Source organism: Rhinopithecus roxellana, chromosome 19 (genome assembly GCF_007565055.1).
Source record: "Rhinopithecus roxellana isolate Shanxi Qingling chromosome 19, ASM756505v1, whole genome shotgun sequence".
Lineage (NCBI taxonomy): Eukaryota > Metazoa > Chordata > Mammalia > Primates > Cercopithecidae > Rhinopithecus > Rhinopithecus roxellana.
In genome coordinates this window covers 47,805,448-48,382,163 of record NC_044567.1, presented here as the reverse complement: position 1 = coordinate 48,382,163, position 576,716 = coordinate 47,805,448, and the positions used below count along the sequence as shown (strand labels likewise).

The window sequence follows — 576,716 nt, the reverse complement described above, 5'->3', positions numbered from 1 at the left end:
CATGCCACTGCACTCCAGCCTGCGTGACAGAGTGAGACTCTGTCTCAAATAAATTAATGTTAATTTCCTTTACTAAAAGGGAAATCTCTATTTTAGACAGCTTAGTGAACTGATAGAAGTAGGCGGTAAAGAGCTTTTCCTGCAATGGCTGATTCTCAATTTCTTTTTGCTCAAAGTAATATACCAAAGTGGCATATTTTGGGGTGACATGCTCTGAACCCCATGGGGGGCAGATAATAAACAATAAACCTAATAAAGTAAATTATACAACAAGGTAGAAAGTGGCAAAAAATATTGAGGAAAAAAAGTGGAGCAGGGTAGGGAGGAAGAGGGCTGCTGGAGAAGAGTGGGGAGGAGTGGGAAGGTCAGCAAGATACTATATTTTTAGCCAAGGGTGAGCTGAAACCCACACACAGAAGGCACTACAGCTGCTGGATACATTGTCTGGTGTTTAGTACAACATGGCCAGTTTTTCTTCAGTTGCTGCAATGGATCATGGTTTCTTTGGTTAAGCTCTGGTGGAAGTGTTTGGCTTGCACTGAGGCCACACTGTGTGAAATATGATTTTTTTTTTCTGAGATGGAGTTTCTCTTTTGTTGCCCAGGCTAGAGTGCAATGGCATGATCTTGGCTCACTGCAAACTCTGCCTCTGGGGTTCAAGTGATTCTCCTGTCTCAGCCTCCCAAGTAGCTAGGATTACAGGTGCATGCCACCACACCCTGCTAATTTTTGTATTTTTAGTAGAGACAGAGTTTTGCCAAGACCAGCTCAGTCGTGGAGGCCCTAACCCAGTGGCACTAGAGGAATTAAAGACACATACACAAAAATATAGGGTGTGGAGTGGGAAATCAGAGGTCTTGCAGCCTTCAGAGCTAGGAGCCCTGAACAGTGATTTACCCACATATTTATTGACAGCAAGACAGTGATAAACATTGTTTCTATAGATTATAGATTAACTAAAAGTATTCCTTACGGGAAACAAAGGGATGGGCTCTCTGGCTAGTTATCTGCAGCAGGAACCTGTCCTTAAGGCACAGATTGCTCATGCTGTTGTTTGTGGCTTAGGAACACCTTTAAGTGGTTTCCTGCCCTGGGTGGGCCAGGTGTTCCTTGCCCTCATTCCAGTAAACCCACAACCTTCAGCATGGGCATCATGGCCATCATGAACATGTCACAGTGCTGCAGAGATTTTGTTTATGGCTGGTTTTGGGGCCAGTTTATGGCCAGATTTGGGGGCCTATCCCCAACATGTCCTCCTTTTTTGTTTTGCAAAGTGATAAAAGCAAAAGCAACTTTGTCACGGTGAGCTACTTCTTGCAGGAATTGGGATCTGCATCTGCAGAACACACAAAGACAAACAACACAGATTAAAAGCACAATCATCATTGAAATCACAGAGTCTCCAAGTGTCTTGATCAATTTTAATGGGTTAATAGCTGCTAATCTCTCTGCAGCTCCTTCATGCACTCCAGTTCCTGGCATTAAGGTCAAGTGTGCCTGGGATGCTTTAAATATTTGTTCTTTTAATTTTGCAGCATCCAAATACAAGTTTGCAGAGTGTCCTTCTAGATGCTTTTTTATTCTTTCCCAAATTTTGATCTTATTTAAGAGTCATTAATAGTTTCCACAAATCCTTATATTTAGCTCCTATAGCAGGCCATATCATTTGAGGTTGAGATGCCACTATATGGCCATGTTTCCAGATAATAGGAACTCTTGCTGTATTTCTTACTATTTCTACCATGTGACCATTTTGTTTAGACCAACTGAACATAGTGTGGCCGTGGCACACAGACTGAGAGGTGCAATTCAAGCTAAACATTCTCTTAGGGGACCAATCAATAAAGATTCTATAGGAATCATTGTGCAACACCTCTGCCTGTTCTCCAATGCAATCTTCCCAAACAAGTACGTTCATTATTTCTGGCCAGGTCCAATTCTGTTCACAAATAGGTTTTTGAGGGCAGTATGCCTCAATTATAGGAGCAGATTTATTATGGTAAATACTGAGATCAGAAAACATGTGTAACTCTGTCATAGAGTGATTACATCCAGGCATTATTGCCAGCCAAGATTGATAAATATGCCCAATAAGTATGATTGTTCTCTGTGTCAGCCCTTGTTGAAGGAATACTCATGGAAATGGTGATCACCACTATCACAGCTATCATTAAAATTACTTATTGTTACTGGTTGTCCTGCTTTCCTCAGGTTTTCTTCTGCCATCTGTGACAGCTTCTTGATCTGTCCCCAGGTAGGTGGCTGTGTTCAACAGGTGTTGCTCGTGACAGTTGGGGTCCTCCTCAGCATCAGTCTCGATATGACTGCAACCAGGGGATCCTCAGGTTCCTCCTGGAATCTCTTCCTCAGCATTTGGCTCATGATAAGGTTTCAGGTTTCTTGACGGTATTCAAATTGGCTATTGATTCAAGCATAACCTCTACCCCAAGTTATTATTTTACCTATTTCCCAACTTTTTGTTATTGGATCTCTCCACCAAACAAGACGTTCTGCTTCTGTCTTTGCAGTTGGTTTCTGTAGATGCTGTTCAACTGCTGATAGCATCTGACTCTTAGGCAGGCTCAAAAAATTTGAAGTCAATAACACTAGATTCAATTGTAGATGGGGTGTCCCATAATCCCTGTTTCCCCCTTTTCGCTTTTGCAACTGCTGTTTCAGAGAGATATTAATTCTTTCTACAATGGCTTGTCCTTAAGAATTATATGGGATGCCAGTAATGTGTTTAATATTCCATATAGACTGTAATCCCATCACTTTGGGAGGCCGAGACGGGTGGATCACGAGGTCAGGAGATTGAGACCATCCTGGCTAACCCAGTGAAACCCTGTCTCTACTAAAAAAAATACAAAAAAATCTAGCCAGGCGAGGTGGGGGGCGCCTGTAGTCCCAGCTACTTGGGAGGCTGAGGCAGGAGAATGGCTTAAACCCAGAAGGCGGAGCTTGCAGTGAGCTGAGATCCGGCCACTGCACTCCAGCCTGGGCAACAGAGTGAAACTCCGTCTCAAAAAAAAAAAAAAAAAAAAAAAAAAAAAAAAAAAAATTCCATATAGAGAAAAATGTAGCTAGAGCTTGGCAAGTATAACCTGGGGCGTTATCTGTTTTAATAGAAGCTGGAATGCCCATTACCAGAAAACACTGCAAAACATGATGTTTAACACAGGCAGAAGACTCTCCTGATTGGCATGTAGCCCAGACAAAGTGAGAAAAGGTGTCCACACATACACATACATAAGTTAGTCTCTCAAATGAGGGAACATGTGTGACATCCATTTGCCAAAGAGAATTAGGTTCCAATCCTCGAGGATTAACTTCTCCTGTAAGAGATCAGGAATGCACCATTTGGTAAGTTGGACATCACTGGATAATAGCTTTAGCTTCTTTCCAGGTATTGTTGTATCTGCGTTTGAGACCAGAGGCATTAACATGGGTTAAATTGTAAAAGTGTCTATCATTACATATTGCAGTAACAACTAGGTGATCAGTCGTTTGATTCCCTGCAGTTAAAGGTCCTGGAAGAGGTATGTAAGCCCTAATGTGAGTGGTGTAAAACAGGTGCATTCTACTCCTAACTACTGCTTGCAATTGGGTAAATAAAGTCATCAGTTGTTCATCTGTATGAAATTGTAACTGAGCATTTTCAATTAATTGTGTGGAATGAACCACATATGAAGAATCAGAAATCACACTAATAGATATACCAAAAGCAGTCAATACCTCAATTACAGCTACAAGCTTCACTTTTTGAACTGACGTATAGGGAGTCTGGAAAACTTTACCTTTTGACCCAGAATAAGAAGCTTTACTATTACTAGACCCATATTTAAAAACATTCTCAGCACCTTCAATTAGTTTAAATTTAGTTATTTTAGGGAGACTCCTATTAGTTAATTTCAAAAACTGAAATACTTTTGTTTTAGGAAAATGATTATCGAGAATACCTACAAAGTCAGGTAAATGGGTTTGCCAAGTAAGAGTATTTATAAAAGCTTGCTGTATTTGTGCCTTCATGAGAGAGACAATAATTTTTCCAGGATCATATCCATGTAATTTAACAATCCGAGTTCTCCCATTTCCTATCATAGCAGCAGTTTCATCCAAATAGGGAGCCAAAGTCTGTGAATTAGGATATGGAAGAAAAAGCCACTCTACAAGACTTGCTCTTGAACAGTAACACTAGCAGGTGAATGCTGAGTTGAAAAAATTAGCAAATCTAGAGTCTTCTCTGGATCTATTCTATTTATTCGAGCTTATAGACTTGCTTTTTGATTAGCTGCAGCTCTGCCTCAGCTTCTTTTGTTAATTGATGAGGGCTAATGAGACTAAGATCTCCACTAAGGATAGAAAATAGATTATTCATGGCATAGGTAGGAATTCCTAGAGCAGGTTGTGTCCAATTAATGTCCCCTAGTGATTTTTGAAAGTCATTTAATGTTTTCAATTGATCCCTACATGTGGTTACTTTCTATGGCACAATGGTAGTGTCATTTACTAAGGTCCCCAAGTAGGAGTAAGGAGTATTAGTCTGAATTTTTTCAAGAGATATAATTAAACCAGTGTGAGAAATCAAATTTTGCAAGTGATCATAACATTGGAGTAATATTTCTCGAGTGGGGGCAACACAAAATATATCGTCCATAAAATGAATAATATAACACTGTGAAAATTTTTTACAAGTAGGTTCAATTGCTTGCCCTACATAAGTCTGGCAAATTGTTGGACTGTTTAACATGCCTTGTGGCAACATTTTCTAGCGAAAATGCTTAGCAGGCTGCAGGTTGTTTACTGCAGGAATTGTAAATGCAAACCATTCACAGTCTTGCTCAGCTAAGGGGATAGTAAAGAAACAGTCTTTTAAATCTATGACTATTAAAGGCCAACTTTTTGGAATCATAGCAGGAGAAGGCAATCCTGGCTGTAATGTCCCCATAGGTTGTATAACTGAATTAATGGCTCTAAGATCTGTCAAGATTCTCCATTTACCTGATTTTTCTTAATTACAAAAACTGGAGAATTTCAAGGGGAAAATGTTGCAGCTCTGTGTCTTTTTTCTAATTGTTCAGCAATGAAGTCCTCTAAAGCCTTCAGTTTCTCTTTACTCAGTGGCTATTGCTCTATCCAAATTGGCTTGTCTGTTAACCATTTTAAAGGTATAGGTTCCGGAGGCTTCACAATGGCCGCCATCAAAAATGATATCCTAAACCTTGGTGGGAACTTTGTCTTTCCACTTGAAGTGGTTCCTTCAAACCTTGCAAATTTTTTCCTAGTCCCAATACCAGGGACATACCCCATTTCATGCATTATATGTTGACTTTGAGGGCTATATAATTGCTCTGGAATTAGAACTTGTGCTCCCCATTGTTGGGGATTTATGGGGAAATCTCTTCCCCATAAATTTTTAGGTACAGAAGTTGTAATTGGTTGAATAGTCCCAGGTTGTCCATCGGGCCCTTCACAATGCAAAATATAACTACTTTGATGTACTTCAGGGACTTTATCAACTCCAACTATGTTAAATTGCGTGGGTTGAATTGGCCACGTGGACAGGCCAGTGCCATAGAAAAATGATTGAAATGTCCGTGCCTGTATCTACCAAACCTTTAAATTTCTTTCCCTAAATAGTTATTTCACAAGTAGGATGTTTATCAGTAATTTGATTCACCCAATAAGCTGCTTTGCCTTGTTTATTTGTGCTTCAAATCCTCCTGTTAGTTTAATTTCACTTTTCTCCATTTCCACATATGGCACAATCAGGAGTTATGCTATACGCTCTCCTGGCTCTGCTTTCCAGGAACAGAAGTAGATATAACAATTTGAATTTCCTCATGGTAATCTGAATCAATGACTCCTGTGTGTACTTGCACTCCTTTTAAATATAAACTAGGCCTGCCTAGAAGTAATCCTATCGTTCCTACTGGCAACATCTGACTGGAGACAGCAAACTTCTTTAACAGTCCCATTACAAAAGGAGAACCTGGTCCATATTGATTAATAGCTTGTTTAAATTCTTTGAGTAATTTAAAAGGAAAAGGCCCAAATATAGCTATAATATTTCCCTGTTGATCTGGGGGGTGTATTTTAACTGGGAATTGCCAAGTTTCTAAATCACCCTCTCTTCTGGCTTGCTGGATTCCTGCCTGAATACAACTGAGAGTGGTCGCCCGAGGCACTGCTCGAACAATCACTGGGGCAACTACTTTTCACCCAGTGTCCTCCAGAAAAGAAAGATCTGGAGGGTCAGGCCACTCTTTTACTTCAAAGTAATGAGGGGGTGCAGAAGCGTAGGGACAAAACTCTCCCTCCTTTGCCACTTTAGCTTTAGCTGGCCAACAAATCTGCTCTGTTACTTCATTATACTCTCCTTCCTCCTCATCATAAGTGTAAAAAGGTTCCAAGGTGGAATGAACCAGAGCCTACACTTGTCCCATTGTTACCCTGATGCTTCTGAGCTCCCCTTCTTACTCACCATGGGGATTGCTTAAGAGTACTCAGGTGTCCTCCAGCTTAGTTCCATGTTCTCCAACGTAGCTCCAGCGACCCTTTGACCTGGGTTTGAGCCTCATGTATGGGCACCACTTGCTAAGACCAGCTCGGTTGTGGAGACCTAACCCAGTGGCGCTAGAGGAATTAAAGACACACACACAGAAATATAGGGAGTGAAGTGGAAAATCAGGGGTCTCACAGCCTTCAGAGCTTAGAGCCCCAAACAGAGATTTACTCACATATTTATTGACAGCAAGCCAGTGATAAACATTGTTTCTATAGATTATAGATTAACTAAAAGTATTCCTTATGGGAAACAAAGGGATGGGCCGAAACAAAGAGATGGGCTCTCTGGCTAGTTATCTGCAGCAGAAACATGTCCTTAAGGCACAGATCACTCATGCTATTGTTTGTGGCTTAGGAATGCCTTTAAGTGGTTTCCTGCCCTGGGTGGGCCAGGTATTCCTCACCCTCACTCTGGTAAACCCACAACCTTCAGCATGGGCATCATGGCCATCATGAACATGTCACAGTGCTGCAGAGATTTTGTTTATGGCTGGTTTTGGGGCCAGTTTATGGCCAGATTTGGGGGCCTATCCCCAACAGAGTTTCCTAATATTGGTCAGGCTAGTCTTGAATGCCTGACCTCAGGTGATCTGCCCACTTTGGCCTCCTAAAGTGCTGGGATAAAATGTGTGAGCCACTGCGCCTGGCTGTGATCTGTGTTTTAATGTTAGAATCACACTCAGCTCAACAAGATTCTAACTCCATGACACTCACTCAGGGTGTGAGAGCCACTGAGGAGACACAGTTGTTCCCAATTCCCCATCCCACACTCTCAATAGTTCACTGAGTGGAAGAGCAATCAAAAAGCCTTACACAACTTAAAATTGTTTCTGTGGCCATATGTGTATCTATATCTTCTTGCAGACCTCAATTCATATTTCACATTTAACTCCTTAATCGCTGAGGGATTCATTTTGGAATAAGATATTGTGGTGAAGTTCTAACTTTACTTTTTTCCCCAAAGTGTTCACAAAATGGAATCATTCTTTTTTTCCTCTTAATCTGGAGCATCACTTTATTGTGTTCTGAATTGGACATTTAAGGGCACACCACTAAACACCTGCTTTGAAAGTTGACACTAATTCCTTAATTATTCCTCTTTGCAGGTGTTCTGACTCCCTTGACCTCACATGATTTTACTATTAACCGGTCACACTTTTCCATTTGCCTCTAAAGATACCCTGTGTCATGTGCATCTGTGTGAAGAGAGTCCACCAACCAGGCTTTGTGTGAGCAACAAGGTTGTTTATTTCACCTGGGTGCAGGCGGGCTGAGTCTGAAAAAGGAGTCTGCAAAGGGTGGTGGGATTATCATTAGTTCTTATAGGTTTGGGATAGGCATACAAAGGACATTCTCAAGGGCGGGGAGAACACTACAAAGTACCTTCTTAAGGGCAGGGTAGAATATTACAAAATACCTTCTTAAGGGCGGGGAGGGGGAGAATATTACAAAGTACATTCTTAAGGGCGGGGAAGAATATATCATATCAGTTAGGGTGGAGCAGGAACAAATCGCAGTGGTGGAATGTCATCAGTTACGGCTATTTTCACTTATTTTGTGGATCTTCAGTTGCTTCAGGCCATCTGGATGTATATGTGCAGGTCACAGGGGATATGATGGCTTAGCTTGGGCTCAGAGGCCTGACATTCCTGTCTTCTTATATTAATAAGAAAAACAAAACAAAATGATGAAGTGTTGGAGCAGTGAAAATTTTTGGCAGTGGTATGGAGAGATAATGGGCAATATTTCTCAGGGCTGCTTCAAGCGGGATTAGAGGTGGTATGGGAACCTAGAGTGGGAGAGATTAAACTGAAGAAAGATTTTGGGGTAAGGGGTGATATTGTGGGATTGTTAGAAGGAGCATTTGTCACATAGAATGATTGGTGATGGCCTGGATGCAGTTTTGTATGAATTGAGAAATGAAACGGAAGATACAAGGTCTGAATAAGAGAAGGAGAAAACATGTATTAAATGACTAAGAATTGGCAGGACCCAGGACATCCAATTAGAGAGTGCCCAAGGAGGTTCAGCATAATTATTAGCTTGGTTGGTGAGTTTTTGGGCTCTATCCTTGAGGTTTTTTATGCCATCATATACCAGGCCAGATTGATTTAGGTAAAAACAACACTCTTCATTTAAAAATATACAGAGTCCTCCTTTTTCAGCAGTGAGTAAATCGAGGCCTTGGCGATTTTGGAGGAAAGAGAAATGCAAAGCCAGCAATTGTTTGTTAAAGAAGGATTAGAAACAGCTAGGAGAGAGTGAGTGAGATTGATAATGTGGTGGAGATAGCTGGGGAGAGGTAGAGGGTGGCATAACAACGGGAACAAGAATAAGAGTGAGTATAAAAGTAAAGAATAGGACTTCATCAGGGTGAAAGTATTGGAGTGTGTCCTGTCAGCAAAGATCATCTATCCACTCCAAGAGGGAGTTGAGAGTGGCGGATTGGGGATAGATTTTCATGATGGACAGGAAGTCAGAGGTTTTAAGAGGCGGGCTAATGGCTTGTAACTTACATGGAAGAGGTTATGAAATGACGACAGAATAGAATGGGCCTGTGAGGCTGGAAGGAGGTATTTTTTTTTTTTTTTTTTTTTTTTGGTCTAAGAACCATCTGCCTTGAGTGGAGAGGGATTGATAGGTGGAAACTTCAGTAGGACAGTAAATAGGAGTGACCAATGAGAAGGAGAAAAACTGGCCATGAGGGACAGAAGTTGGAATGCTAGCTGCTTCTTTAGCTATCTTATCAGCATAAGCGTTGCCCTGAGCAATGGGATCTGATGCCTTTTGATGGCCCTTGCAGTGAATGACTCCAGCATCCTTTGGAAGTAAAGCAGCTTTATGAAGAGTTTTTATTCAGGAGGCATTAATGATGGAGGACTCTTGTGTAGTGAGGAAATTTCTTTCTGCCCATATAACAGCATGGTGGTGCAGGATATGGAAGGCATACTTAGAGTCAGTATAAATATTGACAGGTAGTCCCTTTGCAAGAGTGAGGGCCTGAGTTAAGGCAAGGAGCTCGGCTTGCTGAGAGGTAGTGGAGCGGGGCAGAGCAGTAGCCTCAAGGATAGATGTAGAACATACTACTAAAGCATAGCCTGCCTTTGCTGGTGAATGGTGATTAGGCCTGGCGGAACTGCCATCAGTAAACCAAGTATGATCAGGGTAAGGAACAGGAAAGAAGGAAATATGAGGAAATGGAGTGAATGTCAGGTGGATCAGAGAGATACAGTCATGGCGGTTAGGTGTGGTATCAGGAATAATGTGGGGGCCAGCCTAAAACAGTAAGGTCAAGCTGTTTGGACAGAAAGGCTACAGGGCACAGTCCTGGTTCTTGTTTAAGAATTCTGACCACACAGCCCTGCACTTCAGCTGTGTGTAATGAAAAAAGGTTGGGATGAGTTCGGGAGAGCTAGTGTGGGAGCAGCTTTTAGGGTTTTTTTTAAGGAATGGAAAGGGGAGTAGGGAAAAGATTTAGGATTTATGGGGCAGCTAGGTTTTGTGTGTGTGTGTGAGTTTATATAATGGTTTAGTAGGGATGGTAAAACTGTATCCAAAGGCAGAAGTACCTAACCATGCCTAGGAAGGAAAGGAGTTGTTGCTTTGTAGAAGGGATTAGGGTTTGGGAGATTAACCAGACACAATCAGCAGGGAACGCATGTGTGTTTTCATGAAGAATTATGCTGAGATAAGTAACAGATGAGGAAGAAATTTGGGCTTGACTGAAGTAATGGGGGCTGCCCATGAAGCCTTGCAGCAGTACAGACTAGGTAATTTGCTGAGCCTGATGGGTGTCAGGGTCAGTCCAAGTGAAAGCGAAGAGAAGCTGGGATGAAGGGTGCAAAGAAATAGTAAAGAAAGTATGTTTGAGATCCAGAACAGAAGAATGGGTTGTGGAGAGAGGTATTGAGGATAGGAGAGGATATGGGTTTGGCACCACGGGGTGGATAGGCAAGACAATTTGGTTGATAAGGCACAGATCCTGAATTAACTTGTAAGACTTGTCTGGTTTTTGGACAGGTAAAATGGGGAATTGTAAGGAGAGTTTATAGGCTTTAAAAGGCCATGCTATAACAGGTGGGTGATAATGGACTTTAATCCTTTTAAAGCATGGTGGAGTAAGGGTGATTAGGTTTTAATGGGATGCTAAGGGGTGCATGATTGGTCGCCAAGGAGGGAGTAGAGGTGTCCTATACTTGTGGATTAAGGTGGGGAGATACAAGGGAAGGATGTGAAGGAGGCTTTGAACTGAGGAAAACGGTAGCAATGAGGTGCGACTGTAGCCTAGGAATAGTCAGGGAAGCAGATAATTTAGTTAAAATGTCTCGACCTAATAAGGGAGCTGGGCAGGTGGGGATAACTAAAAAGGAGTGCATAAAAGAATGTTGTCCAAGTTGGCATCAGAGTTGGGGAATTTTAAGAGGTTTAAAAGTCTGGTCTTCAATACCCACAACAGTTACGGAGGCAAGGAAAACATGCCCTTGAAAATAAGGTAGTGTGGAGTGGGTAGCCTCTGTATTGATTAAGAAGGGGAAGGATTTACCCTCCACTGTAAGAGTTACCCAAAGCATCTGTGATGGTCCTGTAGGCTTCCAAGGCTATCAGGCAGTGTCGGTCTTCAGCTGCTAAGCCGAGAATATCTGAGAAGGAGTCAGTCAGACAGCCTTGGGCCAGAGTTCCAAGGGCTCTGAGAGTGACTGCCAGGTGAGTTGGACAGTCCGATTTCCAGTGGGGTCCCGCACAGATGGGACACGGCTTAGGAGGAATCCCAGGCTGCAGGCATTCCTTGGCCCAGTGGCCAGATTTCTGGCACTTAAAGCAAGTTCATGGGGGAGGAGGTCCTGAAGGAACACCTGGCCACAGTGGCTTAGGCCTGTTGAAGTTCTTGTGTGTTGGAGATGTGGCTGGGGTTTCTCTCACAGTGGAGGCAAGTTAATTGCAACTCAGAAATACGTCGCTACTTGGCTGCCTCTACTCTATTATTGTATACCTTGAAGGTGAGGTTAATGAAGTCCTGTTGTGGGGTTTGAGGGCTAGAATCTAGTTTCTGGAGCTTTTTCTAATGTTGGGAGTGGGCTGGGTAGTGAAATGCATATTGAGAATAAGACAGCCTTCTGGCCCCTATGGGTCTAGGGTGGTAAAGAGTCTAAGGGTTGTTGCCAAATGGGCCATGGACTGGGCTGGGTTTTTACATTTGATGAAAAAGAGCCTAAATGCTAACTGATTTATTTGGGAGAGGTCACTAAAGAAAAAGGAGCGTTAACCTTGACTATGCCTTCAGCTTCAGCCACCTCCTAAGAAGAAACTGTTGGGCAGTGGGGCTAGTCGTGGATCGAAACTGTAAACCAGACCGGGTGTGAGGAGGGGAGGTAATAGAAGGGTTACAGGGTAGGGGAGCAGAGGCTGAAGAAGAATTGGAACCTGGCTTGGCCTGGCGAGGAGCAGCCTGGGGAGGAGGGGAGAGATCAGATGGGTCTGTAGAAAAGGAAGACTCACAGGACTCAGAGCTTGGGATGGAGACTGAAGGAACAGACAGAAGAGAAAGAAGAAAGATTTGGGACAAGTCTCATTGGGAGCAGAGATTAGGAAGGAACTGATGTGTAAAAGAATGCCTGGACGTCAGCCACCTCAGACCATTTGCCCATTTTATGACAAAATTATCTAGATCTTGTAGGATGGAGAAATTGAAAGTGCCGTTTTCTGGCTATTTGGAATCATTGTCGAGTTTGTATTGGGGTCAAGTGGTATTGCAGAAGAAAATAAGGCATTTAGGTTTTAGGTCAGGTGTGAGTTGAAGAGGTTTTAAGTTCTTGAGAACACAGGCTAAGGGAGAAGAAGGGGGAATGGAGGGCGGAAGTTTGCCCATAGTGAAGGAGGTAAGTTTAAAGAGAAAGGTAGAGACACGGAGAAGGTGGTGGGTGGGCAGCCCTGAGCTGCAATGTGGGTGAGCAGCCAAAGCAGGTGTCCCCACAATTGACTTGCCACCAAGGGAATGTGAGTTAATCACCAAGGCAGGTGTCCCCGTGGTGATCAGACACCAAAGAAATGTGGGTGAATAATCAGGCAGGCATCCCCGCAGTGATTAAGCACCAAGGGAAGACTGTCTTCCCCAGTCTGTGAATGGCGCTGGAGTTTTGGGTCCACAGATAAAATGTGTCTCCTTCGTCTCTACTAGAGAGGAAAAAGAACAGGAATTGGAAGGACAGGGAGATTGAAGGGTAGCGACACAGGGAGATTGAAGGTAGCAAGAGAGACTGGAGAAGAGAGTGAAAAGACCACTTACCCGATTTGAAATTGGTGAGATATTCCTTGGGCTGGTTGGTCCCAGGACCCGAGGTCATAGGTGAATATCCTCATGAAGTGAGGGTGAGGAGAGGGGACTGGTCTCCCAAAGGAGTCCTTTTGTCCTGGGTCTTTGGCACCAAATGTCATGTGTGTCCGTGTGAAGAGAGTTCACCAAACAGGCTTTGTGTGAACAACAAGACTGTTTATTTCACCTGGGTGCAGGTGGGCTGAGTCCGAAAAAGGAGTCAGCAAAGCAAATGGTGGAATTATCATTAGTTCTTATAGGTTTGGGATAGGCGTACAAAGTACATTCTCAAGGGCAGGGAGAATATTACAAAGTACATTCTTAAGGGTGGGGGAGAATATATCGTGTCAGTTAGGGTGGGGCAGGAACAAATCGCAGTGGTGGAATGTCATCAGTTAAGGCTATTTTCACTTATTTTGTGGATCTTCAGTTACTTCAGGCCATCTGGATGTATACGTGCAGGTCACAGGGGACATGATGGCTTAGCTTGGGATCAGAGGCCTGACACCCTGAGTGACTTGGCAAATTCTTTGCTGAAATTCAGAGGCAGTGATATGTTAAATTAAACTAAATTTAGCCTGAGGATGTCTCTGTACCTTGAGCCCATAATGAACTGCAACCTAACAGTATGTAAACAAACTGAAAGCCTAACTTATGAGCAAATATTTTGTGTAACGATTTTCAGAGTCTCAGCCAATCACAGCAGCCAAGCTTCAGCCAATCTCAGGATGCCACCAGATCGAACCACGTTCAAACAAGGCCAACCTAGAGCTGTAACCAGTCAAGCTGTTTCTGTATCTCACTTCCATTTTCTGTGCATAAATGCTCCCTGACCACATTGTGGAGTGGAGTTCACTGAACCCCTTCTGGTTCTGAAGACTGCCCCATTCACAAACCATTCTTTGCTCCATTAAACGCTGTTAAAATTAATTCATCTAAAGTTTTTCTTGGCTGGGTGCAGTGGCTCACACCTGTAATCCAGTACTTTGGGAGGCCGAGGCTGGTGAATCACTTGAGGTCAGGAGTTTGAGACCAGTCTGGCCAAGATGATGAAACCCTGCCTCTACTAAAAGTACAAAAATTAGCCAGGCATGCATGCCTGTAGTTTCAGCTACTCGGGAGGCTGAGGCAGGAGAATCGCTTGAATCTGGGAGGTGGAGATTGCAGTGAGTTGAGATCCTGCCTCTGCACTCCAGCCTGGGCAACAGAATGAGACTCCATCTCAAAAAAATATATACATAAGTAAAATAAAGTTTTATTTTAACAGGTATAATAATAAATATTTTGAGATGGAGTCTCACTCTGTCACCCAGGCTGGAGTTCTGTGATGCAATCTCGGCTCTCTGCAACCTCTGTCCCTGCCCCACACCCCGAGTTCAAGTGATTCTCCAGCCTTAGCCTCCCGAGTAGCTGGGACTACAGGCATGTGCCATTACACTCGGCTGGTTTTTTTTTGTATTCTTAGTAGAGACAGGGTTTCACCATGTTGGCCAGGCTGGTCTCGAACTCCTAACCTCAAGTGATCTGCCCACCTCAGCCTCCCAAAGTGCTGGGATTACAGGCGTGAGCCACTGTGCCTGGCTTTTTATGGTGTTTTTGAGGTATAGAGGTTGCCAAAGGCTATACTAAGTAAAAACAGGTACACATCATTTCAGAGCCTTAAATCCACGAGGGCCGGGAAAGAGGAGGATGAGAAGTGAGGATAAGCAGAGGCACTGGGGATGAGGAAGGACAGGCATGGAGAATGGGGGCAGTGAGGAAATACTGCCCTCGCTCTTTGTCTAGAGCCATGGGCTAGTCTAGTTCATGCCTCTGACTTGCTCCTACTCCTGAGATGCCAATCGGGTGCTGAAATGCTGCCAGCATTCTTCTTGCCCAAAGCCTGCTTGAGTAAGCTTGCACTGCCACCCAAGATGCTGGCAGACTAGGTCTGTGGGGGTGATTAGTTCTGGTCACCACCCATTCCTGGTTCCTCATGCTCCCCAAGCATTTGCTCACTATTATTGAAGTTAAGCTTGGCCATGAGACTTGCTTTGTTACTCCCAGGTGACGTTTTCTGAGCCAACCTGTGGCTCACCATACTCTCTTTCCTTCTGCCAGAGGGACCAGCCATGCTCCAGGTGAGGACTGTTTCCTCAGCCTAGGTTCCAGAACGAGGAAGATGTGAGCAGAGCCTCCAGCTGCTGTGCAGTGGGCGGACAGCAGGAGTGAGAAATGAGCACTGTTGCTTGAAGCCACTGCAATTTGGAGTTATATTGTTATTGCAGCATTACTTATCCTATCCTCACTGATCCTGTGGCTTCCCAGTCAAAATTTAGGACCCCAAATTAGGGTAACTTCCCATTTGCAATATCTCCCCACTCTTCTAGAAAATTACTGAACCATACCAAATGTATAAAAATCCCACGTGCCAGGCATGGTGGGCTGCACCTGTAATCCCAGCTACTTGGGAGGCTGAGGTGGGAGGATTGCTTGAGCTTGGGAGGTTGAGACTGTAGTGGACAATGATCGTGTCACTGCACTCCAGCCTGGATGACAGAGATCTTATCTCTAAATTAAAAAAAAAAAAAAAAATCCCCACATGCACTCCTACATAAACTACATCCAACATGTTCAATCCTCTGATGTTGCAAATGGATGAAATGAGCCAGTTTGGTGAGACCTGTTCTTGCTGATTCACTGGAGGCTCCGGGTGAGTGCCCCTTTTTTTTAGAACTGTCCACAATCTGTACCTTGCTTTGGATTTTTGCCAGGGACGTACACAGTTTTTGGATTTTTGCCAGGGACGTACATTGACTGGGTCCTCCCTTGTGTAGCTGTGATTATATTGACTTGTCTTCTGGTCTCTGGTTTCAGAGTTGTCTGATTTCTTCACAGTGTTAACTATTATGTGATCACAATTGCAAATTTTGACAGTTTCTTTATACACCTCAGGCTTTAATTTCACCTTTGTGATGTCTGTTTTCTCTTTTACCATTTGAAAATTATTCTCCTTGATGAAGATGGAAGCCAAATAAAAGCTGAGTGGTCCTGATTTCTCCTCATTATCTGTTTATGTTATATCAAAATCCCCAAGCCTTGGACTGTCCTTGACTTTTTCTTTTTCCTTTCTGTGAACAGACCTTAAAAATCCCTTTGTGGGCTGGGGATGGCGGCTCATGCCTGTAATCCCAGAACTTTGGGAGGCCAAGGTGGGCAGATCACCTGCGGTTAGGAGTTCAATACCAGTCTGGTCAACATGGTGAAACACTGTTTCTACTAAAAATACAAAAATTAGCTGGGTGTGGTGGCACACACCTGTAGTCCCAGCTACTTGGGAGGCTGAGGCAGGGAAATCACTTGAACCTGGGAGGCACAGGTTCCAGTGAGCTGAGATCACACCACTGCACTCCAGCCTGTGCAATAGAGTGAGACTCCATCTTAAAAAAAAATATAAAATAAAAATAAAAATCCCTTTGTGTTTTCTTTAGTGTATTTCACAGGCCTCAGCTTATTCTGGATTAATTTATCTTTTCTAACACTATTTGTTACTCAATATTCATCCAGACATTACCTTATTTGAGAAAATGCTAAAATGACAACAGATATCCAAGTTAAAAATGCTCATAATTATATAACCTAATCAAACCAAAGATTTTTGTCCATGATTTTCATTCTTGTCTTTATTATTAAATATTGGCAACAATATTATCTATAGCAAACATTAAACATATTTTAAAGATAACATAGTTTTGTAAAGTGAAAAAACCAAAAACCTACATTTTAATTGATGATCATAAAGCAAACACAAGTGTACCACCACCCCCCAACCCACCGACCCAGAGAGATCAAGGAAAGAAATAGATCACTTCTAGCACCCCAGAAGCCTCCCTCATATTGCCTCCCAATCTCTACCTGTCCCTCCCCATGTAAGTAACCACAATCTCAATGTTAATCTCTTCCTGGCTTTCTTTTATGACTTTATCCACTAAGCATGGGCCCCTGAACTCTAGTTTAGTTCTGCCTGGTTTTGAACCTCATATAAATGGAATTATACATAATTCCTTTTGTGCCGGCTTATTTTGTTCCACATTACATTTGTGAGATTCATCCGTGGTTCTGTATGAGGCTATATAGCTGATTCATTGTCTAAACATACCACAGTGTATTCATTCCATTTCTGATGACCATCTGAGTTGTTTTTGGCTTTTGGCTGAATAAATGGTGCTGCTGTGGACAATATGTATTTCTTGGTGTTCATGTGCATGCATTTCTATTGGGTATATGCCTAGGGATGAACTTGGGTCAGAGGCTATGTGGATGTTCTGCCTTAGTAATGTCTGTTTTCCAGGCTGGGCACAGTGGCTCACACCTGTAATCCCGGCACTTTGGGAGGCTGAGGTGATTGGATTACTTGAGGTTAGGAGTTCGGGACCAACCTGGCCAATATGGTGAAACCCCAGCGATACTAAAAATACAAAAATTAGCTGGGCATGGCGGCGAGCACATGTGATCCCAGCTACTTGGGAGGCTAAGGCAAGGGAATTGCTTGAACCCAGGAAGTGGAGGTTGCAGTGAGATTGCACCACTGCACTCCAGCCTGGGCAACAGAGTGAGACTATCTCCGCCCAAAATAAATAAATAAATCGATAATGTCAGTTTTCCAGAGTGGTAGTATTTGCACCCCCATCAGCAGTCATGATGGGAAGATGAACATGGTTCTATACTCTTGCTAATATTTGTTATTGTCAGTTTCATTTTACTCATTCTGGTGGATATAGAATAGTATCACATTGTGTTTTATTTTGTATCTTTCTTATTAATAATCATGTTGAGCATCTGTTCATTTGTTTATTGTCCATTTAAATATCTCTTTTGTAAAGTTCTTTTTCAAATCCCTTGCTTAATTTTCTTTTTGGTTGTTTGCCTTTTTCTTATAAATGTGAAAGAATTTTTAAAATATATTATGAATGTGACCCTTTTATGGTTACAAATATCTTCTCTCGACTGTGGCTTGTCCTTTCATTCTATTAATATCTTTTAATAATCAGAAGTTCTTAATTTTAATGTTATCAGATTTAGCAATCATTTTATTTATGACTGGTATCTCCTTTGACCTAATTCAAAAAGTGTTTCCCCCGGCCGGGCGCGGTGGCTCAAGCCTGTAATCCCAGCACTTTGGGAGGCCGAGACGGGCGGATCACGAGGTCAGGAGATCGAGACCATCCTGGCTAACATGGTGAAACCCCGTCTCTACTAAAAATACAAAAAACTAGCCGGGCGACCTGGCGGGCGCCTGTAGTCCCAGCTACTCGGGAGGCTGAGGCAGGAGAATGGCGTGAACCCGGGAGGCGGAGCTTGCAGTGAGCTGAGATCCGGCCACTGCACTCCAGCCTGGGCGACAGAGCGAGACTCCGTCTCAAAAAAAAAAAAAAAAAAAAAAGTGTTTCCCTCTATGAGGTGTTGAAGAACTTTACCTCTGTTATCTCAAAATGTTATTTCCATCTCGCCTTGCTTTCCTCCCTTCCTCCCTCTTTCCTTCCTTCCTTTCTGTTCTTTATTTCATTTTTCACATTTATCTCACGTTTTTCCCTTCACATAAATGGAAGTGTATAGTACATATTCTTTCTTTGAAAGAATGTATAATTATATTTCCAACATCATTTATTCGAAAAACTGCCATTTCCCTACATTGCTCTGCAATGCTACCTTTGTTGTAAAACACACACACACACACACACACACACACACACACACACACACGTCTGAGTTTGTTTCTAAGCTTTCCTAACTTATTCCATTGATTAATTTGTCTGTCTTTACACCACATTGTATTACATGCTTTAGCTTTATAATAATTCCTGGTGTTTTATAGAAAAAGTTCTCCCATCTTTTTCTCCTCATTTAGGAATGATGTGGCTATTCTTGGTACTTTGTATTTTCAGATGCATTTTTGAATCAGCTTGTCAAGCGCAACAAAAAAGTTAGGATTTTGATTAAGATTACATTGAATCTATAGAATAATTTGAGTACAATAGACATTTTTACAATGTTAAGTCTTCCAATCCATGAACATGGTATACTCCTCCATTGGATAGTCTTTCTTGTTTTTCATACTCTTTGGAGATTTACTTTGTAACATATTTCATTAACTTTATTCTTAGGTGTTTTATATTTTTATGCTGTTGCATATGGCATCTATTTTATTTCATGCCTTTTCCTGAAATACAGAAATGGAATTAATGTGTATTGAGCTTGTCTCTAATACCTTACTAAACTTATTAATTCTTAAAACTGGACTGGGTGCAGAGACTCACACCTATAATCCCAGCACTTTGGGAAACCAAGGCGAGTGGACCACCTGAGGTCAGGAGCTTGAGACCAGCCTGGCCAACATGAGGAAACCATGTCTCTACTAAAAATACAAAATTAGTTGGGCCTGGTGGCACATACCTGTAATCCCAGCTACTTGGGAGGTTGAGACAGGAGAATTGCTTGAACACAGGAGGCAGAGGCTGCAGTGAGCCAAGACTGTGCCACTGCACTCCAGCCTGGACAACAAGAATGAAACTCCATCTCAAAAAAAAAAAAAACTTATCTTGCTTCTCTTTATGGATTTTACTGTGTTGACTTTTCTATACATATTATATGTAAATAATGACAGTTTTATTTCTTTGTTTCCAATAATTTCTTGTCTTACTGCACTAGGTTAAAACAATGTTAAATAAAATTGGTGATAACAAACATCCTTATTTTGTTCCTCATCTCAAAGGGAAATTTTTCAACATTTTACCATTACATATCAAAATTACTATAGGTTTTATTAAGATGCCCTTCTCAAGTTAAGGAAGTTCTTTTCCATTCCTGGTTTGCTAAGAGTCATGAATGATGCTGGGTAGAGTAGTTCACATCTGGCCCTTTGGGAGGCCAAGGCAGGAGAATTGCTTGAGGGCAGGAGTTTGAGACCAGCTTGGGGAAGATAGTGAGAACTTGTCTCTCCAAAAAACAAAAAAGACTCATGAATGAATGTTAAATGTTATCAAAACTCTTTTCCCTCTAGGTAATGAGATAATAATATGGTTTGTATCCTTTATGCTGTTGATGTGATAAATTATAGATTAATTTTCAGACGTTAAACCAACTTTGCATTCCTAGAAGAAATCCAACTTGATCATTCATAAATAGGCTTGGAAATATTTTGTTTAGAATAGGCCAGGCGCAGTGGCTCAAGCCTGTAATCCCAGTACTTTGGGAGGCCGAGACGGGCAGATCACGAGGTCAGGAGATTGAGACCATCCTGGCTAACATGGTGAAACCCCGTCTCTACTAAAAAAATACAAAAAACTAGCCGGGTGAGGTGGCGGGCACCTATAGTCCCAGCTACTCAGGAGGCTGAGGCAGGAGAATGGTGTAAACCCAGGAGGCGGAACTTGCAGTGAGCTGAGATCCAGCCACTGCACTCCAGCCTGGGAGACAGAGCGAGACTCCATCTCAGAAAAAAAAAAAAAAAAAAAAATATATATATATATATATATATACACACATATATATATATATATGTATATATATGTATATACACACCCACACATAGATATATAGTTTAGAATTTTTACACCTATATTCATGAATGGGCTTGACCTATAATTTTCCTTTCTCCAAATGTTCTGGCTAGATTTTGTTGTAAAACTCTTGCTGGCTTCACAAAGTAAGTTGGGAAATAATATCTCTAATTTTATTCTCTGGAAGAATTTTCAAGATTGACATTGTTCTTTCTTAGGTGTTTGGCAGAATTTGCTAGTAAAGCTGTCTAGGCCTGCAGTTTTCTTTGTCAGTTGACTTTAAATTATGCATTACATGTGTTTTATAGTTATATGACTATTCAGGTATTCTATTTCTTCTTATGTCACTTTTACTACCTTGCATTTTCCAGGGAATTTGTACATTGAATTTAATTTGTTTGTTTGTTTTGAGACAGAGTTTTGCTCTTGTTACCCAGGTTGGAGTGCAATGATGCCATCTCGGCTCACCACAACATCCATGGCTGGCTGCAACATCCATCTCCTGGGTTCAAGTGAGTCTCCTACCTCAGCCTCCCAAGTAGCTGAGATTACAGGTGTGCACCACCACACTCTGCTAATTTTGTATTTTTAGCACAGGTGGGGTTTCTCCATGTTGGTCAGGCTGGTCTCGAACTCCCGACCTCAGGTGATCTGCCCATGTTGGCCTCCCAAAGTGCTGGGATTACAGGCATAACCCACTGTGCTCAGACCATTGCATTTAATCTTTCAGGTTTACCGGTATAAAGTTGTTCACAATCTTTTTTCTTACCTTTTTAATATCTGTGAAATCTATGGTGAGATTCCCATTTTCATTGCTGCCATTCATTATTTATGCCTTTTCTGTATCTCTCTCATCTCTTTCTTATCAATCTTACTTGGGGTTTATCAGTGCCTTCCATTCTTTTTTTCCTTTTCTTTTCTTTTTTTGTTTGAGACAGGGTCTTATTCTGTTGCCCAGGCTAGAGTGTAGTGGCATGATCATGGCTCACTGCAGCCTCAACTTCCTGGGCTCAAGTGATCCTCCTGCCTCAGCCTCCTAAGTAGATGGGACTACAAGCACTCACCACCATGCCCAGCGAATTATTGACTTTTTTGTAGAGATGTGGGTCTCACTAAGTTGCCCAGGCTGGTCTCAAAGTGTTGTTATTACAGGAAATGAGTCATCATCCTGGCCTCATTCTTTCAAAGAGATAATCATTTAGCTTATTGATACTCTAATATATGTTTGTTTTCTAAATTTCATTTAATTTCTGCTTTTTATTATTTTCTTCTTTCTACTTTCTTTGAGTTTAATTTGTTGTTATGTTGTTGATGTCTTGAGGTGAATACTTAACAGTTTGGTTTTTCAGTCTTTTTTCTTTTCTAATACGGATGGCTCCTGACTTACAATGGGTTCACTTACGATTTTTCAACTTTACAATGGTGAAAAGCAATATGCATTCAGTAGAAACTGTACTTCAGATTTTGAATTTGGTCTTTCCCAGGCTGGAAATATGCCTACAATACTCTTGTGAGGATGGGCAGTGGCAGTAAACTGCAGTTTCCAGTCAGCCACATAATCCTGAGGGTAAACACGGGTTACTCTACATTGTGCTGTGTTGCCAGATGATTTTGCCCAACTGTAGGCTAATGTAAGTGTTCTGAACACGCATAAAATAGACTAGGCTAAACTATGATGTTCAGTAGTTTAGGTGCATTAAATGTATTTTTGACTTACAATATTTTCAACTTATGATGGGTGTATCAGGATGTAACCTTATAGTAAGTCCAAGAGCATTTGTATATGCATTTAAAGTTATAAATTTCTAAGGCTGGGCATTGTGGCTCACACCTGTAATCCCTGCATTTTGGGAGGCCGAGGTGGGTGGATCACTTGAGCTCAAGAGTTTGAGACCAGCCCGACCAATATGGTGAAACCCTGTCTCTACCAAAAATACAAAAAAATTAGCTGGGTGTTGTGGCATGTGCCTGTAGTCCTAGCAACTCATGAGGTTGAGATGGGATAATGGCTTGAACCCAGAAGGCAGAGGTAGCAGTAAGCCAAGATTGCGCCACTGCACTCCAGACTGGGTGACAGAGTGGGACTCTGTCTCAAAAACAAATAAATAAATAAAAATAAAGTTATAAATTTCCTTTTAAGCTTGTCTTTGCATCCCACAACTTTTGATATGCAGTATTTTTGTATTATCCAGTTCAAAATAGTTTCTAATTCCTATTGTGATTTTTAAAAATTTATTTTCTTTTTCTTTTTCTAACAAAGTCTCAATATTTATAATTAACTTATCAATTCAGTGGAAATTAAATAAAAATACAAACAATATATTTTTAACCAGACAAGTTGATTCTGAAAGCTCATACAGAAAAATAGACATGCCAAGGACAGCCAGGAAAACTGCGAAAAAGGAAAACAATGAGAGAGTAATATTCTTACTGGCTATTTTAATATAATCCAAAGCCTTAATAATTAAAACAATATGGTACTGGCATATGAACAGATAGACAAACTTAGAGAACAAATCAGGAAGTCCAAAAGCAGAAATTAATTCATAGGATAATTTAGTACAGTTTATAAGTATTGCAAATCGAGGGGGTGGGTGGAAAGACAGACTTTGCAGTAAATAGTATTTGGAAAATGAATAGCCATCTGGAAAAAAATAAGTTGGGTATTAACTTGTGCTATTTCCATTCCCTTCTGTCCAGCTTCATGGTAACCTTGGGAACTAACAGGCTATAATCATGGTGAAAGTCAGCAGCCTTCCAACTACTGAAGGGGTTAGAACAGGGAATGGCACTCTTTCAAAGCACCATTCCCAGAAAATTGTCCTATTTGAATTGTCTGTCAGTGCCCTGGAAAACCCCTCTTGCAAGGCTATCTTTATTTGACCTGATGTAGAACTTGCTCAGTACGAAAAGCTTTTTTCCTGAGGGCATTTGTCAAAAATAATCAGTAGCTATTGTTTATTATTATTATTATTTTGAGACAGAGTCTCACTCTGTCACCCAGGCTGGAGTGCAGTGGCGCCATCTTGGCTCACTGCAACCTCTGGCTCCTACGTTCAAGCGATTCTCCTGCCTCAGCCTCTCGAGTAGCTGGGATTACAGGTGTGCACCAGCATGCCTGGCTAATTTTTTTGTGTTTTTTTTAGTGAAGATGGGGGTTTCACCATGTTGGTAAGGCTGGTCTCAAACTCCTGACCTCAGGTGGTCCACCTGCCTCGGCCTCCCAAAGTGCTGGGATTACAGGCGTGAGCCACTGCACCCGACCCAGTAGTTACTATTTAGTATCACAGGACAAACAACAAAGTAACCAAAAAACTTACAAGGAAAAATTGAGGAAAGAGGTATCCTCAAGGGGCTAGGAAAAGCTCGATAGATTCCTGGGACTCTAAAAGGTCATACATGTGCCCAGGACTGTGTGCATGCCCAGGGCTATGCACATGCTCAAGGAAGACCTGAGAAGGCCCTGAGCCCTTACCTCTGGCTGGCCTTGAAACTGTGCAAGCAGAAAGTAAAGATTAAGGTAGGATTCTAAACTGGCTGAGCACTGAAGCATGCCCCAAACTCACACAGAGTCCTTGGCAAAGATTGGGAGACTTTCTGGTTCCAGGCATTTAATAAAATATCTGTCCAGTCATTAGCTTACCAGTAAGTTAACTGATCAGAAAGTTCAGTGGCCACACATGAGAAAGAATACAGGCAGACTTTATAGAATTAGGTCAAGAAATTCATTAAACGAATAGTGATAATAACAAACCCTGGAAAGCCGAATCTGATTGCCAGGGTTGCCACATTACATTATATAAAATGTCCATTTTCAACAAAAATCATGAGACATGCAAAGAAATAAGAAAGCATGGCTTATACACATGAGAGAAGTCATTAATGGAAACTTTCCCTGAGGAGGCCCGCATATTGCATTTACTAGATAAAACTTTAAATCAGCTATTTTATTATATTTTATTATTTTCTGAGACAGGGTCTTGCTTTGTTGCCCAGGCTGGAGTGCAATGGTGCGATCACACCTCCTGGCAGCCTCAACCTCCTGGGCTCAAGTGATCTTCCCACCTCAGCCTCCTGAGCAGTTGGGACTACAGATGTGCACCACCATGCCTGGCTAATTGTTGTATTTTTTTTTTTTTTGTAGAGACAGGGTCCCATTATGTTGCCCAGGCTGGTCTTAAATTCCTGGGCTCAGGCGAGCCACCCACCTTGACCTCTCAAAGTGCTGGGATTACAGGTGTAAGCCACCATGACTGGCCTAAATTAGCTATTTTAAATATGCTCAAGAACTAAAGGAAACTACACCTAAAGAACTAAAGGAATGTATGATAACAAAGGATTTTAATAAAGAAACAAATTATACATTAAAAATAACTAAATGCTGGAGTTGAAAATTACAACTGAAACGAAAAATTTACTAAGAGGAGTTTAACAGCAGATTTGAGGAGGCAGAAGAAAACATTGGTGAACTTTAAAGATATATCAATTGAGGTTATCCAGTCTGAGGAACAGAAAGAAAAAATATTCCTAGCCAATGCACACTCAGTTTTTCCAATTAATTTCAATTTTTTGGCTGGGTGCAGTGACTCAAGCCTATAATCCCAGCACTTTGGAAGGCGGGGATGGGTGGATCACATGAGGCCAGGAAATCACCACCAGCTTGGCCAACATGGCGAAACCCCGTCTCCGCTAAAAATACAAAAATAAGCCAGGTGTGGTGGTGCATACCTGTAATTTCAGCTGCTCAGCAGGCTGAGACACAAGAATTGCTTGAACCCAGGAAGTGGAGGTTGCAATGAGTGGAGATCATGCCACTGCACTCCAGCCTGGGTGACAGAGCGAGACCCTGTCTCCAAAAAAAAAAATGAATAGAGCTTCAAGGTCCCATGGGAGTTTCAGATAAAGAGGATAGAAGAGAAAGAATTTTGAAGAAAGAATGGATAAAAACTTCCTAAATTTGATGAAAAACATTAATCTGCACTTCCAAGAAACTCAATAAACTACAAATAGGATTAAGTAAAAAAGATATACTTGAAGACACATCATAACTAAACTGTTGAAAAACAAAGACAAAGAGAGGATCTTCAAAGCAGCAAGAGACAAATGACTCATTACATACAAGGGATCCTGAATAAAATTGACAACTATTTCTCATCAGAAACCATGGAGGACAGAAGGCAGTGGGATGACATATTCAAAATGCTGAAATTTAAAAAACAACTGAGAATTTTTATATCCACTAAAACTATCCTTCAAAAATGAAGCAGAAATGAAAACATTCCTTGGTAAATAAAAACTGAGATTTCATCACTAGCAGACCTTCCCTACAGGAAATAAAGGGACTCCTTCAGGCTAAAACGAAAGGACAGAGTGTTAAGTCAAATCAACATAAAGCAATAAAGAACACTCCTAAAGGTAACCACATAGGTAAATAGAAAAGACGGTGTAATTTTTTTTGTTTCAAACTTATTTTTGTCCTGATTTCAAAGACAGCATAAAACAATAACTAAAAATTGGTGTTGATGGGCATACAGTATAAAAAGATGTAATTTTTTTTTGGCCGGGCGCGGTGGCTCAAGCCTGTAATCCCAGCACTTTGGGAGGCCGAGACGGGTGGACCACGAGGTCAGGAGATCGAGACCATCCTGGCTAACACGGTGAAACCCCGTCTCTACTAAAGAATACAAAAAACTAGCCGGGCGAGGTGGCGGGCGCCTGTAGTCCCAGCTACTCCGGAGGCTGAGGCAGGAGAATGGCGTAAACCCGGGAGGCGGAGCTTGCAGTGAGCTGAGATCCGGTCACTGCACTCCAGCCTGGGCGACAGAGCGAGACTCCGTCTCAAAAAAAAAAAAAAAAAAAAAAAGATGTAATTTTTAATACAAAAAGTAAAAACCTTTCATGCAGATTTTTAAAAGTCTAAATTTTTGCACAAGAAGGGAGAGGAAATGGGAATATACAGGGGCAAAGCTTTCATTGTAATCCCCAGGGCAACCACTAAGAAAATAATTTTTCAAAAAATAGTCAAAGAAGTGACAAGGGAATTAAAATGGTACACTGTAAAATATTTATTTAAGGCCGGATGCAATGACTTACACCTGTAATCCGAGCACTTTGGGAGGCCGAGGTGGGTGGATCACGAGGTCAGGAGATCTAGATCATCCTGGCCAACATGGTGAAACTCCATCTCTACTAAAAATGTAAAAGTTAGCTGGGCATGGTGGCACGTGCCTGCAGTCCCAACTACTTGGGAGGCTGAGGCAAGAGAATTATTTGAACCTGGGAGGCGGAGGTTGAAGTGAGTCGAGATCACACCACTGCACTTTAGCCTGGCGACAGAGCAAGTCTCCGTCTCAAAAAAAAAAAAAAATTTATTTTACACAAAAGGCGATAATAAAGGAATGGATAGATAAAGGCTTTCGGGGATAGATATCCCATTCTCCATGATGTGATTGCTGCACACTGCAAGCCTGTATCAAAACATCTCATTTACCCCATAAATATATACACCTACTATGTACCTACAAAAATTAAAAATAAATTAATTAAAGACATAAGACATATAGAAAACAAATAGCAAAATGGTAGATGTAGATCCTACCTTATCAGTAATTACATTAAATATAAATGCACAAAACACTTCAATCAAAAAGTAGAGATTGGCAGAATTATATAACTATATGCTGTTTACAAGAAATACATCTATTATTCAAAGACACAAAAAGGTTTAAAGCAAAAGGATGAAAAAAGTAAAAGGGCAACAAACAGTTGAAAAAATCCAGAAAGGCTATACTAATACCAGACAAAACAGACTTTATGACAAAAATTTGTTTGATACAAAGGATATTTTAAATAATTTTAAAAAGGGTCAATCCATTAAGAAAATATTGGCCGGGCGCGGTGGCTCACGCCTGTAATCCCAGCACTTTGGGAGGCCGAGACAGGCGGATCACGAGGTCAAGAGATCCAGACCATCCCGGCTAACACAGTGAAACCCCGTCTCTACTAAAAATATAAAAAAATTAGCCAGATGTGGTGGCAGGCACCTGTAGTCCCAGCTACTCGGGAGGCTGAGGCAGGAGGATGGTGTGTACCCAGGAGGTGGAGCTTGCAGGTGAGCGGAGATCAAGCCACTGCACTCCAGCCTGGGCGACAGAGCGAGACTCCGTCTCAAAAAAAAAAAAAAAAAATTACAATTATAAACATATTTGCACCTAACAATTGAGCTCCAAAATACTAAAGCAAAAACTGGTAGCATTTGAAGAGAAAAATAGACAATTCAACAATAATAGTTGGAGACTTCAATTACTCACTGTAAACAATAGGTAGAACAATTAGATCTTAAACTAGAAGATCAACAAAGAAATGGACTTGAACAACACTAAAACCAATTCTATCTAACAGATATCTATAAAACACTCCACCAAATAACAACAGAATACACATTCTTCTCAAGTACACATGGAACATTCTCCAAGATAGACCATATGTTGTGCCATAATGCAAGTTTTAATACATTTAAAAGTACTGAAATTATACAAAGTATTTTCTTCAACTGCAATAGAATGAAATTCGAGATCAATGATAGAAGAAAATTGGCGAAACTCACAAATACATAGAAATGAACACAGTCCTAAATAATTAATGGGTCAAAGATGAATTCACAAGTGAAATTAGAAAATATTTTGAGATGAATGAAAATAAAAACACAACATACTGAAGTTTATGAAATGCAGTGAAAGCAGTTGCTAGAGGGAAATTTATAGCTGTAGATGGCCTATGTTTAAGAGAGGAAAGATCTCAAATCAAAATGTTACAAATATTTTATTTGTTAGCTAAAAAATATACACAAATACAACATAAAGTTCCAAAGGTAAAAAGACTATTTATGATACACAGGTTGCCCTCCCATCCCTGCTTTCCAGTACATGGTTCCCCTTACCAGAGATGTCTGATCACTGTTGCCAATTTTTCGGATATGCTTTCAGAGATAGCATGTATATACAAACATGGCATGTGGAATATGCATTGTGTATTTTATTAGATATTGTCAGATCACCCTCTAAAAAGGCTGTAGCAATTAACATTCCCCACCAGCAATGTTGAGTGCCTAATTTTCCTCATCCTTACCAAGACTGAAGTTTATCATTTGGGGTTCTTGTTTGTTTGTTTGTTTGTTTTACCAATCTGATTTTATTTCTTTGTTCCTTTCATTTTCATTTCCTGACTCCAAGAGAGCTTGAACATCATTTTTATTGGTCATTTAGAGCTCCTCTTCCAAGAGTTGCCTATTTGCATCCATTTATTCTATCAGAATATTTGTCTTTTTCTTTTCTTTTTCTTTTTTTTTCTTTTTTGAGACGGAGTCTCTCTCTGTCGCCCAGGCCAGAGTGCAGTTGCGCGATCTTAGCTTACTGCAACCTCTGCCTCCTGGGTTCAAGCAATTCTTCTGCCTCAGTCTCCCAAGTAGCTGGGACTAGAGGCACACGCCGCCACGCCCGGCTAATTTTTGTATTTTTTTTTTTTTTTTTTTTTTTTTTGTAGAGACGGTGTTTCACCATATTGGCCAGGTTGGTCTCGAACTCCTGACCTCATGATCCGCCCACCTCAGCCTCCCAAAGTGCTGGGATTACAGGCGTGAGCCACTGTGCCCAGCCTGTCTTTTTCATATGAATTTTTGGAGTGCTTGAAATGTTATAGATTTAATACTTTACCCATCATATGTATTGAAAGTAGTTTTCCCAAGTGCTATCATTGACTTTGTTTGTGATGTTTTTGAACAAAGTTTATTTTTGCATAGTCAAATATAATCTTTTTCTTTACAACATTCAGATTTCTTATCTTGCTAAAGTTACACAAAATATTTAAATTTGCTGCTAAATTTTAAAATAATATTGTTTACATTTGCATTTTAATCTGACTGGAATTTAATTTTTCCAAGTATAGTAGGGGGTTCTTTTTGCAGTTTTTCCAGATGAGTAACAAATTATGCCAGCACCATTTATTAACTAAACAATCTTTTCCCCACCAAATTGAAATATCACCTTTGACATACTTTAAATTCTCATATATTTGGTTTTATTTCTAGACTGTTCTCTTCCATTTACCTGTAGGTCTATCCCTATACCAAATTGTTTTGATTACAGTAGGTTTTTTTTTTTAAGATAGGGTCTCACTCTGTCACCCAGGCTGGAGTGAAGCGACGCGATCTTGGATCACTGCAGCCTCTGCCTTCTGAGCTCAAGTGATTCTCCTGCCTCAGCCTCCTGAGTAGCTGGGACTGTAGGCACGCGCCCCAGGCACAGTTAATTTTTTTGTATTTTTAGTAGTGACGGGGCGTCACTGTGTTGACCAGGCTGGTCTCGAACTCCTGGCCTCCAGTGATCCACCCACCTCAGGATCCCAAAGTGCTGGGATTACAGGTGTGAGCCACCATGCCCAGCTTAATTACAGTAGTTTTTAACATATAGTAAGACAAGTCTCCTTTTACTACTCTTCATCTTCATAATTTGGTTGGTTATTCTGGAACATTTATTCTTTATATTTACTTTAAAATCACTTACTCCTTCCCTCTTCAAAAGACTATTGAAGAGATCACTAAAATTGCATTAAATTTATAAATTAATTTGGAAGAATTGATGGTTTTATGCTATCAGGCCTTCCATTACATTTTTACTTGTTTAGAATTGACTTTGGTAGCTGTGTCATTAACATAAAAAAATACATAATAGACTAAAAAGGCCAGGCGCGGTGGCTTATGCCTGTAATCCCAGCACTTTGGGAGGCCAAGGCAGGTGGATCACCTGAGGTCAGGAGTTCGAGAGCAGCCTGACCAACATGGAGAAACCCCATCTCTACTAGAAATACAAAATTAGCCAGGCGTGGTGGTGCATGCCTGTAATCCCAGCTATTTGGCAGGCTGGGGCAAGAGAATCTCTTGAACCCGGGAAGCAGAGGTTGTGGTGAGCCAAGACTGCACTACTGTACTCCAGCATGGGCGACAAGAGAGAAACTCTGTCTCAAAAAAAAAAAAAAAAAAAAAAAAGACTAAAAAATTCTAGCATATTAAACCAAGCTTATCAATGAGAACACTCATATTCTATAAGTCCTTGCTCATATTTTAACTACTTGTCAAATTCTTAAAGGGATATTTAAAATGTTTCCACCATACATACATTTTTATTAAATTCTCTTAGTATTATCAGGAGTATTTGCCTTAAATATTATATTTACCTGCTATATTGTTTGGTTCATAAGGCTTTATGTTTACTATCTCTTCTTTATAAAGAATATTATCTTATCATTATGTAATGTTCCTCTTTGACTAATTGAATGTCTTTGATCCTAAATTTCATTTTATCTGATACTAACATCACCACTACTTTATTTTTCTTCCATCCCTTTATTTTCCACACTTTTTGCTGTTTAACTGTGAGTATATGCTTGTACATATATTTTGTTTTATGAATTTACTTTGACAGTCTTTTCTCTTGGTATTATAACTGATATTCTCGATTTTATTCCTACCAATTTTATTTTGTGCTTTTTCTCTATTAGACTTTTTATTATTTGCTTTCCCTTCTTTTTCCTTTTTCTCCTTTTTTTGTTAGTTGAACAAGTGGCTTCTATTGAACTAATGGAAGAATTAGACAAGAAAATTAACTGAAAAGGGAAAAAAAAACTCTTGAGGAGATACAGTTAGAGCATTTAAAAAGTTTCTGGGAGTAAAAGAAACTGTACAAATTTAAATATTCAAAATACATTGACTACTGAAAGGTGGTTTGGTTATGTGGAAAATTGAATTAGTGGTTTGGAAGATGAAGGAGCCAGAACAGCTCACAACACAAGAGAAAAATATAAAGACCCACAATATCCCGTAATTCTTTCCTGCATACCACTTAGAAATATACCTTTCCTCCTGACTTTTGTCTGTATCCTTAAAATATCTGAATTCATTGGAAAGGTTCCAAGATGGTCACACCGTGTTGCCTTTGCCTCTGGGAATATCTGTGTTCCATGTGAAGGCTATTTCACACATTCCTCCACACCTTTTGTTATCCTTCCTGAAGTTAGGGCAAGGGTGCACTTCCTAGTCTCCACTGTAGTAATAAATTTTGATACCTTGGACTTCAAAAGTTGGGAAGAGAAGAGAGGGCAATTATAACTGTTGCCCCAAAGAAGACTACAGGAAGGGATAAATCACGGATATAAGACCTAGTGGGTGAGCCTGATTTCACCTGATTTCATACTGCCTTCTTGGAAGCCATTATATGTTCTCAAATCAAGTGTTCCTTTTGAGACATAGTCAAGTGTAAAGGAAAGAGCATTAGAGTTGAAATCAACCCAACCAGGGTTTTTTTTTTTTTTTTTTTTTTTTTTGAGACAGAGTTTTGCTCTTGTTGCCCAGGCTGGAGTGCAGTGGTGCAGTCTCTGCTCACTGCAACCTCCGCCTGCCAGGCTCAAGCGATTCTCCTTCCTCAGCCTCCCAAGTAACTGGGATTACAGGCGCCCGCCACCACTCCCGGTTAATTTTTGTATTTTTAGTGGAGACAGGGTTTCACCATGTTGGTCAGGCTGGTCTCGAACTCCTGACCTCAGGTGATCTGCCTGCCTTGGCCTCCCGAAGTGCTAGGATTACAGGCATGAACCACCATACTAGGTAGGCCCCAACCAGTATTCTAACTCTGCCTCCTACTAGTCTGTAAAACCTCAGGGAAGCCACTTTGCTTCTTTGTGCCTTGGTTTTGTTGACTGTTAGGATGGATCATATTATTATTTCTAAATATTCCCTGTCCTTCCCCTTGAGGGGATTCTATATCCCCACCCCATTGCCATTAAGGTTTGGCCACATGACTTGCTTTGGTCAACACGATGTGAGCAGAGTCAACACGTTTCATTCTGGGCAGAAGCTCTTAAGAGTCAGCACAGGTCACAATAACCAGCTGATTTTCCTTTGGCCAGAACAGTATTCAATGTAGTCTGGGGCCCTGCAGAGGCACACCTGAGCTGATGCTGGGGAGTGAAGACTTATCAATTAGGATAGATTAAACTGTTTGGGGTTTTTTAATCATAAAATAACAATTGCTTAAATAGACAGAAGTTAATTTCTCTCATACTATCTTTTATTTTTATTTATTTTCTTGAGGCAGAGTCTCACTCTGTCACCTAAGCTGAAGTGGAGTGGCTTGATCTCAGCTCACTGCAGCCTCCGACTGCTGGGTTCAAGCAATTCTTCTGCCTCAGCCTCCAAGTAGTTGGGATTACAGGCGTGCGCCACTATACCCTGCTAATTTTTGTATTTTTAATAGACACGGGGTATCGCCATGTTGGCCAGGCTGGTCTTGAATACTTGACCGCAAATGATCCACCTGCCTCAGCCTCCCAAAGTGCTGAGATTACAGGCACAAGCCACCATGCCCGACCACACTATCACATCTTTTATGAGGTTCAGAAGTAGGTGGCCTGAGCCTGGTGTGGTGTGGTAATGCCACAGAATTATCAGGGATTCAGGCTTCCCCCAGCTCTCTGCTCTGTCACTTCTAGGATGTGACTCTTGTCCTCAGGGTCCAAAATGGCTACTAGAGTTCCAGCCATTGCATCCACATTCCAGGCAGCGGGATGTGGTAGGGGAAGAGAAGGAAATCCTCTCTTCCTTTTACAGAGACTTACTAGAAGTCACATATAACAGCAGGGCGGGGAGGAAGGAGGGTGAGGAGGGGAGGGAGGTGGTAGGAGAAAGGAGAGGAGAAGGAGGAGGGAGGGAGGAGAAGGAAAATAATGAAAACCACTGGGCCAAAACAAGTGTCCCCTTGCTCATAGAATAAGTGGACAGCAACCATTTAGAACTGCCTGTGTGCCTCCAACTCCTTTGTGAGCCTGGGGCTGGAGCTAAGGAAGAGGCAGGGCCCAGACTCTTGGCTTCTGTCTCCTTGAGAACATATTGTAAAAGAAGGACTTGAGGTCAAGCTGGAGGTTGCTCACCTGTGAGGTGAACCCACAGGTTTTGAGCCAGGAAGGAAAGGCCAGGGTAAGACTTGGAAGATAAATGGTGGGATTGTGTGTTAGGGTGAGCAAAGCTGCGGAACAAATAGATGTCATTCAGTCATAGAAACAAGAAACAAGAAAAGGCTTGCTGTTTCTCACAGAAAAGTCCACAGTAAGGCTTTAGGTTAGTGGTAGCTCTGCTCCATGCCATTTGGTCCACTGGCCAGTGTAAAGAAAGGAAAATCAGGCCGGGCGCGGTGGCTCAAGCCTGTAATCCCAGCACTTTAGGAGGCCGAGACGGGCGGATCAAGAGGTCAGCAGATCGAGACCATCCTGCTAACATGGTGAAACCCCGTCTCTACTAAAAAATACAAAAAACTAGCCGGGCGAGGTGGCGGGCGCCTGTAGTCCCAACTACTCGGGAGGCTGAGACAGGACAATGGCCTAAACCCGGGAGGCGGAGCTTGCAGTGAGCTGAGATCGGGCCACTGCACTCTAGCCTGGGCGACAGAGCGAGACTCCGTCTCAAAAAAAAAAAAAAAAAAAAAAGAAAGGAAAATCATTTAAAAATAAAAAGTTGCATTATGAAAGATTCCAAATACTTACAAAAACAGAGGGAATGGTATTATGAACCACTTTCAGAGAAATCTAGACTCTATCTTTGCCCTTCCACCTCATTCTCTACCTCCCCTTCCTTATAGGTAACCAGTTAAAAATATCCTCTCGATTAAAAAGTTCTGTGGGGTGTGTGTGTGTGTGTGTGTGTGTGTGTGTGTGTGTGTTCCCTCCCTCCTTTCTTGCATAAATGGCTATATACTAAACATATTTTCTCCATCTTTCTTTTTTCATGTAACACCATATCCTGGCAATCACCCCAAAGCAACACATAGAAATAATCCTTGTTCCTTTTAGCAGCTGCATAGTACTCCTTTATTTAGATGGCTCATAGCTCATTCAGCCAGCCCGATTGATGGATATTTGGGGTGTTTCCAGCCTTTCTTTTTCTTTCTTCCTTTCTTTCTTTCTTTCTTTCTTTCTTTCTTTCTTTTTTTCTTTTTTCTTCTTTCTTTTTCTTTTTCTTTCTTTTCTTCTCTTCTCTTCTCTTCCTTCTTTCTTCTTTTCTTCTTTCTTTTTTTTTTTTTCTTTCTCTTTCTTTCTATCTTTCCTTCTTTCTTTCTTCTTTCTCTTTCTTCCTTTTCTTTTTCTTCCTTCTCTTTCTTTTCTTTCTCTCTCTCTCTCTTTCTTCTTTTTTTTGACAGTGTCTTACTCTCCTGCCCAGGCTGGAGTGCAGTGGCGTGATCTCAGCTCACTGCAACCCCTGCCTCCCAGGTTCAAGCGATTCTCCTGCCTCAGCCTCCCTAGTAGCTGGGATTACAGGTGCCCACCACCGCACCTAGCTAATTTTTGTATTTTTGTTAGAGAAGGGGTTTCACCATGTTGGCCAGGCTGGTCTTGAACTCCCAACCTCAGGTGATCTGGCCGCCTCAGCCTCCCAAAGTACTGGGATTATAGGCTTTAGCCACTGCGCCCAGCCCAGCCTTTTTCTAATACAGATCATGCTGTATCAAATAGGCTGTGTATATATGTTTTGTATTTCTGCCATTGTGGCTTTGGGATAGATTTTTAGAGGGTAGGATTGTCAGAGGCATTTGAACCAGAGTAACTCCATCGTGAATAGGGGCTACGTAAAATAAGGCTAAGATCTGCTGGGCTGCATTCCTAGTAAGTTAAGGCATTCTTAATCATAGAATGAGATAGGAGGTCGGCACAAGATACAGGTCATAAATACCTTGCTAATAAGACAGGCTCTAGTAAAGAAACCGGCCAAAACCCAACAAAACCAAGATGGTGACAAGAGTGATCTTAGGTCATCCTTACTGCTGCACTCACACCAGTGCCATGACAATTTACAAATGCCATGGCAATAACAGGAAGTTACCGTATATGGTCTAAAAAGGGGAGGCATGGATAATCCACCTCTTGTTTAGCATGTCATCAAGAAATAACCATAAAAATGGGCAACCAGCAGCCCTCGGGACTGCTCTGTCTATGGAATAGCCATTCTTTTATTCCTTCCTAATAAACTTGCTTTCACTTTACTTTGTGGAATTGCCCTGAATTCTTTCTTATGTGAGATCCAAGACCACTCTCTTGGAGTCTGGATCAGGATCCCTTTCTGGTAACAGGAAAGCTGGTCAAAGTGCAATTGCATATGTCATTTTACTAGAAATGACCACATTCTCCTCAATAGGAGTTATACCATTTGCCTTCCCCCATTGGGATATGAGTGTACTTGAAGCAGCCGTGACTCTCCCAATTTTATGTTTTACGGATGGAGGAACAGAAGTACAAGGGCATTAAATGCATTGCCCAGGTCATAGAGTTAGTGAGAGGCAGAGCTGACACTTGGACCCAGCCAAGAAATGAATGCCTCCTTCGTAGATAACAAGAAGACTCACAGCAGTGGCCTGGCAGGACCTCACTATCTGCCCTTTGGGGAGAGGAGTTAGGCAGGCTTGACTTCTCCATAATCAGCATCCTGGCCCCCTGGGACTGCCTCGTCTCCAGGAATTATTTTCCAGTTCAGCAAAAGCTCTGTGTTTCCCACCTTCGGGTCTGCCCCTCAGGGACCTCTCAGGGTGGGGTGCCATCCCCCAGGTCATCCCATCCCTGTGTTGGAAGCAGCCCTTCCTCCCTGTCCCTTGTGAGCCATCACTGAGCAGCCAGCAGATGGGAGCTGATGCTCCTTTCTCCCCTAATTAGAGCATCTATTTTCATGCTAAAATGTGATCCATGCATGAAAAGGAGGGACAAATGTGCTTGGCTATCAACTGCCTCTCTGGAGACAGTCATTTGAGGGAGCACTTAACATTTTTAGTTTTATAAAATGACTCAGCGTCCCTCAATATGCTTTGAGAGAGAGCAGCTTATCACCACCAAGGAGAGGGCAGAAAGGAGGGGCAGAAAGCCAGCCCCTACTTCACAGTTTTTATACTGCATAACCTTCACACAACCCTATGATGTGGCTACTGTGACCTCCTTTGAATAGGAGAAGGAACTGAGGCTCAGAGAGGTTCAGCAAGTTGCCAAAACTCCCCCACAAGCAAATGGCAGAGGCTGTTCAAATCTAGCTTGTCTGGCACAAAGACCTAAGGTTTTTCCAGTGCATTCACTTCCTCTTCACTAGAAGAGACCCAGACTCCACATAGGAAAACTTCCAGGATGGCTGTGTCCAGGGATCCCAGCGCCCATTCTTTGGAAAACTTTCAGTAACCTTCCTCCTGGTCCACTCACATGCAGGTCCGTCCACACTCTCCCTAGGCGACAGCGTCTAACCCATGGCTAGTATCAGTTGGGTTATGTGTGTGTGTGTATGTGTGTGTGTGTACGAGATTTCAACCCAACCTAGTTTAGACATTTGAGTGAATTTTGCATCTCACCAAACTCTGAGGCAGGGTGGGCTTCGGTGACTCAATGTCAGGACTTTTACCATTCTTTTTCCATATTCCTCAGCTCTTTTACTTAATCAATTTTACTGTAATCCTGGCCATGCTCGTGGTTGCAAGATAGCTGTGAACAGCTTCTAGGGCTATGTGATTCTTCATGTTCAGGGAGAGAGAGGCCTCTTCCAAAGTGCTCTTGAGAGAACCAGAAAGCCCTCACACTCATCTTCTGTAGTTGTATTGCTCCAAATAGGGTCAAGTGCCCACTCCAGATCCACTTACAAGGCCAGAAGATGGCCTTGAGTTCTATCTTCCACCCCTAGTGCAAGGGTGGTATTATTTCCCTCCAGGCATATGGGAGATATGGACACAGGAACTTATATTAGGGTAGTTATCATGAAAAGGGGTATAGATATTGGGCAAGAAACTCCATGTCTACCACAGCTCCCAAATCCAAACCTCCAACCCAGTCTCTGAGTTCCAAACTACTAAATTGAATTGCCTATTCAATATCTCCTCATGAATATCTTACATGCACCTCAAGGCAACATAGCCAAAATAGATCGCTTGAGTCACTTCTCCACTCATCTGTCGTGTTCCTCCTTCAGTCTTCCCTTCTCAGGAAATGGCATCAACCATTCACCCAGTTGCTTAAGCCAAAAGTTCCACCATCTCACACCATTCTCTTCATACACTGAGCTCCAGCTGTCAGAGGTGTTCGCACCATAGCGACTCCATCTTGAATAGGGTCTGCGTAAAATAAGGCTAAAACTTATTGGGGTGCATTCCCAAGAGGTTAGGTGTTCTTAGTCACAGGATGAGAGAGGAAGTTGGCACAAGATACAAGTCACAAAGATCCTGCTGATAAAACAGGATGAAGCTGGCCAAAACCCACCAAAACCAAGATGTCATGAAAGTGCCCTCTGGTCATCCTCATGGCTCATTATATGCTAATTATAATGCATTAGCATGCCAAATGACACTCCCACCAGCGCCATGACAGTTTACAAATGTCATGGCAATGTCAGGAAGTTACCCTATATGGTCTATGAGGGGAGGAACCCTCAGTTCTGGGAATCGCCCAACCCTTTCTCAGAAAACTCAACCAGTAACCTACCTCTTGTTTAACATATAATCCAGAAATAACAGACCGGGCCTGGTGGCTCACGCCTGTAATCCCAGCACTTTGGGAGACCGAGGTGGGCAGATCACCTGAGGTCAGGAGTTTGAGACCAGCCTGGCCAACATGGTGAAAGCCTGTCTCTACAAAAAATACAAAGATTAGCCGGGCGTGGTGGTGCATGCCTGTAATCCCAGGGGCTAGGGAGGCTAAGGCAGGAGAATCCCTTGAACCCAGGAGGTGGAGGTTGCAGTGAGCTGAGATTGTGACATTGCACTCCAGCCTGGGCAACAAGAGTGAAACTCCATCTAAAAAAAAAAAGACAAACAACAACAAAAAACTATTAGTATACTCAGTTTAGCAACCCACGCTACTGCTCTGCTTATGGAGTTGCCATTCTTTTGTTTCTCTACTTCTGTAATAAACTTGCTTTCACTCTATTCTGTGGACTTGCCCCGAATTCTTTCTTGCCCGAGGTCCAAGAACCCTCTCTTGGGTTACTTTCTAGTAACACAGCCACACTGGCATTCTTCTGGTACCAAGCACTGTTCCCACCACAGGGCCTTTGCACTTGCAGTTCCCTCTGTCTGATATGCTCTATCCTTAGAACTTCACTTGGAAAGACCCTTCTGGTTATTTAGGCTTTTACTCCAATATCACCTTTCCTGGGCACCCCATCCAAACTAGGGTCCCAGCCTATCTCCTACCTGTTACTGTGCATCACTCTGTTTCAGTTTCTTAAAACTTATCTCTATGTCAAATGATCTTGCCAATTCACTGTTTGCTTATTATCTTTCCCCTGTTTAGAATGAAAGATCCATGCCAGCAAAGACCTTGTCTGTCTTTGAGTCTAGTTCTGTTACCCAGGCTGGAGTGCAATGTCACTGCAACCTCCACCTCCTGGGTTCAAGTGATTCTCCTGCCTCAGCCTCTTTCGTAGCTGGGATTACAGGTGCCTGCCGCCACACCCAGCTAATGTTTGTATTTTTAGTAGAGACAGGATTTCACTGTGTTGGCCAGGCTGGTCTTGAACTCCTGACCTCAAGTGTTCCACCCACCTTGGCCTCCCAAAGTGCTGGGATAACAAGCGTGAGCCACTGTACCCAGCTGTCTGTCCTGTTCACTCTGTGTCCAGTGGATCTCTGCAAAGACCACAGTTGTCACCTGGCATTGTGAAACATAGCAGCCCTGACTATCTTCCAGCACCTAGGTAGGCCAGGTACATGCAAAATGCTCAATAAATGGATACATGGATGGACATATGGGTGAATGAGTAGTGGGGTGGGTGGGTGGATGGGTTGGTGGGTGGATGGATGAATGGGTGGATGGATAGATGGATGGATGGATGGCATCCTTAAGTATAATCCTGCCTGAGAGTAGAAAGATTCTATGGGCTGTAGGCTGGTTGGGGCCGAGATATACGCTGGAAGTAGAACTCCATCTTCCCTCTGTCATTTCCCTCCTCAGGTTGAAGAAAAGTTCTAGCTTTGAAATCGCTAATATTTTTAACTATTCATTCTTGTAATCCCATGTGATTACCCATCCAATGATGCATTCTTTTTTTTTTGAGACAGAGTCTCACTCACTTTGTTGCCCAGGCCAGACTACAGTGGCAGGATCTCGGCTCACTGCAACCTCCACTCCCTGCTGAGTTCAAGCAATTCTCTTGCCTCAGCCTGCCAAGAAACTGGGATTACAGGTGCATGCCACCACGCCTGGCTGACTTTTTTTCTCCTTGTATTTTGAGTGGAAACAGGGTTTCACCATGTTGGCCAGGCTGGTCTCAAACTCCTGACCTCAAGTGATACATCCGCTTCAGCCTCCCAAATTGCTGGGATTACAGGTGTGAGCCACTGTGCTCGGCCTCCAGTGGTGCATTCTGACCTCCACACCTCATCACACCCTGGCCCAGACAAGCCACTTGCTAGTCATGACCCTGCCTTAAAAAGTGTTGAAGAAGTAGCATCCAAGAACTAAAATAATAACATTATTATAATAGCCAACATCTGTGCAACACCTCAAAGGTTGCAAGGTGTTATTTGCATAGATTATCTCAACTATGCATCATAATGAACCTGGTGCTATGTTCATTATTATTATGTCACAGAGGCTTAAATGGGCCCTTACAGATGACCTAGTCCAGGGATACTTGGCTCTTGCATGTTAACGTATGAGCCAACACCTCTCCTGTGCACCCATGGCAGACATCATTAATCCATCAAGGCACTCTCCTGTTTAGCCCAGTCCCAGCTTCAGAGCTCTTCTCAGTATTGTGACCCAGACAGCAGCTACCCATCAACCAGACTGCCACACAGGACAGAAAGCATTTTCCCACTGGGCTGGTCCATGTCCTTCATTTTATGTATGTGGAAACTGGGGCCTGGAGATGCTACCCAGTGAATTAGTGACAAAGCCAGGGCTTTCTCTTTCAGAACCCTGGACCCTTGGTCCATGTCAGAGGTCTTTCAACTCACCCCTGAATGTGGTTTGAGATGACTGGGATTCTAACATCTAACTGGACATCGGAGCTTTTAAAGTTCCCTGGGAGACCCTAATGTGCAAACATGGTCGAAAACTACTGAGGCTTTCTCCCTCTATTAACAACGGTGACCACATTCTCCTGATGTTAAGAATCATCCAGGGCCACTCATTAAATACAATATACATTTGTAAATGTATAGACCTGAATGTAAGGTACATTTGTAAATGTGCAGACCTCTCCCCTGAGAAATCTGAGTCAGGTCTAGACTGGAGCCCACGAAGCTGCAATGTCATAAACATCCCAGGTGATTCTGATCGTCAGGGAAGTTGGGCAATACAGGCCCAGCTGGGAACTCCGAACAGGCCCAGCTGGGACTCTCTGCAAAACTCAAGAATAAGGGCAATCAGCTACTACTGAGTACTGGAAGGCAAGGATGATCTGGGCTTTATCTTTTTAAATAGCTGCAAAGACTCGTGTTCATTTACCAAGCAGTTGTCTTTTCTTTTCTCAGTCTAGATTATTACATAATCCATCTTGAGAATTTATAAGAATAATATTGCCCTCGTGCCTGGCTTATGTAGAAAAAGGGACAGCAAGGAGACAGATAAAGTGGAGCAGAGAGAGAAGGATGAAATGAAAATTATTTGTCTATTTTAGACAAGCAATTTTCTCTAATGTTCTGTTCTCTTGTTTGGTTGTTCTAGCGAGAGCTCAAGGACCTTTTAAGGTGGAACGAATCTAGGGGTTGTTCTTTGGGGAGGCAGTTAGCTTTGGGTACCTGGAAATATGGGTAGGAAAAGCTGGGAACAGAGCCCAGGAGGAACCAAGTGTCCAATGACAACACCAGGGCCCAGAGACCCCACTGCACACCCCAGCTGGCCCTGGGAGAGGACAGAGATAAAATTCGGAGATTTCACCATGTCAGACACGGAGCTGGGTTCTTTTCGCCTGCATGAAAATACTGCAAAGTACTCATAATATCTCCATTTTACAGATGAGAAAACTGAGGCTCAGAGAAATTATACTATCTTTGGCTTCATCTAGGGACTGCTCACTCTAGAAGGAAAAAAAACCCAATTTAATCCAAAACTCTCAAAACTACCAAGAAGAGCCAGGTGCACAGGAACACTGGGATGAGAATATGCTCGGCATTTTAAAAATGGAAACTAGAGTCATTTTTGTCATGCATGCATATTAATGGACAGAAGCCACCCAGAGAATTGTAAATAGCAGAGTCACCACTGAAATTTATTTGTCCTTGAGTTAATGCTAAAGTAGGTGACAAATCCAAAGCATGAAAGAAATGGGTCTGGATTTAAGAGGGGGCCAGGAATATGCACCAAAAGCCTTAAAAATGTGCACAACCTCTGGCCAAGCAATTTCACCTCTAGGAATTTCTCCTCCCAAAATAGCTGGGTAAGTGGGCAAAGAAGCCTTTACAAGGCAACATTGTTTATGGTTTTGAAAAACTGGAAACAACATAGTGGTCCAACAATTGACTTAATAAAATATAGCATATTCATACCCGCAAATACCACAAAACCACGAAAAATGATGTTAGGTCTGCTGACACAGAAAGCAGTTCATCACACATTTGCTGTGTGCGAAAACCTGCGTTGGAGAAGTATGCGTGATATGATCATGGCTGTGTTAAAAACAAATAAACAATATTCCAGTAGTGATCAATTATCAGATATCAGATTATTAGAAATAGATCAGATATATAGCAAGACTTCAACAGTGGCTTGGCAGATTGTTATTTCTATATAGATATAGGTAGGATGAGAGATCACTTCTGTTTGTTGCTTTTTTTTTTTTTTCCTTCAGGGAACATGTGTCACTTGCGTAATTAAATAAAAGCTTAAAAAGTCTTTCAAAGGAAAATGTTCCCAAGATCCTGCAAAACTGTTGTCAGTGGTTTCTCCAGAAAGAAACTGATGAACTGGGCCACACGAAGGGGGCTTGCTTATGCCACTGGTGAAGGGGAGGCGCAGGACAAACAAACCTGGAGGATGAGAAGGGGCTGGGGACATCAATAGCAGGGGTCCAGGCCAGAAAATGATCAGGGAGGCATGGGGCTCATATGCAACCATTACCCACCTCCCTCCCACAGCCAGGTTACAAGCCACATGGGCATGGTTGGTCCTGCCCTGGACGCTGGTCCCTGGCCGGCTCATGGCAGGTGGAGTTCAGCACCTTCCACACCCCATCCCTAGCATGCACAGTAAGTCCTCAGTTAACCTCCTCAATAGGTTCTTGGAAACTGTGACTTTGAGCACAATGATGTATAATGAAATCAATTATTAAGGAAACAACATGGGATGAAACGACATTATTGAGAACCTGCCGTATGTCATTCTGCTTAAAGTTGCGGTTTCCAAGAGCCCATCGAGAGTACGTTAAATGATGACTTTCTGTATGTGGATCTATGGGGACTGAGAGGCCTCTCGGTAAGAAATCGGAAACCTTGAACCACATCCACAGCTGGGGACATTCCTACTGAGAATGGCCACCTTGGAGAGGGTGGGGTGGGTGGAGAACGGGGGTTCCTGGGAAGAAGTGACGAGGCAAGGAACATTCAGCATACGGAGCCCCCCCTCAGAAACTAGCCTGGGTGCTGTTGGTGAGGGTGGTCCTGTTGTCTGTAGTTGCTGTTCTTTCACGCAGAGAACAAAATCCTAAATCATGGGGCTGCTGGCTCTAGCCTGGCAGTGGGTCTGCGTTCAGGGGACAGTGTGTGTTTGTGTGTGTGTGTGTCTGTGTGTGTGCAAGCGTGTGTGTGTGGGCGCATATGCACTCGCATGTATGTGTAACACTCAGGACCCAGAAAAAGGCCAAGCTACTGCTACCACTGTCCCTTAAAGATTGCAAATGCTGGCCAGGTGTGGTGACTTATGCCTATAATCCCAGCACTTTGGGAGGCCGAGGCGGGTGGATCACGAGGTCAAGAGATCGAGACCATCCTGGCCAACATGGTGAAACTCCGTCTATATTTAAAAAAAAAAAAAAAAAATTAGCTGGGTGTGGTGGCATGTGCCTGTAGTCTCAGCTACTCGGGAGGCTGAGGCAGGAGAACTGCTTGAACCTGGGAGGTGGAGGTTTCACTGAGCCGAGATTGTGCCACTGCACTCCAGCCTGTGTGACAGAGTGAGAATATGTCTCGAAAAGAAAAAAAAGGCCGGGCGCAGTGGCTCACACCTGTAATCCCAGCACTTTGGGAGGCTGAGGCGGGGGGATCACCTGAGGTCAGGAGTTCTAGACCAGCCTAGGCAACATGGTGAAACCTTGTCTCTAATAAAAACACAAAAATTAGCCGGGCATGGTGGTGTGTGCCTGTAGTCCCAGCTACTGGGGAGGCTGAGGCAGGAGAATACCTTGAACCCAGGAGGTGAATGTTGCAGTGAGCCGAGATCACGCCACTGCACTCCAACCTGGGTGACAGAGGGAGACTCTGTCTCAAAAAACAAAAAAAATTGCAAACGCTTGTTGCTAGGGTGATCAGGCAGCGACCCACAGACTTTGGTGGCCCTTGCAGAAGCCCATGTGGAAAGTGAGGCCAACAGAGGTAGCTGTGTCTCAGGGTCACAAAGGCAACAGCAGCAACCCAGCAGAAGGGGCAGAGGAGGCCAGGCAGGGGACCTGAGATGAGCAGGAGCGGTGTCTGTCCTACCCTTGAGCCAGCCACTTTCTTTTCTTGAGCCATCCAGTGTCCAATTGCTGCTGTCACAAACAACCGTAAACTTCATAACTTAATACAACACACATTTACTCTCTTGTGGTTCCGGAGAAGAAGTCCTCACGCCAAGGTGCTGGCAGTGCTGTGTTCCTTGTGGACACTCTAGGGGAGAATCTGTTTCCTTGCCTTTCCCAGCTTCTAGAAGCCACCTGCCGCCTTGGCTCCTGGCCCTTTCCTTGCATCTTGCTGACCCTTGCCTTCTCTCCCTCTGCTTCTGCCACCACGTCACTGCCTCTGACCCTGACCCTCCTGCCTCCCTTTTATAAAGGCCCTGGGAGCAGAAGTAGGGGCCTAGGATGAGCAGGCTTTGGTCATTAATATTAACTGGTCATTCAAACTCACAGATTAGTGAAGCTTAAGAATGCTTAGGGTTTGATACCAATGGGGAAACCGAGGCCCAAGGGGAGTTAGGGATCTGTCCAAGGCTGCAGGGCTAGTTTTCCAGCTTTCCTCTGTGCTGCCTGTCTGTTAAACTCAACTGACGTTGAGGAATATTGTTGTCTGTGGTTGCTATTCTTTAAGGCAGAGAACAAAATCCACCAGATTATTTTTCAGGGTTTGCTTTGCAAGTAAAGGCCCCAGAGTCCCCGAGTGTCATTAATGCAGGAACTTTCTGTGCCTCTGGGCTCTTTGAAAGGTTCTTGCCTTGCTGGGCCCTCCATCCGGGGAACATGGAGGACTGGGGTGGGGGAAGGGAGGGTGGACTGGGGTCAGAGGCACCCAGTGCTGCCATATAGAGCAGTGTCAAACAATCGGTCCTCTGAGGCTGCTGGTCACCCTTTGACTTTTTTTTTTTTTTTTTTTTTTTTTTTTTTTTTTTTGAGATGGAGTCTCATTCTGTTGCTCAGGCTGGAGTGCAGCAGTGTGATCTCAATACACTGCAACCTCGCCTCCCAGGCTTAAGAGATCTTCCCGCCTCAGCCTCCCAAGTAGCTGGGATTACAAGCGTGTGCCACCACACCCGCCTAGCAATTTTAATATTTTCAGTAGAGATGGGATTTCACCATGTTGGCCAGGCTGGTCTTGAACTCTTGACCTCAAGTGATTCACCCACCTTGGTCTCCCAAAGTGCTTGGATTACAGGTGTGAGCCACCACGCTCCACCACCCTTCAGCTATTTCCACAGGAAGGAATGTCATCCTCTGGCCTTGACTGGGGGTGGGTTCTGGGGCTGAAAGGAAAGTACTTGGAACCCACCCACTAAGAAAAAATTTCTCACAAGATCATTGACGTTTTGCAGAACCCACATGTGTGCATGTTTGGGTGGTGAGTGGAAGTGGGGAGGGGACTAAATGCTTAAATTTGTTTTTCTTTCTAAAGCCAGCCAATTTCTCGCCAACATCAGAACACCTGGGTTTTAGTCCTGGCCTGGTTCTCCCCCAGTATGACTCTGGGGCTTGTGATTCCTCTGGGCCTCAGTTTACCCATCTGTAGAATCAAATGGCAAAATGGGTCGGGTGTGGTGGCTCACACCTGTAACCCCAGCACTTTGGGAGGCCAAGGCAGGTGGATCACCTGAGGATAGGACTTCGAGACCAGCCAGGCCAACATGGTGAAACTCCACCTCTAAAATACAAAATACCCTGACTGAAAATACAAAAATTAGCTGGGTGTGGTGGTGTACGTTTGTAATCTCAGGTACTCGAGAGGCTGAGGCAGGAGAATCACCTGAACCTGGAGGCAGAGGTTGCAGTGAGCTGAGATTGCGACACTGCACTCCACCCTGGGTGACAGAGTGACACTGTCTCAGAAAAAGAAAGAAGGAAAGAAAGAAAAAAAAGAGTGGATAACCTCCGAGGTGCCCTCCAGGATTCCAGGACTCGGCCAGCTCATGCTTGGGTGCTTACCACAACCTCCCTACTGGGCTCCCACTGCCCTCCTGTGGTCCTGGGGTCTCAAACCCACCTGCTCACTAGAACCAAATCCCCCTGACCACATGTGGGCTTTGCTCTCCGTCATGCTCCAACAATGCCCAGTCTGGCGCCTGGCCCTCAGCAGGCCCAGTCCCATGAACTGCTAGGAGATGACTCAAAGCCTCCCAGAAGGAAGAGGTCAGCGAGTCCCCAGCACAGGGACCGGGCAAGGGTTCTCTGTGCACAGGAGGGAAGTCCCTCCGTCTGGCTCCGTTCTGCAGGAGAACTGCAGAATCCCAGGAAACCAGTTGTTAAGGAGCCAGCAATGGCCACTAAGTCAGATAATGAGTACTTGGGTTTTTCCAGCCCTGTTTACCTTGTGTTAAGTACACAAAAATGATGTCATGTGTGGCACAGCTGACGGGGTCTCTCTAGGCCTGGACTCTGGCCTCATCAGGGGCTCTCCCTCACCTCACGCCGGTCACCCCAATCCTCACTAGTATGGGTGGGCCTTGGGGAGGGGGCATCAAGGCCACATCAGAGTTCTCAGTTCTCTCCCAGTCTCCCATTTACTCCACTGCCCACGCCTCCCCAAGTTCAGCCGCTGTCATCTCTCAGCAGGAAGACTGCCCGGCCTCAGCCAGCCCTCCTGCTGCCACCCTATCTCCTCCACCTTTACCCCAGCCTGCAAAGCAGCACCCTGCCTGATACCCTTGACTGACTCTAATTTTGTGCTCAGAAGAAAGCTTGGCCTGCCCTGAGGCCCTCGAGATCTGCCCACCATCTCCTGCCTTGGAATACTTCCCCCCACACCCTGCAACTCCACGCTTTAACCCCTCCACCCGCCGGAGTTCCTTGCACGTTCTCGAAGCTTTACCTCCCCTCCCCAAGATCTTCATCCCTTGGGACCCCTTTTCCGCTCACACTGACTCTACTCCTACGCTTCCTCCCTTCCTCAAGGGAGCCAACCCCTCCCCTGGTTCCCTCCTGTGCACCCTCAGGGGGTCCTGCCCACAGGAGGAAAGCCACTGACCTGTAGAGACTGTCAGACCTGCAAACTTGCAGGACTCAGGAAGGGCTCTGAGGTTTGCTAATTACCTTAGGAAGAGATGTGGTGGGGTTGGAAGGAAGGGTGAGAACTTTGGTTGAGGAGGTAGGGAAGGCTTCCTGGAGGAGGAGGTGAAGGGGATGAGCCAAGGACTACAGGAGAGGCCAGAAGGGGCCCTCTGGAGCGCCAGGCAGTGAGACCCCATCTCATATCAACCCCAATTGCCTCCCCCACCCCCTTCTTCCCTCCCATTCCACCTGGCTTTGGAACAATGGCCTGAGCCTTTCAGTAAAGGCTTACCTGGTGCTCCCAGCTTCCTCAGGGTCAGTGAGGATGGGCGAACAGGGCCAGGCGGGACGGGAGGAGTAACCTGCCCCTTGGTAGCAGCACACATGGTGGACCAGTGGGCAGTCACAGCAGCCCTGGAGAGTGGGCAGATCTGGGCCACAGGAGGGAACGCAGGGCTGGGGAGGCTGCCCTGTGGACTGCAAAGGAAGGCATGAGGGTTTCTCCCCTATCTCCTGATGCAGAAGAGGGCAGATCTGCAATATCCACTATGGCCCCAGACTGGTCCCCTCTGGCCCCAGTGGACTCAGTTAGAAAGGCCTCCTGTTCAGGAAATTGGTTCCCACCTGACATGAGGACTGAAGGCCTGGGGTTCCCCGTCGGGCAGCCTCTCAGGAAGAAGTGTCCTCCTGCCTCGTCTTCATTCTTTGATACCTGCCCCTTTGTGCAGACCCAACGCAGCAGAGCACCCAGCAGGGCTGCTGCCTGCAAGAGGCCAAGTCTGAGGACGGGGAGCCTCTGCGGGCCCACAGGGTAGGTAGTCTACTGGGCACTTGCTTGGTGCTGAGCTCCATCCAAGCTGGGGTCTAGGGTCACAGGAGGAGCAAGACTGCCTTCCTGACCTCCAGGGACACCTCGTCCAGGGCAGGAGACAAACACAAGAATCTTTCACGCCTCATGCACACTCAACTGAGGACAGGTCAACCATGTGGATGGGTACTCCGACAGAGATGGCATCAGATTCACAATGACCAAAGCCACCTCAGTTCCCTCACACCCCTCTGTGATGGGAAGGTAGCTGACATTTTACAACACTTATGTAGAGAGGGCACATTTGCGCACACACCCAAAGCCAGGCAAGTGCCTTCACCACTCTCGACCTCAGCTTTGACTTCTGCTAAATGGGCTTATGTTGTAAAGCTGTTGTGAGACTGGATGCGGGAATGGACGTGACAGGGCTCACCTCTCGGTTGGATAGTATCCAGTGTTAGCTTCCTAAGCACAAGCAGCTACACTCTGACAGATAAAGTAAGTTGGGACCCCAATACAGGAAGACGGGGGTGAGTTGTCTGGGGCCAAACTTCAGGAAGCCAGGCTCTGGGCACTGCCTTTACCTTACCTCTTCCCCCTGCAGGGTCAGGGAGGTCCCCATCCTGCCCTCACCTTACCTCTTCCCCCTTCAGGGTCAGGGAGGCCCCCATCCTGCCCTCAATTCTAGGCTCTTGACAGACGAAGCCACCCCATGTCCACCACCCTATTGCTCAGTCGATGGGTCATGAAGCCACATGAGCTCATTGTCCCGGCCTGTCCCAGCCTTGACCATTCTGCAGTGGAAGAGCTGGTCCTAACCTGGAAATCCCCCCCGGCAGGCAGCGGGGGCAGCGCAATGTCTCCCTCATCCTAGCTCCTGACTCGCTGGCAGCGGCAACCACTTCCTCTGGCCAGGCTGGGCCAGCAGTTGCGCTGCCTATAAATAGAAGAGTGAGATTCCTCGTGGCCCAGTGAATGGCACTGACATCCTGCCTCCGTTGACTGAGCCCTGAGTCACAGGCCCCTGCCGGAGGCCCTGCTGCTCCAGGCAGACCAGGCCTGCACCACTGACAAGGCCTGGGAGGAAGCATTAGGGCAGTCGAGAGTCCCTGGGGAGGCTGACTGAGGCTTAAAGAAATGCGGTTGGCATTTCCTCCCGGCAAGGCTGCCCAGGGGCCCCGCACTCGGGCTGGCTGGTGAAGGAGTGTGCTGGAGGGCTGCGTGTGTGCAGGCACGGTGTCAAGGTGGCCAGCCCCAGGAAACATAGCAGCCCCTACACTCCCTTCCAAGAGTGCAATGGAAGGGGGTTGTTTCCCAAGAGCCTCATCTGTGCTCATGGCACCCTCATTCTGCCTTTGTTCATTTAAAAGCCAAAACCAAACCCACAGAGAGATAGGCACACCCACAGGAGCTCAGAAAATCAGTGGGAAGGCTGGAAAAACAGGCCTGGGCAAGGGCAGGAACCGAGACAGCCCCTGAGGACCAAACAGCAGGAAGGGCAAGCGCATAGATCGGGGTTGGGGAGCAGGAATGCGTGGCAGGAGGCAGCTGGGAGACTCTGACTGTCCTTGTCCTTCTGCCCATGAATTGGAGGGGTGGACAATCTTACTGGCTAGGTGGGTCGCATGTCCACCCTATGGCAGGGCAGAGGGAGCCTGGTAGACTCTGTCCAGCAGAGAAGAGGCAATTCCTCCCCAAAAGAAACTAAAGGCCTGTGAGGAAGGGGAGTTGGGTGGTCCAGGCTCAGCAGATGCCCACCATCCATGCTCTGCTCTGAGGGCCATCAGACACCCACCTATCCAGCAGACTCTCCCCACCGGCCCTCATTATTCCCCACTCCCGCCCTAGCTGCCTCGCACTCTAGCTTTTGGGATAAGTTTTGTTTTGTTTTCTTGTTTGTTTCTTTCTCCTCCACTGGATCCACTGGATTCCACACTCCATGAAGACGAGGACCAGGTCAGGGTGTGTTCACCTTTTGCTGTGCAACTGCCACGTATTCAATGAATGAATGAGCAGCCTGCATGCGTGGGGCACACACACTCATAAGCACACTCCTTACACGACTCACACATACTCCATAGACACACTCTCCCCCTCCCCATGGAGTTCCCATCTAGTTAAGAAGTGTGCACAGTGGCTCATGCCTACAATCCCAGCACTTTGGGAGGCTGAGGCAGATGGATTGCTTGAACCCAGAGGTTTGAGACCAACTAGGACAACATAGTGAGACTCCATCTCTACAAAAAATACAAAAAATTAGCTGCACGCGGTGGTGTGTGCCTGTGGTCCCAGCTACATGGGAGGGTCACTTGAACCTGGAAGGCTGAGGCTGTAGCAAGCTATGATTTCGCCACTGCACTCCAGCAGCCCAGGCAACAGAGGGAAACCCTGTCTCAAAAAAAAAAAAAAAAAAAGAAAGAAAGAAAGAAAGAAAAGTAAAAAAGAAAAAAAAAAAAATGAGCAGCCCACTCTCTCTGTCACCTTAAATCTCTCCCCAAATCCCAGCTGTCCAATTGCGTTCTCTGCAGTCCTGAGCCATGAGGAGTGAGACATTCTCCTGATTCACACCCAGGCGTTGGTGATTTCTCAGTCCAGAGGGACTGGGGTGGAAAAACCTGCTCTTGCTCAGGAGGAGGGGAAGTTTGTTTCTGCTCCATTTTGAAAGTCTCGCTGGGCCAGACACGGTGGCTCATGCCTGTAATCCCAGCACTTTGGGCGGCTGAGGTGGGTGGATCACCTAAGATCAGGAGTTCAAGACCATCCTGGCCAACACGGTGAAACCCTGTCTCTACTACAAATACAAAAATTAGCAGGGTGTGGTGGCACGCACCTGTAATCCCAGCTACTTGGGAGGATGAGGCAGGAGAATCGTTTGAACCCGGGAGGCAGAGGTTGCAGTGAGCTGAGATCATGTCACTGCACTCTAGCCTAAGTGACAGAGCAAGACTCCATCTCAAAAACAAACAAAACAAAAACAAGAAACAAAACAAACAACAAAAAGCCTTGCTGGTTCCCTGTTATCTACAAGTTGAAGGCCCACCTCCACGGCATGGCTTCTCAGCCCAGGCCAAACCTCAGAGCCACAGGGAATTTATGCACTTCTCCAAACACCCCATGTTCTTTCCCATCTCCATGCCCGCATGCAAGCTGATCCTTCCACCCAGAATGTGTTTCGCTCCCCTTCCCCGGTCCCCATCCCTTGCTCACCTTGCAAACTCCTAGTTATACTTCAAACCCATCCAGATTTCAGCCCCTTGCCAGACTATGAGCAACAGTAATGGTTTCTACTCCTCCCTTACCCAATTTGTCCTAAATGCTCAAGCAGCACAGATATACAGAACTGTGGGCTTGGCAAGGCCCTTAAAGACCCATAGTGGTCTGCAAGCCCAGGGCGGCTGGAAATGTGTAGGGTATTTTTTGGTTGCCACAGTGACAGGGACTGCTGCTGGCATTTAATGAACTGGGGACCAGAAATGCTCACTAGGAAGAACTGTCCCTCCCAAAGGGTCAACAGCACCTCACTGAGAAATACTGAGTTGCCTCCTGTTGAATGGGGAACCCATGACCAGGGAGGGAAGACGTCTTGCCAAGGTCACACAGCACCAAGGTGGCTGGTACTCACTCCCTTCGTGGAGCACTCCTGGGTGGTGGCCCTGACACTGGCCCTCTGACCCTCCAGGTCCTTAGATCCTGGCCTGGCACTGGCCATGCTACCAGCACCAAGGATGTCATGACAGATGTGTCTGGGAATACCCCCACAGCTCTCACCAGCTGCCACATCTTCCCCACCCGTGCTGGAGTCCAGATGGCCTGGCATAGGCAAGGATGTGCCCGGAATGTGGAGCCAGTCTGCCCGGGGAGGGGAGAGCCTGGCTTGTGGCTCACACACACTCACCAGAGTGAGGGCCAGAGTTCTACAATTACAGCGTCTGGCTCCATGAGCTTATCCAAACACAAAGATCTTAGCCTAGGCGCTAGTGGGCACAACACTCCAGGGCCCAGCCTGGCCAAGGCAGGTGGGGAGAGAGAGGCGAGGTCTGGTGTGCCCAAAGTCATGCCCTCACCCCTGCTCCGAGACGGCATGGCTAGCCGTCTGCAGAACTCCCACCCTCAGGCCCTTAAAATGGGCTAGAAACTGAAAATTATACACACACACACACACACACACAAGAGACAATGGTGTAACAACCCCTGTTACCCCCACCACTCGGCTGTGACAATCATCAACCTATGACCCATCCTACCTCATCCAGACCTACCCACCTTCCCATCCACATCCCTCCTCGCTGTGTGTTTATGTGTGTGTTTTGAGATAAAGTCTCACTCTGTCGCTCAGGCTAGAGTGCAGTGGCGTAACCTCAGCTCACTGCAACCTCTGCTTCCTGGGTTCAAGCAATTCTCTGCCTCACACTCCTGAGTAGCTGGGACTACAGGCACCCACCACTACACACCCAGCTAATTTTTGGATATTTAGTAGAGATGGGGTTTTCCCGTTGGCCAGGCTGGTCTCAAACTCCTGACCTCAAGTGATCCACCCACTTCGGCTTCCCAAAGTGCTGGGATTCCAGGTGTGAACCGCTGTATTCGGCCAATTTTGAAGCAAATCTCAGGCATGACATCATTTCATCCATAAATATTTCAGTGTGTATCGCCAAAAGAATTCTTCCTTCCAAAAAACAAAGCGCCATAATCACAACAAAAAAATTAATAATAGTTGCTATTATTATCAAAGAGCAAGTCAATGTTCCAATTTGTAATTGCCACACATTGCTTTTTGAGTTTGTTTAGATTTTGATCCAAATGAGGTCTACACATTGCAGTTGGTCAGTATATCTTCTGAGTCTTTTTGGGTCTAGAGGTTTTGTTTTGTTTTGTTTTTGAGACAGAGTTTTGCTCTTGTTGCCCAGGCTGGAGTGCAATGGTACGATCTTGGCTCACTGCAACCTCTGTCTTCCAGGTTCAAGCAATTCTCCTGCCTCAGTCTCCCGAGTAGCTGAGATTACAGGCACCCACCACCACAGCCAGATAATTTTTGTATTTTTAGTAGAGACAGGGTTTCACCATATTGGCCAGGTTGGTCTCGAACTCCTGACCTCAGGTGATCCACCCACCTTGGCCTCTCAAAATGCTGGGAGTACAGGCGTGAGCCACTGCACCCGGCAACATTTTTTGTTTTGTTTTTGCTTGCAGTTTATTTACTGGAGGAAACGAGTTGTTTGTCTTATGGTATTTTCCTCCATCTGGGTTTTGCGGATTGCTCCCTTGTGGTGTAGTTCAACATGTTCCTCTATCCCCTGTTTTTCCTAAAAGTTGGTAGTTGGAAGTACAGACTTGATCAGATTCTATATATATATATACGCGAGACTATGTCCTTAGATGGTATCGAATTCTTCTATTAGGAGGCACATAATGTCCAATTATTTGTTCCTAATGTTAGCAGCCATTGAAGCTTTAAGCAATTAATTCATTAAGGACTTCAGAATGATATTATATTTCAATAATTCAGCATTTATTAGCTGGAATCCATCTATAAAAGAGACTTCTTCTCCTCTATGATTTGGTTACATAGTGATTCTGTTTGAAAGGGACTTCTGTAGTTGATCAGCTCTCTCAAAGGACTGCTAGGGTAAGTGGGCCAGAGAGGGCAAGCCTGTCACTAAAGGACACACAGCAAATTGGGAGCAGGGCTAGAACTCAAACCCCGGTCTGCTGCTTCATGCGCAGCACTGATCTGGAGGCTGTGTAGTGGAGCAGGAATCAGAGGCCTGGACTTGAATCTAGGACCTGCCATTTATAACCAGTGGGCTTTGGGCAAATCTTTCTGCCCCGATGTTTCTCTGTAAATGTAGGGATAATCCCATCTAATTGACACAGCCCCAGGTTCACCAAGGTTAGTTTCCTCTTTGCAAGAGGAACTTGGAGAAGCCCAGTCTGACCTCCCAATATGAGGTTCATTCACCAAGTCAACCTTCAGGTTCACAGCCTCTCCCTTTTACTTTCTATGGCTGCTTCCGGACCCGCCTAAGGGCCCCCACAAGAGAATAGCCCATGGCCAAGGAGAGAGACTATTTCTCAGAAAGCACAGGCCCTTCCCAGCAAAATGGTGAACTCAGAACCAGCTACATATTTTATGGGCCTTCTATTCAAAATTATTAAGAATTTCAAGGTGGTGAAAGCATAAACAAAGCACAAAACCCTTTTACTGGAGGGCTCTGTTGTGACTGCATGAGTGGCAGGCCCACGGAGGTGGCCTGGGGTGAGCTCCATCCCAGATTGCGTTTGAAGGCATGTGGACCATTCAATTCAACAAAACTTGAGTAAGTCAGGACACATTGGCCATAACCAACACAAATGCAAATCAAACTAGCTTTGGCTAAAAGAGAGTTTACAGTAAACAGCGTTTCTTAATCATAGTCCTGTAAATGTTGTTTCTTGGGAATCTTCTGAGTCAACCTGTTGACAAAGCTATAAACATTTATTGTGGAAGGCTGGGCGCGGTGGTTCATCCCTGTAATCCCAGTGCTTTGGAAGGTTGAGGCAAGAGGATAGCTTGCATAGTAAAACCCCAGTCTCTACAGAAAATTAAAAAACTAGCAGGCGTGGTGGTGAACACCTGTAGTCTCAGTTACTAGGGGAGCTAAGGTGGGAGGACTGCTTGAGCCTGAGAGGTCAAGGCTGCAGTGAGCTATGATTGCATCACTGCACTCCAGCCTGGGAGACAGAGCAAGACCCTGTCTCAAAAAGAAATAGTAAATACAATAATAATAAATAAAATAACCAGGCCTGGTGCAGTGGCTCACACCTGTAATCCCAGCACTTTGGGAGGACGATGTGGGTGGATCACTTGAGCCCAGGAGTTTGAGATCAGCTTGGGCGACATAGGGAGACCCAATCTCTACAAAAAATACAAAAATCAGCCACACATGGTGGTGCATGACTGTAGTCTCAGCTACTCGGGAGGCTGAGATGAGAGGATTGCTAGAGCCCAGAAGACTTGCAGTGAGCCAAAATAGTCCCACTGCACTCAAGCCTAGGTGACAGAGCAAGACCCTGTATCAATCAATCAATCAATCAATAAAACATTGTGAAGAAGACAATGTGAATGTCAATAACATGAACAATGTAAAAATTATAGCTGATGGCTGGGCGTGGTAGCTCACGCCTATAATCCCAGCACGTTGGGAGGCCCAGGCGGGGGCAGATCACGAGGTCAGGAGATGGACACCATCCTGGCTAACAGTGAAACACCGTCTCTACTAAAAATACAAAAACAAAATCAGCCAGCTGTGGTGGCGGGCGCCTGTAGTCCCAGCTACTTGGGAGGCTAAGGCAGGGGAACGGCGTGAACCTGGGAGGTGGAAGTTGCAGTGAGCCGAGATCACACCACTGCACTCCAAGCCTGGGTGACAGAGCAAGACTCCGTCTCAAAAAACAAAAACAAAACAAACAAACAAAAATTATAGCTGGCAAAGATAGGATGTGAATAAGCAGAGAAAATGGTAAGGGCATCCATATTTTTTCTTATTCTAAAAAGGTTGGGGAACACAAAAAATACTGCCTAAAGTTGAACAAAAGAAATAGACTTTTTTTTTTTTTTTTGACAGAGTCTCACTCTGTCACCCAGGCTTGAGTGAAGTGGCACCATCTTGGCTCACTGAAAGCTCTGCCTCCCAGGTTCAAGCAATTCTCCTGCCTCAGCCTCCTGAATAGATGGGACTACAAGTGCACACCACCACACCCGGCTAATTTTTGTATTTTTTAGTAGAGATGGGACTTCGCTATGTTGGCCAGGCTGGTCTTGAACTCCTGACCTCAAGTGATCCACCTGACTCGGCCTCCCAAAGTGCTGGAATTACAGGCGTGAGCCACTGCACCCAGCCAGAAATAAACTATTAGATACAGGTCATCAGTAGATGACCTACATGTACTATACATTTCAAAGTTGAGGGGGTTAGGAATGTCAATAAACTAAATCCTCATGTACCTTACAGAAAAGTTAATGGCTATTGGTCTAAAGTTATAAATCAAGAAATAGGTGTGTAAGCATATTATCTAGTAACCGGGGTAACTACAGAAAAAAATACAAAAGGAAATGTGTGAAATAGCTTGTGTCTGGAGTACAGCTGGGTAAAGAGGGGAGAATAGGGCAGGAGGCTGGGATTTTCCTTACAAGCTCTTTTGTGCTACAGGGGCAGCATCCCAAATCCATGAATCCGAAATCCAAAAGGCTCCAAAACCTGAAACATCTTGAGCGCCAACATGATGCTCAAAGGAAATACTCACTGGAGTATTTTAAACTTTTGGATTCTGGGTTTGTGATGTTCAATCAGTAAGTATAATACAAATATTCCAAATTTTTTTTTTTTTAAATCTAGTATCTGAAACATTTCTACTCCCACACATTTTGGGTAAGAGATATTCAACCTGTATTTGATTTGTTACTATGCTCCTGTATATTTTGATAATAATAAGGTAAAAAAGGGATGGAGCTTATTGCCTCCTATAAGCCAGACACAGAAAGTCAGAGGGGCTAATCATCTCAGCTGACTACTTCAGGGCCTCATTCTCTCAGGCTCCACCATACAGCCACTGGTAGCTCTGGAATCAGATTTTAAATTTTTTTTTTTTTTTTTTTTTTTGAGATGGAGTTTTGTTCTTGTCACCCAGGCTGGAGTGCAGTGGCACAATCTCAGCTCACTGCAACCTCCGCCTCCTGGGTTCAAGCAATTCTCTTGCCTCAGCCTCCTGAGTAGCTGGAATTACAGGGCCCGCCACCACGACTGGCTAATTTTTGTATTTTTAGTGGTGACAGGGTTTCACCATGTTGGCCAGGCTGGTCTCGAACTCTTGACCTCAGGTGATCTACCTCGGCCTCCCAAAGTACTGGAATAACAGGCATGAGCAACCATGCCTGACTGGAGTCAGATTCTTAACAGCTCATGATCCAAGGGGAAAATTCCAAATATTCCAGAAAAGACTCTGATTGGATCTCATGCCCAGCCCCTGAACCAAACCTGGGCATGATTGGCTCACCAAGACCATGTGACCACTGGGTTACCAGGGCGGCTACAATGCTCCAGGACCAGATAGAGTGATAGGCGAGCAGTTCTCTGAGGAAAGGGGGTGCTACTATTGGAAGAAAGGGAGAACAGACACTGGGGACAAAACCAACAGAAGCTCATGACACTGGGACTCTACCATGGGCCTGTCCCTGGTACAAGGTACAAGTGTGACAGCTGTGGAGATGACTGCAACCGGGAGCTCTTATAGGGAGTTGGGATGGGAGATGTAGACAAGGACACGAGTCACTGTTATCCAAGGGCGAATGTGGAAAGAGCCATAACATCCACAGGAGGTTCCATGAGAACTAATGGACAATGAGCCACTGCCCACTGGGGAACTGATGTCTTATGAATTCCAAGGATCAGAGGGTCCCTGTTACAGCACAATGATGGGTTCAGATTCCATGTCTGCTCAGGGAAATTACTTCACTTCTCTGAGCCTGTTTCTCCATCAGTAGGATGCAACAGTGATTCCAAGTCGGCAGTTGTTACAGATTGGCTTGGGAAGCTGAGAGCTTGGCACGAGGTGGACTTCTACCTCTTGGGGTCCCAGGGCCACCCATCCACATTGCCAGCTTTTTCTTCAACACTAGCTAAGGTGCATTAATTTCAATTTAGCTTATGGCCAAAATGTCCTCCTTAGAGTTGTTTCACTGTATAGTCTGTAGGATACTAGAAAATTATCCAAATGCCTAAATAACCTAATTGCACCAAAATGGTCAGTGTAATCCCCATTAGAACAGGTGTTCCCTGAAAGCAGGCAAAATAGTATTCATGTTTGCATCTTTCTCTAGTACTTAACAAAATGGACACTCATTCATAAAGATTTTTTTAAAATCAAATATATGAATAAAGGGCTGAATGAGGGCCTAGAAAGGATACTTTCTAGGAAAATTGTGAAACTGTAAAAACAAGAGATCAGTTTGCCAAGAGAGACTCCTGGCAGCCCCTCCTCCTGGCTTCGGAGGTCAGCTAAGGATAAGCGGAGAGCAAGTGTGTACCCCGGCATGGGGACTGGGAGGCACGGCACATTGGACCAGACAATGGACAATGGGCCCACTGCATTTGTTCATTCAACAGATGTTTACCAATCACCTGCCATCTGCCAGGCACCTGGGATACATCAGCAGCAAAGAGAAAAAAACTCACCCTCTGGGACATGATATCCTGGGCATGATGTGTGAAGAGCCGGGGTGGCCCCTGAAGGAACCTGGCCTATTCATCCCCATGGTTGCATCTTCCCGCCGATGTGTTTCTAATATTAGTTGCAATAACCGCAGCGATCACTCATAGGGAACCTACTGTATTAGTCGGGACCATTTCGGTTTTAAGTCACAGAAACAACTTAAACTGACTTAAGCAAATAAAAAGGAAAATGTTGATATCTTAATTCCTAAAAGTACCAGAGATGAACTAGCTTCTGGCCTGGCTGGATCCAGGAGCTACAAAGACACATCAGGACTCTGCGTCCTATGCTGGCCCTTGGCTCCACTTCCTTCTGACTTCATTCTACTGACTTCATTCTCAAACAGCGGAATAGTAAAAACGGCCTCTGGCAGCTGCAAGCTAATGATCTCAGCAAAGAGCAAGTACCTCTTTCCTGATTGTTCCGGCAAACCTTTGGGGGCACTGTTACAGTGACTGGCCAGACTTAAGTCCCAGGCCCAGGCCTGAGCCAATTCTTGGAGTCAGAGCAGGGGATGTGGTGATTGAACTTGGATCTGGTGGCAGGCCTGGGAATGGGGTGGAGAAGACAGCACCATTTTTACTCAGTAGGGACTGAGACTGGGCCCCAAAATTAGGGCTTATTGGAAGATGTGATGAGGCACAGGCAGCCCCAACAATGCCCGCTACACTCGTGCACCAGGTACAAACTAAGTTAAGCCCTGCAGTGGTCCTATGCAGTGAGAACATTCTTAATCCTATTTTTCGGACTGGGAGACCCGCTCAGGGAGGCAGAGTACCTTGCCAGCATCTCATACCTCAGTGGAGGATCAGGGAGTATGGATTCTTTTGTACTAGGCAGAGAGGTTAGTGGGGAGGCCATAGCCTCTGAAATACAGCAGAAGATCAGAGAGAATTTGATTAAATGTAGTAAATGGAGGGGAAGAGAGCAAGGGGAATAATCTCTGATGAATTTGGCACCATCCTGGCCCCCATCAACTCTCCCATCCCCATAGTAATGACACATAAATCACAGATAAACCTGGTGTAGTGGCTCATGCCTGTAATCCCAGCACTTTGGGAGGCCAAGGCAGGAGGTTCACTTGAGCCCAGAGGTGTAGACCACCCTGGGCAACACAGAGAGACTTGGTCTATATTGTTATTTTTTCAAATAATAATAAGGCCAGGCATGGTGGCTCATGCCTGTAATCCCAGCACTTTGGGAGGCTGAGGCGGGCAGATCACTTGAGGTCAGGAGTTCAAGACCAGGCTGGCCAAAATGGGGAAATCCCGTCTCTACTAAAAATACAAAATTAGCCAGATGTGGTGGTGCTGCCTATAATCCCAGCTTCTTGGGAGACCGAGTCAGGAGAATCGCTTGAACTCGGGAGGTGGAGGTTGCAGTGAGCCGAGATGGCGCCACTGCCCTCCAGCCTGGACAACACAGCAAGACTCTATCTCAAAACAATAATGATAATAAAATTAAAATAAAATATGAATATATCACAGTTACTCATGTATTCACATTCCCACACATCTACCCTCTGGTTCAATGTTTGCTAAGTAGAGTAGGGCAGATCCTGGAGTCAGGCTGCTTGAGTTCACTAGGAAACAGCTTTGGGCAAGGGATTAATTGCTGATGCTTTAATTTGGAGGTTGTACCCCCATGCACCAGGAGTGAGGAAACAGAGGAGTGAAGTAGGAAATTGATGGGAAGCAGGGCAAGATGATGGATAACCACACTGCTGCCACTTCACAGCAAGCAAACCCTGGCTCCAAGAAGGGAGAGAGAAAGAAGGAATTTATCCTCCAATTTCCTATTGCTCAAAGGTCATCCCATAGAACTCCCTGACCCCCACCCCACTTCTGGGTTGCATTGTTGCATTCTCCAGCCCCTTTAGCAGCCATGTGGGAGCCAGGTCCCATGCCCTCCTGGCATATGGTTTCAGAGGAGTCAGGCTGGAAAAGCAGCTGGTCAGTTTTAGCTGTGGAAGTAACTGCGGGGACCCCATAGAGTCCTTCAGCCCCAGCTGTGGCCAAGGCCCAGCAAGCAGCCAACAGTCTGGTGGGCGGGGGAGCCGCGAGGATCTGATGAGACAAGCAAGATGCATGTGACACACCCACATTCCAGCCGGGCCTTAACTTCTCCAAGTCCCCGTTTCCTTGCTGAAGCACCTGCGAAATGGGCAGCTGGACTAAACTGGGGTTGCCAACCTGACATCCTCCAGACCTCTGGGAGGAGTCCATGATCTGTTGGTGACAAGCTCATCATCATCATCATCCTCTTTGCCTATGGCTGGAATGATTTCAACTCCGGGTCCTGCCTCAGGCTTGTGCAGTGATGGAGCAGTCAGCTGAGACAGTGAGTTGTACATATGCCTTGAAGAATACATTTGAGGAAGTGGATTCTGTCTTCCTGTATGGGGTTTAATAGATATTATCTTTCAAGCCCTGGAATCCACAGGGGGAAAATAACATTGGTCTAGACAGGTGAAAGGTGAGAATTATGGCACATGATCATTGGTGCATGGTAGGCACCTACCTCTCAGGGTCCCCGGGCCACCCACCCACATTTCCAGCTTTTTCTTCAACACTAGATAAGGTGCATTAATTTCAACTCAGCTTAAGGCCAAAGGTTTCAGGGGAAAAAATCCCAATATTCCAGGGAAGGACTCTGATTGGATCTCATGTCCAGTACCTGAACCAATCCAGGGCATGATTGGCTCGCCAAGGTCATGTGACCACTGGGTTACCAGGAAGGCTAAAATGCTCCACGACCAGATAGGGCCATAGGGGAGCAGTTTTCCAAGGAAAGGGAGTGTTACTATTAGAAGAAAGGGAGACGCTGGGATTTACTATTAGAAGAAAGACGCTGGGAGACACCTTGGCAGTCCCTCCCAGCAATGACGTTCTTGGACACCAGGATTCCATGAGCTCCTTCCAAGTAGTCCCAAGCTCCATTTATCAAGGGACACCCAAATACCCAAAAGGAGAAAGGTGCCATTCTTCCAGCTACCCCACTGGCCCAGCTGTGTTCCCCTGCGCCAGCCCTAGGTTCATCAGCCATATGACCTTGGACAGGTCATTCTACCTCTCTGAACCTGTTTCCTCAACAGTAAAATGAGGCTGATGTCTAGATATAAAAATTGAAACATACGCCCATACAAAGAATGAAAGAAACATACGTGAATGTTCAAAACAGCCTTACTCATAATAGACAATATCTGGAAACAGCTCAACTATCTGTCATCTGATAAATGGTTAAACAAACCATGACACATCCATACAATAGAATAATAGAATGCCTTCCAGCAATGAAAAGGAACGAACTACTGAGATGCATGCAACATGTGGATGGGCCTCAAAAACATGCTGAGTAAAAGAAACCAGACACAAAAGAGTACACGCTGTGTGATGCTCTCTTTACATGAAATTCTAGTGAAGGCAAAATGAATCTGCAAAACAAAGGCAGATCAAGGTTGTCTGGGTCAAAGGGATTGGTCATAAAGGCGATGAAGAAACTTTTAGGGGCAAATAAGAAATGTTGCACATCGTGATTGTGGCAGTAGTTACAAGGGTACACGCATCTGACACAACTTATGAATTATACACTTACTGGGTGGGTTTTGTTACATGTAAAGTATATCTCAATAAAGTTTATTTTTAAAAATATAGGACCAAAGAAAAACACTGCCTTTATTAAGACCCTTTCTGTGACGGAAACCCAACTCAGGCTGGTTTTAGAAAAAAGAGGCTAGGCGCACTGACTCGCACCTGTAATCCCAGTGCTTTGGGAGGCTTAGGTGGGAGGATCACTTCACTTGAGGCCAGGAGTTTGAGACCAGCCTGAGCTACACAGCAAGATCCCATTGCTAGAAAAAAAATTTAATTAGCTGCGTGTGGTGGCATGTGCCTGTGGTCCCAGCTACTCAGGAGGCTGAGACAGGAGGATTGCTTGAGCCCAGGAGTTTGAGGTTGCAGTGAGCTATGATTGCACCACCACACTCCAGCCTGAATGACAGAGCAAGATGCTGTCTCAAAGCAAAGAAAGACAAGAAAAGAAAAGAAGAAAGAAAGAAAAGTATTGGCTCACAAAATCAGATTAGTCCAGGCTGCAGTTGGTTTCAGGCATGTCTGGATACATACTCTCCATCTCTTTGGTTTTTTTGTTTGTTTGTTTTGAGACAGAGTCTCGCTCTGTCGGCCAGGCTGGAGTGCAGTGGCATGATCTCGGCTCATTGCAAGCTCTGCCTCCCGGGTTCACGCCATTCTCCTGCCTTAGCCTACCTAGTAGCTGGGATTACAGGCTCCCGCCGCCATGCCTGGCTAACTGTTTTGTATTTTTAGTACAGATGGGGTTTCACCAAGTTAGCCAGGATGGTCTCGATCTCCTGACCTTGTGATCCACCCACCTTGGCCGCCCAAAGTTCTGGGATTACAAGTCACCACGCCTGGCCTCATCTCTTCATTTTCCTTCCTCTTTGTTGGCTTTGTCAAGTTGAGGACAGGACGGCCACCAGCAGTTCCCAGCCTACATCCTATCAACACAGCAACTCCCTCAGAAACAGAATGTCTCTTTCCCCATAATTGCTGCAGATGTCCCATGGCAGAGTCTCAGGACTTGGCCTCCAGGCCTAGATCACATGCCTGTGTCTAAAGCCAGGGTTTGGGGTTGGCCACACCAGAACCCCAGAGATATAGGGTAGGGGAGAGGTGATCTCATGAACGTATTATCAGAAAAAAGAGGTATTAAAAGAGGTATTATCAGAAGGGAGCATGGAAAGCCAACAGATGGCCACCTCACACCCAGGGAGTAGTGTCAGCACACACCCCTACCTCCAGACAGTTCCACATTGGCCAGGCTATCAGGGACAGACCTCAAACCCACACGGGCCCAAGGCTGCTTTTCCGTGACATCACAAACTTTGCCTGTTAGATACAAGAATCAAAACAGAAAGCAAGCACTAATTGCTTCCCCACCAGTCGAGCCAAACGGAAAGCCCTTCCTGCCTGTGCTGGGCCGTCCGCACCCCAAGGAAGCTGGCAGGGGAGTTAGCAGTTCCGCACCAGCCACTCTGGCCCAGGTCCAGTGGGAATGCCTTGGAGCTGGACTTAGAGGACAAACCCCCCAGAGGGGAAGATACCTCTGTGGGCCTGGACCTCAGCGATCTAGACCTGATGGGAATCCACAGCAAAGAAGTAAAGACTTCAGCTTTCCAGTTCAGAGCCACTGTCCCAACACTGACTGTCAGGAAAGGTTGTCCTTGCAGGGTCAAGGAGGGAAGGCACCATTCTCCGGCTGTGACCCAGACTTCACTTCGTGAGCCACGTGGTGCAAGCACCATTCACTGGGCATCTTCCCCACGCCAGGCACTGCTGAGTTCTCTGCTGAAGTGTACTCCTGGCTGGGAAGGGAAAGGCAGCCACAATTTCTTGTATCTATTCGGAAGAAGCCCAGAAAGTACACACATTCCTACAGGGAACTATGGCGCCCATCAAACAAATGAGGCAACAGGCTCAGCAGGGAGCTTTACCCCAGGTTCTCAGCTCAGTGACCGCCTTGATCAGACTCCCAGGCAAAGGCTTGTCCCAGATCAACTCCAGGAGGTCAAAGCGCTTGTCTCAGCCTTGTCTAGCGGCTAGGCTGCTGACGGAGCTGAGGGTACTTCTGATCCAGGAAGCCAAGGCAGCTTAGGGCTATCGCCCAACCCAGCTCCCCAGGGAATCTGGGCAAGAAAAGCCTGAGCTGATGATGCCCACTGCATCTCCCACTAAGGCGTTGGCTGAATCTGCCTGTACAGCCATGCTGCTTTCTGGGAAGCAGGTTTAATGGACATCACTGCCAAGAGTGTACACTCCACTGCAAAGCGCTCGGTGGGGGGACGGTGAGAGCCAGACTGAGGAGGGAGAGGGCCGATGCCAAGCAAGGAAGGAGCAGCCGAGTACACGGGGCCCTCCTTCCAAAGGAAGCCCGAGGGCTGGCCCAGAGCTACTGGACTCCGCGAAAGTGGTGTTCTCAGCTCCCAGATTCTATCTCTACCCTCCACGAGTGAGGCAGGCTGGCCCTCTGGCTCTGCAGACCTGCCAGGGAACAGCTGACTGCTTCCTGGAGCCGACAATGCACCCATCGTTAACTCCCTGCGCTGGCTGCCTGCCCAGCCGACCCATAGGCCAGGCCTCTGGAGCTGAGCTTGGCAGGAAGGAGAGAGGGGCAGGGACAGTCTGCTAGAGACCTGGGCACCCCCAGTAGAGCTCTGTCCCTGAGGACTCAGACAAGCAAGCCCCATGCAGGGCTGTGCTCCTTCCTAGACACCTTGTCCAGGCAAGGAGAGCTGGGTGACATGGGCCAAGCCTCTTGAGTGTTCTGAGCCTATTCCTCATCTGTAAAATGGGGCCAAATCCCACTCTGCCGACAGCTGGGATTGGTGCAAACAGGGCAGGCTGGGGGCAGCTGTGGGTCCAGGCTGACTGGCAGGGGACACAGAGCATCGGGAAACTAGCGGACGATGACTTACCCTGCTGGGGCAGCCCCTACCCACGCCTCAGCATACTGTCATGTCCAAATGTCCAATTATTATTAAGCATAAGAATATGCTTCTTATTATCTATATGCTCATCATGAATACTAATGACTAGTACTACTGAAACAGCACTAATCTGGAGGGTCAGAAGCTGTGGATTTTACATCTCATCTCTGCCATATTCTGTGTTCTCAGATAAGTCCTCCGATCCCCTTAGCCTCAGTTTTCTGCTTGCAAAATGAGGATCAAAAGATGATTGAGCAGCAGAGACAATAATGGAAATGAAAGTTGGCCAACTGCAAATGGTCCCGTCCCTCGATCAGGCTCTGAAGGCAAAGCTGGAGAAAACGTCTTCCATCTCTAGCTTGTGGGCATTTAGCCCAACAGTTCTCCTCTGATTGCTTAAGAGACTCACCTGAGGAACATAAGAAAAAATAAATAAATAACTGGTCAGGTGTGGTGGCTCATGCCTATAATCCCAGCATTTTGGGAAGCCTGAGCCCAGGACTTCAAGACCAGCCTGGGCAACATAGTGAGATCTCGTCTCTACAAAAAATAATATTTTAATGGCCAGGTGCCGGGCGCGGTGGCTCATGCCTGTAATCCCAGCACTTTGGGAGGCTGAGACGGCCAGATCACTTGAGGCCAGGAGTTTGACCAGCCTGGCCAACATGGTGAAACTCTATCTCTACTAAAAATACAAAAGTTAGCTGTGCGAGGTGGTGGGCACCTGTAATCCAGCTACTCGGGAGGCTGAGACACGGGAATCGCTTGAACCCAGGAAGCAGAGGTTGCCATGAGCCGAGATCGCACCACTGCACTCCCGCCTGTGCCACCGAGCAAGACTCTGTCTCAAAAACAAAAACAGAAAACACCAGCCAGGCACAGTGGCACACACCACACGCTACTTAGGAGGCTGTGGGAGAATCACCTGCACCACGGAGATTGAGGCTGCAGTGCACCACACTCCAACCTGGGAGACAAGAGAGAGACCCTGTGTTAAAAAAACAAACAAATAAAAAACAACAACAAACAAAAACAAAGATACCAGTCCTTGGGCCCTTTCATTCCCCAGCAATTCAGATCCAGTGGGTCCTGCATGGGGCCAGGCACTGGCACGTTTTTAATGCTCCCAAGTGATTCTCCTGTGCAGCCTGGTAAAGAAGCAATGCAGCCACCCACTTAGAAATCAGACGGGATAAAGCCCTCTTGTCCGGCTTCCTCACTGACAATTTCATCAATCCTGGTTTAGAGAGACCTGGTGCTGCTCAAACACCCTCTAGCAAGATCACTAAGCTTCCCGGCCAAAGGCCAGCAGCAGCCCACAGCAGCCCACAGCATATCCTGCTTGGTAAAAAGAAAAGAAAGGCTTTCTGGCCCGAGGGCACAGGGCCATTGCTCAAATGAGTTATGAGCCTGATCCTTTTAAAAGTCCCAATCCTGCTAACTGGGTGGGGAAGTATAGGCATGAGTAAAAAAGGACTGGAAGGATAGATTTCATTAGCAGACATTATCTCTAGGTATGGGCATTTATAAGCCCTTTCCATCCCTTCTCTCTTTTTTTTGTTTTGTTGTGTTTTTTGGAGGGAGGGTCTGGCTCTGTCGCCAAGGCTGGAGTGCCTGGAGCAATTTCGGCCCACTGCAACCTCCACCTCGCAGGCTCAAACAGCCTTCTGAGAAGCCGGGACTACAGGCGTGCACCACCACGCCCGGCTAATTTTTGTGTTTTTTGTAGCGACAGGGTTTTCGCCATGTTGCCCAGGCTGGTCTCAACCTCCTGAACTCAAGTGATGTGCCCACCTAGGCCTCCCAGTGTGCTGGGATTATAGGTGTGAGCCACCAAGCCTGGCCCCTTTGTATTTTTCAAATGCCCTATAGTAGAAGGCAATTCTTTTATAATTGTGAAAAAACAGTAATCAGTTTTATATTTGACATATTTCCTGCTTTAAAAAGTTGATGTAGACCAGGCGCAGTGGCTCATGCCTGTAGTCCCAGCACTTTGGGAGGCCGAGGGGAGCGGATCATGAGGTCAGGAGATTGAGACCATCCTGGCTAATACGGTGAGACCCTGTCTCTACTAAAAATACAAAAAATTAGCTGGGCATGGTGGCAGGTGCCAGGAGCTACTCAGGAGGCTGAGGCAGGGGAATCACTTGAACCTGGGAGGTGGAGGTTGCAGTGAGCTGAGATCGTGCCACTGTGCCACTGTATTCCAGCCTGGGTGATAGAGTGAGACTCCATCTGAAAAAAAAAAAAAAAAAAAAAAAAAAAAGTTGATGTATTATCTTTTGCAAATGTTTTGTGGTAAAGAATGAAGAACTGGCCAGGCGCAATGGCTCACACCTCTAATCCCAACACTTTGGGAGGCTAAGGCAGGAGGATTGCTTGGCCCCGGGAGTTTGAGACCAGCCTGGGCAATGTGGCAAAATCCTGTCCTTACAATAAATGCAAAAACTAGCCAGGCATGGTGGTGTGCGCCTGTAGTCCCAGCTGCTTGGGAGGCTGAGGTGGGAGGATTGCTTGAGCCCAGGAGGTAGAGGTTGCAGTGGGCCTGGTTCAGGCCACTGCACTCCAGCCTGGGTGACAGAGTAAGATTCTGTGTCAAGAAAAAAAAACAGAATGAGGAACACATGCAAGAACAAGGAGGTTCAGGGGAATGAAGGGCAGGAGAAAGGGTCCCCATGGGAGGGGATGGTTGAGGGTAGCAAATGGCAGGGAAGCTGATCAGGGATGAAGAAACCTTTGCAACACCCCTGTCCACTGGAGATTGTGAGAATAGCATTTCATGGAAGCCACACCCATCCCTTACCAAGAAAGGATAAATGCCATCATGTTTAAACTTTACCTTGGAGCTGTCCTTGCCCTGGGCAGAAAAAAAGCAAGGTTCCTGAGCAAACTCAGCCCCTTCAAAACTGTCTCTGGGAGAGCTCATATGGAGGTACAGTCACAGTAGCACCGGCCAGTGCCCACTGGAGCCAGGGCTGGGCTGCAAGGAAGATCGTGGCAGTTGGAGTTTTGCAAATGCTGAGCACACGGGGTCATCTCCTCCAGTGATGAGAGCTTTTGAGCGGCACCTAGGGACCCTGGAAATACCTCAAGGGAAAATTTCCCCTGCTGACCCATGAAGGCAGTAAGACATAGAGTGGACCCTCTGGGGCATGCAGAGTCCTGCTTGTCACTTTGTCCATCTCCCCACCTGTCCTTCACTTCAAGCCACCAGCCCAGCCTCCACTGAAGAGCAGGATTCTGTTGCTTCGGGTTTAGTGACATTCTCGTGGATTGACATTGTTGCGGAAGGCAGGCATAACACAAATTGATTTGTTTAACAAAGTATTTCTGGCTAGGCGCGGTGGCTCACGCCTGTAATCCCAGCATTTTGGGAGGCTGAGGCGGGTGGATCACCTGAGGTCAGGAGTTTGAGACCAGCCTGGCCAACATGGTGAAACCTCATCTCTACTAAAAATACAAAAATTAGCTGGGCATGGTGGTGGGTGCCTGTAATCCCAGCTACTTGAGAGGTTGAGGTGGGAGGATCCCTTGAGTCCTGGAGGTCAAGGCTATAGTGAGCTGTGACGAAGCTACCGCACCCCAGGCTGAGTGAAAGAGTAAGACTCTGTCTCAAAAAAGTAAAAAATAAAAAAAATAGGTCTCAGAAAAATTCGGATTCAGCCGAGCGCAGTGGCTCACACCTGTAATCCCAGCACTTTGGGAGGCCGAGGCAGGTGGATCATGAGGTTAGGTGTTCGAGACCAGCCCGGCCAACATAGTGAAACCCCGTCTCTACTAAAAATACAAAAAATTAGCCAGGTATAGTGGCAGACACCTATAATCCCAGCCACTTAGGAGGCTGAGGCAGGAGAATCACTTGAACCTGGGATGTGGAGGTTGCAGTGAGCTGAGATTGTGCCACTGAATTCCAGTCCAGGGGACAGTGTGAGACTCCGTCTCAAAAAATAGTAACAATAATAAAAGTGAAAAAATAAAAAGGTATTTCTGCTTCTCGACAATCCCCCAGGATCTCCAAAAGCCTTGGCTGGTCAAAATAGAGTCATATGTCACTTAACAACGGGGATCCGTCCTGAGAAAGGCATTGTTACGTGATTTTGTTATTGTGCCAACCTCACAGAGTGTACTTACATAAACCTAGATGGTGTATAGCCTGCTGCACACCTAGGCTAGATGGGGTAGCCCATTGCTCCCAGGCTACACACCTGTACAGCACGTTCCTGTCCTGCATGCTATAGACAATTAGAACACAATGGCAAGTGTCTGTGTATCTAAACATAGAAAAGGTACAGTAAAAACACAGTGTTATGATCTTATGAGACCGCCGTCCTACATGCAGTCCCTCGTTGACCAAAACATTGTTAGGCAGTGCATGACTGCATCTGCGGGGTGGGACTGGATAGGGTTGGGGCAGGGAGACCTGCTGAGAATGGAGGAGATCCATGAAGTGAAGTAAGGATGGAGAACTTTCAGTCAAGGAAAAGCAAGCTCCAGGGTCACAGCAGAGGGGGGAATGACCCTCAACCCACTGCAGTTCTATTTTCAAAATGGCTAGTTCACTGGGCCTTAGACAGTGGACTCTGAGCTTTTATTTTATTTTATTTTATTTTATTATTTTATTTTATTTTATTTATTTTATTTTTTGAGACAAGGTCTCACTGTGTCGCCCAGGCTGGAGTGCAGTGGTACGATCTTGGCTCACTGCAACCTGCACCTCCTGGGCTCAAGCAATTCTCGTGCCTCAGCCTCCCGAGTAGCTGGGATTACAGGCACACACCACCACACCCGGCTAACTTTTGTATTTTTAGTAGAGATGGGATTTTGCCATGTTGGCTAGGCTGCCTTCTATTTTAAAATACTATGCAAGTTCCTGCCCAGATAGATGCCTCCTCCACTCCTGCCTCAACTTCTCAGGAAAGGTTGGGGGGCATCTTGTCCAGCCCAACACTGTTGCCTCTAACATCACTGACCCGGAAGATGACCTTCCTTAGGCACTGCACGTGCAGCTAGGCTCTTCCAGGCCTTCACTGCACACAAACCAGGGAGCTCCTGCACCCTCCTGGGCTCTGATCTGCACAGGAATATCTTGATGTCCAGCCCTCCCGACCCTCAGCCACTCCAATCCTCCACCAGAAGAGAAGATGCTAAAAATGCACGCAAACAAAATTGCTTTAATAATCGGCAAGTCCCCATTCACTCTTAGTTTGGAGGTACATTCCAGTCTGACCCCAGGAAGTCCCAGTCCTCCCAGAAGGGCCAGGTGGGTAAGGGGCAGGTTGCTGGCCGCTGCCCGATGCACACTGCAAGAACAATAAGGATTTTTAGGGGCATTATGACTGAGTCAGAAAACACAGCTGCCCCTGAAAGTCCCTCATTTTTCTTGCTGTCCTTGAACACTCTCCAAGTGAGGAAGCAGTCGTCTGCCACGCCCAGGTGAGCTGAGGTGAAGCTGGTGTCCCCTCACCCGACACTGACCCCCCTCCACACAGCCCATGGGAAGGCTGCAGGGTCTCCAGAGAGGCACAATTCTCTCCAGTGCTGGGCCCAGCTGTGGCCAGCCTCGCTGCCATCCCAAGGCACGCCCAGGAATGACCTGTGTTCCACCCAAAGCCAACTCAGAACCCAGCGCCTTCTGCCTGCAGGGAACTGCAGACCAGCATCCTGGTGGAATCCCAATGTGAACGGCAGCCCCCAAAACTCAGGAATGTGGCAAGAACTATAGCCTGTAGCCCCTGTGTTCACAGGAGAGGCGTGGACCATCTCAGAGAGACAGTGATGGTCTCAGGCCTGGTGTGACACATGAACACAAGACAGCCAGCCTCCAACCTTCTTGGAACCAAGGCCTCTGCTGAGGCCAGGCCTGATTCAGGCAAAGAGAAGAAAACACCAGGAAGTACCCAGAAGAGCAATCCAGGCCTGAAAACCTGGGAGAAGAGCTGCCCCGAATCCCTCCAGCCTGTCTTAAAGAACAGCACACAGACATGAGATTCCGACAGGAATGGGCACGGGAACTCCGGTTTCGATTCTCTCTAGCAGTCGTGGCCTTGGTTACCCTGTCTGTAAAATGGGCCTGGAAGGAGCTAAGCTCCCACCACCCTCTCTCCCGTTTCAAAGGGAAAGCCAAAGAGGAAATGAGACTTTCAGCTCTGTCACAGAAAGCAAAGGGGCTGGAAGAGGCTGCAACCTGTGAGTAACAGCGCGCCCTGGGGTGCCGCTGAACATGTCTCAGGCCAGCCCGCCAATTCTCGGCCATATCCCACCCCACCCTTAGCAAAAGAGCTTCACATTGGCCTGAGTGGGAAGGCAGGTCCTCCCAATACTCTTCTATGAAAACGGCCTACAATGGGCAACAAAGACAAGTGTGAAGACCTCTGGAATGTCCTAGGTGGTTTTGGGGTTCAAATCAACAAGCTCACAGGCTCTGCTGGGAAGCACAGGCTGGAAGAAACCAAGGTTGAGTGAAGGAGATGGTGAGAAAGTGGCCAAAAAGAAAGGAAGAGACTGCTGGCCAATTTGTTTTTTGTATGGGATGATAAAAAAAAGAGCTTCCAGAATCAGAGACTTGTAGAAGATTCTCCTTAATGAGACAATCCCTTCTGCGCCGAGGCCCAGGTGAGCCTCCAGGGCAGTAGAGGGTCAACCCCAGCATCAGGGCCCAGACCAGGAAGGCCCCTAGGGAATGAGGTCCTGCACGTGCCTCCCACCTGTGGAATGTCACCCAGCAACAGGAAACGTGTCTCCTGAGACCAGGCCACTTTGCGCAAGGCCCCAGCACAGCTGGAATCTGTCCAGCCTGGCACTGCACCGGCTCTTTGGGGGTCTGACCATTGGTCCCACTGTCCATGCAGGAAACCTGGCCTCTCAGAACACAGGCTGCCCCCACTGTGGTGAAAACACATCCCCACAAAAGACAGCCAGCCTGCCCTGGCACCACTACCCGCTAACTTGCCGTATGACCTGACCCTGTGTACACTACTTGGCTTCCCAGCCTCAGCTCTCCTATCTGTAAATAGGAATAATAAGCCCCACTTGGAAGGGCTTGAAACGTAAGGATTGAAAGAAAGCAAAGTGTGTAGCAGGCTCCTAACAAAAGTGGATCCCCTCAGATCCCAAGGGCAGGGGCTGGGCTAGAGGGAATTCTTGCCCTCTGGGAAGGGGGCTGGGTCAGGGCGTCAGCCTGTGCTTTGCTGCACCCTGGGCACTGACATTGCACCTTCTCCCCCACACTCCATGCTCCTTCCAGTTCAGACTGTGAGGAAGCGTGCCTGCTATCCCGACTGCCAGCTCCAGCCTCAGCCCTCTGGAACTGCCATTCTGGCACCTGTCACCCACCCGGAGCTTTCTGTCCTAACCAAGATCACAGACATATTCTCCACCAACAAAAGCAGAACCGAAGCAGTCCCCCCACACTAGGCTCTACATTATCTGAACCACTGAACAACACACCTGCATCACCGTGCTGAACTGCTCCCGCTGCCTGGCACACCTTACCTCATGTGGTGCCGTGCAATAAGCAGACCAAGATCTAGCTCACCACTCACTAGCCTTGGGCCAGCAACTTAACCCCGAGTGCTTTGGTCTGCTCCTGTGTGAGTCTGGGGTTACTACCTATTTCACAGGGTTGTCTGGAGGACTGAATGGGTTCATTCATGGAAAAGGCTTAGAACTGTGCCTGGCACAAAGCGTTCAATCAAGATTAACTATTATTACCATTCCTGCTTTATTCTTCAAGACTCAGCTCACCTCTTCTGGGTGACCTTCCTTGACCCCAGTCTCTTCCTGGGTTATAGCCCCTTCCTTCTCCCCATTCCACCATCCCAAAGCTCATCACACTGTGCTTTACCTATTGGTCCACCCCACCAGAGCTGCAATCCGGGGACCACCTGCCTCACAGTCACACACACTTATTAACAATGCTGATTGCACCCCCCTCCCCAGGTCTACCAAGGGGCCCTGGAATCTGCATTGTTAATAGGCTCCTGCTGTGATTCTCCCAAGTTTGAACCACTGCTCTGGCACCTGTCATCTACCTGAGCTTTGTGCCTTAACCCAGATCACACCCATATTCTCCACCAACAAAGCAAAATCCAAGTCCCCACATCCAATGCTACAGGCAGTGCTTGGCCCAGAAACAAAAGAGCTTGGTCCAAAAACAAGGAGGCAGAGTCAGGAGAGCTGCCCCTGACAGTGGCTGGAGGATCTCCTCACACTGTGCTGGGTATGTGATGGTGACCCATCTGGACTTGGCTATGACAGCAGAGCTAACCTATCACCAAACACACCAGCCACCCAGTCCAGTTCCATGCGCCTTCCCTGAGTGCTCACTCCGCGTGGGCCTGCACTGGGCACACGCTGATGACTGAGGTGCATCATGTGCCAAGTGGCGATAAGGTCAGGTCAGGGTGATGTCCCATCAAGACCAAAGGGATGAAGTCATGACCTAGCTTTTGCATTTTGTAACTGTGGTTGGTGCAGACCCACCATCCTTTATTTAAAATTCTCAACTCAAACAAAACTCCAGATACTGAAAGTTGTTTTTGTCACTGAGTGGGAAAATCTGACCCAAACTGACTTGAGACTGTCAGAGTCTGTATTTATCCTGGGGAGTGTGGGTATTCATACTCACCCGAGTGAGTGCCCCTTCCTCTGCGGGCTGATGGACCACCAGGGCTTACCAGGGAGCTGCAGAGTGAGGAGGCTCCACTCTGAACAGAGTCCCTAAAGTACCAGCAACCCACAAAACCACGAGAGAAGAAAAAGAAAGGGCAACTAAATATCAGCCCTTGTTTGGAATTGGCTTTAGAGAAAAAAAAAAAAAGCATCCACCAGCCCCATCCTAGCTAGGAAAGAAGGTGACCAGGCAGAGGGCAAAAGTCCCAAAATGTCTTGGGAGAGAAACCGCCTACAGAGAGAAGGTGCTGGGCACATACAGGAACCCGCTGTCTCTCTGGGATGCTGGAGCCTGCTGCCAGGGCTGGCTGAGAGGATCTGGCCCTGCAGCCTGGAAAGGCCAGGCCTTCTTTGAGTTGGGGGGGCCAAACATCCTTGGTGGAGCTTGGGGGCGCTTGGAGGTTGGGGAGGACAGGGGCGATTCCAGTACACAGACTAGAGGAGTGGGCTCTGAGGGTCCCGCCCTCCTTCTGTCTACTCCAGCCAGTCTTCCCCAGGCCAGCCCACTACAGAGGTGGGAGTCAGAGGGCTCGGCTGGATTTAAACTTCTGATGCAGTGAGAAGCCGTCCTGGCCTCGCAGGCTGGCCCCGCCCTTGCTGGACATTCCGGGGCTGGGATGAACAAGCCAGGAGACCTGAAACTCATCCATCAGAGCCGCTGGGTTTACGATAATCAACCTCTCTCTGCCAGAAATTCTTTTGCTAAGAACACATCGGCTCTGAAACACTCATTCTCAGCCCCTCACTCCCCATACACCTCACAAACCCACCTGGGACTGGGCTACCCCAGCAGCACCCCTGCCTGGCCCCAGGCAGCCAGCCAACATGTCTTGGGGCTTGGCTCTGACCCCAAAATCCATCAGTGGGTGGAGGCCTGAGTGAGTAGCCCTCAGCAAGGCTGGACCTGGGCCCAACTGCAGTTGTCCACACAAAAACACACTCCCGCCACCGAGGCCAGGCCAATGAGGGCAGCGCCTGCTTTCCATCTATGTTTCCAGACCATCTGGAGGAGCCAAGCAGGGGTGGGTACTGACATTGGAGCCACAACTTTTATCTCTTTAAGGCAACTCCACTTGGCAGGGGGTGGGGAACAAGACAAGCAGACCAGGCAGGCAGACAGCAGGGCTAAGTCTGCAGAAGAAAACAGTATGTTTAAGGATGCATTTATCATTTTGACACAGCGTCAGCCAACTCCGGTCAAAGGGCCATCCTAGCCCACCACCTGTTTTCATAAAGTTTTGTTCTTTGGGTTTTTTTTTTGTGCGGGGGCGGGGGGGGGATGGAGTCTCACTCTGTCACCCAGGCTAGAGTGCGGTGGCACAATCTCAGCTCACTGCAACCTCCACGTCCCGGGTTCAAGCGATTCTCCTGCCTCAGCCTCCCGAATAGCTGAGATTACAGGCACCTGCTATCATGCCCAGCTGATTTTCGTGTTTTTAATAAAGACGGGGTTTCACCATGTTGGCCAGGCTGGTCTCGAACTCCTGACCTTCAGTGATCCGCCCATCTTGGCCTCCCAAAGTGCTGGAATTACAGGTGTGAGCCACTGCACCCAGCCCTCATAAAGTTTTATTAGAACATCGATGTACTCATTCATTGACGTATTCACAACGACAGGAGAGCAGAATCTGCTTCTGAACAATCTTTGCTTGGCACCTGGTGAGGAAAGGCCTCTGAGGGTCATGGGGACAGCCAAGTCACCTGCCCTGGTGGAGGTGCAGCTGTTTGGGCATCGCACACACTGGTCAGCTGGACTCTCATTCTGACTTCAGGACTCCTCCTGCAGCTGAAGCAGAAATGGGCCCTGGCAGAGCGGGGACTCTGAGCACATAGCTGCCATGGTCTTAAGTAGATGCTACTCCAGGGCAGAGTCTCTTACTCCAAACCTTCAGGCCATATGTGTTCCGGAACTTTTCAGGTTTTAGAAAGGGAATGTGGTGCCTATGCCACATATTATGTAACACCCCAGCAGGGCAGCACCCATAATCAAACATTAATATCTCTGCAGGAAAACCCATGAATATTTACAATCCCCAGGATAAATATGGACTCCAATAGTCTCAAGTCAGTTTGGGTCAGGTCTTCCCTCTCAATTAGTGACAAAAACAACTTTCAGTATCCAGAGTTTTCTTGCATATCCAGAATTTTGGACAAAGGATGGTGGGCCTGCATCACCTACAGTTACAAAACGCAAACGCTGGGTCCTGACTTCATCCCCTTGGTCTTGACGGGACAGCCCTCCAAACCCCCTGACAGATGGTCTTCGTTGCCACCTGGCACATGGAAGCACATACAAGGCTCACAGTAAATATGTTCTGAATTAATTCAGATCACCAGATTTTTTTTTTCTGCCAAAGAACAGCTACTAATATGAATGATGAAAATGTCGAAAAAATAGTATTTAATGCCAACCCCTGTCTGCCTGCTTCATTACCAGGAACAAAGAAAAGCCAATATAAATGAATAATTCTTCCAACTCCATTTACTCAGAACAAGGAAAAGAAACTATTTTCTGGTCACTGTTGCTGCCTCATGGGCAGGCACATTAGGTTTTTGGGGGAGCAGGTGAGTGGGTGGAGTCGAAACTTTAAAAACCCATTATTTTTCTCCCCTGTGTACTTCCTTAGAGCCTCCCTGTGGCCAAAGTTCCATTTGGAAATCTAAACTAATTTATCTCATCACGAATTCCTAACAGCTAATTAGAAAAATGTACTAATTGGATAATCTGTTTTCAGATGTTCTAATTATACTCCTTTGGTGGGGGGAAGCAATATATACATATACATAACTTAATAGCACTTCTTCCAAAAAGTGTAAAGTATCCAGAAGAAACAGCACTTCTTCCAAAATGTGTAAACGACCTTCCGAAAAGCCTAAAGTAGGCCATGCATGGTGGCTCACACCTGTAATCCTGGCACTTGGGGAGGCTGACGTGGAAGGACTACTTAAGCCCAGGAGTTCGAGACCAGCCTGGGCAACATAGTGAGACCTCCCCCCCCATCTCTACATTTTTTTAAAAAGCCTACAGTATGAAGATCAAAAAGAGTCACCTTAAAATAGTAGTGATACTGCAAAAGTATTTTAATACACATTATCTACAAACAGATAAACCATGTCCTACAAAATACATAGTTTTTCTACATTAGAGGATATCTGAAAATATATTTTGGTGATAACTCCCACCAGATGTTTGGGAAGTAAATGGATTTTCCCCCTTTTTAATGCAACACAATTTTAGCATTCTGAAATGTCATACCCTCTATTTCTTAATCAAGTAACTCTTACAAATGACTACCAGAAATTTCCTCATTGCCAGAGATTTCTAAACCCCAAATTGGGAAAGAGGTTCTTGATTCCATTGGCGATTTAGACCTCTCCTGGGCACGGGGCAGATTTCTGGGATGGATCTGACTCCATGATTGGGAAATGCTTTTGGCCTGCCTGACAACATGGTCTTGGGGTAAGAAGGCAAGAGGGTGGCTGTTGGGAGGGGCTGTGCCTTGACAGCGACCTGGACTGGGCATCCCTCTCATGCCTCGAAGAACTGTCTGGTCAACGTCCTGGGCCCGGCACACCTTCCCAATGAGCTGAAAGCTGCCCACAAGCTCCAGGGCTATATGTAGTCAGGGCTGACTGTCCCTCGCAGGGAGGTGATAAGGACGAGGCCGAGAACTGCCACCTGCAAACACCAGCGTCTGCAGCCCTGCCACCCCGGTGGAGATCCCAGTAGACTGACCACAACTCCTTGTGTAGAGGACGCAAGCATCCTCTGGGGGCATTTTCTCTGGCCCTTCGCTGGACACGTGCTACCCATCTGACAAATATCAACCATGCTGGGCACGTGTGGCCTGGGCCGACACAGGACTGCAGAGGGCACCAGGGGCTGCCGCTGCCACTGGCCAGTCAAGTCACTTTCACTTTTTGTTTTTTTTTCCCCTGGGTCACTTCTCACTCTGAAGGGAGAAAATGTTCTTTAAATGACAAGACAGAAAATCTTTAGAAGTGTTCCTTTTCATTTTCTTTTTTTCTGAGGACACTGTTTTTATCTGAAGACTGGATAACAGGCTTTACTCCATGGGGCTGAGAACATGATATCCCAAAGCCTGGCACTTTGGTAAACTGAGCACTTTGAACTAAAGGAGAAAGCAAGTTCTCTCTGACTTTCTTCCACGCTTCTGTCTCTTGCCCCTCTTTCTCCCCAGCAGCCAGGCACAGAAACCAGAATTCCTCTTCCCCAAGGTGGGTCATAGGAAGTAGAACTCCTCTCCCCCAAAGCAAGACATAATATCTAGAAAGGTCACTCTCTCCCTTCACAACCCTCATCCCAAAGGGGTCCTGCCCCATACACCCCCATACACCCCAAAATGCTGCACTGCACAGTGAGGCCAAAAAGCATCTGAATAGACAGGCCTTGCTGGGTGGCCCCCTCTGTCTATTACATTAGGTCACACCCTTTCTGTCCAATCACATTCCTAGATGGCTGTCCATTCTTCCTCCAATCTAAGCATAAAAATAGTTTTCCCTGGGTCTCTGCGTCTTATTTCTGAAGGCTCCCATGTCGTGTAAAACACTGATTAAATAAATTTGTCAAACTTCTCCCCTGTTAACCTGTCTTTGTTACAGAAGTGTCAGCTGTGACCCTTACAGGGAGGAGAGGGATTGCACCTTTCTGCCCCTACAACCCCAGCTACACGACTTCAGTCCCCTGGGCTGCTTAGCTCTAATATGATTACACATCTAAATGCAATACATGGAGCAAAGTGGTATTATTTTTCTGGGAAAAACCAACATCATAAAAGGGTCTTTATTGAATCAAAGGGCTCATGAACTGTTCTCTTGCCTAATTATGGCTCCCAAGTGAACAAGGCTGGGTTTCCAGGCAGGAGTCGGCACAATTCTCCGGCCCAAAGACCAATGGGCTATTTGTCACAACTTGTCTAATTACAACGAAATCTGCCCCAAGGACGAAAGGGAGAATGCCAAGATAGGGTGGCAGCAGCCCCTCCCCCTCCGGCTCTGGAAGCAGGGAGCTGGTCCTCAGGCCTCTCTCTATCCCCACTCCTTACATTCAAAGTCAGGATCCTAGACCCTGCCCCTTCCTGCGGTCAAAGTTTAAGTGGTCTTCCAGCATCCCAGTACTGCCCCCTGTAATCTCATCTCTATAGAGAAGGCCCATTGTCGAAATGGGATATTTTGGCAGATGTTTGAACATTCAGAGATTTGGCCAAGGTTAGCGTGCACCCAGACCTGAGCAAAGACAAACACTTGCCATCACCAGACACAGGAGGAGAGAGGGTGTGTGCCTCGGGCCAGAGGGTTCACCCTCCACACCAACCAGACCAACCAGCTGGAGCAAGTGGTCTAGGTGACTTTTCCCAGATATACAGTGGTCTGGCCAGGCAAGTTGAAGACTAACATTTTACCTGTACTTAAGTATCTGTTTAATCGCCCTCGAAGTTCCAAAAGCAAAGACACTTTTCAAGAGAGACAGGGTCTGACTCTATTGCCCAGGCTGGAGTGCAGTGACCCAGTCAATCACAGCTCACTGTAACCTTGAACTCCTGGGCTCAAGCGATCCTCCCACCTCAGCCTCCTGAGTAGCTGGGACTACACGCCCACACCTCCATGCCTGACTAATTTTTCCTCTTACTTTTTCAGAGGCAGGGTCTTACTATGTTGCCCAGGCTGGAGTGCAGTGGTGTGACCATAGCTCACTGCAGCTTCAAACTCCTGGCTCAAGCAATCCTGTCTTGCCCGTCTCCAGAGTAGCTGAAACTACAGGTGTAAGCCACCACACCCAGCTAATTTATGTTTTATTTTTGTAGAGATGAGATTTTGTTATCTTGGCCAGGCTGGTCTGAACTCCTGGCCTCAACCAATCCTCCCATTTAAGCCTCCTAATGTGTTGGGATTATAGTCGTGAGCCACTGAGCCCAGCCTTTCTCTTTTGTAAGATATGGCCCCCTCCCCACCCTTCCCATGTTCTTAAGCCCACAAAAGCAAGTTTGACAAGAAGGAACTCAGCACAAGCTCACCCTGACTCTCCCACTAACCTCTCCTCTCAGATAGGCTTAAGTGGTAGTCACATGAACCCAACCCCTGGAAAAGGCTGTGACTCTTGGCCCCCCACCTCCACCCCACGCCCCTCCCAAGCGGTAGGCATGTCTCACTGAAGAGGCAGGACCCACACAACTCACCCCCACACCCCAACAGCAAGGATTTGCTCTTCTTCCACTGTCTCCTCCCCAGATACCAAGCCAGCAAGCAGGCACACCAGCCTCAGGTAGTCCTTCTTTGACCTCATTGTTCCATGGGCCCTGGGATGAACATTGTCACCCGGGAAGAACTACCATGTACCACCCCCGACCATGCGCCTGGTGTTTCACACAGACATTCTTGTTCAGTCCTTATAATGCTCTGAGAAGAAGGTACATATTATCACAGACAGGGAAACTGAGTCTTGGGAAGACGTCCCTGGCCCGACCCAGCTAGTCTACAGGAGAGCCAGGTTTCTGATGCCAAAGCCCACACCCTTTCCCTGTCTTAAGCAGAGAAGCATTTTCTGTTTTCAACCAGCCTGCTGGAAAGCCAGGTGCTACCAGCTAGTAAGCAGCAATGCAATCTAATTCTTTTCAGGGGGGTGGGAGACATGGGGGAAAAAGGGGGTTTGTTTTACAATGGACAAGGAGGGAAAAGAGAGTTATTTCTTAAATGTTTGCCTGGGAGACCAGAATTTAAGCCTCAGTCACCAAGAAGGAAAACCCAGTGTTTTCACTTGAACCCCACATCCCCCAGGGCAGAAATCCAGTGAGAGGAAGCGAGTTTCATGAGAATGAACCACAAAGTCTTCACAGGCCGATCCAAATTTCCCAGCTGCAATCTCCGAATCCCTCACCCAGCCCTCCCACCCTCCAAACCACAGCCCCAGGCTCCACCCCGTGCCCTCCTCGGCTCCTCCTCCTCAGGATCTTAGAAGAATGCCAAGGGGGGTCTGGTGTATTCAGTCCAGTCACCCACTTGACAGAGAAGGGGGCTCTCAGGCTGCAGTGACAAGCTCAGAGGAAAATCAGGCGGCGGGGCTTTCCACATGGCACCTCCCTGCTCAGTTCTCCTGGGCAGCAAATGCAAGGAATCTGGCTATGAGGTGATTTCAAAATTCCTCAGACCGTGCCAAAGGGAGGAGGGAGGAAGCACCCACAGTGGGTAAGATGTCACCTGCTCTGGGTCCTGTAAGCCCTGCCCCCTGCCCAGAGCCGGTGAGGCCTGCTGAAGGCTCTTGAGCATTGAAAAGATTATGGTCTATCCCTACCTCCAGTCCCAAATTCTAAAGAAAAACACCACTGAGCCATGAAAAAGTCTAAATCCCAAGAAATTCTGATTCCCCCCCCCCCCCCACAATGATTACTCGGCAGCATTTTTTGGAATATCAAATTCTTTTCTCGTCCCCCTCACCCCCCTTCCATTTTGTCCCCTGCTTGACTGGTCCTACTAGAGGATGTTTAGCTTGCCCATGGCATGAGTGAGGGAGCAAGCCTTGAGCAGCTGTGGCAATTCAAATGTCTTCCCTGGGACCTTTTCTGAAACATGCTCAGTGTCAGGACCGGACGAGTCTTTGGGCCTTTAGGAGTGATGCACTGCTGAGCAGATGTGCAAGGCAGCCACATCTGCTACCCAGGGTTTCTTTAAGGACTCGGTGCCAGCGAATCCAGGCCCAGCCACCTCCTGTTCTACAGCCCCAGCTTGCCAGCTTCCAACCTGGGAGGCTGTACCCGGAAGGCCGGGGGCCCTGCTCCTGTGGTACCGAGGCAAGCTGGGAGATTCTGGGAGGGTCTCTTCCCCTCTGAGTCGCGACTCCAACCATACAATGAGGACTTATAATACCATTAATCTGCTCTCAGAGCTGGGGCAAAAATCAGAGCAGGCGGCGAGGGACTGTGCCCATCTTACTAACGGACACCCCAGCATCTGCCTGGCCCAGTCCCTAGCACATAGTTGTCAGACCACAGAAACTGAGAAGACTGAGACTCAGATAGGAGATGGGAATCCCAGACAGTATCCCCATCTCGTGATTACAATGCTCCTATTCCCAGTGGATTAAGTAACTTGCCCGAGGCCCCATGCTCCCAAGCGATGCAGTTAGTCCTTGAACCTACCAGACCCACAAGCCCGAGTCTCAATCACTCTGCACCAGTTTCAACCAACATGTATATACATACAGATTCAAAATAAGAGAGCCGGGTTGTATGAAAAGAGAGAAGGTTAGCACTCCCCTTGACAAGGATGGAAGAGGCCCTTGGGCCTGACAACACACATACAGTTAAGGCACTGCCACCTACATCATGGCATCTAAACATCTTTTTTTTTTTAACTTAAAATAATAATTTAAGACAGGGTGTGGTATTTCACGTCTGTAATCACAGTACTTTGGGAGGTCAAGGTGAGGGGATCACTTGAGGCCAAGAGTTCAAGACCAGCCTGGCAACATGGTAAAACCCCGTCTCTACTAAAAATGCAAAAAATTAGCAGGGCATGGTGGTGCATGCCTGTAATCCCACTGAGGCAGGAGAATCACTTGAACCCAGGAGGCAGAGATTTCAGTGAGCAGAGACCATACCACTGCACTCCACCTGGATAACAGACTGAGAATCTGTCTCAAAAAAAAAGAAAAGAAAGAAAAAGAAAAGAAAAGGAAAGAAAGGAAAAGAAAAGAAAAGAAAAAAAAGAAAAGAAAAGAAAAGAAAAATAAACAGGCCGAGCGTGGTGGCTCACACCTATAACCCCAGCACTTTGGGAGGCTGAGGCGGGCAGATCATTTGAGTTCAGGAGTTCGAGACCAGCCTGGCCAACATGGCGAAACTCCATCTCTACTAAAAATACAAATATTAGCCGGGTGTGGTGGCGGGTGCCTGTAATCACAGCTAATCGGGAGGCTGAGGCAGGAGAATTGCTTGAACCTGGGAGGCGGAGACTGCAGTGAGCTGAGATTATGTCACTGCACTCCAACCTGGGCAATAGAGTAAGACTACGTCGAGAAAAAGGACGGACGGAAGGAAGGAAGGAAGGAAGGGAGGGAGGGAGGGAAGGAGAAAAAGAAAGAAAATAATAATTTGAAAAATTTTATTTAAAAAAAAGAGCCAGGGGACGAAGACTACCAGTCGGAGATCTACTAGTTTGTGCCAGACACCCTGACATACATCTTTCGTAAGCTTCGCCACACACTTACTGGGTAGGTATCATAACCCTCATCTCACAAGGAAAGAAACTGGGGCACAGAGAAGTCACTGGGCCAAAGCCATATAGCTGGTGAGCCGCAGTTGGAACCCAAATACATCTGGACGCAAAGTGTGCCTCCATGGCCTTCAGACTGGTCTGCTTCGAGAACAAAACCCTTCACGGAAACCAAAATGATCCCTTGCTTCTGAGACAACTCTCTTTCAGGGACTTGTCACAGATTAGGAGCGCTGTTCTTTTGTGTAAAAAGAACTGAGACTGGCCAAATATTTACCAGCCCGCGCAGAGGGCTGTAGACTGGCCCAGCAGCAGAATTAACTCCTCCTGCAGTATCAAGGGCCAAGCTGTTGCTAGACAAAGTGGAGGAGAGAATCCTCACCATTCAGACAGCTCAGCTTTGGGCAAAGAGGGACCAAAGGAAACCCAGGGAAGCAGCCAGGGGCTCGGCAGGGATGGCCACCAACAAAACCCTGGAGGGATTTCTTCTAAGGTTCAGAATTTCCAGAGTTGCTAGGAGTGCAGATGAGAGGACTGGCTTCTCCCAATACCTCCTTTGTCATTCCAATCCTGCTGGACAAAAACTGATCTTTAATCTTTCATAGGTTGGGATTTTTCTTTTTCTTTAAAAAAAAAAAAAAAAAAGCTAACAAGGCAAGGTTAACTATTCACCAGGCTGCAATTTACCTAAGAGTTGAGGGAATGCAAGTTTCTTCCCAGTAGGCAGGACCAGGAATCCAGCTGGATTTTTAGGAGTCTCCCATCGGTCTCCCTGGGGGTCTAGCTAAAACCCTCCCTATCCTACCAGCTTTCTACCTTGCATTTAGCTGCTTCCTGACGAAGGCTCCAGGGTAAATCAGTCTATGTTCCAGCTACTTCCCCTTGAAACCCTGAGGTACCCATCTTTGAAGGATAGACTGGGAATGGGGATAGGAGCCAGGAAGGAGGACTCTGCTCCAGGAAACTATGAATTCGAGAGAGCAAAATCAAAAAGCTCTCCACTACAACACAATTCCTCAATACAACGGCCTACACGGAAGCATAAATCAGTTGCAGGAGGCCAGGCTAGCCCAGCCCACTGCATAGCTGATTCAATCACATTTTGCAAAGGAAAAAAACCCAAGAAGGAAAAACCTAATCACTCACTTCCCCCAAAGAAACGAAGCACCAAGTCATTTCCTAAAAATCTCTAAAGCCCTGGCCAGACCCAGAAAGAATGGGGCACAGCCTGAGGGAAACTGCCAGGGGTGCCACAGTGCTTCTGAGGTCTCATTACCAGCCCTGAGAGTCCACCTTCTCCAGCCTGTCCCCTCCAGGGTGGGTGCAGGGCAGCCAGCCTGGCCTGCTTTTCGGCATCTCATTGCTCCAGCCCACTTCTGGGATGTTTTATGACCACGCAATATTCTGGAGATTTCCACTTCATTTACTTTTAGACACTGATCCCCAGGGCTGGGAGAGGCATTGGTTCAAAGGGAGAACTTTGTTTTCCCAAGCTGATTCAGCGCTCCAAAGAGCATTTTTCTTAATTAGGGGCGAGGTCTCCAGTTGAAGCTCCCACCAGTTCCGGCTCCCGGGTTTACGCCATTCTCCTGCCTCAGCCTCCGAGTAGCTGGGACTACAGGCGCCCGCCACCTCGTCCGGCTAGTTTTTTGTATTTTTTAGTAGAGACGGGGTTTCACCATGTTAGCCAGGATGGTCTCGATCTCCTGACTTCGTGATCCGCCCGTCTCGGCCTCCCAAAGTGCTGGGATTACAGGCTTGAGCCACCGCGCCCGGCCTCTCTCACAATTCTGACATCTGCACCTTCTACTGGCTAAGCCTCCAGGACAAAGCTAACATGGACAAAAGTCAGGCCAACTGCAGGACTGGGTATGTCCCTTCGTGGGCTCCCAGGCCCAAACCTGCCTCCGTGACCCCAAAGCACACCTGACTGCCCACCACACACCTGGTTCCCGTGTTGGCTCCCACGTGCCCCCAAAACAGGGACAGCAGCATGGGCAGGACGCCTGCAAAGGACTACTCTACACGTGGCCTGCAGAGGCAGGGAGCCTGTGGGAAAATGCCTCTTGGAAAGGTTTTTGCACGACCTGGCAAGGGGTGGGCCAACCTGGCCGTGACGGTTCCTCCCTCTCACCCTCCCTCCTCCCAGCTCCTAAAAACCTCTCCTGTTTTCCAAAGCCCAGTAAGACAGGGACCAGACGTTCCCTATTTTGTCAACCAGTTCTTCACACAGTTCAAGTCACCTCACTGCATGTCCCCAAATGTTTTTCCACGGCCCCCACGGCCAAGAGCCAAAAAACACAACACAAACAAAAGTACAAATAACCAAAGTTCCAACACCAGGCAAACCCGAGGTTTCAGGGGTTGGTGGGTTTTTTCTTTTCCGGGAGTAGAAGCAAACGCACTACTATAGACTTCCTATAGATAAGAGACTTTAAGGGAGACTTTAAGGAATTCCAGCATAAAACTTTAAGAGGACTGGCGTGGGTCCACATTATGTTGCATCTGTCAGAGAACAAAAAACTGGCCATTGGTAACACATCCACAAAAATCCATCTTTAAAGAAATGGTGTTTGGGAGAGGGACAGGGGCTTCCAGCACCACCGGGCCAAACCTCGGCTTCCCACCTCCCCACGGGCAATTCTGGAAGTCAGGCCCGGTTCTCCCCACCCCCAAGCTCAAGGTTGCCGCCCTGGAAAGCGCAACAGGGCAGGCCTCGGTAAGTGGCAGGGCTTGGCCCATGGGTAAGCTGGGTCCCGTCTGTCCACTCAACCCAGGTCGCCGGGGCAGGGCCCACGTCTGCCCAGAGGGTACGGACCCGCAAGCAGTGACCGACTCACACTTCCGAGAGCGTAGCTATTTCTCCAGCGAAGTGCGGGGATTTCCCGAATCCCCGCACGCAGCCGGTGTCGAGCGCACCTCGCCACTCCTTCTCCAGCGTGGACCTGAGAGGCAGCCCGGCCGGAGCGCAGGCGAGCCCGGGAGGAAGCTGGCCTGGGGCGAGGACCGTGGAGAAGACGCTGGTCCCGGGGGCCGAGGACTGGGACTTTGTAGGCCAGTTGATCCGACACCCTCATCTCGCCCGCAAAGACCCAGCCCTCAGCTCCCATCCGTCTCGGAGTTCGGGGTGCAGCGCGTCCCCGACGGGCTTCCCGGGGCTGGGTCCGGCCGCCGGCTCTGTGCACCGCGCGCCGCTCAGCCGAAGCTCTGGGTGTCCCTCAGGCGGCATCCCCCGGGAAAGTCCACCGCCCCGTCCGACCTCGGGTCGCGGGCTCCAAACCCAGCTTGGCGCGCTCGGCGGCCTCCGGGCCTCCCCCGGGCCGCCTCGGTGCAGGCCGAGGGACAGCGCTGGGGGAGGGGGAGGTGCGGGGACCAAAGCCTCCCCACCACAACCCCATTCCCGAGTGGGGCGCAAGAGTTACGCGCCGAGAAACTTCGCCACGCTCCCACGCCGCGCCCGCAAGGCCCAGCTCCGCTCCGCCTCGGTTACCTAGGCTCAGCTCGGCGGGCGAGGGGCGAGGGGCGCGGGGCGGGGGCCGGTGCCAACCTCTCGCCGCAGGCCGCGCCCTCCCGCACGGCCGAGCCCTCGCCGCCGCCTGGACACTGGGGCCGTAGCCGCCAGCCGGGGCCCGCGCCCCGACGTTCCGAGAGCCCTTCGCGCTCCTGGCCGGGGGCCGTGGCCTCGCTCGACCTGCCCAGGACCTGGGGGCCGCCGCTGCCCCCTCCGCTGGGAGAGCGAGCCAGGCGAAGCCGGGAGAGGAGCGGGATGACGAGACCCCTCGAAAGTTGGGGGGGGTCCGCTTGCTCGCCGCGGCCCGACCTGGCTCCACGTGCTGGTGACACATCAGGAAGGCTGCGCGCCCCGCGGCTCCCGGCGAGCGGACGCGGCCAGCGCCCGCCCGCACCGCCTCCCGGAGCCGAGCGGACGGCGCCCCGCCCCGGCCCGCCCTCCGCCCGCCCCTAGGCGGCACCGCCCCCGGCCGCGACGCCCGCTCCAGCCTGCGGCACTGGCGGAGAGAGACCCTGACGGCGGTGGGGGGCGGCCCGGGCTTCCAGGTCCCGGGTGGCCCGCCCTGCCCCGGGGATGGGGTCCCGACGCCGGCGGCCCGACTCGACAGTCTCGAGTGCCTTCCTCCCAGTCACGCAGTCCTTCCCGCCTCCGAGCCCAGTAATTTTCCCTTTTCCTCCTTTGACCCGTCCGAGCAGCTGCCAGCGCTTCCTCCCGCCGAGACCGGCGCGGAGAGCCCCCTGCCGGCCGCTCCACTCCTGGGCCGCGCCCCGCGCCCGGTGGAGCGCGCCTGCCGCCGGCCTCAACTTCCCCATCTGGAACCTGGAGCCCCCGGGCACTTCTGGCAGGGCTTATGGTGGCAAAGATTATATATTAAAGCGCCAAACATAGTACCCGGCAGCATGCTTTGTTGAGATGTTAAAATTTCGTGCTTTCAAGTCCCAGTTCCAGCGGCCTGCAGACAACCTCTCTTCCTGGCTGTGCTGTTTGAAAAGCTGAGTTCCCTTAGGGGGACTGTGGAAAAGGAGTGGGACAGAAAAGCTTCGAGGCTGAGGGAGAGCTGTCGCAAGATTAGCGAGGGGTGGGAGTTCAGTGGAATCCCCTTGGTGGAGACCTGCTGCCCCACTCTCTCTCCGGAGACGCCAGGATGTGGGAGAGTAACTGCGTGTCTCCTCTGGGACCTGGACCAGGCCTCTACCAAGATCCCCAGCCTCAAGATGGCCAGGATTCCAGGGACCGTGAGTGATGGGGGAGCCCAAATAACCACTGAGGTTGAGTTTCCCAACCTCTTCAGGTCGAGATTTGGAACCATTTAAAGAAAATAACGTGACATATCTGTATCCCGACATAGATATTAGCTATGTACCTGCCTTCTCTTTCCTGGCCTCACCAACCCTGCCTTCAAACCTCACTGTGAGACTGGGCACGGCGGCGCACACCTGTAATCCCAGCACTTTAGGAGGCAAGGCAGGAGGATTGCTCGAGCCCAGGAGTCTGAGACCAGCCTGGGAACATAGTGAGACTCTGTCTCTACACAAAGTTAAAAAAAAAAAAAAAAAAAGTAGCTGGGCGTGGTGGCACACACCTGAGGTGGGAAGATCACTGAAGCCCAGGAGTTCGAGTCTACAGTGAGTTATGATAGCACCACTGCACTCCAGCCTGCATGACAGAGCGAGACCCTGTCTCTAAACCTCACTTTGGTAAGGGTTGAGGGGTATATCTGCTCCCCCTGTCCCCACATCGGGATCCCTGGGTGGGACATGTCCAGAAGCTGGTGCTCCCGGGAGTGCGCAGTGGGGGAGGGATGGCGGCGGAGCGCCAGCAGAGACACCCGGTGCTGGGGCCTGGAGAGCGCTGGCCCCAGGCCTCTGTAATCGCCATTTTGTGGGAGCGCGGGATTAGAAGGGAAGAAAGAAGATGCCCTGACATTGCTGGAGATGCAGCCAGTGCTGGGGGGGGTCTGGAGTTAGTGCTCTGCTTTCTCTTCCCCTTTTATTGCTCGCTCCAAATCTGACAAACCCTTAGGATCTCTAAGACTCAGGAGCCGGGAGGAGCCGGTGTCCTGGGGGGATGAAAGGGCAGGGTTGTAATGGGTTTACCCCGGTGCTGATCCCAGAGAAGCTCGAAGAAGATTAAGATTTGCTCCCTGGGCCTGAAATCTCCCTGCTACCCCCTGACCACATCAAAGGACACGGCCATGGGGGGTGCCTAATCCCATCAATGGAATCAAAGCTGGACAAGAAAGGAAATTCTTCCATCTTGGGGCAGCAGCAGGACGCAGCTCGCTACAGAAAGGCAGATACCAGGGCCTGGCCTTTTCCACTGGCGGGAACATCCCAAGGAAGATCCAGTCCACAGGCAGATAGGGCCTGCTCTTTTCTTCTTGAGGTGGCCACTGTGGGAAGGTCAACCACAAGAACTTGGGACACCCAGCAGCAGGACTGGGCCTGCCTCCGGGGGCAGAGAAGGACCCCGGGGGCAGAGGACAGGGGGCTCACCCAACATTCCAACGTCACACAGCTTTTCTGGCTCCCAGCTTGACTTCTGGAAAGGGCTTTTGCATGTGACACTCCTTGCGTCAGCGTTTCCCAAAAGGTGGTGCTCATATGAGAGATGGTTTTAGATGGGAAAAAATGTAATATGTAGTATTAAATGTAAATTTTCTGAATATTGCTATTACAATGAGGCTAAAATGGTTAAAGTGAGCCAACTCAAAGACAATAATTTAGTAAATAATGTTATAGGTAGTATTCTGATATGGCAGCAATAGTGGCAGTGCTATGCAAATTACTAAAGTTAGAAAAATAGACCGGGCGCAATGGCTCAAGCTTGTAAGCCACAAGCACTTTGGGAGGCCGAGACAGGCAGATTGCTTGAGCTCCAGAGTTGAAGACCAGTCTAGGCAACCTGACGAAACTCTGTCTCTAAAAAAAAAAAAAAAAAAAAAAAAAAAACAGAAAAATTAGCTAAGGGTGGTGCCATGCACCTGTAGTCTCAGCTTCTTGGGAGGCTGAGGTGGGAGGATCGCTTGATCTCAGGAGGTTGAGGCTACAGTGAGCTGTGATCATGCCACTGCACCCTAGCTTCAGCAACAGAGTGAGACCCCATCTCAAAAAAAAAAGAAAAGGAAAAGAAAAGAAACACACTCCTTTCAATCATCTTTAGAGAAATGTTGCCTTAGAACTAGCTTTCAAACTCAGTCATGCCCATGATAGGAAATATCTGTGTGTGTGTGTATGTATATATGTGTATGTATCTAGGTACATATGTAAAACAAATGTTTTATGAAACAATTCTTATACACTCAAATATATATTCTGCGTTACCATTTCATTTTTAAAATGCTGTTTACAACCTGTTAAATTGATTTCACTTAACAGGGTTACCTCCTGCTATTTCAGAACTACTGCCTTCAAGAACATATATCATGATGATGGTATTAACATCTCTCAGTTATTTTTATTCATTCATTTATTTGAGACAGTCTCACTGTGTTGCCCAGACTGGAGTGCAGTGGCGCAATCTCGGCTCACTGTAACCTCTGCCTCCCAGTTTCAAGCAATTCTCCTGCCTCAGGCTCCCTAGTAGCTGGGATTACAGGCACCCACCACCATGCCCGGCTAATTTTTGTATTTTTGGTAGATATAGGGTTTCACCATGTTAGTGAAACCTGACCTCAGGTGATCCGCCCGCCTTGGTCTCCCTAAGTGCTGGGATTACAGGTGTGAGCCACTGCACCCAGCCCAGAAAGAGATCTGAGAGAAGACATAGGCATCCTGGGACCAGAGGGAGAAAGGGGCTGGTGATAACCTGAAGTACTTTGTAGATGACTATGGAATTTGTGAGGTTGATTTTCTCAGCATATTCTGCTTAGATGGCAATGCACCTGGGTTTTGTTTCTCTCGGCTCAAATGGTCTGGACCAAGGGAGAGCCCCAGAACCCAGGGGAAAGGCAAACAGGAAGGGAAATCTTTACTGCAGAAAAACCACTCTGGCATTACCAGGCTTGTCACTGCTTATGGCCTGTTTCCATTCCTCACCTTCTCTGCAACCTTCAAAGAGTTATTTCCTGCCTCTGAAGTTCAGTTTCCTCGTCGACAAAATTGGGACGTGATTTTTTTTTTTTTTTTTTTTTTTTTTTTTTTTTTTTTTTTTTTTTTTTTTTTCAGAGACGGAGTCTCGCTCTGCCGCCCAGGCTGGAGTGCAGTGGCCGGATCTCAGCTCACTGCAAGCTCCGCCTCCTGGGTTTACGCCATTCTCCTGCCTCAGCCTCCCGAGTAGCTGGGACTACAGGCGCCCGCCACGTCGCCCGGCTAGTTTTTTGTATTTTTTAGTAGAGACGGGGTTTCACCGTGTTAGCCAGGATGGTCTCGATCTCCTGACCTTGTGATCCGCCCGTCTCGGCCTCCCAAAGTGCTGGGATTACAGGCTTGAGCCACCGCGCCCGGCCGGGACGTGATTTTTATCTCTGTGATTTCTCCCAGCTTGATTGTTCCATTACTGGAGGAAGAGAAGTTGAGTTTTCTTTTTCTGACCTTCATTCATTCAGCCAACAAATGAAGAGCCTCTTTATCTACCAAGGGAAGGGAAGATAGGAGGCTTGCCCTCAAGCAGCAGCAGAGGGGTAAATTCCCCAGAAAGGAATCCATTCTTTCCAGGTGTTGTCATATTTCAGCAATGCCATGGCTGTGCTTTCAGCTGAATTCAGTTTTCCTGGATGATGGGGTCTGGGGAGGAGGCAGGTGATCTAAGGCTCCTGGGAAGTGAGGTCACACAATGATCCCTACTGGCCCCAGGTCCCAGCCCTCTTACTCAGGGTTCTCTGAAATGCTTTCAGTAGCCAAAGCACACGTCTGGAAAATATTAGAGCCCTTGATCCAGAAGTTAAGTCTTTGGCCTATGAGCTTTATCTTTGCCCTCACCTTCTGTGACTGAACTGATTCTTGTCTTTAAGTTCCCACTGTGTGTGTGATGGCCACTGTGCCATGTCACCCCTTCAAGAAAGGATTTGTCCCAGCTGCTTGGAGTGCTATCAACAGACTGCCTTCTGCCATCAGAGCCGCCTAGTCTAAGGTTTCTGGACAGCCCACATCCAGTGAGTGGTGGGGGAAGGGGGCTCTCCCTCATTTCACACCTGCTTCCCACCTTTCCCCAGGTGGAATAAGCATTCTGCACATTAAACTCTGTCTAGGGGTCTGCCTTCTGGGGAATCCAACCTTTAACAGTGTATATCTCTGTCCCTCTCTTGCTCCTAAAACCTTAATATTGTAATCAAGTATAATGATTTTGGTCATCATCTGCTGTTCCTATTGATCAGGTATGAGTGTTTGACAAGTGAGGTGCCAGTTTGGCCTACAGGCTGGCAAAGAGATAGACCATCTCCTGGGTGCATGTCAAGTTAATAATGAAGATGACTTTTCCAAGAAGATTTGAGCTCGTGCATTTGAGCATAATCTCTATGATAAAGGCAGAGCTTTCTGGGTGACCCAGAACAAATCACTTTCCTTCTTTTTGCCTGTTTCTGCAGTGTGAAATGAGAGGGTTGGCTGGTTTCATTCCTATCAGTGTATGATTCCAAATTGGTAACTTCTGTCCCCAAGTATGGGGTTAGACCCTTAGGGTTTGCTAATAAAACCATCTACAGGGAGTGAGAATTTGTTTCTTAATTCAAAAATCAATTTTACCTGCAGGTTAGAGGGGCCACAGGGGAAAGAAAAGAACCCCTGCTGAGATGCAACCTAGATCATGATATTTGAGTGTCAAAGATGACTGAATGAGGGCAGAGATACCCAAGAGCTGGTTGTGCTCTGTTGAGTTCCTATTCATCCTACAGAGCCCAGACACAATGTCACCTCCTCAGGGAAGTCTTCCCTAGCCCTTCAGGCCGGGACCTTCCTTGTGCCAGGGCTCTGTCTCTGTTCCAGCTGCTGGAAACACAGACATGAGTGAGACACCATGCAAGTCCTAAGGGGCTTCCCAGTGTGGTGCCAGACACACAGAGGGGTCCCAGACAAGAAAATGAGTGACTCCTTACCTGGGGGAATCAGAGCCTTCTCATAATACCACAGTCTTGCCACAGGCATCCAACCTGACTCCGATCCAGCATCTGCCTCTAGCTGCCAATTTGCAGAAAGTACTGAGAACTGAGGAGCTTACTGGGTTGCACCAAGAGTTTGCAGTAAGCAAAATCTAGACTGTGGGAAACCCTCCAGGTCCAGTGGCCCAGGATCCTCAACAGACACACTGCAAGGAAATAAAAGGGAAGGAAGGATACCGCCTGGTTGAAAAAAAGCTTCTATCCATTTTTTTAAATGAGCAGTTAAACTATGGCATATAAAGATGCTGCAATGCTCAATTAGGTGATAAACTAAAATGCAAGGAAGTGATTAGAGGGTTAAGGATACTTACGGCCCTGGGGGCGGAGGGGTTGTCATGATTGGGAAGGGCACATAAAAAGGGTTTCTGGGATATCTGGCAAAATTATCTGACTTGGATGGTGTTCCCCTTATAATTCATTAAGGCATTCACTTGATTTGTGTGGTTTTCAAATTTGTGTTGTATTGTATAGTAAAAGATTTAAAAACATATTTCTTGGGCCAGGCGCAGTGGCTCACGCCTATAATCCCGGCACTTTGGGAGGCCGAGATGGGCAGATCACGAGGTCAGGAGTTCGAAACCAGCCTGGCCAACATGGTGAAACCCCATCTCTACTAAACATACAAAAATTAGCCAGGCGTGGTGGCACATGCCTATAATCAATCCCAGCTACTCAGGAGGCTGAGGCAGAAGAATTGCTTGAACCTGGGAGGCAGAGGTTGCAGTGAGCCAAGATCACGCCACTGCACTCCAGCCTGGGTGACAAGAGTGAAACTCCATCTCAAAACAAAACAAAACAAAACACAAAAAAAGCATATTTCTCCAGGCTGGTAATGAGCTAAAACTCATAGAATGAGGCATAATATATAGAATTGCCAAATTCTGGTCTATGTTTTTAAAAATATCCTGGAGGTTTTAGCTGCCCACAAATGACTATGTCTGCCTGTGTGGCTCTCAAAATGCAGTACCAGAGGCCCTGTGTTTTGCCCTGGACACTAAGGAGGAGCAAAAGGGAGGACTCTACCAGGGGTAACCAGCATGGGCGGAGCCTTTGCAGCTCCAGCGCTTCCCATCAGGGAGGACTGCTTATAACTCTCTGGATGGAGGAGCCCTGGTCACATAGATCTCATCGGGAGGTCGCAATGGTCAAGCCCCATTGCAGAAGGGGCTACTATGATGGGTGGGGTGGCCTGTGATCCCCTTGCTTCCGCAAAGTCCAGGCTCTGAGGTAGAAACCTAAAATTTCAGGACACGAGGCATTTAGGACATAGCTCTTTCAACTGTAGAATTTACAACTAAGGAAGCTGAAGTCTAGAGAGTATCAGCGATGTAATGGAGGTCATGCAGTAAACTCAACATATGTGTCCATTTCTGCCCCTGCCTTCACTTCTGTCCTCATTCTTTAAGCCAATGACCTACCCCTGGCTCCATGGGGGTGCATGTATATAACTGCTGGCCTTCAAGATAATTACAAGATTTCTATTCCCCAAGCTCACCCTGGTGCTTGTATCTGACTTGTCTTCACTTCAGTTCCTCTCACCAACCTTGACCTGGATTCCATACTTGACCCCTGCCTCTGGTCCTTCACCTTTGGAAGCCCATGTTTCCCCAGTATCTTTACACTGACCTCTTCTGTACCTTGTACATTTTTTTCTTTTTTGTTTTTTTTGAGACAGTTTCTCATTGTCTCTCAGGCTGGAGTGCAGTTGCACCATCTCAGCTTACTGCAAGCTTGACCCTCCATGCTCAAGCGATTCTCCCACCTCAGCCTCCTGAGCAGCTGCGACTACAGGCATGTACCACCATGCCCAGCTAAATTTTTTGTATTTTAAATAGAGACAGGGTTTCGCCATGTTGGCCAGGCTGGTCTCAAACTCCTGACCTCAAGTGATCCATCCGCCTTGGCCTCCCAAAGTGCTGGGGATTACAGGCGTGAGCCACCGCACCCAGCCCCTTGCACTTCTCTTATATTGACTTTGGCTTGGCTCATCCCCCTGCCCTCCGCTGGGGTGGAATTCTCTGCTGCAGCTCCTTCAGATAACCCAATGTTCAGTCCTGAAGCTCCTTCTCATCAGGAATTTGAAGGGACAGGATTCAAGGCAATATCCAGTAGAGCAGGACTTTCCACCTTGCTATTCCTATCCCTGAATATCTGGACTCTGTCTAAGCTAAGGCGCTTGTCAGGAAAGGCCTCAACTTGTATTTAATAACACTTTCATGATGACACTGACACCCTAGCTCGGCATTACCTTCAAAAGTCAAGAGTGTCTCTTCCATTTATTGGGATCTTAGAGAAAGGTCAATATTTCTCTGCTGCCTGGGCTCTATACCTTCTCTTCTGATAACCTGAGACTCTGCTGACATTCAGTCCACCTAAAGCTCCTCATGGTCATCTGTGTAACAGGCCTCAGGGAAAGTAATGTGGTTTTTGAGGGCTACATTAACAGATGTATGGGGTATAGAGTGAAGGACGTAAAGTTTCATTCATAAGACTCTATCTGTAGTAGTATGTTTGGTACCGAGTGTTACAACTGAAGAGGAGGACAGACAGAGGAGTGTATCAAAAAGAAGGTCCAGGAATGGGAGGAGGTGCTCAATGTCATGTTATTAATATGTTAAATCGGACTGTTTATCCTAGAGATGATGTGGGGAGTGCCATAACTGGTTGGGGGCAGATTCAAAGGGTCAGTTCACCAGGAATGGGAGAGAAGCGCCCACCAGTTGAGCAATATGATTTGCTTTGTAGACAGGAAGGCAGGCAGTGCGCATGGCCTGCATAACTCACCTTCCAAGGAACAATCCAGAAACGACTGTTCCGGAAACTCAAGCACCCTCTCTGAAAAGTTGCCCCGCCATAACACACGCAAATCGGGCGTGACCCGAGTCCCCGCAGGCCACCTGGACCTCAGTGTCCCCATCAGCGAATCAGTGAAGACGACTCCGGCTCTGAGGAATGCGGCTGGCGGAAAGGAGTGGCGGGGACCGGTGGCGAGGCGAGTTGCGGCGTGGCGGGGTTCGAGCTCATCTGTAAGGTGGACCCTGGAGTCTCCAGGCCCAGGTGCACAGGCCCCGGTCGACTGCGGAGCCCCGGGGCAGGAGAGGAACAGGAGGGCGCCTGAACAGAATCCGAAAATGGAAAAAATGCCACGTAGAAGGGACGGCGTAAGTGGAGAAAACTGACTTCCCACAGCCAAACCCCAACCTCGGGTTTCAGGCACGGACGGGGTTCGAACCCGCGATCTTCGGTTTACGAGACCGACGCCTTACCACTTGGCCACCGCGCCTGACAGCCCAGGAAGCGGTGGAAGCTCTCAGTGGAGGGGAGGTGGTACCGGCTGGGAGCGGCGGCCTCGGCCCCGCCCCCGGCCCCGCCCCGCCCCGCCCCGCCCCCGCAAGCCCGAGCGGACTCTGCGAGCACAGCTCCCGCGCAGTCAGTACCAAGTTGCGCGCCCTCCGCCTGCCGGATCCGAACCGGCGTCTTGAGAGAGCCCGGCCCTCCTCCTTCCTCTCTCGCCCGGCGCCCGCCGTGAGCGCCGCCCCGAGGCCCAGCCCGCGTCTAGAGCAGGCGGCGGCCAGGCGGTGGGGTCGAAAGCCACGGCACAGAGCCGTGCCTGAGTAGGAGAGAAGCCTTGGTGGAGGCGGAAGCGGAAGCGGAGACGGCGGCCGCGGAGCGGGCCGGGCCGGGCAGTGTGTGACCCTGGCCGGGTCATTTCTGTCGTACCGGACAGGGTCCGTGGGCGGCCGGGGCCGGGTCGGTGGGGACCAGGGCCCAAGAAGAAGGGCGGCGCGGCCGGGGGCGGGGACTGGGACGAGGCCAGCGCTCCGAGGAAGACGCGGGGAACCCGGGGCATGGGATCAGGCTTGGGGCGCCGGGAGGTGACCTTCCTTCGCTGGCCCTGCACGAAGCACGACCTTCCCCGGGTTCAAGTCGTTCCCCTTGCAGCCCCTGGCAAGATGGACTCTGAGCATCTGTGTAGCCTGGATGACCTTGCCCCGGAGGAGCCGAGGTGGGCACGCCAGGAGAGGCCCCCAGGGATGTCATGGCGACCCGATTCGTGGAATCATACAGTCTCTCCTACCGCGGCACAATTCACGATGAAAAGGAACCATTCGTATTCAAAGGACTGATTGTCAGCATAGGCAGAGCCCAGAAACACACGTGAAAATTTACTGGAAAAGCAGGGAGCCTGGGACTGGGGATGGGGGACAAAGGGGACTTTAATTGGCATTGTTTTGTTTCTGTTCTATGGAAGAGGCAGAGGTGAGGGACTGGGAACATGAGTGCCTATTAGGATGCTGTATACTTTTTTGGTAAACCTTTTATTTTCTTTAAATTAAATAAAGGGGGGAATTAGGTCCCCCCTGTTCTTGTTTGGCCTGTGACTACAGCATCTGTTCCAGGAGAGAGGCGAGTGTGCATGGGTGGGGGAAGAGAAGCCCTTCTCCCAGGCAGGGCTCATGCTCACTGGGGACAGCCACCCTGCCACTACCACTGCCAAATTAAGCCTTATTTGTGTGTAGAATTTTTTGTTTTTGTTTTTGTTGAGATAGAGTCTCGCTCTGCCCAGGCTGGAGTGCAAATGCAATGGCACAATCTCGGCTCCCTCCAACCTCCGCCTCCCAGGTACAAGCAATTTGCCTGCCTCAGCTTCCCAGGTAGCTGGGATTACAGGCGCCTGCCACCGCTCCCGGCTTTTTTTTTTTTTTTTTTTTTTTTTTTTGTATTTTTAGTAGAGATGGGGTTTCATCATGTTGGCCAGGCTGATCTCAAACTCCTTACCTCAGGTGATCCACCTGCCTCAGCCTCCCAAAGTGCTGGGATTACAGGCGTGAGCCACCGTGTCTGGCCTCCTCTTTAGGCTTTTAAAAACTCTCTGGACTCAGTGGGGCGCGGTGGCTCATGCCTGTAATTCCAGCACTTTGGTAGGCCAAAGCGGGCGGATCTCTGGACCCATCAACTAATGATGCTGGAAAAACTGGATATCCACATGCACAAGAATGAAGTTGGACCGTAACCTAGCACCATATACAAAAATTACCTCAAAATGGATTCAGGACATAAGCATAAGACCTGTAACTATAAAAATCCTGAAAGAAAACGGGGAACGGCCTGCAACATTAGATGCGGCAATTTTTTGGGGGGTATTACAGCAAAAGCAAGAATAGACATATGGGACTACATCAGACTTTATAAAAACCGCACAGCAAAGGAAACAACAGAATGAAAGGCAACCTGTGGATGGGAGAAAATATTGCAAATCAGATATCTAATAAGGGATCACTATCCAAATTAAAATTTAGACTCCTACCACTCAACAACAACAAACAACTCAAAAATGGGCAAAAGACTAGGTATGGTTGCTCATGCCTATAATACCAGGCTTCTCTTGGGAGGCCAAGGTGGGAGGATCACTTGAGGCTGGTAGTTAGAAATTAGCCTAGGCAATATAGTGAGACCTCATCTCTACAAAAAATAAAACAAGACAGGCATGATAGCACCTATAGTCCTAGCTACTTGGTAGGCTAAGGCAGGAGGATCACTTGAGTTCAGGAGTTCAAGGTTGCAGTGAGCTATGATTGTGCTACTGTACCCTAGCCTGGCCAACACAGCACAAGAAAAAATAAAGTGGATCTTTTCATCAGTTATAACAAGTGCACAACTTGTTCAGGGGAAGCCCTGCAGTTGGGAAGGCAGAGAGTATGTGGGCCCTCTCTGTACTTTGTGCTCAGTTTTGCTGTGAATCTAAAATTGCTCTGAAAAGTTAAGTCTGTAAAAAGGAAGAAATGAATTACTGAGTCATGAAAAAACACAGAAGAACCTTCAATGTATATTACTAAGTGAAAATGCATGTTACTGCTATGGTTTGAATGTGTCCCCTAAAGTTCACGTGTTAGAAACTTGATCCCCAATGTGGTGGTCTTGGAGATGGCACCTAGTGGGAAGTGTTTGGGTCATGGGGCCACCACCCTCATAAATGTGTTAGTGCCATTCCCGAAGGAGTGGGTTCGTTATGGAGCAAGTAGTTTTCTTATAAAAGAAGTTTGCCTTCCCACCCTCTCTTTGCCCTGCTTCCGTGGGTTGATGAAGCAAGGAGGTCTTCACCAGATACCAGCTCCTCCGTCTTGGGCTTCCCAGCCTCCAGTGCCATGAGCCAATAAATTTCTGTGCGTTATAAATTACCTAGTCTTCGGTATTCTGTCTTAGCAACACAAAACAGACTGAGACAAGCTAAACTGAAAAGGCTATATACTATATGACATTCTAAAAAAGGCATTTAAAAAAAACTATGGAGACATGTTAAAAAACAATGGAGACAGTAAAAATATCAATGGTTGCCAGGGGTTGAGGGGTGGGAAGGATGAGTAGATAGGGCACAGAGGGTTTTTAGGGCAGCAAAACTATTCTGCATGATATAAGGGTGGATATGTGTCATTATATATTTGTCAAAACCCATAGAGGGGTTCTGGGCTGGGAAAAATAAAAAAAAATCCCATAGAGCGTTCAACACCAAGAGTGAACCCTAGTGTAAACTGTAGTTTGGGTGATGATGTGTCAATGCAGGGTCATCAGTTGTAACAGATGTACCATTTTAGTGGAAGATGTTGATGGCAGGGGAGACTAGGGAGATATGGGGGCCATAGATATATGGGGAACTCTCTGCTTTCTGCTTAGTTTTGCTGTGAACCTAAAACTGTTCTTTAAAAGTCTGTTTTACAAGGCTGGGTGCAGTGGCTCACGCCTGTAATTGTAGCACTTTGGGAGGCCAAGGCGGGTGGATCGCCCAAGTTCAGGAGTTCGAGACCAGCCTAGGCAACACGATGAAACCCCATCTCTACTGAAATACAAAAAATTAGCTGGGTGTGGCAGCATGCACCTGTAATCCCAGCTACTTGGGAGGCTGAGACAGAAGAATTGCTTGAACCCGGGAGGCAGAGGTTGCAGTGAGCCAAGATCACGCCATTACACTCCAGCCTGGACAACAGAGAGAGACTCCATCTGAAAATAAAAAAGTATATTTTACAAAAATGGCGCTGGTCTCAGTGACTGACACCTGTAAGGTCAGGAGTTCGAGACCAGCCTGGCCAACAGCCTGGCCAACATGATGAAACCCTGTCTCTACTAAAACTACAAAAATTAGCCAGGTGTGGTGGCATGCACCTGTAGTCCCAGCTACTTGGGAGACTGAGGCAGGAGAATTGCTTCAACCCAGGAGGCGGAGGTTGCAATGAGCCGAGACTGTGCCACCACACTCTAGCCTGGGCAACAAAGCAAGACTCCATTTCCAAAAAAAAAAAACAAGAAAAATAATTATTGAATTATTTCCTGTCTGACCTGTTGCTATGAATCGTTATCAACCCTGGGCCACACTGTAATTGCCCTTTGGTGGGGTCACTGTGGGTTCACCCAGGTCCACTTCTCAGCTGGGTAGGCCTAGGAGCTGGTTCTGAAACACAGAGCTCCAAGTGGGCAGGAATCAAGCCCTTACTCACCTTCATACAGCGTAGTCATAAGAGCACCTAGTTATTTATTCTTTCAGCAAATCATGGAACATCTACTGTATGCCAAATACTGTTCTCAATGCTAGGGCTATAGCAGTGAACTAAGCAGCACAGATCTCCGCCCTTATGGAGCTTCCATTCTTTTTTTTTTTTTTTGAGACGGAGTCTCGCTCTGTCACCCAGGCTGGAGTGCAGTGGCCGGATCTCAGCTCACTGCAAGCTCCACCTCCCGGGTTTACGCCATTCTCCTGCCTCAGCCTCCTGAGTAGCTGGGACTACAGGCGCCCGCCACCCTCGCCCGGCTAGTTTTTTGTATTTTTTAGTAGAGACGGGGTTTCACTGTGTTAGCCAGGATTGGTCTCAATCTCCTGACCTTGTGATCCACCCGTCTCGGCCTCCCAAAGTGCTAGGATTACAGGCTTGAGCCACCGCGCCCGGCCGGAGCTTCCATTCTTAAATAAGCAAAACATACAGTCTATCGGTTGGTAAGAAGTACTAGTGAGAAAAATACAGGGAAGGAGGCTAGGAAGTTCTTCGTGGGGTGGGGTGGGGGTTGCAGCTTTTTTTTTTTTTTGAAACGGAGTCTCGCTCTGTTGCCAGGCTGGAGTTTAGTGCCACGATCTCGATTCACTACAACCTCCACCTCCCTGGTTCAAGTGATTCTCTTGCCTCAGCCTCATGAGTAGTGTAGCTGGGATTACAGGCACGCACCACCACGCCCGGCTAATTTTTTAAATTTTTTTTTAGTAGAGACAGGGTTTCACCATGTTGGCCAGGTGGTCTCGATCTCTTGACCTCATGATCTGCCCACCTCGGCCTCCCAAAGTGCTAGGATTACAGGCGTGAGCCACCATGCCCGGCTGGGTTGCAGTTTTAAATAGGTGGTTGCTTGGTGCTGTGGCTCACGCCTGTAATCCCAGCACTTTGGGAGGCTGAGGCAGGTGGATCACCTGAGGTCAGGGGTTCAAGACCAGCCTGGCAAACATGGTGAAACCCCGTCTCTACTAAAAATACAAAAAATTAGCTGGCATGGTTGTGGGTGCCTGTAATTCCAGCTACTCTGGAGGCTGAGGCAGGAGAATTGTGTGAACCTGGGAGGGGAAGGTTGCAGTGAGCTGAGGTCGCTCCATTGCACTGCAGTCTGGGCAACGAGTCAGACTCCATCTCATAAATAAGTGGGATAGCTTAAATGCAGTCACAAATTCTTTGCAGCTTTTCCCACCTAGAGGTGGAGTCTCTTTCCCCACTTTTTGGTACAGGCTGGCCATGGGGCTTGCTTTGACTAAAAGAATGTGGCAAAAGTGAAGTTATGTAAGTTCTGAAGCTTAAGGCCCCTAGAGAGGCTGCCTCTGCCTCCACTGTCTTAGGAAATTGCCCTGAGAATGCTGTGGAAGAAAGACAGTCTAGCTACCGAAGGCTGAGAGGCCCCGAGGGTCATTCCAGCCAACAGCCAGCACCATCTGCCAGACATGTCAAGTGGCCATCTGCGACCTTCCAGCTCAGCTGACCCCTCAGCTGGAGGCAGCTGCAAGAATGAACCCAGGCGCAACCAGCAGAGGAACTGCCAGTCTGCCACGGAATCAGGAAGGTAATAAACCTTTGTATGCCTTAGGATTTGAGGGTGGTTTGTTACATAGAAGCAATAGTTCATTGATACAGGAGGCCATATACAGCTTACACACCTTTCCATTCTAGGTTTGTGGGCTAATGGTTATTTGCATGGAGTAGGCAAAACTTAGTGATACAGGGTAACTTTGTCAGGGGCCATGTACAGTGTCCCTTCAGCCTCCATTTAGTCTGTTTCCTCATCTACAAAATGGGAGAGTTACCCATTAGTTACATCCCTGCGTTAATTATAAATTGAGCAAGGTTCATTATCCACCGCTAAAGTGAACAGCGGAATGAAATGCCAGCTTGATCCTTCTGCCTTTGGTACAGTAAACACTTTTCCCTTTGATCAAGTTTCACAGCCACCACAAAAGCTCTAAATTAAGGTGCCATTAATAGGAGGGGAAAGTCAATGCAACTTGAGACTTTTTGGAGAGTATGTGGCCACTTACTCATTTATTTCTTATTTATTTTTTGAGACAGAGTCTCGCTCTGTCTCCAGGCTGGAGTGCAGTGGCACGATCTCGGCTCACTGCAACCTCTGCCTCCCAGGTTTAAGCGATTCTCCTGCCTCAGACTCCCAAATAGCTGAGACTACAGGTGCCCACCACCATACCCAGCTAATTTTTGTATTTTTAGTAGAGATGGAGTTTCACCATGTTGTCCAGGCTAGTCTCAATCTCCTGACCTCAGGTGATCTGCCCGCCTCAGCCTCCCAAAATACTGGGATTACAGGCATGAGCCACTGCACCTAGCTTTATTCATTTATTTCGAGAAAGGGTCTGGCTCTGTTGACCAGGCTGGATTCCTTCTGGGATGGGGGATCTTCTGAGACAAAGTCTGGTGGAGAAGAAACTAGAGGCCCTGGTGTTTCAGGTACCTACTGCTATGTCTAATCAACTACCCCAACATTTAGATCTTAAAATAACAAGTTTACTGTTTTCCATGGCTCTGTGGGTTGACTAGGCAGTTCTGCTTCATCTGGTGGTGGCTGGAGATTTGGGATGGCCTCACTGTCCTGCTGGCCCTGGCTGGGGCCTCAGTTCTCCATGTGGCTGTTTGAGATCCCTCACAGCTGGGTTTTCCAAGAAGGTGCATTTTAAGAGGAAGGACACAGAAGCTTCTGATCCTCTTAAGGTTGGAGCTCAGAAGTCCCAGAATGGGCTGGGCGCGGTGGCTCTCACCTGCAATCCCAGCAGTTTGGGAGGCCGAGGCGGGTGGATCACCTGAGGTCAGGAGTTCTAGACTAGACTGGCCAACATGGAGAAACCCTGTGTCTACTAAAAACACAAAAAATTAGCTGGGCATGGTGGTGGGTGCCTGTAATCCCAGGTACTCAAGAGGCTGAGGCAGGAGAATTGCCTGAACCCCAGAGGCAGAGGCTGCATTAAGCCGAGATCATGCCATTGCACTCCAGCCTGGGCAAGAACAGTGAAACTTCATCTAAAAAAAAAGTCCCAGAATGTCACTTCTGCCTCAAGTGATGCATTTTTGCATCTAGTGATCAAAGCAGTCAGAGTTAGCCCAGATTCAAAGAGGTGAAGAATAAACTTCACCTCTCAGTGGAAGAGTGGCCTGCACCCAGGGAGGGAATAAATCCATGGTACCTATCTTTGGAGGCTGTATCACACTTGTCATTCACTGGCTCTGTGACTCTGAGCGTAGACACAAACTGGACTCAGTCCTGGGGCTGGATTCACTCTTTACAAAGATGTAAAGAGACACAAAGTGGGTCTCCTTTGTCTCCGCCCCACCTCAAAAAATGGCCTCATCTTGAGGGCTCACTAGTGGGAGCGTTTGGACCAGGTATTCTCCCACGTTTCTTCCAGCCCTGATGGCCTTCAGAGCCCACACTCATAGCCTCCCAACTGCAGAACCAAGGTCTGAGGGTCTGACCCAGACTCTGCAGGAGTTTGGCAAAGTCCATGTTTTGGTCAGGGGCTGCCTGCTGACCTGGGTAAGCTGGGAAAGTCAACCCTGAAACCATAGCCAAGTGGTGGCAGAGCTGGAAAAGGTATTTCTCCCCGGAGGGGCCAGTTGGGCTAGAAAGCAAGGGCCGAGAGTCCACAAGCTCCCGTGGGCTTGGTGCTGTCGAGCAGGCTGTAGGAAGTAGGCTCATGTTTCAGCTCCTCTGCACCCTCAGTTTAGGCCTTTCAGAAACTCTAGCTCCTTTTTAAACCCAAAGGCCACACCAATATGGAGCCCAAGACAAAGCCCGAAATCAAAGTCAGAGCTTGGGGTTTGAAGTGAGAGCCAGACCTGAACCAGAGGTGGCAGGAGAGTGAGGGGAACTTCCTGCAGCCGCAATCCCAGCCACCTCGTTAGTTCCAGGGAAGTCTGGCTTCAAGCCAGCTCCAGATGTCCTGGGCCCTAGAGCCCCCAACTGCTCCCAGTGGACTTGGTGCGGGGTTGACCCCCTCAGCCCACTTTAAGGCACAGTCCAGCCAGCCAGGCTGAGCCACAGTGGAGCTGCCACCCTTCCTGGTCCTCTCTTCAGCCCTACATAGCTGTGAGCAGGACTGCAGGCCCCACCTCCTGGCTCTGCTCCAGTCGTGCTCATGTCACAACCCCTTGTTGCTGGAGAAGGGATCCAGGCTCCAGGGCTCAGCATGTGTCCTGCCTGTTCTCTCTGCCTTCCCAGCCTGCAGTGACCCTGCCCCATCTGAGCTTGAATCCCAGGTGAATCCCTGGGCTGCCTGGGCTTGAATCCCAGGTGACATGTGGCCAATGAGATCACCTGTTGTGGCTGTTTCTTCATCTGAAATACTACCCACCTCATAGGGAGTTGTGAGGGTCAGATAACTCAGGACATGCAAAGCACTTGGAACACTGTCTGGTCTAGCGTAAGCCCTAAACAAGGGCAAGCAATCATTATTAACCACCTCATTGATGCCTCTTGTGGGCCAAGCACTGGATAAGGCTCAGGGATTTGGGAGGGGAGGGTGGTAGAAGGAGGAATGAGGCCAAATCCGCTTCCCCAGGGCTCGAAAGAGTGGACAACCAGCTGGACTAACCAAAAAAGAGGACCCGGTCCCATCCTCTCAGAGCACCCCGGCTGCTGACCTGATGGGTCTCTGGATCCAGTGGTTGGTGGTGCTGTCACCTGCTGCTCCCAAGGGCCCTGGGCCTAAAGCCTGGTTCTAAGAATGAGGGGCTTTCCACCCTGGGGAGTAGTTTGATCATTTCCTGGGGAAATGGCTTGGCTGACGTAGACCCTCCCAGCAAGGCTGTGAGAACCCCGACTCCCTCGCCCAAGCAACCACCCTACCACCCTAACCCCAGTGTGACTGTATTTGGAGATGAGGCTTTTGAGGAGGTAAATAAGGTTAAATGAGGTCATATGGGTCAAGCCCTAATCCAACAGGTCTAGTGTCCTTCTAAGACAACAGAGACAGCCGAGAAAGAGCTCTTTGCATACAGAGACAAGGCCATGTGAGCACACAGCGAGAAGGCGGCTGTCTGCAGGCCAAGGAGAGAGGCCTCACCAGAACCCAGCCCTACTGGCACCTCGAGATTGGACTTCCAGCCCCCAGAACTGTGAGAAAATAAGTGTCTGTGTAAGCCTCCCAGCCTGTTGTGTTCTGTCAAGTCAGTCCCAGCTAAGACATACCGCAGTCCAGGCCGCCCTCACCTCTCACCACTCAAATCTGAAACTGACCTGACCAGGCCACCCCCAGCTTAAAATGCTTTGGCATAGTCCCCACAGTGCCACTCACCATTGAGCTAGCTGGTTCGTAGTTCCTCCCCACGGCAAGTCCTCTGCACCTGCTGTTTCTGCTCCTGCTTCCGCCCTGCCCTCCCATCTCGTTTACCTGGCCAGTCTCTCCTCCTCCAAGTCTCAGTTGAAGCCTCCTCATGTGAGTCTAAGTGCCCTTTTTATACCCCATGATTCTCACCATTGGCTACACCTTGGAATCACCTGGGAGCTTTAAAAAACATCCCAGTGTCCAAGCCCCACTCCCCACCAATGGAATCAGAATTGCTGGGGTGGGGTGGTTTTAAGAACCTCTCTTGTACATTCTAGAGGCTCCCTGTGCCATGAGCCCAGCACCTCCCCTGCACCCGGCATCTGTTAGGTGCTGGTGAAGCATCTGCTTAGTGAGTGAATGCGATAGATCCACCCTTGGCCCCCTAGACTCTATACCACCTGGCTAGGCTGCAGCCCTCCACAATTCCCCTCTCTGTCCACCTCCCAGTCATAGTACCCTGAAAGGGTGGTGCTTTTTCCAAATCTCCTCCCCATGGCAGTTCCCTTAGATCCTACAGTCCTTTGGAGCTCTGCTGAAAGGTCCCTTCCTTGGGAGAAGCCATACCTGATGCCTGAGTGGGCTCAATCCACTTGCCCCCAGCTCCCGAAGCCCCCCATATCTTCCTCTTGGTAGTGCTCATCACTCTGGAAATCAACTATATCTCTCCCCTCCCCCAGGAGCGTGGGGACTTCACAGGGCAGAGGCCTTGCCTGTACGAATTCCCAGTGCCTGGCACACACAGTGGTGCTTGGTAGATGATGCTGGTGGGTTGAGTGATTTCTGTGCTCAGATATTTTCCACCCATTCATCTGCTTTAGCCTGGGCCCAGCAGATGACCCTAAAGGGCCCTCTAATTGATTGAGGGCCTGGTAAGTCGATGGAATCCAGTGATGAAACACCTTTAGTAGGTACTGTGGCCTCAAAGGGGCACAGGGATGACATCATTTTTTAATAGGACTATAAGGCAATGTTCTCCAAAATGGGTGAAGGGAACACACCTGTGCAGAGAGTACAGCCTGTACATACAGCAGTGCTCGCTCCCACCTCTCTCCAGGATGGTAAACTGAGGCAATTCCAAAGACCTCCTTCAATAGGTGTTATGAGTTGAATTGTGTCCCCCCAAAAGATATGTTGAAGTCCTAAGCCCCGATACCTATGCAAGCTCATTTTGGAAACAGGGTCTTTGCAATGTAAAGACCCTATTTGTAATCAAGTAAAGATGAAGCTCATTGGATTACTTATCTGAAACTCAAGTTTTACTACGCATCCTGTATTCTTACTCGCCAAATCTGGCAGCCCCAGTTGGGAAGGAAAGAAGGAATATGAGGAGGAAGGAGGGAACTGGCCAGGCGCGGTGGCTCACGCCCGTCATCCCAGCACCTTGGAAGGCCGAGGCGGGCAGATCACTGGAGCTCAAAAGTTCGAGACCAGCCTGGCCAACATGTTCTCTACTAAAAATACAAAAAATAGCCAGGCGTGGTGTTGCGTGCCTGTAATCCCAGCTACTTATGAGGCTGAGACAGGAGAATTGCTTGAACCCAGGAGGCGGAGATTGCAGTGAGCCGAGATTGTGCAACTGCACTCCAGCCTGGGCAACAGAGCAAGACTCCATCTTAAAAAAACAAAACAAAACGGCCGGGCGTGGTGGCTCAAGCCTGTAATCCCAGCACTTTGGGAGGCCGAGGCGGGAGGATCACAAGGTCAGGAGATCGAGACCATCCTGGCTAACACGGTGAAACCCCGTCTCTACTAAAAAAATACAAAAAACTAGCCGGGCGAGGTGGCGGGCGCCTGTAGTCCCAGCTACTCGGGAGGCTGAGGCAGGAGAATGGCATGAACCCGGGAGGCGGAGCTTGCAGTGAGCTGAGATCTGGCCAGTGCACTCCAGCTTGGGTGACAGAGAGAGACTCCGTCTCAAAAAAAAACAGGGAGGAGGCAATAAAGATCCAGGATGACACAGCACTCCCAGGATTTGGGGGTGACGTCTCCTGAGCCAGGAGGCTGTGTAAGTCCAGTGAGTGGGGAGCTGTCTGCCCTCCCTAGAGGACTCATGGCACCAGGGCCTGCACTGGGAGGTGGAGGGCCTGGGCCACCTGTGAAGCCACTTTCATGCCTGGAATCCCATAATAGAGGAAGGGGCAGAGGGCAGAAATCCAGGGGTCTGGGTGACTAAACTGGGGACCACCTTGGTACTTGATGGTGTGGCAGAGACCAGCACTGGCAGGTCTGAAGCCAGTCCTGAGTGGAGGCATTGGGCAGTCACCCTGGGGAGCCACAGTGGCAGACATGGAGGAAGCATGGCACTGGGACCCCACTGAACCCCTAGGAAGACCTCAGTGGGAAAGAACATGGCCAGAGGACAAAGTTTCCAAACATCATAGCCCTGTGGCTGGAATGGTGGTGTTACAGAGGCTTCTGGGATCCACGTCTTCTCCCCTAGGGACTGGAGAGTGACACTGCCCCCACTCCACGCTGCCCCTGGGGACAGCACCAGCCACCCTGGGAACCACAAACTTGGTGAGGGGTAGGGGATTGCTCTTTTTAAGGGAGACTGTCCGTCCCTGTGAGCCCTGGAACTAGGCCTCTTCTGCCCACCCTCCTGCAACCAAAGAAACTCGGTTCAGTCAGGCGAGAAGAGCAAACTGTTTATTTACACCTTGGTCTGTACAGTACAGCTCCCTGGGAGGAGCCTGCCACCAACAGCCTGTTCCTTTTGAGGCAGAAGCAGGTTGGAGGCATAGAGCTCGGACCCTGGACAGCCTCAGGGCGTCACCCCCACTATCCCCTCCCTGGGGCCCACAGGGCAGGTCCCACCCCAGCCCTAAAACTAAGCCTGTTTCCAGACAGAGCCTCCTGGGGCAAAAAACTCAAGTTGAATCCCAGAGTCAGAAGCCATCGAACAAACCTTTGGGCATGAGGCCACGTGTGTAGTTCATTCCACATATGCCTCAGAAGACCCAGCCAAGAAAGTGGGAGGAGATGGAAGGGGGCCCACAGCTATGAGTGAGTCCTCGGCAATGCACCGTCCACTCTGTGACATCAGTCGGTATTTAATGGCACTCTGGTCTGAGCACCTCAGCAGACAAGGAAGGGCTGGGCAGGTATTCACAGCAGGCAAGGGCAGCAGCTAACGCCTCTTCCTTCGGCCCGAGTGGGGCCCGCAGCTGTTCTAGACACAGATGTGGTGGCCTCAAGGCAGGCCTGGAACCACGGACAGGTCTTCCTCTGGGGGCAGAGATGGTACACGGAGTGGCTGCAGTCCCATGACATCTCCGCTGGGGCCAGTCAGTGCCCCAGGTTAAAGAGTAATGCTCTGCCAGACATCGCTAACAATGCAGGAAAAGCTCTGTGGGAGAAGCTGCTTTACACAAAGTTGCCCTTTTCTGGAATGCAAGGCTCCTAAACTAGCTGCAGGCTGGAGAAGGGACTAAGTGGGTCCTAGCCCCCCATGTTTAAGACAATAATGAAAGCTTCTGTACAAAGTTACCAAGTCTACAGGCTGAGTGAGCCAAGGATAAGTGGGGCCTGATCCCTGTGGATGAATGTGCCCGGGAGAGTTGGCCTCACCTGGGGGAGGCACATGGAAAAAGTACACATTTACAAGGCTCGGGAAATGTCAGGGAGACGAGACTATGTAAAAAAGGAGGCAGTGGGTAATGTGGAAAATCCTGTACAGTGGCGATGGGGAAGAAAAGGCACAAGGACAAAGACCGCAAACCATGCAGATGAAAACAGCCTGTGCAGCACAGCAAAGCGGATGGGCCCCAGCAGGAGGCAGGGTTACCCTGGGGACAACAGCACTTGGATCCTGCAGGAGACATGGCCTGGATGCCATCCCCAGCTGGTGGCTCCGGGGCAGACATCTCTACCTTACAGGTGGGGAGAGGAGCAACCTACGAGGTCAGGGCAGGAAGGCCATATGGGAAACCTTGCCTGCTGAGCATGGTGGCATTATACTTCCCCAGGGTCTATACTTTTAGAAACAAATCTTTCTAGAAAGCAGCCTATTTTCTCTGGTGGGCAGCAGAGAATATGGCAGAAGGGCCTCGGAGTTGTCCTGCCATGCAGGTAGGGCAGGCTCCTGGTTCCAGCCTCTCCTGCTTCCTGCTGGCTGCTCCATCCATGTGTGCACTCAGAGCAGGAAGTGAGGACCTGGCAGGTGCCTAGGATCAGCGCTCAAAGTCATCCATTGAAGGAACGGCCCTTCTAACTTGAGGTCCCTTGGCGCAGCAGGCCTCAGTCTTACCAGCCAGCAGCGTCACCCTAGAGGGGATTCCCTGGGTCCCAACGGGAGGGCCAGAGTCTGGGAGAAAGGACTGTGGAGGATACCAGCACTGAGTCCTAGGTGGCCCCTTTCCTCAATCTAGAATCCACAATAGCCCCTGAAAAAGAGTCACTGTGGATCTGCCGGGCAACCAAAGTCATTTTCTTGGCATGGTGACCACGCAAAGCTTTCCTGGTACGATCACATCTAAAGTTAGTGTTTGTTTTTTGAAAAAATAAAGACAAGAGTTTCACCATGTTGCCCAGGCTGGTCTGGAACTCCTGAGCTCAGGCAATCCACTCGCCTTGGCCTCCCAAAGTGCTGGGATTACAGGTGTGAGCCACCGTGCCTGGCCTAGAGTTCGTTTTTAAGTTTAAATTTGCTAAGGCAGTAAACCCACCACACACACAGGACATAGAAAGAGGGCTTCACTTCTCCCAGTTTCACCTGGCCCTGCTGGCCCCTGGAGGCTTCTGCTGGCTAAGTCCCTCACTGGAACCAAGAACTCGCACTTGCATCCCCCACCCCCACTCCCCTCAACACCAGCACCAGCGGACTAGCACCTGGAGTGTCCAGTGTGTGAGTGGGATGCTGGTTTGGCTAACAGGGAAAGAGCTGGAACTCCCTTATCAACCCAGTCAGGAAACAGACCAGAGGCAAAACCCACAAAGAAATTATCTCCTCCTGCTCAGCTATGCAAATAGGTGGCAGCTGTTTCTGAGGCTGCTTTCAGGGGGACAGCCTCACCTGTCAGTTCCCTGCCGACTCTGTTCTACCTGCTCTTTGCAATGAGCCTGTAGCCAGTATATCCCAACACATGCCACCCACTGACTCCAGGGGCACCAGGCCGAGGTCCTGCCCGCCCACTCTGGTCTGCTAACCTCCAGGTTGGTGAGAACAGTTGGATCCACCAGCTCCTGAAGGCATCTGGTCTCCCATCCTGCAGGCCAGGACCATTCAACAACATAACAGGAAAGGGTACCCTCCCAGCAAGAGTGCTCGCTGTCATTCAGCCATGGGCTTGACAAGCCCAATAGCCACTTTGACCAGTTTCCTCTACCTCTGGCCAATGACCTTCCAGGACAGGGGAGTCTCAACCTCGGGCTGCATATCATCACCTGGGGAGGTCTTTGCACATCTGGATGCCTGGACCACACCCCCACCAATTCAATCCGAACCTCTGGTGGTTCAGCCCAGACAGCAGAAGCTTACAAATCTCCCAAGGTAATTCCAATGCACAGCCAAAGCTAAGCCCACTGTTCCAGGCCCTCGTGCAGCTTCCTGAGCTTTGTGTTCTTTTATTTTTAACTTTTGGTAGAGACAAGGTATCACTGTGTTGCCCAGGCTGGTTTAGGACTCCTGAGCTCAAGCGATCCGCCTGCCACTGCCTCCCAAGTGCTAGGATTACAGGCGTGAGCCACCGTGCCTGGTCTGTTCATGTTTTAAATAGGTCAGAAATAAAGTCACGAAAAGGAATTTCTCTGTGACAGTTCACAAAGAAATCTACCAGTTTAAAATAAAATGACCTAGGATTAACTCTGGCCAATTCAAAGTTAAAAGAAAAAACATTTTTACTAGAACTTTCTTAAAGCCTCTCACCGCACAGGGACTTGCTGAACCAGGAGGCACTTCATTTTCTAGTAGATAATGTATACAAAGCTCACTCCTGGTTCAGTTCATTTTGCCTGACTTCCACCTGACCACCAGGGCAGCTCAGGGCCATGTAAAGTCTGAGTCTACTACAGAAACCCTCGCCCCACCCAAAAAACACCTCTAGATTTCAGATAAGTTACTGCTAATCCCTACTCGGTAGGGTTGCCAGGTTTAGCAAAAACAATAAAAACAAACAAACAAACAAAAAACCCAAGTAGGACATGCAATTAAATTGGAATTACCTGAGCAGCTCTTTACAAAATTCCATGCCTGGGTCACACCCACAACAATTAAACTGGAATGTCTAAGGACTCAGTCTCATCATCAGAATTTTTCAAATCTCCGCATTTCAAATATGTCCTGGCTAGGCATGGTGGCTCGTGCCTGTAATCCCAGTGCTTTGGGAGGCTGAGGCGGGAGGGTCACTTGAGGCCAGCAGCTCGAGTGAGGCAACACAGTGAGACCCTGTCTCTACAAAAAATAAGAAAAATTAGCTGGGTGTGGTGGTGCATGCCTGTAGTCCCAGCTACTGAGGCAGTTAAGGCAGGAGGATCACTTGAGCCTGGGAGTTCAAGGTTATGGTGAGCTATGACCATACCACTACACTCCAGCCTGGGCAACAGAGCAAGATTCTATCTCTAAAAATAACATCTGTCCCAAGTACAGATGTTCATTCTAAAATTATTTGTCTATCTGAAGTACAGATGTTCATTCTAAAATTATTTGTCTATCTGAAGTACAGATGTTCATTCTAAAATTATTTGTCTGTCTGAAGTACAGATGTTCATTCTAAAATTATTTGTCTATCTGAAGTACAGATGTTCATTCTAAAATTATTTGTCTATCTGAAATTCAAACTTAACTAGGCATCCTGTCTACTACCTTGCAGCCCCACTACTGAGGTGTAAAGGCAGAAACAAAGATCAAGCTCCATCCCTACCACCAAGGGCTCTGGGACCTGCCAGGGGCTGTGGAGCTGGGACCCTTGGGGCATCTGCCCCCTCAAGCTAGCTTTTGAGCCCAGAAGAATATTTTTACAAACATATGCGATCTTTAAAAGCCAAGCAGGTAGGCCAGGTTTTACAAGAAATGTATTCTGGCTGAAGAAAGTAAGGTTGGACTTGAGGTGTGTGTGAGCTGGAATTCAGCCCCCCATTTAAAAGCCAGCCCTGTTCCAGAGGCCCCTCTGGCACTGCACCAGGTCCCGGGGGCCTTTTGGACTCCAGCCGCCTCCTGGAGCCTGTTCCCACGGCGCCCCCTAGAGGGAGGAGCCTGAAGCACACCCCAGGCTGCCAGCTGCTTCCTTCCACCCGCCTTTCCCATGGCAGATTCCTTCCCACGTTGTGACTCAGGCTGTGGAACCCATGCCTCTGCAGCCTTCTCTGAAATTCCAGTGCAGCCAAAGAGTAGATAACATTTTACATATAAAATACTCAACCCTGGGGCAAGGCCCCCACGCACCAGTACTCCTTCGACCTAACACCCAGGCCAAAGCTATGTCAGGATCTGTCTTGTTCCTTTCAGCCATGGCCATTGCTTCCTATTGGCAAATTCTCAAGAGACCCTCTCCTCATGCCTTCTTCCACTGCCTCTTTGCAGACTCTTGGGGGAGCCCAAGGAGACCCGCGTCCTAAGGGGCTGAGAAACTCCAGAAGACCGACTGCCTAGCCTAGTCTTCCCGGTGTGGGTGGCTCCAAAGTCTTGGATCAGACCAATGCAACCCCATTATTTGCAGCATGAAACTAATCCCCAACATAGGATTCAAATGAAGCCACGAGATCCAACAAATGCAAAGGCTGATTGGAATGGAACTGAAGGTTGGTCCTGGCCACAGCCCTGTCTTTGTCATGAAGGGGTCACACCCAAGTCCCCAGATCCCCTCTCCTCACTGTCAGTGCCCTCTCTTTCTGCGTCTCCCCCTCCACTGTCCTTCCCAACATGCCCAAACCTTCCTTCTCATACTATAAGATGTGCTGAAGAAAACAAGAAACTGCAGGGGGGAAAATAAGACCACACACGTTTATATATATTTGGATTAAGAAAATGAATCACAAGCCATATAAAATTGAGATAAATTGGAAAACTCTAAGGTAAGTACCATGTCTATTCCCAGCTGCCTAGAACAAAAGATCCATTAAAAATCCATGGCGTGAATTTCCACCATGGATCGGAAGGATGGAAGACTAAGGTTTTCCTGCAACTTTCCCAACCACCTCCCACCAGTGCAGCAAGTGCTCCCATGACTGAGAACCAAATACACGTGTGTTTCTAAACGCTGGAATGAAGCAGTCTTGCTGCCACATGAGTGGAGCCCGGAGCTCAGATTCTGAAATCCAAACCCAGGCCTGCCATCACCAGGCTGCGTGGAGAATGAAGACAGGAAGCCAGGCAGATGGTCTCTCCATGCATCCATCTTAACATGCAGCCATGGGAAGGAAACTGGGATGGGAGTTGTGTTCCTCCCCAAAACTCATTTCTTTGGTTGCTTGATGTCAACTCCTGCCTTAGACATCCCATCCCAAACTCTCTTTCTCCTTCGTTTTTATCCCTTCATGTTACACCCAGTGAATGCTGCTTCATTGTCTTAAAACCAAAACAGAAACGGGGAGGTAGGTAGCACGGATGGGGAGTGTTTGAACTCTACAGGATGAGGGTGCTCTGCACTAGCTCCTCTGAAACCTGAGTCCTCTGTTCACTCTGCACACACATCACAGAGGGCTGCCGGCCGGCGGCCAAGGCGTTTGGTGAGGGCCCCATCTCGTGGACCCTCCAGATGCCCCTTCATCCTCTCTGAGCTTGAACACCGGGGCTTGAAGGGTGGCCAAAGAGCTGGCGAGGACACAAATATGGGGCATTCGAATTCCTAGGAAAGATCACAATTTTGCTCCCACACCCAGGGGACTAGGAGTGGGGTGAAAGAGCCCATCGTACTAGAGCGAATGTGGATCCTTATCCCCAGAGGTAGAATCATTTTACCCAGTACCAGAAACACGAGCTTCCAGTTCTTGTTTTTACAGTAACTCCTGATAGCAGACCTTGCCCCCTCCCACTTCCAGTACCCTCCGCCCCTTGCAAAGGGGCCACAAAGTGCATGCACGGCTAACCGTGTGGATGCTGCCCACAGCCACGGCCACTCACCCCTCGCTCGTGTGCACAGCCTCCCCACATACATACACAGGTACACGTAACGCATGGTGGCCAGAGAGACATTTACAGTGTGAGTGTGAGGCCCGGCTTAGGCCTGCATCCTTGGGCAGGGCCTGCCCCTTGGTTCTAGGGTCCTAAGGCTGCTCCGCAGCCAGCCCCGTGCCTTAGCGTTTTATCTCGAGGATGGAGGGGTTGTGGTCCAGGATGGCGAGGATAATCTTGTCCATGTACTGCCTCAGCCGGAAGTTGATCTCCTCCTGCTCCTTGAGGGCTTCCATTAGCTGAAGGAAATGGGAAAGATAGGTCAGTGGCTGGGCCTGGGATGGGGTGCAGGCAGAGTCCAGATTCCCAGGCTTGTCGCAGGCCAGTGCCTGACGACAGAGGGCATCAGGAGACCCTGGGCAAGGCGGGCCCCAGGACAGCCGCAGCATTTGGATGCCAGGACGAGTGTCGAAGTGGCTCAGCTCCTAGTATTACCTATGCAGGTGCCCAGGCCCCACCCCCAGAGATTCCAATGTGATCAGTTTGTAGAGTGGGCCCAGGTATGGGTAATCTTTCATAAAAGTAGAGAACACTGGCCAAAGTCATTTAAAATCAAGACTGACAAAGTCCCAGGGCCCCTAAGACTCCAAAGGGGAGCTGTCTCCTGCCTGGAACACCTCTCCCCACCCCCAGCCCCACACTGCTCTCCTCCAGGACAGTGTTCTTTCGGACATTGCTGACATGCTGCCTCTGCCCTGGGGCTGGGGCCCAGCTCACCTGGGAGCTCCTTGAGGACAGAGGTCAGTTCATCGCCCCATGTCCCAGGCAGAGGGTAAGGCTCAGTGACAGAGTGTCTAACAATTCCTGTTCAAATGCAGCCAGGGCATTCTGGAGGCCCGGCCTTTCATAAGCATACTCTGGTGTGGCAGGAAGGGTAGGCTTTGGCTCTGGAGACAGCTGGATCCCTCTCCCTCCCTAGCTGGGTGGTCCTGGGTTCCACCTTCCCAGCTTGGAATGTGGAGCTGTTCCTAAAGCCTCAGAGTCATCAGGAGGTTAAGTGAAAACACATCACAGAAGAAGCAGGTGCTGGAGAAATGCTAATGTCCTCTCCCTCTGGGTTGGGAAGAGTGGGAGTGATAGCCTAACCCAGAGTCACGGCTTGATCCACTCAGCTGGCTATGTTGGCACTTTTCTGGCAGACCTAAGACTCACACGGCACTCGGAACCAAACCTGCACTCCTTCCAGCACAGGCAGAACTCAGAGCCGACTTGACCTCTCCAGCAGCCCCCTCCCCTGCTCACGGCTTTGCCCTCTGTCATGTGGGGTGTTGTAGATGGGACTCCCTGCCAAACCCTGGCCTGGTTTTCTCACGCTGGGCAGGTGGGGGCTGGGAGAAGGAATTACAGAGGAGCGGCCAGGCCCCAAAGCAAGAGCCAGTGATGTGGTTACCTCATCACGCGAGGCAGTGTCTATCTCCGCAGCCAGAGACTGGGCTTTAGTCTGGGCGGCAAAGAGGTTTTTTGCTTCGTAGAGGCTGAGGCTCAAGATCTGCCCATTCAAGTCATCGTTCTGATCCCGCAGCTTATAATTCTCCTACAGAGAGAAGGACGAAGGCGACGTCAACCCCAAGAGGCATCCACAGCCCACTGGAACCCACTTCTCCACATCCACCTGTCCCCGCCCATCGCCAGTGCCATTCCCACAGGTATGCATCACGGCCAGTTCAAGGGGCCATAGATGTTGCAGCCTTTGCCAGGTGCTGGGGGGTAAGAGGGCTGGGTCCTGGTCCAGGGGCCCGGCGTCCTGGGAGTGCACAGGGTTTGTGGAGGAGTTATAGCCCTGCTCAGAGCAGCCAAGGCTCCTGGCCACCCCTTCCTCCCTGGGCCCTGCGTAGGGACACCACCCACCCAGCAGCCCGGCCTCCAACACTGGCCCTTGCCGAAGGAAGTGATGCTCTGGGCTCTCTGGGGAGGCCGGCCATCTCATTTCCTTGGCTCCCCGGCAGCCATGCTCTGAATCCTGCTTGGCTGGAGTTGTCCCAGGCAGACCCACCCAGATCCCATCACCACTCTCACGTGCCAGCTTTTGCCTAAAGAGCCCTAATGCTCACACCTGGGACCCTGGGTGCCCCACCCCTAGACTAGGAGAAGGGCTGGGGTTTTAGGACTTCTGTGAGAGCACAGCCATCAGCCCCTTTGTCCCCAGTGGAACAAACTCAGAAGGATAATTTATGCTGCAGGCTCTTCCACCTGCAGGGTCAGGCAGAGCTGACACTTCAACCAGCACCACCTGGCCACTGCCTCCTCCTGATCCACTCCCCCACCCAACGGTCTTTAGCTAAGGCAGCACTCCTTGAAATGCAATCTTCTGGCTAGGCACAGTGGCTCATTCCTGTAATCCCAACACTTTCAGAGGCTAAGGGTGGGAGGATCCCTTGAGCCCAGGAGTTCAAGCCTGGGCAATATAGGGAGACCCCATCTCTACAAATTACATAAATAAATAAATTAGCCAGGTGTGGTAGCGCTCTCCTGTAGTCCTAACTGCTCGAGAGGCTGAGGCAGGAGAACTGCTTGAGCCCAGGAATTTGAGGCCGCAGTGAGCTGTGATCACACTACTGCCCTCCAGCCTGGGCAACATAGTGAGACCCTGCCTCAAAAAACAAAAACAACACTGGCTGGGCATGGTGGTGGGTGCCTGTAGTCCTAGCTACGTGGGAGACTGAGGCAGGAAGATCACCTGAGCCCAGGAATTCAAGGCTGCAGTGAGCGATGACTGTGCCAAAGCACTCCAGCCTGGGTATCAGAGCAAGACGACACTGTCTCTTTAAAAAAAAAAAAAAAAAAAAAGGAACCTTAGCCTCAGGGTCTACTTCTGGGAGAATCCAATGCCAGCGGGCACTATACTGCAGCTGGGTATAGTCTCATCCTCCACCCTGAGCACCAAGGCAAACAGCAGTGTCTATTTCTTTATATGGATATAAGGGGGAGATCTGCGGATCGATTTTCCTGACTGTGAAATGGGACAGCCAGCCCTGACAAACAGGTTGCTGAGAAGCAGACAGGCAGTGCCGCTACAGCTCTGGGCTCCCCTGTCACAGATCCTGCATAGGAAACCCAGGCGGTGGACCCAGCCACCCCGCCCCACTGGACACAGAGACTGCTAGAACCACCTGCTTGAGCCGCTTGACCTCGTGCTCGAGCTCCACCTCGCGGGCCCTGGCATTGAACTCGCCTAGGCCAGAGGAGGCACTGCGGCCCCTTCCTGGCCGCTCGCAGTCCAGCTTGTACATCTGCAGGTGCTCCAGCTCCTTCCGCAAGTCCTCGATGAGCTGCAAGGGAGAGAGGCAGGTTGGCAGGAGCAGGGACGCTGGAAGGAGCCCTGGTGCCTGCTGGCCTGGGACCCACCTCCTGCGTCGCCTCCCGCTCCTTCTGGAACTCGAGGCGGTTCTGCCGTAGCTTGTCCATCATGCGCTTGTACAGGTCCATCTCATCTTTGAGTCGCAGGCTGGTGTCCTCCAGACGGTCGGACATGCGCTGCCGCTCCTGGAGCAGGGAAACCCGGTCAGGGAAGGAGAGTTTCCAGAGAGGGGCTCACTATGTCCAGGGGTATCCCTGGGGTCTGGTCAGACATCTTCACGAGGCAGATGCACAGTGAAACCAGCTCCCTCAGACGCAGCCCTGAGTCTTGGCTTACAGAAACGGCCAGAGCCCCGATGATTCTAGAAACACAACTAAAAACCTCAGCCCTCTGAAGTCCTTCAACAATACTAGATGCAACCTGAATTGAAGGTATTAGCCCAAATAGAAGCTAACCTCTTTCTAAAACTGTAATTCTTCTCCATTGTATAAAGTAATAAATACATTCGCTGTGGAAAACTTGGAAAATCAGAAATACAGAAACACAAGTTGTTATTCACTTTTTTTTGCATTTCTTAGGGGGTAGGGCATTTGTTTAGAAGTTCAGAAGCAATAAACTAAAGGCCCCCGATGGCCAGCCCTGCCCCTCTGGGAGTTTGGCCCCAAGCCTGGATCTGCTACTCACCTCGTCCAGTTTCTCTGTTTGAGACTTGAGCCGAGTCACTGTTGTTCTAAGCTCTGTATTTTCTTCCTCCAACTGCTGCACCCTGGCGAAAGGAGAAAGACAAATCTCAGAAACCTGGAATGGAGACTATCTGATAAGGGCCTGCCAGTCTGCAGTGATTCTCTGCTTCCTCCAAGAGGGAAGATACCAGAAACCAACTGAGAGAAAGAATATGATTATTATGTCAAAGACAATTTAGCCGTGAGCTTCCTATCAGCCAAAGCAAAATAGTAAGGATACTAAATTATTATCCTTCTTATTTTCCTTTTTTTTTTTTTTTTTTTTTTTTTTTGAGACAGAGTCCTGCTGTGTCGCCCAGGCTGGAGTGAGGTGGCACAATCTCAGCTCACAGCAACCTCTGCCTTCCTGGCTCAAGCGATTCTCGTGCCTCAGCCTCCTGAACAGCTGGGATTACAAGCGTGCACCACCATGCCTAGCTAAATTTTTGTATTTTTAGTAGAGATGGGTTTTGCCATGTTGGCCAGGCTGGTCTCAAACTCCTGGCCTCACGTGATCTGCCCACCTTGGCCTCCCAAAGTGTTGGGATTACAAGAGTGAGCCACCACACGTGGCCTTTATTTTTCCAATAAGTGGAAACATTCATTAGAGAGTTGGAACGCAGATTCTGTTTGTATGCATCCTTTAGATCCTCAGACAACATGGGGATGTTTTTCTGCTCGATGGAGAAACAGTCCTCTTGTGGCTTCTGCGACTGGGCCCTCCTGTTAGACTCTGTAACTGGAAGGCAGTGATCACACTGGCTTTTCATTCCCCACCAACAGCATCTCATCCAGGGCTCTTCTCTGAGCGCTCACTGCACCTGCCTCTGATGACCACAGGTATGGGCTCTGACAGTAATAATCCTCTGTGTCAGCATTCACACAGGAATTCCACAAGAAGACAGAACCTGGGTGTTCAGGTCGGTTTTTTGTTTGTTTGTTTTGAGATGGAGTCTCAGTGGTGTGATCTCAGCTCACGGCAACCTCTGCCTCCCAGGTTCAAGCGATCCTCCTGCCTCAGCCTCCTGAGCGGCTGGGACTATAGGCACGCACCACCATGCCTGGCTAATTTTTGTATTTTTAGTAGAGACAGGGTTTCACCATGTTGGCCAGGATGGTCTCGATCTCCTGACCTCATGATCCACCTGCCTCGGCCTCCCAAAGTGTTGGGATTACAGGCGTGAGCCACTGTGCCCAGTCTCAGGTCGCTTTTAAATGGTCCGAGAACAGGTGCAGGTGAGTTGGGCTGTCGGTGGCACCAGAACCGAGCAGGGTCACTTCTGGCACCGATTCCTGCAGACCATCTTGTTCTGAACCTACCACCTTCCCATCACATCCTCTTTCCTGGAAGGATGGCTTCTGGGCCTCCACTGCCCTCTGGGCCTCCAGAGAGGAATTCAGCCCCACCACCCACAAGTGGCCCTGAGCTGGTGGAAGTGGTAGGGAACCAAGCATATGGCAGGACTCTGGGAACACCACTCGGATATTTTACATGAATGGCACCCCTGGAGCTGTGCGAGGGGCACATGTTAGGAGATAGTTCCCAAGAGCTGGCTTTCTGTGCTTTGTCCTGTGGCTCAGGTTCACACTGTCTTTTACCACCTCCCGTGTCCTAGCCACCTCTCTTGGGCCAGCTGCCAGAGGCGGGCTGAGCGAGAGCAGTCACCCTTAACCAGGCACCAGCCTCCAGAAACAGATGCAAAACAGCAGCTTCTAGAACAGAGTCAAAATGTAAAATGAACCCCTGGTGGGTAACTTAGCAAAGCAGGTCTCAGATACCAGGGAGTTGGGAAGTCTCCTCACCAAACTGCACAGGGGCAGGGACACAGGGGCAGGGAGGTACCTGCCTGAGAGCCCAACTCCCAGTCATTTGCTCAGCAGCCCACCAGCCACCACGTGGGGCTCGGCAACTCTGGGAAGCCTCAGCATGGAGACTGGGGCTTCAGGGGGTCTGAGGAGTGCTCGGGCAGTTGTCCTCTCTGTCAGAAGCCCAGGCGACCTCCTCGGCCTCGGACAAGGGCTGCAAAGGGGCTTCATCACAGAGGCATCATCATAGCCCTCACCTATGGGAAGGGTCTGGACTTACATCAGCTCACCCACCCACACAGCCGCTCTGTGGGGCAGGTGACCCAATACGTCCAAGGCCATGGAGCTAACGGGAGACAAACCCAGATCCCTGGCCCCGGGCTGCTCCTCGTCCTGCCTGCCTCACGTTCCAATGGTGAAGCCACAGGTACACGCAAGGAACAGGAGCTGGGTTTTCCATTTACCTTGCCCCTGGGGCTCTGGCTCAGTCCCCCACGGGTCAGGGGAGAACCTGACAGCAGGGGGCGCTCTAGGCCTGGACATGAGACCCAGCCCAGGCCCTTTTCTCATTGACAGACATATGTGTAGTTCGCATTACCAAATGTGTGCCACGCTCCTGGGAACATTCTTTAGCGAACTTTCTGAAGAACATATGCCTCTGTGTTTCTCGTGGTATGAAAGTGGAACTGTTACTACTGGGAAGGTTCAAGAAGCTGCCCCTCAGCCTCAGCTTCCCATCTATAAAATGGGGATAGCGCCTATCCCTCAGGGCTGCCCCAGGGCAGGGGATCCCTCTGAGGGAGGGGGCTCGGTGGAGGGGCCCACCTGGCATTGAGCAGCTCCACCTCAGTAGCCTTCTCCCTCTCCAGCTTGCTGTAGGCCTCGCGGTGGCGCCGTGCCTCCTCCTCCAGCGCCTGCTCGGCTGTGGTCTCCTGATCCTTCACCATCTCCTCCAGCTCATGCACCCTGAGGACAGCGCAAGGGGCAAGCTCTTGGGGACTGCACTATTTCACCCCAACCCTGGCTGTGGCATGGGGGGCCCTGGGCCCTAAGACCCTGAGTCACTGGCATGCCCACCGAGGGCGTGTGGGTCAGTAGCTTTCAGAGAGATGAACAGGGACACCACATATTTAGAGGGGGTGCCGGTCACACATGCCATGAAGGAGCAGGCCTGGCAGTCAGAAGGTGGGGCACTCAGGGCAGCACAGGGAGGGACCGCCCCCACCAGTCCCTGCAGCCACACCTGGCTGGAAGCACTCAGGCCTCCCTTCTTCTTTTTGTACTAATCCGTCCCGGCCACCCCTCTGATTAATAATTCAGCTTATTGGGCATCTTGACTCCCAAAATAGGCACATCCTGGCCAGTGGCCTGAAGTCTGCCCCAGACCTGGGACAGGGCCAGGGGCACGTAGACGTGAGCACCCCAGTGACAGCCTGGTTGGTATTTTGGTCTGGGGTACGTCTCACTGGCAACAGCCCCTCCACCAGGCTGACCTTCTGGGGTGTACAGAAGGGCCCAAGATGGGCCCTGTGACAAGTTAGAGGACCGGACCCCTGGCCAGGGTATGTCCCCCAAGGGTCATGCCATCGGTGAGGACAACTAAACCCTGCATCCACCACTGCAGACAGCATCAGGAATGGCAGGCAGGGAACCTCCAGAAGCAGCAGTGCTGGACCCTTCCCACCGCCCAGCTCACACTGGCCTGTCCCCTGCAGAGCTTGTCCCTAGGAAGGGACATCAGGCTCCTGTCACTGTATGAGAGACAGTGGATCCCCACTCCCATCTTGGACCAGCCCTGTGGCTGCAGACCTCAGGGGTGGAATCCATCTGGTCTAGAGCCAAGGTCGAGCTCCAACCTGTCTCCCTGTCCCTAAGGTCCTGTCCTGGGCACCACATGTGGGCAGGGCCATGTGACAAGAGGCTGATGCGTCACAGACCCTCAGAGCTGCAAAGGCATGAGGCTGCCTCCTCCCGGAGGTCTCAGCAAGGACCCCCCCTTTGTTCCCCAGAGTCACAGCCAAGCCCCCAGTGCCCTGCCTGCCTGACCTGTGCACCAGCTGCGTGTTCTCTTGCTTCAGCTTGCTCTTCAGGTCCCCATTGGTCAGGCTGTCATTCTCCAGCTCTGTCACCTTCTTTTCCAGGAAGCTTACCTGCAGCAGGGGGCAGGGGTTGGGTGGAGAAGACCCCTGAGGCCACAGAACCGAGAACTTTGACGCCGTGAGGTTCGTGAGCAGGACCTCCAAACCACCGTGTATCCGAGAACAGTCATGTGTGGGGTGGGGGGCGGGGAACACACCAGGGCCACCTATCCCCAATTCCTGGGCAGGCACAGGGTCTCCCAAGTCCCCAGACAGTAGCCCGAGCACACCCCACCTCCCCTGGGAGCAGGCATGCATTCAGTCCCTTCTCCAGCCACCCGGGGCCCACCTTCTCTGTGATGTCATTGTCACAGGAGTCAATGCTGTCCCGGAACAGGTCTTCGGTGCTGCCGTTGCTGCTGCTAAAGTTGCTGCTGTGCATGAGCTGCCTGCAGGGGTGGGGAGAGGGCGTCTGGCTGCAGGGCCTTCCAGAGACAGGGGCCTACTCAGGCTACTGGCTAGGGGAGCATCCAGTACCCCGGGGGATCTGCCCCTTTAAGGAGGCCGCCCTCACTCAGCCTGAGAGGGAGAGTGTTGCCAAACCCAGCAGATCATCCAGCCCAGAGGATAGCAAATGGGCTGTACAGACCCCCAGGGTTCCCTGGCAGACACAAAGAGGCACAGCTTCTCCTGCGGCCTCGGAGCCCTCTTCATGCCAGCAGGCTGACCTGCAGCTACCCAGTGACGTGAGCTGGCACGAGAGCACCCTCCTCTTCCAGTGGGGAAGCCCCCGAGGAGGTAGCCCAGCTCCATGGCCCTGGCAGAGGGTCTGGGCCTCCTGAGGCTTGAGCCTCTCCACCAAGCTGGCTCCTGCTACATCTCTGGGAACTCTGGGGGATGGCAAAGGCAGAGAATTCACCAGGCCTTGCAGAGCAGTGAGCTAGGGTGGGACTGGGCCTGGTGAGCTAACCCATGCCTGAGGCAAAATCCAGCTGCCACCCCCAGTGACATCCCCTTCCAGCTCCCTGACAGGCAGCAGCCAGGGTCTCTGCCAAGAGGCCAATCCACCTAGCTCCTGGGCCCTTGCTGCCAGCTCCCAAAGCCCTGAGTGTGGACCTGGGGCCACACTGAGCTGCTGCAGGACTTAATCAGAGCAAAGTGACCGGCCCTGATGGCACACACTCATGTCTAGAGCCCCGCCTGCAGAAAACCCGGGGTCTCTTTATTGAGTGTGGCTGCCAGCTCCAAGAGGGGGGAAGGGCACTGAGCGCTGTGGGGTGCTCTGTCTCTCTCAGGGCATCCCTGGCGTGCCTGCCTGAAGTCAAGGCGACCTAGGATTTGAAGAAGGGACAAGGGGTGGGGAGAGGGCAGGGAGGAGCTGGCCTCCGTTTTTCAGAAGTGGACGCTGCCCCGGCTGCACTGCCCTGGGATGGCCTCATTCCCCTCTGCTCTCTCAGCCACATGAGGGCACCAGCTGAGTCTGGGCTGCTGGCAGGGAGCCCCGGCCAGTGGGCAGCATGGGGACAGCACTCAATTTGCCCTCCCCTGAGGTAGGCCTTACCGTCCAAAGGCTGTACTGGAGATCTTTCGGTTGGGGCTAGAGAGAGAGAGGAAACAGTCATTGAACAGAGTAAGGGCTTTCGTCCACTCCTTTACTCTGTCCCAACTGTAAGACACAAAAGTGCAGGACAAGGCCCCACTCAAAGGAATTCACTAGTCAGCTTGGTCCTGAGAAGAAACAGCCTGATTTCCTGTGGCAGAAGCAGCCCCTGGATCAACCCTCTGAGAACTCTCACCTGCCCAGACAGCAGGGGTCACCATGCCTGTAGCTTCTCCCTCCAGGCCCTGCTCTGGCCCCCTGGCCTCCCACTCCCGGGCTGGGCCCGGGCCTCACCTGTTGGCCTTCAGGTTTTTCAGTCGGGCTTCCAAGTCATTGAGCAGGTTGATTTTCTTGCAGCATTGAGAGCAGTAAACATCCAGCAATTCGCTGTTGTACACGTGCCGCATTTTCCTAGGCGTCTGCCCCGCACTGGTTCACAAGGGAAAGGAATCACCACCTTAATTGCTGTCCAGTCTGGCGCCCTATGCCACCCTGCTGAGCTGACTTTACTTGAGTCCCCAATACCTTTGAACCTTGTTGGGGGGAGGGACAGGGAGTGGAAGTATAGCAACAGACCATGCCTTCTCCAACACGCTCAAAGAGAAGCCAGTGATGCATACCCATTTAACAGCTAAGGCAAACTGCGAGCTCATTTCAGAGAAAGTGGTGACTCAGGTGGGTGAGAAGGGATCACAGAGGGTCACTTGGAAGGACCCTTCAACACTGAGGCTCTAGGACACAAGATGACACAGAGCCCCATGGCCCCCAGTGTGCAGCCTCCTAGGTCAGTTAATTCAGGAGGAACTTCTGACCCCTAGTCAGGGTGCAAAGGTAGCAACCCTAAGCCCCAGGAGCAGAACTCATGCAGCTTAGGACAAAGGAAAGGGGGCCAGCTCAGGACTCGACCCCCACCCCGACCCCCTAGGATGTGCTCAGATTGGTTCTGCAACTTTTTTTTTTTTTTTGAGACGGAGTCTCGCTCTGTCGCCCAGGCTGGAGTGCAGTGGTCGGATCTCAGCTCACTGCAGGCTCTGCCTCCCGGGTTTATGCCATTCTCCTGCCTCAGCCTCCTGAGTAGCTGGGACTACAGGCACCCGCCACCTCGCCTGGCTAGGTTTTTGTACTTTTTAGTAGAGACGGGGTTTCACCGTATTAGCCAGGATGGTCTCGATCTCCTGACCTCATGATCCGCCCGTCTCGGCCTCCCAAAGTGCTGGGATTACAGGCTTGAGCCACCGCGCCCGGCCTGGTTCTGCAACTTTTGACCCCAAATGACATCCCCGACCAAGGGGCCACCTGGAAGACACTGAAGACCCCAGGTCCGAGTAGACGTTGGTCCTGGTCTCATCATCGGGGCAAGGGCTGCTGGGGGCGCAGTCCACGTCGTCACCCTCCCCGTAGTCTTCAAACTGCTCCTCATTGCTGATAAGTGAGGTGGTGGAGTGTGTAGAAAGGTCTGAGGTCGTCATGGATGGAGTGTGGACCAGGGACCTGAGGATCCGAAAGCACCCAAGTCAGAGGAGGACTCATGGGTCCCCAGCCACAGCCTGCGGTAGGGAAACCGAGTAGGCATTTCCCTTTAATTGGCACTACCAATTAAATTTTTTTTTTTTTTTTAAGAGATGGAGTCTCACTCTGTCACCCAAGCTGGAGTGCAGTGGGGCGATCTCGACTCACTGCAAGCTCCGCCTCCCGGGTTCATGCCATTCTCCTGCCTCAGCCTCCTGAGTAGCTGGGACTACAGGCACCTGCCACGACGCCCGGCTAATTTTTTGTATTTTTAGTAGAGACGGGTTTCACCGTGTTAGCCAGGATGGTCTCGATCTCCTGACCTCGTGATCCACCTGCCTTGGCCTCCCAAGTGCTGGGATTACAGGCGTGAGCCACCGTAATCCCAGCCTACCGATTAAGTTTGTACTTCTTGACCTGGTAAGTACATTTCAGGGACCCTATCTAAAGGGAAACATCTCACCACAGAAACCATCTCTGCAGTTCAAACCAGTTCTACCCATGTTACCCCAGAGGAGCAAAACACTGCTTTACAACCTAACTGTCTAGTTACAGCTAGATCAAATTATAATTATTAAATTATAATGAGAGTAAATTATTAAATTGCAGAATATCAAACAGTTGTTGAAAGGTTAAAACACTTGGAGTAGTGGCCAGGCGCGGTGGCTCATGCCTGTAATCCCAGAACTTTGGGAGGCCGAAGCGGGTGGATCACAAGGTCAGGAGATCAAGACCATCCTGGCTAACATGGTGAAACCCCATCTCTACTAAAAATACAAAAAATTAGCCGGGTGTGGTGGCGGGCGCCTGTAGTCGCAGCTACTCAGGAGGTTGAGGCAGGAGAATGGCGTGAACCCGGGAGGCGGAGCTTGCAGTGAGCCGAGATCGCACCACTGCACTCCAGCCTGGGCGACAGAGCGAGACTTCATCTCAAAAAAAAAAAAAAAAAAAAAAAAAAATTCAGTTCAGAGTAGCTGCTCTCCCTATGTAGCAGCTATTCTTTTATTCCTTCATTTCCTTAATAAACTTGCTTTCACTTTATGGAGAAAAAAAAAAAAAAAAAAACCCAAACATTGAGAGTAATATAGAAAATGAATATAATGGATCTAAAATTTTAGATACTGTAAGACTGAGTATGGCCGTCCCTTGGTATCCAAAAGAGATTTGTTCCAGGACCCCCTGTGGACACCAAAATCTGAGGATGCTCAAGTCCCAGATATGAAATGGCACAGTATTCACATACAACCTATGCATATACTCCTGTATACTCGAAATCATCTCTAGATTACTTATAATACCTAATGCAATGTAAACGCTATGGAAATAGTTGTTATACTGTGTTGTTTTTTTATAAGTTTGTCTTTTTTCTTTTTTTTTTGGAGACAGAGTCTCGCTTTGTCGCCTGGCTGGAGTGCAGTGGTGCAACCTCCGCCTTCCAGGTTCTAGTCAATCACCTGCCTCAGCCTCCTCAGTAGCTGGGAGTAGCCTCCTCCTGCCACCACACACAGCTCATTTTGTATTTTTAGTAGAGATGGGGTTTCTGTCATGTTGGCCAGGCTGGTCTCAAATTCCTGGCCTCTGGTGATCTGCCCGCCTCAGCCTCCCAAAGTGCTGGGATTACAAGGCTGCTCCCAGAAAGCAGCACGGCCCCTCTCTCCATCCACAGCCCCAAAGGACCCCACCAAGAACATGAGGACTCTGAGAACCACTTGAGTTTGAGAAATCCTGCATTGAGATGTACTAGGTTGAACCTCATGAAATTACCTTTTTTTTTTTTTTTGAAGATGGAAATGATTAAAAGTTGTCAATTTCATGTGGTTCAACCAACATGGGAACCCCTCTCTTCCCTCTCCAAGTCCCTGCAGCAGCCGTAACCATCACCTTCTGGTAAGGGGTTGCCACTTGCAATCCCCTCGGCTTCCTCAGGCACAATGGTGGCAGCTTCCCACCACCCCACAGCACTGTATCCCTCAAGAGACTTGGTGAGGGCTGGGATGGAAGGGACTCCTTCCTGCCAAAACCAAAGTTAAAGATGAAACTGCTTCACTGGGAAGTCACTTAAGTCTTAATGTTGTTTTTAAATAACATTTCTGATTATGGGAATACATGCTCAATACAGAAAATATAGCAGAATAGATAGGAGGTAATTAAAATGATCAATTGGCCGGGCGTGGTGGCTCGTGCCTGTAATCCCAGCACTTTGGGAGGCTGAGGCAGGTGGATCACAAGGTCAGGAGATCGAGACCATCCTGGCCAACATGGTGAAACCCCATCTCTACTAAAAATACGAAAAATTAGCCAGGCATGGTGGTGGGTGCCTGTAGTCCCAGCTACTGGGGAGGCTGAGGCAGGATAATCGCTTGAACCTGGGAGGCAGAGCGTGCAGTGAGCTGAGATCATACCACTGCACTCCAGCCTGGGTGACAGAGTAAGAGTCTGTTTCAAAAAAAAAAAAAAAATTCATCCCACCATACATAAATAACTGCTTAATTTTCCAGATTAATTTTTTCTAGGCATTTCCTAACACATATGTCTATGTTTTGTTTTTTTGTTTTTTTTTAAGAGATGGGGTCTTGCTAAGTTGCCCAGGCTGGAGTGCAGTGACTACTCACTGGTGTGATCCCACTACTGATCAGCACTCAAGTTTTGACCTGCTCTATTTCTGACCTGGGCCAGTTCATCCCTCCTTAGGCAACCTGGTGGTGCCCCACTCCCGGGAGGTCACCATACTGATGCTGAACTTAGTGCAGACATCCGATCAGGATAGTGCACTAGAGCCCAGAACTCCTGGGCTTCAGCAATCCTCCTCCCTTAGCCTCCCAAATATCTGGGACTACAGGCACATGCCACTTGCCTGGCATATGTTTGTGTTTTTAACAAAGCTGATCTCATGGACATCTTTGTAACCTGCTTTTTTGTTGTTTTTGTTTTTGAGACAGGGTCTTGCTCTGTTGCCAGGCTGGAGTGCAGTGATGTGATCATAGCTCACTGTAACCTTAAACTCCTGGGCTCAAGTGATCCTCCTGCCTCAGTCTCCCAAAGTCCTGGGGTGATAGGTGTGAGCCACCATGCCTGGCCACAACCTTTTTTAAAACTAATTGAGATCATATATCTCATATCATCAACAGTCATTTAAAACTTGACTTTGTCTGCAGGACTAGCATTGAAAATAAAGTAAAATTAAATTTAAAAACTTGACTTTGCACGGCTGCCTAAAATTCCAAAACTATCCCTTCCTGTTAAGCATTTAGTATGTTTAGAATCTTTTGCTATTCAGCTAATGCCTCTGATACACATTTCGAGCATGTTTCACATTTACTTCCTGGAGACACTTTCCAAGAACCACATTTCTGGGCTGAGAGGGCAAATACTGAGTTTCAGGTTGGTTTTAACTCACTTGTCCTCTGGCAGAAACAGGCCCCCGAGTCCCCCGTCCTTCTCAGCAGGACTCCCGACAGACCCCTCCAGGCTCTGAGGGCTCTCCATGGGACTGTCCGTGTCCAACTCCTGGGGGCCCTCAGGTGGCGCCAGCGTCATAGCCTCCTCTTCGTCCTCAGGAAAAAAACCAGGCTCCCTGGGGATGAGCTCGCCATCAGCAAAGGTGGGGCCTGTGACTTCGCTGCCCTGGGAAAGAAAGAACGTGGACAAGGTAAGTGAGGCCAGCTTCCCAGGGCTCAGTGTTCCACTCAGACCGCAAGGGCATCAGCCAGGCCAAAACAGCAGGGATTGGGTGCACGAGGCCCAGACCCCGAGACCCTAAGTGTGGGAACACCTGGCAGGTGATTAGTCCCAGGGACCTCTCATACTGGCTGACTCATGAGCATCTAAGTGAGGAGCTGGAACTCCCAGGAACAGCCATCCATGAAGAATGGCCACAGTCAGGCCAGCCACTTCATTCAGGGCACCCTGGTTGGCACATCAGAGCCCCCACTGAGGCAGGGAACATAAGGCTGATTCATGCTGACTTCCTAGAGCTAAATCAAAAGAAAAACCTCAGTTTTCTGCTCCCAAGTAGCTACTCCCTTTGCATCCCCGCCCCTCCTACCCACTGCGCCCTCACTCCCCCAGCCCCCAACCTTTATCTGCCTGGCAGATGAAAAACTGAGAGTATCTCTGATTGGTCCCCTCCTGCAACCAATCAGGCTGGTCACAGGCTAAGTTTTCATTTGCATAGGAGTATAACTTTGTAACTTCACTTTAGTCTCTGGTTGGTTGCTTTCTGATTCCTTTCTGCAACCAATCAGATGTTTACATAAGGTGTAACTTTGTAACTTCACTTCTTCGCTTTGGCCTCTGGTCCCCTCCTGCAACCAATCAAACTGTGGGCCACTACTTCATTTACATAGGGTGTACACCAAGTAACCAATGGGAAACCTCTAGATGGTATTTAAACTCCAGAAAATTCTGCAACCAGGCTCTTGATCCCCTATGCTTGGGCCTGCTCCCACCCTGTGGAGTGTACTTTTTTTTTCAATAAATCTGTAGACCGGGTGCAGTGGCTCACCCCTGTAATCACAGCACTTTGGGAGACCGAGGCAGGTGGATCACGAGTCAGGAGATCGAGACCATTCTGGCTAACATGGTGAAACCCCGTCTCTACTAAAAATACAAAAAATTAGCCGGGCATGGTGGCAGGCGCCTGTAGTCCCAGCTACTCGGGAGGCTGAGGCAGGAGAATGGCGTGAACCCGGGAAGCGGAGCTTGCAGTGAGCTGAGATGGCGCCAGTGCACTCCAGTCTGGGTGACAGAGCGAGACTCCGTCTCAAAAAATAAAATAAATGCCTGTTTTTGATGCTTCATTCTTTCCTTTTTTTTTTGTGCATTTTGTCCAATTTTTTGTTCCAGACACCAAGAACCTTCCACTGGTACCACCACCACAAAAGTCTCTGCCAGAGGAAGTCAAATGGCTTCGAAAAGGCTTCTTGGTGCCCCATGTAAGGGTACAGTCACACTGAATAGCTTTTAGGATCAACAACTCTGATCTAGTACACTTTGCTACAACGTGGTACAGTGAACGCTGCACAACTTGGGATCCACCCTCCATGACTCTGGGCACGTCATGGAATGTCTCTGAACCTCACTTGTCTCTGTAAATCAGGAATGGTGATGGAATCTTACAGGATCACTGTGTTGATTAAATGAGGTATTTCACGTTAGCATCTAACACACAGTAGGACCTCAATGAATAAACCCCGGCCAGAAGATATGATGCCCAGCCCAGGAGGCAACTGCCTGTCTGCGCCCTGCCACAGCCTTGCTGGGAGCAAGAACGCCAGGCCTCACTCCTGAGCACTGCTTGTGCTGGGTCTGCGGCCCAGCACAATGACAATGTGTGGTAAAGACATGCTGGCACCTTTTGCGTAACTTGTCAGATAGAAGAGCTTTGGCCTGGTTCAGAGCTGACCCTAGACTGAGGGGCAGCTCTCTGTAAACCATTTACTGGGGCCACTTCACCTCTGAGGAGGGAGGTACTTCTCAGGTGGCACTGCTTCTACCTGACCCACTGGAGAGGTCAGCCTGTTCCCAAGGTTCTTTGGCATGCTCCTCAGCCAGGGCTGGCAGGGCACGCTATTAAAGGACCTGCAGTCCCGAGACTACAGAAGGGCAACAGAAACAGGCTGGGAAAAGCCTCCTGGAGTCTCAGACAGGAACAGGTTCAGGGACAGCTGAAGAAGCTGCTCAGCGACAGGCCTGGATGTGCCTGCCCAGACATGTGCAGCTGTCTGTTGCCACCAGTGAGCTGGCAGCCCTCCTGGGGGTCCATCCCCACCAGGAGACCCCTGGGCTAAAAATAGATGGCAATATTATAATGAGCCTGGTTCCTGCCTGTGCTGTGATTGGCTGAGCACCAGATGGACCAATAACATGAGCACCGGCGAGCCGGGCGTGCCAACAGCGGAGACTGTGGAGACAGGTTGTGTAATGAGAATCCTCCCAGGGTTCCAGGGCCCTTTCCACCCACATACTAATCTTGTCACATGGCTCCCAACCTATCAGATCTTGTGCCCTAAGTAAGTTCTTTATCTCCAAGCCTGAAGCTGCATCCCAGTGGAAACAAAAGGAAACCAGCATCACTAAGCAGCCATCAGGCTCCAGAGATTGAGCTGGGCATTCACATACTATCCAACCTGTGCTTCGTGACAGCTCTTCAGAGCAGTGATCGTTATCCCCATTTTACTGATGGGGAAACAGAGGCTCAAAGAGTAGCATGTCAGAAGTCCTCCAGCCAGAGGGCAGGGCAGGGCCAGGCCCACTCCCCCGTCCCACCCCTGCTGCCTGCCTTTGCATCCACACACTTGATTCCATTTATCCTTGATGCCTCCCACACTTTGTGGATTTTCAAACCTCATGGTGACAACAAGGAGAGCACATTTTATAGGGACATGTGACTATGAATCCTTAGCACACCCCCTAATGTAGCAACTTCCACTTAACACCCTCACAGGACACTGCAGGTTAGTGCAGGGACACCTAAGAGAAACAAGGCAGAAGGGAGACTGGAAGAGAACTGGGGCTCTCAGAGGACCATGCGCCTGGTCTGTTCTTTCACCTGGCCGTGAAGAACTGCAAACTTTTCACCTTCCCAGCCACATGAGTAGGGAGAGTTCCCCCTTGCTGGGAATGCCCGCCCTGTGGCTCACACATGAGCTCAGCAGCTTGGCAATGGCGTTTCTTCTGGTCTTCACCCCAGCCCAATGAGCTGAGCCTCTTTTCCCCTTTCTACACAGCCGGGTTGGGACAGGGATACCACTCTGTGTCCCCAACGCCCACCTTCCCCCTATAGCCACGTCCTAGGGAGGCTGTGGCCCGCTGGCTCCCAGAGGCAGGCAGAGGGCCCGGCGCAGATCGGCGTCCATGCTCCTCAGGTGTCCAACGTGGCCTCTGGCCAACTTGGGTTTAGCTCACTGACATGATGACACAGAGGCCAAGTGTGTGCCAGGCACTGCCCCACTAACACCTGGCTCACGGCATGCAGGTGGAACCGCCAGGCCCTCTCACCCAATGTCCACAGTAGCGTCCTGATACTCCCAGCAGCTGGCCCAAGCCCCTGACCAGGTGGACAGAGCACCCTCAAATGGCTTGGCTCAGGCACAGGTGGGGCAGAAGCAGGGGCATCAGGGTCCTACCCTCTAAAGAAGACTACCACCTCGTTAGGCAGGCTTTCAGCCTTGGACTAAGTGGAGTCCACATCTGCCCAGCCCTTCAGCAAGCTCCTCGCCTGTCTCACATACCCCATCCCTCACAACGGCCCCGTGCGAGCTGCCTGGGGTGGACAGGGCAAAGATTTGGGATTCATCGGCTCCGTCTGACACCTGAGGAAGATGAGGCTCAGAGTGGGAGGGCGGCTGCCCTGGAACCTCTCAGTTCACAGAGGGCCTGCGGGGACCTGACACCCGGCTCTGACACGCCAAGCCCTCACCCACCTGGCCACACACGCGCACACACTCTCAATCTCTCTCCAGCTTTCTCTCTTAAAAATGGCTGCTCCCAACATTAATACCTTTTCATTCAACCCACAGCTGTTTGTCCAAGGCAATCGGAAATTTTAATTATTACTTTAAACCATTTCTAGTAGTTTGCCCGCTAAATTCAAATATTACAAAGACAGCTTACTGCACGCCTTGGTTAGCCCAGGACAGTACTAGTTTGTGCCCATCCCAAGACCCCCTTGGTTTGGTATTTGCCATGGTCACCCTTGCTCCTCCCCGAGGGCTGAAGTCCCCAGCCCCAGTTCTTGTTTCCCCAGCCCTCTGGGGAAGGGTCTGGTGGAAGCTCCCGCTCCTTCTCCCGCCTGGAGGGGAGATGCTGGAAGGTGCCAGAACGCAGCCTCTTCTCTCCTCCTTAAGCCACCATTCAAGTTCTCCGAGGGAGAACTCGGAGTCAAGCATATTAGAACTCTTCTTGGACAATTTCCCTTTTGTATGTTTTTTAGATAAAATTGCAGAGGAAAAGGAAGAACTTGGCCATAATAAAAACATTGCCCTCATAAGGTTTCCAGGTGGCCTGGGGTCACACGCTTCCGGAGGCAGTGGGTTCCTCTCCAGCCAGGCTGCCTGCAGGTCAGGATCATGCGGAGCCCCCTGTTGAATATACTTCCAAGTAGACTAGGGCCCATGGGAGAGGAACCATCACCCCATCTCACTGCGCTGTGCTTGTCAGGGTGTCCAGAGAGCCGCCCGCTCACCCCGGCTGCACGGTCTGCATCCTCACCATAGTAGCGCCCACTGAAGGCTGGCTCTGCAGGGCTGACGGGAGCAGCAGGGCAGGGACAGGGCCTCCCTAGTGCTCATGTTTCTAGGTGGCCGGAGTCAGCAAGTCAGATCTGTGCCCAGGACAGCTTCCAAGACTGCCTCTCAGAGCCCCCGTTTCCTGCCATTCCCCCATGCTGTGTGAAAAAGGTGTCCACATATGGCCATCCAGTCACAACCCAGGGACCCTAGCACTGGTGACACGTCCAGGCCTGGAGCTTGGCCTAGTGTTCCCAGGGTTTGCACGGAAAGGCTGTGTCTACTCTTTTGGGGACCTGTGGGGAAGGGACAGTGCGCTGTCCTCAGGAGGCAGCACTGGGCATCGTCTGTGGCACAGTCTGACTTGCCAGGGCTCCGTCCCTCAGGACCCAGAGCCAGCCCTGAGCTCATAGCTCCCTGTCCCCTGGGGCACAGGACCGGCCACCATAGGCCACAGGCTTGGCTGGTACCTGGCCACACCACCCCAGGCTTTCTTCCACCTGCCAGGGGGCCCCGGGGTGAAGGGAGACAGCGAACTCAATGTGTTCCTCCACAAGCCCCAGGAGGTCCCTGGGGGTGGGCCTGGGTGAGGGCTCAGCTCTGGGGCCAAGGAGTCTGGGTTTCGGGCCCTGCTGGCCCAGCCACTTACAAGCCATGTGACCTTGGACAAGTGACCACCTTTGTGAACGCCTGGCTCCTCACCTACAGAATGGGGCCAGTCACCTCCACCTCAGTGGCAGCTCTAGGGGGCCATGCGTGACAATTTACACTGGAGAGTCGGCCACGGTGGGAGCCTTAAATTCTGACCTGGCCTAATGAGCCTTAAATTCTGCCTGACCTGACAGGCAACAGAGGCTGAGCCTACAGCCACGGGTCCCTGGCTGGTCAGCCAGCAATGTCCTGGACAGATGAGCAGCCAGGAGGGATGCCATTCTCCTCAGAGAAGCCAAGCCGGGGAACTACCTGAGGCCAGGGCATTTCGGAGAGAGCTGGGGAACAGGATCCAGCCAGCCACTCTGGCAGGCAGATCTGCATCCCCTGCACCCCTATCTCGCTGTCCTGCTGTCCCACCCTGTCCCCAGCAGGGAGTGGGAACCTGGAGGCACACAGCCTGCCATGGGGCCCTCTCCAGTCTTGAGAGCCGCGTTCGCCCGCCAGCAGGCCCCAAGTCACCCCCTTCCTTTGTAGGAAGTTGGCAAGGGCTGAATTCAGGGTGGCTGAAATGGCCAAGTATCAATACACGTGGGGGACGTCCCAGCCTCAGAGTGGTCAACAACGCCACACTGTCCACACTCTCGGAGCGGATGCAGCATCTGGTCTTCTCCCTCCCCACCTCCCCCATGGGGAGCTGCCTCACAGGCACACACACCAGCACTCTGCGTTTCCCTGAGCTGACACACAGACGACATGGACCCTGAGTGACCTCATGTCCACCTTCCCTGTGAGAGAGAGGACCCTAAGTGGGCAGCTATGGGGATTTCCACGTCTGGACCCCAGTGGCTAGCACTGTAGGGAGCACATGGCAGATGGTTAACGTGTGCTGGTTGAACCACACTGTACTGCAGTATGATGAGCCGGGAATAGCCCAGCCACAAGACCCTGAGACCTGGATGTCGACTCTGGTGTGATTACCGCCTGGCTGTGTGATGCTGGATCAGATGTTTAATTTCTGGGCCTCATCTAAACACAGAGAGGGAACCACCTGTCTGGCAGGGCTGCCACAGGGAACTAGGACGATGCCTTGTGTCATGAGGGTGCGGAACACACGGCAAAAGGAAGCGCGGGGCGGCGTTAAGGACAAGCTCTGGAGTAGACGGCCAGACCCGAGCCCTGCTCCACCATTCACCATTCATGAGCTCTGCAGCTTTAGGGTTACTGAACCGCTCAGTGCCTTAGTTTCCCCATCTATAAAATGGAGTTAACTGTGATTAGGAGTAAATGAGCTGCTACATCCTAAGCACTTTATGGTCTCAGCACACATAGAAAGCGCTCAAAACAAACAAACAACAACAACAAACCCTTTGGAGTGCAGTGGCGCAATCACAGCTCACTGCAGCTTCAAACCCCCAGGACTCAAGTGATCCTCCCAGCTCAGCCTCCCAAGCAGCTAGGACTACAGGTCCACACCACCACACCCCAAAACTGAACTACTATTGTCGTCATTGTGTTTAGGGAAAACAATCTGGGGTGCCTCCTGGCTCCCATCCAGCCCCTGGGACCCTGTCCCTCTACCCACTGTGGCTCACTGGGCTGCAGCTCGGTTGGGTTTTTTTGGCTCCAGGAAGCCAGACCTGCAGGTTCCAGAGCCTGCCCTCCAAACATCAGTGCCTCTTTCTCCCCGCCAGGGCCCTCTCCTGCCTACTCTCATGGAAGGTCGTCCTGCACACGACTTACACCCTTTAATAAGCATTAAGATGAGACGCTGCCTGGGGAAGGGAGTCCAAGCAGCTCTGAGGTTCCAGCTCATCCACCCCCAGCCCTGGCAACGGCCTCACTCCCCAGGCACTAACTCAGAGCCAAAGAACAGCTCTGTGGGGACGAGGCAGGGTAAAAATAGCTTGGGCGGGCACATGCCCACTTCCCTTGCAGCAAGGCACTGGCAGGCACACGTGCTGCGCTGCCGCTGGGAAGGTGTGCATGTGTGCGGTGGGGGTGGAAACATACGCTAAGCCTAGTGTAGGGGAGCCCAGTGGCTGCCCGGGCTAGGCCTGTGAAGAATCTCTCACCCCACGCCTGGCCAACCAACAGCCCCGGAATGAGATGGGCTGCATCAAGGGCTCACGGGGTCCTCCCCATGGGCAGCAGGAAATTCAGCTTATTGAGCTAACTCACAGGTGCCAATGCCCCCAGGTCCACAGGGAAGGGATATGATTGCCGGGGCTGGGGTCTTCTACACTCCACTGTGACTTGGCTGCTCTCATCATGAAAAGGTGGTGCCGCAGAGGTTGGTGCGCAATCTTGGCTGTAACTGACTCCTGCTGCAGCTGCCAACCCTGGCTCTGGGTCAGGCCTTGCTCTGCAGATGCAAGGCTGGGTACTTATCAGTTGCTGATAAGAGGTTTTGGTTCAACAGAGAGTTGCCCAGGCACCAGCCAAGGCAAGGGTGGGATAAAGGGGGTTCAAGCATCCACCCAGAGGCAGTGCCTCGGCCTTGCCTTCTGAACAACAAGCAACCTCAGCTCAGACACAAGGCCTCGGCTCACCCCGACAGAGCCAGGGGTAAGCATGGGAGCACCAGGTCACCAGGTCACGAGCATTATCCCACACCTCAGCCAGCCCCGGGGACTGACCGCATACTGTGAGATCAAAGCTCTGCAGCCCAGAGCTTCCTGCTCTGATCAGGAAGAAAAGCTGCGCTGCCACGTTCCATCCCCAGAGTGGCTCAGAGGCCCTGGGGTGTCAGGAAGGGACCCAGTGCCCCATTCCTCCAGCTAAACTCCCTCCCAGGGGATGGCAGCTAAGGCAGGGCAGCTTCCAGGCTCTCTCCTCCCAGCCAGGGGTCCCAGGATCCACCTCCTGAAACTCACCCCAGAAAGGGTGTGGCCAGGAGCTCAAGACCACCTCTCAGCAGGGCCCACTGCTCCCACCCTGGAGCTTCTAGGAGTGAATCTTGTGTAGACACCCGGCTGCTGGTCTCCACTTCCATCCTAAGGTGGGCCTGCAGGTCCCAGGAGCAGGAGCAACCGGGACAACTGGGGTTCCCCAGGTGCTCATTCATCTCAGAAGCAAGCAGGTTTTGATTCTTGCATCACCCCCAGAGGGAGGTAATAAATCACCCTATTTTACAGATGGAGAGACTGAGGCTCTCAGGCAGATTTGATTCAGTCCTGGATCTGGCACTCATTGGCTGTGGAACTCAGGCTGGTGCTGAACAGAAGAGAAAGCGAAAGCCATGCCTGTGTTTCTCCAGAACTCTCATGACATTTACATGAAGCAAAGGCGGTCACTCGACAAGTTCTGCTGCTGCACAAACATCACCAAGGAAGGGCTGCTGAAGCCCACACTGCCTTGCTTTCAGTGTTTTCATCACAACTCTTGAGCTGTCTCTCTCTCCGATCTCACACCCTCACCCCAACACACACACTGCTGCTAAGGCAGCATCATAGGAGCCCACAGAGAGGAAGCGGGGTGTGTGCCGAGGTTCCCAGGAAGACTCAGAAATGAGAGATGTCAGATAGCCTCCCAGGAGCTCAACTAAAACAGAGATGCACACATTTCCTGAAGCTGAGCAGACGGACTGAAGTACTAAGGGATCTAAAGACAGAGCCTGTCCTCACGGAGGGGCTAAGCGGGTGGTCTTCTGGGAAGCACCAAGAGGGAGGGTCTGAGGCCCACCCGGGCCGCGTCCACCCACGCACTGGCCAGAGGTGTTGGGTCTGGCTGGTCAGCACATCCAGCCTGCCCTGAAGGCTGTGCGGCCTGCCTCAACATTCCACACCTGTCCAGCCCTTGGCCCTTGTGTCCAAGTTCACGCAGCACCCACTTCCAGGAGCCTGCTGACAGAGAGAGAAGGGCTGCCCAAGCTCAGGGGAGTGTATTTCTCACCACAAAGGGATCCACTGGCTCTGCACGTCCACCTAGGGACAATCGGTGAGCATGAGTGGACTCAAATTGTGGGGTGTGGGAAAAGCCAGTAAGATCTGGTTTTCGAGCCCATTAGGATGCAGACCAGACCCTGGACCGTGGTGTGATCCCACTGGAAACATCTGAACAGCTGGGTCATCCACTGTGCGGGACGCTCTCACTCCTCTCCACTTCCGTTCCAATAACAAGTGAGCATGTCAACGGTTGGCAGTTAAAACCGGACCGGGCACAGTGGCTCACACCTGTAATCCTAGAACTTTGGGAGGCTGGCTGATCACTTGAGCCCAGGAGTTTGAAACCAGCATAGGAAACATGGCAAAACCCTGTCTCTACAAAAAATACAGAAAGTTAGCCAGGTGTGGTGGCACATGCCTGTTGTCCCAACTACTCGAGAGGCTGCGGATAGACAATCACCTGAGCCCAGGAAGTCAAGGCTGTGATGGTGCCACTGCACTCCAGCCTGGGCAAATGGGAGCGAGACCCTGTCTAAAAATAAATTAACTAAAATAAAATAAAACAAAACATATTACTAAAAATCTAAGCCAGGCACTGCGTGGCTGTAACCTCAACTACTTGGGAGGCTGAGGCAGGAGGACTGCTTGAACCTAGGAGTTCAAGGCCTACCTGGGCAACATGGCAAGACCCCCACATCTTAAAAAAAAAAAAAAAATCTAATAGACGAGAGAAACAAAGGAATAAAAAAATGCTTGAATCACCCAAAAGGACAGAAGACTGATAGTCAGAATACATAAGGAACTCCAACAACTCAATAGCAAAAAAAAAAAATTCAATTTAAAAATAGGCAAAAGATCTGAACAGGTGTTTCTCCAAAGGCAACACACAGATGGCCAACAGGTATATGAACAAATGTTCAACATCACAAATCATCAGGGAAACACAAATCAAAACCACAGTGAGATACCACATCACCCTAGTAAGAATGGCTATCATCAAAAAGACAGAAAATAACAAATGCTGGCAAGGATGTGGAGAAAAGGGAACTCTCATACATTGTTAATGGGACTGTAATTTTATTTATATATATATATTTTTAGATGGAGTCTCACCCTGTCGCCCAGGCTGGAGTGCAATGGCACGATCTTGGCTCACTGCAACCTCCACCTCCCGGAATCAAATGATTCTCCTGCCTCAGCTTCCTGAGTAGCTGGGATTACAGGCACATGCCACCACACCCAGCTAATTTTTTGTATCTTTAGTAGACACAGGGTTTCATCATATTGGCCAGACTGGTCTCAAACTCCTGACCTCATGATCTGCCCACCTTAGCCTCCCACAGTGCTGGGATTATAGCTGTGTGCCACCATGCCTGGCTGGGACTGTAATTATTAATAGAACAATCATTATGGACAATGGTATAGAGGTTCCTCAAAGAATTTAAACTACCATATGATCCAACAATTCCTCTACTAGTTATACACACAAAAGAAAAGAAATTAGTATGTCGAAGAGAGATCTGCATTCCCACATTTATTGCAGCACAATTCACAACAGCCAAAATATGGAGTCAACTAAGTATCCATCAACAGATGAATGCATTTTTAAAATGGGGTGTATATATACACAATGGAATACTATTCAGCCATAAAAAAGAATAAAAATCCTGTCATTTGTGACATGGATGAACCTAGAGAACATTGTGTTAAGTGAAAGAAGCCAAGCAGAAAAGGACAAACAGCATGATGTCACTCCTATGCAGAATCTAAAGAAGTTACCCATTGAAGCCGAAAGTAGAATGGTGGTTACCAGAGGCTGGAGAGGGTAGGAGAAGGAAGGATGGGGAAAGGTTGGTCAACAGGCACGAAGCTATAGTCAGATGGGAGGACTAAGTCCTGGTGTTCTATTGTACAGTAGGATTACTACAGTTAACAATAACGTGTATTTAAAAACAGCAAGAAGATAGCATTTTGAATGTTCTCACCACAAAGAAATGACAAGTGTTTGAAGTGGTGGTTATGCTAACGACCCTGATTTGATCATTCTACAATACATATGTGTGTCAAAACATCATACTGTACTCTCTAAGTATGTACAATTGTGTGTCAATTAAAAACTTAAAGATTAGGTGAGATAAAAACTCTACCACATCAGTAATACTTTAAAGAAAACAGAGTAAACAATCCTATTAAAAGATCAATATTGTCAGAGTAAATTAAAAACAACTACGTGCCACTTACAAGAAACACAATTGAAATTTAATAAGATGGAACACTTTTATATCTATGCATCTAACAGTTTCAAAACATAAAGCAAAACTTGCAGGTGGCCAGGAGCTCCAGGCCAGCCTGGGAAACATAATGAGACTCCATCTCTACCAAAAAAAAAGTTAAAAAAAAAAAAAAAGCCAGGTGGTACATGCCCGTAATCCCAGCTACTTGGGAGGCTGAGGCCAAAGGATTGTTCGAGGCTGGCCGGGCGCGGTGGCTCAAGCCTGTAATCCCAGCACTTTGGGAGGCCGAGACGGGTGGATCACGAGGTCAGGAGATTGAGATCATCCTGGCTAACATGGTGAGACCCCGTCTCTACTAAAAAATACAAAAAAAAAATCTAGCCGAGCGAGGTGGCGAGCGCCTGTAGTCCCAGCTACTCGGGAGTCTGAGGCAGGAGAATGGCGTAAACCCGGGAGGCGGAGCTTGCAGTGAGCTGAGATCCGGCCACTGCACTCCAGCCTGGGTGACAGAGCGAGACTTCGTCTCAAAAAATAAAAAAATAAATAAATAAATAAACAAAGGATTGCTCGAGGCCACGAGTTCGAGGATGCAGTGAGCTATGACTGCACCTGGGTGACATGGCTCAAGATTCTGTCTTTAATAATAATAATAATTGTTCTATTTATTATTTATAAATAATTATTATAATTATATTTATATATTAATAATTATAAATATTAATAATTATTATAATAAAATATAATAATAATTATTATTATTGATGGAATAAGCAAACAAGATAATTAGAGAAGATACAGAAGACCGGAACAACACAAACTTGAGACTGATACAGACAGAACACTACACTCAACAACTGCAGAATAAAACCAGTAGATTAAAGGCTAATGAGAAACTAGATACTTGCACAATACCAAGGAATCACCCTACGGATTGCTGCAACACACCAAAGCACCTCGCATACCTCTACCAGGGAGAACACAGGCTATTGTCCCTTTAATGCAGAGATCAAATGTGATGCCTAAGAGGTATGCAGCATCACCTACAATGTGGGCTTAACGAAGCATTTAACTCAATTCGAATCAAGCCTTAGGATCTAACTTCTACCAAATGGAAAAACGGGATAGAAGAAGTTACACATCACCACAGGGAAGATGCATTTATTTTTTATTTTTTATTTTTATTTTTTTTAATTTTTTTTTTTTTTTTTGAGAAGGAGTCTCGCTCTGTCACCCGGGCTGGAGTGCAGTGGCTGGATCTCGGCTCACTGCAAGCTCCGCCTCCCGGGTTTACGCCATTCTCCTGCCTCAGCCTCCCTAGTAGCTGGGACTACAGGCGCCCGCCACCTCGCCCGGCTAGCTTTTTGTATTTTTTAGTAGAGACGGGGTTTCACCGTGTTAGCCAGGATGGTCTCGATCTCCTGACCTCGTGATCCGCCCGTCTCGGCCTCCCAAAGTGCTGGGATTACAGGTGAAGATGCATTTCTAAAGGTTGAGACAGGTTGGAAGAAAAGGCATTTCTAACAAGTTCTCGGGTGATGCGGATGCCGCTCGTCCCGGGACCACACTTTGCGAACCACTGTTCTAGATTAACTGAGAGACATAGAAACCAAATATCATCCTTGATTAGATCCCAGATCAAACAAACAAACCACCACCCAGCTGTAAAAGACCTTTTGAGGATAAATAAGGAAGACAGAATCTGGAGTAGATATTGGGTGATGCCAGGGTACTAGCTTAATTTTATCAGGTGTGTTAATGGCATATCGTTGTGAAGGAAAATGTCCTTAGTTTCGATAATATTTAGTTTAATTTCTTTTCAAATAGCTCATTTGAAAAGAAACTTGGTTCATTTGAAAATTACAGGCTGGCCGGGCGCGGTGGCTCAAGCCTGTAATCCCAGCACTTTGGGAGGCCGAGGCGGGTGGATCACGAGGTCAGGAGATCGAGACCCTCCTGGCTAACACGGTGAAACCCCGTCTCTACTAAAAATACAAAAAACTAGCCGGGCGAGGTGGCGGGCGCCTGTAGTCCCAGCTACTCGGAGGCTGAGGCGGGAGAATGGCGGGAACCCGGGAGGCGAAGCTTGCAGTGAGCCGAGATCAAGCCACTGCACTCCAGCCTGGGCGACAGAGCGAGACTCCTCCTCAAAAAAAAAAAAAAAAAAAAAAAAAGAAAATTACAGGCCAGGCGCAGTGGCTCACGCCTGTAATCCCAGCACTTTGGGAGGCCAAGGCGAGCGGATCATGAGGTCAGGAGTTCAAGACCATCCTGGCCAATATGGTGAAACCCTGTCTCTACTAAAAATACAAAAAAATTAGCTGGGCGTGGTGGCAGACGCCTGTAATCCCAGCACTTTGGGAGGCCGAGGCGGGCGGATCATGAGGTTAGGAGTTTGAGATCATCCTGGCTAACACAGTGAAACCCCATCTCTATTAAAAACACAAAAAAATTAGCCGGTCGTGGTGGCGGGCTCCTGTAGTCCCAGTTACTTGGGAGGCTGAGGCAGGGGAATGGTGTGAACCAATGAGGTGGAGCTTGCAGTGAGCTGGGGTCGCATCACTGCACTCCAGCCTGGGTGACAGAGAGAGAAAACGTCTCAAAAAAAAAAGAAGTAAACATTGTATGGAAACATGAAAAAATAGCCTGCCCAAAATTTGCTGCTGAACTAGTTAAGGAAAGTGTTACTGCCTGTCTTTTGGATAAAAGTTATTTTAACTAGGATGGGATGATACCTCATTATAGTTTTTATTTGCATTTCTGCGATGATCAATGATGTTGAGCACCTTTCATATGCCTGTTTGCCATTTATATAAATTACATATAATAGAAATGTCTATTCAGATCTTTTGCCGATTTTTTGATCGGTTTATTCGCTTTTTCCTGACAGGTGCGGCTCTACTTAAAAGGATATGAAGAAGTGAAGTCATCCTGAAAGAATACTATCCTAGAGGGTACAGTCCACAGAAACTGGAGCCCGATGGACCAACATGAGCTTCGAGGATGAAATGAGAACAGAATGATGAGCAGTCTTGGTTTCGAATGATCAGATCAAGAGGCAATGGATGGCTGAGGTCATAAGAATGGTCCGGCCTCTAAACGACCATTCACAGTCATAACAGTCCTAGAAATGTTTCCAAATAGAGCAGGTGGTCAAGAGCCATCCCCAGGGGGTCCCTCACCCACGGGCCTTTGCCTGAAAGCAGAACTGCCTCCCCTCTACTCTGCCAGGCTTTGCCTACCCTCCTCTTCCTCTTCCCCCTTCCCTTGAAGGAAGTTCCCAAGACCCTTTTCTGTTATGGGCTGAATCCTCTTCCCTCTAAAATTCATATATTGAAGTCCTAATCCCTAGTACTTCAGAATGTGACTGTATCTGTAGATAGAGTCTTTATAGAGGTAATTCAGGCCAGGTGTGGTGGCTCACACCTATAATCCCAGCACTTTGGGAGGTTGAGGTGGGTGGATCACTTGAGGTCAGGAGTTTGAGAGTAGCCTGGTCAACATGTTGAAATCCTGTCTCTACTAAAAAGACAAAAATTAGCCAGGCATGGTGGCACATGCCTATAGTCCCAGCTACTCGGGAAGCTGAGGCAGGAGAATCACTTGAACCTGGGAGGTAGAGGTTGCAGTGAGCCAAGATAGTGCCACTGCACTCCAGCCTGGGCAACAGAGCAAGACTCTGTCTCAAAACAAACAACCAGAAAATAATAATAATAATAATAATAATAAAGAGGTAATTCAGTTAAAATGAAGTCCTAATGGGTTGGTCCTAATGGGTTGACCCTAACGCAACGTGACTGGTGTCCTTACAAGAGGAGATTAGGACACACACAAAGGAAAGACCACGTGAAGACACAGGGAGAAGATGGCTGTCTGCAAGCCAAGGAGAGAGGCCTCAGAAGAAACCAACCCTGCTGGCACCCTGATGTTAGACTTCAGCCTCTAGAATTGTGATAAAACATACTTTGGTTGTTTAAGCTGCGCAGTCTGTGGTCCTTCACTATGACAGCCGTAGCAGACCAACACACCAATATACCAATATCCCTTCTCTGCCCCTAGGAAGCCTATGTGGAAACCCCTACTCAAGCTCAGTCTGGATTTTTTGCCTACCTTGTCACCCTGATGACAAAAACAAATTTTTTCAAGGTTAATTCAATTAAACCTTCATTTTTTAATTTTTTGAGATAGAGTCTTGCTCTGTCACCCAGGCTGGAGTGCAGTGGCACAATCTCAGCTCACTACAATCTCCATCTCCTGGGTTCAAGCAATTCTCCTGCCTAAAGCCTCCCGAGTAGCTGGGATTACAGGCGCCCGCCACCACGCCTGGCTAATTTTTGTATTTTTAGTAGAGATGGGGTTTCACCATATTGGCCAGGTTGGTCTTGAACTCCTGACCTCAAGTGATCCACCTGCCTCAGCCTCCTAAAGTGCTGGGATTACAGGTGTGAGCCACTGTGCCCAGCCAATTCAACCTTTAAAGAGAACTACAGATGGTCCTCAACTTACAATGGTTTGACTTACAATTTTTTTTTTTTTTTTTTTTTTTTGAGACAAGGTCTCACTCTGTCAACCAGGCCGGAATGCAATGCCTCCCAAATAGCTGGGATTACAGGTGCCCACCACCACACCTGGCTAATTTTTGTATTTTCAGTACAGATGGGGTTTCGCCATGTTGTCCAGGCTAGTCTCAAACTCTTGGCCTCAAGTGATCCATCCACCTTGGCCTCCCAATGTGCTGGGATCACAGGCCACCATGAGCCACTGTGCCAGGGCTGACTTTGATTTTTCAACTGTATGATGGTGCAAAGTGATCCACAGTCAGCAGAAGTCATACTTTAAGTACCCATAAGAGCATTGTTTTTCACTTTCAGCATAGTACTTAATAAATTACATGGGACATAAAACACTTTATTGTAAAACAGGCTCTGTGTTAGATGATTTTGCCCAACTGTAGGCTAAAGTAAGTGTTCTGGGCACATTTAAGGTAGCCTAGGCTAAGTTATGGTTTTTGGTAGGTGAGATGTATTAAATGCACTTTTTTAAACTTATGACACTTCCAATATACGATGGGTTTATCGTGACGTAACCCCATCAAGAAGCATCTGTAACTGGATTTCTAGAACCTACTCAAGAGACTCAGGGATTTATTTTTGGTCTGTCCTAAAAAAAAAGGGGGGGGTTGTATTCTCTTATTCTCTTTCACAATTAGTTTGAAATACAGCTGCTTCTTAAGAGATGATATTTTGTTGAAACCAAAGCTTGGTGAATCTATGATTATCAGGATGGCATTCTATAAACAACTATTTATGTGCCAATCTAAGTAAGTTATTTCCATTTTCTTTTTCTTTTCTTTTCTTTTTTTTTTTTTTTTGAGATGGAGTCTCACTCTGTCGCCAGGCTGGAGTGCAATGGCACGATCTCAGCTCACTGCAACCTCCGCCTCCTGGGTTCAAGTGATTCTCCTGCCTCAGCCTCCTGAGTAGCTGGGACTACAGGTGCACACCATCACATCCAGCTAATTTTTGTATTTTTAGTAGAGATGCGGTTTCACCATGTTAGCCAGGATGGTCTCGATCTCCTCACCTTGTGATCCTCCTGCCTCGGCCTCCCAAAGTGCTGGGATTACAGGCATGAGCCACCGTGCCTGGCCAGGTCCATTTTCTTGTGTGTTCTCTCAGTAGTATAAGTATTGTATTTTAATTTTAGAGAAGCATATGCACAGTTCAGAGACGTTAGAATTGCAATTTCTGTTTGCCCAAAACTGTATTTAGTATAGTTATAAGACAAATGTAAAAGGTGTTTTACCTACACAGCAACTGGTTTACAAGAGAAGAAATCAGCAGTTAGCCCTGGAGTCACAGGCCCTCGCACAAGGAGCCTTTTGCCCTGGGTCAGGCTGCCTCTGTGACCTGCAGTGCTCAGTAACTGAACACGATATTACCAGTTTCTCCGTGCCAGACAGTATTTCTGGCTACTTGACATCTGGAGCATTTTCCTCTCTCTGTTGTGGTCAGTGTGGGAAGGAGGACTGCTACTGCCCCCGGGACACGTGGGCATCCTGCTCAGAGGGATGCCAGCTGGCCTGTGACATGGCCCAAACCTGGGCCCCACCCCCACCACTCCACAGCAGTCTAGAGCTGGTTTGTAACCAAGGTGCAGCTGAATTTAGCTCGGTGAATCATCTCCAAGGAAAACCCACAGAGAACGTGAACTCACCTTTTAACCAAGTCCTTGATGGGGTATGATTGTCCCAACAAAGCCCTGGGTCCCAGATCTGAGTGCCCCGGTAAGTCCATTTCCTAAACAAAAGATGTCTGAAGAGGCTATCTAGCCTACCCTCTGCCCTGCAAACAGAGCCAACAGCCTTGATTTTCAAATGAGAATGTGGACTTCAGAGGCAAACTGTTGGGTATTATGAAAACAGAACTTAAATTGCTTCCACATCTGGAAAACAAACCCAGCAGCCAGCCCCAAGAATTCCAGGCGTGCCAGCTCAAAGAGAAGCTGTAGGTCAGGGGAGGTATTTCCTGTTAGCTTTCAGTCTCCCATTACCTACCTGAAGCCACAAAGATCTCCTGTCTATAAACAGCTGGTAAAGTCACAGCTCAGAGAAAGAGAACAAAGGTGATATACTAGGGCATCTACCACGTGGCCAGTCTGCTCTGTGCTTTACAGAGACAGTAAACTCCTTGCAAGTAATTATCATTTTCCTCCTTATAGATGGGGAAACGTGGCCGGGCACGGTGGCTCACGCCTGTAATCCCATCACTTTGGGAAGCCGAGGCGGGCGGATCACGCAGTCAGGAGATCGAGACCATCCCGGCCAACATGGTGAAACCCCATCTCTACTAAAAAATACAAAAATTAGCTGGACACGGTGGCATGTGCCTATAATCCCAGCTACTCGGGAGGCTGAGGCAGGGGAATCGCTTGAATCAGGGAGTAGGAGGTTGCAGTGAGCTGAGATTGTGCCACTGTACTCCAGCCTGGTGACTCCATCTAAAAGAGACTCCATCTAAAAAACAAGAAAAAGAAAAAGAAAAAGAAAGGTGGGGAAATGGTGTCCAGAGAGTCTCATCCACTCTCCCCTGAAGTACCCTGCAGTTTTTCTCTTTACTCCCCTTTGGAGTCACACAAAAAGTTGGGGCCTTGCAAACCCAAATCAGGAGTTCCCTAATTTCAGTCGTCCCATCTAAATTCTCAGAAAAGATTTTCCAGATGCCTTCTGGAAGCTCCAGTTCCCATGCAGCCACTGCGCCTCCGGTTCCCCTGAGGAAAGTATGGACCAGAGGTCCCAGCAACGCAAGTGTCAAAGCGAAGTAAAGGGCTCTCCTGGTTCTTGGAATGGGCAGTTATGTTTTGCTACAAATTATAGTTTTTCAAGATGTGGCTGTTTGAAGAGAGGGCTTAATTACTCACACAGCCAAGAATCTGTGGGGCTTGTTTTGGGGGCTCCATACTTGACCATTATGATAAGAGGAGTGATGATAAAAAACACTTCACTCAAAGTGAAGGTTTGGGAGGGAAAGGAGTGGCTCAGGCCAGCTCTTTCCCCTCATAGAGTCCACTAGGTAGGTCAGGCTCCATTTTCAGGGGAGTGCCCTCCGAAGAGGCGACATGGAACTTTCTAGAGAGAGGCCACTATCCAACTCAAGGAGAGTACACCTGGATGGAGCCGATTCACGGTCCAAAGTCAGGGTGGGTTCCCACCCAACTCCTCCTCTGCCACAGAACCCTCAGGCCTTGGACAGCCAGCAGGGTGCTGATGTTTACCCACAGCTAATGGCCAAGGCTCCATGTGACCCGCCCTTCTGGAGTGGGCAGGTCAGGGTCAGCAGGGTGACTCTCCTCCTCCCAACCCTGCAGGGCCTCCTGCCAGATCCCTTGGGTTTTATAACCCTCTCCTCCTCTCTGCCCCATCTTCTGGTACCTCCCATCAGCACAGAGCCCCCATGGTCTTCCCAGAAAGCTCAGTTCAGGTGTCCCTCTTTGTCCTGTGGCCTTTGCTAGACCCAGCTACCCAAGTTTTGTGTTCCAGAAGCTGCTGTCTTGCATGGGGGATTGGGGTGTGTCACTCAAGCATAGCTGGCCAGAGCTCAGCTTAGGGCCTCTGGCCAGGGCAGGCTTTCCTGCAGTGGGGACAGGTGAGAGGGCATTAGGTCTGGGGCTCACGGGGTAGAGACCCTCCCACCCAGGGAGTCCACAGGAAACCCCCTCTAAGAGCTTATGGGCTCCCCACTGCCCACAGAACCAGGCCCAGCTCCTGAGAGCAGCTCGCAAAGCCCCTTCCAGCAGGTCTCAGCCTCAGGACATGCTCTGTCTCTCCCCTTCCCTAGTACCCCAGGCTTCTGGGCACCTTTACCCACCTCCATGCCTCAGCACATGCTGCTTTTTATGCACGTGGGGCATAAGCACCACCTCATCAAAGAGGTGGTGCTTTGAATCTCTGACACTGCATGCAAAATTGAGGTCGGGCTACTGGCTTTCATTGGAATCTCAAGAGGGAGAGGGGCAGAGAGAAGATCTCTGAGGAAAACAAGGTTTAAAACCATCACCTGCTCTTAAAGCCTCCCTCCAGCCAGCAGTTCATGCTCGGCCCCTGCTTGGGGGCCACTGTCACCTAGACATCCCCATGTGGCTATCTCCCAGTGCCTCCCCAACTCAGCCCCGACTTCCACGAGTAGCCCACACCTAACCCTCTGCACTGCTCCAGTCAGACCCTGTGCAGCCTTGTCACCTGCACCCCTGCAGGTGTGAACTGGGTGCCCACCCCACCACTCTTCCTCCTCTCTCTCCATCCTGCCCCACCCCACTGCGGCCCAGCCATCCTGAAGGATGGGGGCCCTGACACATCCTGCTCACACAGGCCCCTGTGCCTCTGCCACTGCCCCCTGCCCAGAACGCCTCCGTCTGTCTCAGGAGCAGTGCCATTGGCTGGCACTCCCCGAGACCCTTAAGACCTAAAGAAGCACAAAATAGTTTTCTCTTTTTTTTTTTTTGAGACGGAGTATTGCTCTGTCACCCAGGCTGGAGCGCAGTGACACGATCTTGGTTCACTGCAGCCTCCGCCTTCCGGGTTCCAGCGATTCTCCTGCCTCAGCCTCCCAGGCAGCTGGGATTACAGGCATCTGCCACCACGCAGGGCTGATTTTTGTATTTTCAGTAGAGATGGGGTTTCACCATGTTGGTCAGGCTGGTCTCGAACTCTTGACCTCAGGTGATCTGCCCTGCGTTGGCCTTCCAAAGTGCCAGGATTACAGGCATGAACCATGGTGCTTGGCCAAAAAGGGGTCTTAAACATTTGCGAACAAGGAAAGCATGCATCTGCGAAGCACCTATCATGTGCCAGGTATTTCTGTGCATCAGCCACTGTTTAGATGAGAATACACAGGTTCAAGGAGGTTAAGTAATTCGTGAAAGGTCGCAGGGCTGTGATTTGAACCAGGTCTGATTTTAACGCAGCAAGGAGGGTACAGAGAATATCAAATGCTCTCAGTGATGCGACATCCAGCACCCCATGGACAACGCCGTGCACTGGAGTGGACTCAGGCTGACCCTGCAGCCATGGGAACAGCAGTTAGCAACGCTGATGGTACCAGAACTTGGACTTGAGCTGAAGCTTGCAGGGACCACGGCACACTGGGTTTCTGAGGTCTGTGCCATCCAGGCCATCGGGCAGAGCCCTCCTCCCCTTTCCCACCACAGGCAGCTTCAAAGAGGCTACATGTGGGAAGACTTTACAGAAAGGGAGAGGAGAGATTTGAAAGAAAATTGCTAAAAGGAAACACATGTGAAAATGAAAACTCAGGCAAAGTGGGAGAAGGACGAGGGAAGAAGAAAGAGTGATGTCCAAGGACTATAAACTGAGTCAAGAACACCAGTTTCCCTCTGCTCCCTTGGGAAGGCCAGTGACCCACTCCCTGCCCTCATTTTCCCTCTGAACCCAGATGGAATGGGGCAGACTTTAGATGATGCCCATTAAGAGAAACAGGGAAAGTTGCCTTGCACACAACCATGACAACTGTGGAGCCACGATTCATATGTGGTGAGGCTCAGAGAGGTCGCTCTACTTTGCCAAGGCCACACAGCTGGCGAGCCATAAAGCTGGAATCTAAGCCCAATCCAAGCTTGTCCCCTTGAATCGCATCAGCGTCCCCTCATATAATCTGTCACCACTACAAGGTGCCATCTGCTTCCCTGAAGGAACTGGACAAATTATGTAAGTTCCCCAGAGGTTACCTAGTTTGTTTCATTAAATCTGAGACACCTCTGAATTTACAATGCACCGTTATTTCAACTATGCCGAGAAAAAGGCGCTGTCAAATTATAATAATCCGCAAATGTGCGACACATTCCAATTTAAGATGTTAAATGGAAAAAAAAGGAAAGGAAAAAAAGAATGTGCCTTAGAATCCCAGAAAATACCATGGGAGTGTGAGTGGGGAACAGGGATTCAGTCACAGTTCTGCAGACTGTGTGTGCAGTGAAGTGCAGTCAACAACTCCACACAAGCACATGAGCACACACCTGCTGCTGTAAAATCCTTCTTTGCTAACAACTGATGAAATCGTGCAGATAATCATACAAAAATGTGTTGGCCAGACCTGCCTTGTCAACAAGAACTCTCATTTCACCAGGAGGCCATCAATTCAAGGTTGCCTAACATTAGTCAGACGGGTCAGGCACGGTGGCTCACGCCTGTAATTCCAGCACTTTGGGAGGCCAAGGCGGGCGGATCACGAGGTCAGGAGATCGAAAGCATCCTCGCCAACATGGATTGCTTGCACCTAGAAGTTCGAGACCGGCGTGGGCAACATAGTGAGACCTCATCTCCACCAAATGAATAAATAAATAGCAAGGAGTGGTGATGAACCCAGCTACTCAGGCAGCTGAGGTGGGAGGATCACTTGAGCCCAGGAGGTTGAGGCTACAGTGAGCCAAGATTGTACCACTGCACTCAAGGTGGGCAGAAATGCGAAACTGTCTCAAAAAAAAAAAAAAAAAAAAAAAATCAGTCAGGCGGAGGCTGTCCTGCCCACCCAATCAGCCAGGCTAGGCCAGGCCAGCCAACTTCGCCTGAGTGGAGCTACAGACCTCTGGGCAGCCAAGCTGGATGAGCAGGCAGGTTTGCTCCTTGGTTAACTACTAAGGGCAGTCACCCAGTGTGGCCGGGCGGTGGCACAGCCTGCACCTTTTTGTCTGATCTTTCTCCAAATCTCCTGGGGCATGTGGCCAGCCAGGGCCTCAGCATTTTAATAAGGCAGATGCTGCAGGCTGGCAATGGCAGACAGGCAGCACTGCTCCAAGCCAGCTTTCCCAGCTAGGCACAGGTGGATGGACAGGCAGGCCCTGGCTGGAGGCGAAGGGTAGGTGGGCCGAGGTATGGATGGCCATTCTCCCCCTGGCAGGCCAGCCACAGCCTGGCAGCCTGAGCAGCTTCTGGAAGGACAGGTGAGGTACAGCCTCCCTCACTGAACCTGGGAAGAAGGCTGTCACCTCGGAAGCTGCTTGGCATCTCATTCACAGATTGCCACGCAGATACTAGTCGCTTCACCCCAGACCCAGAATCTGCATCTGCAGAGCCCAAGCAGGTTTGTTAAAAACACAGAAGCTGGCCGGGTACAGTGGCTCATGCCTGTAATCCCTAGCACTTTGGGGAGCCAAGGTGGGAGGATTACCTGAGGGTAGGAATTCGAGATCAGCCTAGGTTACTAGGTAACATAGTAACACCGCATTTCTACTTTTTTAAAAAAAAATTAAAATTAAAATGGAAAAAAAAAGATTTAAAAACCCACAGAAGCTGAGGAAGTCGAGTTTTGCTTCTCTTGCAAAGGCTCTTGAGTAATGGAGTTTTTCCCCTGCCACCTTCCTGTTTGGGCCATGACGCTCCCCGGCAAGACATTCTGTTAGATGTGAAGGTTATCAGTCATAACAATCAAACCAGCTGCAGCCTGCAGGAATTAAGAATAACAGCTCCCCCCAAAGCACAGTTTTAAGTGCTTTTCATACATTTACATATTTGAGCCTTACCACAAACCCTGTGAGGGTGGTACCACCCTCATCCTCATTTTACAGGTGGGGAAGCTGAGGCACAGAGAAGTTAAATAACTTGTCTAATAGACGATTCCACAAATAGCAAGGGGCAGAGCCAGGATTTGAACCCAGAGACAGCCTGACTCTGAAGGCATTTTGGTACCAAACTGGTCTGCCTCTCTAACCATCTAACCGTCCATGAGTGCCAACTAAGTAAGGGCCAAAACCTAGACTGGGCATTTTAAATCACCATGGCTCATTTTATTTTCACCACCACCCTGCGAGGCAGGTGCTATTATCAACCCCGTTCTACAGCTTGGGCACCCCAACCCTCAGCCACCCCATAGCGGGGGGGGGTGGATGAACAGGATGCCCCATCTGAATGCTGCCTGACACACAAACACGCACGTGTGTGCACACACGCATATATGATCTGGGGCCCTAAACTGGACAGACTAAACCCAAAGCTGCTGCCCAAATGTGGGAGTGACTCCCTGGGGTTCTTAGGACCCCAAAGAACCATGCTGCTGCCTGCCCACAGGCAGAGGGAGTGAAGAGGGAGGCCAGGGAAAGTGAAACCAGAAGGGTGAGGTCGCTTGTCCGAAGTTCCACAACTAGTGAGCAACAGAGCCAGAATCTAGACCCAGAAGTTTTCTGGCACCCATTTTTTCACCTTAAGGAAACAGGTATTGGGTGACAGAGCGTGGGATGAAGGTGCCTGTGTCTTAGGTAGGCATTTCTACCAGGAAAACCTGGGAGCAGGGGGCAAGGACTTGCTACTATTCTCGCTCCTATTCTAGGAGAGAGACTTGAGTCTGGTGCAGAGGGCAGACACCCCTCAGCTCCCTTACCCCAAGTTCACTAGAGCAGCAGCGGCTATTTGAAATGTGGGTTCCCTTTTCATGGTATCAGGCTTACAGAGCACAGAGGAAGGTGGGGGTGACCGCGGATGACTAAAGAGAGAGAGCCCGCCCACTCTCCCACACTCCAGTTCTGTTTAGACCCTCCTCTTTCTGGTCCCTCAAAAGAGAAAGGCTCCCATGAGCAGAGCCACGGATATTAATAACTTCTACAGAGCTTTGTTTTCATCTGAATTAATGTTTACATTGTTGGGAAAGAACCCACTTGTCTGGGAAGATGAAGCAGGTTAAATCAATTAAAAATGTGACCAACAGTTGGAAAACTTCCCGTTTCTTAAGGGAAGTCAAGAAGTGGGTTTGGAAATGCTGGCATGACTAGCAACGGCCTGCCAGGCGGATCTGGGCTGGAGGTCACCCAGACCCCACAGCTCTGGGCCACAACAGCCACCCCTCTGACTTTCATACAACCTTTGGAGGCTGCACGTCTTTCTGGTTGCCTGTGTCCTCCTCCCCGTCTCATCTCCTTTCCAGGTCACGGGAAAAAGTGAAGAAGCAACCACCCAGGCTGTCTGGGTGCTCAAGAGGGTTCTGAGAATCTCAGCTCTTGGTCATCAATGCTCTTGAGGGGGGCTCAGCTTCTGAAGCACCAAGACACTCGGGACCCCTCTGAGCAAGGCCAGCTGGGCGTCCCCAGCATCCACTCAGCCTTGAATGGGGTCCACAGAAACTGGCCAATGACAAATTCCATTCACTTACCAGTATTATGATGAGGCCGCAAACACTTGGGGAAGGACTGCCATGTGTAGTCAGACACTCGGCATGAGAAAATGAGAAAATCGCTCCAAATGAAACCAGATAAGGGTGCTGTCCAGGCTTTTGGGGGCACCTTCTCTGCAGCCTGCCACCCAGTGTGGGCTCCAGACCATGCTGCTTGGAACCATGGTCAGGCCCAAAGCTGCAAATGCTCCCAGGAGAACATGTGCTAGCCAGGAGAGGTAGCCAAGACACCCTGCTGAAGCCCCACCCACCAAAAACTCAGAGGGTACCCCAACCCTCAGCCACTCCATAGCAGGGGGGTGAACAGGATGCCCCATGTGAATGCTACGTGACATGCAAACACACACGTGTGTGCACACACGCATATATGATCTGGGACCCTAAACTGGACAGATTAAACCCAAAGTTGCTGCTCAAAGGTGGGAGTGACTCCCTGGGGTCCTTAGGACCTCACAGAACCGTGCTGCTGCCTGCCCACAGGCAGAAGGAGTGAAGACGGAGGCCAGGGAGCTCTTGAGGATCAGAAAAGAGATGAGGAGACAGCCTGGGTGGCACGGGCCAGAGTGTGGAAAACACGGGCAGGCTGCTGGCTGCTTTATGGGCCTTGAGAGGAGGACCTGTCCCTACCCGATAGGAGCTGACCCGTGGGAACAGCAGGCAAGCGCAGGCAGCTGTCGGAGACATGGCTGTATGCACATCGCCAGTGTGCCCTTTGCTGGTTTGATTCATGTGGTGGCAACAGCATAGTCTGGCAGGAAGTGTTTCCAAGCTCAATGGACAGGCTCATCTGACCCGACTCAAGCTGAGGCAGGGGAGTCCGTGGCAGCAGTGGCCACAGACGCCTGTCCTCCAGAAATGCCTCAAAGCCCAAATCCCCTTGACGCGGAGGTTCTGAGGAGGGCAGAGCAATGGAAGGCAGCTCGTGCCTGTGGATTTCTAGTCTCACTTGTACTGTCAGTCCCCTCTTCTCCTCCTCCTGGGATTCTGGGTTGTCACAGCATTGGGTGGTCCCCCATCTCTCTGAGCTTGTCCCCTGTCCCCCCAGCCCTGGCTTGCTCTCCAATCACATCCCGTGTTGTAGTTCTGTGGACACAGCATGCCAGCCACGGTCCCACCTCAGGGCCCTTGCAGTTCCTCTTTTCTCTGCCTGTACCTCTTTTGTTGGGATGTCACCTTCTCAGTGAGAACCTCCCCATCTGACTCTGCAACCCAGCACTCCCTCCCCTTCCCTGCTCTCCCTCCTGCCAACTCCCATGCTCCGTGTTTTACTGGTCTGCCTGCCTCACTACCATCCTGCGAGTTCCTTGAAGGCAGGGGTTCTCATCTGTTTTGTTCACTGCTGTATCTCCAGTGCCCAGCACAGAATCTGTAGACAACCAAGTATCTGGTGAATGAATTCAGTACCACTTGCCATGTACTGGGCAACATGCTAGGGGCTGAGCAAACAGAGATGGGGAAGCCTCCGGGTCCTGAAACGCCTCCTCATGAGGGAGACTGTGGTACCATTCAGGGGCAAAGATCATACAACGTCCAGTAAGGCACCAGGTGGGCCTGCCAAATCAGCATGCCTGTTTTCTGGTGCCTAACTGGTATAGACGGGACCACCCAATAATCCAGCCATGAGACCTAAGGCAAAGTAACTGGGCATTGATTTTCGAGGCCAGTGTTTGATGCCGTAAGTGCCCAGTTCCTGAGTCAAGAGCCAGCAGAGCTGACCCAGAGGAAAACAGAGTCCAGCCCCAGGGGTTCTGTATGCCTGGCAAGGCCAGGGCACTGTGTCCCACTGCTAACACCAGGCAGATAAAGATGCTTTGGCTGGGCATGGTGGCTCATGCCTGTAGTCCCAGCACTTTGGGAGGCTGAGGCAGGCATATCCCTTGAGCCCAGGAGTTTAAGACCAGCCTGGACAACATGGCAAAATCCCATCTCTGCAAAAACAAAAATTAGCCAGATGCAGGGTGGCACACATCTGTAGTTCCAGCTGAGACTGAGGTGAGAAGATCGCTTGTACCTGGGAGGGTGGGAGGCTGCAGTGAGCCCTGATCACACCACTTCACTCCAGCCTGGGCCGTAAAGCAAGACCCTGTCTCAATTTAAAAGAAAAAAAAAAGCTTCCTTTTCAAACACAGTGAGCCCTGTGCCAGGAGACAGCATGCCCTTTCCCATTCAGATACACCTGCCTTCTGGGAACTGCTCACCCGCTATTTCATTGGGAGCCTCTCCTGCCCCCTTCACCCCCTCCTTACCCATACCTAAAACATATAAAGTGAAATTGCGAAGGCCCCTCAGAACAGAATCGGTTGTGGAAAATCTCAGCATAACAGGCTGCCCAGAGCGGGGACTGCCAGACACCTGAGGGTGCGGATGAAAGAGGAAGTTATGAGGGCCCCAGGTGAACCGCCAAAGAGAAAACCTTGGGTCTGAAGCAGCCTGCCTACCAGGAGAGGAAGTGGCGAGGGAAGGCTCCAGCATGCTTTAGGAGGGGCACAGATGGTGGGGAGGGAGAGTGGGGGCCAGTGGACTGTCTCAAGCGGCAGCCTGCAGTCTTCCGAGTGCAAACTGCCCCTGGAACCCCAAAGGAGGTGGCTTGGAACCCAACGGGCCCTCTAATTTCTTCTGCTTTTCCTCCCTCACTTGGCTAAAAGTCCCTCCCAAGGGCAGGCTCCAGGCAGTCTCTCCTACAGACCTCCCTTAGGGCAAAGGTCATGCCTTCCAGCAGGCTTACCTGGCCTGGCTAGTTCTGTCCCTCCCCTCGGGCCCAGTCTTATCTCTTCTACTGGCCTTAGTCATTTACTCCACCCCCTTCACCTAAGTCCAGGCCCCCCCCTCAAATTCCGAAGCTGTTCACTACCCATTTGCCCAAGCGGTGCTGCCTCCTACAGTGAAAAACCCAAGCGGCTTCCCCCGCCCCGGCAGGCCACACTCTCCCCTGTGAAGTCACAGGGACCTCAAAGACAACTGCAGGCAATTTGCAGTCAACTTAGAAGAGCGGGGCTGGCCCAGAGCAGACCCAGTATTCAGACTCCCTGAGCTTGCAAACACCTTGAGGGCAGGGAAATGTCTCGCATGTAATGTTCCCTGGGCACATAATCAACAGTCCCCGAAAGCCAGAAAGCAGGGTAAGGTTTGGGCCAGTGCTAGGGTGCCAGCACCTGGGGGAGACCCCAGTCAAAGGCAGCGCGACTCAGGCACCCCACCAAGGCAGGCTAGTTGGTGGGAGGAGGATATGGGAGGGGGAGTGTGAGAGCTCCTATTGCAGAGGTCTACTGGCACACAATTAGTACTGCCTCCGACCCCTTTGGTCTCCTTTTTCCCATCTCAGCAACCACTGTAACAACCTTTCAGCTGGGGCAGGACCTGGGGATGTTCCAAGGAATGTGCCTGCCCCATTGCTTTTCAGCGTCCCAGGAGCCCAAGCCACTGCCACCTGCCGCCTGCTCTGGGAGGGCAGGACAGAGGTTTGGTGGATCACCAGGAACCAGCCCAGCGTGCTGCCACTTCAAGACTTGATGGAGGCTAAGTGCAGAGACAGGACCCAGACCTCTCACATTGCTTTGAGAAGGAAGGTATAAATCAGTCAGTCAAGGAAAACTGGCATGGCCCTCGGGGGAGTGAGGTGTCACTTCCAGTCCTCCGTGGGAGAGCAGGGTGAGGGGAAAGGGAAAGAGGAGGCACTGGAGTTAGCACGGGCGAGGAATGGGGTCCGGGGCTGTGTCGGAACCTGGTTCCCCACAGCACAGACACGCTCTCCAGAGACTGCGCCGCCAGGACCTCGGAGACACTTGTCGCCGGCACAGAAAAGCGGCTGTGCCAACAGCTCCCATCACAGGGGCAGACCGGCCGCCTCAAGGGCCACAACACACCTCCCGCCACGGCAGCTTCTCGGCTAGGGAGAGGCAAGGCCTTGTCCCCCACCACGACCTGGGCTGGCCCCGAGGACTCCCCCACTCCACCCGCCGAGAGGGACGGGGGAAGCCAGAAAACAGGCTGTGTGCATGCCGCCAAGAGCTACAGAAAAACTTCGCGGCGCTCAGCCCCCTCGGGGACCCGGCCAAGGGTACGGCGCTGGGGACCACGCCGGTCCCGCAAGGGCAGGCGGGCAGGCGCGCTGCGGGCCGAGGTGGGGCGCGCGGTCGGGTTCCCACCGAGGCGCCCCAGAAAACAAGCCCCCTTCCCAGCCCACCAGAAGCACTTCCTGAAACTGCGCTGGGGAAGGAGCCGCCACCCGCGCACCTGGCAGCGGCTTCTACCCGCGGCCGAGCGAGACGGCTCAGGTAACCCGACCTCCCAGGCCAAGTCCGCACTCCGCCAACTTCCCGGAGCCCGGAACCCGGGGCCGCGGGCCGGACCGAGCCAGGTGCGCGCCGCCAGAGCCCCGCGAGCGCCAGCCCCGGAGCCGCCGCTTACCTGGCTCCCGAGAGCCGGCGGAGTGCGCATCCGCGGGCCGGTCCCCGGCAGAGGCGCCTAAGCCAGCAGGCGCGGGTCGGCGGCGCGCGGGGACGCGGCGGGCAGCCCCGAAGCGCAGGAACAATTCCCGCCGCGCCGCCGCCGCTCGCACTCCTGGGCACCAGTGGAAGGCGCGGCCCCGCCCCCGCCCGCGCCTGTTGCCGGGAGACCCGCGTGGGCCCGAAGGGCTCTTTGTATCAAAGCTGCGGTGACATCACGAGGCGCCCGGGCCCTGGAACTCAAGGGCGGGGCCTCGCGCCGGGGCGGGGCGGGGGCGGAGGACGGGGACGGAGCCCGGGAACCCGAGCCGCGGGGCGGGGCCCAGGTAACCCCGCCCCCAAAGGTAGGGGCAGGTGGCTCCGGGGGACCGACCAATGGCCGCGCGGCCGGCCCCGCCTCCGTAGGTGCAGCTAGCCTAGGCCTGCCTGGCTCCGTGCGGCCCGGGCCAGGACTCCAGGAGGCGGCGTTTGAGCTCGCGCCACTACCAGGTAGGCGCTGTAGTCTTCTGCCCGTTCCGCGCCACCCTCACGGTTTGTTGTCACCGCACTGCGAGATTCCAGCCGGCGCTCACCGGCTCACACGGCGCACGCCACCCCACACGGCCCGCCGCCTTCTCCACGCCCTAATGAGTCCGGGGGCGCCTAGACTGACTTTCATCCTGAGTCCTACCCACAACTTTCCCAGCCTTTTCATGTGAAGTCGGAACCATCCCCATAACCAGCCCAGGAACATAAAGAACCAAGCGGCAACTAAAGAAACAAAAAAAAAAAAAAAAAAAAAAAGAGAGAGGACGCTTCCTGTTGAATGCTAGTAAATATTATTTATGTTAAACATGTGCCCTCAGGCTGGGCACAGTGGCTCGGACAAAGTGGCCGAGGCGGAGGATCTTTGGGGCCAGGAGTTTGAGACCAACCTGGGCAACATAGCGACACCTCGTCTCTACAAAAAATTAAATGTTTAAAAATGTACTCGCCATCCCCCCATCACTCTTAACCATTCCCTAGATTTTAAAAAGGCAAAATGAGATGAATGTAAAGTGGCAAATATTGCAAATGTGGTTGCCCTTCGACCTGCTGTTGAACTATATAACTTGAGTGAGGGGAGAGACTTATCTTCCTGTCTAGCTCAAAGCCACCCTTGCCTTCCCTGAGTCTTCACTGGCCAACAAAGTGGCACTGGCACTTTGGCACGGGCAAGATCAGTAGGGCATCTGGGTGCTTTGGTCCTGCACCACCCTAGACACCCACCCACACATGCACCCACCCACACACACATGCTCACACACAGCAGCTTTACCCACTTCTCTGCCTCTTTGCTGTCAAATTCCTTCTCCTCAGTCTCTCCTGCCGGTAAATTATCAGCGGCCCCTATGTTTACCAGGGCTTGTCTCTGAGGCAAAGCAGCCCCTACGGCTCCCAGAACTGCTGGGGACTTTCCAAATGGGACAGCATTAAATAGAGGAGGGCCTCCTGGCCAGAGCCACCTGAGAGAGGAGCTAGAGCTGTGGCCCCAAGGTAGAAACTCCACTGCCCAGCCCTCTCCTCGCAAGGTCTGCCTTGCTGTTCAGAGATCTATGTGCAGAGGCCAGTCTGTTTCTCTTGTTTGTGTCTGCTCCCACAGTCTCTAACACATAGGAGCAATGTGGTGTATCATAAAGAACACACATGTTAGTTGGATGTGGTGACGCATACCTGTAATCCCAGTGCCTTCGGGAGGCCAAAGCAGGAGGGTTACTTGAGGCTAGGTATTTGAGGCCAGTTTGGACAACATAGCAAGACCCCATCCCTACCAAAAAAATTAGAAATAAAAACATTAGCCAGATATGGTGGCACGTGCGTATAGTCCCAGCTACTGGAGAGCCTGAGAAGGGAGGATCACTTGAGCCCAGGAGTTTCAGTCTGCAGTGAGCCATGATGGCACCACTGCACTCCAGCCTGGTTGACAGCAAGACCCTGTCGCTATTTGTTTATTTATTTATTTTGAGATTTATATTTCATTCTGTTGCCCAGGCTGGAGTGTAGTGGCGCAATCTCGGCTCACTGCAACCTCCGCCTCCCAGGTTCAAGCGATTCTTCTGCCTCAGCCTCCCAAGTAGCTGAGACTACAGGTGCGTGCCACCACGCCCAGCTAATTTTTGTATTTTTAGCAGAGACGGGGTTTCACCATATTGGCCAGGCTAGTCTCGAACTCCTGACCTCGTGATCTGCCCGCCTCAGCCTCCCAAAGTGCTGGAGTTACAGGCGTGAGCCACTGTGCCTGGCTGACCCTGTCTCTATTTAAAATAAATAAATAAAAGTACTTATGTGGTGTATCATGCCACTGGCTTTGAAGTCAAACAGACTTGGGTTTGAATTGAGTCTTATTTCCCAGATGTCCTGGGACAAGTTCTGTTACTTCTCTAAGACTCAATGTCTTTTCATCTGTAAAATGGGAATGGTACCTCACGGGATGTTGTACACCCTAGCACAGTGGGTACACTTAATTTTAGGCACTCCTCAAAGGTGTGGTACGTGATTGAGCCCATGCACCCTGGCCCACTCTATCTGCCTTCCCAGCTCCACCCTGAGACCTTAACTCAGCAGCCTTCCATAAGGTTTTAGGATGTGGCTGAGTCCAGGGGCTCTATCTTGGTTTCCCTTCTTCCCTTCCAAGTCCAATGTTGCCCCTAAGGATAATTGGGCTCCAGAAAGCAGGTCACATGACAGGATCGTCCAGAACCAAGAAAGAAAAGCAGAAACCAAGGGTGATCATCCCTTCTCTGGTCCTGGCTGTCTCCCAGCAAAGGTCAATGGAGAAAGTCAGGCCTGTCAAGCCCCCTCCACGTCCTCACCACGGGCAGCCTGAGTGACATTCTCAAGAGCTCTGTGGAATGGGTTGTGTCAGTAGGTCTCTCTTTATTTTTCTCAAAGGTAGTGGAGTGGGGAATGTCTCCAGGTACTTGTCCTTAAAAGCAGAGTGACAGAGGAAGGCCACAGATGCATTGAACACTCCTGGGTTCGAAGCCTGCCCGGTTCCACTTACCAAGGGAAGTCAATGTTTTGGAGCCTTAGTCTCCACTTCTAGAAAATGGAAATAAGACTCTTCCTCTTGCAATTGTGAAGTTTCAATGAAATGATGAAGTGTCTAGTGCAATGCCTGAGATGCTGCAGGTGCTCAATAAATGGTAGCTCCTAGTCACTACCAGCAGCACGAGTGAGCTGCAGTCTGATGCACTGGTTCTGTGCATGTGTGCTGGGGCCGAGGGCGGTATCTTGGCTTTACCACCTTGTTGCTAAATGACCGTAGGCAAGTTTAAGTCCCAGTGTTTCAATTGCCTCATCTTTAAATTGGAGATAATAATAGTATGTGTTTTAGAACTATTGTGAGGATCAAAATAATCAGGGCCAGTAAAATACATAGAACAGAGCCTGGCACAGAGCAAGTAGCCAATAAACAGTAGCTATTACTCATGATCATTATGGCAAGAGGCTGAGGGGAACAGAGGTGAGGATTAGAGGCAGCCCGAGGGAAAATTTAGGACCCTGACTTTTGAGGAAGGGCTCACATGTTCCAGCAGGGTTCAGAGAAGCAGTGATAGTCCAGTGGGGGGTGAGGTGGGGATGGTGACTGTATCTGATGGGTGGGATTAGACACGGGATGAATATGGGATCTGAGGGCTCTAATACAGGCTAGGACTCTGTCCTTGGTTCAAACAGGGGCTAAGAGTGAGTTAATAGGAAGTATAATCCTGCCTTCTGAGCACAGCACCACCTGTGAGGATGTGGGGAAGGAAGGCCTTGAGTTAGGTACCCTGGTCTCTTAGCATTGCTGTGAGGTTCCTTTTTTTTTTTTTTCTTTAGAGACAGGGTTAGGCCGGGCGCGGTGACTCACACCTGTAATCCCAGCACTTTGGGAGGCTGAGGCAGGTAGATCACCTGAGGTCAAGAATTCGAGACCAGCCTGGCCAACATGGCAAAACCCTGTCTCTACAAAAAAATACAAAAATTAGCCAGGTGTAGTGACGAGCACTTGTAATCCCAGATACTCTGGAGGCTGAGGCAGGAGAATCACTTGAACCCGGGAGGTAGAGGCTTCAGTGAATCAAGATTGTGCCACTGCACTCCAACCTGAGTGACAGAGGGAGACTGTCTAAAATAAATAAATAAATAAATAAATAAATAAATAAAAAGGACCTTGCTCTGTTGCCTAGGCTGAAGTGCAGTGGCGCAATCATAGCTCACTGCAGCCTCAAACTCCTAGGCTCAAGCAATCCCCCCACCTCAGCTTCCCAAAATGCTGGGATTACAGGCATGAGCCATCATGCCTGGCCTAAGTCTATTTTCTTTCTGCTGCCACCATGCAGGAGTTAGCTCAACATTAGATGGTGTAAAGAAGCAACATTCTGCACATGTTTGGGGCCATGTGGAACGACTGGCTAAATATATATATGGTTTCATGATCATTATTTTGAGAAAAGAACCCTTCTGAACATTACCTAATGTTAACATTAGCCAAGCAACTGATGCCAACCAATATTAGCCAAGTGAACAAACAACAGCTGATATAAATAGTATTGGAGCTAAAACAAAAAGTCTGGCAAGTTGTTCTCAAACTGAGTTCCTTGGAACCCTCAGGGTTCTGTGGAGACTTCGCAAAAGGGAAGGTATACTTCAGGGGGACCACAAAAATAGCTCCACTTCTGTCTGCTGTACATGTTGTCTTCTGCATGAGACTTCATGTGAATAAAGGGTTCTATGGCTTTAAAAATGTTTAAAATCACTCGTATAGTATAACCATTTCCAAGACAGGGGAATGAGCCCCAGAGGTGGGAAATGGCATCTCCCCTCACAAGTAGCACAGGCAGTTAGTGGTGGAGCCAGGGGTAGAACCAGGTCTCATGACTCTCAGTCTAGTGCTCTCCAAGGTGGACACCAGTCATTAATCAGGACTGTGAGCATCAGTCAAACCCGGTCCATCTTAGCAGGGCTTGATTCTGTCAACACACACACACACACAGGACATTCTTTTTTTTTTTTTTTTTTTGCGGCTCAGTCTCACTCTGTCGCCTGGGCTGGAGTACAGTGGCGCGATCTTGGCTCACTGCAACCTCCGCCTCCCGGGTTCAAGCGATTCTCCTGCCTCAGCCTCCTGAGTAGCTGGGACTGCAGGCGTATGACACCACGCCTGGCTAATTTCTGTATTTTTAGTAGAGACGGGGTGTCACCATGTTGGTCAGGATGGCCTTGAACTCCTGACCTTGTGATCCGCCTGCCTCGGCCTCCCAAAGTGCTGGGATTACAGGTGTGAGCCACCACCCCCCGCTAGAGGACATTATTTCTGCCCAGCTGGGGCTCTGTGTGGAAAAGCCCCCTGGCAGCTGGCTAGGACTTTACCACAAGCACTCATCCTCTCTCACCTCTCTCTCAGAGGTCCTTTGACTCCACACTCAGGAAGTTCAGCTACAACTCTTAAATCTCAGCTTTCATCCCAGGTGATAAATTCAGTATTTGACGACTTAAGCAGTGGCTTAGGGAAGGGACTACCAAGTAAGTAGGCAGGACTCGGAGACTGCAGAGGCCTCTTGACCCGTTCCCAATTTTTTTTTTTTTTTTGAGACAGAGTCTCCCTCTGTCGCCCAGGCTTGAGTGCAGTGATGCGATCTTGGCTCACTGCAACCTCTGTCTCCTGGGTTCGGGTGATTCTTGTGTCTCAGCCTCCTGAACAGCTGGGATTACAGGCATACGCCACCACACTTAGCTAATTTTTGGTATTTTTAGTAGAGATGGGGTTTTGCTATGTTGGCCAGGCTAGTCTCAAACTGGCCTCAAGTGATCTGCCCGCTTCAGCCTCCCAAAGTGCTAGAATTACAGGCGTGAGCCACCACACCTGGCCCCCAATTTTTTATTTAGACAAAAAATGGGGGTGACTCCTGGATCCCAGAGCCCTCTGTCTCCAGTGGGGATGTGTCTAGGGGTCTGCACTAAGCTGGCATCTTCTCTGACCACTCCTTCCTCTGCCTCTTCCAACCCAGTGAAGATGCAGGAGGCCTAGGTTCTGGGCTCTCCCTAACTTTTTGGGCCTCAGACTCCTCCCCTGGAAAAGCTCTTGGCTGGACAGCATCTTTAGGTCTCTTGCAATTCTGCAACTCTGTGCCAGCCCAGGAGAGGATCTTGGACTGTGGAAACAAGGCGTTTCCCTTGGCAAACACCCCGGTGTTGGTGACTGTCCATTGGCTGGGATGATTTCACCACTCTGCCCCTGGGGCTGGGTTCTCTCATAACAACTGGCTGGATGCTGTGCAGACGGAGTAGGACCTGGACTTATTGACTCTGGAGCCCAGGTTGAGTCTTCAGAAGCTCCAAGCTCTATTTTTGTCAACATGCGCATGTATAAACAATGGGTTTTCTTACTCATTCAAGCCCAAAGAAAGGGGGAAAATGGTGAGAAAACCAGTGTTTCCTCCCTAACAAACATCCCCTCTGACTCATTCAGTCATCCAAGAAGAGGAGGTGGCAGGGGAGGAGGAAGTCCAGCAAGGTCTTCTTTTGACTTGAATTGGGTGAGGGCAAGGAGAAAAACTTCCTTTTCCTCTACTCTTGGTAATATCAGGTAACTGCAAACCCAGACAGCGAAAACAACTCTTCTCTCCCCATACACCTCACCGCCCCCACCTCCTCCCAGACTTGGGCAGCACAGAGGTCCCACCCAGGGTACCACTGCCCATGTCTCTGATTGGCCATTAACTCAGCTGGAAGCTTTGTAGGAGTGGACTGCCCTTTTATAGGAGTAGACAACCCTTTAAAGCAGTGGTTCCTAAACTGCACTGCACATCAGGATCACCTGAAGAACTTAAAAAACGATTGGAATCACTTGAACCTAAAAAAATGTTAGTAACAGGCCAGGCGCGGTGGCTCACGCCTGTAATCCCAGCACTTTGGGAGGCCAAGGCGGCGGATCATGAGGTCAGGAGATCAAGACCAGCCTGGCTAACACAGTGAAACCCCGTCTCCACTAAAAATACAAAAAAATTAGCCGGGCATGGTGGCGAGCACCTGTAGTCCCAGCTACTCGGGAGGCTGAGGCAGGAAAATGGCATGAACCCAGGAGGCGGAGCTTGCGGTGAGCTGAGATCACGCCACTGCACTCCAGCCTGGGTGACAGAGCGAGACTCCGTCTCAAAAAAAAAAAAAGTCAATAACATACCCCATGGCAACCTAATCCGAATGTCACGGTGGAAGCCAGGTGTTGGCAGTTTTTAGAGATCCCAGTGATTCTGATGCAGCGGTTTGGGAACTGCTTTGCTAAACACTTGCCGACAACAGTGGGTGCTGACGTGATCACAGGTGAAGGGATCATTTGTTCTTTCAATCCTTCATTCATTCTTTCAATCCTTCATTCATTCTTTCATTCATTCAAGAACAGTTAGTGCCAGGCTCTGTTCTAGGTGTTGTAGACACAGCCTTGATCAGTACCAAGTCTTGATTGATTCTCGTGGAGCTGACATTTTAGTGGAGAAGTCGGATGATGAAACAATAAATTAATGAGTGACATGTATAATATGTGCTCTAAAGAAAAACAAAGCAGGGTACGGGCACACAGAGACCCTGGAGGCAGGGGGACTGTTTCCTTTTTTTTTTTTTTTTTTTGAGACAGAGTCTGGCTCTGTCGCCAGGCTGGAGTGCAGTGGCGTGATCTCAGCTCACTGCAACCTCTGCCTCTTGTGTTCAAGCAATTCTCGTGCCTCAACCTCCGGAGTAGCCGGGATCACAGGCATGTGCCACCACACTCAGCTAATTTCTTTATTTTTAGTAGAGACAAAGTTTCACCATGTTGGCCAGGGTTGTCTCAATCTCCTGACCTAAAGCAATCCGCTCACTTAGGCCTCCCAAAGTGCTGGGATTACAGGCATGAGCCACCGCACCCGGCCAGGGGGACTATTTTCACTGTGGATTTAGGCACCAATTTTTGCTTCAGGAAAGGGTGGCTGTGCACTTGCCTGCTACTCCAGACTTTATTCTTTACCCACTCTCTGGCCAAAACAGCCTTTCTTGACCATGCTCAACATCCTACCCGCTGCCTCCCTGCATGCCTCTTTCTCATAAGCTCCTTCTTCAGGGCCGAGGCCTGGCATCCTGGCACACAATGTTCTCGCTCATCCTCCTCCCCAGCTATCAGGAGTAACATCTGACAGGAGCCTGCACAAGGCAGTAATCTGTCCAGGATCATTATGTGCAGCCGCCGAGGGCTTGTTGGATGAGAGGCTGTGTGGAGCAGTGGAGAAACAGTGGAACTCAGGGCCGGAAGACCTGGATTTGAGGCCTGGATCTGCCACACATTGGCTAAAGGCAAGTAACTTCACCAAGCCTCAGTTTCCTCCTCAGTCAAATGGAGACAGTACAACCCACTTTGTAAGACTGGGAGGTGCGTTAGAAGAGAAAAAGTCAAAGACTTTCGCCAAGTGTTTTGCAAATATGAGGACTTTAAAACAATTATCTAGGCCTACATAAACATGAAATCATAGTGCATTAAAGCTGGAAGGGATCCCATTTCACAAATGAGAAACTGAGGCCTAGAGAGAAGAAATGACTTACCTATAGTCACAAAGCTTGCTAATGGCAGACGGACCCACACCAATCCTAGAAAAGGAAGGTGGTTGGGAGTAGAGTAGGTATGCTGTTTTTAGTACCAAACTTTTGGCCTCCTCTGTCCACTAGGCAAACTCCTATTCATCCTTCAAAACTCCACCCAGGTATGATTTCCCAGGTGATGCCTTCCCTGTCTTCTCCAGTGATAATAAATTATTCCTTGACTTCATGATCTCTATGCCTCAATCACAAGCTCCGTTACTATGAGGAACACACTGAATTGTCAGGATTGGCCTCCTGTCAGGTCCCCTACCATTCTGCAATTCCTGAGGACAGGGTCCATGCCTCTGGTGTCTTTGGACTTAAGCTCCTAACATGTCTGGCACAAAGTAGTCACCTGGGGAATGGTTAGGGCCCTGAATGGGACTGAGAATCCCTCACCCTCAGACAATGGAAAGCTGAGGACTTGATTTGTGAATTAGCAGAAGCCTTTTCTGAAGTTCCTGAGATGGGCATTTGAAAGGAGAGAGACCTTTCTCAAGATCAAGCTGCCTGCTTCCCAGACACATCAGATCTCAACTCTGAAGAAACAACTCCTCTACCTAACAGGAACCTTGGACAGGGGCCCCGAAACCAAGGAGAGAACATTTCCCTGCAGCCTATTATTAATAATAGCTATGAACTATGTGCCAGTCACTTCATTTCTTATTTTAATCCAACAATCTTGTAGAGTAGATGTTACCGCACTCATGATACAGATAAGGAAACTGAGGCTCAAGAGGATTAAGTGGTGGCAGAGCCAAGATTTGTACCCAGATCTGGCCCATGTTCAGGACTCCCTTCTGCCTCTCTCGCTGCATCATTGGCTTACTTACAGCAACTAGAATTGCCTGGGAAGCAACAGAAACTAATAAGGATGATTGAAGACCATGAGCAATAAAAGGCCTCAAGTTCCTCTTCATCATCCTTGGGTTGCAGGTGTCCACTGTCCAGCTCAGCAGTGTCTCAATCAGTTGCAGCCCACATCAGGTGTCTATGATTCTCCCACATGCACCTCTGTGGTCCTACCTGCTGGCTTAGAGCCGAGGAGTGGCCACTGCCTGGTGTTGACTTGGCTGCTGACTCCTGCCCCAGTTCTAAGCCCAGGGAGACACATCCTGCCATTTCCCTGGCTGCCACCAGATAAGCTAAGCAGGATGAGGCCAGGGCTCCAGGGATAGAGGGAAGGAAGAAGTATTTGTTGTTTTCAAAGATGTGTTTTGTGGAAACCCCATCCCACTGTGATAGCAAGCAGGTGATCTGTGGTCAAATCACTCCCTCTTGGAGATGTCACAGGCACCTCTGCAGGAGAGAAGCCTCCCTAGCTTTTAACCCCAGGCTTCCTTAAGGCAATTGGGCTTGGACAGGACCCTTCTTATCTAACAACACAAGGGATCAGCATTCTGAGAAGAGCACACTTGGGAAAACAATGTACCAGGCTCCCAACACACACACAAGGCAGATGTTATGTTCATCTTAAAGGTATTAACAGCTGGCCAGGTGCGGTGGCTCAAGCCTGTAATCCCAGCACTTTGGGAGGCCAAGGCGGGTGGATCTTTGAGGTCAAGAGTTCAAGACCAGCCTGGCCAACATGGTGAAACCCCGTCTCTACTAAAGATACAAAAATTAGCTGGGCATGGTGGTGGTCGCCTGTAATCCCAGTTACTCAGGAGGCTGAGGCAGGAGAATCACTTGAACCCGGGAGGTGGAGGTTGCAGTGAGCTGAGATCTAGCCACTGCACTCCAGTTTGGGTGACAGAGTGAGACTCCTTCTCAAAAAAAAAAAAAAAAAAAGTATTAACAGCAAATGGTCACATAGCACTTAATATACACAAGCTCCGTTCTAGTGCTTCACGTGATACGAGCTCATTTAATCCTCCCGACAACCCTACGAGTTGGTATTATCCCCATTCTACAGATGGGGAAACTGAGGCTCAGAAAGGTTACTCAAGGATATACAGCTAGTAAGTTGAGAGCCAGGAGTCAAACCCAGGCAGCCTGGCTCCAGAGACTGTGCACCTAGCCATTATCCTATGTAAAAAAGAGAAGCTCAGGTTTGTATAATAAAATAACTTCCCCGAAGTAACCATCATAGAACTAAGACCATCCATTCATTCACCCCGTCATTCTTTTACTCAAACAAGAATCACTGAGCAGGAACCGCAGGCCAGGCCTAGTGCTGGCCACCCAGAGATCAAGGAAGAACAAGGTACAGCCTTGCTGTGGACCTGCTGGCCGCCTGTCCAGGCACCTCTGACACCCATGCTGCTTTTCTCCCCACAGCTTGTCTGGGGACCTGGGGCTCTGCTGTCAGCTTCGCGCCCTCCCAGCCATGGCTTCTAATTTATATCTGATGAGTCAAGGAGGGTGGGCAGCAGGCACCCAGCTTCTCCCCAAGCCCAGGCTCCTTCCTCAGCCCCACAGGGGAGCACTGAGCCCCCACCAGGTAAGTGCCCCCTCCTCACAGTCATGTGGGTGCTCCCTGCCTCCCTGAGGAACACTCCAGGTGGCAGCCATTAGTCTCAGATTTAGCCGCCTCCTGAGAGAAGAAGAATAGGCCAGGATGACAGTGGACGATGACAACTCTGAGTCTGTTCTGGGGTTGGAAGGACACACACTGAAAGGCTTGTAACTCAACTCTGAAAGCAAACAGAGTCTCCCATAATTGTCTCCTAAATTATCTCAGTGATGCTGGGATGAAGAAGTGTCCCAAACCACAACAAGCAAGCCACCCCACAAAAGACAGAAGAAGGGCTGTGGGCTCTGCCCTGTGGAGAAGGCGGTGGGGCTGAGAAGAGGGTGGCTCCCTGGGGCCTGCCCAGGTTTATCCCTGAATAAACAGGAGGCCGCAGCAGACCGGATGGGCTGGTGTCGGGAGACTGGCTGGCCTCCGTGCTCAGTCACAGATGCCTCCTTTGTGCCTCCCCTGCCAGGGCTGGGCAGGGCAAAGGAAAACCAAAGACACAGAGCCACTGTTCCACCCGCTTAGGGGAAAACCATAGCCTGGCAACAGCTCTGTGGCTGCAGCCCAGGCGGGCTGAGGGAGCGTCTGTGTTCAGGTAGAAACTGGAGAGGCCAGCGCAGTGGGGAGACCGGCTGCTCAAGGGGTGTCCTAAAAAAGAAACCTTTCTTCCAAGCCAGGTCCCCTGCGGTCCCCACTGGATCACAAGGCCACATTCATGGGGCGAAGCCCCGTAGTGCCCTGCCAGCCCAGGTTTCAGCCGCAGCTCTGCTACTACTACCTGTAGCTTGTCTAGTCTCTTAGCCTTGGTTTCTTATGTGACCAACAGGGTTGATAGTACACACGAGGCCGGGCACGGTGGCTCACACCTGTAATCCCAGCACTTTGGGTGCCCGAGGTGGGTGGATCCCTTGAGGTTAGGAGTTCGAGACCAGCCTGGTCAACATGGTGAAATCTCTCTACTAAAAATACAAAAATTAGCCAGGCGTGATGGTGTGCGCCTGTAATCTCAGCTACTTGGGAGGCTGAGGCAGGAGAATCGCTTGAACCCAGGAGGCAGACGTTGCAGTGAGCCAATATTGTACCACTGCACTCTAGCCTGGGCGACAGAGGAGGACTCCGTATCAAAAAAAAAAGTACAGTCGATTGTCATTATTTGCAGTAGTTATGCTCTATGAAGTCACTACGAACACAGAATCGTGAATACTGAAACATTGCCCCTAGGGGAAATACTGGTTGAATTCCTGTGAGCCTCTGATCACAACATTTTCATCAATCAACACATAACCTTGTTTTAAGCATGTCTCTGTTTAAAGACACTGTATTTAATACATATTGCTGATTCATTAACATTCAACTCACTGTAGCTCATGCCTGGGCAAAGCTTATCTAACACCCAGTCGTTATTTTCTCCACAAGGCACATCCCAGCCTTCTTGCATTTAAGAACACTAGACAGCCTTTGGGGGCCATTTCAAATAGCAAAATCGCCAATAAAAAACACAAAAATGCAGGAAATGCGGCACTAACTAGACCGTGAAGAGGACACTTGTTTACAGTACGACAGCTGAGACAAGACGGCCGCTTGTCGCCTTGTTTGACCTCAGCTGGGAACATGCCACGTTGGGAGACTCACATCTTCACCACCCTGAGAATGTTTGCAAATGATCACAAAGGCTCTGCGAGTGTTGATTTTGGTGTTACACATGAGTTTCAGCAAGCAGGCAAATTTGCAAATACAGAATGTGCAACTAATAAGGACCAACTGTATCTGTGTCACAGGGGTTTTGAGGGATGGCTTATTAAATGACAGAATGCATGACGAATGCTTAGCATAGCAACAGCTCAGATCTTTTTACTGTAACTAGTATTACTCGCTGAACCTACCACGTCTTGACAGCTTAGAATGTCTTTGTGCTTTTTCCAGCGAATGAAGCCCAGAGTTAGGTTTGAAGCACACCAGTGCCCTTTACAGCCGGGAGACTTGCAGGTTAAGCTGACTCTTTCTTCTTGTCTACTCATCTCCAGCACTGCTTCCCATCACTCACTCACAGCCAGTGACCGTGCCTAATGACCTCCTCACCAGGTCTACGCTCCAACCTGCACAGGTGCCTCTACTCTGCCTTCTTGCTGATACAAAGCATTATTCACAGATGGACCCTTCCATGTGCGCCCTGGACCCCATCCGCTCCAAGGTTTTGCTCCTGCCACTCCCCTTCTAAATCATCCATTTCTCCTTCTCTACGAGTTCCTCTCCTCGCCAGATTATGCCCCTGGCTTTAAAAGTTCCTCCGAGGCCGGGCGCGGTGGCTCACGCCTGTAATCCCAGCACTTTGGGAGGCCGAGACGGGTGGATCACGAGGTCAGGAGCTCGAGACCATCCTGGTCTACACGGTGAAACCCCGTCTCTACTAAAAAAATACAAAAAACTAGCCGGGCGAGACGGCGGGCGCCTGTAGTCCCAGCTACTCGGGAGGCTGAGGCAGGAGAATGGCATAAACCCGGGAGGTGGAGCTTGCAGTGAGCCGAGATCGCGCCACTGCACTCCAGCCTGGGCGACAGAGCGAGACTCCGTCTCCAAAAAAAAAAAAAAAAAAAAAAAGTTCCTCCGAGTTCCTCCCTGAACACTACAGCGGTTGAAATGAACTAACTAGAGTGTCATGGGTCCTCATCTTACCCGAACAATCCTCATAGCACCTGGCGAGGTAAATCTCTCCTTTTCTTTTTGAGACGGAGTTTCGCTCTGTCATGCCCAGGCTGGAGTGCAGTGGCGCGATCTCGGCTCACTGCAACCTCCACCTCCTGGGTTCAAGCTATTCTTCTGCCTTAGCCTCCCAGGTAGATGGGATTATAGGCACCAAATCTCTCCTTTAAACACTTCCTTTCTTTTTTTTTCTCTCTCTCTTTTTTGAGGTGGAGTCTAGCTCTGTCCCCCAGGCTGGAGGGCAGTGGCGCAATCTCAGCTCACTGAAACCTCTGTCTCCCAGGTTCAAGTGAATCTCCTGCCTCAGCCCCCCTGAGTAGCTGGGACTAGAGGCATGCACCAGCACATCTGGCTAACTTGTGTATTTTCAGTAGAGATGGGTTTCACCATATTGGCCAGGCTGGTCTCGAACTCCTGATAAGTGATCCACCCACCTCGGCCTCCCAAAGTACTGGGATTACAGGCGTGAGCCACCACGCCTGGTCCCTTTAAACCTTTCTTGGCTTGGTTCCAGGGCACCACCCTTCCAACCTCCTCAGCTCTCAACATTGGCATGCTCTGTGCTTCAATCCTCTTCCCTTCTCACCTAGCCTGAGACTTCAAATTCCCATGATGTCCTCACCCCACATTGTTGTCGCCCAGCCTAGACCTCTTCCCAGAGCTCCAAACTAAATGCATCCAGTTGCCTGTGAGGAAGTTGACTGGGGAATGTCTTAGGGCTTGGCCTGTGAGGGCACAAGGGATACAGGGTAGGCAGAGGGAGAAGTGGATTGCATTGCAGCTGCAAGGAGCCTCAGCTGACCCCTGGGTCATCTGGAGCCAGGCTAGTCCTTCAAAGTTGCCCAGAAAGAGGTAAGGGGGCAAAATCATTGTGTCCCCACATGGACCAGCCTTCAGATGAGGGCTGCCCCAGAGTGGATCTGTCATCCTGGGCAAGGTAGCCCCTTTGGCTCCTGGGGGCGGTCTGCAGCAGCCAACACTTCCAGCAGGTGGGAGATCAAGGGTCTTGGACCTCAAGGGGATGTGGATGCATACCAGTGTGCAGACAACTTCAACTGACTATCCAGTGGGCAGCTCAAATTAACATGCCCACCGCCCAAATGTCGAGTTTCCCCTTCATGCCCGCTGAGCAAATGGCATCAACCTCCATGCAGGAGCTCAGGTGAGAACCACGGGATAGCCCTGGATGACTCTTTCCTCCACCCATATCAGCAGTCCTGGCAGCCTGGCCGAGCTGACCACCTCTCACTGCCCTAGACCAAGCCATCTCCTTCTCACCTTCTTTTCCCTGGACAAATGCAACCATCTAACTCTTCCTGATTCCAGTGCTGTCTTCCTCCAGGTGCTGCAGGGCTTCTTTTTTGAGACAGAGTCTCGCTCTGTCACCCAGGCTGAAGTGCAGTGGCGTGATCTCAACTCATGTAGCCTCTAACTCCTGGGCTCCAGTGATCCTCCCATCTCAGCCTCCGAGTAGCTAGGACTACAGGAACATGCAACATGCCCAGCTAATTTTCCTTTCTTTCTTTTTTTTTCTTTCTTTCTTTTATTTTTTGTAGAGACTGGGTCTTGCTTTGTTGTCCAGGCTGGTCTTGAACTCCTGGTGTCAAGCGATCCACCTGCCTCAGCCTCCCAAAGTGCTGGGATTACAAGCATGAGCCACTGTGACTGGCCAGAGATCTTTTTAAAACATCAAGCAAGTCTTGTCATTTCCCAGCTGAAAACCCTCGCCTGGCCTCCTGTGCAGACTCCTTGCTTGTGCTCTCAGAACCTCTGCCCGGGTCCTCCTTCCATTCCGTTCCCACTTCCCATCACTCAGCCACCAAACAGCCACGCTCTTTCCCACTCCCTCACCTCACGTGCCTCCATCTCTCACTCCTTTTTTCCTTTTTTGTTTTTTCGAGATGAGTCTTGCTCTGTCGCCCAGGCTGGAGTGTAGTGGTGCAATCTCGGCTCACTGCAACCTCCACCTCCCAGGTTCAAGCGATTCTCCTGCCTCAGCCTCCTGAGTAGCTGGGTCTACAGGTGTCTGCCACCGCACCCAGTTAATTTTTGTATGTTTAGCAGAGATGGGGTTTCACCATGTTGGCCAGGCTGGTCTTGAATTTCTGACCTTAAGATATCCACCCTCCTCGGCCTCCCAAAGTGCTGAGATTACAGGCATGAACCACCGTGCCTGGCCTCCATCCCTCACTTCTGTCTGGCTCAGCTCAGGTCACCTCCCGCATGAGGCCCTCTTCCTAGAGAAAAACCCCCACCATGGCCATCTCTGTCTTCCCTTCTGCTTCTCCTTCTTTACCCACTTTCTCTATCAGCATGGGCGCTACTGACTTATTTCCCTGTTCATGGTCTTGCCTTCTCCCCTCGGACCGCAATTCTTTGAGAGAAGGGACCGTGTCTTCCCATGCACAGGTGTATCCCTGGTACGTGGCTGGGACTCATCCTGGGCCGTTGTAAGGACCTGGGATGGTGAGCGCTGGGGCCGCCTGTAGCCGTGTCTCTGAATGAAGCCTTTATGATGAGTGCCATGACTCAGCACGTAAGGCCCAGCTTGGCTGCCAGCTCCGTGCGCTGGCCCCGACCCCCAAGACAGAACCAGCCACTCTCTCGCCAGGTTCCCCGTGCTGGGTATGGTGAGAGGGCTCATCACGCGGCACTGCACAGTGGTTCTTTATGAGCCCAGGGCGGCAGTCAGCCAGGTCTGGGGATCTGACCTCAGGTGAGCAGCCCCTTTCCTGTTCCGTGACTCTGCATTTTTTTTTTTTTTTTTTTAGATAGAGTTTTGCTCTTTTTGCCCAGGCTGGAGTGTAGTGGCACGATCTCAGCTCACTGCAACCTCCGCCTCCCGGGTTCAAGCTGTTTTCCTGCCTCAGCCTCCCATGTAGCTGGGATTACAGGCGCCTGCCGCCACGCCCGGCTAATTTTTTGTATTTTTAGTAGAGATGGGGTGTCACCATGTTGGCCAGGATGGTCTCGATCTCTTGACCTCGTGATCCACCCACCTCAGCCTCCCAAAGTGCTAGGATTACAGGTGTGAGCCACTGCGCCTGGCCCCGTGACTCTGCATTTGAGGGCTTCAGCCAAGGCGCCTCCCCACCTGACAAGGCTCCCTGTTTCAGACACAGGTCCAGGCCCAGCCTGCAAGGTTCATTGCCAGCTTGAGCCCCAGGCTCTCCCCCTGGGCAGCAGCAGGGCGAGGGCCTTTCATCCTCACACTAGCACTGAGAGCTCGGGAGCTGCTTCTGTGCACACCCAGACTGTCCCCCAGCACCTCTAGCCTGCTCACGCCTGGGCACGCGGCCATCTGTCTCCCCTTCAGCAGCCCTGACTTTGCAGCTGGGCTTGGCCACTTCCCAGCTGGGTGACCTTGGGCAACCTGCTTGACAGCTGAGCCTGTTATTTGTGAAATGGGGATAAGAATAGTATCTGTCTCACAAAGGTGTTGGGGGCTTGGCTGGGGTAGCATCTCTAAAGCACTTAGTTCCTGTGACCTCAATATGTTTACACTTCTATGAGTGCTCCAGCTCTGAGATATGTGACCAAATATTATAATCCTGGACACTTAAAAAACTCCCAATTCCAGCTGGGTACAGTGGCTCACGTCTGTAATCCCAGCACTTTAGAAGGCTGAGGCAGGAGGATCGCTTGAGGCCATGAGTTTGAGACCAGACTTGACAACATAGTAAGACCTTATCTCTACAAAAAAAAAAAAAAAAAAAAAAAATTAGCTGGGCATGGTTGTGTGTGCCTGTGGTCCCAGGTACTCAGGAGGCTGGGGTGGAAGGATTGTTTGAGGTCAGGAGGCCAAGGCTGCAGTGAGCCATGATCACACCTCTGCACTCCAGCCAGGGTGGCAGTGAAAGCCTATCTCAAAAAAAAAAAAAAAAAACCTTTCATTTCCCAGATATACTTTTATCACATATGATTTTAAAATATTTGCTTCAGCTTTTAACCAGGACTAATGGAAATATCAAACGTTTCTGTATTTAAAAACAGTAACATTGATTTTTTAAATAAAACTTCTATAGAAAACTGCATCTACTATGTGGCCCATTGTCTCCTCTCTAATGACTCCCCTCCCACTTGATGCCTTTATGATGAGCGCCATGACTCAGCTGGCAAGGCCCTCCTGCCAGGAGTTTATAGGGGACGGTCATTATAGAGGAGACAATGTTCACTTGCCTCTCTGAGTCTCAGTGCTCACATCTGTGAAATGGGGATAAACATACCTACCACACAAGATGGTTTCAAGGCCCACTCAGTAACTGGCTTCATGCACCTAGCAGAGTGGGTGGCACATGGTAGGTGCTTAAGCAGTACTCATCCCCATGGTGCCACACCCCAGCCCATGTGTTAAGTACCTGCTTCCCTCCGTTGGATCATGAGAGCCATGTATCAGCCATTCCTGCTTCTGCTAGGCCTGTGGGGATGCTCAGAGATAAGCCTGCTCCCCTACTATAGTTCTCTGGGCCCAATACTTGGGCTCTCCCTGCTTGCCTACCTGCCTTTTGAACTCTGACCTTCATGGTTTTAAGGCATCTCATGTATGTCACTGTGAGCACCTCCAAGGCAACAAGTAGCAGAGCATCAATCATCCTTCCGGGAAGAAATGTGCCAGTGGGTAGAGCAGAAAGCCAGGAGAGGGCTGGTGTTTGCATCAGTGAGGGCCAGATCTGCGGCTGTACCCATGGTGCAGGTGCCTGAGGACCACACGAGGGCTTCCTGTGTCTGGGAGACTGACTTTTCTTGGACTCTGCTGCCCCAGGGAGGTCACAACCATTTTGATAGTGGCAGGCAGAGGACGTGGGATGGGTCTCAGAAGCAGCGATGCTCAGGCCCTCAGCTTCCTCCATTCCCACAGTGAGAGGGGAGGAGATTAGACCATGTGGCCTTTGAGAAGGTCATGAGGTCACATGAGTCTGCAGGAGCACCCCTGCTTTGTGTCAGCCACACGATGTGAAGAAAGGACCTGTGAGGCAGTCGGGTGGAGATTTCAATCCCAGCTCCTCCATTTAGTACTTGTGTCAGCTCAGGTAAAGCCACTCTTGCCTGGGTCTCCGTTTACTCATCTCAGAGTTGTTGAGAGGCTCAGAGGAGATAATAATTGCTTAGATTTTAGTTGGACCACCAAACGGTTTAGTTGCTTTAATTAATGTCACCATGCCAGATTGCCTTACGGATGGACATACAGAAACTGCAAGCAAACCAGAAACGAGAATAAGAATTCTTCCCTATTCTTTCGTAATGTCTCAAAGAGGCCTTTCCTTATACCCCAAATGAAAATCATTTCCTCACTTTTCTTTCCCTAGATATAGTTTCGCCTTTTTTTTTTTTTTTTGAGAGAGGGTCTTACTTTGTCACCCAGGCTGGAGTGCAATGGCATGATCATGGTTCACTGCAGCCTCAACCTCCTGGGCTCATGTGCTCTTCCTGCCTCAGCCTCCTGGTAAGCTGGGACTACAGACACACACCACCATGCCCAGTTAATTTTTTTTTTCCAGTTTTTGTGGAGACAAGGTCTCACTATGTTGCACAGGCTAGTCTCAAACTCCTGGGCTCAAGCAATCCTCCTCCCAAAGTGCTGGGATTGTAGGCATGGGCCACTGTGCCTAGCCTTGCCTTGCTTTCTCATAGCACCTGTCCTCATTACATTTGGACCTGCCTATGTGTGTGATTAACTGCCTGATTGCCCCTCCCAGACCGAAAGCTTTAAGAGGGGCCATTGGTTCCCCAGTGCTCAGAATGGCACCTGGCCCATCGTGAACACTACACATTAGATGAGCTAATGAATGCATGTGTCAGGTGCACAGCATCTGCCCACACCACATTTGATGTTACTTGGGCAATCTGCAAATGTCTAATGCTCATAGGGACCCTGAGAGGCAATAAGAATGAAAGCCAATACTTATGAGGGGCTTACTCTGTGCCAGACACTGTTCTAGGAGTTCAAATATGAGCTCAGTTAATCCTTCACAGTCCTACCAGGTAGGCGTGAACACATCTGGATTTACTGTGAAGCTAACAGAGCTTAAGCTTCTAAGACCCTCACGTGTTCCAGAGGAGCCCTGACAGTGCATTCACATGGCTAAGTGTTTTGTAAACTTTGCACAAGATGCTAAGATTCTTTATTTTTGAGACGGAGTCTTGCTCTGTCACCAAGCTGGAGTGCAGTAGTGCAATCTTGGTTCACTGCAGCTTCCGATTCCCGGGTTCGAGCGATTCTCCTGCCTCAGCCTCCCGACTAGCTGGGATTACAGGTGCCCGCCACCATGCCCAGCTAATTTTTTGTACTTTTAGTAGAGACGGGGTTTCATCATGTTGGCCAGGATGATCTTGATCTCTTGACTTCGTGATCCACCTGCCTTGGCCTCCCGAAGTGCTGGGATTACAGGCATGAGACACCGCGCCTGGCCAGAAATTCTTCACCTTAAAAAGAGATCCACATGTGGTAAGAGCTTCAGGCCCCACACAACCCAGATCCACCAGAGAATGCATTGCTCTTCCATTTCGCAGATGAGAAGGCTGAGGTTCAGAAAGATTAAATAACCTGCAAAAGGACATTCAGAGCCAGGATTTGGATGCAAGACCAAAGCCCTCTCCACTCTGCCCTGGGCCTCTCAAATCTAGGGAAAGGAGCCCAGGACAGTGGTGGCATGTGCGTGGGGGTCTGAGCAGAGGAAGGGAGAGAGAGAGGCTCTGATCAGAAGGGTCCCAAGTTCACAGCCCAGAGCCCTGAGCACCAGCTACTTGGCATTAGAATACTTCTAAATCTGACCATCTCCTCCCCCAACCCCCTCGTGACCCAAATCTATTGTTTGCCTTTCCAGCTCCTGGAAGCACTGAGTGTAAACTGCAATGGACCAGCGCAGTTCACCCCGAATAAACCTGCTCTCTGTCCCCTTCCCCTTCCCGGGCCCCTCCTTCACTGGGGCTGCAGGGCCCAGTCATCTTGAACACCAGGCAAGGGCGAACAGGAGCTGGCACGCTGGGCCTCAAGGGCAGGCCCTCCACTTGCTATTTTGCAAAGGACCGGTTTCAGCTGCCTGGGCATTCAGTTACCTTAATTAGAATGGGCCCCAAGCTCGGGGCAGATTCTATCACAGCAGGGATGAGAGGAGAGAAAAAGAGCGATAATGGAGCTGCCCTCCCTCGGGCGCTGAGATGGAGAGCGGTGGGCAGCAGGAGTGGGGTGGTGTGTGCCTGGGCCCTCCACAGGCTTGAACGGCCTCACTCAGTCCCTCCGTCCTCAGAGCAACCTGGGGACAGGGGTACCACAAAGCCCATTCTGAGGCTGAGATCAGTGGGGACGTAGACTTCTGTCGTGTCCCTGGACCAAACTTAGGATCAGAACCAGTCAGAGAAGAGAATTAAGTCAGAGAGAAAGACTGGGGGCAGGGATGAAGAAGGAGAGTACCAAGAAGAGAGCACTTTCTGTTTCCTCTGGAAATACCAGGAAGTGGCCGGGCACCGTGGCTCATGCCTGTATTCCCAGCACTTTGGGAGGCTGAGGCGGGCAGATCACCTGAGGTCAGGTGTTCAAGACCAGCCGGGCCAACATGGTGAAAGCTCCATTGTGGTCTCTACTAAAAATACAAAAATTAGCCGGGTGTGGTGGCAGGCGCTTGTAGTCCCAGCTACTCAGGAGGCTGAGGCAGGAGAATGCTTGAACCCAGGAGGTGGAGGTTGCAGTGAGCCGAGATCACGCCACTGCACTCCAGCCTGGTGACAGAGCAACACTCCATCTCACAAAAAAAAAAAAAGAAAAGAAAAGAAAGAGAAAGAAAAGAAAGAAAGAAAGAAAAGAAAGAAAGAAAGAAAGAAAGAAAGAAAGAAAGAAAGAAAGAAAGAAAGAAAGAAAGAAAGAAAGAAAGAAAGAAAGAAAGACAGACAGACAGACTTGGGAGCTAGATGCAGGAGGAATGGTTTAAGGATGCCGGGCCTTAACTCCATTTTCTTCTCCAGACAGGGAAGGAAGTGGTCTTGTTGACACCGAGAGCCAGGAGTGCTGATGTTGGAGAACATTCCTTTAAACCAAAATGCAGAGATTTGAAGTGCAAATTCTTCCAGAAAAATGGAAATAAGCTTTGAGTATAAATGAGCATTGACATAATAAAGCTTGAGCTTTTGAGACTCAAGGTGGTAGCATCTCCGGCGGTCCTGGGTCCCCATTAGGGACTTTGAGGGCTGAGGGAAGTTCAGCTGTGCTCTGTATGGCCACCTGGTTTTCATAGACTCTGCCTTCCTGGCTACTGGGACTGGGGAAATTACCCCAACCCCAGAGTGTGTAGGAAGGTACATGAGTGAATGGGGGAGTGCAGAGGGTCTTTTCATGCCAAGCTATAATCTACCAGCAGAGCCACGGTTGGCACTGGAAGACGGTAGGCGCCCAGGCAGGAACTATGTGGGACGAGGGTAGAAGCCCCAATCAGCTTTGCCATTCAAGAGTCTGCATAACCTCGGCAAAGTCTCAGCATCTCTCTGCATAACATTCTCAGCCTGTAAAATGGTGTAACAGCAGCTAACACTTAGCATTTAACTATGCGATAGACACTAACCTAAGTACTTTTTACTAATTCATTTAATCCTCATAACATCTTAGGAGGAAGGCATCACCACCTACAGGAAAGGAAACAAAGGCACCGACAGAGGGAGAAACACATCAAGATCACAGGACTAGAAGTGGCGGATTCAGGAACTGATCCCAGCCTGCCTGGGTCCAGGGTGCATGTCCTCAACCACAACATGACACTGTCTCTGCCTCCTTCCCCTGGGACCCACTGTCCTCAAAGGCACCAGATAAGCAACGCTGTAAATGAAGTAAATTAGTCAGGGGCTGGGATTCTTTTCTGATTTTTTAAAGAGAGAGGGTCTTGCTATGATGTTGCCCAGGCTAGAGTGCAGTGGCCACTGGTGGGCGTGATCCCACCACTGATCAGCACGGGAGTTTTGACCTGTTCTGTTTTTGACCTGGGCTTGTTCACCCCTCCTCAAGCAACGCTGTGGTCCCCTGCTCCCAGGAGGTCACCATATTGATGCAAAACTCGGTGTAGATACCCGATCAACATACAGCATCACAGCCCAGAGCTCCTGGGCTCAACAGATCCTCCTGCCTCCCCATGACCTGGGACTGCAGGAGCACCACTGCACCCAGCAGGGGCTGGGATTCTTTTTTTTTTTTTTTTTATTTAACCAGGTGCCATCCCTATTGAGGGGCTGCAATTCTTGAATGGTGAGTTTTGATGTGGGATTGAAGCACAGAGTCCCAGAGCATAGGCCTGGAGCGTTGGGGCCAATGGGAAGAGTCCACAGCAGTGATTCTAGAATTTTGGTTAGGGGAGCGTGCTAAGGAAACAGATTCCCAGGTCCACCCACATCCTGGGCCAGTCAATGGGGCCTAGGAATCTGCATTTAACATGGACACATTGGTTGAGAAGTGAGGGCTCTGGAGTCCTAACCCAGATTCCTTCCTGACTACGAGGCAAAGACCTCAGACCTGGAGCCAGGAGAACCGAGTTCTAGTCTGGCCTCAACACAGCCTTGGGAAGTCCCAGGCTCTGTGCAACCTGTTTCCCCATCTGCAAGATGAATATGTCACCCCAAATGGTCTCCACTGACTGCCCTCAAGCCCTGGATGAGAATATCCAGGCCAAGCATTGTGGCTCACGCCTGTAAACCCAGCACTTGGGAGGCCAAGGCAGACAAATCGCTTGAGCCCAGGAGTTTGAGACCAGCCTGGGCAACATGGCAAAATTGTCTCTACTAAAAATACAAAAATCAGCCAGGCATGGTGGTGCATGCCTGTAGTTCCAGCTACTTGGAAGCCTGAGGTGGGACTATTGCCTGAGCCTGGGAGGCGGAGGTTATAGTGAGCCAAGTTTGCGCCACTGCACTCCAGCCTGGGTGACAGAGCAAGAGCTTGTTTCAAAAAAAAAAAAAAAGAGGCCAGGCGCAGTGCCTCATGTCTGTAATCAATCCCAAGGCAGGTGGATCCCCTGACCTCGGGAGTTTGAGACCAGCCTGACCAACATGGAGAAACCTCGTCTCTACTAAAAATACAAAATTAGCCGGGCGTGGTGGCGGGCGCCTGTAACCCCAGCTACTTGGGAGGCTGAGGCAGGAGAATCGCTTGAACCCGGGAGGCGGAGGTTGCGGTGAGCCAAGACCGTGACACTGCACTCCAGCCTGGGCCACAAGAGCTAAGCTCCATCTCAAAAAAAAAAAAAAAAAAAGAAAAAGAAAAAGAAAAAACAGAATATCCAGCCCAGCCCCATTTTCTCTGCTCTTTGTCATGAGGCAGCAGTGCTGATGTTTCCCTTTGATTCTGGGCTCCCAGAGGGAGGGATAGAATAAAATAACCATGACAGTAACAGCTGCTCTGTCGTGAGTGGGCCCATGAGATGGGAAGAGTGCCACCAACTGTGGGCCGGCATGGCCAACTTCTGCTTGATCAGCCTGAGAAAGCTGGTGGGGGGGTCCCCCACACGGACAGCACAGGTCTCCTCGCAGCCATGTTCGAACACAGGCATGTATGATCCTTGAACCTGTGGGTCTGGCACAGGAGAAACAAATGGGGAGCAGAGGCTGGGCCCGGTTATATGCCTATAATCCCAGCACTTTGGGAGAATGAGGCGGATGGATCACCTGAGGTTGGGAGTTCGAGACCAGCCTGGCCAACATGGCAAAACCCTGCCTCTACTAAAAATACAAAAAATTAGCCAAGTGTGGTGGCGTGCACCTGTAGTCCCAGCTACTTGTTAGGCAGAGGCACGAGAATAGCTTGAACCAGGAGGCTGAGGTTGCAGTGAGTTGAGATCGGGTCACTGTACTCCAGCCTGGACAACAGAGAAAGACTCCGTCTCAAAACAAAAACAAAAAACAAAAACAAAAAACAAAGGCCGGGCGCGGTGGCTCACATCTGTAATCCCAGCACTTCGGGAGGCCGAGGCGGGCACATGACCTGAGGTCAGGAAGTCAACACCAGCCTGACCAACATGGTGAAACCCCGTCTCCACTAAAAATACAAAAAATTAGCCGGGTGTGATGGCGGGTGCCTGTAATCCCAGCTACTCAGGAGGCTGAGGCAGGAGATGCGCTTGAGCCTGGGAGACAAAGGTTGGAGTGAGCCGAGGAGAAGAGAAAGGCACATGCTGGCTGCCTCTGGCCTGGTGGAGGGAGGTTCCGGATGCTCTTGCTATGTGGAAACTTGAGATGCTGGGGTCAGCTGAGAACCCCAGGCCTCCTGTGTTGGTGCCAAAACTGAGAGCCCTCAACGAACTCTGATCTAGTGCCCACCACATGCCAGGGCACTGCCGGACTCATCTTTTTTTATCTTATATGATCTGCACACCACCTGTAGCAGGGGGATTACCATTGTGCCCAGTTTACAGGTAGGGATGATGAGGCTCAGAGAGGCTAAAGGGGTCATGATGGCAACACAGCTGCCAAGTGCCAGGGCTGGGACTCAAACCCAGGCCTGCCTGGAGTCTCGTGTTCTCCATTAAGCTGAGCGGCCTCACAGCAGGACTCCTTACATAATGGGACTATGCTCTGGTGGTTACAATGTGTTAACGCCTCCCCATGTTGATGGCTTAAGCTTTACTGGCTTTGGGACTGTTTGCTAGAGCCCTGAGCCAGCAGCCAGCAAAGTAAGTGCAGAGGCGGCCTCATGATCAGAACCCAGTCAAGGTTTTTGTTTGAGGACTGAAGCTGAGGCTCAGGATCAGGAAGGAGAATTTTCAAGAAGATGGTGTGGGGCTGGGCACAGTGGCTCACGCCTGTAATGCCAGCACTTTGGGAGGCCGAGGCAGGCGGATTATTTGAAGTCAGGAGTTCGAGACCAGTCTGACCAACATGGCGAAACTCTGTCTCTACTAAACTACAAAAATTAGCTGGGCGTGGTGGCACATGCCTGTAATCCCAGCTACTTGGGAAGCTGAGGCAGGAGAATCATTTGAACCCAGGAGACGGAGGTTGCAGTGAGCCAAAATCATACCACCGCACTCCAGCCTGGGTGACAAAGCGAGACTCTTCTCAAAAAATAAAATAAAATAATAAAAGAAAAGAAAAAATAAAAGAAGATGGTGCGGAGATAGTGACGCTAAGAGTCTGGACCGAGGCTGGTGCTGGGAAACTGAGTGCTGGTTGAGGCTTCGCAACAGGACTTCAGGACAGTCCCTTGTTCTTCCTGTGCCTCGCTGGGGCTGTTCCAAGACTTTAAATGCTTCCCTGCAAATTTCCAAGCAGATACTCCAGACCCTTTCTAATGTTCACTCATGCGTACAGCTGGCCACACATCAGAATCACCCGGGAAGCTTTTCAAACTCCCAGTGACCAAGCCAAACTTCAGACCAATTACATCAGAATTTGGAGGTAGAACCTAGGTCCCGGCATTTTTTTTTTTTTTTTTTTTTTTTTGAGATGGAGTCTCGCTCTGTTGCCCACGCTGGAGTGCAGATATCAGCTCACTGCAACCTCTGCCTCCCATGTTCAAGGGATTCTCCCGTCTTAGCCTCCTGAGTAGCTGGGACTACAGGCACCCACCACCACACCCAGCTAATTTTTGTATTTTTAGTAGAGATGGGGGGGTTTCACCAAATTGGTCAGGCTGGTCTTGAACTCCTGACCTCAGGTGATCCACCCATCTTGGCCTCCCAAAGTGCTGGATTACAGGCATGAGCCACCACACACAGCCAGCCACATTATTTTTTAAAGCGCCCCAGGTGATTCCAATATGTGGCCAAGGTCCAGACCTGTGACCAACAAAAGTGTGTCTCAAACTTTAATGAGCATATGAATGAATCTCTGGGGGGTGTTAAAATGCAGATTCTGATTCAGTAGAGATGGGTTTCTTTTTTTTCTTTTTGAGACGGAGTTTCGCTCTGTCGCCCAGACTGGAGTACGGTGGCGCGATCTCGGCTCACTGCAAGCTCCGCCTCCTGGATTCACGCCATTCTCCTGCCTCAGCCTCCCCAGTAGCTGGGACTACAGGCGCCCGCCACCATGTCCGGCTAATTTTTTGTATTTTTAGTAGAGACGAGGTTTCACTGTGTTAGCCAGGATGGTCTCGATCTCCTGACCTCGTGATCCACTCGTCTCGGCCTCCCAAAGTGCTGGGATTACAGGTGTGAGCCACCGCACCCGGCCAGAAATGGGTTTCGATTCTGTATCTCTAACCAGCCCCCAGGTGATTTGCAGATGATATACGCATGAGTCCATGGACTACACTAGGAATGTCAAGGACCCAGAATGTTCCTAAGGTGTGCTCCAGAGCTGAAGAAAGGTTGCCCTGGCCAAGTCTGCAAATGCCGCATACTCTCATCTCCCTCTTTGGCATCCAGAGGGGCGCTGGGATATTAAAGCTCTGAGAAATCCTGTGTCGAGGTAACCCATGCATTTTTATTTGACCATCCAGGGCTTACATCAGTGCTCAGTGCCAAGCTAAGTACTTAGTAAGTTCCCCGTATTGTGGTGATGGTTCTTAGCTGTGCACTTCAGGGACCAGTGAGGGCTTTGTAGGGTGGATGGAGATGTGGATGTAGATGATGTCTGAGTCCAAGGCCAGGCCCAGGCTCATGTGTGTGGAGTGGCTTTTCTGCCTCATCTGCACACCTGCACCTCTGTTGCAAATGGCCTCAAGGTATTTATTAGACAGGTGGGGCTATTAGGGTGGTGGGGAAGCTAAGGGTGGGAGTCGGGGGTTGTTGGCCAGCAGAGGCTATGAGTAAGGGTCCATGGATTTGGGTGGCATCATCGTGGTGTATGTGGGGGCTGTGGAGGTCTGTAGGTGGTGAGAGCTGGTGGATAGGGGAGGCTGTGGGTGGTAGGGGGCTTGGCATATGACCCAGCCAGCATTTACAGCACAGTGCTATTCCTTACTAACTGTGTGTGGTAACTCCTGTGAAGTGATTAAAAATACACACATGGCTGGGCGTGGTGGTACATACCTGCAGTCCTAGCTACTCAGGAGGCCAAGGTGGGAGGATCACTTGAGCCTAGGAGTTGGAGGATGCAATGAGCTAGGATCACACCACTGCACTCCAGCCTGGGCGACAAAGTGAAATCCTGTCTTGAAGATATATATATATATATGTCTCTATATATACGCCCACTCAAGTTTGTGTCTGTGAAAAAATAGTCCCAGAGAGAAAGCCACCTGCTACCACTAGTCTTGGAGGGAGAGAGAAAATGAAGAAGTCCAAGAAATTAATGGTTCTTTGCCAGAAAATAGAAGCAAAGTAGTAATATTTATAGCCACCAATGTTTCTAGCACTCTGTCTTGCTGTCAGGCTCTAACACACATTCTAATTGATGCCAGCGGCTTCTAATTTATCTCCTGTATCCTCTCAACAAGCCTGAGTACACCAGGGTCATGCCCATTTCACAGGCAAAGAAAACAAGATTCAGAGATGACACAACCTGTCCAAAGTCTCACGGGGAAGGGCCAAGCTGTGATTCAGACCCAGGTCCTTCTGACTCCGATGTCCAAGCTCTGAGGTGAGTCTACACCACCTGCTCCCAGGGACGGCAGACACTGATCCACTGCTTACTTTGGGTCAGGTCCTGAGTTAAGCATTTGAAAAGCACTTTATTTTTTAAACAACAGCCTAGTAAAGCCAAGGCATCAGGCATGGGTCTTCAATGTGCTTGCTCCTCCACCAGACCCAAAGACACATTTTTCAGTGGACCCCAAAGCCTGACCATGAAGTGCCCACCCCATCCCATTCCAGCCAGGCTTTTTAGTAGTCTGGTCTGTCTCTGCCCATGGTGGGCTTGTGTCTGGGAAAGCAGGGCTTTTTCCTCAAGGGGCACCTGAGTGGGTCGGGAGTGACCACAAGGCAGGAAGGAGCACCGTGGCCACCACCAATTTCCAGAGCACTCTGTGTACTTCTGTCTTGAGCCAGTCCCAGGCTCCACACAAGCCCTGGCACCCCAGGAGGGTAAAGTCCCAGCCACCCCTGTGTCCAGAACAACAGAGGAGCCCCTGGGGCACAATCCACTGTCCGGCAGAGGTATCTGGGGCCGCGGGGAGGGACTGGTGGGGGATAAAGAGGCTGCTTTAGGTGGGGGGAGGGGCTGGAAAAGCTTCTGGGTGGCAGCCGAGCTGTGTCAAAGATGACAGTGTGCAAGAAATAGGGAATTCTAGGAGAGGGAACAGCATGGGCAAAAACCCAGGAGTAGAAAGGGCAGCAGTGCCTGAGAAGTCCTGAGTTAACCCATCAGGCATGGGAGGGGAAGCTGCAGAAAGGTTTTGGTCAAAGTGACATGCACTCATTTATGCAACAAATGGTTTATGATACCATTCATGTTAAATAATCATAATAATAAAACGCTCACCAGAACCGAGGATGTGTCAGATGTGGGTACAGAGAGGAATGAGAGTATCTGGCCTCCTGAAGTTAAGAATCTAGTGATCAAAAAACTACAACCTGATGGGCATTTTACCCCCATTTTATAAATGAGAATAAGAGATACCAGTGTGGGGTTACTCAGAGAGGTTAAGTGCTTTGCCCAAGACCACACAGCTCATCCATCTCAGAGGAAGGCATCTACTCCCAGGGTGCCTGAACAGCTGAGAGTACTCGTAGATCTCTCTGACAGGTGGCTGAGAGGAGAAAGGACTTGGAGGTGGGTAGGACTGGGGAAGTGACACCATGCAGGGGGTGTAGGCAACACTAGAGGGAAGAGACTAGAGGCAGAAAGTCAGCAGAGAGGCCATTGCAACTGTCAGACATGATGAGTGAGGGTCGGGACCAGGACTACCATGTTCAGCTGCCCAGGTTGGGTACTGCACAATTCCCACAGACTACAGTGATAATAGTGTCCCTTGGAGTTGGGTAGCTGTGACCCTGGCTCATAGAGGGACCAGACCCACACACATGACTGTGCATGTAGCCACAAGTCTTTAGCTCCCGGGCTAACAGCTGCCAGCTAAACCCCACACTGCTGTCAAGGGCTACATTCTGTTTTCTTCTGGAGAGGAAGTGGCAGCTTCGCCCCAAACGTGTTTCACACCCTGGGCGACCCACAGGGCCAGTCCATTCTTCACTAATGTGACAAAGATGCTGGTGCATGAAGGGTTCCCAGAGGAAAGAAGGTTGGCAAACTGCCTCCACCTCTGTGCTGGGAGGCTCAGAGGCGCACATGAGCATTTTATAGACCCCCAGAAGCCCTGCAGTCAGGAAGCTGGCGCATCTTTCCTTGATGCATCTCCCAGGCTCCCGTGCAGAGAATGCCCTTTCTGAGGAGCACCTCCAAACACCCCTGGCACAGCCCCACGCTGGCAGGCTCGGTGCCACCTGCCTCTTCCACCAAACCAAAGGGCTTCCCTTTTAGGACCCCCTACATCCAGGTCAGAGCCACCTTCAGGCCTCCAAAAGCAGCAGGAATGGGCTGGGGGAATCTTGCCACCCTGCAATGCCCCGCGGGGCTCCTGTGATACTTCGCTTCACGCCTCTGGGTAAAAGATGGTCCTGCAGCAGTGCAGCTACTCCTGATGGGCAGCTCCCAAGCTATGCAACTCCTCAAAGGAACCCTCTGGTCCTGCCTCCAGGGATGGGGTGGAGGGAGTGAGGAGAGGCCTGGGACACCTGAGGAGCCTCAGGAAAGGTGGACTTAGCCCGCAATCTGAGGCATCTGGGTCAGATGCAGCTAAAAATCTTGGCCCTGCACACTGTGGCCCCGAGGCCTTGGACACACGACTTAACTGCTGTTAGAGCCTCAACTTCCTCATCAGCGAAATGGGTACTACAGTACCTACTTGGCAGGATTGGTCTCGGTAGACAAGAGGGGGCTGGGGGTGATTAAAGGAGATTAGCATGGGGATACTCCATCTGTCCCTTCCCTGAGGCCTTTTGTCTGGCTCCTGCTGAGACCTGGGTCAGACTGGAAGGTCCCATTGTGTTGAGACTGCAGACATCAGGACAGAGAGAGATGGGGTGCAGAGAGAGAGAAGAGACAGAGCGGGGAGGGGAAAAGTGGGAGAGAGAGGAAGGGAGGATAGTCAGGGACGGAGAGGGAGGCACAGAGGCAGACACAGACACACACAAAGAGAGAGAGAGCGCAGACACACAGAAAGGGCCAAATTGAGAGACAGAGGGTGGGGCAGCAGGAGGGGTGTGGCCACCTGCCGGGTGGGGGTGAGGGTGGTGGGGGTCAGGCCTGCTACCACCCCCAGGCTGTAACAGCCTTCAAAGCTCCCTCTGGGTCTCTTATCAGTCCTAGGGGGCAGCTGGGTGACTCCTCCTCTCCTTCCCACTCTCCCTCCACCTTGTCCTGCCCCGGAGAAAGGGGAAGAAGCAGGAAGCAGGCGGGGAAGCCGGTTCCAGAGGGGCCTGGGGTGGGGTGAAAGAGGGAATGGAGAGTGCTTCCCCAGGTTAGGCCTGGGGACCCCTTCGAGGAGAAGGAGAGGACACAGCATGGCCGGGAGCTGGGGGCCCCTGGGGAGAGGTGAGAGTGTGACCTTCTACTTCTTGGAATCTCTGAGAGGGGTCAGCTCCCGACTCTGGAAAGGCCCTCAGTCAACCGTCAGTCAACAAACAGGGACCAAGTAACATGGTCAGGCCCAGGACAGGGCAGAGCAAGCCAAGAGGCTGTTCCTTGTCCCCCAAGAGAACACAGTCGAGAACCCCAAGAGAACACAGTCGAGAACCTGTGAGGAAGGGCCTCCAAATTCCCATTCTCTACCTAAAACACGATGCTTCTTAACCAAACTCTAAGTTTCTCTCTCTCCCCCAGTTCTGTGAACTTTGGCCACCCTCACCTGAGCAACTCACTACCCCTCCTGGAGGACAGGTTGGTCTGCGGTAAGACAGGCCCCCAGGACCAGGCCACTTTTTCAACCTACCTCCCCATACCAGTTCTTTCCAGCCTTGTTTACTCTTGCCTAGAAAAGAACAACCCTTTCTGCTTGACCGCGCTTTCCCGCACTGCAATGCTCCCGCTCCCACTGGAATAGTCCCCTCCCCACCACCCCCAGGCAGTAATCCTGTAATAAGTCTCACCTTAGTAAATCAAGATTCCTTGTTTTTCTCTCTTCCTGACAGCTATGAAATGATTTACAATAAAAGACACATTCACAGCTAGACTAGTAAAATAAAAATAAACCATAGAGGAAAAGAAAGTAAATCATTAAATGGAAAGGCAGATTTTATTGATTTAGCAGTCTTGTTAGCTCTAAGTTTTCTGACTACCAAAACCAAAATGGAGACAGCAAGGGGATAGTTATGCTGTAATTCCTGTTATCTGATGTAAAAAGGTATCATTTCATCAGGAAGGACTTCTTTTCTGGTGCAAAATCCTAAAAAGAATGTACTAGGGGCCAGCAGGGTGGCCCACACCTGTAATCCCAGCACTTTGGGAGGTTGAGGTGGGTGGATCGCTTGAGCTCAGGAGTTTGAGACCAGCCTGGGCAACATGGTGAAAGCCCGTCTCTACAAAAAATACAAACATTAACTGAGCATAGCGCCCTATGCGTGTAGTCCCAGCTACCTGGGAGGCTGAGGTGGGAGGATTGCTTGAGCCTGGAAGGCTGAGCCAAGATTGTGCCACTGTACACCAGCCTGGGTGACAGTGAGACCCTGTCTCAAAAAAAAGAATGTATTGGGGTCGGGTGCAGTGGCTCAAGCCTGTAATCCCAGCACTTTGGGAGGCCGAGACGGGCGGATCACGAGGTCAGGAGATCGAGACCATCCTGGCTAACACGGTGAAACCCCGTCTCTACTAAAAAAAAATACAAAAAACTAGCCGGGCGAGGTGGCGGGCGCCTGTAGTCCCTGCTACTCAGGAGGCTGAGGCAGGAGAATGGCGTAAACCTGGGAGGCAGAGCTTGCAGTGAGCTGAGATCCGGCCACTGCACTCCAGCCTGGGCGACGGAGCGAAACGCCGTCTCAAAAAAAAATAAAAAAAAAAAGAGAAAAGAATGTATTGGATCAAAGAGTACACAGGATGACAAATCAGTTGTCAGGTTTCCTGTAGCAATTCTAATGAAATTGAAGCAATATTCAATGAGCCATGGGAATAAAAACAAAATATACAACAGTGAAGAGGTATTTGCAAGGAGGTAAGAGTAAACAGTGCTTTCTGACACGGAACTTGATATTAGGATACAGAATGGAAAATCTAAAGGAATAGGGTTAACATGACCTGAAGACGATTGACATTCTCCGATATCACATGTCAGAGCTGAGCCTCTGCCTGTAAGCCCAGGACGGCGCTCTCAGCGGAGGGTGAGTGCAGCTGCCTCTAGAGCGTCAGCCCTGAAGGTGGCAAAGCTGACATTCACTGCCACAGGTAAGGGTCCTGACATGCCTCCTGCCTGGTACCCATCTCAGAGGCCCCTTCAGCCTACAGTAAAGTTTCCCTTGAGGAGAAGAGGTCTAACTAAGAATGTTGCAAGTCACAGCACAAGGCAGAAACCCCAGGCTGGGCTCTATAAGGCAGTTGTTTTGAAATCTTGGCTGTAAAGTCACATTATCAGAGCAGAGAGGATGCTCAGCTTCCCACTCCCTGTGGTCAAAGGAGACCTAGTTTGAGTAGGTACAGTGAGGTGCCCATGTGTACAAGGCAGAGGGTTGGGGAAGGGACTGAGGCAGGAACTTGAAGGGGATCCGAATATGCCACCCTGCAATATGCCACTTTGGCATAAGGATTATTTTGAGCTGAAGGCAATTGAGAAACAGCAGACACAGGATGACACTCTCTGCCCTCCCCTTAGGTGCCTGAAAGTAGGGCATAAATTTCCATTTGTAAAGGTGCCACCCTCTCCTGTCCCATGAAAAGGAGAATAAATCCAGTGGGGAGGATATGTATCTGTGTAACACATCTAAACCACGCCCCCAATCTAACACACATTTCCTAGCTACCTTCACAGAATATACTGCCCTTAGGAGCCCAAATCCCCCTCTTCCTTGTTTAGTTACTTGCCCACAACTTATCTTCCTTGGTCAAAATTGTATAAAAACCCTGGTTCTAACCACCTCTTTGGCTTTTCATGCATGTAAAATTAAAAACAACAATAAAATTCGTATGCCTTTTTTCTGTTAATCTGTCTTTGCTCAGTTTTATTTGCAGACCACAGGTACATAACATAAGAGGGTAGAGGAAAAGTTTTTCCTCCCCTACAGACTTGTTCAGACAGGAGACCAGAGACTGGAGCCCAGTCCTCTTCCTGCCTGTTCCCACTGTGGTGCTCATCATCAGCTCACCTGGCACCTCCACTGCCTCCCTAGAGCCCACAGACAGTTTCCATCTTTGTTTTTTTTTGTTTTTTGTTTTTGTTTTTGTTTTTTTGTTTGAGAAGGAGTCTCATTCTGTTGCCCAGGCTGGAATGCAGTGGTGCCATATTGGCTCACTGCAGCCTCTGCCTCCTGAGTTCAAGTGATTCTTCTACCTCAGCCACTCGAGTAGCTGGGACTATAGGCAGGAACCACCACACTTGATTAATTTTTGTATTTTTAGTAGAGACGGGGTTTCACCATGTTGGCCAGGATGGTCTTGAATTCCTGACCTCAAGCTATCTTGCCTCGGCCTCCCAAAGTGCTGGGATTACAGGCGTGAGCCACAGCCGTCTGGCTGAGTTTCCATCTTAAGAATCAGACAGTGGCTAACGCCTGTAATGCCAACACTTTGGGAGGCCAAGGTGGGTGGATTGCTTGAGGTCAGGGGTTCAAGACCAACCTGGCCAACATGGTGAAACTCCATCTCTATTAAAAATACAAAAATTAGCTGGGCGTGGTGGCACACGGCTGTAGTCCCAGCTACTCGGGAGGCTGAGGCAGGAGAATCGCTTGAACCCAGGAGGCGGAGGTTGCAATGAGCCGAGATCACGCCACTGCACTCCAGCCTGGGTGACAGAAGGAGACTCCATCTCAAAAAAAAAAAAAAAAAAAAAAAGAATCAGACTTTATGCCCTGTCTTCTATGACAGCCATTTTCATTTTCTTGGTCAGGAAATGGAATGTAGCAATGATCTGGTTGAGAACAGCTGTTTATCTCTCCAATACAACGTTGGAGCATTTGCCCTCTGGCTCGGCAGGTGTGGTTTTCATGTGATCAGGCCAGTCTCTGCCCTGGGAGAATGGTCTGACAAGGGGGTGGGCTCAATTCTTGAGAATGCCCACGGGCTGAATTTTCTAGCTAGTGCTAGAGCAGCAGGTGGCTGTGGATGGGGCTGCGGGGTATGCAGCTGTGGGAGGAGGACTGGGCCCCAGGCCTTGCTATCGGCACCTGGTCACCACCTGGAGTCAAAAGATACTCAATGGACCATGATATGTCTCACAATCTATGCATTGTGGGTTGAGAAATGCCTGCATTTTGCAGAGTGCTGAGAGCCTTCCATGCACGTTCTTTTCTTTCTTCTTTCTTTCCTTCTTTCTCCCTCTCTTCCTTCCTCCCTCCCTCCCTCCCTCTCTGTTTCTTTCTTTCTTTTTTGACGGAGTCTTGCGCCCAGGCTGGAGTGCAATGGCGCAATCTTGGCTCACTGCAACCTCTGCTTCCCGGGTTCAAGTGATTCTCCTGACTCAGCCTCCCGAGTAGCTGGGATTACAGGCACACACCACCACGCCAGGCTAATTTTTGTATTTTTATCAGAGACAGCATTTCACCATGTTGGCCAGGCTGGTCTTGAACTCCTGACCTCATGTAATCCACCTGCCTTGGCCTCCTACTTTCATGCACTTTCATGTTTCATTTTGATAACGACCCTGGGAGGAAGACACCAGTTACAACCTCCATCTAGCAAGTGAAGAAAGTGAGGCTCAGGGAGGCTAAGTTCCTTGCTCAGCATGGCCCAAGTAGTATGTGACAGCATCAGGATTCAAACTCAGAACGCTTGGACACCAAAGGTCCCCAACTCTCCTCAAGTTTTTTTTGAGATAGGGTCTCTATCTATGGTACAGGCTGGAGTGCAGTGGTGTGATAATAGCTCACTGCAGCCTCAACATCCTAGTCTCAAGTGATCCTCCCACTTCAGCCTCCTGAGTAGCTGGGACTACAGGCACACGCCATCATGCCTGGCTACTTTTTACATTTTTTGTAGATATGGGGTCTCTCTATGTTGCTTAGGCTGGTCTTGAACTCCTGGGCTCAAGTGATCCATCCGCCTTGGCCTCCCAAAGTGTTGGAATTACAGGCATGAGCCACCGCGCCCGGCCTCTCCCCAAGTTTAAATGAATGTTTTGCCCCCAGGGCCAGTCAGGTACACCTATACTTGTACTCCTGAAACCAAAGCTTGGAAACCTCTCAGTAATGCCTCCCAGTTCCCAGCGGAGTCAGCTGCGCCATCCCGCACTAGGGCAATGAGCTGGGCCTGACTTCCAGCAGGGGCAGCATCCCCCAGGAGTCTGCCTGAATAAGAGGTGCGCAGAGAGAAAACAGCAATGCCAGAAGCAAGCGGCTAAGCACAGTTCCTGGCAGAGAATCTGTCTTGTCTGTCACAGTAGCAGAAATGTGGAGACAGAAACCTAGCAGGCCTCACCACATGCGGAGGTGACAGTGACTGCTACAAATAACACTTGCTGGTAGATGGAGGGAGGAGGGGCAGAGGAGGCAATGAGGACCCCTCCGGCTCTTTCTGCGTGGTCCCATGGCATGTGGGGGAAAGACGGGACAGGACCTGCAAGTTACAAAAGCACTGCTAGGGAGATCTGAGGTCAGCAGCACCACCATTGCTGAGGAGCAGCTAGGAACACAGACCCAGGCCTGTGAACCAGCATTTTCTTAAGACCCCAAGTGATTCACATGCACAGGAAAGTGAGAGAGCCCAGCTGCCGAGCCTCAGAGCATCCAGGCACCCTGTTTCTACTCCCCCAGAGCACTGAGGCAGGGCGTGACTCTTACAGCCTTTGAGCTGGTCCTCGGAGATTCCTAGGTAGCAGCCCATCCCTCCCTGATGAAGGGTCAACATTCCACATCTGAGATTCATCCATCTGCTCGTGCAACAAATCTGCACAGACCGCCTCTCTATGCCAGGCACTGTGCAGCAGTGAATGACACAGGCGAATCCCCGGACCCTCGGGGCTTACAGGCCAGTAGGGGGCTGACAGGACACACGTAGATGATCAAGACTATGCCAAACAAGACACAGCTGGAAAGAAGGAATAAGTTCTAGTATCTGCTAGCACAGCAGGGAAATTATGGTTAATAATTTCTTGTACCTTTCAGAATAGCTAGACGAACTGTAATGTTCCCAACACAAAGACAAAGGTTTGAGGTAATGGATACCCCAGTTACCCTGATTTGATCATTACACATCGTATGCAGTTATCAAAATACCACATGTATCCCAAAAACATGTATCACTATTACACAGCCATTAAAAAAACATGCAGCTAACTGTGGTGCATATTCAAGGAAACAGGGTGCTCGGTGTGATGGGCGCAGAAATTCAGCTAGAAACTCGCTAGAAAATTCAGCCCCTGGGCATTCTCAAGAATTGAGCCCACTCCTTTGTCAGACCATTCTCCCAGGGCAGAGACTGGCCTGATCACACGAAAACCTCTTGAGAGGGTGGTTGGGAAAGGCTTCTCTGAGGAGGGGACATTTGTGCTGAAACCCGAAGGGCACAAGGGCAGCTGTGCAAAGATTTGGGGGACAAGGGTTCTAGTTGGAGGGGAAGCCAGGCAAAGGTCCTGTGCAGAACTCACTTGGGCAGTTTGAGGAAGAGAAAACAGGCCAGGGTGGTTGAACAATGAGAGTCACCGGGAATCTGGGAGGGGCAAGGTCAAGGATTCAGGCACAAGTGAAACCTACGAGGCCACAGTGGGAAGTTAGGGTTTCAGATTTCGTCACTGGAGGCTCTTATGCAAGGGAGGGGAGGGTGGGACTTACGAGTTTTTTGTTTTTTGTTTTTTTGAGACGGAGTCTTGCTCTGTTGCCCAGGCTGGAGTGTAGTGGCGTCATCTCGGCTCACTGCAAGCTCTGCCTCCCGGGTTTAAGAGATTCTTCTGCCTCAGCCTCCTGAGTAGCTGGAATTACAGGTGCCTTCCACCATGCCCAGTTAATTTTTGTATTTTTAGTAGAGACAGGGTTTCACCATGTTGGGCAAGCTGGTTTCCAACTCCTGACCTCAGGTGATCCACCCGCCTCAGCCTCCAAAAGTGCTGGGATTATAGGTGTGAGTCACCATGTCTGGCGACTAGGAGTACAAGTTTTAAAGAACACTCTGGTGTCATACGGACCACAAAAGACAAGAGAGAATGCAGGCTGTCAGGGCACAGGGACAGGGTGTGGCTCTGCCGGGACTGGGTTGTAACCTCCAAGGTGGAGGGAAGTGGATGGCTTGGGACACAGTTTGGAGGTAAAACCATCAGGCTGTGGTGACAGGTTGGATGTGGAAGAAGGAAAGAAATGAAGGACGACTTGATCCTTGGTCAGAGTGACCAGGTTGGGGAGATGGTGCCATTTACTGAGATGGGGAGCCTGGGGAAACATTCTTGGGGCTGAGGGGATGGAGCTGGATCAAAGGGTGTAGCCTGGAACATGTTGGAAATGCAGAGGGTGCGCAAAAGATTTGATACAAGAGTCTGGAGCCAAAGGCAGTGTCAGAGGGGAAAATACTATCTTGGGAGCCCTCAGGGTAATGGTGCATTTAGAGTCCTGGACCAACTGGCTCCCCTGGGGAGAAGGCAGGCAGGAAGCACAGGGCTGAGGATGAGGCCTGAGACCCAGCACCATTTAAAAGGACCCAGGAGGAGGGCAGGCAAGGCTGAGGTGGATAGATCACTCGAGGCCAGGAGTTCAAGACCAGCCTGGGCAAGATGGTGAAACCCCATCTCTACCAAAAATAGGAATATTAGCCAGGCATGATGGCGTGGTCCTATAATCCCAGCTACTTGGGAGGCTGAGGCAGGAGAATCACTTGAACCCTGGAGGTGGAGGTTGCAGTGAGCTGAGATCACGCCACTGCACTCCAGCCTGGGTGACAGAGGGAGACTCCGTCTCAAAAAATAAATAATTAATTAAATAAAGGGGGGAGGGTCGGGGGGTGTGTGGGGGAAAAAAGCAGCCTGAGAGGTAGGAGGAAGCCTCGAGCTAAAAGGACGGTCTGAGAAGGGAGAGGTTGGCTGTGCCAGGCCCTGCCCAGGGTTCTAGTAAAATGTGAATGGAGCAGAGGACACTAGAGGCTGAGAATGGGAGGGGAAGGAGAGTAGGGAGACATTTGTTAAAGGTACAGAATTACAGTTCGAGAGGAGGGATAAGTTCCATTGTTCCACATCACTGTAAGATGACTATCGTTAACAATAATACAGAGTTTTCAGTAGCTAGGAGACCATTGAATGTTCCCAAAACAAAGAAATGATAAATGCCAGAGATGATGGAAATGCTAATTACCCTGATCTGTTCACCACACACCATCACTATGTAAAAACGTGACTAGAGAACTGATGCTTGGATTTGGCCAGTGAGAAGTTCCTGGTGGCCAGGCAAGGTGGTTCATGCCTGTCATCCCCGGACTTTGGGGGGCCGAGATTGGAGGATTGCTTGAGGCCAGCAGTTTGAGGCTGCAGCAAACTAGGACTGCACTACTGCACTCCAGCCTGGGGAACAGAACAAGACCCCCATCTCTACAAAAAATAAAAATAGCTGGGGATGATGGCACATGCCTGCGGTCCCAGCTACTTGGGAGACTGAGTTGTGAGGATTGCTTGGACCCAGCTGTTGGAGGCTGCAGTGAGTCAGGACTGCACCACTGCACTCCAGCCTGGGCAACAGAGTGAGACCCCTGTCTCAAAAAGAAGTTCCTGGTGACTGTGAGAAGGGTTTTAGCAGAACAGAGGGGCCAAGACATGATTGGGAGTGGCAACAGAGAGAAAGGGGCGCAAGAAAGGGAGTTGAGACCAGTCTTTGGAGGAAATAGACCAAAGGAAAGAAAGCCAGGATGTGGGGTCAAGCAGGTGCTTCCCTGCCCATGGGCATTATTACGTCAGCTCCAGAAGGGAGTAGAAAGGACCCAGCAGGCGTGGTGCGGGTGCTGGGGGTGAGGGGCTGTTTGTGAAGGCCAGTGCTTGAGTTGGCAGGAGGGGCTGGGATCCAGTGTTCAGGCAGGGTGCGAGTGAGGAGCTGGGATTGGAGGGCAGGGCCTGTGTCAGAGCAGGGTCATGCCACCCACCATCCCAGCAGCAAGCTGAAAGTGTGGGTGCAGCTGGAGGCAGGCTGGTGACTTTGGGAATGGGAAGGGGAGGGAATTCTGTCCCCAGTGTCCTGAATGATTCCCCTGAGGGTTCTGAGTGGTACAGAGAATGCAGTCATAGATACTACTGACTGGGGGACCCGTCTCCTCAGGAACCTTTAGAAACGTTAATCCATTGCATTCTCACCACAACACTGAAAATCAGGCTGACGACTCCGAGTTTAGACAGGCAGAAATGAAGAAGGCTCAGAGAAGCGAAGCGACTTGCCAAATGACACACAGGAAGTGGTCAAGCAGAACACACCCTCAGCCCGTTTGACTAGAACCTCAGCTCTTTCCAGGATTCTAAGCAACCTGGGTGAGGATTCACAGTGTCTGGTGAGGATCTGGTCAGAAGGATTCTTACAGGTTCAGGGCAGCGCTAGACAAAGGGGCTGGAATCAGGCCTCCCTGAGGCCAGCCTTGAGAGGAGGCAAAATTACATCCCTCCTGGAGCCTGCCCGTGGAGCCCATCTCAGGCCTTGGCCACGTGGGATCAAATTTCCTCGTTTCTCCCTCCCAGCCAAGACCTGTTTTGTTACTAAAGGGAACATTGCATTTACTTTATTATAAGAAAACAGGGCTAGGAGAGGTTGTTCATGACTGTAATCCCTGTGTCTTGGGAGGCCCAGCTGGGAGCCTTGCTTGAGGCCAGGAGTTTGAGACCATCCTGGGCAACACAACTAGACGCGGTCTCTGAAAAAACAAAAAAACAAAAAATTAGCTGGATGTGGTGGTGTGCGCCTGTGGTCCCAGCTACGGGGGAGGCTGAGGTGGGAGGATTGCTTGAGCCTGGGAGGTTGAGGCTGCAGACCACCACACCACTGCACTCCAGCCTGAGTAACAGAGTAAGACTTTGTTTCTTAAAAAAAAAAGAAAAGGAAAACAAAATAGCAATAACAGTAATACCTTGCATAAAGTGGCCCCACAGCAGAAGAGGGACATGGGTCTACAGTAGAAGTAGGACTCGAAAGAGTAGCCTCTAAAGCAAAACAATTTAAAAAGTCTTTCCGGCCGGGCGCGGTGGCTCAAGCCTGTAATCCCAGCACTTTGGGAGGCCGAGACGGGTGGATCATGAGGTCAGGAGATCGAGACCATCCTGGCTAACACGGTGAAACCCCGTCTCTACTAAAAAATACAAAAAACTAGCCAGGCGAGGTGGCAGGCGCCTGTAGTCCCAGCTACTCGGGAGGCTGAGGCAGGAGAATGGCGTGAACCCGGGAGGCAGAGCTTGCAGTGAGCTGAGATCCGGCCACTGCACTCCAGCCTGGGCAACAGAGCGAGACTGTCTCCAAAAAAAAAAAAAAAAAAAAAAAAAAAGTCTTTCCTGCAGGGCATGGTGGCTTACACCTGGAATCCTAGCATTTTGGGAGGCCAAGGCGGTGGATCGCTTCAGCGTGGGAGTTCAAGACCAGCCAGGGTAACATAGTGAGACCCTGTCTCTCCAAAAAATCCAAAAATTAGCTGGGTGCACTCCTGTAGTCCCAGCTACTCAAGAGGCTGAGGCAGGAGGATTGCTTGAGCCTGGGAGGTGGAGGTTACAGTGAGCTGAGATGGCGCCACTGCACTCCAACCTGGCTGCTAGAGTGAGATCCTGTCTCAAAAATAAAATAAAGCAGCTGGGCGCAGTGGCCTGTGCCTGTAATCCCAGCACTTTGGGAGGCTGAGGTGGGTGAATCACCTGAGGTCAGGAGTTCGAGACGAGTCTGGCCAACATAGTGAAACCCCGTCTCTATTAAAAATACAAAAATTTGCTGGGCGTGGTGGTGCGCATCTGTAATCCCAGCTACTTGGGAGACTGAGGCAGGAGAATCGCTTGAACCTGGGAGGCGGAGGTTGCAGTGAGCTGAGATCGTACCTTTGCACTCCAGCCTGGGCGACAAGAGTGAAACTCCATTTCGAAAAAATAAATAAATAAAATAAAGTAAAATAAAATTGATAAAAGTCTTTCTTATTATCTTTATTTTACTTTTTTTGAGATGAGATTTTGCTCTGTTGCCCAGTCTGGAGTGCTGTGGCACAAACGGCTCACTCCAGCCTCAATCTCCTGGGCTCTAGCAATCTTCTTGCCTCAGCCTCCCATGTAGCTGGGACACACAGGTGCTTGCCACACTCAGCTAATTTTTGTCTTTTTTTATTAATAGATATGGGGTCTCACTTTGCTGCCCAGGCTCCTAGCCTCAAGGGATCCTCCAGCCTGGGCCTCTCAAAGTGCTGGGATTACAGGCTTCTTTCTCATCTTCAAAATATGTTTATTATGTTCCATGTTAGTTTTAATGTTGGACAATGTTTCCCCCAATTCTTCCAGGGAATCTGCTGCTCCAGGAAGATGCCCCTTGGCGTCCCAGCAAGTGGCTGGTCTCTCCCTTGGGCACAGGTACCTGGAGAAGCACCATCCAGTATATCTTAGGGGCTTAGACTTCTTCTCCACATTATCTCAGGTAATTCCCCCAAAGACCTGGAGCGTTCTTTTCTAGTTTTCTCTTGAGATTGGCCCTCTCAGGAGACAAATACACCTACCCCAATGTCCTAATCTCAGCCCAAAGAGGGTGGAGATGTGGCCTGGTCATGTGTAAGAGCCCACACCTCCTAACACTGTCCCCAGTGTACACCGCACAGACATTCAATGGCCCATGGCATGTTCCTGGAGCCAGAAAGTACCGAGGCCAGCTGCCTCCCCACAATTTGAGAGATGCCAAGGGTGGACGCTCGGCTGCACACACACAATTAGGCATTTTTCCCCAAATGCTAGAATGGACACAAGTTGGAAGGAGTGTTTAGATCATGTTTCACCTGGGAAAACTGAGGCCCATTAAGGGCGCCAACAATATGCACTTTAAGTGTGTTTTAGACCTGAAAAATAAACACAGTAGAACTCCCCTCCAGGCCCCCTCCTCGCCACCCCATTTTATTTTTAATTTAAATTTAAGTTGCAATCCCCCAAAGGACTAGAAAATCAATAAAGGCAAATCTAAATTGAGGGACATTCTTTGAAGCAAGTGGTCTGAAGTTTTTAAAAAGGTCAATGTCATTACAGGAGTTAAAAAAAAAAATAGTGAATAGTGCCGCAATAAACATACGTGTGCATGTGTCTTTGTAGTAGAATAATTTATAATCCTTTGGGTATATACCCAGTAGTGGGATGGCTGGGTCATATGGTACATCTAGTTCTAGATCCTTGAGGAATTGCCATACTGTTTTCCATAATGGTTGAACTAGTTTACAATCCCACCAACAGTGTAAAAGTGTTCCTATTTCTCCACATCCTCTCCAACAACTGTTGTTTCCTGACTTCTTAATGATTGCCATTCTAACTGGTGTGAGATGGTATCTCATTGTGGTTTTGATTTGCATTTCTCTGATGGCGAGTGATGATGAGCATTTTTTCATGTGTCTGTTGGCTGTATGAATGTCTTCTTTTTTTTTTTTTTTTTTTTTGAGACGGAGTCTGGCTCTGTCGCCCAGGCTGGAGTGCGGTGGCCGGATCTCAGCTCACTGCAAGCTCCGCCTCCCGGGTTTATGCCATTCTCCTGCCTCAGCCTCCCGAGTAGCTGGGACTACAGGCGCCCGCCACCTCGCCAGCTAGTTTTTTGTATTCTTTAGTAGAGACGGGGTTTCACCGTATTAGCCAGGGTGGTCTCGATCTCCTGACCTTGTGATCCGCCCGTCTCGGCCTCCCAAAGTGCTGGGATTACAGGCTTGAGCCACCGCGCCCGGCCATGAATGTCTTCTTTTGAGAAATGTCTGTTCATATCCTTTGCCCACTTTTTGATGGGGTTGTTTGCTTTTTTCTTGTATATTTGTTTGAGTTCTTTGTAGATTCTGGATATTAGCCCTTTGTCAGATGAGTAGGTTGCAAAAATTTTTTCCCATTCTGTAGGTTGCCTGTTCACTCTGATGGTAGTTTCTTTTGAACCCAAATGTCCATCTGTGACAGACTGGATTAAGAAAATGTGGCACATATACACCATGGAATACTATGCAGCCATCAAAAAGGATGAGTTTGCGTCCTTTGTAGGGACATGGATGCAGCTGGAAACCATCATTCTTAGCAAACTATCACAAGAAGAGAAAACCAAACACCGCATGTTCTCACTCATAGGTGGGAACTGAACAATGAGATCACTTGGACTCGGGAAGGGGAACATCACACATCGGGGCCTATCATGGGGAGGGGGGAGGAGGGAGGGATTGCCTTGGGGAGTTATACATGATATAAATGATGAATTGATGGGTGCTGACGAGTTGATGGGTGCAGCACACCAACATGGCATTAAGTATACATATGTAACAAACCTGCACGTTATGCACATGTACCCTAGAACTTAAAGTATAATAAAAAAAAAAAAAATAGAAAGAAAGAAAATAAAACAAAGGCCGAGGAACTCTTCTAGATTAAAGGAAGCTAAAGAAACATGGCATCTAAACTGTGTGATCCTGGATTAGATTTGAGATACAAATAAAAGCTATAAAATTATTTCTGGGAGGGACCAGGTGTGGTGGCTCATGCCGGTAATCCCAGCACTTTGGGAGGCCGAGGCAGGTGGATCACGAGGTCAGGAGTTCGAGACCAGCCTGGCCAACATGGTGAAACCCCAGCTCTACTAAAAATACAAAATTAGCCGGGCGTGGTAGTGGGTGCCTGTAGTCCCAGCTACTCGGGAGGTTGAGGCAGGAGAATCATTTGAACCCAGGAGGCGGAGGCTGCGGTGAGTGGAGATCGTGTCATTGTACTCCAGCCTGGGCGACAGAGCAAGTTTCCACCTCAAAAAAAAAATATATATATATATAAATTTGAAATTTTGAATGTAGATTTTATAGTGGGTAACAAATTGTGCCAATGTTAAGTTTCCTGCAAGTGATAACTATATTGTGGTCACATAGGAGAGTGTCCTTCTTCTTAGCAATGGCCAAGTATTTAAGGATGAAGTGTCATGTCCGCAACTAACTTTCGTATGGTCCAGAAAAAAAAGTAGTGTGTATGCACATACACCCCACCAACAAACAAAGGGGCAGAGAAACTAAGTTTAGCGGCATGTTAACAACTGGTCATCCAAGCGAAGGATATATGTGGATTCATTGTTCTGCTCTTAAAATTTTCTGAAGATTGAAAATTTTCAAAATAAAAAGTTGGAGACAAAGCCAACTCTGTAGGTCTTTATTTAGTAAAAGTGATCTACTCTTTATTCCTGCACCTTCTGCAGCAGGAGCCTGGGCCCTCAGAGGTTTATAAACTGAATGGTGGGTGTAGAATCTCCACTGAGATTCCAGTTCAGCCTCTGACACATGAAGCACCCCAGGTCCTGCTGACCCAGAGTCCTCACTGGTTTCGACCGCGCTGTCTTGGAGAACATCTGCCCTCATGTGATTGTGTTTGTGCGTTTCCCACAGTTACTGCTTCAAAAATGCACTGTGCTAGACTCATTAATGAGGGAAGCCGCAGGTAGGGATAGCTGGTCCAAAGGAGAAGGGGAGGGATCAAAGTCTGTGTGTCATCAGGGAAAGAAAGGATGCTGAAATGAGACTGGAACGGCACATACGAAGGTGGTTAATGTCCTACAGGGTCATAAAACCCAAACTTTTCCCTCCTGCTCAGCTTTAAAAAGACAGGATGTAAGGAGCCTCTCCAGAGTTTTATCAAGCTCTAACTTGGTGAGTAGGTTCTAAAGATATATGTGGACTTGGATATCAGGGGCAGGAGGTGGCCGTGGGAAATAGCACTCGCCGGCCAGCTCAGCTTAGCCTCTCTAGGGTAGGGATGGTCAGGGGCAGGAGGTAGGAGACACATGGTCCAGGGCAGACCAGGCTGAGGCAACAAACAAAAGGGGTTTCCATATCTGCACTGCTTCTGTCCCAGCCACCTTTGGCTTAATCAGTTGAGTTATTACCCAAAGATACAAATTGAGGATCTTACAGAAGCTCTGAAGCTTGGGATAAGTAGATTTTTTTTTTTCTCTTTGGAAGGCGGGAGAGGGTGTTGAAACACAGAAAAATATATTGGGGCCAGATATAAGTAGAAAGGCTCCTTCCCTGAGCTCTGAAACTCCCTCCTGCCACCACACCAGTGGGAGCATGGCGCCCCACCCACACCTCCAGCAGCGCAGTGAATCACAGTGCTGCTTGTCAGGAAAAGTATTTTTAGAACTTATAAGTGCCATTGTCATGAGTGGTTTTAGAAATGCTTGTTTCAGGATGGATGAAATGAAGCAAGGGTGGGCTTAGGTGTTCAGGCTGTAGGCCTCCTCCCCAGCAAGTTCTAGAGAGAGGCACAGGTTATCATCATTTTAAAAACTTCCGAAAAGATGAGAGTTTGGCAAAGCCCCTTCTGAACATGAGCAAAACAGCCATTTTGGGCTCAGGCTCAGGTCTGGGTTCCCAGCAAACCCCAATTCCCTTTTTTTTCTTTTTTAGACAGCATCTTGCTCTGTCGCCCAGGCTGGAGTGCAGTGGCACGATCTCGGCTGGCCTGCAACCTCCGCCTCCTGGGTTCAAGTGATTCTTGTGGCTCAGCCTTCCAAGCAGCTGGGATTATAGGCATGTGCCACCATGCCAGGCTAACTTTTTTTTCTTTTTCCAGTAAAGATGGGGTTTCACCATGTTGGCCAAGCTGGTCTTGAACTCCTGGCCTCAAGTGATCAGCCCACCTCGGCCTCCCAAAGTGCTGGGATTCCAGGCCTGAGCCATTGCACCGGGCCAAACCTCGTTTCCTCTGCCATCAGGGGACTGCGTGCGAAAGCATAGCCCAGCAAGAAGCTGCTGAACAGCCAGGCGAGGGAGGGCAAGAGGAACTGACGGGAAAAAGGCAAACTGGATCCCTACCTCACTCTAGACATCACAGTCGGTTCTAAGAATTATAGCTTTAAATAGAAAAATTAAATACACAAAAATAAAACAACAGTTTCATAATCTTGGGCGGGAAAGCATTTATAAGCATTACACCAAAGGCTGAAGCCATAAAGCAAAAGAATGCTGAATTGGCTATAAAAATTTTTAAATTTGGTGTCATAAACAAAGCTAAAAATAAATAACAAGCTGGAAAAACTTTAATGTATGTCAAAAAGTTATATTTCCAGTTCTTAAAAAAAAACTCAATAGAAGTAAACATAGCCAGGGGTGGAGAATGTGGACAGGCAATTCATGAAGAAAGCCCTCTTAGTGACCAAAAAATGTACTTTAAGAAGTTAAACCATATTATAATTCAAAAGAGGGGTTCTAATTTTAGCATCTCAAATTTAAAGGATCAGAAAACTCAGCAACACCAGTAGCAAAAGGGTAGCAGGAATCTGATGCAATCCTGATGGGATTCCTGCAGAGGAATTTGGCATAGGCAGTTTTAATATTTTGCATCTTTTTCTCTTTCTTTTCTCTTCCCTCCCTCCCTCCCTCCCTCCCTCCCTCCCTCCCTCCCTCCCTCCCTCCCTCCCTCCCTCCTTTCTTTCTTTCTTTCTTTCTTTCTTTCTTTCTTTCTTTCTTCTTTCTTTTTTTTGGACAGAGTCTCACTCTGTTGCCCAGGCTGGAGTGCGATGGTGCGATCTCAGTTCACTGCAACCTCCGCCTCTTGGGTTCAAGGGATTCTCCCGCCTCAGCCTCCCAAGTAGCTGGGATTACAGGTATGTGCCACCACACCTGGCTAATTTCTGTATTTTTAGTAAAGATGGGGTTTCACCACGTTGGTCAGGCTGGTCTCAAACTCCTGACCTCAGGTGATCTACTTGCCTCCGCCTCCCAAAGTGCTGGGATTGCAGGCGTGAGCCACTGCGCCCAGCCTTTGCATCCTTCTCATAAAACAGTTTCCATTTGCCTGAATTTACCATATGGGTTGGCAAATTTTTTCTGTAAAGGGCAGACAGTAAATATTCTAGGTTTTGCAGTCCATTTGGCCTCCATGGCAAATTTTCAGCTCTGCCACTGTAGTGTGAAAACAGCCACAGATAAGATGTGAACAAATGGGTGTGGCTGTGTTCCAGTAAAACTTTATTTACAATAACAGGCTCCTAGATTTGGCTCATGGGGTCTGTAATTTGCCAACCTCTGATTTACTTTAAAGCCATGATTGCTGCTGGGGGGAAAGACTTAGCTATAAAAATGATTATTGCTGGGTGCAGAGGCTGAGGCAGGAGAATCGCTTGAACCCAGGAGGCAGAGGTTGCGGTGAGCCGAGATCGTGCCATTGCACTCCAGCCTGGGCAAAAAGAGCGAAACTATGTCTCAAAAAAAAAAAAAAAAAAAAAGAATGATTATTATACTGCTTTTGTTAATTCCCCAAATTACGTTAAAAATATATATACACCTGGCTGGGCGTGGTGGCTCACACCTGTAATCCCAGCACTTTGGGAGGCCAAGGTGGGAGGATCACGAGGTCAGGAGATCGAGACCATCCTGGCTAACATGGTGAAACCCCGTCTCTACTAAAAATACAAAAAAATTAGCTGGGTGTGGTGGCAGGTGCCTGTAGTCCCAGCTACTCGGGAGGCTGAGGCAGGAGAATGGCGTGAACCTGGGAGGAGAGCTTGCAGTGAGCCGAGATTGCGCCACTGCACTCCAGCCTGGGGGACAGAGCAAGACTCCGTCTCAAAGAAAAAAAAAATATACACACACACACACACACACACACACACACACACATATATATATGTCCAACAGTAAGGAACTGGTATATAAATTTGGTTGTCTTCATGTGATGAAATATCATGTTGCCATTGAAAATTTAAAATGGCAACATGGTTACCTTGTTATATAGAATTAAGCATGATAGAAAATAGCATAAAAATAAACTACTAAAATATAAAGAGAGTTTAATGGGCCAGGCATGGAGGCTCACACCTGTAATCCGAGCACTTTGGGAGACCGAAGCAGGCAGATCATCTGAGGTCAGGAGTTCGAGGCCAGCCTGGCCAACATGGTGAAACCCATCTCTACTAAAAGTACAAAACTTAGCTGGGCGTGGTGGTGGATGCCTGTAATCCCAGCTATTCGAGAGGCTGAGGCAGGAGAATTGCTTGTATCCCGGAGGCAGAGACTGCAGTGAGCCGAGATCACGCCACTGCACTCCAGCCCGGGCAACAGAGCGAGACTCCGTCTCAAAAAAAAAAAAAAAAAAAAAAAAATAAGGAGAGTTTAACAGGGTTATCATGACAAGATTAACACCAAAAATGAAAACCAATCCTATACATCAGTTGTAACCAATTATAAAATTTCATAGCAAAACAATCCTACACATATCAGCAATAAAAACTCCAAAATATAGTCACCCTAAGAAGAAAGTATGCATAACCTATTGAAGAAAATTATAAAACTTTCCGGCCTGATGCGGTGGCTCATGCCTGTAATCCCAGCACTTTGGGAGGCTGAGGTGGGCGGATCACCTGAGGTCAGGAGTTCGAGACTAGCCTGGCCGACATGATGAAACCCCATCTCTACTGAAAATACAAAAAATTAGCTGGGAATGGTGATGGGCACCTGTAGTCCCAGCTACTAGGGAGGCTGAGGCAGGAAAATCACTTCATCCTGGGAGGCAGAGGTTGCAGTGAGCGGAGATCTAGCCATTGCACTCCAGCCTGGGCAATAAAAGCGAAACACTGTCTCAAAAAAAACAAAAAAACCAACAACAAAAAACTTTCTTAGAGGGCATAAAAGGCCAGAATAAATAAAGAGAGATATATATTCCTGGATGACAGAATGCAATATTGTAAAGAAGCCAATTTCCTTCAATTAATGCACAAATTCAATTTCAAACAAGATCTCCAGCAGGATTTGTAACAGAGCTTGACAAATAGGCTGTTCCAGAAGAGAAAATATGTAAGAATAACAAAAAAGGTATTTTTTTGTTTGTTTTGTTTTTATGTGTATGTGTGTGTGTGATGGAGTCTTGCATTGTCGCCCAGGCTGTAGTGCAATGGCGTGATCTCAGCTCACTGCAACCTCCACCTCCCTGGTTCAAGTGATTCTCCTGCCTCAGCGTCCCAAGTAGCTGGGATTACAGACGTGCGCCACCATGCCTGGTTAATTTTTGTATTTTTAGTACAGATGGGGTTTCATCATGTTGGTCAGGCTGGTCTCGAACTCCTAACCTCATGTGATCCACCTGCCTCGGCCTCCCAAAGTGCTGGGATTACAGGCATGAGCCTGAAGGAAAAAAAGAAGGATGGAAAAGAAGGATGAGAGAGCCTTTCCCTATCAGATATCAAACTATGAAGCAAGAGTAACTGAAACTATGGCTTTGGCTTAAAATTAGGTAGACAAATCAATATAACAGACTAGAGTCCAGAAAGAGACCTACGTTTATCAGGCAAGTTAGCATACAATAAAGATAACATTTCAAATTGATTGAGAAAGAGGGACTATTCAACGTGAGGAACTCAAAGCACTGGCCATATTGAGGAAGTAAGAGTGCCAGATCTCTACTCCCACCAAAAGCAAAAATAAGCTCCAGGTGGATCAAAGAGCTAAGCATAAATACTTCTTTTTCTCAAAAGTATCTGAAAACAATATATAGAAGAATATGTTTATAGCCTGGAGGTAGAGAAGGCACAAAATGATACACAAAATGTAAATCGTTTAAAAGGATTGATAAATGACATCAGAATTAACATTCTGTCTAATAAAACACTCCCCAAACAAGATTAAAACACAAGCAAAATGCATAAAGATTGATAATCAGGATATATAGAGATTTCAACCTGTTGCTGTGGCTCACACCTGTAATCTCAGCACTTTGGGAGGCTGAGATGGGCAGATCATCTGAGCACAGGAGTTCAAGACCAGCCTGAGCAACATGCAAAACCCTGTCCCTACCAAAACAAACAAACAAACAACAAAAACAAAAACTAGCTGGACGCGGTGGCATGTGCCTGTGGTACCAGCTAATTGTGGGGCCAAGGCAGGTGGATTGCTTGAGCCCGGGAGGCAGAGGTTGCAGTTGGCTGAGATTGCGCCACTGCACTCCAGCCTGGGCAGTAGAGCAAGACTGCCTCAAAAACAAACAAACAAGCAAAAAACAGAATATACAGAGATTTCTTATAAATCAGTAAGGAAAAGACAAACAACCATATCGAACACGGGCAAAGAATATGAATAGCTAATTTGTAAAAGCAGAAATCCAGAGGGCATGGCAAGATAAGAAAAAGACGGCCTGCCTCCCTAGGAAGCCAGGCAGCACAGAGGACGGCAGCAACAGGCTTTCCTCCCTTCAGGCTGCTGAGCCGGATACCAGCAGGTGGATGGATGGCTTCCAGGGTTGGCGAAGGCCATGGGGAAAGGGGCACTCTCATATACTGCTTGGATGATACGCACGGTACAGGCTTTGTGGAAGAAAATTATATCCGTATCTATTAAAATATAAAATCTACATACCCTTTGATACAGCAATTCTCCTTCCAGATATCTAGTCTTAGAAATACTTAGACACACTCAAGGAGCATGGATAAGGATGCTTGCTGTGGGTGCTGTCCTGGGGGTGAAAAGGAGGAGCTCAGCCTGAGTCCTGCAGCCACTGGGTGGACATGGGGCTGGCTGTCATGAAAGGTGAGGTTCGGGCAGTGACAGAGGGTGCAGGGCCCCCAGGAAGCTCAGTGCAGGTCCTTCTCCTTTGGGCTGGGGCAGAAGGAGCCAGGGAGGCTTCCTGGAGAAGGTGGTACCTAAGTAAATTTTTTTTAAAGAGAAGCAGTCTCACTACATTGTCCAGGCTGGTCTCAAACTCCTGGGCTCAAGCAATTCTCCTACCTCAGCCTCCCAAAGTGCTGGGATTATAGGTATGAGCCACCACTCCTGCCAAGTAAGTCTTAAAAAGGTGAGTAGACGTTAGCTCCTGACAAGTAAGCGGGAGGGAGGACATCCTACGACAAAGACAATACTCACGCAAAGGCTCAGAGGCAAGAGAGAACACAGCTTGCTCAGAAAACAGGGAGTGGTTTGATATCGCCAGTTTTAGGTGTGAGACGCACCTCGGTGAGAGATGAGGCTGGAGCAGTGGGTAGGAGCTGATGTTGGTTTTCATCCCTTGGTAAGGACAGGTCCCAGGAGTGGGGTGACAAATCAGAGCAGCAACTTAGGGAGAGCCTGCCAAACTGTGGTATGCGGGTGTGGAGAGAGGAAGGCTGAGGACAGGAGGACGCCTGGTTGGTGGGTGGCAGTGACTGCGATGGGAGGGGGAGGCAGGGGTGACTGGGGAATGGAGGACTCCAGACAGCTGCATGAGGGGCCGCTGAGGATGACTCTCTGGGTTGGAGGCTACTGACACTGTTTGCTGGCATGGTGGCTACACAGGAGGGGCAGGTGGCCGGATGCCCTCTCCATTTAATGGGGTTCCCTGTTAATCCACCATAGGGTGGGTGAACGGAGCCCAGGGCATTACAGCACTTGCAGGGTTAGGGTTCACATCACCACCTGCCGAGGGGTGGCCATGGGCCCCTAGCAACTATCCCATTGCCTTTAGCACCCGAGTGTGGCGCTCTCCACGTGTCTCCATGCCCCCTCCCCACAGGAGCCCCTATAGCATATGGACTGGGGGCTGATGGGCAGCCTGAGCAGGACAGTCTCAGAGGGACTCCCAGGGCGATTCCAGGGACCCCAGACATGTACCCAGGGACCCTGGAGAGTCCTTCAGGACACACCTAGCATTCCCTTTGACCAGAAGCAAATTTCTCTGGGTCAGGAAACTCACTCAACAGCCTGCTCAACAGTTGGGGTTCCCAAGACTCAAAGTTTCCCTGTGCCAGGGTTTCACAGGGCTCTGGGGATGCAGGTGGAGCCACATCCAGTAAGGTCAGGAACTGGTGCATCCAGGCATCAACTGTCTGGGATAGACTCGCACTGGCCTGAGGTCTGGACAGCAGCCCCAGGGGTCCCTGACTGATGTCCAATGCTAGGGGCTTCTCGGGGCCTGAGAGGGGGACGAGAAGGGCAGGGCACTCTCAGGGGCCAGGTAGCAGCGGCTCGCCCACCAGCCAGCACTCAAGCATTCACTGCTTTAACTATGAGCCACATCCAGTGGTGACATCAGAGGTCTCCATCCACACCCTGGGAAGAGGGGGGTGTGCCCAAAAGACAAGCTTCATTTCCCAGCACACAAGCACAGCACAGGGGTGGAGGCCTGCCATCCCATCTGTGTGTCATCCTCACACCTCCTCAAACCATGCCTTAGGTTTGCATTCCCTGGGGGTATCTGGGAAGCCCACTTAGTGACCCAGGCACTGCTTCTTCTCGGTCTCAGACTGACCCCTAGGGGACAGCTAAGACACAGCAGGGCCGGGCCTGAGAAATTCGGACCTGCCCCGTCTGGCCCACTCTGACACCTCATCTGCAGAGCTGTGGTCTTGACCCTGCTACTACAGGAGCCTGAGCCAGGAAGGGGACTCATTCACAACCCAGAAGCCGTCTGCTCGGTCAGGCTGGTCTTCGGATTGTGCCCCCTTCCTCTCCCTGCCAACACGCAGGAGCCCATGGTAGGGAACGAAGCCCAGGTCAACCAAGCAGCCCCAGGGAGCATAATGAACAAGGCTGCCACTGTGTCCCCACCTACTGCCATCTCATTAGGCTCTGGTCACCCAAGCTGGGGCCAGGCCTCCATGGAGGGCAGAAAGCAGTTCACGAGAAGCTTAAAACCCAAAGCAACAAATACCTATAGGATTGCAAAGTCCCACGAACAAATGAGGAGAAGCACCAGGCTCGCTGAGATAGGCTGATGCGGTCTTTCTTTCTACTTTCCCATAACCTCTAGACTTCAGAGGAAAACATTATCAGTTTACAAAAACGAGTACCTTTGTGGAGGCCCGCTCTTCTGTGCCCCCTGCTCACCTTTTCTCCACGTGCCATCTTTTCCAGAGGTGTGAATGGCAGAATGTGGGGGCCACAAAAGCAGCCAAAGACTGCAGGGAACAGCCATCCCTACCCGCACTCCCCACCCACCCCAGCCCTCGGCTCCACTCCGCCCTGCAGTTCTTGGGGCAGGGCTTTACTTTGACATAATTTTGCAACACCAGTATTCAAAGGTAAACTGAAAAATGCAAACGGTAACTTCAGCACTATTTTCGTACAGCAGCAGGCGGTGAGGAATTAGCACATATTAGGGGTCTGTCTTCCCACTGACCTTTCACAACAGACCCTCCAGATTGGCGTGGCAAGCCCTGTTTTACAGCTGAGGACACTGAGGCTCAGTGGGGTTGAGAAGAATGTGCTCGGGTTCCATGGCCTGTCCTGGGTGGCCCACGTGGGTGTGAATCCAGTCCTGCACACCTCTGCACGCTGCCTCCTGCTCAGCAATCCAGGAAGGGCCTCCCCACAAACTTCCTGGGGCACTCAGTATTTGTCCCACAGTAGGGGTCCTCTACCCTAAGCCTGGTTCCATTAGCTGGACCCAAATACATATTCAACCCCTCCTTGCTGGACCCATCAAGACAGGCCTGGAGCCACCACTGCTGGCATGGGCATGGGCCTGGAGCCCAGCTATCTCCACGCATCCCTGAGGGCTCTTGCTTTGAGCAGAGCAGCCTGAGGCCTAGCCACAGTTGGTGCCTGGCTTTGGTCTCTGCCGCCGTGGACTGGCAGCCCTCAGCACTGTGTCCCTCTCTGTGGACTGTCCCTCCTCCAGTCCTGCCCAGGGAACCCAACCCTGGCCCTATGACCCAGCTGGATTCCAAGAGGCCTACCATCGGCCAAAGCAGCCTCTGGGGTCCTGGATCTCCTTCAGCTATAAACATACTCATGTTTTGGGGGCCGGCGGAGGTACCCATCAGAACTGGGGAAAAGGATTGGGGGTTGGACTAGGTGAGAAATCAAAATCATTCTCTTCTAGTTTTGGGTGTCGCCACCAGGAGGGACCTCGCTGGCTGTCAGCTTGTGCACCTTAAACTATTTCTCTGTAGGATGAAGCTGCACTGTTTGGAAAACTAGTTCAAAGTTTCATAAGAAAGACACCATGGCCGGGCGCGGTGGCTCAAGCCTGTAATCCCAGAACTTTGGGAGGCCGAGACGGGCGGATCACGAGGTCAGGAGATCGAGACCATCCTGGCGAACATGGTGAAACCCCGTCTCTATTAAAAAAATACAAAAAACTAGCCGGGTGAGGTGGCGGGCGCCTGTAGTCCCAGCTACTCAGGAGGCTGAGGCAGAAGAATGGCGTGAACCCGGGAGGCGGAGCTTGCGGTGAGCCGAGACTGCGCCACTGCACTCCAGCCTGGGCAACAGAGCGAGACTCCATCTCAAAAAAAAAAAAAAAAAAAAAGAAACACGCCATCAGGTGATGATAACAGTAAAACAGAGGCTTGGGGACTGTGGTCTTTGTCCCACTTCCTGATACAGAGCTTCAGGATGGGGCTGGTCACCAGAAAGACCAAGCATACAATGAGGTGGGAACTTCCTCACCTTCCCACCTACCCCCAACCTCCAGGCACAGGAGACGGGCTGGAGACCGGGTTGTAAAAACTGTTTTAGTTTTGGAGATGAGTCTGGCTCTGTCACCCAGGCTGGCCGGAGACACAGCTCACTGAAGTCTCAAACTGCTGGGCTCAAGAGCTCCTCGCACCTCAGTCTCCCAGTAGCTGGGACTACAGGTGTGCACCACCACATCCAGCTAATTTTAAATTTTTTTGTAGAGATAGGGTCTCACTATCTTGCCCAGGCTGGTCTCAAACTCCTGGGTTCAAGCTGTCCTCCTGCCTCAGCCTCCCAAAGTGCTGGGATTACAAGCATCAGCCACCATGCCAGGCCTACAAATTCTCAAACAATGAGTTGCAGAGAGCCTGGGTGCTGGTGATGTGCTGGGGGGCAGTGCCCCTGAAGGTACGGAAGCTCTGCACCCCCACTCCCCATACCCTGTCTTGTACATCTCTTCCGCGTGGCTATTCCTGAGTTGTACCCTTTGTAATACGCTGATCATCCTAAGTACAACCATTTCCTAAGTGTTTCTAGTGAATTACCCAGCCTGAGAGAGGGAGTACTGAGAACCCTGTGTTTGCAGTTATCCAGGAAGAACCGCAGCTGGCATGGGAAGTGGGGCAGTCTCATGGGGCTGACCTTGACTTGTGAAGTCTGTGCTAATGCTGGGTAGTTAGTGGCAGGTGGAACTGACTGCTGGACACCAGTTAGTGTCAGAGAATTGGAGAATTCATTGTTGTTTGAAAACAAACAGGAAGCGTTCACCTCAGAGAGCGATGGTGCAGGAGAAAAGGAAACAATTCCAGTCCTGCCTCCCCTCCACTTGTCACTTTCCCTCTCTGGAACTCAGTTTCTCCTCCGTGCCACAGATGGGGAACAGAGTTGCTGGGTGGGGACCCCCAGCTGTTACACACTCTGCTGGGGCTTCCCAATGGGGCCTCAGGGCTCCTCTTCCAAAAACTATTTCTTGACTTTGATGCTCAAGAAGGGTCCTCAGAGGGAGGTTCTGGATTCTCCCAGATACTGAAAGTGGAGCAAAGGCGAGACCAAGGAGGAGGCAGAGCCATGGAGATCCTAGAGGTCCCCCAAGCCTTACCTGCTCCACGCAGTCTGGGATCTCTGGCGCGCACGGCAGAGTCCCGGCACTCTCCACCGATAGCACATCCTTCAGAAGCTCCTCGCACCCTGTGCAGACAGGCAGACACAAGGGACGGTGAGAGGTTGAGCCTCAGCCTGGGACGGCTGCTCTGCTTCTAACTAATGGGCATGGGGCAGGAAGGGCTGAGGTGGGGGCCCGAGGCTCCAGGAGGCCAGCTGAGCACTGGAAGGCAGGGATGGAGCCCAGGCGGTGGGGAACTCAGCTCAGGGCACTGTGCAGGGAGCTGCAAGAGGCCCTTGTCCTCTGGGACTAACTCCCACATGCAGAGGGCAGGCTGGGGACACAGGGAAGAAGGAGGCCTTCCTGGGGGAGGGGACCTAAGTTAGTGCTGCCCACTTGGCTCGCAGGGACTCCTAACAACTCTGCCAGCCTCTGGAGAAAGCAAACACATCCATTCCTTTGAGGCTGGGCACCCTCTGCGTCCTGCAGACCCTGGGACATCCAGGACAGCGCCGCTCCAGGACAGCTCCAGTTCCTGCTGACTCTGTACACAGCTGGCCTCGCTCCTGAGTTCCCAACCAAATGCTCCAAGGTTGTACTGAACACGGGAGGGGGACCTGACAAAACGCCTGGCACAGGCACATGGCAGGTACAGCCTGCAGTGGCCCATTGTCAAATCCACGCAGAAAACCTTCCCTGGGTGCCTTCTGTGTTCTGTGGCCCCTGCACCGTGTCTTCGTTTCCCTTCATCCCTCACCCTGCATCCTTCCACCCTCCCAGGGTTCACAGGCACCCCACAGAAAAGGGCTCACCTTGATCTGAGCCACGGACAGGAAACCACGGCTTCCTTTACAGATAACCAGACACCCTGGGACTCCAGATGTGACTGCATTCTCTCTGCAGCTAGTAGGGAGGTCTTAGCAAGCCCACCTGGCTGGTGATCTAGGCCACTGTCTCAGATTTTTTTCTTTTTTGAGACAGGGTCTTACTCTGTTACCCAGGCTAGAGTGCAACGGCGTGACGTCAGCTCACTGCAGCCTTGACTTCCTGGGCTCAGGTGATTCTCCCACCTCAGCCTCTCAGGTAGCTGGGACCACAGGCACACACCAGAATGCCCAGCTAATTTTTCTGTATTTTTTGTAGAGACGAGGTTTTGCCATGTTGGCCAGGCTGGTCTCAAACTCCTGGACTCAAGTGATCCACCTGAGATCAAGCCATCTGCCTGCCTCAGCCTCCCAAAGTGCTGGGATTACAGGTGTGAGCCACGGTGCCTGGCCTTCACTGTCTCAGATAAACAGCTTAGTAGTAAGTGAGTGGCCATATTCTGATTCCTGCAAGTTTCTCACAACTGGCCTTTGAATTTTTGGGACAAGACAGAGGGATTTATAGTGTCCCCCTAAAGCTGGAAGGGGGAGCAAGTAAGAAAGGCAGGAATTAGGAAGAATTAAGAGGAAGAGAGGGCAGGGCATGGAGGCCGATGCCTGTAATCCCAGCACTTTGGGAGGCTAAGGTGGGAGGGCCACTTGATCTCAGGAGTTCAAGACCAGGCTGGGCAACGTGATGAAACTCCATCTCTACTTAAAATACGAAAATTAGGCCGGGCGCGGTGGCTCAAGCCTGTAATCCCAGCACTTTGGGAGGCCGAGACGGGCGGATCACGAGGTCAGGAGATCGAGACCATCCTGGCTAACATGGTGAAACCCCGTCTCTACTAAAAAAATACAAAAAACTAGCCGGGCGAGGTGGTGGGCGCCTGTAGTCCCAGCTACTCGGGAAGCTGAGGCAGGAGAATGGCGTAAACTTGGGAGGCGGAGCTTGCAGTGAGCTGAGATCCGGCCACTGCACTCCAGCCTGGGCGACAGAGCGAGACTCCGTCTCAAAAAAAAAAAAAAAAAAAACGAAAATTAGCCCAGCGTGGTGGTGTACCTCCTGTAGTCCCAGCTACTCAGGAGGCTGAGGCAGGAGGATTGCTTGAGCCCAGGAGGTTGAGGCTGAAGGGAGCCATGATAGTGGTACTGTGCTCCAGTAGTCTGGGTGACAAAGCCAGACCCTGTCTCAAAAAAAAAAAAAGGAGGTGGGAGGAGGGAGGACACAAAAGCAGCTCAGAGGGAGGCGGGCAGTTGGGTGACCAGCACTTTGTCCAGGTTTGCCCAGGAGACTCCTTGAGTTTGGTCATCCCAGAGCGGGAGACAGAGGAAGAGGGCAGAAAAGCAAGGAGGGAGGCTTTTTCCAGAGGCAGGCAGACAAGGGGAAGGGCAGAAGTGACCTCCACGGGTGAGATCACAGCCCCCGCGGCTGGGGCAGCTGTGTCCTTCCCTCTGCCCCCCCGGGAAGCCGGAAGCAGAACCGACTTCTGGCCCATCCTGGGCTCTGGGACCCCTGTCGGGAGGAATCCAGGCTGGGTCCCCAGCCACACCAGCTTCCCCAGCTGGGCAGGACCTGAAAGCACCTGGGAAAGCCTCCCCAGAAGACCTCACCTTTCATGGCAAACACCCCCCGGCAAAAGTCCTTGAAGTTGATTCTCCCCAGGTCGTTGGGATCCAAATATTTCACAAGTTTTTCCACCTGTGGGAAGGAAGCAGGGACAGGTGTGAGACACCCAAGGATCACCCGAAGACTCAGGGAGCTGGGACGGGGAGGCCGAGAGGGAGGGAGGGACACCAGTGTCCCCGCCCCATCCTCTCCCCTCACCCTGGGGTCAGTATCGGCCATGGGGCCACTTTATTCTCCCCATGGTGACAGACAACTTGGGCGAGGAAAAGCAGAGCCAACAGCAGCTCCCCCGTGAGCGCACGGCTTCAGGGGCTGAGCCTCCTTCCCCCAGGGGCTGCACACTGAAAGCCAAGCCTCTGCCAATGTTTTAAAATTGGTTTCTTTCATACAAAACGGACACAAACGCATTGTAAAAGACCTAGAAACCCCACCGTTTCTCTTGTTCTAGGCGCTGGCTAGATGGCGAAACTCACTGAGACGGACACTGGTGGCTGATGTACTTTTCTGTTCTATTTGTACCTTGCACTTCAATAAAGAGTGTTAAATGAATAAGGAAGTTTTCTCCTGGCAGAGTCAGACATCCCTGAGGTTGGAGTTTCTCTCCCGTGTAATAGTAAGTAGGACAGAAAGAGTTTCCATGCTGCTTGGTGTGTACAACCCACATTGTTAGTGGCTGTAACATATTCTGCCCGGTGGGTTCATCATAATCTACTTCACCACCCCTAATAGCTGGGCATTTTGGTTGTTTCCAGCTTTTTGCTTTCATAACTCATCTTTGGGGGTTCCTGCAGCTGTGTGGATGAACCATCAACCCCCGGTCTCTCAGATTCTTGACTTTCTTATTGCCTCATATTCCACCTCAGGCACCAAGTCCCTTGGTCAACCCAGTCATCACCCACTCCAATACCACCCATCCGAATGTCCCACTCCCTGACCCCATCCTCCCTCCCTTCCTGCCACTGCAGGGTTCTTCAGCATCACTGGGTCTGCTCACTTTCACTCACGTCCAATCCATGCCGCCACTGTATCCCACAGCTCCCTATTTCCCACACCACCCCAGGGGCCCCACCTGGTCATAGCCATCATCCTCTCTCTCCTGGACCATGCAAGTCTAACTGGATCATGTCGCCCACTCCTCTGCTTAAAACCTTCCAGTATCATTCCACCACACTTAAGATAAAAATCCAAAGTCCACAGCACAGCCCATGAGGCCCCATGCGATCTGACCCCTTCCACTCCCTCTCTTCCCATGCTCTTCATCACTCACTGTACTCCAGCCGTACTGGCCTTTGGTCAGCTCCTCAAGCAAACCACCACACTCTTCTCTGCCCCAGGGCCTTTGCACATGCTATTCTCTGTATCTTGCACAGCTGTCCTCCCCATTCATCATGTCAGTTCATCCTTCAGGTCTCCCTTTGTACCTGTATGAAACATCCCTCCCCAAGACAGGTCTGTCCTGACCACCTGCATCGATTCAGGACCCACCCTGCTGCTATACTGTCTTGTAGCATCCTATACTTTCCCTTCAAACTATTTGTTGCAACTTGCTATTGCTAACTAAAAAGAGATTGACATGGAGGTCAAAGGAAATAGGGTTTATTTGGGAAACAAATAAATAGGGTTTATTTGGGTTTATTTGGGAAACAAAGAATTGCAATTCTTTGTTTGGGGGAGGGGACAGCTGCAATGCTGAGGAGGCTGGCAAAAAGTCACTTTCCTCCTTCACTGAAATTTTGCAGGTCTTTCCTGAGAGCCCACTAGGTACCAGGTTCAGGGGGGTTCACAGAAAGAATGTGGCACGGCCCCACTGCCCTTCCCTCATCCCAGACTCACAACAGAGTGGAAGGTACAAGGGATCAGGACAGCCCTGAAGAGCGTCCCAGGAGGCAAGTAGAGGAGAGAATTCTTCTTCTTTTTTTTTTTTTTTAAGATGAAGTCTTGCTCTGTCGCCCAAGCTGGAGTGCAGTGGTGCGATCTCAGCTCACTGCAACCTCCGCCTCCCAGGTTCAAGCAATTCTCCTGCCTCAGCCTCTCCTGAGTAGCTGGGATTACAGGCACCCGCCAACATGCCCAGATAATTTTTGTATTTTTAGTAGAGAGGGAGCTTCACTATGTTGGCCACGCTGGTCTCCAACTCCTGACCTCAGGTGGTCCGCCCACCTCGGCCTCCCAAAGTACTTGGATTACAGACATGAGCCACCGTACCCGGCCAGGAGAGGACTTTTTACGGAGGATTTCTACAGAAAGCTGTTTTCAGAGGCAGCTCATTGGCTGGGCAGAAATCCTAGACTGCAAAGCCTTTCTGACTGGTGAGCTAGTTACGGTACTCGCAGCTGAGAAATGCTGGAGGCTGGCAGATCATGACCTCGGTTGCGCATCCAAGTCTTTTGGGATATTGTGTGGCTTGAACTTTAGCAGGCGTGAGTATCTCCCGACCTCACTGCAGAAAGTCTCAGCCTTAGCTTCTCCATATTCTTTCATGTAGTTGTATGTGTGTGGGATAATTTGATTAATTTATATCTTCTCTCTACAAAGTAAGCTCTCTAAGGGCAAGGACCCTGTCAGTTCTGATCATCACTGTATACCTGGGCGCTTGCACCATGACTGGTACATAGTAGAGGCTTCATAACATTTGTTTTTGCTCACACCTACAATCCTCTCCAAGATCAGGGCTCTGCCTTCAAGGCGGAGATTGCAGTGATCCAAGATCACGCCACTGCACTCCAGCCTGGGTGACAAGAGTGAAACTCCATCTCGGAATAATAGTAATAATAGTAATAATAATAATAATAATATATATTTTTAAGAGCCAGGCCTCACGCTATTGCCCAAGCTGGAGTGCAGTGGCATGATCATAGATCACTGCAGCCTCATATGCCTGGGCTCAAGGGATCCTCTCACCTTAGCCTCCCAAGTCGCTGGGACTACTGGCACGCCACCATGCCTGGCTCAGAAGCCTGCTTCTAAATCTAAAACTGCTTCTAAAACTTAGTGGCAGCCCTCCCACAGCACCCATACAAGCATTCATTCATTCATTCATTCATTCATTCATTCATTTACTTATTCAACAAGTGATGAATGAGCACCTCTTACATGCCGGGCACTCTTTCAGGGGTTGATGGTGGTAGGTGCTGGTTCTGCTGGCTAGCCACACATACACAATAGTGCACACACATGTGTACATGCTCACATTCCTTGTCAGGCATCTTGCCGCTCCCCCTAATAATTACCATCAGTATCTATAGCACAGCCAGGCCAGGATGAGCTCTCTCCAGAATCTGCTCAGGCTGCACTGCAGATGATGGATCTGAGGGCACCTGGGGCCTGCAGAGCACAGCATGCAGGAAACGGCTCACTGTCACTGTTGTCAGTGTTCGCGCTGTTACAGGCAGACTCACCAGCACACCACGCCGCCCATAACAGGCACTGAAGCCAAACCACATTGGGGATTCATCTATTTATAGGGACCATGTTTTTCTTGCATGCCCACAGAGTGACAGCTGCAGCAGGGGTCTGAAGCCCTGGTCACTGCCGGTGGCCTGGCACCATGGGGCTGTGCCCAGTGGGCTTTGGAAGGTGAGCAGTGGACAAAGAGGGCCCCACCCTAACCATCTTCTCCCTGCCTGGAACCTGGAGGCTCTGTGCTTGTATCTTGATTCTGGCTGACCCTGCTTTTCCACTCTAGTGTGAGTCTGGGATGAGGGAAGGGCAGCGGGGTCGTGCCGCATTCTATCCGTGAACCCTCCTGAACCTGGTACCTAGTGGGCTCTCAGGAAAGATCTGTAAAATTTCAGTGAAGGAGGAAAGTGTTTTTTTGCCAGCCTCCTCAGCATTGCAGCTGCCCCCTCCCCCAAGCCATGCCAGCTTCTGACACTGCCAGGCAATGACGTGACTTCTGAGAATAGCAATGCCCAGGTGCCACCTGTAGGGCTGCAGGGGAGCCCACCCATCATCCTAGCTGGCATTCTGCTTCCTCTCGTCCTGCCTTCACATCGCTGGCATTATAGGGGGTCTGGGAATGTGGGGATGGGCCAGGGCACCCTCTACCCCCAGCCTCCCATGCTCACACCTATAATCCTCTCCAAGGTTAGGGCTCTGCCTTCATGATTTCCGAAGCAAGTCAAGGTGGAGTCGGCCACAGAGTGCTGCCTGACTGAGGACCCCCACCTCAAGTCCACCTAGGAAGCAGGAGTGCAGGGATTTGGATTCTGTAATCTCTGTGTCCACAACTCCCTGGGGCTGGGAGACACTGGCGGGGTGAGCTGTCCATTCCTCTGCCAGCAAAAGCCTACCTGGACAGAGGTGGGGGTGGGGTTGTTTGATGACAGGCAGATAGATGGGGTACTGAGGGCCACTGCATGTTCCCCGGAGCACCCGAGCCATGGCCCAGGCTGCAACCGGGGGCACACCCCAGGCTGTGACCTCTCTACAGCTGCTCTCACAGGGCTCTTCAAAGAGCTACAGCCCCAGAGTAATGGCCACAAAAGTGCCAGGCCAGCCGGGCATGGTGGCTCACGCCTGTAATCCCAGCATTTCAGGAGGCTGAGGTGGGTAGATCACCTGAGGTCAGGAGTTCAAGACCAGCCTGGTCAACATGGAGAAACCCCCATCTCTACTTAAAATACAAAAATTAGCTAGGTGTGGTCATGTGTGCCTGTAATCCCAGCTACTCGGGGAGGCTGAGGCAGGAGAATCGTTTGAACCGGGGAGGTGGAGGTTGCAGTGAGCCGAGATTGTGCCACTGCACTTGGGTCTGGGTGACAGAGCAAGATTCCGTTTCACAAAAAAAAAAAAAAAAAAAAAAAAGAGGCAAGGCACACTGATGTCTTGCCCTTTAGAGAACAGGTGTGGGCCGGGCGCGGTGGCTCAAGCCTGTAATCCCAGCACTTTGGGAGGCCGAGACGGGCGGATCACGAGGTCAGGATATCGGGACCATCCTGGCTAACACGGTGAAACCCCGTCTCTACTAAAAAAATACGAAAAAACTAGCCGGGCGTGGTGGCGGGCACCTGTAGTCCCAGCTACTCAGGAGGCTGAGGCAGGAGAATGGCGTAAACCCGGGAGGCGGAGCTTGCAGTGAGCTGAGATCCGGGCACTGCACTCCAGCCTGGGTGACAGAGCGAGACTCCGTCTCAAAAAAAAAAAAAAAAAAGTGCTGGGATTACAGGTGTAAGCCACCGCCCCTGGCCCAATTTCACACCTCTTTTCTATTTGTGGTTTTTTTTTTTTTTTTGAGACGGAGTTTCGCTCTGTCGCCCGGGCTGGAGTGCAGTGGCGCGATCCCAGCTCACTGCAAGCTCCGCCTGCCGGATTTACGCCATTCTCCTGCCTCAGCCTCCCGAGTAGCTGGGACTACAGGTGCCTGCCACCTCGGCCGGCTAGTTTTTTGTATTTTTTTGTAGAGACGGGGTTTCACCGTGTTAGCCAGGATGGTCTTGATCTCCTGACCTCGTGATCCGCCCGTCTCGGCCTCCCAAAGTGCTGGGATTACAGGCTTGAAACACCGTGCCCGGCCAATCCCAGCACTTTGGGAGGTCAAGGTGGGCAGATCACTAGGTCAATAGATTGAGACCATCCTGGCCAACATGGTGAAACCCCGTCTCTACTAAAAAAAAAAAAAAAAAAAAAAAAAAATTATCCGGGCCTGGTGGTGCACGCCTGTAGTCCCAGCTACTCGGGAGGCTGAGCAGGAGAATCACTTGAACCCAGAGGTAGAGGCTGTGGTGAGCTGAGATCGCACCATTGCACTCCAGCCTGGGTAACAAGAATGAAGCTGTCTCAAAAGAAGAAAAAAAGAAAGAAAGAAAAAGAAAACAGGTGTGAAGTTATTAGAACAAGGCATGCTGGTTATTACCAATATATACCATCACCACAGGCTCAATGATTTTTAAAATAAATAACAGCATCATTTATGTGGCGAGGTACTGCGAATGCTTGGAGTCCACGGAGGGTTCATACATAGTCTCATTTAATCCTCACAGCAACCTTAACAGTAGCTATTATCATAGTCTCCTATTTTAAATTGAGGAGACTGAGGCTCAGAGAGGTTAAGACATTTAGACAAAGTCACTATAGCGGTAATCCCCCCCCACTTTTTTTTCCTCTTTTTAAAATTTAAAATTTTTGCCCACCTATAGTGGCAACTCTTGAACCCAGGTCTTACTGACCCTGGAGAGTCAGCCACTGCTCCCTGTTGCCTTACTGGGCCGGAGACTCTCACGGGGCTGTCTGCACTGAAGTGTTGTTTCTATCCCCTGGTGCCCTGTGCATCAAAGAAGCTTTACCTACTATGGTGGGGACCCCTCGCCTTTGATTACAAAGAGTCTCGACCTTCCTAGACATCGGGTAACCTTCTGCCACAAATGGTCCTCTGCTGGACACATTCCGCAGACCCAGCCCATCATTCCACAGTCAGTGAAGCCAGGTCCCAGGGAGGGAAGGGGCTTGCCCAAGGTCACACAGGGAGTATAGCAAATAGCCACCCCATGTGGTCTTCGTGGGAAGCCTACACCCCAGGCAGGGGAGCTGGGGGCTGCCCCCACCCTGGCGCACACACCATGCGTGGCTCCCGCTCTGACTCCCCAGCCAGGAGAGACGGGCTCACCAGGCCTGGCAGGCGTTGCAGGAGCAGCTGTTGTCGCTGAAGCACACACAGCTGGGCCCCAGCTTGCTGCCAGGGAAATTGGTTGTTCACTGGAAGTAAAATATTGATCTTTCCTTTTTGGGGCCATTCAATTACCAGGCTTCCCCTTCTATTTCTGTTGCCTTTCTCTTTGAGCTGATTTTTTCCCTGAACTCAGTCCCCTGGGTCACATCTCTTCTAGCTCAGACCAGATGATGTTAAAAAGCTTCATTGCCATTGTCGTCTGACTGATTACCAGCCAGATACTCCCTGAGCCCATGCCCAGCCACCCACGCCTCCCTAATTTCAAGGTCTGAAGGCCAGACGGACTCAAAGCAAGCCATTTGCCTTTCTGAAATCTCAGCTGCCTCATCTGAGCAAGCGAGATAAGCCGGCTTATCTTGCCGCCGTGAAGCTGTCTGCAAGGCAAGGTGCCTAATAAACGTTAGCCATTACTCACAGAAATCAAAGCAAATGCTTAGCGAGCCTTCCTTTGTGCCAGGCACTGTTCTGAGCACTCTATGCATATGAATTTGTTTAATCCTCGCCACCACCTGGGAAGTAAATACTATTATTATTCCCAGTTTACAGGGGAGGAAACTGAGACATAGAGAGGCAAAGTCATTCAGAGTTAAGGTCACACACTTTGTAGGAGATGGCTGAACACAAGAGGCCTGGTTCCAGAGTTCATGCCCTTAGCCAGTAATTATTATTATTTCTGCTAAAATAATTGCAATCACTATTATTATGCTGACAGGTTAAAGGCTTGCTCTGACCAGAGAAAGAATAAATCTGTATTCTGCTCTCTTTTCATCTGGAAAAACTGATATTGGTACTGACAGCCGTTGCTTAAGAATTTGAGTATTAAAAGAAAAATTAGGTCAGGCACAGTAGCTCACACCTGTAATCCCAGAACTTTGGGAGGCCGAGATGGGCGAATCACCTGAGGTCAGGAGTTTGAGACCAGCCTGGCCAACATGGTGAAACCCCATCTCTACTAGAGATACAAATATTAGGCTGGGTGTGGTGGTGTACGCCTGTAATCCCAGCTGCTTAGGAGGCTGAGGTGGGAGAATCACTTGAACCTGGGAGGCAGAGGTTGTAGTGAGCCGAGATCATGCCACTGCACTCCAAGCTGGGCAACAGAGCGAGACTCTGTCTCAAAAAAAAAAAAAAAAATTAGCCAGGTTTGGTGGTGCGTGCCTGTAGTCCCCGCTACTGGGGAGGTTGAGGCAGGAGAATTGCTTGAACCCAGGAGGCAGGAGGTTGCAATGAGCCAAGATTATGAATCCATCTCGAAAGAAAGAAAGGAAGGAAGGAAGGAAGGAAGAATAATTTTGACACACTGTGCCACTAAAGCAGAGGTGGCCAGCTAGCATCTCAGATGTGGCTTGTGGAGAGACTTAAAATTAGATGCCAGTATTTAAAGCCAAGCAAGCCTCCCGGTTCTGGTTAAGATGGAATAAGCACACTACAGTCTAGCTTTTCCGTTGATTATAACTAAAAACCCTGACAGGAGACATAAAACAACTACACAAGGACTCTGAAAAGTGAATAGTGGAAGTTGAATTGGGGAGGAAAACAAAAACTTTAAGACGAATATGGTGGGCCGGGCGCGGTGGCTCAAGCCTGTAATCCCAGCACTTTGGGAGGCTGAGACGGGTGGATCACTAGGTCAGGAGATTGAGACCATCCTGGCTAACACGGTGAAACCCCGTCTCTACTAAAAAATACAAAAAAAAAAAAAAACTAGCCTGGCGAGGTGGCGGGCGCCTGTAGTCCCAGCTACTGGGAAGGCTGAGGCAGGAGAATGGCGTAAACCCGGGAGGCGGAGCTTGCAGTGAGCTGAGATCCGGCCACTGCACCCCAGCCTGGGTGACAGAGCCAGACTCTGTCTCAAAAAAAAAAAAAAAAAAAAAGACGAATATGGTGGTGAGCTTTCTTAGTTTTTCTTTGCATATTTTCTGACCTAGACTGAGGAGCCCAAATCCCAGAACTGTGCAGCAGGTGCACAGAGAAAAAGCTACAGAAGAAATTCTCTTTCTGAAGAGAAGCTGGGGAAGGGGGGCCTCTTGGGAAAAATCGAGTGGGAGCAGTGCCCTGGGTCTTTTTTCTCTCCAAGCCCCCTCCCTACAAGGTAAAGCCTGTCCCAAAGGTTAGGTGGTGGCAGCAGCCGTAGCAGTCACACAGGGGAACTTAAACTCCGAGAAAGGGAAAATCTTTTGCCTGGAAAAAATGAGAAAAGGGGACCCCTGGGAGCTGGATAGGGCAGCATCACAGAAAGAAAGGAGCTTGAGAATGTGATCCCATAAAGTTGTCGTATTTGAGGTCCTAGCCTACTCCTGAGCTGCACATACATGGAACTGACCCCAAATAACCTACCAAAGACTCTGAGAACTGAATTACAGTGTAGACCGAACAGACTGGCCCCTGGAGTATGTATACTTGGGGTGGATCTGAATAGCACTGCAAAGGCTTTGAAAACTGAACTCACATTGAAACTATAACTCACAGAGGGCAGGCTGGGATCTAAGGCATCAACCTAACTGATTCAAAAAGCAAACGGACTGGGCACAGTGGCTCATGCTCGTAACCCTAATGCTTTAGGAAGCCAACGTAAGAGGATTGCTTGAGGCTAGGAAGTTGAGGCTGCAGTGAGCCATGATTGCACCAGTGCACTCCAGCCTAGGTGACAGAGCAAGTTTCTGTCTCAAAAACAAATGAATAAACAAAGAAAAAACTGACATTCTTCAGAGGATTTTAACAGGACCCATAGTCTTATAGTATTCCAAATGTCCAAGACACAATCCAAAATTACTTGACATACAAAGAAACAGGAAAAGCTGACAACAACGTATAAGACAAAAGACAATAAGGCTGGGCATGGTGGCTCACGCCTGTAATCCCAGTTCTCTGGAGGCCGAGGTGGGCGGATCATGAGGTCAGGAGATCGAGACCATCCTGGCTAACATGGTGAAAGCCCATCTCTACTAAAAATACAAAAAACTAAAAGAAAAATTAGCCTGTAGTCCCAGCTACTCGGGAGGCTGAGGCAGGAGAATGGCATGAACCCAGGAGGCGGAGCTTGCAGTGAGCCGAGATCGTATCACTGCACTCCAGCCTGGGCGACAGAGCGAGATTCTGTCTCAAAAAGAAAAAAAAAAAAAAAAAAAGACAATCAATAGATAGATACCAATGCTGAGATGACCCAGATGTTGCCATTATTAGACAAAGAATTTGAAACAGTTATTATACCCATGCTCCATGGTTCGGTAAAGGTGAACGATCCTGAAATAAATGGAAATTTAGAAATTCTTGCAGAAGGCCGGGCGCGGTGGCTCAAGCCTGTAATCCCAGCACTTTGGGAGGCCGAGACGGGCGGATCACGAGGTCAGGAGATCAAGACCATCCTGGCTAACACGGTGAAACCCCGTCTCTACTAAAACAATACAAAAAACTAGCCGGGCGAGGTGGCAGGCGCCTGTAGTCCCAGCTACTCTGGAGGCTGAGGCAGGAGAATGGTGTGAACCCGGGAGGTGGAGCTTGCAGTGAGCTGAGATCCAGCTACTGTACTCTAGCCTGGGCGACAGAACCAGACTCCGTCTCAAAAAAAAAGAAAAAGGAAATTCTTGCAGAAAAAGCTACTGTACTCCAGCCTGGGCGACAGAACCAGACTCCGTCTCAAAAAAAAAGAAAAAGGAAATTCTTGCAGAAAAAAAAAAAAATAGAAGCTAGAAAAAAGGAACCAAATGGAAATTTTAGAACTAAAAAATACAATATATGAAATAAAAGTTCATTGGATTGGATCAATAGCAGAATGGAGATCACAGAAAAAACAGTGATAGAACACCAGAAATTACCTAATCCAAACAAGGAAAATTACCAAGGATTCAGACAAACATTATATAAAAGGGTCAACTCACCAAGAAGATACATAACAATCCTAAATGCACATGTCCCTAACAACAGAGCTTCAAAATACATGAAGCCAAACTAATAAAACTGAAAGGAGAAATAGACAAATTGACAATCATAGTTGGAGACTTCAACACTCCTCTAGACAATATAACTAGTTAGATAGAAAGTCTAATTTTTAACAACAGAGCTACTTAGATGAAAAATCAACAAGAGATCTAAAAGACCTGAATATCACCACTAACCAGCTTAACTTAATTGATGTTTATAGAACACGCCACCCAATAATAGCAGAACACACATCCTCTTCATGTAAACATGGAACTGTCACCAAGGTAGATCATGTAGATCATATGCTGGGCTATTAAACAAACTATAATACTTTTTTTGTGGGGGGGAGGCAGGATCTTTGTCACCTCAGCTGGAGTGCAGTGGTGTGATCACAGTTCACTGCAGCCCCCACCTCCCAGACTCAAGCAATCCTCCCACCTCAGCCTCCCGAGGAGCTGGGTCTACAGGGATATGTCACCATGCCCAGCTAATTTTCTTATTTTTTGTAGAGATGGGGGGTCTCACTATATTGCCCAGGCTGGTCTCGAACTCCTGGCCTGAAGAGATCCTCCTGCCTTATTAGCCTCCCACAGTGCTGGGATTATAGGCATGAGCACCTGAGTCTTGCAACAACATTTTTAAAACTGAAATTATAAATGTATGTCCTGCTGGGTGCAGTGGCTCACACCTGTAATCCCAGCACTTTGGGAGGCTGAGGCGGGCGGATCACCTGAGGTTAGGAGTTCGAGACCAGCCTGGCCAACATAGTGAAACCCCATCTCTACTAAAAATACAAAAAATGAGCTGGGCATGGTGGTGGGCACCTGTAATCCCAGTACTAGGGAGGCTGAGGCAGGAGAATCACTTGAACCTGGGAGGTGGGGGTTGCAGTGAGCCGAGATCACGCCTTTGCACTCCAGCCTGGACAACAAGAGCAAAACTCCATCTCAAAAAAAAAAAAAAAAGTCCTGTGATTATAATATAATTAAACTAAAAATCAATAACAGGGCTCAATGGCTCACGTTTGTAATCCCAGCACTTCAGGAGGCTGAGGCAGGTGGATCACTTGAGGTCAGGAGTTCAAGACCAGCCTGGGCAACATGGCGAACCCCCATCTCTACTAACAATACAAAAATTAGCTGGGCATGGTAGCCTGTGTCTATAATCCCAGCTACTTGGGAGGCTGAAGCACGAGAATTACTTGAACCTGGGAGGTGGAGATTGCAGTGAGCTGAAATTGCGCCACTGTTTTTATGCCAGTACAACACTGTTTTTTATATTATTTATTTATTTTTTTGAGGTGGAGTTTCACTCTTGCTGCCCAGGCTGGAGTGTAGTGGCCTGATGTCGGCTCACTGCAACCTCTGCCTCCTGGGTTCAAGCAATTCTCCTGCCTCAGCCTCCCGAGTAGCTGGGATTACAGGCATGCGCCACCACGCCTGGCCAATTTGGTATTTTTTCATAGAGACGGGGTTTCTCCATATTGGTCAGGCTGGGCTCGAACTCCCAACCTCAGGTGATCTGCCCCCCTCGGCCTCCCAAAGTGCTGGGATTACAGGCGTGAGCCACCGTGCCTGGCCCTGAAGTCGCAAGAGAAATTAAAAATAATTTAAACTAAATGAAAATAAAAATACATTACCATAAAATTCAAGCCCAAAGCAAAAGGGAGGAAAGAAATAATAAAATTAAGAGCAGAAATTAATAAAATTAAAAACGAGACGGATGGAGAAAAATCAACAAAACCCAAATCTGGTTTTTTTTTAAAGATTAACAAAACTAGGCCGGGCGCGGTGGCTCAAGCCTGTAATCCCAGCACTTTGGGAGGCCGAGACGGGCGGATCACGAGGTCAGGAGATCGAGACCATCCTGGCTAACCCGGTGAAACCCCGTCTCTACTAAAAAATACAAAAAACTAGCCGGGCGAGGTGGCGGGCGCCTGTAGTCCCAGCTACTCGGGAGGCTGAGGCAGGAGAATGGTGTAAACCTGGGAGGCGGAGCTTGCAGTGAGCTGAGATCCGGCCACTGCACTCCAGCCTGGGCGACAGAGCGAGACTCCGCCTCAAAAAAAAAAAAAAAAAAAAACAAAGATTAACAAAACTGATGCATCTCTAACCAGAATGACAGAGAGACAGAGACACAGAGAGAGAGAGAGAGGATGCAAATTACTGATACAAAAAGTGTGGCTGGGCACAGTGGCTCACACCTGTAATCCCAGCACTTTGGGAGGTCAAGGTGGGAAGATCACTTAAGACTAGGCATTCAAGATCAGCCTGGGCAACATAGCAAGACCCCATCTCTACAAAAGATTTTAAAAAAAAATTAGCCAAGCATGGTGGCACATGCCTCTGGTCCCAGCTACTGGGGTTGGCTGAGGTTGGAGGATCACTTGAGCCAGGGAGGTCAAGGCTGCAGTGAGCCTTGATTGCACCACTGCACTCCAGCCTGGGTGACAGAGTGTGACCTTGTCTAGAAAAAAAAAAAGAAAACGGAGATATCATTACAGTCTTACATCCTTTAAAAGGCTAATAAGGGAACACTAGGAACACTTCTACACACATAATTTCTACAACTTTGATGAACTAATGGACCAATTATTTGAAAAACACAAACTACCAAAAGTCATGCAAGAAGAAACAGATAATGTGAACAGTCCTTGAGTGATTAAAGGAATTAATTTCAGAATTTATGTCCTTCCAAAAAGGAAACCTCAGGCCCAGATAATTTCACTAAGTATTTAAGGAAAATATACATAAATTCTACACTGCCTCTTTCAGAGAATAGAAGAGACAATTCCCAACTCATTTTATGGTGCCAGCAATACCCTGATACCCAAACTAAACAAAAGCAATATAAGAAAACTACAAACCGGCCGGGCGCGGTGGCTCACGCCTGTGATCCCAGCACTTTGGGAGGCCGAGACGGGCGGATCACGAGGTCAGGAGATCGAGACCATCCTGGCTAACACGGTGAAACCCCATCTCTACTAAAAATACAAAAAATTAGCCGGGCGAGGTGGCGGGCGCCTGTAGTCCCAGCTACTCCGGAGGCTGAGGCAGGAGAATGGCGTGAACCCGGGAGGCGGAGTTTGCAGTGAGCCGATATTGGGCCACTGCACTCCAGCCTGGGCACAGAGCGAGACTCCGTCTCAAAAAAAAAAAAAAAAAAAAAAAAAAAAAAGAGAGAGAAAACTAAAACTACAAATCAATATCCCTCATGAAAACAGATGCAATGAGCCTCAGCAAAATATTAGCAAATCGAATCCAGGAGATACATATGAATAATATAACAAGACCAGCAGCCAAATGGGGTTTATTCAGCAAAGCTGGCCCAACATCTGAAAACTAATGGCTGTCATCTAAACATGACTAAAGAAGAAAACCTATCAAAAGATGCAGAGAAATAAAGTGGCAAAATTCAACATCCATTCATGATATAAAAAAAAAAAACTCTCAACAAAGTAGAAATATAAGGGAACTTCCTTATCCTTCCTTAGCTTAGAGAAATGAAAACTTATATTCAAACACACACACACAAAACTGCACAAAAATGTCCACAGCAGCATTACACATAATCACCCAAACCTGGAAACATCCCCAGTGTCTCTCAACAACTGAATGGATAAGCAAGTGTTCCGTAATAAAAAGGAACAAATGATCGATACACAACAACACAGATGAATCTCGGATGCATTATGCTACGGGAAAGAATCCACTCCCAAAGGTTACAAACGGTACGATTTCATTTCTGTGCAAAAGGCAAAACCATAGTGACAAAGTTGGATCAGTGGATGCCAAGAGTGAGGAGGAGGGACTGAAGACAAAGGAGCAGCTGGAGGGAATTTGGGGGATGAGCAGTTCTGTCCCTGATGGTGGTGGGAGTCACAGGAATCTATGTAAATAGTGACACTTCTTCCCCCACTCCCAAAAAGTGAATTTTACTGTATGTAAAGTAAAAACAATTTAAAAAAATTTTTCTTTAAAAATCAAGGGAGGCCGGGCGCGGTGGCTCAAGCCTGTAATCCCAGCACTTTGGGAGGCCGAGACGGGCGGATCACGAGGTCAGGAGATCGAGACCATCCTGGCTAACACGGTGAAACCCCGTCTCTACTAAAGAAATACAAAAACTTAGCCGGGCGATGTGGCGGGCACCTGTAGTCCCAGCTACTTGGGAGGCTGAGGCGAGAGAATGGCGTAAACCCGGGAGGAGGAACTTGCAGTGAGCTGAGATCCGGCCACTGCACTCCAGCCTGGGAGACAGAGCAAGACTCCGTCTCAAAAAAAATAAAAATAAAAAAATAAAAATCAAGGGAACTGGCTGGGCATGGTAGCTCACACCTGTAACCCCAGCACTTTGGGAGTGGGTCAAGACAGGAGGATCACTTGAGCTCAGGAGTTCTAGATCAGCCCGGGCAACATGGCGAAACCCTGTCTTTACAAAAAATAAACAAAATTAGCCGGGTGTGGTGGTGCATGCCTGTAGTCCCAGCTACTTGGGAGGCTGAGGAGGGAGAATCACCTTAACCCCGGGAAGTCAAGGCTGCGGTGAGCTGTGATTGTGCCACTGCACTCCAGCCTGAGTGACACAGTGAGACCCTGTCTCGGAAAAAAAAAAAAAAAAAAAAAAAAAAAAAAATCAAGGGAACTGCACATACAAACTTGGATATCTGGCTTTAAATTTTTATTTTTATTTGATTTATTTTATTTTATTTTTTTGAGATGAAGTCTTGCTCTTGTCCCCCAGACTGGAGTGCAATGGCGTGATCTCAGCTCACTGCAACCTCCGCCTCTCGGGTTCAAGCGATTCTCCTGCCTCAGCCTCCCAAGTAGCTGGGATTACAGGTGTCCACCACCATGCCTGGCTAATTTTTGTATTTTTAGTAGAGACAAGGTTTCACCACACAGGCTGGTCTCAAACTCCTGACCTCAGGTGATCTGCCTGCCTTGGCCTCCCAAAGTGCTGGGATTACAGGTGTGAGCCACTGCGCCCAGCCTATTTTTATTTTTGTTATAGACAGGGTCTCACTGTCACCCAGGCTGGAGTGCAGTGCATGATTGATCATAGCTCACTGCAGCCTCAACTTCTCAGGTTCAAGGGAGCCTCCCAACTCAGCCTTCCAAGTAGCTGGGAGTACAGGTGGACACCACTACACCTGGCTAATTTTTTGTAGAGATGGGGTCTCATTATGTTGTCCATGTTGGTCTTGAACTCCCGGTCTCAAGTGATCCTCCTGCCTTGACTTTCCAAAATGTTGGGATTACAGGCATGGCTGCCATGTCCAGCCCCTGGCTTTTCTTGAAATATCAGATCTGGCAACACAGGTCCCATATTCCCCCACAGCAAGAATGAGCAACAGCTGAATTCAAGCACACTCTTTAGAAAGGGAATGTGTCCTGCTCCCCAGTTGTCTATGGGAACCCCAAAATCCCAAGTAGCTCCCCACCGCAGCCCCACCTAGGCTGCGTCCCTTCCTGGCCCCTACGGGCATGAGAGTGGCAATTCCTGCTACCCTGAGCAGTAACCTGGGCTTGGCTGGGCATCTGACACCGTCTATACTCGCAAAAGGAGTTTCAGGGCTTGGCTTGGAGTAGGGTGAAGTTGAAACTCCCCAGCATAAAAAAGCAGCCACAATAGAAGGCAGACGGGAAAAGAGGGGAAAGGACAGTGCCTGTGGGCCGAGAGGGGCCTACAAAGAGAGTGGCAGGTCTGGGTACCTGGAGACTCCCTGCAGCAGGCCAGGAAGTGCCTTTTGTCCCCATGTGGAACCTAGATTGCCCTGGCAGTGCTTCTGGGGAGGGGACCCTCTGGAGGAGGTGAGGCAGCTGCTGGTGCCAGATCCTTGCTCAGGGGTGGCCACTCTGGAGGTCTTACACTCAGGGGACACCTGTGGGGACACTGGGGTACCGGCGGCATCGTAAATCCCAGGACCAGTTGCAGGGTTTTCTGCTGGGAGCTGCTAAGATGAGAGGGACAGTGGGGATGGATGTGAAAAGCAGCAAGAGGGAACAGGAGAGCGAGAGGGGGCAATGCTGGCAAAGGCAGGGGGTCTGGAGTGGATGGAGGGAATGTGGGGAGGGGGCGTCATCAAGAGATGGGGCCAAACAGAGAGGGAACAGGTCTGAAAGACAAGGCCTTATGAGCCAGGCAAAGGGCTTGTATGTGCTTTATCCTGAATACGGGCGATAGTAAGAACAGCGGCAAGTGCAGAGCTGGCTGGTGTCAGGCAGCCTTCGAAGCACTCAAGTGCATCACTCCCAGCAGCCCCATGAAGTAGCAAACGGCCAGTCATTCCCCCCTTACAGCAGTGGACGCTGATGCTGGGCTGGCCTCACCGCACAGCAGGCAGGGTTGGAGTCCAACTCCCCCTAGCTCTGTTCCTCTTCAGACTGGCTCCTTCTCCTGCTGCTGCAGGGGCTCCAGACCTCTCCTGGGGCTTCAGGCAAGATGCTCCAGCTGCTTGTTTATCCTCACTCCCGGCAGTCCAGCTGCCTGACGTCAGGGCACACAATAGGACCCTGTATTCTGGAGCCGCCACTCCCAGGCCGGCCTGTGGGACAAAGGGCACAGGCTGCCACTGGCCCTCTCCATTAACTCTGAGGCGGGGATGGGAAAGCAGCCAGGCAAGAGCTTCAGCAACACCGGCCTGAGACAACGGATGAAGGAGGCATTTCCAAAGTGGGTCCTGCCAGTTCCTGCACCCCGGGCTCAGGCCAAAATATCCGACTGTCTTGCTCCCAATCCCTAAGCCCGCTGCCCTCCATGTGAAGGACTGTCCCATGGAATCAGTCAGACTTGCCCTGGGTAGGCCACTGGTAGAGGGGGAACAGCATGTGGTTGTGGAAAGAATCCTGGAGAAGTCAGGAGCCCGGGGCTCAGGACCAGCTCCGTAATTAGTGGGGCCCAGAGCGAAGGGGAAAATTACCACGAATCTCAAGAAAGCAACCTCAGAGCACTAATCCCTGTGTGTCTGCACAGGTAGCATGCTGAGAAAGCGGGCTTGGTTTGGGCTTCAGTAAGGTACCACTGCATGACCTCAGGCTAGCCCTTTGCCTCTCTGGGCCTCGGTTTCTGTATCTCTAATGCACTTCCGACCAGCTCACAGGACCACTGTGACGATCAGATCAGACTGAGTCAAGGACGTCAGAGGCTGTAGAGTGCCATGGAAGTGCCAGGTGCAAAGATGCATAAAGGGGGCCTGAGGGTGAGCCTTCCCCCGGGAGGGACAGGCAGAGGGGCCACTAGCCAGCTGGGAGGCTGCGGAGACCGTCCACAGGGGGGCTGAGGTGAGAAAGTAGGGTGGTCCAAGACCCTTTGAGAATCGGGGATGCTGCGCTTTCTGAGCCCTCCATCCAGTCCCAGCTCCACCACCAATTGCTTTACTGAGTGGTCTCGCTGAGCTCCTTCCCCTCTCAGGCCTCAGTTTCCCCATCTGGAAAATGACAGCATTGGATAACATTAATATTGAATGTCTCTTCCAGCTCTGAAGCCTATGTGATCGTAATGCTTTGAGGCAGGTTTGGGGTGGGCGTGGGGTTGGGAGGAGGAAGAGAAGAAAACCAGAGCGGAGAAGTCAATGGGGTCAGAGGACTGGGAGAAAAATGCCTCCGTTCACTGGAGCGTCACTGCAGAACAAGTAAATGGCTTGGGGACCTTGGAAAGGGTATGGTCCTGGGGAATTACTCAACCTCTCTTGCGAGTCTCTTATTTCCCCTCTTCTATAGTCAAGAAACAATGACAAGAACGGAGGCAGATTCGTCAGTCACCACTATCTTGCCCCTCCCCTCTTCTCTGTCCACGTAGAGCTCCCCCTGGTCGGAGGTGCCCACCTTCTGTCTGACTAGGTGCCTGGGGCCACTCAACCTGGGGCATGAGTTCTGATTGGACCAAGCCAGTCCTGTGGACTCATTCCCCTTGCCACTGACTGGTTCAGGCAAAGGCATGTTATACATCTCTGGCCAATAAACCATGAGAAGACATCTGCAGGGGGCCCTGGGAGAGGCTGTCTTTGGAGGGGGCGCCCATCCGTAGGAAGCTCTCCCCTCCCTGCTTCCCCTGCTGGAGAATGGACACCATCTTGGGTCGACGCCGGGAAGCTCAATGGAAGGGGATTGGGTCCTAGCTGATGCCTCTGAGCCCCTGAGGAACCAGCCCTGGAGCTGCCCTACCTTGGACTCTTGTGTTATAAGGAAGAATACATTTGCCTCAGCATGTAAGTCATTTTGTGTTGGTTCCTGGTTCTCAAAGCTGGAGGGCCCCTACCTGATGAAGGACCCGGTCTCAGGGACCTGCTCAGATAAAAGGTGGTGATGGGAGGGAAGGTGGAGAGGGCCTGTGCGGCTTTGGAGCGCCTCTGGCCAGGGTGGCTAGACATCCAGAGGGCTGGCCAGCACCATGGCCCAGTGACATGGTACCCAGGCTACCGCCTCCTGGGAAGCGCTGTCCCAGCAGCCACAGCTGGAGACATCTTCCTTTATGGGACCGCCAACACATCCATCCGTCTGAGTGTCATCAGGCGGCCCTGATGTCATTCACAGCCTGATGTCATTCACAGCCTGAGCCTGGGCTGACAGAATCCCTCCGGCCACCCACGAGGGCTTTGTTTGGGGTCTGAATAGGAGCGAAAGTGACAGAAGCCTGGGTGGTCTCTGAAGTGGACTGGCCTCTGCATGCATCTGCCCATCTGTCCGTTCCTTCCGCAAATGTTTCCACAGCTCTTTAGCCAGACTGGCCTGTGGGGAGACAGAGAGGCTCCCGGGAAGCTCCCAGGGAAGGAACAGATGTCCTGGAGTTATTTTTGAGTGAAATAAAAATAGCCTGGGGAATAGCATAAAAGTGTGTAGGTGACTGTTAATACTGCCACACGCCCAGAGGCAGGGTAGCGTGGCTCCCAGGCTCTGGAGGTAGACATTGCTGAGCTGGAGTCCCACCTCCATTTCCCAGCTGTGTGACCAGTGGTGGATGACTCAACCTCCCTGAGCACTAATCCCTGAGCAACAGTATTGCCTCATCACATGTTAGGACTGAGAGGGAATGGCGTATCAAGACAGGCCTGGCAGCTGACACAGAGCGGGCTTGGGATAAATGAGGCTTTCATAGGCAGAGCATGCCTGGACCCTGGTCAGGAAGCTGTGGACACCCGTGAACCTCATGAGCTGGGACAGCCGGTCACTGCACCTCTTCCTCCAGCAATTTTTAACTGGCTGAATTTAAAAAATGAACTGGATCATTTTTGAACTTAGGGAAAAAGTACTCTTTTTACTCTTTTGAAAAACTGCTCACAGCATTGTAGGGGAAGATAAGACAGAATCCATCACAATGTAACCCCTTTGAAGGTGCTACCCCAAATCCTTGCAGTTTTGGGGCCCAGGGGAGACAACCCAGAGGGCTTGGGAGATGTGGAAGGGCCTTGGAGGACGAGGGGGTTTTGCTGGACTGCAGGTGGAGGAACTGACAGCAGCTGTGGGGAATGGGAATTCAAGAAGGGGGGCTTTGGTGTGAGCAAAGGGAGGAAGGAGGGAGAGGGTAGCCAAGGCCAGGCCCTAGAGGTGCCCGAAGGGTCTGAGGAACCACCAGCTGTTCTGAGTGACTGGAGGGCAGGTGGAGGCTAAATACGGTGGGGGGGAAGAGGGAGGACACTCTCTTCTCGGGGGGACCACGGAAGGACAGCTCCCTCCGTGTGAGGCCCTCTGTTGACATCTCTGGCTCTCAGCGTAGTTTGAAAGGTGCTGCTTGCTATGGGCTTTGGTTGGCTTCAAACCCATTATTTAAGGTTACATGGGAATGTCTGCTCATCAAAGGGGGGTGCTGGCCTGCAGGAGTTGGGCCATTCCAAGCTGTGGTCCCTGGACCCTGCCTCCTCTAATCCGTCTATCCTGCCCTGTCCGAAACAGGCCCAGCTGCCCAGCCTGACACTTCAAATAGACTCAAACTGAAAATCTCCCACCAGTCCTCCCTCCGTTCCCCAGAAAATGAGTTCACCAGGACACCTCATGGCCTTTCAGTGAATTGAGGTTTAGCTACAGAAACAAAGCAAAATACAGTGGCTCCAGCCAGAAATTCCACTGTTGTTGCTGTCAGTACAACACAAGATGGCAAGTGAGAAGGGCGACTTGTTCTGGGAATCCCATAATGGAATTTCAAACATACCACGAGACCCTGGCAGACCCCAACCTCTCTGAGCCTCAGTTTTTTCGCCTGTGAATGAGGCAGGTACTGCTCCTCACCTCATACCGTCACCATGGGGATCAGAGGGAATACGGATTTGAGAACTCTTACCATAGGTGAAACATTGCTCAGGGGTTTAATGGCCCCTTGGCGCCTGCCTCCTCCAAGCACCCCTCCCTGCTGCCTGGAAGGGGTCAGGCAGACGCCTATGGTGGCTGCAGGGCCACGGCAGTGGCGGTGGCAGTGAGGTCCTGCCCACTGGTCAATCTCTCCATCACAGAAACCCCACATGGATCCCGGGGGAGGTGCAACCTGCAGCCCTGGCAGAGGACCGAAACCCACCTGCGCCTAGTGTCTGCCTGCTCCCTGGGACTCACTGGTGCTCAAGTACATTTCCTGGGCCAGGCCTAGCCAGGGGCTGGCGACAAGAGGAGCTCCTAGGCCAGTGTGGACAGCAGAGACTAAGGTGGCCCCGCCCCTTCCGATCCGTGGTCCCTGTGATGGGACAGGGCAGGATGGGGATTATGGTTCCAGTTTCACTGATGAAGTGAGTGGGACCCAGAGAGGTGAGTCCTTCACCCAAGGTCACCAGGATGGCGTTTCTTAGAGAGTGTCAATGTGTTGCATGTAGAAAGGTTTCTGAACTCTGGAAGTTCCAGACAGGCTGGGCCAGAGTCAGTGTTGTTCCCCGGAGGCCTTCCTGGACTAAAGTGAAGGGGGAACAGGCTCCATTTCCACATTGCTTCACCAACTGCTGGACCGGAATATGCTTTCCTCCCTCTCTCTGCTGGACACGGGATGGGACCCCTGCTCTGGGGGTCTAGAGCTTTTCTCCCTTGCACGGGACATTAAACAGGCCATTTCCACAGCAAAACTGGCATCTGGGTGAGAGGAGGGTGGCAGTGTGCACGGTCACCCCTAGAGGATAAACTGCCTAGGTTCACTCGCTCCGCACCCCTGCCTGCGGCTTGTGGGTGCAGCTGCCAGCACTGATGAACTCACTTGGGGAGGAGAAATTCTGGTGGGATCTCCCTGGGTCCTTCCAGGACCAAGCTGCTCCCCAGGTGGAGAAGCTGGGCGGCTCAGGCCTACCCAGCCTGGCTGTGGCCCTCCCAGAGCTCTGACTGAGGCGAGGACGTGGGGCTGTCTATGTCTCAGGCTTTCTAGCCCTCGCTTCCTCTCTGCTGCAACTGCACCTTCTCCTCGGAAGGACGCCCTGCAGTCTGAGTAGCTGGCCTCGTGGGAGGCACCCCTGGGCAGCTTGGCAAATTCTTTAGGGCCCATACGGCAGGGCCAGGGGCCACAGGGGAGGTCTTGAGTCTACTCATTTTGTAGACACTCTTTGCAGAGGCAAAGTTCTTTTCCAGCAAGCACAGCAGGAGGCAAGAGGCCTCATCCATGATTGAGGCCCTTATTTATAATTTAAACCTCTTTCCCAAAAGAAAGTGGCTCAGAGGCCTGGGGCGGAGGACCGGTGTAACAGAGTCCTGGGTATCAGAAAGGACTCAGGCGTGTGGCACCTGCACACCCTTCTCCTGGTTTATCCTCATGCCAGCCCTTGGAGGGAGGTTACTGGCCTCACTTAATAAACCAGAAAACCAAGGCTCCAGAGAGCCAAGGACTTGGCCGGGATCTCTGGGCTAGGAGACAGGAAAGCAAGGTTTTGTTGTTGTTTTGTTTTCTTGTTTGTTTTGTTTTGTTTTGTTTTGTTTTGAGATGGAGTCTCGCTCTGTCACCCAGGCTGGAGTGCAGTGGCGTGATCTTGGCTCACTGCAACCTCTGCCTCCTGGGTTCACGCCATTCTCCTGCCATTCTCCTGCCTCAGCCTCCCGAGTAGCTGGGACTACAGCCGCCTGCCGCCATGCCTGGCTAATTTTTTTGTATTTTTGGTAGAGACGGGGTTTCACCACATTAGCCAGGATGGTCTCAATCTCCTGACCTCATGATCCGCCCGCCTCAGCCTCCCAAAGTGCTGGGATTACAGGCATAAGCCACTGCGCCCAGCCCGAAAAATGAGGTTTGAGCTTGGCATTCCAATCCAGGGCCTACGCATGGTCCATTAAACCATGTGCCGTCCAGGGCGGAAGGATGGAGGGGGATTCTCATCCTGTTATCTCAACACAGATCTGCAGAGCCTGTTCACCAGGGTGAGACCCTGGAAGCTGTATTTTCCAGGGCCTCCCCTGGAGATTCTGATGATGAGACCGTGAGAGGGGAATCCAGATTGGGCAGCTGGTGGACCTCACCCAGGCAGGCAGTGGCAGGGACTGGTCTTCAACCAGGGCCCTGGTCTTGGAGCTGGCACATGCCCTCTGAGGCTAGCACAAAAGCAGTTAGGTGGTGGCAGTGGGAATATTTCCAGCAGCAACAGTGGAAACAGAGGGGTTGTGTCATCACCCCTTCCCAGGCAGACTCAGCCCACAGCAGTCACAGCCCCTCCGAGGGCGTGATACCATGCCCTTGTCCCCTTCAGCCCCCTCAGTGCAGCGCTGGGATTACAGGTGCGCACCACCATGCTTGGCTAATTTTTGTATTTTTAGTAGAGACAGGGTTTCACCATATTGGCCAGGCTGGTCTTCAACTCCTGGCCTCAAGTGATCTGCCCACCTTAGCCTCCCGAAGTGCTGGGATTACAGACGTGAGCCACCACACCCAGCCCAGCTTGCACTCTTTTCTACTATGCAATACCACTTTTTCAATTTACCCCTGTATCTGCAGCCAGAGGCGCAGGTATGTTTCTCCATCATGGTCATCATCATCATCATCCTGGGACCACGTGGTGGCAGCAGCAAGTGCACAATCTCAGTGATTTACGGACTTGGATGCTTATCCCTATCCCCCCAAGAGCCTGAAATCATCTATAACCAGTGCAGAACTTCCTCTTCTAAATATCCCCAAAGCCACAGAGTGCACCCTAATAACTCCGCTGGGTAAAGGGCTTAGGATGCACAAGGGCTGTGCTAAGTGCTTCACCCACCTGCTTTCATTAGCATTATGAGAACCCTCTCAGGGGAACAGTATTGCATCCCAATTTTGCAGGTGAGGCCCATCCCAGGTCATAGAGCCAGCAAGCTGGAAAGCTGGGAGCTAACCTCTGACCCATTCAGACCCTGAGTCCTTGATCACAAAGCCCTCCTGCCGCCCAAACCATCTAGCAGCCTCAAGAAGCAGAGAGGAACTTGCTTCCAAATCACAAGATTTTTGGGGCAGGGTTCAGGAGGAGCTGGGGCTCCTGGTTCCGGGCTGGTCCCCTTGCACTGCATGTGTTCACTCACTCAGTTGGCTAAGTAACACTGTGCCCCTGCTATGTACGCCCTGTAAATCCAGTACTGTGTACCAGTACAACACCCTGTGTTGGAGGCAGAGGGCTGCAGAAACCCAGCATCTGTCCTCATGCCAGGAGAACCACAGAAATAAATGCTTATCCCTGCTCCTCGAGTGCAGGGTGGGAACCAAGAGTGCTTGGGCTAAGAGGCTAGGTAGTCCTGCACATCTGTGGTTTCTTTCTACCCAACACTGAGCTGCCCCTCACCTGGTAGGTGCACCCTGATTTTCCTCTGGGAAGCTGCTCCTCCCCCATTCCCTGTAATTTGGGTGGACTGCCCCTGAGGATGGGCACCTGACGAGGCCTGGCCAAGTGGAGACTCACCCATTCCAAACGTAATTCTTTACATCAACTGGGAAAATAGCAAGCATCATTGAAACATGTAATAGATGCTGGGAAGACATTTGGTACAATTTACCATCTGGTCTTGAATAAAACTCTAACAAAAGGAGAACGGAGGGGAGAGGGGGTGGTCTTTATTAATATGCACAAGAATATTGACCTAAACCCAAGTACTGACAAGGTAGTTAGTGGTAGGAAGCTACTGTCCCTCCACTGTAAAAAATTACAAGGAAAGGATGATGGGGTCCTGCCTCCTCCATCCCTTACCAACCCTTATCCCTACTGGCTCCACCACCATCTGAGACCACACAGGGACCAGGGAACAGCCTCAGCCCAGCTAGCTGTGTGTGGCTGCCCAGATCAACTCTGTGGCCATCTGTGCGCATGTTTCACCTGGTCCATCATCCCTCCTCTGCTGCCTGGGACTTGGTTTTTCTGCCATGAGGATGGAGTCCCTCGATCCATAGCAGGAGGCCTGACTACCTCTTGCTGGCCCCCTTCCCTCTCTATTAGGCCACCTCTTGTGCCAACACCAGCCTTGACCTCTTCAGGATTCACTGCTTCCTTTGGGACCCTGTCTGTAAGACCACAGCCCCTGCCCCGGCTGTTCTCCTTGACTCACAGCTGGACCTGTGGCCAATGTTCCAGTGCATGTCAGTTGGGGCGATGTCTCTTGTGCCCACCCTGCTTGGCTCTAGAAATGCTGGCAGCTCCCATCTCAGAAGAAAAAGTAATTGAACTCAAAAGAAGACACAAAACAATGACTTTTGAACTGGATGGGATGGCTTACCTAGGAAATGCAAAGTCATCAACCAGAAAACTACTAGAAATAATAAATGAATTCATACCAGTGGTGAGATCAGAGAAAACATTTACAAAAAATCAATTGTATTCCTATATGCTAGTGACATGCAGCTAGGAAAATAACCAGTGGAAAAAAAGTACTGCATTATCAGCAGTAATAAAGCACATTCAATATTAAACATGTATTTAGTCCATTTGTAAAACATTTATTTTAAATATTAATATTTTGCTCCTATTGGGAGGACTAAATATAAATGTAAAGATGGCAGCTCTCTCTAATCTAATAGACTGAATGCAATACCAATTACAGACCCTGAAAAATGTGTTACATTCTTCAAAATCCATAAATAATGAAGACTATCAGAGGGATTTTTAAAAGGTAATAACGGTTGGCTTGTTTCAATTAAAACTATATTATTCCAAGTCATAATGCTCAAAATGTTATAATGTTGCATTAAAAATAAAACAAAAAACTGTTGAGCATTAAAAAGAATGATGGTAACAAGGTACGACAGGCTGGGGAGGTAAGGAGCCAGGAGTTCATAGTGATACTCAGAAAAGCGGGGTGGAAGGAAAGACTTCCTTCTTTTTTTTTTTTTTTTTTTTTCTTTTTTTTTAACAGAACAATACTCTGTCTGTGGAAAGAATGAGAGAATTAGAAAAATCACCATTTGGCAACCACCAGTGTAATTTACTCAGGCAAGGGGCAGCAGTGGATGCTAAAACTATTCTGTGAACCAAACGTTTACACTGTCCCAAGGTATGGTCCCACAGATTACCTATTAATTATAAGGGGAGAAGTATCATTATGTTGAATAGATGAGGCAGATACCACCTTAACCAAGTGATTGAACGCAGCATCCCCAAAATAGAACAAATGAACATCATGTGGCCCTCATGAGATGCTCTGAGGACACACCACCACCTGTCCTTGCCAAAAACACTTACTGTGTATCTAACCTTGAGGAAACAGGCACATCCAGGTGATGGGACAGTCTATAGGACAACTGGCCCGGACTCCTCAGAAGCATCAATGTTATGACAACTGGGGAAATCTGATTATGAGCTGAATATTAGATGACATTGGTGAATTAATGTGAAATCCTTGGGTGATCACTGCGCTGCATTTGGGCAGGAAACTGTCAAATATTTATAGGAGAAAGGTCAAGATGTCTTCCATCTACTGAAAATGGTTCAAGCAAAACAAAACAACAGAAATGGAGATAGATGATAGATGGATAGATGGACAGACAGACAGATAAGAAGTAGAGTGAAAGCCAGCCGCAATGGCTCATGCCTGTAATCCCAGCACTTTGGGAGGCTGAGGTAGGATGATTGCTTGATCCCAGAAGTTCGAGACCAGCTTGAGTAATATAGCGAGACCCTCATTTCTATGAAAAATAAAAATAAATTAGCTGGGCGTGGTGGCACACACCTGTTAGTCCCAGCTACTCAAGAGGCTGAGGATCACTTGAGCCCAGGAAGTGGAGGCTGCAGTGAGCCAGGATCATACCACTGTACTCCAGCCTGGGTGACTGAGTAAAGCCTTGTCTCAAAAAAAAAAAAAAAAAAAAAAAAAATAGAGTGAAAGAAAAAACCAAACGTGGCAAAACACTAAACAGCTGGTGAGTTTACTGGGGGTTATAAACAAAATAGCTCATTTATTCTTGTTAGAGATGGATAAGTGTCTAACTACTAAAGAAGTGATAAATATAATCAGAAACAAAGCAGATGTGATACAATTGAAAGAACATATTCATACATAGGAAGACTTTTGAGCAGTAAGATATGATTAACAGAGAGAAAGAGGAAAGCAACAGAACAAGAAAAAATGGCATGACAAACAGTGCTGAGATATATAGAACTGACTTTAAAATAAAGGGCAAAACAAATATTCCCCTTGATAAATGCTCAAAAAAGATCGATAGGACGGTTTATGCAGAAAGAAATACCAAGAGTAAATAGCAACATGGAGAAAATGCAAAGTCTCACGAGCAATTAAAAATGCAAGTGTACTGTAATCCCAGCACTTTGGGAGGCCGAGACGGGTGGATCACGAGGTCAGGAGATCGAGACCATCCTGGCTAACACGGTGAAACCCCGTCTCTACTAAAATATACAAAAAGCTAGCCGGGCACGGTGGCGGGCGCCTGTAGGCCCAGCTACTCAGGAGGCTGAGGCAGGAGAATGGCGTAAACCCGGGAGGCGGAGCTTGCAGTGAGCTGAGATCCGGGCACTGCACTCCAGCCCGGGTGACAGAGCGAGACTCCGTTTCAAAAAAAAAAAAAAAAAAAAAAAAAAAAAGCAAGTGTAAAGAAGCCGTGAAATAGCACCACACGCCTATCAACCTGGCAGAAGCAAATATATGAAAATAGTAGTGCTGATGGGGCCGTGCAGAAACAGCACCCTCGTGCCTGCAGCAAGGCTTGCCTTGAGGCAGGGGAGAGAGAAGGAGAAGACGCGACCATTTTTAGAAAAGGTGACCAGAAGCCCAAAGCCAGTGCCTCTGGCCAGACAAGTGAACAGACAGGCCCTAGATTCCACCCACCCAGTGTCTAGGACGTGCCCCCTGGGGGGTCAGGGGTTGTGAGACGCCCACACCAGAGGCCACTCCTCTGGCTGGCAGCTGAGCACCTGGGCTGGGAGCAGAGCCCAAGGGACAGTCAGTGGTACTGAGGGAGGTGCAGCTCAGCTCAGGGTACCCAGGACTCCTCCTCCAGGCTTTCAGCAGTGAGCCTGGCTTCAGACATCCCCCCTTCTGCCCTCTAGAGGGCATCATCTGGGGAGCAAAGTGCCCCCTGGGCTCCACCCTGCTTGCACCAGAGCAGGGGCTGAGTCCAGGGGTTGACCAGCTGGCCCAGGTGCCCTGCCAGGTGGGCTGGGCTCAGTGAGCTGGGCTGGGCAGAGCAGAGCCCAGAGCAGACACTAATAGTGACTGGTGTGAGGGCCAGTCCATGCTGGGATGAAGCAGGGGTGGGAGAGGGAGGAGACACCAGCATCTCTTGAGCAGACTCAGGCACAGTAAATACCACGAGGTGAAAAAGGTCACGATAGCTCACACTCAGCAATCATAGCCACATGTGGGTTTTAAGGTACAGAAATTCAATTTAGTGCGAGTTAGCTTTCTTTCTCTACTATAAAAGTAAAACTCAGTATAAAGAAAACTAAGAAAAACTAGGTATAAAGTAGTTTAAACTTCTAAATCAAGAACAATATTTGATAACTTTTCTGTTTTTAAAATAAAGAGCAGGCTGGGTGCGGTGGCTCACGCCTGTAATCCCAGTACTTTGGGAGGCCAAGGGGGGCGGATCGCCTGAGGTCAGGAGTTTGAGACCAGCCTTGCCAACGCAGTGAAACCCCGTCTCTACTAAAAATACAAAAAATTAGCCAGGCGTGGTGGCGCAAACACCTGTAGTCTCAGCTACTTGGAAGGCAGAGGCAGGAGAATCGCTTGAACCAGGGAGGTAGAGGCTGCAGTGAGCCGAGATCACACCACTGCACTCCAGCCTGGGCGACAGAGCGAGACTCCATCTCAAAAAAAATAAAAAAAAAAAAGAGCAGCTGCCCTTGGAATGATTCCTGAGAGCCAGGGCAGGCGCTGGAGCCGTGTGAGCTTGGCAGGCATATGAGCGCCACCTGCACTGGACCCAGGGCTCCAGCACCCAGTCACCAAGGTGGGAATCATGGAGGACCCATGTGAATGCCTCCAGACCACCTGGGAGCCTCCCTCTGACCCTCCCCTTCTCTCCATCCTCAGGGTCCCCTCTCCTTGCCCCTGAACTGGGACAGAAACCTGCCACCTCAGCCCCTTCTCCCCCACCCACGCTACTTCTAGGTGGGTTTGTCTAAAGGCATTAGAGCAGTGTGGCCCTCTGCCGAAACCTCTTCAACATTTTATCCCGACACCTTTGGGGTAAAATCAAGCCCTGCCACCTCCTGCCTCCAGCCTGCCTGGTCAGCCCCTCCACCCCTGCAGGTGGGCCTCTGCACAGGTAGGTCTCACCTTTGGCATACCTATCCTTCCCTCCACCCTGGCAGACCCTGTTCCAAACTCAGCCCCACCATCCATTTCTGGAGTCCCACTCCAGAAAGGCTTTCTCATCTTCCAGACTCTCCTGTCTTCATGCTTCAGCCACACCTGCACAAGCCGGTGCCCTTCCCGCAGTTCTGACCAAGGTTTCCATGTCAGTCCCCCTCCCCTACTGCAAGGAAGGAATCCCTTCTTACTCATCTGTATACCCTCTGGCCCCAAACATGACACAGAATCAGACCTCAAAAATATCTGTAAAACAGTGGATCAGAGAGCTGACTCAGAAAACCTAGAGTTGGTGGTAATGGTCATTTTAACAAATATATGTGGCACTTACTATGTCACGTGTCACTATGTTTTGAGGGTTTAACATGCATTGCTAATATTATCCCCATTATACAGATGAGGAGACTGAGGCATAAAGAGGTTAGGTAACTTCTCAGAGTCACGCAGCAAGTAAGTTGCAGAGCTGGGTCTCAAACCAGATGTGCCTGACACTAGGGCCCAGCTCCCAGCCACTTCCCTAGGGCAGGGAGAGAACCTGAGAGATGGCCTGGCCTGATCTGAGGTGCTGTAGAAAAGTGGAAGTAGGGAAGGGGTAGGAGAGCAGGATGGGGCCGAGGCCAGCTGGGGCTGCAGGGCCTCTGACTGGGGAGGATCTGCAGTGCAGGCTGAGGAGGATGCAGGAACAGGAGCCTGTGGTCCAGGGATGGCGGTGTGGCCAACTGGAGACACAGAAGACTCAGCCCCACACAGCCTGGGCCTGCAGAGAATTACCTACGAGTGCCTGGCAGGAAATCGGAGCAGTCAGAGAAACAAACGCACACCTCCTGGGGTCATGGAATCACCACTTGAACAGGAAGTGGTGCAGATGCATAATTCCGGGCACAGTTCGCTGGCAGCCTCCCTCCCTGCCCAGTGCTGGGATGCAGTGCCCATGAGAGGGCCCCTGGCCACCCATCCTGCAGATCCCAGACCTACTTCTGATCTGTGCATTTCCCAACCAAGACCACCCCAGGCTCAAATTCCCCAGCCAGAGGAAGCCTCAAATTTTAGATTTCTCCAATGTTAGATTTCTGGAACTCAGATCAGGTCACTCTCTCCCTCCTCTGACCTTCTAAGAACATAGGACCCCCACTGTAGGAAGCTAAAAGGCAGCTTTAGAACTTGACAGACCTGGGTTCAAATCCCAGCTCCTCCAGTTTACTCAAGACCCTGGACAAGTCACTTCATCTCTTGGAGCCTCCTGGTTGCCGTGAGGATGAAAGGGATTAAGAAATACAAAGGCAGGGCCGGGCGTGGTGGCTCATGCCTGTAATCCCAACACTTTGGGAGGCCGAGATGGGTGGATCACGAGGTCAGGAGATCGAGACCATCCTGGCCAACATGGTGAAACCCCATCTCTACTAAAAATTCAAAAAAACTTAGCCGGGCATGGTGGGGGGCCCCTCTAGTCCCAGGTACTCAGGAGGCTGAGGCAGGAGAATGGCATGAAACTGGGATGCAGAGCTTGCAGTGAGTCGAGATTTCACCACTGCACACCAGCCTGCGCAACAGAGCGAGACTCTGTTTCAAATAAATAAAAATAAAATAAAATAATCTGAGCCTTCACTTTTCTCAGCAAGACCCCAGCTCTTGCCAGACCCAATTGCCTGTGTAGGAAGTGAGAAGTCATAAAAGGAGTCGATTCCGTAGAGGGCAGGAATTACTGCCTGCATCACTCAGTAGCCAAGAGACAGGGACATGCTTCTCTTGGATGAGGTGCTGCTGCTCATCCAAAACTCATCTGAGCTACTTAGACTCTCCCAGCTCCTGAGCCCTCCCGAAAGTCACCATCTGGTCCCTGTTCCAGCCTGAGTTCTCAGTCTCCCTGCCCTTCCTGTCCCTTTACTACATGGAGACACTTGTCACTCCCTGAAAATACCAGTCCCCATCCCTGGGTCTGTGCTTAGGACTTGTGCATGACTGATACTCAGGAAGTGGTAGATGGTGGATGGATGGATGGATGGATGGATGGATGGATGGATGGATGGATAGATGGATGGATGGATGGATGGATGGACAGATGGGGAGGCTAGGGAAGTGGGAGGAAGGGTGGATGAACAGATGGGTGGGCTAAGGGGTGAGTGGCTAATGAGTGGATGGGTGGATGGATGGATGGATGGGCGGTTGGCTGGACGGATGGATCAGGAGGTACATGGTTGGGTATATATGGCTGGACGGAAGGGATGATGGATGGGTAAGTGGATGCTTAGGTGAACGGGCAGGCAGATGGCTGGATGAATGGGTGGAGGAAGTGTGAGCAGATGGAACTCTAGGAGATAGACTTCAGCTCGTTATATGAACAAGAACTCAGCCAGAGCTCTGCCAGGTGAGAATGGGCTTGCCTTGGGAGGCAGCGTGTCCCTATCTCTTGGCTACTGAGTGATGCAGGCACTGAATGGGAGTCTCACTGAATGACCTCTACTCCCCTTCTGGTTTTTGTTTTGGTTCAAATCAATCCTCTGTCTATCCTGTCGAGGTGCTGGCCTTAGACTGGGATTTTCCTGGGGACAGTGCCCATTGTAGGTTCATGTGTCACCAGCAAACACTTTGGAGGAAGCTGGCAATCTTCTCTGGGTTTTGTGCCTGTAAGCCCTGAGCCACAGCAACTGAAGTGTGTGTTGGACTCAAGGCCTTGGTCTCCAGGGAAGCCAGAGGTCCTCACAGCTGGAATCTGGGCTACGGCTGTATGCTCCCCATCTTGGGTCACGGGTTGTTATAGAAACCTATAAGGATTCGGGGCTGCTCTGCTCATCCTGCCCCCAAGGACACAGAAGCTATGGCAATGGGTCCTCAGCAGTGACCTCAGGGGTGACAGGTTGCAGGGAATTGGTGGCCCTAAGCTGTGGCCCACGGGGGAGTCTCCAAGAATCTGAAGATGCTGGGGCAAGCCTTATTTTTATTTTTTTTTTTTTTTTGAGATGGAGCCTGGCTCTGTCGCCCAGGCTGGAGTGCAGTGGTGCGATCTCGGCTCACTACAAGCTCCGCTTCCCGGGTTCACGCCATTCTCCTGCCTCAGCCTCCCCAGTAGCTGGGACTACAGTCGCCCACCATCATGCCCAGCTAATTTTGTTTTTGTATTTTTAGTAGAGACGGGGTATCACCGTGTTAGCCAGGATGGTCTCGGTCTCCTGACCTCGTGATCTGCCCTCCTCGGCCTCCCTGAGTGCTGGGATTACAGGCGTGAGCCACCGCGCCTGTCCAAGTCTGGCTTTTAAAGGGGGCCAGGCCACACCTGGGTCAGCTTCTGTAAACTCCTTTGTTGTGGGCAGTGAGATGAGACCCAAGGACCAGGACAGAAGGAAGGGGAGAAAGAGCCCAAGATGTGCCAGGTGGGGCTGGGCTGAAGCGTGGTCCCCAGACCTGTCCAATGCAATAAAACGGCTTTTTTTTTTTTTTGAGACAAAGTCTCACTCTGTCACCTAGGCTGGAGTGCAGTGGTGCAATCGGCTCACTGCAACCTCCTCCTCCTGGGTTTAAGTGATTCTCCTGCCTCAGCCTCCTGAGTAGCTGAGATTACAGGTGTGCGCCATCACCCCCGGCTAATTTTTGTATTTTTAATAGAGAAGGAGTTTCACCATTTTGGCCAGGCTGGTCTCAAACTCCTGACCTCAGGTGATCTGCCTGCCTCGGCCTCCCAAAGTGCTGGGATTACACTCAGGTCTCACAGGCCAACGTGGAGCTCCTGAGTCCTCACCCAGCCCTCTTCCTCTCTGCCTCCCCACCCAGCAACGGCAGCCTGTCTCCAAAGTCTCCTCTTGTTCACTCTCACTGCCAATCGGCTCCATTTTCAAGATCCAGCCACTGCTCCACAGCTTCTCCTCTGCTCCCAGCCCCCAGCACCCATCACCTGGGTGAAGCAGCAGCCTTGGCACTGGTCTCCCTGCCTCTCCCAGCCCCTTCTGCCTCTCCGAGGAGGCACATGGCAGCCAGGGTGGTCCCCAGTAAACCTAAGTCTGATCCTATTTCTCCTCTGCTCAGAACCATTTGGAGGCTTCCATCTCATTCCAAGAAAGCCAAAGCCCCTGCAGGGAAGACCGCAGGAACTGGCCCGCCCTTGTCATCGGGCTCACTGTGCCTCTAAGCCCCGGGGCAGGCTCCTGTCCTGAGACATATGCAAGGTGCAGCCCCCACTTCATTCTGGGCACCACCTCAATATCCATCTATGACATTGTTCTAAGTACACTGGCTTTTGTTTCGGCACTAATGTTTTTTTCTGCCACTTACCCGCACCTGACAGTTGTTTCTATTCCTTTGTCTGTCTCTTTCCTGTGCCCCCAATCAGAATGCGAGCCCAGGTCCCTGTTGTTTCCTGTTTCCCAGTGCCCAGGGCAGGGTTGGCACACAGTAGGTACCCACGATGTTAATGCAATAAAATGGCTTTTTTTTTTTTTTTTTTTTGAGACAAAGTCTCACTCTGTCACCTAGGCTGGAGTGCAGTGGTGCAATCGGCTCACTGCAACCTCCTCCTCCTGGGTTTAAGTGATTCTCCTGCCTCAGCCTCCTGAGTAGCTGAGATTACAGGTGTGCGCCATCACCCCCGGCTAATTTTTGTATTTTTAATAGAGATGGAGTTTCACCATTTTGGCCAGGCTGGTCTCAAACTCCTGACCTCAGGTGATCTGCCTGCCTCGGCCTCCCAAAGTGCTGGGATTACAGGCTTGAGCCACTGTGCTGGGCCTAGGAATAAAATTTATTTATTTTTATTTTTTGAGACGGAGTCTTGCTCTGTCACCCAGGCTGGGGTGCAGTGGTGCAATCTCAGCTCACTGCAACCTCCGCCTCCCAGGTTTGAGCAATTCTCCTGTCTCAGCCTCCCAAGTAGCTGGGACTACAGGCGCATGCCACCACGCTCAGCTCATTTTTGTATTTTTAGTAGAGATGGGGTTTCACTATGTTTGTCAGGCTGGTCTCGAACTCCTGACCTCAAGTGATTCACTGCCTTAGCCTCCCAAAGTGCTGGGATTACAGGGTTGAGCCACCACACCTGGCCTAGGAATAAAAATTTTTGGCTGGGTGTGGTGGCTCACACCTGTAATCTCAGAACTCTGGGAAGCCAAGGCGGGCAGATCACGAGGTCAGGAGATCAAGAACATCCTGGCTAACACGGTGAAACCCCGTCTCTACTAAAAAATACAAAAAATTAGCCAGGCGTAGTGGTGGGCGCCTGTAGTCACAGCTACTTGGGAGGCTGAGGCAGGAGAATGGTGTGAACCCAGGAGGCAGAGCTTGCAGTGAGCCAAGATCATGCCACTGCACTCCAGCCTGGGTGACAGAGCAAGACTCTGTCTCAAAAAAAAAAAATTTTTTTTTTACATCTGGACCCATGTTAAGGGTAAATGTAAGGGATACTTGCATAAAATCAACTCTAAAAAAATTTCAGCACATTTACCCAATAACTTGGGGCTGGGAGGACAGCAGTGACTTGGGCAAGCCATAAGCCATTTCCAGGCCAGCGGGCATTTCCCCTCCATCCTGCCCAGGTTGGCGTGACTCAGCTCTAAGAGTCAATCTCAGCCAGCTGCTGGGTTCCCCTTCTGCACTGTTCCTGGTGGCACTGCTCAGGGCTGGGGTGGGGACGACTGCTGGGTGGGCCAAAGGGGTGCTACAACAGGAAGGGAAGGAGCCCTCCACCCTCCACTCCAGGACTGAGGCAGAACCCCCTCCACCACGTGGACCTATTCCTGCTGGCAGCAGGTTGCCCAGGCTGGGGCACCGTTGTCCAGGAGCCTGCTGCCCACCCTAGCAACACACTGTCCTCCAAGGCAGTGTTGCCCATCACCGACTTTCTAAGGTGGTGGAGGCCCTGCTAAAGGAAAAAGGGGTGGCTTTGTAGCCCTCACCCCCATTCCCAGGTTCCTGGGCTCCCTACTTCTCGCCCACCAGCCCAGGCAGCACACAGGAATCTTCTGGCCCAGCCTCTCCTCCCTCCGCCCAGTCCTTTCTTCTTTTCCTCTTTGGTTTTCTTCCCGGTGCTGGGGAAGGCTCCTAGGCCTCAGAGCCGGGGCCAGCTCTGAAAGCCATGCTGCCTGTCCAGCCTCCTGTCCTACCTGTACAGGGTGAACATCCCACTTCATGGGCTGTATGCCCCTAAGGGAAGCTTGTGGATGGTTCAAGGTTCTCTACCCACTGAAACCCCTCAGAGGGTACGTCTTGCTGATGGGAAGGGCTGATTCTTCCCCCTACTCAGGTTTACACGTCCCCCATTCAAGTCTCACCAATGGAGGCAGGGATCACACCCCCCAACCAGAGCACGGCCCCTCAACACTGGCGCTTCCTTCTCTAGAACTCCAGTGTCTTGGGAATGATGCTGGAACTCAGCAAAGTTTTGCCAAATGGATTCAGGCTTCATCAAGAGTGTCTCACAGGCCTGTAATCCCAGCACCTTGGGAGGCTCAGGCGGGTGGATGACCTGAGGTCAGGAGTTAAAAGACCAGCCTGGCCAACATGGCAAAACCCCGTCTCTACTAAAAATACAAAAATTAGCTGGGTGTGGTGGCACATGGCTGTGTAATCCCAGCTACTCAGGAGGCTGAGGTGAGAGAATCACTTGAACCCCAGAGGTGGAGGTTGCAACGAGCCAAGATGGCGCCACTGCACTCCAGTCTGGGCGACAGAGTGAGACTCCACCTCAAAAAAAAAAAAAAAAAAAAAAAACAGAAAAAAAGAGTGTCTGACAAAAAATTAGCTGAGCATGGTGGCATATACTTGCAGTGCCAGCTACTTGGGAGGCTGGGGTGGGAGGACGGTTTGAGCCCAAGAGCTCGAGGCTACAGTGAGTCGTGATGCAGCCCTGAACTCCAGCCAGAGCTACGAAGCCAGAGCCTGTTTCAATTAAAAAAAAAAAAAAAAAAAAAAAAAGGCAGGGGCGTGTCTGACAAGAAAGATGAGTCCCAGCAGACTTTCTGCATCTGGCCTCCTCCCAGCACAGCCAAACCGGTGGGCATGAGAGGCCAGAGGGTGCCCCAGCTAGGACTCGTCCTCCCACCCCAATGCAGAGTGTGGTGCCACGTGCCCATCCCCAGGGCCCAAGGGACCCCAGCCTTGGCCCCACTTCCATGATGACCTCCAACCTCAGGAGCACAGTTCCCCAGAAGCATAGGAAAGAGAAGGTCTCTCTGGGCCCAGTCCTGTCCTGCTCCCACCTCAGGTCCCAGGCACTCCCACCTTTCCTGCCAGGCTCAGAGCCCCTGGGCCTTCCTTCTGATGTGCCAGCCTTGTTACTCTGCATGGTGGCCTCATTAGGGTGGGGTACATAGAGGCTGCCTGGTCTCAAAAGAGCACCTTTAACTATCACCTTTTGGGAGTGGCTTGTTGGGGCTTTGCCGGCCTTCCAGGCCCCTGTCAATTCTGCACCCCTTGCCACTGCCCAAGTTAGGCTGCTTTTCCTCTCTTACCATGTGCCACATGGAGGCCTTCTGCCTCCAATCCTGCTCCCCATCCCCTGTTCTCCCACACACATCCACTCTTGGCTGCCTAGGTCTCCTCACTGCCTACAGGGAACCACTGATCTGGCCCTACCTTCCCCTTCACCCCCTCTTCCGGCCACAGCTAAGGGGATACAGTTGTTTCTTCCCCATTATCCAATCCCCACTCATGAGCAGAGGAGCTTTAGTTCCAGGTGCTCCTGTTCCTGGAAGCCCCATGTATCTCAGAAGACATCGACCCCAGCCCCAGGGCTGGCTCCTGGCTGGTCTCAGCCCATCCTAGCACCCCAACCCTTTTGCCATTTCAAAGACCCAGGCTTAAGCCAAGTGACACTAGCAATTCCCCGATAGCGGGCATTAGCTCAGAGGGGACCTGAGGACTCAGGGAGCCCAATGGGGACCATTATTTCATCTCCAAGCAGGCAGGACAGGCCCGCTGACCAGAGTAGATGGTGCTGTGTTAATGCATGGCAGAGGCCTACTTGGTGATCCTTATTTCCATTTTTCTAGCAAGAAGGACGGTCTTCAAACTGGAAAGGGAAGAGGACCATGTCACAAGGAAGTGTGGTCCAGGACATCTCTGGCTGCTTTCAATGTCTGCCATTCTGATTGCCGAGGGGACGCAAGAGGGGCAGGAATACCACAGCTGGTTAAGGAGGGTAAGTTGAGCACACAGAGGCCAGTGCCAGATCTTGACCTCAATTTCTAGCAAATCCCCAGCCTAGAACAGCCTCTCCAAAATGCTTGCAAGTGTTAAGAAAATAATAATAATGACAAGGAGAGCGCCAGCAATTCTGATATTATGCCTACTCTGTGCAGATACTTGGCTAAGCCCTTTGTATGTATTAACTCACTCAAACTCCAAAATAACCCTATGGAATGGGGCCTCTGATCAGTTCCATTTGATGGATGAGTAAATAGAGGCCTAAAGAGGTTAGGGAGACTACGCAATACATCAGGAAGGCAACGCGGGGTCAGGGTGTTGAGCCATCATGTTACATATTTATCAGAGTCCTGCTCCCCTGGCACTGTAGACTTTCAGGGTCAGGGCAGTGGTATGCCCCCATCCCTCAAAAATCTTCCTTCTTCCCTCTCTTCCTCCCTCCCTCCTTCTTTCTTTTCTTTCTTTTTTTTTTTTTTTTTTGTGGCACGGTCTCACTCTGTCACTCAGGCTGGAATGCAGTGATGTAATCTCAGCTCACTGCAATCTCTGCCTCCTGGGTTCAAGCGATTCTCCTGCGTCAGCCTCCCGACTAGCTGGGATTACAGGTGCATGCCACTACACCAGGCTAATTTTTGTATTTTTTGTAGAGATGGGGGTCTCACCATGTTGCCCAGACTGGTCTCGAACTCCTGAGCTCCAGCAATCCTCCCACCTCAGCCTCCCAAAGTTTTAGGATTACAGGTATGAGCCACCACACCTGGGCCATTGTCTCCTCTTTTCTGCTGTGATACCTAGGTCAACAAAGTAGGGAACTATCAGGGACTAACCTAATCCATAAATAACATTATTAAGTAACGTTCATACTTGATACAGACTTCCTTAGTTTTTACCTAATGTCCTCTTCTTGGTTCTAGGGTCCCATTCAGGACACCACACTGCATTTGGTCATCTGCCTCCTTAGTCTCCACTTGGCCGTGACAGTGTCTCAGAATTTCCTTGTTTTGGATGACCTTGACACATTTGACAGATGCTAATCAGGCATTTTGTAGAATGCCTCTCGGTTGGGATTTGTCTGGTGTTTTTCTCAGGGCTAGACTGGGATTACCGGTTTGGGAGGAAGACCACAGAGGAAAAGGTCTGTTCTCACCACATCACACCAAGGGTATATGCCATCATCATAACCTGTCGCTATCAGTGTTGGCCTTGATCACCTTCTGAGACCGTGTTTGCTGGGTTTCTCCACTATACAGTTGCTCTTCCCCTCCCCTTTCCAAACTCTATCCTTTATAAGGAAGCCACCACACACATCTCATGCTTACAGGGTGTGAAATTATGCTTTACTTCCTCAGTGGGACAATTATTAGCATATGTTATTTGGATTTCTTCTCTACGAGAGATTTTCCTATTTATTTATTATTCATTTGTTCAATAATTTATACTATATATACTTCATTATGGCCTCATGGATATTTATTTCATACTTTACGACCTAGTATATTTTGGTTTCTGTAAAGCATTTGATCCTGGTATCCCTGGTATTCTCGGGGTAGGTGGTAAACTGGACAATCAGCTGTAAGTTCACTGAACTCCATATCTATTGAATGAGCATTATCCACCCCAGAGCACCAAGTGGCTGGGAAATCAATGCCACTGCCTGATTTTAAAGCAAATGAAATAGAAACAGAGTACACTGCATTTTGTAAGGGAGGCCCCCTCCACCGCTGGAAAACAACGCTCCGATTTTGTAATGCATCAGGGGATATGATGGGTAGTGAGTAGAGATGCAAAGTATATTTCCACAGGTCTCGGTCAATACAGTGTGAACAGAGAACCACCCCTACAAGTGCCTCAGGGCCCTGTCCATGGTCCTGCCCCGCATGTTTAACCAGCCTTGTGGATTCAGACACACCAAGCACTGCTTCTCCAGCCCGCAGGCAGCAGCACAGCTGAGACTGACAGAGGTAGGATGCTAGATTCTCTTTCTTGACACATACAATGCGAGGAAATGAACAAGACGAAATTAAATGGGAATAAGGGCCAAGAAACAGGCTTATATTCCAGAAATTATTGACACAGATAACAGGCGCGAATGCTTCCACGAGCCAGGATTGTTAAAAGAAAAAAGAAAAAAAAAAAAAAAAAAAGAAAAGAAAAAGGAATTGTGCTACAGTAAGAGAGACTAAAAGGTGACAACAACCAAATACACTGCACAGTCCTGGAGAGGAAACAGCAAAAATGGACATTTTGCGGTCAAATAGGGAAATCTGAAAAAGGTCTGCATATTAAACGAGATGAAAATTTATTGAAGCAGAAAAGTGATGATCATTTACTGGCAAAAAAATCAGGTTACAAAACAGTATGCACAGTATGATCTCATTTTCTGGAGAAAATTGACATATAAGCATGGAAACAGCTCTGGAAAGGTCTGACAGAAGTGTCATTGAGGCGCTGCGGGAGAGATAGGACACAATACGTTTTATTTTGCTTGTCCCTATTTCCAGTTTTCTGCAGTGCATATCCACCGCTTCTGTAGTAATCTCAGAGTATGTTTTTAAAAGAAAGAAATCACTGACCCTCCCCCAAGGGTGGAGAATCCCTGGCTTGGCAGAGATTTCTAAAACAGATCCCTGGAGGTTTTGGTGGCCAGAAACTTAATATGAGTGGACAGTGCAGAGGCAGCCCCACCCTGAGCTGCGTGCATGTGTGAGGTCTTGGGGCTAGTGGAGTCCTGGGTGGGCGGGGGGGTGGTCTGCTGGTCCAGCCCTTTCATGTTATTGCTAGGAAAACTGAATCACAGAATTAGGCGATGGCAGCTCCAGGGCCAGAAGCCAGATGTCTGGCTACTGGGTCGTATGGAAATGGCCTAGGGCTTCAGGAACTGGGGTATTTGGCCTGGAGAAGGGAAAATGGGAGTAAGGTGCTAGGAAGGAGAGAAGGGGCATGAGTGCTATTTTCAAATATTTAAAGGCCCCGGCAAAGAAGAGAGACCCACGTGAGTCCCTGTGCAGAACGGTGATGACTAAGTGACGAGCAGGTCTGTCTCTAGAGTGTATGAGGGAGAAGGTTCTAATGGCAGGAACTATCCAGCTGGGGGAGAAGTGGGTGAGGCTTGCTGGGCACATGGTGGAGGTTGGTGGCCCCTGCCAGAGGTTGCTGGGAGACCCTTCCCACCACTGAGGCTCTGTGGTTCGGGGACTCCAGGTTTCAGCCAGAGCTGGTGGCTTCTTTACCCGACCTGCAGCCTGTGTTCTGAGAGGAAGGAGCGGGACTATACCTACACCAGGAGTCGGCTCAGCCTGCCCCAGATGGGAGCCACTGGGAGAAGGGAAGGGTGTGGCTGGCCTTTGGGGAAGAAAGGTCATGGTGGCAGCAGGCAGTGCCCCTCAGCAGAGCCCCACAGAGGGCAGCCTGGGCTCTCACAGGCACTGCAGTGGTGTTTCCTGGGGTGGGTACCTGAGTTCTCAAGCCCTGAAGCTGCCTCTCGCTCTTCTGCCCACCGCTCTCTGCAACTCACAGGTCCCAGCCCATGCCCAGGTGCCGGTGGAGAGAGAATTCTCCATTGCCTCTCACTGCCTGGTGACACGGAGGCACGGGTCCAACCTGGCCATCATCCCGCTTCCCCCATGTTCTGAAATGCCTGGTCTGACCTGTCCTGGGAACACAGTGCCAGCCAGTGCCCATTTGAGGCCCATGGCCCCAGGACCCCATGCAGGGCCTGAGGCCTTATATGGTCTTGGAAACCCACTTCTCAGGGCTTTTGTCTCCAGGGGAAATCCCTGACCATTTCAGCCAGGTGGGTGTTCTGTCCTCCCCTTAAGACACAGTCCCCAGTCCCCATGCCGGTGCCACCAGAGGACTCTGGTGTGGTGATATGACTCCATCCACCCTACTGGCTGCACTGACCCTCCGCTTCCAGCCCTGTTAACAATCTATGTAAGTCCTGCTTTTCCCAAATAGATGCCACATGAAAGCCCTCTGCTCAGCCACCACTTCCCGAGCCTGGCTCTGCCTGGCCTGCTGCAGCCAACACAGCCGGCTGCCAGCCTGGCTGCCCAGCAGAGCCTGAATGACAGAGGTCACCCGGCACTGGGCCGGGAATACACGGTGGCCCCAGCAGACACCTCCTTCTATGTCTGGGCAGGGTGGGTGCAGCCAAGGAGCCAAGGCTGCAGAGCACCCCTACCTGTCCCTTTCACCCCCTGGCCCGGCCCAGCAGGGCGTACACAGACCCTTGCATCTTGGTCTCCGCAGCTGGGGGTGGGGTGGGGAGCCTGGGACCGGATTCTGGTAGCTCTCTCCCCAAGACAAGGGTGGATGTGCAGACCGCTCAGAAGAACCTGCACGGCCGAGGAGGGAAGGTGGGCACAGAAGCCACCCTGGGCGTGACGCGTGATGCTCGGGGCACAGGCGCCGGGGAGGGGGGGAAAGCGAGGGCCCGGCTGTGCCCGGGATACCCGGGGGACCGAGGTCCTGGGCTCCGGCGGAGGGAGGGGATTGGGAGGGAGGCCACTGCCTCGGGCCACGCGGGTGACCCGGCGGGAGAGCTGGGGGAGGGGCGGCGGGGCTGGGGGCTGGGCTGGGGTCCCTGGACCGGGACTGGGGTCGGGCTAGCTTACCTCCTCGCCTTGGCCGAAGCGCAGTCCGAGCGCCGCGACGCGTTCCACGCGCAGGAAGCCGTCGGGGTCGCGGCCGCACACCTCGAACACCTCGCGCAGGCGGCGCACGGAGCGCAGCAGAGCCGCGGGGGCGCCCGCCCAGCCCGCGCCGCCCGCCATCCAGGCCGGCCCGCAGCTCAGCCCGGACGCCTTGCTCGCCGCACCCGCCGCCCTCCCGCCGCCGCCATCGCCGCGCGCCCTCCGGAGCCGCCCGCCTGGGTCTGCGCCGCGCAGCCTCCGCCCGGTGGCGGCCGCGGCCGATCAGTGTCAGCAGCTGCGCCGCAGCCCCCGCCGCTCCAGAGGGGAAGGGAGGGGAGGGGAGGGAAGGGGAGGGGGAGAGGGGAGGATAAGGGGGAGGGGCAATGGGGGAGGGGAGGGGCAATAGGGGGAGGAGAGGGGCGGGGGCCGCGGCGAGAGCGGGAGGGAGAGAGGGAGGTGGCAGCGGCGGCGGGGACGCTGCAGACAAAAGGAGCCCGCGTCCTCCCGAGTGGGCCGTCCACGCGGGGCCGGCAGGCGCAGCGCGCTGCCAACGGTCGCCTCCTCCGCGGCCTCAGTTTCCCTCCGCGTCCCGGAGCCCGCCCCTTCCCCTGGACACCCGGAGCCACCCGAAGGCCCCGCCCTGAAGGAGGATTCCGCGGGGTCGTGCCCCTCTCCGCTGCCCGTGGCCGCTGCCGCGCCTCGCGTCTCCCGAGCGGTCAGGATGTCCTGGGTGCCTCCTGCGTTGGCGCGTTCCGTGACTACATTCATGTCGGAGGAAGCTGAGGCCCAGAGAGGTCGGACTCACTCTAAGGCCACACAGCTCGCGAGAGGCAGGGCCAGGATTCGCTCCCAGTTCTGGAGGGCTCTGGACTCCTCTCTTCACCTCGGCGCTGCGGTCTCCCGGCGCTCTACTCCAAGACAGCAGTTGTGGGGCCATCGGGCGGGGGGAGAGCACAGAGAGAAGGAGCAGGGAACTGAACCCCAGCCTGGACCCGAGACCCTGCGACGGGGAGGTGAGGAGAAAACCAGGATGAGGCCCAAGGGAGGAAAAGCGAGGCCCTTCCAGAGGCCTGCCTGTTGCAGCAACCAAGGCTGCCCCACGCCTGGAGGAGGCTTCCTCCCTTTCTCCGGGTTCCCACCATCACACCTCCCTGGCAGCCCGCGTGCCCCAAGCTCAGAGAGTCCAGGACAGAATCTCTGTCCTGGTGGCTGCAGGCTCCAGGTCAGGACCTTGGCCTCCTCCCATTAGTGCTCAGCGGAGCCTCCACCCCAGCTTGTACTAACTTCCCAGCCCCGCTTCGGGGCCCTGCAGGACCCGGCCGGGCTCTCCTCTGCTCTCCACCTCCTTGCTGGGCACATCAGGTCTTTGTGGCAACGATTGGCCCCAACCCAAAAACAGGCTTTGGTTGAGGCTACTTCCACCTATGCTGTCCTGCTCAGCACAGAGGTTTCCTCCTCCGGGAAGGCTTCCCTGATGGCATTCCATCTTGTCTTCTATTCTGAGTTCTAGGCCCTTCTTCCAGATGCCCAGTTTGTTCTTCATTCTCTAGTGGGGTGCCCATTTCCCCTACCATGCTGGGAAGCCCTCCAGGGCAAGACATGTCTTAATTACCTTCAAGTCCCTGATCTCCAGCCAAGAGTGGGCCCAGAGGAAGCCCCACCCAGAGGGGATGGGCCCGCCCATTGTGTGAGGAGCCAGGAGCAATGTAGTGGGAGTCCGGGGTGAACTGCATGGCCTCCCCTAGCTGGGCCTCGGTTTGTACCTCTGTGGTTTTCCTGCTCAACCCTGAATATATCCTGTGCAGGGACTGCCATTTGCCTTCTGATGGTGGGCGGGGCCCTCTTCTTTCCAGCCCTGGCTCCTGGAATGAACCTGGCTTTTAGCTACTCTCCTTCGAAAGGCAGCACCTCTTGGGAAGAGAGACCTGTGGTTCTGAGGATTGAGGAGTCCGAAATGTGTGAAAGCGGGAAAGGGGAGGCCTTGGGAGTGGAGTGGGGGTATTCGGCTGAGTGAGAGCGTCTCTGCTAGCTGGATGCCCCTCAGCCGGATACTAACGTATTTTAGCTGGTTTCCTCGCCTGTACAGTGGGGATAATAGTGCCTTCCTTTTAGGGCGACTGAAGATGAGAGCGAATCTAAGCAATGCTGCTTTCCCCCGACCTACCCTGCAAAATGGAGGTGGAAATGGAGAATAAGGACGGGCGGTTGGCAGGGAGAGACTGGCTGCTGGAGATTCAGCCAGCTCCCCGGCAAGGAGGTAGGGAGTGGAAGCTGGGGGCTGCTGCCTGCCCCTGGGACCCCGATATTAGTTCGTCCAAGGTCAGCTTGTGCGGTTTTCTCTCACCCAAGGGGCTCAGCACAGAAAGGAGATGGCCAGGAGCTGGGGCTGCCCCCTGGTGGGGGCTGCAGAAGTGGCTCTCCGCGCTTTGCCTGGCATTGAATGCCCCCTTACTGGGGACAGGGGAGCTGGAAGACTCACCCACTTCAGCTGGCAGAGGCGGGGACCTCAGGCCTGAGCATGAACAAACCCCAAGTGAACCAAGACAGGATCCCGCCAACAGATTAGCCAGTTCTTGTCAAAGATAGGATCATCACAAATTCAAAAATCCCCCAGGAGAGCTTTCCCCGACCCAACTCTCCTTGCCCAGGTCTCTGCAGTTTTGTCTCTGGTGGGCGATGGTTTGAAGGACACCTGCCTCGCCCACCAGTGGCACTGGGTCTCTTGCTCACCGCTGTGCTGCTGGGGCCAGCATAGCACATCACAGGCATTCTTTCTGGGGTTGTCACGTTTTTGTGGCGCACCTATGTTGTGTCAGGTATGCTAGGGAGACAGTGAAAGGGGAGTAGCCACTTGCTGAACTTGATGAGGGCAGTCATGGCCCAGTGTGATCTACATTGAGGTCCCAGGCTCTAGGAGCCCAAGAGGGCCTTCTGAGTGCCTACCCAAAGGTCCCTCAGAGATGGTGCAATTATGGAGTCCTTGGGTCCTTGGACATGGACCTGGGACCACTAGGGCTCCCATCACCTTAATCGAAGAGCTCAAAGTGCAACCCCGAGCAGAAGCAGCAAGAGAATATCCATGTCAGGACCAGCTGCAGGACTGGGAACCTCAGGGTGAAGGGGGTTGCTCCAGGAAAGCAAGAGGTCCCCATGGATAGAGTGGGAAGGCGGGGAGCCTCCCTTCTGTCCTCCACTTCCTCCAGGTGACCTCTGATTCTCCAGGGGATTTCCAACAGCTGCAGCAGCCTTGTCAGGCTGGAAATAGACTGGGAAATATACATGGAAGGGACAGTGGGACTCTGGCCCCTTCTCTAGGAAGAAACAAGTTTGATCAGGTCCCTCCCCTGCTGAAAACTCAATGGCCACCATTGCCTGAGCTGGCATTGTGCAGTGTCTTCACACTCTCCTGCACTCCTTAACCCTAGTGTGGGAGCATCCACGCTCCCTCCTGCCTCCCTCTGTTTAGTGGGTGGGAGGCCTCAATCCTACTCCCACCCAATTCCACTTTCTCTAATTCCTGTCCTTGTGTTGTGGAAGTGGCACTTCCTACAGGAAGCCTTTCATGACCACCCTCATCTTGCCCCCTTGACCACCTCTCTCATGTGCTCCTGCGGAGAGGTGAAAGTACAGACTGTGCAGCCCACTTACAGGTGTGGATAAGGCTGTGGTGAGAGTCAGTAAGTTAGTACATACATGTAAGTGTCAGAACAGTGCTGCTGGTTAGTGACAGCTATTGTTCTTGTGACTGTCCTTACCATCTCTTACCCCTGTTGCCTATCACTGGAGTATCTGGGAAACTGTATGGAAGGTCGTAGGAGTGACCATGAGGTCCCTGGTGGCAGGGACTATGTCCATTTCTCTCCTGATTTCTGTAGCTCCTAAATAATGCCCATACACACATAGTTAGGGTCTGTGTAGGAATAAATTAAGGAATGGACAAATATGGTGTGGTAGCCTGAAAAATGCCCCCTTAAATGATATCTATGTCCCAATCCCTGTACATCAGTGGTCCCCAACCTTTTTTGGCACCAAGGACTGGTTTCAGACAAGTCGGGGGAAGAGGGTCTAGGGGTGAAACTGTTCCAACTTAGATCATCAGGCTTCAGATTCTCATAAGGGACATGCAACCTAGATCCCTCTCATGTGCCATTCACAATAGGGCTCCCACTTCTATGAGAATCTAACGCCACTGACCTGACGGAAGGTGGAGCTCAGGCAGTAATGCCCACTCACCCGGCACTCACCTCCTGCTGTGGTTCCCGTCAGGCCATGGACTGGTAATGGTCTGCGGTCTGGGCGTTGGGGCCCCTGCTGTAAATGTTACCTCATTAGAAAAAGGGTCTTTGCAGATAATAATTAAGGATCTGGAGGCTGGGCGCGGTGGCTCACGCCTATAATCCTAGCACTTTGGGAGGCTGAGGCAGGCAGATTGCTTCAGCCCAGTAATCTGAGACCAGCCTAGGCAATATGATGAAATCCTGTCTCTACTAGAAAATACAAAAATTAGTCGGGCATGGTGGCATGTATCTGTAGTCTCAACTACTAAGGAGGCTGAGGTGGGAGGATGGCTTGAGCCAAGGAGGCAGAGGTTGCCGTGAGCCCAGATCATGCCACTACACTCCAGCCTGTCTCCAAAACAAAACAAAAGCAACAACAACAAAACAACTAACAAGAGCAACAAAACAACAAACTAGGATCTGGAGACAGGGGGGTTATTCTGGGTTAGCGAGATAGACTCTTAATGCAATCACACATATCTTTAAGATGGATCAGAGGCAGATTTGACACATAAAGAGAGGGGTAATGTGACCACAGAGGCAGAGATTGGAGTGGTGCAGCAATGAGCCAAGGAGCATCAGCAGCCATCAGAAGCTGGGAGAGGCAAGGAGCAGAATCCCTCCCAGAGCCTCTGGAGGGCCCACAGCCCTACTGACGCCTGGATTTGGACCTTCTGGCCTCCAGAACTGTTACAGAATAAATTTCTGGTGTTTTAAGCCACCAAGTTTGTGGGAGCTAGCACAGCAGCCGTGAGAAATGAATACGGATGTACAAATACCATGTGGAAGTTATCAAAGATTATTAAGAGCCAGGCTTTGGAATTCAAAACAGCTGAGCTGGGCACCAACATCTGTTGCTCGTTTAGCCCCATGACTCTGGACAGGTTAATTTCTCTAAGCCTCAGTTTTTCTACCTTGCAGAGGTCCTCCAGGGTTTTAATTTAAAAAAGATGTGTCATGCCTCGCCCAGTGCTTGGCACAGTACTGGCACCTGGGTGATTATGTGTGTCGGTATGGAGCAGTTTAGAACCTGTCTAAAAGGGGGAACATTTCTGTATTTTCATCTGTGAGCCTTGATTTCGTTGTCCATGTTGTCTGGAAATGGGGCAGAATTCAGTAACTTCCTGTTCACAACCTGCTGGGTTTTGTTTTTTTTTTTAAACCCATGAATAATTATCACTTTGAAGGGGAAGAAGGTACTGTGAACTTATTTTCCTTCTTCACTGATCCCAAAATATGTTTCTGTGAGCAAAAGCAGAGAGGCCCCTGCTTGGAGACACAGCCAGCCCTACCTTTGGAGTGCTGACGATCCTGGCTGGACTAGGGCACATTTGGGGTAAAGAGGGGCATCTTGAGACCTCATCTTTCCTCTGCTGCCTGAGCTCTTGATGTGAGGGGTATCCAGAATCTTCTCTGACCCTTAGAAGCAGGATTGCTAAAATTCCTTCTAGGATTCTAAGAAGAAATGCCAAAACCTAACTTATTCTACCCAACTGGGCTCCAGATCCTACTGTCAGCTGCAGAAATGGCCCCTGAAACTAACTTCCAGGCAGGGCACCAATATTTCCCTCCTGGCTTAGGAAGCAGTGTCCTCGGTGAGTCAAATCCACTCACATTCCCTGGCTTTGAGCCTCCTCTACTGCCCACTTCTGCCTAAAAGAAAAACTCAGTCCTCAGGGTGAGTGGCAAGCAGGAAGGCCCTTTACAGCCTGATGCTCTGTTCTTTAAAACAGCTGAGCAGCAACATCATCTACTATACTCAGTTTACATTTATTGAGCAGTTACTATATCCCAAGCATTGTGTGGCATAGACTCCAAGACAGTGACTCAACATGGAATTGATCAGTGAAATGCCTGGCTTGCCTTGCATATGCTGTTCCCTCTGCCTGGATTGTCCGCCCTCCACCACCGCCACTGCCATCCTTCAAACGCCACCCCCTGAAGCCTTCCCTGAGTCAGCTGCCCTTACTGCTCTGCCCTCACAGAACTTCGCAGACTCTACAGTGTGTTCATGATGCACACACTGGGATGCCCTGCCCATCGGCTGTCTCCCCTGGCCAGGGCACCCAGCTGTCTTCTCAGGGATGATGGGATCATTCCAAGATTAGGAAAACAGACACAGGGTAAAGAGCCGAGAGTTAAGAGGCAGGTGTAGGAAGTGCTGTCAGAGCCGTATGAGGAGAGGGAACAGGTGCCTGGAAGCCCAAAGAGGTGAGGAAAATGACTGAATTATAGTTAAGTATGCACGTCCTTCACCATGTATTTTTTCTGGAGATGGAGTCTCATTCTTATTGTCTAGGCTGGAGTGCAATGGCGTGATCTCAGCTCACTGCAACCTCTGCAATGTTCAAGCGATTCTCCTGCCTCAGCCTCCCAAGTAGCTGGGATTACAAGGTGCCTGTCACCACGCCTGGCTTTTTTTTCTTCTTTTAGATGGAGTTTCGCTCTTGTTGCCCAGGCTGGAGTGCAATAGTGCGATCTCAGCTCTCTGCAACCTCCGCCTCCCAGGTTCAAAGCGATTCTTGTGCCTTAGCCTCCCAAATAGCTGGTATTAAAGGCACATGCCACCATCCCTGGCTAATTTTGTAGTTTTAGTAGAGACAGTTTTTTCCATGTTGGTCAGGCTGGTCTTGAACTCCCGACCTCAGGTGATCCACCCACCTCGGCCTCCCAAAGTGTTGGGATTACAGATGCGAGCCACCACGCCTGGCTACTAACTTTTTGTATTTGCGGTAGAGATGGGGTTTCACCATGTTGGCCAGGCTGGTCTTGAACTCTTGACCTCAGGTGATCCACCCGCCTCGGCCTCCCAAAATGCTGGGATTACAGGCGTGCACCATTGCGCCTGGCCACCTGAGAGCTGTTTGAGAGCAAGGACTATTCCCCATCAACCTTGTTAACCTTGAAAGGTTGCAAGCTGTTGAGTAGAAGTTATAAAACAACAGTGAAGGTTTGGGGTTGGCCTACGGAGTTGACAGCAGTTCACCTGCACCACTCTAAACTAGTTATGCTGACACTCCCCTAAGGAAGGAAAACAAACCCAGCTCCCTGTAATCCAAATTAGGTAAAGAGCAACCTTTTGATAAAAGGAAAAAGATAAAGGTAAAAACATCCAAGAGGTGGTAGTTAATGTAATACCTAAATAAACTCTGCTCTCATAAACACCCTTTAAGCATTATCCTCATCTCTTAAAACCCTTTTTGTTTTCGAAGCAATAATGATCATTGTAAAATGCTTAGAAAATAGACACAAAGGCCGGGCGCGGTGGCTCATACCTATAATCCCAGCATTTCGGGAGGCCGAGGCGGGCGGATCACGAGGTCAGGAGATAGAGACCATCCTGGCTAACACGGTGAAACCCTGTCTCTACTAAAAATGCAAAAAATTAGCTGGGCGTGGCAGCAGGCGCCTGTAGTCCCAGCTACTTGGGAGGCTGAGGCAGGAGAATGGCATGAACCCGGGAGGCGGAGCTTGCAGTGAGCTGAGATTGCGCCACTGCACTTCAGCCTGGGCGACAGAGCGAGACTCCGTCTCAAAAAAGAGAGAAAAAAAAAAAAAGAAAATAGACACAAAAAGGAATGAGTGAGCCATACATATTGTTAACATTGAATATATTTCCTTTTCTTTATCCTATGCAAAAGCTATATACATATGTTTGTATTTACGTAATTGGGAATTAGCCCTCTTATGTGGTTTTAAAACTCTTGATTTTATTGGAAGTCCCCTCCCAAAATTTAAATATTATTAGGCCTTTTTTTTATACTTTATGTTCTAGGGTACATGTGCACAACGTGCAGGTTTGTTACACATGTATTCATGTGCCATGTTGGTGTGCTGCACCCATTAACTCATCATTTACATTAGGTATATCTCCTAATGCTATCCCTCCCCCCCACCAACCCCACGACAGGCCCCAGTGTGTGATGTTCCCCATCCTGTGTCCAAGTGATCTCATTGTTCAATTCTCACCAATGAGTGAGAACATGCGGTGTTTGGTTTTCTGTTCTTGCGATAGTTTGCTGAGAGTGATGGTTTCCAGCTGCATCCATGTCCTGTATTAGGCCATTTTTAAAGGCTGCATAAGGAAGTGGTCAGCCTCCAGAAGGAGCTGGATGAATGTAGATAATTTAACCAATATTTTGGTTGTCTTCAGGTTTTCTGATATTATAATACTTTGATGAAAATCTTCACTCTTTTACCATTTGTTTCTCCGGGCTAGATTCCTAATTACTAGGGCAAATGGTATGGAATTTTTTTTTTTTTTTTTTTTTGAGACGGAGTTTCGCTCTTGTTGCCCAGACTGGATGCAATGGCGTAATCTCGGCTCACCTCAGCCTCCGCCTCCCAGGTTCAAGTGATTCTTCTGCCTCAGCCTCCTGAGTAGCTGGGATTAACAGGCATGCACCACCACCCCCAGCTAATTTTGTATTTTTAGTAGAGATGGGGTTTCTCCGTGTTGGTCAGGCTGGTCTCAAACTCTCGACCTCAGGTGATCCGCCTGCCTCGGCCTCCTGAAGTGCTGGGATTACAGGCATGAGCCACCGCACCTGGCCAGTATGGACATTTTTAAGGCTGGTAATACAGAGAGATGAGGCCATGTGCAGGAAGAACTCATCGCACCACATTCTTGACCTGCGCCAAGTATTAGTTAAGTATGTCTTCGCTAATGTGACAATGAAAATTTGTATCAGGCATCCCATTGTTTCGGTTAGCATTTTTTTTTTTACTAATGAGTGTGATGACCTTTTCCATCATAAATAGGAGTTGGTACAGTATTTCTGTGGATTGGCCATTCGTGTCCTTTGCCCATTCTTCTTTCTACTTAGGTGTTTTCTTTAGATGGATTTTTATGAACTCTTTATAACTCCCTGTTGGTTGACCTTTTAATTTTGTGTGTGATTTTCTTGGACATGGGGACATTTTAATGTTAGGAAGTCAATGCAGGACCCTTAGGATTTCTGCTTTTTAAGTTTACACTGCCTTTTTTTTTTTTTGAGATGGAGTCACCCAGGCTGGAGTGCAATGGCATGATCTCAGCTCACTGCAACCTCCGCCTCCCGGGTTCAAGCGATTCTCCTGTCTCAGCCTCCTGAGCAGCTGGGATTACAGGTACACACCACCACGCCCGGAAATGTATTGTATTTTAGTAGACAGGCCCATATTGCCCAGGCTGGTCTTGAACTCCTGAGCTCAGGCAATCCACCCGCCTCGGTCTCCTAAAGTGTTAGGATTACAGGCATGAGCCACCGCACCCAGCACTTACACTGCTTTTAAGCTTACAAAGTCCTTCCCAGTTGTAGGAGTCATTAATGTTCTTGGCCAGCGTTTCCAGCTCTTTTCCTTTTGGACAGAGGAAGATGGTGATTTTTTTTTTTTTTTCTTTTTTTGAGACGGAGTCTCGCTATGTCACCCAGGCTGGAGTGCAGTGCCCGGATCTCAGCTCACTGCAAGCTCCGCCTCCTGGGTTTATGCCATTCTCCTGCCTCAGCCTCCCGAGTAGCTGGGACTACAGGCGCCCACCACCTCACCCGGCTGGTTTTTTGTATTTTTTAGTAGAGACGGGGTTTCACTGTGTTAGCCAGGATGGTCTCTATCTCCTGACCTCGTGATCCGCCCGTCTCGGCCTCCCAAAGTGCTGGGATTACAGGCTTGAGCCACCGGAAGATGGTGATTTTTGACCCTTGTGACTTTGTGAAGCTGTGTGTCAAGTTCTGGCAGTGACTGTGAGAAGTGACTGTACATCTGGCCTCAAGCCTTTAATTGCTGATGCAAGAGCTTCTAGATGCTGCTCTGTCCAGTCTAGCAGTCAATAGCCACATGTTAACTATTCACATTTAATTAATATAAAAGTTTAGTTCCCCATTCTCACTAACCACATTTCAGGTGTTCAATGGCCACATGTGGCTAGTGGCCACTGTCCTGGACAGTGCACATATGGAACTGGTAATACAGAAAGATGAGGCCAAGTGCAGGAAGAACTCATTGCACCACACTCTGGACTTGCACCAGTATTAAGTATATCTTTGCTAATGTGACAAATGTAAATGGAACCCTTCTGTTTCAGCTTCCAGCAGAACATTTCCATCATCACAGTGGCTGGACAGTGTAGCCTGAGCTCCTTCCCTCTGGCATGATGGCTGGCAATCTGTAGATCAAATGAGTGAGTGATCAGATATGGCTGATCACTCAGTCTGGAGTCCCAGGAAATCAGGGTGAGCAGAGCCTCCTGATAACAGGTGATGGACATGTAGCAGAGGTGAGAAATAAGCTTTTGTGGCTTTGAAGCCAATACACTTTTGGAATTACTCATGCTTTTCTTTTTAAATAAAAAAATCAAAGCATAATCTGGACCTTCTAGCCTGTTCCACTCTATATATTCTAATTACCATTAGTATTTAAGCATTTAAAAATTTGTTTTACTATCTAGTAAGGAAAGTTTTCGACTACCCGTTGTTACCCAAGCTTTCCTGTTTATTCCACAAGGTGAAGAATATTTTCCAAAGATCATTTTGTCTGGATACACTCTCTTCTTGTTGGCATCTTGATCAGAATTGTATTAAGCCAGTTCATTTATTTTGGAAGATCTGGCATTCAACGATATTCAGCTTTCCAACTCAGGACTGTGGTCTGTCTCTCCATTTGCTGCAGTCTCCTTTCAGCCCAGCCCCCTCACATGCCTGCGTGCTGAGCAGTGCTGTGCGGAGAAAAATAAGCAGCAATGAGAGAAAATTGAGAACAACATAGTGACTTTTATAAAGCAAAACTAATTCGTTTTAAAGAACTGTACTTTATCCTGTGATTCCCTCCCCCGCTACTCAGAGTTGAAATGGCATTTTACAAAGAACAACTATGTTAGATATATTTTTTCTGGTTTCTAAATGCGTAAGTTGATGAAATGTATTTTGGAAATTTTACTGATGGGTGAAATCTCAAAGTCTGGATTAGAATTTTCAACAGGTCTTTATTACACAGGTCACCTTTATTTTGTTAGGGATTTTGCATTGGGGTTGCTATGGTGAATGGGGTCTTGTTTTCCCCATTATTCTATTTATATAGTTCTTTATAACATAAAGCCTTCAGTATTATTCAACAACTATCTATTGAGCACCTTTGAACAATGCATGTTCCCTACACTGGGAGGCTCATAGTCCTAACCAGGGACATAGGAAGATAGTTGATGATTACAACGTTGTTGTATAGAGAAGCTGTCACAGAAGCAATAGAAGGGCTCTCAGCCAATGGGAGATCAGAAATCTTTCCCAAGAGGTGCTGGTGCTCAAACTGAGTGACAACGAGGCACCCAGAAAATGTTTTGCTGAATGACTGACTGCTGCACATTAAAAAAGACTTGGTATTTTGATAACGAATTTTTGTCTCCTGTAGAATCCTAGATATGAGTAAGGGTGGTATTTGTGGAGTCTTTTTTTTTTTTTTTGAGACAGAGTCTTGCTCTGTCGCCCAGGCTGGAGTGCAGTGGCGCGATCTCTGCTCACTGCAAGCTCCGCCGCCTCCCGGGTTCACGCCATTCTCCTGCCTCAACCTCCCTAGAAGCTGGGACTACAGGCGCCCGCCACCTCGCCCGGCTTTTTGTATTTTCAGTAGAGACGGGGTTTCACCGTGTTCACCAGGATGGTCTCGATCTCCTGACCTCGTGATCCGCCCGCCTCGGCCTCCCAAAGTGCTGGGATTACAGGCGTGAGCCACCGCGCCCCGCCTGTGGAGTCTTTTTTAATGAAGGCACAGATCAACTAATTCCTTTCTGCCTTCCATTTACAAATTACCAAATTGCAAAGAATATCTCTTTACCATCAATTTCTTTCTACTTCAACTTTGGGCCAGACTCAAAACATTTATAATTGCTAGGATAGAAAAAGTGTTGCTATTTTTGTGGTCTGGGACTAAGACATATCTTCATGTACCTTTTTTTTTTTTTTTTTCCTTGAGACTGAGTTTCGCTCTTGTTGCCCAGGCTGGAGTGCAATGGCACAATCTCGGCTCACTGCAACCTCTGCTTCCCGGTTCAAGCGATTCTCCTGCTTCAGCCTCCCCAGTAGCTGGGATTACAGGCATGTGCCACCACGCCCAGCTGATTTTGTATTTTTAGTAGAGATGAGGTTTCTCCGTGTTGGTCCGGCTGGTCTCGAACTCCCGCCCTCAGGTAATCTGCCTGCCTTGGCCTCCCAAAGTGTTGGGATTACAGGTGTGAGCCACTGCGCAGGGCCCATATACTTTTTAAATGTAGAAAATTAGGCTGCATTCCCCAACGTGGGACAAAAGAATGGAGAAAAATAACACGAGAAGCCAATCTGTGTTGTGCTGCTTTCTGCCTAAACATTTCTCTGCTACTTGCCCTCCCTGGGCCAGTCTTTTTTTTTTTTTTTTGAGATGGAGTCTCGCTCTGCTGCCCAGGCTGGAATGCAGTGGTGCGATCTCAGCTCACTGCAAGCTCTGCTCCCAGGTTCACGCCATTCTCCTGCCTCAGCCTCCCAAGTAGCTGGGACTACAGGCGCCCGCCACCATGCCCAGCTAATTTTTTTTGCATTTTTAGTAGAGACGGGATTTCACTGTGTTAGCCAGGATGGTCTCGATCTCCTGACCTTGTGATCCGTCTCTGCGCCAGTCTCTTAATGGCCTTGATTACCTTCTGTCCATTAAATACTCCAAAACTCTATTTTCAGCTGCTCTCTGGACACATTTCAACCTGGACAAACTTCTTGGTCATTTTTCAAGACCCACCTCCTCAGTTGCCAACCATGCCAGTCACTCCATGATCCTCTAAGAACCCCATCCACACCTTGGGACACTGTGGTCATTGTTTGTGTGGCTGTTTTCCCCACTAAGTCATGAGGTCATAGAGGGCAAAGGCCAAGCTTTCTTCTTTTGTATTTACAATTATAACCAACGGAAAATGTTTCTTTGAACAATCAGCTAACGTTACATCTGTCAACATTTTCTTCCTTTAAAAATATTAATTTAGGCAATGCTTTCTGAACTTCTCAGCAAGAAAGGGCCCTATTAAGATTCTAATGTGACTGTCTTATTTTATATGGAGGAAGTGGCCAGTGGGGAAAGTTCTGAACCTTGTAACCCCAGAAGCTTAATGCCCTTAATCACTACTAGCTTGACTGTCAGCATAAAGACATAGAGTAAAGGACCTAGAATAATTTTGCAATATGACCTTTTTGAGAAAATTTTAAAAGACAAAATAATTTGGCACAATGTAGGTAAAATGTATCAAGCTGCCTTCCATTCACAAATTACAGACAGTATCTCTTTACCATCAATTTCTTTCTACTTCAACTTTGGGCCAGACTCAAAACATTTATAATTGCTAGGATAGAAAAATATGCATCCACATATGCATATGTAGTATGTATGCACACACACAGTATAAACAGATTTTTAGAAGATAATTTTTTAAAAAAAGCCAAACCAACTGATTAAAATTATAACTCCACATTACTTTACGAAACTTGTGATTAGCCAAGTGCTAATTTACCAGTGCCACTGGTAGTCAAGGGATAATTAGTAATGAAGGTAAATTCCCAAGATGCCTGCCACCACTAGGGGCTTCCCTTGGTGATGGTGGGGATGGATTACTTTGTGGAAGAAGAGGAGTACTGAGATGCTACTACTTGGTTGTAGGTTTTTTACTATTATTCCAGAACCTCTGGCTCCTCCTCAAAATCCCATGGGAATCAGCTCTTCAAGCCAGGCAGGTTCGGAATTGCTAGACTAGCCTAAGGGTATCCCAGAAAGCAAAGCAAACAACAGGCAGAGAGGCCCATACAAGATGTACTAAGTGGCCCATGTCCTTAGGAAGCTTGTTGTCCAGGAAGGGAGAGCTCTGATCTAGAGGGTCACTACCCTAAAAACATCCCCTAAAAACATCCCCTAGTTTGGACTAAGATGCTTTAGGCTACAGGGAAAAGGCAGCTATTTGCAGTATTTTGAGTTTTCAGTTCTCTACTCCAGTGGTCTTGAAACCACCGGGTGCTCAGTAAAATCGCTTAAGAAGTTTAAACACACACTCTTTCTCCCAACAGCCCATCTTTGGAGAGTTTGCCTTTACCTTGGGGGACTGGGATGGGGACCAGTGTATTAGCAAGCTCTCTAGGTGAGGTACCCCTGCTTTCCAAGCCTGCCCATAAATAGACCAGTACTTGCCTCAGACCTGCAGGTATCTGTCACACGGTCTTTTTTAGTCCTTTGTTCAATATCGGACACTGTTACCCTTCTGAGGATAGCTCTGTCTTGCCCACTGCGTGTGGGTTGTGTTCTTTCTCCACTGATTGGGGGAGGTACTCCACATAATCAAGTAAGTGAAATAGTAACATGGGGCAGCTGAGCCAGGGGAGGTGGTTTACACTGTGTACACGTTTAGTGTCACAGAAGATTCTACAGCAGGAAAGCTGAAAAATTGGAGAGAACTGCCCTCTGGTCAATCTTGGGATGCCCTGGACATTTCTGACTGGCTTCATTTTAACAGAAGCCAGCCGATCCCAGAGAATAGACTCACCTGAGTTTGGCAGGCCCTAAAAAAGTATTTCACCAAAATATTTCACTTTTAGTGTGGAGAAGTTCTGGAAGTGGATCTTTCTCATGGGGACTAGGAGAGCCAAAAACATCCTTAAAGAAAATGACCTTAATGTTTCAAAAGATTGGGAGGACTGGGGGGAAGTAAGAAAACAGAGCTTGATACATGTGAAGAAATTAAATAACTCCTCATATCTTAGAGCAGATTGAATTTACATTTTACTTAAAAAAAGGGAGGTGGGGGAAGTACATACACAAGGAGGAAAATGGGGTGAGGAACAATGAAGATCTGAAATGGATTTCTACAGTTTTCCCCTACAATGATCAATTTTGTCTGTTGGGCAGTATTTTTCCTGCTGGCGTACAACTGCTTACAGTATTAACAAAGTTGTAGACAAAGGAACTGCTAAAGTTTAGGCCCGGATGGAAAGGACAGTATGTTATCATATACAATTTTAGTTTACAATACACAGCATTTTCTTTAAATGATGTAACGCAGTCGCAAAAAGGAGTTAACAATACTAACACGAGAATAATCAAATTTTTGTTGTTATCCATGTGCAGCAACTAACTGCTTTACAAAAAAGCAAAATAATACAATATATCATCACATGTATTTACAGTGTAGTAAATATACTTTTTTGTCAAATTTTACACAAACTATTTACAGGTGAATATACTGCATTAAAAAAAAATTGTATGGCTGACACTAAGAATGAATTTTTGCCTAAATCCATTGCATAACATTGAGTAAGACATGCCTCATTATGCCTGGGAGTCGGGGAAGGATGTAGAAAAAAAACCGAAAAACAAAAACCCCAAACAACACTGAAAACCCCTAAAACCTACAAACCTGGGAGGGTTGCTGGCTGGCACTCTGTCTCCCTGACTACGACACAGGATAGAAGCTGACTGTTTAGGATGTGTCCTGGGCACCTGGCTCAGTCATGAACAGGTGTTGAGTGAATGGAAGATAGAGCTGTAGCCACTTTGCCCCAAATCTAGTGAACTGCATCTGCATCTTGGCAACTAAGGGCACGCCCCTCAGACGTGAGTACTGGCATAACAGGTAGATTATCCAGGACAAAAACATGACTGAGTTCCTGTTTTCCTCTTTAACAAGTCAGGGGAAACATCTACAAACCAAAACAAATTACTTATAATATTCTTAACAGAACTTATGTCAATTACACAAAAATGGGCAACTTGCTCTAAACTTCAGAATTTCTTTTACAGATTACAAGTATGAAGACTAAAAAAATGTTGCATTTCTCAGGGGACACATAGTGGTGAGAGGTTTATCTCATGTACATTTTAGTTACTTGGAAAGCTAGATTTTCCTCAAAAGTCAGAATTTCTTTAAACAAGGTAAATTTTAAACCTTAGTAAGTTTTCAAATTCCTAGGATGTACTTACTAGTCAAAGGTATTTCTGCATTTCAAAAGTGGCTCAATTTTGATTTGTGCCAATGCTGATCATTTCAGGGGGTATGAAATACTATACCTTGGTAAACTTGTTTATGGAAATATCAATATTTTTAACAGTAAACCTCTGCAAGTTTCTCTATTTTGATGGAAGAGCAAAATAGCATAACACCCACTATCATATGCACCAAACCAACAAACAAAAAAAAGAAAAACATGGAACTAAACTTATCAAAGGCTTACACTGCCTGCTATTCCAGGGCCTAGAAACTGTGAAACTTACCCCAGAAACACAGGGTTGTGGGAGAGCCAAGACCATGATGGCAGCTTGGCATCCTTGGCACTGGGTTACTGATCTATTTCTAAACTCAGTTCTCATTTCAGCTTTTTTATATAGGCTTAGTTGCTCTGTCATTACAGACATTTTCTTCTAATGCAGCCTCTACGATAGTTTAAAAACAAAAGTTTAGTAAATTGCACCTGTCTTCAGTATTTCCAATAATTCTATGTTAAACTCACTAAGAACACTACGGTTTTCCTTCCTTTTATTTTGGCAAATAATTCTTACTTTTCCCAGGACTGTAAACAAATTAAAAAAATTAAATTCTTGTTATTTCTGAGTATCAAAAACAATTTTATTTACATTAACATATTACATTGTTACTGTGTGGATAAATGTGAAATGTATATTATTAAAATCAGAACACTTAAATGTACCATTATTTATTGAATTAGCTGTGGAATTTAATTTACTGAAATCCTCTAATGAAACAGCACTACAGGAAACTCCCCTCTCCCCTAGGTTTATTTTTCCCCCCTCTCAAAGTCATTATATCTTAACATATAAAGGGAACCTGGGAGTAGAGGGATTAATATATTTTCGTAATAAATATGGTTTAGTTCTAAATTGGAACATCCAGATACCAATATGCTCACTGAAGTAAAATTATTTTGTATATTGCAGGTACCACAAAGAAATTGGATCTGCATTATTATGAAAATTCCAATGCCATGATAATCCATACCACCCGTATAGCAGCAACTCTAATGGCCCCCCTATTGTCATACTAATGCAGGCTGACCAGTCTTTTCACAGTGATTAAATGCAATTCTAGCATATATAACCTACATGTTTTCTTAGAGGTTTCCGATTTTTTTGGAGAGGAGGAGGAAGATTAAAAGACATTCAAAATACATCTTATCAAAGAAATTTATAATATACACCATACTCTATTCTTGGAAATTATTTAACAAAATAAAAATATCAGCTACCCTAAATGTCACGTACCATTCCATTTTGCTATGGAGCTAATGCAAATATCTATGAAAATTACCTTCTGGGAACAATTTTCAACTCTTTGTTCACTGATTACCCTGCTCAGAATTATTTAGGAAAGAAGAGGGGGAGGGAAAAATAGACATATATATATATAAAATTACTATACTTAGTGTAGTTTTGGTTTACAAAAAACAAAAGACCACCTTTAGCAAAATTAAAAATTAAAAGATAATCAACTGGAGAAAAAAAATAAACTAGTTTGGATGACTGAGTTTGGATAAGGACTTAGAAGCCATAGTTTTAATTCAGTAATGTTAAGATACATGTGGTCACACTTATTTTCCTGTAATTATTGCTAATACTCAAGTGTTAGTATTTCTTAAGAATCCACTATATGAAATTTCCCTGCCCTCCCCTGCGAAGTACCTTGTCTGTGGCTTTATGGTGTCAAGTCACTGAGGCTTGACCTTTATGGTTCTTTCAGTTCTGTAAGGTTAAAAAAAAAGTCCACAACTAAAAGATTAAACGTACTGGTGTTATAATACTATTTCTCTCATAAACTTGTATCTTGAAAAGTGTATAAATAGGACTAACACTTTACTCTGTAGGATGAAGAAGGGAAAACCACAGAAGGCAGAGCTCTGTGCAAATGGCTTTCACTGCTGGCCAGTAGTAGCAGTATTCAAGAATTTATCCTCTCTTACAATTGAGATGATCTCAGTTAAAGTTTCCTGACCTCCCACTTTCTTTGCAGTTGTTCTGAACACTCACATATACCAGATACACGCCAAAAGTAGAAGAAAAAAAGTTAAAGAAAAGGCAGCATTAAATTTAGGCAATGCTTCCAAAAGTTGATCATCTGGCAACATGGCAAACTGGATGGGTTCATTATAAAACAGGAAGTGCAGCATTACAACATGGGGGGATGGGGCAAGGACAGGGAAGGGGTCACTAGTGAAGAGCCCATGTTAAGTTGACTTTAAAAAAGAAAGCAAGCAAGCTTCACACGATCTTCTTAATGCTATTACGTTTGAAACTGCCAGCACTTCTTTGCTTCTGCACTTGGCTTGCGGATCCGTGGCGAGTTCGTCCACTGTTACAGTGGCCAGTGGTAGGGGAGAGTTCAACGTTCTCCTTGTCGATTCCTGGAGAAAAACAGAACAGCCAGTTACTTCTTCTCTTCCTTCCAGGACTGAATTTCATTACAGTCATGTGTCGCTTAACAACGGGGGCATATTCTAGGAAACGATCATTAGGCGATTTTGCCTGTGCAAATATTGTGGAGCGTACTTACATGAACTTAGATGGCATAGTCTACTACACACCAAGGCTATATGGTATAGCCTATTTCTCCCAGGCTACAAACCTGTACAGCAGGTTACCATATTGTGTACTGTATGTGGTTGTAACACAATGCTAAGTATTTGTATATCTAACATAGAAAAGGTACAGTAAAAATACAGTATTATAATATTTCGGGACCACTGTCTATATGTGTTCTGTTGTTGACTGCAATGTTGTTATGCAGCACATGACTATATTTATGATAAGATACAACCTGGCAAATTGTTTTTGCACTTTCATTTTAATAGTCAATTGCTAGAATGTTTATTAAGTTAATGTCACACAGAAAACTTCACATTTTGTTAGGCAAAGTTTGCTATCACAGCAGAAAATAGCACAAGAAAAATGAAAAGAGAAGTTGCAAGGAAAAGCCAGAGGCAGGCAGGCTTGAACTAAATGAAAGGCTAGCAGCCATCAGGGAAGACTAGTGCTCCTTCCTCCAAATCATATCAGAAACTTCCAGCAGAGGTCAGCTTCTAGCCTTATTCATATCCTCATTCATGTTTATAAACAATATACTCTCCAGCAGCAGAAAGTACTGATCTTTCCAGCAAATTTGTCTCTTCAAAGAAAACTCAGATGCTTTTTATTTTTTAAATCACAGCGCTTGTCCCAAAGAAACTATTTACTGAGAAAATAATATATCACAAAGGTCATACTGTAGAATCTTTGCTTCTTTTCAGCTATGGCAAGTCATTTCACATTCTGCAACCTTAAACAGATGCCATTTATTTCTCTTGAGGAGGAGATTAAAACTCCAAAAGCTGGGCCTAACAATGATTATTTATTTGTTTATTTAGAGACAGGGTCTTGCCCTGTTGCACAGGCTGCAGTGCAGTGGTGTGATCACAGCTCACTATAACCTTAACTTCTGGGCTCAAGCCATCCTCTCGCCTCAGCCTCCCAAACAGCTAGGACTACAGGTGCATGCTACCATGCCCAGGTAATTTAAAAATTTTGTCTAGAGATAGGGTCTCATTATGTTGCCAAGGCTGGTCTTGAACTCCTGGTCTCAAGCAATCCTTCCATCTTGGCCTCTCAAAGTGTTGGGATTACAGGCATGAGCCACTGCACCCCATCCCAATTAATTTCATAAATAATCTAAGCAGTAACTTCAGAAAAGTAACCAGAAACTAAAATAAGATATTTATTTTTACCTATCACATTAGGAAAGATTACAAATTGGGTAACAGGACTGTGGAAATGAACTTGGGATGACCTCCCTCTAGGAGCCACTCATCTTTCATTTGGATTCAGCTCAGAATTCAACTCAAGAGTATCAGGCATCTATAAGCACATGGCCTGGTTTACACGGGCTCAACAGTATTTGCTGTCTTGAAAATCTGAAAGGCTGTCAAAGGAACATGGGCATTTGTCAGTGACTGTTTATGAACATGTGCACTGCATCAGGCATATGAGTGCAACGAAAAACATCAGCGACATTTCTCCAGGAAGTGAGCATAGCTGAACCGCCACTGAAAATCTATTCTATTCAAATCTTTTTAAAAAACCCTTATTAAATTTTTAAAGGCTAGTCATGTTCTAATCTAATCTAACCTAATCATATGCATAGAAAGATGACTAGCAACATTCATGGAACTTTTCTCTGGGTAACAGAATTCTGGTCAATTTAAATTCTCTTCTGTATATTTATTTGCATCCTCTCCAGAGCTATTTACAAAAGAAATAACAAAATTGAAAGAAAGCTGCTCATGATCTCTGGAATGTGCCTTGAACAACTTTGGGATGTCTGTTTGTGCAGGTTCTTTTAATTGTCTCGCCTATCTCTACAAGATAAAATTCAACCCATATTTTTTCTCATCTCCTTTTCCTTCATGATGCATTATTCTGTCTCTTGCCAGGACTACTTTCTCTTTCCTTGCTTTTAAATTAACTTGCCTATGATTCCCCAACTTGTATATCCATCTTATTTCCTCTACTAAGTAAAAGCACCTAGAAGGGTAAATAAAGACCATTATTATTCATTTTTGTTTTCCTGTAAAATCTAGTTATTTTTTCAATACATTGAAAAATTATTTTCAATTAATACTGAATGAACTGAATGCTTCCATTTTAAAATGTGATAGCTAGATCCCTGTAATTCAGAGCCCCAAAGCATGCAATCCCTGATCTCCAGGGAGTAGTATATTTTTAGTTGAAAAGATAGAACTTTTTTTTCCCCTTTGGCATCCTCCATTTAAAATTATGAATTTATCAGCGTATTTGACCTTCCATTTCCTTAAATTTGCATTTGGCCTACAAGTTTCAAGTCCAGTAATTCTGAATTGTTTAACAGGAAGTAAGATTCAGGCAAAACTAGGACCTTAAAAAGACAAAGGTTTGAAACTACTTGGAGCTGGTCCGCATGCAGGACGGGCATGAAGCAAGGATGACCACTAGGAAGGCCCTGTGGCTCTCTGCCAGCAATCTGCTACCCTGGGGCTTGTTCTTGTGTGTCTTGCTACTACTAGACCATGGCCTACTCTGAGGGGAAAACAGTCATGACATGCGTGGCAATGCTTCTGTTTGGGCACAGTGTTATTCTTGAGAATTAAAATTACATAAATTGTAATAATGTAGATAAAGTCACTAGGGTGAAGATATCTTCACAGAAGTGCTAAGAACATTCCACTTTCTGTTTTGTGAAGCAAACAACGGTCAAACCTCAAATAGTTTTAAAGGCCTTATTTATGTCCTGTTAAATGTTGAGGGTACAAAACAAGCTATAAAGTTGTTCACATACTATGACCTCAAGTATACAAAGAAAATAAACTGGAAGGAAATGCACCAAAATGTTAATAAACAGTGGTTATCTATCTTAGAATGACAGGATTGTGGGTAACTTTTTCCTTTTATTTTTCGGAATTTTCTAATTTTTTCCTAATGAGCACATTAATTAAAAATGTAAAAGTACGAGTGAATTGTCAGCCCTGTCCCTCATAACCAAAAGCTTCAACACTATGTCAAAAGTTGATATTCTACTTCTATTCTCAAATTCACTTTTCATCTAAATTCTTGTTTTTGGAATGTGTGTTTTCTTCCTACTTAGTGACCCAACTGTATAAATCACATGTAGGTAAATGTGGTGTGACTGTGATTCCTAAGTTCAGCTTCACAGCAAAGATGTTTTATTGTAAGGATCAAAGGAGAAACTAACAAAAATCTTGGACAGTCACTTAAAAAAACAATTAAAATGCATTATATTTACACCAAAATATATCTTGAAAAAGCCAAGGTAGTATGAAACAGAATGATCATAGTATCTAGTTCTGGCATTTAAGTTTCTAAGTGTAATTCTCACTTGTAAGAATTTTGGCAGCATTCTTTCTTTTTATCCCCTAAAATTACATCTAGAAATCTCTCTAGAAGCTGGTGAAGGATTTCACCTCAAAAATCCCATTGGAAAAACTCTCAGATTATCTGACAGACCACTCCAATGCAGACGGAACACATCCTGCACTGGTATATGCTGTATTTTAAGTTAGTGAGAAGGCCTTGGTGCTGCACTTCTTTTCATCAAAGCCCCTTTAAAGTTTTGTATTCTAGTCTCTCTTTTGCCCCTAAAGCATTGGCTCTCCCTTCTGGCCTTTGGTGGACACGAACAGAAAAAACTACAAAGTGGCTGACAGAAACCCAGAGGCTACCACACAAAGGAAATAAAGCTAAACTTCTGTGGTCCTGATTTGCTAGGTTAAATGACCCCACAGACACACTGTGGTCAAACATGCAGCCAGTTACAAACATGCAGAGCAGAAACAGCTGGACATTCTGCACAGCAGTGTATCAGTAGTACTATGTTTCAATAAATTGTGGTGGTTCCAGATAAAGACAGAATCCTAAATAGAAGGTGTTATTGGCCAAAATTTAGTGAATTTGAGTAGTTGGGGAAAAGCATTAGATTACATTATTGTTATTTAAGTTATATGTCTATCTTCCCTGCTAGAACATGAATTCCTTGAAGGCAGGTACCAAGGTTTGTGTATTTTTACAACTAGTGATGTAGCTCCAGCCTGACAATTCTGTAGTCATCCATTTTTAAAAAACACTTCTGGTTTCCAAAACTGAAATAATCAGTTATAATAGTATCATGAAACAATAAAAGAACAGAATCACTTTTAACTCTTGAAAAGCTAAGGAAAAATGGGTTAGGTAATTTGTGAGAAGTTATACTACAAAAATGACAGACTAATAATAACTGAAATCTCCTGCCACCTGTGCAGCAGCACTAGTAGGTTACCTTAATCTGCATTTAGTTTATTTCATATGCAGTATGGCAAACTTACTAGAAAACTCTTATTATGTACAGGAGAAGTCAAACATGACAGAAGACCTGGCTTTGAGACTTGTTTGGATTGGTACTCTTATTTAGTTCTAATTCTTAATCTGTCAGTTAAGGGTAACAGCAGACTTGTCTATTTCAAAGGGTTGTTAAGACAAAATATGTGAAGAATTTTTGCACACAGATAAAATAATTACTCCACAAATTAAGATGCTCCTAATATCTGTAGCAAAAGACCAGGTGATACAAAGGAGTTTTAGAACAAATACTAGGACTTTAATTTTATGCTAGAATTTGTAAAATTAGTGAAGCTAATATAAATAAGCACAAAATAGAATAAATCTTCATAGAAGAAAAGGTAGCTACAGCCTGTTTTTAAGCTACAGTAAATACATTTGTGGAGGCATATTAAATACATAGAAATATCTTTATTTTGAGCTAAATATACCAAATTGTAACTATAAGAATTTTTGTCTTGGTGCAGTGGCTCATGCCTGTAATCCCAGCATTTTGGGAGGCCAAGGCGGGCAGATCTTTGAGGTCAGGAGTTCGAGACCAGCCTGGCCAACATGGTGAAACCTCGTCTCTACTGAAAATACAAAAAAAATTAGCCGGGCTTGGTGGAACATGCCTGTAATTCCAGCTACTCAGGAGGCTGAGGCAGGAGAACAGCTTCAACTGGGGAGGCGGTGGTTGCAGTGAGCTGAGATCACACCACTGTACTCCATCCAGCCTGGGCAACAGAGAGAGACTCTGTCTCAAAAAGAAAAAAGAATTTTTAAAAACGATTTTCACCAACTGCTAACACTTCTTTTTCTGTTTAGGTGTAATCTTTTTGTATAATAATTACAGGTGAATAAAAGAAAAGGCATCTATATATATATAAAATATATGTATATATAAAATAGATATATAAAATCATATATATATATATATATATATATATATGTATGTATGTATTTTGGAGACAGAGTATCACTCTGTCACTCAGGTTGGAGTGCGGTGGTGCAATCTCGGCTCACCACCACCTCAACCTCCCCACCTCAGCCCTGTGAATAGCTTTTCGTATTTTTTGTAGAGAGAGGGTTTTGCCATGTTACCCAGGCTGGTCTCGAACTCCTGGATTCAAGTGATAAGCCCGCCTCAGCCTCCCAAAGTGCTGTGATTATAGGCATGAGCCATCGCACCCAGTCATATTCCTTTTTTTAACCACAGGTGATTGAATAGACAGGCAGCTTTAATTTCTGAGGAAACATTGGGGTTGGCTTTCTATTTGGGGAAAACAAGTTATTTTCTAAGCTAAAACTTCATCAAACCACATATTCTGCTCTTTCCCTATTAACTCTCTCTTGAGTTTCTTATTAATCTGTCTTTGTTAGTCCAGGACTGGGATTGCATCTTCATTGTTCAGGGTGGGTATCAGCAGCTCCTTAACTCAGGCCACACACTGGCCCTGCAATTCCTGTTAAGTACCAAGACCTTATAAAGTGGTGGCTTTACAAGTTCCTAAAGTGGCTAAGCCAGACTGAGCTTACAGGGACCGTTGAGTAAAGTCTCATGCTATGTGCCCAGGATGAGTGTTGGGTAAGCAGTATTTTCGTGCAAAGATGATGCATGAAAACTGCTGATTTAGAGCAAGGCAAAGAAGCTTTACAAAGAAGGGAAGAAAAAAACAAGTGAGTGATGTTCATAAGGTTAAAAAAAGGGTGCAATACAATTAGACGCTAGATAATTATAATGTCCCTTGGTTTTCAGAAGGAATCTGGTTTTAATTATTGAACTCTGACCATTAATTTCCTAAATTTTACAATTGGTAAATAAATGACAGAACTTACAACTTTGTAGATGTATTTTTTTTTACCACATATTAAAATTAAGAATTTTAGTTTAAATTAAGAATTAAGCTAAAAATTAGATTTAAAAATTAGCAAGAATTATACCAAGAAATCACTCAATTTAAAATTATTTTTCTCCCTTAAACATAGGATAATAATGAAGAAAAAGAAAACAAATCACGAAAAAAAGGTCAGGTAATACCATAAACAATTCTCTAAAACATTAAAATCATTTCAGAGATCTTAAGTGGCCTCAAAATAGAGACCTTTAGGTTTCTTCTAAAAGGAAGATATTTCTTTTTTTTCTTTTAAAAGATGGGGGCGGGGGGGGGGTCTCATGATGTTGCCCAGGCTGGACTTGAACTCTTGAGCTCAAGCAATCCTCCCATCTCAGCCTCCCTAGGAGCTGGGACCACAAGCATGTGCCACTCTACCCAGCTAAGAGGGAGATATTTCAAACCTAGTAAACAGAAGTATTACTGACTCAGAGCTAAGTCTAAGTTTAGAGAAATGGTTTGGATGAACTATCCCTCCATACACAGAGCTATCAGCACCATTGGTTTAGGAATGTTATGATCACTACCTGATCTAGCCAGCTTCTCAGGAAGAAGGTCTACATTACAGAAGCAAAGTGAGAGAATGACTGGTAGGCTTGGACGAAGCCCTGAAATAAATATGGAAGAAAGGAATCTAAAGTAACGATGAACTAAGTATGTCCTTGTTCTAAAAAATTCATGCACTAATACTAACAGTAAAACGAGCTCATCAAACAAAAAAAAGGTAAAGCCTTTTTCCTAGTAAAAAAAGAATTTAGGCCAGGCGCAGTGGCTCATGCCTGTAATCCCAGCACTTTGGGAGGCAGAGGTGGGAGGATCACAAGGTCAGGAGTTTGAGACCAGCCTGGCCAATATGGTGAAACCCCATCTCTACTAAAAATACAAAAATTAGCTGGGCACAGTAGTGGGTGCCTGTAGTCCCAGCTACTCGGGAGGCTGAGGCAGGAGAACTGCTTGATCCCGGGAGGCGGGGGTTGCAGTGAGCTGAGATCGCGCCACTGCACTCCAGCCTGGGTGACAGAGCGAGACTCCATCTCAAAAAAAAAAAAAAAAAAAAAATTAAATCACAAATTTACTTGTTTTGTTTAAAAACATTTTTGAGGTGAAAAATGTGTTATAAAACTTTTGCCATAATTATTACATGATCCTTACACACAAATGTCCCTTTGAACTATCAGAATACTATATAGTACAAGGTACAACATGACAGGTATCACAATAGAGGTCAAAATAGTTATCTATGTACATTCTACTGCCGGTTCTGATCTGAAATCTATTGAAGGCAGGTATCATGCCCTGGTAGCCCCTCGGCTCCTCTGGGTCTAAGAGCCCCTTGCGTATAGTAAACAATACATGTATGTAGGGTAAGTATCTGGAATTCTGGTATTTTCTACAGAGCACTATAGTATTAATCTTGTATTTAAAATAAAAAAAATAGTGCACATTTAGAATTTGTTAAACAACATGGATCGGAAGGAAGTAACTTTCCTTCCTAGATCCATGGGCAAAAATTGTCAAGTCTCTGGTGACCAAGGATTCTAATATACACCTAACATACACCTACAAAATAGGTATTCAAATGTTTATTGAATTCAGTTACAACAATTCTCCTCTGAAGAATATCAGGAGACCCTGATAAAGTATATATCAAATTTTAATACTTTGGAAATGGATCCTATTTAATTCATTTTCTTTCTTTCCTTTTTTTTTTTTTGAGATAGGGTCTCAATCCCAGGCTGGAGTGCAGTGGCAAGATCACAGCCCACCACAGCCTTGACCTCTCGGGCTCAGGTGATCCTCCCACCCCAGCCTCCCAAGTAGCTGGGACTATAAACTTACAAATGCATGCCACTACGCCTGGCTAATTTTTCTATTTTTGTAGAGATGGGGTTTCATCATGTTGCCCAGGCTGGTCTCAAGCAATCCACCTGCCTCGGCCTCCCAAAAATGCTAGGATTACAGGTGTGAGCCACTGCACTCAGCCTGGGTTTCATTTTCTAGTTCTAATCCTGGTTCTTCAATTCATGTCCAGCTCAGCTAGACTGGACCTAATAAGGATCATAATATCAAACCTGAAATATTCTTATATATCATAGAGTAAATGGATTCTCTTCAGGGTGCTCTTATTGGCGTTTGAGAAAATCCTAAGAACCAAAGTCTTACGTCCATTTGGCTAAAGGGTCACAGTGAATGCAATTCTATATGCACTGAATCCCAGATGCAGTCATTGGCTCCACTGATGCCAAATTCAATTTCTACTAGGGAGGGATTCAGAAGACAACTATTTAGGTACTTTTATATGTGGACTTGTAAAACAGCTCCCCTTAGGACGTAGAATTAGGCCTATGCTAATTTGTCAAGAAGAATGCATTTTCAGAGACAACTGCTTTATGTAAGTGACTACCACTTCTCCTCAAAGCTGGTAACTAATTAAATACTACCAAAATGTTTTATTTAAGTAAGACCTAATGCAGGGGCATGAGGGGGGAAGAGGATGAGGTTCATGAATCTCTTATTTTGTTGATTTGCTAGCAGAAAATGTTGGACAAAAGAAAATACAGCTTAGTAACTGATCCTGCTAAACACCAAAGATCTAGAATGAAGAGTTTTGCATTGACATGAAACATTCGCAGCAAAGGATTGAATGCGTGCCGATCAGCAACATTTGCTTTTTGAAATATGGCAATGGAAACTTTATCTGTTTAAATCTCAGTGTAGGTTGATGTTGGGTAATTTGATGGTAAATCAAACTTATGCTCCATATTGGGGAGTAACAAAGAACTTCTTTAAATACTACTGCTGGCCGGGCGCGGTGGCTCAAGCCTGTAATCCCAGCACTTTGGGAGGCCGAGACGGGTGGATCACGAGGTCAGGAGATCGAGACCATCCTGGCTAACATGGTGAAACCCCGTCTCTACTAAAAAATACAAAAAACTAGCCGGGCGAGGTGGCAGGCGCCTGTAGTCCCAGCTACTCGGGAGGCTGAGGCAGGAGAACGGTGTAAACCCGGGAGGCGAAGCTTGCAGTGAGCTGAGATCCGGCCACTGCACTCCAGCCTGGGCGACAGAGTGAGACTCCGTCTCAAAAAAAAAAAAAAAAAAAAAAAAAAAAAAAAAAAAAAAAAAAATACTACTCTTGAGACTTTGCTGCTGGGAATGGAGATAATGTTTTGGTTTCTATACAGCTAAATAGCAAAGTTGAAACGCCAGACCGAGTTAGGAATCTGGACAACTTTCTTTTGGTTTTTTGATATAAGCAAACTCAGCACCATAAAGAAATGAGGTGGCTGTGGCTCATGCCTGTAATCCCAGCACTTTGGGAGGCTGAGATGGGTGGACCACCTGAGGTCAGGAGTTCGAGACCAGCCTGGTCAACATGGAGAAACCCTGTCTCTACTAAAAATACAAAAATTAGCCAGGCGTGGTGGTGTGCACCTGTAATTCCAGCTACTAGGGAGGCTGAGGCAGGGGAATCGCTTGAACCGAGGAGGCAGAGGTTGCAGTGAGCCAAGATTGTGCCACTGCACTCCAGCCTGGGCGACTTGAGTGAGACACAGTCTCCAAAGGAAAAAAAAAAAGGCCGAGTGCAGTGGCTCACGTCTGTAATCCCAGAACTTTGGGAGGCCAAAGTGGGCGGATCACGAGGTCAGGAGATCGAGACCATCCTGGCTAACATGGTGAAACCCCATCTCTACTAAAAATACAAAAAATTAGCCGGGTGTGTCGGCGGGCACCTGTAGTTCCAGCTACTTGGGAGGCTAAGGCAGGAGAACGGCGTGAGCCTGGGAGGCGGAGGTTGCAGTGCGTCAAGATCATGCAGCTGCATTCCAGCCTGGGTGACAGAGCGAGACTCCGTCTCAAAAAAAAAAAAAAAAAAAAAGAAGAGATAAGGATATAAGATTAGATGGAGCTAAAGATATGAAGCAATACACCTATTTACAAACAAAAAGATCAACTCTTACCATTAAGAGTTATTCTGTAAGAGCAAATGACAAAAACTCAGTGATGGGGCATATAAATTGGGATCCTTTTGTGAACATGAGCCCACAATTTAGAGACACAAATGGGTTTTGTGGGAGAGTAAGGTTACTTTTGAAAAGATTAACTCTTTCTCTGAAAACATGTAGTAAAATAAACTGTCAAACCAATGACACACAATTGAGTGACAGGAAGAGCTGAACACCATGATACCACTTAATTCTATTACTTTTAAACCTCCTCATCTCTTCTGTGTACAGTCAGATATTTCCAAGGTGTAGCAGTCTATTTATTCATCTTTGGAGAGTTAATGGAGGAGACACCATTAGTTTGAAACTGGAACCAAAGTCATAAAACCTATTCTGATTTTAATAAACAATTCTAAGTAAGAGGTTGTAGAGTAAGACTGTTTTACCAAAGCAAATGATCTGGCAAATAGCCAATTAACACTGGACATAGGCAACTAATCAAATAGCAGAGAAACCTATAATGGTTCTTTATTCTCATCCAGATTATTTTATTGTCTCCATTAGTGGGCAAAGATAGGCAGAAATTTCCCTAACAATTAGACTGGGTAAAAAAAGTTAATAAAAAAACTAACCATTTTTGACATGTTTAACACAAGTTTAGTAGCCCAGAAGGCAAAAAGCTTGGTTAAAATGGAGCAGACTTTAAAAACTTTTCAACTTTTGTTCAATAACCCAGAAAACAGTCCCACAGACAAAAAAGAACTGGTGGGCTTAAGGCAAGGCAGAGAGAAGTAATGAATTAGCAATAAACAAACAAAAACAAGGAAATAGAGAAGGGGAAGGGAAAGTAGATAGATAATCAGACAGACAACAGACATGGAAGGCAATGAATGTAGTACAAAAGGGCCTGAACTTGGTTCTAGATAAGAACTATATAAAGCAGTTAACCTAGCTCTTCTAAAACTCAGTCTCCCCAATGTACACAATATTGTGAGCCTAAAACTAAATTACCTGTATGGTTCCCTAGCTCCAAAATGCTAAAGAGTTTATCAGCGGGGAAGCAGAAAGCAAGGAATTCAGTGACTGCAGTTATCTGTAAAAAAAGTAAATTTTAAGTTTTGCCCTGGCCTTCACAGCTGAAATGCTGATAGCTGATAATGGGCAAGACCAGAAGCAGACCCCCCAGGGCAGTGCTTCTCCGATTCCAGGGTGCGTAAGAATTGCCTGGGGTATTTATTAACACACTGACTGCTGGCTGGGCTCTACTTGGAATTTTTTGTGCAGATCTGAGGTGAAATTCCAGCATCTGCATTTCTAACAAGCTCCCAAATGATGCTGTTGGTCTGGGATCATACTTGCAGAAACATCGTACTAGAGAGTTAGAGGCAGAGGGCAAACAAACCTTGTTACATGGGGAAAAAAGTTAGACTTCTCTTATTTCTGGGGGGAAGAAAAGGATTACCTGTAAGGCTACTGACAAATGTTGAAATAAAATTTGTTTCCTCTGCTGAGCAAAGCTTTGTTGTTAATCAGAATTTAATAGAATACAGTTAATTATGTAATAGTTTACAATACGAATTAGGTATTGCAAAATTCTTTAGAACCTTCAAAATTACATAAATTGAAATGTTCATGCAAAACCGGGATCATAAACTGGGAATTCCATTTATTGATCTTGAACATCACAGAATAGTTAGGTCATTTTTTTTTTTTTAATTTATGCTAACACTTAAAAGAACTATATATAGTAATTTTTCCTTATAGAATGTGTTTCATAAGTGAACTTTTCAGATAATGGAACTTTTAACAACTAAAGTTTCTTTTATTTTTAACCATTTTAGAAGAGTATCTTTCTAAATAGAAAACACAACCATAACAAAAGTTTTGCCTTCATTACTCACTGTCATCATAACACACACAATAGTGTTAAGTTCTATAATGAATAGCATCTCCTGGGTCAACCAGTGTTGTATGAAACCATTCACTATGACACTGAATGAGTTCAGAGTTCTGTAGGTTTGCCATTTCTGCCATCTTGTTTATCTCAGTCCCACCTGAGCTATTAGCTATTAGTATTTCTCACTGTATTCAAATCTAAGTTGCATTATGAATTGGTATGTATATGCTTATGGGCTTTAAGATGTTATTTTCTTGAGATGACTTTTTTGATTATTTACTTCCAGATTTTCAGGATGGTCTCTGGATGGTTGAGTTATTGTTGGCAGCAGGAAAGTGAGGTACCTAATAGATTTTGTGTTTCTTCTTCTTCTTTTTATTTTTGTTTTTTGATATAGTATGCTGTATCAGAGACAGAGGAAAGAGGCCCTTAGGGCAATGTTAGTATATCTAGTAAAGGAATTATAGTTCTGTTCACTTACAGAATAATGTGTTTTCAGTTACTCTTCCTGCCCACACTCTAGAAACTTGTCAACCTTGGAATATCATGTGGACATTTTAACATTTTACTGTCTTACATACAACTTGTCTGAAAGTAGAAAGCTTTATAGAGTAACGAAAGTCAAGTCAGTTACAAGGTAAAGAAGAAATGTAAGGTGAATCTCATAAGAAAAAGAAGCAAAATTTGCTATAAACTGATCACAAGAGAATTCCTAATGTTGGTATCTTATACTGTTGCTCAAAGTCATGTAAAGATCACATTTACTGACCTGGGGAATGCTGGGAAGTTGCAAGTGAGGTCATGGAATTAGAGAGGTTAAGGTTGGCAGTGATACTAAGCTGGCTCTGCAGTGCAGGAGGGTAAGGAGATGTGGGTGTCAGGAGGGATTCCTCACTGGTTTCTTCATCAATTCCAGGCAGGTACGTGTCAATCAAGGCATCAAGAAACTTAACAATAAGCTCAGCATAGTCTGGAATTTGTGTTTGCTGTAATGAAAAACAGTAAATTATTTTAGCTCCTTTTCTTTAAGTAAATCCCCATCTGAAGTCAAAAAAGTATTAATTTTGTTTGGACTTAATTTACTATTTTTCTTCCTTTGTATTACTTATCATTAAAAAAGGGGAGTGGAGTAATATTTATAGACTACCAGAGGACTTACAACAGGCAGGTCTATTCAGCTTACACTTAAAGCTTCCAGATGAACCTGCATTTTCTGAAAGCCATGCATAAGACAGACTGAATTTAATACTAAGGCAATACAATCATCAGGAATGATGTCTAGCCAATTTTCCAAAACAGAGAAAATGAGCAGAGCATCATCATTCCAGCTGCCATTTAGATTCTAATCACTAGACACTGTAAAGGACTCAGAGGGTTACTGGCAATCCAAATGCAAAAACTTCTGTATGATATACTTATTTCTGTAACTTCAGGCCCATTTTTTTTTTTGTTTTTGAGACGGAGTGTCACTCTGTCGCCCAGGCTGGAGTGCGGTGGCTGGATCTCAGCTCACTGCAAGCTCCGCCTCCCGGGTTCCCGACGTTCTCCTGCCTCAGCCTCCCGAGTAGCTGGGACTACAGGTGCCCACCACCTCGCCCGGCTAGTTTTTTGTATTTTTTTTTTTTTAGTAGAGACGGGGTTTCACCATGTTAGCCAGGATGGTCTCGATCTCCTGACCTCATGATCCGCCCGTCTCGGCCTCCCAAAGTGCTGGGATTACAGGCTTGAGCCACCGTGCCCGGCCTCAGGCCCATTTTTTAAGTGACAACCTTTGTATGTCAACAGATATTCAGTAATAGTGAAAAGAAATAAACAAAATACCCAATTCTTAAAAACTGGAACAAGGTTTATATAATTCATATTGATTTAGCACCCCCTGTATCTAAAACACTGCACCAGGAACTGTTCAAGGGAAGAAACAGAAATCCTGCCTTCAAGGAACTTTGATCAATTTGGAGAACGCCTACATACAGAGAAAATGATTATATACATATTATGTAACACTACATAAACTAATGCCAATCAGAAAACAAACTGAGACCAGGTGCGGTGGCTCATGCCTGTAATTCCAGCACTCTGGGAGGCCGAGGTGGGCAGATCACGAGGTCAAGAGATCAAGACCATGGTGAAACCCAAAATACAAAAATTAGCTGGGCGTGGTGGTGCATGCCTGCAGTCTCAGCTACTTGGGAGATTGAGGAAGGAGAATTGCTTGAACGTGGGAGGCAGAGGTTGCAGTGAGCCAAGATTGCGCCATTGCACTCCAACCTAGAGACAGAGTGAGACTCCGTCTCACAAAAAAAAAAAACCCAAAAACTGAATAGGAGCAAATGAGGACAAATTCAGAGAGAAATGAATCTTATCTAATAGGCTGGAAATAAAATGGTAATGCTCCTTGCTAGTCATAAGCTATCTAAGTGTGTGCATTAAGATTATCAAATACACAAGGGGCTGTGGCAGAAAAGTATCACAAAGGTTTATGATACTCTTCTGAAAAGTTGAGCATAAGCTGACTTTGTAAAAGTGAATACACACACCCCCACACCATGCTGCCTCCTGGAAAAAAACCTTGTGATGAGAAACTTTTTACAAAAGTAACATATGTGTTTATTGTGAATTATTATTCTGGTTTTCAGCATATTGTGTGTTCTTAAAGCAAGTATACTAATTTGAACAGAAACCTTCATTTTGCCAAAAGTTAGAGAAAAATATATTTTCTTACCTTTGAAAAGGGTCCTGCAAACCGCCACAAGCCATTAAAACCAAAACCTGTAACAAATCAAATGTCACTCTTATAACAAGCAAGATATCTTTTAATTGTAACAGAAATTAAATAAGTTGTATAGCTGATGATATGTAAACCCTATGTACACATTGAAAACACGTTTTTAGAATATGTCAAAGCGACTAAAACCCACTTAAAATACACTCAGTATAAAAAGTTGTCAACCTGTAACATTGGACATACAATTGAGAGAGTAAAAAAATGGAATATGGAAATAAAAGTATGAACAAGTCTATCCCTTATAAAGAATTCTGTAGTCAGTGCATTCTACAACAGTGCGCATGTTAGCAAGTTCATCAACCATCCTTCTCCAGATACATTTATTTACTTTGCAGGTAAGATGTTTGGTATTGTGGTGGGGATTCTTCATGGTACACCACACTCTGCACAATTCCATGGATTGGATTTAACAGATTTGGATCTTGGCACAGTGATAACAGGGTGTTGATCTTAGAGTCCAACAAATTATGCCTAAAAAAAAAAGTCAACAGAGGAACATTTTAGAGGAAAATTATGTAGTGGAAAACATAATATACATTCCCCAGAATAATGTGCTAAAATTGAAGGGAGATGAGTGCTTTTTACTTTCTGGGGCATTTCTTCATTTTCCAGATTTTCTACAATGAACATGTGTGTGTGTCTGTTTTTGTCTGTCTTTTGTTTTTAGTCACCAGGAAGAAATGGTGAAAACAAACAACTGGTAGTGTCATATAACCGTGTGTAACCATATACGGTAAATGTTTGCTTAAGACAAGGTTGGCACTGTCTGCTACTTAGCATGCTTTAGTATTACTTCCACCTGCTGTATACAGACATGCACTTAGGAAGTTAAAACTAAATTTAGGATCTGTGCAAAACAAAAATAAAAAATTAAATTTAATGTTAATCAGTGCTTTTAAGAAATGCTGAGTCAGATCAAATAGGGAAAGCAAAATAGTTTAGAGGGAGTGAAATACATGATCCAATTGAAACTTAGGGAAAAAATTATTTCTAACCCGGCTACACTCCACTAATAAAAATAACTGAGTCCTAACTCTCTAACATTCTAACATGAGGTTAAAAAAAAGAAAATAATGACATGATGTAGAAGGCCTAGATCAGGAAAAGAATTTATCTGAGCTATTTAAATTTGAATACTTTGAGGTTAATATTTTTAGTCCTTAAGAGAGAATAAAATTCACCTCCTAAACAGAAGGTCAATGTCATTTTCACTCAGCTGTGGATAAATACAAAAGCTCTACTAAAAAGTAAACCAAAACAGGTATGCTGATTTACATATAGCAGTCTAATAGTTTGCTTCTAAGTGAGGAAAATGAGCAATGATCATCAAAATAAACCACTTAAATAAACCAGTTTTTTTAAAGTCTTTCCTTATAAACTTTCTAATAGATCTAATAGGTCAAAACTAATCTTAACCCTCATTAAATCTACTATCTCAAAGCTAAAATCACTATCACAATATCTCATTTTGCCCTCTTTAAAGAGCAACCAGTGCACATTACTGGGTAAGCATTTGACTTAAAGACAGGCATGAAGGTTAATTAAAACCAAAAGGAGATACTTACACAACAGGAAATACTTTGGGAAACACAACACTGGCCTCTGCTAAGTATTCATAAAGAATTCGTTGATCAAACTCATCTGTGGTATATTTTACCAGTGTAGCCTGCCAAGATGCAAAAAAGTAAACACACAACATTTTTACTTTGTGGCTGAAATGTTATCTGTTTGGGTGAGAAGTAGAAGACCGTATCCTATTCATGTTTCTAATATTTAAGGGCCTGCTAAAAGTAGACTGGAATAAAAATTTGAGGGTGGGGGACTCAAAAAGGGGAAATCCTTACTAGAACAGTAAGAAGCAGCGCCTGGATTTTTGGATCAGTAAGTACTTCTTCATCCAAGAGAACATTTGATTCAGACACCGAAACCTTACGTAAATGTGGGTGCTGTTGTGATGAGGAAATCCTCTGAGTTTCTGCAGTAAGACAGGGAATTAATGTGATCAGCTGTATTAATCAAACACCTGGATAATCACTTCACCTATTTCAATGTTACTTCTACAATTCAACAGCTTTCTTTAGTAGATACTTTAAATACTAACATAAACATCATATAGAATTACTATTCGCCTATACAAAAGTTTTGGTTACTTATTTACAATGTTGTATATAATATATATGACTATTTTTTACACAAGCTTCAAGATAACTGTCATTTTAAGAATGGTAGAGTTTATCTTTTGAGAAATGGCAAACGTTTCTATATTTCATTCTAAAGATTCTAAGAAATAGCTGGAAAATAAACATGACTTTCACGTACTCTCCCACCTTATTTTCAACGATCTAGATCAATACTTTGTTTCTCACCCATTTCATAATCAGTTTCTGCTACTCTCCTCATTTTGGGGGGTGTTGTGATCCCTGATTCCATTTCTTGCCTTTTAGGAGCCTTTGTGTCTGATATCAGGTGATCAAAACTTTTCCTTGTTCCTATAAACAAAAGTTACAGAATACGGAAGTTCATTAACCACAGTGTCTATAAATGGTATAAATGGGAATATACTAAAAAGAAAATGTTTGGACATAAAGTGTTTAAGCTTTTACTTAGGACTCAAAGAAAGCTCTATTATATCCCTGGAGCAGTTTCTTTCCTTTATTTTCCATCTTCTCAAAGGGTTTTGTTTCCACAGCTTTCCGTTTCAGGATAGGATGCACCTTGCTGGTGCAAATTAAACTGAGATTATATTCTGTACACTGGAGGTAAACCAAACTACACTGGAGGTAAATCAACAAATATGATAACTGATAATAAATACAAGGGTAGGCATTATTCAGTACCAAAGGTCAACTATGTCTGACCAGTCTTTTCAGTTTAAGAAATGCTGCTGGTGGCAAGAACTACTCATTAATACATGAGTAATTTCCAAGCTTAGGAAAAAAGCAGAGTTTGATTTTAATTTTTTAAGCTTTGAAAAAAAGATATGCATGCCTGAAAATACTAAAAACCAGATACACTGGGAGATGCTTCAAAAATAGCAAGTAGCATTATCTCCCACTTGGCTTTTAGTTTCTCTATTCATGTAACCATGTATTAACACTATTTTTTTTTTTTGACAGGGTCTCGCTCTGTGGCCCAGGCTAGAGTGCAGTGATATGATCTCAGCTCACTGCAACCTCCGCGTCCTGGGCTCAGGTGATCCTCCCACATCAGCCTCCCCAGTAGCTGGGACTACAGGCGCACACTACCACACCCAGCTGATTTTTCTATTTTTAGTAGAGACAGGGTTTCTCCATGTTGCCTAGCCTGGTCTCGAACTCCTGGGCTCAAGCAATCCACCTGCCTTGGTCTCCCCAAAGTGCTGGGATTACAGGCATGAGCCACCAGGCCCGGCCAACAGTATTATTTTTTTAAAGCCAGAATTAAAGCCAATATAATAAAATCTGGCAATTTAACACTTAAGAAATACAAAGTCTATTACCTCAAGAATACGAATAACTATTCATAATAGTCATAAATACCAAGGCCAAATAATTTAACAGCCCAAAGGGATCTAGTCCAGCTTTTTCATTTCATGCACATGTACACCGATGAAGCCATGAGCAGTTAAGTATAATTAGTCTGAGGAAGCATGGCTAGGGATCTAGACAATGACCAGATGAAAACTCAGGTTTTCTAAAACCAGTCAGTGCTTTCCATACTACATGAGATTGGGACACTACTTTCTACATTTAATTTTCCTTCCTTTCTCACTTGTCCTTTTTATTTTATTCTCTGCATTCTTCCTGGAAGATCTCATTCTGCTTCCATAGCTTCAACTATCTGTGAGCTAATCAATTCTAAATGTTTACTTGTTTACTTTCTTCCTAAATTCCAGGTACATCTTGTGGTTTATCTCTTAGTTATATACTCCTAGATGTCTTGAAAATATTCCAGTATAATCAACCAACCTAAATTTATCATGTACTGTAAACATATTAGTCCTGATCTCTATGAATGGAATCACTATCCAGACAGTTTTTAAAACTAAAAACTTCTGACATCCTTCACGATCTTTTCCCCTTCCCCACCTGTAACAACTGGTCACTAAGTCATGTCCATTCTACTTCAGAAACCTAATCCAAACCTGATTTTTGTTTTTTTTTGAGACAGGGTCTGACTATGCTGCCCAGGTCAGCCTCAAGCAATCCTCCTGCCTTGGCCTCCTGAGTTCCTGGGACTATAGGTGTGTACCATTATGCCCAGCTCCAAACCTGCTGGTTCTTCTCCATTCTCTCATTGCTCCTGCCTTAGTGCGGGGCCCACACCATTTTTTTTATTTTTATTTTTATTTTTTTTTTTACTTGGACTGCTATATCAATTTTATTAAATGGTTCCCTTGCTAAAAATCTGTTCGTCTCTCAGATTGCTGAGAAACGAATTGCTGCTAGAAAAACTTGGCGAAAATTAAAATTTGGTCATGTTCTTCCCCTACTTAAATACCTCAGCTGAACGTGTGATAAGGGGAAAATCGCTTATCATGGCACACAGTCGTTTCCAATCAAGTTCTAATCCTTCTTCTCATCTCATTTCCTACCCCATTCCCCATGACGCCATGATGTATCACGTTGCTTTCCTGCCTTTTCTTTACTCTTGCTATTACCACTGCCCTTAAACATACACCCCTACTTATCCTGTTGTCTATTTAGCAAGCATATATTAAATCTTTAGGACACAGCTCAAATGTTATCTCCTCTCCGCAGTTTTTTTTTTCTTCTAATTTCCCCAGATCTCTAGTTTCCTCCATTAAGACGTATCATTGTAATGGCACCTGGAATTGCTGTTGTGATTGGCTGATTGTAAGTCTTGGACACAAATTACAAACTCTTCCAGGGCAGTTACCATATCTTTTTCACTTAGTACATGGGTTGAATGAATTCAATACTACATTTTTTTCTGAGGTTAGTTTTTCATTTACAACTTCACTGGCATGAAAATCCAGAATTACAAAACGCAAAATAACCAGGAAACTCCTAAAAGATTACTTATGGCAAGGTACTAACAAACGGGAACTCAAACAACAGTAACACACCTATGTGGCTAGTAACCGTGATTGACATTCACGGTTTCTATTTCTTTCATGGTTTACTGGCAGGTTATTTATGTTACAATTTGTTGTTTGTTCACTAATTTCCTTATGAACACAAACATTCTTCTAATATCTAAAGATATTAAATATGTTTGCATGGATAACTGAAATCTGTTGAACCATTCACAGTGTTGGCCACTGAAATATAGATCGCAATGTATTCCAGTAACAATTACAATTTTACCCAATGGAACAGAAGAACACCTCTGCATTTCCTCTGAGCAGCAATGTAAGATCAGTGTTTTTGTTTGTTTGTTTGGAGTCAGGGTCTCACTCTGTCACCCAGGCTAGAGTGCAGTGGTGCAGTCTTGGCTCACTGCTACCCCTGCCTCCTGGGCTCAAGTGATCTTCGTGAGTAGCTGGGACTACAGGTGCTTGTCACCATGCCTAGCTAAGTTTTGTATTTTTTGTAGAGATGGGTTTTGTCATGTTGCCCAGGCTAGTCTTGAACTCCTGGACTCAAGCAATCCTCCCACCGGAGTCCCCCAAAGTACTGGGATTATTGGTGTGAGCCACTGCATCTGGCCTACTGGGTTCTTTCATTCATTTACTTTCAGTTACTAAAATGGAAATGAGTCTCGCAGCGTTTTAGGTGTACTTCTCAGAGACAAAAATTCTATAAATGTTGATGTAACTGAGCAATCTTAATTTCAAGAATCCTATCTTCTGGCCAGGCAAGGTGGCTCATGCCTGTAATCTCAGCACTTTGGGAGGCCGAGGAGGGCGGATCACCTGAGGTCAGGAGTTCAAGACTAGCCTGGCCAACATGGGGAAATCCCATCTCTACTAAAAATACAAAAATTAGCCAGATGTGGTAATGTGTGCCTGTAATCCCAGCTACTAGGGAGGCTGTGCCACTGCACTCCAGCCTGGGTGAACACAAGACTCCATCTCAAGAAAAAAAAAAAAAAGAATCCTATTTTCTTTCAGTAATTGAAAAACATGTCTTATTGTCTTTTCAAAGAAAGCATGGCAAATAGTACTATTATAGCTTCACACCATATTCACATATTCTCTCAGACGATAATTTTGGGAAGTATTACAGTATATCATTAAATCCCCTGAGTGCAGCAAGACTCTTGCTTTCTTATAGGTGTTTATCTAATATGTCTCAGAGTTCCATTCCCTGCTGACCAGCCAAGGCAAAACAAAATAAGGAGAGTCACAATAGTTAGTCTAAGATGCAGAAAAAACTGTTTCAAGGCCCCATTCTCATTTCTCTATCTCAACTTATAATGCTTAACTGATCTATCAAACTCTCTTTTAAATGGCATCAAAAACTTTGCTACATTGAGATGGAAAATTTTGATAATCTTGCAATTTCAAATAATCTTCCAAGAGTAAAAATATCTATTTTTTAAATAATAAAAAAACTACATAATTTAGATAAACTAACCAAGCAACTTCTTAGTGTTGGCCTGAGAAGGCTGCCCCATGTCCAAGCTCATGGATTTCCTGGCTCGGGGACTGGTCTGGCCGACAGTTGGATAGGTGGCTGCAAGGTATCCTTCAGAACCTTTGGGAGAGGACCATGGCTGAGTCTCCTTTAGTGTCCTGAGAGATTAAAACAATAGAGAAAAATTAATTAACATGGTGACAAATACAACCATTGTTTGCTCCTTCCAAGTGGCTGTCCTATTTCCTAACAACAGCAATCAATTTTAAAACTGCACTTTAAAGGGCTTTAGGGTACAAACTCTTGTTGTATCCCCAGGAATTATCAACTTTCTTGCCATAGTATCTTGTACCTAGTACATTTGGTGAGTACTGAATCACCAAGTGCAGAGCAAAAAGAACTGTACTGCAATTGTTAAAAGCTGACAAATAAAAAGGTATAGCAACAGGGGTGTCCAATCTTTTAGCTTCCCTGGGCCACAGTGGAATTATAAGAATATTCTCGGCCACATATAAAATACACTAACACTAACTACAGATGATGAGCTTAAAAAAAAAAATTGCAAAAAAAAGATCTCGTAATTGTTTTAAGAAAGTTTACAAATTTGTGTTGGGCTGCATTCAAAGCCCTCTGGGGCTGGGTGCAGCCTGCGGGACATGGGTTTGACAAGCTTGGTGTACAACATTACGTTTTAAAATATGTTTACATTGGCTGGGCGCTGTGGCTCATGCCTGTAATCCCAGCACTTTGGGAGGCAAGGCGGGTGGATCACCTGAGGTCAGGAGCTCAAGACCAGCTTGCCCAACACGGTGAAACCCCATCTCTACAAAAATACAAAAAATAGCCGGGCATGGTGGTGCGCGCCTATAATCCCACCTACTCAGGAGGATGAGGCAGGAGAATCACTTGAACCCAGGAGGCGAAGGTTGTAGTGAGCTGAGATTTTGCCATTGCACTCCAGCCTACGCGACAGAGTGAGACTCTGTCTCAAAGAAAATTAATAAATAAAAATAAAAATAAATAAAATATGTTTACATTGTAGAATGGCTAAATCAAGCTAATTAACATGTGTTACCTCATATATTTATCTTTTGTTGTGAGAATACTTAAAATCTACTTGTAGCAATTTTCAAGTATAAAATACATTGTTATTAACTGTAGTTATGTTGATAAAAGACCTTGAACTTATTGCACTGATTTTTTTTTAAATCAGAAAAAATCAAGTCTAAACGGGCAACTGTTTAAAAACCAAGAAAATCAGACATTAATTTATAGTTTTGACAGGGGAACACAGGCAAACTATTTTACCCTTTCTGTAACAAAAAGGGCATATCTCAAAGTAATATAATAATGGGACTGAGAAAAGTAAGACTATTGAATACCAAGTATGTTTGAAAAATTTTTGCATACATTGTTAGAATCTTAAGGAAATTGTTGAAGTCTTTTTATCAAAAAGCAGGATGTTTTTATTTATTTATTTATTTATTTATTTGGAGTATTTCTAAATTTTTTTAATTTATTTTTTATTTTTTATTTTTTATTATACTTTAAGTTCTAGGGTACATGTGCATAACGTGCAGGTTTGTTACATATGTATATTTGTGCCATGTTGGTGTGCTGCACCCATCAACTCGTCAGCACCCATCAATTCATCATTTATATCATGTATAACTCCCCAGTGCAATCCCTCCCCCCTCCCCCATCCCCATGATAGGCCCCGGTGTGTGATGTTCCCCTTCCTGAGTCCAAGTGATCTCATTGTTCAGTTCCCACCTATGAGTGAGAACATGCGGTGTTTGGTTTTCTCTTCTTGTGATAGTTTACTAAGAATGATGGTTTCCAGCTGCATCCATGTCCCTACAAAGGATGCAAACTCATCCTTTTTGATGGCTGCATAGTATTCCATGGTGTATATGTGCCACATTTTCTTAATCCAGTCTGTCATAGATGGACATTTGGGTTGATTCCAAGCCTTTGCTATTGTGAATAGTGCTGCCATAAACATACGTGTGCATGTGTCTTTGTAGTAGAATAATTTATAATCCTTTGGGTATATACCCAGTAGTGGGATGGCTGGGTCATATGGTACATCTAGTTCTAGATCCTTGAGGAATTGCCATACTGTTTTCCATAATGGTTGAACTAGTTTACAATCCCACCAACAGTGTAAAAGTGTTCCTATTTCTCCACATCCTCTCCAACAACTGTTGTTTCCTGATTTTTTAATGATTGCCATTCTAGCTGGTGTGAGATGGTATCTCATTGTGGTTTTGATTTGCATTTCTCTGATGGCCAGTGATGATGAGCATTTTTTCACGTGTCTGTTGGCTGTACGAATGTCTTCTTTTGAGAAATGTCTGTTCATATCCTTTCCCCACTTTTTGATGGGGTTGTTTGTTTTTTTCTTGTATATTTGTTTGAGTTCTTTGTAGATTCTGGATATTAGCCCTTTGTCAGATGAGTAGATTGCAAATATTTTCTCCCATTCTGTAGGTTGCCTGTTCACTCTGATGGTAGTTTCTTTTGGTGTGCAGAAGCTCTTTAGTTTAATTAGATCCCATTTGTCAATTTTGGCTTTTGCTGCCGTTGCTTTTGGTGTTTTAGACATGAAGTCCTTGCCCATGCCTATGTCCTGAATGGTACTACCTAGATTTTCTTCTAGGGTTTTTATGGTATTAGGTCTAACATTTAAGTCTCTAATCCATCTTGAATTAATCTTCGTATAAGGAGTAAGGAAAGGATCCAGTTTCAGCTTTCTACTTATGGCTAGCCAATTTTCCCAGCACCATTTATTAAACAGGGAATCCTTTCCCCATTTCTTGTTTCTCTCAGGTTTGTCAAAGATCAGATGGCTGTAGATGCGAGGTATTATTTCTGAGGACTCTGTTCTGTTCCATTGGTCTATAGCTCTGTTTTGGTACCAGTACCATGCTGTTTCGGTTACTGTAGCCTTGTAGTATAGTTTGAAGTCAGGTAGCGTGATGCCTCCAGCTTTGTCCTTTTGACTTAGGATTGTCTTGGCAATGCGGGCTCTTTTTTGGTTCCATATGAACTTTAAAGCAGTTTTTTCCAATTCTGTGAAGAAACTCATTGGTAGCTTGATGGGGATGGCATTGAATCTATAAATAACCTTGGGCAGTATGGCCATTTTCACGATATTGATTCTTCCTATCCATGAGCATGGTATGTTCTTCCATTTGTTTGTGTCCTCTTTTATTTCACTGAGCAGTGGTTTGTAGTTCTCCTTGAAGAGGTCCTTTACATCCCTTGTAAGTTGGATTCCTAGGTATTTTATTCTCTTTGAAGCAATTGTGAATGGAAGTTCATTCCTGACTTGGCTCTCTGCTTGTCTGTTACTGGTGTATAAGAATGCTTGTGATTTTTGCACATTAATTTTGTATCCTGAGACTTTGCTGAAGTTGCTTATCAGCTTAAGGAGATTTTGGGCTGAGACGATGGGGTTTTCTAAATATACAATCATGTCATCTGCAAACAGGGACAATTTGACTTCTTCTTTTCCTAACTGAATACCCTTGATTTCTTTCTCTTGCCTGATTGCCCTAGCCAGAACTTCCAACACTATGTTGAATAGGAGTGGTGAGAGAGGGCATCCCTGTCTTGTGCCAGTTTTCAAAGGGAATTTTTCCAGTTTTTGCCCATTCAGTATGATATTGGCTGTGGGTTTGTCATAAATAGCTCTTACTATTTTGAGGTACGTTCCATCAATACCAAATTTATTGAGCGTTTTTAGCATGAAGGGCTGTTGAATTTTGTCAAAAGTCCTTTTCTGCATCTATTGAGATAATCATATGGTTCTTGACTTTGGTTCTGTTTATATGCTGGATTATGTTTATTGATTTGCGAATGTTGAACCAGCCTTGCATCCCAGGGATGAAGCCCACTTGAACATGGTGGATAAGCTTTTTGATGTGCTGCTGAATCCGGTTTGCCAGTATTTTATTGAGGATTTTTGCATCGATGTTCATCAGGGATATTGGTCTAAAATTCTCTTTTTTTGTTGTGTCTCTGCCAGGCTTTGGTATCAGGATGATGTTGGCCTCATAAAATGAGTTAGGGAGGATTCCCTCTTTTTCTATTGATTGGAATAGTTTCAGAAGGAATGGTACCAGCTCCTCCTTGTACCTCTGGTAGAATTCAGCTGTGAATCCATCTGGTCCTGGACTTTTTTTGGTTGGTAGGCTATTAATTGTTGCCTCAATTTCAGAGCCTGCTATTGGTCTATTCAGGGATTCAACTTCTTCCTGGTTTAGTCTTGGGAGAGTGTAAGTGTCCAGGAAATTATCCATTTCTTCTAGATTTTCTAGTTGATTTGCGTAGAGGTGTTTATAGTATTCTCTGATGGTAGTTTGTATTTCTGTGGGGTCGGTGGTGATATCCCCTTTAGCATTTTTTATTGCATCTATTTGATTCCTCTCTCTCTTTTCTTCTTTATTAGTCTTGCTAGCAGTCTGTCAATTTTGTTGATCTTTTCAAAAAACCAACTCCTGGATTCACTGACTTTTTGGAGGGTTTTTTGTGTCTCTATCTCCTTCAGTTCTGCTCTGATCTTAGTTATTTCTTGCCTTCTGCTAGCTTTTGAATGTGTTTGCTCTTGCCTCTCTAGTTCTTTTAATTGTGATGTTAGAGTGTCAACTATCCTAAATATATATGCACCCAATACAGGAGCACCCAGATTCATAAAGCAAGTCCTTAGAGACTTACAAAGAGACTTAGACTCCCATACAATAATAATGGGAGACTTCAACACTCCACTGTCAACATTAGACAGATCAACGAGACAGAAAGTTAACAAGGATATCCAGGAATTGAACTCATCGCTGCACCAAGCGGACCTAATAGACATCTATAGAACTCTCCACCCCAAATCAACAGAATATACATTCTTCTCAGCACCACATCGCACTTATTCCAAAATTGACCACATAATTGGAAGTAAAGCACTCCTCAGCAAATGTAAAAGAACAGAAATTATAACAAACTGTCTCTCAGAGCACAGTGCAATCAAACTAGAACTCAGGACTAAGAAACTCACTCAAAACCGCTCAACTACATGGAAACTGAACAACCTGCTCCTGAATGACTACTGGGTACATAACGAAATGAAGGCAGAAATAAAGATGTTCTTTGAAACCAATGAGAACAAAGATACAACATACCAGAATCTCTGGGACACATTTAAAGCAGTGTGTAGAGGGAAATTTATAGCACTAAATGCCCACAAGAGAAAGCAGGAAAGATCTAAAAAAAGCAGGATGTTGATAAATGGAATGATGAGTTTTGCAAACAGAAGATAACTTTTCTATGTTCAACACTGTCCCTAAACCTTAAAGAAATTTTTTTAAATTGAAAATACAGAAAAATCCCCCAATGATGCCATTTTCATGAAATTTCTCCAAATTATACTGAAAAATATATTACCCAAAACCATGTATAACAGATATAATTTTGACCATCTAAATCTACATTATAGAAAACTTTTAAATAACATTAGTGTGATATGAGTAAATACAACAAACGTGTTAGCATGTCTGTATTTTTATAAATCTGTATAGATTCGTTCTCTATCCAAGCACGTAATGTGTTGTTTATATTTTGCATTGGTTTTTTTCCCCAGGCCCTTCCCCCATAACCTAATATTTTCAAGAGCGTCTCTTTTCATTGTTCAATTGGTCGGTGCTTCAGAGGCAAACTAATGTTAACATTAGCACAATTAGACTGGAAGAATAACTTTCCTACTAACCCACATAAAATACTACACATTTATAAAATGAGTTTTGACTTACACACTCTTCGTAGGCCATCTCTAGATTTCTCCCATATTACCTTCTAGATTACTCTGCTGCTTGCCTCCATTAGTTGGAAAATTGAAACTTGATTACCATTATGTAATTATAGGAGAGTAAATCCACTTACCTATAGGTAGGATCACCATGATGAATGGGATATGTATCCATAGGAACATTTTCCATTGAAATATCAGTAAGAAGAAGTGACTTTCTATGTTTTAGGCTGCAGCGACTTCGAACTTCTTCAGACACTGTAAGTAAAGCTAAAAGGAAAACGGTGGTAGGTTAAAAAAATTTAACAAATCACAAGTGTGACTTAAAACAGGATGAACTTACAGTCTCCTAAAGAGAATACCTGTTAAATGTGCACATATTTTGGAAGACTACAAAAACATGAAATATACAAAGAGATTTAATAAGCATCTTTTATTTTCCAAGTGCTTTAATGTACATTTGATTTTAACAAACACAAAGTAGGCAGGGCAGGTATTATTAAGTTGAGTGAGAAAAAATACGGAGATGTTAAATGATTTGCTCAAGGTGATATGGTTCAAACAAAAAAGTTGAACAAATAGAAGTCTGTGAAACTGAGAATCATCACTTTCCATCAAACAACTACATTCAAGAATTGTACATAAGTGCTAACTGTCGCTGAGTAGAGAAACAAAAATCAGATAAGAGCAAACAGGAAGCTTTAATGGAATGGTGGGGATAGGGCAGACATTCCAGATAAAATCACATAAGGAATGAATACTGAAGAGGCAGTCCCTTGTAGGAGATGGCAAATAGATTAGCTTAAAATAGCTCATCCATTTGGAGTGGTAATAAAGAATGAAGCTCATGAAATTTGGAGAAAGATAACAGAACTGAGAAGGCTATTTAAGGGCCCAGGATGCTAGACTGAAGCATTCAGATTTTATGACGGATAACAGCCACTGTTGTGTCTTGAACCAAAGATGACCAAGGGAACACATTTCAGATTTTAATGGGAATTAAATTTATTCCTACAGAAAAATGTTCTGGCAAAACTCTCAAAATTTTAATCACTAAAGGACTAGATTGTGAACTTTCTACTCTGCCAAGCAACCGCCAAAAAACCTATAGGTATTTGCACTTTTTGGGTGATCCTTACGTATAGCTGTAGCAAGATTAATTTTGTTTATTTTGTGTTTTTACCTGCTAAGTAGGCCACGCTCTGTGTATTCACTTCAAATTTGTCACAATTTCTGTGTTTGTTAACCAGAGTTAGTAGTGTATGTAAAATTCTGACTGTTCTTGCAACAATAGCAGGTGAAGGATGCCTGTACCCTACAAAAAAACAAACAAACAAATAAGAATTAATTTTTTGAACAAGTATCTGAGGTCTTCTTCCCTGACTAACAACTCTGCAAGGAAAAGAAGTATAACTCCTATTTTCCAAGAATAGCCATTTGGGAAGGTAAAACATACATATGTGAATATGAATAATTAACTATGCATAAGATTAAGTACCAAAAATGTGTAGAATATAATAATATTCCGTAGAACTCTATAGTACTCCGGGAAGAGGAAAATTAAAAAACATGATAGTCTTTCAGATCTTCTATTCCCTAAAGCAGCACAGGGATTAAAAAAAAAATCTATGTATTAGAATTATCCTTAAGATTTCTTTTGAAAATAGAGTTATTTTACAAAAACACTTTTAATTAAAAGAAAACCTGATGACATAGGAAGTATATGCTCTAACAGCCCCAAAAATAGGGTTGATTAGAGGATAAATTTGATCTTTGGCCAGCTTTTAATCATTAATGCTACCCCCATTTAAAAATAGGTGATTTGAACATGGAAAGTATCTGGTATTCTTTTCTTGTCTTTTAAGACAGAGTCTCACTCTGTCACACGGGCTAATGTGCAGTGGTAGGATCTTGGCTCACTGCAACCTCTGCCTCCCAGGTTCAAGCAATTCTTGTGCCTCAGCCTCCTGAGTGGCTGGAACTACAGGTGTACACCACCTCACCTGGCTAATTTTTGCATTTTTAGTAGAGATGGGGTTTCACCATGTTGGCCAGGCTGGTCTTGAACTCTTGGCCTCAAGTAATCTGCCTGCCTCGGCCTCCCAAAGTGTTGGGATTACAGGCGTGAGCCGCTGTGCCCAGCCTGGTATTCTTCTAGATATAAAGAATAAGTAAGCACTTTATTAGCCCAGTTGCAATTACTTATCTTGGTATCCTTTAGTAAGTGTAGTATTTTTTGAGAAATCCCTACTGACCTTAGAGATTAACACTGTCAATATTTTTTGTAGAAATTTCCTAAGAAAGTGAAATCAAATGCATACATTCATAGTAGTGGGTGTATGCATCTCTCTCTCTCTCTCTCATAAAAACTGGGGGAATCTCCACGGTCCCTCAAGCCTAAGATTTAAATTGATACAAAATTGTTGACTCAAGCTATAGCTTGAATCTCTATTGTGGCCAAATCCACTGCTGAGACCACTAGGGTTCATGCCAGCTCCTTCTCCCAGGTCTTACTTTACCCTGCTTTGCTTCTGACCCACCACTACATGCTGTTCCTATTAACTGCAGTCTCTGGCCATGACTCCCCCATGTTAATGAACCAAAGTTAACAAGCTGTGAAGTCAGCAATGGGGAGTAAAACCAGGTTAGGAAGTGAATGAGCTGGCTCTGAGGAATAGCTGGAGATCACTGGCTATAAGCAATATAGAAAGGGGTGAGGATGGGGTACCAGAAAGGTGAGATACAATGGTATAAAATAATAGTATTAATCAACAGTAAACTATAAACAGGTTGACGAAAATCTGTGATCAGATCTCTTAACATTTTCTAATATAAATTATTCAAATAACACTCAGTGATTTGCAGTCTGTTTTATTTTAAAAATCAGTAAGATACTTAGGTATTGTTATTATTAATAATAATACAGCTATTCTAAGACTCAGTATGTAGGTTTTTTAGGAATCAACTCTGTGGTCTTTTTTTTTTGAGGCAGGGTCTCACTCTGTCACCCGGGCTGGAGTGTAGTGGCATGATCATGGCCCACTGCAGACTTGACCTCCTGGGCTCAAGTGATTCTCCCTCCTCAGCCTCCCAAGTAGCTGGGACTATAGGCATGTGCCACTGCACCTGGCTAATGTTTTGTATTTTTTGTAGAAAGGGGTTTCACCATATTGCCCCGGCTGGTCTCGAACTCCTGAGCTCAAGACTTGATGCTTCTGCTTCAGCCTCCCAGAGTGCTGGGACTACAGGTTTGAGCCACCATACCCAGCCAGAATAAACTCTTTGGTTTTTCAGGCAAATATCATATTTGATATGGAAATGAGGCTCTCATAAAACACATATTGAACAAAACACAACTCATTAGGACAGATACAGTTTGCATTTATTTATTTATTTATTGAGACAAAGTCTCACTCTGTTACCTAGGCTGAGTGCAGTGGTGTGATCATGGTTCACTGTAGCCTCGACTTCCCAGGCTCAAGCAATCCTTCCATCTACGCCTCCTAAGTAGCTGGGACTACAAGCACGTGCCATCGTGTCTGGCTAATTTTTAAATTTTCTGTAGAGATGAAGTCTCACTATGTTGCCCAGGCTGGTCTCAAACTCCTAGCCTCAAGCGATCCTCCTGCCTCAGCCTCCCGAAGTGTTGGTATTACAGACGTAAGCCACCACGCCCAGCCTAGTTTGTATTTAAAGTAAGACATATGGGCTAACTTACTTCAATTTATTTCAAGTAATCACTTACTCGAATTACTTCTGGTTTCTTAATACTATTTCATAAAAATATTCTAACATAAGGCTTTTACCTTTTAAAAGGTGTCCAACCAATGCAAAGTTAAAGTTAGAGTTGAAATTGAGTCCAACAAAATGATCCATTTGCTTGCAGTGCCACTCCAGAGGATTCCGGATTGCCATAAATACTTCCTCTGGACTCTATTAAAGATAATCATGAGACAGTTGATGAGGTTCACACAGTAGCTTTCTTTAAAGGCTCATTTAATTGGTTTTTGTGTTCAAAAGTATGACAAGATAAGTAATCCTTTCAATTTGAGAGAAATTATTTTCAGTTGACTGCAGAAAAACCACAGAACATTTTAGCTACTACAAATTAACTGGTGCAAGACAGTCAAACATATGAATAAGAAGATGGTGGAAGATGAAATCACTTTTATTTACAATACAAAATAAATAACTGTCAATTTACATCCTGGTGACTTTTAACATGCTTATTAACTCTTGATGCCTAGCATCCTAAGGGCACCAGAATCAGTATTAGCGCCTGCTACTGGGCTGTTCTGAAGATGAAAATACCGAGGCAGATGCCCCATTTGCAATGCTCCATTTGCAAATACTCTTTTTTTTGAGATGGAGTCTCACTCTGCCACCCCGGCTGGAGTGCAGTGGCACCATCTTGGCTCATTGCAACCTCCTGGGTTCAAGTGATTCTCCCACCTCAGCCTCCCAGGTCGCTGGAATTACAAACACGTGCCACCCTGGCTAATTTTTGTATTTTTAGTAGAGACAGGGTTTCACAATGTTGGCCAGGCTGGTCTCAAACTCCTGACCTGAAGTGATCCTCCCAACTCGGCCTCCCAGAGTGCTGGAATTACAAGCATGAGCCACTGCACCCAGCCAATCTGCAAATATTCTTAACATATAAATAGCCAACAACTAGATATCACTGACCACCATTGTCCCAAAATAGTTCTAGAAAAAGGGCAATGAGAATTAGGAAAGAGGGGTTCTAGTCCCAAAACAGATGTACAAACATGGGCAAGTGACTTAACTTCTTAGTTCTTTTCTAATTTGCAAAATGGAGGTCTGATTAATAAACTCCATAAGACCTCCTACCCCTAAAATTTTGTGTCCATATATCTCAGACCCATAGCTGTTCCAGGTTCACACTACATCTGGTAGTCTGAACTAACAATGTTTAGACCAAGTATCTTTACACTTAAAACCATAATCCTGTTCTTTCTACTCACAGTTCAGTTAATTTCACTTCAGGCAAATCTCATTGTATATACACATTCTTTTAAAAACATTCCCCTCTTTTCTCCTAGACACTTCCCATTTTTATCCAAAGACAAAAGGGACATAATTTCATACTATTTTATTCTCTCCTCTATTCTCTATGAACTAAAATCCAACCCCAATCAAATCTCCATTTTACAAATTAGAAAGGAACTAAGAAGTAACTTGTGTAGGGAGACCCCTGAAACTATTGCTACAGAATCAAAGAGGAAATGCTCCTGATTATTGTAAATACAAAATTGCATGCAGGATTGTGTAAAGACAATGACAGGATGGACTGCCAGAATGAGCCAACAGCATGTGATGTGCTTTCCCCCTGCAGAGAGCCTATGAACAGATGTGCAGTCAGTCAGGGAGGTTTCACATCACCAAGATTCCTATCCCAGAAAAGCAGATGTTCATAGCTCTGGGAATGTAATGCGACCCTTGTGGAGAGCCTATAAATGGATGCATGAGGGGTGCCTGTTCATATGGATAAGATAGGGCTATAAATGCCCTCATCTTGCCACAGCTCTTCTAGGCCTCTTTAGGGTTAAGGCATACTCCCTTCTGAGAATTTCTGGTCTAACAGGTTGTCTAGCTTCACGTCCTGTTTCTATGGATTGTTTGTAACCAGCTTTTGCTGCAACTGTTACTGCTGATTAATATCTTACTAATCAGAGGTTATGGAGAGACTGTGCTTCTGTTTTAAGGCTCTGTTAGAAATTACTGATGCACATACTGTATTATAAATTCTTATCTCTGTATACTGTACTTCTGTATATAGATACTATGTTAAAGAATTACTTTCACCCCATGTGACCATCTCACCTCATAATCAAATGACCCTAAATCCCTCACTAACCTACCCCCACTCTCACTAAACTTAGTAACAAATGCTGGTACATCCAGTGCATTGACAGCATCACAAGACCAGAAGGCGGTTGACCCCCCTGGACCCAGCTTTCACTATCTTGTGTGTGTCTATTATTTCTCGACCTGCCAATCTGCCTGGAAACAAAGAGCAAGCCCCGTTGTACTGCAGGCTGCTGGCCAGATCCCGCAACAAACTTGCCCATGTTCATACACACACACACACACACGCATGTGCACACACACACGCATACACACACATACACCATTAGCACCCCTCCTAACATTTATTAACCTTAATTGGAGTTGGATTTTATATATATATTTTATATATATATACACACACACACACTTTATATATGTATGCACATACATTACATATATATGTGTGTGTATAATATATGTATACACACATTTTTTTTTGGAGACAGGGTCGCGCTCTGTTGCCCAAGCTGGAGTGCAGTGGTGTGATCTCAGCTCATTGCAAGCTCTGCTTCCCAGACTCAAGCAATCCTCCTACCTCACCTCTCAAGTAGCTGGGATTACAGATGCATGCTACCATGCCCAGCTAATTTTTGCCTTTTTTGTAGAGATGGGGTTTTGCCATGTTGCCCAGGCTGGTCTCTAACTCCTGAGCTCAACTGATCCACCTGTCTTGGCCTCTCAAAGTGCTGGGATTACAGGTGTGAGCCACAATTGCTGGCCACTAATGGTATATTTTAAAGTAAGATTAGACAGAAGGAAAAAACTAATAAAATTAAGTACCCAAAAGTTTCCTTTAGACTCTCCAGTTTCCTTATCTACTATGAATTATACCTATTTTTCATTAAGTGGCATTATTAAGTAAAAATAAGATTACTTTTATATTATTTCTTCACTTGTGAAATAGGTGGCAGAGAATGCTAACCTTTACCTTAAGGTTATGAAAATTAAAAATAATAGTGCTTAGCATACAGCCTGGCATGGTAGCTATTAATAGTATTACCATGTATTATTTATCCTCATTCTGTAAGGATAATCATGTATTATTTATCCCTATTCTGGAATTCTACTAGTATTAGGCCAGTACTTTTTTTTTGTTTTTTTTTGCTATTTTTATATAAAAAAATATGCATTCGAGTTTACATAGTTCTTTATGAGCTGGTAAGGAAATATACTCACAATAAGTTACATTATAGAAATTCATATTTAAGTTATGGACTTCTTGTGATTTTAAAAGAATAGCAACAATAAAAGATGGAAGAGTATTCTAAATTTGAGTAATCTAGGAACCTCAAGGGAAAGCTTGCTTACCTTGTCATTGAATATACGGAGACTATCTAAAGTATGCAGGTTTTGTTCAAGAAGTGCGGTGCCTGCTGAATACAAGTTGACTTCATCAAGCTGCAGCACAGCCACAGCTACCCAAAAGAGGGCTTTGTGCAGAGGTGAGTCCTGGCAAAGGAGATATGTTTGAGGCTAGTAAGATGAATCATGACGTAGTCTCTTTCAAAACACACTGCAGTAAAAAATAAAGCAGCTTATCTTCCTAAATTCCCCATGTTTTCTCTTTTGGGGAAGATAAAGATACAGGTAAGCTCTTCACCTTTCCATATGTATAACTAAAGACACTGTTAGCTGGACTGAGAACATTACTTAGCACCTCCTTTGACTTCTTCCTGTTCTTTGACTTCTAAATCCAGTCACCAAGGTTTGTCGATTCTTCTAGAGTAGCCTCTTTTGTATCTGTCATTTCTTTCTTATTGCTAATGACATTATCACATGCCAACCTTCTTTATTATAAAGGTGGATTCTTTTTACCTCAGTTTCTCCCTACTCCAATCCACTGTGCACATTATCACCAGGATCTAAGTCCTGCTTTCATCACATGACTTGTCTGCTTAAAAACTGTACATTTCCAAACTCTTTTCTGAACAATGCTGAATATGAGATGAGGTCTATCCAGTCCTCACAACTTTCCCTCTCTTGATTCCTTTGAAAAGTTTCTCCATTACAGCTAGAATGTTCTACCTACCTTCCCTCCATTGTCCCGGCATTCTTGTGCAGCTCTCTCCCCTTCTCTCTACCTACATTAACTCCTATGTTTCCCTTTAACTTTAGTTTAAACTCTTGTCTTTTCAACTTCTTGTCACTCTTAACCAGTATGGTAATCTCTTGCTGCTCTGAATTAAAAGCATGTATTATTGGCAATCCTTATTTAGCACTGTGATATTAGGGAAAATACATGGACTTTAGAGTCAAAGAGTATCGCATTAGAATCATGGTTCTTTTATTAGGTACGTGACCTTGGGCAAGTTGTTTAGCCCTTCTGAGCTCATTTTCACTTATAAGATGGGGACCAGAGAACCATTTTGTATAATACAAAATTAGGATGTTTGTAGACAAACCAGGAATATAACAGGTATTTATTTCTCTGTTATCTCTCCCAAGTCTGGCATACCTTTGTACTCAAATCACAGAATTAAACTACTTTAGAACTGGAGGGTAACACCATGCCATTATCTAATCTAAGATTTTTCATTTTATTAATATGAAAACATGATGTCCAGATATATTAAATATAAAAATGGGTTAAGCTCAGACCATCCTAAAACAGTGGCCACATCATTTTACTCCTTTTAAATATCATCTTCATTTGGCACCCAAACTCTTATGATGATCAAGTATACTTCTCTCAGTTCTAATTTCTCCATAGTAATAATCACTAACATACTATGTATTTGGTTTACTTTATTATCCACTCACTCCCCAACCTCCACACCCACCCCAGAAAGTAGGCTCCATGAAAGCAGTGAGTTTTATGGGCTTTGTTAGTACTCTATCTTTAGCACCTAAAACAGTCCTTGGCAATAGCAGATAATCAGTACTTGTAAGATAAAATAATTAAGAATATATACCTATCTTTCCTTTAGCACTGATGAGACAAAAAACTTGTAAGCACTTGAGAACATACTAGCAATACTTTTCTAATATAACTACTTCAAACAACTAAGAGGTTCTACTTTAACTATAGCTTTTTCTTTATAACTTATTCTCATCTTATTTTCTAAACTCTCTGAAAGAAAGTAACATTCAACACTGATACCCAAAATGAATGTGCTCATTTTCTGTACAGTAATTACCTTATTAAGAAGTGGCTGTAATTTGGTTAATGCTATTACTGTAGCTTCTATCAGAACTTGACTGTTGTAAGTATCAGGTCCTTTTAAGCAACTCTCAAGTGCCTTTTAGGAAAACAGAATTTTTTATTTTACTTTCACTGAAATAAAACATTAACTCCTAAACTGAATCTCAGAATGAATTCAGGAACATTTACTTATTTAATAAATGCTAGAATGATTTCTAATGCTATGGTGATCTTCGTAGCTAGCTTAATGTACATTTGTTTTCTTATGTTTTGATATTTCTACATTATAAAAGTCAGACATTATGATAGTAATTACAAATTAAATAATTTTATACAAGGCTATAGTCTTACCATATAATTAAATACTTTGAAAACTGGTAAAAGACTAAGTGTACCTGCTTAGCAAAAGAGGCAACATATTTTATTTTAAAGACATCTTCCTTATTGAAGTAATCAGAGTTTACAAATAAAGACAGCTTCTTTAGAGAAGACTTCCAATAATTACAATAAATAATCAAAATACATTTTAAAGGCTTAATAAGTAACATATATTTTACTGACCTCAAATTTAAATGTCTTTTAGAAAAATGAAAGATATGCTTTACAACTTGAGAACCATAAATATTTGGGAGAAGTGGGGGCGGAACAGGTACCTTGCTAAGAATACGGATAATCTGCTTTATCTGCCCATGAGACACTCGTTTGCTAATACACCCAAAGACAACAAGAGCTCTTGGTTGCAGGGATGGATTATATTGGAATGCAAATCTGCAATTAAAAGATCCACAGAACTTATAAAAACCTTTGTGTTTATATATACTAAATAATAAATAATAAATTATAATATTGATCATACAGTAACAGCTATATTTTCAACAATACATATATTTTTACAACTTATATTTAATTTGGGACATACCTTTGAGCTAGTTCTGTCCACTGGTCCAGCCACTTGCACGTTGGAATATCTCTCATGCATGCCTAAAAAAGGGGATACTCTGAATACATATGTACATAAATGTTTTTAGAACTGTTAAATGTTTATTGTGATGTCATTAAGTGACCTATCTGTTACCAATAACACAGTCCATCAAGTGTTTTATTTAAGCATTAAGTGCAAAATAGCACAATAAACCAGTATTTCTTCTATATAGTATTTACATATTTCTTAAAAAAAATTTTAACTTAGTTTCTTATCATTTTGCCTTCTCTACCTCCATGATCTCCAACAAAGCTTCTGTGACCGTTTCCAAGGATGTCAAAGCAAAAGTCTCTCTCTCATAGGAGCCAGGAGAGAATGACCTATCCCGGTAACTGGAACGGAAGGCAATGACAGCAGCTGACTTGACTTTGCTAATGCCAAACAGCAAGTAAAATTTGGGTAATGAGAATTCTGTCAGACTGAGTCTCAAAACTTGCTTGGTCTCTTCTGTAAGAGAATAAAGGAACAAGTAAAGACAAAATATTACTTTTTAATTTCTAAAGTTCCATGCTTCATTTTGAATTTAGAAAATCTGAATACCATATAAAAATTACATAATCATGCTCCCTAAATCAAACCTCTAGATACATTGTATTAATGCTTCTTGCTTCATTTATCTACAAATTAGTGCTGGTAATGGAACACGGTCAACTGGCACTGAGTATTCTGCTTATGGGATAACTACAAGGGTCTACATGACAAGTATGCTTTACTATAGCTTGATATGGAATGGAAGTAATTTATTTTCTTTTTGGTAATATTGCATATCATTACCACAGGCTTAAATTAGCAACTTGGTGTTAGGGCACCAACATAAATAAGATAATCCATATTGATCAGGTGAAGTAAATGGAGAAAGGAACTGGTAAACACAAATTCCTTTCCGAGAACTTACCACTAAAATGAAGCTGTGAACAAGTACACAGAGAGTGAATGATATTAATGACCAGTCCATGTGTGGAAGCTCTAAGGGAGAGCGGACCTGTGGCTACTAAGAAAGTAACAACGTGGAAGAGGTAGGGAAGATGAGCTGCCACATCAAGGGAATTGTTGAAGGACAGCATCAGCATGTAGCGTGCTAAAATAGCAATATCATCCCACATAAGATGTTGTTCTAAAGTAGGAGTTGGAGATAAGCATGTCTTGTCAATTATTTTGCACATCCTTCCAATAACCTGTAAAGAAGCAGGATTTTTTTAAAAAAAAAAAAAAAACATGGGACTAAAAGTTTTAGCACAAAAAAGTTCAGTTTAATTTAAAAGTAATTACAAAACAAAAAACCTCCTGATGATAAAACAGATATACTATAGTACAGAGGGCAAAAGAAAAGTGATTACCTTGCTCGAAACCAATTTCACATTTCCAGAAGCCAAAGCTACAGCAGTATCTGCCATCACCTCAGCTTTTATTGATCCCAAGCCACCTGTTGCACTGGTTTTGATGAAACTGTCTAGTACAACATCAAGCAGATCTGTAATCTAGTTGAAGAAGGAAAATAACATGTTTTTAATCACTCTACCAATTTTCAATTTAAAAATATTCATTGGAACAGCCTAATCAATATGAAAATTCTATTTTACTTGAGGCCTCAAAAATACTAGATTTTATTTACAGACCTGTCAGTAAATACAATTTATTATAAAATATCCAGGAAAGGATGAGTATATTTATTTGATTTCTTCAGAGATTAAGAGATTAGCATTCAAAAATTTTAAAACTCTATCAATACTACCTTCAGTCACTTGCAAAGTATCTCTGTGCTTTTCTAAGACAGTAATGTAGGATCAATATAAAATAATTATTTGAAAATACAGAGCTGGGTGCAGTGGCTCACGCTTGTAATCTCAGCACTTGGGGAGGCTGAGGCAGGTGGACTGCTTGAGGCCAGAAGTTCAAGGCCAGCCCGGGCAACATGGCAAAAACCCATCTCTACAAAACAAAACAAAACAAAACAAAAAAAAACAAACAAAAATTAGCCAGGTGTGTTGGTGTGCACCTGTAGGCCCAGCTACTTGGGAGGATGAGGTGGAAGAGTCACTTGAGCCTGGGAAGCAGAGGTTGCAATGAGCCGAAACTGCACTACTGCACTCCAGCCTGGGCAACAGAGAGAGACCCAGTTTCAAAAAAAATAAAATATAGGAAATGACATCAAGTACCAAGATGTTTTCTAGGGCTGTAACACTGGCTCTAAGGTTGTTTCAAATTATTTGGAAGAGCAGCAGCAGTGTTTGAGTGAGGACGTTATTTCCTTAATAGATTACTCTGAAGAAATGATATGCCTAATTCTTGTCAGATAAAAATAAAATTTACATTATATCCTATTTTAATACTGGCATTCTTATGTAGAATTATAAATGAAAGCAGATGTCCCAAATAGCATCAATAAGAAGAAACATCTACTGACACCTTTGGAATGTAGAGAACTAGAATAAAGCACTATTTACTAGAAATGTCATCAGATTTCTACAATTCTATATAATATATATATATAAGCTAGTTATTTGCACACACAGTCTATAATTATGCCAAGAAGGAGACTGTGCAAATCACTAGCTTTTCTCTGGCTCTGAGATATGCACTAGACATTTACAATTTTGAATCAGATGAAGAGCTGGGTGAGTGTCTACATGCTTTCTGAAGGAGGAAATTGTGCTTTCTACAACTCTATCCCTAGTATCTGGGGCAGTGCTTTGCCCAACATGGGCACCAGATAAATACCTGCATAAAGGAGATACTAGATAAATATTTGAGCAAACTCAATACCTGCCCAAGGCTTCCCCATATTTTTGCTTGAATAGATGGGTACATCTGTTTTTCATTGATGGTCATTGTTATCAGCTTGTCAAGAATAGCAGTAACTCTTTGTCGTTTGGCATCATCATTATGCTTGCAAAAACGAACTAGATTTGACAGCCATGGAGTCATGTATTCCAAACAAAGGTGTTTCAATTCAATACCTGGAAAAAAATACACTATTAGCATGTGATGGTCAATGAAAATCACATCAACAATTATTTCATATTAAGAATTCAGGGAAAAAACGGTAAAAGGTAAAGACCATTACCTAGAATCAGGCCTGGAGAAAAGAGACTTGGCAAATATATTTTTGTAGAGGTGAAGAAAGAACAGTCCTTGAAGAAAGTAATTTTAAAAGCCAGTAAGCCAATTTTTGAAAAGTTTTGTCTTATTTTCCTCCATTTTAGTCCTTTCTTCTTAAAAAGTTGTTTTATTCTCATTATAAAAGGAAAATGTGGTAATCACAAAAAGTTTGGTAAAAGGAAAGCATCACCACAAAAATGAAAACTGTATTAACATTGGTGTATCATCTCATCTCTCCTCAGGCTTTCAAATTTATGTAGAGTTAATGTACATTTATGCGTGTGTACATAAGTATAATTCACTCCCACTCCCCCACAAAAACTGGGATTATGTTATACATGCACTATGCTCTGAATATTTTCACTGATTACACTTAGATTATTATTTTTTTTTGAGACAGAGTCTGGGCTCACTGCAATCTCCGCCTCCCGGGTTCACGCCATTCTCCTGCCTCAGCCTCCCGAGTAGCTGGGACTACAGGCACCTGCCACCACGCCCAGCTAATTTTTTGTTTTCGTATTTTTAGTAGAGACAGGGGTGTCACCGTGTTAGCCAGGATTGGTCTCGATCTCCTGACCTCGTGATCCGCCCACCTTAGCCTCCCAAAGTGCTGGGATTACAGGAGTGAGCCACTGTGCCTGACCTATACTGAGATTGTTTATTCAACACTACAAATTCTGCGAACTTTCTTTTAACTTACTTGAAAAAGCTTCACATTTATAAGACAAAAATTGTACAAAAATTTATACGCTTTACCTAAAGTCTCAAAGAATTTTTAAGATTGTAAAATGTATACAACATAAAATTTACCATTTTAACTATTTTTAAATGTACAGTTCCATGGCTTTACCCATTTTTAAGGGCACAGTTCAGTGGCATTGAGTACATTCAAATCACTGTGCAGCCATCACCACCATCCATCTCCAGAACCTTTTCATCTTCCAAACTGAAATTCTATAACAAAGCCATTTTTTAATGGCTTCATATTATTGCATCAGATGGAGAACCAATAATTTAATCAGTTCCTTATTCTTTGACTTTTGGCCTGTTCATTTTTTTGCTATTATAAATAATATCATATGAAGTTCTAAAGTAGGCAAAATAAATCTATGCAATAGAAGTCATAATAGTGTTTACTCTTGCTGAAGGGAGGGTACTGAGTATATCCCTCTGGATGCTAGAAATGTTCAGTCTTGATCTGGAGATACTTTCATGATGTATTTACATATAAAAGTTCATCAAGCTGTTGACTTAAGATCTTGCACTTTACTGATAAGATATACCCTCAATTTAAAAATCTACGTAAAAATAATGCTATAATAAACATCTTAACATTATTTAGGATAAACGCTAAAAAGCAGAATTATGAGGACAAAAGGTATGAATAGTCTTAAGGTCTTGTTATCCACTTCCAAATGCCTTTCTAGAAAAATTGCCCCTACTCACAATTCCACAGACCACCAGGAATAGATCTTAAAAAAAAAAACTTTGCCAAGCTGATAACTAAATATATTATCTCACTATTCTTTCAATTTGCTTTTATTAGTGAATTTCTTAAAATACAAATACATTTTTTTTTTTTTGAGATGGGGGTCTCACTATGTTGTGCAGACTGGTCTCAAACTCCTGGACTTAGTGATCCTTCTGAGTAGGTGGGATTATTGGCATGCGCCATGGTGCCTGGCTTTTTTCTTTTTTTGTACAAATATTCTTTTTTAAAAACATGATTTGTATGTTACTGTTAATCCACTTTTTATTAATCTGTAAGCACTCTTCATGATTAAGGATTTCATTCATTTATTCATTCATTCATTCATTTTGAGGCGGAGTCTCCCTCTGTTGCCCAGGCTGGAGTGCAGCGGAGTGATCTCGGCTCACCGCAACCTCCGCCTCCTGGGTTCAGGCAATTCTCCTGCCTCAGCCTCCTGAGTAGCTGGGACTACAGGCATGCACTACCAAGCCCGGCTAATTTTTGTATTTTTAGTAGAGAAGGGATTTCACCGTATTGGCCAGGCTGGCCTCGAACTCCTGACCTTGTGATCCACCCACCTCGGCCTCCCAAAGTGCTGGGATTACAGGCATGAGCCACTGTGCCCGGCCGATTGAGGATATTAATCATTTATCGTATTTGCTCCAAGTGTATTTCCTAGTTTTTAATTATCTTCACTTGTGTTTATTTTTTAGTAGATATGTTTTGAAGTTTTTTTTTGTTTTTTTTGTTTTTTTTTTTTTTGAGACGGAGTCTCGCTCTGTCGCCCAGGCTGGAGTGCAGTGGCCGGATCTCAGCTTGCTGCTAGCTCCGCCTCCCGGGTTCTCGCCATTCTCCTGCCTCAGCCTCCCGAGTAGCTGGGACTACAGGCGCCCGCCACCTCGCCCGGCTAGTTTTTTGTATTTTTTAGTAGAGACGGGGTTTCACCGTGTTAGCCAGGATGGTCTCGATCTCCTGACCTCGTGATCCGCCCGTCTCGGCCTCCCAAAGTGCTGGGATTACAGGCTTGAGCCACCGCGCCCGGCCTGTTTTGAAGTTTTATGTAGTCAAATCTGTTCGCTATTTCCTTTGTTTCATTCTATCCCTTTTTTACTTCATATGTCCTTACTCATCTAGAAAGCAATTAAATATTCACTTGTTCCTCTTCTTTTTAAAATGGTTCCAAGCTTTTATATACAACTTTTAAAAATTTATTTTTATTTTTATTTTTTTTTTAAATAGAGACAGGCTCTCACTCTATCATCCAGGCTGGAGTGCAGTGGTACAATGATAGCTCACTATAGCCCTGACCTCTGGGGCTCAAGCAATCCTCCAGGCACAATCCTCTTGCCTCAACCTCCCAAAGTGCTGGGATTACAGGCATGAGCCACCACACACAGTCCTACTCAACTCTTAAATACAGGCAGAACACACTTGGTATCCTGTGGTGTACGGTGAAGATGAAGACCTAATTTAAGTCATTTCCCAACTTCATTTCTTAAATGACTTAATCTCTCCCACATCAGTTTGTGATGCTTCTTTATCAATCTGTTTCTCTTAAACTCATCTGATGGCTGATTCTTGCACATGTATGTTTTAATTATTGTACTGCTATAAAGTGTTCAGACATCTGTACTATCAAGTCTCAAGTCTCCTTTCAATATTTTCTTAGCTATTTTTGCACTTTTATGTAGAATTTAGAATCATTTAAGTTCTATCTCCATTCTCAATCCTCAAATCCCATGGTTATTTTGATGAAATTATATTAAATTTGTAATAATCTGGGAAGAACTGTTCATGCGGGAACACAATATGCCTTTACATTCACTCAAATCTTTTCTCATATTAATATTTATCACTAAAGTTTATACTTTCCTTGTTTTGTCTGTCCTACACATTTTTTTTTGTTAGGGTCATATTCCTACATCTCTTACCTGAAAAAGAGTCTTAGTGAATTGCTGAAGCTTTTAATTATCTAATATAGAAAAATCAAGAAATATGTTTGAATGCAGAAAAAAAAGTTTTATGTATTACTGGGAAAGGAAAGGGAAGAAAAGGTCAGGAAATATGCTGGGAGAAGATCAACATTTATAAAGCAATTGGATATAAAGATGGACAAAGATAAAGAGTGGATGTTAAATTTATGAGACTTAGTTAATACCAAGTCAGAACTGACTCTGGGCCCTGTATTATGTGCCACTGTGCTTGCTCTCCATGAACTGTACATGTACAATAAAATCATTGTTCAAAGTCAACCTGAAGAAAAGAGAAAATGATTAGTTCTCTAAAATTAAGGAGGCAACATGGATACTTATGTGAACTTTTCTGCAAAGAAGAGAAATGCTGAAGCTACTTAAACTGTAACAGTGAAGAAAAGTAGTGGTCCAGAGGTATGTAAAGTACCAAACTCTTGCCACTTTGCTTTTATTGTCAGAATTTTGGTGGATTTCTCAATGTGGCCTACCAAAAAGTTCCTTCAGTTACAGGGTACCACAGATATAAAATCAGAAGAGGAAAAAAAGTAAAAATATAAGTGAAAGGCTTCACTGGCAAATTCTGAAATGAAAGGGGTTTCTTTGAATTCTCTTAGAATAATTGTTAGTATTAAAGAAAATTATCATTACTTACTAGATTTGCTAAATCCAGAAATACACTCTTCCAAAAATTCTAACGTGAGGTGTGGCTCATTGGCTGCCAGTGTCTTACTAATAGAGACAATAAAGAGGGTGTTGTTGGCAGGGATACATAAACCTGATGTCTCTAGTAACTGGCCCTCGATTTTTAAATTAAAGGTACAAGTTAAGGCACACAGAAGATTATAGGCAGCTGACCTAGAAGAAAACACAAATGAAGTTGTTTTAAAACATATTTTTCCTTATAGTTCCAAAATTTTTTCATAACATACAATTTGTGATTCTATTACAAAGTATGATCAACTATTTTTAAGTTTTATGATCAATTAGAAATAAGATGTTATAATTCCACAGTAAAACCAAAATACCCCTTAATCATTTAGGGATTTTATAAAAAGGGAGACACTTGATATAACCATAAGAGCACTGTGAGGCTCCTACGACAGAGAGGCGAGGTGCAGGCTTTCCTAAAATAAATCTCACTGGGACATAAAATATGAAAGGACTTATGGTCCTAAGGTGGACCAACAGAAATTAAGTCAGAATAAGGCACACAATACATTTTTAGTAAAGCCAAAACTCAAATTCTGGTTCCCTTTCCCACTAGATCAGTTATAATGGGGAGCGTAAAGACAGGTATCAGATGGCCCTTCCCTTCATCAAATTAGAATGTGAAAATCTTTAATCAGGTCTGCTGAACTTCTTTCTGGGTGTCCTAAAAGTTACCCTACAAACTGACGGTTAAAAACAAAATTAACTTATAATTAAGTCCTCCCATTTTTCCCTCTATGACCTCATTACATCATATACAACCACCAATATCGAAAAAAAACTGTAATATCCAGTTTTCATTAAGACCAAACATCACTTACAAATATCTGAAAATATATTTAAGCAATTTAGGAGACAGCCTAAAAGACTCAGACTCAATTTAAAAATTTTAATTTTCTTCCCTGTCCAGTAAAGGAAATAGTTTGCTCAGTAAACGTCAGGTTTTCCTTACCTCTGAATGTTTATCATGCTACTATATTTATGCAACAACCATATAGGAGAACAAAGCCACTAGAATTTAAGTCGCCTAAAGGCTTTTTCTCTGGGATGACATGCTTCAGCAAAAAGCAGAAGTTGTAAGAGATTGCTTTAGGTCACTAGAGAAGAATACAGGTTTACCCAGGCTAATAACTGTTAAAAGGTTGTTTGTATTTTTCAATGAAGGTCTTTGAATTAGAAATTAAAGGCAGGCTTACAGCTCCATGTTCCTAAAATGTGAATATTAGTGTTATTGTTTCTAAGTTTATATATCTTTTCTCTTTTTAAAAAAATTTTAGTCAGAGTCTCACTATGTTCCCCAGGCTGGTGTGCATTGGCTATTCACAGACATGATTACAGCACACTGCAGCCTTGAACTCCTGAGCTCAAACTGTCCTCCCGCCTCAGCCTCCTGAGTAGCTGGGACTACAGGTGTGTGCCACGGTGCTCAGCTTGTATCTTTTACTAATTCCCAGGAATTCTAAGTTATACAATTTAGACAAAACTTTTATCCTGTGTATTTCAACACTTATAAAGAATTGGACTTCCTCAACCCAGGATAGGTGTCACAGACACCTATGAGATAAAGGAAGCAAAGCATACACAAAATCTTGCAATTTCTAAAGCCCGTCCAAGTAAATAAATCTTGATTTTTTTTTTCTTTTTCCTTTTAAGTAAAGGAGAATTTGGAATCCTAAAAGGCCCACTATAAAACCTGGGCTATGTTATCCTCAGGGAAAATATTCAGAAGAATTTACATCTGTAAAAATCTTCAAAGTCTCAAGGTACTTGAGACAAATAATTATCCTAACTTGGTAAGGAGAGGTGCAAGGAGACGCTGGCAGGGAGGGAAAAGGTAAGATAAGAAAATACTACTTACTAAGTATAAACTATTTGCTAGGTTGCCATACTATACTACTACACATACTATTTTTTAAGCTTTTGTAGGTATATGAGGAAGGCAATTAGCTTTATTTTACAAATGAGGAAACTAGATCTCTGAGAACTTCAGTATCTTGCTCAAAGTACATAGCTAGAAAGTGGCATACCTGTTCAAACCAAATCTACTCACTCCACAGCCATGCTCTTTCCACATGCATATTCAAATTATTAAGCCTAAATGGAACCAATTACACTCTGCTCAGATGATGTATTTAAGATTTATTTTGAGAATTTTGTTAAGAGTGATGTAGGTGGAAAGTATGCAATACTGTTACCAAGTTATTGAACATTAGGCCTTCTTTTGTCAAACGATAATCTGACTTGACTTTTAAACTAAATCGTGATATACTTCTGAAAATGGAAAAAAAAATTAGAGGACTTAGAGGAGGAAAAACTTAATTTAGGATACTTTGGGGGAAAAAATCTGCTATGTCGTTTTGTTTTACATGAAAGTTTCCTGGAGAAAAGACATATATTGGTTTAGTGTGAATCACCCTGTTTGGAATTCCACAGTTCATGTGAATATCCCACAACTTGATGATGTCACAGTGGTTAACCAACACTGCATACCTTCCCAAATTTACAATATTAAGGTAGGGGCTGTTTTAAAATTCATTAAATGGTATCATTTTAAAAGCAACAAACCCCAAATAAAACTGAAGTGAATTTTTAAAAAACCTACCGTAAACTCGGGTCAGAACTGCCTAAATTAAGTAATGCGATATTGAGCAGTGTCCCAGGGACATCTTTTGGCCGAATCTTGGTGTGTTGGGGGATAGAGTCGGGCTGTGACAGCTCCCAGCGGGTCCGGATATGAATGATAGACTGGACAATGGCTTCACACTCCTGGTGCATGAAGGTGAGTGGCGTGCCCTGGTTTGCAATGGTTAAGGTGAACTGGTTCTCATCTACTAGGCAGATTTCTTCAATTTCCGAAGCATAATAGATGTCATTTAAAAAGACTGATTGTCCTAGGACTTTTGTTCGTTCTGCTGAGGTTACTTGGACAGCAGTAGAACCAACCTGGAAAGTGGTGGTGAGGGGGTGAAGTGGAGAAGAATTAAATTATTTTACATAAAATTCTAAAAGGCTCCAGAAACCAACCAACCAAACAAAACACTATGCCATTTAAGGAAGAGTTCCCACCACTGTATATTCAAATGGTTCAGTAATTGTTATGATAAATGTTCTCAAAAGAAATAAACATTTACAAAATTTTTATTTTTTCTTTTTAAAAAGGTCAAGAATCTTATAGAATGCCGGGCACAGTGGCTCATACCTGTAATCCCAGCACTTTGGGAAGCTGAGGTGGGCAGATCACTTGAGGTCAGGAGTTCATGACCAGCCTGGCCAACAACCTCGTCTCTACTAAAACTACAAAAACTAGCCTGCCGTGGCGGTGGGCACCTATAATCCCAGCTACTGGGGAGACTGAGGCAGGAGAATCACTTGAACCCGGGAGGCAGAGGTTGCAGTGAGCCAAGATCATGCCACTGCACTCCAGCCTAGGCGACAGAGTGAGATTCCATACCAAAAAAAAAAAAGAATCTTACAGAAAAGTACTAATTTTATCCTGAAGGTTCATGTTCCTCACTTTGCAAAAAGCATGCAATAATCAGAAGAACTCTCATTAGGTAATTTCTACTCTCCACACATTCCTACGATTTGAATGACATAACAAACTGCCCTCTCCAAAACACTCTTCTACTTCCAGCCTAACCTAGAATAAAATGTATACATTTCATATCCTCCACAGGACCTCCATGATGACACAAATGTTGGTCTTCCTACATCTAGATTTACATAACCTTTTATTTTTTGAGACAGTCTCCCTTTGTTGCCCAGGCTGGGATGCAGTGGCGCAATCTTGGCTCACTGCAACCTCCACCTCCTGGGTTCAAGCGATTCTTCTGCCTCAGACTCCCATGTAGCTGAGATTACAGGTGCCCACCACCATGCCCAGCTAATGTTTGTATTTTAGTAGAGACGGGGTTTCACCGTGTTGGCCAGGCTGGTCTTGAACTCCTGACCTTAGGTGATCTGCCCACCTTGACATCCCAAAGTGCTTGGATTCAGGCGTGAGCCACCACAATGGCCTTACGTGACATTTTATACACCACTATGGGGGTAGGACACCTAGGGAGGCCAGGATATAGTCTAGTCAGTCAAGAAAAGCAATGAATCATTTACAAAACACAGACTAAAACTTACTTTAATAGAAACTTTGGTATCTTTGTGAGCTAGCTTGAGAGCATTGTGGAATACCTTCAGGTCCTCTTCTAAAGCCAAAGTGGCAGCAGGTAGTTTCTGTTGTTCGTGCTCTATGTGCTCAGCCAGTTTCCCAGGACAGTCTATGAAAACAAGCCTTTTGCTACCTTTGAGGCCAGTTAGCAGCCGCTCATGATACTTGGTGTACTCCCTGACCCAGGAGTTACAGTTATAGATATAGACTGCAGAGACGTTGTCGTAAGCAAAGCCAGGAAAAACAACAAACCACTTAGAAAGAAAGTCTGTTTTAAAGCGATTGCTAGGCCCGGTATGGGTAAGGTCCACTACAATTTCATATGGCTTTGCATAATATGGCTTTAAAGTCAGTAAGACATGGTATATCAGCAAATCACCATTGATTTGACCAGTTTTGAACCTAAGGAAAATGACAAAAAAGACAAAGATTATTAACAGTGTTTTAAATAAATATACAGATGCCACTCATCGATTTTATTTTATGATTCATTTTCTAGAGAGAATCATATAAAACAATTCTTCAAAGTCTAGATTCATTTTTTAAATCAGTTGTTTTTTTGAACACTGAGAAATAAGGCTAAGAAAAGAGACAAATCTCCAATTCAAAAATTTTGAGCAACAACAACAATAAAAAATTTGCTCAATAGTCAAGAAGGGAAGAAAACAGTGGGAATTAGTAGGTTGCCTGCAGGCTCACCAAACTCCTTAGGCAAACAGTCTGGTAGGAATGACCCATCTGGAGCTCTGGAGTGAGATGGTTTTAGCCAATCCATTTATTCCACCTTGATCACAGACTGATTCAGCAATGAACACATGATTCAAACCAGGACAACCAGGGCCAAAGAGGCCCAGTTCAGGTACTTTAGCTTGAATTGTTGGGATCTGAGATATTTCTTTCCTGGTGTTTATAAACAAGGGAATACATAGCCCTAGGAGTTGCTAGCTCATATTTTGAGATATAAAAGAAGAGCTTCCCAAAAGACTGAAGAGAAAGAGCTGAGAAATAAAGAGACAAACTGGAGCCTTGGCCATATCATTTGTGTCTTAGATAAAGCCTCTCCTGGGGTCAAATTTATCCCAGGACTACTTTAGTTATATAAGCCAATAAATACCGTGTGTTGATTAAGCCATATTAGGTCATATGTTGCTTAAAACCAAAAGAATACTAATAAATGTGAGCAGCCACAGTGAGGACCATGAAAAAGCCCTGAAGTAATGGTACCAAAGTTTCAAATCAAAAGAATCTATATTAACTTAGGCCCAAAGTTTTCTGTATGTGATGATTCTGGTGATAATACTACTAAGTAAGTTAAAATAAATATCTTTACCTCAGAGGTTGGCTAATGGATATAAAAATATAATTAGGGCTTGGCACAGTGGCTCACGCCTGTATTCCCAGCACTCTGGGAGGCTGAGGCCGGTGGGTTACATAAGGCCAGGAGTTAAGACCAGCCTGGCCAACATGGCAAAACCCTGTCTCTACTAAAAATACAAAAATTAGCCAGGAATGGTGGTGCATGTCTGTAATCCCAGCTACTTGGGAGGCTGAGGCACAAGAAGCACTTGGACCTGGGAGGCAGAGGCTGCAGTGAGTTGAGACTGTACCACTGCACTTCAGCCTGGGCAACAGTGAGACTGTCTTAAAAAAAAAAAAAAAAAAAAATATATATATATATATATATATATATATAAATATGTATTATGATAATTAGATAGAAGGAACAAGTTCTACTATTCATAGTAAGGTGACTAGTTAATAGTAACGTATATTTCAAAACAGCTAGACGAAACAATTTATTTTCTTTGAGGCAATGGATATCCTAATCACCCTGATTTAATCATTACACATTAAATGCATGTATCAAAATATCACACATACAGGCAGGACATGGTGGCTCACACCTGTAATCCCAGCATTTTGGGAGGCCAAGACAGGCAGATCACCTGAGGTCAGGAGGTCAAGACTAGCCTGGCCAACATGGCGAAATCCCGTCTCTACTAAAAATACAAAAATTAGCTGGGCGTGGTGGCACGTGCCTGTAGTCCCAGCTACTTGGGAGGCTGAGGCAGGAGAATTGCTTGAACCCAGGAAGCAGAGTTTGCAGTGAGCTGAGATTGCGCCACTGTACTCCAACTTGGGCGATAGAGGGAGACTCCAACAAAAAAAAAAGCAAAAACAAAACAAAACAAAAAAAATCACACATACCCCACTAATATGTACAAATTATCATGTATCAATAAAAAACCCCACCTCAGAGCTTTTAATCTTGTTGGGAGAAAATAAGATAAAAATATGACAAGTCAAATGATTTTAAAACAAGTCAAATATTTCAAGATAAACGATGTGAGGTAGAATGTAATCACTTGTCAAAGAACTGCAGAGAAAATACTGTTATTAAGACAAAAGAGAGAGAGAGATCAACACAAACTGGGCAGTCAGTGAAAGCTACATAGAAGATACAGTGGCTGAATCGGGTAAAGAGGAATGCAGAACTCAGCAAGAGGATTGGGCACGCCTTATGGAGAAAGACAAAAAGGAAAAGACACCGGTAACTAGATGTGTTGAAGAGACAGCTAGTCTAGCCAGAATGGAGGATTCAGGTAGGGAAGTTTTGAGAGATAAAGCTGGGAAAATACAGAATAGTCAAATTGTGAAGAGACCACAACTGCTCAAAACCAAAGGGCTTAGGTTTTCTCCTAGGGGCTCATCATTTCTCAGCATATGTTCTGTGGACTACTGGCATCAGAATCACCTGTGATGCTTGATAAAAACGCAGTTTTCTGGTCCCAACCTGGACCTACTAAATATGAATCTATGTAGTGGGGCCTGGACATTTTTATCGTGTTTTTTTTTTTTTTTTTTTCTTTCTTTTTTTCTTAACTCAGGCTGGACTGCAGTGGCATGGTCACGGCTCACTGTAGCCTTGACCTCCCCAGGCTCAGGTGATCCTCCCACCTCAGCCTCCTGAGTAGCTGGGACTACAGATAAGCACCACCATGACCAGCTAGTGTTTTTTTTTTTTTTTTCTTTTTTGTAGAGACAGGATTTTGCCATGCTGCCCAGGCTGGTCTCGAACTTCTGTGGCTCAAGTAATCCTCTCGCCTCAGCCTCCCAAAGTGCTGAGATTACAGGTGTGAGCCACCATGTCCTGCTTTTATTGTTTTTAAACAATCCTCTCATCTGATGTTTAAGTACACAAACATTTCTGAATCATTACTGTAAGTATTAGGGAATGTTCAACCGGTTTTATTTTCCCTTAAAGAAAGGGGTGATATGACCAAAGACAGTGATGTACAAAAGATATATGAAGGAGTCAGGGCTACCGAAAAGGTACTGTAGAGTCCAGGTATGACCTGATAAGGATCTAAAATACTACTGTAGACAGTAAAGACAGGGAAAAAGAAACTGATCCAAGAATATGAAGGAAGGACCAACATGATTCAAAGTCTGATCAGGACTGAGAGGACTTGAATTAAAATGGTGTGTTGTATACTAAGCCTCTGATATTAGAATGTTGTTATCATGAACAGAAACAAGAAGACTGTGACAGGCAGTCTCTTTTAAAGAAAAAATAAAGTTCTTTTTATTTTATTAACTTAATTAATTTTTAAGAGATGGAATCTTGCTATGTTACCCAGGCTGGATTTGAACTCCTGGGCTCCAGTGATCCTCCTACCTCAGCCTCCCTAGTTGCTGGGATTACAGATAGGTGCTGCCATACCCAGTTTTTTTTGTTTTGTTTTTTTGAGACAGAGTCTTACTCTGTCACCCAGGTTAGAGTGCAATGGCATGATCTCAGCTCATGCAGCCGAGATCTCATGATCTCTGCAGCCTCCACCTCCCGGGTTCAAGCAATTCTCCCATCTCAGCCTCCCAAGTAGCTGGGACTACAGGTGCACGCCACCTGGCCCAGCTAATTTTTGTATTTTTAGTAGAGACAGGTTTTCTCTACGTCAGCCAGGCTGGTCTTGAACTCCTGGCCTCAAGTGATCTGCCTGCCTCACCCTCCCAAAGTGCTGGGATTGTAGGCATGAGCCACCGTGTCCAGCCCGTATCCAGTTCTTAAAGTCTGTTTCAGACATGTTAAACTTGAGGTGATGACAGGATGTTTGACAGTTGTGTGTGTGTGTGTGTGTGTGTGTGTGTGTGTATACACAGACTACACCACACAAAAGCATTTTCTGTCCCATATAATCTAAGCTTACTAGATATTTTCTCAAATAATTGATGCAGTTCCACAATTGTATATTATCTGACCAGTATCCCATGGACTCCAAACTCACATTTTCAAATCAGTCTGTAGATTTCAAATACATCTTTTAGAGAAGATTTGAAATGGAAGATACCATTTCAAAACCTCTTTCGAATGACACTAAAGCATGTAGCAGGCCTATAGAATGAGCATACTGTCAAACGGCATTAAGTGGAAAACCCTCCCTGTTCTGGAGGCGGGGATTTGTTCTACAAAGCCTTCTGTCATGCCAGCGGCCAACTAGACGAGTTGGAGTTTTTTCGTTCCCCCCCCCTCCCCCGTGACATGTGCTTTAGTTGCAGTGGAAAGGAAATGTGTCATCTGTGGTTTGGTTTTAAAAGTGGAAAACTAGCTGCACATATCCTTTTTTTTACTGCAGATTTACTTTAAGGCTCATATTCTCCAAGTCTATTCTGCTTTAAATAAGAAGACAAGAAAAGAAGTGGTTTATCAAAATCACGTTATAATCAGATTTTGACCAAGCATTTTGTAAGGTAGGTCATATATATATACGGCTTTTCTTATGCCTTTTCACTTCTAACTTTTGACAGATTAGTGTTCGAGGAAATGCTATCAAAATGTATAAGAATCTCACTAACAAACTAGAATCGTGACCGAAAATGTATACTTTTTTTTCTGTCCTATTACATAAATTTTAAGTTAGAAATGAAAAAATTTACCATCACCATGGAGTTTTAAATTAGGATTAGGAAGGATTTAAGTTTGGATTCCACAAGTAAACCACAAATGTTTTGTTATTTTTCAAAAGTTAAAAAATAAATTTCTCTTCACTAATGCTTGGACATTACAAATTCTACTGAAAATAAATTCTACCGAAAATGATCAGAGGTAAGAAAACTTTTGATAACACAACCTGGCCTCCAAGGCATAAACTGGTGTAAAAACAGTCCTCAATTCTCAGGCATTTGTAAGGGCAAGAGAAAGTCTCATTTTGTCATACAGTTTGTTTATTTGGGCAATGCAGTACATCTGGCTGAAGACAATCAACAGCAGGCCTATTATCTGTCCCGTGGTAAGCACTGTTAAAATGTGTACCAATACTATGATGTATACTACACTGTTAATGAACTAATGTGACAAGAATAATCCACTTTAAATCATTATAGCATCTAATACAGAAGTCCAGTCTAGTATAAAAAGAAGGAAATTACTTGCTAATCCAATTTCAAGTATTTCTTTTTGTGAAATAATCATGAAATATCCAAATATTTATGTCACTAAACTTAAAAATTAAAGATGAACACTATTATACAAAAGCCAGTGACTTGTGCCTTTAACTGTCTACTAAAAGTCATAATCTAAAAAGTAATCTTAATCCTAAACTATTTAATAATAGTTTTTCCTCCCTACTATTAATATGAAATATAGTCTCCAGTTAGCATTGTTTATTACATGCTACTTTTGTTTGTATAACTCAACATATCACATTTCTTATTTTCAATTTCTTTATTTTAATAGTATACAAATGTTAGCCAATGACATATAACAACCATTTCTTATAAAACCTTGATGTTCAAAAGCCTGACTAGCAGTGGCATCCATGTTGCTTAGGAGTTGGTTTGGAAACAAAGATTTTCAGGCCCTACCTATACTAGCTAGGTAAGAATCTGCTTATTTCTTTCTTTTTTTTTTTTTTTAAAAAGGACTCCTATGTACATTTGAGAAGAATTTCTATAGCACACATAGGGTTCTTAACCAGGCAATTTCATTTAGTAAATCTCAGGAGAACAATATAGTTTTGCTTTTAGTTCATTCAAATAAATGCTAACAATAAAATACTCCTTTCAAAAGTAGCTCAAGACAAACAGGTATATTATTATAAGATACCTCAATAATGATTATAAATCTTTCCTGCTGGGTTAGCGGTACATGAAACTGTTAAATTCTAAGATATGCCATTTCCATATAAATCAATTATATGGTAGATAATAAAAACTTATAATATAACTTGTCTCCTTTTTGTTCTGGTTTCCAACAAGCTCAGGGCCAAAGTGGAAATTCAACTTTTTCAATTATATGTTGAGATGCTTAGAATCTGCCCCTTCATCCCAAAACAAGATCCTGATGCTCTATTTCTACTGTATTACACATTTTCTTTTCTTTTTTTTTTTTACAATTACGTCAAAATCAGAAAAAATGCTAAGTATAAATGATGCTTTAAAAGAAAACCCAACAACTTCTGTTGAACTTTTAAGTCTATTCAGAGGAAATCTGCTGCTTTTTTTCAGATTTTTAGGTTGAGAAAAACCAGTATGCCTTTGCCTTCAGAAAGACAGTCAGTCCAGGGAAATAGAAATGAAAAGAGACAACCACAACAGTAAAACTGTGTTCACAAATATACTTACAAATGTATTTCTAAGTACCAGCTTTATTCTAAGCTTCAAGATGAACACCCAAGAAGGAAAAAGAACACCTTGAATTCCTATTAGAAGTTCAGTTTCTTTTGGTTGCTACCAAACTTCCCCTCTTCCCACCAAAAAAAAATTTGCATTTTTATTTCATACATGAAGCAAGAAGGTCAAGGTCACATTTCTTCTGTAAAGATTGGTGACAGGTTAGAGGGTGGGTAGTTTCTGCAAGAATGATCCTTAATTTTTTTTTTTAAAGAAGGAATCAGAAAAGTAAAAGCAGAACTGACTGACTCAAAGAAGAAGTCTAACATGCTTCAAAGGGAGAAAACCATATAAAGTCATGATATTCCACTTAAAATGATTAATATTTATTTGTAATGCTAACTTCTAGCATCTAAAAGTGTAATAGAAAGTAAAATGCTTCTTCACACATAGCTGAATAGGGAAGAAATTCAGTTGAGAATGAATTCAGGGTAGTGAATATTAGGCATAAACTTGTAGTTTACCCGTAACATCTCAACACTACTTTTAACTACAGTTACCAAAACTAGGATCCATTATTCTTTCACAAACTAACAAATTATATTGCTATCCCAACAGATTACCAGTATGCCCACGGACATGGAACACACAGGACATTACCTACATCTTGCCTTTCTGATGACAACAGTTTTTTCTTTGTCTCCTGGAACAAAAGCAAACTATACCCATCTGTGGGCTAACAGTACTACTTCCTGGGATTCAGTTATTCAAAATAAGACAGTCAGAAACCAAAATGAAAACATTAACACAAACCCTATAACTCCTGAAGCAGATTATAAAGGTAATTCTACAAACATGCCTGAAACATCTCACATCGTATCTTTAACTTCTAAATCTGAACGGGAGCTTTATATACCTTCTGTCGTCAGCAACAGTCCTTCAACAGTACAGAGCACTGAAAACACAAGCAAAAGTCATGGTGAAATTTTCAAAAAGGATGTCTGTGCGGAAAACAACAACAACATGGCTATGCTAATTTGCTTAATTATAATTGCAGTGCTTTTTCTTATCTGTACCTTTCTATTTCTATCAACTGTGGTTTTAGCGAACAAAGTCTCATCTCTCAGACGATCAAAACAAGCAGGCAAGCGTCAGCCTAGAAGCAATGGTGATTTTCTGGCAAGCGGTCTATGGCCTGCTGAATCAGACACTTGGAAAAGAACAAAACAGCTCACAGGACCCAACCTAGTGATGCAATCTACTGGAGTGCTCACAGCTACAAGAGAAAGAAAAGATGAAGAAGGAACTGAAAAACTTACTAACGAACAGATGGGTTAGTGAAGAAAAATGCAAAGTAGCAATGAGAAGGGTTATGGAGTAAAAATGAAGTCAGTTGGTATTTAATCCCAAAGTGTTGTTCTGATGATCTAAAATTTGACAAGGCAGACCTTGCAATTTAGAATCAAGTGGGTGAGACGGGGAGAAGTATGCCTGCTTAATTACTTAAACTGTGTACTTTCGTTTTGACACTGAATATTTTAAAAAGCAAATAATAAAATAACTAAGCATTTGAGGAAAGTTTTAAGGATAAATTGAGGAAACTGATTAACAGAGATAGCAAGGGATAATTAAATAAATATTCCCTATGTAGCAATAGTGGTTAGACGACCTTTGTCTGAATGTAATTAAACTTTGAAGAGTTTTAGTGTCCTTAAAGCCAAATATATGCTTTAACATCAAATGGAAGTCAAATTCCTAATGCAAAGATAGAGCTAAACTGTGCAATTTAATGGTACCTTCTTTGCTGGATGTGGCAGAATCCATACCAGCTTATCAATCAACACAGCTAATTTTAGCCTAGATGCTTTTATCTTTCATATGGCACACGTGAGGAAGTGTTTTTCTACTATTAATATTAAATTAAAACCTTTAATTTTGTATAATAAATTAAAACTCAGAATAAACTTGTGACTATGTATATTTCCATTCACTTTATTACTTTAGAGAACACGTTGTAAAGATCAGTAAGAAACAGAGCACGACTAAAATAAATAAGATTTATAGCCACACTAATAGGCTAAGTGTAAATGCAAAGTATTTTTTACTGTTTAAGATTAATAATATTCATCTTTTCTATAAATACTACTTACTGGAACATTAACAGCAAGTACTCAAGGGTTGATTAATATTTGGACTTCAAGGATGCCAAGTAGCCTAATGATTGATTTGGGGGGTTGCGTGTGTGTGTGTGTGTGTGTGTGTGTGTGTGTGTGTGTATGTTCAAATTTGGAAAACTGGATACTTCAGGTTATTATTTAACCTTTCAATAAACTGGCTTCAAGTAAAATAATGACTTACATTTAAGTTGAGACCCCCCCCATCTTCAATTAAATATATTACAAAAATTGGTTTGACAGACTTTCCAAATATCTACTGAAATTAACACAGGGCTAAGATCAGGCCGCATTTCAAAAACTCATCCCTTATTGGGCATTTATTTTGGCCAATATACTAACCATTTTTAAAAATATTTTTTATACATTTTTTCCCAAGTATGACTACAACCTTACTCTCCCTTAGTTCTAAGCTAGTGTTTCTCACCCTGGCTGCATGTCAGAATCACCTGAAAAGTTTTTTAAAAACACCAATGCCTAATCCCCATGTCTTCCTTCTGATGCAACTGGAATGGGGTGAACTCTAGGCATTGGTAATTTTTACGTAACTCTCAAGGTGATAACTGCTCTTGGTCATCAAATTCAAACGTCTAGGTATTATTAAAATGAGAGGAAAAAAATAAAGCATCATTTTTATTATCAATTTATTAGTAATTTGTAAAAACCAAATCTATTCTCTAAATAAGAAATCATAAAAATATTATTCCAGACAAAGTTAAGTGTCAACAAAGTAAAAAGGAAAGCATAAGAATATTCATGCCAGTTATGGTGACTGAAATCAGGTTATCTTTTGAGCGGAAAAATGACCCAGATTAGAAATGAAACTGGACAGACTTCCCATTCTGTGCAAAAATTGAAAATTTGAGATTGTGCACCAACACATCCAGTAATAACACAAAGCACTCCTTGAATCAAGGGTCGTAAATAAATACTTGTCAGAGAAAATTAAAAGAAATTAGTATCATTATAAAACTAGGAAATTACTTTCATATTCAACATACTAGTCAAACATTTTCTCACCAGACAGCTTCTACCACAGGGATATTTAAAAGAATATTTAAAATTCACCACTTACTATCTTGGCTACTAAACATATATTCTCAGAATGATACTATCCAATGATAGTTACTGAACAAACAGAAGTGGTTCCTTTCCAAATGACAGGTATTTAAAAATCGTAGGTAAGATACCTTTGAGTTCAAAATTTAAAAGACATTTAGTTTTGAACAAAAACACACTCCCTATCCCTGGGTATTACAGTTCACCAGCTTAATTCAGAGATTTAAAAATAATGAATCAGGTCAGGCACAGTGGCTTATACCTATAATCCTAACACTTCAGAGGCCAAGGTGGGAGGATCACCTGAGGCCAGGAGTTCAAGGCCAGCCTGCACAACAAAGTAAGAGCCTCATCTTTATAATAAATAAATAAGTCAGCCAGCCAGCATAGTAGCATGTGCCTGTAGTCCCAGCTGCTCGAGAGGCTGAGGCAGGAGGATTGCTTGAGGTCAGGAGTTCGAGACCAGCCTGGGCAACACAGCAATACCCTGTCTCTAAAAACAACAATACTTCCAAAAATCAGTGAATCAAAAGCTTTATATAGCATTTGAGTATATTATGCTTTATAGTAGGAGCCCGTTAAAAAAAAAAATCTATTCTTTTTGCACCAAGCTGTAAGTACCTTGAAGTTAAGAACCAGGTCATAATAACCTGTATTTCCTGCAGTGACCAGGAAAAAGCAGTGCATGGGTTAACACATTCCATATCTACTATAATATGCACCATGCAAGGCACATTACATTTATTTAATTCCACCATAAGCTTATAAATTAGGAATTATGATCTCCATTTCTCAAGAGAGGAAAGGTGACTTACCCAAAGAAATTTTTATTCAGATGGACTCACTCTTTTCAATATACTTTGTTTAGTTAACTTCAAAATTTTTTGTATTTTAAATTTTTGTGGGTACATAGTAGGTGTATATATTTAAAGGGTAATGAGATGTTTTGATACAGTCATGTAATGTGAAATAATCACATCATGGAGAATGGGGTACCCATTCCCTCAAGCACTTATCGTTTGTGTTACAAAGGATCCAATTACACTTTTAGTTATTTAAAAACATATAATTATTAATGATAGTCACCCTGTTGTGCTATCAAATAGGTCTTATTCATTCTTTCTATTGTTTTTTGTACCCATTAATTAACTGGTAACACCATCTCCCCATCTCCTCACTACCCTTTAGTAACAAGTTAATTTTAGTTAAATTCTTATTTAAAAAATGATCCCCAATTTATTTTATTTTCCACTGAGAAGTAAGAAGTAACTACTGTGTGGGCAACTAAATAAATGGTTATGAACTTGAACTCAAAAGTCATTAGTAAAATATTTGGTCAAAATAATTTAATTACAGATATACAAATGGCAAACAGGCATATGAAAAGGTACTCAACATCACTCATGAGAGAAATGCAAATCAAAACTACAAGGAAACATCATCTCACCTGCGTTAAAATGGCTTAACCCAAAAGACAGGCAATAACAAGTGCTGACAAGGATGTAGAGAAAATGGAACTCTCGTACACTGTTGGTGGGAATGTAAATTAGTACAACCACTATGGAGAACAGTTTGGTGGTTCCTCAAAAAACTAAAAATAGAGCTACCATATGATCCAGCAATCCCACTGCTAGTATATACCCAAAAGAAAGGAAAACAGTACAAAGAGATACCTGCACTCTCATATTTGTTGTAACACTATTCACAACAGCCAAGATTTAGAAGCAACCTAAGTGTCCATAAACAGATGAGTGGATAAAGAAAATATGGTACATACACACAATGGAGTATTATTCAGCCATAAAAAAGAATGAAATCCTGTCATTTGCAAAATAATGTAATTATACTTTTACCCTGGACTTTTTATATTATGAGGAAATAACATTACATTTAGTGGTTACCTACAGTGGGTGAGGCATTTATACATGTTATATTATGCTATCTTATTTAATCCTCACAATAACCCAATAAAATATTCCTTTAGAAGAAGAAATGGTGACTCAGAAGTGCAGAGTCTTGCCTAAGGTCATACAAGTAAACAGAACACATCACTCACTTCTTATGAGAAGAAATCTCACTATAACCCAAATGGCAGCTTTTCTTCTTAGAACATGTAATTTTCTCTTCAGGACTCCATCCTAAATATTTAATTTATATAATCATATTACTAGAGCATCTCAAATATTTATTTACATAGATTAATTAAAAGCACTCAAATCATAGGGCTCCAAAATGTATTTCAAAATAAGTTCTGTTAAAGTAATATATTTCTTAGTCACTTTGTGGTTTATTGCACTTCCGGAACCAGCTATTGATAAACTTCCTCTTTTTCTACAGAAGCTATTTCAGTTTGCTAGAGGAACATTTTAAATCTGAATTGAACCACCCATTTTCCTTTCTTAGTCAAATCACCAAAATGTGCAGTTAGAACAAGAATTTAGCATTCTGCAAAAGAAGTTAACAGCTGAGGTAAGAAAATTTTCACACAATTTGGTTTGATCTTGCTTTATATAAAATTTATTTTAAAAACTGTCATTAGTGTTTGAAACTTAAACTCTGATAATCAATCTAAAGATGTCTATAACAGGTTTTTGTGGTTTTGTTGCATAGAATTAAAAAATACTCAGTGTTCAGCTTGCCTCAGAAAAACATTTTCACCTAGGTTTGTATAAGACCTTTTAAGTTTATTTAATCACACACACACACACACACACACACACAGAGACATATATTGAAACGGAGTCTTACTCTGTCTCCCAGGCTGGAGTACAGTGGTATGATCTCGGCTCACTGCAACCTCCACCTCCTGGGTTCAAGCAATTCTCCTGCTTCAGCCTCTCAAGTAGCTCGGATTACAGGTGCCCACCACCACGCCTGGTTAATTTTTTTGTATTTTTAGTAGAGATGGGGTTTCACTATGTTGCCCAGGCTGGTCTCCTACTCCTGACCTCGGGTAATCCGCTCACCTTGGCTCCCAAAGTGCTGGGATTACAGGAGTGAGCCACTGCCTCCAGCCATAGTCATATTTGTTAACCTTAGTTTTATAATTAAAAATAAACTATGGTCATGGCAGATAAAGGTAAGGGTTAGAAACATAACTAGATTCCACAGGCTATGACTGAATTTATAACCTCCAAAATATTACTTGTTAAAAGTTCTAAGGTACTTTTTATAAAATTTTCCTGTACATAATATAATCCATAAATTAAAATTTTTGTATCCCCTTTAGTTTGCATAGTAAGAATGGTCACCTTCACTTAGTTTAGAAAGAAAAAGAAATCAGATGTGCTATTTGATTAATATTATTATTATTATATGTGCTTCATTATTATTATACATGCTTTATTTTTTACATATAGATTTTTATACTTAATAATGATGACATGAAAACATTATGGTTCATTTTGAAAGCTTACTAAGCCAAAAGTGTTAGTCAATAGTCAAACATGCATGCATATATTAATATCACCTATGTGTTTATGTCATATTATGAGACTTTGGAACATAGCATAAGATAGAAGAAACCCAAAGAATAAACAATAGAAAATTGTTAATATGCACAAAAGATGCTTGCTGTGGGTAAAATGGGCAAATAAAAACTGCAAAGAGTATTTTACACACACTTGTAATTTTAGGGAATAATATGTTCATAGAGGGTGATATCCCATTTCAACACTTAATAAATACTCATGACTTTCTCTTAGAAGGATTTCTTCCAAGTAATTATTGTGGAAGTCAGAAAATAAAGATATTTATCTCTTTTTCAGATTAGGCTTGTCTATGTATTTTTCTGCTTCTAATATTTAGTTTATTTCATTATGCATATTAAGTCATAAAATCTTATTAAATTTTTTTCACTATCATATTTCATAAAATTAAACTAAAAAATTTCCCATGAATCCTTACGGTGTGTTTTTGTCATCATAGAATCCCATACATTTGTTTTTTTGTTGCTGTTTTGTTTTTTTTTGAGACGGAGTCTCCCTCTGTCATCCAGGCTGGAGTGCAGTGGCACGATCTTGGCTCACTGCAACCTCTGCCTCCCAGGGTCAAGAGGTTCTCCTGCCTCAGCCTCCCGAGTAGCTGGGATTACAGGCACCCGCCACCATGCCTGTATTTTTGTATTTTTAGTAGAAACAGGGTTTCACCATATTGGTCAGGCTGGTCTTAAACTCCTGACCTCAAGTGATCGGCCCGCCTCGGCCTCCCAAAGTGCTGGGATTACAGGCAGGAACCACTGCGCCTGGCCCCATACATGTTTTTAAAGGATTATTCCCAAAACTAAAGTTTACTAGTAGTGCCTGTGTTTTCCAGCTAATTCCTACATAATTCTATTTAGAAGGGAACTTTAATTCTGATTAAGTTTGAATTGAGAAATATAAATCTGATGCCTTTCGACATCCAAGCTTTAAAAAAATCACCATAAAATTTTCAATAAACTAAAAAAAGGAGAAAAAAAATTTTCAGTAAACTTACTTTAATTACTTTACATATAATTCCCGCCAACTCACATCTCCTTCCTTCATAAAGCATTTCTATTTCATAACTTTTCTATGAAAGACAGTATAGCACATATAGTGAAATGTGATAGAAAGAAAGGATTCTGGCACAAGATTAGCATGATTTTTGTATTAGTGCCACTACTTAGAGCTGTGATACTGCCAAGTTACCCAAGATCTTGGTGTCTCAGTTTCCTTATCTGCAGGATGAAAAAACCACCACCTAGCTAATTAAAATAGGACACTGCTTAACCTTTGGTGGGTGCTCAGTAAATGGTCACTATCACGATACAAGATGGTCATCAAATACTTCCTACTGTAGGTGAAGATCAATTTTTCTTTCCACTCTTCCTCAAGATGCAGAATGGCTGGTTTTTTCCTTTATCGTTTCAAAACTTCACTAGTCAGAGATAATACTACTGCTAAATTTTAATCTATTATGTTTGCATCACAACTTTTATTATATCAAAGTAATTGATACAGCTATCTATATTTGCCTTTTGTCTAGGACATACTCTCCAAATCCTGATTCTCTTTAAAAGACAATGGCATACTTCCTATCATATCCAACTTAACAGCATCAATTTTAAATGCTGGACCCTTTAAGTACTTATGCACTATATTTATAAGAACATGTCTATGGCCTGGCTTGGTGGCTCATGCCTATAATCCCAGCACTTTGGGAGGCCAAGGTGGGCAGTTCACTTGAGTCCAGGAGTTCAAGACCAGCCTGCGTGACATGGTGAAACCCCATGTTTACAAAAAACACAAAAATTAGTTGGGCATGGTGGCACGCACCTGCAGTTCTAGCTTCTCTAGGGAGGCTGAAGTGTGAGGATCGCTTGAGCCCAGGAGGCGGAGGTTGCATTGAGTTGAGACTGCACCACTGCACCGCAGCCTGGGTGACAGAGCTAGACTGTCTCCGAAAGAAAGAAAGAAAGAAAAAAAAAAAAGAACATGTCTTATACATGGGGAATCTTGCTTCACTGTAACTATCTTTAAAATGTTTAGTTACATTTATGTTTTTCTTTTTAAAATACTCTAAATATTCAGCAAAGAAAAAGAACCAAAATCACAGATTTAAACCTCATCAAAGTGCCAGCCTATAATAATGAGTAAAATACTGGCATATGAGGGCTGACAAATTTGGTATTTGCTTGAGCAGCAGACTAAGGGATTTCTAGAAAAACTCTATATAAAATGTACACACGTACACGGGTTCTTTGGAGTAATTGCTAGGTATACTTTTGGATAGTGTCAGGAAAAAAAGGTGGGGGAAAGGATGGTAAGGATACTCACAGCAGACAGGAGAGCCTGAAATGAAAGGTAAATGAATTTGAACGGATGGTTCATTCTGGTCCTCCATTTTAGAAAGCAAGCTCCTCTTTACTGGCTCCCTACACTCAGAAACACAGGCCAGCCACGGCAGAGCAGCATTTTGCCGTTGCTTCTTTCATCTACTTCAATCATCTCCCCCCACCCCCAACTTCTTCATTTTGCCTGCTTCAATCATCTACACTGCCTTCTTGCTAATTATATAACCACTGCTTTTTTTCAGCTGTTTATTAACTTTTCTTCTTTTCTGTATCTTCTCTAGTCAATTGACCTTCCTCTTTTCTGTTTGCTGCTTCCTAGAGTTTTTTTTTTTTCTCTTTTGTGTTATTCGTATTTCTTTGCATTGCCTTTTATCTTACTCTAAATCTTCTTCTCCTTTTTATTCCCCTGCCCAATATTGTCCTTTCCCTACAGAAAAATGTTGGTATTTCAGGTACACACCACTTACATATTTTAAAATGTGTATGCTAAATAACCTTCCACACACTGGCCTCATTACCTCTGAGAAAAAAGTCAGTTTTTTCCACTACTATATTCCCTATTTCTTCTTCTTTTAAATCTTTCTCCTCCTTCTCTGGACTATGCTGAACTGCCATCATAGAATTCTAATACAGTTTCTAGTATTCTGATGTAGCAGATCCTAGGAGGATAAAAAGCTAACTGAAGAGTGGTAGAAAGTGTTAGGATAGGCAAAAAATGGAATTTGGTTTTAATATTGCCATAACCGTTAACTGACAAGTGAAAATCTCACACATGGAGGGTTCCACCAGCTTACTACTGACATTAGAGGATAGGAGCCTATCAAAATTGATCTTACAAACTAACTTGGATTTATAATTATGTTCCGGTTTGGGCTCTTTCCTTCTCTAATTCCTTTTTCAGCTAACTGAAAAGAGGAACCGTATGGTTTCCTTATTTTAAGCAAAGTCACAAAAGAGGAAACATTTTTGGCTAAAGACAATTCATGGCTTGTATTTTCTGATGCTTTGGATAGTATTAAAACACATTTTAAAAATGAAATTCAGAAGAATAAGAATTTTTTCCATTTTTTAAAGAAGCCCCCTCCCTTTTTTTTTTGTAATCTATAAGAATAATGGGTAGGAACTGCATGGATGATGACCATCTAAAGATGATTCAGATCCCTATATCTGTGCCAAAAGTGTTCACGTTTTCCCTTTTAAATCTTTTGCAAAATGGATAAAAAGCAGAATTTATTAATTTAGATTTCACTGCCTCTGCTTATATTCTGGTAGAAGTACTAGTAAAAAGCAAAAAAATAAAATGGAAAGGAATCAAGAAGCCCAATACAGGTTAAATGCTTACTGTACTCCTAATATATAAGGCATTATACTACAAAGAAATCAAAACCTAAAAACATGAGGCAATAAAGAGTAGTAAGAAGAACGTATGCTTTGGAATCAGGTGGCCCTGGGTACAAACTCCCAATCTGTCACTTACAGTGGTATAACATCAGGCAAACTGTTTAACTCATTTGACGCTGTCTCTTTATCTGTAAATAAAAGATCCCCTTACCTTCCTCATAAAGTCAAGATTCGGTGAAATAAAGTATGCAAAGCTGAGATAGTATAACACATAGTATGCTCTAGATAAGTATTTTTCTTTCTCCTTTCTGCCTTCTTCAAGGTTCTTTATAATCTTGTTCGGGGAAGTAGGTATAAGAAAATGTGAAAAGTAATAAAAAATAAACACAGTTACTTAAGAGAATAGAAGTGTGAGTGACGGACATACATGAATTATGTAAGGAACCATTAAAAACAATAAATGAGAGCTAGGGGGAATTCAGTAAATGACTGATCTGTTTGGGCTGTAGTCAGTCACCGAGAACTTGGGTTAAGAAGGGGAATTTAAACTGAGGTCTGAAAGATGAGGACAGATTCAGATATGCAGCCAGAAAGAGGAAGAGGCTAGGTCTGGAAGAAGGAAAACAAAACAAAACAAAAAAAAAAACACCATTGAGCATGGTAAAAAACAGCATAAAAGTGTCTGTTTTGGCAGGGGAAAGCGTGTGTTTAGAAAGTATGCAAGGTGGGAAAGGGATGCATTTGGCTGGATAAGAAGTTTCAGTCATGATATGTGAATCTGGACTGGTTAACTCAAGCAAGAAGGAAGAAAATTCAATTTAGAAGTTTTATCTTAACAGGCCAGGCGTGGTGGCTCACGCCTGTAATCCCAGCATCTTGGGAGGCTGAACTGGACAGATCACTTGAGGTCAGGAGTTCGAGACCAGTTTGGACAACTTGGTGAAACCCTGTCTCTACTAAAAATACAAAAATTAGCCAGGTGTGGTGGTGCATGCCTACTGTACCCCCAGCTACTCGGGAGGATGAGGCACAAGAATTGCTTGAACCCAGGAGGTAGAGGTTGCAGTGAGACAAGGTCATGCCACTGCACTCCAGTCTGGGTGACAGAGCAAGACTCTGTCTCAAAAGAAAAAAAAAAAAAAAAAAAAAAAAAAGGAAGTTTTATCTTAACAGAAAGAGAAAACCCTCAAGCAAGGGAGCAGTAACCTGATCATGCATGCTTTTAAGATTAATTCAGCAGTGTGCAGGAGAGTTCAAAGGAGAACTGTTTTAAAATTTAGACTTAAATTATTCGTATAGGAAAAAAAATGACATACCTTTTCTTCTACTAAAATAGGGTCATTTATCTTCACTGTGTACCAAGTGGTAGAGGAGTAAGCAATGAAAACTATTTAGATACGCTGAGAAGGTAATCTGTAAAACCTTTACTGCACCTTCCAACAGAACATCAAATCTCTCTAAATATAGGCTTATGAATGAGAAGAACTATAGTTTCTAATCATGTATACCAATATCTAACACCCTAAGATTTTCTATTCTCTAATGTTAAGAGATAACCAAATGGTTGCCATTGTGTTTGATGATGTGCAAAACAAGTATATTATACTAAAAGTTGCAAATTGTCTCAGTAGAACTCCTAACTTTAGAGAAAAGGCAATTGAGAACAGGAAAGGTTAAGCAACTAGTTCTCATGGTTAGATAGGTAGTTAGATGGGAGAAGTAGAACTGAAACTTAACTCTCCAAGTTTTAGCATCTACCACTTCCCAGAAAAAGCCCTACCTGCCAAACTTTCATATGTGCCTTATTTTCCTGTGCCCACATTGTTGCTCTCCCTGGCTGGAAATTTGTTTAATTAGTTCTTACAGACCTTTTAAAATTCAGTTCCAGTTTTACTTCACTGAAGCCTTCCCAGGCTAGGTTAACTTCTCTGTACCTCTCCTGCATACCTTTATGAGAAAGCTTATCAAATTATTGTAATTGGGCCAGGCATGGTGGCTCACACCTGTAATCCCAGCACGTTGGGAGGTCGAGGCGGGCGGATCACCTGAGATCAGTTCTCGACCAGCCTGGCCAACATGGTGAAACCCCGTCTGTGCTAAATATACAAAAGTAAGCCGGGCGTAGTGATGCATCCCAGCTACTTGGCGGCTGAGGGAGAAGAATCACTTGAACCCGGGAGGAGAAGTTTGCAGTGAGCCCTGATCACGCCACTACACTCCAGCCTGGGTGACGACAGAGTTAAGACTGTCTCCAAAAAGAAAGAAAGAAAGAAAAATTATTGTAATTATTTTTTAGGTTTTTTTTCTTTCTTTCTTTGTATTTAGAGATGGGATCTCACTATGTGGTCCAGGCTGTTCTTGAACTCCTGGCCTCAATAAATCCTCCCACCTTGGCTTCCCAAAGTGCTGGGATTACAGGCATGAGCCACCACGCCTGGCTTTTACTGTTTGCTTCTACCACTAGAATCAGAAACACTTGAAGGCAGTAACTATCTTTTTTTTTTTTTTAATTTTTTTAAATCTCCTAAACCTAGAACAGGGCTCCACACAAATGTGGCATTTACCAATAAATGAATGAAAGCAGCAGCAGGACTACTTGACCAACTGGATTGAATTTATTCCACCAGATTCAGAGATCACTCTAGGATTTTAAGCCTAGGACTCTGAGTTGAATTGAATCCTTTAAAAATATGCAATCTTAACATCAGGCTACCATGCTACAGAGACACTGAGGATGCTGCAAAGATTACTAATAGACTCTGTGTCTGTGCCTAAGAAACTTAATGGTACCATTAACAGATAAAGAGAAGTCGGAAGAAGAGTCAGTTGTGAGGGTAAAGATGAATTCCATTTTAAATATGTTAAATTTCCTGATAGTGGGATGGAGATATATATATATGTGTTTATATATATATACACATATACACATATATACATACGTGTGTGTGTGTATATATGTGTGTATATATATATATAAAAACATCCACCAAGAAGTCATACAAATAGAATTAGGACAAAGAAGATGTAGACTGGAGGTAGAAGTTTGGGAATTGTGGCATAAAGCTGAGAACTAAAATCTTACAGAATCAGGAAAAAAGAGAAGTAGGTAAGGGTGAGGACTGAATATCAATTAACCATATTTAGAAGGCAGAAGAAAAAGAGCTAGTGAGAGTAACATGAAAGGAAGACTGATTACAAAAAGCTACTTGAATATTAGTGAAGGAACAGTAGTGACTAATGTGGTCAAGGAGGGGAGGGGAGAGAAGAAATAAAAAAACAATTGGATTAGGTAATAGATGGTCACTGGTGTTCTTCAAGGCAGGAGAATCAATATATTTCTAGTAGTAAATGGTGAAAAAAGGTAGAGAGCACATGGATCCAGCATATAGAGCCTACGCGTTTTGAGAAGTATGACTGAAGTGAAGTACTGAAATATAATGAAGCTAGAGGGGCAGCAGAGCCAAGTGCAGAACTTGTATTAATAAAAGAAGAGAGACCCTGCTTATGAAGTCAAAATGCTGTATGATGGGTTAGAGTATACCCAAGAGTTGTTACACCAAGCCTACAGTGTATCAAGTCTAAATTATAATAACTACTAATCAACTACTACTAATTAGGAATAATGTCTACCTACTTTATGCCAGGCATTATAATGAAAAGTCAAATTTTTAACTAGACACCAATGACGCCTAACTGTCTTTCTCTTTCATTTTAAACCCACTATAGATAAGGAGGAAATATTCTGAAATGGATCCCAAATATTTCATCTTAATTTTGTTTTGTGGACACCTGAACAATACATTTTTTTCAAAGACAGAGACGATTACAACAGAGAAGCAGTCACAGCCTACCTTAGTCACATCATTAATGTCACATGTATTGGCTAATTCTCAAAACACAACAGGGAATCCTTTCGGTCAACCAATGCAATTCAATGACATTTCTTCTAGACAATCAGTATCACCTGCCAAAGTCACTGCTGGACAACCAACACCAGCTGTCTATATCTCTTCTGAAAAACCAGCAGCACATACTTCTGCTGGACAACCACTTGCCTATAACACCAAACAACCAACACCAATGGCCAACACCTCCTCCCAGCAAGCTGTGTTCACCTCTACCAGACAACTACCATCTGCCCATACTTCTACCACACAACCACCAACGCCATTTGTCTACACTTTCACTCAACAATCATCAACTGTCCAGATCCCTTCTACAAAACTAATACCACCAACGGTTCATAATCCATCTACACAACCAATATCAACTGTCAAAAATTCACCTAGGAGTACACCAGGATTTATCTTAGATGTTACCAGTAACAAACAAACTCCACAAAAAAACAATTATAATTCAACAGCTGCCATACTAATTGGTGTACTTCTGACTTCCATGTTGGTAGCTATAATCATCATTGTACTTTGGAAATGCTTAAGGAAACCAGTTTTAAATGATCCAAATTGGGCAGGTAGATCTCCATTTGCTGATGGAGAAACCCCTGACATTTGTATCGATAACATCAGAGAAAATGAAACATCCACAAAACATACATCAATCATTTCACTTACACCCTGGAAACCAAGCAAAAGCACACTTTTAGCAGATGACTTAGAAATTAAGTTGTCTGAATCAAGTGAAAACACTGAAGACTCCAACAACCCCAAAACAGAGAAAACAAAAGATCAAGTAAATGCTACATCAGAAGATAGTGCTGATGGATCAACAATTGGAACTGCTATTTCTTCTTCAGATGATGCAGATCTGCCTCCACCACCTCCCCTTCTGGATTTGGAAAGACAGGAAAGTAACCAATCTGACAAACCCATAATGACAATTGTATCTCCTCTTCCAAATGATTCTACTAGTTTCCCTCCATCTCTGGACTGTCTCAATCAAGATTGTGGAGATCATAAATCTGAGATAATACAATCATTTCCACCCCCGCCTGACTCACTTAACTTGCCCATGCCACCGGTAGATTTTACGAAAAATCAAGAAGATTCCAACCTTGAGATCCAGTGTCAGGAGTTCTCTATTCCTCCCAACTCTGATCAAGATCTTAATGAATCTCTGCCACCTCCACCTGCAGAGCTGTTTTAAATATTACAACTTGCTTTTTAGCTGATCTTCCATCCTCAAATGACTCTTTTGTTTTTCTTTATATGTTAACATATACAAAATGGCAACTGATAGTCAATTTTGATTTTTATTCAGGAACTATCTGAAATCTACTCAGAGCCCATGTGCATAGATGAAACATTTTTTTAAAAAGTTATTTAACAGTAATCTATTTACTAATTATAGTACCTATCTTTAAAGTATATTTTACATATGTAAATGGTATATGTTTCAATAATTTAATACCTCTGAAACAATCTACATATACTTATTATTACCCCAGTACAGTTTTTTTTTTCCCTGAAAAGCTGTGTATAAACTTATTGTGAATAAACTTTTATGTTTCCATTTCAAAGACTGGGGTGGAGAGGAATAAGAGACTAAGTATACACTCCAAGTTTTAAATTAATACCTCAAGTATTAAATAAATATTCCAAGTTTGTGGGAATGGGAGATTAAAATGCATGTCTGAGAATAGAGAAACTTTCTTCTTGGTTTCATCACAAAGAGTAAAGCAAACATGTTAAAACATCAACTGAAGGGTTGGGTTAAAGACATTTACCCTGAAAAACATATGAGGATACATCATTAAATGTAAATATTTTCCTATCATGTCGTGGGGAGGCACAAATTTTAAAACTAGCATCTTTAAAAAGTTTCTTCTTTATAAACACCCAAACAAAATCAAGTTTTATAAAGAAAAGAAAAAGAAAAAGAAGACTATGGTTTCATTCTAAATACGGGTGATTTTGGGTGATTTTTTTTCAGGAAAAAAAGACTATCAAAACACAGATGATTCGCAACTTTTTACTAAACTTATACTTTCTGATGCTATCCACTCTTAAATCACCTTTCTTATACAGAATTTCATCTTTATCCATTATCTGACAATTGGTAAGTCTGAGTTATTAGAGTAGGAATGGGCCCAATCTTTGTCAAGAGTGGTCATCAGCCTGAGATTTTGGGGATGCCAGCCTGTGTCTGCAGAAGTGCTCCTTTGCCCAACAGGCACATCCTCTTCCTCATTAGTCCCATTTAACTCCAGGGGGAAACAAGCACTTAGAATAAAATGGTAGCCCAGTCTTGGAGAATCACTCAGAGTTCTGGGATTTTCAGAATAGAACACAGCATTTATTCATAGCACTGGCATTCGTGACATTAACAAAGCTCCATATTTAATAAGAACCAGTAGGGTTTTGGACACAGGAATTTTACGTACAATGTTTTTCCTAAAATCTTTCAAGCCATCTTTACTGACCATTAATTTTTTAATCTGTAGAAACACTTCCTTGAGCTTCTTTTCCTGAATAAGCATAATACTTACTGTCATATTACATTACATCTTTTGTCTTCCTCATTAAAAAGTTTCTTTCATGTATTCTTCAAAGTTAGTACTTTTTTTTGAGACAGAGTCTCACTCTGTCACCCAGGCTGGAGTGCAGTGGCATGATCTTGGCTCACTGCAACATCCGCCTTCTGGGTTGAAGTGATTCTCCTGCCTCAGCCTCCTGAGTAGCTGGGACTACAGGTGTGCACCACCACGCCTGGCTAATTTTTGTTTTTTGTTTTTTTTTAGTAGAGACGGGGTTTCACCATACTGGCCAGGCTGGTCTTAAACTCTTGACCTCGTGATCCACCTGCCTCAGCCCCTCAAAGTGCTGGGATTACAGGTGTGAGCCACCGTGCCTGGCCCAAACTTTGTACTTTTAAAGCTAATTTCCCCAGCAGCAATCTGGAGTTGATAATTTCCTATTATTCTTTTGAATTTTAAGAATTTTTGTTATGGTAAATAAGACATATTTTTATACTTGGCCAAGTCTTTGACATGCCTTAAATCATCATAACTCTTGTCATTTTACATTTATGACAGTTACTTAATGGGTTCTTTCCACATTTTTGTCCCTTTTTACCACCTTCTTTCCTGAAAGAAATACCGGGAAAAATAGGGAAATACCGATTTTCTTAGATTAAACAGGAACTGATTAGTTGATCATAGTCTTGTCTGGTATCTTTAAGTACTTTAACGGGAGCTTTTCTCTTTCTGTTCTTTGTATAACAGGACAGACTACTGGCAGCAGCTGGGTTTTTATGTTGTCTTTTTTCCTTTTTTAAAGAAATTCTTTGCTGGGGGAAGAATAATTCACATTTAACTGCATGTAATTTTCCCCAATGAAGTCAGTGGAAGCTGAGTAGCCAAACAGTGGCAATCCTTGCTTAATCAGCAGGAAGAGATACAAACTAATAAATACAGGACAGAAGAAAATGCTGGAACGAGGAAAAATCTTTTAGAGAAAAGATTAAAGAACTAAGATCCAGAAGAGAAAGTCTATTTCATGAATACTGCAAAAGAACAAGGCACAGGGGAATAAAAGGTAGATTAAAGTTCACACCACATACTAGTGGTGCTTTTAACCAGAACAGCATTAACCAGAGTCAGACACAATCCTGAAGAGCATTTTGTTCAACTCCTTTTGTTTGCTAACTACTGAGAAAACAGGACCAGAGAAAGTAAGTGACATGCTTAGAAGCGGTACTAAAAGCTGAGTTTGCTCCCTGACTACTGGTTCAACACTCTTTTCACTAATATAGGACCAAAGAGCACCTACATCATGCACTGAAACATACATATATCACGTAAGTCTTCTATTTGGTGTGAATGGTGAGGGACACAAATGAATCCAATGCAGGTGATTTTTAACTGTTGTTGTTACCTAATTCTGATCAAAAGGTAAAGTAGCACCTTTGGGAACCTATAACTAAAACATTGTGGTACTGGTATATGACTAAACAAACAGATCAATGGAACAGAAGAAAAAGTCCAGAAATAAATATCAAATCAGTGGAAACAAGCATTGGATAGACATCTGGAAAAAAGAGAAAATTTGATCCATACTTCACATTACATTAGAATAAACACCAAGGACCAGAGTTCTAAACATAAATCATGAAATTATCCAAGTAACAGAAGAAAATATGAGTGAATTCCTTTATAATCTGGAAGTGGGAAAAAACCTTCCTAGCTGAGACTCAAAATCCAGAGGCAGTAAAAAGGGAAATCAAATTATACGAAATTTTTAAATGTCATACACATGCACGTGAGCATAACAAACACACACACCTCACCATAACAAAGCCAAAAGATAAACGGCAAACTGGAAAAAAAATTAAAACTTAAATCAAGACAAAGTGCTGATACTTCTAAAATTTAAAATGCTCCTAATATGGGGCGGGAAGGGGAAGACCCAAAACACAACTTTTAATAGTGCAAAACATAAAAAAGATAGTTACAGGAGAAAATATTTAAATGGTCTTTAAACATATGTAAAAACATACACTCCCCCTCATAATTACAGAGATGCATTTAAAATTAGACGGAGATACTTGACTATCAGATGGACAATAAATCCCAAAGTTCAACAACAAAGGATACAGTGAGGCTGTATAGAACTGGACACCCCGCTACACTGTTGGTGGGACTGCAAAATGGTATAATCAATGGAGAGGAATTTAGTAATGTCTGGAAAAATTCCAAATGCATTTACCCTTTTACCCAGCAATCCTACTTGTAGGAATCGTTTTCTTTTTTTTTTTTTTTTTTTTTTTTTTGAGACGGAGTCTCGCTCTGTCGCCCAGGCTGGAGTGCAGTGGCCGGATCTCAGCTCACTGCAAGCTCCGCCTCCCGGGTTCCCGCCATTCTCCTGCCTCAGCCTCCCGAGTAGCTGGGACTACAGGCGCCAGCCACCTCGCCCGGCTAATTTTTCGTATTTTTAGTAGAGACGGGGTTTCACCAGGTTAGCCAAGGAATCGTTTTCAAAGGTTTACTAGCAAACATATAAAATTACTTAGGTACAAGGGTATTCACTGTGGCATTATTTGTAATAGCAAAAGTCTGAAAAAAACCTAGATGTACACCAATAGGGGACTGGTTGAATAAGCCATGGTACATTCCCAAATGGAGTACTATGGATCAAAAAATGAATCAGATACCTATATACTGATATGGAGTGATAAGATACAGTAAGAAAAAAAGAACAAGATATCTAACAGTATGTATATATGTCACCTTGTATATTAGAAGGGGGGATAAGAACATACCATACATATGCTTAAATACATCTTTTTAGGTTTTCAAAAAGAGAGGTTAATGATACAATGAAAAGCTAATAAAAAGTCACTAATAGAAGGAAGGAAACAGGATGGAAAAGACAGAGAGGCAAGATTTATCTGAATATACCTTGTTATATAATTTTGACTTGTGATCCTGAAAAGCTGAGAACTAAAAGTTTATATCAAGTTGGTGATACAAAAATATAGAGAAAAGAATTATTTCACACTGCATTAGAACACAGAATTTACACTTTTAGGAAAATAAAACAAGCAGAGCTATGAAGAAAATTTTAAACTTTATTCGGTAGTCTATAATCTAATTGTAGCAGTCAATACTGGTATTATTTTGAAATTACTGTGAGATGATGCAAATAAGCAATTATATCAATGATATCAGGAACCACTTAGAGAAAATATGGGGGACAGAAGAACGAATTATATCCTCCCAAAGAGGCAAAGAGAAAACTCCAAGATGAGAGACATTTTAGGAAATAATTGATTGAGTTTTAGCAACAAGCCAGTGGCATAAAGTAAAAAAGGAGTAGGGAGGTGGGCAAAGAAACTGATTCACTTGGATTTTGACTTGGTAATTTCTATGTTGTTATTTCTTTCATGCTTTTAAAATACTATATTGAGTACTCTCAGTTGTATTCAGCAGGAAAATCACTCTAAATAGCCAACCATATTACCAAAAATAAACAATATCTGACGCTCAAGCATAGCAAATGTTATCTATAATAATGGAAAACTGAAACCAGTGATTAGCGTGGGATAGTTATTCCCTGGCAGATGCTTTGTGATACCTTTCACAATGTTGGGGTAATATATCCTAGGACACAAAAGAATATGTAAATTAATTCACTGCTTAACCTAGAATGTAAAAGTTGCCTAACTAGCTATCATTACTGACCTAGACAGACTAATATAAAATGTAATGAGTCTGAATACTACTTAAAATAAGTTGTAACAAATACTTATACCTCTTAAAAATATTCTTTTTTTGAGTAACAGTAATATAGTATTATTTTATTTCATGAGAATTTCTAAAAGTGTAAGAGACTGTTACAATTCAAATATGTTTAAATGATCTCCTTTTTTCTTTTTGAGAATTTTACAATATCTTTGAATAATATGAAGCAATTTGGTATGCCCCAAACTTGAAATGAGAAACACTGCCACTACTACTGTGTTGGAATTTTCTATTATATGCAACAGAAACTAAACTTGATACAGCCTAAACCCAAATTCATTTGAATCCATTAATGAAGTAACATGTTCTTTCTTTCAAACAAAGTACTGTTAAGTGTAATGAAAATGCATAACTCTACTTCCACACTGACTTCATGAGATTTCCTAAAATTAAGAGATTTAAGTGGTCGGTAAATTGACCCTCAGTCACATCTTTAGAAGTGCAGCAGTGTATATATGAGCTTAAACAGAACTCGAAATGTCAATGCATTCTCTATTTCCACAATATTGCTGAGTGTAGTATTTTTAACATATTACTTTTAAGTACTACAACTGATGGCTGGTTTCCTAAATCCACAGTAAGAATCTCATTAAGAGTTCAACTGAACCCTCAAAGTAAAGTGGCAATAAAGTACCTAATCAACAATAAATTTCTATGTTGCAGACTTTTAAAATACAGACACTTTTCGAGCAATATTAGTTTTATACAAAAGGTGGCTCCTCTAGTGTAGTTTCTCTTGTAAGAAAATAAACTTCGGAAGCTTCCTCTCAGGGGTGTACTCCACCCTGTGAGGTGTGGGGTGTCAGACTGCCCCTAGTGGGGGATGTCTCCCAGTTAGGCTACTCAGGGGTCAGGGACCCACTTGAGCAGGCAGTCTGTCCCTTCTCAGATCTCACATATACACCATGGAATACTATGCAGCCATAAAAAAGGATGAGTTTGCATCCTTTGTAGGGACATGGATGCAGCTGGAAACCATCATTCTTAGCAAACTATCACAAGAACAGAAAACCAAACATCGCACGTTCTCACTCATAGGTGGGAACTGAACAATGAGATCACTTGGACTCAGGAAGGGGAACATCACACACCAGGGCCTATCATGGGGAGGGGGGATTGGGGAGGGATTGCATTGGGAGTTATACCTGATATAAATGACGAATTGATGGGTGCTGACGAGTTGATGGGTGCAGCACACCAACATGGCACAAGTATACATATGTAACAAACCTGCACGTTATGCACATGTACCCTAGAACTTAAAGTATAATAAAAAAAAATAAAAAATAAACTTCAATTAAAAGAACTAGAGAAGCAAGAGCAAACACATTCAAAAGCTAGCAGAAGGCAAGAAATAACTAAGATCAGAGCAGAACTGAAGGAGATAGAGACACAAAAAACCCTCCAAAAAATCAATGAATCCAGGAGCTGGTTTTTTGAAAAGATCAACAAAATTGATAGACCGCTAACAAGACTAATAAAAAGAAAAGAGAGAAGAATCAAATAGACGCAATAAAAAATGCTAAAGGGGATACCACCACCGACCCCACAGAAATACAAACTATCATCAGAGAATACTATAAACACCTCTACACAAATAAACTAGAAAACCTAGAAGAAATGGATAATTTCCTGGACACTTACACTCTCCCAAGACTAAACCAGGAAGAAGTTGAATCCCTGAATAGACCAATAGCAAGCTCTGAAATTGAGGCAATAATTAATAGCCTACCAACCAAAAAAAGTCCAGGACCAGACGGATTCACAGCCGAATTCTACCGGAGGTACAAGGAGGAGTTGGTACCATTCCTTCAGAAACTATTCCAATCAATAGAAAAAGAGGGAATCCTCCCTAACTCATTTTACGAGGCCAACATCATCCTGATACCAAAGCCTGATAGAGACACAACAAAAACGGAGAATTTTAGACCAATATCCGTGATGAACATCGATGCAAAAATCCTCAATAAAATACTGGCAAACAGAATCCAGCAGCACATCAAAAAGCTTATCCACCATGATCAAGTGGGCTTCATCCCTGGGATGCAAGGCTGGTTCAACATACACAAATCAATAAATGTAATCCAGCATATAAACAGGACCAAAGACAAAAACCACATGATTATCTCCATAGATGCATAAAAGGCCTTTGACAAAATTCAACAGCAGTTCATGCTAAAAACTCTCAATAAATTCGGTATTGATGGAACGTATCTCAAAATAATAAGAGCTATTTATGACAAACCCACAGCCAATATCATACTGAATGGGCAAAAACTGGAAGCATTCCTTTTGAAAACTGGCACAAGACAGGGATGCCCTCTCTCACCACTCCTATCCAAGATAGTGTTGGAAGTTCTGGCTAGGGCAATCAGGCAAAGAAATAAAGCATATTCAGGTAGGAAAAGAAGTCAAATTGTCCCTGTTTGCAGATGACATGATTGTATATTTAGAAAACCCCATCATCTCAGCCCAAAATCTCCTTAAGCTGATAAGTAACTTCAGCAAAGTCTCAGGATACAAAATCAATACGCAAAAATCACAAGCATTCTTATACACCAGTAACAGACAAACAGAGAGCCAAATCATGAATGAACTCCCATTCACAATAGCTTCAAAGAGAACAAAATACCTAGGAATCCAACTTACAAGGGATGTAAAGGACCTCTTCAAGGAGAACTACAAACCACTGCTCAGAGAAATAAGAGGACACAAACAAATGGAAGAACATTCCATGCTCATGGATAGGAAGAATCAATATCGTGAAAATGGTCATACTGCCCAAGGTAATTTATAGATTCAATGCCAATCCCATTAAGCTACTAATGACTTTCTTCACAGAATTGGAAAAAACTGCTTTAAAGTTCATATGGGCCGGGCGCGGTGGCTCAAGCTTGTAATCCCAGCACTTTGGGAGGCCGAGACGGGCGGATCACGAGGTCAGGAGATCGAGACCATCCTGGCTAACACGGTGAAACCCCGTCTCTACTAAAAATACAAAAAAAACTAGCCGGGTGAGGTGGCGGGCGCCTGTAGTCCCAGCTACTCGGGAGGCTGAGGCAGGAGAATGGCGTAAACCCAGGAGGCGGAGCTTGCAGTGAGCTGAGATCCGGCCACTGCACTCCAGTCCGGGCGACAGAGCGAGACTCCGCCTCAAAAAAAAAAAAAAAAAAAAAAAAAGTTCATATGGAACCAAAAAAGAGCCCGCATTGCCAAGACAATCCTAAGCCAAAAAGAACAAAGCTGGAGGCATCACGCTACCTGACTTCAAACTATACTACAAGGCTATAGTAACCAAAACAGCATGGTACTGGTACCAAAACAGAGCTATAGACCAATGGAACAGAACAGAGCCCTCAGAAATAATACCTCACATCTACAGCCATCTGATCTTTGACAAACCTGACAAAAACAAGAAATGGGGAAAGGATTCCCTATTTAATAAATGGTGCTGGGAAAATTGGCTAGCCATAAGTAAAAAGCTGAAACTGGATCCTTTCCTTACTCCTTATACGAAAATTAATTCAAGATGGATTAGAGACTTAAATGTTACACCTAAAACCATAAAAACGCTAGAAGACAACCTAGGTAATACCACTCAGGACATAGGCATGGGCAAGAACTTCATGTCTAAAACACCAAAAGCAACAGCAACAAAAGTCAAAATTGACAAATGGGATCTAATTAAAGTAAAGAGCTTCTGCACAGCAAAAGAAACTACCATCAGAGTGAACAAGCAACCTACAGAATGGGAGAAAATTTTTGTGATCTACTCATCTGACAAAGGGCTAATATCCAGAACCTATAAAGAACTCAATCAAATTTACAAGAAAAAAACAACTCCATCAACAAGTGGGCAAAGGATATGAACAGACACTTCTCAAAGAAGACATTCATACAGCCAACAGACACATGAAAAAATGCTCATCATCACTGGCCATCAGAGAAATGCAAATCAAAACCACAATGAGATACCATCTCACACCAGTTAGAATGGCAATCATTTAAAAAATCAGGAAACAACAGGTGCTGGAGAGGATGTGGAGAAATAGGAACACTTTTACACTGTTGGTGGGACTGTAAACTAGTTCAACCATTGTGGAAAACAGTGTGGCGATTCCTCAAGGATCTAGAACTAGAAATACCATTTGACCTAGCCATCACATTACTGGGGATATACCCAAAGGATTATAAGTCATGCTGCTATAAAGACACATGCACACGTATGTTTATTGCGGCACTATTCACAATAGCAAAGACTTGGAATCAATTCAAATGTCCATCAGTGACAGACTGGATTAAGAAAATGGGGCACATGTACACCACGGAATACTATGCAGCCATAAAAAAGGATGAGTTCGTGTCCTTTGTAGGGACATGGATGCAGCTGGAAACCATCATTCTCAGCAAACTATCACAAGAATGGAAAACCAAACACCACATGTTCTCACTCACAGGTGGGAACTGAACAATGAGATCACTTGGACACAGGAAGGGGAGCATCACACACCTATTGTGGGGAGGGGGTAGGGGGGAGGGATAGCATTAGGAGATATACCTAAGGTAAATGACGAATTAATGGGTGCAGCACACCAACAAGGCACATGTATACATATGAAACAAACCTGCACGTTGTGCACCTGTACCCTAGAACTTAAAGTATAATAAAAAAAAAAGAAAATAAACTTCAAATTTTAATACAACAAATTCTATTTGTGGTATAATCTAAATAATGCTAATACAATTTAGAGAAAAAACAAAGGATTTAGTGACAAGGCATAAAGGGATTTTCCTTACATATAATATGCTAAATATTACTCGTTTTTAAATGGTGCCACTTGGTAACGAAAATACCGTAACTTTATTTGCTTGCTTTAAAGTAAACTGGCCATTCTGGAAATCAGATTTGTGTTTTAACAGATTTACGCAAGCAGTCCACTGAAGAGTGGAGCAAAATTTATCATAAATTTGACCTCATTTTATAAAACTCATGATGAAAAATTTTCCTCTTACATTATTTCATGTAATTTTAAAACCATAAACTACTTTCCCAGAAAGTTGAAATGTGCAATACTCTGAAATCACCTAAATTGATACTGTTATTCTTAAAACATAAAATCAAATAAATGATCATTCATATAGCACCAAAAATGTCTTTGGAAAAAACAATACTCATACCTACTTACCATCCAAGGTTTCATAAAGAAAAAAAACTTTAACCTAAATATATAAAATAAAACACATTTATTTTACCATAGGAACTGATAATCTAAAGTATAAGATGCTAATTTCCAAATGTATCCTGGCTTGTGTATAGCCTTGGTTAAATGATCCATTGTATCAGAAAGATAAAGAAAAAATAATCATATTTCAGTAATTCTATACATCCTAAAAGGGAAGATGGCACATTTAAGTGGTTGATAAATTTGAAAAGCTGATTAAACATAATAATCACCATGTTGGAGGAAGACATAAAAATCGGAGAACAGATTTTTTTAATATTAAAAATGTGACACGAAAATTATACCATTTTAGAAAGGAATATAAAAAGGCAAGAGTTAAAAATAGTGGGACTAATATAATAGAAAACTATCCATGAGGAAGGTCAAATTCATTTTCAACATGTAAAAAGGATAAAGAGTAGAGGTATTTTAAAAGATTCTTAATGAGACAAATGTTAAAATACGGAACCCAATCTCAGACAAATACATAGAAAGGAGTAAGCGCCAACTCTAATATGCATAAGGTATCCCATCCTATAGCAAATCAGATATATAGGTACACTTGATGCCGTAAATTTTTTAAAAAATTGTCCATTTTGTTGCGTGTGCACCATCAATTTGAGTCAGCACCAGCGACAGCTCTGCAGTCCTCCTATGTGGTACTGATCAGGTGGTTGCAGAGCTTCAGCTCACAGCAACACAATGCAGCTGAGCAGGCAAGCACAGCCCACAGCCAGAAACAGTTCCGACTCTCCAGAACAAGACGACCTTTAAGCTTTAAGTTTCCCGGAGAAAATGAGATGCTGATGTTGAAGACGACACTACGGTAAGATGTTATTTAAATCAGCAAAAGGCTGACTTTGGAATCTTTTTCCTTTTTAAGAAAAAGTCAATGTTAAGATTAAATATATATTCAATAGCAAGTGCATGCACCAGAAATTTGCTGCAGTGTCAGTTGAGGGATATTTTTTATATATTCATTCACCTTGTAAATATATTGTTTTCCTTTAAAATGGGCACTGAAATATACAGAAAAAAATCACTTTATAAAATGTGAGGTTAATAGGTACAGTGTTGGTCTGGATTTTTCAAGTGCCTTTTACAAAGATATATTTATCCTAAAAACACAAAGATAACATTTCGAAGAACTGCTTTAATATCTAAATAAAATCTACCCTATACACACACATTGAATTACATTACTGCAGAGATTAAAAAAAAAAAGACACGACAGCCATTTTTTCTGATCTGAGTAAGAAAGCATATCATCAAAAATAGTAATAGCTTACAACTGCAACTCTTTCTTTGCAAAGAATGCTATTTTATCATATTAAGGCTCTAGAAAGGTAAAAAGAAAGAACATGGTTAGAAAAGGGGGGAGGGGGAGAGAAAATAAAGGAGAAAATGCAGGAGAGAGTAGGGAGAGAGTCTCTCTCTACCACATAGCCCAATTGAAGGATTAAGCATTTGGACTATAAATGAAGGGGAGCTTTGTTAGTTTAATCACTGGAACAATTATAAAAGGACTCAACAACAACGAGGTTTATTGAAAATTTTGCCTAATGCTAAGTGACCCATGCAGATGCCTAAACTGTATTTGCATATTAAAAGAAGGGTGTATCTGTTTGTTTCTAGGCTTTGATGGAATATCAGATATTGAAAATGTCTCTCTGCCTGTTCATCCTTCTGTTTCTCACACCTGGTATTTTATGCATTTGTCCTCTGCAATGTATATGCACAGAAAGGCACAGGCATGTGGACTGTTCAGGCAGAAACTTGACTACATTACCATCTGGACTGCAAGAGAATATTATACATTTAAACCTGTCTTATAACCACTTTACTGATCTGCATAACCAGTTAACCCAATATACCAATCTGAGGACCCTGGACATTTCAAACAACAGGCTTGAAAGCCTGCCTGCTCAGTTACCTCGGTCTCTGTGGAACATGTCTGCTGCTAACAACAACATTAAACTTCTTGACAAATCTGATACTGCTTATCAGTGGAATCTTAAATATCTGGATGTTTCTAAGAATATGCTGGAAAAGGTTGTCCTCATTAAAAATACACTAAGAAGTCTTGAGGTTCTCAACCTCAGTAGTAACAAACTTTGGACAGTTCCAACCAACATGCCCTTCAAACTACATATCGTGGACCTGTCTAATAATTCTTTGACACAAATCCTTCCAGGTACATTAATAAACCTGACAAATCTCACGCATCTCTACCTGCACAACAATAAGTTCACATTCATTCCAGACCAATCTTTTGACCAACTCTTTCAGTTGCAAGAGATAACCCTTTACAATAACAGGTGGTCATGTGACCATAAACAAAACATTACTTACTTACTGAAGTGGATGATGGAAACAAAAGCCCAAGTGATAGGGACTCCATGTTCTACCCAAATATCATCTTTAAAGGAACATAACATATATCCCACACCTCCTGGATTTACCTCAAGCTTATTCACTGTAAGTGGGATGCAGACAGTGGACACCATTAACTCTCTGAGTGTGGTAACTCAACCCAAAGTGACCAAAATCCCCAAACAATATCGAACAAAGGAAACAACGTTTGGTGCCACTCTAAGCAAAGACACCACCTTTACTAGCACTGATAAGGCTTTTGTGCCCTATCCAGAAGATACATCCACAGAGACTATCAATTCACATGAAGCAGCAGCTGCAACTCTAACTATTCATCTCCAAGATGGAATGGTTACAAACACAAGCCTCACTAGCTCAACAAAATCATCCCCAACACCCATGACCCTAAGTATCACTAGTGGCATGCCAAATAATTTCTCTGAAATGCCTCAACAAAGCACAACCCTTAATTTACGGAGGGAAGAGACAACCACAAACGTAAAGACTCAATTACCTTCTGTGGCAAATGCTTGGAAAGTAAATGCTTCATTTCTCTTAATGCTCAATGTTGTGGTCATGCTGGCTGTCTGAGGGTCTGCATTTTCTGAAACTCATGAAAGCACTCCTCCCTGATGTACAGTTGGGAAAATATGTCCATATCTAACCAGTGATTCAAGCTATATTAAGTATTCAAGAAAGCCAGTCTTAACATTTCTGACTCTGATGTAAATGAAGTAACTTGTCTTAAATAAAAGAAATGCACAATGCCTTGGTACTTGCTGCTATTTTACTGTCTCAATTAAGTAAACTAATGAGTTTCTTTTATAAAAAAAAAGAAATGTTTTCTTTTTAAGGCTTCAATTTATTGCACAAAATATAAAGCATCTAAACTTTAATATGTATTTTATGTATGTTTACACTGTCAAACATCTGGAAAATAAAAGGTCTATGCTCATAACTGTGTCATTTGGCTTTCTAGTCATACCAACTTTAGCAGAATCAAAATGACCTCACTATTTTTGTTCTAGGGTACCTTGGTAAAATCTTTAAGGTAAATAAAACGGTGCTGGTATCCAAGGATTTTGTCACTGAAGTAAAATCGCAGCTGCCATCCCATGAATGGTTATACTACATTATTATTTTACAGACAAGTCATAATTGTTTTAAATCTAAATGATGTCCTGCTTCTGAGGAACTCTTGGCTACTTTACAGATTATATAATGGACAAAAGCTCTTCAAAAAGCTAGAAGACACTAGGCTTTGCATTTTAATAAGAAAAGTTTAACGGTTTTGTTTTTTGCATGTAAAAAAAAGTGTTAAAACCACAATGAAAAAATTTAAAAACATGTAAAGAAGCAGTTTTAGTGCAGATTTAACACACCATTAATGGAAAATTTAAATATTTATAAAATTAAAATCCTACTACATGAAGGAGAAGAAAATTTGTATTTTGCAAATCAGAAATCAGAATGTGACTTACCTAAATTAAACATAAGATTAGCTTATGAATAAAATCATTGAGTCTGACCAACTTGGGCAGTACTGAGGGAGGAAGAGAGGAAGGAGAGAGAGAAAGGGAAAAGGGCATTTGGTACTACAACCAAGTGGTGAACCCAATAAAACAGACTGAGGACTAAGGCTAGGCATGGGACAGATCTTGACACTCCACATCAAAAGACACTGGAACTCCAACTAAAAGATAATCACTGAGAAATTTTCTACAAATATGAAAGTTAGCCACCTTATGAATTAGTAACAAACATAAGAAACAGCTACAAGGCAGCAAAAGAAGTCCTGAAACAGGATAGATTAAAATGCAAGATAGGATAACTGAGATGGGTGAGACACAACTGTGGTATTTAATTTGTGAGACGTAAGGCAGAATCTCATTTCAAGCATTTCTAGAGGTGGGAAAAAACTATAGAAAGGAATTTTTATGTTCCTTCATAAAAACTTTTAAAAATTCAGATAGCCTCCTTTGCTGGTTTAGGAACATTTCTATTGAGAGAGAGAAAAGTAATAACATTTTAATGTGGTTTTATTTTTTTTTTTGCTTTTTAAAGACCAGGATTATGGAAAAATTACCATCAAGCTTTAACAAAAGAGTCCTCTTTTATGCTGTCTAGTACAGTGGCTCTTGAACATTTTCTGCCCTAGCAAACCTGATTGGCTCACTGTGTCAGGGAATCTCACCATGAAGAAACAGGATAATTTGAAAAAGTCCCCTAAATGATTTTAAAATGCATTACCTCTCTATATGGGGAAGCTATCTCCACTCCCTCCCAAACACTGATTAGTACCTTCACCATCCATGATAGGGACTAATTGCTTAGATAATCCCTACTCTACCATATATTTGTGTATTATTTGAAAAAAATATACACCGACTTCCACAGAAAGTAGTTTTTTTGTTTTGTTTTGTTTTTTTGAAACGAAGTCTAGCTCTTACCCCCAGGCTGGAGTGCAATGGCGCAATCTCGGCTCACTGCAACCTCCCCCTCCCGGGTTCAAGCAATTCTCCTGCCTCAGTCTCCCAAGTATCTGGGATAACAGACACCTGCCACCAGACCCGACTAATTTTTGTATTTTCAGTAGAGACGGGGCTTCACCATGTTGGCTAGGCCGGTCTCAAACTCCTGACCTCAGGTGATTCGCCTGCCTCGGCCTCCCAAAGTTCTGGGATTACAGGCATGAGCCACCGTGCCCGCCCAGAAAGTAGGTTTCTTAGAAGTAATTGTCTTTTCCTCTGAGGATACCAAAAATTCAATGCTGTCTTAGAATTTTTAGGGAGAAAACTAATAAGAAAGTCAAATTACGGACTACTGCATTAGGAGCACCTATGGATTATGTCAACCCTACAGACATGTCTGCAAAATGCATAGTCTAACTTGGTAAATTTACAAGTACAATATATGTCAACTACTCAGACTCTAAGTCCTTAGACAGAAGTATTATCTAGCCTTAAAGAAAAGTTGACCCTTGAACAACATGGGCACACTTATACATAATTTTTTTCAACCAAACGCAGATTGAAAGTACAGTATTTGTGGGATGTATAAATACTGTATAAATAGTATACATACTGTATAAATAGGTTCCATAAGGAAGCACGTTCCTCAGGGCCGATTTTGGGATTCGAATATGTGCAGATTTTGGTATACACAGGGGTCTGCTAATCAACCCCCGAGATATACTGAGGGAAACTATAATTAGATAGTATTCCCTTCCAAAGAAATTGTATTCTTATTATCAACGGAAAAAGGCTCATTATTTGCCACTAAGTACTACTATATTACTGGCTCCAGAAAAATTTCAAAATGTATTAGTCCTCAGCATCTATCTCTCAAGCACATCAAATATGTATGCATATGTATACAGATATACACATACCTATATACACATATATCTATATCTATCTCCACCCAGCCATCCCTAAGGCTTGGCTCTACTTTACAGGCAATTTGCCTCTGCCACTTCTCAGCTGTATGACCATAGACAAGTTATTTCACTGCTCTAAGTCACAGTTTCCTCATCTATAAAATGGGCTAGCAGAACTCACAGTGTTTTTTTTTTTCTGAAGATTAAATAACATAATTCACATAAACCCTTCAAAGTGTCTTGGCTCACCTACATTCCTAGATGCAGTAATGTTGTTGTTGTGAGGATTATTATGACATTTGTATGTCCAAACCCAATGCTATGAGAAATTCCCATATATGGAAACATTTCAGCTCTACATACTGAAAGCAAGGGAATGCAAGGATGTGCTTGCTTTAGTCTCTTCTCTGCTAGAAACCAGGTTTAGATCAGTGAAATAGGGACCCAGAAGAAAGTCAGAGAGACATTCACTTATCACAGCAGAATGAGAAGATGTCTTCTATGGCTAACTTAAAAGATCACAAATATGTGCTATTCAATATCTTCCATAATGATGTTATCAAACAACAGCAAATTCCTTTAATCCCAAAAATGTCAGACAAGAGTTAACCTAAAATCTTTCATAAAATTATTCCTTATAAAATATATTTTAAGAACTAGATAAAAGAATGTATTATACACTACCACCCAACATCTTGCTGGTGAAGAGTAACTTATATTTCTATTAAAATGACAATCAAAACAAGGATGCCCACTATTGCCAATCTTTTTAACAATATTTGGGAAATTTCAAAACAAAAAAACAGAAATAACAGATATTGGCAACAAATAATTAGAAAATTATGGGAAAAAATATACAATGTCAAGAAGTAACATTAACATGAAATACGCAGGATCAAAAGGGAAAAATCTGAAAAATATTAATGAGAAGTATAAACTAAGACTTGATGCAGATGACAAACTAAGGTCTCTCCATTCATTCATTTTTTCACTCAACAAATATTTAGTCAGCACCTGGAACATATCGAACACTAAGGTACAGAGGACTTCGGTGGGATACTATAAAGTTGCAATTATTTCCAGTATAGTTTATAGATTAAGGCAATTCTGAAAAATATTCCAATGAGAAACATTTTGGAACCTTAAATCCACTTAGAAACATTAGCAAGAATAGAAAAAGAAGTAAACACTACAGTTATATTAGCCTATTTATTTATTTATTTCATACAGAGTATTGCTCTGTCACCCAGGCTAGAATGCAGTGGTGCGATCTTGGCTCACTGCATCCTCCACTTCCTGGGTTCAAGCAATTCTTCTGCTTCAGCCTCCTGAGTAGCTAAGACTACAGGTGTGTGCCACCACGCCCGGCTAATTTTTGTATTTTCAGTAGAGATCGGGTTTCACTATGTTGGCCAGGCTGGTCTTGAACTCCTGACCTCAGGTGATCTACTTGCCTCGGCCTCCCAAAGTGCTGGGATTTCAGACGTGAGCCACCATGACCAGCCGATATTAGCTTTTCTTGAGAGAGAAACATATATCAGCCATAATAATTAGGACAGAATGATAGTGGCATAAAAATAGAAAGATAACCACAATACAGAAACAACAGCACAATGAGAGCACAGGTACACAGAAGAACTGAATATGTGACCACGCTTTACTTACTAGCTGTGTCACTTCAGCAAATTAGGTTTCCGTGCCTCTATTTCCTTACAGGGTTGTTGTGAGAAGAAAATGAGAAAATACAGATAAAGTGTTTAGAACACTGCCTAGCACATAGTAAATTCTCAAACATTGTTTGCTGTGGAAAGAAAAATCAGAAACCAAAGGGAAAGGGAAAGACTCAATAAATGAGGAAATTGGAAAAAAGTTCAGTTTAACACTCACTTCATGTGATACACTGACAAAGTGAAAGAAAACATGAACAAGGAAGTCATAAAACCAGCAGAAGAATTTAAAAATATTTGTAAGTCTTCAGGTGGAAGGCTATTTAATTATAAAAAAAAAATCACAAAGAAATTATCAATAGATTGGTCTATACAAAATCCCCATTATGCTGAAACAACCAGCCTGATAAAAATATTCAAATAAAATGGTGTAAAGGAGGTTGTTAATCAGGAGCTCATAAAATTGACGAGAAAAAAATCTTAAAATTCGCAATAAATAAATGGACAAAGGACATAAAAAGACTGTTTACAAGATATGAAACACTATGATTAATATATAGGAATATGGCCAACCACATAATTGAGAAATGCAATAAAAATGTTATATCATTTTTCACTATTAAAATAGCAAGCAATTAAAAAAAATAAAAACCAACGATGGGGAAGGTAGAATGAAATGGCCACGTTCACATATTGGCACAATTCTTTGGGAAAGCAATCTGGCAATGAAATTTAAAAAAAGTAAGATATTTTAACTTTTGTCTACAGTGAAGGTATTTAAACTTTTGCCTATAGGTAAATCACAGCATTCTTTCTAACAAGAAAAACTGAAACAATGATAAATATCCACCATTGGGAAATTAAGTAAACGATGACCCACTGACCAGAATATGTGGCCAATAAAAATATTTATGAAGAGTTTTTTAAAGTGTGAAATGTGGAAAATGCAAATATTAGAAAAATAAGAAAAAATTACAGGACATAGAGCCATGTATTAAAAAGTAACAAAAAGAAACATGCCAAAATGCTAACACTGCAGACCAAGCATATATTATTACCTGCCTTGTCCTTGAAATAGCCAAGAGATCTAAGAAAAGAATTATTGAAATGTTTGTCTAGGGCATCCAGACTGAGTAAGAAAATAAGAGAAATAAGAAGACACAGATGAACTGTGTACCAATCCTTCCCTTTCAATAATTTCTCGTATCTCAGAATAAAATCTAAACTCTTAATATGGTTTACTGCATGATCAGGGTCTTGTTTCCCTTTAGAGTATCATCTTAAAATTTTCCAGCTCTCTAACATTTTATAGTTCAAACAAACAAAATATCCTCTGTCCCTCAATCACCATGTTTCGTGCCACTAGGCTTTCAGAGAAGCTGCATGTCCTCTCTTCCTCTTCTTGCCCTCTAGAACCCTACTCATCCTTTTGATTTCAACTTAGACATTCACTTGCCCTTAGAAGTTTGTTTTTTTGACCATCTTTATCCGCGTTTATAAATAAAATAATGAATTAACATAGATCAAAGATGTGACTAGTGGGCTAACAATGACCTACTTAGGACAGACCAAGTCAAACCTGCTAGTCTTATTCTAGAGTCTAAGTTTCTTTCATTTATTTCAAAGTTACAGCTTCAAAGTCCTGAGAAAAGAGAGATCAAAGAAAAGGTAAGAATGAGGGAGGATTTGGCTAGGCTACTACTAGTCATATAAGAAACTAGTTCTGGGGCCGGGCACGGTGGCTCAAGCCTGTAATCCCAGCACTTTGGGAGGCCGAGACGGGCGGATCACAAGGTCAGGAGATCGAGACCATCCTGGCTAACCCGGTGAAACCCCGTCTCTACTAAAAAATACAAAAAACTAGCCGGGCGAGGTGGTGGGCGCCTGTAGTCCCAGCTACTCGGGAGGCTGAGGCAGGAGAATGGCGTAAACCCGGGAGGCGGAGCTTGCAGTGAGCGGAGATCCAGCCACTGCACTCCAGCCTGGGTGACAGAGCAAGACTCCGTCTCAAAAAAAAAAAAAAAAAAAAAAAAAAAGAAACTAGTTCTGGGTCAGGCACCATGGCTCACGCCTGTAACCTCAATAATTTGGGAGGCCAAGGTGGGTGGATCATTTGAGGTCAGGAGTTCGAGACCAGCCTGGTCAACATGATGAAACCCTATAGCTACTAAAAATATAAAAATTAGTTGGCCATGGTGGCAGGCACCTATAATCCTAGCTATTCAGGAGACTGAGGCAAGAGAATCACTTGAACCTGGGAGGCAGAGGTTGCAGTGAGCCAAGGTCACGCCACTGCACTCCAGCCTGGGTGACAAGAGCAAGACTCTGTCTCTCCCTCAAAAAAAAAAAAAAAAACAAAAACAAAAAAACAACTAGTTTTGGGCAATGTGGAGTTACCTTTGGAACAATTCTAGAGAAAGGTTAATTCTGATACCTGTGAACAATTCAGTATAGAAAATTGTTCGAGGGAAGTTAGCAGAGAAGTAGAAACAAATGTCACCTTAAGGCGTCACTAATGTGTTAAGCAGATTAGTACATTTCACACTTAGAAAACTGTGGTGCAAAGTGAGGTCTTTAAGAAGCTCAACTTTTAAGAAATGCCAGTTTGGTTCAATAGCCCCAACTTCATTAAATATTTAAGAGCCAGGTGAGATGCATGCTCAACATACCCATTTATCCTTATCTAGAGAGCCTGGCCTGAGATTCTGAATCTAAATTTCTGGAAAGTTACTGATGAGCCCAGGAGCAGTGGCTCATGCCTGTAATCCCAGCACATTGGGAGGCCAAGGTGGGCAGATTGCTTGAGCTCTGAGCCCAGCAAACCCTGTCTCTATAAAAAAAAATACAAAAATTAGCCAAGTGTGGTGGCGTGTGCCTGTAGTCCCAGCTACTTGGGAGGCTGAGGTGGGAGGATGGCTTGAGCCCAGGAGGCAGATGTTACAGTGAGCTGAGATCATGCCATTGCACTCTAGCCTCGGTGACAGAGCCAGACCCTGTGTCTCACACACACACACACATACACACACACAAAGTTATGAATGAGATCAAAGCACAGAAATTATACATACATACACACTCACTAAAAACAGGAAAACTGCTTCGCTCCTGTCTGATCAAAATAATTCTAACTATATTGGTGGTTTAACAGCAAAGCATGACATAAAGTTTATCACCTGTGTGTGTTTTTACCTTGGGCAAGTGATTAAATGTGTCCTCTGATAAAAAATATGGTTAAGAACATATATTCCAGAGGTGTTTTAAGGAACAGATTAAAACATGTATATTAAAGCACTTCGTGGGTGCTATATAGCCATTTTAATGATTACTATCCTTTGTGCAAGAGATTCTTGGATAATTAACAAGATTAGAAGTGAAAATGACTGAAACAGTAATAGTAAATAGTTTCCCACATATCCAACATCTTCAGTTATGCTTCAAATAATTAATTTACAAGGTTTGCTATTTATCCCCAGAAAAAAATTATTTAGCAGTAAAAAATTAGATGTCTGAATATTTCACATAGATACCAGAAGGCCAAAGATCAATAAATCTAATTAAATACACCAGGAAATGCAGTTTTTCACTTTGTATTATTTTGTTGCGTATAGTCACAGGTGAAACATACTAAACGCTTCTGGAAGGCTGATGGAATTCGAATGAATGTCAAATGCTTGCCTCAACAGAAAATAAACTAAGACTTAATGGTTTTTCATTGAGAAAGAAGAAAAACAAAACATAAGTAAGGGAAGACAAAGATGCCATACACCACAATAACCACTGGAAAAGCCCTAATTTGCCATCCAAAGCCTCAGCGACCACTATCACATTTGAGATATTATGTAGTGTAAGAGTAACTGGCATACAACCACATCCATTTATGAGTTCTATTATTTAGACATTAAATACTCAGCTGTATTTCCTCATACCAATGACAAATAATCTAAGAAAGCAAACAATTGTTTAAAAAGAGTTTCACCTATTTATAGGATCTAAAATTTCCTCATGCTATGGCTTTTCCACAAGATCACATGACTTTTTTTTTTTTTTTTTTTGCTTTAACAAAATATACTTGGATAAAGTATTATGAGTCTCTTGCCTCAACTTTAAATTCTACAAAAAAAGGTGCAGGTCATTGAATATGAGCTTAGAGACACCTTGTAAAAGCTAAAGTCTCTTTAAAACATATTAAAATAGGCTGGGCGCAGTGGCTCATGCCTGTAAGCACTTTGGCCAAGTGCTGGCCAAGACGGGCAGATTACCTGACGTCAGGACTTGGAGACCAGCCTGGCCAACAGAGCAAAACCCTGTCTCTACTAAGAATACATAAATGAACCAGGCATGTTGGCATGCACCTGTAATCCCAGCTACTCAGGAGGCTGAGGCAGGAGAATCACTTGAACCCAGGAGGTGGAGGTTGCAGGGAGCCGAGATCACACCACTGCACTCCACCCTGGGCAACAGAGCAAGACACCGTCTCAAAACAAAAAACAACAAAAAAGCATATTAAAAGTATCAAGGAATCACTTGAAATTAGTAAAAAAATTCATATATTAACTGAGTTGACTATAAACTGATTTTAAATTTAAACATAAATGTCATACATGATACATCTCATTTTCTGTATATTTCTTCAAAGTAGTCATGTTGGATCGCTATACTTTTACTTCAATGATACCATCACTACTGAAAACAACTCTGGGGCCGTTCCTTTCAAATACCACTAAGAGCTAGTTTACAAGTTATATAACAAAACTTTTTTTTTTTAAAGACAGGGTCTCACTGTCACCCAGGCTGAAGTGCAGCCTTGACCTCCTAGGCTAAAGTGATTCTCCAGCCTCAGCCTCACAAGCGGCTGAAACTACAGGCTCTCGTCACCACACTCTACTAATTTTTTGTACAGATGGAGTTTCATCATGTTGCCTAGGTTTGTCTCAAGCTCCTGGGCTCAAGCAATCCACCTGCCTTGGCTTCCCAAAGTGCTGGGACTACAAGTGTTAGTCACCATGTCCAGCAGAAAAATCTTATCTTAAACAAAAAACAGTATCACTAAACGTGACATTTTGTCTTGCTTATCAAAAAATTTCAAGTGTGAAGATTTTCCACATTCTACAAGAATGTATTTCAGACTTTGACAACACTTCCAAAAAATCATTTCCCTAAAATGTTGTGCTCAAAGGTGGCACAGTTTGAATTCAGCGCATTACCTCCAATGGCGACTTTTCTGAGATGAACAACATTCATTTGGATGCATTTATTCTCACATGCTTGTTTCAGAATCTTTTCACTTTTTTTTTTTTTTTAAAGACAGAGTCTCACTCTGTCTTGCCCAGGTTGGAGTGCAGTGGTGCGATCTCGGTTCACTGCAACCTCCGCCTCCCAGGTTCAAGCGATTCTCCTGTCTCAGCCTCCCAAGTAGCTGGGACTACAGCCATGTGCCACCACGCTTGGCTATTTATTAAGATGGAGTCTCACACTGTCACCCAGGCTGGAGTGCAGTGGTGTTATCTTGGCTTACTGCAACCTCTACCTCCCGGGCTCAAGTGATTCTCCCGCCTCAACCTCCTGAGTAGCTGGGATTACAGGCGCGCACAGCATGCCCGGCTAATTTTTGTATTTTTAGTAGAGATAGGGTTTTGCCATGTTGGCCAGGCTGGTCACGAACTCCTGACCTCAAGTGATCTGCCCGTCTCGGCCTTCCAATGTGCTGCGATTACAGGCGTGAGCCACCACGCCCTGCCTCCACATTGTTTTATAGACTTAAACTTCATAATTACATCTCAATGGATTATTTCCTTTGAGGATTAAACACTTAAACTGAAATAAATGAACCACAGTTGATTCAAGAAAACAACTTTTGGCCAGGCACAGTGGCTTATGCCAGTAATCCTAGCACTTTGGGATGCCGAAGCAGGTGGATCACCTGAGGTCAGGAGTTCTATGAGACCAGCCTGGCCAACCCTATCTCTATAAAAAAATACAAAAATTAGGTCAGGCGCGGTGGCTCATGCCTGTAATCCCAGCATTTTGGGAGGCCAAGGCAGGCAGATCACTTTAGGTCAGGATCTCAAGACCAGCCTGGCCAACATGGTGAAACCCCATCTCTACTAAAAATAAAAAACTTAGCTGGGCATGGTGGCACATGCCTGTAATCCCAGCTACTCAGGAGACTGGGGCAGGAGAAGCGCTTGAACGTTGGTGGGGCGGAGGCTGCAGTGAGCTGAGATCTCGCCATTGCACTCCAGGCTGGGTGACATAGTGAGACTTTATCTCCAAAAAAAAAGAAAAAACAAAACAAAAATTAGCCAGGTGTAGTGGTGCATGCCTGTAATCGCAGCTACTCAGGAGGCTGAGGCAGGAGAATTGCTTGCTTCTAGGAGGCAGAGTTTGCAGTGAGCAGAGAGCGTGCCACTGCATTCCAGCCTAGGTGATAAGAGTGAGACTTGGTCTCAAAGCAAACAAACAATAACAAAAATCTTTTTACAGAGCAACAGATGGATTGCAACCACTATCATTTTTTGTATGTGTCAAGTCATAACCACCATATTATTCAGAATGTATCAATCACTAAATTATCTTTGTTGTACAAGTCAAAGACTTGCTTTACCACTAACACCCAAGACAACTTTACTTACATAAACCAAGTTATCAGAGAAAACAAAACCACTCAAGAAATCTTTTGGCTCAATTCAGAATTCCAATTCTAATCACAAGTATTAAATCAAGTCTTTTTCCTTCAAACTGTAGTCATGTAGGTCTATAATTAAAAAGGGTAATTAGGCCCGGTGAGGTGGCTCATGCCCATAATTCTAACACTTTGGGAGGCCAAGGCGGATCATTTGAGTCCAGGAGTTTGAGATCAGCCTGGGCAACATGACAAACCCTGTCTTTACAAAAAAAAAATACAAAAATCAGCTAGGCATGGTGCTTCTAAAAAAAAAAAAAAAAAAAAATACAAAAATTAGTCTGGCATGGTGGTGCACACCTGTAGTTCCAGCTAGCTACTCAGGAGGCTGAGCTGGAAGGATCACTTGAGCCCAGGGAGGCTGAGGCAGTAGTGAGCTGTGATTGTACCACTGTACTTCAGCCTGGGCAACAGAGTGAGACCCTGTTCCAAAAAAACAAAAACAAAAATACTAGTAATTAGTTTTTTTTGTTTTATTTTATTTTATTTTTTTAAGACAGAGTCTTACTCTGTCACCCAGGTTGGAGTGCAGTGGCATAACCTCAGCTCACTGCAAGCTCCACCTCTCAGGTTCATGCTATTCTCCTGCCTCAGCCTCTTATGTAGCTGGGACTACAGGCGCCTGCCACCACGCCCGGCTAACTTTTTGTATTTTTAGTAGAGACGCGGTTTCACCGTGTTAGCCAGGATGGTCTCAGTCTCCTGACCTCGTGATCCACCCGCCTTGGTCTCCCAAAGTGCTGGGATTACAGGCGTGAGCCACTGTGTCTGGCCTTAGTTTTAATACTATCACTGAACGATTACATACAAAACCTAGATTCTCTGTATATCCAAATAAAGACATCTAAGACCTGGAAGTTAAAGTTCAAAGTGTGAACAGAAAATTTATGCTCCAAGATGGTCATTGTTAAACAGTGGTTTAACAATGTTAATGTTTCTATGGTTTAGAAAAGGAGGGATTTATCAAAATTCGTCTAGAAAGACAGACAATACCATGTGTTGGGTGAAGATATACAGAAATTGGAACTCTCATTCACTGCTGGGGACAATGTAAAATAATGCAGCTACTTTGGAAAATCATTTGGCAGTTCCTCTAGAGTTAAACACTGAGGTACCATATGGTTCAATTCCACTTCTAGATATATATCTAAAAACACTGAATGCATATATCCACACAAAAACTTACATATTATATGATATAATAGAATATTATTCAGCTGTAAAAAGGGATAAAGTTCTGATACATGCTACAACATGGATCAATCTTGAAAACATTAAAGTAAAAGAAGGCAGTCACAAAAGAGCACATACTGTATGATTCCACTTACATGAAATATCTAAACTGTGCAAATTCATAGAGACAGAAAGTAGATTAGTGGTTGCCAGGGGCTGAGGTGGGGTGGGAGGAAAGGGGAGTGACTGTTGATGGCTATGGGGTTCCTTTTTAGGGTGATGAAAATGTTTACAATTAGATAGTGGTAATGAGTGCACAACTCCGAATATGCAAAATTGTATACTTAAAAAGAAAGTTTTTTTTTTTTTTTTTGAGACAGGGTCTCTCTCCATTTTCCAGGCTAGAGTGCAGTGGCTTGATCTTGGCTCGCTGCTGCCTCAACCTCCCGGGCTCAAGTGATTCTCCCACCTCAGCCTCCTGAGTAGCTGGGACTACAGGCATGAACCACCACATCCAGCTAATTTTTGTATTTTTTTGTAGAGGCAGATGTCACTATGTTGCCCAGGCTGGTCTTGAACTCCTGGGCTCAAGTGACTCTCCCACCTCAGCCTCCCAAAGTGCAGGGATTACAGGTGTCAGCCACTGTGCCCAGCCAACTGTACTTCAGAAAGGGTGAATTTCATTTCAATGAAGCTTTTTTTCTTTTTTTTTTTTTTTTTAAACTTGCCTAGAGGAGTCAGAGTCAGGTTATCAAGATGGGTATTAAATGGAAAAGATAATGTCCCATGATAAAGGAAGGGCATTCAAACCAGATGGAAAGAGTATGTAAAAGCAGAGAGTCATGTGAGGATGTCAGGGCATGGCATAGGGGGCAATGGTGAGATGGTCAGCATAGCTGAAGTACACAGTAGTTTAAAGCGTCCTTCTACAGACATTACCAAACACTATGATGATTTAAGATGATTAACCAGTCTTCTATTATTCCATATAAATGATCAATTGAGACAAATGGTTTTAAGACTTTTTTTCTACTATTATAGTGGAGATAATGTACAAAACATTCATTTGTCATTCTCAGCTTTTTGGGCAGACTTTGTGGCTCTGCCAGCTCCTAGAGTCTTCTTGGATCAACTGCCCTGATTATACCCTCAACAATGTATCATAAACACTTCCCTGATAATAGTCCAGAAGTTCACACAGGCTTACTTGGAATCACATCACAATGACAATAGAATCATCAGATTTTCAGAATACAAGGTCAGCATCTAGCCTCTTACCAAAATGACTTTTGATCTGCTTTGGCTCAGCAATTGTGCAAGTTAGGTGAGCAGTATAACAGATTATGAAGAGACTTGTATGAGACGCTAAAAAATATTTTTATAAGCCAGTGGGGCTTTTTGAAATGTAGTACATATATGATTGGGTGCTACATGAAACAGGCATTTCATAGTTCTGTATTTCCTTTTACTGTTAACTTTTGTTGGTTTTCTAGTTATGGCTATCAATATTGATTTTCCATTTACAGTATAAATTTTCCTTTAAGAAAAAAGTCTATAAAAATACTGAATAGATAATATAGATAGTTATGAAGAAATGGCAAAAAAAAAAAAAAAAAAAAAAAAAAAAAAAATCCCCAAACCGGTACATGAATGTCTTAAGCATGAAAACTTAGCTAAAAGGAGCACATAAAGATTTCACCTGGAAGTGAGATGGTCACAATTCAGAGAGATGATTCTGGCAGTGATGTGTAAGATGAAGGTGATGGGGTAAAATACCAGTGACAAATACTCCAATTAGGAAATTGTTGTAATAGCCTAAACCAGAGGTCTGCAAAGTATGGCCCACTTGCAATATCCTGCCCACAGCCTGCTTGTAACCTGTTTTTGTATGGCCTCCAGGCCAAGTATGGTGCTTACTTTTTTTTTTTTTTTTGAGACAGAGTCTCACTCTGTCACTCAGGCTGGAATGCAGTGGCACGATCTCAGTTCACTGTAACCTCTGCCTCGCAGGTTCAAGCGATTCTCCTGCCCCAGCCTCCTGAGTAGCTGGGATTACAGCACAAGCCACCACGCTCAGCTAATGTATCTTTAGTAGAGACAGGGTTTCACCATGTTGGCCAGGCTGGTCTCAAACTCCTGACATCATGATCCACCTGCCTCAGATTCCCAAAGTGTTGCAATTACAGGTGTGGGTTCTTACATTTTTAAAGCATTGTTTTTTTTAAAAAAAAGAAGAAAAGAAAAATAAAAAAAAACTTTACATGGTCTATAAAGCCTAAAATGTTTACTATTTGGTCCTTTACAGAGAAAGTTTGCCACCCCCAGCTTAGATAACTGCTGAAGCTACCAAATAAGTTTGTAGCACGAGAGTGAAGCATAAAACACAATTTCTGAAGCAGAATCAACACGACTTAATGACTAATCAGATGTATGTGGTAAGAGCAGGTAAAAATTAAGATTCTATAAACTCAGACAGATAGGGATACTGTCAGGCCTCTGAGCCCAAGTCAAGCCATCACATCCCCTGTGACTTGCATGTATACACCCAGATGGCCTGAAGTAACTGAAGAATCACAAAAGAAGTGCAAATGCCCTGCCTCGCCTTAACCGATGACATTCCACCAGAAAAGAAGTGAAAATGGCCGGTCCTTGCCTTAAGCGATGATATTATCTTGTGAAATTCCTTTTCCTGGCTCATCCTGGCTCAAAAAGCTCCCCCACTGAGCACCTTGTGACCCCCACTCCTGCCTGCCAGAGAACAACCCCCCTTTGACTGTAATTTTCCTTTACCTACCCAAATCCTATGAAACGGCCCCACCCTTATCTCCCTTCGCTGACTCTCTTTTCGGACTCAGCCTGCTTGCACCCAGGTGAAATAAACAGCCATGTTGCTCACACAAAGCCTGTTTGGTGGTCTCTTCACATGGATGCGCATGACAGATACTATCATCCAAGAGAAGAAAACAGAAAGGAGAGTATCTTTTTAAAATTAAATCATTTTTCTTTGATTATGAAAAATAAGTGACAACAAGCCAAAATTAGATAACAGACTTACAGTATTATATCATTAGGAAGACAAACTTGCTCAAAGATGGGCATTCACCCTGAGAACCTGTGTTTCATAACTAAGGAGAAATGTGTTCTTTTTCCTATATTAGATTTCTAAAATGAAGAGGCTGACATTTTACTATTGAAGAGAATCATGCTTATATACATTCTAGAAAGTACTCACAATTAGGCCTATCATAACAATGTCCTTTTTGCATATCTATTGTTCACAAAACTTCCAAATTGTTTCTTCCTTTTTTTTAAGAGACTGGAATTCTTTGTTGCCCAAACTGGATTCTGGGCTCAAACGACCCTCCCACCTCAGGCTCCCAAGTAGCTAGGATTACAAAATAGTTTTTTGAAAAACAACTACCTACACTAAAAGTCCACTTTTCAGTGCTATATACTACTAAAATATTTTAAATGTTCTAGTTTTAAATATAGGTTAAAAACCTAGTAGCATAAAAATTTTAATCCTGAAAACCTGAATTGCTTTCAGACAAGATCAGGTGCATTCAGGATGGTATGACTGCTTTCAGAAATAACCAAACATACATAAATTCGTTTCAAAACACAATTTTTTTGAGACAGGGTCTCACTCTGTCCCCATAACCGGATGAACTGCAGTGGAGGGAACACAGCTCACTGCAACCTTGAACTCCTGGGCTCAGGCGATCTTCTTGCCTCAGCTTCCCAAGTGGCTAACACTACACAGGTGTGTGCCACCACACCTGGCTAATTTTTTAAAAAATATATTTTGTAGAGACAGGGTCTCATGCTGTTGCCCAGGCTGGTCTCAAACTCCTGTTTTCAAGTGATTCTCTTGCCTTGGCCTCCTAAACCACTGGGATTATAGGTATGAGCCACTGAAGCTGGCCTCATTTCAAACTTTAGAAGTCCTATTTAAATGATATGAAGGCCAGGTGCGGTGGCTCACACCTGTAATCCCAGCACTTTGGGAGGCCGAGGTGGGCAGATCACCTGAGGTCAGGAGTTCGAGACCAGCCTGGCCAACACGGTGAAACTCCATCTCTACTAAAAATACGAAAATTAGTAGGGCGTGGTGGGGGGTGCCCGTAATCCCAGCTACTCAGGAGGCTGCGGCAGGAGAATCACTTGAATCCAGGAGGCGTAGGTAGAAGTGAGCCGAGATCGCGCCACTGCACTCCAGCCTGGGCAACAAGAGCGAAACTCCGTCTCAAAATAAAAAAAAATTGTAAAATAAATAAATAAATGAGACATGAGGCACAGGTGCAATGAGCATAGACATGGCATAAAACTTAATAGGGTTTTCTAAAAAAAAAAAAAAAAAAAAAAAATTGCCAAGGTAATGTCTGCGCAAATATCATTCAAGAAAAGATCTCTGTGTTCTTTTCATGGGAAAAAAAAAAAAAAAAAATCCAAAAAGACCAAAGAAAAAAATTACAGAAGAGAAAACTGGACCTGTTTCTAAAGTAAAATATTTAAACTGCAATTTGAAATTCTCAGGAAAGTGCTGTAGGAAATTTATGATCATTCTCATGATTTTCAGAAATTACTTTTTTCCATTTTCTTAAGAATTTTGGAAGAATCAATACGTGAGGGAAGACAGTTCTGGAAACATTTCAAAAACAGATCAACTGAGAGTAGCAATGTAAGTATATAACAAAAACAGATCAACTGAAAGTAGCAATGTAAGTATACAAAAAAAGACACTATTTTTAAACTTAATTTTTGCTTTTTAGAGACAAGGTCTTGCTTTGTTGCCCAGGTTAGGGTAGCTCATTGTAGCCTTGAATTCCTGGGCTCAAGCAATCCTCCTACATCAGCCTCCTGAGTTGCTGGGACTATAGCTCACATCCCACCATGCCTGGTTGATTTTAGGAAGATGATACAGTGTACACACTGTTTGTAGCAATTAAGGTTCTAGCAGGAAACAGCTGGCACATTCAAACTGAGATATTAGAGATTATGTATAAAGGAGAAGGCATGTTTTAAGGAAACTCTAAGAGACAGTGTGATACTACACCTAAAGTAGTGAGTGCAGGAAGCAGTTAGCAAAAAGTAGACACAGAGTAGGTTGTGTGGAGAGGGTCACCCAACAAAAACCATACTGCGTGGAGGGATGCAGCCAGCCCACAGGGACCCTACAGAAAGGGAGCCAAAAATATATACATCCTAACCTTACTCTCTTTCTTCCCTCCAATCTTCTGCTTGTATTCCCTATGGGCCAGCTGAAAGCCAGAGAGGAGAGGAGCCCAAAGATACCCTCTGCACAGATCAGCCTTTTAAGGTACAGAGCAGGGTAAAGAACAGAGTGGATTTGAAGAGGCAAAGGCAAGATGTCCAGTATGTAGTTATGTCAGTCAGCACAAACTAATTTCTGTCACAAATAATCCCAAAATATCACTGGCTAAGACAACAAAAGTTTATTTCCCTTAGATCATGTCTTCTAATGGTTTCACCATCTTCTAGGGTCTTGGAGACCCCCTCCACTGAACTGTCTGTTTCTAGTAGGCGATGACAGAAGAAAGCAAGAATGGAAGATTGGTGAGAAGTTAAGACATCAGGCTTAAAAATGATATACAGTTGACCCTTAAACAACACAGGTTTGAACTGTGCTAATCCTTCCACGTCTGCCAGCCCAGGGACAGTAAGACCAATCCCTCTTTCTCCTCCACCTACTCAACATGAAGATAACGAAGATGAAGACCTTCATGATAATCCACTTCCACTCAGAGAATAGTAAATATATTTTCTCTTCCTCATGATTTTCTGAGCTACAATTTCTTTTCTCAAGCTTATTTCACTCTAAGAATACAGCATATACACCATTAACTTACAAAACATGTTAATCTGTTTATGTTATCAAAAGGTTTCCGATCAACAGTCTATTAGTAGTTAAGTTTTTGGGGAGTCAAAAGTTATACGTAGATTTTCAATGGCATGGAGATTCAGTGCCCCTAACCCCAGTGTTGTTCAAGGGTCGATTGTACATCACTGGAACTGACATTTTAGTGGCCAGAACTCAGTCAGATGGTACCACCTAACTATCAGAATGCTAAGACTGGTATGGTGCTGTGCCCAGAAGGAAGAGGAATATGAATATGCTAAGTACTACTATCATGTATTATGTAACACTCCAGTAAAAACTGGAACAGCACCCCAAAATCAATCTCATCAATATTTCTGCAGTGAAACATTTACTATCCACATTAAGTGAAACAAATAAAGATAGCTAAAAACCTCACACCAATGCAGATAAGGCATTTGCACCAAATAAATTGTGGTGTCAAACTTTTTTATTTTTGATAAAACTTAAAGTTTTTGGAGGATTTTTGGATTTCAGATTACAGACAAGGGATTATGTGCATTATGATCCACATTGTACAAATGAAGAAATCCTCTCAAAACAGCAGCCAGGAAAGTAGAGATGAAAGTTAAACTCAGGCCTATGCCTTCCAAATTTATGCTAATGTGAAGGGAAAACTGCAAATAACCAAATTACTCTTATTTTAGACATTAATTATACCAGCCCTCCGACATGGTGAAACAGGAGGTATTTCAATGAATTCCAATACTTACTGTGTCCTTTTTTTTTTGAGATGGAGTCTTGCTTTGTGCCCCAGGCTGGAGTGCAGTGGTGCGATTTCAGCTCACCGCAACCTCCGCCTCCCGGGTTCAAGCAATTCTCCTGACTCAGCCTCCCGAGTAGCTGGGACTACAGGCGCCCGCCACCATGCCCGGCTAATTTTTTGTATTTTTAGTAGAAAAAGGGTTTCACTGTGTTAGCCAGGATGGTCTCGATCTCCTGACCTCATGATCTGCCCACCTTGGCCTCCCAAAGTGCTGGAATTACAGGCATGAGCCACTGCACCTGGCCCTGTATCCTATTCTTTATAAGCACTCAATATTTCAGAAGGTAGAGGGAATAGAAGGAATAAGAGGTGGTATCTTACCACAAAAAAGCCAGAATATGGTGGAAGATTTAGTTTCTTTAGTGAAAAGGAGACTCTGATAAGTATAAAGTACTAAAATGACTGACTCTGATGTGAAGAATTAGGGAAGGATCCTATAAAAGGTGCTGACATGAGTGGAACTTGAAGAAACAACACAATTTTGAATGAGGAAAGTACAGTAGTACCCCCTTAACTGTGGGGGATATGTTCCAAGACCCCTCAGGGATACGTGAAACCAGAGAATTACAGTATTGAACCCAATATATACTGTGTTTTTTTCCTATACATAAATACCTGTGATACAGTTTAATTATAAATTAGGCACAGTAAGAGATTAAAAACAATAAAATAGAAGTTATAGCAATATACTATAATAAAAGCTATGTGCACATGGTCTCTCTCTCAAAATATCTTAATGTACTATACTCACCCTTCTTGTGATGATGTGATATGACACAATGCCTATGTGGTAAGATGAAGTGAGTTGACTGATGTAGCACTGTGACATAGTGCTGGGCTATTAACCTTCTCATGATACATCCAACTTATGAATTATTTCTGGAATTTTCCATTCAGTATTTTCAGGCCATGGTGGACCATGGGTAATTGAAACTATGGAAAGTGAAACTTAGGATAAGAGGGGGCTATTACTACACTTTGGGCAAGTTGGGGAGGCTGCACAAAGATACAAAGTTGGTGGGTATTTGAAGACCCGAATAACGGCAAATTGATTTTTGTTTGTTTGGGAGCATTTCAGTGCTAAACAGAATTTAAATTTTACTTAATCATCATCAAGAGGCCTGGGGAGCTTAAGAGAAATAAGAAAGAGAAGATAATGAGAAACCCAATGGTGGAGAAACATTTGGCTAGTTGATGATACAATTAACCAAGAGATTATGAGAAGAATATATGTAGATACAAAAATAGGAAGAAGAAAATGCTACCTTTTGAATTTTAAACAAGTTGAGACTGAGGTGTTTGAAGCATCAATAAAGAGTTGTGTAAGTGTAGTACTCAAAAGATCAGGATTAGAAAAATAGGGTAAGTCACAGTTTGCTCAAGTTCAAAACACTACTATTACTATTATCAACTATATACCCCTAAAGAAATCCACAGAATGAGCAAGTGAGCAGAGAGAGGACAATGACAAACTCCTGTAAATTACTGTGGTACTCTGATTTATAATATCTACTCTGGTTGCCAAGAAACTTTTTTTGTTTACTTCTTAGATCTGACCATATTAACCTCCGGTTAAGTGAAGTTATTACATGTACCACATAAATTAAGATTTACCAAGCAAAGTTCTATTCATGGTTTATTCATTCAGGGGAAAAACGATCTTCATAGCACAGTAAAACAAGCAAGGAACATGTACTGGCTTGTATTTCTGCCGTTTATGTTGTAATTTCCTTGTATGTCAACACCATTGTTCACAGCCCTGCAATTTTTAAAGTATGCTGGCCAATGTGGTGAAAACATTAGCACAATACAACTCAACTTCCCTATATGCTAGTTATCATGGAAAACTTTTGGCTGACCAAAAGACAAAACTCCTTTAAAAAATTTACTTTATGCACTTCAAGGTGAGTGGTTTAATACATTAAAAAACCATACACAAACACACAAAAGTTTGTAAACTTAGTATGAAAAAGTATCACTTTCATATGTAGTCCTTTACTTAAGTTTCATATTAATGAAGTTTAACTTCTTTTCCAAGGTTACTTTATTTACCAAAAATTAAATACCTGAAATGTTGTATTACTGAATTATTTTTTAAACTTCAAAATAACCATGGGTAGAAACTACCCTATGTTCTAAGGAAAAAGCAGACAACTTTAATACACTTACTTGGTTTAAAATCATAATAATCACAGCAGGCAAAACAGTAAATTCATCTAGTTAGAGTCAATCCAGTGAAGCAATTCATTAATGTATACATGGATAAGAGAAATAACAAATGCTATTCACTGGATTCTTTAAATAAGCAAGCAGATTTTAGAACTTTATTTGAGTTCTTTAAACTCTGCCAAAGTCTATCTGTTTATACGTAGTTGTCTGGAAACACTCAGTTGGATACTTCCAAACAGCAAATGGCAGGTCAAGGTTAGAACACGTGACTTCCTCACTAATTATATTTAAATAGAATGCAGTGAGTGAGAAATCAGATTCCCCATAGACACTGGAGAAAGACTGAATTCTTACTCTTCAAAGAAAAATATCAAAAGGTAACATTAATTTGAAATGTTCTCAATTACATATTAGAGCCAAATACAACTTTTACTATATATGCTAAGAGTTTTACAGTTAAAATTTGGGCTTTAAGTCACAGACTTAAGTTCTAGCTTGGGTCATTTTTAGATATGCACCCTCAGACAAGTTATGCCCCTTGTCTGAGCCCATTTACAAAATGAAGGAGTTGGTTGTGTTCATTTCTAAATCTTAAAACTATGAACTTCTCTAACTAGTTTTTGTTGTTGTTGTTGTTGTTGTTGTTGTTGTTGTTGTTGTTTTAACAAAGAAAACCTCATCCCAGCACTGGGGAAATCCTATGGTTTAACCTCTTTAGTCTCTGGAGTAAATATTTAGAAGTAATATCCTAATTTGTGACCTAAACTAAAACCTTAAATTGTTGGAATAAAGGTCATGAGAAATCAAGAAAATACCAATATTTATTTCATTATTTCTTTTGTTGCTCTACTGTCCCAAATTGCCTCTCAGCCTTTGCCCCTATCCTACTCTATACTGATCTCAAGCCCCCATATTTATTGTATTGAATGTCTAGTGTTTTTTTTTCCTTTTTTAAATAGAAAAATGCCAATTAAGCTCTTTTTTAGTCTTTGGATTGTTTTTGCCTTCAGCTGGTAGCCCTCAATAGAAAATAGGTCGTCTGTCAGCAGATGTTGACAACAAAGAAAGGGAAGCTTTTTATTTGTTCACTAACAGTGAAAAAGCAAACATTTACATAACACATACATGTACTGATAAACACAATTAAGGATATATGCTTGCCTATTTGTGATCCATGTGTTCAATTAAAATTATCTAATTATTGTGAAACAGAGGAGGATGATGTTCAAGCTATCACTGATCGGCCTGCTCTTCATGTTTGTTAACATTCCGGGAACAACTTCAACATCAACAACCTCAAATTCTACGGCAGTATCCAGTACTGCATCAAGCCTGAATCCCAGGACCACATTTAATCCCAGGACGAGCACCAATCCCAGAATGAACACCAATCCTGGGACAAGTACAGATCTCAAAATGACCTCGAGTCCCAAGATGACTCCAAATTCCAACACAAGTCTGAATACAGCAGTGATCCCAAAGACAGCCACAACTATGAATATGAACACTGTGACAAATGGTAGCAGCAATCCCAGAATGAACCCCAACCCTGGGACAAGCCTAGATCTCAAAATGACCTCGAGTCCCAAGATGACTCCAAATTCCAACACAAGTCTGAATACAGCAGTGACCCCAAAGATAGCCACAACTATGAATATGAACACTGTGACAAAAGGTAGCAGCAATCCCAGAATGAACCCCAACCCTGGGACAAGCCCAGATCTCAAAACGACCTCGAATCCCAAGACGACTCCAAATTCCAACACAAGTCTGAATACAGCAGTGATCCCAAAGATAGCCACAACTATGAATATGAACACTGTGACAAAAGGTAGCAGCAATCCCAGAATGAACCCCAACCCTGGGACAAGCCCAGATCTCAAAACGACCTCGAATCCCAAGACGACTCCAAATTCCAACACAAGTCTGAATACAGCAGTGATCCCAAAGATAGCCACAACTATGAATATGAACACTGTGACAAATGGTAGCAGCAATCCCAGAATGAACCCCAACCCTGGGACAAGCCTAGATCTCAAAATGACCTCGAGTCCCAAGATGACTCCAAATTCCAACACAAGTCTGAATACAGCAGTGACCCCAAAGATAGCCATAATTATGAATAAGAACACTGTGACAAATGGTAGCAGCAATCCCAGAATGAACCCCAATCTTGGGACAAGCCCAGATCTCAAAATGACCTCAAGTCCCAAGATGATTCCAAATTCCAACACAAGTCTGAATACAGCAGTGACCCCAAAGATAGCCATAATTATGAATATGTGCACTGTGACAAATGGTAGGACCATACTCAATCCAATGGACAACATTCACTTTATTTTCTATGTAATATTTTTGCTGTTTTGTGTACACTTGCACTTGGGCTGAAGTGAACTTCAACTGCCTGCATTCTTCTCTCAGTTTCTTATTATCTGCTGAATGACAAGCATGCTAGGAAAATATCATTTATTTCAACTTATTACTTAAGAAATTATTAACTTGATTTGTTTTTTTGCAAATTATAATTGTGTAAGTTCAAATATTAACTTAATATGACGGTTTCCTTCCATATGAAGAAAGTACGTACTTACTACCTTATTATTAAATGCTGAAAGAAGCAAAATACCATGTTTGCCTTTTAAATGTTTGCAAAACTGAATTGAAACTCAGATATTTATATTAAAGGTGTAAGAGAAGAAATTATGTAGGTGGGGGGTGTGTGTGTGAGAGAGAGAGCACACATATGACAGTGAGAGAGCGAGTGAGAAACAGAAAGAGATGAAGGATAGGGGATAGGGGATGGGGGTGTGGGATAAGGAGTGGTATGGGGGAAGCTGTTTTTGTATTTCCTTTTTATTTTTATTTTTTTGAGACAGAGTTTCACTCCTTTTGCCCAGGCTGGAGTGCAATGGCATGACCTCAGCTCACTGCAACCTCCACCTCCCAGGTTCAAGCAATTCTCCTGCCTCAGCCTCCAGAGTAGCTGGGATTATAGGCGTGCACCATCAGGCCCAGCTAATTTTTTGTATTTTTAGTAGAGGGGTTTCATCATGTTGGCCAGGCTGGTCTCAAACTCCTGACTTCAGGTGATCTACCAGCCTTGGCTTCCCAAAGTGCTGGGATTACAGGTGTGAGACACCAAGCCCGGTCTATATATATATTTTTTTTAAACAGACAAAAAATGCTAATCTGATAAACTAAAGTGCTTTACAAAATAACACATTCATCTGAACATATTTCATGAATGTGTTAATAGTAGTATGTCATTTCGCTAAGAAAAGGTGCCAATTCTCCTAACTTTTGTAATGTATAATGATATTGCGCCAATGACAAGATTATCTTATACTGAGTAAACCCTTGTCTTATGTTTCAAAAAATCATTTGTAAATCAGATGCCTGGAATTGAAAACTTATTTTCCCCAGAGTAATATATCTCATAACTGTTGGTTAGGTTTTCATGCTCATCTACAAAGATTTACCCAAGCATAAAATTTTAATAGTAATAAGCATGTGATTAATAGTGCATTTGTTAAGAGCTTTGGCTTAGGTTTGAAACCCACTTCTGATTCTTACTAGTCATGCTACCATGGATTAAATACATGACCCAGTGAGATTCCCAAACACACTTTAGTAATAAATGAATCACTTGCAGTGCCTGTTAAATATATAAATAAGGCCCTGCCCCTGAGATTTTGATTTGGAAGTAGGGCTGGAGACATGTTTGTTTTAATGTTTCAGATCATTCTGATAGCCAGGTTTGGGTTTCAGTTTATATGCATATCAATTAATTGTTAATAATATCTCAGAAGGTTATTATGTGGATTAAATGAGAAATTATGTAATATGCAGTTTCCTGACGCAGGGAAAGCACTTAGGAAATGTTAGCTATTATCATTGTTTACTACTACCACCCAAAAAGCAATTGCCAGGTATCACAATATTCCTAAGAGGAAAACTCTTCTTTGTAACTTGGGTTTTGTTTTGTGTTTTTTTAAATTTATTCTTTCAGATAGGGCCTCATTCTGTTGCCCAGGCTGGAGTACAGAGGTATGATCTCAGCTCACTGCAGCCTTGACCTCCTAGGCTCGCTCAAGTGATCCTCCCACCTCAGCCTCCTGAATAGCTGGGGCTACAGGTGTATGCCACCACGTATGGTTGATTTTTGTATTTTTCTGCAGTGACAGGGTTTCACCATGCTGCCCAGGCTGATCTCAAACTCCTGAGCCCAAGTGATTTCCCTGCCTTGGCCTCCCAAAGTGCTGGGATTACAGGTGTGAGCCACCACGTCCAGCCACTTTGGGGTTTTATATTTTTAATTATTCTTACAAAAACAATATATGCTCCTGGCAAGCCAAACAACATAGAGATAAATAACAGAAATATTAAATTAGTCCTCTATCTCCTCCAATCACACTTCCGAGATAAGCAATGTGAACAGTTAATATACATAATTTCATACATTTCTCAGTCTACACATACACATGTGCAGGTACACACACACATTGTCATCTACCTTGTAAGGTAAGTGTCAAGAGTCATCTTTCTGGGCCTTTTAAAAGCTGGATGTAGAGGACTTCTGCTAGTTCTGCCTGTCCAGTATCCATTTTTCCTCATTCTGGTAACAGCAATTCAATTTTCCTTTGTGAAAACCCTGCCCCCATGCCCTCCTTTTAGTTCATGCAATTTGGATAGGGCTGGCTTTACCACTGCATTCCAGGAACGGGCATATGATCCAGGTCTAGATAACCAAGAAATTCCATCCCCTTTGCCATAGTGACTGCCTTAGGAATTGGCATGTGACTCACACCAGGCCAGTAAGACCAACCACTTTTGCTGAAACCACAAAACTAGGAAAGAGGTGTTTTTCCACTGGGATTGTTAAGCTAGGAGAACACAAACCATTACTGGCCAAAACTTGGGAGGAGCTGCTTGGGAATAAAACCGACACAAAGAAAGTAGAGTTAAGAGCCAGAGAAGACAGATGTTCTGCAGATGATATTGTTCAAAGCTCTGCATCTAGTCATGCAAGAAACTAGTACATCTCTTGATTTTCTTAGGCATATGAGTCAGTAAATTCCTTTTTGGCACACATAAATTTGAATTGCATTTCTGTCACTTGTAACAAGCAAAATCAACACATTGCATTATTCACTAATATAAATGTATCATCATTTATTCAACAATCCCCCTTTTGAAACACAGCTCTATTGTTTTCCTTTTTGTTGCCACTATATAAACAGTGTTGCAACAATGTCCTTGTATTATGCTACTTTACCACAGGGCAAGAGCGTAAGTATATAGGATGGAATAGAAGGAAAAGATTAGAAAAGTAAATTAGGCCAAAATTACCTTGCATGTTTGACTACAGAACTTGGACTTTATGCAGGGAGTCAATGGGAGAGACAAGCTTTCTACTGGAAACTGGCTCCAGAAGAAATGTTAAGATTACCTAGAAGTAGTCATCTGGGGATGAAGGAGGAGGAGAATAATGCTACATTAGTATAGGTAAGACACAGTGAGAGTTCCAGTAATGCAGTGGGAGAAAATGGTTTCGAAAGACATTGCCAAGGTACCTAATAGTAATATTAGTCCATTAAGGTCTAACTAAAAAAAAAAATTAGGCCAGGCATTGTGGCTCACATCTATAATCCCAGCACTTTAGGAGGCCAAGGCAGGAGGATTGCTTGAGCCCAGGAGTTCAAGCCCAGCCTGGGCAACATAGCAAGACTTCATCTCTACAAAAACATAGAAAGAAAAATTAGCCAGCTGTGGTGGCGTACACCTGTCTTCCCACCTACTTGGGAGTATGAGGCAGGAGGATTGTTTGAACCTGGGAGCTAGAGGCTACAGTGAGCCATGATAGTGTCACCGCACTCCAGCCTAGGCAACAGAGTGAGACCCTATCTCAAAAACAAAACAAAAAAAAATTAAAACACATACCTAAGAACAGCCCCTGATGAAGAAACAGCACTGAGTGGTCATTTTTTTTTTTTTTTTTTTTAGACAGAGTCTTGCTCTGTCGCCAGGCTGGAGTGCAGTGGTGCAATCTTGGCTCACTGCAACCTCCACGTCCCGGGTTCAAGCAATTCCCCTGCCTCAGCCTAACAAGTAGCTGGGACTACAGGTGCGTGCCACCATGCCTAGCTAATTTTTTGTGTTTTAGTAGAGATGGCGTTTCATCATGTTGGCCAGGACGGTCTCGATCTCCTGACCTCATGATCTGCCCGCCACAGCCTCCCAAAGTGCTGGGATTACAGGCACGAGCCACTGTGCACACAGCCAAGTAGTCACATTTTGAATCACATGACTGCTGGGCCAGGAGCACATACTGGACGTAGGGGCAGCCAGAAATCAACTGGCTGGCCAGAACCTAACATTAAAGTTTCTGCCAAGCAGAGATACTTTTTAGCTGAATCATATTTTCTTTCTGGAATTTCAGACGTGCAGTACGAGACAATGAAGGGGTTACTATCTGGGGCAAAAGCTGAAAGAATACAGAAAGATGAAAATCATGAGAAAGAGTTGAACACAAAACTAAGAGAGTCAAAGAGCGTAGCCAGTTCCAGCACCACAGCCATCTAGTTCTCTTTATCTGGGTAGGCTCTGCTCTAATTCATGCTTTTCCTAAAAGCTATTCTTGAGAAAATACAAATGACTGCTTTGCAATAATAACTAAAATAACTTAATTGATTGCCCAGGATCTCACAGGTAAAACCAAGATTTGGTGACTAACAATGAGAAAGATAAAAGAAATAAGAAGAAATAATTTAAAATGATTAGGGTCTCTAGATGGGGAACTAGAAGGGATGATGATGCTACTGAGAAAGAGAAATATGGTGTGAAGAGGAGGTTGATTTGAAGATATACTGAATTAAGTTTTGGACATTTCAAGTCTGAAACATCTGTGGACTATCTATAAGGAGATTAGAAAATCCACAATTCAAAAAGCATTACTTAACACATGGTAGTCTAAGCCACAGAAACGCAGGAATATCAAAAGAAGTCAAATCCAAGTGCTCTTTGACAAAACTGATGGCATACAGAGAGACAAGACCTTCATAATGGAGTACATGGATACTCTGCTGTGATGTACTGTGTACTCATCTGTCACACCAGGTAAAAATGAAGGCCAGGAGGAGCTCCAGTAGGTCTAAGAAAGAAACTAAAAGGATTGAAAATCTGAAACTGACAGTGCCATATTCCCCAAAAAAAGAATGAAAGAAAAAAAGAAAATCTCAAATTTACTCCTTACATAACTTTACAGGTGAAAAAAACACTTTATAGGGGAGGTAGACAGTTTTTATAAGCACACACCCCAGCTTTAACGGATGAAGCAACAGATTTGGAAAAATAAACTTATTTATGATTATGCAGCTAAGGCCAGGTGCTGTGGCTCACACCTGTAATCCTAGCACTTTGGGAGGGTGAGGCAGGCAGATCACCTGAGGTCAGGAGTTCGAAACCAGCCTGGCCAGTATGGTGAAATCCCATCTCTACTAAAAATACAAAATTAGCCAGGCATGGTGGTGCATGTCTGTAATCCCAGCTACTCGGAAGGATGAGGCAGGAGAATCACTTGAACCCAGGAAGTGGAGGTTGCAGTGAGCCGAGATCGCATCATTGCACTCCAGCCTGGGTAATAAGAGTGAAACTCCATCTCAAAAAAAAAAAAAAAAAAAAAAAAAAAAAAAAAAATGCAGCTAATAAGCAGCAGAGCTGAGAATTCTTAGCACTCTCAAGCCACAACACTCAATAGCTTTCATGGAAACCAAACTGATTGAATCTCACTAAGGGATCTGCAGCAGGTCCAATCTGCTTTCCTTTAGTTTTTGCTAGATCACCACAGAGCAAGAATACAAATATAACAGTTTCTGATCCTGAAAAAAAACCCAGCTTTGTTTACCATAAAGCTTTGCTATTTGTAAACTAATAAGATTTTAAAGAAGACGGGGATACACATCTTCTACCTCCCTTACCAATGTTTCCTTTTTACTTAGACAACAAAGGGAAAGTAAAAATATCCTGGTTGTATTAAAGGTTGGGGTTAGAATACAAATATGGTTCATCTCAAGTGCAAACGAAAATTAAAATGATCTTACGCAATTTAGAAATGGCAACTGAGATGAGAGCTGGAGAGAGGCCTTTCATGGGAAGGTGAGGAGGGGTTACTTAAGAGTTGTTAAAGGGCAGGGGGGTGCAAGGGGAGGTTCAATGCAATTTTCAGTTTGGACTTCTTGGTCTTAAGGCTATCTGAATTACCCAATTAGACAAGTTTCCCATCTTCCACTGATCTTCCTTCACCATCTCTTTACTATTTCTCAACCTCAATTTGTTTCCCACACACTGCCACCTGTGGCTAGTAAGTTGACTAACAATGTAAGTCTACTAACTTAATGGTTATGGATGTTAAATACTGTTAAATTCAGGAAACTGGTAAAGATTAAGTCTACAACTAATGAGTAGCAGAAGTAAGTCTAAACATGGTCCTTGAGATTCCAAAGTCAGTGGTTTCTCTACATATCATGTTGTCTCTAAGGTTCAATTACCATGAATGTATGTCATGGTAAATGCAAAGAAGTCAAACTGACGAAATAATGTCACAGATGAGTTTTCAAAAGGAAGGTAAAACGAGGCAAGAAAGAAAAGACAATGGTAGGGAAAGCAAGGCAAGCATCATACCTATTATTAAAGAAGAGCTCACAACATTTCCAGAAAGGCTTTCTAGGAACTAGCCTCAACTGAGGGCAGCATGAACAAGAACCATTTTCCAGGCCACCGCCTGCACCACCTTCACAGATATTTTCCACCACTTCTTTGAATTATTTTCTAAATCACCCTAATGCCATCTTACACAGCATATTTTTAAAAGTTCTCAGAAATAGGCTCTTACAGTTTTATTTCTTCCTTTAAAAAAAGTTCCCGGTTATCATGTTGTGAGTACTATTTAATCAGAATATACTTGAAAACAACATATTCTTTGTGGGTTTTTAACTCTTGGTAATTAATCCATTGCAAGCAGTATTTTAAAAAATGATGTAGGACAGAGAAACCAGTATGAAATGGGTAGTGTCAAAAGCAGCTACTAGATACTGACCATCATTTTAGGAAAGGCAGGCTATTTATCCTGCTATATGCTCCCAGGTAAACTTGTCTTCAATTCCTGTTAAGTCAATTAGGAAAAACCAAACTTGCCATCTCTTTATATTTGCTATAATGTAAAAAATTCCGTTAAGAGACACCAAAACATAGTATGTCTTACCTCCGTGCAACATAATAAAAAATAGGATTTCCAGATTTGGAAGTCCCAGCTTGGTAGAAAATACTTAACGTTTTCAAAGCCTTGAATTCTTCTTTTTCATGTACCTGATGCCTAAAAGAAAAAGAACAGAGTAACTATGAGGGTTTATGTCGTCTGAGTATGTAAAAAAAAGTCTATAACTGGATAAACAATAAAACACTAAAATGAAAAAATATTTTAAAAGCAACAGGCATTCTAAAGGGTAATTTGGCAACATGCACCAAAAATTTCAAGGTATTACTCTTTGAACCACAAAAGAACTTTTAGGACTATTCTAAGAGAACTATTGGACAAGGATATTAACCATAGGATTGTTTTTACTCATGACGTTTTTGTCCCAGACAGAAGTTTATGATTTTTTAATGAATTCATTTTATCAATCTTTTCTAGTTTATGGATTTTGAATGGATGAAAAAGGCCTTAGCTTTGCTCATGTTTTTTTGATTTATGGGAGTCTATCATAAATGGTATGAAAGTATTTTTCCAGATCATTACTCAGTTGTATCAACACCATTTATTGAAAGTCCATCCTAATCTAGATTTTGAATACCAGTTATATCATATGTTACGTTCCCATATGTATTAAAGCCTGGTTTAATTGTTATATAGTTTGCTCAAGACTCAGTGTGCTTCTTTAACCTCAAGATACACGTCATTCATCAACTCCAGAAAACATCCATCCATTAGCCTTTCAAATATTACTTCTCCCCATTCTCACTGAGCTCAGTTTCTAGGGAACACCTACTAGACATATCCTGGACCTTCTCATTCTATCTTCTGCATCTCTTAACCTCTTTCATATTTTCCATTTATCTGTCTGTACTGACTGTATGCTAGGTAATTTGCTTAGAAACTAGCTTCAGCTACAAATTTTATTTTTTTTTGAGACGGAGTTTCGCTCTTGTTGACCAGGCTGGAGTGCAGTGGTGTGATCTCGGCTCACTGCAACCTCTGCCTCCTGGGTTCAAATGATTCTCCTGCCTTGGCCTCCCAAGTAGCTGGGATTACAAGTGCCCACCACCACGCCCAGCTAATATATATATATATATATTTTTTTTTTTTTTTTTTTTTTTAGTAGAGACGAGGTTTCACCATGTTGGCCAGGCTTGTCTCAAACTCCTGACCTCAGGTGATCCACCCACCTCGGCCTCCCAAACTGCTGGGATTATAGGCATGAGCCACCGCACTCGGCCTAAATTTTTTAAACTATACATATTTTCTTTTACACCTAGTATTTCTATGAGTCTTATGTCTTGGGAAAGAGATTGCATTAGCTCAGCCCATCATGCTGCTGGTACCAGGTCAGAATTTTAAAAATATTAATGGAAACAACCTAGATATCATTTGATAGGAGAAATAATTATACATGTGCATAGATAAATGACTGGGAGACTATTCAGCAAACGTTAACTGAATTACTTCTGACAGGGAGGATAAACAATTTTTATTTTTTTTACTTTCTTCTTTAGATTTCTATATCGAGTAATTTAATAATTTTTTTAATAACTGAAAATATTATAAAGCTACCTTCATTTTTTTTTAAAAAGAAAATGGGTCTCCAAGAGCATCAGTGGGAATTCAGAACAAAAATAAGATCTAACATTTATTAAACAGTTTACAAGTACCAGATAGTACGCTAAGTATATTATACATATTGGATCACTTAATCTTCAAAAGCACAAAAGATTGCTTTGTAAGGGAAGGTAGGATCTTAGAAAGAAAGGAGTAATAAAAATAGTTTCCTAGAAAAACAGCTAGGATGTCCTCAGTGATGTCATATTTAAAAATTGTTTGTTTTGATTCATTCATTTTTATATTTATATTTACTTATATTTCTTTTTACTTATTTCTTTATGCATAGACAAGGTCTCATTCTGTCACCTAGGCTGGAAATGCAGTGGTGCAATCACAGTTCACTGCATCCTCGAGCAATCCTCCCACCTCAGCCTCCCAGGTAGCTGGGACCACAGGTGCGCACCACCACACCTGGTTAATACTCTATTATTTGTAGAGATAGAGTCCTGCTATGTTGTCCAGGCTGGTCTTGAACTCCTGGCCTCAAGCAATCCTCCTGCCTTGGCCTCTCAAAATGTTGGGATCACAGGTATTAGCCACCATGCCTGGCCTAAAAATAGTATTATATTTTTGTAGTATATAATTTTCAGTTACGTAATGTGAATATTCTGTATGGAAAATATGCCCTTAATTACACAGGAATAAACATTTGTTGCACTGAGAAAAATCTCATAGAGCTAAAAATAAAAATTAATTTGGAAAGGACATTATATACCCATACATTCTTATGTTTATACATTCTTGCATATATTCATATATTCTTTTAACAGTATCATTGGTTTGGGTTTATGTATACAAAACCATGACCTATATGCAACACAACTAACAACAAGCACTTACAATTCAAGGCATATTATATACAAATCTTTAACTTCTCATCATCAGATTCTGTTTTTTCTGTTTTGGCACATACTATGAACATAACACTCAACTCACAGACACCAAGGAGCACTTATTAAGCATCAAGTCCTGTGAAAGGTACTTTAAAAGATTCAGCAAACTACTCTCATTGTATCACCATAGAGTAAGTGTCTAACAATAAGGATCCTTTGGTTCACAAACTAAATCCCACTAAATGGGATTCAAACAAAAGTCCACAGAAATTTTATAGCAATACTGAAGTATACTATATTTTCTGGACCTTTATCTAAAAGAAGTCAAAACCATTAACCTTTATGAGGGTTCTGAAAAATGTTACAGTGTAGTAGAAAAGTCCTGCACTTAAAACCAAAAGACCTATGAAACAGGTGTGAAATCTTAAGCAAGTCAATTATTCACATTGAGTTGCATCTTCCTTAACTATAATTTGAAAATAATGTTGTCTTCACTCCCTGGTAAGTACTAAATGTGAAAACTTATGAAAGCAAGATGATAAAATATGATTTGTTACTATTGTTATGACAATCAACATATAAAAAACACACCCTATATATATAAATAATATATAGTTGGATCTCCAAACATGGCAATGTGATTATTAAATACATCTTTCCTCATAGTTTTCTATCATATCTAACAAGTGGCCTGGTGGGCAAACTCTGCTTCTCAAACAAAAAGAATGCAATCAACTATTTCAAGGTTGTACTTTACCTAGTCATAAATTCCTCAAACTTTGAACTGGTAAGGTTAAGGCTGGACCAGTGTGTATCTGCCACAGGTTTGTGCTCTGGAGGACCCAGGTACGCAAGAAGTGTTGCCATCTTATCAAAAGGTCGTCTTCCAACAGCTTTATGATCCCTAGATACAGCAAACTACTTAGAAAAAAAATTAGCAGTTCACATTTTGCGCTACACATTTCTTTAACTTGTAACTGGTTGCTTTTCCTTTTACTGTCAGCTGGTGGTCTCTGCTGATTTGTAAACAGCACCAAAAAGACCTCAGGACCATGTTTACTTCAATCCATTAATAACTCATAAAAGATGAAAATGCCCTGTCATTTAAACTCCCATCTCCCAATTGCTTACCCTTAGCTTCACAGTCCACTACTTTTCCCGTGAATATGCTAACCATTTTTATTGGCATTTAAAAATAATTTGAATTCATTTTTCCTTTGTTAGGGACTCCTCATACATAGAAATTTGGTCTCTTTACAAGTTTATATAACTAGATGAGACAGCAAGTAATTTATGATACACAAGAGACTACTAAGATTAATGAAACAATGCCCAAATTAACAATTTCAATTTTTAAGTTTTTTTTTTTTTTTTTTTCTGAGATGGAGTTTAGCTCTTGTGGCCCAGGCTGGAGTGCAATGGCACGATCTTGGATCACTGCAACCTCTGCCTCCAGGTTCAAGCGATTTTTCTGCCTCAGCCTCCCAAGTAGCTGGGATTACAGGCGCCTGCCACCATGCCCAGCTAATTTTTTTTTTTTTTGAGACAGTCTCACTCTGTCGCCCAGGCTCGAGCGCAGTTGCCGGATCTCAGCTCACTGCACGCTCCGCCTCCCGGGTTTACGCCATTTTCCTGCCTCAGCCTGCCAAGTAGCTGGGACTATAGGCGCCTGCCACCTCGCCCGGCTAGTTTTTTGTATTTTTTTTAGTAGAGACGGGGTTTCACTGTGTTAGCCAGGATGGTCTCGATCTCCTGACCTAGTGATCCGCCCGTCTCGGCCTCCCAAAGTGCTGGGATTACAGGCTTGAGCCACCGCGTCCAGCCCCAGCTAATTTTTGTATTTTTACTAGAGACAGGGTTTCACTATGTTGGCCAGGCTGATCTCGAACTCCCGCCCTCAGGTGATCTGCCTGCCTAGGCCACCCAAAGTGCTGAGATTACAGGCATGAGCCACCATGTCAGGCCGATATTTTCTATACAAAGCTTTATTGCATATACTTAAAGTATCACAAATGAGTTTATCATAGAATTAAAATGCTGACAATATTTTAATTACTGAATTCCTATGAATTAGCTGTTCTTCAGATTCAAATGCCAACGCTAATTTGAACTTCTTTGGGTCTATGACAGTTTGCAAGCCATAAAAACCCAAAGAGTGAATCTGTGATTTCTTAACTTGACAAAAAAATAATAATAATAACCACTGGAACCTAGGTAGGTTTGTTGATTATTTAATATGACTTAACCTTTTGTTTGTATTTTTTTGAAAAAAAGAATCTTTCTCTTTCTAAACCATAATTCTTAGTCCAAGAAGATGCAAAGTAAAAAGCACTATTCATGACCAATAATTATATTAATCTAAATTTAAACGGAGAGTATTCACTATCCCCATGACTGGGAAATCTTACCTGTTGCTGGAAAGATACTGGCCAATTTTCTCCTGATTGTTCCAGAGTAGACGATGTAAAGCAAGCACATTGCCGTCACTGATGAAGGAAAGACTATGATTTACTGCATCACTTGTAGGACAATCAGATGCTATATCAAGAAAAAACCTTCAAAAATGCAAAGTCATTAGAATTTTCAACACCAGATACACCCAGACTTATGTTTGAATTAAATTTATATGAAGTAACTTTGTGAAGTAACTGAGATTACAAATATGGAGGGCTTGTTCCCAAAATGTGACTCGACATCAGACAAAGCAAAAAGGACAAGAAGAAAGTTGGCTTTCCATTTCTGATACATGGATTCAGCTTCAAAGTAGGCTTTGAAGTTAAACAACAACAAAATTGAGATGGATAAAACTCTGGAAAGAGGCTAGTATTTTACAGACAAGGAAACGAAGGTCCAGACAAAAGACTTCCCCAAAGATACATAGCCTGCCAGAGCCAGGATTAAAACTTTGATCCTTTTAACTTTGTATGGGTACTCAGAGTGCCAGAATATGAATCCTATGCTGACATTCACTCTCTTTCCAACAAGGCTTGTCATTCAGCAATATACCTTTTAAACTCCAGTTTCCCTAACAGAAAAGCAGTCAGTAACAACTACAATGATGATAGACTGGAAGAGAGAGTTGTACAAGCCTAGCTTAGATGACGAGGATCAATTAGATTCATACTACATGAAAAGCAGAATTCCAGACGTAAATTTACAAAGCACTTTCTTATGAATTATCTCATTTTTTTTCCTCTAAAAACAACTCAGGCAAAGACTTTATTCCCACTTTACAGATAAACCAGTAACTCAGAGAAATAAAGTGAAATAACTAGTTATGGAAATCTAGCAGAAAAGTTTTCTACAATCATAAAGTTCAGTTTCTCATAAACAAAATCTTATGTGTTTGCTTTACTTGGTTTAAAGAATAACATTTTAGTTTAGATACACTTCCAAATTTAAGTACCACAAATACTCTAACATCAAAAAAACCTTCTTAAACATTGTTATGTATTATTGATACCACTTTGGTTTTAGTTTTAAATAAAAAGAATCCTACTTCTTCCTTGTCCCCATATTGTACCATCCTCAAATCCTTTATTTAACTAGACATGTCAAAAATCCCTCTTGGTTTTCAAATATGAAAATCACTACCAAATTATAAAAAATATTATTTTGCTTCATGACTGTCTTTTATAGTAAAATAAAATAAGACAAGTTACGTCTTGACCTAAGCAGGAAAAGAAAAACACCTACACTGGAACTTCATGTAAAACAGGTACATGGACTTATGTGAAACTGAAAATATTTGATTCAAACAGAGCAACTGAATAAGTGGCAAGTAAATTACCTTCGTGCTGCATCAAAGTTGGTTTTCACAAAATCGTTGAAAGGCCGCATATGTTCTTCTTTTGTGAAGAGAACATGATTGGCGATACTCTGAAGTATCTATACAATAAAACAGGGTTATAAATAATCAGATTATTTATTGTATGAAGTCTATACATTAATATATTCTTTAAAAGCATGAATTTTCTCATTGATATTTCTGCTAGTACTTAAAAATTAATCATTCCTCATTCTATAACTTATTTTAGGTAGTGTTTCTATCCTTCCCAAATATAATTATTATATTTACATGTAAAAATACATATTAAAAATGTTCAATGCCTTTTTAAAAAAATCCTATAGTCTACATTCTAGTCTGTTTCAGAATGTCTAGAATGATTAGGCAAAAAATGATCTTCATAACACAATACATCTGCTATAACAACATGTTTTCTCATGAAAATAAGGTCCATCAGGTACCTAATGAATTCCTTTGTAATATAAACAAAATAAAACAAAAACACATAACTGAAAACCATAGGGTATTTCAAATACAAATGTAAGAGGAAGTACTATAAGAAAAGCTGAAAATTTAGTTGCAAAGGGAATTTAAGATAGCTAGATTATCAAAATAATTCACCTTTGACATTAACTTCAAGCCCCTTTCGATTCTAGGTGGTGGCTTTTTATCTAAAATCCCTGCTTCATACGGTGAGACAATGGCAGGATTGATAAATCTGAGGAACATGGCACTTCCTACTGCACCGATGCTGTTCTGAGGGAAACGCTGGCTAACCACCTAAAAACAAGGAGTTGAGAATTGAGTATAAGGTTTGAATTAAAATAAGGACATGAAAACAAAGAGTTCAAAGGTCAAACTTCGCACAAAAACTCTGAATCAATCAGTCCTCATGAATGACATATTTCTATTTTTTTCTTCTCCCAAAACATGAGAAAATAAAGTTTCCTCTCAATTCTAGTCTTGTATCATATTAAAGTACAATTAAGGTATCTCAGAGGAAAGAAAAACCTCATGGATGAGATGGGTAGAAGAAACCTGAAAAAAAATCTTCACTATATCATCACTTGTACCGCAAGTTTGATGAGTAATAAAAGCAGACCAAATTTTCACACAAAGATGATCATAATTTACTAAGATTAACAGACATGAAAGTGTGGTCAACTTTATAAGGCGAAACTAAATTTTCAACAGCACACCCCCAAAACATCCTATACCTGATAGTACATGTTTACATTTTGTTGTGTACCAGTTACAACTGAATTTAAGAAAAAAATGCTGGCCATATACAAAACAAAATCTTAGATTCCTGAGGGGAAAAAAAAAAAACTTACTTACAAGTAATGTTACTGCCAGTTCCTTTTCTTCATAGCTTCCTTTATAATATAAGAACCTACCTATTATTTAAACCATGGAGGGATGGGAATTCTTGGGGACCTAAAAGAAAAAAGGATCTCACCAGAAGAGAGAATCCCTATATCTACCTCAATTTATAATTCTGTCAAATAAAAATAATTTAAGAACTCAAGAAATGGTTGTCCAGCCTGAAAAGCAATGTGAACTCAATATTAAAAATGGGTTATTTTCCCTTTATAAAACATTCTACATTAAGATAAAGTAAAAGGTACCTTAGCTTGGGAAGAGTGCTATAAAACTGGTTCAGCTCCCATCCCTTCCCAGTGTCCCCTACTTTGAATCATGTTATAGATGAAAATTATATTTTGCAATTTACATTTTTTATATATACTATATATGTTTATTTTTAAAGAACACTTAATGTAACATTTTAATCTCTACAGCTATTTTTGCTTAGTGTGGCTAACTGCTGTTTAAAGTAGCAGTGACTACAAAACTGTAGCATTCCACTCAATAATCTGTGATTCCAAGGATAAACCTTCATTTCAAAGGATATTGGTGAGGGGAGGGGGTCCCAGATTTACATGCAGAATATTATGTAGCTATTTTTTTCACAATGCCTCAATAAATATTTCCTGTCATAAGTTATGATAGGAAATTATGACATAAATTATGACAGGCTGACTCCAGATTGACTCTGGAAAGAATCGGGATTATTTCCCTTCACCCTGTTCAATGCAGTGCTTTAAGCAGTCCACATTTTAAACGCGTTATCACTGCTTATAATCTCAAAATAGCTTTCTATAATCTCTAATAGGAAGTTAAAAACTAGATTTTAGAGAAAAAAATATTTGTAAGAGGTGATAAAAAGAGGTCAGTTGTAACTAATATAGTCCCACCTTCAGTTACACTACACGTAGTTCAGGAAGCTTTCTTTATGTTACAGTGTTTATTGCATGAAGAACAACCTTAACTCTTAAATAAGCGGAAACTGGTGAAGGTGACTAAATATAGCTGCTTTATTAGAATGGCTTTAAAACCTAAATACCATTTATTTTTAGCTCAAATATATAAATTTAGAATTAGACACAGAAGTTTTAGCTGAAACTATAGAAAGATGTAAAATTAAGAAAAAATTCGAGTGCTTCAACTATTCCAGTACGGTGTTCAACCTTCTGGGGATGAGGAACCTCTCTGAAATCTGATCAAGGTTAGAAAAATGAATGTATGCATTCACACACACAAAATTCTTCACATAATTTTAGAATATTCAGAGATCATCATTGCTACTAAGTGGTTCTTCTAAAACTCCCAAATTTTAATCTTAGACAACTCTCTGGCTGGGTGTGGTGGCTCACACCTGTAATTCCAGCACTCTGGGAGGCCGAGGCAGACAGATCACTTGAGGCTAGGAGTTCAAAACCAGCCTGGCCAACATGGCGAAACTCCATCTCTACTAAAAATACAAAAAGTAGCTGGACATGGTGGCGCACACCTGTAATCCCAACTACTTGGGAGGCTGAGGCAGGAGAATCGCTTGAACCCAGGAGGTAGAGGTTGCAGTGAGCCATCGTGCCACTGCACTCCAGCCTGGGTGATACAGAGAGACTCTGTCTCAAAAATAAATAAATAAATAAATAAATAAAGGCAGACAAAACAAACCTGTAACATTTTAAAGCCCTTAAGGAGTGAGTTGGCAGGAGGGAAAAGGATTATAAATTGCTTTATAATTATTTTAAAATAGATTATTTTAAAAGAATTAGCATCTAATAAGTTTAACCCATTAAAATTCTAAAATGGTTTTTTAAAAACTAAAAGCCATAGTTTAATTTTCAAAGAACCAGTTAGTTTATAAAATGTTAACCTGCTGTGAAACACATAGACAGCTTTCAGAATACTGTTTCATTTTTTACGCTAGTAAAATGAAGCACTGGGAGTGGAGAAGGAACAAGGAAATTTGTAATGGTTATCATCAATTAGACAAAATACTTTTTTGGAAGTAGCTATTTACTGGTTTTCTCTAGGACAAAGAAGTTTTAAAGTGTGAATCATATTTATACCTGATTTATACTTAAAGGTACTCAGCATCAGAATTTAATGAAAAACTAAGTGATTTCCCAAAAGAATATTGTAAAATTTACGAAAAGTACCACAGTTTTACCATCTTCCACATCTTTAAAAATAATTCATGTCAAAACCCAAAATATCCACACCTCAGGAACACATACTGTTTCATGTATCATATAAATATGTATCACACTGATGGCAGAATCAATATAATTTTGGAACTAAAAACTGATTTTAAAAATCAATAAAAATGCTATATAACAAGTTTCATATAAGTTATGTTATAAGTATAGATAACTTATATAAACAAGTTATAAGTTTACATAAGTCAACTTATAAAAGGACTTTTTTTTTCATTCAACACTAATTGACACCAGTGCAATTTTACCTCATAATACATATATGCTCTATTGGTTTTTTAATTCATAAAAATCTAATTTGGATCCAAAAGACATTCTGCATAAAAGGTCAAAGTTGGGCCAGTCTGTGTGTTGAGACTCGTTATCAGCCAAATGTCCCCTTTCTTCCCTTGGTAAAAGCTGACTACACAATGTGAATGAATGCAGTCACAAACTACACTTCAGCAAGAGCGTTACTACCCATATATGCTTAGTTACTGCATTCTCCCTGAGTTAGGCAGACAGTTAACTTTCAAAGTAAACCTCATTATACACTATATGTTTGCGAATAAACAGTTATCTGTAATGTGACTACACAGCTATATACTAGAAGCCACACCTCTCTATATTTTACATATTCCATCCATGATACATACACCCAAAAAGAAAGTCAGCTCTTAAAGATCACTAGATTTTGTTAAAGCACACAACTCCATAAAACAACATTTTAAATTTATGAGTATACTGTCTTCATACTTTGGAATGTACTCTAAAATATCTCAAATTACCAATTACATTTCCCTTGTTTCCATGAGGAGCTCATATTACCTGTACTAAGAAATACATTCCAAAACTTAGTATTACTCAGAAATTAAAAAAAATTTTTTTGAAAACAACTCTAGTAGAAAAAACATTTCAAGAAACAATTTTAAACAAAATCTTAATAAATAAAGCAGTGTTAGGAAGGCTAGAAAACATGCTTTAGAGAAACACAGAAAGCCTGAATTTTAATTATGTGATACACTACAAAATGGCATTAGTATAACACTGAACAAGAGTGTTAGAAGCAGCAAATTAATTTCAACGATGATGGTGTACATTATGTTAAACTCACATATACTGATAATTAGAAGTCTGAAGCATTAGAAACGTCTTTATAATCCTATCAATTTGATCATAGCTAGTCAAATTTACTTAATATACTCAAAAATAAAATCTTCAATGGATACAACAAAAGTATGTCTATAAATTTAAATTTTGATTTGAATTTAAAAAATCTATATTTAACGCTTAGACAATTTATATGTAAAGCTTAGAAACATATGTAAAGCTTTTTCTTTTTCTTTTTTTGTGAGACAGGGTCTTACTCTGTCACTCATGGTAGAATATAGTGGTACAATCATGGCTTACTGCAGCCTCAACCACCTGGGCTCAAGCAATCCTCCTGCCTCAGCCTCCCGAGTAGCTGGGACTACAGGAGTACACCACCACGCTCGGCTAATTAAAAAAAAAAAAAATTATTTGTAGAGATGACTTGCTATGTTGCCCAAGCTGGTCTTGAACTCCTGGGCTCAAGAGATCCTCCCACCTTGGTCTCCCAAAGTGCTGGGATTACAGGTATGAGCCACTGTGCCCCGCCATAAAGCTTTATTATATGTAAAGTTTAGACAAGGAATGAAAGATGAAACCAGATGAACACTGTATTCTAAATTACACCCTTTTAAGAAAACTACCTACTTGACTCCTAAAAGTTTTCTTTACATCTTACTCTACAATCATTTGGATTATATGAACAAAGACAGGGCTCAGCCTGATAAGTCACTCTGACAAATAATGGCAAATGTTAAATGAATGCATGTTATATTTTGTACAAATTCCATTCACTGGAAGAAAATAATTATGACTCTCATAATTTTCTTCCTTTTAAATAAATCAGGCCAAGTTCATAGAAGCAGAGAGTATATTCACATTATGTTTGCAGAATGATGTGTTTTTCTACACATATGAACTCAGTTTTCTTTTATCTCAAAAATACTATCTTATCATTTACCTCTTTTTTTTTTTTTTGAGGTAAAAGTAGTTTTACCATTAAAATTTCTAGGAAACTATGCACAAATATCTAAATTATGCCTGAGACTGCCTAGATAAAAATATGAAGAGTAAAAAAATAAAATTTAGCAACTTTTAGGTAAGATTTAGAAAGTGACACTTTCCCACCATATACTTCTAACAATTAAGAAACACTGTCATCTCTGGGAAAAGAAACCACTCACATTACCTTCAAACAAGAAGCAAGAATGAAGAGAGTCAGCATTTCCTAAGGCCTTGAAATTAAGTTTCTTTGCATTCATTTATAATTTAAAAAGTAACAATAATAAAATTAGACCAAGGATATCCAATGCAACAAATGCCCACAAATTGCCTTTGGGATAAATCAAACCAAAGGAACACAGAGAATGTTTCAATGTAACTTAATTCCAGGGTTAATTGAAATGAAAGCTATTTTGTGCCAGAATTAGTAGAATGATTTTACAGTGAAGGTCAAATAGGCTGAAGTGAAGATATTCTTAACAAACAGCAAAAGATTTTTGTTTTGCTTTGAAAGAAACAGCTAATAAAAAGTTCTCCAAACTTACTGATTTTTTGTTTTCCTTTTTTTCTTTTACTGTAGCTTTATTCAGTAGGGAGTGGCAAGTTGCCTACAGAACAGAGATGAGCACAAACAAGTCACAGCACCGACTACATACAGCAACAAAAACAATGTTGGCTTGTACATAAAATTACACCATAAAATGTAACACAAATGGAATCAACAAAAAATTAGAAATCAACTGAATTTTGAGGAATGAATTTTAATTCTGGATTTTAATTTTTATTACATTTTTAAGCCAAGCACTAAAACAGCAAGAAATGTTGAGACCCAATCATGTCTACTATTTCTGGCTATGAATCACAGAAAAACTCTCCCCAAGTGAATTTGAGGATATTAAATATTTACATTTTGGTTAATTCCTAGCTTTTGAGAAATTTAATATAAAATACTCATTACAAGTAGATCACACACTAAAAACATTTGTGTCTACATTATTTTTTCTTGATATGTAAAATTCTTCTCTGTGTATCCTTCAATTGACTTTAAGTTCTTTTTCCAACACCTGGCATTTAATTAAGATCTTATTGAATAAAGAAATAAAAATTATATGGATAAACATAAAAATGCACTTTAGAAACTCTGAATTAAAGACCTCTCTCTCCCTAAAAAAGATTACTCTTATCATTTCACATATTTTTCAATGTTTGCAGGCTACTTCCTGAAATGGTTCTAATCAGAGGAGGTTAAAAGCTCTGCAACATTTGGGAGAAGAAGGTTATCAGCTCAACTAGTAAGAAGCATTAATATTATTAAAGTGAAGAAACTGCAGAGAAAATTACAGAACAAAACTGTAGGCCTGCTTAAAACTTCACATATTACAGTTGACCATTGATCAAAATATCTCAAAAAAAAAAAAAAAGCCACCTAAAAAATCCCAAAACTCCAGACACATATTGGCTTCATCTCTCAGAGCTCTTTCTAGACCAAAGAATTCTTTCAAAATTAAAACACTCTTGATAGGACTAGCCTAGGCAGAATAATTACTTTTAAAATATTTCAAAAACCATGTCAGAATTATTTAATCCACAAATAGATGGCATCTTATTTTGGAATTCTGGGCATCCAACACCATAACCCATAACTTGGGCTTTAAGTTAGTTAGACATCCATTCATCCACCCACCCATTCATCCATCCAAGCAGTTACTGTGCACCTAAATGTCAAATGCCATTCTAGGCATTGGGAAATAGCAGTAAAACAAGAAGACACAGCCCCTTAGCTCACCGAGCTTTGTTTCAAACTTTAGACTATATACGAATGTATTAGTAACCATGGTATATAACTGTCATTTACAGCCTTAAAAATTTGTGTAAACTACTTCAGTTTGGAGAAGGAGATTTACTGAAAAAAGGTGAGATTTATTTAGAATCATAAATTAGTTCTTAGAATTCTCTCACCACAAGAGAATATGCACTCTGGGAATTATTTTATCTTTATTCTAAAACCATCAGGAGAAGTGAAAACAACACATGAGAAAATGATTTAATTATAAATCTGACACATGTTCACAGTTGGCTATTCTTATATAACCTTAATCCAGTCAACTAAGGAAGGAAGGTATATAAAGTAATACAGCTGATTAAAGCATGATTTTAAAAGGCTTAAAGGCCAAGATATGAACTCAAAAAAGGGGCTAAAGTCCAGGGAAGTTTATTAGCTAGCAATATACTCACTTCCCTTACAACATTTCCCCAGTAGGTCCCAAAGCAGGAGCCAAGGGACTACTATCCCTCCAGGCAGAACACAGAAGAGCAGGAAGGTACACTTGTGCTACTGCCAAAGGCAAAGGGGCAAGAAGTCAGAAGAGGGAAGACAAATAAAAACAAAAGAGCGAATGAAAAGGAAAAAAACTAGGTTTGGGGAGCAGACTCAATAAAATACTATCTTGAGACCAAAGCTTTTTTCCTATCTTTCTTTCTTTCTTTTTTTTTTTTTTTTTTTTTTTTTTGAGACGGAGTCTCACTTTGTCGCCCAGGCTGGAGTGCAGTGGCCGGATCTCAGCTCACTGCAAGCTCCACCTCCTGCAAGCTCCGCCTCCTGGGTTACGCCATTCTCCTGCCTCAGCCTCCCGAGTAGCTGGGACTACAGGTGCCCGCCACCTTGCCCAGCTAGTTTTTCTGTATTTTTTAGTAGAGACGGGGTTTCACCGTGTTAGCCAGGATGGTCTCGATCTCCTGACCTCGTGATCCGCCCGTCTCAGCCTCCCAAAGTGCTGGGATTACAGGCTTGAGCCACCGTGCCTGGCCCTATCTTTCTTTCTAATCAGTAAATGTAACATTCCCTGTTACCAATTACTAATTAAAAAACAAAGCCTTATTTAATAACAACACAGCATACTGTCTCTGCTCTTCAACAATGCTTTTACCCAATACTCAAACAATGCACTGATACCACATTTAATTCATGTTTTTAAAGATAATAATTTTATGGGAAATTTTAACATAATAATCTAGGTTTGTTATTAATATAGGATATTTTATTGTGAAGTGCTCTAAAAAGCATAACATACTGTTTAATAATCACCACATACAGTGTTTAATAATCTATTTTCTATTTTCATTATTTTCCTCCTTTCTCAGCTATGAAAGCTGGCAAGAATCTTGTTTACTTAGGTGGGAGGGATGGGGAAATTTATTTCTTCATTAAATATTTCTTAAGTACTAAATAAGTGCTAAGACCTCTTCCTTTTACATTATCAGAATCATGGTCTGGAAATGGTCTCCAAGTTTGCTGATGATACAAAAAGATTTTTCTTTTAGGATGACAACCACATGAAGAAATTCTACTACAATCTCCTAGACCATGTAATCATGTAGTCAGTCCCCATTCACTTTTAACCAGCTAAAGTCAAAGCCACTGTCATTTTAGAAACCCACTTGCTCTCTGACACCAGTTACTACAAGGCCAACCAAGAAGTCAACCCAGACTATTTTTAATATGTGCTATTTCCCGTCTGCCTAGTTTCATCAATAGAACAATTACTAAATAAAATTTAAAGAGAAACCTGAATACAGCCCAAACTTAAGAGAAGATATTCACTGTATTAAGTTTCATATTATAACTAAACCACCTTTAGAGTCAGATTTAACTAGCTGAAAAAATGATGTAGGATTTTCCTAAGTTTCCTTGAGTCTTTTTGTAAAGACAGAAAAGTCATGATAAATTAAGAGAGACAATGTTAAGTATGTTTTATCATCTATGTATACTGTGAAAAGCTTTTTTACAGATAGAACAGATACATCTTTAAAAATAGCAATGGGGAAAAAATTCACATAGAGCAGCCTCAAACAGCTTTTAAAATGGTGATTTCAATGATGCTGTTAATGTCTCTAAGCAACTGAAGCCGTGCGCTAAAAAAAGCAAACGGCTGCGATGACTCTGCAAAGAGAGAGACACAAAGACATGGGTTTTGATAACTGTGTATTTCCCTTATACCCGCCCCTACCCCAAATTCCAGACCCACTACTGTTTCTTCCAGAATCATAGTTTCCAAAAGGCTAATGTGCATTTGCAGGATCTCCCTTGGAATAAATAATTCCTAAAACTGCAATGTGCAATTCAAAAACACAGTAGAAGGCATAAAAGAACATAGACCTAATTCCCTCAAAAAGAAGGCCATGACTATGGTTATCTTCTGAATTCAGATGCATTACTTGCAGTACTAATGTTAGAAAGTCTAATAATTTGGTCTGAATGATGATGATGCAATATCTCTTTTAAGAAACATGCTACATAAAATAAACAGAACAATCAGTCTATCCTGGGAAAACCTGACACAAACTAATTATACATTAATGAAGAAACCAAAATCACAGATGATCAAGCAATTCACAAGGCAAAAAAAGCGAGGAGGAGACCCGCCTTAAGTGTGAAACACCCTGTAAATAATTTAGGTTAATAGACGATAACAACAAAAATCCATAATATGTTCATTTCAGTCACACCCATCACATCCAATGGATTCACTGCATTTTAAACTTGCTCCCAATGCAAGGAAAATTTAGTATTTTAAAGTCTTCTCTTACTTCAAACTGTTGCCTAAGTAACAAAGACAATTCCAACAACAATTCTCAATGTGTTATTCATCCAAACTCCCTCAGTATTATAGTTAACCACACACCATCAGCAGCTAGATCCTTCTTTGATAAAGCATTCTTCATAATTTAACTTTAGATTAATAATGGTAATCTCTAACTGTAAGCATACCTGGTATAAACAGTGGCACACACTTCGAAGTTGAGGGGGGAATTCTGAGGAGGAACTGATGATGGCATGGAAGAACTTTTCAGTCATCTGAAGGAGGTTCCGCTGGTTTTCCTCAAGGCTCTCTGATGGTTCTAACCTACAAAAAAATAAAAATCCTAATACTTTTGTTTCAAACAAATAACAAAAATCACTCCTTAAAGGAGACTCTTTTAGAGACATTAAGCCAAATGCAATGTGTGGACTTCGTTGGAATCTTTAAACAACCAACTATAAAAAAGATAACTTTGACAGGGCACGGTGGCTTACGCCTGCAATCCCAGCACTTTGGGAGGCCAAGGCTGGCAGATCGTTTGAGGTCAGGAGTTCAAGACCAGCCTGGCCAACATGGTGAAAGCCCATCTCTACTAAAAATACAAAAATTAGTCAGGCGCCTGCAATCCCAGCTACTCAGGAGGCTGAGGCAGGAGAATCGATTGAACCTGGGAGGTGGAGGCTGCAGTGAGCCAAGACTGCACCACTGCACTCCAGCTTGGATGAGAGAGCAAGACTGCATCTCAAAAATAAAAATAAAAATAAAAAAAAGACGACTTTGAGATAACTGAAAAACATTTAACAGAAAACTAGTCTTAGATATATTATTCAGAATTACTAACTTTAATTTGTGTGGAAATACTCAGGCTGCGCACGCACGTGTGTGTTTAAGTCTGTACCGGTTAGGAACATCATCTCTGAGATATGCTTTAAAATACCCAAGCAACAAAAGGGGGAGAGAGGGGACAGATAAAACAAGAATAGCACATATTTTTCCAATTCACAATCCTCTATGTGTATATGCCCATATGAAAAAATAAACACACACATATGAATGATGCAGGGCTTTTTGGGGGGGTTGGGGGGTGGAGGGGTCTGGAGGATGGGGTTTCACTCTTGTTGCCCAGGCTGGAGTGCAATGACACAATCTCAGCTCACTGCAACCTCCGCCTCCCGAGTTCAAGCGATTCTCCTGCCTCAGCCTCCCAAGTAGCTGGGATTGCGGGCATGCGCCACCACACTCGGCTAATTATATATTTTTAGTAGAGACGGGGTTTCACCATGTTGGTCAGGCTGGTCTCGAACTCCTGACTTCAAGTGACCCACCTGCCTCAGCCTCCTAAAGTGCTGGGATTACAAGCATAAGCCACCACGCCCAGCTGAATGATGTAGGTTTTTAATTTTTTCATCAATAGTAACAAAATGCAACTTTCATCTTTCACTCTACATCATGTTTCTGAGATTTGTCCATGTTGACAGATGAAGATATAGTTCACTTTACTGCATAATAGTCTATTGTATACCATGATTTATCTATTCTCTAATTAATGAACATTAAACAGTTTTCACCTTTATAGACACCATTGCAATGAACATTCTTGCACATAAGAGTTTCTCTAAGACAGCTACCTAAAAATGAAATTTCTGAGTTATTGAGTATATGCAGATTTAACTTTACTAGATAACTGCCAAATAGCTCTAAAACTAGTACTGTATAAGAATTCTTATTCCCCTCCAAACTAGTAGGTGGGAAAAACATGATGAGGTAGTTCATGTTTTTAACTTCTATTTCCACAGTTCCTACTAAGGTTAGATATGCTTTTAGATATTTTGTGGCCATTCAGGTTTCCCCTATTTTGAACTGCATTTCACATCCAGTCTGACATTTCTAACTGCTAGATGTCCCCTCCCCACTGATATCTAAAAATCAGTATGCCTCAAATTAACCGATTTTTCCTCATACTCGTATGTCTTATCCTGTGCCCTATGTTATCAATAGCACTATCACTTTCTTAATCACATCATTCAGGCCATCTCTGATGTCACTTTTTCCTGCTCTACTTCATTATTCCCCATATCCAATCAGTGTTGCTTTTTTTTCTTTTTTTGAGACAGAGTCTCGCTCTGTTGCCAGGCTGGAGTGCAGAGGCACAATCTCGGCTCACTGCAACCTCTGCCTCCTGGGTTCAAGTGATTCTCCTGCCTCAGCCTCCCCAGTAGCTGGGACTACAGTCGAGCACCAACACCACGCCCAGCTAATTTTTGTATTTTTAGTAGAGACAGGGTTTCACCATGTTGGCCAGGATGGTCTTGATCTCTTGACCTCATGATCTGCCTGCCCCAGCCTCCCAAAGTGCTGGGATTATAGGCATGAGCCAGCAGGCCCACCTCAGTGTTGCTAACTCTTATCAGTACCACCTCTAAACTCTGGTGTTGCGATTAAAGGAAGAGATTCTGCAGGCAGATTTACTAGGTTTAAATTTCAGCTCTATCAGTTATCGATCATTATGAGCTTGGTCGCAATCCTTAATTTCTCTGGGTGTCATTTTTTCTCATCAATAACACAGGAATAATAATGCCTGCTTTATGTAGTTTAAATTTTACCCAATAGCAATCAAATCCACAAACCTTTACTCTCTAACTAGCCTAATCTGAAGTCTCAAAATACATCCCTTATGAAACTCACCACTTATCTGTTATGTGTTTTATCCCTCTTACTAAACTGTAAGCTCCTTGAAGGAAGTGTTTACTTATGTCCCCTTAAAGACTAGCACAGTGCCTTACCACAGCAAGTACTGAGTAAATATTTGTTTTAACAGATTAACTAGTAATTTTGTTTCTATACTAATTAACGTATTACAGAAATGCTTTGGACACTTATGTAATTGCTCTAGATTCCTTAAGAGTTTGCTGTGTGGTACAGCATTGAATACAGTAAGAGTTCAGAAATTAGCATGGACTGCAAAGCAGGAAATATTTCATTGAACAGGTGGAGTTCCAAAGGAGGCACAGAATTTGCATAGACAAAAGAAGTAAGGGTATTTCAGAAAAAGAAAGTACGTAGGGCAGGTAATCAGTTCAATCCAATAAACATTTAGTGCACATCTACTATTTGCCATCTTAGTGTCAGGTGCTGAGGATTCAACAATAATTGCCTTTCGACCTTTTCAAAAAGGAGAAAGACATATACACCAGATATTCCACACTAAGTACTCAATACAATAACTCAAGGATATTGTGATAAACATATATTTGGTCTCTGCTCCTGGTTCCTGACACATTGCTCTTAAAGCCCTTGGAATCTCTGGAAGTGCTGAGTGTCTTTTGTATGATAATGAGATGACCAGTGGCTGGGAGGCCCTAGGGAGCTTCAAGACGGGGCTAGTCACCAGAAGGACCAAGTTATGATTAGAGGGTTGAGACTTTCAGCCCCACTCCCCAACTTCCACGGAGAGGAGAGAGGCTGAAGGTTGAGTTTATCACCAACCACTCATGATTGAATCAATCATGCCTATGTAATGAGGCCACCATAAAAACCCAACGAACAGAGTTTGAAGAGCTTAAAGGTTGCCAAACACAAAGAGGTGCCTGGAGGATAGTGCATCTGGAGACAGCATGGAAGCTCTAAGCCCCTTCCCACATGCCTTGCCCTGTGTGCATCTTTTCCATCTGGCTGTTCATCTGTATCCTTTGTGATATCCTTTATAGTAAGTAAGCAAACGAAAGTAAAGTATGCCCCTGAATTCTGTGAGCCATTCTAGCAAATTAATCCAATTCAAGGTGAGGCTGTGAGAAGCACAGGTAACAACCTGTGGCTTGTAATTGGCATCTTTAGTGGTGGCAATGTGACTCAGCCCTTATCCTGTGGGAAATCTGATGCTCACTCCAGGTAAACAGTGTCACGGTTGAACTGAATCACACAGACACCTGGTTGGTATCCATTGGAGAATGGCTGATGATTGTTAGGAAGCCAGAGGAGGAAAATGAACCTGCAATATGTGGCTAATTGAAGAGACTGTCTAAATATGGGGATTATATGCAGGTAGAACGTTAAGATACAACAGTAATCCAAATCTTAGATATGGAGGCCTAGGAATTGGTGGGTATGAATGAGATTAACAATTTCTTTAACAAGGCTCAAAGAGACTGCTAGAAACCCTGACAATTGCGTTTTTTTTTTTTTTTTTTTTTTTTTTTTTTTGAGTCAGCATAGCAGCAGGAACACTGCAGTCCATTTCAGGTTTCCCTATAAAACAATATGTTCTAGCCACAGTGCTCTCTTGCTTCCCACACGTCCAATGGTAACCTGTTGAATATTCTAGTAATTCTGAACTACAACGAACATCTGTGTTCAATTATTCAAGTGTTCCTGTGTATAAAACTTTTCGCTCAAGTTGATTTTCAAAGAACCAGCTTCAGAATTGGAGGTGGAGCAAGATGGCTGAATGGAAGCCTCCAGGGATCGTCCCCCCTATTGGAACACCAATCTGAACAATCATCCATACAAAAAAAGCACCTTCATAAGAACTGAAAATCAGGTAAGTAAACAAAATACCTGGTCTTAACATCATATTAAGGAAAGAGGCACTGAAGTGGGTAGGAAAAACTGTCTTGAATTACCTATATCACCCTTCCTTCACCTCCTGGCAGTGGCCCCATGGTGTGCAAAGAAAATCTGCATTTGGGGGACGGACAGTGCAGTGATTATGGAACTTTGCATAAGAACTCAATGCCGCCCTGTCATAGCAGAAAGCAACACAGGGCAGAGCTCAACTACTGCTCACGGATGGAGAACTTAGAACAGACCTAGCCAGAGGTAAATCACCCATCCCAGTTGTTGAAACCTGAGTTCCAGCAAGCCCCACCACCAAGAGCTCAAGTGCCCTGAGGTCCTAAATAAACTTGAAAGGCAGTCTAGGCACATAAGGACTGCAGTTTCTGGGTAAGTCCTGGTGCTGTGCTGGGCTCAGAGCCAGTGGACTTGGGGTAGACCTAGTGAGACAGCCAGGGCAGCCAAGGGAATGCTTACATCACCCCTCTCCCAAACCCAGGCAGCTCAGCTCAGTTCATAGCTCCAACAGAGACACCTTCCCTCTGTTCAAATACAAGAGTGGAGAGAGTAAAGAGGACCTTGTCTTGCAACTACCAGCTTAGCCACAGTAGGAGAGGGCACCAGGCAGAGTCCTGAGGACCCCATTCCAGGCCCTAGCTCCCAGACAACACTCCTAAACAAACCCTGGGCCAGAAGGGAATCTGCTGTCTTAAAAGGAAGGACCCAGTCCTGGCAGAACGCATCACCTGCTGACTAAAGAGCCCTTGGCCCCGAATAACCAGCAGGGATAGCCAGGCAGTACTTGCTGTGGTCCTTGGGTGAGACTTGGGAGACATGCTGGCTTCAGGTGTTACCCAGCACATTGCCAACTGTGGTGGCCACGGAGACAGACCCCTTCTGCTTGAGGAAAGAAGAGGTAAGAATAAAGAGGACTCTGTGTTGCAACTTGGGTACCAGCTCGACACAGTGGGGCAGAGCACTAAGTAGGTTCCTGGGGTCCCAGATTCCAGGCCTTGGCTCCTGGAAGACATTCCTGGACCTGCCCTGGGTTAGAGGGGAGCCCCATGGCCTTAAGGGAGAGACTCAGAACTAGCAGCATTCACCACAAGCTGAATGAAGAGCCTTGAGCCTTGAGTGAACATCAGTGGTAGCCAGGCAGCTCTCACCATGGGCCTGGAGCAATGGCGGCCATAGGAAAAGACTCCTCTGTTTGAGAAAACAGGAGGGAAGAGTGGGAAGGACTTTGTCTTACAGCTTGGGTGCCAGCTTAATGCTTAGCCGCAGCAGAATAGAGCACTACGTAGATCTCTAATGTACCCGACTCTAGTCACTGGCTCCTGAACAGCATCTCTGGACCCATGGAAAACTCACTGCCTGAAGGGAAGAACACAAGCCTGGCTGGGTTTGCCACCTGCTGACTGTAGAGCCCTTGGGCCTTGAGTGAACATAGGTGGTAGTCAGGCAGCAGAACTGCAGGCCTTGGGCAAGACCCAGTGCACTCCCAGTGGTGGTGGCCACAGGGATGCTTGTGTTGCCCCTCCCCCAGCTACAGGCAGCTCAACACACACACACATACACACACACACACACACAGAAAGAGAGAGAGAGAGAGAGAGAGAAAGAGAGAGAGACAGACTGACTCTGTTTGTTTAGAGGAAAGTAAGGGAAGAGAACAAGAGTCTCTGTTTGATAACCCAGGGAATTCTCCAGGAACCACCAAGGTGGTACCGCTAAGAGTATACAAGAGCCACAGCATTACTGAGCTTGGAGTGTCCCCTAAAGCAGATATAGCTGCAGTGACCAAAGACTTAGATAACAACACCCAAGTGCCTTCAAAAACTTGGAAAGCCTTCCCCAGAAGGATAGATACAAACAAGCCCAGATTACAAATACTACAAAAATACCTAACTCTTCAATGCCCAGGCACTAATGAACATCCATAAGCATCAAGACCATCCAGAAAAACATGACCCACCAAACGAATTAAATAAGGCACCAGTGATCAATCCTGGAGAGAGAGAGATATGTGACCTCTCAGACCGAGGATTCAAAATAGCTGTTTTGAGGAAGCTCAAGGAAATCCATGATAATGTGGAGAAGGAATGGGAATCCTACCAGATAAATCTAATGAAGAGATTGAAACAATTACAAAGAACCAGGCAGAAATTCTGGAGACGAAAAATGCAACTGACATACTGAAGAATGCATCAGAGTCTCTTAAAAGCAAAATTGATGAAGCCGAAGAATTAGTGAGCTTGAAGACAGCCTATTTGAAAATACACAGAGGAGACAAAAAAGAATAAGAAAGAATGAAGCATGCTTACAAGATCCAGAAAACAGCCTCAAAAGAGCAAATCTAAGAGTTACTGGCCTTAAAGAGGAGGTAGAGGCAGAGGTTGCACCATTGCACTCCAGCCTGGGCGACAAGAGAGAAACTCCATCTCAAAAAAAAAAAAAAAAAGGAGGTAGAAAGAGCAGTAGAAAATTTATTCAAAGAGGTAATAACAGAGAACTTATGAAACCTAGAGAAAGATATTTATCAATATTCAAGTCCAGGAAGGTTACAGAACACCAAACAGATTTAAACCAAAGAAGATTAACTCAAGATATTTAATAATCAGACTCCCAAAGGTCAAGGATAAAGAAAGGATCCTAAAAAGTAGCAAGAGAAAAGAAATAATATACAATGGAGCTCCAATATATCTGGCCCCAGACTTCTCAGTGGAAACCTTAGAGGCCAGAAGAGAGTGGCATGACATATTTCAAGTGCTAAAGAAAAAAAAAACAAAAAACTTTTACCTTAGAACAGTGTATCTAGTGAAAATATCCTTCACATACGAAGCAGAAATAAAGACTTTCTTAGACAAACAAAAGCTGAGGGATTTTATCAATGCCAGACCTGTCCCAGAAGAAATGCTAAAGGGAGTTCTTCAATCAAAAAGAAAAGGACATTAACAAGCAATCAGAAATCATCTGAAGGTACAAAACTCACCTGGTAATAGTAAATACACAAAATATTAGAACACTGTAATTGTGGTATGAACTACTATCTTGAGAAGACTAAAAGATGAACCTTTTAAAAATAATAACTACAGCTTTTCAAGACACAGATAGTATAATAAGGTATACATAAAAACAACAAAAAGTTAAAAAGTGGGGAGATAAAGTTAAAGTGTAGGGTTTTTATTAGTTTTCTTTTTGCTTGTTTGTTTGCTGCTTTATGCAATCAGTGCTAACTTGTCATTGGCTTAAAAGAATGGCTCATAAACTATTATTGACAAGCCTCATGGTAACCTCAAATCAAAAACATACAACAGATGTACAAAAAATAAAAAGCAAGAAATTAAAACATACAACCTGTGAAAATCACTTTTACTAAAGGGAAGGCAGGAAGGAAGAAAAGGAGGAAGAGAAGACCACAAAACAACCAGAAAACAAGTAACAAAATAGCAGGAGTAAGTCCTTGTCAATAATAACATCGAATGTAAATGGACTAAATTCTCCAATCAAAAGACGTAAGAGTGGTTGAATGGATTAAAAACAAACAAACAAACAAACAAAAAACCCCCATGACCCAACAATCTGTTGCCTACAAGAAACAGACTTCACCCTATAAGGAAAAACACAGACTGAAAATAAAGGAAAGAAAAAAGATATTCCATGGTTGGGCGTGGTAGCTCACACCTGTAATCCCAGCACTTTGGGAGACTGAGGGGGGTGGATTGCTTGAGGTCAGGAGTTCGGGACCAGCCTGACCAACATGGTGAAACACCGTCTCTACTAACAATACAAAAATTAGCCAGGCAACGTGGTGGGCACCTGTAATTCCCGCTACTCAAGAGGCTGAGGCAGGAGAATCACTTGAACCCAGGAGGCAGAGTTGCATGAGCCAAGATTGTGCCACTACACTCCAGCCTGTGTGACAAAGCAAGACTGTGTCTCAAAAAAAAAAAAAAAAAAAAGCCAAAAAAAAAAACAAAAAATAAAAAAAAGAATACATATGGCAAATAAAGTCCTAACTGAAAGACAAGAATATCTTAACATGTGGCTTATAAAAAGTAAGCATAAGAAAATCAGTTAAAATTTATTCACTTAACAAATATTTATAAAATGTTCACTATAAGGCAGACACCATGCTAAACACTCATGGAAGGATATAAAGATGTAAAAATGTGTAAGAGCCAACAGTCTAGAGGGGAGATAAACTCATAAACCGTCCCAATTGTTACAATGGTGGTGTGAGGCACAGAACAAAGCATATTTCTTTGTTCATGGGTAGTACCTGGTAACAGGCAGAGAAAGCTTCACAGAAATGGTGGTTTAAACTGTACTCTGGGCTGGGCATGGTGGCTCACACCTATAATTCCAGCACTTTTGGAGGCCAAGGCAGGCAGATCACCTGAGGTCTGGAGTTTGAGACCAGCCTGGCCAACATGGTGAAACACCATCTCTACTAAAAATACAAAAAAAAAAAAAAAAAAAAATTAACTGGGTGTGGTGGTGCCCGCCTGTAATCCCAGCTACTCAGGTGGCTGAGGCAGGAGAATCACACGAACCTGGGAGGCGGAGGCTGCAGTGAGCCGAGACTGCGCCACTGCACTCCAGCCTGAATGGCAGAATGAGACTGTCTCAAATTAAAAAAAAAATGACAAATAAATAAACTGCACCCTACATTACCTATTAGCCTCTTTCCCTTCTCCTAAGTCACTCCTCATCATAGGAGAAGTGAGTTAGAAAAAGAGTATGCATGCAAGTGACTGTATATGAATATGCAAATGCATGGATAAAGGACAGTGGAATAGACTTAACTAGTAACAGTCTCTGGAGGTGGAAATCAAAGACACCTTTCTCCAGTCTGTCCCTGGATCTAAGGCAAATAAAAAAAAGGATACCTTAAAAAAAATTACAGATATCATTAAAGTGTATTTGCATATAACTTTTATAATTAAAAACTAATTTTAATGTTCAAGGGGAGAAGGCGCCTTGCTTCATGCAGTGTTAGTAAAAAACAAAACAAAAGAAAACAAAAAAAACCAGAGCAGTTCTATGTGAAAAGATGACAAACCTGGTAGGATCCACTTCAAAGCTAACATGTTGCCAATCAGAGGATGTGATCACAATTCGTAATAAAGGATCCAGGAGTTTCTGTAGATAGGTAGCACCATATACCTACAGAAATGCATGAGTAGGAGTTGATTATGCCTGCTCCATATATTTTACCTTAAAAGAAGACAATCAGTCCTGCACATTCTGTACATAATCATTACTTGACATACGTCAGCACACACATGCACACAAAATGAATGATACAAACCTTGAAACAGAACGTCATTATTTTACTGGCCAAGCTGTTGCCTCGGAAAAGAGTCTGCATGGAGTCTGCCAATTCTACTTCTTTTGAAAACATGTTCCAGAGCAGTTGGTAGAGTAAATGCCGAGAATCAAACAGAGTAACCAGAACTCGAGCTAGTTCATCCTGAGAACAAAACACAATCAGCTTAGCGCAAACAATCCCATTTTTGTTCTTAGGTAGAAAGCTAAAGAGTAGCAAAAATGTAAACCCAAAGTTGACAACCACTTGCTAAATTAAGGCAAATGGTGACTGATTAATATTTATCCTGAGATTTAACTGTGTACATTGTTTATGATAGATGACTATATACCATGCCTACGATAGCTGTTAATTCCAAGGATTAACTGGTGAAAGCTATTGAGAGAGGCCTAGGCTTTACCAGGAGACAAAACCTCCAAGATTCAGCTCAAATTACATCACAAAATGAAAGAGAACAGAAACAGAAGATGACAGTGAAGAATTTAGTTTGATTTGTACAAGCATTTGCACAGAGCAGAAAGAAGACTGAAGATCAGAAGAGTTCTACTCTCTTCTCATACAGTCAGGGGAACTCAGTGAATACTGAATATATACTAGGCAGAGACATGACAAAAACAGAGACTATAGGATTTTTGAGAAATCAGGAAGAAAAGGAATTGGGTATTCAGAACCTAGAGATCAGTCAGATTTACATACAAAGCTAGGGGTGTAAGGATGAGGGCTGAAATTCCTATCTATTACCTAAATGACATCCTTTATAACTCCCTGTAGTAAAGCAGTTTGGGGTACACTCAAGAAAAAATGATCTAATGGTAAACCACTGTTTAATCACATGATAAGAAGAAATTTATAGAGAATGGGGTAGCTATAAAAAGATGCCTCAATCCTCAAGCACTAACAACAAAGGCCAGGATTATGGCCCATAGCTCTCTAATTCTTGCCTGATCCTAGGATTACAATAATGTGATAGGTGAGATCTGGCCTAACAGAAAATTCCTTCTCAAAGTCATATAATATAAAACTCAACGAATTAAAGCTACTTGAACTTAACTGATTTTTTTTTTTTTTTTTTTGAGACAGAGTCTCGCTCTGTCACCCAGGCTGAAGCGCAGTGGTGTGATCTCGGCTCACTACAAGCTCCACCTCCCAGGTTCATGCCATTCTCCTGCCTCAGCCTCCCGAGTAGCTGGGACTATTGGCGTCTGCCACCACACCCGGTTAAATTTTTTGTATTTTTTTTAGTAGAGACAGGGTTTCACAGTGTTAGCCAGGATGGTCTCGATCTCCTGACCTTGTGATCTACCCACCTAGGACCTCCCAAAGTGCTGGGATTACAGGTGTGAGCCACCACACCCGGCCCTTAACTGATTCTTAATTTAAAAAATTACTGAGTATTTTCAGTGCCAATTATAAATAGGTGCTAATAAGATAATTCAGAACATCCATTTTCAAAACATTTGAACATCTGTGAACTAATTTTAGGCTTCAAGAAGGTTTCAATAATTTGGGGCTGTTGCTAATCAATGAGTGTAAAATTTCAGTTATACAAGGTAAGTTCTAGAGATCTGCTGTGCAGCATTGTGCCTACAGACAGCAATACTGTATTATACACTTAAAAATCTGTTAGAGGGTAGATCTCATGCTACGTGTTCTCACCAAAATAAAATATCGAGGAGAAGCATTTCAGGTGGTGGCAGAAGCAAGGGTGCTCTAAGGCAGAAACAAGTCTAACAAGGAGGGACAGAAAGGTAGCTGGTGTGGCTTTGGTGAACAAGAAAGAAAATAGCTTAAGATGATGTTAGAGATCTCTGAGGCAGGGCCCAGATCAGGTAGAGCCTTGTAGGACAGGATAAGGAGTTTTAATTCTTTTTTTTTTTTTTTGAGACGGAGTCTCGCTCTGTGGCCCAGGCTGGAGTGCAGTGGCCGGATCTCAGCTCACTGCAAGCTCCGCCCCCCGGGGTTCACGCCATTCTCCTGCCTCAGCCTCCGGAGTAGCTGGGACTACAGGCGCCCGCCACCTCGCCCGGCTAGTTTTTTTGTATTTCTTAGTAGGGACGGGGTTTCACTGTGTTAGCCAGGATGGTCTCGATCTCCTGACCTCGTGATCCGCCCGTCTCGGCCTCCCAAAGTGCTGGGATTATAGGCGTGAGCCACCGCGCCCAGCCAGGAGTTTTAATTCTACTTTAAGTACAGGTATAAAAAATTTTACTTTAAGTACAGGTATAACAATGACAGATTACCTTATTAGTCATAATTTACTATAACTGAAATCAGTTTTGGTACAGTAAAAAGCAAATAGCTTTTTAACACTGGAAAGGAACAATAACCCTTCTCAACGTTTTAGCATGTATTAAGAATGATGTGATTTTAGGAAAATTTTTCATTAAATTAAGAGAGAGACCTAATAGCCATATGATGTTTTCAGTGTTTAAAACAAATATCATAATATCAAATGCAAATAAAAAGTACTTAAATTTTTAAAAAATTGTATAAGACATTCTGGGGAAAAGAATAGCAAACTGGAGGTAGTACACAGGCACAAATCGTGGATTCGAGCTCCAGTGTTGCAACAACTAACTAAAATTAGGTTTAACCTAATTACCTTATCAAATATATGAAGACACCAGAGTAGATCAGCGATTTTTAATCAGTGTTTAAACGGAACTTTTTAGTAGGATGGAAAGATATAGAACACCAGTCAGCTCTAGCGGTGCAACCACTTCCCTACAGCTGAAAAATCACCTAACTAAACATCTTCTTTCTTCTGGGCCGAGTGCGGTGGCTCAAGCCTGTAATCCCAGCACTTTGGGAGGCCAAGGTGGGCGGATCACAAGGTCAGGAGTTCGAGACCAGCCTGGCCAATATGGTGAAACCCCATCTCTACTAAAAATACAAAAAATTAGCCGGGAGTGGTGGCGGACGCCTGTAGTCCCAGCTACTCGGGAGGCTGAGGCAGGAGAATCGCTTGAACCCGGGAGGCGGAGGTTGTAGTGAGCCGAGATTGGGCCACTGCACTCCAGCCTAGGAGACAAAGCGAGACTCCATCTCCAAAAAAAAAAAAAAAAAGATTTCTTCTGGCCCTAAAGTTTTACCCATTTATTCAACAAACACTTACTGAACAAATATATTCTGAAGGATTTGCTATATGCCAGGCACTTTTCTTTCCCGCTTACTCTATGCACTTACCCACTGAGAACAAGGAACCACATTGGCCAGAGCCATCGCTATAGGGAGTTCTCCTTGATCACCCATCATTGTGACCAGTTCCACCAATCTCTCAAACCGATCAGCCAATACCGTTTCTGCAAGTGTGTCAAATTCTGTGCCTTGTTGAAGGATTTTTGTCAGAACTTCCATAAATGTAGCTCTTGTCTGGAGATCCTTGTGGTAACCTAAGCCTAATGTGGACAAACAGATGCAAATTTACTAACATGGCCTTGCTGAAGTAATTTTTGCTTATCTTACATGCCAGTTCTCTAGGTTTTGTATTTCTATATGAAACTTTCTTTTGATCTCACCTATGGAGTGCATGAGACCACTGTCTACGTTGGCATTGAGTAAGTTTGACATTGCAAGGACTGTACAGTGCCTCAGTGATGCCAGCCTCCGAGACATGCCACGTTTCCTGCCACCTGTTTGTGCATTTTCATCTTCAACTTCACTGCAGTCATTCAAAAGGTTCATAAATAATGTGAAGTATCTGAGAAATAAAAAGACTGACCTTTACGTAGGGAAGGCCGTATCAACTAGAAAGCTAACCAGACATTCCAAAACAATCATATGTGCATGGTGTGACTGGCCCTGGGTTAACTGTTTCTTTCCTCTCTCAGGATAATCAGCCAGGGTGGCTCATTATGAAGTGTGCTATGTTGGACATGATTTTAGTTGATATAGCCTAGTATATACCCTTCATAACATAAGCATCAAATAGATGCAATGTTACCTGGTTAAATGTGTCACTTTTAATGCTTAGTATATAAAATTAGTGGTCCAAACAGCTTAGACAATGTCACTTTTGTAAATGACTTAATGAAGCAATCTGGGTTTTATTATAAGTAAAATTTCACTGATCATATTATTTTCTTTAAAAAAATCACAAAACACAGTTATTTTCCTATCCTAGTCCTGTCATGGGGATTATTTGTTTTTGTGTGTGTGGTGGGGGGCTTTATTTGCTTTTTGCTTTATGTTCTTTGGTGACCGAAATTTACTTAAGAAATAACTGTGATTTGGCTTCCATCAATTCCACACCATCTCCTTCTTCAGGCTGCAGAGGGAGACCAGCTAGAAGTGAAACTACTGCTTCCATGCTTGCCTGGTCCAAATCTCTGGAAAAAAAAAATTTAGAGACCATAAATCTTTCAGGCTCTTTTGCTTCCCCTCAAATAAACCTCTTACTAACAGATATAAGCCTTAGGAAATATCTATTTCATTAAACAAATTATTAGCACAACCCGAATAATTTGAGTTAATATGCAGATCCCAGAATACAAAATCATCTCAAATGGGATAAGGTAATACTTTCTACAAAGTAATCTTGGCAAAATGATTACCTTAAATTTAGAATGTACAATTAGCCCTCTGTATCAGTGAGTTCTATATCCATGGATTCACCCAACCATGGACTGAAGAAAGTTGGGGGAAAAAAAGTAGGGTTTCATCTGTACTCAACATGTGCAGATTTTTCTTTGTTGTTATTCCCTAAACAATATGATATAACAAATATTTATATAACATTTATATTGTATTAGATATTGTAAGTAATCCAAAGATAATTTAAAATATATGGGAGGATGTGCATAGTGTATATGCAAATACTATGACATTTTACGTCAGAGACTTGAGCATCTGTGGATTTTAGTGTTCAAGGGAGTGAGATGTGGGGAGGGGTTTGGGGAGTGGTTTCTGGAACTAATCCGACAGATACTGAGAGAAGACTGTATTATAAAGCGAGGCTTGGTCAAAGAAACATATGTGAATGCTTATTATACAGTCCATAGTGTTTAATCACTTTCTGATATGTGTCAATAAGTATTTATCATTAAAGCAGACTTAATTATTTCCTTTTTTTTCCGTCTCTGGTGCTTGAATCAGGAAATCAATTATTTCTTAGAAAGATTCAACACAATGAGTTCCTCAAGTAATACCTTTATCTATCTAATCATAACATAAATGCAATCTGAGGCTTTATGTATCTTATTTCCCAATAACGCTACACTATTCTTCATAACCTAGCAACACTAACTTCCCAAACATATCGCTCTTTCACATTTATTTTTACTGAAAGTCTATCAGTCAAAAAAAAAAGCAGTAATAAAGATTAGTATCTTTACATATTTCAAACACAAAAGTTTGACATCTAAAAAGTTTAAATACACATAAAATACAAGTATAAAGCTGTAATGAAGTAGTTATAATTCTCACAGTAAAACCCACTAATACTTGAAGGTCATTCTCTTTTTTACCTTGTAAGACATTTTACATCATCATCCGCTGCTTGGTTTGATGTTCCCATAACCCAGTCTGTCAGGTATTCTACCATCTTATTCCTATAGAATGGTGGAGAAAAGAGAAACAGCAAACAATTTTTTTGAAGCCACACACACACCTTTAGTCATGTAAGATTTCTTATAGTGCAGATAATTTGCCAGATAACCTAAGTGACATGATGACTTTATAAAAGAGATACTGCTATCACAGACATAAAAGCCAGAAGGGAACAAGCAACATGGATATTTACCCTCCATTCTGGCCCTTAGTTATGGTATCAGATTGGAAACAGAATCAAATTCTTAGCTCAATTATAGCACAGTTTTAGAAAAAGGGAGCACTGTCACAGGCACAAAGCTTAGGGAAATTTGAGAAGAGAAGTAGAGAAAAACAAACATGTAAATTGCTCTCTTTTCATGTCCTCCTTTCTACCAATAACCACATATCTACTCTTTTCCTATACTTCATTGAACATATTAAGATTTACAAGACCCTACACTGCTCTTTTGAGAACTCACCTAAATTTCATCTCTTGGCAAAATGAGAGGTCATCTCTCCTTGCCATCATTACTTCAACTAATTGACACAGTTTTGTTTTTATTTGAATCGCATGGACCATATTCCCAAGCACACGAACATACCTATATAGACATAGAAACAATAAAAAAATTATCAGATATAGACAAAAGAGAAGGCATTCAAAGTACTTTAGTCATCAAGTAAAATGAACTAAATTTAAGTTTGAAAACAATAAGATATTTACTTAGAAAAGAACATACACAACTTCTGGTTACCTTATTGTCACACCCTAGTTTGTGTGCAGTAAAGAATGGCAAATTATTTTATCAATTACCACCAATATCAATGTGTAAGAGGTTTTTCTTATCTCTTAAAATGTTTCTGCTATATTTCAGTAGAACGCTTACCTGACCAGATTTAACATCATTGTTTCAATGCTAGCTTGCCCCAGATGTTCAGAGCTGCCTTCGGTATGATTATCTAGCAAGTTCTTCATTATAGCTATGGTTTGTTCTACAAATTGAGTATTGGTATCAGTCAATAAAACCTATAGAAAGAATAAATATATTAAAGATGTGCCATCAATGCCCACAAGACAGACCCCCTAGAGAGATGAAACTGACTGATCTAAACACACAGAGTAAGTGCACCCACAAGCACAGAGCCAAACAAGCATACAGATATAAGAAGACACTCGTACCCATACACAAGGCACGTATACCCTCAGGCACATGTACACACCAGAGTTCCTAAGAGGCAAGCTGACCCCTACATTGAGATGACTCTACTTTCTGCAATTTTTTGGAAATTTTTAAAAACTGTGAGAACCTAATTTAAATAATCTCAAAGAAAAAGGCTTATTTCAAACACGTCACTCTATTCATAGGGAAAGGTTAAAAATAAAAAAGAGAACACTTTACCTGTCCTTGGGAGTCAAAAAACTTGCTGATGGTATTCTTCAATTTGTTAAATAGCATTGGATACAGAGCAGGACTCAATTCTAGACCCACCAGATCCTTAACATTGGTCCGTATTTGAAGTCCCACTTTCTCATGGTTACACACCATTAAGGACAAGAGCCGATCCATAAATTTGCTGACAGGTGTATCGGCGTTTCCCTCTGAGGACATCACTGAAATCATGGAACCCTTACGTTCATTGACTGGACCCATGGGTGGGCTATAGGTTGCCAGGCCAGAATTGCTTCTCTGCTGGAGGCACACTCCCCCAAGGGCACAAAGGAAGCCAGTCATGTTGATCCATTCCTGTAGGGAGTCTGTGTCAGACAAATCTATGGATCCTCCTCCACTCACATGGGACATTCGCCTCTTAACAATGGTCTTGTGAAGGCTTTCAGCAGCCTAAACACAAAATTTTTGTGCAAAGCATGAATTAAACCTTAATTAGTTGAGACTTGACAAATTATTCTTCATCCAACATTTATTTCATGACAAAAGTACAAAAATGTAAAAAATACATTAAAATCAACCCCCAAAATTACCATATACATTTTTAAAGAGCCACTGATTTATTTTTATCATATACTAATATAATCACCCGAGTATCAAATGTCTTTCAAAAAGCTTTGATTTTACATGGATGAACCTTGGAAACATTATGCTAAGCGAAAGAAGCTAATCACAAAAGCCCGCATATTCTATAATTCCATTTACAGAAAATATCCAGAATAGGCAAATCTACAGAGACAGAAAGTAGATTCGTGGTTGCCTAGGGCTGGAGAAGTTGGAGGAAGAGAGGCAAGAAAATGGGTGGAGGGTGGTTAGAGGCAGAGATAGCTAAAGGGTACAGGGTTTTTTTCTCAATTGATGAAATTGTTCTAAAACTTGATTGTGGTGATGGTTGCAGAACTCTGTGAATATACTAAAAACAGTCACTGAATTGGATAATTTAAATGGGTGAATTGTATGGTATGTAATTACATATTATATTAAACCCCCCAAAAGCTTTCATTCTAAAGCTACATGTCCCCTCCAAATAAAGGTATTAGGTACATAATTTTGCTTCACAAAAATGTAACTTTTTTCTTATTGTAATTAAGCATGACCAAAAAAATGGGGGAATAACCAGTTTTTACAAATCACCTAATAATGAGAGCAATATGAACATTACAAATCAAGTACACACAAACACCAACTGATCATTAATTTCCAAAGTAACAGGTAATATAGTGAATAGTAATAGTTGAATGAACTGTCCACATTTTAAAATTTCATTTACTCTATGGGCTCAATCTACTGCCTAAGACATTCCTTAATTAGAATACCTAACAAAATAGCAAAATGAATTGTTTCCATGTTAATTCTTCTCTACCTCTGTTGCTTCTTTTCTGAAAATTCTGTGAAACACTCTGATGAAGGGAGAAAGAGCAAGAAAAGGTAAAGAAATGGTCTCTGAAACAAATAGTCTCTAGCAATGCTGCCCAGTATTTCTGTGATGATGGGAACATTTTCTCTCTCTGCTGTCCAATAGAGTAAGCAACTGTCATATGTGGCTACTGGGTACTTGCAATGTGGCTACTCTATGATTGAGGAACTAAATTTTATTTAATTTTAATTATGTTAAAATTTAAGTTAAATCGTCACACATGCTAGTGGCTATCATATTACAAAGTACAGGTCTAGATAAACCACAATTAAGTATCAGTCTTCAGACAACTATATGCTTACTTTACTGAGTGACTCATGAAAGATTACCAAAGTGAAGTACATATATTTAGCAGATTAATAGACAAAAGTCAACTTTACAAACTTACCTGGCCATCTTCCATTTTGGCTTTTGGATAGTTAAGGATTAGTTTTGTTGCTTGTTCCCATTTTGCATGTGTATCTTCCCAAGCCTAAAATGAAGGCAGTTATCACTTGAAAGCAACTTTAAGTCTAGAGCTAAACATCCATGAGCAACAGCCAAGTTTCAAACTTGATGCCTATTACTCAGATATTATACTTGTAATATGCACATATCTTAGATTCACTTCAAAAGCTATTCCTGATCACATGTATGTAACAAGAGGCTTCCAAAATTGAGGGTGGGCACCTGGAAGGGGTGTTTCTGTTGCTAAGGGCATACCTCAGTGTTTCCTGCAGTGGGATGCTCAATGCGCCTCAGCAGTGCCATCACTCTTTTCTGAAGTGCTGCTCTTCCTAAGCAAATACAACAGCAAATCAAGTTACTGCACTTAGAGCCCTGCCTGTCAATGGAGAACCTGATAAGCCCCACCCAAAAGGCAGAGTAGGAAAAGCAGAGCAAATGCTTCAAATGATAAAGCCGAAAACTTCCTTTCACTAACCTCAGAGGAAAGGTACTTATCTTGGACTCTACAATGTCCACAGAATAAAATAACTATTCCCACCTATAATTTACTCAAAACATATACCAATGTTCATAAAACTTCACTACCTACAACTTAGGCAGAGTAAATTACATAATCATAACTGATAGTAACATACACTGCCAATTATTTTTAAAATGTATAGCATATTAGCAACTCAGTAGGAGACTAACAATTTATTTCAAATGCTTTTTATTTTCATCTTACTTTGTTCAGAGAAGGATTTCAAGTAAGCTATTTGAATTTCCCCTGTAAACTTACAAAGTAGTGACCTTAAATACATTCTCACAATCAGATGCCATGTGCTTTGAGGCAGACTGAGTAAAAAAAACCACTATTCACATTTACCTGTTGACATCATATTGCTGACAGAGGCAAACTCCATGAATGTGTTATAGTTGGGCAAGAGGTTATGCACTGACACTTCATCCACCCCACACCGGATATCTGCTTCCTCACAGAGGTGGCGGAAACAGGACATGGCAACCAGAACAGCTTCAGTGTCAGGGTTCCACAGAAACATGTACAGGGCCACTTCTAGTTTGGTCTGGGCTTGTCGGCAAATCGGGGGGGTTCCGCTGCATCCTGCTGCACTATCCTGACAGTCAAGGGTGGAAGACATATATTTGCAACTTGGGTAATTTTATATATAAAACCCCACAACGCAATCAACTGTGTGTGTGTGTGTGTGTGTGTGTGTGTGTGTGTCTCAGCATACAATAAATCACAAGAGCTTTTTCCTTTAATAATTATAGGAATTTTTCAAACCCCAAGATATCTTGTCCAAATGAGAAATGAGATTATGTCGACCAACATAATGCTACTATCTATTCAATTTCAAATAAAATAGGTATTATCCTAATCCAGATTCCAGATTCCAGAAATGTAAACTGATTCTAACATGGACAGGTAAAACACCATAACATAAATCTACTGCAGTAACAATATAATGTACTTCCCAGTCAATTAGAAATGACAAAAACAGAGGAAGTAACAGGAAATTCTATCTACTTGCTATAGGGAAGTAATAAAATAAGTACACTGTAGCCCTCATTGAAACAAGGGCATAAACAAGAACTAAATATAGCTGTAGAAGATATACTTGATTCTGAATTACTTATTCCCCAAACATGAAGTGGAGAAGATAATTGGTAAAAACAATGCAAATTCTACAAGTAAAACAGACAATAGTAAATACCATACTGCTTAGGTGTTTTTTTCCCTAACAAGGTTATGTTAAAAATTAGAGATGAAAAAAGTTTTGGATTGGAAAATAAACTCTTCTGTAATGATCTGATATTTTCACTTGAAATATGATTTATATTTAAAAGAAATTATACACACAAACACAAATCACAGAAACACTTATCTTTAACATGAAGCAAAATACTTTGTTTTTATCCCTGTAAATCTGTACATTTGTTAGCTGGTACAAATTCTATACTTCTGTTGTATGAATGGGTTTTTTATGGAGTGGAGGTTTATAACAATTATAATTATCAGATATAGCTTGTAAGTGTCAAGTGCTATTTACACATCCTTTTATTTACCCCTCTTTAACAACTCTGGGGCAGGAACTATTACTGTCCCCATTTTAAAGTTGAGGAACTGAGGAATAAGGATGTTAAGAACTTGCCCAAAGTTCCCCAAAGAGCAGTAATAGAACTAGATTCTAAGCAGTTTTTCACTATTACACTATATACCTAGATGAAATTTACCGAAGTTCATTCAGAAAATAAACAGAGCACATAAACTGATACAGGAAAAGTACAGAAGAAGCTGACCATAGAGGAGTTCCCTTTTCCCTTCCGGAGAGAGGCTCCAGGAGTACGTAGTAATTCTTCATGATCCATGGACATTTGACTGGTATTTCCACTAGAAGGAATATCACATCCTACCCCATAAAAAAGGAGAAAGTGACAGGAACTTCTATCTGCCTGCTAGAAAAAAAGAAATAAATAAGCTTTAATGAAGCACTGACAACCAAGAGGAATAAACACTTATTTGAGTTGTCTTCCTGTTTGAGACTCTCCTAAAAAACCTCTCCTCTCAATGTCTATGCCCCAACTTGAAGGAGATTCACTAGAAACCCATTAGAACAAATAAGGTTTACTTAATGTCTTTAAAATTTCTTTCAGTTTCCCATTCTCTAAATCATCAGAAACAGTAGATTCTACAAATATAAATTAAGTCTCACATAAATAAAACATCAACAATGTAAAACTACTGTATGAAAACTGTAATTCCATCTCAATGACAAATATTTTTTTTCCATAAGATTTTATACTATGCCATGTTGGGATAACCAGAAATTGACTCTTGAGATTAAGTTTTTCTGGACCAGTAATTAACCCTGGTATATACACCAAGTATGTCACAAGAGTGACTGCGCCTACCAGGGCACTAGGAATTCATTACTGGATTCCTCATACTCGCATTCTGGAGATTACACCATAGGCAAGGGCATGAAAGTCTGAAGTCTAATCTCTTTCCGTATCTTTGGAATAATGCCAAATTCCACTACATTAACACATCAAATAAGCCATATGTGGATAAACCCACTTCACTATTAGTCTATTTCCGAAGAGGCAATTTATTAATAATAAGCTGTAAAACACTGAAAAGGATATGAGTTTCACACATTTAAGGTTTCTCACAGTTATGCTTCTAGTACCAGATAAAACCTCATTAAATCAAGTACTCTGAAAACTAGGCCATAACAGAATTCCTAAATTGATTAATTACGGAAACTATATTTTAAAAGAAATTTAAGGCTCTTCTCTATCCTCCACAACCTCACCATGTTTCAATAGTTCAGAATCAAAACATTTCACTCCACCCCAACGAAGAAGTCTCCTGATACTTTCAAGAAGTGAAACCCTTATTGGAGGAATAGAAATAAATCTAGATTGAGAACCCTCAACTGTTTCCCTTTTGGTTCTTGATAGATAATTCTCTGGACTAGTTTAGCCATGAGATCTAGGCCTTTACGATCTCTCAGAGCTATTATTCTAGAACTGGACAAAAACTAATTAAATCAAGTACTCCCAAATCTATGACATAATAGAATTCTTAAATTATAGAAGCTATATGTTAAAATAAATTTTATGTATGAATTATGTCTTATGTATGAACTTGAGAGTAGAGACAGAATATGCTCCTCACCAGCTACTTTAGTTATAGCAGCCCCCATTTTTCCTAGGCCTGCCCCATAGAGACCTATTTAACTCAACTAGAACTAGAATTCATCAACAGTGTGGTTGTAAGGCTAAAGCCTCAGAATAATTTTTAAAATGCTGATTTGCCAGCCATTGTCCTCTGCACATATATTTCCTTTTGAGAACATTGGGAAGAAGGAGGAGCTGAAATAGAACCTAATTTGGCTATAAAACACTTTCTTAATCTCTCACCATTACCATTCCAAATATTCTTCCATTTTTTAAATGTCATTTTGCTTACCTTATTTTTAAGAAGAAATTTATTCCTGCAGATCAAAATTTCCCGCAACCACTTGAGAATTTCTGTGCTACTAAGCATTTGATGACTAGTTAATTTCTTGCAGATGTAAAAAAGCATTTGTGAGCTGCAGTAACATAAAGTTCATTGTTACTAGCATCACCAATAACTTAATGCAGATATAACCAGACATAAGAATGGCATTCTCTCATAACGAATACAAGTTTAGAGAAGCTTAGTTTCCCTTGTAGGGCTTTAGAGAAACAGTTATCAAAGTGTCAACAGCATTATAATCAAAGGAAGTATGTCCATAGCTTATAGAAAAAAAGCAAGTATTTATTTATAAGCTCCCTATGTTTCATTAAACTCCCAGTGTTTCTATCCATGTAACTCATCCTTGCAGTGGACATAAGAAGAAACAATAAACCATATGCACAGCAGAGACTGCCTATAAACCCAGTGCTCCACAGTGGGGGTCTACAAGCTACCATCCACAGACCAAATCCAGCCTATCACTTGCTATTGTATATAAAGTTTTAGTTAAACACAGCCATGCCCGTTCATTCACATGTCTGTGGCAACTTTCATGCTCCAAAGGCAGAACTGAATGGTTATGACAGAAACTGTATGACCCACAAAGCCTAAAATATTTATTATCTGGTCTTCTAGAGAAAAATTTTCTGATCCCTACTCCAGAGGTGCACTGTCTAACATGGTAGCCACTAGCCAGCCACACATGGCTATTGAGCACTTTAAGTGTGGCCTGTTCAAATTGAAATGTGCTGTAAGGATAAAAGACACACCAGAGTTTGAATACTTTATTAAAAAAAGAGAATGAAATGTCATTAAAAACTTTTATATTGATTACATGTTAAAATTATATTATAGATAATATACACTGGATTAAATAAAACATTATTACAATTAATTTTACCTGCTTCTTTTTACTCTTTAATGTAGTAAGTAAAAAAACTTTAACATATGGGGTTCTCATTATATTACTAGTGGAGAGCACTACTCTAGAGTAAGGTTTAATTCAGCTGCCAAGTAACTGAGCACACCCATTCCTATAAGATAATGGCAAACGTGAGGTTTACATATTTACATTTTCCTCAGCGTGGTGACTTCATGCTTATTAAAATGTAATGATTTATATAATCTAGGAAGTAGACCACAAAATTCTGTATATATTTTTTCTTCTAAGCAGGTGTCCATTATTAATTCATTCATTAAAAGCACTGGTATTACAGAAAGTTTACAAAAGATCATAGTTTAAAAAACTGAAAAAACAGTATTGTTACAAAATTTTATCATTCTAGGCTTATGACTATGAAAATCTATTAAAATACAGTAGTAACCACATTAAAATCTGAAAAAAGTAATATATCAAACAACAGTACTTATGTTAGGGTGACAAAATTTAGCACTATTCTTAAAATTTATTTTCTAAATTGCTATGATACTTTTCTTAGAGTTTAAACAAGAAATTCTAATAATTTAAAGTCAAATAAAATACAAAACCATAAAACCCAGTTTTACAATATAGTAAGCACTACAGAGTTAATATTTCAAGAGAAAAAATACAAAATAAAATTTAAAAATTGAATTTAAAAAATAGAAGTACATATACCTAATCTCCCAAAATGTTTCTACAGGAGCATCAGGATTCCACAAATCAATGCTATCTAACTGATGAAGAACCAGCAGAGCCTGAATTTTTTAAAAAAGAGAAAGACAAACAGAAGACTCACTCAAACATTTTTGGTAAACATAACACTGGAGTACTTATTTTATAAATGCTAAGAAATTGAGCTATTTCATTTGTAGTTTCAATATATAGGAAAAGGTTAAGAGAGAAAGTCTGGTGAACACAAACCTCTAGGGAATAACACAGGCAGAATGAAATAATTTTATTCCCATCATCCTGACTCTAACTGGCATGCACATATAAAGCTAAATGATGAATTTGGAACAATATATAACTGTAAAAACTGCTTTAAGAAACAAAATAATTTCAATAGATAGTAAAGAACTCTATGAAACAAAAAGTTAATCCCCAAGTAAGAAGGGCTTGCCAAAATTAATACACACAGCAAAAGATAAGTAAATATTGTCTCACTTGCCACAAAGTCATTTGTAACAGAAAAGAGAAATTATTTTTCAAAATCAAGAGAGAGGAAGCAAAATGGATTTTGTATTTCATAGCAGATTATCCATTCTAAAGTATTTCAATTGACCACAGAACTGAAATTGGAATCTGGCTCAGAGAACATTAACAGGAATTAAATAATTCACTTACAATATATAACATATGAATAGATTATTACATAAAACCATCAAAGATATAAAAAATAAAACACAAACTCTTCCTTCAAACGGATCCTATCTTAACTCCAATTCTACAATCCCAATTTACATTCCTCCTACACCCCTCCACCCCCAACCCAGCAGACACTGAAGCTCTGGACATTTCTTTCAGTCCTTGGTCAACATATCAACATATAAAGGCCAGACCCGCATTATCTTATTTCAAACATTTTTATTGTAAGTACTTTGAGATATTTAATAAAAATTGCAATTAATTGTGAGAATCTTAAAAAGCTATATAATTTATAGCTCTCATATCAAGGAAAAACAACACAAATTAAAATTCAATTTTGCTACTATTGTACAAAAACTTGGTACAATTTATTGTCAGTAGTTTTTTCAAGTGACAAATTCTCTATATTTTTGTTTGATAAAACTTTAAAAATATATATATATTGAAAGAAAACGTGTTAGCCTTTTCCAGGCTTTAATTTTTTTTTATGTTGCCTTCTTTTTTTGTATTTTCCATGTTTTAACAAAGCCATAAACACAGTATACTCAACTTGACATTTCATATTTTTCCATATTGCTGTGTGATCTATATGTTCTAATAAAACTTTAACAGCTCACCAAGTTAAAATACCATTCTCATTATTGAATATTAGCCCATTCTCCTCCCAGTAAATAAAGCTCTAATATTCTTGTATTATAATTCAGAGCAATAAGTACCTATGTGTGCAGCTTTTTCCTTTTGAGTTATATTCACAAGATTTTTAAAGTGCTAGAAATTGAATTATTTGTACAAAAAATGAAATGTTTGTATAGCTTCTGCCAAATAGCCTTCCAAAAAGACTACAAGAAATGTATCAATTTATGGTACCAATAGCAATGTACACAAATGGAACCAATGATTACATAATAAGTGCTAAAACATTTTTTATAAATAGTTTTACTGGGTATGAATAAACATTTTTATAGTATGTACATTAGGATGGCTATAATCAAAAAGGCACATTATAACAAGTATTAGCAAGGATGCAGAATATTAAAACCTTCATACCTTCTTATTGAGAATATAAAATGATACAGTTGCTTTGGAAAAAGAGTTTGACAGTTCCTCAAAAGTTCAACAGAGTTACCACATGACTTAGCAGTTCCACTCCTATATACTTAAGAGATATGTCCACATACAGACTTCTACACAAATGTTCATAGCAGCATCATTCATAATAGCCATAAAGTAGAAACACCAAACGTCCACCAACTGATAACTAGATAAACAAAACTGAGATCCATACAATGAAATATTTGGAAATAAAAAGGAAGAAAATAGTGATTCATACCACAACATAAATGAACCTTGAAAACATTGTCAAGGCAGCCAGACATAAAAGGCCACATATTCTATGATTCTATTTATATGAAATATCTAAAACAAGCAAAGCCACAGAGACAGAAAATAGATTAGTAGTCGGTAGGGAAAAGGGAATGGGGAGTCAAGTTTCTTTCTGGGGTGATAAAAATGTTATGGATTAGAGAGTAGTGATAGTTGCACAACTGTGTGAATAAGAACTACTTAAAATGTTCAACTTGAGGGTATGTGAATTATGTCTCAATTTAAAAATCAGTATTTTTAATATTTAGTAAAAATATTTTAAAAAATTTTAAAGTCAACTGCAATTAGAAAATCTCGAACTATTTTATTAAGCATCAGAATTTGTACAATGTTGTTGTTATGTGATATAAAGCAAGTAAACCCCTTCTTTCTCCATGGAGTTTTATAAAACAATGTATAGACATAAACATACCATTTCCAGAAATGACATCTACCTATTACTGATAGAAACCATACACCAAAGGATCATGAATGTACATAGTTACAACCTTTCCTTCAAGAACCTGGAATTCATTTTCCCCTTACCTCCATTGCTTCCTGCGCAATCTCTGGCATGTGTGACTGAGGGACCAGTTGGACGAGCCCTGTAATTAACTCCGCTGTACTGCCTTGGGTTTCGGGCCCCTGTTTTCTTGGATTCTGCAAGGAGAAAAAGGAAACTTCAATTAAAAAAAATAAATCGAGAGAGATTAGAAGGAGGAAGATATAGACAGTGACTGCTAAAGGGTACCAGGTTTCTTTTAGGGGTGATAACAATGTTCTAGAACTAGGCCGGGCATAGTGGTTCACGCCTATAAGCCCAGCACTTTGGAAGGTCGTGGCAGGTGGATCACCTGAAGTCAAGAGTTTGAGACCAGCCTGACCAATATGGTGAAACCCTAACTCTACTAAAAATATAAAAATTTGCCAGGTGTGGTGGCATGCGCCTGTGGTCCCTGCTACTCGGAAGGCTGAGGCAGGAGAATTGCTTGAAACTGGGAGGCAGTGGTTGCAGTGAGCCGAGATTGCACCACTGCACTCCAGCCTGGGTGGCAGGGTGAGACTCTGTCTGAAGAAAAAAGAAAAAAAAAAATAGAAAGAAAAAGAAAAAAAATATTCTAGAATTACACAGTGGTAATGGTTGCAGAACCTTGTAAATATACTGAAAACAACTAAACTGTAAACTTTAAGATGGTGAATTTTACGGTATGTGGGTATGGTATTTTTATCTCAATAAAATAAAAATTTTGTTAAAACAAAACTTCTTTTGTTAGGGATTCTTTTAATCCATGTCTATACTTGTTCATTAATGTGAACAATGTCCAGGGAAAATCCTAAGGAGAACAAAAACCACTAATTCCCATTGAAAATTACATCAATAATATGAGGAGTAATTTTTTTTCCCAGTTTAACAATAGCAAACTGGCTTAAGAACGTATCTCTGGTTTGGAAGTTACTGGTTTTGAGCTTATACATGGTTGTGATCAAAGGCAAAGGACACACATGTTGGATAAGGATCACATGATTATCCTGTATAGCCCTCTTGTCCCATACAAAGGTCCTGCCCAAATCCACACAGCTGTTGACAAAGCAAAGGCTAGAATTCACATCGCCAAATACTCATACTTTGGTCCTTTACGTTGTGGAAAAATATAGTGTACTAAGCAAAGAAAATTAACCTTGTGTATAAATGTGAATGCCTACTTTTTTTTTTTTTTTAAATGGAGTGCAATGGCACAATGGCATGATCTCGGCTCACTGCAACCTCTGCCTCCTGGGTTCAACAGATTCTTCTGCCTCAGCCTCCCAAGTAGCTGGGATTACAGGTGTGCGTCACCATGTGTGGCTAATTTTTGCATTATTATTAGAGACGGGGTTTACCATGTTGGCCAGACTGGTCTCAAACTCCTGATCTCAGGTGATCCACCTGCTTCGGCCTCCCAACATGCTGGGATTACAGGTGTGAGTGACCATGCCCTGCCAAATGCCTACCTATTTACAGACTAAAATGTTTCTCTTAACTTGGAAGTATATATTTGCACTTCAGGAATATATGGTTCGGCCAGGCATGGTGGCTCACGCCTGTAATCCCAGCACTTTGGGAGGCCGAGGGAGGCGGATTGCTTGAGGTCAGGAGTTCGAGACAAGCCTGGCCAACATGGAGAAACCCCATCTCTCCCAAAACTACAAAAATTAGCCGGTGTGGTGGCAGATGCCTGTAATCTCAGCTACCGGGGAGGCTGAGGCAGGAGAATTACTTGAACCCAGGAGGCGGAGGTTGCAGTGAGCTGAGATCACACCACCACACTCCAGCCTGGGCAATACAGTGAGACTCTGTCTCAAAAAAAAGAAAAAAAAAAAGAATATAGAAGCCAATGCAACTTGTGTCCCATATTTTATTTTGCTAACTATAGATTTTTCCCCATTATAATGACTAAGGTAAGCCCTCACTCCAATATATCTGTATTTCAAAACTGTTAGCTTATTTTCTGACATTCATATAAATTCATTCAAAATCAAATAATTTTTATTGAATGCCAAAGACACAACAATGAAAAACAGAAGATGTGTTTCCCATCCTCCATGAGCATGTAGTCTCATGGGGGAAGATATCATCAATAAAATAATCAGATCAACAAGTATAAAAATGCAAATCACATAAGAGCTATAAAGGTACATGCTGCTATGACAGCCTATAACATGGGAAAGTGTCCTAGTCAGGAAGGCTTCCTTAGTGCAGTGACAACAGCTTAGAATGAGTAGGAATTACTATGTGAAGAGTAGGCAGATTCTAGGCAGAGGGAAAAGCAAGTGCAAGGGAGGCATGAAGGCATGTGGTTAGAAAGATTGAAAGGAAGACCATCATGAGTAGAGTAAAGGAAGACAAAAAATGTAATGCTACATGTGGAAGAAATGGCAGATGGGAGAAAGATTTTGCACGACCTTGCAAATCTATTTGGAGTTTGGTCTTCATAAGCAAAAGCAATTTCAACTAAAAGGTTTCGAGCTGATTGGGGGCATAATAAGATTTGCTTCTTAAAGAGATTGCCGTAACTTCAGTGTGGAGAAATGATCAGGGGGATCTAAGAAACGATGCAAGCTGAGTAATCAGGAGGCTTGAGAAATTGAGAGTACTAAAATAAGACAAAATCATATTACTTTAAAAATACCATGATTGAGACCATTTAATAATTATTCCTGCACTCTTCCTAAATTACTAAGACTCAGAATTTTTATGTAAAAGATAAAACGGTCAAATGTTTACAATGAATCTTCTATTTTAATGTACTCATCGTTACTTTGAGAAAACGTATTAACCACTAGATGGCAGCAAAGCAAATAATTTCCATTTTAAAAGATCCTTGGAAAACAGCAAGTAGAAAAGGCATTGGTGAGTTTGGTGCCTGCTTTGAAAGTGAATTATTGCCATGTAAACAGAGTGGTGCTAGTATTATGTGACCTTCATGATGAAATAATGCCACAAACAGCTTGTGACACATAATAGAGGAATGAAGAGAAAGGTAATTTCATTATTTTTATAGAGTTTCACTGACAGGTTTTAAGGAATTTTTTCATGCCAAAGATCTGTTTATTCTAATCAGACTTTCAAATTTGAATGGATTTTTCAGGGTCAAAGTATCATAGGCCTTCTTTTAGGGTCACTGAGCCTTTGGGAATGTTTTTTCCTTCTTTCTTCTCTCCTCTCCACTCTCCAAGAAACATTACTTATAAATACACATTTTTAAAAAATTCATGAAGTTTCATAGAACTCTTGGAACCATAGGTATGTAGTTATAAACTCCCTGTATTACAGTAATTTGAAAAACATGCCACCGAAATCAAAAGCACCTTAACACTTTTTTAAAAGCCTGTTACTGAGCAAAGCGATAAGAAACTTCGCTTGATGCTGTTCTCCAGGGACTCAAGAAGCTCAACAAAGGTTCAACATGTCATCCTATGAAAGTCACAATACAGAACTATTACATTTGGCGCATTAATAATATTAGTGTTAAATTGTATCTTATTAATAGCAATAATAGCTAACATTTATTTAGTGCTTACTATGTACCAGGCATTGTTCCTAAAAGCATTCTATGTACTATTTCAATTTTCTTAACAGTATCTCTGAGATAGGAACTATTATGATCCCAATATATCAGATGAGAAAACTAAGGCATAGAAAGATTAAATAGTCACCCAAATCATATAGCTAGTAAGTAGTCTCCAGCGTCCATGCTGTTAATCACTTCACCATGACTAATTTTTATTATTTTGCATTGTTCCTAATTACTCTGTGTACCAGAGTGATGTTCTCAGAAATTTATTTATTTATTTATTTATTTATTTTTTTTTTTTTTGAGACGGAGTCTCGCTCTGTCGCCCAGGCTGGAGTGCTGTGGCCGGATCTCAGCTCACTGCAAGCTCCGCCTCCCGGGTTTAAGCCATTCTCCTGTCTCAGCCTCCCCGGTAGCTAGGATTACAGGCGCCGCCACGCCGCCCGGCTAGTTTTTTGTAGTTTTTAGTAAAGACGGGGTTTCACCGTGTTAGCCAGGATGGTCTCGATCTTCTGACCTCGTGATCCGCCCGTCTCGGCCTCCCAAAGTGCTGGGATTACAGGCTTGAGCCACCGCGCCCGGCCAATTCTCAGAAATTTAATACCATCTGAGGCAATAAGAGTAGTTATGACAATAACTGATTACTAGCCAGGTACGGTGGCTCATGCCTGTAATCACAGCACTTGGGGAGACTGAGGCTGGAGGATGGCTTGAGGCCAGGAGTTTGAAGTTGCAGTGAGCCATGACTGTGCCACTGCACTCTAGCCTGGCAAGCAGAGCGAGACCCTGTCTCAAAATAATAATAATAATAACAATAATTCAAGTACTAACCACACCCATTTTCACCTCATTCTCTTTCCAATACAGTATTTGTAGGCAGAGCCAATAACAGAAAGCTGATAACAGGAGGAAAGGGCGATAGAAAAGCTAAACTGGCAACAGCAACTGGAGATTTTTTAAACCAATGGTGTAGATGTAGACAGCACTGTGACTGATGGTCACTTCTATCCCCCATACCAGGATTATACCTGAATAATATATAACCTAGTAATAGGATGAGAAGAGAGATCTCATCAAAGTACGTTAGTATAATGATAGGGAAATTAAGAAGAAAGAGAAATGTTAAGAAATGGTAAGGGCACTTAAGAATCTGATCTAATTATGTTAGCATTCATTATACATTAATTTTCTTAGCGATGTCTTAGTTTTCACGTATGATCAGAAAGGATCAGTAAGTGCTCTTGAGCTAAAAATTATCCTCAAGGTCTTGGCATTTCAGGTAAACCAAATTAACTTAGTGTGATCATTTTGAGACATTTCATAAAAAAATACTTACACAAAGCAAGAGCTTTGGATCTGCATGAATTAGTTTCACCATGGACAAAAGAAGATACTTATAGCTTCTTGTCTCCAGGTCTGTAGGTTTTTCTTTAAATTTAAGGCTTGTTACTTTTTCTTTAAATGTAAGAGTCTAAAAACAAAACAAAAACATGGTATCAGACCTAAGACTCAGGATAATAGCTATCCAACCTTTTAAAATAAATTATTTAAAAACTTTGAAAAAAGCTATTTTTTATACTACCAAATGTGTGGTATAAGTAGAAACACTCAATAGTAAACATAAGATCAGTATCATTAAGCTTAACAAAACAATGAAAACTGTTTTTGCACCATTTATGTTATTTTTTAAATCAATCTAATAAAACAATGAAAATATATTACAATACTAAAAGCTTAATATCAGGTTGTAAAACACCTATGTGAAAAACTATTTTCCAAAATCTAAAAACATAAGGGAAAAAATATTTGGTCTAAAGTCCTCACAAATATAACTACTGGGTAATTCATTTAACAAACATTCCCCACACATATATACAAGTATTTCATAGACTCTACAACATTATCAATTGTAAGATGCATCATTATTTGATGTCCCAAAAGGACTGAAAAACTGCTGTCAATTACAGGACAACATTTTAAATAAGATACACTCCCAATTTTAGAGAAGAGTAAAAATAAGTGCTTCTTAGAATTAATGAAATATGTTATGTAGGCAATTTACTCTATATTTACTAGTTTAATTGTAAAATTTGCTTTTCCCTTTGATGGTACTCCACCTCTTTCAAGTTACAGAATGCATGCATTCTGCCTAAAGAACATTCACGAAACAGAAAGAACTCTGAGAAAGGTAAACTTACAGAAAATATGTTTCAATTATAGAGACATATGATGCACTAAAATAATTATAGATGTTTTTCAACCAAAAATCCAACAATTATATTCTAGAGCTAGTATCACCTATTATAAAACATTTCCTTCCTTTTTTCTTGAAATAACACAAAACTATCTGCTTTTGACATGAATGCCTTTATGTAAACATATATGTAACATAGAAATAATAGACTATGTACCAACTGTGGACCCATAATACAAATGTCCAAGTAAACAGGTTGTCTTTCAAAGTTAAGAAGCAGACATGCATATCTACAACACAAACGAACTATCCTCAATGTTTAAGTGAAATATGCATTTGTTATTACACCCAAGAACACCGAAGGGTTTTAGTCCTCAGGGGGGAAGACTAGCTATTTAATGCATACATTTATACTCAAGAATGTCACTACAGAAGACAGATAGCAAAACTTATAAATAGTTTGCTTTTATAACTGCCCCCTGACCCCAAAGCAAATGTTTTACTAAATGATTTAATAAATTCTGGTTTTACTGTTTGCTCTCTTTCAACTGTATTTTTCCCTCACTTTAAGTTGAGGTGTTTCACCTTAGATCAAGCTGAAACTTTGATCAAACAAATTTATTTACTTTGATGTAACTAAGTGTAACTATCAAGCAGCTCTTCCCTGATGCAGCCATTACACAGGAACACAAGATCAGAGAACAATGAGCAGGTATCAGAATTTTTCCTTAGTTAAGAATCATTTCCAAAAAAACTACAGTCATAGGCCACATAACATTTCAGTCAATGATAGACAATATGTAACACAACTAAAAAATTCCTGTCACTTAGTGATATAGCCATCATGATGTCCAAGCACAATGCATTACTTGTTTGTAGTGATGTTGGTGTAAACAAACCTTCACTTCTAGTCATATAAAAAAAGGACAGCACATACAATTATGTGTAGTATACTATACTTGATGAGAATAAATAACTGTTACCGGTTTATATATTTATTATAATATACTTTATTTGAGACGAAGTCTCACTTTGTTGCCCAGGCTGGAGTTCAGTGGCGCAATCTCGGCTCACTGCAACCTCTGCCTCCCGGGTTCAGGCAATTCTCCTGCCTCAGCCTCCAGAGTAGCTGGGACTACAGGTGCACACCACCACGCCCAGCTGATTTTTTTGTATTTTTAGTAGAGAAGGGGATTTGCCATGTTGGCCAGGCTGGTCTCGACTCCTGACCTCAGGTGATCCACTCACCTTGGCCTCCCAAAGTGCTGGGACTACAGGCATGTGCCACCAGGCCCAGCATACTATAGTATACTTTGTATTGTTATACTCCTACTTAAAGATAAAAAGTTAACTATGAAACACAGCCTCAGAAGGTCCTTCAGGAGGTATTCCAGAAGAAGGCATTGTTACCACAACAGATGACAGCTCCACATGTTATTTCCTAAAAACCTTCCAATGGGAGCAGATGTGGAGGTGGAAGACAGTAACACTGATGATCTTGACCCCATGTAGGCCTAGGCTAATGAGTATGTTTCTGTCTCAAATCTTAAAACAGTTTTCAAAACAAAAATTAAAACAGAACATTTTCAAATAGAAAAACTTACAGGATATAAAGAAAAATATTTTATACAGCTAGCTGTACCATGTGTTTTAAGCTAAGTGTTATTACAAGAGTCAAAATTTAAAAAATTAAAAGTTTACGTTTTAAAAGCTATGGTAAAGTTAATTATCAAATAAAAAATTTTTTATAAATTTGATATAGCTTAAGTGTACAGTGATTATAAAGTCTACAGTATAGATCCTGAGTATGAGAAAAATGCAAAAGTATTAAAAGTAAAATAAATTTTAAAAAATTTTAGGTCTACAGTAGCGTACAGTAATGTCCTAGGCTTCACATTCACTCAACACTCACTCAGTGAGTCACCCACAGCAACTTCCAGTCCTGCAAACTCCATTTGTGTTAAGTGTCCTATACATTTTTTTCTTTTATGCTGTGTTATTACTGCACCTTTTCTGTTTGAATAAACAAATACTTACCATTGTACTACAACTGCCTACAGTATTCAGTACAATAACATGCTGTTTAGCCTAGGTTCGTAGCCTAGGAGCAATAGGCTAGACCATATATCCTACGAATGTAGCAGGCTATATAACCATCCAGGTTCATGTAAGTAGACTTTATGATGTTTGCACAATGACTGAATCACTAAAGATGCACTCATTTCTCAAGACATGTCCCTGTCATTAAGTGATGTAGGACTATATTAGTTTAATTATGTCACCTCTTAATCCCAAGTATCAACATGTAAATTCTGTTCCAACATGGCTGCCTAATATGAAATGTATGACTTCAGAAATTCCAATAAATATAATTCATCTCAAATACCTTTTAATTTTAGTGGGTTACAGAACGTCAGGAACAAAATGCTAAAGAAGCAATATGTTTCTTAATTAGAAATGTAAGAAAAAAATTCATTCATTCATTAGTTGATCTTCTATATTGCAGGTATTATTAGGAATACAAGCTGGTACATGTGATCTGGCCAAAGATGAGGCAATCATGTCTGGGAAGAAATTCATGAACCAGAGTCTTTAGGTATCTATTAAAGGCCCAAACCACTTGTTAATTTAGACCATGTGACTGAATAACAGGCATGTAAGAAAGACCTGGTAAGCCAGCATGCCATTTAAGATAAAAAATGTTGAGAAATAACAAATATTTGTGAAAATTCATACATCTGTTATGGGCAGTTTTGAATTTTATGAAAGCAGGACATGTTAGTTTTCAAATAGTAAAATTAGTGCTAAGACAAACATTTCAAATATTAAAAAATACTACAGGCCGGGCGTGGTGGCTCAAGCCTGTAATCCCAGCACTTTGGGAGGCCGAGACGGGCGGATCACGAGGTCAGGAGATCGAGACCATCCTGGCTAACATGGTGAAACCCCGTCTCTACTAAAAAATACAAAAAACTAGCCTGGCGAGGTGGCGGGCGCCTGTAGTCCCAGCTTACTTGGGAGGCTGAGGCAGGAGAATGGCGTGAACCCGGGAGGCGGAGCTTGCAGTGAGCTGAGATCCGGCCACTGCACTCCAGCCTGGGCGACAGAGCGAGACTCCGTCTCAAAAAAAAAAAAAAAAAAAAAAAAAACTACAAAAGTACAAAGGAAGAGAAGTTATGGCTCAACATTCATATAAAAATGGCCAAAGAGTTTAAATAACTAAAATGTCAATATAAAATAATAATACTATCTTAGGTTGTATTAATAGAAACAGGGTATACAAACACAACAGTTTAATAGCTTTTATCAATTATTACATCATAGTATTACATCTGTATCACTAACATCAGATCTTAATATGGCATTTTAATTTTAAAAATTTTTGTCAGGTGGGTCTTTCCAGAAGAGAAGCAAATCAGATATAGGAGGGTTTTTGGTTTCTGGTTTTTGCTTTTTTGAGACAGTCTCACTCTGTTGCCCAGGCTGGAGTGGTGACACAATCTTGGCTCACCGCAAACTCCACCTCCCGGGTTCAAGCGATTCTCCTGCCTCAGCCTCCTGAGTAGCTATAACCACAGGCGCCTCCCCCCACGCCTGGCTAATTTTTTTGTATTTTTAGTAGAGACAAGGTTTCACCATGTTGGCCAGGCTGGTCTGAAACTCCTGGTCTCAAGTGATCTGCCTGCCCCGGCCTCCCTAAGTGCTGGTATTATAGGCGTTGAGTCACTGCGCACGGCCTGGAGGAGGATTTTGAAACCAGATCAAGTAAGAAATTCATTCCTTCATTCATTCTGCAAACATGTACTAAATGCCCAATATGTATCAGATGTTGTTCAAAAGTTAGGGATTCAGTGTTGAATAAGCCAGACAAAGCTAATGCTTTCATCAAGCTAACTTGCTAATGAAGAAGAACAACTAAAGAACCTGATAAAAGACGCTGAACTGAATGTCAAAAAACCTCAGAACTAACTCTGGTTGACTATTCATTAACCATGCATTTGTTATTAATATAACTTTATTTAAGCTTCAGTTTCCTTAGCTATAAAAACAGACCCAACAAACACACATACACTTTCAAAGACAGCTAAAAGAGGCCAGGCACAGTGGCTCATGCCTATAATCCCAGCACTTTGGGAGACAGAGGCAGGTGGATCACTTGAGGTCAGAGTTCAAGAGCAGCCTGCCCAAAATGGTGCTAAATAGTCTACTAAAAACACAAAATTAGCCGGCATGATGGTGGGTGCCTGTAACCCCAGCGAGTCGGGAGGCTAAGGCAGGAGATCACTTGAACCTGGGAGGTAGAGGTTGGAGTGAGCCAAGATCACATCACTGCACTCTGGCCTGGGTGACAGAGTGGGATTCAGAGTGGGACTCTGTCTCAAGAAGAAAAAAAAAAAAAAGAGAGAGCTAAACGAATAAAACGCCGAAACTATATAAAAATAAAAATAATTCTAGGAGTACAGAATAATCTTATTCAAATATCTGCAGGGACACCTTGTGGAAGAATCAGAAGTATTCCAGAGTTCCAAAAGAAAGAGGATCAATGATGGCTGGAAGTGACAGAGACAGGATTCTATCTTGGTCGAAGAGAAAATTTTCAAATAATTAGCTCCTTCCAACAAGTAATTTGTCTCTCCAAAATACAAAGTGTTAGTAAAACCTTGAAGCAGGTATTATTTTACTTTCACTGTTTTGCAATAGAACTCCTTGATTGCTACTTCTGAAGCAAGCTAATGGCTCAGGTTTATCAGAGTCTCAAATCATTTGAGGCAATACAAATGAGGGACAACCCACTGAACATACTCTGTAATACAGTGGTTTCAACTGGGGGTCATTTTGTCCCCCAGGGGGCATCTGGAAATGTTTGGAGACATGTCTGGTTTTCATAATGGGGAGGGCTGGGGGGTAAAGGAAATATTGGCAGCTAGTGGGTAGAGGCCAGAGATGCTGCTGAATATCCCACAATGCACAGTATAGCTCCCTATAATAGAGTTATCCAGTCCAAAATGTTAATAGTGCCAACAGTAAGAAACTCTGACGTTAGGTATTATCTGTAAACCATTTATTATATATATTTGCTTGTGTTGCCAGACTCCATGCCACCTGTAGTGAGTTTTTTTGGTTTTTTTTTTTGAGACAGATTCTCACTCTTGTTGCCCACGCTGGAGTACAATGGCGCCATCTCAGCTCACTGTAACCTCCGCCTCCCGGGTTCAAGCGATTCTTCTGTCTCAGCCTCCTGAGTAGCTGGAATTACAGGCATGCACCACCAAGCCTGGTTAATTTTTGTATTTTTAGTAGAGATGGGGTTTTGCCATGTTGGCCAGGCTGGTCTCGAACTCCTGACCTCAGATGATCTGCCCACCTTGGCCTCCCAAAGTGCTGGGATTAACAGACGTTAGCCACTGTACCCGGTGTGAGTTCTTCATTAGGCATTTTCAAGCAAAAGCTACAAGCCTTTTGCTTGGAATCTCGGTGAGGGGAAGTACTGTGTATGTTTAGTTTGTCATGCTTCCCTGGCATTAGCACATTTGCCTGGCAAATAGAAGGTCAATACTTCCATACTAGTTATGTGACTGTTAACTCACCAAGTTTATGAAGGGTGAGATTTTACTCTAACAGCCATTCAAAACCTAAAATTTTCTTATTCTAAAAATTGTTTCATATTAAATTTGCTATTTATTTTCTCTCCTGGATATATCAGCCTAAAAGCTGTCCTTTAGTCATTATGTACAAATATACATACATATAACATTTCAAAAACATAAACAGCTTAAGAATGATTTTGAAAATTAAATGTATGTTGATATTTTCAGAAAACAATTAGAAATAAAAACTAAATTCTTATTACAGGGGTCCTTGGGCCAAAAGAGGAAATCCTCTCTAGTTATGGTTTTTCAGTAAAATAATATGTAGCTCTGAGAATCGCTTACAACTAGGGCTAAGAAGTAAAATAACTTCTAAGTGTAGAGAACATATTCAGACTACCAATCAAATTTTACCTCTGTTCAAAATAATCATTTAGTTTCATTTTTAGTCCTTATTCACAGAAAATTATGGGCAGCTGGTAAAGTGGATGTTGAAGTTAAATAGGAAGTGAATATTAACCTCCCACCAAGCCCTATTATTGGGGGCCATTAATTTTCTACCAGAAAAGGTAGTAAACTTAAAACAAAAAAGTGAAATAAACTTCTAATTTCCCAGAAGGTCTCTGGAATAAACAGGTCAATAAATAACTTTTAAACAACTTATTTCGAGTAGTTTTTAAAGATTTTTAAAAAGTGTCTTGTTAAATAACATTTAAGCAGCTATTATTTATGCTTACCTCCAATTAACTTATACCTGTATTGAAAATTTTTTCAACTTAAAAAAAAAAAGAAGTACTTGGCATTACAAAAAGTCAACTAAAAGGTAACCTTGCATTTTAAAGTTTACTTAAGGAAACATGACTGTCATGATCTTTTGGCTATATTTTTTAGGCTCAATAATCCCAAAATATATGACATAAAAAAACTTCTGTATTTGAACATCTAAGATAAACTATCCTCAGAAATAATTACTGACAACTGGATAAGAGTGAACCACAACTGTATAAAACCAAATTATTTCACTGACTAAGGGATCTTAGAAAAAGAGAAGCATGCCAGGGAGGAAGCTGTTTAAATTTCTCCTAATTGTGAAATGACTAATTTACTAGATAAAACCAACAGGTGAAGACATGCTATATTTTCAGTTGAAATGACAAAATGTGACTATAATGGTAACTATACACAGAAAAGTCAAAGAAACCAAGGACTTTTCTGAGGTAGTTACAATGGGTCATACTTACAGCCACAGAAGCCCACTGCCATGCAAAACAGTGACTGGTTGGCATCTGATCATGTGAGCGACAGCAGCCAATAAGAATAGAAAATAAGAAGCAGAAGACAAAGCACCACCAATCAATGTCAAGAGTTGCCATGTATAATACTCTTGCTATACATAAACACCAAAAAATGACTTCCACAATCTTATAATTATCTTTTTAAATTTATTCCATAGGAGTTTTTAAATTCCATATTAAGAGTAATAATCTGTGAGAATACCCAATTTTAAGTCTGCTTTTTATTAAGTTTAGAGTCAAATGTCAGTATCAAAGTACCTATCATTTGTAAAGGCTCAAAGCATATTTGTTGAAATATAAAATATTTTTATTTTATATACAAAAACTCTTAAATTTTATTCATTTCCTATATGTAATAGTCACTATTCAATGAGTTAAAATGTGCATTAGCAGTAACATTCACTCTAACCCAGGAGTCAGCTTCCCTTACTCATCCCCAAAAGGTGAGAAGCTAATCAAAATATTTTTGCTCAAAAGTTTTAAAGAGAAAGAAACTTTAAAAACAGAAAAAAAGGTGACATTCATTAAGACTTTCAGTGTTTTGCGAGAACATTTATCTAAGAAAAGCAAGTTCAACTCATGGAAACAGTGGAAAATAAACATTATTATCTAGTATTCAACAATATTCTACATACAACATACCACAACATTTAGAAGAACTGAAGGACCCCTTCAATTCTCTAAAATAATCAAAGCAGCAGGAATGGGATAAAGACACTAAAAAATGCAACAGAAAGGAGGTGAGATTCAAAATTCATGATTTATCTTACCTGTGCCATTCGTATTGCTGGGTGTGCTCCACAACCTTGCACTGCTTTATGAAGTGTTTCACCAAACATATTTCGAAGTTCAACCGAGTGACAATACACAGCATCAATCTTAGGCCACCAATCCAATGCCGACTAGAGAAAAACAAAGACCATAAGGAAGAGAAAGCACAAAATTACATGAGTTGTATACTGTGTTTATCACTGTAGTTTTAAGTTTTATCCTTTTGTCAGGAAGTTTCTAAGACCATGCAAACACACACCATGATTTCCAAAGTCTTCAAACAACGTCTTTAATTCAAACACTAACTCATACACATTATATTATAAAACATAATAGTGAGCAAGAGACAAATTGCCCACTTCATGAGCATGTGCATGTGAGACTTTTTTTTTTTTGAGACGGAGTCTCGCTCTGTCGCCCAAGCTGGGGTGCAGTGGCCGGATCTCAGCTCAGTGCAAGCTCCGCCTCCCGGGTTCACGCCATTCTCCTGCCTCAGCCTCCCGAGTAGCTGGGACTACAGGCGCCCGCCACCTCGCCCGGCTAGTTTTTTGTACTTTTTAGTAGAGACGGGATTTCATTGTGTTAGCCAGGATGGTCTTGATCTCCTGACCTTGTGATCCGCCCGCCTCGGCCTCCCAAAGTGCTGGGATTACAGGCTTGAGCCACCGCGCCCGGCCGAGACTATCTTTTCTCAATGATAAGCCAGTGAATTTGAAAACTAAAGTCTTCAGAGAGCTAATCTGTAGCCGATCTTCTTCCTTTGTTTTTTTAAGTTTCAAGTTTTACAATTTCTGGAACACATGCATAAATGGCATATATTTTCCCAGGTAAGAATGCTATTATCAAAGCTTTAAAAGTGATTAGTGGTTCGACACAATATTAAAAGTGTATGTAGGAAACCATTACTTATATGTTTACAGAAAACAATGATAATTACAACATGAAATTAGTAAATGAAATAAAACTATTAAGTAAATCTATAATCTTAAATTGATATGCAATGATGACATGATACATGGGAGACTAACAATTACCATAAACAAAGACAAACTGATCCTAGCGAAATATTTTTTTAAAAATTATTTCGTGTATTTTCTATTTCAATTTAACCTGTTTTGCTTTGATGTCTAGTTTTTATGCCTATTTTATTTGAAAGTGTATCTTTAACTTTAAAATGAATGACTTGATATATTATTAAAAAATGACAATTATGAAAATCACTATTATCTTTAAAGTCTATCAGTTAATACAAAACTGACTGGATGAATTTTCACTACATATGTAGAGTATGCATGAAATGACCTAAAATGTAGGCTTCTAATTTATAATACTCCAGATGTTTATAAAAAAATCTAGAGGAATAACACATTCAAATTGTAGATAAGAGAGATTTAATAGCCTCACATCTCTCACGTCTCATTCCCACATTTTTTCTTATTCAAAACTAAGCTAATTCAAGTGTCAACATTTTAATTTCTTCACTTGGAATTCTCAGAATATTTTGAATAGCATCAAGTTACATTACCTTAACCCAAACTGTGGATTACAAATCCTGTTCGCCAGATAGTAAAATGTAAAACCAACTTATGATACACATTTTGAATACTGAAATCCATTCAAGGAGGAATCCCAAAACTGGGAGGGAAGAAATGCTTTTTTGGGACAGTATGGTTGTTTACACTTTTCCCTCAACTCCTACTTCATTTAATCTAGTTCCTATACATGATCAATTTTTAGTCTGATAGTATAATGGATTCCTCCAACTCTTTGCAATTTTGACTTGCCCAAAGCAACCAATGCAACTTGATTTCCTTATACTTACTAAATTATACAGCTTGTGTTAATCAGCCTAAAGTAACAAAAAGCTGAATAGCAAGGTACATTGAGTGAAGGGTCTTCCTCACCCAGCACATCTCATAAGATCTTGTCAGAAACTGATAAACTAAAAAAGGCATCCCATATAACATCCTATTCAAATTACTGTGTCATTTTAAAAATAGCTTTTAAACTGTATTGTGGTACCAGGTGCACCATATAAAATAACTTTAGGCTTAAGATTTAGTAATTTTCATAGTTTTCATTTTTCATAATATATTCATTTTAAAGTAAAAGATACATTTTCAAATAAAATCAGCATGAAAAACTAGACATCATGTGGTTGGTAAAAAAGTTTAGTATTTTGAGCAGTTACTAAATGTGTCCTTCCGGAACACCAGTCAATTAAAGTAGACTTACTCTTTTTTTCCTTGAAAATACCATGTTTTGGCATAAGTATACATATGTAACAAACCTGCACGTTATGCACATGTACCCTAGAACTTAAAGTATAATAAAAAAAAAAAAAAAAAAAAAAAAAAAAAAAAAAAAAAAAAAAAAAAAAAAAAAAAAGAAAATACCATGTTTATAGCCAAATGGCAACCCTGACATAATATGAACAAATTATGTGGCAATTCCTCAAGAGATTTAAATAATTTTCAAATGCCTTGGAAATAATTCCTTTCAACTACAACCTCTCAGTAGAAAGAAATCATCTCATTTTCAGTATGTGATCTATATGTAAATTATGATCAAGTGTCATAAGGAAAAAAACAAATACGTAATATACCAGCTATAGCATGTACCAGTGATGGCTAAGATAATTGGTTCATAAGTGTGTATACTACTTTTTAAATTTCCCAATTACATATCTAATTTAACCTAAAAGAAGTCTATGAAGATTATATAACATAGATCTTACAACTATAATTCCTCTCTTATGGCACATCATAATAAAAAAGAGGACAGTACAACTACTACTATTTTAGCAACTGCTAGGAACCTGCATTACAATAAGAATCAAATAGTGGATATATTTTAAGATTTTCTAAGAAGAAACACTGGAATATTTTAGATCTAAACTCAGTACTTATGAACTGAGTATGAGTACATTTTACAAAAGTAGAACTCCAAACATCTTACTACTTCTACACAAACCCTCAATACACATCAGTAAAACTTTTATCTTATTTGAGAAGGTGATACTTTAAAAAAAAAAAAATGTGTGGACTGGCTAAAGAACCATGGGAGAAGAGAACTTATGAGGTACATTGAACCAAGAATCATTAGAAAAAAAATTTACACTATGAATGAATTTAAGATCAGAAGTCCAAATATCTAAGAATAATTTCATGTGACTTTTCACGACAAAAATATTTCCATAATAAATGTCTTCAATGAAACTCTAAAATAGTCAATCTCATAAATTTGTATATTCACTTTATACATAGTCCTTTTCAACCAAAAAAGTACTTCAGATTCAATAGTGATTAGCCTCAAACCAAGGGGGAAAATATCCTAAGGAGAAACAATTTCCTACACAATCTATAATAAAAAAGTATCACTACCCAAGGCATGATTTAAAAAGATACTTTGAACTAATATTTATGTTCCTTTTCAAGTTACTTCATTGAAAAGCTACTGATACTTAATATTTAAAAATCAATGTAGTTTTTTAAAAAACAGATTTTCATATAACTTGATCTCTGATACAGACACACTCCACCCTCCACACATGCAGTACTCATTAGAGTAGAATAGGATGCACAGCCACTTTCACCAAGTACACTGAGACATGCATGAAGCACCACTCCAGGCATGCTTGGAACCCAGAAAGGAGCAGCTCAGCCACTTACAGCAGTGCCAAGTCCATGCTTGAAAGTGCTCTATATAGTCAATTGTAGACAAAAATATTTCACAATTAAAGTAACTAGCCACAAAGTATCAAAAAAGTATATATTTGGGTTTATTATATACAAATTTTAAGCACTTCTGTAAAGCTATCCACTCTTTGAATATTTTTAGTGTTCTGAGACACAGCAGAAAAAAGCAATAATGTCTTATTTCTGAGTTAAACATAAACTTCAGGGTGGAAATCATCTTTTTTTTCAATGGCCTTGAAAGTAAACCTTTAAGGTACAATGCCCTGGCTCATTATGCTGACAAAAGTACAGTAATTTTTTTTTAAGTTTTTAATACAAACATACCTTATTTACAATCTTCATTAAACTTTCCCTTTTGGAACAAAGCATATTCAATGTTACTTCTACCTACAATTTAACTCAGTGATACTCAACTAAGGGAGGAAGTATCATTCCTTCAGGCATATTTATTTGTTCATAATGACTAGGGATGAGGGAGATGCAGCACAACTGGCATTTAATGAAATGAGGCCAGAGATGTTAAAGGTCCTGCAAGGCCCAAGGCATCCTGCACAACAAAGGACTGTCCTCCCAAAATGCTCACTAAACACGTGCTGAGAAAAATTAAATGCGTCACCAAATAGCTTTATCAATAGTTAATTTTCCACTGCAGGAATGGATAGAATATGGGCGGCATTTATTTTAAATAAATACAACATTCAGGGCAAATGAGGGTGAAGAGTTATTTTCAACTCACCAGAGGCACAGTCTTAAAATGGAATTTGATTATAAACAGGACAAATATACTAAGTTATCAATGATTAAAGCCTCCTTTAAGGAAGGAAAATGTTGACCATTTTACCCATAAATGTGAGTATCTATCATTTGATAAAAGTGGAACAATGGAAAATAACACCTGAGAACTTTCAAAATAGGGTTGTTCATAATTACAAGAACAGAATTTTTAAAATCCACAGTCCAAATCTGATAAAGTTTTGCTGTCTATTTAATGTCTCCACATTAGAGCTGAAGCTTTCACAAGTACCTTTTAATGATTTCACTTACTTTGCCTGACATGCTTTTGTATCTTGTGAATACCTACTTTAAAGTATGTTAATATTTCATTTTGTTTAAGAAAAATGAAATTTTACACTATGAATGAATTTAGGATCAAAAGATTTAAAAGTACCATCAAATACAGTCCCATCACTTTGTCAATGTGCTATACTAGACTACAACATAAATACTATTAATTTAAATGGTAAGGTGGCAAGTAAATGTATCAAATGCTGTGAAAGGGCTAAGAGTATTCAAATAACATGTTTGAAAAGCTTTGGGATGAAAATTTTAAATAGTATTTTCAGTGGCATTTTTCTCAAGGACTTCTGATCTGAGTAAAACATTTTAGATTAAATCTTTCCAAAGCATCTTATTAACTCCATGTTCCTTAATATGGTCCCTTCGGTCAACACTTAATATGAAAAATACAAAAATTTATCAATTATCAAATATAATCACTGTGGAGAAATTTTCCTATTTCATACATCTAAATTCAGAACCTTTTTGAAAACCAAGAGTGCATTTCTTAAAAAGAAATATGCAAAGAAAAGAAAGAAAAAATTTTTTTTAGTAATTTAGCAATACCTTTTGGACTTACATTGGTGATGATTCGATGGAGTGAATTTACCAGCACATAGTGAAATGTAGAAGGTGAATTCTGAGCCAGGCAGATCTATAGAAAAAGAAAAACAAAGCAGATTATTTCTATGAGAAAAATACTCAGTAATACAAATGAAGTCAAAAAGAACAGCAAATAGAACTTTTTTTAAAAAAAAAAAACACTAAGTTTTTAAGGTCTTGAAATGAACATCAATACATAATAGTGAGAAATACCGATAAAAGTAAACCTATTAATCTCTCTAGTCTTTTAGTTTATAAAGGATAACAGCATCAGTAAACATAGTTAGATAAAAACCAATGCTCTCACCTTAAAGTGTTGGTTGTTGTGAGGACTTATACGAAAGCAAGAAACAAGGCAGTCAATCATTAGATCCACATCTGCAGGCTGACTGCCTCTTGAGAATGGCTTACTTGGATTAAAAAGCAGGTTCTATAAAAACCCCAACAGAAAACAAAAGCCTTTAAATACTCATGCAGTATTTCTTTACTAACATGTAATAACATCAACACATTACCCACACAGATGGCAGTAAAATTCAGTTGCCAGAAGAAGCACAAAGCACCAATACTGTAGTTCATCAGTCTGATACAACTGTTCCTATACTATATATAGGTTCCTTTCAGGCCCTAATAGACACATTATTTCAAACCTAAGTCTGTATATTTATGCTCATTTAAGAAAATGGTGTTTTCTTCATATTCTCAGTCCATTTAGGCTGATGAACACAGAAAAAAACAAAAGAAAGTCCTATGAACTTATCAACAAAGAATCAGAACTTTAATGTTAGCAATTATCTTTGACAAAATACTTATGCTAGAAAATTCATTTCATTTTCTTAAAGTTTGTAGTAGAGAAAGAATAAGCATGTTACCTTAAGATCAACCACCATGGACTGAACAAGTAGGAAAATGACAGAGTTATCTTCCCAATTGATGTAAGTACTTGCTTTACACAGTTTGACACAGGCAATTGCAGCACTTTCTGTCAGCTGCCTACTTCCTCCATGGCCAGCAAGAGCTTTTCGTAGACTGTCCAGAAATAACTTCTACAGAATTCAAATATAGCAATAATATATGAAGTTTCTTCTATTCCAGATTTACCTAATATTATAGCAAATTAACAGCCTCTAAAACTCATACTATAAAGAATGCATAATTTATATTTGTGGTTTTCAATTTCATAATTTAAGTAGTAGTCATCATTTAAATGTTTCTCAAATTAAAAAAAAAAACATGCTTTTTCTATTTTCTTTATTGAATTATTAAATGAATACAAAAAACAGTCCTTCCCAAACAAGCTGCTTTCTGAACTTTTTTTTTCCCCCCAAGATGGTGTCTTCCTGTTACCCAGGCTGGAATGCAAAGGCACAATCTCGGCTCATTGCAACCTCTGCCTCCCGGGGTCAAAGCGATTCTCCTGCCTCAGCCTCCAGAGTAGCTGGGTTTACAGGTGCCTGCCACCATGCCTGGCTAATTTTTGTATTTTCAGTAGAGACAGGATTTCACCATGTTGGCCAGGCTGGTCTTGAACTCCTGGGCTCAAGTGATGCTTCTGCCTCGGCCTCCCAAAGTGCTGGGATTACAGGCGTGAGCCACCACACCTAGCCTTCAACTTTGAATTCAGCTGATCATATCTTCTTTTTGATATTTAAAGTCTAAATATTATACTATCTTGGCTCTGGTCTATGATAAACTGTTCCACCCTTTTCTAACACACCAGGTTATATTCAACCTTCAGCCTTCTAAATAGGAATATATTCAAGGCTCTTCTGTTGCTCTAAATTTGTTTCTCAAAAAAAAATTACCTACTCTTGTGATGTCAATCCCTCTTTACAGTTCATTAACAAATTTCTTCCCTTGGCTTTTCTCCTAAATGAGTATCTCACATCTCCACCTACATGTATGCTCAAATGTAACAAGTCAAGAACTAAACTCACCCAACACCAGCGTAATATATTCTTCTCAAGTGTACATGGAACATTCTCCAAAACAGACCATATGTTAGGCTACAAAATAAGTCTTAATACATTTAAAGAAATTGAAATCATACAAACCATGTTTTCTGATCATAATGGAAATGAAAAACCAACAGCAGATAAAAAACTAAAAAATTCACAAATACGTGAAAATTTGTGAATGTTAACAGATCAAAGGAAAAAATCACAAAGGAAATTAGAAACCAACTTGAAACAAATGAAAATGAAAACACAACATACTAAAACTTATAGGATGCAGTGAATGCAGGGCTAAAAGAAAAATGTAAAGCTGTAAACATTAAAAAATAAGAAAGTTCTCATTCAATAACCTAACCATACACCTCAAGGAACTAGAAAAAGAGTAAACTACACCAAAGCTAGCAGAAGAAAGAAAATAATAAAGATTAGAGAGAAAACAGAGAACAGAAAAACAATGGAGAAAAATTACAAAACCAGAAGTTCATTCTTTGAAAAAGTCAACAAAACTCTAGCTAGATCGTTTAACAAGAAAATAAATAAATAAAAGAGAGACAGAGAGAAAGAACACCAAATTACTAAACTCAGATATGAAAGTGGTGACACAGTCAGATGCAGTGGCTCATGCCTGTAATCCCAGCACTTTGGGAAGCCAGGACAGGTGAATTACTTGAGGTCAGGAGTTCAAGACCAGCCTGACCAACACGGTAAAACCCCCGTCTCTGCTAAGAAGACAAAAATTACACAGGCATGGTGGTGCATGCCTGTAGTCCCAACTATTAGGGAAGCTGAGGCAGGAGAATCGCTTGAACCCAGGAGGCGGAGGTTGCAGTGAGCCAAGATCATGTCACTGTACTCCAGCCTGGGCGAAAGAGCAAGACTCCATTCCCGCACCCCCGCCTCCCCCCAAAAAAGAAACAAAGTGGTGACACTACTGATTTTACATAAATAAAAAGAATTATGAGATGATACTATGTAAAACTATATGCCAACAATTTGGATAACCTGGACAAAATAGACAAATTTCTACAAACACACAATCTACCAAAACTAACTCAGGAGGAAATGGAAAATCTAAATAGAACTATAACTAGTAAAGGGATTAAATCAGTAATCACAAAGCTCCCAAAGGCCAGGACCAGATAGCTTTCACTGGTTGATTCTACCCAAAATTTAAAGAATGCTTCTCAAACACTTCCAAAAAATAAAAGCGAAGGGAACACTTCTCCTCATTAGTTATATGGTCCAACATTACCCTGATACCAAAGCCAGACAAAAATACTACAAGAAAACTACAGGCTAATATACCTTAGGAATACTGATGCAAAACTCAACAAAATGAGCAGCCTATTAAAAGGATGACAAACCACGACCAAGTGAAACTTACTCCAGGAGCACAAGATGATTCAACAACAAAAAAATCAATGTAATACACCACGTTAATAGAAGGAAGAAGAAATTCCACATGATCATCTGAATCAATACAGAGAAACCACTTGACAAAGTTCGACACCTTTTATGATAAAAAACACTCAAGCTAGGAATAGGAGGAAATTTCCTCAACATCATAAAACCCATATAGTAAAAACCAATAGCTAACAACATACTCAATAGTGAAAGATTGCAAGTTTTTCCCCTAAGATCAGGAACAGGATGACGATGCCCACTTTTTCTTCTTCTATTCGGCATAATACTAGAAACTCTAGACAGAGCAAGTAGGCAAGAAAAAGATGGAAAAGTCATTCAAATTGGACAAAAAGAAGCACAATTATGTCTATTCACAGATGATATATCTGTAGAAATCCCTAAAGATGACACATACACACCAAAAACAATCTGTTAGAGCTAATAAATTCAAAGTCACAATACAAAATCAGCACACAAAAATCAGCTAGATTTCTATACATTAGCAATGAAAAATACAAAAATGAAATTAAGAAAACAATTCCACTTATGATAGCATCAAAAATAAAATATACAGGAATTAAGGAGGTGAAAAACTTACACAATAAAAAACTACAAAACACTGCTGAAAGAAATTAAACATAAATAAATGGAAAGATATTCCACATTCCTAGATTGTTAAGGTAACAATATTACCCAAAGCAATATACAGATTCAATGCAATCCCTATCAAAATCCCAATAGTATTTTTTGCAAAAAAAAAAAAAAAGAAAGAAAGAAAAACCCATCCTAAAATTCATATGGAATCTCAAAGAACTGCATAATAGTCAAAACTGTCTTGAAAAACAATAAAGTTGGATAACTCACACTTTATTTGAAAACTTACTACAAAGCTACAGTAATCAAAACAATGTGGTACCAGCATAAGCACAGTCATACAAACCAATGGAATAGAGAGCCTAGAAAGAAACTCTCACACATGTGACCAATTTTTGACAAAGGTGCTGAGACTATTCAATGGAGAAAGGAGAGTCTTTTCAACAAATGATGCTAGGAAAACTGATTATCCACATGCAAAAGAATGAAGATGGACCCTTCTCTTACATCACATACAAAAATTAACTCAAAACAGATCAAAGACCAAAACTTAACAGTAAAGCTATAAAACTCCTAAAAGAAAATTTAGGGAAAAAAAATTTCCAACATTGCATTTGGCAAAGATTTCTTGTATATGAGACCAAAAAAGCACAGGCAACAAAAGAAAAAAAAACAGATAAACTGGACTTCATTAAAATAAAAACTTTTGTATAACAAAGGACACTATCAAGATGAAACAACAATCCACAGAGTGGGAGAAAATATTTGCAAATAACATATCTCATAAGGGATGAATAACCAGAATATATTAAAAATTCCTATAACTAAAAAATAAAATAAAATTTAGAGCCTTACAAATACTTTGTTTTAAAAAACTGAAAATAGATGAACCAAGCCATTGCCTCAAGAAATAACAATATAAATAAAATGAAAGCTAAAATTAATGAAACAGAAAAATTTAAATGCTAGGAAACAAAATCAAAGCCTAGGTTTTAAAGACCAATAAAATAGTAAACATGAACAAGGAAAAAGAGAAATGAGTAAACAGTTACAAACATGGATACTAAAGGTAATTACATGAGAATATGGAAATATAACCTTTATATAATTGTACAAGTAAAATATATAAGTATTATATACAACTCTGCACTGATAAAATTGAAAAATATATTTTCTAGCAAAGAACAAACCATCAAAAGTGACTTTAAAAACGACAGAAATTCTTCAAAAAATTAAAAATAAAATAACGACATGATCCAGCAATTCTACTTCTGGATATATATTCAGAAGAATTAAAAGCAGGGTCTTGAAGTTATTTGTACACCCATGTTCACAGTAGCATTATTTATAATAGCCAAAAGGTGGAAACAACCGAAAACTCCACTGGCAGATAAATTTAGATAAATAAAATGTTGGTATACACATATAATGGAATATATCATTCAGCCTTAAAGAAGAAGGAAATCCTGACATGCTACAACATGGATGAATACTATTTCAGCCATTAAAAAAAGAATGAAATCCCGTCTTTCATGGCAACACGAATGGAACTGGAGGACATTATGCTAAGTAAAATAAGCCCATGTCCAAAAGACAAATACTGTATGAGTCCACTTATATGAGGTAGTCAAATTCAGCGAGACAGAAAGTAAAAAGATGGTTGCCAGGAGTTGAGGGTAGGGAAGGAAGGAGAGCTGTTTAATAGACACAGAATTTGTTTTGCAAGATGAAAAGGTTTTGGAGATTAGTTGTACAACAATGTGAAAGATAGTGCTACTAAACTATATACTTAAAAATGGCTAAGATGGTAAATTTTATTTTGTGTGTATTTTACTGCATACAAAATTTTAAAAAGAGACAGAAAACCTACATAGATCCATTTATGGAAGTTCAAATAAAAGGTGATTAATGACTTATTTTAAATAGGCAATAGATAGGCTAGTTCTAGAAATAGCGTTAAGAAACCAGTAGCAGTACTTAAAAAGAAAAGTATAAACTGAAGGTCAAGATTGAACAGGAAGCTTACTTTTCCACTGAATTTCCTTCCTGATGTACAGTGAAAATTTCCATTATGTCAGTTTTTTTTTCTTTAAAACTAATGATAAGCAAAAGTCAAAGGAAATCTTAACAGCTTCTAACCTTGATGATTTTATAATGATTTCTATCTAATCGGATAATTTCTATTATTTAAATTATTCCAGGCCATAGAAAAGACTGATAGTTCTCGAACTCACATTATTAATTTGGCACAAATAATTGTTAGAATAATTAGTTACTTTCAAAAGTGATAATGCATATTATGTTAAATATACACATTTTCTAAGCATCAGAAAACTGAAGCACTGGAAGGAAATGTTTTATTAAGTAGCTACCCAATACATTTGCCAATAGCCAACCAAGTTTACCTCACACACACACACACACACAAATGAACATACTAAAAGTAAGGATTTCCAAATATATTTCAGCTCCAAATTAAAAGTGAATGTTTAAATAACATAGAAACTAACTGACTGGATACAATTCAGCTCTAAAACTAGAGTTCAGGGCCCTTTATCTTTTGTTATTAATTTTAAATTTTTTGATGTATTAATATTTACGAAGAACATAGTAAGGTTTCCAGAGATATACAGAGATCAAATCAAGGTAATTAGCATATCCATCATCTCTTATCATTTCTTTGTGCTGGGAACATTCAACATCCTCCTCCTAGTTCTTTGAAACTGTGTAACATATTGTTAATTACAGTCATCTTACAGTGGTATATAACACTAGAACTTACTCTTCCTATCTAGTTGTAACTTTGAATCCTTTAACAAATCGCTCCCTACCCTTCCTGCGCCCTATTCTTCCCAGCCTGCAGTATTCTGTTCTACTTTTTACTTCTATGAGATCAACTTTTTTTTAGCTTCCATGTACGAACAAGAACATGCAGTGTTTAACGTTCTGTCCCTGGTTTATTTCACTTAATATAATGTCCTCCAATTCAATCTATGTGCCTCAAAATACAGAATTTCATTCTTTTTTTATGGCTGAATACTACTCCACTGTGTATATATACCATATTTTCTTTATGCATTCATCTGTTGTTAGATACTTAGGATGATTCCGTATCTTGGCCATTGTGAATAGTGCTGCAATAAACATGGGGATGCAGATGTCCCTTCCTTTGGATAAATGTCCAGTAATGAACTGTTGGATCACATGGTAGTTCTAGTTGCAGTTTTTTGAGGAACCTTCTCACTTTTCTCCATAGTGGCTGTACTAGTTTACATTCCCACTAGCCACATTTAAGAGTTCACGTATCTCCACACCTTTGCCAGCACTTGCTATTTTTTGTCTTTTTGACAGTAGCCATTCTAACCAGGATGAGATGATACCTCACTGTGGTTTTGATTTGCATTCCCTGATGACTAGTGATGTTGAGCTTTTTAAAAAAATGTATCTGTTGGTCATGTGTCTGTCTTCTTTTAAGAAATGTCTATTTAGGTCATTTGCCCATTTTTTAATTGGATTTTTTTTTTTGCTGTCAAGATGTCAGAGTTCCTTGTATATTCTGGATATTAATCCTCTGCTGGATACATACTTTGCAAATATTTTCTCCCATTCTGTAGGTTGTCTTCTCACTCTGCCAATTGTTTCCTTTGCATTAATGTTAATTTTTTAAAGAAAAGTAACTTAAATGCTTGACAATATGGAATTTAAAATACGGTACATTCAAGCTGGGTGCAGTAGCGCATGCTTATAGCTGCAGCTATCTGAAGGTTGAGGTGGAAGAGGATCGCATAAGCCCAGAAGTTTGAGACCAGGCTGGGCAACATAATAGCAAGACTTAGTCTCTTTTTAAAAAAATGGTATGTTTAATTTGGGGAACACCTTACAGCAGTTAAAGACAATGACCTAGATGAACAATAGTTCTCAAATTTCAATGTGCATTAACAACCACTTGAAAGGACTTAATAAAAACTGCTGTTTTTAGTGAGACACTAAATATTTAGTTAGAAACTAAGAACTGGCATTTCTCACAAGTTTCCAGGTGATGCTGATGCTGCTGGTCTAAAGACCACACTTTGAGAAACACTGAACTATATACCTATCTGTCTATCTCCCCATCGTCATAAAAATGTAAAAGCTAGACTGGAAGAATACACATTTAACCCTTTGCAGTGGCTGTCCCTGAGAAAGAAGAAAAAGAAATTAGTGGGATTTGTAATTAAGTGAGAATTTATGGAAGTATTACTTGTTCACAACTTTTAAAAGCCATATAAGGACTAAGCTCTGATGTTTTAACTTGCCCAAATTCCTACCTAAGGGGTCTAAGGGAGGCATGCCCTACAAACCATTAAGTTCTCATCAGATGGGTTTTATTTGACCCTATATATTGTGACTTACTTTTCTTTTCCTTTTTTTTTTTTTTTTTTTTTGAGACGGAGTCTCGCTCTGTCGCTCGGGCTGGAGTGCAGTGGCCTGATCTCAGCTCACTGCAAGCTCCGCCTCCCGGGTTTACGCCATTCTCCTGCCTCAGCCTCCCAAGTAGCTGGGACTACAGGCACCCGCCACCTCACCCGGCTAGCTTTTTGTATTTTTTAGTAGAGACGGGGTTTCACCGTGTTAGCCAGGATGGTCTCAATCTCCTGACCTCGTGATCCGCCTGTCTCGGCCTCCCAAAGTGCTGGGATGACAGGCGTGAGCCACCGCGCCCGGCAACTTAGTTTTCAATCTGACTCTGGCATAACATTATGAGACAAGGACAAAATATTTAGCCCCGAAATACATTTTCTTGCCATACCCTGAAATTGCCATGCAAGGTCTCTTGTGGGAAAAAAACCCACATTCTATAGAGAATCCCCTTTTCCCTTTGTTTTCCTTCCTTCCTTTCCAGATCGAGGAGATAATCGACTAAGAGCCAGGCACCCTTTTAGGTCTAGTAAGAAACATTTTACAACCTGCTCTCTGAAGTTTGCTGAGAGATTCCTCTGCGCAACAAAACCTGGTCTCCATAATCCTTTATCCTTTATCTTAACCTGGACACTCCTTTCCATTAATCCCAAGTCTTCAGACGAACTCAACCGTCAACCAGAAAATGTTTAAATTTACCTATAGCCTGGAAGCCCCCACTTTGAGTTGTCACACCTTTCTAAACCAAACCAATATATTTCTTAAATGTATTTGATTGATGCTTCATGCCTTCCCAAAATATATCAAACCAAGCTGTACCCCAACCACTTTTGGGCACATGTTCTCAGGACCTCCTGAGGGCTGTGTCACTTGTATTTGGTTCAGAATAAGTCTCTTAAAATATTTTATAGAGTTTGACTCTTTTCGTGGACACATATATAAATTTCTCAAAAGACGAGCAAAATATAAAAATGTTAATAGGAGTATGGGGAACTGTTACATTCTTTGTACATGTCCAATATTTCTTTTTTAAAAAAGATACAATAGTCAAAAGAAACAGGTGATTGGAAAATATTTACAGACTAAAATGTAGGATTACTGCTCTTAATATACAAAAAGTTCTGCAAATTCATAAGGAACTGGAAGCAACATAACAGAAGAATAGGTAAAGGAAGTCAACAGACACCTGCAAAAGAAAACATGCAAATGGCAAAGAAACATATGAACTGTTTTCAAACCTCAGTAACCTTAAAAAGAATAAAAATTACAATGAGATACTATCTTTGTTCTCAGTATCTGAGAATTTTAATTAGTGCTCTCATTTGGAAAATTAATGTTTAGGTCATCAATACTTTTTTCTTTTATATCACTTATTAAATACGAACTTTCAGAATAGTCATGTAACCACAACCACAATCATGACATAGAACATTTCAATCATCACCACAATCAATCACCTACTGCTCCTTTGCAATAAATTTCCTCCCCTAACTCCCACTCCTGACATCCACTTATCTGCTTTCGGTCCTGAATTTTGTCTTCTCTAGAAGTTTTAAGAAATCACATAGTATGTCATCTCTTGAGCCTGGCTTCTTTCACTTAGCATAATATTTTTGAGATTTACACATGTTGCCGAGTCAGTAGTTAGTTCCTTTTTATTGCTGAATAGTATTCCATGGTTTCAAGGCATCACCATTGGTTTATTCATTCACCAGCTGATGGACATTTGGGCTGTTTTCAAATTTAGGCTACTATAAATAATAGGTATACTCGAGTATACATCCTTGAGTGAAGGTATATGCCTTTGTGTGATTTTTTTATTTTCGTATTATAGGTACACAACATAATTTTCATTTTCTTCAAGACTGTAACTTGCCTTCAACATTTGTATCTATGGATTAATATTCACAGATATAAATGTTTAATCTATATGCATATTCTTGTTCCTAATCTTGTTATCATTCTATGCTTGAAAATTTATAACATATTTGTAATGTACTGTTTGCTTCCTTTCTGAATGACATTTTTTCAGCTGTATTGAGGTATGATCGAAAAATAAAAATTGTATATATTTAAGGTGTACAACATGATGTTCTGATAAACTTATACATTCTAAAATAAGTATCACAATCAAGGTAATTAACATATCCATCACATCACACAGTTTACCTCTGAAAGAGAAGGTAGGAATACCTGAGATGAGATACTATCTTACCTTATTAGTGTGGCAAAAATTTTAAAGACTGAACAACAGCTAAAAAAAAAAAAAAAAAGACTGAACAACAGCTAATCCTGATAAAAATGCAGGAAAATAGGCAATTCAGTGGGGATGAAACTGTGACCTGCTGCAACTACTGGGGAATGTAAATCTAGTAATAACTATTACAAATTTTAAATGCAAATGTTCTTGACACAAGAACCCCCAGTTTTTGGACTCTAATCTATAGAATTAAGAGCATCAGTTAACAAGAATATACGAACAAGATATTTACTTAAGGCTTACCTATAGTGTCAAAAAACTGAAAACATCTGAATATCCACCCATTCAGTAAAATGGCTGAGTAAATGAGGCTCATTAGTGTAACAGAATGTTACCTAATATTGAAAGGAATGTGTTAGATCTCTATCAACTGTTTTGAGGAACAGCTAAAACATTTTCTTAAATAACGACGCAGAGTAATGTGCATAAAATAATTTCATTTTAAAATACAACCACCACCACCCTACGTATGTATGTGTACTTTGCATTTGAATGTATGGGTAAATAGATGTGAGTGGAAGAATACATACCAGCCAATAACACTAGCTTAGAGGGAATGTGAGTAGAAAAGGGTGAGAATACTATTTTATTTTATTATTTTATTTTTTATTTTTTTGTTTTTTGAGATGGAGTCTCGCTCTGTCACCCAGGCTGGAGTGCAGTGGCCGGATCTCAGCTCACGGCAACCTCCACCTCCCAGGTTCAAGCAATTCTCCCTGCCTCATCCTCCAGAGTAGCTGGGATTGTAGGCGCCTGCCACCACATCCAGCTATTTTTTTTTGTAATACATTTTTAAAAATACATTTTTTAGCCGGACCCAGTAGCTCATGCCTGTAATCCCGGCACTCTGGGAGGTCAAGGCAGGCGGATCACCTGAGGTCACGAGTTCGAGGCCAGCTTGAACAACATGGAGAAACCCCATCTCTACTAAAAATACAAAATTAAAATTAGCCAGGCATGGTGGTGCATGCCTGTCATCCCAGCTACTCAGGAGGCTGAGGCAGGAGAATCGCTTGAATCCAGGAGGTGGGGGTTGCAGTGAGCCGAGATCGTGCCATTGCACTCCAGCCTGGGCAACAAGAGTGAAACTCCGTCTCAAAATAAATAAATAAGTGAATAATACTTTTTTTTTAAATCCAGAAAGATATAAAAATCTAAACTTTTAAATCTAGAACATACCAGAGAAATATTAAAAAGCATACTTCAAAAATCTTGGCACATGCCAGACAAAAAGGTCACATGCTTAATGATTCCATTTATATGAAATGTCTAGTTTAGAATAAGTAAATCTATAGAGACAAAAAACTAGATTACTAGTTGCGAGTGAGGCGAGAGGAACGGGGGGGAGTGATTACTAACAAGTTTCTTTTTGGGAAGATGAAAATGTTCTGCACAGAAACAATGGTGATGATTATACAACTTTGTTAATGTAGTAAAATCACTGAATTTTACACTTCAAAAACATAAATTTTATGGTATGTGAATTATATCTCAATAAAATGACTAATATCTTGTGGGAAGAGAAGTCTGACCAAAAAAGCTAGGAGACAAAAAAGAACAAGGCTGAGGTGACTACATGCAAATTGTAAATATCTATATAGTAAAAAGAACTCATAAAGTTTAAAAACGAAACCAAGTAAAAATGTACACATATACCCTCACAAATCAATAAAAGACAAACAATTCGTGTGGTGGCGCATGCCTGTAATCCCAGCACTTTGGGAGGCCGAGGTGGGAGGATCATGAGGTCAGGAGATCGAGACCATCCTGGCTAACACAGTGAAACCCCGTCTCTACTAAAAATGCAAAAAATTTTGCATGGTGTGGCGGCGTGCGCCTGTAGTCCCAGCTACCTGGGAGGCTGAGGCAGGAGAATGGCGTGAACCTGGGAGGCGGAGCTTGTAGTGAGCCAAGATCGCACCACTGCACTCCAGCCTGGGCGACTGAGTGAGACTCCATCTCAAAGAAAAAAAAAAAAAGACAAACAATTCAATGGAAAAATTAGCAATTCCCTGAAGATATACAAATAACCAATAAACACTTAGCAAGCTACAGTTGTGATTATTAAAATGTAAATTCACTCGAGTACTACTGAATTTATAGCTTTTTATTTATTTCTATTTTTCCAATAAACAACAAAACAAAACACCCTACTGTATTAGTCAGGGTTCTCTAGAGGACAGAATTAATGGAATAGATACTTATATAAAGGGGAGTTTATTAAGTATTAACTCACACGATCACGTGGTCTCACAATAGGCTGCTGCAGGGTGAGGAGCAAGGAGAGCCAGTCCAAGTTCCAAAACTGAAGAACTTGGAGTCCAACACTGGAGGGCAGGAAGCATCCAGCACAGGAGGAAGATGTAGGCTGGGAGGCTACGCCCGTCTCTCTTTTCACATTTTTCTCCCTGCTTATATTCTAGCCACACTGGCAGCTGATTAGGTGGTAGCCACCCAGATTAAGGGTGGGTCTGCCTTTCCCAGTCCACTGACTCAAATGTCAATCTCCTTTGGCAAAACCCTCACAGACACACCCAGGATCAATACTTTGTATCCTTCAATCCAATCAAGTTGACACTCAGTATTAACCATCACAAGTCCACCCCTTGTCAACTTGAACCCATACACATCTCCTGAGATCATACATGATCTTCAAATAAAGACAATAAGGTCATAATTACGCCTAACATAATACAACTATCCTTCGTACAACCAGAAACACATCTATCCCAACCCAAATACTAAAAGTTAATAATACTTAAATGCTGATGTGAAGTCAATAAATCTTAAGCCATATGATAAAAGAAAAAGGAAATAAAATGAAGATATTTTCTTAGTACAGGTGTATACATGCACAAACATTTTTAACAAAAGGAAAAGGAAATAATCATGACAATTACAGTCCTGGTTTCTGCAGCTGGTCATGCAGTTGCAGCTGGTATTGATGACTACCTTCTTCTACTACCCATTCTGTATTCCCTTTGCCTTCAGCAAGCACCTCAGCAGGTGGTGGATTTTTCCTGGTAGAGTGACCCAAACCTTCATTCCTCTGGGTCTGGGTTATTTGCAATCCTGCCTGGATGGGGCTGTTGTAGTTTCCCATTTACCTTAATCACAGGGTATGGTAATACATGGTAATACTAAGAGACGACCTAATGGATCTCCATGCACACTCTTCTTTACCTCCGCTGTGGAGCAGTAGACTGATTTCATCTCGATAGTCAGGGTCAATCACCCCAGCCAACACTGTTAACTCCCTTCTTAGTCTGTTGACTTAAAGGTAGGAGGAGCCCAAAGTGTGTCCAGGTGACAATCTTAACTTCCAGTTTAATGGAATCGTCGTTGTGTCTGCTGGTGGCAGCTTTCCTCCCTCTGGAACTAAGACTTCCAGGCCAGCAGAACGTAATGTCGCAAGAACGGGAAGCAAAAATTTTCTAGTGGATCACTGGGGTGATGGTGAGTAATTCCTAGACCCATGAATACGGGCTATGGGAGAAACAGTACCATATATTGGACACTGATTCAGAGCATACACAGCCTTCTGGAAAACTTTGCCCCAGGCTTGCAAAGTACTGTCATCTAGTTGGTGTTGTAATTGTGACTTCAAAAGGCCATTCCACTGTTTTATCAATCCAGCTGCTTCAGGACAGTGGGGAACATGGTAAGACCAGTGTGGCCAGGCACACTGGCTCACACCTGTAATCCCAGCACTTTGGGAGGCCGAGGTGGGTGGATACAAGGTCAACAGATCGAGACCATCCTGGCCAACATGGTGAAATTCCATCACCACTAAAAATACAAAAATTAGCTGGGCATGGTGGCACACGCATGTAGTCCCAGGTACTTGGGAGGCTGAGGCAGGAGAATCGCTTGAACCCAGGAGGCGGAAGTTGTAGTGAGCTGAGATCGCGCCACTGCACTCCAGCCTAGTGACAGAGCGAGACTCCGTCTCAAAAAAAACCACCACCACCACCACCACCAACAACAACAAAAACACAAAACCGTGAATTCCATGAGCATGAGCCCACTGCCACACTTCTTTAGCCGTAAAGTGAGTGCCTTGGTCAGAGGCAATGCTGTGTGGAATACCACGACGGTGGGTAAGACATTCTGTGAGCCCATGGATGGTAATCTTGGCAGAAGCATTGCGTGCAGGATAGGCAAACCCGTATCAGGAGTAAGTGTCTATTTCAGTGAGGACAAACCTCTGCCCTTTCCATGATGGAAGAGGTCCACTATAATCAACCTGCCAGAAGGTAGCTGGCTGATAAACCCGAGGAATGGTGTCACATCGAGGGCTCAGCGTTGAGGTCTCTGCTGTTGGCAAATTGGGCACTCAGCAGTGGCAGTAGCCAGGCCAGCCTTGGTGAGCGGAAATCCATGTTGCTGAGCCCAAGGATAACCTCCATCCCTGCCTCCATGGCCACTTTGTTTATGGGCCCATTGGGCGAGGAGAGGGGTAGCTGGGGAAAGAGGCTGAGTGGTATCCATAGAACAGGTCATCCTATCCACTTGATTATTAAAATCCTCCTCTGCTCAGGTCACCCACTGGTGAGCACTCACATGAGATACAAACATCTTCACAGTTTTTAACCACTCAGAGAGGTCTATCCACATACCTCTTCCCCAAATCTCTTTGTCAACAGTTTTGCAATCATGCTTCTTCCAAACTCCTGACCATCCAGCCAAATCACTGGCTACAGCCCATGAATCAGTACATAATTGCACATCTGGCCATTTCTCCTTCCATGCAAAGTGCACAACCATGTGCAATGCTCAAATTTCTGCCCACTGGGCAGATTTCCCTTCACCGCTATCCTTCAGGGATGTCCTAGAAAGGGGCTGTAGTGCTGCAGCTGTCCACTTTCAGGTGGTGTCTGCATATTGTGCAGAACCATCTGTGAACCAGGCCCTAGTCTTCTCTTCCTCTGCCAATTGATCATAGGGAACTCGATCCATATGAGGCCATCGGTACAGGTTGGGAAGAGAAGGCAGGGTGGCAGGAGTGGAGACCATGGGCATTTGAGCCACTTCCTTGTGTAACTTACTTGTGCCTTCAAGACCTGCTTGAGCCCAATCTTGTATGTACCACTTCCATTTGATGATGGAATGCTGCTGTGCATGGCCCACTTTATGGCTAGATGGGTCAGAAAGCACCCAGTTCATGATAGGCAGTTCAGGTCACACGGTGACTTGAAAACCCACAGTCAAACGTTCAGTTTCCACCAACAGTAACAGGTCAAGAGCTGTCTCTCAAAAGGAGAATAGTTATCTGCAGAAGACGGCAGGGCTTTGCTCCAAAATCCTAGAGTCCTCCGCTGTGATTTACCTATGGGGGCCTGCCAAAGGCTCCAAACAGCATCCTTATCTGTCATTGACACTTCAAACACCATTGGATCTGCTGGGTCATATGGCCCAAGTGGCAGAGCAGCTTGCACAGCAGCCTGGACCTGCTGCAGAGCATTCTCCTGTTCTGGAACCCACTCAAAACTGGCAGTCTTTTGGGTCACTGGATAAATGGGCCAGGGTAACACACCTAAATGAGGAATGTTGCCTCCAAAATTCAAATAGTCCCACTAGGCGTTGTGCCTCTTTCTTTTTTATAGGAGGGGCCAAATGCAGCAACTTATCCTTCACCTTAGAAAGAATATCTTGACAGGCCCCACACCCCTGGAGCCCTAGAAATTTTACTGAGGCAGAAGGTCCCTGAATTTTAGTTGGATTTATTTCCCATCCTCTGGCACCCAAATGTCTCACCAATAAGTCCAGTGCATTTGCTACTGCTTGCTCACTGAATCCAATCAGCATAATATCATCAATGTAATGGGCCAGTGTGATATGTTGTGGAAGTGAAACACGATCAAGGTCTCTCCAAGTAAGATTATGACACAGAACTGGAGAGCTGATATACCACCGAGGTAGGATAGTAAAGGTATATCCTACCTCCGCTGAAGGCAAATTGCTTCTGATGGGTCTTATGGACAGGAATGGAGAAAAAGGCATTTGTCAAATCAATGGCTGCATACCAGGTACCAGGAGATGTGTTAATTTGCTCGAGCAGTGAAACCACATCTGGAACAGCAGCTGCAATTGGAGTCACCACTTGGTTAAGCTAACAATTATCCACTGTCATTCTCCAAGACCCATCTGTCTTCTGCACAGGCGAAATGGAAGAGATGAACGAAGACGTGGGGAGAATCACCACCTGTGAGTCTTTCCAAGTCCTTGACGGTGTCACTGATCTCCACAATCGCTCCAGAGATGCAATATTGTTTTTGATTTACTATTTTTCTAGTTAGAGGCAGCTTTAATGGCTTCCATTTGGCCTTTCCCACTATAATAATAGCCCTCATCCTACCAGTCAGGGAGCCAATGTGGGTGTTCTGCCAGCTGCTAAGTATGTCTATGCCAATTATGCATCTGGCACTGGGGAAATGACCACAGGATGAGTCCAGGGACCCACTCTAAGTCAGACCTGAGCTAAAACTCCATTAATCTACCTGACCTCCATAAGCCCCTACTTTAACTGGAGGACCACAATGACGTTTTGGGTCTCCTGATCAATGTCAGCATAGAGCCAGTATCCAGTAGTCCCCAAAATGTCTGATCATCTCCCTTTCCCCAGTGCACAGTTACCCTGGTAAAAGGCCAGAGGTCTCTCCTTGGGGAAGGATGGGAGAAAGATTCACCGCACAAACTGTCATTAATATAGTGGGGTCTTTCCTCAAGGGGACCCGACGCCCCCTTTCATTCAAGGAGGTTCTGGGTCTGTAAACTGGCTCAAGTCTGGAAACCGATTGAGGGGTCATAATTCTGTTTTTTATAATTCAAATCAGTCTTTTGTTCATTTGACCTAGAAGTTTTCTGCTTGTATAAATTAAGTGGGAATGCAGCAGGCTTCCTATCAATTTCATTTTTAGGAACACCGTGACTAATTAGCTAATGCCAGAGCTCTACACGAGTCAGACTATTCTGATTGCGGCTTTGCCTGTGCTGTCCATTAAGGCAGCTACGCCCACCTTGCCTTTGACGGTCAAGTGTTGCCACTTGGCTCCTGCCACCTCAGGAGCCAATTATTCCCACTGTATTTAAATGTTGTAGTTGAGTGACTACGGTTCCCAATGTCAGATCTGACATACAGAGAAGAGCAATTACAGGGCTCTTCAGAGATGCAGGTGCTGCCCTCACAAATCTATTTCTCAAGGCATTGGTCAAGGATATATCTTCTGGACCCTCCCAGTTGGGATGAGTAGGTCTAAAATGACTAATCCACCATCCCAATCTCCCTAAGCCTTTAGATCCATTTCTCCACATTAAACCAAGTGAGATCAGGCATTTCCAGCTCACTCACAGTGGGCCATCTTTTAATCCATATATCAGCTAACCAAGCAAATAATCTATTAGAACCTTTTTTAACTCCCCGAGCTGCAACATTATATGCAGAGTCCCTACTTTGTGGTCCCAAATAAATAAATTCAGCCCAATCCAACTCTATTTTCCTTCTATCATTATCCCACACCTTTACTATCTATTCTCATGCCTGTTTTCCAGATTTGTTTATATAAATTAGAAAACTCAAGCAGTTCTGTTGAAGTGTAGCGCACCTCCTCATGGGTCACACTCTCAGCCTCACCTCTAGGGACCTGCCAGGACTTTAGTCTGGTTATAGGTCTAGAAGCAAACAGGGATGTTGGGGGTGGCTCCTGAGGAGAATCAACATTATCTTGCCTGGCAACTGCTGTTGCCTCAGGCAGCGCAGGGTTTATCTCTTCAGACAAAGGTGGAAAGGCTGATGGCACCATGGCTCCAGGAGGGCATGCTGCTGTTACTGGGGATGGGGAAGCTGTTTCTTCTGGCAAAAAAGGTTCATCAGAGTTTACAAACTCAAGAGTCCCCAGCTTCATCAGGGTCCTCCCACAGATCCCCTTTCCAAGTTGCAGGGTCCCATTCTTTTCCAATCAATGCCCTTACTTTAATAGTAGACACCTAGCGAGACTGTGCACGCACCTTTCATTGTATGTCAGATACTTGCACGGTAAGAGCTTGTATCTGTTTTTCCACAATTTCAGTTATTTCTCTACAGGAGCTAAGACTCTCACTCAGGGCAATCTGAGTAGTATCTGCTTCTGAAGCCGGGACATAGAATCCCTGAGTTCATAATTTTCTTTCATCACTTTGCCCACTGAATTTAGGAGCAACCAACCAGCTCCATTATGTTGTTTCGTTCTCCATATATGGTCAAAGGTATTATACATAGAGTCACTAAACTCCTTGCCTCTTACTAGCGGTGAATCAGGAGTGTCAAATGCATTTATTTTGCATAATTCTCTCAACAGTTCATGCCGACGACTATCAGTGTTCTCTACACTATTAGAAGCAGAGTCCTTAGCATTTGGGGGTCTAATCATATTAAGCAGCAAACTCTAGAAATCTCCAAACTAAAAAACTCCATCCTTAATATTCTGTTCCTCTAGAACCACTCCTTGTACCAAAATCTCTATTAGGGTTCTCTAGAAGGACAGAACTAACAGAATATTTATATAAATGGGATATTAAGTATTAACTCGCACAATCACAAAGTCCCACAATAGGATGTCTGCGGCTGAGAGGCAAGAAAAGCCAGTCCAAGTTCCAAAACTGAAGAACGTGGAGTCTGATGTTTGAGGGCAGGAAGCATCCAGCACAGGAGAAAGATGTAGGCTAGTAGGTTAGGCCCATCTCTCTTTTCACATTTTTCTGCCAGCTTATATGCTAGCCACGCTGGCAGCTGATTAGATGGTGCCCACCCAGATTAAGGGTGGGTCTGCCTTTCCCAGCCCACAACTCAAATGTTAACCTCCTTTGGCAACACCCTCACAGATACACCAGGATCAACACTTTGTATCCTTCAATCCAATCAAGTTGACACTCAGTATTTATCATCATACCTACTATTTTGAAGGGCTCCAAAACAATCTACCATGAAAAATGGTGTCCTCATAACGGAAAAGTTGAGATATACACCTAAGTGGAGTAACACTCAATCACAGACTCTCAAGGATTACCTGGTTCATTTATTTACCCTTTAATGTATACATTCCCTACCCAATACTTCTGCAAAGTAATAAATCATTGACCTGATTCTGAACATCTCCATCTACAGGCAAACCATGAAGGAACCCATCTCATGTTTAGCCAGCTAAGAGTATTTCTCCAAAAGCAGCAAAAAATGAAAAAAAATTATTTGCAAAACAAACTGCATATTGAAATTTCAGTAAAACTGTAAGATTAATACTCAGTTCTTTTTTTTTTTCAATCGCCTAGGTGATTATTTAAAAAAATGTTAAGAGCCTCCTAGAATTACCAGGTGTCACGGTGCCAATTTCACTATAGATGGTATATGCGAGAGCCTTACCTTCCTGGCAAAATACTTTGAAAACTGTTCTAAAATACCTAAAATGAGTTACTACATAATTTCAGTAGCACCATATGGACACACACCTAAGTACATGCAAATAACACACTATAAAAGTGATAAAGTCAAGTAGGGCAATCCTTGCAGTCAATATTAGAGAAATTACATTTAATATTAACAGAGGTATCATTTAGTCTTCTCAGATAAAAGAATGAAACTAAGGGATTATTTTAAATCTTTGATCATTGACTGGTATTATTTATCCCTCTGCCAAATAAAATTATGTATTAGTATGTCTCTTCTAAGTCCATCAAACAAAGAAACCTAAAATAATTTAAATGGTGCCCTGAAATAGTTTGCTGAAATAATAAGCCTAAAGTAATACACACCTCGAGTAAAATAAACTGCTTCACATCTAGATATAATGGAAATAATTCTGCCCTCCTTACCTTATTCATGTTGTTTTCATCAACCACATCCTTGGATATATCCTGGATTATTTCTGGACACAAGATAAGGAGAATGATTTGCAGTGGCCAAACTGCTGCTTTACGTTTGGTGCTTTCAGCAAAACCATCCACCAAGTCAAACAGCTTTTCTGCACATTCTACATGAAAAATATATTAAATGACATTATTAGATAGGAACAAAATCCCTGGCATTAAAGTAAAAGCTGACACTATGTAAAAACCCAAGGGCATGGCTCACGTCTATAATCCCAGCACTTTGGGAGGCCAAGGCAGGCGGATCACGAGGTCAGCAGATCGAGACCATCCTGGCTAACACAGTGAAACCCCGTCTCCACTAAAAATACAAAAAATTAGCCAGGAGTGGTGGCAGGCACCTGCAGTCCCAGCTACTCAGGAGGCTGAGGCAGGAGAATGGCATGAACCTGAGAGGCGGAGCTTGCAGTGAGCCAAGATCACACCACTGCACTCCAGCCTAGGAGACAGAGCAAGGCTCCATCTCAAAAAAACAAAAACAAAAAAACAAAAAAACCCAAGGGCAACACTTTTAAAAGATAAACATGGAACTTCATTTAAGCAACTACACAAATGCATTCTGTTAAGTAGACAAGCAATGTAATACTGTCTATGTGTTAGCAGAGCTATCTTGATCTATCCTGGAAAAGCCCACATTTTAGAATGGATGATCATGTATTTGGTCTCACTGTGCAGGCCCTTACGCAAAGTGTGATGTACCCAAGCAACAAAGACTGAACAGTTTCCCCAAAATAATCACCAAAGTTCTCCAGGAGTCTGTATTCTCTGCCTTACAGTTGAGTCTTACATCATAGGTAAGAATATTACTACTTTATACACATCTCCCTAAATACAAAATAAAGCTTTGGAGCACATGCTTCTCTACAACAAAGAGCCAAACATTCCATCCTAACACAACTCTAAAGATCTGACCTTCATTTCACACTACTTTATTTGCTCCAAGGAAAGGAAGAGGGTTGGGCGTAATTTGGAAATGTAAGAGAAAAACAATATTTCCTATTTGACACCAGTTGACAATAGAAGATGTAAAAGCACCTTTATAACAAAAATAACTTAGAAAATGATAGGTTTTTATGTCACAAGTAGGCATTTAAAAGACAAAAAAAAAAAAAAAAAATCAATCTTATCCTTACCAGCCATATCAGTCTGTGGGATCTGGTATAGTTTTGTAAATTCATCTGGATAATTTTCTACCCAGTTCCAAAATGCCTATAAATAAAGAAACACATGTCCTTATATGAAAGCAGTGATCTTTTGTAATATAGTAAATAAAATGCCACAAACTTCTAACTTCCTTCATAATAATATTACAATGTATTCTTCCTGAAAATTAATGTGCAACTGTCACTCAAGTCATAACTTTTTGATTCAGGATGCTAACAACAGCAAATTTTATCACCAAAAACAAAATTTTAATACCAGAGAGGTTGTAACTTACCTTTTCCAGGCTATTTATAACTGCTAACTGTGCAACCTTCTTTAGGGCTTTAAATTTAAATGCTGTTTCTGGAAAAAACACAATTTTTAAAAATTAACTCTAGAATAAGTTAACACAAATACAACTCAGAGCAAAATAACTTTCCATTCACTTATTACTTTTGCTCCAATGTTATCTGTAAGCAATGAAAGGTAAAGACACCTAACACAAACCCAAAACTTGATAGTTGTCTGCTAGGAGAGAAAAATTCCAAAACAACAAATATGCCTTGGACCTCAATGATTGTGAGCTTCTTCCTTTGTTTTTAATAACTTGCTTTTTCAAAAAAAGTATAAAACACATACAGGATATTGATTCTTCCTATCCATGAGCATGGAATGGTTTTCCATTTGTGTCCTCTCTTATTTCCTAGAGCAGTGGTTTGTAGTTCTCCTTGAAGAGGTCCTTCACATCCCTTGTAAGTTGTATTCCTAGGTATTTTATTCTCTTTGTAGCAATTGTGAATGGGAGTTCACTCATGATTTGGCTGTTTGTTATTGGTATATAGGAATGCTTGTGAGTTTTACACACTGATTTTGTATCCTGAGACTTTGCTGAAGTTGCTTATCGGCTTAAGGAGATTGTGGGCTGAGACGATGGGGTTTTCTAAATATACAATCATGTCATCTGCAAACAGGGACAATTTGACTTCCGCTTTTCCTACCTGAATACCCTTTATTTCTTTCTCTTGCCTGATTGCCCTAGCCAGAACTTCCAATATTATGTTGAATAGGAGTGGTGACAGGGGGCATCCTTGTCTTGTGCCGGTTTTCAAAGGGAATGCTTCCAGTTTTTGCCCATTCAGTATGATATTGGCTGTGGGTTTGTCATAAATAGCTCTTACTATTTTGAGATACGTTCGATCAAGTTTTTGGCATTCAGTTTATTCAGTTTTTGGCATGAAAGGGTGTTGAATTTTATCAAAGGCCTTTTCTGCATCTATTGAGATAATCATGTGGTTTTTGTTGTTGGTTCTGTTTATGTGATGGATTGCTTTCATTGATTTGTGTATGTTGAACCAGCCTTGCATCCCAGAGATGAAGCCAACTTGATCATGGTGGATAAGCTTTTTGATGTACTTGTTGGATTCAGTTTGCCAGTATTTTATTGAGGATTTTCCCATCAATGTTCATCAGGGATATTGGTCTAAACTTTTCTCTTGCTTTTGTGTCTCTGCCAGGTTTTGGTATCAGGATGATGCTCATAAAACGAGTTAGGGAGGATTCACTCTTTTTCTATTGTTTGAAATAGTTTCAGAAGGAATGGTACCAGCTCCTCTTTGTACCTCTGGTAGAATCTGGCTGTGAATCCATCTGGTCCTGGACTTTCATTGGTTGACAGGCTATTAATTATTGCCTCAATTTCAGAACTTGTTATTGGTCTATTCAGGGATTCAACTTCTTCTTGGTTTAGTCTTGGCAGGGTGTACGTATCCAGGAATTTATCCATTTCTTCTAGATTTTCTAGTTTACTTGTGTAGAGGTGTTTATAGTATTATCTGATGGTAGCTTGTATTTCTGTGGGATCAGTGTTGATATCCCTTTTATCATTTTTTACTGCATCTATTTGATTCTTCTGTCTTTCTTGTTTATTAGTCTGGCTAGTGATCTATCTATTTTCTTGATCTTTTCAAAAAAACCAGCTCCTGGATTCATTAATTTTTTTTTTTTTTTTTTTTTTTAGGCGGAGTCTTGCTCTGTCACCCAGGCTGGAGTGCAGTGGCGTGATATGGGCTCACTGCAAGCTCTGCCTCCCAGATGTACGTCATTCTCCTGCCTCAGACTCCCGAGTAGCTGGGACTACAGGCGCCCACCACCATGCCCGGCTAATTTTTTTGTATTTTTAGTAGAGACGGGTTTCACTGAGACCAAGGCAGGCAGATCACGAGATAAGGAGATTCACTGATTTTTTGAAAGTTTTTTTGTGTCTCTATCTCCTTCAGTTCTGCTCTGATCTTAGTTATTTCTTGCCTTCTACTAGCTTTTGAATTTGTTTGCTCTTGCTTCTCTAGTTCTTTTCATTGTGATGTTAGGGTGTCAATTTTAGATCTTTCCTGCTTTCTCTTGTGGGCATTTAGTGCTATAAATTTCCCTCTACACAGTGCTATAAATGTATCCCAGAGGTTCTGCTACGTTGTGTATTTTTCTCATTGGTTTGAAAGAACATCTTTATTTCTGCCTTCATTTCGTTATTTTCCCAGTAGTCATTCAGGAGCAGGTTCTTCAGTTTCCATGTAGTTGTGTGGTTTAGAGTGAGTTTCTTAATCCTGAGTTCTAATTTGATTGCACTGTGGTCTGAGAGACTATTTGTTATGATTTCCATTCTTTGGCATTTGCTGAGGAGTGTTGTACTTCCAATTATGTGGTCAATTTTAGAATAAGTGCAATGTGGTGTTGAGAAGTATATTGTGTTGATTAGGGGTGGAGAGTTCTGTAGATGTCTATTAGATCCGCTTGGTCCAGAGTTGAGTTCAAGTCCTGGATATTCTTGTTAATTTTCTGTCTCATTGATCTGTCTAATGTTGACAGTGGGGTGTTAAAGTCTCCCACTATTATTGTGTGGGAGTCTAAGTCTCTTTGTAGGTCTCTAAGGACTTGCTTCATGAATCTGGGTGCTCCTGTATTGGGTGCATATATATTTAGGGTAGTTAGCTTTTCTTGTTGCATTGATCCCTTTACCATTATGTAATACCCTTCTTTGGTTCTTTTGATCTTTTTTGTTGGTTTAAAGTCTGTTTTATCAGAGACTAGGATTGCAACCCTGCTGTTTTTTGCTTTCCATTTACTTGGTAAATCTTCCTCCATCCCTTTATTTTGAACCTGTGTGTATCTTTGCATGTGAGATGGGTCTCCTGAACGCAGCACACTGATGGGTCTTGACTCTTTACCCAGTTTGCCAGTCTGTGTCTTTTAATTGGGGCATTTAGCCTGTTTACATTTAAAGTTAATATTGTTATGTGTGAATTTGTTATTATGATGCTAGCTGGTTATTTAGTCTGTTTACATTTAAGGTTAATATTGTTACATGTGAATTTGTCACTATGATGCTAACTGGTTATTTTGTCCATTAGTTGATGCAGTTTCTTCATAGTATAGATGGTCTTTACAATTTGGTATGTTTTTGCCATGGCTGGTACCGGTTGTTCCTTTCCATGCTTAGTGTTTCCATTAGGAGCTCTTGTAAGGCAGGCCTGGTGGTGACAAAATCTCTCAGCATTTGCTTGTCTGTAAAGGATTTTATTTCTCCTTCACTTACGAAGCTTAGTTTGGCTGGATATGAAATTCTGGGATGAAAATTCTTTTCTTCAAGAATGCTGAATATTGGCCCCCACTCTATTCTGGCTTGTAAGGTTTCTGCCTAGAGATCCACTGTTAGTCTGATGCGTTTCCCTTTGTGGGTAACCCAACCTTTCTCTCTTGCTGCCTTTAACATTTTTTCCTTCATTTCAACCTTGGTGAATCTGACGATTATATGTCTTGGGGTTGCTCTTGTTGAAGATTATCTTCATAGTGTTCTCTGTATTTCCTAAATTTGAATGTTGGCCTGCCTTGCTAGGTTGGGGAAGTTCTCATGGATAATATCTTGAAGAGTGTTTTCCAACTTGGTTCCATTCTCCCCGTCACTTTCAGTTACACCAATCAAACATAGATTTGGTCTTTTCACATAGTCCCATATTTCTTGGAGGCTTTGCTCGTTTCTTTTTGCTCTTTTTTCTCTAATCGTGTCTTCTCACTTTATTTCATTGAGTTGATCTTCAATCTCTGATATCCTTTCTTCTGCTTGATTGATTTGGCTATTAATACTTGTGTATGCTTCACGAAGTTCTCATGCTGTATTTTTCAGCTCCATCAGGTCATTTATGTTCTTCTCTAAGATGGTTACTCTAGTCACCAATTTGTCTAATCTTTTTTACAGGTTCTTCACTTCCTTGCATTGGCTTAGAACATGCTCCTTTAGCTCCAAGGAGTTTGTTATTACCCATCTCCTGACGCCTACTATTGTCAATTCGTCAAACTCATTCTTCGTCCAGTTTTGTTCCCCTGCTGGTGAGGAGTTGTGATCCTTGGAGGAGAAGAGGCGTTCTGGTTTTTTTTTTTCAGCCTTTTTGCACTGGTTTCTCCCCATCTTCGTGGATTTACCTACCTTTATTCTTTGATGTTGATACTATTCCTTTCTTAGTTTTCCTTCTAACAGTCAGACCCCTCTGCTGCAGGTCTGGAGTTTGCTGGAGGTCCATTCCAGACCCTGTTTGCCAGGGTATCACCAGTGGAGGCTGCAGAACAACAAAGACTGCTGCCTGTTCTTACCCATGGAAGCTCTGTCCCAGAGGGGCACCTGCCAGATGCCAGCCAGAGAGGATACAAACAAATGGAAAAACATTCCATGCTCAAGGATAGGAAGAATCAATATCGTGAAAATGGCCATACTGCCCAAACCAATTTATAGATTCAATACTACCCCATCAAACTACCACTGACTTTCTTCATAGAATCAGAAAAAATTACTTTAAAATTTCATATGAAACCAAAAAAGAGCTTGCATAACCAAGACAATCCTAAGCAAAAAGAACAAAGCTGGAGGCATCACACTACCTGACTTCAAACTGTATTACAAGGCTACAGTAACCAAAACAGCATGGTACTGGTACCAAAACAGATACATAGACCAATGGAACAGAACAGAGGCCTCAGAAATAACACCACACATCTACAACCATCTGACCTTTGACAAACCAGACAAAAACAAGCAATGAGGAAAGGATTCCCCATTTAATAAATGGTATTGGCAAAACTGGCCAGCTATATGCAGAAAACTGAAACTGGACCCTTTCCTTAACACCTTATACAATAATTAACGCAAGATGGACTAAAAACTTAAAAGGAAGACCTAAAACCATAAAAACCCTAGAAGAAAACCTAGGCAATACCATTCAGGACATAAGCATGGGGAAAGACTTCATGACTAAAACACCAAAAGCAACGGCAACAAAAGCCAAAATTGACAAATGGGATCTAATTAAACTAAAGAGCTTCTGCACAGCAAAATAAACTATCATCATAGAGAACAGGCATCCTACAGAATGGGAGAAAATTTTTGCAATCTACCTATCTGACAAAGGGCTAATATCCAGAATCTACAAAGAACTTAAAATTTACCAGAAAAACACACACAAAAAAAACCCCATCAAAAAGTGGATGAAGGATATGAACAGACACTTCTCAAAAGAAGACATATATGCAGCCAACAAACATATAGAGAAAAGCTCATCATCACTGGTCATTAGATAAATGCAAATCAAAACCACAATGAGATACCATCTCACACCAGTTAGAATTGTGATCGTTAAAAAGTCAGGAAACAAAAGATGCTGGAGAGAATGTGGAGAAATAGGAACGCTTTTACACTGTTGATGGTAGTGTAAATTAGTTCAACCACTGTGGAAGACAGTGTGGCGATTCCTCAAGGATTTAGAACTAGAAATACCATTTGACCCAGCAATCCCATTACTGGGTATATACCCAAAGGATTATAAATCATTCTGCTATAAAGACACATGCACACGTATGTTTATTGTGGTACTGTTCACAACAGCAAAGACTTGTAGAACCAACCCAAATGCCCATCAATGACAGACTGGATAAAGAAAATGTGGCACATAAACACCATGGAATACTATGCAGTAGGATAAAAAGGACAAGTTCTCATGTATTTTGCAGGGACATGGGTGAAATTGGAAACCACCATTCTTGGCAAACTAACAGAAGAACAGAAAACCAAACACCACATGTTCTCACTCCTAAGTGGGAGTTGAACGATCAGAACACATGTACACAGGGAGGGGACCATCACACACTGGGGCCTGTTGCGGGGTGGAGGGCTAGGGGAGGGATAGCATTAGGAGAAATACCTAAGGTAGATGATGGGCTGATGGGTGCAGCAAACCACCATGGCACATGGACACCTATGTAACAAACCTGCACGTTCTGCACATGTACCCCAGAACTTAAAGTATAATAAAAAAATTTTTAAAACATACAGGGCCAGGCCCGATGACTCACGCCTATAATCTCAGCACTTTGCAAGGCAGGAGTGGGAAGATAGCTTGAGCCCAGGATTTCAAGGCTACAGTGTATTATAACCACGTCACTGCATGCCAGCCTGAGCAACAGAGCAAGACTCCGCCAAAAAAAAAGAAAAAGAAAAAAGAAAAAAAGAAAGGAAGCAAAAGCATAAGTGTTCAAGGGAAATTTTTAAAACCATCAATGATTCTATCATTTGGAGACAATCACAGTTAACATCTGGTGGTGGTTTTTCTTCCATCACTTTTCCTATGCATGTAGAAAACAAATATATTTAACATAATTGAGATCATGTAGGCTATACCAAACCCGTTCTTTTTACACAGTGTCCCTAATTTTTTCTATGTCAGTAAAAACTCTTCATATATATATATATATATATATACACACACACACACACACACACACACACACACTTTTTTTTTTTTTTTGAGATGGAGTCTCGCTCTGTTGCCCAGGCTGGGGTGCAATGGTGCAATGTTGGCTCACTGCAACCTCTGCCTCCCAGGTTCAAGTGATTCTCCTGCCTCAGCCTCCCTAGTAGCTGGGGATTACAGGCGTGCACCACCACATCCAGCTAATTTTTGTATTTTTAGTAGAAACAGGGTTTCACCATGTTGGTCAGGCTGGTCTCGAACTCCTGACCTCGTGATCCACCCACGTTGGCCTTCCAAAGTGCTGGGATTACAGGCGTGAGGTCACCCTACCTGGTCTATTTTTGATGGCTCTATATGCAATAGTAACTATTACACAAACAAAACATACCAGTTATTTTTAGTATGATATACTTAATTCTTTTGGAATCTTAATAACGCTTTCAGAATATTACAGATGAGCAAACTGTGTGTCTAAGGTTACAGATCTAATAAATGACTGAATTGGGCTTTAATACCAAGGTCTTTTCAGTATGCTTTGATGTCTCTTATAATATTTAAGTCACTGTATTAAGTTACTGGTTATTTAAATGTTTTCCAGTTTTAACACTGAAGTTATTTCTGTTATTTCACTATTATAAATAACATTAATAAATACTTTTTTATCAAAATATTTTCCCATATCACTGCTTATTTAAGATAAGGAATCTCTAGAAGTGTCCAGTCAAAGAGATGAATATTTTTAAGGCCCTTCATAAAGATTACCAAGCTGCCTTTCATTAGGGTTGAGCCAAATGCTATCACCAAGCAGCATACGAAAGTGCCTTCATCATATCTTTGTCATCACAAAAGCATGTTCATTTTCTTTATTTTGTTAATTGGATTGCTCAGAATAGTAGACTGCATTTTAACGCAAGTAACAGTAAACATTTCTCCATATAAATATACTGGGTATTTTAATTTCTTCTTCTATAAGTTTATAGTCTACATCCAGAAAAAGATTTATGTCTGGAGAAAATGACCTGTCTATAAATAATTTTACTGGCAATGGTCCCTCTGCAAAGAACTTCTCCTGTTGACTTTTAATGAAGTGATAAAGATTTTTATTACATCTATATAAGTGTCTAAGAGAGAGATGAGTCTTTTTTCTGGATGTGCAAATAAGTTACTCTCCAAATCAGTTTTTAAAAGTACCCCTTTGAATTCTCTTTGCTCTCACCCTCCACTGATTTCCAAATAATGACATTACACTTCACAGTGTTCTTTAGCAACAACTTTACCTTTATGACATCTTAAATGGGTTATATACTGTAATCTATTCTCAAAGCCAAAGTATCTTCCAGTTCTACAAGTTTCTTGTTGGATATTCTACGGATACCTCAAACTCAGAAGATCTAAAACTGAATTTATCATTTTCCTGGTCAAACCCTCTCGTCTGCCATCAACCTTTCCTTCCTTTTTTTGCTCTAATCAGCTTAGTCTGTACTATTTGGTGATTATCTAACCTCATATATCTAAATTAACTACCAAATGCTATGTATTCCATTTATTTTTCCTATTTTTTAGATGGAGTTTTGGTCTTGTTGCCCAAGCTGGAGTGCAATGGCGTGATCTCAGCTCACTACAACCTCCGTTTCCCAGGTTGAAGTGATTCTCCTGTGCCTCCGCCACCTGAGTAGCTGGGACTACAGGCGTGGGCCACCATGCCCGGCTAATTATTCTATTCTAGTCTAGTCTAGTCTAGTCTAGTCTATTCTCTATTCTATTCTATTCTATTCTATTCTATTCTATTCTATTCTATTCCTATTTCTATTTCAATTTTGAGACGGAGTCTCGCTCTGTTGCCCAAGCTGGAGTGCAGTGGCAGGATCTCAGCTCACTGCAAGCTCCGCCTCCCAGGTTCACGCCATTCTCCTGCCTCAGCCTCAGGAGTAGCTGGGACTACAGGCACCTGCCACCATGCCTGGCTAATTTTTTGTATTTTTAGTAGAGACAGTGTTTTGCCGTGTTAGCCAGGATGGTCTCAATCTCCTGACCTCATGATCTGCCCGCCTTGGCCTCCCAAAGTGCTGGGATTACAAGAGTGCGCCACCGCGCCCGGCCCATTTTTTGTATTTTTAGTAGAGACAGGGTTTCACCATGTTGGCCAGGCTGGTCTCAAACTCCTAACCTCAGGTGATCTGCCCACCTCAGCCTAACAAAGTGCTGGGATTACAGGCGTGAGCCACCGAGCCTGGCCTCCACTTCTTTGAATAGCTATCAAACTGGTCCCCATCCCCATCCTACCCCTTTCCATCATCTGGATCTCCACAACTCTCATTATTTCTTACTTATATTACTGCATAACCAAGTTCCAGAAGGTCAGGTAACCCTCTACCAAGCCACCCTGCAAATTTCAAGCAAAGTGGTATATCTAAAATAAAATACTGATTAAGGTATTCCCCACCTCAAAGCCTTTCTATCACTTCCCATGGCCACTAAAACAAAGCTTCATAACTCATAAGCACAACAGTGCAGCAGTCAAGTATTTTGGTTCTAGAGATGAACAGATGTGAACTCAATCTTTACTGATTGATTACTAGCTCTGTAACTCTGGAAATTCACTTAGGCCTCAGTTTCCTCATCCACACAGGAGATGATAATACTAGTATTGCTTCACAGGGTTATTATAAGAATTGATGAGAAAAGGCATGCAAACTGTATAGTGCAAGGCCCAGCACAGACTGAAAATGTAACAAATGTTTTTCTCCCTCTCTTTCTCGATATATCTATTGAGATATAGACATTATCTATATATCCAGATCTATATAGTATACATAGATAGATCTGGATATATACATATAGATCGATACATCTATATACAGATAGGTATATCGAGAGAGAGAGAGAGAGACAGACAGAGAGACAGACATACAGACAGGATCTCACTCTGTTACCCAGGTTGGAATGCAGTGGCACGATCACGGCTTACTGCAACCTCAACCTCTTCATGGGCTCAAGTGATCCTCCCACCTCAGCCTCCCAAGTAGCTGGGACTACAGGTGCGTGTCACCACACCTGGCTAATATTTTTATTTTCTTGTAGAGATGGGGGTCTCTCTATGTTGCTAAGGTTCAAGCAATCCTCCTGCCTTGGCTCCCCCAAAGTGTGGGGATTACAAGTGCGAGCCACCAGGCCTGGCCATATTTTTATTAAAATGATCTGACCTATTATTGTACCTTCACATCTTGCTCATCTCCCATCCCCTCAAACAAATATATACTTCTTCTCTCACTTCACACTCACCCTATTTGAGTTTATCATAGTTTTTTTTGCAAATAATTTGATAATGATATCATTTGTCTCATAAACCATGCCATGAGCTCCTTAGGGACAGATTCCCTATTTTATTAACTTTTGTAATCCCAGCACTTAGCATGGCTTCTTATACACAGTTTCTCAACAAAAGCTTGTTGAATTGTATTTAAAACACATTACTACCTTTACTACTCATTATTGAAAGGGTGCATTCCTTTTATCACTGTCACCAAGAGCCATCTTTTGCTGACCTATTTAATATTGGTTTTACACTTCATGTATTTATCAGCATATACTCTAAATTTATGTTCATGAGGGAGCTGCATTCAATGGGAAAGTTACTACAGTATAAAAGAAAGTCATTTATCTACATATTCAATTAGTTTCTCTTATTTGGACAGAAGAGCCATTTCAATTAATTATTATGGATTGAACATTTCTATTGTTTTAAACATCTATTCACAGGCAACCTGGGCTAGACTTGTTTCCAAAACATCACTGAAGAGTTATGAAAAATCATAAAATCCCACTAATACTTCTTAACTTTAACTTATAGAGAGATCTCTAAATTTTACCATTCAGTTCCTCAACTGCTCAATGCTTAATAATAGATATTAAAATGTTACAAATCTTAACTATTAATTCAATGGTGGTTTATTATAATCTAAAATAATTGCTGTCCACATGTTCGTATCTTGGTATAACAGCTAAAATCATCCCTATATTTTCCTTTATTAAAGTTACTGAACACTGATTTAATTGCTGCTTGGTTTCACAATGGTAATGACCTAAAATCATAAATTATGAACAAGGGTAATATAAATAGAACACAGCTTTATATTATTCCTCTATACAGGTATTCCCTTTTTACATCTCTGGTGAGATAGTTATTGAGTTTAAAGCAAATATTAAGAAAACAAAACCAGGTATTTTGAAAATTATATTGCAGAACTGACGTTTTTGAAGCTAACATTCTATCTGTTTTAGGTCAGATATTAAAAATACTATTGTTTGACATTCCTTAAGTTACAAATAAAAATATGTGTGAACTGTATAAGGTTTCATATCTAAATCAGCCAGGGTCTAATAATGCCAAAAACTAAAAAACATTTTTTTGTAAAATGAAATTTAGATATTCATACTCAGTTTATGAATACTCATTGATATCTGATTTACATGAACACATCACTGCTTACCAAAGAATTTATCTCAATTCCTTCTGATAGTTTATTTCAATCCACACAATCATGTAAAGTAATTCCAAAGCTTTAAAGTCACATATTAGGTGTTATAATACGTGGAACTACTATTGACATGTTTAACAAGGAGACAAAACTAGGCAATGGAAGGTTAAGGGACTTTGTAATACTGTAAAGTCAGTAAGAGAGCTGAAAACAGAAATGTCAGAAATGAAATCTCTGGCTCACTTCATCCTCTCACCGTAACATCACAATCTCCTCGTTCCATTCTGCAATAAAACTTTGATATCCTACTATAGACAATCTTTGTAAAGCACCATAATAGCTAAACAGATAGCTTCTATAACCTATAGCCACCCTTGGGAGATCAAATTCCGGAAAAATGAAATAAGAGCACCCTTGCATTCTCTGTATTGAAAACAAAAATTGTAGTTAAGCAAAACTTTCCATTGCCAAGATTTAAAATGCTCATTTTCTCTACTGCATTATTTTCAAAGATTGAAAAATAATTAACCATATGTATTACTGGCTATTTCACAAGGAAATGTCATTATGAAATCCAGTTTGGTGTTCTAGTTCAGCACAATTAATATAATTAGTACATTCATGATATTGGTTTTTGACCTAGTGATTTTTTTTTAGATATATTATACATTTAAACTTACCCTTCAGGAGTCGTTTTAATTTTGCACAATCCACATTGATATACTGTAACAATTCTATATCATGAACATCAACATTGTCTTCTGAACAAACAGTTAATTCCTGTAACCTAAAAAGTAAAAACCAAAAATAACTTATCAAATTAAGTATTAGGGGCCAGGTGTGGTAGCTCACACCTGTAATCCCAGCACTTTGGGACGCCAAGGCAGGAGGATCACTTGAGGCCAGGAGTTCAAGACCAGCCTGAGCAACATAGCAAGTCATCATCTCTACAAAAAAAATACAAAAATTAGCCGGGCATGATGGCACACACCTATAGGTCCAGCTACTCAGGAGGCTAAGGGAGGAGGATCTCTTGAGCTTAGAAGTTTGAAGCTGCAATGAGCTGTGATCACACCGCTATACTCCCGCCTGAGTAACAGAGTGAGGCCCTGTCTCTTTAAAAAAAAAAAAAACAAAAAAGTCTTAGGGTATCTCTAAATTCTGAATTCAACAGATTCTTCCCCCAAAGATGAGTTCATAAGAGTAAAAACACATATAAAAATAAGGCCATAAATATTTCTTATAAAAACCTAAAGGAACATAACTAACTTAAAGGATATGATAAAAGAAACCATGATAATCCAGTAAACATAGCATTGTAGCATCCTTATCCGTAAGACTGAGGTGTCTAAATGACATTTCCACCTTTCGGCCAGGGTTCTTTGGGAAAATTATTTAATTCCAGGATGGGGGCAAGTGATCTACAAGATGAGGGCAGGTCACCCTGGGCTTGAAAACAAGGAAACTATCAACAACTATCAGAGTCATGTCAAATATCACACAGGTATGGACTTTAGGCATCTCAACTGTCAAAAATGGGATAATCTGAGGATCAAAAGAATTATGTCTACAATGGAAATACATACAATAAATTAAAATACACGAGCCTGTTATAATATTGAAAGAAAAAACTTCATGGGTAACCTTTCGCAACTGTTAGGGTACCAACTCATTCTGATAATGAAAAATGAAAGTCAAGTCTGTATCCTGCATGGACTGTATTGCAAGATAACTAAACACAAAATGAAGCAAAAATCTTTCATAGAAGTCACAATTTTAAAATAAAGAATGAATGACAGAATAGAAAACTTCATTTTGTAGCCCCCAGTGAAGTGGAATCCAGGCAGTTATCATCAGTGATTACCAAAAACATTAGGTAAAAATTTATGGGAAACTGTATAATGAATGCATAACGCTGATAACATCGAAATCCAACCACTGATCATAACATTAAAAGTCAGTAATAGGACATGTTTCCTGATGTGATGCTTTAGGAACCACATAGCATCATCAGTAAAGTATTCTTGTCCTCCCAGCCAAATGAACCTGAATCCAGTGAAACCCAAATACAGAATGTAGAAAGTTTTAGAAGGCAAATAACACAGTCCAACAAATAAACGGCATGAGAAAAAATGGAGAGCAAGGTGAAGAAATGAAGAAATGATACAGATGAACAGAGGCTCAGGAGAAATATCAACCAATTGCAAAGTATGCATCCTGTTTGTATCTTAATTTGAACAAAACAAATAAAAAAGCCATTTCTGAGATAATGAAAAAAAAAACACAAATTTGGCAATACATATTAAGGAATTATGATTCTTGATAGGTATGACAATACTATAGTTAAATGCTTAAAAATCTATTTATTAGAGATATATACTGAAATATTTACAGGTGAAATGACGTCTGGGGTTTGCTTTAAATTACTGAAAAGGGAGGAAGAGAAATCATAGCATGCTGGAAACAGTTAAAGCAGGGTAAGAGATGCATGGGGAACTGAAGTACTGTTCTCTCTGCCATGTGTATGTTTTAATTTTTCTACAATGAACAGTTTTAAAAATTCATATTTCAAATTATAAGTATAATTTTAATTAAAAGTAAAACTATAATAAGTAAGCTGGATTTTACTAACTTCTACTTATATCAACTAGATTTCTGAAACATGAATGAAACTTTATATTCACAGGGTACATTTACTTTGTATTTGAAAACTGAGTAAGCCTTTTTTCATTGCACTTTTCAGCTTGTACATGTGTTTATGTAATTATTTGATTAATATCCCTTCTTCACAGTAGAATGTAAGCTTATAAGGACAGGAATATCTGTTTAAACCAAAGCTTCTCTTATGCTGAATATGAGGTTATCACAAATGTAGAAAAATTTAACACTTAACAAATATGTAGATACTTTTAAACTGATAAAAGAAATTCACTTAGCCTAAATGTTAATAAAAGCAATTAAACTTTTCTTCCATTTTACATCAAAAACCACAGTGCTCAGATTTTCAAAAGTTGGTATTGCTAACCTATTAAATTATGCTACCTAATGAGGCATACTCATTATTCATATTAATAGACATCAAAAACATAAGCAGCACAATTAAATTGCTAACTTTTATAAATGCAGCAATACAGATATGGTGAAAAGGCACAAATACTATGTGGTCTTATAATTTATAAGAATTAACTTGAATTTTAATCATTTAGTGCAATTTGCAACTGAGTTATTAATCATTACACTAAACCTTCAGTTGGTAAGAATGTAATCAATCCTATTCTTTCTTCTCAAATTTTCCTTTCACTCACTTTAGCTTTAATTAGCCTACAACTAACAGTAAAACTATTCTAAGCACTTACATGAACACTCTTCTTATCATCAGGGTAAGAAAAGCTCAGCATTTCAAGCTGGGAATGAGGTTGTCCTCAATGCTAAAAATTCCACAGCTGCTGCAAAGAGCATAGAAATATGGAGTACGGCTCCTTAGAAAACACAACATCATAGATTAGCAACACCAACTTTTCAAAAGCTGACTCTTGTGTTTGTGAAAAATGGAAGAAAAATTTTGTCCCTTTATAAAAGGTAGTCTGGTACTCTTATCAGGAGCAGGTATTTTGTGAAGGTTAAACATCATTTCTGAAGCAGAGAAATCAGATAAAGGGTACTCTGAGCAAAATAAATGAAGAGTAGAAAACCCGTCACTAAACCATCTAGAAAGACTAGGCATACTGAAAGATACTTTAAATGTATAGGTCCAGAAAAGAAGAAAACTGAAAACCAGAGAGTTAAGTGCATGAGTACATGGTCCGGCCCTGCAACAAAGGAAAGATGAGTGAGGTTTTTGATTCTCCTTAACCTAGAAGCTTGGGGCTTAACATCCACTTGGAGACTGGATATAAAGCCTTGTAACCTAATAATTCAGGATTCTAACTGGGGCCCTGCATAAAATATGAACTAGAAAGAACAATGCACTTCCCCCGCCGCCACCACCCCTCACAAAAAAAAAGAAAAAAGAAAAAAAATCTACCAGCACAAAGAAGCTTACCTGCTCTGTCTAAACTTTGGATAAAGTGAAAAAAGTCATCTAGAGCTATTTACCTTCTAAGAGTTTAGGGTTCAAATTTATACTGCCCATATAGGTTGGGACTGAGAAATTAAAAAAAAAATAGTTCCAGAACTGGGCACCTGGCAAATGCAAATGCAAAACCATCACTAGAACACTCCCTCACCCAAGCCTACAAAAGATTCTCAAAGAAAATATAGGCCCCACTAAAGATAACTTTCCAATCAAGGATTCCAAAACTGAGATGAAACAATTCACTATGAATGAATCAGCACAAACAAATCAATATTAAACAATACTAAAGAGAATGTAAAATACGTTTTAAATGATCAGAAACATATAAAAAAACTGAAAACTATTTTTATAAAAGGAGTAAGAAACCATAATGAACAGATTTACATAGAACCAAATAGTAAACTGTAAAGAACCCAATGACGTTTAAAGTCATTGGGTTTTCTGCTTCTGGTGGTATATCAAATTAGATATTCTGAAGTACCATCTCACTACAAAACAACTAGATCAACTGCAGTTGTGGAGTAATTCTGTGGAGAAAGCAGCTACTCCTCTACATAAAATAGTACCATGAACCACAGAAAATGGTATAGTACAGGAGAAAAATGAAGCTATCTTAAGATTTATAGCCAGCCAGGCCTGGTAGCTCATACCCTGTAACCCCAACACTTTGGGAGGCTAAGGCAGGAGGATCCTTTGAGCCCAGGGGTTCAAGACAAGCCTCGACAACATGGCAAGACCCTGTCTCTACAAAAAAAAGAAACTAGCCAGGCATGGTGGCACGTGCCTGCAGTCCTGGCTACTCGAGAGGCTGAGGTGGGAGGATCTCTTGAGCCCAGGAGGTCGAGGCTGCAGTGAGCCATGTTCACATCACTGCACTCCAGACTAGGTGACAGAGAGAGACTATGTCTCAAAAAATAAATAAATAAATAAATCTATAGCCTATCTTCCCCTAAAGAAAAATAAAGGTCAGAAATATAAAAACCAAATATTAAAGGAGAAACATTGATGGGGAGAATGGACAAACAGGAAACATCTTCATGATACTGATTCATCTATTGTATATAAAACATAAAATCAATCTTTAGAAAGAACTGCCATTCAAGCCACATGCATATTTTAAGTCACCTAATACTATGACAGCGTAAGATGTTCCCACTTAAAGTAAACCATCGTTCCCACTTAAAGTAAACCATCATAATGGTCTTTTAGATGAGTGATCCTTTAACAAGATCAGCTCCTATTTCTGACACAAGCTAAATGAAACTGCAAATGCAGTTGTCTGAAACAATGTTATTTCGTAGATGCCATTTCTGAGCGGTCTGTCCTCTAAAAGCTAATAAAATTTTAGACACTTGGTTTCTATTCTGGCAACAGTGAACTAGATTCAGGAAATAAACAAAAGTTGCTTATTTTTTACATGTACTAATGCTGCAAAATCCCATAAAGTAAAACCTTTGGTGACTAGAAATTTTCTAGAATTTTCCAAGGTGGCACATTTGTTGTGTTCTATAAAGCAGCTCATGCATTGATAGACTAAAAGACACTTGGGCTTTTTTGTATCATTTTCAAACTTCAATGTAACAGGTGTCTCAAATAGTAAGGCTGGCCTAGCAGTCACCTAAATGAAAACAGTTTGCATTTTTTATTAAATACAATTTTCCACCCTCCTATTCTGTAGGTATCTATTACCTTGCTGACTCAACCACTGTATTATTACTCAGAATATAAAATGTTACTGCTCAAAAGATTTCATGAAAATATTTTTCTATCATATATATATCACCCAAGATTATCAGTAATATACCATTAAATAAAACTTTAATTTTCTTTGGATCAAGAATTGCGTTGAGGTTGAAAAATATTGCTGCCTAGGATCTTAATTACAGAAATGTCATTGTTGATTAAAAAGATTGCAGGACTTTGAAGTTAATCAATTCCCCCAAAAAAACATAACACAAATTCTCAAATGGTGATGTATGTTGTCATTCACACCTGCTGGAAAACAACAAAGGAATCAGTAAATCTGACTAATAAAGTCCACTGTTCATACAACACTGACAAGCCAAAGATGCAGGCATCAACAGAGAGGACTGTTTTTCTCTATTCGGTATTAGTTTTCGATCCATGAATCACTAAATAATTTGTGCTATAGTGTCTAATTAAGTTAACAACCCATTTGACTTTACTTGCCTGAGAAAGGCAAATCATTTGCATAACAACAATGTGCAGAGTTACTTGCTACTGTCACTTATAATTCTATCCCATAGGGCACTACCTATACTAATTTCTCCACCTGTATGTAGCATATCACAACTAATGCTCAGGATAATTTTGAGTCATGAATAAAAGCTTAAATTATATTTCTGATACATCTTTAAAAACAGAAGTATATTTTATAAGAAGGATTTCATCAAAATGTGGCTAAAATAGATAGGGAAGCAATCTGGTATAGTGAAACTAATATGAATTCTGAAGCCAGTCTGACTTAGAAATTTTGGGTCCTCCATTATTTGACACATCACCTTAACTTTTTTATTAGTTTGCTCACCTGTAAAATGGGGGAAGTATCAGCAGGGTTACTGTGAGGATGAGACAGCAAAGGAAATGCTGTAAATACTCAATAAATGGCAGTATTTTACATACACTTAAAACCCAGTCCACTTTCTGGAGAATTCTACTTTGCAATTATTCACTTCCTTGTGTTTCCACATCACTTAGGTTTTTTTTTTGTTTTTGTTTTGTTTTTTGGTAACCTAAGATCTTGTGATAAAGGGTAGAGTTGTGAAAGTATTCGAATTCTGACCACTCTCATCAATTATTCCATCTGATTGGGTAGTTTCATTTAAAGGAATAACATGTTTAAAAAGCCAAACCAAAAGTTCATACCTAGTATTGTTTTTTAAAGCCTGCTCATGGCAGATATTTTAATGTAAAATTTAGACTTTCACATTCATAACAATGCTCTTATTTAATTGCACATATCAATATCACAATATTACACAATTAAAATGTCAAAGATATTAATGCATACAATTTCTATGAAAGCCCAGACAAACTCATTTCTCCGGAGGCTGAGGTAGGAGGATCACCTAAGCCTGGGAGGTTGAAGCTGCTGTGAGGGGCAACTGAACTTGTCTCAAAAACAAAAATCCTCATTTCTGTTAACTTTTTATGTAGCCAAAATCAAGACTTCTAATATTCATATTACTTTAGTCCCATGTGGATTTACACACTAACCTGGTAGAAATGCGACTAAAGACTGCATTGAAGTTGTTGCAGCTGAGAGAAAATAAAACCCCAGAGGCAGAATTCCGAAGTTCAGCTGCATGCTGGTTTCCTTCACGACAGGTGTGAAGAAAATGGCAGATTTCTGGCAGCAACTGTTTGACCAGCATCGTTTCATCTAATCTCATTGTGTCCTTTGGTTGCTAAAATAGAAATAATCACATTATTCTAAAACTTTAATTTGATCTGTAAACACTTCTATTATGAAAATTTTCAAACACACAGAACAAAAATAATGAACACCTATATACACACTTCCTAGATTTAACAACTGTTAACATTTCATCATATTTGCTACATCTGTCTAAAGATAGTTTAACAAAGAGGATGGTTCCATCTCTGACCCCATAATCACAATTAAAGTTCAATCCCCCTGCCATCCTTACTAGTTCTCCCATTCCTGCTTGCTCTCTTGTTCATCAAATGAGCCCTTCCCTAGGAATCCCCATTTTGTTGTGAGTTCTACAATTACAGAATCAACTTAACTCATACTAATTGATGAGTGCACTGTGTCATGTCTTAACATTTAAGTAAATTCCTGGGTGAGCCATCACACTTGCTTTTGTGCAGACTGACCAAAACAGACACTACTTACTCAAAGTAATTTTATTTTGGTTGAATCTTTTCAAAGTAAGTTATAAATGTAATACTTCATCCCATATGACCTGGCATCTCTTAAAAGTAAGAATTTTCTCTAATGTAACTTCAGTACAATTAACACACCAAGGAAAAATAAACAATTCCCTTGTGTCATCTAACACCAAGTCTGAATTCAAATTTCACCACTGCCCCCCAAAATGTCTTTCATAGCCATTTTTATTCAATAAGGATCCAAAAAAGTTCACAGATTGCAACAGGATGTTTCCTTAGTTTCATTATTCTGTGCAAGGGTATAATCTCAGCTCACTACAACCTCCACCTCCAGGATTAAAGTGATTCTCCTGCCTCAGCCTCCCAAATAGCTGGGATTACAGGCGCCCGCCACCATGCCCAGCTAATTTTTGTATTTTTAGTAGAGCCGGGGTTTTGTCATGTTGGCCAGGCTGGTCTCAAACTCCTGACCTCAAGTGATCCACCCTCCTTGGCCTCCCAAAGTGCTGGGATTACAGGCATGAGCCACGACCCCCAGCCCATATTCACCACTCTCATTTCCCATGACTTTAAGTGGGCCAGCTGCCTTACAGAATGTTCTATATCCTTGATTTAATTATTTTCCAGTGACATAGGTTGATTTGCTCTTCTAGTTACTGTATTGTGTATTTTCTTATTTATTTATTTTTTTTTGAGATGGAGTCTCGCTCTATGGCCCAGGCTGGAGTGCAGTGACACGATCTTGGCTCACTCCAACCTCTGCCTCCTGGTTTCAAGTGATTCTCCTGCCTCAACCTCCTGAGTAGCTGGGACTAAAGACATGTGCCACCAAGTCTGGCTAATTTTTGTATTTCTAGCAGATATGGGGTTTCTTTCGCCATGTTGGCCAGGTTGGTCTTGGATTCCTGACCTCAAGCAATCCGCCTGTCTCGACCTCCCAAAGTGCTAGGATTCCAGGTGCAAGCCATGGCGCCCAGCCTGTATATTTTCTGTAAGCTAAAATTTAAACCTAATGGTCTGATTAGATTGAGGTTAAATAGTTTAGGGGATTCACTACAGGTTATATTACATCGTACCATGAGCACATAAAGTGAGGTTGTCCCGCTAACGACACCAAGTTTGATAACTTTGGTGTTAACACTGAAATCTCTACTTTGTAAAGTAAATATATACTTTACAATTAACAATCAATGGATAAGTTATCCTGCAGGTATGCTGTTCCACATTACTATTTCACCTAACAGTCTTGATATCTGTATGTGGATAAGAATTTTAATAACACTGAGCAAGATGGCAAAGAACAAAAATCTGTACAATTGTGTGCTACGCTCAATTCTGTAACTGCAATCCAAGCACTCTCAGATGCAAATACATTGAAACATAGGGACAATACGTAAACAGACTTCATAAAAACCTGTGAATTCACATTACAATGCCTATTTCTTATTTACAGGCTAACCAAATAACACAGATGTTAACTCTAACATAAAAATCTGAGAAGTATTAAATCTTTTAAATAAGTCATATTCACAGGAACAAAAATACTTAAGATTCCTCAAATTCTACAAAATTTCACTCATAACATATTGGTAAGTATTTTTCTTTCACTTAACTATTCCAACTATGTATATGACAAACATGTACTTATGAGCTCAGTTCTTCTTAAACTGCCTCAATTTACACTTTGATTTAAAACTAAGAATCAAGAAACATCTGTAAAATCATTGAAAGAAATAAAGAAAACAATTGTTCAATAATATAAATAGCATCATTTTTTAAATTGTAAATGTAATGAAAAAGCATACACATTTTTCAACAGTAGAGCAGGGCAAGGTAATATACATTTTATGCATTATATAAGTTATACCAGGTCCACTTATTAGCATTTCAATTAGGCTATCTTCAAAGAGTATTAAATCAAACAGAGGCCAATAATATCAGTATCATTCTCCAAAATACATTTATCATTACCTCTCAATTACAAATGTTAATGGAGAAAAGCTGTGAAACTGAACAAGGCAATGAACCACCCCACACCTCATCATTCAATCATGGGTGTGGCTGATATACTCGTAATTTGCAGTCAAAGTAGTAAGACCACTGGAAAAAACTGATTCAAGAAGTTTAAAATTTGCCCACCTTCCCAATTCCATCACTCTATGTAACAGCTCTTTAGCTCTTTCACTCCATTTTACACGAACAATAGCACATCATAAGTTAACAGAAAATACCATGCTAAAACAACTAGCTCACCTTCGATTTTAAGTAGAAAACTTACAAACACTGTCTCCACAATTTTGGAATATGGTCAAGGGTCAATAAGAAAATTTAAAATATTATGCTTAGGGCAGGCACAGTGGTTCATATCTGTAATCCCAGGACTTCGAGAGGCCAAAGTGGGCAGATCACTTGAGGATAGGAGACAAACTAGCCTGACCAAAATAGTGGAAACCCCACGGCTACTGAAGATACAAAAAAAATCAGCTGGGCATGGTGGTGCATGCCTGTAATCCCAGCTACTCGGGACGCTGAGGCATGAGAATAGCTTGGACCCAGGAAGTGGTGGTTGCAGTGAGCCAAGAGAGTGCCACTGCACTTCAGCCTGTGCCACAGAGTGAGACTCTGTCTCAAAATATATATATACACACACACACTATATATATATATTTATACATATACTGGAAATGTCTATATATATACTATATATATACATTATATATACTTACATATACACAATATATAGTATATATAAATATATATAATGTGTGTGTATACATACATATTTTGCTTAGATTTTTTGGCTTACAGCCTTCCCTAGGGATACACAATTGTGTCAATATAATTTTTTTTTTCAATTCCCTATCCCAGTGCTTCCACCAATGCTTCTCAACCACACTATCAGTCCTCATAATATTAAGGTCTCTTTCAACTAGTTTTACTATAGCGAACTGCAACATATGTGGAAGAGGGAAGCAATTCTGAATAAAAACAAAATTCTGAATTCTGAGCCAAAGGAAGAGAGAACATAAGAAATGAGTTAATTTCAATACACATGGACTAGGCAGATCATTAAAACGGAGGTATTCAATTTATATATTTATATAAACTCTTACCATGTTCCAGGAAGAATTAAGGATACTGACATATAGAAATACTTTCTTTACACAATAGAAATAGTCTTGAAAAAGTTCAAATTAATTAATGGTTGAAATACACTGTGGTAACAACTTATAGGAAACCAGAGAAATAATTGTTTGGTACTCTCCTCCTCCACATACCTATCACATGTGTGTGTGTCTACATAAAACAAGTGTTCTCAAGGTAGTATCTATCCTTAATAGGTTTAATTTTTAAGTTCTCATTTACATAAATTTGAAAAGTAGAATATCAAAATCATATTCATATAGGAGGAAATACAAGATTACTCTTGGTCTTCTGAATCACATTCTCCAACAACTCTCTGAGAGATCCGTCAAATTAAATAGTGATCTCTTCATAAAATATTTTCTAAAAACCTGAGACACAGATACGTGGCTGAAACATAACATTTTATAAGTAAACTTAACATCTGTTTAATTTACAAAAGATGAGAGAATTTTCTCACGAAAAATTGTCACCAGGTCAGCTATTATTAACAAAACTCGTATTTATATGTCTTAGACAAAAGTCCGTATGACTGTCCTCTTGATCCACATCTGTACTTTGGTACATAAGATCATTCTCAGGATTGAATTCACAAAGCCTGCCTACTTAAGATCAATTTACTTACCCCAGCAAGACATTTTTCCAGTGTATCCAAAATAATCAACTGAGAGAGATATAAATTTTTTTCAGCAGCTTCTCCAAATATTCTCTAACAGAAAAGATATTCAGAACATAAAAGTTAGTTTCACTCTCTGCTACCAATCAACACATATCTGAAAAGTGAAAGACTAAAAGATCAACAATAATCTTCTATTTTATCTCCCAGATTATACTATACTTAAATTTATTATTTCTGATTTTATCCTAATCCTCATAAAAACTAAATTCTCAGGCAAACAGAAATGGCATTTATTAAGAGTCCGCCATTAACCTTGTAACAGTAAAAGATGCTGTTTTGGTTCATGTTTTAAAAATACGTAGGATTTAGACACACATATAGATCTGTACCAGAATCTTGAATTAGGGATTTAACTACACTTTTATGCCAAGAAATAATCAAAGTCTTAATTTTTATAGCAAAAAAATGCTACAGCACCATAGCGAATTTTAAGTACTCACTATCCTCAAAATGAATACTACGTATGTATTAACAAGAGACTATGGTTTTGAAAACTTATTTAATAAGCACTAAATGAAAGCCAATATAACAATGCTGTTTTGTTTTGAAAAGAGGGTCCCAAATATTAAAATATTTCAATCTAACTGGGAACACAGCCATATATTCATATGTGCAAATACTAAACTGCCCCACACACTGCAACAGAGGAGCTAAAAAAATATTAAATATCTTTCGGTAAATCTCTTTATATATTTATAAATGGTCCTACTTTTGGGGGGAAAATACTAATTTTTTCCATAAAGAAGGTAAATGATTTTCTACACCTCCAGTTTATTAGTTTTGTACGTTTAGGGTATTGTGTAAGCAATTTTCTTAAAAGGAAACACACCAAGGATGATGTGAACAAAAAGTTAAACACCACATGCTCTCACTCATATGTGGAAGCTAAAAAGAGTAAAAAGTAGAAGACAGGACACTAGAGGGAGGAAGGGTAGAGTAGGGAGAATCGGGGTGGGTAGAGATTTGTTAAAGGATACAGAAATACAGCTTTATAGGAAGAATAAGACTTAGTGTTCTATACTACTGTAGAATGACTACATTAACATTATATAGTTAACTTTTTTTTTTTGAGATGGAGTCTCATTGTCACCCAGGGTGGAGTGCAGTGGCGCATCTTGGCTCACTGCAAGCTCCGCCTCACAGGTTCACACCATTCTCCAGCCTCAGCCTCCCGAGTAGCTGGGACTATGGGCACATACCGCCACACCCCACTAAGTTTGTGTATTTTTTTTTTTTTGTAGAGACAGGGTTTCACTGCCCGTCTCAGCCTCCCAAAGTGCTGGGATTACAGGTGTGAGCCACTGCGCCGGCCTATAGTTAACATTACATAGTTTCAAATAACAGGAGAATATTCAATATTCCCAACACAAAGAAATGATAAATATTGAGATGATGGATATGTTAATTACCTTAGTGGGATCACTATGTATTATATGTATTGAAACATCAATGTACCCATAAACATGTACAATTATTGTGTATCAATTAAAAAATAGAACAAGAGAAAAAGTATTTAAAATATGGAAATAAGGCAAAAAGGTCATGTCTTTTCGATGTCATACTAGAACATTATCTAATAAACCTAAGGAGCATCTCAAAAAAAAGGGAGGGGGAATGATCTTCACAACCTATAACCAGTTGTTTCACAACTCAATACAAACAAATACAAATTGGGATTATAAATGCAGCCTAGGCACAGTGGCTCACACCTGTAATCCCAGCACTTTGGGAGGCCGAGGCAGGCGGATCACCTAAGGTCAGGAGTTTGAGACCAGCCTGGCCAAAATGGTGAAACCTTGTCTCTACTAAAATACAAAAAAATTAGCCGAGCATGGTGGCACATGCCTGTAATCCCAGCTACTGGGGAGCCTGAGGCAGCAGAATCACTTGAACTAGGGAGGGGGAGGTTACGGTGAGCCGAGATTGCGCCACTGCACTCCAGCCTGGGTGACAGAATGAGACCCTGTCATTCATTCATTCATTCATTCATTCATAAATAAATAAATGCTAAAGACTGGCAGACAGTTCAGAGTTACTCAAGAAAAATCCAGATCAGTTGCCATGAACTGAGTATGTTAGTTTCGAACAGCTTAGAATGGAGACATTAAATAGGAATTTAGAGAGAGGAAGGGATCACTTGAGAGACAAAAGACGTATGTTCAAAGGTACAGTGGGAGAACAGCTGGAGTACTCTGAAGTCTAGGAAACGTCAATAGATTTTAGAAAACGGGAAGAAGAAAGAAACGAGCTTTTAACAGCAGAATTATTTGATGAAACTGGTATTTGAGAAAAACTGTTTCAACAACAGGCTAACTACTACAGAATCTGTCACAGGTTACAGAAGGTAGAAAAAACACATTAATATCTTCATTAAAAAATCAATCCACATTTTAGGACTATGAGATCATATTCTATCATCTACTTAGGGCTGAGACAATCATGTAAATTGAAATAAGATGCTGAAGAAAAATATGCGTAATAGATTACCGTAGTCAGTTCGTGTATGACACAAAAGCTGTATGAAATCCTAATTCAAGAAAAATACTGGAAAAGGAAATATGGTCACAAAGAATAGGAGACGTTTCTAAGGGAAATAATAAATTAAAATGAAAGTTAGTTACTTGTGCTCACTGAATCTAAAACCCAGCTAATTAAAAATTTGAAAAAATAAAATAAAAAAGGTTCTCTGTGCTTGTAAACAAAATAAGATTAATGGTTATATCCAAAGTCCACAGAAAATCCCTTTCCATATTTCAAAATATGCTGTTCTAAACTTTTTAATCAAAAACAAAAGAAAGCAAATTCCCCGAAACACAGTAACCCAAATACTCACCATATTGTTAACATTCTTTAAGATAGTAGTGAGGCCGCTTATAACCAAAGAAAACTTGTATTTGGAAATATTGATTAGACATTCCTTGTTGTGCTCAGTACTGACTTTGGTATGTGTGTTCTGCTGTCCTGTTTTTATTGGAAGCTGAAAAAAAAAGAAAAAAAAACATGTTAAGAGTTTATCCTTTAAAAATGACTATAAATAACTTACTTCCCATTGAAAATCATGATGTTTTAGGAAAACTGTATCAATCACAGATACCTATATTTGCAACTCAAACTCCAATTTTCAATCAAACTCCAATATATGATACAGAGGTAACTATATTTGAATCTCAAACTCCAATATATGATAGCATTTATTATAGCAAATCTTAAATTCTTTGGAAACTTTCACTTTTGCAGCTTTCTTTCTGGAAGTCTTAAATCTCTAGCTACAAAATTAAATTCTTTACCCAGAACTATATAAGAAGAAATGATGACTCACAGAAATAGAGCTATTTCCTTGTGGCTAAAAATTATTTCAGAGAATGTCTGCAATAAAATGCATACAACCGTTTCCCTTATCCATTGAACTCAGACATTACAAGAAAAACAGACCAAGAACATCTATGTCCTAGACCTCTAGTCAATAATGGCAAACAACTGCTGATTGTTCAGAAGCAAGAACAAACTATAAAACCTGGAAAAAACACAGTAAGACTGACTCAGTAAGATAAGCACCTTCAGCTACACAATTGAAGGGATAACAGAACACAAGCAGATAAATCCCATGAGAAAAAATATTCTATGAGAAGATCACATTTACATTTCTCTGTGAATGAGTTAAGTTCCACTGTTTAGAAGTTCATCTCTACTCTGCTCAAAAATAGCAAAAGCATCATGGACATACTTCCTGTTAATATTAAACCCTGCTAATGCTAACAAAGAAACCTAGCAATGTTCCTCTGTGAAAAAAATAAACCTGAATATAACTTTCTCATTTTTAACACAGTACAACTAAAGGTGGAAAGAGACCGAGGGGCATGCCCAAGTTTGCTAAATCAGTTAATAATGGACGATTATCTTGATAGTAAAGAAATACTAAATAGGCTGGGCACGGTGGCTCAGGCTTGTAATCCTAGCACTTTGGGAGGCTGAGGCAGGCAGATCACGAGGTCAGGAGATTGAGACCATCCTGGCCAACATGGTGAAACCCAGACTCTACTAAAAATACAAAAATTAGCTGGGTGTAGTGCCATGCACCTGTAATCCAAGCTATTTGGGAGGCTGAGGCCTGCCAAATTGCTTGAATCCAGGAGGCAGAGATTGCAGTAAGCCGAGATCACGCCACTGCACTCCAGCCTTGTGATAGAGCGAGACTCCATCTCAAAAAAAAAAAAAAAAAAAAAAAAAATTAAATGAAATGGGGGGGGCATTTTTAGAGTGTAAAGGAGTGGGCAGAACAGAAACTACAGAACTTTGTAATGTTAATTATAAAGATTATGGAGGAAAAAAACCTGAAGGGCCAAAAATAGGACTTTTAGAAGATGGCAGGAGCTAAAATACAGCTTGTGAATCTCCCTAAGTATCCCGTAAAAATCAGAGAAACGGCCAGGTGCAGAGGCTCACATTTGTAATCCCAGAACTTTGGGGGGCCGAGGCAGGCAGATCACTTGAGGTCAAAAGTTCAAGACCAGCCTGGCCAACATGGTGAAACCCTGTCTCTACTAAAAATACAAAAAATTAGCCAAGCATGGTGGCACACATCTGTAATTCCAGCTACTAGGGAGGCTGAAGCACGAGAATGGCTTGAACAGCAGGTGGAGGTTGCAGTGAGCTGAGATCATACCACTGCACTCCAGCTTGAGCATCAGAGGCTCTGTCTCAAAAAAAAAAAAAATCAGAGACACTAGAATTTTTCTAGCAAAACCACACACTGATGAACATCTACATGAAAATGAAGGGACAAGGCCCCTCATTCCCAAACCCAGAGAAGTGAACAAATAGAAACAAACCATTTACAGTTACAAAACTGGTTGGGAACAGGCACAATGGCTCATCCCTATAATTCCAGCACTTTGAGAGGCTGAGGCAGGGGGACTGCTTGAGTCCAGGAGTTTAAGACCAGCCTGGGCAACGGAGTGAGACTTCATCTTTACTTTAAAAAAAAAAAAAAAAGCTAGTCTTGGCAGTGTGTGCCTGTAATCCAGTTACTCAAGAGGCTGAAGCAGGAGGACTGCTTGAGCCCAGAAAGTTGCAGTGATCTAGCCACTGCACTCCAGCCTGGCCAATGGAGCGAGATCCTGTCTCTGGAAAACAAAAAACAAAAACACTGGTGTGGTATAAGCATCTATGCAAGAGAAAGCAGGTAGAAGGAGAATGTCTAATGGATCTGACAAGAGGAGATTCCCCAATGTACTACATCCTTAATAAAAAGCACAGCAGCCCAATTTAGGAATATTAGCCAAAACAGAGGGTAGTTATGCTTATTGCAATTTGCAGATGAGTGAAAAAGGCCTATGATAAAGTCTGAAGAGAATGGAGCACATTCAAAACCATCACTGTCTAATAGAATTTGCTGTGGTAATGATACTGCTCTGTATGGGCAATGCCCAATATAATAGCCACTAGTCGTCACATGTAGCTATTAACCACTTGTAACATAGCTGGTATAGATGAGAAATCAAAAGTTTAAAGTTTATTTAAATTATTATTAAATAAAGTTTATTTCAATTTAGCTTTAAGTAGCCACACATGTAATTATTAGATCTGACTGGACAGCACAGTTCTAGCCCACACTGAGAAGAAACTGCTGAGAATAAACTCCAAACTGAAAACAGGGGTAAAGGGAGAAAAGGAAAAAGGTCCAAATAAAGATGAAAAACAGAAAGATGAACAAGAGAGCTCTGAAAGAATGAGACCTTTTTTTTTTTAATTTCATGAAAATAAAAAAAGAATAAGCTCTAGAGCCATAAAGCTACAAAGCTATCCTGGCCTACAAATCTCTCCTACCAATTCAGAAAAATTAATTTCACATAAAAATGAGCCAACAGAAAAGTACTATGATCAAATAATATGTAAAGTTATTATAAGAAAAAAGAATACAAAACAGAAAAACATAAGAATAAGGATCTAAACAACAGAAAATCAAAGTATCCAAAAAGACATATCCACCAAGAGATGAAAACTGTAAATTATTATTTCAAAGTGAGCCAAGAGAAATTAAGAAAAATACAAAAGATGTGGAATAACACAAATAAGAAATAATTACAGATAGAAATCAGTTGGTAGAACTCAAGAAATAATTAGAAGATAAATCATTTCAGAAATGAAGACTAACCAGAAGATACACAAGAACGAATTAACACAGAAGATAATGCTTTAAGAGTAAACGAATGCTGAAAAAAAAAAGGAGGAATAAGGAGGAAAGTTGTAATATAAAAAAGTAATTACATATGAGATCATAAGGATTTGCAATAAAGTGACAAAAAAGATACAAAAAGAAGATCCAACATACATATAACAGGAATCACCAAAGAAAGAAACCAAACCAATGGAATAAAATGGATAGTAGAAACTAGAATTCAAGAAAACTTTGCTGAAATTATTATCGAAATTTTTAAAAACTTGAAACCGTATCTTTAATGCGCATACCACACACCTGGAAAAAGTGAGCCAGAATGACCAACACCTGAACATATTTTGAACTTCTGTGAACAAGAAAAAAAAAATCTTTTGAACTTACAGGCAGAAAGAGGAAATTATTTATACAAAAAAAAAAAAGAATTAGACAGACTCTCATCAGACTTTGACAAAATTTTGTCAGAAAACAATAAAGTAAAATAAATGTAAGATATTTAAAGAAAACATAAACCAAGGATTTCATATATAGCCAAACTGAATTCAAATAGTCAGCCCTCTGAATCCATGAGTTCTCCATCTACGCATCCAAGAAACTGCAGATCAAAAAAAAATTTTAATGTCTGTACTGAACATGTACAGACTTTTTGTCATTATTCCCTAAATAACAGTGTATAACAACTATTTACATAGTATTACATTGTATTAGGTATTATAAATAACAACTATTTACATAGTATTACATTGTATTAGGTATTATAAGTAATCAAGGGATGATTTAAAGTACACAGAAGGATACGTGTAGGCTATATGCAAATACCACACCATTTCATATCAGGGACTTGAGCATCTGCAGATTTCACTGTCCATGGGGGGTCCTGGAACCAATGTCCCAGATACTGAGGGACAATTGTATAGCAATGACAAAATGTTCTCAACTGCAAGAACCCTGGAAATTTTGTTCCCTTTTCCTTTTCCTGGAGGATATACTAGAGCATATGCTTCAGATGACCAAAATACCTCGAGAGACATCCACATTAATAAGAATCATGAAATATATTTAGTCATGTGTCACTTAATGATGGGGTATGTTCTGAGAAATGTGTCCTTACATGATTCCACTGTCATGTGACATCACAGTGTACTTATACAAACCTAGATAGTATAGCCTGCCACACCCCTAGGCTATATGGTATACAGGGTACAAAACTGTACAGCATGTTACTGTTTTGAATATTCTTGGCAACTTTAACACATGGTGTTTGTGTATCTAAACATAGAAAAGGTAAAGATACCGTATTATAATACTAAGGGACTCCCATTACATATGCAGTTCATCACTGACCAAAATGTCATTATGTGGAACATCACCGTATTTTTTTTTTCTGGAGACAGCCTTGCTCTGTCACCCAGGCTGAAGTGCAGTGGCATAATCTCGGCTCACCACAACCTCTGCTTCCCAGGTTCAAGCGATTCCCCTGCCTCAGCCTCCCTAGTAGCTAGGATTACAGGCGTGCACCACCATGCCTGGCTATCTTTTTTGTATTTTTAGTAGAGACGGGGTTTCACCATGTTGGTCAGACTGGTCTTGAGCTCCTGACCTCAGGTAATCCACCCGCCTCGGCCTCCCAAAGTGCTGGGATTACAGGCGTGAGCCACCGCGCCCAGCTGGAGCATCACTGTATTTTCTAAAAGAACTGAGAATGGTGGTAATAAGAGAGAAAGTATATTAGGTGACTGCTTTATGTACTTGATAATATAGATACAATTATCAAAATTGAGGAGAGGGAGGGTGGTGACAGCATATAAATAGCAGATTATGTTTCTTGTCTTGTTATTAACTGAGAGTAAAATGCTAGGAAAAAAGATGATGAGGAAAGGAGGTTTCTAGTTCATTTCATTATTGCTCAGAGTAAAAAACCAACACATAATACCCCTCCACCCCAAAAGAGAAGGAAATTAGAATACCATATAAAGGTATTAATATAATGGTAACCACCAGAACAAAAACACAAATTGTACTGGTGGTGCGTGGTGTGTTAACTGTTAAGTTGGGAACTACTTTCCCAGATCCCATTCACTGTATGGTTCTGGGTTAGAGTTGGTCTAAAGGGTAATTTGTACAGGCTTTCTATCCCTAATCCAAAAATCTGAAACCTACAACACTCTAAACTCCAAACTCTCAACAACATGTTGATCAACAACATGACTCTCAAAGGGAAATGCTCATTTCAGATTAGGGATGATCATGATGAGTAAAATGCAAATATTCTAGAACCCAAAAATATCTGAAATCCAAAACACTTCTGGTCCCAAGCATTTCAGATAAGGGATTCTCAACCTGTATAAAATTTGTTTGAAATGTGGAAGTGAAGCAGCAGCTATTTTTCTGAAGGTTTTCACACTAAGATACAATGAGAGACAGATACAAAGCACCCAGAAAGTTCCAGCTTTTACTCTCTTTCACTCTACCTCCAGCTCTTTCTTTGGACCAGTGGTCACTTTGCTGACCAATACTAGCCCAAACCTACCACCAGATGCTTGGGTGCAAACCTACAGGGCTTTGTAAGACAAACCTTACATGGCAAGAGCTTCCCACAGTGCCCTCTTCAAGCTTCTCCTTCATAATCTCACTTCAGTGGCTGGATATACTTAACTTCTCAGACTTCCCAAACCCCTCCAACTTGTCTACCCATTGTCATTGATTTGGACAATCTGGTTAGTGGACTCCCCTGATCCTCCAATTCCCCGTTCTAGATACTCACCTCACTTAATCCCCTCAAAACTGTATACAATCTAATTTCTACAATAAATTCCTTATCATTACACAGTCTGAATGCTGGTCTGAATAAATCTTTCTAAATACAAAAATATACGTTGAGGCCAAGGCACACAATCGAAACCAGCCTGGCCAACATCGTGAAACTCCACCTTTACCAAAATACAAAAAAATTAGCCGACCATGGTGGTGCGTACCTACAGTCCCAGCTACTTGGGAGGCTGAGGCATGATAACTGCTTCAACCCAGGGGGCAGAGGCTGCAGTGAGCTAAGCCCCACTGCACTCCAGCCTGGGCAACAGAGCAAGACTCTGTCTCAAAAAGTGTGTGTGTCTGTGTGTGTGTGTGTGTGTACGTGTATATATGTGTATGTATTTATATATGCTGAAAGAGCAAATAGCATGAACACAGTGACACTTAAATAAAAGACATGTATAAAATTAAATGTAATGTAAAACCAAAAAATGAATCAAAATTCATTAAACGATAGAATAATCTCCAGGATATATCTTAAGTTAGAAAAAAAAAACAAGATGGAGAAAATATACACAGTATGTCCCATTCATCTAAGAAGAGGGAGGAGATAGAAATATATGTTTCTTATATTAAGAAACAAAACAAAACAGCAGAAGAATGAAATGCTCAAAAAAGTTAGTGGTTGCCTTTAGGAAATGAAAGGAAATAAAGTAGAAGTGACAAGGATAGAATCCATATTCTATATGGAATACATATTGTTTTTGTAGATTTCATTTTAGAACTATGTAACTTACATAAACATAAAATTAAAATTTTAAGAAGTCTAGAAATCAAAAATAAACAAATGAACTGAAATCTGTATCTAATTCTTTAATGGTATAATCATAAAGAAAGGAACTAAATAATTCTGTGGTATTTTAATTCCATCACTCCTAGTGTCTCTAAAAACCCAAGACTTTCAGCATGGGAAATAAAAGTAATGGTAAAGTAAAGCACCTGTAGTCTTGAATTTGAAATAGAAGTATCTATATGAAGTCAAGATATTTTATTTTGTATTTTAAAACATATACTTCTACTTCTGTCCACTGAAAATGCCTAGAAACAATGACCAATCCCACAGTAATGACTAATGACCAATCCCATAGTAATCCTCACTCAGTTGTAATCTTGAACTACCATTTCCCAGTAAAAGGAATCTGAACTCCTTTAGGAAATGGCTGCTTCTACGTCTGGAGGTAAAAACACACACACATACACACATACACACAAAGGACATAATGACCCTGGAACATCTTGTCATACCAGACAGCAGCACTGACTAATAAGGGTCAAGTCAAAAATGGTTAGGAATGAATTTTAAAGAGGTCCCCACTGGCCAAAAGTGTAATAATTTGAACATTGTTAAGGATAGCAATTTACTGAAACAGATTAAATATATTTAAATCCATACTACTGTTTCCAAGTAGGACAGAGTAATTTACTGCAAAACAATAGCTCCCACCACAAACTTAATTTCTAACACAAGATGAAATATAAAAATCATCTGTTTGAAGAATTCAGAGAGCTACTGAAGGAATAGGGATTAGTAACACTAAGATTCCAAAAAGAGTGAGCTATAACGAGATAAGGGGATCTTCTGCAGCTGCTTTTCCCCTGGGACATTTGCAGATTCTGGTCAGGAAAAGAGATTGAGAAATAAGGCTTTTTTTCCCAGGCAATGTATCTCTATTGGAAGAAGAAACCATCAGAGATTCTGGTGTTCACTGAGGGCTAGATTGACAAAACTGAAGACGTGAGGGAATCTCAAATGCCCCCATGAGTGGAAGAGTGTAAAAAGGCTAAGCTAAAAACTTCTGAAAAGCAGAATTTGAAAGCTTTGCAGCTTCAAGACGACAAAAGAGTTCAGAACCTGCTAGTGGAGACCTTAGTAAATACAGTTCTCAGTGATAAGCCCTGGAAGGCTGTGTCTTCTACAAACAGGAGCAAATTACAGCAACTGGAAACCTTGGTGAGCTACTAGTAGGTGTGTAACTCAGCACTTACCTTGGAAACTGGCATTATCTGCTGAAATTGGCATTATCTGTTAAAAGTGAACACACACACACATTCAGCAATTTCACTAGATATATATACCCAACAGAAATGTATCTATTTTCACCAAAAGACAGGCACAACGTTTTATAGCAGCATGTTTTATAATTTCCAACAACTGGAACAATCCAAATGTCAACAGCATAAATGGTTTATAAAAACTGGTATAGTCATACCATGAAAAAATACACTACAATTGTGAGCTTAATTTCACAAATACAATACTGACAGAAGTCAGAACAAGATATACTGTATGATGTTACATAAATTTCAAAACCATGCTAAATTCATCCCATGATTTCAGAAGTCAGGATAGCTCCCTGGAAGACAGTGACTGAAAGGAAACACGAGGAGGACTTCTAGATTCACAGCATTGTTTTATTTCTTGCTCTGGATACTGTTTACACTGGTGTGTTTACTTTGTGAACATTTAACTGAGCTGTGTATTTACAATTTGTGCCCTTTTCTATACACATAACAAAAAGTTTGCTAAATATATGCTTAAATCCATGAATGCATAATGATAATAAAAAACAAAAACAAATTGGCCATTTGGTGGATACAGAGAAATCGTGGTAGACACTGAGGTGCTACCCAGTTCCTCCTTCAAAAAAGGACTTGCCTTAAATGCTGGGACTGCTGTCAGTCAGCCCCTTCAGGGAATGCCTCACCTATAGGCAACAACCCTGTTCAAGGTCATATCCTTCCCAAGATAACCCACATCCAAGGACTAATTGATATGGCAATATAAAGGCCTGGACACCTCAGCCACCGCAATTCTGGGCAACTCAGAAGAGCCATTCTTGCCCCAGGCTCCCATTCTCGCTCCAGGCTCCCAGTGGGGGTTGGCCAAAGCTGGTGTTGGGCCTCCACTGCATTTGCCCAGTGCTCCTCACTCCCAGTTGTTGATTTCAAAGAAAAAAAGATAACAAAAAAGCTGATTAACTTCCAATTGAAGACTAAGTTTGAAAGCTAGAGAACCTCTGAAAACAGAGACTCTCCTCTCCTGCAGCAGGAGGGCAGAGAGACCTAAGGACCAGAACCAGCACTTAAATTATCGCTCATTTATTATACTTCTATATCTCAGAGATATACAGGTTGGATGGATGGATGGATGGACGGAAGGACCGACAGACGGACAGACAGACAGATAGATTAGGTATCTAAATCTATATGTGTTGAGTTTCAAAGGTTGAACTCCCAAAGGCAGCAGGTCACCTATGCCCAGATCAGGGACCCGGCTGGGAAAGAACAAGATTCTGACACATGGAATGGAAACATCTGGGTTGGCGCTCCCAAAAATCTTGTCTCCCCAGATTCCTGAACCTTCTGCCAAAAACCAGTGAGCCTGGAAGAGAACCCCAAGCCTCAGATAAGATTGAGACCCCAACCAAAACCCTGATTTCAGCCTGATGAGAACCCAGCTAAGCAATGCCCTGACTCCTGACCCACAGAAACTGTAAGATAGTAATTTTGTGAGTTTTAGGCTACTGTTTGTGGTAGTTTGTTACACGGCAATAGAAAACTAGAACAACTACCAAACCTGAATCTGTAATGTAAACTCTTGTGGGCTTCAGATGTGTTATCCAAATGTCCATTTGGTTTCTGCACATGGATAACTTGTAGGCACTTCAAACTCAACATTTCCAAAGCTTAATTCATAATCTTCCTACCATGTTTCCTGTCTTAGTAAATAATACCACAATCTCCAGTGTCAGCAACACCATATGGAACAGAAGACCTGCCCAGCTGAACCTGTTCTCTCAGATGTCCCATGTTGGACATCTGAGAATCTTCATGATACTTTGTTCCCTTTACTTCATCTCCCTTTAGTCAGAGGAATTTTAAAAATATATTTTGGCCTCCACCTTTACCAATTTCTCAACTTGCTCAGAAGCCAGGCAGGGAAGGAAGAAAAGTGGTACTCAGATCTACCAGGCTCCTACTAACAGCACCAAATCCTATGAAACAGAAAAAAAAAAATCAAGATTAAGGAGTTCTAAGTAACCAAGAATTTATCAGATGAGGTGGTCAGGGGAAGCTCTCTGAAGATGTGACATTTGAGCAGAGACCTAAAAGTAGTAAAAAAAATGGGAAGACCAGCAATGGGATTAGCGGTTGACACCTCTAATTCCAACACTTTGGGAAGCCGAGGCAGGCGGATCACATGAGGTCAGGAATTTGAGACCAGCCTGGCCAACATGGGGAAACCTCGTGAAACCAAAAAATACAAAAATTAGCCAGGCGTGGTAGTACATGCTTGCAGTCCCAGCTACTCAGGAGGCTGAGGTGGGAGAATTGCTTTAACCTGGGAGACAGAAGTTGCAGTGAGCCAAGATCACACCACTGCACTCTAGCCTGGGCAACAGAGTGAGACCCTGTATCAAAATAAATGAATGAACGAATGAATGAATGAGAATGGGAAGACCCATGCAAAGATCTAAAGAAGAGCATTCACGGCAGTAGCTGCAAGTAAAATGGGTCTGATGTTGGGTGTGGCATGTTCAAAGCCTACCAAGAGGGCCAATGTGGTTAACCCAAAGGCAACAAAAGAGTTTCTAGGGGATGCCGTCAGAGATTCAAGAAGCAGGAGTCAGATCATGAAAAGCCTTATAGGCCATTTTAAGAACTTTGAATTTATTTTGAATTTGATGATGTTGCAGATTATATTTTCCAACTGTCAAGTATCTCTCATCCCACTTGCTTTCCTGAAATAAGACTTTGCCACTCCCTCATTAGGAAAAGAAATTTATTTTTCTACCTCCTTTCATCTAGCAGGTCCCGTGACTATTCTGACCAGTAAAATACGGCTGAAAGGCACACTGTGTAGTTCCAGGCCACAACCCTTAATTGGTCTGACAGTTTTCATTTCCCTCTTCCTAGAAGTCAGCTGCCATGTAAAAAATGGGACTACTCTGAGATGAGCATGCTGTGAGAAGCCGAGGCCACACACAAAGATTCTGAAGAATGGGATGCCATTCTGGAGAGAGAGGCCAAGAAGCACTGATGGGCCAGACATGTGACTGAAGAAGCCATAATGGAAGGAATTCTCCAGTGTCAGCAACACCATATGGAACAGAAGAACTGCCCAGCTGAACCTGTCATGAATTCCTGACCCCCAAAAATTGTGAGCACAATAAAATGGTTGTTTTTAGGCTACAAGGCTTTGGAGTAGCTTATTATACAGCAATAGATAACCAAAAGACGGGAAGAAGGCACTGAAGGAATTTAAGCAAAGGAATGACATAATCCGATTTATGTTTTTAAAAGGACCCTCTTGTTGCTCTATGTTAGAAAACAGTCTTACTCAAGGGAGGATGGTAGCTTAGTTAAGCAGGTAAGAACAGAAGAGAAAGTAGTGAGATGTTATAATAGATTTAGAAGGGGGATGTTTATTTAAAACGGTAAGCTGATTCTGAAGTTAATTTAGAAGAATAAACCTGTGTGAATATCAAAGAAATTTTTGAAAAACAAGAACAAGGCCAGGCGCGGTAGCTCACGTCTATAATCTCAGCACTTTGGGTGGCCGAGGAGGGCAGATCACGAGGTCAGGAGATCAAGACCATCCCAACTAATACGGTGAAACCCCGTCTCTACTAAAAATCCAAAACAAAAATTAGCCGGGCATGGTGGTGGGTGCCTGTAGTCCCAGCTACTCAACAGGCTGAGGCAGGAGAATGGCGTGAACCTGGGAGGCGGAGCTTGCAGTGAGCCGAGATCGTGCCACTGCACTCCAGCCTGGGCGACAGAGCAAGACTCCGTCTCAAAAAACAAAACAAAACAAAGCAAAAAAAGAAAAACAAGAACAAGAGACATGACCAAGCACTGAAATATACTGTTAAGCTCTTATAACACAACCTGTACAAGTATAAATTAATTTCAGTCACAGAAAAGATACTCCTATTTACACAGAAATTAATATAATAAAGGTGGCTTTTCAAATCAATGGTAAAGAATGGATCAGTCAATACAATGATGCCACATCAAAAAGAAAAGACTAATTAATTCACACCAAATTTTAAAATATATGGGCGCTGCCAGGTGTGGTGGCTCATGCCTGTAAAACCAGCACTTTGGGGAGGCTGAGGAAGGAGGATCACTTGAGCCCAGGAGTTTCGCACCAGCCTGGGCAAAAAAGTGAGACCCTGTTTCTACAAAAAAAAAAGCATTTAAAAATTGGCTGGGGGTGGTGGTATGCACCGGGAGTCCCAGCTACTTGGGAGGCTGAGGTGGGAGGATATCTTGAGCCCGGGAGGTTGAGGCTGCAGTGAGCCGTAATTGTACCACAGCACTCCAGCTTGGGCGATAGAACAAGACCTGTCTCAAAGAGTGTGTGTGTGTGCGTGCGTGCGTGCGATTAAGAAAAAACAAAGCCATAAAACTATTAGGACAAATACTAAAGAATAATTTAATAATACTGGAGTGAGAAAGATTTTCCTAAGCAAGACAAACACACAGCACCTATAATAAAAACAATGATATTTGCCTACAAGAAAATGTATAAATTCTATAACAAAAAGACACTGCTAATAAAGAAACAAACAGGAGGTAAAAGAATGTACAATTAGCTACCAAAAAGTTTACATAACTAATAGATAAGGTTGTCTTGTCTATTAATAAGAATATTTATTGGAAAAACTTCAAGAAATAAGGGGCAATGCAAAGATAAGTGATCGGTCAATATATAAAAATATGACCATCTCATTAATAATTTTTTTTTTTTTTTGAGATGGAGTCTCACTCTGTTGCCCAGGCTGGAGTGCAGTGCGTGCTCTCGGCTCACTGCAAGCTCCGCCTCCCAGGTTCACGCCATTCTCCTGCCTCAGGCTCCTGAGTAGCTGGGACTATAGGTGCCCGCCACCACACCCGGCTAGTTTTTTGTATTTTTAGTAGAGACCGCGTTTCGCCGTGTTAGCCAGGATAGTCTCGATATCCTGACCTCGTGATCCGCCCACCTTGGCCTCCCAAAGTGCTGGGATTACAGGCGTGAGCCACTGCACCCAGCCTCATTAATAATTTTTAAAGTGCAAAATGAAATTAGACCACATTTGTAACCACATTTTTCACAAAAAGGTAATATTGGAACACACATAAGAAAATAATTATGCCTAGAATGAGGAGGAAAAAACCTAGAGCCAAATTAAAAATATGAGGTCATTGTATTTGAGAGGTAAGAATAAGATGATTTTTAAAAATTTTTACTTTTATGAGTTTCTCTTCTTTTCAATTAGATACATTACTTTCACACAATTGGGGAAAACCCCTTTTTAAAAACATTTCTTGCTATATTATAGAAATCTTTGGGTATAATGGAAGAAATGTAAAGCTAAACTGCACGAAGAAATATAATTATCATCTCTGTTAACAAACTATCAGCAACTTAAGATATAAGATTTCAAGAAACAAGAGGATTTAGCAAAAGAAGGCATAACATTAAGCAAAGCACTCTGTGAACAATGGTTAATTTGTTTCTAGTTTCACTTAGAAAATTCTTCAAAAGGTCACAGGCTAAAATTTTTGCCCCTGTGTACATTCTACTCATTTTCTAAAAGGCCCCTTAGACCATAATGAGGGTGGGGTTTACATTAAAATTCACATAAGTTTTCATCTAAATGAGAGAAAAAACAAAGAAAATAACCATGCTGGGGGAAAGTGCCCAAGTACATCAGCTCTAGACACCAGGTAACAAACATAAACCAGGAAGAAGCCCACACGATACAGAATTAAGTCCTCCTCCCAATAATCAGGGGAGTGAACTTGGAAGCACATCATTCCCTGCCCCAGTAAAGCTTTCAGATATAGCCCCAGCCAATAGCTTGACTGCAACCTCAAGAGACCCTGCTCCACAGGCATCCAGCTAAGGTACTCCTATCCTTCCTGACCCATAGAAACTGTGGGATAATAAATGTCTGTTGTTTTAAACTGCTAAGTTTTGAAGTAATGTGTTTTGCAGCAATAGATAACTAACACACTGCAAGTCTAAGTGCTGGAGAGTCAGAAAGCACCAATTACTCCCAAGAAAAGAAAAACAAGACTTTATCCCAACAGATCCCTGCTGGCTACAGAAAGGATAACATTTAAATTCTAACTAAAAGGCCATCAATAATGTCCCTGAAGAAACAGCACCAATACCAACACTGCAGTAAGAAAAAAAGGAAGAATATTTATTTTATTAATATCTAAAATCACTATCCTTCCTAGATGTCTCTCAACTGAGAGAATAGAATTTCTGGTAAATATTTCAGATACTTTAAAAAAAAAAAAAAAAAAAAAACAAGACTAAACACCTTCTATGTGTCAGGCATTATGCTGGGTACTACAGATACAACCATAAAGTTAAGCCTGATCTCTGCCCCAACAATACCTTTAAAAAAAAATTTGTGCATATGAGATTTACAAGATGATATCATGGGATGTGTGTAGACAGTAAAATGGTTACTATAGTGAAAACATATCAGTGTGTGTGTGTGTGTGTGTGTGTGTGTGTGTGTGTTATGAGCAGTTAAATTACTTAATAAAAATCCCTAATACAATTTTATTAACTATAGTCTTCATGTTATACCTAAGCTCTCCAGACTTCTTTATTCTACATATCTGCTATTTTGTTATCTATATAACCCAATTTTCTTCCTCCTCCTGCCCAAGGTAACCACTGTTTTATTCTCTATCTCTGTATATCTGACTTTTTAAAAACATTCCACATAAGTGAGATTTTATTTTATTTTATTTTATTTATTTTTTTTATTTTTTTTTATTTTTTATATTTATTTTTTTTATATTTTATTTTATTTTTTTATATTTTATTTTATTTTATTTTATTTTATATTTTATTTTATTTTATTTTATTTTATTTTAATTTAATTTTATTTTATTTTATTTTATTTTTGAGACGGAGTCTCGCTCTGTCGCCCAGGCTGGAATGTAGTGGCCGGATCTCAGCTCACTGCAAGCTCTGCCTCCCAGGTTCACGCCATTCTCCTGGCTCAGCCTCCCGAGTAGCTGGGACTACAGGCGCCCGCCACCTCGCCTGGCTAATTTTTTGTATTTTTTAGTAGAGACAGGGTTTCACCGTGTTCGCCAGGATGGTCTCGATCTCCTGACCTCGTGATCCACCCGTCTCGGCCTCCCAAAGTACTGGGATTACAGGCTTGAGCCACCGCGCCCGGCCCATAAGTGAGATTATATAGTATTTTTCTTTTTGTGTGTAGTCTATTTCACTTAGCATAAGGTCCAACCATATTGTGGCAAATGACAGAATATCCTTCTTTTTAAAGGCTGAATAACGTTCCATTGTATAAACACACACATACACATTTTCTTTATCAATTTGCCATCAACAGACATTTCAGCTGTTTTCATATCTTGGCTACCTTGGGAATAACACTGCAATGAACACGGGAGTGCAGACACCTTTATGAGGTGATTTCAACTCCTTCAAGTATCCACCTTGAAGGGGGACTTGCCCTAGCTATACTTTTGAAACACAAAAATTTCTATAAAACAAGGATTTTTAAGTGATAACTGATTCTAAGGATATATTGTTTTATTATAGAGTTGACACAAAATTTTTGTCTTTATAAAATTACTTGCTAGGGATCTTCTATTTGATCATCCAAGATAACAATATTGCTATAAACAATCACTAATCAGCACTTACTGAGCACAAGTACCAGGCACTAAACACATTATACACCTCATTGAATCCCACAATTGTCATTATCTCAATTAATCTCTCAGTCTGAGTCTCTGCCACTCTCCTTTTATTCTCCCACCACTTTCCTTATTCATACTTTCAGAGATGCCATCCTGAACCCCATAGCAGTAAGCTGCCTTGACCTCCCCTACATGATTCTTATTACTGTAATTACATAACCAGATGATACGTTGTTTAAAATCCACTGTTGTGCTAGAATGTAAATTCCATGGGAGCAGGGCAGGTATCTTTCTTGTAATCATTTTATCCCCTATGGTCAGGAGTTTTAAAAGGCAATTAGTACACGCTTGCTAAGGAAAGAAAAACGCACAGCCTCTTGCTGCCCTCAACAACCACCTTTTTACTGCCTAGGGCAGTTATGCTTCTAACTGTTGTCCAAGAACAAGTGGTCTCTGCGAGTCTACCAACCAGTCTACAGATAGTTTGGTCATCTCAGAGGAAGAGACCCATCAACGATTACCTTCACCTGTGTTTTACAAACTTGAACTGTAAAATAGTATTTCTACAATAATCCTACTTCCTTACTTCATTACTTCCTTAACGAGTGAAAATCTCTATAACATAAACCAGCAGCCTCTTTCCTTTATCTTGCTTCCAAGTCCGACAATCAGACATATGTCTTCCCAGGCAACCAACCCCGCAATATTTTCTGGAACAAACTAATATTCAAAGAAAAGACAGACATTTAGAAAGCCTCCAACAATAAAGTTAGTTCTCCACCAACTTACCCTACCCCATGCACATGAGCTTCCAATTATCTCACATTTAAGAGTAGAGGCCGGGCACGGTGGCTCATGCCTGTAATCCCAACACTTTGGGAGGCCGAGGCTGGTGGATCACGAGGTCAGGAGATCGAGACCATCCTGGCTAACACGGTGAAACCCTGTCTCTATTAAAAATACAAAAAATTAGCCGGGCGTAGTGGTGGACACCTGTAGTCCTAGCTACTTGGGAGGCTGAGGCAGGAGAATGGCGTGAACCCAGGAGGCGGAGCTTGCAGTGAGCCGAGATCGCGCCACTGTACTCCAGCCTGGGTGACAGAGCGAGACTCCTTCTCAAAAAAAAAAAGAGTAGATCTGCATTTTTTTCCAGCTTCAGGTATAATTGACAAAAATTATAATTTAAGATCTACATGGTAATTTAATAAATGTATACATTCTGAAATGATTACCACCATCGACACATCCATCATCACAGTTACTGTGTGTGCATGTGTGTGTGTAAAACATTTAAGATCTAAGACTAGGCCAGGTGCAATGACTCATGCTATAACCCCAGCATTTTGAGAGGCCTGAGGCAGGCCAATCACTTGAGGACAGGAGTTTGAGACCAGCCTGGCCAACCTGGTGAAACCTCATCTCTACTAAAAACACAAAATTTAGCCATGCATGGTGGCACATGCCTGTAATCCCAGCTACTTGAGAGGCTGAGGCACAAGAATTTCTTGAACCCAGGAGGTGGAGGTTGCAGTGAACTGAGATAATGCCACTGCACTCTAGCTTGGGTGACAGATTGAGACGCTATCTCAAAAAACAAACAAACAAAACTTCGATATTTAAAGTGAAAACAGCTCAGAATCATCAGGTATAAGTAAACCTTATTAACATGAAAGAAAAAGAACCAAGAAAACACAATTAATTTTGAGAAAAAAGATAATGAGGAAAGAGAAGAAAACTTCAAAAAAAGGTAAATTATTAGTATCTTAAAAAATACTTAAAAATGTAAAGAATGCTGCCTGTGATCCCAGCACTTTGGGAGGCCAAAGCGGGCGGATCACGACGTCAGGAGATTGAGACCATCCTGGCTAACACGGTGAAATCCCGTCTCTACTAAAAATACAAAAAAAAAAAAAAAAAATTAGCCTGTAGTCCCAGCTACTTGGGAGGCTGAGGCAAGAGAATGGCGTGATCCTGTGAGGCGGAGCTTGCAGTGAGCTGAGATTGCGCCACTGCACTCCAGCCTGGGCGACAGAGCGAGACTCCATCTCAAAAAAAAAAAAAAAAAAAAAAAAAAAATTAAAGAATACTATTTTTAAAATAGAGAGCAGGCCAGGTGCAGTGGCTCACACCTGTAATCTCAGCACTTTGGGAAGCCCAGACAGGCGGATCACCTGAGGTCAGGGGGTCGAGACCAGCCTGGCCAACATAGTGAAACTTCGTCTCTACCAAAAATACAAAAATTAGCCAGGTGTGGTGGCAGGCACCTATAATCCTAGCTACTCAGGAGGTTGAGGCAGGAGAATCAACTTGAACCCGGGAGGTGGAGGTTGCAGAGTGCCGTGATCGTGCCACTGCACTCCAGTCTGGGTGACACAGTGAGACTCCGTCTTAAAAATATAAAGTAAAATAATAAATTAAATTAAAATTAAGAGAGCATAAGAACAAAAGAGAACATTCGGAATGTTAAATATACAGTGCAATATGTTGGGAATCCCCAAGATCATCCACAGGTTCAGTGTTCTCTAGAAGGGCTCACCAGGACTCAGCATACAGTCATATTCATAGCTATGATTTATTACGCAAAATAATACAAAGCAAAATCAGCAAAATGAAAAGCTAAAAATGGGACAAGGTCCAGAAGAAACCAAGTGCAAGCTTCCAAGTGTTATCTCCCAGTGGGACCACACAGAACATGCTAAATTCTTTTAACAATGAGTTGTGACAACACATGTGAAATATTGCTTACAAGGTAAGTTCATTAGATACTTAGTGCTCAGGGTTTTCACCAGGGGCATCCTCTGCCTAAAACATACCAAATTCCAGGCACCCAGAAGGAAAACAGGCATTCAGCATAAACTACATTACACATACCATTTTAAGTACAATGAGCTATTCTTATCAGGGAATGGCAGGAACCCTTTCAAAATCCAAGCTCCCAGATATCAGCCAATCGCCAAGCTTCGGAGCACGCCTTTCTAAAGATAATAGTCGTAAGGCCTGTTATGTTAACTTTGCACAGATAAAAGAAAACAGGCCGGGCGCAGTGGCTCACGCCTATCTATAATTCCAGCACTTTGGGAGGCCAAGGCTGGCGGATCACGAGGTCAGGAGATTGAAACTATCCTGGCCAACATGGTGAAATCCCGTCTCTACTAAAAATACAAAAATTAGCTGCACGTGGTGGCACGCACCTGTGGTCCTAGCTACTTGGGAGGCTGAGGCAGGAGAATCGCTTGCACCCGAGAGGTGGAGGTTGCAGTGAGCCGAGATCGTGCCACTGCATTCCAGCCTGGCTAACAACCAGACTGTGTCTCAAGAGAAAAAAGCAGACAGACAGGACAGGACAGGACAAGACAAGACAAGACAAGGGAAAAGAAAAGAAAAAAAAAGAAAAGGGAAAGAAAGAAAACATTAAGGAGTTGGAAGATAGTCAAGATTTTTCTACAAAAAAAAAAAAAGACCATAAAAGAAAAAACATGTAAAAAATTACATGAGTAATCAATTCCAACATGTGAAAAAAAGAAAAAATTAATAAATAAGATAGGAAGACATTGCCAAAGAATAATACAAGAATTTTTCCAGACCTGAAGAGTCTCTAAACTAAGTAAGACCCATTTGGTATCCCAGTATGTTATTACTGAACTGCAGAACAGCAAGGACAAAGGAAAAAAAATTCCAAGGATTCTAGAAAGGAAAAAATAAACAGATTGCTGACAATGCAACAGAAATCAGAATGGCATTGGGGTTAGCAATAATCTCAGTGATAAACTAAAAGGCAAAGGAGGAATTCTTTCCAAATTCTGGGGAAAAAAATTTTTTCATATTAGAATACTTAGACAAATTATCAAATTTTTTTTTTCAAAAAAGGCAGAATAAAGACATTTGCAAACATTAAAGGTCTCAAAATTTATCTCCTTTGTACTTTTTTTTTTTTTTCTGAGCAAGCTAGTGGAAGGTGTGCTGTAAATGAATGGGATCCACAAAACAAGGAAATAAACACAGGAGACAAGCAATGGGAATTTCCAAAATGATGCTGAAGGGAGAACCCAGGAGGATAGCCGCACACCTGGCACAGCAAGCAGTCAATTCTAAACAGGAGCATGGGAGGAAATCCTCAAGGAAAACGGTCACATTGGACAGATTAACAGGTTTGACCCTGTGTGAAAAACTGTACTGAGAACGTGTTAATGATGTAAAGAAATAACAATAGGTACACAAAAACTGAAGCAAATAAAAAAAAAAAAGACAGACTAAATGAGACTTATTAAATTTAGGAGACACAAAAAGCTGTACCAGAAAGTAAACTTAATCACAGTACAGTTCTTGGCTCAGCCTCAAACAATATTACATACATCTAATTGTACTCCCAGAAGAAAATACAAATACAGAAAAGAAACAATATTTGAAAAGGTAATGGCTATTTTTTAGACCTGTTAGACAACAACACATGTCAGTCCCAAGAAGTCCAAAAACTCAAAGCAGAATAAATAGAGATCTATATACCTACAAACATTTTGGTGAAACTACAGAACTAACAACAAAAAGGAGACCTAAAAAAAAAAAAAAAAACAACTGGAGAGAAAATATCACCTATAAAATAAAGGCAATTATGTCAACTGAATTCTCAACGGCTATGATAGCAGACAGATAGTGAAATAGTATCTTTAACATACTGAGGGAAACATAACTGTCTGGAATTCTATATATCCAGCAAAACTATCATTCAAGAATAAGGGAGAAACAAAGATACAGTAGTCTCCCATTATCCATGGGGTATAAATTCCAAGACCCCCAGTGGACGCCTGAATCCAGAGATAGTACCGAACCCTATATACACACTATGTTTTTTCCTACACATACATGCCTATAAAAAAGTTTAATTTATAAGACACAGTAAGAGATCGACGATAATAACTAACTTTAAAAAAAGAACAATTATAACAATATGCCAGCATCACTACTCTTGCTCCTTGGGGCCATTAATACGTAAAATAAGGATTAATTGAACACAAGCACTACAATATTATGACAGTCAATCTGATAAATGAAATGGCTACTAAGGACTAACAGGCAGGTACCATACACAGTGTGGATACACTGGACAAAGGGATGATTCGCATCCCAAGTAAGACGAAGCAGGACTGTGTGAGATTTCATCACACTAATCAAAACGGCATGCAGGTTTAAACTTACGAATTGTTTATTTCTGGAATTTTCCATTTAACATTTTCACACTGCAGTTGACTGTGGGCAACAATCCATGGAAAGCAAAACTGCTGATAAGTTGGGGGGGCAGCGGTGGGGGCTACTGCATTTTCAAAGAAAGGAAAGTTAAGAGCAATTACTGCAACAGACCCTCATCAAAAGAAATTCTAAAAAACATGCTTCAAGCAGAAGTAAAATGAACCCAAAAGTAAATTCTGAGATTCAAAGGGTAAAAAATTGAAACAGCTGAATAAAAGGCACATAAGAAAATGACAGAGCTGGGTGTGGTGGTTCACACCTGTAATCACAACACTTTGGGAGGAGGCAGGCAGATTGCTTGAGCTTAGGAGTTCAAGACTAGCCCCTGGGTAACATAGCAAGACCCTGTATCCACAAAAAAAAAAAAAAAAAAAAAAAAAAAATTTTAATTATCTGGACAAGGCCGGGCGCGGTGGCTCAAGCCTGTAATCCCAGCACTTTGGGAGGCCGAGACGGGTGGATCACGAGGTCAGGAGATCGAGACCATCCTGGCTAACACGGTGAAACCCCGTCTCTACTAAAAAATACAAAAAAACTAGCCGGGCGAGGTGGCGGGCGCCTGTAGTCCCAGCTACTCGGGAGGCTGAGGCAGGAGAATGGCGTAAACCCGGAAGGCGGAGCTTGCAGTGAGCTGAGATCCGGCCACTGCACTCCAGCCTGGGCGACAGAGCGAGACTCCGTCTCAAAAAAAAAAAAAATTATCTGGACAAGATGGTACATGCCTATAGTTCCAGGGAGGCTGAGCTGGGAAGATCACTTGAGCCCAGGAGACAGAGGCTGCAGTGAGCCATGATCACACCACTGGACTCAGGTTTGGGCAACAGAGAGAAAGATCCCCGTGTTTCAAAAAAATAGTAATAATTAGATTAAATTTTAAAAAGAAAATGGCAGAAAGGAATCCAAATATATCAGTAATCACAATGAATGTAAATGAACTAAACACTCCAGTTAGAAGAAAAAAACCATCAGACTGGTTTCCCACATACTGTTTGTAAGAGACAAACATAAAACATATAGGCACAGACATATTGATAGTTACGAAATGGAAAACAATCTATTAGGCAAATAGAAACAAGAGAAAACTGGAGAGGACTAAGACAAAAAGGACTAGAGATCAAGAGGCGCATTACATGATGATACAGGACTCAAATCAACTGTAAGATACTGTAAGCCTCTATGTACCTAATAACACACACACAAAACTGACACATCTGCAAGAAATAAGTATAAACATACTAATTCAGTGAAAGATTTCCTAACTTACCTCTCTCAGTAGTAAGATCTAGCAGACAAAAAAGAATCAGAATTTAGAAGAGTTGAACCGCTTAATAAACGTGATCAAACTCCTATGTAAAAATCACACTCAAGAACTTGGGAATACATATCATTCTCAAGAAGACATGAAACCTTTATAAAAATGGACTGTATGCTTACGGTAGCCAGACTCCAAGATGGTCTGCAAGTATTCCTACATTCTGATATCCACACCTGTGTGTCATCCTCTCTCATCTGGTATTGGGGTTGTTTTGCATAACCAATATTATATGGCAAGCAGAAAGGTATGTAACTTCTAAGGATCATGAAAGAAAGTGGCTTTTGATTCTCTCAGATCACTCACTCTGCAAGACGTCAGCTGCCACATTACAAGTAGCCCGACGGAGAAGCCCAAGTAGAAAGGAAGTCAGACCTCTTACAAATGGCCAGCAAAGAACTGAGGCCTCCTGCCAAAAGCTATGTAAGTGAATTCACCTGGAAGCAAATGCTCTACCCCCAGTCAAGCCTTCAGATTACTACAGACCCAGTCAAGACTGTCACTGTAGCTTCATGAAAGACTCCGAGCCAGAAACACTCAGTTAAGCCACTAATGGATTTCAGATGGACAGAAACTAATATGATAATAAATGTTTGCTGTACAAAACTGCTATATTTGGGAATAATTTATAACAACAATAAATAACTAATACATATGCTCAAGGTCACAAAGCTAACTTCAAATTTGAAATTACTGGTAACATGTAAACCATAACATGTTTCATATTCATATGAAACACTCTAGGTGAAAGGAGAAATCATAATTGAAAACATTATATGGAAATACAGAATTGAAAAATAAAAAGCCAAATATTGAAACTTGTAGGATACAATTAAAGCAGCATTTAATAAATTTATAACTTTGAATACTTTCAATCAAATGAAATATTCAAAATTGATGAGCTTAAATCTAACTTTTAAAGTCAGAAAACGTGCTAGGTACCATGGTTTCCACCTATAATCCCAGCACTTTGGGGAGGCTAAGGCAGGAGGATTGCTTGAGTCCAAGTGTTTGAGGTTGCAATGAGCTATGCTCATGATACTGTACTTTAGTCTGCATGACAGAGCAAAAACCTGTCTCCATTAAAAAAAAAAAAAAAATCATAAAACCACGTAACACTCATTAGGATTGCTACTGTTGAAAAGAGACATGAAATAAGGCCGGACACAGTGGCTCATGACTGTAATCCCAACATTTTGGGATGCCAAGGCAGGCAGGTCGCTTGAGGTCAGGAGTTCACGACCAGTCTGGCCGACAGGGCAAAACCCCGTCTCTACTAAAAATACAAAAATTAGCCAGACGTGGTGGCGGATGCCAGTAGTCCCAGCTACTCGGGAGGCTGAGGCAGCAGAATCGCTTGAACCCGGGAGGCGGAGGTTGCAGTGAGCCCAGATCACACCACTGCATTCAAGCCTGGGCAATACAGCGAGACTCTGTCCCCCCAAAAAAAAACACAAAAAAACCCACAAAATAACAAATGTAAATGAGGATATGGAGAAATTGGAACCCTTGTGCACTATTGATGGGAAAGTAAAATAATGCATTTACCTATGGAAAACAGTAAAACAGTTCCTCAACATATTACAAATAGAATTACTGTATCATCCAGCAACCCTACTTCTAGGTATATATGCAAAAGAACTGAAAGCAGGGTCTTGAAGTGGTATCTGCACACCCATGTTCACAGCAGCATTATTTACAATAACCAAAAGGTGAAAGTAACCCAAATGTCCATCGATAAATGAATGGATAAAGAAAACATGGTTTACATAAATAGCAAAATATTATTCAGCCTTTAAAAGGAAGGAAATTCTGACATATGCTGCAATGTGCATGAACCCTGAAGGCATTATACTAACTGAAACAATTCAGTTATAAAAAGACAAATACTGTATGATGCCACTTATTTGAGGTATCCAGGGTAGTCGAATTCATAGAAACAGAAAGTAGAACAGTGGTTTCCAGTGCCTGGGAACATGGAAGAATGGGAAGTTCTAGTTTAACAAGAAAAGGTTTCAGTTTTTTAAGATGAAGGGAGTTCTGTAAATTGGTTACACAACAATGTGCATGTACTTAACACTATTGAACTATACACTTAGGAACAGCTAAGATGGTAACTTTTATGTTATGTACATTTTTCCACACTTAAAAATAAGATTAAGGCCAGGCGCAGTAGTTTACGCCTGTAATCCCAGCACTTTGGGAGGCCGAAGCAGGTGGATCCCCTGAGGTCAGGAGTTCGAGACCAGTCTGGCCAAAATGGTGAAATCCCATCTCTACTAAAAATACAAAAATTAGCTGGGCATGGTGGCGAGCGCCTGTAATCCCAGCTACTTGGGTGGCTGAGGCAGGAGAATCACTTGAACTTGGGAGGCAGATGTTGCAGTGAGCCGGGATCACGCCACTGCACTCCAGCCTGGGTGACAAGAGTGAAACTCCATCTCAAAAAATAAATAATATTAAAAAGTTAAGGGAAAAATGCATAGCAGAATAAACCCAAGAAAAGAAAACGATAACAAAATTAACAAAACAGAAAAAGTTTAAAAAGCTAAGAAATTAGTCTTTTTATTTTTTTGAGATGGAGTCTTGCTCTGTTGCCCAGGCTGGAATGCAGTGGCATAATCTCCGCTGGCTGCAAGCTCCGCCTCCTGGGTTCAAGCGATTCTCCTGCCTTGGCCTCCTGAGTAACTGGAATTACAGGCGTCTGCCACCACACCTGGCTAGTTTTTGTATTTTTTAGTACAAACAGGTGTCACTATGTTGGTCAAGATGGTCTCAAACTTGTGACTTCAAGTGATCCATCCACCTCAGCCTCACAAAGTGCTGGGATTACAGGCGTGAGCCACCGAGTCTAGCCTAGAAATGAGTCTTTAAAAATACACTGAGGCCAGCCACAGTGGCTCACGCCTGTAATCCTAGCACCTTTGGAAGCCAAGACAAGAAGATCATTTGAGTCCACGAGTTCAAGACCAGCCTGGGCAACAAAGTGAGACCCCCGTCTCTACAAAAAAACCTTTTAAAATTAGCTAGCGGTGGCGGCATGCACCTGTAGTCCCAGCTACTTGAGAGGCTAAGGTGGGAGGATTGCTTGAACCCAGGAGGTTAAGGCTGCAGTGAACAATGATCACACCACTGCACTCTAGCCTGGATGACAGAGTGAGACTCCGTCTCAAAAAAATAAAAATAAAATGAAATACACAAACAGAAAAAAAAAATCAAGAAACAATACAGAAATAAACATTAGAAGTGAAAAATAAGACATAACTTCAGTTAACACAGAGATTAAATAGATTATATAAACTCCCCAATTGATTTTATAAGGCTAGAACCACCTTGATATGAAATCCAGACACGGGCTATATAAAAAAATTACAAACCAATCTTACTCAAACATAGATGCAAACATCCTAAACAAAATATCAGCAAGTTTACACCAACAACTGATTTGTTAAAATTATACATTTCAATAAGAACAGCCCACAGAATGTAACATCAACGTAATTACTAGAAATCATGAAAAGCCACACAGAGGGGGCTCCAAGATGGCCAACTAGCTGCAGCCAGTAGGAACATCTCCCAAAGGACTAGGATGACTGGCACACTCCTAGCAGATCTTCAGAGGGAAAGCACTGAGTGCTGACAGAGGGAAGACACAGATGCTGAAGAGGGAAGAAGCGAGGAACCCTGAACAGGGACTTTTTCCTGGCCCCCAGTGACTCCTGAAGAGGCAGTTGAGTTGAACAGGAAAGGAGCAAGCCACCTTCACCAGGGGACTCTGGAATCCCTGCAGGAGGAGACTCCTCCACCACAAGGAGACCCCTCAACCACCAAGGACATTTGAGTTGGCTGGGAAAGCTGCTTAGAGAAGTGGTAAGGGCAGAACTCCAGCCAGGGCAGAGCTCAGAGGGTTTGGTGCTGGGGCACCTGTAGTGGAACAGGGCCAGGAATGTCCATCCCCTAAGGCTCGACTTGCTCCCATAGGAGACTTTAGCCCTAGAGGAACTGCCAGACCTGAACTCTGCACGGCAGTCTTCCCCAGAAGGTGGGGGCGGTGTGACCTGAGTACCCTTAGTCTGCTGGCCTTTCATGGGGCCCCAGCCTGGCCAGGATGCTTGCAGTGCTGCCCCCTGGTACCTCTGGGGGGGGCCACATACCAGCTCCTGCACTGGCGAGGTGCTGACAGGCAGAGTGCTCCACCAGAGTGATCCCTGTGGAAAAGCACCAGCCTGCCAATACCCTCCTCCCACTGAAGGCTGGTCCATGCTGCTTTGCCTGCAGGCACACGCCCATGGCCACCCCCCAAATGCTTTGCCTACACGTGCACACAGGTGTACCTTGTTTTCCCTTCCCCGCCAGCACACATGTGTGCAGGCACCCTCCCACGCCACTGCGGCCAGCATGAGTACACCCTGCCCATCCCCCCACGGCCATTGTCAAGGGAGCACTGACAGCTACAGAGTCCACCAGTGCCATCCCCACCAGAACCCAGCCCCTGTACCAACATGAAACTAGGCAGAGAAAACAGAGGACCCACCCTTACCCTCTAGCGGCCACTGCCACTAGCATGAACGTGCACAGAGGGCACACCCAGTCCTGCACCCACCAGTGGGTGCTAACACCACCACCAGTGCAAATGTGTACCAGTGGCCCCCCACCCTGGCCTTACTGCCACTGCTGCTGCCAATGCCCACATGGAGGCCAACACCCTGGCACCCTGCCTTGCTGCCACTGTTGCTGGCACATGAGAACAAGAATGGATTCCACTGCCACCCCCTACACTTTGCCTGGCACAACCCATGCTAATATTGTGACCAGAGGTCCAGGAGCACCTCGGCCCCTCCAATGCAGCAAGTTCCTAACCTTGAAGAACCAGAGAACAAGACTGGTGTCCAATACCAGTCCCCCAGAGTTAGAGGACCCACGTACTCTGGGAGTCCTGAGAGGAGCCCTGGTCCTTCCAGTAATGAAGCCAGTTAACTGAACCCACCTTGTACCACAAACATCCAAGGTCATCAAATAGGGTAAAAGAAAAAAAAAAAGAAAAAAAAAACCCAGCAACTTCAAAGACTAAGGGAACATCAGCCCACAAAGATGACAAAGCACCAGCACAAGAATGACTCTGATAACTCAAAACGCCAGAGCATCTTCTTTTCTCTAAAACAAATGACTGCATTAGTTCTCTGGCAAAGTTTCTGAACTGGACTGAGATGGTTGAAATGACAGAAACAGAATTCAGAATATGGATGGGAATGAAAATCATTGAGATTCAGGAGAACGTTGAAACCCAATCTAAGGAAGCTACCCACAATAAAACGATGTAGAGCTGACAGACAAAATAGCCAGTATAGAAAAGAGCATAAACGCCCTCACAGAGCTGAAAAACACTCTACAAGAATTTCATGGCCGGGCGCAGTGGCTCACGCATGTAATCTAAGCACTTTGGGAGGCCACGGCAGGCGAATCATGAGGTCAGGGGTTAAAGACCAGCCTGGTCAACATGGTGAAATGCTGTCTCTATGAAAAATACAAAAAATTAGATGGGTGTAGTGGCAGGCGCCTGTAAGCCCAGCTACTCAGGAGGCTGAGGCAGGAGAATCATTTGAACCCAGGAGGCAGAGGTTGCAGTGAGCTAAAATCGCCTCACTACGCTGTCTCAAAAAAAAAAAAGAATTTCATAATGCAATCGCAAGTATTAACAGCAGAACAGACCAAGCTGAGAAAAGAATCTCAGAGCTTGAAGACTGGCTTTTTGAAATAAGACAGACAAGAATAAAGACAAAAGAATGAAAAGGAACAAACAAAACCCCCAAGAAATATGAAATTACATAAAGAGACTAAATACACGACTCACTGGTATCCCTGAAAGACATGGGGAGAAAGGCAGCAACTTGGAAAACATGTTTCAGGATATCATTCATGAGAACTTCCCCAACCCAGCTAGAGAAGTCAACATTCAAATTCAGGAAATAAAGAGAACTCCCACAAAGTACTTCACAAAAAGATCATCTCCAAGAAACATAATCATCAGATTCTTCAAGGTTGAAATGAAAGAAAAAAATGTTAAAGGCTGCTAGAGAGAAAGGACATGTCACCTATAAAGGAAAGCCCATCAGAATAACGGTGGACCTCTCAGCGGAAACTATACAAGTCAGAAGAGATTGGAGGCCTATATTCAACATTCTTAAAGATAAGATATCCCAACCCAGAATTTCATATTCGGCCAAACTAAGCTTCATAAGCAAAGGAGAAATAAGATCCTTTTCAGACAAGCAAATGCTGAGGGAATTCGTTAGTACCAGACCTACCTTACAAGAGCTCCTGAAAGCAGCACTAAATATAGAAAGAACATTATCAGACACTAAAAAAAACACACTTAAGTACACAGACCAGTGACACTACAAAGCAACCACGCAAACAAGTCGGCATAATAACCAGCTAACAACACAATGACAGAATCAGATCCACACATGTCAATACTAACCTTGAATGTAAACGGGCTAAATGCCCCAGTTAAAAGGCACTGAGTGGCAAGCTCAATAAAGAAGCAACAACCCTGGGGCTGGGTACAGTGGCTCATGCCTATAATCCTAACACCTTGGGAGGTCGAGGCAGATGAATCACTTGAGCTCAGGAATTTGAGACCAGCCTGGCCAACAGGATGAAACCCCATCTCTTTTTTTTTTTTTTTTTTTTTGAGACGGAGTCTCGCTCTGTCACCCAGGCTGGAGTGCTGTGGCCGGATCTCAGCTCACTGCAAGCTCCGCCTCCTGGGTTCACGCCATTCTCCTGTCTCAGCCTCCCGAGTAGCTGGGACTACAGGCGCCGCCGCGTCACCCGGCTAGTTTTTTGTAGTTTTTAGTAGAGACGGGGTTTCACCGTGTTAGCCAGGATGGTCTCGATCTCCTGACCTCGTGATCCGCCCGTCTCGGCCTCCCAAAGTGCTGGGATTACAGGCTTGAGCCACCGCGCCCGGCCGAAACCCCATCTCTTAAAAAAAAAAAAAAAAAAAAATCAGCCAGGCAAGGTGGCACACGCCTGTAGTCCCAGCTACTTGGGAGGCTGAGGTGGGATGATGGCTTGAGCCCAGGTGATCAAGGCTGCAGTGAACTGTGATTGTGCCACTGCATTCCAAAAACAAAGCAAAACAAAAAAGAAGTGCAAGGTACAGAAGAGGTCAATGTACCAAAAAAAAAAAAAATTAATTAAAAACAAGACTTAGCTTCCCAATGTCATCTCCCCTATTCAACATTAAAAGCCCTCAACAGATGCACAGATTAAAAAAAAAAGACTGAAGATAAAGAAACAAAGCTACAACTATTTGTAGATTATCCACTGTCTACACAGAAAACCCCAAAGAACCTAGATATAAGTCAATAAAAGCACAAAAACAGGCCAGATGTGATGGCTCACACCTGTAATCCTAGCACTTTGGGAGGCTGAGACCAGAGGATGATCATCTGAGGCCAGGAGTTTAAAACCAGCCTGGGCAACATAGCAAAACCCCATTTCCTTAAAAAAAAAAAAAAAAAAAAAAAAAAGTATAAAGACAAAATACAAGTTTCATTTCTATATACAATCAGAAAATATAATTTTTTAAATATCATGTACAAATAATAAAAATATTCTAGGAAAAACTGACATTTGACGCACAAGTTCTTTATATAAGGAGAAAATTATAAAACTGGAATGATTTTTTAAAACATAAAATAAATAGAAAGTCATATTATGTTCTTAAATAGGAAGCCTCAATATCATAACAATGTCAATCAATTCTTCCCAACTTGATCCAAAGACTCAATGCAGTACCATTCAAAATCCCAGTATCTTTTTTTGTGGAAATCAATAAGCTGACTCTAAAATCAATATGAAAAGGCATTACTATGAGTCTTTTGGAGACTTGCCATACTTTATACTAAGAATTATTATAAAGCAACCACAATCAGGACAAATAATCAAGTGGATTACTGGCACCACAGAAGAGAGCAGAATTGAGAGCCTAGAAACTGAGCCTGTGCATATACTGACACTTAATATTCACCCAAGCAAGCACTGAGATCACAGGAGAAAAAATGCACTACTCAATAAATAGGCTGGAACAATCAGGTATCTGTTATCATATGGGAAAAAAATAAAAGTGGATCCTTACAAAAAAAGTCTTTCCACGTGGATTAGAGACTTAAATGTAAAAGTGAAAAGCAAACAACTTTTAGAAAATAGAGAATTATCTTAATGATATGAGAAAAGACACACAAAAAATTTTAAAACATAAATCATCAAAGACTGATAAATTCAGCTGCAGTAAGATCAAGAACTTCAATCACCAGAGTTTTTTTTAAATCCAGTCATAAACTGGAAAAGATATTTGCAACATACGTAAATATGAAGAATTAGATCTAGGCCAGGCACTGTGGCTCAAACCTACAATCCTAACACTTGGGCGGGCTGAGGTGGGTGGATCAACCGAGCTCAGGAGTTCAAGACCAGCCTGGGGATCATGGCAAAACCCCATCTCCACAAAAAACATAAAAATTAGCCAGGCACAGTGGTGCATACCTGTAGTCCCAGCTACTCAAGAAGCTGAGGTGGGAGGATAGCTTAAGCCCAGCCAAGGTTGCAGTGAGCCAAGATTGCATCACTGCACTTTAGCCTGGGTGACAGAACCAGACCCTGTCTCAAAAAACAAGAGAATTAGATCTAAAGCCATACAAAAATTGCTATGAATCAATCAGGAAAAATTAAACAATCCAAACAGAAAAATGGGCAAAAAAGCATATACAGATATTTCACAGAATAAGAAACACAAATACATTTCACAGAATAAGAAACACAAATGGTCTACAAATACCTGAAAGAAACTAAACCTCATTGGTAGTCTAGAAAATACAGATTCAGATTACAAGGAAACAACATTTCTTACCCACCAGATAGATAATTCTTTTTTTTTTTTTTTATTTTTAGACGAAGTCTCACTCTTATTGCCCAGGCTGGAGCGCAATGGCGCAATGTCAGCTCACTGCAACCTCCGCCTCCCAGGTTCAAGCAATTCCCCTGCCTTAGCCTCCCGAGTAGCTAGGACTACAGGCGCATGCCACAACGTCCAGCTGATTTTTTTATATTTTTTAGTAGAGACTGGGTTTCAACACATTGGCCAGGCTGGTCTTGAACAGGTGTAAGCCACCGTGCCCAGCCCCATAAAATTTTTTAAACAGACAATTCTAAGCATTGGCAAGGACACAGAGCAATAGGAATACTTATACATTGCAGTTGGGAGTGTCAACTGATTCAATCACTTTAAAAAATAATTTGGTGGCAGAGCACAGTGACTCACATCTGTAATCCTAGCACTTGAGGAGGCTGAGTTAGACAGATCACTTGAGGTCAGGAGTTCGAGACCAGCCTGGCCAACATTGTGAAATCCTGTCTCTAATAAAAATACAAAAATTAGCTGGGCGTGGTGCGCATGCCTGTAATCTCAGCTACTCGGGAGGCTGAGGCAGGAGAATCTCTTGAACCCGGGAGGCAAAGGTTGCAGTGAGCCCAGATCGTGCCATTGCACTTCAGCCTGCGGGAGAAGAGAGAAACTCCATCTCAAAAAAAAAATAATAATAATTAATTAAAAAATTTTAAAAATTAGAAAAATTTGGCATTACCTAAAACTAAACAAACCCATACCCCATAAAATGAAAAATTCTGCTCCCAGATATACGCTCTAAATTGCCGCACATGCACAAAAGACATGAATAAGAATGTTCATAAGCAGCATTGTTAGTAATAGCAAAAAACTAGAAACAATCCAAATAGGCATCAATAGCCCAGATAGTGATATATACAAATAATGAACTAATGTATAGCAGTAAAACTGAATGAAGTGCACACAATACCAGAGATGACGCTCAAAAGAAAAATGATGCTTATAAAAGAAATCAGAATACTTATTACTCCATTACATGAAGATCAAAATAAGTAAACAAAGCAATACATTGTTCATGGAGACATAAAGAAAAGCAAGGAAATTTTAAAATACAATTCAAGATAGTGGTAGGGGGAATGGTAAGAAAAGAACTGTGATTTGGGCCATAGAGGCATTTCCACAGCACTGGGAATGTTGTTTTTTACTCTGTGGATTGATAAGAGTTCACTATGTTTTTTTTTAAGTATAAATTGTACAAACATGATTCATATATTCTTACAAGTTTCACAGTATGTTTTAAGTCAAATAAAAATTCAAGGTCGGCGCGGTGGCTCACGCCTGTAATCCCAGCACTTTGGGAGGCCTAGGCGGACAGATCACGAGGTCAGGAAATTGAGACCATCCTGGTTAACATGGTGAAACCCCGTCTCTACTAAAAATACAAAAAAAAATTTGCCCGGCGTGGTGGCAGGTGCCTGTAGTCCCAGCTACTCGGGAGGCTGAGGCAGGAGAATGGCATGAACCCAGGAGGCGGAGCCTGCAGGGAGCCGAGATCGAGCCACTGCACTCCAGCCTGGGCGACACAGCGAGACTCTGTCTCAGAAAAAAAAAAAAAAAAAAAAAAAAAAAAAAAAATTCAAGAATACAAATACATGCTTCCTGAAGCATTGTTTATAATAAGTTAAAACAAAACAAAACAAGTTAAACAAAACACAAGCAAAACAAAAACACAAGCAAAAAAAAAAAAAAAAAAAAAAATCCTGAAAATAAGTGTTCTCCTATACCAGAAATGGATAAACTGACATACTGATAATAGAATATTATACATGCAGTCAAAGTGAGTTAACTCAATACACATGTATAAATAGGGATCAAGTCTTAGAATAAGTTTAAAAAGCAAGCTGTAAGGCCAGGAGTGGTGGTTCACACTTATAATCCCAGCACTTTGGGAGGCCAAGGTAGGAGGATTGCTTGGGGCCAGGAGTTTGAGATCAGCCTAGACAACAAGGCAAGGCCCTGGCTCTACAAAAAAAAAAATTAAAAATTAAAAATTAAATTAAAAAAAGCAAATTTCAGAATATTTACAAGTATTTTTTATGTAAAAATGTTAAACTATAATTATTGTTTTATGAACACAAACATATGTAATTAAAGGATAAAAACTGACAGAACACAAATTAACTTCAGAATAGTAGTTAACAGAGAGGACAGAATGGGATCTCAGAGGGGTTTAAAGAGAGCTTCAACTATATCTGGGATCATTTGCAAATTAGAAGTATTTATAATTTAAAAATAAAAATATCCCCCCAAAAGAAAAATATAAAAATATTCTCTCTCCTTCTCTCCCTAACACATAAACATACACAGAGAGAAAAATAATAGAAAAGAGAAAAAATGCTTTCTAGAACAAATGTAATGAACAATAGAATAGGAGGCTACTTGCCACTATCGCCCAAGCTGGTACACTCAACCTTGCTTGAAGGAATGTTATTCTTGGATTTCCCAGCCTTTAGAATTGTGAAAAGCTAAGTTTCTGTTGTTTATAAACTACCAAATCTATGGTATTTTGTTATAGCAGCCTAAACTGACTAAGATATTTATCAAAACGAGCTGCCTCTAGGTCATCATTTTAGCTAACATTTCAACTATCTTCACTTGCAAAAATTAATTATTTTCCTAACACTACTCTTTAAAATGCCATCTGGACATTGCAGTTGCTCATGCCTGTAATCCCAACACCAGGAAGGCTGAGGTGGAAAGATCATTTGAGACCAGAAATTAGAGACTAGCCTGGGTAACAGAGAGAGACCCTGTCTCTACAAAATAAAAAGCCATCAACCAAATTTCTGAATAATTCCTTTTCCTAGTTATATAAAGAAATAATGCAGCTAATGTTAAAAATGAAAATGGAAAATAAGGATTCTGAAAGACTAAGAATGAAGATTATACGCATTTAACTGTGTGTGTGTGTGTGTGTGTGTGTGTGTGTGTGTGTGTGTAGGAACAATTAAATTAGTTGATGTTTACCCCTGGGATTTGAATTTTTAAGAACATATTAACAAAATATCCTAGCACAATTCACAAACTATACATGTAATAAACTAAAAATTGTAGAAGAAAAGTCAGCACAATCAGTGAAGATTCCCATGTAGGCTTCATCTCCTTCATGGGACTGAGAAAACAGTTTTTGAATGACAAAGATTCTATGTGCTACTTTTAACATGGCAGTTCAAGCACCTGCCACTGTGCTAAGTTTATAACTTAATTCAAGCCAGAAGCTTGAGCTATTTAGTCATGTACTAATGGCCAGGTTACTTATCAGGCTGAATGAAGGAGAATTTCATTCATAAAAAAAAAAAAGAAAGATGCAGATCAAAATAAACTTGGACTCATCAAGAAGAGGGTAGAGCCAATAGAAATTTAGCTACCAGGCTTAAGCTTAGAAGTCCTCCTGCTGTCATACTGAGATGACCCATTAGTCTATTTTTAACCATTTCTTCTCCATACCAAAATGATTCCATTATATTCAACCAGGAAAATAAAAAATTCACCTTCAATTGATATTACAAACCATATACTTTGTATAATTAATCTTCAATTTATCTGAAAACCAATAAGCAAATGAAATTACAGAGGCAGAAATGCTCTTTTGGCCCATAAGTAGACAATAATTAAAGAAGACAAAGCAGATGCAATTAGATGTTTAAGCCAACAGCACTCATTCAAGCAAAATAAAACAACATGATACCTATTTCAATGCAAGACTGCATCTAAAGCAGTTGGGGGGATTTGCTTTGATGTGGGGGTGGGAAGCATCTCCAAAGATAAAGCAGGAAATAATTTCAAAACAACTTTTGGGATCAAAGTCCATTTTTAAGTCCTTTATGAATACCTGAAAACAATGTTCCCCTTTGTTCAAAACAATAAACAAGAAAATTCTCATTTACAACTCCTCCCTTTCCTCAACTCTTATTCACTTAAATCTCCTCCTTTCCTCCTTACCCCTATCGTCCATCTGAAGCCTTCCAATTTCATCTCCTAAACAAATCTCATGTCCAGGTTGCCCCTGATTTCCTATAATCAGTACCCTGGCTCAGAACATCATCCCTATTATAACAATTTCTTAATTATTATTCTTGCCTTTAGTGTCCCTTCAAATCCATCCTCTATATCACTACCAGGAAACACTCTTTAACACATGTGAGCATGCCACTCACTTGCTTAACTCTTCAATGGCTCCCTGGAACCCACAGAATAAAGTTAAAATTCTTTCATTCATTCAACAGTTAATTGCCTATTATAACCAAGCAAGAACTGTGCTAGGCCTGGGGATATTAATGAGACACCACTGAAACACTTGCGTCCTTCGGAACCAGAATAATTTTTGTAGGATGAAAAAGTCATAGTAAATTCTTCCCAGAAAAAAATTTAGCATCTGTGAAAATTCTCACTAAAATACCAGCAAACCGAATCCAGCAGTACACCAGAAAGCTTATCCCCCATGATCAAGTCGGCTTCATCACTGGGATGCAAGGCTGGTTCAATATGTGTAAATGAAGAAACATAATCCATCACATAAACAGACCAATGACAAAAACCACATGATTATCTCAATAGATGCAGAAAAGGCCTTTGATAAAATTCAACACCCCTTCATGCTAAAAACTCTCAATAAATTAGGTATTGACGGAAAGCATCTCAAAATAATAAGAGCTATTTATAACACACCCACAGCCAATATCATGGTGAATGGGCAAAAACTGGAAGCATTCCCCTTGAACACTGGCACAAGACAAGGATGCCTTCTCTCACCACTCCTATACAACATAGTATAAGGAAGTTCTGGCCAGGGCAATCAGGCAAGAGAAAGAAATAAAGGGTATTCAAATAGGAAAAGAGGAAGTCAAATTGTCTCTGTTTGCAGATGACATGACAGTATATTTAGAAAACCCTATCATCTCAGCCCCAAATCTCCTTAAGCTGATAAGCAACTTCAGCAAAGTCTCAGGATACAAAATCAATGTGCAAAAATCACAAGCATTCCTATATACCAATAACAGACAGAGAGCCAAATTATAAGTGAACTCCCATTCATAATTGCTACAAAGAGAATAAAATACTTAGGAATATACCTTACAAGGGATGTGAAGGACCTCTTCAAGGAGAACTACAAACCACTGCTCAAGGAAATAAAAGATGACACAAACAAATGAAAAAAATGTCATGTTCATGGACAGGAAGAATCAATATCATGAAAATGGCTGTACTACCCAAAGTAATTTACAGATTCAATACTATTCCCATCAAGCTACCTCTTTTCCTATTTGAATACCCTTTATTTCTTTCTCGCAGAATTGGTTCTGTTTATGTGATGGATTATGCTTCTTGACTTACATATGTTGAACTGGCCTTGCATCCCAGTGATGAAGCTGACTTGATCATGGGGGATAAATTTAAATTTCATATGGAACCAAAAAAGAGCCCGTATAGCCAAGACAATCCTAAGCAACAAGAACAAAGCTGGACTACACTACATGACACTACAGTCACACTACATGACTTCAAACTGTATTACAAGGCTACAGGAACCAAGACAGCATGGTACTAGTACCAAAACAAATACATAGACCAATGGAACAGAACAGATACCTCAGAAACAATGCCACACATCTACAACAATCTGATCTTTGACAAACCTGACAAAAACAAGCAATGCGGAAAAGATTCCCTATTTAATAAATGGTGTCAGCAAAAAACTGAAACTGGACCCTTTCCTTATGCCTTATACAAAAATTAACTCAAGATGAATTAAAGACTTAAACGGAAGACCTAAAACCATAAAAACCCTAGAAGAAAACCTAGGCAATACCATTCAGGACATAGGCATGGGGAAAGACTTCATCACTAAAACACCAAAAACAATGACAACAAAAGCCAAAATTGACAAATGGGATCTAACTAAATTAAAGCGCTTCTGCAGAGCAAAAGAAACTATCATCAGAGGGAACAGGCAACCTTCAGAATGGGAGAAAAATTTTGCAATCTATCCATCTGACGAAGGGCTAATATCCAGAATCTACAAAGAACTTAAACAAATTTACAAGAAAAAAACAACCCCATCAAAAAGTGGGTGAAGAATATAAAGACACTTCTCAAAAGAAGACATATACGCAGCCCACAAACATATGAAAAAGGCTCATCATCGCTGGTCATTAGAGAAATGCAAATCAAAACCGCAACGAGATACCATCCCACACCAGTTAGAATGGCGATCATTAAAAAGTCAGGAAACAACAGATGCTGGAAAGGATGTGGAGAAATAGGAACTCTTAAGGCCAGGCGCAGGTGGCTCACGCCTGTAATCCCAGCACTTTGGGAGGCCGGGGCAGGCAGATCACAAGGTCAAGGATCGAGACCATCCTGATCAACATGGTGAAACCCTGTCTCTACTAAAAATACAAAAAATTAGCTGGGTGTGGTGGCACGTGCCTGTAATCCCAGCTACTGGGGAGGCTGAGGCAGGAGAATTGCTTGAACCTGGGAGGCAGAAGTTGCAGTGAGCCAAGATCATGCCACCACACTCCACACTCCAGCCTGGTGACAGAGCGAGACTCCGTCTCAAGAAAGAAAGAAAAAAAAAAGAGAGAGAAATAGGAATGCCTTTACACTGTTGGTGGGAGTGTAAATTAGTTCAACTATTGCGGAATACAGTGTGGTGATTTCTCAAGGATCTAAAACTAGAAATACCATTTGACTCAGCAATCCAACTACTGGGTATATACCCAAAGGATTATAAATCATTCTACTATAAAGACACATGCACACATAAGTTTATTGCAGCACTGTTCATGATAGCAAAGACTTGGAACCAATCCAAATGCCCATCAATGATAGACTGGATAAAGAAAATGTGGCACATATACACCATGGAATACTATGCAGCTATAAAAAAGGATGAGTTCGTGTCCTTTGCAGGGACGTGGATGAAGCTGGAAACCATCATTCTCAGCAAACTAACACAGTAACAGAAAACCAAACACTGCATGTTCTCACTCATAAGTAGGAGTTGAGCAATGAAAATACATGGACACACAGAGGGGAACATCACATACCAGGCCTGTTGTGGGGTGGGGGGGCCAGGGGAGGGATAGCATTACAAATACCTAAGGTAGACAATGGGTTGATGAGTGCAGCAAACCACCATGGCATGAGTATACCTATGTAACAAACCTGCACATTCTGCACATGTACCCCAGAACTTAAAGTATTAAAAAAAAGAAAAATTCAGCATCTGGACTGCAGTTGAGATTCCTAAAGATCCTACAACATTTTTAAGAATCCAGTGTAATTTGTGATTGTTTCAAACCAAAAGTTAAAGAAAGTAACAATTCCCACAACTTCTAGGCCCAAAAATCCTTTTAGAAACTTTTATGCTTATAACACAACATATACCAAAATTTAATGAAACACTGAATTGAAAGAGTGCATTTACCACATTTAACCCAGTTTTTAAAAAAAAACAACCATGTATTAGTTTCATATGCGTACCATATTTGAAAGCATAATTCAATTTCTCTATAATTCAGCCCTATCCCTTAAGTCAGGCTGCACCTAACCCCTAATTCACAAACACTGAGGTGTAAACATTTTCCAGGCGTTCAAAAAGAAATACCAAAGAATACCTAAAAATACATATCATGATTTGCTTAGAAGGGAATAAGAATGGTAAACAAGGGACACTCTGCCATATAAGACCAGTTATATGACAAATACTCTTCAAGAGCATGGAAGATTTTATTTCGTATATTCATTCATTCAACAAATATTTATTGAGTCCTTCTATGTGCAAATCACTACTTTTTTTTTTGTTTGTTTTTTTGAGATGGAGTCTCACTCTGTCGCCCAGACTGGAGTGCAGTGGTGTGATGTGGACTCACTGCAAGCTCCACCTCCCGGGTTCACGCCATTCTCCTGTGTCAGCCTCCCGAGTAGCTGGGACTATAGGCGCCTGCCATCACACCTGGCTAATTTTTTTGTATTTTTAGTAGAGACGGGGTTTCACCTGTTAGCCAGGATGGTCTTGATCTCCTGACCTTGTGATCTGCCTGCCTCGGCCTCCCAGAGTGCTGGGATTACAGGAGTGAGCCATTGTGCCCAGCTGCAAATCACTATTCTAAACAGAAAGACTGTAACAGTGAAAAATGGAAAAATGCTTGTCTTTATCAAACATATACTTAATAAAGAATATAATGAATAAAAACGGTTTTGGAGGTCGGGCACAGTAGCTCACACCTATAATCCCAGCACTTTGGGAGGCCAAGACAGGAGGATCACCCGAGGTCAGGAGTTTAAGACCAGCCTGGCCAATATGGTAAAACCCCGTTTCTACTAAAAATACAAAAATTAAGCCGGGCGTGGTGGCACACCTGTAGTACCAGCTACTGCAAAGGCTGAGGCAGGAGGACTGCTTGAACTCAGGAGGCAGAGGTTGCAGTGAGCCAAAAGAGCGCCAGTGCACTCCAGCCTGGGAGACAGTGAGACTCCATCTCAAAAAATAATAATAAAAATAAAACGGGTCAGGCATGGTGGCTCACGCCTGTAATGCCAGCACTTTGGGAGGCTGAGGCGGGTGGATCACGAGGTCAAGAGATCGAGACCATCCTGGCTAACACGGTGAAACTCCCATCTCTACTTAAAAAAAAAAAATTAGCCGGGCATGGTGGTGGGCGCCTGTAGTCCCAGCTACTCGCGAGGCTGAGGCAGGAGAATGGTGTGAACCCAGGAGGCAGAGCTTGCAGTGAGCCAAGAGGCTGCACTCCAGCCTGGGCAACAGGGCGAGACTCCATCTCAAAAAAAATAAATAAAATAAAATGATTTTGGAGTTCTAAAAATAAAATTTTCTAACTATATTAAATAATAAGTTTTTAAAGATGTGGTCATGATGTTTTGATAGGGCCTTGAAAGGGAACACTTAAAATTTTAAGTTCTTCAATTTCAAGTCTCTCAAGATTTCCTCTATCCTTAAGCAGGTAGGTTAGACAGGTCCTAGTTAGATTTGGCAGATACTCTTATCTGAACATTTATATTATTCCTCTGAAACATATACACCACTACACACATAAAAATTGCTAACCCTGACAATTTTTCAAAGGGTAAGATCTTTAATTCATCCTATCTCTATTAATATTTAGGCATTTTCTCTAAAACTTTCAATGAAATTAAATAGTTTTACCTAAATTTGGTCAACTATGAGAAGTGTTAAAGTATACCAAGTCAATCTGTATCTCGAAACAAATGACAGCCTAGAAAGTTTTCAACCATACAACCTACAACAATGGATTTCTATCTGGTAGATTTCAACAAAATTAGTGAGATACCTGCATCAGTCAAGTCTACAGTTCAAAACTCACTGCTTTACAGTTACTCCAAGGTTTTTAGATAGATGATATAGCTGTCAAAAGTCTATGATTTATTTAAAACATTTCTTGGTGAGATACTTATTACCTATTTTGATCTTTTTTAATGTGGAAATAAAATGTTCAGAAAATATTAATGATAGTGGATAGTACCATACCTTAAAAAGAAAACAAAATAAAAACTCTATATACATGGAGGGGACAGGAATTTCTCCTCACTGGCACCAACATATTCTGAATATGAATGTGCATTCCCTGCCTGCAGTGCTTCTGCCAGTATCACCATCAAGGACATGGGTGACACCTTGTTCATCACCAACGTATACTGCTCAACACGACTTTGATCAAGGAACTCATTTCACAGAAAAAGGGTTATGTAGGAATGGGTTATGGAACTTGGAAATCACTGGTCTTACCACATACTCCATCACCCAGAAGCAGCCGGTCTAACAGAATGGCCTACTGAAGACTCACTCAGTTACAGTGCTGGCTGGGAGACTAAATCCTCAAGAATGAGGGTTCTATCTTACAACATGTACTAACTGCTTTGGATCAATGAGCAATATACAATGTTGTTTTCCCTATAGCTAGAATACAAAGACCTGAAAATCAACGGGCAGAAGTAGAAGTAGTTCCTCTATTATTCCTAAAAACTCCAATAGCAGAAGTTTTGTTTCAAGTACCTACAACTTTGATATCTGCTGGATTGGAGGCCTTGGTTCCCAAGCAGGGAATGATTCCACCAGGTTCCACTGAACTGGAAGTAACAACGACCTCGTGACCACTACTGCCTCCATACCACTAAATCAGAATTTCTCAACCTTAGCACTACTGACAGTTTGGACTGGATCAGTCTCTACTCTTGGGGGCTGTCCTGTGCATTTCAGGATGCTTGGCAGCATCCCTGAACTCTACCCACTAGATGCCAGTAGCATTCCCCCACCCCCACGAAAGCTGTAACAATTAAAAATGTTTCCAGGCATTGCCAAATGTCCTCTGGGAAGCAAAATTGTCCTAAGAACCACAACACTACATCAACAGTCAAAGAAGGGGGTTATTCTATTAGCTGATATAATTCAATCCTATTACTAGGTGATACTGTACTGTTGCTACATAATGGGGAAAAAGAGGACTATGTCTGGAACCCTGAGGATTCCCTGAAATGCTTTTGTAAACCTATATATATAAGAGCAAAAGTTAATGGAAAACTGCAGCCACAGGCATGCACACACATGAAGCAGGACCACCGAGGATCTGTATTCTTTTTTTTCTTTTTCTGAGACGGAGTCTTGCTCTGTTGCCCAGGCTGGAATGTAGTGGTGTGATCTTGGCTCACTGCAACCTCCACCTCCTGGTTCAAGTGATTCTTGTGCCTCAGCCTCCCAAGCAGCTGGGATTACAGGCACCTGCCACCACGCCCAGCTAGTATTTATATTTTTAGTACAGACAGTGTTTCACTATGTTGGCCAGGCTGGTCTCGAACTCCTGACCTTGTGACTCACCCACCTCAGCCTCCCAGAGTGCTGGGATTAAAGGCTTGAGCCACCATGTCCGGCCCATAGTCATTTTTCTTTTTTTTTTTTTTTTCTTTTTTGTGAGACAGAGTCTCGCTCTGTTGCCAAGGCTGGAATGCAATGGCGTGATCTTAGCTCACTGCAACCTCTGCCTCCCATGTTCAAGCGATTCTCCTGCCTTAGCCTCCCGAGTAGCTAGGACTACAGGTACCCGCCACCACGCCCGGCTAATTTTTTGTGTTTTTAGTAGCAACAGGGTTTCACTGTGCTAGCCAGGATGGTCTCGATCTCCTGACCTCGTGATCTGCCTGCCTTGGCCTCCCAAACCCATATTCTTTATTAATGAATATTTAGGTTACCCCACCAGCTGTGATCCTGAATGAGAACAAAGGAAATATGGAATGCACAGCAGAAGTAGTTATAAATATGAACTACAATCTCTCAATCAGTTACAGAAGCAAGGTCTACAGCAGCTATACATATTTTCTTCCTTATTACAGGGAATCGGGCGAGTTTATAAATCAATTCCTTCTCTCTTCTTCTCTGTTATTCAAACTTTATTAAAGATTAACTTTACAATTTAGTCCCTAGGTAACAGGATATTCAGAAGGGACTATGAATTTGAGGCATAATTAACGCAGCCTAGAAATGGATAGTGTGAATGTCACCCAGAAATCGATACAATTATGAGACTCTGCTCCTAATTTTGGGAAGAGGGTGAGGACATCCTCATTTTTACAAAGAACATTTTCATCTTTTTAGGCAAGAGCTCAAGAGTGTTTTTCTTCTTGTAAACAAGATGAAATATTTGTATAAAGGCTGAGTGGTCAAGCACTTTGGGAGGCCGAGGCGGGTGGATCACCTGAGGTCAGGAGTTCGAAACCAGCCTGGCCAACATGGTGAAATCCTGTCTCTACAAAAATTAGCTAGACATTGTGGTGAGTGCTTATAGATCCAGCTACTCAGGAAGCTGAAGTGGGAGGATCACTTGAGCCCAGGTGGTCGAGGGTGCAGTAAGCCATGATTGTACCACTGCACTCCAGCCTGTGCAACAGAGCAAGACCCTGTATCAAAAAAATTTACGGCCTGGCCAGGTTCAGTGACTCATGCACTTTGGGAAGCCGAGGCAAGAGGACAACTTGAGGCCAGGTGCTTGAGACCAGCCTGGGAAACACAGCAAGACCCTGTCTCCACAAAATAAGAAAATGAGCCGAGTGTGGTGGCGTGTACCTGTAGTCCTAGCTTCTTGGGAGAATCACTTCAGCTCAGGAGTTCAAGGCTGAAGTGAGCTATGATCATGCCACTGTACTCCAGCCTGGGGGACAGAGCAAGACCCCGTCTTTAAAAAGAAAAAGAAAAAAATCTATGGCCTAAATAAAAACAAACAAGATCAATAAACATCCATGTATTTCTATATATTAGCAACAACCAAAAATTGAAGCTAAAAAACAATACCTGTTAAAATGGCAATCTTTCCAAAATTGATCCATGGACTCAGGACAATCTCTATCAAAATAAGCTTTTTAATATAAATTGGCAAGCCAATCCGAAACCATATAAGGATAACAAAAGGTCTAGACTAGCCAAAATAATTCTAAGAAACAAGAAAGCTGGAGGACTTATACTACCTGACTTGGTATTTTATTATATAGTTTATATAGTTAAGCTCTTCTACAGTTAAGATTATGTGATATTGGCATAACAGGCATATAGCACAAATACAAAAATTAACTAAAAATGAGCCACAAACCTGAGTATGAATCCTACATTTCTATAGAAAACACAGGAGAAAATTTTGTGACCTTGTACTAGAAAAAGGTATCTTAGATACACCAATAACACGATCCATTTTTTAATTGATAAGGTGGACTTCAGAAAAATTAAGAACATCTGCTTTTTAAAAACTTTGAGAACAAAAAACAAGCAAAAACTAGGAGAAAAGATTTGCAAGTCATTTATCTGATAAAGAATTTGTATTCAGCATACATTATGAACTCTCAAAATTCTAGTAAAACCCAATTTTTAAAATGGGCAAAAGAGATAAACAGCTCACCAAAGAAAATATTCAGATGGTAAATAAGCACATGAAGACATGCTCAATATCATTAGTCATTAGGGAAATGCAAATCAAAAGCACTAAGAGACACCACTTCATACCCACTAGGATGGCTATAATTTAAAAGAAAAGATTAAATAAGTGTTGGCAGAGATGTGGAACAACTGGAACTCTCATATACTGCTGTAAGATGGTACAATCATATACTGCTGTAAGATGGTACACTTTAGGAACAGCTTAGCGGCCTCTTAAAAAATTACAGAATATAATATCCTATAACATATCATTATTATATACATCCACCATATGATCCACCCATTTCTACTCCTTTGTATTTACTCAAGAGAAATGAAAGTCATGTATATGAATCTTCAAGACAACTTTATTTGTAATGGTGAAAATTTGGGTTGTCTTTAGTTATCCATCAACAAGTGAATGGATAAATGACTTATGATATATTCACTGAGACAAAAACAGCTCAAGAGTTCCCTAGGGATGGGATGGAGGTAGGAATGGATTATAAAGAGGCTGGAGAAAACTTTTGCTGGTAAAGTACGTTTTTCATCTTGATTGTGGTAATGGTATCAAAGGCTTATTTATGTGTGTATCAAAAATCATCAAATTATACATTTTAAATATGTGCAGTTTATTGATTGGATGGCAATTTTACCTTAACCTAAAAGCTGTAGAAATTCTATTATTCTAGAATAGCAAAAAGCAATAAAGTTCCTAAAAGCAGCAACAAAAACAAGAGGCAATAGGTCTTGTCTATACACTCATACACTTACCCGAGTGGGTGCTCTTCATTATTTCCCAGTTTTGTACTTCCACTTCAGATATTTTCGTTCTGCCTAAAAAACTTCCTTCAGTAATCTTACAGTGCAGGTCTGCTGGCCATAAATTGTCAGCTTTTGATTGTCTAAAAACGTCCTTATTTCGCCTTCTTGTTTGAAGGATATTTCTGCTGGAAGCAGAATTCTAGCTTGGCAGGATTTTTTGCCAACATTTAAAGAATGTCTGTTATTTCCCAATTTCCAGTTGTGTTAAAAAGTCAGCCATCAGTTATATTATATTGTTCCTTTGAACACAGTGCCCTTTTTCCCCTCTTCTGGCTGCTTTCTTTGTTTCCCCCGGGCACGGTGGCTCATGCCTATAATCCCAGCACTTTGGGAGGCCAAGGTGGGTGGATCACGAGGTCAGGAGTTCGAGACCATCCTGGCTAACGTGGTGAAACCCTGTCTCTACTAAAAGATACAAAAAATTAGCTGGGTGTGGTGGCGGGTGCCTGCAGTCCCAGCTACTCAGGAGGCTGAGGCAGGAGAATGGAGTGAACCCGGGAGGCGGAGCTTGCAGTGAGCCGAAATCGTGCCACAGCACTCCAGCCTGGGCGACAGAGCAAGACTCCGTCTAAAAAAAAAAAAAAAAAAAACGAATTTCTCTTTGTTTCTAGTTTTCAACAGTTCCATTAAGATATGCTAAGTGTAGTTTTCTTTGTGTTCATCCTGCTTGCTAAATGTACTTTAGCAAGTACATTTGCTAAAGTACTTGAATTTATAGGTTGATGCCTTTCATCAGTTTGGGAAAATATTTTATCATTACTTCTTCAAGTATTTGCTTCCATGCTAATGTCTCTACTTTTGGGTCTCCAATTACACATTAGATTTTTTACAAGTGCTCCACATGTCTCTTAGGCTCTGTTCTACTCTTTCCATTCTTTTTTTTTCCTGTGCTTTTATCTAGATATTTTCTATTGATCTGTCCACAAGTTCTCTAGTCTTGCCTTTTGCTGTGTACAGTCTGCTACTGAACCAGTACAATGAATAATATCAGATTAATGTCAATTAATTATTAATGGGGGGGTTTGTGGTGGTGGTGTTAAGGAAGATTTTGTTCTGTCTTGTTTTTTTAACGTGGCATGCAGTTACCAAACCCTGGGAGTACAGCAATGAACAAACCAGACATAGGCCCTGCTCTCGTGGAACTCAAATAGTATATATTCAATTTACCTGTTTTTTTTTTTTTTTTTTTTTTTTTTTAAAGAACAATAAAGAATGGGGGAACAATAAAATGAGGTCCTAGAGTCCTGCATCAAAGTTTCTAATCAAACTACAAATAAAGACCTTAAGCAACCAATGTTGTGTTTTTGATTCCCAGAATGTCCATTTGATTTCTTTCTGTGGATTCCAATTCTCTGAAAATTTTCATCCATTTTGTCCATATTTTCCTTTATTTTCTTAAGTATATTATATTTTAAAATAAGCCCTTGTCTGATGAACTTCAATTTTCTGAGTCTGCTTCTACAGTTTTACTTTTCTCTTGAATTTTTCCACCCTTTCACATCTCTAGAAATAGTTAATAGTATGATAGTATTATAAATGAAAGAATCATAGAAACTCCAGAATATATCTTCTCAGTAAGAGCTGTCTATTTCCTCTATTAGACAAAGGGATAAGATAGGCTGGTCACCTCAGTCCAATAAGGAATTGAACTGGGCCAGGGATATGCTGCAGTTTTAGTAAAATGCATTTCCTCTCTAGTTTCCTTCTCCTTGAGTGTGTTTCCTGAATCAGCAAACGTCAGCAATCCTCTGCTCACCTATAAAGATCTCTTCTATCTCTGGAATTCTAATTCATCTAGTCCTCATTACAGTCATAGCTCTCCAGTATTTTTTTTTAATATTGATTGTTAAAGTTCATCCAATTGTGATTTTTTTTTCTAACTTGTTGCAGTGATATATACGATTGTACTGTGACCTATTAAATATCACCCAGAAATTAAATTCTCCCTGTATATCACACAGCAGTGGTTTACAAACCCAGCTTTATGTCAAAATGACCTGGGACCTCTAGAAATCACAAGATGTTTAGTAGAGCCAGGAAATCTGTCCTTTTAACAAGTCTTAAGTGATCTGGCAAAGCTGACATTTCTAAAGAAATTTGCCTGCCTGCACCAGTTGCCCCTCCTCTCCCCTCCCCCATAGCTCAGTATTTATAAGGACATTTAAGAAAAAATACACACTACACACAATGAATGAAATTAACAGAAGAGTTAAAACAAAAGTTCAGAATAACTAGAAATGTTAAAGACAAAAATATGTAAAGGCTTTTAAAATACATTAGGATCAAAAAGATGAGGAAAGAAGAACAAGAATCACTAGAGTCCATGATCCAGCACCAATAGGTCATTAAAAGCAGAACTATTCAACTCAATTTTTATTTCTAATCGCTCTAGTTGAAAACAAAATGAGGCCAGGCATGGTGGCTCATGCCTGTAATCCCAGCACTTTGGGAGGCCGAAGCAGGAGATCACCTGAGGTTAGGAGTTCAAGACCAGCCTGGACAACACAGTGAAACCCCGTCTCTATTAAAAATACAAAAATTAGCCGGGCATAGTGACAGGCGCCTATAATCTCAGCTACTCAAAAGGCTAAGACACAAGAATAGCTTGAACCCAGGAGGTGGATGTTACAGTGAGCCATGAGATCGTGCCATTGCACTCCAGCCTGGGCGACAGAGACACCATCTCGGAAAAAAAAAAAAGAAAATGATCTTCAAATTTGAAAAAGAGCATTGCTGAGAGTCATCAGAACTTAGATACATAAAGCATGAAGAGCCCACCTCCCTGCTTTACCTAAACTCAAGTGTACATGAATCCAAGGTACAGATGAAAATTTAGAAATACGGTTTAAGAGAAATGCTGTCACTGAATGCAGAAGTCATGAAAAGTAGACAGGAGCCAGATTGGGAATGAGAAAATGTTGCAATTGTCAAAATGCAAGAATGGGTAAAGATGAAAGGGTGACTTTAATACTATGGACTTAATTTAATGTCAGCATCCAAATATTTCTAAGATTGATTATGCATGAGTTGTTAGCACTTATACAGGGAAGCAGCATTTACTAATAAAATCTTACCTTTGTAAAGCACTTTTGCTTGAGTTCAGAATAGACAAAATACTTTCATGCATATTACCTCCTATCTTTGATTCTCATACATTCCTGTGAAAAAGGGCAGGTAACATTATGTTCCCTCCACCATCTGTTACTCTCTTCAACATATGAGGAATTCAGGGCTCATACAGCTTGGCTTGCCCCACTGTTAACTCACTCCAGTAGAAAATTAAGACAAAGTGAAGTCCCCTGATTTCTAATTGCGTTCCTTTTATATTACACAGCTCTTAAAGTCAGTATAAGAATAAATCATGCTGAAATAATATATAGAATTGCTTTAAAATAATAAAGAAGTGGTGAGCAGGAAATGGGTAGGAAAATGGATGAAATAAGACTAGGAAGAAATTAAGTAATGGATACAAAAGGGTTAATTTATAATCATCTCTCTAGGCCATGTACAGCGGCTCACGTCTGTAATCCCAGCACTTTGGGAGGCTGAGGCGGGCAGATCATTTGAGGTCAGGAGTTTGAGACCAGCCTGCACAACATGACAAAACCCTGTCTCTACAAAAAATACTAAAAATTCAGCCAGGCGTGGTGGTGTGCACCTGCGATTCCAGCTATTCGGGAGGCTGAGACAGAGGATCACTTGAGCCCCGGAGGCAGAGATTGCAGTGAGCCAAGATCGTGCCACTGCACTCCAGCATGGGTAATACAGTTAAGACTCTGTCTCAGAAAACAACAACAACAACAACAACAACAACTCTCTACTTTCATGTTTGAAACTTTTCATTTTAAAACATGTTGTGTCCGGAATCGGTGGGTTCCTGGTCTCGCTGACTTCAAGAATGAAGCCGCAGACCCTCGCGGTTAAGTGTTACAGTTCTTAAAGATGGTGTGTCCGGAGTTTGTTCTTTCAGACGTTCAGATGTATCTGCAGTTTCTTCCTTCTGGTGGGTTCGTGGTGTCGCCGACAGGAGTGAAGCTGCAGACCTTTGCAGTAAGTGTTACAGCTCGTAAAGGTGGCGCATCTGGAGTTATTGGTTCTTTCCGGTGGGTTCGTGGTCTCCCTGGCTTCAGGAGTGAAGCTGCAGACCCTTCGCGGTGAGTGTTACAGCTCATAAATGCGGTGTAGACCCAAAGAGTGAGCAGCAGCAAGATTTATTGTAAAGAGCAAAAAAACAAAGCTTCCACACTCTGTGGAAGGGGACCCGAGAGGGTTTCTGCTGGCCGGCTTGGGTAGCCTGCTTTTATTCCCTTATCTGGCCCCACCCACATCCTGCTGATTGGTCCATTTTACAGAGAGCTAATTGGACCACTTATACAGAGTGCTGATTGGTGCCTTTATAATCCTTTAGCTAGACAGAGTGCTAGACAGAAAAGTTCTCCAAGTCCCAACTTGGGTTAGCCAGATACAGAGTACAGACTGGTGTATTTACAAAGCTTGAGCTAGGCACAGATTGCTGATTGGTGCATTTGCAATCTTCTAGCTAGACACGGAGTGCTAGACAGAAAAGTTCTCCAAGGCCCCACTAGGTTAGCTAGATAGAGTACCAATTGGTGTATTTACAAACCTTGAGCTACACACAGAGTACTGATTGGTGCATTTACAAACCCTGAGCTAGACACATTGTGCTGATTGGTGTATTTACAAGCCCTTAGCTAGACATAAAGGTTCTCCAAATCCCCACTAGACTCAGGAGCCCAGCTGGCTTCACCCAGTGGATCTTGCACTGGGGCGGCAGGCGGAGCTGCCCACCAGTCCCAAGCAGTGCCTGCACTCCTCAGCCCCTGGGCAGTTGACGAGACCGCGGAGCAGGGGGCAGGGCTCGTCAGGGAGGCTCGAGTCACGCGTGAGCCCACTGCCGGGGAGAGGGTTCTGGCCTGGCGGGCTGCAGGTCCCGAACCCTGCCCCGCGGGGAGGCAGCTGCGCCGGCGGCCAGCACTGCTGCGGGACCCAGCGCACCTACCGCAGCTGCTGGTCCGGGTGTGAGCACAGCACGCAGCCCCGGTTCCTGCCCGCACCTCTCCCTCCACACTGCCCCGCAGGTGGAAGGGGCCGGCTCCGGCCTCGGCCAGCCCAGAGAGGGGCTCCCACAGTGCAATGGCAGGCTGCAGGGCTCCTCAAGCGCTGCCAGAGTGGCCGCGGAGGCCGAGGAGGCCCCAAGAGTGAGGGCTGCTAGCCATTGTCACCTCTCAATGTAATTAACATTTTTGATAGGTACACTGTACTGGTAATCAAATGCATACCAAAAATACAATGTACCTGAAGCTCAGCATTTTTTTTTTTTTTTTTTAAACAGAGTTTCACTCTGTGACCCATGCTGGAGTATAGTGGCACAAACACCACTCACTGGAGTGTAGTGGCACAAACACCACCACCTGGGCTCAAGCCATCCCCCCACCTCAGCCTCCCAAGTTCCTGGGACTACAAGCATGCACCACCACATCCAGCTACTTTTTTGATTTTTTTGTGCAGATTTTTTTGTGTACACTAGCTATGTTGTCCAGGTTGATCTCAAACTCCTGGGGTCAAGCAATCCTCCCTCCTCCACCTACCAAAGTGCTGGAATTACAGGTGTTAACACCATGTCCAGCAAGCTCAGCATTTTTAAATCCATTTAATTTTCATATAATGCCCTCATACAACATTGAGAGGAAAGATGAAAAATGGTATGCCTGAGTACTGACCACCATTGCACCAAAAGGAAAACAATTAGGATAGTAAGGTGTCTTGAAAACATGTCCTTTGAGAAATGGCTGAAGAATGAATGAAATTTTTTGGTGGGGGTGGGAATCTAGGGTGTACTTAAGATGTCTTCAAATGTTTTTCTTTTATTTGTATGTATTTATTTGTATTTATTTATTTATTTTTCAGAAACAGAATCTCGGTTGGGCACAGTGGCTCATGCCTGTAATCCCAGCACTTTGGGAGGCCGAGGTGGGAAGATAGCTTGAGTCCAGGAATTCGACACCAGCCTGGGCAAGATGGTGAAACCTCGTCTCTACAAAAAATTAAAAAATTAGCCGGGCATGGTGGCATGCACCTGTGGTCCCAGCTACATAGGAGGCTGAGGCGGGAATATGGCTTGAGCTAGGGAGGTCGAAGCCACAGGGAGCCATGTTTGTGCTACTGAACTCCAGCCTGGGTGACAGAGCAAGACCCTGTCTCAAAAAAAAAAAAACGAGTTTTGTTCTGTCACCCATGCTGGAGTGGCGTGATCATGGCTCACTGCGGCCTTGAACTCCTACCAAGTGGTTGACACAATAGGCGTGCGCCACCAGGCCCAGCTAATTAAAAAAAAAAAAATTTCTGTAGAGATGGGATCTCGTTATGTTGCCCAGGCTGGTCTCAAACTCCAGGTCTCCAACGATCATCTCATCTCGACTTCACAAAGCACTGGGATTACAGGTGTGAGCCACCATGCCCAGCCTCAAATCTGTTAAAGTAAAAGGACAAATTTATTCTGTTGAGTTATAGAGGGTGGAAGTAGAAACAATGGATAAAAGACTCCAAATTCTAAACTTTTCTACTGTTTTATAAAAACCCACACTTCTTTAAGGCTTATGACTCATATACTCACTACCAAACCTTGTCATAATTACCTACCAATTTTCTAGCTATTTCCCCCTCATCAAAAGAAACTGGTTCCTGGCTCAGTTTCTCCTCTACCTCACATCCACCATCATCTAGATAGCATCTAGGTTACTGTTACCTGATAAAATATAGGACTTCCAGTTAAATTTGAATTTCAGATAAACGTGCATAATTTTTATATTTGAAGTATGCCCTATACCATATTTGGGAAATACTTACACTAAAAATTTATTGTTTATCTGAAATTCAAATTTAATGGACCATCCTATATTTCTTCTTGCCAAATCTGACAACCCTAATCTAGGTGACTTCAATGTCACTTATCCAACATCTAGTCCTCAATTTTCCTTATCTCCTCAATTCCAATGACTATGACCGTAACAAAGAAAGGGTCTGCAAATTCAGCTGAGTTTTTAACAGTGTCCAATATTGTTAAGCATCCTTAGACCACTCTTTCATTTCCCCCAAAGCTATTATGAATCAAACACATTCTTTCCTTCTCTACCATTCAGTCTCTAAATTTCACCTTAATTTGGATCTCTAACTTCTTCAATGTCCTATGGTTCTCCATTTCATCATTTCCCTTGTTTATACTTGTCAACTTCTCTCACTAAAGGATACGCCATTCAATGAATGCCCAAAGCCTTCACAAAAGAATCTGAACATCTTAGTATGGCATATAAGAAGCTATGAGATTCACAACTCATTTCAGGTATCACTTTCTCTGACAAGCTCTCTCTCAAACTGCCCCATCTGAATCAAATGCTCCTGTTACATACTCCCATTGTACTTTATGCATCCATCATAATATTAACTATAATTTTATTTTATTTATCCCATACTAGCTTTAGGATCTCTGGAAACCAAGAGCCACATCTTATTATTATTTCCCTAGCATTTACCACAATGTTCCAGCATCTATAACAAATAGAAGGCACTTAAATGTTTGCTGATCAGATTTAGACAGATGAGGCTCAATTTAAGGGAAGAGCTTATAACAATTACAAGTCTACAAATGGAAAGAGTTACCTTGAGCTATAGTATACCTGGTCATCCAGAGGTCAAAATAAGACTGCCTATCATAGTATTTAGAATAGCACAAGAAAAGAATGACGACCTGCCCTGATGTCTTTTAATGGAAACGGTTAAATTTTGTGTGGCACAATCATTTAACCATCCTTGAAAACACTAAAATCCAAAGACCTGTCAAGCAGACTGCTCTTATATGGCAGTTCACAGTTCCCTCTTACCTAAACAGGGCCAAAGGTATGGTAACAAGTTCTCAGCTGGGTAAGGTGGCTCACGCCTATAATCCCAGCATTTTGGCAGGCCAAGGTGAGCAGATCGCTTGAGGAGCTCAAGACCAGCCTGGGCAATGTGGTGAAACCCTGTCTCTACCAGAAAAATACAAAAACTAGCTGGGCATGGTGGTGTACACTTGTAGTCCCAGTTACTCCAGAGGCTGAGGAGGAAGGATCACTTGAGCCCAGAAGGTCGAGGCCAAAGTTAACCGTGTTCATGGCACTGCACTCCAGCCTAGGTGACAAAGCAAGACCGTCTCAAAAAAAAAAAAAAAAAGAGGCCAGATGCGGTGGCTCATGCCTGTAATCCCAGCACTTTGGGAAGCCGAGGTGGGTGGATCACTTGAGGTCAGGAGTTCGAGACCAGCCTGGCCAAAATGGAAAAACCCTGTCTCTACTAAAAACACAAAAATTAGCTGGGCATGGTGGTGCACGTCTGTAATCCCAGCTGTTCGGGAGGCTGAGGCAGGAAAATCGCTTGAACCTGGAAGGCAGAGGTTGCAGTGAGGCAAGATCACACCACTGCATTCCAGCCTGGATGACAGGAGAAAAAAAAAAAAAAAAAGAAGTTCTCAGACTTTAATCACCTTATTATTATATTCACCTCATATTTAGATCCTGCTCTTATGTTAACCTTACAGTACTAGAAATTATTGAGAGTATAATTTCTTACATTGACACATTCTAGTTACATTTTTAAATAACATTTACTGTTATTTTTCTGATTACAAAAACATATGTTCAATGTAAAAAATTCAAAATTTTTTAAATATTAAGAAAAAACTGCCAGGCACAGCAGCTCACGCCTGTAATCCCAGCACACTGTAATCCCAACGTGGACAGATCACTTGAGGTCAGGGAAAAAAAAAAAAAAAGAAAAGAAAAAACATTACATATAATCCTTTAAATTTTAAAACAATATAAAAGAAAATGTAATCATATGGTAAGTGTTTATATTAAAAGAACAGATTATAAAACAATTTAAGTCATTCAATTCCAAAACCCTAACAATAATACTGACATTTATTGAGCTCCTATGTGCCAGAAACTGTGTCATATGCTTTACATACATTTCCTTATCAAATCTCACAACCACCTCTGTGAAATAGGTGCTTTTAACTCTATTTTACAAGTGAATAAACTGAAGTTTGAAGAGGTTAAGTAACTTGTCCAAGGGCTAAAAGCAGTAGCAGAGAGCAGAGATTCAAACCTAAGCAGTCTGATTTCAGAATCAGCACATTTAATAACATGCACTGGCTGGGCGTGGTGGCTCACGCCTGTAATCCCAGCACTTTGGGAGGCCAAGGCAGGAGGATCACCTGAGGTTAGGAGTTCAAGACCATCTTCTGGTCAACATGGTGAAACCCCATTTCTACTAAAAAATATATATATATATATAAAGATATACACACACACACACACACACACACACATTAGCTGGGTGTGATGGCACGTGCCTGTAATTCCAGCTACTCCTGAGGCAGAAGAATCACTTGAACCTGGAAGGTGGAGGTTGCAGTGAGGTGAGATTGCGCCACCAAGCTCCAGCCTGGGCAACAGAGTGGGGCTCTGTCAAAAAAAAAAAAAAAAAAAAAAAAAAAAAACCCACGCACCAAAATCTTAACAGTGGTTCTGAGTCACAATATTAGTAATGATATTTACTTTTTGTGATTCTGCTGCATTTTCCATACTACTAGGATATGAATTACTACTTTTTTTTATTTTTAATGTCCACATAGAGATTAGACAATCAGCTGTCAGGGATACTGTACAAGTAGGACTTAAATAATCTCAGATTCCTTCTAACTAAGAATCTGTGACTAGTCAATTACTGACTGGAATTATTTTTTCAGCCAGAGGGCTGGCTCAATAAAAAAGAAACAAAAAATCCATTTTAAGAATTGTAAAATTTGACCTTATATGGAGATTTTTTTAATTTTATGAATTCTGAGCCACAAAGGCAGCTTGTGTCATGAGAGGAACAAGAGCTTCAGGTCTTCATTGATCTTTGTTGTTAATATATGACTAAAACAAAACCTACCATCACTGTCATTCCCTACTGCAGATTCACTTACCAGAGGCCAAAAACTGAAACATAACAGAGAAATAAACACTTTCCTTTTTTTCCTCCTCACTCATTACCCAAAAGGAAGAAGATTCACATGGAACATAAAGGCACATTTTCCCAGACCCATGGTGGGACAGGAATAGAAGGCATTGATAAAGACAGGAGAGTAGAAAAAATACTCCAAAAGACAAGATGAAGGATTTGAGAGTTGTTCTAGGGAAAAAGAAAAACTGAAAAAGTAGATGTAACAATTAAAAAAACCACATCCAGAAATCTTCATTCAAATACTACCAAAGTTTAAAAGTTTGCCTCAAATGTAATCAAACTCTAAGTAAAATGTTCTTAGAATACAAAACCAACTTTACGAACAGACTGTGCAATGCCAACATCAAAGAATGATAATCTCATATTTATAGCTGTATGTGTATTTCTGTTGGTATTCTCACAAATTCTATTCTCTCACTTAAGAACGTACAGAGAGTATATAACTAAATAAAAGGGAAACAATGTTACAACTTCTAACAGCTCAAGAAGTTTTGATAAAGTGACCAGGAGAATACATAATGAAATCAAGGATATAATTTTAAAATTTACGTCTATTTCTAACATATAACCAACTTAAAAAGATTCAGATACTTCTAACATGAACATAAAAGGAAAAACATAACATACCATCTTCGAGTGAAGAGGCAATCACACATCCCTCATTTTGCATATTTGTACTACCTGTTAGTAAAATTTAGAATTTTTAAGACTATTTATTGGAAAGTTAGTGATCTAAGGATTAAGACATCCATACTCTAGTTTAACTCAGTTAATTAGATATCATATGATTGTGAATGTGTTGTTTTGCCTCTGTAACTTTTTTCTCATGTAGAATAGAAATAATAATCACCAAATTATAAAGAATGGATAGGAAAAAATAGTGCACAGATGCTAATACATTTTTATGACTATTTACAGCTTCCTTTCATGTAAGATTCATACCTAAGTCATTAAACAAGCCCATGATGTAAGTAGGTTAAGTATCATGCCCATTTTACATATGAAAACATAGAAAACTGATGTTCAGGCCGGGCGCGGTGGCTCAAGCCTGTAATCCCAGCACTTTGGGAGGCCGAGACGGGCGGATCACGAGGTCAGGAGATCGAGACCATCCTGGCTAACACGGTGAAACCCCGTCTCTACTAAAAATATAAAAAAAAACTAGCCGGGCGAGGTGGCGGGCGCCTGTAGTCCCAGCTACTCGGGAGGCTGAGGCAGGAGAATGGCGTAAACCCGGAAGGCGGAGCTTGCAGTAAACTGAGATCCGGCCACTGCACTCCAGTCCGGGCGACAGAGCGAGACTCCGCCTCAAAAAAAAAAAAAAAAAGAAAGAAAGAAAAGTGATGTTCAGAGAGATTAAGAGACTTCCCCAAGACCACACTGCAAATTGCACAGTCAAAAGCTTTTCTTTTACTACATAGTAGCCTACCCTCACAAGTCTAAAGTGGTAAAAGTTGTTTTCTCATTCCCAAATTACTATGAGAACTACCCAAGAGAAACTGTGTCAACAGAAAACAGTCACCACTTGAGATCATTAAGAGATATAACTTCCCAAAAGGTCATTATCTGAGTATAAAATTTTGATTAAAAATAAGTTAAATAAAATCCTTAAAAGTTTCTAGCAGTCCTGCTATTTACTAAATTAACTTCATGCCTCTTGTGCTAGATACACTACTCTGTTGGTGGGGGTGGGACACGGGAATGAGGTGGAACAGGAAAGAATTTCATCAGAAAAAGTTAAGTTCTCGGCCGGGCATGGTGGCTCATGCCTGTAATCCCAGCACTTTGGGAGGCCAAGGCAGGCAGATCACCTGAGGTTGGGAGTTTGATACCAGCCTGACCAACATGGTGAAACCCTGTCTCTACTAAAAAAACAAAATTAGCTGGGCGTGGTGGCACATGCCTGTCATCCCAGCTACTTGGGAAGCTGAGGCAGGAAAATCGCTTGAACCTGGGAGGCGGAGGTTACTGTGAGCCAAGATCACGTCACTGTACTCCAGCCTGGACAACAACAGCAAAACTCCGTCTCAAAAAAAAAGTTCTCTGAAGTTCAACAGCATAAGACATTCAAAGCTATAAAATATGAATAAGAGCAGGCGACAGCTTATGGACTGCAGTGGCAACCCTAAGCCAAACCATGAGTGCCAGACTATGGTTTAAATAAAATATGCAATCTGGAAGTTTGCACCTCAAGTTACTGCTACTGCAAAGTAATTAGTACCATTTATGGTAAGAATATGTAAAGTTTTCGAATGTAATGCCAATTCTCCATTTTAGTGGGATGAACTCCCCTTGAAGCTTTGTCTCAACAGAAGCTTTTTTGATGATATAGTCCATGGCTCAAAAGCCACTCAGGACCCAGCACAGTAGTTCACGCCTGTAATTCCAGTGCTTTGGGAAGCCAAGGTGGAAAGACTATCTGAGGCCAAGAGTTTGAGACCAGCCTGGGCAACATAACAAGATGCCGTCTCTACAAAAAAAATTAAAATAATAGCCAGGTATGGTGGCGCACACCCATATTCCTAGATATTCAGGAGATGGGAGATCTCTTGAGCCCAGGAGTTGGAGGCTCTGGTGCGCTATGATCACACCACTGCACTCCAGCCTGAGGAACAAAAACAGACCTCACTTCTAAAACAAATGAATAATAAACAATTTTTAAAAACCAGTTATATGTGGAGAATATAATCATATATCACAGGCATGTAACATCTGAAGTGATCAAATGGATCGTCTTTAAGAGACGTTAGTGAGGGTACTATAAATAGCAGTTATAATTCATATCCTATAGCATTAAACACCTGAGAGTACTCTGTTTACTGAAGGCTCTACCACATAGTATGATACAGAAATTTACAACTTGCTGAAACCTTAAACTTAATTCACAGTCACTACGATGTAAAACCACTTTTCTGTCCTTCAAGATCAAAACAAATGGTCTCATCTTTCCCTTCCCACCCCCAAGAAAATGAGGTATTCTAAAAGATGTCAGATGAAACAAGCCAATGCTTTTATAAACACAAGTCAATCCTTTGCAAAGAAACAGATTAAGATGCTCATATTCTGCTTTGGTATTGATCCCAAGCCTTTTAACAGTTTAAGCGGACCACAAATCTCCCCTTCCACTTCTACAGAACATTCTCCTCCTTAAACTTCCTTTAGAGCCTTCCGATACCTCCTGTCCCTTGACTTATATATACACACACCTCCAAAACAGACGCAGACCTAAAGAACACAAGCAGAAAACACATTTTTAATTAATACACTGCTTATTCTTGAAAGTATGTTGTTAGAATGCAACAATATAGTCTACATAGAACCCCAGAACACCAAATTTGAAAGCTACGACAAAAAAGCCCCATAGCAATCTGAGTAATTTAAACAACAAAGATGTGAAAAATAAGGCATTCTGACTACTGTATTATATGACTCAAACTTTTAAGGACAAAATTTTTGGTTGGGTGCAGTGGCCTATACTCAAATAAAAAATGAAAAACAAAAATACTTTCTCCATGTTAAAAAAATGTATTTGTTTTGAGACAGAGTCTCACCCAGGCCAGAGTGTAGTGGTGCAATCATGGCTCACTGCAGCCTTAATTTCCTGGGCTCAAGCAACCCTGACTCAGCCTCCCAAGTAGCATATACTACCACATCTGGCTAATTTCTGTCTGCTTTTTCTTTACTTTTAACCAATGCACACTGGCTGATTTTTTCTTTTTTTTTTTTTTTTTTCACTTTTTGTAGAGATGGGGTCTCACTCTGTTGCCCAGGCTGGTCTCAAACTCTGAGGCTCAAGTGATCCTCCCACCTCAGCCTCCCAAAAAGCTTGAATTATAGGCATGAGCCACTGTACCCAGCCAAAACATTTTTTAAAAGCAGACTTAAGGCCAGGTACAGTGGCTTACACCTGTAATCCCAGTACTTTGGGAGGCTGAGGCAGGTGTTTGAGGCCAGTCTGGCCAATATGGCAAAACCCCGTCTCTAGTAAAAATACAAAAATAGGGCCAGGCATGGTGGCTCAAGCCTGTGATCCCAGCGCTTTGGGAGGCCGAGGCAGGTGGATCACCTCAGGTCAGGAGTTCAAGACCAGCCTAGCCAATATGGTGAAACCCCGCCTCTACTAAAAATACAAAAAAAATCAGCTGGATGTGGTGGTAATCCCAGCTACTTGGGAGGCTGAGGCAGGAGAATCGCTTAAACTCTGGTGGCAGAGGTTGCATTGAGCCAAAATTGTACCACTACACTCCACCCTGGGCGACAAAGCGAGACCTTGTCTCAAAATAATAATAATAATAATAATGCAGATTTAAGAAAAGAATCTAATTTCCTAATAGTTAAAAAGTCAAATAAAAAGAGTAGGGCAAAAAACAGGAACATTTAAAATAAAATGTAACAATATTAGCCCAGCGCCATAGCTTATGCCTGTAATCCCAGCACTTTGGGAGGCTGAGGCAGGCGGATCGCTTGAGGTCAGTAGTTTGAGACCAGCCAACATGGCGAAACCTTGTCTCTACTAAAAATACAAAAATTAGCCGGGTGTGGTGGTACATGCCTGTAATGCCAGCTACTTGGGAGGCTGAGGCATGAGAACCGCTTGAACCCACAAGGTGGAGTTTGCAGTGAGCTGAGATCATGACATTGCACTCCAACCTGGGCAATAGAGCGAGACTCTATCTCAAAAAAACAAAAAAAAGAAGAAGAAAAAAAGAGAACTTGTCAATGGATACTAAAGTAAGGTATATATTGGCCAAGGTACATACAAAGGAATATCCAGAGACTAGTCGCGCTCCCTTTTTTTTTTTTTTTGGAAGACAGGGTCTCACTCTTATCACCCAAGCTGGAGTATAGTGGCACAATCATGGCTCACTGTATCCTTGAACTCCTGGGTTCAAGTGATCCTCCTGCCTCAGCCTCCTGAGTAGCTGAGACTATAGGCACATGCCACCACACCCAACTAATTTTTTTTTTTTTTTTTTTTTTTTTTTTGAGACGGAGTCTCGCTCTGTCGCCTGGGCTGGAGTGCAGTGGCCGGATCTCAGCTCACTGCAAGCTCCGCCTCCCGGGTTTACGCCATTCTCCTGCCTCAGCCTCCCGAGTAGCTGGGACTACAGGCGCCCGCCACCTCGCCCAGCTAGATTTTTGTATTTTTTTAGTAGAGACGGGGTTTCACCGTGTTAGCCAGGATGGTCTCGATCTCCTGACCTCGTGATCCGCCCGTCTCGGCCTCCCAAAGTGCTGGGATTACAGGCTTGAGCCACCGCGCCCGGCCCCAACTAATATTTTTTAGAAACAGCATCCCACTATGTTGCCCAGCCTGGTCTTGAACTCAAGGCCTCAAGCAATCCTCCCACCTGGGCCTTCCAAAGTGCTGGGATTACAAGCATAAGCTACCACACCCGGCCTACTCTCCCTTATTTAGTGAAAACACAATAATCAGTAATAAGCTACACTGCACTCTAGCCTGGGCGACAGAGCAAGACTCTGTCACAAAAAAAAAAAAAAAAAAAAGTAATCAGCTATAAAGAAAACATATAAATCCTGTATTAGAAAAATTTTAGACTTTTCAAAGTGCTTCACATTCATATCCTATCAGACCATTGCAAAATGTCCTAACAGTAAGTGACAAATCCAAAATTACCAAAGTAGTTGATCAGATCTGAAACCTGATTCAAAATACATGTTTGCTCTATGGGAGGAAATATAAATACGTATAAATTCCTTCTTTATGCTAATTTTCTTATTCTTAGTTAAAATATCACTTATCAAACCTAGGCTATTACAAACACGGAAGTAAAATTCAGTAAAACAAAGCCAAAAGTACCACTTTTTTTTTATTTAGCCAGTCTACCCTTCAACCAGGAATCATTTCAAAAACATTCCATCAATGTTCTGTGTGCTTAAGACTGTGCTGGGCACTGGGGTGACTAGAAGAGAATTCAAATGGGGTTCCTTGTTTTTCAGAAAGTATACACTCCATTTGATAAAAAGACAAGAAAAAAAGAAAACAAAGCCAAGTTGTGTTCAACCAACCCTCCTAAAGGAAGAAAACTTACTGTGTGGTTCTGTAAAACTCCAGGTGACAAAGATACCAAGAAGTGAGATAGCAGAGTTTAGTCTGAAACAACCTCATGGGAAAAAAAAAATGAAGTCTGAGCTGAACACTGAAGGATGGACAGGAATTAGAAAAGCACAAAGGAGGAATTAAAGCATTCAGACAGGGACTGGCAGAAACAAAGACCAAGAAGTGGGAAGAAGCAAGATACATACAGAAGAGACTGAGGTGACCTGCCTGGAACATACGTGCATGCAGAGGCATAATGGGAAAGAGTTTAGTAAATTAAGTGGGGTCAGCTCCCAGTAGACTGCTGGGTCACAGAGATATGCTGTTAGAATATTAAAATCACTGAATATTTAAACTTGAAAGAATCTAAAAGATTTTCTAGCCACTTCTTTTTCAACAGATGAGGAAATCAAGGATCTATAGGAAAGCTAATGGCTAGGATAGGGACAAAGGCAGTGAATAACAGAACAAAACTAAGACCACCACTAAGGAACTCCAATTCAGCAGAAAGGTATTGTGCCTTGGGAACCAGAAGAGATTGGTTTCCAGTGGGCACTGGAACATCACAGTGGCATTACAACTAAGCAAAGACCACTATGTTTTGCCAGAAGGAATCACTTTCAAGAAAACGGCAATCAAGAAGGAAAGCAGAAGCAGGAGCTACTTTTCAGAGTTATAAAGGAAATGGGTGGATAAACAGTAGAGGCGGGTATCTGACAACAACAAAAAAGACTGGTCCACAGAAAGAGCTGCAGGACCAAGTAAACGTCTGATTTCCAAGAGAAAGGAAATCTTAGCCTGAAAAGTGAAAAAGAAAGAAGCCCACATAAAGACTAAATTAGTTCCTAGACAGATAAGGTGGAAAGTGTAAGGGGTGCAGAGAACTGAGGAACAGTTGGAAGAAATTTTTTTAAAGGATGAATTCTGGGCCGGGCACGATGGCTCATGCCTGTAATCCCAGCACTTTGGGAGGTCAAGGCAGGCGGATCATGACGTCAAGAAATTGAGACCCATCCTGGCTAACAAGGTGAAACCCCGTCTCTACTAAAAATAAAAAATTAGCTGGGCATGGTGGCACGCGCCTGTAGTCACAGCTACTTGGGAAGCTGAGGCAAGGGAATCGCTTGAACCCAGGAGGCGGACGTTGCAGTGAGCTGAGATCGCGCCACTGCACTCCAACCTGGGCGACAGAGCAAGACTCCATCTCAAAAAAAAAAAAAAAAAAAATTCCAAAGTAAAGAATAAGCATTATTGTGCTCGCTTCAGCACCACATATACTAAAATTGGAAGAATAAGCATTATTTCTCACTCACCATAAAGTATTCCTCATCATGAAAGAGTACTCATTTTCAACTATTATAAGGCCTTATAAAAATTACAGACCAGGCTTGAAGAATGAAGCTAGGAGGTATTTTTTAAATCCAAAAAGCTTCAAAGTTTTGCAAATCTATTTGTCTAATTAGTATGTGGTTTGTAATTTCGAAGATACTTGCCAATCATTTTATACTGTGAACCTCTCACTATATATTCAAAGTACATTCAGATGAACACTCAATGTATGAGAACAGATATGCCATTATAACCTCTAAAATCAGAGTTTATTCTGTAACATGTTATTTAAATGAGGTTTTTTTTTTTTGGCTTTTATATACTGCTTTTGCTTGATCAGATATGGAAAATACAATTGCTTTAAATAATCATATTTACAACAAATCATTTTGGGATGGACTTCTTTTTCAAGTTCAAATATCCATAGTTTTCCCATACTTCCTTTCAGAAATAAAGCTCTACAGGGACCAGTGGGGCATACAGAACTAGGTGAGATACACAGAAGGTTCTAATTTGCTTAGAAACTGGGTTAATGAACCACAATTAAAAGCTACACACCTGGCCGGGCGAAGTGGATCACACCTGTAATCCCAGCACTTTGGGAGGCCAAGGCAGGTGGATCACCTTAAGTCAGGAGTTCGAGACCAGCCTGACCAACATGGTGAAACCCCCGTCTCTACTAAAAATACAAAAATTAGCCAAGTGTGTCCCAGCTTCTCGGGAGGCTGAGGCAGGAGAATGGCTTGAACCCGGGAGGCAGAGGTTGCAGTGAGCTGAGAACTCGCCATTGCACTCCAGCCTGGGAGACAAAAGCAAAACTCCATCTCAAGGGGGGGAAAAAAAAAAGCTACACACCTACAATTTGTCAGTTTCAATTAGAAACTTGCTATTTGGCACCATAAAGGCAGGCTAAGGAGAGACATAAGATGTAACCGATAACATTCAGCTTTCTGGCTGTCCACCTTTGCAACTGTCATTTCCCTAACCAAGGAGGTGATTACTTCTAAAATTGGTAATACGCATTCAAGTTAGACCCTAAATACTAGGTTTAACTGCAATATTATCAGGTTAAGGAATTTTATATTACCCACAAGAATGTGAGCTCAAAATGTCAATATGGCACACATCCACTTCTTTTAACTGAGTCTACTGCACTAAGTTGCTAAGCAATACCCATCAGACTGCAATATGTCTGTAATCAGCAGTGGCTAGAAATGCATTTCTCCTTTAATCACACCGAATATTAGAAATCCAACCAAAACAGCAATCATAAACAGAGTTGCCATCTTCTGACACACACATGCTCCCTGGGGGCGTAAGTGGTCCAACATGCAAACTCTTAGGTGTAATAAGAAGGAAAGCTTAACTTCCCCTGGGCCCAGTAGAGCAAAGTACAGATAATATAATCCAAAATTCAAAAGTTTTATTAACAGTTGAAACTATTAAGATTCTTTTTTGTTGTTTTTTGAGACAGAGTCTCGCTCTGTCGCCCAGGCTGGAGGGCAGTGGCGCCATCTCAGCTCACTGCAAGCTCCACCTCCCGGGTTCAGGCCATTCTCCTGCCTCAGCCTCCAGAGTAACTAGGACTACAGGCGCCTGCCACCACGGCCAGATAATTTTTGTATTTTTAGGAGAGGCGGGGTTTCACTGTGTTAGCCAGGATGGTCTCAAGCTCCTGACCTCATGATCCACCCACCTTGGCCTCCCAAAGTGCTGGGATTACAGGTGTGAGCCACCACGCCCGGCCAAACTATTAAGATTCTTATACAAATATCTCTCAGTACATGCAGGGCTTTTTCTCCCCTCAATAAAAATGTAAGCGATGGCTCACGCCTGTAATCTCATAACTCTACTAAAAATACAAGTATTATCCAGGAGTAGTGATGCGCGCCTGTAATCCCAGCTACTTGGGAGTCTGAGGCAGGAGAATCATTTGAACCCGGGAGGCAGAGGTTGCAGTAAGCCAAGGTTGCATGACTGCACTCCAGCCTGGGCAAGAAGCGTGAAACTCTGTCTCAAAAATTTAAAAAAAAAAAAAAAACTCTTCTAAGTATATTTAATGGATTAGAACAAATTCTGTGGGATACTTAGGAAAAGTATCTCCCTGATGGTCAAGCATTCACTACTTTTCATACTGAAGCTCTTGTTAATACATTTATGTCGCTTAACCTCCCTATGCCTCAGTTTTCTGACTAAAGGACATTTTCAACCTTAAGATGAACTCTAATTTGAATTAAACATTTATCACTTCTATAATAAATTAATATATGTAAGCACCTTATGTTAAACACTGAAAACCCTTACATTTTTGCATCTCAAGGTCAGAGACTAACTTTCCAAGAGAAAAACATGAGGAATAGGCCAGGCACAGTGGCTCACGCCTGTAATCCCAGCACTTCAAGAGGCCGAGGAGGGCAGATCACCTGAGGTCAGGAGTTCGAGATCAGCCTGACCAACATGGTGAAACCCCGTCTCTACTAAAAATACAAAAATTAGCCGGGCATGATGGTGCACACCTGTAATCCTAGCTACTTGGGAGACTGAAGCAGGAGAATCACTCGAATGCGGGAAGCAGGGGTGCAATGAACCGACATCAGGCTACTGCACTCCAGCCTGGGCGACAGAGTGAGACCTTGTCTCAATTAAAAAAAAAAAAAAGTGAGGAATAATCTCTCCTATATATCTTTCTCTTAATTACAACATAAGGAATGCAGAAAAATGCTGTTTTAAAAACTTATGTCCTTAATTTTTAACAGATGGTGGTGAGTTTGATTCCACAATATGCATAACAATGAAGCTTTAAGGTCTTTTAACACTAGGGACAGAAGGAGAAACACTTTCTTGGATTAATGGGCATATAATCAAAATCATTCCTTTTTTTTTTTGAGACAACAGTCTTCCTCTGTTGCCTGGGCTAGAGTGCAGTGGCATGATCTCGGCTCACTGCAACCTCCATCTCCTGGGTTCAAGTGATTCTCCTGCCTCAGCCTCCTGAGTAGCTGGGATTACAGGCGCCCGCAACCACACCAGGCTAATTTTTGTATTTTTAGTAGAGATGAGGTTTCACTATGTTAGTCAGGCTAGTCTCAAACTCCTGACCTCAGGTGATCGACCTGCCTCGGCCTCCCAAAGTGCTGAGATTACAGGCGTGAGCCACCGCGCCCAGTCCAAAATCGTTCCTCTTTAAAATATCTTTTTCCAATACGGTAAATAAGCCTAGAGATGAACAGGTAAGAAGTAAAAAAATAAAATTAAGAAAAAACTGAAAAAAATTTTTAATTTTTAAAATTTAAGGAGAATTGTGGTATGAATCCTTCAAATTCCTACATCCAGATTCTGCGGTCCGCAAGGGTCAGCTTTGGGGTTCTTCTATTTGCCTTTTAAATCCTTTCTTAAAATTACAGAGTCTTTTCTACCAAGTTTTAAATCTAACACTCCATCAATAATGCAATATTTTATATGCAGTAACATTAAACCACAGATGGATTAGTATAGTTTGGTTTAGATGCCTTTGGGTCTGGAAGCATACGAATGGATAAAACAATTCCTTCAAGTCTCTGACAGCTTCATAATTCTATTTTATCTACATAGCTTCTTCTCAACTTCCTCTGCCTATTCCCAGATATTTTCCAGGTAGGTCTGAAACACTTTGAGTCCCGTAAAGAAATGTTTATGGATCAAATAAGGGAAGAGCTCTTCCCCCACCCCTTCAACTCCCACAATGTTTTACCATTATATCCAGTAAACAAAATAGATTGACTCAATCTTAAAACAATTCTCCCATCACAGGAAGCCCACTGCAACCACAGCTGCAGAAAGTATCCCTTAAACCATCCCCAACTACCTACAGCAACACAAAGTTAAACTAATTTCCACTTACAAAAGGCTATGCTGCGTGAATTCATTCTAATCAGCCCCAGGATTTATTGTGTGAAACTCAGGAGATAAAAAGTCACCTCCTCAAGCTACAAAACTTTTTTTTTCATCCCAAATATTCTCAATGAAAGTTCTCTTGTCAACCAGGAGGAGAGAGTCAAAAACAACCACAAACACTAGCAGAATGATCCGCTCCGGGACCATATCCCAGCTGGCTTTGCTCTGTGTTGTTGGTGGCTCAGAAGCAGTTTCTCACTTTCCTTTCACCCTTCTCCCCTTACTCCCCAACATCCTCACTCGAGAATACATCACATCCTCAGACCGCTGGCAAAAAAAAAAAAAGGCGGGGGGAGAGACTACAATTATCAAGGAAGGGGAATATATTTCAGAAACACGGTTTCCACTGCAAACAGCAATAAAAAAAAAAAAAGGCAGTCTGTGTCATCAGGATATGGGGGACGACGTTTTGGGGCATCACAAAGATGTGCAGTGAGTGTGCACTTGAAGCTCTCGGGGCAGGATGAGACGATGGAGCAGAAAGTAAGAAAACCTGTGCCTTCCTTGCTTTCTTCTGCTCTTCCCCCTCCAGGAGAGGAAGCTGAAGAAACTGGGGGAGGGGCGGAATGTTATCGTTCTCCTATTGTGGGTACATAAGATAGGCCTTAGGGTTCGCTCGTCCCCAGTTAGGAGGGTCACGGAGGGAAGAGGAAGAGAGAACCCCCAAACGTTACCCATCTCTGCTCAGAAACAAAAGTAAGGGGGTAATTATTAAATCCAGATGGCGCGCCCCTAAAGGGGCCCCCAGGTCACTCATCCCCATTCCCAAGCGGAAGGGCTGGGATAAAGGGTACGGAGGGTCGGAGGCTGGTCAGGGACAAGGCCCCACCCCCCGACTTAGGAGGGAAAGGGAGCCCAAGCTCCCAGCTGTCCCCTCCTACCCCTCACCTCCCGCCTTGGCCACCCCCACTTATCCCCCCTTCCCTTCTCTTCCCTTCATTTCCTCCAGAGCCAGAGGCAGCCGCGGGGGAGGCGGCCGCTCCTACCTCCCCTCACCCACTCTGTCCCCACCCCCACTCCGCTCCCACCTCCCGCCAGCTACGGGCCCGTTACCTGCTCGTCGAAGCGGCTGACCACGGCCTGGACCCATTCCACCGGCCTGTGCGCGGCCATGTCCTCCCCGCGGCCGGGGGGCGGCGGAGGGAAGGGTGGGCCGGCGCCCTGGGCCGGGAAGAGGGCGGGGAGCGGAGGCTGAGGTTAGGGAAGAGGCGAGGAGAGGGTCTGAGGAGTGCAGGCTCCCAGCGTTCCCACGGGGGTGGGGATGGGGGGTCGGCGCCGAGCGGGAGGGGGAGAGGGAAAGGGGGCGTTGGCACAGAGGCTGGGGGAAGGGGGGGTAGGGGAAGGGGACCCGGGGAGGGGAGGGGGCCTCTTGGTCGCTTTCCCCACTAGCGCCGTCTCCCCACAGCCATCACAGTCCGAGACGCCGCCATGACACCCCACCGGAAGTGGGATCCTTTCCACGGCCCGGGGAGAGGGAGCGCGAGCGAGCTAGAGATTGAGAGCGCGGCTGGGAAAGGGGGGGAAGCGAGAGGGAAGGGGGCCTGACGCGCATGCGCCCGCGCCGGCCGGTTTCATTAATGAAAAAGCGAGTCCTCCTGGAGGTGACGTCATCTAACTCCTCTGGGCCGCCTGGCGAGCGTCCCTCACTGCCGTGGGGCTCACCTAGACTGGCGCTGGGCTCAGCCGGCGAGTGCCAGAGCTGACCCCGGAGCATCCGCTCCCATCCCCACCGCCCCCTAGGGCTGTCCCCTCCCCGGCCGGCCTCCGGGTTTGGATTGTTCCCGGAGTTGGAAGTTAGGGCGCCCTGGGGCTAGCCTTTCTCCGGGCGCGCGGATCTCTGCCGCTAATCTCCTGGGGAGGCTGTGCTCTCAGCCTTAAGTTCTCAGAAAAAATAGAGTACACACCCTCCGATTTTCAGGTTCTTCTTAGCTTTGTAGACTGCTGAGAAACAAAAAAGGCAGGCCAAAGAGAGATTATGTGATTTTATTATTTTTTTTTTTTGGAGGTCGCTTAAATCCCAATGCTAGACCCAGTGGCAATCAAGGTCTAGCCACCGGGTCTAGCATTGGGATTTAAGCTCAGCTTTCCTCTGCAAAACTCATAGCCACCCAAGTTAATATAACTTTTGCACAGTTGATAATAGATTCAAGTTTCACCACCCTCAAAACACCTTTAGGGCCTCGCTTTCATTATTAATTCAATATATTCATCGTCTTATTTAAATATTTCAACAAACCTTTTCAATACATATCATTATCCTCATCTAACTGATGAATAGGTCACGTTCCCCACCCCCGTGGGAATGCTGGGAGCCTGCACTCCTCAGACCCTTGATTTGCCCAAGGTCACAGAGTTGACAGGTGGCAGAGTCAGGATGTAAACCTACGTGGTTTAACTCCAGGGACAATAGAGGCAGACTATGGCTCTCCTAAAACAAAGTCCTTCCCTATAACTCCAATACCAGAGTTGAAAGGATTTCATGTGTAATTGGTTGCGTCAGTTTTCCAGGAAGAGGATTACATACAAAACAATGGATAATCTATCTATGTCTGACATTGGACTTTGGAATGAGTAATTTTTTTTTTTTTTTAAGACAGAGTCTCACCCTGTCACCCAGACTGGAGTGCAGAGGTGCACTCGGCTCACTGCAACCTCCGCCTCCCGGGTTCAAGTGATTATTCTGCCTCAGCCACCCTAGTAGCTGGGACTACAGGCACTCGCCACCACACCTGGCTAATTTTTGTATTTTTAGTAGAGACGGGGTTTCACCATATTGGCCAGGCTGGTCTTGAACTCCTGACCTTGTGATCCGCCTGCCTCAGCCTCCCAAAGTACTGGGATTACAGGTGTGAGCCACTGCGCCTGGCCTGGAATGAGTAATTTTAAAATTTGTCTTCCTAGATACATTTTACCTAGGCAAATGTTTTTGTTTTTCAGAGACAAGATCTCACTCTGCAGTGGAGTGCAGTGGCTCAATCAGCCCAGACTCCTGGGCTGAAGTGATCCTCCCACCTCAAACTCCTGAATAGCTGGGACTACAGGTGAGTGCCACCCTGCTTTGGCTAATTTTTTTTTTTTTTTTTTTTTTTTTTTTTGTGGAAGAGACAGTCTTGCTATGTTGCCCAGGCTGGTCTGGAACTCCTGGCCTCAAGTGATACCCCTGCCTCGGCCTCCCAAAGTCCTGGGATGACAGGGGTGAGCTACCACACAGGCCCCTAGGCTAATGTTAAAATGAATTTACACATTCCAAGCACACGCTAATCAGCCAGTTAGGCCACAAAGAAAGACACTGGGTGATAAGGGAGAACAAAACTAGAATTTTAATTTTACTACAGAAAATCCACAAAGCCAATAACCCACGTACAGAGAGATACATCCTTGAGAAAAGTTTCCAATCTCTCAGTTGGTGGTTGTCCAAAATACATGTTAAATAAATGTTTTATTCCACTAGAACAAAAAGATAGTTTGGACATGTCTTTGGTCCCTTCTTCTTTTAAGGATGCAATGCAGATACCAATTTCTTTTAGATGTTGTCAGAATGACAATGCTGGAAAGAAACGGATGAATATTAAATGAATGTCTATGTTTCTCCCAAGTAGGACCCCTGAAAAAGCACTCACTCATACCCCCACAATAGTATTCCAGTGCCCCTACTGCACTGCTAAACTTCAGACCCACAACCTTCCTCTCCTTTTCTCGTACTTACTCTGAAAGTCCCTAACTACTTCCTTGTTGCCATGGCTTTTTGCCTGTCTATCTCCCTGATCTTCTTCCCTACACTGGACGCCACTGCCCAAACCTTCAGCTCCCTTGCCTTCCCTGGCATTCCGTTGCTGAAGTTCCTCTGTGCCTTTCTTTCCTCTTTAGTTTCTTCCACCATTGCCCACTCTTCTTTAGCTCTGTAGTAAGACACCCAAACTTCTGCTGGCCCTCTGCTCTTCTTCCTTTACTCAAGCTCCTGCCAGCATGTCATTAATTCATCCTAATTTGTACTCCCTGTTCTGTTGCTTCCCCTGAGTGCCAAGCCTCTCATTACAGTCAGAGGCCTAGACTTCACCCCAACTTCCTCTCCAATTAAATTCATTCAGTTCTGCTGAACCAGTATCAAGTGTCCAAATGGGCCAGTGATGGTGGCTCACGCCTATAATCCCAGCACTTTTAGAGGCCAAGGTGGGAGGATTGCTTGAGCCCAGAAGTTCAAGACCAGCCTGGGCAACATAGTGAGACCCCAGCCTCTACCAAAGAAAAATTGTTTAAATTAGTTAGGCATAGTGGTGTGCATCTGTGGTCCCAGCAACTTGGGAGGCTGAGATGGGAGGATCACTTGAGCTTGAGAGGTCGAGGCTGCAGTGAGCTATGATCTTGCCACTGTACTCCAGCCTAGGCAATGGAGCAAGACCCTGTCTCTAAAAAATAAAAATAAAAGTATCCAAATGCCTGTTACACATTATGTACTTTGTTAGATCATACATAGTATGTATGGCAGGAATTCTAAACAAAAATGCCAAAGAAGACTGGGTGCTGTGGCTCATGCCTGTAATCCCAGCACTTTGGGAGGACAAGGCAGGCAAATCACCTGAGGTCAGGAGTTTGAGACCAGCCTGGCCAACATGGTGAAACTCCATCTCTACTAAAAAATACAAAATAGCCGGGCATGGTGGCACATAGCCATAATCCCAACTACTTACTAGGGTGGCTGAGGCAGGAGAATTGCTTGAACCCAGGAGGCCGAGGTTTCAGTGAGCCGAGATTGTGCCACTGCACTCCAGCCTGGGCAACAGAGTGACTCCATCTCAAAAAAGAAAAAAGAAAAAAAAAAAAAGCCAAAGAAGGTAATGCATAGAGACTGTGGTGAACTAAGGAGCATATGCCCACTTCTATTTATCCAGATAAGAGATATTCTCTCCAATTAAAGAGTATCTGTCACTCAACTCCAGTTACTGCCATGCAGGAATGTTGACCCAGTGTTGCTAGATCTTCTAGTTACTCAAGAGAAGCTAGAGATCTGAACTTACATATAAACTCTTCCAATTTTTACATAGTGGCAGCCAATTTACATTTTTTAAATGCTGTGCAGCCAAACAAAATACGTCTGCTGTCTGAATTTAGCCCATGGAACACCAGTTTGACCAGCTCTAGTCTAGTGAAAAGGCATGAGCCTTAGAGTAGAACAGAATTAGATTTGTATCCTAAGTTTCCCCATTTTGCACTGTCCAACAGTATTCAGGGAACCCTTAGTGTTTCATATTGTTTTAAATGCATCTCTCTCATTCAGCCTCTGTTTTTTGGTCAGGCAACAAGCTCTGCCAATATTTTCTTCAAGAGTCTTGTTCCAAGCTGGGAGTCGTGGCTCATGCTGTCATCCCAGCACTTTGGGAGGCCAAGGTGGGTGGATCAGTTGAGCCCAGGAGCTCAAGACCACCCTGGGCAACATGGCAAAACCTCATCTCTACAAAAATGTTTTTTAAAAATTAGCTGGACATGGTGGCATGTGCCTGTGGTTCCAGTTACTTGGGAGGCTGAGGTGGGAGGATCGTTTGAGCCCAGGAGGTCAAGGCTACAATGAGCTGTGATGGTGCCATTGCATTCCAGCACTCCAGCCTGGGCGTCAGAGTTAGACCTTGTCTTATTAAATAAATAAATAAATAAATAAATAGCTTTTACAGTAGCATTCCCTTCATTCTACCCACCGCCCCCATCTCCAGTGGCACAACCAACCATCACAGCATACCAAGGAGCACACCACTCTTCAGGACTAAGGTGCTCATTTCTTCAGCTGCTGGGTGCATTACTTGCCAACAGCTATCAGTTAAATCCCTTTCCAGGAGTTGCCCTCAGCTGAAGAAAGCTGCCTCTCACTAGGTCCATCTGCACTGGCTGGCAGATGCAGGGCTTAGGGTGGGGCTGCTCTGAAGGGCTCTCCTTGCTCCAGAGCTCCCTTAGGATCTGGAAGCTGAGGCATTTCCTGTGACTACATTTAGTTCAGCTTCTCTTTCTGCTCAATCCTACTCCTTTCTCTCCTGCACGAAGTTGATTCCAAGGGCAACTGAGTCCCATGAGTGTGGCTGGACACCATAGCTCAGGCCTGTAATCCCAGCACTTTGGGAGCTGAGGCAGGTGGATCGCTTGAGCCCAAGAGTTTGAGACCAGCCTGACCAACATGGTAAAACCACATCTTTACAAAAAATAAAAAAATTAGCCAGACATGGCAGTGAGCAGCTGTCGTCTCAGCTCAGCTACTCAGGAGGCTGAGGCTGGAGGATTGCTTGATCCCAGGAGGTAGAGGCTGCAGTGAGCCGTGTTTGTACCACTGCACTCCAGGCTGGATGACAGAGCAAGACCCTGTCTCAAAACAGACAAAAATGTCCCATGAATGTGGTCTGATCCAGTGGAGCTGAAACATCTCCCTGGCCAGTTAGCAGTAAGATCCCCAGGAGCAGCCCAGACAGGCCCTGGCTTGCCATAGCAGTACAATGTTAAAACTTTCAGCAATGGTGAAGAGCTGGAATGGGTGGGATGTAACATCAGTGGAACAATGCACTCATAGGTGCAATCTATCAGGCATTTTAACAATATGGGACAAATAGTAGTTGAAGAACAATGAAATTGGATAGCTACTGATGGAGTAAACCTGTGCTTTGGAGAAAGACAATAAAAGGTTGAGGATGATTAATCACCAATTAAAGGCTAAGGAAGAAAGCCAGAGTGCCTCCTTAGCAGCATATAAAGGAAGTAGGAGCAGCATAAGGCAGAAAAAGCAGAAGATCAAGCTCAAGATTTAATTATAAGAGCAGCAGAACTCTGAAAAGGTTTTCAGCCCTAGTGAGTCTACTATACCAAGGTCAGGGGCATAGTTGAGAAGTGGGACCCTAACACTTTAGATGGGGCATCTGGGTCAATGCACTTGAGAACGTCAAAACCCACGTCACCTTGAGTGCTATGGGTTTGTAGAAGTGTCCCACTCCTCCCTCTAGAAACTAGCACCCCAACCCCCTTGCTTGAAGATCAAGAAGTATTATCTACCTTGCAAGGCAACACACACTCTCCTCAGGATCTACCTGCACTTTTCCACCTGTGTAACAGACCAGTAACTAAGGTCAAGTCACAGATAACCCCATTAAGAAAATGCTAGACCTGCTAAGGGAGGAGAGGCACTATATCCTGAAGGAGCTAAAAAACCTACCCAACTTATGCTGGGCGCAGTGACTCACACCTGTAATCCCAGCACTTTGGGAGGCCGAGGCGGGTGGATCACGAGGTCAGGAGATTGAGACCATCCTGGCTAACATGGTGAAACCCCGTCTCTACTAAAAATACAAAAAAAAAAAAAAATTTACCCGGGTGTGATGGCATGCGCCTGTAGTCCCAGTTACTCTGGAGGCTGAGGCAGGAGAATGGCATGAACCCAGGAGGTGGAGCTTGCAGTTAGCCTAGATCGGGCCACTGCACTCCAGCCTGGGTGACAGAGCAAGACTCCGTCTCAAAAAAACCTGCCCAACTTATATATACATCTGCAGAAGGTGGGAGAAATGGGGAAGGGGTCCCCAGTGTGCTGAAATGGGGAGGGAGGAGAAAATAATGCTAAATAAAGCAGAGTGTATGGATATAAGCAATGTAAATGTATTTACATTCTGGCAAGGACTCCAGGAGTTAAAGCTAACAGATTGCTAGGATGGCTCTAGAAAGCTTGGAGAAAGCAATGGCCCACACTAAGCAAAATAGAAAGGCCAGAGCTGTCCTGGCAAACAATGGAAGAAGGGAGCAAAAGACTCGGAAGTGGGAATGATATATTATTTACATGCTGTCCTGTCAGCCGTGTTCTGCTGTTTATCACAAGCAATAAGGAATGTGCTATTGAGAGGGACACAAGCATCGCTGAGAAATCCAATAGCCCCTTTTCTGCTGGTTATTTGTTAAGTACTTATGTAATTATTGTAAGTGGTAGTAGTATCATTAGTACTACTATAACAAAATTTTGTAAGAGGAACATTCCAGAGGAAGGGGCACAAAAGGAAATGAGAGCTAGAAATTGACACTATCATGCCTTTACTCTTTTTACCTGGGTCTGAAATAACTTTTCTTTTGTCTGTCCTTTTTTTTTTTTTTCGAGGCAGAGTTTTGCTCTGTTGCCCAAGCTGGAGTAGAGTGGCACGATCTCAGCATACTACAGCTTCTGCCTCCTGGGTTCAAGTGTTTCTCGTGCCTCAGCCTCCCGAGTAGCTGGGATTACAGGCATGTACCACCATGCCCTACTAATTTGTGTATTTT

At 43.6% G+C, this 576,716-nt stretch overlaps 5 protein-coding genes and 2 non-coding genes across 9 annotated transcripts; 4 read left to right on the top strand and 3 right to left on the bottom strand.

Annotated features, from left to right (window-relative positions):
• The first annotated feature begins 81,553 nt into the window (after positions 1-81,553).
• LOC115895056 lies at positions 81,554-81,680 on the top strand. The gene has a single exon (XR_004055260.1). It is a non-coding gene; the product is annotated as a U6atac minor spliceosomal RNA (small nuclear RNA).
• Positions 81,681-95,361: 13,681 nt separating this feature from the next.
• Positions 95,362-95,433, bottom strand: TRNAT-CGU. The gene has a single exon. It is a non-coding gene; the product is annotated as a tRNA-Thr (tRNA).
• Positions 95,434-107,636: 12,203 nt separating this feature from the next.
• RAB11FIP4 (RAB11 family interacting protein 4) lies at positions 107,637-158,479 on the bottom strand. Of its 2 annotated transcripts, none has more exons than XM_030923081.1 (13): positions 158,200-158,479; positions 128,523-128,749; positions 124,913-125,107; positions 123,911-124,045; positions 123,578-123,613; positions 122,366-122,465; positions 121,985-122,088; positions 120,764-120,904; positions 118,095-118,176; positions 117,458-117,595; positions 117,223-117,381; positions 115,503-115,646; positions 107,637-114,351 (listed from the first exon to the last, which is right to left on the bottom strand). In XM_030923081.1, exons 1-13 carry the CDS (start codon positions 158,227-158,229, stop codon positions 114,235-114,237), a joined length of 1,608 nt encoding a protein of 535 aa, XP_030778941.1. In that variant the 5' UTR covers positions 158,230-158,479; the 3' UTR covers positions 107,637-114,234. The 2 variants fall into 2 exon arrangements, with proteins under 2 accessions (XP_030778941.1, XP_030778943.1); XM_030923083.1 differs by lacking the exon at positions 158,200-158,479 and adding an exon at positions 136,881-137,215.
• A 115,674-nt stretch (positions 158,480-274,153) lies between these two features.
• Positions 274,154-569,945, bottom strand: NF1 (neurofibromin 1). Of its 2 annotated transcripts, XM_030923837.1 has the most exons (58): positions 569,502-569,940; positions 501,932-502,075; positions 499,045-499,128; positions 494,637-494,827; positions 488,005-488,111; positions 476,351-476,418; positions 476,046-476,121; positions 474,859-475,016; positions 455,277-455,450; positions 454,712-454,834; positions 454,382-454,456; positions 449,047-449,178; positions 440,536-440,670; positions 435,691-435,804; positions 433,093-433,172; positions 431,466-431,589; positions 429,791-429,946; positions 428,355-428,604; positions 427,745-427,818; positions 427,431-427,514; positions 425,578-426,018; positions 425,065-425,204; positions 424,657-424,779; positions 424,114-424,197; positions 422,860-422,976; positions 422,167-422,348; positions 421,835-422,046; positions 418,631-418,792; positions 418,382-418,485; positions 408,954-409,089; positions 404,731-404,793; positions 399,174-399,332; positions 398,556-398,653; positions 397,174-397,320; positions 395,523-395,669; positions 392,319-392,429; positions 326,503-326,935; positions 324,974-325,314; positions 322,316-322,518; positions 317,884-318,077; positions 316,458-316,598; positions 316,016-316,295; positions 315,353-315,567; positions 315,058-315,119; positions 314,792-314,906; positions 314,134-314,235; positions 312,305-312,445; positions 308,932-309,058; positions 306,309-306,440; positions 305,260-305,395; positions 299,326-299,483; positions 295,171-295,293; positions 294,649-294,779; positions 294,370-294,470; positions 293,133-293,275; positions 292,742-292,788; positions 290,789-291,005; positions 274,166-277,807 (listed from the first exon to the last, which is right to left on the bottom strand). In XM_030923837.1, the coding sequence occupies exons 1-58, from the start codon at positions 569,559-569,561 to the stop codon at positions 277,665-277,667; spliced, it is 8,520 nt and encodes a 2,839-aa protein (XP_030779697.1). In that variant the 5' UTR covers positions 569,562-569,940; the 3' UTR covers positions 274,166-277,664. The 2 variants fall into 2 exon arrangements, with proteins under 2 accessions (XP_030779698.1, XP_030779697.1); XM_030923838.1 differs by lacking the exon at positions 404,731-404,793 and having other exon boundaries at positions 274,154-277,807; positions 569,502-569,945.
• EVI2A (ecotropic viral integration site 2A) lies at positions 330,896-335,120 on the top strand. The gene is made up of 2 exons (XM_010383832.2): positions 330,896-331,282; positions 333,761-335,120. The coding sequence occupies exon 2, from the start codon at positions 333,770-333,772 to the stop codon at positions 334,478-334,480; it is 711 nt and encodes a 236-aa protein (XP_010382134.1). The 5' UTR covers positions 330,896-331,282; positions 333,761-333,769; the 3' UTR covers positions 334,481-335,120.
• EVI2B (ecotropic viral integration site 2B) lies at positions 338,695-349,131 on the top strand. Its single transcript, XM_010383834.2, has 2 exons — positions 338,695-338,844; positions 347,258-349,131. Exon 2 carries the CDS (start codon positions 347,279-347,281, stop codon positions 348,632-348,634), a length of 1,356 nt encoding a protein of 451 aa, XP_010382136.1. The 5' UTR covers positions 338,695-338,844; positions 347,258-347,278; the 3' UTR covers positions 348,635-349,131.
• Positions 359,003-362,279, top strand: OMG (oligodendrocyte myelin glycoprotein). Its single transcript, XM_010383835.2, has 2 exons — positions 359,003-359,777; positions 360,587-362,279. The coding sequence occupies exon 2, from the start codon at positions 360,593-360,595 to the stop codon at positions 361,913-361,915; it is 1,323 nt and encodes a 440-aa protein (XP_010382137.1). The 5' UTR covers positions 359,003-359,777; positions 360,587-360,592; the 3' UTR covers positions 361,916-362,279.
• Positions 569,946-576,716: the final 6,771 nt, after the last annotated feature.

Coding starts and splice junctions, on each gene's coding strand:
- RAB11FIP4 (XM_030923081.1), bottom strand. CDS start 158,229: ATGCGCACTCCGCCGGCTCTCGGGAGCCAG. Junction 123,614..123,910: donor AAAAACCTGAAGGCCAACAG/GTGAGGCCCGGG, acceptor CTCTCTCTCTAG/CCCCAACCGAAAGATCTCCA. Junction 115,647..117,222: donor AGGTCAAGCGGCTCAAGCAG/GTGGTTCTAGCA, acceptor TTCTCTCTGTAG/GAGAATTATAAGCTGCGGGA.
- EVI2A (XM_010383832.2), top strand. CDS start 333,770: ATGCCCACGGACATGGAACACACAGGACATTACCTACATCTTGCCTTT.
- EVI2B (XM_010383834.2), top strand. CDS start 347,279: ATGGATCCCAAATATTTCATCTTAATTTTGTTTTGTGGACACCTGAAC.
- OMG (XM_010383835.2), top strand. CDS start 360,593: ATGGAATATCAGATATTGAAAATGTCTCTCTGCCTGTTCATCCTTCTG.
- NF1 (XM_030923837.1), bottom strand. CDS start 569,561: ATGGCCGCGCACAGGCCGGTGGAATGGGTCCAGGCCGTGGTCAGCCGC. Junction 435,805..440,535: donor ATCCAAAGCTCTTGCTTTGT/GTAAGTATTTTT, acceptor TTCTCCTTGCAG/AATCCAAGAAAACAGGGGCC. Junction 429,947..431,465: donor AATTTCTTCTTAAAAATAAG/GTAAGCAAAATG, acceptor CTTTTTTTCTAG/CAGGCAGATAGAAGTTCCTG.